Raw genomic sequence first — 468,238 nt, forward strand, 5'->3', positions numbered from 1 at the left:
AATTTGATAACAAGTTTTTTAATAGTTTCTTGATATTCATCAATAACCTCTCCTTCAGCAAGCAGCAAATCAGGCAAATGCTTGTAGACCTCTCTACCCTCAAACCCCAAACAATTCAGAAGTAAAAATTTCTTCCTTTCAGCTCTATACCTGGAAGCGCCAATGGCACCAATATAGGTTTCAAACCCATCAAACCACTGCCTCCACTGAATTTGAGGCGTACCAGGATTTTCTAGAAATGGGGGAGGTTGATTTACAGCTTGCATTTTTGCGATGCCAAATAAAGATGTAGAAGAAAGAAAGAAACTAAAACTCTGTTATACACAGTAAAACAATAATAAATTGCTATAACATGGAGATAAATGTCAATGTCTTACTGCTGATTGTGCCAGTTCTTGCGATGGTAAACTGGAAATGAATGGTGTTATTTAAAACAAGAAAAATGACACACTCGAAGAGAACTCAAAACGCAGTAAACCTTTCCTTCCACTGCAGGCGAAGATACAGAAGAGGTGTCTCTCCGGTAGCGCTTATGTCAGGAGCTTAACGGAATAACACTTCATGAAAAACAAATGAGGAACTTCCTGAAGCGTCATACAGAGCGCACGTCAAAGCATCCAATGTGTACACAAGCATCACACTGAGCGCACGTCGAAGCGTCCAATGTGTACACGCTGACAGCCTCTGTGACGAGCTGACGAATCACCAATCCCTGACGAACGTTCTAATGCGTCATCATTTGACAGGAGAAGTCAAGAGAAGACGATCTCGTAGGGGAAACACTGAATAACTGTCAATGCTTGCGAGGTAAGGTGCTGAACTGTAATAGCAAGATGCAGACACTTTAAAAATGAAAGAAGCGATGAACAGAAGCGTCTCAGCAGAAGCGTCTCAGTAGAACACACACTCGGCAAACAAAAGTGTTTCAGAAAAGCTCTTTGAGCGTCAGAAATCACGGTGGCAGAACTAATGACCCACACTGCGACCTCCTCACCTTAATAAAATATGAGAAGAATACTGCCGCTGGGGAAAGTCAATTCCCTTTGAAAAACCAGCCGCTGGAGAAGGGAGTAGGGTCATAAGGTTCAGGCAGGATGTTGATTGAAGAAAGTCATTTTACATTTCTTCGAACAAAAACTCGAAGCAGTGGCTCGTTTTTTTCTTTGAAGATCACAGGTCCTCGTCGCCAAAATAATGTTGAGGGTTGTGGGTTCAATTAACACGCAGGAAACAGGATTCGTGTAGATTAGAGAATTTATTCTCAGAAGAACGAGCCACCGCACCATACACTGGCACAGGGAACCATCAACTGACATTCAGTAGAATTAGAACACCAAAAGAAGCACCATGACAACATAGTATGTTCCATGAGAGAAACATAAAGCACTAGCAAATACAACAAAATGTTTTCCAAATTAACTTAAAGTGCACAACATACTTCAGTTTTTAAAAAAACATCTTACCTTTCAAAAAGAAGTTTAAGTTGTCAGTGGAAATGCACTTGAAATGTACTTCAGGAAGTAGTAGTCAAAATGGCTGTGTTTCTCTCTCTTTATTGATATATATATGCAAGTACATAACCAATCAAATGTCATGAAAAAATAGAAGATAATGAAAGTAGCATTTTAATTGGTTGTCAATTCTAACACTTCATAAGTGTTTTTGTTATGTAATTTACCTCAGGATATTTAGTCAGGCCTACAGCATAATTTTCTCAATGGAATTCCATCAAATTTGGGTAAATGGTAGGGACTGCTATGTAGTAGGGCCTATTCTATATTTGATGAAAGTGTCTCCAGTGGTTTTTCTGTAAATTACTTTCTCACCTTTTTTTAGCGAGCGCTCACCGGTGCGCGCACCGGTACGCAAACCGGCAGCGTTACGGGAGTCCTCCATTTTGTGTATCGGTAGAATTGAGACACAAGATGGAGAACAAACAATGTTCGGAATGGGTAGAAGGGGGCACGGTAGACACTTTGTGACCCTCTAGGTTTTCTGAGGGGGGCTTAGGACGCTCATATAGGCAAAAAAAGAAAAAAATAAACGCGCGGGAAGCGCCCGGTACGCGCACCGGTAAGCGAACCGGGGAGCGTACTTTGGAGAGAAAAAAGAAAAAAAAGTTAGAAAAAGATAAACGTTTTGAATGATCAGAGGTAGGGTAGCTATGAAAAGAGCTATTAGGTTCTGTGGCTAATTTAGGTACGTACAAGTAGGTTCCAATGCACAGTTTTAAATTCAGGAGGAATATTCTATTCCCCTTATCGGAGAAGTGCACACCATCTCCTCTGTAGATGTCCTGCATGTTGTAACGCAAGTTATTGTTGTATATTAAACCCATTGTAAATTCTCTCATGTAAGCAGAAACAGATTTATTCACATGTTTCCGTGCTTTCTCAAATTGTGGAAAAAATTGGTTGGACCACTTCCATTTCTGTCATTGGCATATATTGGAATACACCAAGGCAGTTTGGGGAAAAACTCATCAGTTGATCAAAAGGTGTCCTTTAAAAGCATTTCCAGACCAACCCCAGTCATAGTCCCAAAATCAATTCCACCACAGTGCACTTTTAAGAGGTTAGGGTTTGGCAGATGCATAAAAAAATTATATTAAAAACATATAAAATATATTTTTCATTTAAAAGAATAATACATTTAACAGCTTTTGATATTTGCTATAAAAAAACATTGAAATTCACTGAAAAAACCATAGGTTATAGACCATATATAGTTAGGAATTAGCATTTACAAAACCTTAAAAATTCACTGAAAAAACCATAGGTTATAGACCATATATAGTTAGGGATTAGCATTTACAAAACCTTATTTTACTCACACAAAACCATTGAAATTCGCATATATAGTTAGTTGCACTAACTATATATCGCGCACCCGCAATCCACTGCTGATCATGTCACATATTACATCATTCATGACATGGTCAGTGACATCACTGATGACATCAGTGATGACATCTCAAATGACATCACTGATGACATCACTGATGACATCATCCAGTGACTATGTTTCTGTAAAGTTAAAATATGTCTTACATATTGAAGAATGAGTGGATGTGTAAGTGTCTGGATGAAGGATTTAGTAGGTGCATGACTGACTGTATGAGTGAGTGATTAAATGTGTCTCACTGAGTGCATGGGTTAGTGACTAAACTGTCTTAGTGTAGATTAGTGGCAAGACAAACCAAATACCATGGGGTATTCAGATTCTGTTTGCTGCTTTCAAATTAAAACAGTGTCCTACCCAACATATCTTTTGTACAAGAAACAAAAAGCCATTAAACCACTGTGAATTTCTGCACTAACAATCACACTGAGGAAAAATGTTGCCTATCCTTTCCTTAAACTACGTAACTGGGATAATCTGGATGTACATACCATAAGTGTTTTAAATGAAGGCTCAAGGAGCAATATCAAAAGTTATCAGCATATTAAAGAAGCCTTGAACTACTTGGAAGTAACAGAAAGCATTTAAACACCTTGAATAGGGGACCCTTTCTTGTTTCTAGATGAATTGCCAGAAAAGTATGAAATATCTCAATAATACATATTTAACAAACTGTAAATGACCAAGTTGGATGGTTTTGTTTTTGTTTCCCTTTCATCGACCAAGGAGGATAGATCAACATATTTATTGAAAGATCAACTGAGACAAATCTAAAGCTTAAACTAGAGAGTATTTGAGGGTAATGAAAGCAAACGGGGAACACATTCTTGCTTTACTATTATTCTACCTTTCTAGCAACAGCCATACCATAGTGCATACAAATATCTGTTCTTCTCAAAGTAGAAAGTATCCTCATCTTCGGGTACCTTTTGTAAAGAGAATATCTAAAATGTTAAGAAACTTTACAAACTGAAAAAACTGTGTGCAACTGAGTTTTTTTTGCATGCACATTTCAACAGACCATGAGTCATTACAGAAACAAAGACCCAGCAAAGCAAATTCTGTGGAACACTAATAATCATAATTGGATTCATATGGATGCCCGAAACAATATGAGAGTAGAACCACCTAATCAGTTGACACAAATGAATCACTCCTGCCAGCCTCATATTTTGTTATTGATATAGCTTTGACCTATATGAAAATGAAGCTCAATTTAACATGTCTTCATACTATGGAGGAGTGTACCTCATACCAGCCATACCAGATGTGCATTAAAAAAATGAATTTGAAAGTCCTTACTTGGATTAATTATAGTAACTGTCCTACATGATAAAGCTTTAGTTGTTTTGGCAAAGGTGTTAAGATTTGTATGCACAACATGAATGTATGCTGAAGGCGAACTTATGCCAAATGTCTAGTTAATTATATGTAGAGAGTTTGGACTTACAAATAGTTGAGTGGTTCATCAAGGTCTAAATATTTTTTTGAAAGTTAATCTAGTGGCTTCAGCAGTAATTGGTTGCATACAATAGGTCTCTGAGGGACAATTAACCCTTTACAAGAGGAGCTGTAGTCGCTATTGTTTTCATAACAAACCCTCCATGTTAATGTTTCCATACGTTCAGACCTACCAGCAATACCATATATTTTAAATGTAACTTAATATTGAAACTAGTCACATTTAATACTATATCAATAGTTGTGTGATAATGTTATATCAAATGACAGGCTGAAGAAAAGGATTTCATCCTTCGTCTGCTCTATTCGGTAAAAAATTGAATAATAAAAAGAGTTCAGAACAATGAAATAACATAATAAAATGCTTTAAAAGATGTTATAACTGTTAAAGTTGTGGACTGTAAAATTCGACAAATGTTAGAATATGTTGTTACTTAATATTTTATCACTGGACATCTGACATGAGCTTAGTCAAACGGACGAATACACAAAAATGTAAACGAATAAGTCTTTATTTTTTTGTAAGTGCACCATATAATATAAAATTGGCCCGTTTGGTCAGAGGAAATAAGTGCAAAACAATATGCAGTTTAATATTCTTTACACTATACATATTTACATATAATACACTATTTACTACATTTTACAACACATTTTCGAAACCATAGTTAACATTCTTAAGTGCTAGATTCCTATAGTCAATTTTCAAGAATTGCACACAATGAAAAAATAAATAAAAACAGAACATTGAAAAAACCAAACGGAAACAAAGATAAGACATTGTAAGTTTCACTTTTTTTTTTTAAAAAAACCTATCAGGTATGATCTTCCAAGCCTGGTTCAATGACATCAAGATGCAGAGATTGTATAGTCATTTGCTCTTTTCAATTTCTCCTATGTACATATGTTACTTTTTTTTATCATTTAAAAATAATTCCGCGCTCGTTTCCGGGAACAAGAGTTTAAATTACACCAGGAATCAGAGAATGGACACGTTTTGCTCTTATTAATGTCTTTTTTTCTCGTCAGCAAACTAAGCTTTCTGTGTGTCCATCTGGAAGAGTCTTCCCAAGTGTCAGTTTGGGCAGAAGTTCAATTGCATTTGGTTTTAAGAAAATGGGGTACAATTCACTAGACTGCTGAGGTACTGTGCACCCACAGTGGCTGGGCCAGAGCTCACGCTTGACCTTGAAGAATTTGAATATTTCAGGTATGTGGCCTTTGTTTCAGAGGTGCTGGCACGCAGAGCTGCATGGGCCATCAGGTGTTCGACGTGCAAGAGTTCGGTGTCGCTGAAGAAAAAGCAAGGTTGACAGGGTGAGTGAGGTTGTGCATACTGTGCGAAGAAAAATAATTGGTTTCGCCAGTGTACAATTTGTGTGAAATTTATACGTAATTTTCAAAATACATTTTGAAGGTCTGCGTCAATATCTCACATACAAAGATCATGTGAGATACTGGCAGGAAACTCATTTGAGCAGCACATAAGTTGGGGCGGACGCACATTTAAGGTTCACACCTCGCGTAAGACATGTTCTGCTTGAACTGGTATCCTGCTGGTGAAAATAACTGGAAAAGTGCCTAAACAGGAGGAGAACAACCCTTACGTAAACCTCAGCAATCGGAAATAGCACAACATTTCTCTGATGTAATACCAACATAAATACATTTTAAGGGGGCTTAGACATAGTCAACCCCTTTCCAAATCTGTTAAGTGCGTTCATTGTGGCTCAGAAAGGACGCCTGAAACCGTAATGCATACATTGAAAACTGACCCGCTTGCCTCCCATAGACGATATTAAAAAGCCATATGTAACTGGAATACAATTACCGTTTCATAACCCTGTGCCACTGCACCTGCTGCACTAATGATAGCTATGTCTCATCTTCATGCGCAATGTTCTCTGGGTTGCCAGTTGACTCATTTGGGTATAATCCATTTTAAGAATGGCGCATTTGGATTTTAGTACGGATTACTATAGGATTTAATTCTTAATAATGCAACTAAATGCATTTATGGTTTTGTAAAGCACCACGAGTGTGGATGCTTCAGTGCACTTTGTATGTATGAGCAACATATTGCACGTTTGTTTCATTGCTGTAGTTCACTTCGCTACAAAAGGAAGGCAGAAATATAGAATTAGAGATGGGAAGTAGTGAAAAACTGGGATGTTTTTCACCACGGATTTGAGTGACCTTAAATAGAAGAGACGAAAGCTTGAGTTGTCATTATGAGGCACAAGGTGAAAAACATACCCGTTATTCATTTTTTACTAGTATATAAGATTCTGATCAATATGGCTCCAAAAACATCTGCTCCTGTTTTCAATACATGCACATCCTCTCGTCTTGCAGGGGCGGCTCCTCCGCTATGGCAGAGGAATGTCGCCCCACTGCTTTTAAGCAGTGCAAAGTACAGAAAACAAAATGATAATAACTAACCCTGGGCGTAGTGGGGCTACGCAAAGCACCACGAAGTAGGGGGGAATCTACGCACGCCATACACTTCGCGTAGCCCCACTACGCGCCGCCTGCCTCCCTCCCGCCCTATTCTAAATGCCCTTAATATAATTTTAAAAACTTTTTTAAAACTAGAAAACTACTTCCCAGCGATGCCGCGTCCCAGGGCTCCCTCTTCCTGGTACGTTGCCGACTTCTTCCTAACAAATCCGCATGAGGGCATTTAGAAGAGGGCAGGAGGGAGGCGGGTGGCAGGCAACTTCGCTCCTCCATGGCGTGTGCGTAGTATTGCCTACTACGACTACTTTGCGAATCGCGAAGTAGGCAACACTACGCACACTCTGTGGACGGAGCGGAGTACAACACCCACCCCTAATAATAACTTAATTATCATTTTATGTTTCCGTGCTGCTTTGCGGGAAGGAGGGTGGGCAGGGCTGCTCTGCTCTCACAGCAGGGCAGGGGAGGAGTGGTTTGCCTACTCCTAAGTGCAGATTACTTTTTAGCCAGCTCTCTCGGGCCGCCAAACACACCCATGCGCACTTTCCCTGTTCTCCATGCAGGCTGCATTACAGCCTTTGTTGAGAACATGCCCATGCCCCCATTCCCTGGCTGAGAGTCGAACCAGGACACTGAGACCGATCACAACGCTGCATTACAGCATTGTGATTGGTCAGGGGGGCCTGGGTGCTTAATCACAATGCTGCTTTGCAGCGTTGGTATTGGTCAGGGGCACTGGCGTAGCTAGGGGGGGGCAGGGGCGGTCCGCCCCAGGCGGCTCTATTTCCGGGGCGGCGCGTGTCACTGATGGTCCATGGCAGCGGCCTTTATAATTTATTTGCAAACACTGACAGTGTCCCCAAATAAATTATAAAGGCCGCTGCCATGGGCCATCAGGGCTGCGCAGTCGGGGGCTGCCGCATATTTGGGTCCCAGAGCCATCAGTGGTAGCGCGCAAAAGCGCTACCAATGATGGCTCTGGGAATCATTTTTGACCAGCCCCCCCTGCCGCTGCAGTGCCTTGCGCCACCACCATGCGCTCTCGAGTCTGGAGAGTGCAGAGCAGCGGCTTGCTGAACTTGTAGTAAAGAACCGGAATAAAGTCTTCAAAAGCGTGTTTGAAACACATTGGAGCCAGTGCATGTTTTGTTCCTGCTGAACACCTCGAGGCCTGCTTCATGATGTCAGGGAGGTCACAGCAGCAGATGGCGGAACGGGTAATAAAGCTACGAGGCACGGTTGACACTGAGTGAGTTCATTTACAATATAATAAACGCTTTGTGGTGGTAATGAACATGTCCCAAATGTCTTGCAGCCGGTTTTATTAAAAAACAGTTGCGTTTGTTGGGGTTACTGGGCCTTTGTTGCGCCACTGGCTGGGCCAGATTTTAATAATATCGGTGAAATTTGCAATGACTGGAATACCAAGTATTCCTGCACTGAGTTCCAGAAAACTCAAATGAGTCATGTGTTGCGAAGTTAAAATTGCGCAAACGTTTTAGGTGTAGTGGAATTTTGTTAAAACAAGTTGCAAATGTTGAATGCATTCCCTTGTTGAAGTGATAAAGAGAGGGAAAAGAAGAGAGGAAGAGTGAAAATGTGAAAGAGAGATCGAGAAATGTAAATAACTTACAACATTAAAAGAACATTCCTTGTCCAGATCTGAAGAAACTGTGCAACTAACAACCTTCTATCAATGTGGGTGATTTAGGGTGACCACCATTTGTTTTCTCAGTCAGTACGTTACAAGTATTCAGGCACATGCTGATATGTGCAGTATGCAGGTTCCGAAGGAAATGAGGGTTAGCCACGATTTCATGCAAAAAGATTAGATTTTTTTTAAATAACCTGTTCTAGGTTAAACTCGGGAGAAACGGTAATGGGAGAGGAACTATTGTCAGAAAAAGACTTGACCTCACGATTCAGAAGGTATGGGGAACATCGCATGAAACAGTGAGTGATTCCAAAAATTATTTAGCAGCTTTCTCGGAAAGGACACAAGGTTATAGTGCGCTTTTTGGTGTACTGGGTTGATTCGCCCACTCAACTTCCAAATACATTCGATGTTTATTGATAAAGCAGACTACAGGCTGGAGAGTAGAGAGGAGACACTGCTCTAACAGCCACGCTCCCTAGTATCCACAAGTGGTGCCTATCTCCAGGGCTTAATTTGAGCCAGTGGTTGCAGGTGGGACCCACTGGCACTCTTTGATACAGGTGGCCTGCGCACATGTCTCAATTTGCTTAATGGCAAGAATTGTATTGTAATTGCATTTATATAGCACTTACTTCCCCTGAAGAGGCGTCAAAGCGCTTTTCGGTGAGTAGCATGCTACTCTGGAACTTAAACACTATTAGTTGATTTGGTGTAATGAAATTGAAAGTAATTTGAGTGTGGACATGTTAGAATATTATTTAGACTGAAAAAGAATAGTGGGGGATATGTGGAGTTGGACAAGAGGAAGTCATTGGGCCTCTTTTTATATTTAAAACCGATGTTTTGTTCGAACTAATATTTTTTGTATTTCAATTGCAAACAGCGTGCCAATCGCAGGCAGTTTAGCCTTCTTCGAGGTCACTTAAAACATTGATTTAATGTCTTCTTCTCTTTAACTGTCTTGATCCATAATGCCTGTCAGAGTAGTATGTATGTGAGGGGGTTGGCAGGGTAGCTGCTGGAAAACGATTACTTGCACTGTTGAAGATTTAGGTTTTGCTCTGAGTTTTCCAGATCCAAGCGTGAGGGGCTCACTCAGTGCATTTTTTTTCCTTTGCATTCTGGAACTTGTAGTGTTGGGCTTATGATGGGATGAACAGGACTGGAAACCCCTGAGTGCAATGAAGACATATGGATGGGATGAGCTACTCAAGCTTGGAAATAGAGAACCTGAGAGGTCTGTGGTTTATCAGAGGAGCCCGTGCCACCAGAAACATCTTGTTCCAGTCCTAAGCTTTCCTTTTAGAAATCATTGCCATTTTGTACTGTAGTCCAGTAGGCTCAATTGAAGTGAATCACAACTGCGACTCACTACATTCAATAAGTTGTTGCATAAAGAGCAGAGACCCGAACATGGTGTCCCAGTGAGAGGATGTAGCGTTAGGGCCAGACTCTAACAACTATGAGTGACACTTCCACGTGAGCAAAATCAAGCAATGAAGAGGAGGGAAACATATAAATATTATGAATTACACCCATTTGAACAACGAGTAACTATAAGAAGATCTTAAAACGGCTCGAAAGCACCAGAAATGGACAGGCACGCACATAGCTAGGGGGTCACAACCCAGGCTGGAAGGTACTGAATGTGGTGATGAGGAATAAGGTTAAAAATACATGATAATGGGATAGAATAATGTAGTATGTATAACGTTATGATGTAAAGCATGCCAAGAATGTCAGAACACAAAAGCAGTGTGCGATTTCTCTGTCACTAGGCCTTGTGTGAAATGAACTTCTATATATCAATAACAAGCTTGAGGTTTTTGGCGCAACAAAGCCAAGCTACATGGTTGACTTCATTGGGGGCTCCGGAGCAAATACGTCCTTTTTTCTGCAGCCTTCTCCCCTCCCCATCCCCCTCCCACTATCGGCCAGGGGCGGAAATCTGAGGGATAGCCCCAGGCGCCAGAAGGTCTAGCTACGCCTCTGGTCAGGAGAGCTTGGCTGTGCTCCCTGTGCCTTGAGTCTGCAGAGGAGAGCAGGAGCAGATGCCGGAATCTAACTAGACAAAGGAGTGATGCAATTTAAATAGTAAACTTCACCCATGGTGCCATGCTGAAGCCCCAGTCAGGCTGCCATTAGGGATTTTATTCTTACAGAGCTGGTGCCGAACGGACAATAATAAACAAGAACATTATGTGCAGTGAACCTAGCCCTCGTACAGAATGTTCAAGGCACTGATAATATGCGTATGAAGAAGTGTAAATGCAAGCAAAGTAATTTCAGAGAATATTATCCCATACAGGCCCTCAAGATATTGTGTCTCAAGAAAGTGTCAATATTCAAGAAAAGATACTTTAAACATGAGCATATACAATGGTGGTGTTCGCTACTGGGCCTAATGTGACCACATAACTCCCACTCCTTGAACATAAGAAGACTAAAAAGCTTAATAAACATTTTGCAATATTGAGTAACTGGTGCATACATAAAATCAGTACAAAACACAGAAATTACCAGCATAGATCATACATATATATTACTTAGTAATAAATACCTATCAATTCATCAATACACAGTAGTACAAACGGGTTTCATTCCTCTTAAATAATTAAAAAGACAACTGTTTACACTCTAGCATCCCTCCATTTTTGAAGAGTGGCCCAAATGTTCAGCCCCATCTCCCTCATCTTTCTACCCCTTCGGGAGTAAAGAGAAGCTTCGATGTTGTGGATTCCTAATAGCCTAGACAGCCACATCTGGAATGAAGGTGCCGAGGAGTCCTTCCAACCTGCAGCCAGTAGAATTTTTAAGACTGCAACACAAATGAATACAAATACCTCATCCTCCTTTTTCAGCCTTAAGTTAGAATCTATTCCAAATATCATCAGGACCGGGGAAAGGCTAATTTTCACACTTAGCAGCCCCTCCCAGAATGTTTCCATCTCTGAACCTATCTTATTCAGTGTGCAACAATCATAAAACCTATGTACCAAATGTGCTGGCCCCTGGGAACACCTTGTACAGTTATCATCGTCCCTTTTCCCCCACTCAAAAAGCTTGGATGGAGTAATGTACAACTTATATAAAGTCTTATAAAGTCTTATAATGTTGGGCTCTGAGGTTCGAGGAGCGGAACAGGTTATTTGCCAGCTGGAGTGCTTTATCGAGATCCACATCTGGATCACCCAGTTTCAGCGCCCATGAAGCCTCCACCTTATCCATATCATCCTGTAATGTGGAGACCAAATCCCCATAAATCCTGCCAATCCTGGTACCCCCATCCAAAACATACTCTAAAGTAGAAATTTCTCCCCCTGGGGTAATTTGGGGCCTGATAGTTGCCAAGGTTTGAAAAATTTGAAGGAACTTAAAGCTTTGATTCGGCGCGATTCAAAATTTCCGCTGAAGATCTACAAAACTCAGCGGGGCAGCTCCATCCCAAAGATCCTCTATTCTTCTGACTCCTTGAAATTCCCAAGATGGCCACCAACTATCATAACTCAAATGAGGAAAAAGATTTGACTTCCAAAGAGGGGTATAATAGTTATACTTCGGAATTACAAGTGATTTCTGAACCGCTTTCCAAACCCTCCAAACACTATCCAATATCTGATATCTTTTTTTATTATTATATCGTTGGTCTGTTTTACGCAATAGAAGGCCCACTGCTTCCTTCCCCAGCAGCAGTTCAAATATAGATGGGGGATACATGTTTCCAAGTAGATTGTTCGAAGCATTCGTGGCACTATCCATAAGTATCGCCATTTGACTGAAAAAGCACGCCGGATATTTGGAGCCCCCAATCCTCCTCTCTCTTGCGGTAAAGACAGGTATGTAAGAGATCTTCTTGTTTTCCCAAACTGCCATATGAATTTTATAAAAACTGATTCAATAGACTTTAACACAGTTTCCCCGACCAGGAGCGGGATCGAGCAAAAAATATATAACATTTTCGGGAGCATAATCATTTTTAGCACGTTGACTCTACCTATTATGGACAGGTGCATGGAATCTATCCTATTTAACTCCGTTGTCATTGAATCAACCAGTGGCTCAAAATTTTCTTTAATTACAGCTTCCATTATAGGGCTGATTCGGACACCCAAATAAATTGCTGAGTCAGTAGATCTCCCATCCCTCTTTATAATATTATTCGAGTAGATTATCTGGGTTTTATTTTCATTAAGGAGATATCCCAAGCAGCAACCAAACTCTGAAGTTATTGCCTTCAAAGGGGGTATAGCAGTATCCGGGTCAGTGGTTGTGATTGCCAAGTCATCAGCATATGCCAACAACTTGGTTTCGAACCCATTGCAAACCACTGGTTTAATGCCCTGAAACACCAATATCTTTCTTTCTAGAGGGTCAATGTATAGGGCAAATAAGATGGGTGAACATGGACACCTTTGGCGGGTCCCCCGAGAGATCTAGATTTTGTCTGACCCGCCTCCCATTAGCTGAATTCTGGTGCATGGATTCACATACATTGCCTTGATGGCCTTTATGATTTTAGGGCCAAAGCCCCTCCGTTCCAATATCCCCCATAAATACTGCCATGTGACGCGGTCAAAAGCTTTTTCAGAGTCCATAAGGATCATGGCGATCCTGTCCCCAGTGACATCTTGCACATCAAACAACGTAATGGCCCACCTTATATGGTCCGTTGTTCCTCGGCCAGGGATAAACCCATGCTGCCACGGAGAGACCAGACCACCTATGACCCCTCTTAGCCTATTAGCCAAAACCTTTGCGTACATTTTAGTTTCAGAATTTATGAGGGATATTGGACGGTATGACCCGGGCTCTTCCTTAGGTTTGCCCTTCTTGTAAAAGACAACTATATTTGTCTCTTTCCAAGAGTTTGGAATTTCCCCTGAAAAAATTATACCGCTAAATAGATCTAACAATACGGGGGCTATCACTGCCTGTAAACACTTATAAATTTTGAAAGGGATGTTATGTGGCCCTGTTGCCTTACCAGTCACTGAATTCTGTAAAGCATTCACCACTTCATCCAATTCCAAATCTTTATCTAATACGGCTTTCTCCTGAGGAGCCAGACCATTTCCAAAATCTTCAAAAGCTAAGCTAGAGAGGTCCGCCCTAGCTTCCTCTTGGTATAGCTTTTGTTAAAAATCCTTGAAAACACTTTTAATGTCTTCAGGCTCAGTATACCCCTGGCTGCCCACCTGGATTTTCCCTATCATGTTTCTGCTGAAGCCCGGTCTGATCCTTAAATCTAACAGCTTACCAGCCTGTTCCCCAGTCTCGTACATTCTCCCCTTATGTATGTGATAATCATCCGCACTTCTCTGGGCAACAGACTTATAGATTTCCGCTTTCAGGGCAAGGTTCTTACTTAAGCTCTCATTAGCTTTTTTCCCTACTGTAATATCTCTTACATGAAGTTCCTCCGCCAGTACTAGCTGTGCCAGCAGTGACTCATGCTCCTCTCGAGCTTTTTTCCTCTGGCTAGCTGAGAAGCTAATTGTCTCCCCTCTCAGCGTTGCCTTAAAAGAGTCCCATAAACAATTACGAGAGGCACTATACCTGTACATATCAAAGTAATGTTGTGCACAGCTCTTTAGATGGTCAACAAATTTAGGGTCAACTAACAGTCTCCTCTCGAACGTCCATCTATAGGGGGGAATAATAGCGTTATCCCATTCATAAACTAAGATCAGCGGACTATCGTCAGAGATCATCTTTGGCATTTTGATAATTCCTATCCTTCCTGCCTCCGATGATAAGGAAATAGTCCAACTTAGTATATTTCTTAGCAGGGCAGGAGAAATAGGTGAAGCCCGGGTTCAATGGTTTCTTATACCCCCACACATCAAGTAGATTATATGAGCTGATTAAAGCAGACAAGGCTCTAAAAACCTTGGGTTTCTGTCCAGCGTATCTTACGCTATTTTTGCTATTTGTGAAATCTGCAGATATATTAAAATCTCCGCATACTATCAGGGGATATGAGCAATTCAATAACTCGACTTCCAACTTATCAAAAATATCAGGTTCGTCCTGGTTGGAACCGTAAATTTTACACAAGGTTATCCTTATTTTCAGTTCCACAATCGCCCACCTACCCAGGGAATCTGCTAAAAAGCGCTTACAGCCACCCAAGTTAGTTTTAGCCAAAATGCCAACCGCCCTGACAGAGGATATCTGCGTGGAGCACACCAATAGCTCAAACCCCTTAACATTTAACAAATGTTTCTTGGACCAGGGCAGATGCGTTTCCTGAATACATATAATATCCAAATAATTTAAACCTGCAAAATGCCCTAATTTCTGCCTTTCGTTCCAATCGTTCAACCCCCCTATATTCACGGAACATATCCTAAGTTTCCTCATTGTGCTTTTGTCCTAACACTCCTGCCCAATCCCTAAACAGGGACCACACAAATACTGACCTTACATACTGCAAATCGTTGACACCATTTCACCAGAAACATTTTAATTTTTCCTTTTTCACCCCCCTCTTGCACCCCACTCACTCCGTAAAATACCCACCACCACCCCACTCCTACTCACCCTTCCCCCCTTGTGACCCGCCTTACCACCACCCAACCCCAGGTCAATTCTGCCTACCCCCCCCCTTCTGGGAGTGCCCAGACCAAGGTCTGTGCATATGATGTGCGCAGTCCTAGAAGGCAATAGGTCCTATAAACACAACCACATCAAAATTAGACCCTCAAACCCTGAAAAAGGGAGACACCGCTTTTTCGATATACACCCCATTTTATTTTTTTTTAATTTTTGGGGAAAAAGAAAAATTAAATGCCTCCCTTCCCCCCATTCTACACCTAACATCCACCCCCCACACTATACATTCATAAAACCAACAGCATATAGAATACTACCCCCCCTTCCCCCCTCCAAACCCCCTTAACACCATTGCCACTCCGAACATCCCTACGAATTAAACATGCTACTTGTCCAGGGAGTCCAGATACTCTTTTGCCTTAATTTCCGAGGAGAAATACAGAGTGGTTCCCTGGTTGATAATTTTTAGCTGTGCAGGATTCACCAGATGTGCTTGAATTTTTTTATCCTGAAACAGTTTCAGCAGCTGCCTTAACCTCCAGCGTCTTTCTACCGTTATGCGGCAGAAATCGGGCCCGCTCGTTCAACTGGCATCCGGCCTCGCTTTATCCGAAATGGACTGTCGCAAAAGAAAATTTCCGAAAAATACTAATATGGCCTGTGGTTTGTCACCCTTCTTCACCGGTGTTCTCTGTTTTAAGGGGATACGATGTGCTCTCTGGATCTCCGAAGCCCAGGTCCACTCGGATAGTTCCGGGAAAGCTGCAGAGAAAAGATTAACTGCATAGCTCCTGGTATCGGCCCCCTCCAAACCTTCATGGACCCCCAGGGCTCTTAAGTTGTTTCTTCCGAGTCTATTTTCCGACTCTTCTAACGTCCATTGAATATCCTTAATCTGGGCATCATGAGCCTCCACCAGGGTTACAGCATTAGCAGCATCGGCTTCTGTGGCCATCATCATTTCTTCCAGCCACTTGAATCTCCGAAGTCCTGATGGGATTGGGAATTAAAATATTGCATGACCTGTCTTCCTTGCCACTATTACCAATACTGCCATTACTGTCTTTGCTACTAGAGCCCACGGGTGGTGCAGTCAAGGGTGCCTTACTCAGTTCCAGCTCATTCACAACGTTTTGCTCCTGGGGTGCCACACACCCCTTATTCCCCCCCATCCACTGCAGCCTGTTCCATACTTTTCAGGTTTGCTCCCTCCTGAGCACTTTGACATATCATCCTAGCACTCCCTGGACTCACCACCTTAGCACCTGGTCCATCTCCAACATTGTTTCCAGTAGTTTCATTGTTTCCTTTGTTTGCCTCCGCTTCGTGCCCGTTACCAGCCAGCTCTTTTCCTCGTTGCATTAGCTCCACCACCGTGGGGCTCGTCAGCCTGTTCTTTGCAGAACCCCCGCGGGGCCCTGCCTTTTCCTCTCCGCAACGGGTCCGGCAGCCGCAGTCTTTGATTCTGCCCGGGAGAGTTTTCACAGAGGGCGGGAGCACCCTCGCAATGGACCTGTTGCTCGGCGGCCGCTGTCAGAGCCTCACTCCTGGCTTTACGAGCGGCAGCTGCCATAGCTGCCTTAGATGGAGCGCCGCCCACCGCATTCTTTTTAGCCATACTGGGATCCTCTCTCTCGATCTGGAACAACAGACGTCGCAGGTAATTCCCAACACACCACCTCACGAGGGAGGAGACCGCTTCAAGGTGCACAGGTCGGAGAAGCTTACGGGGAAGCAGCATACAGACGGTGGGGGGGGTAAGTAGAAACTTAGCGAGACGGCGCCTTCGCTAAAACGGGTCACAAAATACCGGTTGGACCGCTGCCTGCTAGTGTGCTAACGTTCACCTAAGCGGCCGCCATCTTGCCAACCAAAATATATATGATTTTAGGGTTTAATATACGATTAAAAATATATAGATTTAATCATATATTAAACCCTAAAATCATAAAAAAATTGTGTTCTTTAAAAATAAAGGCATAAAGACAACTTGTATTACAAGTCAATAGAAAAAGGTGGAAAAAATGGCAATTGAAAAGCAACTTATCGAGTAAAAACGAGACAATTTATTTAAAAAATTGCACTGCTCAAAACTGCCATATTGTTTTAAATGTTCTGAGGAGTAGACAAAAAAAATCTGCTGTTCCCAGCTACTGTAGACAATGTTTCAGTTGGCACCTCTCTCACCAGTGTCACTGAACAAACATGTTCAAATCCACCCCCCTCAGCAGTCGCTGAAGGTGTGACGGGCAGTAGTGTATACACAGAAGATGAGCAAGGATCCAAAACACCAGGAGATGAAACATCCCAGGAAGGCTCCACAATAAGCATTTTGAAACAGCAATGCACAGGGCATCTGTGCAAGTAAGTTTTGAAGGCACCTATCAACAGGTCTATATCTGTAGATTGGACCGGTTGCATACCCAAGCATATATCCAGGGCACACTCAAAAATGCGGTATACAGGCTGTAAGCATTGTAGTCAAACAGGCCAAAAGGACAAGAACCGGTTATCACTTCTTGAAGCAAGGGTGTGCCAAAAGATTGCATCATTCACTCACGATGCAGTAGCACATGTGGTAGTGCCATCCCCATTTGGTCGTGTGAGGGACCATCCATTGTGAAGCAAATAGAATACAACCAGTGTCCCGACAACCAGGAACAGAACAAGCAGTAAGCCTTGCAAAAATGCTTCCAAGCACAGAGTGTATGAAAGATATAATAACTCCAAAGCCAACTGTTTTAAAAAGTGCGCTACCTCCGCAGTATTTTAGATGTTAAAGTTGTGGTGCACTTGCTCCCCCAAATGATGTGGGAGATTGGTGCAAAGTAACAACTGTATCTCAGAAGATGATGTTGCAACTTGAAGATCAAACCTTTCTTGTGCAGAAGTTAAGGCTACTTCCTTCTGAAACAATAAGGATTTCAGTCTGCTCAAAGCATCAAATTTCACATTCAAAATTTTCATTAAAGGCAAAATTGTTGCGTCCCTAACTGTAGGGGCAGGTGGAAAAACGCCTATGTACAACAGATCATAACTGCAGAAACTGTCAACAGATATGGTATTCCCGGGGGGAGGAGCCAAGATGGTGATCAGAATGGAAGTGTAGGCTCCCGGCTCCGTAAGCCTCCGAGCCCCGGGAGGAAATCCTGCACAAGATCCTGGTATTGCACGGCAGCGGGGTGACGGTGAATGCGCGCAGACATCACTCGCGCGATCCCGACGTCTCTACCAGCCTTATAGACGGAGATATCCGCGACTAAGATTGATGGCCTCAAACGACCCTGAGCCGGGGCCTTGACTGCGAAACATGGCCGGGTGTTGACTCATCGATAGTGGCCAGCTGGACTTGGGCGGAGCCGGTCCACCGGGACGCAGCAACTGCAGCAGGGAATTTACTGAAGGAGCCTTGATTGTCACACGATGCGGCTGGAGTGCATCCTCGAGGTGGGGGCTCAGCGGAAATACTGCTTAATTGTGGAGCGCTGAGGGTGAGCCTGTCGGCTCTGTTTTCGATCCTGCCCGGTTTTCGCGGGCCGCTCCTGAATTTGCTACCAGCGCTGAGTCGGAGAGAAGATAGCCATTGCCGGTGATTGCTCCTCAGGCATGTACTTTGAAAGCCCCCGTGATTCAAACTGTAGTCTGCCTGAGCCAGACTCGTCCCTGCCTTACCTTCAAACTCCCCACAAGGTGGACACTCCTGATAGCTGCTTGAATGAGAAGGAGTACGTTACCCTGCCTATTGAAGTGCTGCGTGAGGGTGAGTGCGAGTCACCGAGTAGTGCTGTGATGTGGGAAATAAAGCCTACGCTGTCTCGCAGTGCCATTCTGGGTGACTTACAGTCTGCTTGGAGGGACAGCTCCCGAGCGCTGGGTGGTAAGCTTGACGATATTGCGCTCACACTGGGGCGATTGCGGTCGGATGGCCCCCAGGTGCGCGAGGACTTGCCCCCAATTGTCTTCGAGGAGGGTACTGTGGTTACACATGGATGTGCAGGGGAACGGGTGATCCCGGGCTGCGTCGGTACCCGTGGAAGGATGACCGCATGCCTCTATTGTACTGCAGGATGCCTTTCTCGGCAATGGATGGTGACCTCGTCCACTGTGGCGCAGCTGATCACACGGACACTGGTTCAGCTACTGTTGCCTCCTATGACTGCTTCTTCTTTCCTCGCCCCTGTGCTTCTGCCATGGAATGCGTGTCATGGGACGGAACTGGGGGTGATGGTCTTCAGTGAAGGAGACTGTCGATGTTCGGCGACGTCCATTTTGTATTTGCAAGTTGCTTTTCTACCTTGCGAGGACATTTTGTTTTCACGTGTCGGCTGAGATGGGATATTCTCGGCGGGCATGCCATGGGGGCTTTACAAGAACGGGCCAGGGCTAAGTGATTCTCTTTAATGTTTGATATCTATGTGGCTGGCGGGGAGGCGGGTTGGCGTGTTCTTATGACATACCTAGTTGCGCAGTACGTGATAATTCACCCCCATTTCTTATTGCATTAAGTGATTGCTTATGTCGACTGTTGCTTTTGGGGTGGAGAATAAATTTGTGGAAGGGGAGACCGGGAGCCTGTTTAGATGGCCCTCCTCCGGTTTTATATAACTTTTTTCTTTTTCTTTTCTCTTTTCTGTATCTAAATTTCGGGTTCTCGTTTTTTGGGCGACAGGCACACTGCTGGGGGGGGGTAGGCCGTAGCTTCTGCATGAGTGCAGGGTTGGGGGTGGGGATTTTTGTTTTGTCCTTTCTTAGTTTCTATGGGCCTTTATTTTTTCTCTCCTCTTTTCTTAGTTCTTTTATCTCTTTTCTTCCTTCTTATGGGTCAGTATGGAGGCTAGGTGTAGCGTTGCTTATCTTATCTGTCGTTGGTGTTACCGCTAACATTAGTTAGGGTGTTCCACGTTTGTGAGGTGGGTAATGACCGGTATGAACTGTGAATATATGCTTCTTTATACTGATAAGCGTATTTTGTGCCGCTCTTCCGATTGTGACTCTTCGCTTTGTTGACATCCTGCTGTGTTCATTGCCCACTATGTGCTTTCGGTGGATTGAATGGCGTCTGATCCTTCTTCTTTTATAATTTAAAAATTAACCTAATTTCATCCTGTACTCTGTGGTCGCTTTTAACTTGCGTGATATTTGGAATATTTGCTGGTTTTCATCTTCAGGGACTGCTGAGCTGTTTTATGGTTGCCGTATGTGCTTAAACTGATTTCGAGGCCGGCCAGATTGGTTGTAGGCCCGTAACTGTATGCTACTATTGCACAATAAAGGTTATCATTCAACATCAAATAACTCTCATTGGAAAGCAATCTGACACTGGCTGAATTGAAGCAGCTGGAGAACCATTCAGATAACATGACAATTTACCTTGAATTAATTACATGCGCCGTGGAGTGTTACCTCCCTGCAAAACAGAGAATGGCCTAAAGTATTCGTCGGAGTCAGTAACACCAAGAAAAACCTCAGTTGCACCATTCCTACAATGATAAGTGAAAAGTAGGATCCATGCCTCATGCACAATCCTCACCCCTAGCACTTCATACCTGCCTACATGATGCCGTTGCAAGCAGTATTTAAAGTGAAAGTTTGAAATTGGCAGAGAAATAAACCTTTGTATCTTACAATCTGCTGATGGTACTTCTACAACAGTAAATGGTAATTTTGATAACTTTTCCATGTGTGAAATAGTGTATCTTGCGTCTTTTCTGGCCACGGTGGGCTGTTCTTTTGTTAAGTCATATGGCAAAAACAAATAGTGGAATTGAAATGCTTCCATGGAACGCGACCAGTGCTTAAAGCCTATAGAGTTCAGCTTAGTAGCATGATGGACTTAAGCTGTGATTGCCCATGTTGCAAAAAGGACATGCCATTCTGTATGATGTCAATAACAGATGACACAATGTTACACAGAGAACATATCCTATTGGATAATGTAGTCCTACCATTGTAAACCACTGCTAGAGCCTTGTCTAAATTTGCTCTGTCAATGTATTCTCTCAGCAGCTTCCGCCTGTGAAACACACCACACTTAATTGTATTTTGAATACAGAAAGCGCTTTTGACATGGCTTTCAATGGCCTAACAAGAAATCCTCTAAAACCATCCGATCAAGCGGCACAGCGGACTCACTCAGCGGGCGAGCCGGCGGCACGCCAACGGCAAGCTCGTCTGCGCACCGACCGCGCACAGCGCCAGCCACTATGCTGATTTTGGGAAAGATCGACCAGCTGCTCCTACTCTTAGGTACTCTAGTACTTTTCTACGAGCAATAGGTGAGCAGGGTGGTGTTTGGGGGGGAAGCCCAACCAGTGGCTACGGCAGGGACTGTAGCTAACCTGATCAGAAGGGCTCTTTGAGATGTGGTCTGCTTAACGTTAGGTCTCTCTGTAAACATTATCTGGAGACACAAATGTTGCTAGAGTCTCATGACTTAGATGCCCTGGTGGTGACGGAGACCTGGACTTACCCCGGCTCTGATTTAGAATTGGGTCAAGCATGTCCTCAGGGCTATAAAGCCCATCATAAGCCACGTCCTAGGGGTAGAGGTGGAGGGGTTAGGATTTTATTCAAGGATGCATGGAACTTCTACCCTGTGGATATCAACATGGTTGAAGGGGTCGAGCTTTTGGGCTTTGCTCTAAAAGACCATGGGCACCAAGTGCTGACCGGTATTATTTGCCATAGGGCCCCGGGGGTGGCCAGCCTCCATCAACAGAAAAATCTGATCGATGTGTTTAGTAATATGGCTCTCACACGCCAGACTCTTCATATTAGGGGATTTTAACTTATGGGCTAACAGGAGTATGGGCCCAGGTTACAATAATCATCTACAATCATGTATGGACCTGTTACGTACTCAATGGGTGGTAGAGCCTACACATACGGGGGGACATACTTTGGACCTGATTTTTGCCAGGGAAAAATCACTGAAAGTGGTGAATGTTTTACCAGTTGGCTGGTCTGATAACGATCTGATAAAATTTGATGTGTTCGATATCAAGCGGAATGATACTGCTACGAAGAAGACAAGATGCTTTCTTATCAGGGACTCAAAAGGTCTGCTGAGGAAAGCTTGTGCGTCCCCAGTATTGCATCTTGAAGGTTCTTTTGACCCTGGGAAACAGGTGGAGGATAACTATGCCACCTTCTGTTCGCACATTAATGACCAGCTTGCCCCTTGAAAGATGATCAAAAGAGGTGGCAAACCCTCAGCGCCCCGATATAATACTGATCTACAAAATCTAAAACTTGGCTGTAGACCGGCAGAACAGAGGTGGAGGAAGGGTTACTCTGACACAGATAAAGCTATCTGGAAAGAGAAACTTCTTAGAAAAGTATTGTCTCTACAAAAGCGGAGTACTTTGCAGACGTAATTCTGAGGGCCCCTAATAGCTCCAAGAGTGTTTTTAAAATACTGAATGATATTGCTAGCCCCGCTTGCACTAAAAACAAGGTTCTCCCCACGCAGGAACTCTGCGATAGCCTGGCTGCCTTTTTTGATAATAAGATCAGCAAAATTATTGAAGGGCTAGAGGGGACAGCACAGTTGCTGAGACTACTGGCCCCCCACAGGATAGACAGGAGAACCTGAGAGTGATGAGGAAGGCTTCGGTTCAGAGGCCTCTTCTAGTTCACTTTGGTATTCCTTCTGTAGAGGCTTTTGACCAAACAGCTCTTGGGGTTTCTTCTGGTTCATAATTAGACCCTCTTCCCCACAGGGTCTGGAAAGCTCGAGGTTCCAAACTGTTTCCTCTACTAGGGCGGTAATGTAATCACTCCCTGTGCAGTGGGATGGTCCCCTCTTGTTGGAAGCAAGAGGTTGTTTCCTCCTTATTGAAAAAAACGTCCCTTGACCCTGCCTGTCTTAAGCACTATAGGCCTATCTCTCTCCTTCCATATACAGTGAAGATCATTGAGTGCCTAGTGAGCAAGGCACTCTCCCAGTTCCCGGAGACAACTGATTTACTGGAGGACATTCAGTTCTGATTCCGCCCGGGACATGGGACGGAGACTGCCTTGTTGACTGTGTTGGAGGATCTTCATTTGCGTGCAGACAGGGGGTCAGAATGCCATCCTGATCCTGTTAGACCAGTCTGCCGCAGTCAACACAGTCAATCACAAGGTACTCCTGAAACGATTGGAAGGAGTGGGGGTAGTTGGCCAGGCACAGAAAGGGCTCCATTCTCTATCTGACAGGTGTTAGGCAGTGGCTTTTCCCCCTTTTCAGTCCAAGTTTACCAAGATCCACCATGGTGTGCCACAGGGCTCTGCAATAAGTCCCATTCTATTTAACGTCTACATGCGTCCCCTGAAGGATTTTATTAAATCCTACGGCATAGGCCTGGTAAACTTCGCGGATGACACCCATTTGGTTCCATCTATGGAGGGAGAACAGTCTTCCAAATTGGAGAATTTCCATGTCTGTATGCAGAATGTGGTTCACTGGTTAAGAAACAACTCTCTGCAATCCAATACAGATAAAACTGAAATCCTCCGTATTGAGGGTGGGAGAGTGCCCTACCCCCTCCCAGCAGACTTCTGGCCTATTCCAGCTGATCCCCCATTGTACCCAACCAAGTCGGTTCGCCATTTGGGAGTTTGTTTTAATGAGATGCTGACCCTGGAAGAGCATGTTAATAAGACTGTGGGGAGTTGCTTCTCCCTTATTAGGAACCTAAGGAAGATCCTCCCCCTGCTCCCCGCACATACTCGCTCCTTGGTAGTAAGGAGCGTGATTTTGAGCAGGTTGGATTATTGTAATTCTCTGCTGCTAGAATCTCCCAAGTATTTAATTGGGAGACTGCAGCAAATTCAGAATATGGCAGCCAAGCTGGCTCTGATGCATCCTCACCAATCTTCCTCCTCTCAGGCCGTCGCAGAGCTGCATTGGCTCCCTATATTGTATAGGATTCACTACAAATCCCTCTGAGTTGTGTTCAAGGCACTGCACGGTCTGGGGCCCATACCATTGCACAGTAAATTTTGCTGGTATGTCCCCACCCGTTGCCTTTGGTCCTCCTCAGCTAATTGGGTGAAAGTACCCCTGGTTAGAAGAGCTAAGCTGGGAGGGCAAGCTTTCAGTGTTGCTGCTGCAAGACTCTGGAATAAGCTGCCCATGGAGCTACGGCAGATGAAAGTTATTTTTCCATTTCGTAAACAAATAAAAACCTGGCTTTTTCCCCAGAGTTTAATGCCTACTTGCTTCTGTCATAGGTGTCTTTTCCGTCTCTTTAGCACCAGGATGCCCAATGGGTTGCAGTACGCTTTATAAGTATACTTTACATACTTTTACATTACATTATTAACATGCTTCTCTAATGCTTTAGAGAAGGCTGGAAGCAGGGATATTGGCCTATAATTGGCTGGATCCATCTGATTACCTTTGGCTTTTATTTTTTTTAAATCAGTGGGAGGATCATAGCTTGTTTCCATAGATTTGGCACAGTCCCAGAAAAGATTCTTTATCTTGCTTGGCCAGGCCGAGACATGACGTCTGCTGCACCGTTTTATTCAGGAACATTTTTTGTTTTGGTATGTGGCTTGTTCTAAATAGAACCTTGTTCCCCTGAACCTGCCCATCTTTAGTTCCCCAGATAGATTAGATTTCAAATCAATATTGTCTCTCCAAAAGTCATACCCTTGTGTTGACAACTGGGAAATGGAAGACACAGAAAAAAGGGAATGGATGTCAGCATGCTGACGAGATCTTCTTAAGGCTCCGATGACGCGCATGGTTGCGAGGGAACCCGTTCCCTTATGACATCCTCGTCGCTGTGGGAGAGCTATGGAGAAAAGTCAGTGGAATGCTGCACAAGAGGTAATTCAAAAGGTGAGGAGCCCACAGGCAGATGTATCCATCAGAAACATTTTTGTGTTAGCAGATTTTTCTTTGCCTGGGAAGGTGTACGTTTATATAGGGAATTGGGTCTACTGGATTGTGACTAGAAAAATATTATTATTTGGAATATTATATTATTTGGAATCTTATATAGCGCACGGTTACCCTCGGGCATCCCAGCGCTCTTTCATGACTCAGAGGAATGGAGCTAAGAGAAGACAGCATTAAGTGGGGAATAGGTGGGTCTTAAGTAGCTTTTGGAACCGAATAGTACCAGTCTCTATCCGTAAATTCAAAGGCAGCGCATTCCATAACTTGGCTGCATTCACCGAAAATCTTCTACCGCCTATCCGGGCTCTTTTTACTCTGGCCACTTGTACCAAAGATTTGTGGTCAGAGCGTAGGGCTCTAGTAGCCTTGTAGGGGAGCACCATATTATCCAAGATGGGAGGACCTTTCCCTCTCAGGATTTTATGAGCCGTACAGAGAGATTTACATTTTATCCTCTCCAGTACTGGAAGCCAATGCAGTGCTCTTAATGCTGGTTTTGCTGACTGTCTCCTTGGAATATTAATCAGCAGCCTTGCAGCTGCATTCTGCACTTGTTGAAGTTTATTGAGCGTTGCTTCCGGAGTGCCCAAGAAAAGCGCATTGCTGTAGTCCAACCTCGAGACAATCAGCCCCTGGATAAGAAGTTTCCCGGAGGTCGGAGGGAGAAGGGGTAAAATCTTACGGGCTGATCGAAGCAGAGCAAAGCAGACTCCGGCAGTTTTTTTGCATGGGTCTTGAAAGACAAGTCTTGTTCAAGCCACACACCCAGACTTTTGATCTCCTTTTTTGGGCTTGGAGAATCGCCAAGGCAACTGGGCCAGCTGCCTGGCGGCAAAGAAGGCCTGCATGTCCTAGCAACATCAGCTCTGTTTTAGAGCCGTTCAATTTTAATGCTGAGTTGCCCATCCAAGTGTACACCTTGGACAAGCAGGAGTGCAACAGGTCCGGATAATCCCCCAATTGGGAAAGGGCCACCACCAACTGGGTATCATCAGCATAGCTGATTATTTTGATACCCAGTGGTGCCACCACATCCTACAATGGTGCCATATAGACATTAAACAATGTGGGGCTCAGGGAGGAGCCCTGAGGCACACCACATTGAAGGGGGATGGGGGCAGATTGTGCACTACCTTCCCAGACTTGGTAGGTTCGTTGGTGCAGAAACGACGTGAGCCACTTCAAGGCCATTCCAGTCAAGCCCACCTCTGACAGTCGTTGGAGCAACACCTGATGGTTTACGGTGTCAAAAGCCGCACTAAGGTCCAGGAGGATCACTGCCACCGATCCTCCTGAATACAAAATGCTCCTGGCTTCTTCCACGACTGCCAGAAGGGCAGTATCAGTGCCTTGGCCCGGCCTGAATCCCATTTGGGAGTTCCGCAACAAGCCATTGGACTCCAGGAACTGTGACAGTCGCCTGTTCACCAGTCTCTCCGCGATCTTACCAAACCCGGGCAACAAGGAAATCGGTCTGAAATTAGCCAGGTCCGATGGATCTAGACCGGGTTTTTTCAGAAGGGCCTTTACAACCGCCTTTTTCCAACTAGGTGGAACCAACCCCTGCGCAAAAGATGCATTGATAAGATCTGTTACTGGAGCCGCAATAGTAGTTGCTATCTGCTTGAGGTATCTCATCGGGACAGGATCCCTCGGTGAACCACTCTTCATGGCCCCTAGAACCTGGAGGACTTCGTCAGAGGTCACTGGACCAAAGACGTCAAGCTTAATCTGAACATCAGCTCGCTGTTCGCCTATATCTAATTCCTGGGCTGGTTGTGGGAAGGAACTTACGATGTTTTCTACTTTCATGTGAAAGTAGTTAGCCAGTTCCGTACATGTCTTTTGAGGACTCTCATGGCTCACTGGCGGTTCCGGAGTTTGCAAAAGGTCTCTAAAGAACTTGAACGACTCTCTAGAGGAGTTAGCCGAGTTGCCAATTCTCTCCTCGTAAAAACTTGGCTTTGGCGTCCCGGAGAACGGCTTTATATACTCTAATTGCCGTAAGATACTAATTCCAGGTTGCCTCTCCCCAATCCTTTCTCCAAATCCTCTCTAGACTTCCAAACTTCTGTGGAAATGTCTTTGAGCTAACCTGTGGTGGAGTGGGGCAGTGTTCTCATTCGATGTAATTAAATACTGCACGTGCTTTATGTAAATAATAGTGAAAACAAAACGTTGCATTATAATTAGAAGTACCATCATACATTTCTTTACTATTAAATACAGTGTAAAGCTCTAAATCAGCAAGCATTTCATGTACTGTGTGAATGTCCCAATCATCAGCGTGTGTGCCAGGAGGGATGACATCATATAGGGAAATACAGAAAACATAGGGAACTTTTTAAAGTCTCGGTCAGTCCAAATATATGATAAGTTCCCTTATACCAAACAATTCCATCAGGAACCGGAACTGCTGAAATGTTCACCAGGGGAAGGCCTCTTCGCACTTTGTGTGATGTAGAATGGGATTTCAAGTCCTCATTTACCAGTTCAACAGCAGAGTGTTCTGGGAGACAATGTCCATTCAGAAGCAAGAAAAAGAGTTCCAAAACCAATCCAAAAAAAGAGGAAAAGTAACAAAATTGTAATTCAAATGTATATTCGAGATCGGATAAAGTACGGCTTTTGGAGCCAAATGAAACGTTCATGTGGAGGTGGGCCTGACGTATCCAAAGAGAAGTCCTCAATGTCTAAAAAATAGCCGGAGGCTGTTTGTACAAATGTCGGAGGCTCATGAAGCTGGGTATAACTGGTAGAGGACTAATTGTGGGATGTTGTAGACACCATCATTATCTGCTTGTAGAGTTGAACTCTGTGGTCATACACGACAATTGGAAGGCATTTGCAGATGTAATTGGAAGTGGAGACACTTCAGGGTTAGCTATCCCCAGTCAGGGAGAAGAAACGTAATTGTTTGTTATAGCCCTAATAAATTTCCTTAAGGAAGTGAGAGGAGGCAGGTAATTACCCAAGCCCTTGATACCTACTAAGTAGAAACAGCCTCAAGATGTGGTTTGATGAGAGCTATAGACACAAAGCTCTTGTGTTTGCCACTGTAAAATGGATGTAAAAATACAGTTCTGGTGCCTTCAACAGTCAGGACAGGCACAGGTGCTCTGTAAGATGGCCTGAACTCCTCCTTGTTGTCTATTTTCTCCCAGACTAGATACCCGATCTTTGGAATCCAACCAGGAGTTGGCTGTGCTTCCTTCTTTTTACCAGTGGCGAAACGTTTATGTTCGACATTGCTCTGAGCGCCTCTGAAGTCATTCAGGTCGTGCAAAATATCAAAACATTCACTGATATCAAAAGGCTTTTCCGCCGCCACTGCACTCGGACCGTCGAGGTCTGGAACTGACATTTTAACCCCAAACAGGAATTCATATGGAGTCAGACCACCCAAATATCTTCTAGGCAGATTGTTTAAGGCTCTCTGTACCCAATACAGGTGGTGAACCCAGCTGCGACCTGACCCTAATACTCTAGCTGTTAAACACTGCTTTAAGTCAGGGTTTTTCCTCTCCACTACCGTGTTTCTCTTTGGATGGCAGGGTGAGGACAATATTTTTCAGAAGTGATAGGCACTTGGCACACCTAATGCTTAATGTTTGTTTTAATGGAATTTGAACTCTTTATTCCATCTATTGCGTGCTAGCAGGTGTCATGGGGCTGCCTATCCCCTATGTCTAGAACACTTTGATCAAGCGGGTGGTAACCGACTGTTACTCCCTGACCTGCTGCACAGCTAATTTATTTAGACTGCTTTTCTGAATTAGTTTACACCTTTTACACACATTTTTCAGTTATTTTAACTTGGTTTTATTCACAAATCTTTCCTTTCAGTGAACATCAGATTAAGTTATTTTTCTTTACATCTAGTTCATATCATATCACATGTTATTCATTTCATGTACATTTTATCTTTGGTGTGATGCTAGTCACACATTAACACATCCCATAATAATAGTTAACGCCGATAGTGGATTCATTGGCCCGATGCATTTCGGGACCCAGTCCCTTCTTCGGGGACCTCCTGTAAATGAAATTAAACTTATAAATATTCTGTTTGCTATTCCATTTCTATTCAAGGCCACTTAAAGTTTCAATTCAATCACCAATTGAACATTTTTCCTTTGTGAATTCGTTCTTAAAAATAGTGCCGTTTTCTTGTTAAGCGTTTTTCTGTTATCTAAACAAAAGATTGAAATTCACATTTATCTACCTCGAGGGACTTGAATTATCAATATTCTGTTAGTATTTTAAAAAAAAACGATTAAGAGCATCATGTGATGTAAAAATGATAGGGAATGCTGAAAAATCTTTTAGACTGGTTCGAAACTAAAGCAATATATCTGCTCTGTATCTCATAAAGTATGTTTACCTTGTCCTTCGACGATGTATTTCTGAACTGTGATTCAGGATGTAATAAACGAATTAACGGGAAACTGTGAAAACAAGAATGGATATCTTGTAATCTACCACGCATGTCTGTCGCTACATATTGTACTGTTACTCATTAAAGCCGTTCCTACCTTGATAAGTGAAATCGCTTTCCTGTCTTTACTTGCAAGAGACAGGTTTATGTTCTCCGGATCAGTTTGTTTGTTTTATTCTGAAAAAGTAACACGATCTTTAATACAATGTTACTTCTTAATTCTAAGAATTGCCACAAACTACCTATTGATCTGAATGCGGGTGTGCTTACCGGCTGCTAGTTCCGAATCTCCTGCGCTCGCTCATTCCATCCGTTAGCGGGATCTCATGTGGGAATCCCGTTCGGTAGGGTTTTTTTACTCTGTGGTTTTGGACGCCATATTTGAATGGTGTTGTCGTTCTCAGGTGACTATCGAAATGCTATTCATGGATAGCGAAAATATTAGGAACTTATTTAAAACGGGAATTAGTAATGAAAATAAAAATATTATTAAAAAATGAGGGGTCACGATCTATTTTAAAACTATATATGCACTGATAGCTATGTATCTCACGGTTTCGCGAGTGCCATATTGGAAGGGAGTGTATACCGGAACGGGATGAAGTGGGTTCAGTCTTACTTATTGCACTAGCTGAATACTCATAAGAGCTATAAAAGAAATAGATCAAAATTTAGGGGTTGATGATTTAGAAATTACGGAAACTACTATATCATAATATTGGTGGGGAAAGAAGTGGATGTTGAGTTTATACACAAAGAGTATTCACTCATGCTAGAAACTAATTATGTGCACTCTGCTGCTATTGCAGAAAAGAAAGCGGGGTGTGATAGATCATCTAAAGGTGAATGAATCCAAGTTAAGTTAATCCTACGTGGTGTGATAACGTAGTGTGATTACTTCCTACCTTGCTGTTAGAGCATACATAACCGTTTTGTAGGTGATACAGATAGATGTACATAATATGGTCACAGTATTCGAATTCCTTATCACATGATTACACATCATTTACATCTGGTACACTTAGGAGAACAAAGTATTACAGTACTCTATTTACATCTTTGAATTGCCAAAATTTTTTCATGATTCTTTTTCTCAGTCATAGGAAGCACCCCATATCCAGTTTGTCATTCAACCCTAACGGTTCCATAGTTTGGAATTTCTTAATCAGCATTACTTCCCTTTGGGACAAACATTTTTGATTATCCCTTCCTGGTTTAATCTCAATTTTTTCAATTACTAGAAACTTTAACTGGGAGATATTATGATGTTTTTCTATCCAGTGAGTTGCTAGGTTGGAGTTTTTGTTCTTGGTTCTTATCATGCTTTTATGCTCTCCTATTCTGATTTTTACCTTTCTTTCTGTTTTGCCTATGTACATAAGTCCGCAAGGACACTTTATTCTGTAAATGACAAAGTTAGAGTTGCAATCTGCAGTTAATTTGAGTGGTATTTGTATTCCTGTTCTGGGGTGAAATACAAATGCTTGTTGCATAACATTGTTACAGTGGGTGCAGTTGTTGCATTTCTTCATTCCTTTATACTCAGTTCTTTCTTTTTTGTTTTTATTTTTCAATTCTTCCTTGAGATTTCTGCTTCTGGTGTATGCAAAAATTGGTTTTTCTTGAAAAATGTTCAGAAAATCCTCATCTTGTTGTAATAATTCCCACCGTTTCAATATAATTTTCTTGATGTTTCTGGATTTGGTGGAAAACTTAGAAACAAAAACGTTATTAGGTTTGATAGATGGTCTCTTAGAGGTACTCACTATTGAGTTTTTTAAACTTTTTCTTCAGCTTTGTTTATGCAGGTAGTGGGGTATCCTCGTTGTTTAAATTTGGTTTTGATTCTGCACATGTCTTCTTCCTGAGCTTCTGAAGAAGAGCATATTCTTTTGCTCCTTAGCATTTGTGAAAAAGGAAGATTTTCAATCAACTGGGGCGTGTGGAAACTTTTAAATAGTAATGTGTTGTTGCGGTCAGTTGGTTTAATGTACGTTTGTGTGTGTATTTGTCTCTCTTTTTTAGTGACTTTCACATCCAAAAATGTTATTTCTTGATCATTCATCGTGTGGGTGAATGTAATTCTTGTTTTTTTTTTATCTAATTCTGAAATGTTACTTGCAAGTTTCTCTCTTGATCCTTTCCAAATTAGAAAAATATCATCTATGAATCGACAATACATTAGTAGTGAAGTGTTCCATTCTGTGTTTGTCAAAATGTGTTGCTCTTCAAATTGCGCCATAAAGATATTAGCGTACGTGGGCGCTCCTCCAAAACCCATACTCGTTCCACTGATCTGTAAAAAGAATTTGTCTTCAAAATGGAAATAGCTGTGTTGCAAACAAAACAGCAGTAATTCAAGTAAAAAAACTTTATTTGCTCCAATGTCCTCTATTTGCAATAATGCCCATTCGATTGCCTCTATTCCTTCTTTCAGTGGTATCGATGTGTAGAGTGAATTAACATCAATTGTACAGAATGTGCATTGTTGGATGTCTTCTGGTGTTACCATTCCAAGTAGGTTGAGAAATTCAGTGGTGTCTTTGATATTAGTTTTCCACTTTGTCACAAATTTTTGTAGAAAAAAGTCTATGTATTTGCCTAGTGGCTCAAATATTGATCCTACTCCCGAGACAATAGGTCTGAACATAGGGTGTTTCAAGTTTTTGTGCACTTTAGGGAGCATACACATATGAGGTCGTCTGAGTTCCGTTTCTGTAAGAAATTGTAACGTTTTTGCTGAAATCCATCCCATTGTAAGGGCGTTTTGGAGTATAATCTCTAGTGTTCTTTTAATTTCATTGGTGGGATCCATTTCCAATGGTAAATACGTGGTTTCATCCATTAGATGTTCCTCAACTTTTCTTCGATAGAATGAAGCGTCCATTATTATGAGTGCACTAAGCATGGTCGAATTTTGCGGATCTCGCGTTCGCGAATTTTGCGGATTTGCGAATTCGCAATCCGCAAAATCCGCGAATTCCCGCGAATTTTTTTTTTTTGTGTTCGCCCGTGTTTCTGCCAGTTCGCGAGGGTTTTTACAATTTCGCAATTTGCGAACTTACCTGTCGGGTCGCAAGTTTCGCGAACTTGTTGTTTCTACGTGTCCAGCCTGTTTGGGACACTCTTCTTCATCACTGCCACTCTCTGTCACCACTGCCACTCTCTGACTACTCATGCCACCCTCTGGCCCACCCATGCCACCCTCTGTTTCATCACCACACCCTCTGGTTGTCCAGTGTACATTATTTTCGGCAAAGCAAAGCACACCTTCCCTGCCTCAAGTGACCTGAATTAATTTGGGGCTGATTAATATGTCACAGAATATTTTTTTAGCTGGCACCTGCTTCCTTAGTGCGCCCTGATTAGTGATCTTTTGCACTTGCTAAGTGCTTTCATTGTTGCAAAATTAGTTACAACACCTGCCCTGCCCCAACTGACAATAATGAATTAGGGGCTGATTAATGGATTTTAACTTCCAGCCTGGCTCCTGCTTGTCTCCCTTAGCTGTAATTCAGGACCTTTGTGGCATATGTGTAACTATTCTGAGGTTCAGAGCAGGGTCACATAATAGTTGCAACTGGCAACTGAACTCTGGAGGGGCCCCTCAGGAAGCACTACAGGAAATGGCTACTAATGATGAGCCTGAACTTTTGAACCTGGCAAGTAGTTTCAGTTTTGCTAAGATCGTATTTCTGCAATTTAGCACTTATTCGCGGGGCGCGAAGTTGTACTGGGAAGCCGCGAACTCACGCAAACAGTGCGAGCAGTGCGAGCAAAATCCGCTGCTCGCGGATTTGCGGATTTTGCGGGAGATTCGCGAATCTCGCGGATTGCGGATTTCCCGAAAATCCGCAAAATCCGCGAGCGAAACGGATTTTCCGCCCATACCTAGAGTGCACCTCCTTTGTCTGCTCTTTGAAATTCTAGTGTATCCATTTCTGCCATTTGTTGTAGGATTTTCCTTTCTTGTTTGGAGAAATTGGTTTTGCTTTTGGTTTGGAAGTTCAATTTTTGCAAATCTTATAACACTAACTTTTCAAACATGTCAATAGTCTTGTGGGATGTAGGTGCTGTAAAAGTACTCTTAAGTTTGAATTCCACATATTCTTTGGATGTTGCTGGTGTTGATTCCGGTAATACGTTACTGAAAAAATGACGTAATCTGATGGTCCTCATGAATTTAAAAAAAGCTATTTCAGTCTCTGGTAAGTTTGAATTATATGTAGGTACAAATGATGTTCCTTTGTTTAACACTTCTAGTTGCTTTTTACTTAGTTGAGTGGAAGAAATGTTTATTACGATGTTTTCCCGCTCCTCAGATAAGGTACTTTTTTCTCTTTTTGTTTTTCCTCTCCTGGTTTTTGAACGTTTGTGCTTGTTTTCTGCATTGATTGATCCGGTGGTTGCGTTATTTCTTGGCCCTGTAACAAAAAAGGATCCGATGTAGTTGTTCCTTTTTGTTTGGGTTGTTCTTGTTCGGTTGAAGTCGTTGGTTCTTACAGAAACGGAACTCAGACGACCTCATATGTATATGCTCCCTAAAGTGCACAAAAACTTGAAAGACCCCCCGTTCAGACCTATTGTCTCGGTAGTAGGATCAATATTTGAGCCACTAGGCAAATACATAGACTTTTTTCTACAAAAATTTGTGACAAAGTGGAAAACTAATATCAAAGACACCACTGAATTTCTCAACCTACTTGGAATGGTAACACCAGAAGACATCCAACAATGCACATTCTGTACAATTGATGTTAATTCACTCTACACATCGATACCACTGAAAGAAGGAATAGAGGCAATCGAATGGGCATTATTGCAAATAGAGGACATTGGGGCAAATAACGTTTTTTTACTTGAATTACTGCTGTTTTGTTTGCAACACAGCTATTTCCGTTTTGAAGACAAATTCTTTTTACAGATCAGTGGAACGAGTATGGGTTTTGGAGGAGCGCCCACGTATGCTAATATCTTTATGGCGCAATTTGAAGAGCAACACATTTTGACAAACACAGAATGGAACACTTCACTACTAATGTATCGTCGATTCATAGATGATATTTTTCTAATTTCGAAAGGATCAAGAGAGAAACTTGCAAGTAACATTTCAGAATTAGATAAAAAAAAACAAGAATTACATTCACCCACACGATGAATGATCAAGAAATAACATTTTTGGATGTGAAAGTCACTAAAAAAGAGAGACAAATACACACAAACGTACATTAAACCAACTGACCGCAACAACACATTACTATTTAAAAGTTTCCACACGCCCCAGTTGATTGAAAATCTTCCTTTTTCACAAATGGTAAGGAGCAAAAGAATATGCTCTTCTTCAGAAGCTCAGGAAGAAGACGTGCAGAATCAAAACCAAATTTAAACAACGAGGATACCCCACTACCTGCATAAACAAAAGCGAAGAAAAAGTAAAAAAAACTCAATCGTGAGAGCTTATTAAGTACCTCTAAGAGACCATCTATCAAACCAAATAACGTTTTTGTTTCTAAGTTTTCCACCAAATCCAGAAACATCCAGAAAATTATATTGAAACGGTGAGAATTTTTACAAGATGAGGATTTTCAGAACATTTTCAAGAAAAAACTATTTTTGCATACACCAGAAGCAGAAATCTCAAGGAAGAATTGAAAAATAAAAACAAAAAAGAAAGAACTGAGTATAAAGGAATGAAGAAATGCAACAACTGCACCCACTGTAACAATGTTATGCAACAAGCATTTGTATTTCACCCCAGAACAGGAAAACAAATACCACTCAAATTAACTGCAGATTGCAACTCTAACTTTGTCATTTACAGTATAAAGTGTCCTTGCATACTTATGTACATAGGCAAAACAGAAAGAAAGGTAAAAATCAGAATAGGAGAGCATAAAAGCATGATAAGAACCAAGAACACAAACTCCAACCTAGCAACTCACTGGATAGAAAATCATAATATCTCCCAGTTAAAGCTTCTAGTAATTGAAAAAATTGAGATTAAACCAGGAAGGGATAATCAAAAAAATATATATATATATTTTGTCCCAAAGGGAAGTAATGCTGATTAAGAAATTCCAAACTATGGAACCGTTAGGGTTGAATGACAAACTGGATATGGGATGCTTCCTATGATTGAGAAAAAGAATCATGAAAATTTTTTGGCAATTCAAAGATGTAAATAGAGTACTGTAATACTTTGTTCTCCTAAGTGTACCATATGTAAATGATGTGTAATCATGTGATAAGGAATTCGAATACTGTGACCATATTATGTACATCTATCTGTATCACCTACAAAACGGTTATGTATGCTCTAACAGCAAGGTAGGAAGTAATCACACTACGTTATCACACCACGTAGGATTAACTTAACTTGGATTCATTCACCTTTAGATGATCTATCACACCCCGCTTACTTTTCTGCAATAGCAGCAGAGTGCACATAATTAGTTTCTAGCATGAGAGTGAATACTCTTTGTGTATAAACTCAACATCCACTTCATTCCCCACCAATATTATGATTTAGTAGTTTCCGTAATTTCTAAATCAACCCCTAAATTTTGATCTATTTCTATTATAGCTCTTATGAGTATTCAGCTAGTGCAATAAGTAAGACTGAACCCACTTCATCCCGTTCCGGTATACACACCCTTCCAATATGGCACTCACGAAACCGTGAGATACATAGCTATCAGTGCATATATAGTTTTAAAATAGATCGTGACCCCTCATTTTTTAATAATATTTTTATTTATTTTTTATTTTCATTACTAATTCCCGTTTTAAATAAGTTCCTAATATTTTCGCTATCCACGAATAGCATTTCGATAGTCACCTGAGAACGACAACACCATTCAAATATGGCGTCCAAAACCACAGAGTAAAAAAACCCTACCGAACGGGATTCCCACATGAGATCCCGCTAACGGATGGAATGAGCGAGCGCAGGAGATTCGGAACTAGCAGCCGGTAAGCACACCCGCATTCAGATCAATAGGTAGTTTGTGGCAATTCTTAGAATTAAGAAGTAACATTGTATTAAAGATCGTGTTACTTTTTCAGAATAAAACAAACAAACTGATCCGGAGAACATAAACCTGTCTCTTGCAAGTAAAGACAGGAAAGAAATTTCACTTATCAAGGTAGGAACGGCTTTAATGAGTAACGGTACAATATGTAGCGACAGACATGCGTGGTAGATTACAAGATATCCATTCTTGTTTTCACAGTTTCCCGTTAATTCGTTTATTACATCCTGAATCACAGTTCAGAAATACATCGTCGAAGGAAAAGGTAAACATACTTTATGAGATACAGAGCAGATATATTGCTTTAGTTTCGAACCAGTCTAAAAGATTTTTCAGCATTCCCTATCATTTTTACATCACATGATGCTCTTAATCGTTTTTTTTGAAAATACTAACAGAATATTGATAATTCAAGTCCCTCGAGGTAGATAAATGTGAATTTCAATCTTTTGTTTAGATAACAGAAAAACGCTTAACAAGAAAACGGCACTATTTTTAAGCACAAATTCACAAAGGAAAAATGTTCAATTGGTGATTGAATTGAAACTAAGTGTCCTTGAATAGAAAAGTAATAGCAAACAGAATATTTATAAGTTTAATTTCATTTACAGGAGGTCCCCGAAGAAGGGACTGGGTCCCGAAATGCATCGGGCCAATGAATCCTCTATCGGCGTTAACTATTATTATGGGATGTGTTAATGTGTGACTAGCATCACACCAAAGATAAAATGTACATGAAATGAATAACATGTGATATGATATGAACTAGATGTAAAGAAAAATAACTTAATCTGATGTTCACTGAAAGAAAAGATTGGTGAATAAAACCAAGTTAAAATAACTGAAAAATTTGTGTAAAAGGTGTAAACTAATTCAGAAAAGCAGTCTAAATAAATTAGCTGTGCAGCAGGTCAGGGAGTAACAGTCGGTTACCACCCGCTTGATCAAAGGGTGAGGACAATGCAAAGTCACACCAAATGTTCCCTTGGTATCTCTAAACCCTAGATGCAAACTGAGGACCCTGGTCCGAATGGAATGCGGCTACTGCATGTGTGCCAATAAAGGCTGCAAGTCTTTTATAACAGTTCAAGCGTCAGCTGATCGCTGTCGGCATACCCATAGGAAGCAAGAGCAGGAATCCACTGCTAACAGGATGTATATTTATGACCCATCTGAGTGGAAGGGTCTTGTATTGGTCAGATAGACACAAGCCAGAGGCTTGTGCGAGACCAAGAGTGGTGTCTGTGGTAGACAAGCTGTGGAGGAAACGTTTATCTGCTTGCAAATGTCACATTTAAGGACAAGATCTGGCCACCAATAGCATTGCTGCAACAATGAAATTGTAGCCGCCACCCCTGCGTGAACAGATTCAAGATCCTTGTGTGTGGCTAGGCTCAGTCCTAACCTGCAATCTGAATTTGGTATTACTCTAGCCCCTACTCATAGAATATGAGCAAATGGAATATTTTACGCAATTAACTGGTTGGAGTATTGTTAGATTTTAGGGTCTCTAGTTGGCACAGGTAGGTACTTGTGACAAAAAGGGACCCTCTCCTCTAGTCAGAATAAGGGGATCACACTCCTAAAATAACCCCTGCTCACCCCCTTGGTAGCTTGGCACGAGTAGTCAAGGCTTATCTCAGAGGCATTGTAAGTTAAGCAGTTGTGACCACATACAGTAACCCAGTGACAACACTACAGATGGACACCACACAGGTTTTATATAAAAAATAAGTATACTTTATATAGAGTTACCACAAGACCATAAATGACAAAAATACACAATACTATTACTTTAAGATGGTAGATTTACGCTTAGTTCAGTTCAGTTCTTAGATGCAACACTCTGCTTCAATGTACCTTAGGTTGCGTTGCGCTTCCAAGACAAGCAATGTCGCAGCGATGGGCAATGCGGCAAAGTTCAGGTGCAAAGAAATAAAGACGTGAAGATCTTCCAGATGCGGCATGCTTCTTGGGGATTCGAGAAGTTCTCGGTTTGATGCGTGGACTGCAGCAGCGACACCCTTACGATGCGACGGCAACAGCTCCAGCAGCGACGCTGTTCCTCCAACGATGCGTGAAGATTCCGCTCGATGCGACAACTACAACGGCGACATTAAAAATGCGACGGCAGCAGCTCCGATGGCGGCGCGCTTCTTGGGGATGCGAGGTGCTCTTGGTCGATCCGGTGCAGTGCGACAGTTCCAGCGGCGGCACCCTCCTTCGGAGTTGCAACGTCAGGCACAGCGACAGCGACACGCTTCCTCTTCGTTGCAGCATGCTTCTCTCCGATGCGGTGCACTGCGACAGTTCCAGCACCCTCCTTCGGAGTTGCGACAGCAGGCCCAGCGATGGCGACACGCTTCTTCTCGTTGAGTCATGCTTCCAGCTCCTTGCGACACGCAGTTCCTAAGAAGGCCCAAAACCTTCACAAGTTGAAAGCAAAGTAAACAAAGTTCATTCTCCTTCCTTTGGCAGTAAGGCAACCACGGCAGGCCAACCCCCCACCTCAGTTTCTTCAGCTTCCTCTCCTCAGTAAAGGTTTCTTCTTGTATTCCAAAAGTGATCTAATTTCATGGGATCAGGGTCCCAATATTTATACCCCAAAAACCTTTGTTCTCTGAGGGGAGAGGGGCCTTTGCCCAGTCCAAACCAGTTCTGAAGGAGGTGGAGCCAGCATTGTGAAAGGCAAGTACAGTCCTGGAGCACTTTGTTTACAAGACTCTTTCTCTTCTTTCAGTGTGCAGGGCAGAGACATCAGCCACTCCCCAGGGGGTGAAGCCAGCATTGTGGAAGGCAGGCACAGCCCTATTCAAGGTTCAGGTGCAACTCCTCCCTCCTATCTAGATGCAGATCTCTCTATTCACCACTGGGCGACTCAGCCTGTCTCTTGGAATCCCCCATCACTCACAAAACCAGACATAGGAATACACAACCTAGCAGAGGCAGGTTTGAATGGTTAGACAAGCAAATACCTAATTTCTAAAAGTGGTATTTGCAAACACAGAATATTAAAATAAACTTCACTAAAATATGTATTTTATTATTCTGAGTTCAGGCATACTACACTCGAATTTCCACCATGTTCTCTGAGCCTGTTAGGGTTATAAACATGTAATAATCTAACAGCCCATTCTGGCCTATGGAGAACAGGTAGCCTTGCAGTAGTGAAAAACGAAAATGGCTGTAATTCACTATTAGGACATGCCACACACATCAGGGCTTGTCCTACCTTATACTTACAATGCACCCTGCCCTTGGGCCTACCATAGGGGTGACTGATATGAAGAAAATGGAAGGTTTAGGGACTGGCAAGTGGGTGCACTTGCCCAGTCAGCTTTACAGTACCAGACCACGCAGGCTCTGCAATGGGTGACCTTAGACATATTTTACAAGGCTGCTTCTGTGGGTGGCACAACCAGTGCTGCAGGTCCACAAGCAGCATTTGGATTTACACACCCTGGGCACACTCAGTGCACTAGACTAGGGTCTGACAAGTAAACCAAATAGCCAAACATGGAACCCCTGATTCATACATCAATTTACACTAGGGAGCACTTGCACTGTGGCACTGGATAGCAGTGGCACAGTGCCCAAAGCATCTAACACCAGCAAAAATACATGAGGCGACAGCAAAAATGGAAGTGAGACTCACACCAATGGTGCCAGGTCTAACACGTGTTCCCTCCAGCTGAAATGTGGGGAGAACTACCCTAACTCCTGGGAGTTCTCTTCACTAAGGCGGAAAAATCTGGACAGAACATCAGTGTTGGCGTGTTCTGTACCAGGGCGGTGTTCCACTGTAAAGTCCATACCCTGTAGGGAAATGGACCACCTCAACAGATTTGGATTCTCACCCCTCATCTGCATCAACCATCTGAGGGGTCTGTGGTCTGTCTGAACCCGGAAGGGAGTCCCAAACAGGTATGGTCTCAGCTTCTTCAGTCCCAGACCACAGCAAATGCCTCCCGCTCAATAGCACTCCACCTCTGTTTCCGTGAAAGTAACCTTCTACTGGTAAAGGCTACAGGTTGATCTAGGCCCTCCTCATTCATCTGTGACAGAACAGCCCCCACACCATGCTCTGAAGTGTCTTTTTGAACTATAAACTCTATTGAGAAGTTGGGTGCCAGGAGTACGGGCGCTGTGCACATGGCAGCTTTCAGGGCCTCAAAAGCTTTCTGACAGGTGCCAGTCCAGATAACCTTTTTGGGCTGCTTCCTGGAAGTCAGCTCTGTCAAAGGTGCAACAATGTTGCCATATCCCTTGACAAACCTCCTGTAATACCCTGTGAGATCTAAGAAGGCTCTCACCTCTGTCTGGGTTTTGGGTGGCTCCCAAGCCAGGATGGTTTCAATATTGGGTTGTAGGGGCGCCTCCTGGCTGCTCCCAACTTGGTGTCCCAAGTACACCACGGAACCCTGCCCGATCTGGCACTTACTCGCCTTGATCGTGAGGCCTGCTTTCTGCAGCACCATCAACACTTCCCAGAGGTGGCGCAGATGTTCCTCCCAACTGACACTGAACACTGCGATGTCCTCCAGGTAGGCAGAACTGAATTCCTCCAGTCCAACCAACACCTGGTTGACCAACCTCTGAAAGGTGGCAGGGGCATTCTTCATCCCAAAGGGCATAACACAGAACTGCAAATTCCCATCTGGTGTGGAGAATGCTGACCTCTCCTTTGCCCCATCAGTCAAGGCGATCTGCCAGTACCCAGAGGTGAAGTCAAACGTGCTGAGGTACCGTGCAGCCCCTAGCCGATCAATGAGCTCATCAGCTCTGGGGATGGGGTGCGCGTCATTCTTCGTGACTGAATTGAGCCGTCTGTAGTCCACACAGAACCGGAGTTTGGGTGTGGCACCCAGCGCTGCAGGCTTCAGGACCAAGACCACTGGGATGGCCCAAGGACTGCTAGATGACTCAATCACCCCGAGCACAAGCATCTTTGAGACCTCCTCTTTGATGCAAGCCCTCACTCTGTCAGTTACCCTGTAAGACTTGTGCTTCTCAGGTAAGCTGTCTCCTGTGTTCACATCATGGACGCACCAATCTGTGACACCAGGAACCAGGGAGAACAGATCAGAAAACTGTCCCAGCACCTGCTCCAATCTGTTTTTACTCTGTATTAAGTGAATGTTATAATTGACATTGGCCGGAACAATGATTGTATTGTTATGTGGTTAGCTAATGGAATGCTATGTACGAATCACATAACACCAACTTCGAACTGTTTAATTGTACCTGGAGATGCATGCTTCAACCTACCAGTGTAATGTGTTTTACATCATAATGCAATTTGAGACACGAGGGACGTTCAGTTTTATTATATTTCATTATTTTGCCTGCATGGCGAGACACCACAGATCCAATGTGGCAGCTTTGCTGTGCCCTTCCTGGTTTAATTAAGTCCGTCTCTCAGCGTAAAGGGTTACACAATACAATGCAAACTGAGATACCATTCCTTCCTCCACCCGTATGACGAGTTATCACAGATCATATGCGGCTCCTTCCTTGATCTAATTAATCTCATTCATGCGTCACTTTCCAGACTCAGGGAGGGCATCCCCTCTGAGCCAGATGACGGATCGGCTCACCCGCTGTTTTTCGTTCAGCGAGAACAGCATCCAGCGGCTGTCCCCTTGAAGTTCAGCACATGCGCGCTGTAATCCCAGCTGCCGGTATTTAACACATACACAGCAAGGGCTCTGATTACTAACCAGATATCAGATGCTCATCCAGTGCGGAGGTATGTATTCAATATGAATAAGTGTGGTTAATATGAAGAAATGTTGTTTATGATTTATTCTAAGGTGATAAAGTTAACTTTGTAATCATTTTTCACTGCGACCACAGTACCGTAATTTATCGAGGTCCAGTGGATTCTCTGGGTCCCCCCCTATTATTTTGTCACTAATTGCAGGTGTAGGCAATTGTGGTTTTGCAGCCTGAGCATCCTTTGTGGAATAACTTATGGTGCCATACAAGACTTCTATAGAGTGCAACTAAATCTGTGTATAGTACTCCAAGCGCTATGTCTGTAATGTTTGCTGTATCTGATATGGTGTATAACGGGCTAAGACTGGTCATGTTGCTCCTTCAGTACCAAGGGGACCTGGTCTGACATTTCCCAATGTATGTGGTAGGACACCTAGGAACCAATTCACATGTTCCTGATAAGTGTGTGGTATTTTGAAATCCTCCTATGCTCTGTATTGGTTAGGTACTGATACTTCAATGTAGTTGGCATTTATTGCTGGGAATGTGACCCATTAATAGAACTCCTCTGTTTTGTATGCTTTGTTGGCCTCTACCACGAAGGTAACATCCCCTCCCATTCTTGGGAGCCCATGATGTAGAATCGGTTGTGCTAGAGCCTGTCTGCAATTAAATGGTAGAACCGAACCACTTGTCTTGGATTAGCCATTAAAGTATTTGGATTATGTGGAATTCTGAGTGGGTACCTTTGTGGGGTGATCGTTTCAAAGGTTCAAGCTTGAACAACCTACAGCCAGAAGAAGGGATTCCCTACTTAGGGGAGGAGGATTTTTCCCTAGCACCATGGATGTCTCCGGTTAGTTGGCGAATAGGGGCTTTGGGCACACAAAAGAAAAACCACTCGGGGGACCTCTGTCCATTTAAATGGAATAGTCTGGCTCTAAGAACTATATCTGACAACCTTGTGGTATCAAACAATGAGAGAAGTGTTAAATGGCCTGCACTGTCAAAAGACAACAAAATCCAGGCCCAACTCTACACTTTGTTTGCGGGGGGAATGGCCCCTATGATTGATGAATGCAGCAATTTTCTTGAGATGAATTTTGTGGCCCTACATTGTAATCTGATGGAGTAATTGAGGCCCTTGTTCGCAGAAAGCAGGCAGAGGGGGTATGGACCAAAAAAGCTCCATAGATAGTACTCAAAATCCTGTCGGATTGCAAGAGAAAGACTTTTAGTTGCATTAAAGAAGGGAAACTGCACTGAGGCAAGTGAAGCGAGGTGGATTTACAAAACAACCCTAAGGGAAGCTAAAAGAGACTGGGAAGCCAGGTAATGGGCACTCTTAACAGAAGCCCTGCAGGAGAGAAACATCATGTTATTTTGGAAGCTGGCTGCTGATAGTCCGTCTGCAATAGCACGTTTCATAGACTCCACAATACAGCTGGAGATTTGGGTAAACCACTTTAAGAAGCTTTACAAGGAATGGCGGAATAGCGGACAGATGCAGACATGAATGTGTACAGTCACAGAGATTGCCTCTTCCCCTGAAGATAAGGCAGCGGGAGAGTCAAAATGAGTGTTACATGGATGTTTTTGGACGCACTGCGATATTGTAGATAATATCAAAGTCTGTGTGGTGCTCCGGGGTATCGCCCTCCGACTGGGAGCGTAACAAATGCACAAGGTCGCACTACTCGAATAATGAGAAGTGTCCCCCGGGCTCCTTCAAAATCCTTATATTAAGGTTTCACCAGTAAACATAATGGAAAAGATGCGAAAATTTGATGTAGAAATGCTTGTTTTTTAATCCATCTTGTTATATTCACAAGAGTGTCTTTGGTGTTAACATAATCCTTCAATTGTACAATGTGCACTCAAACAATCCCAATGCATTTCGGCATATCACAAATGCCTTCTTCTGGGGAATAAGTTTATGGCCGGGAGGCCTGTCATCCCCTCCCAACACAATCCCCAAGGATGGGAAGACGGACGCAGTTCTGAACTTTTGGAAGGCGGGAGGGAGTCACCCTCCCGGCCGTATTTATTAAAATATGAAACAAAATTAAAACATTAAATAAAAGTTTCATATCATGTACAATTTTCATTTATTACATTTCGATGAAGACATGTTCATTGGCTAACCTTAACAAATCTCTAATACAAAGGTTTCCTAGCCGAGTCTAACATCCTGCAAATGCATACATTCTAAATTAAAATTGTACATCCTAGCATTAAGGGCCAACGGCAAGGTCACAACCGGTGTCAGATCCCTACTACCAAAACTCTCGCCCTCACGGTGTGAGTGGCGGCCGCACAGAGGACTGTACCCTCCGTGCCAACTCCGATTTCCCTTGTCTTGTTGGGGGCCCCCATTTCAGCTCGACGCCATCTTAAAGGTCGTCCGAGCACCCATGTGAGGTATCTGTAGGAAGGACAGCGTGGACTCCCCCCCCACCCCACACTCTCTCTCACATCCGCCGTCGCGGATATCCGGGCCCCGGGAAATTCGTAGGAGGGGCATATAGCCGCCTCCTCCCCTGAAAGGGGCCTATGGCCGTCTCCCCTTAGGCGACCCATCCTTAGCCGGTGCCGCCTCCCAGTGGGAGGGGCCAATGGCCGCCTCCCCCCGGGCGCTCCCATCCATAGTGGATGGCGCCCCCCTCTAGGGACCTTGAAATTACTGCTCACCGATCATGACCTTACCGCCACAGGCCGGATAGTTGACCGGCCATCCGGCCCCCCCACAAACTCCTCCTAAAGGTCATGCTTCCTCAAACCCCTTAGCCATGCTATGAAGTCTCCTATGAGTAAGACATTCCCCTCCCGGGACAGGTGAACCCCATCATTGAGATACATGTGATCACCCCGAATACACCCATGCGGAATGCTATGCAACTGCGCAGAGCGAAACAATCTACCAATTTTGTTGTTAACCTTCTTCACCGAATGGTTCAGTGCTGACACTGAAAGGCCCCCCCGCCAAACCCTTCTGGGAATCATGTGGGACCAGGCAATCGTGCACCCCGGGATTCTTTTTGCCAACCAGCTAACGGCAGACAAAACTCGCTCGAGTAATACTCGCCTACCGAGTGTCACCAAGTCATTGCCCCTCAGGTGTACTATGATTACAGATGGCGGTGACCCCTGCCGCCCTAAGAGACCCTCAACAAAAGATTTGAACTGGTCAATACAGAGCCCGCCCCTTCTGTGGAAGGCCACTCTGTACCCGTATTCCCCAGCTGCGTGAGTCACGTCACCTGCTTTGAATACGTCCCCGGCCCGCCTCACGTATGAGTGGCCCACGACCCACACCACTCTCTCCTCAGCAGGTGATCCGTGACCGCTGGTCCCCTGGTGCTGGGTCGACTGCACATTCCGCCCCGCATGATATGCTCGCGAAACTGTAAATCAAACAGAAGACAAGAAGCGTGAGTGCATGTAACTTGACTTCACAACATGTGCAATCGCACATACCTTTTAAAACAATTCGAGGACCATCGTCCTAACTGTTTCACCTCTTCCGCACTCTGACCCCTGGCTGTAGCCTCAGTAGCAGCCCCTATCCTAAAGGAGTGGGTCCCAAAATCGCACGGGTCCATGCCCGCCGCCGCGATTGTCAGTGCTAGCACCCTCTGGAACTGAAACCTCGTCAGCGGGGTGGCATCGATGTGCCTCAGCAAACTCCCCCCCCCCATGTATCCGCCCTCAGTGCCAAGAATTCCTCAATGCACCTTATCGGGCACGTGGGGGACCCTCGCATGCACTGGACAACAACACTGTTTCCCATAGCTCCCTGGTCAGTCTTGGACCTAGCTATCGTGACTACCATCGAATCACCCCTAATTAGGATGTGATCCCTGCACAAGCCTCCCTCCACATCTTTCTTATTCTTTGCGACCAGTTCGCTCACCCGCATAGCCCCATGGAACGCTAATGCGAAAGCTGCCCGGAACAGAACTGCTTCGAATTGGGAGGAGCATGCCGTGACTAGTTTCGCCATGAGTAGGGACAACCTTTCTAAGCCAATCGGGCGCCTCTCGTCTTGCTTACGACTCTCGAGGCGCTGCTAGCCACGAAGGGCTTTTTTCGCCAAAAAGGAACCTGTTGGGTCTTTGATGCCATGCACCTGCGCCATGAATGAGATGGCCGCCCTGTGTCTATTGGCCTTTGCCGCTGATCGGCCTTCCCTGTGCAGTGCTACCAGGAACCCTAGGAAGGAATCCTCCTGACCCCAGCTCTGATTCCCTGTTGGACCCAAAAATGCACAATAGGAACGAAACGCTCCTTCGTATGCCTTCCTCGTCCTGGGGGCTAAGCTTGCTGCCACGAGGTCTTGTAATCCGGGGCACCGATTAGCCAGAGTGCTTTGGGGAATGGTGCCGCCGCTAGGTCCGCTGTAGGTAGATAACCCCTGAACGCCTGCATATGTGAACGAGAGAGTGCATCAGCCGCATGATTCAGTACACCCGGCACATGTTTCGCCGTGCACTGTACATTCAGTCTCATGCAAAGCAGCACAACTTCCTTCAACAATCTCAAGATCCATTTGCAGCGTGCTGCCTGATTGTTAATGCATTCGACAACAGTCATATTATCAGACCAAAATACCACAGAGCGGTCTCTGAACTCGTCCGGCCATGCCATCAGAGCAACAAAAACAGGGAATAGCTCGAGGAACCCTATGTTACCTGTGAGACCGCTGGTGTGCCACCACGTCGGCTAGGTTTGCGCCGACCATCGATTACCAAAGATGGCGCCAAATCCCACGCTCCCCGCCGAGTCAGTCCACAAACCCAGCTCGTCCGAAGACGCTGGCGGCTTGTTCCACACCTACTCGACCGTTGAAGTCCGCCAGAAATGCCAACCAGATGCGCATATCCTGGCGGACCTCTGCAGACAGTCTCGTGCGGTGGTGTCCTTCCTTGAGACCAACCATAGCTTGTGCAATAGAGCGTGAAAAAGGGCGGGCCATTGGTATCACTCTCAAGGCAAAGTTAAGCTGACCCACTGCTTGATGTAACTGGTGCAGGGTCACTTTCTCCTTACTAAGGCACAGTTCCAGGGAAGCCCTAAAATTAGCTACCTTTCCCACTGGCAAACGGAAACATCCCTCCACAGAATCGAGCACAATTCCCAGAAACTCCAGTGAAGTAGATGGTCCAACCGTCTTACCTGGTGCCAATGGCACTCCAAACTCCCTCATGAGGATGCAAAAGTCCTGTAGCGCCTGCGCACATTTCGTGTCGCCGGCTGCTCCCAAGAACAGAAAGTCATCTAGGTAATGCATAACATGCCTATGCCCTGTGGCCTCGGTGAATGCCCACTCTAAAAAACAGCTGAATTTTTCGAAATAAGCACAAGAGATGGAGCAACCCATCGGCATGCATTTATCCATGTAATAACGTCCTTGGAACGCAAAACCTAGCAGACGCTGATCCTGTGGGTGAACCGGGAGCAACCGGAATGCCGACTCGATATCTGATTTCGCCATCAGCGCTCCGGGGCCCAGGTGATTCAACATGGTGACGGCATCATCGAAGGATGCATACCGCACCGAACAGACTCCTGGGTCAATCGCATCGTTCACTGAGAAACCCCTTGGAGCCGACAGATTTTGGATCAGCCTAAATTCCCACGGGTCTTTTTTGGGGACCACCCCTAATAGGGAACAGATGAAATTCGCAACTGGCGGGTGCTGAAATGGGCCAGCGACTCGGCCTAGGGTCACCTCTTTAGCGATTTTTTCTCTCCACCACACCTGGATTATGCTGTGCCGAAAGCTGGTTTCCACAAAAAGGTTCCCCACGAAAATCCCCCGCCGGGATGTGGAAGCCATATAAGAATCCCTTCCTCAACACCCCAGCGGAGACATAATCAGGGTATTTGTTTAGCCAGGGAGTCATAGCCATGAAATCAACGGGGGTAGGCAATTGTACACAACGATCCCCCTCAGTCTTGTATGAACCCTCCTCCACCTCCCGACCCGCTATTTTATGACCTGCATGAACTCTCCGGGTGCGAGGAATTCCCACAACCCGCACACGCATGTTTGAACTTACATGTCCCTTGCGGTCTGGTACAGTTGCCTCTATTGAAGCCCCAACAGACCCCCCGCTTTCCACCATTCCCGCCGGTTCTCGGCTGGTGATCGCCACCGGCGCCTCCTCGAAAGGGCACCGCGGGCTGCTGGCGGGAAAACCCTGACCCATTCCCACCTGGCGAGGACGTCCTCGCCGCGCCAGGCAGGAGCTGCTTCTGCCAAGAAATCGAGTCGAGGCAATCCCATGTCAGAGATGAATCATACTCTTCGCTTTACGGAATTTCATTTCGTAGCCCATCTATTCATTCCCCTCATATGTTTCATAAAAATCCATTATACGTGCCTGATGACAAGACAATTTGGGCAATACCTCGGGCTTACGCTCGCCAATAATCGCAGTAAACATTGCCAAGGCCTTGGCCCAAATTGTTATCGTCTCATCCACCCTGAATCCCGCCATTTTGGCTCGCCAGACACTCGGGTGCCACAAATCTTTCTGTTTCTTAGCATACTCCATCTCGCGATGGTCAGTCAACAACGAAAACATATTAACATACTTGTCTGCCCATATCAATTCTTTCGTGGCCAACGGGATATGTTGAACCACTCTCTCCCGTCTTGAGGGCAATGAGCCCTCCCCCGCCACTGGCAAAGCGAGCTTACCCGGTTCGGTCGTTGTTCCCGCCGTTTTCTCGATGCCAGCTGCCGGTCCTTCCGGGGTCACCTGTGGGGAGACAAGAGGGAGATTCGCCTTTGTGGCATCTCGCGACTGCCGCAACTGCTGGATTAGTAACTTGGCCTCTTCGGCCGTGTCTCCGGGCGCCGTAGCACCCCCTGCCTTTTTGTTGAGCCATGCGGCCAACTGGGTGGCCAATTCGGGAGGCATGTCCTCGTAGTTGGCGGGCGTAATCACAACCGGAATCGGTTGACCCGCGTCTGGGGTTGGTACCGGGCCATCGGCTGGTATGGCAGGGAGAACTGGAGGTACCTCAGGGACTGGAACCTCCCCTGCCCCCGCCCTCCTTTTGACCCGTTTTCCTCTACCCTCGGGGACGACTCCCGGCAGTGCCGGGCCTATTACCTTTTTCGGGTTACCCGGCTTGTTCATTGCGGCCAGTTGTTTCTTGATGCCCGCCATATCCCGACCAAGCGCTGGGACTTGTCCGATGCTTCGTTCCATTCTCGCCATTCTGTTCACCAACATGCGAAGCACCTTGTCTGTCTCAGAACCCTTTCCTGCCTTTTTGCCAGACATCGTTTCGATTATCCGCTCCGAGTCGATCAACACGGTCCTGGATCCTTCGCCTAGAAGTCACTGAAAGAGAAACACAAGAATTACAAGTTCTCAAAATTGCTCCTTGTTCCGTCGAGGGCTCACGTGCAACGAGTGGGTGCAGCTTCCAAGCACAGGAACAAGAGGACGCTTCTTCGGATTCCCGCTCTCTTTATTCTTCTTCGGGAGGGCGTGTACCCTCCGCCGGTATGCCTACTTGCCGTGGCCATCGGTGTAGGTGTCTAGGACAACCCCTCTTGGGCGGGAAAAGGCGCGCCCCGGCTAAGCCGCTTCGGACATACCAGCCGAGACACGCCCCCTGCCCAAAATAGTTTCCCGGGAGGATCGGGGCACCCAACCATACGTTCGGGGGGACCGAGTGGTCGCCCCTTTCCATTCTGTCAATAAAGAAAACCAAAATGTGTATGAGAAGTAATGTGTAGAAACGTGACCGCTAGTAAATCGCAAAAAGAGTGACAGGAAATGGAAAGTGCTCGAAGAAATACCTGTGATAAAAGGGCAGTGAAAAGCAGTGCGAAGTTGAACGTTTAAAACGAGTGCCTTGTTTCAGTGCTCGGGCTCGTGACTGTTTAAAAAACGGCGGTGAAGTAATGGCGGCTAGGAGACGGAGAAAGGCGTGTGAAAGTTGGGTTATCTGGGTGATATTAGATAGCTGGCAAACACAATTCATGCAAGTGTATCATAGGATTAAACTAACGGTCTGCAGTTAGTGGAAGCTTACCGTGGCTGCACGGACGGAGTGATAGAAGATACGGCTGTCCTCTGCCGGGTCTGGGCGTGGCTTAATCCCGGAAGTGTTTTAAATGTTAGAGTGTTGCTACGCTACGGGTTGCTAGGGGTAGGACTAAAAGCTAATGTGATAAAGTACGAGCGGTTCCGAAGAAAGGAGTGACAGGAAAGAATGATCAAAAATGTTACATGGGATGCTAAATAGGTGTGAGAAAAAAATATATAAATGAAAGTGTACGAAGAAATAAACGTGTACGAAAAAAATCTACGTAGTGATTAAAGAAAAGGAAACGAAAGGGTGCAGGCAGATGAATGGGGGGCCAGTAAACAAAAGCTTGGGGATGTGAAACACGAGTATGTTTGTAAAGAGGATCAGCCACAGTAGCGATAAGGATAGAAAAATGAAGCATATATATTCATAGGAAAAATTATATGTGAAACCACATTACTTCTGTAAAAAAAGAATTCTATGTAAAATTAACAGGGCTAACCATTGGTCACATTCAGGAAATGACTATAATCGCCCTAGAAAGGGTCATAGGTAACATGAGTATTCCACTCGATCATTAAGACCGTGTGGTTTTCATACTGGACAATGTAAAAATCCAATAATTCTCTCGTCTCAGCAGTTGATTGTGATTGTCTTTGCCTGGTTCCTTCGTGATAGTTTCCAATGCGCAATAGTGCATTTGGCTGATGCCATGACCTGCTTCAAGGAAATGTTGGGCTACTGCTTATATGACTTGTTTAGTTCTTATATTAGACTTGTGTTCGGTAAGTCGTGTTTTGAGTTTTCGCTCGGTCTGTCCAACGTAAATTTTACCGCGTGGACACTTCAACATATAAATTGCGTTAGATGTATCATAAGTAGCCGTGGCTCTGATCTTTATTTGATGCCCTTTCATGGGATGATTAATAGTTGTGCCTTTTATGACACTGTTGCAGTGGTTGCAATTCCAACATGGAACAGTTCCTTTAAATTCCTGGGGCATGGCTTTGGGATGTTTAATGAGTTCACCCAGATGTTTAACTCGGGTATAGGCAAAGATGGGCTCGGTGTCAAAGATTTTGTTGAGATCAGGTTCAACTCTGAGAATGTCCCAATGTCTTTTGATGATTTGTTTGAACTTTTTGCTGACTGTCGAATATTTGGAAACCATGGTGATGGAATCTGTTTTGGTTGTTGTTGTGATACCCAATAAGTCATTTCTAGATTTGGTTGCGCAACGTTGCTTGGCCTGCTCAAGGATCTGGTGAGAATACCCTCGGGCTTTGAAGCGTGATGTTATGAGGTTTACCTCTTCGTTGAACTTGTTCGAATCGGAAGTTATTCTTTTTGCTTTGATGAGTTGACTGTATGGCAGGTGATTTTTAAGTGGTTGGGGATGGAAGCTCGAATAATGTACAGTATTATTCCTGTCAGTTTTTTTACGAAACAAGCTTGTTTTAAATCCTGTTGTTGTGTTGGTAATCCTGACATCGAGGTAGGTTATAGAGTGAGTTTGTATTTCATGGGTGAATTGTATGCGAGGATCAATGGGATTTAGTTGAATGAGTTCATTTTGCAATATGTTTTCTGGACCTTGCCATAATAAAAAAATGTCGTCAATGAATCTGACGAACATTTTAAGATGATCCGTCCATATGGTCTTACAGAGGATATGATCCTGCTCAAATCTATGCATAAAAATATTCGCATAGGCAAGTGCTGCCGAATTGCCCATTGAGGTTCCAGTTCAGTCCTAAATAAACTGTGTTCTATTGCTTCAATTCCCATTGAATGGGGAATGGACGTGTATAAGGATGTTACGTCTACGGTGCACAGTAGTAGGTTGCTGTGATCTTCTAATTCCACGCTATTGAGTTTATTGAGAAAATCAGTGGGGTCTCTTAAAAAAGTAGGTGTAGAGGTGACTATTGGTTGGAAATACTTATCCAAAAATTTGCCCACGGAATTGTGAATGCTGCCGCATCTGGAGACTATGGGCCTGCACGGAGGCGTGCGAAGATTTTTATGAATTTTGGGAACCAGAAAACATTTTTGACTTTTGGGGTGTTGCGTTGTGAGGTATTTTATGGTTTTGATGGTGATAACCTTATTTTCTTGTGCCATACTTAAAATTGTGTCAAGTCTTCCCTTATATTGTGTAGTTGGATCGTTTGGTAGTTTGAGGAAAGTGTTGGTATCCAAGAGGTGCAGTGATGCCTGACCATCATAGTAAGAAGTGTTGAGAATAACGATTGCACCACCCTTATCTACTTTAACGCAAGTCACTTCATTATTGGTTGAAATGGACTTGAGGGTGTTTTTTTTTTTTTTTTTAAATCTTGATTTAACATTTGCACTCATATACAAACCCGGGCCTACAACCCCCAGGGCTGGCCGCTAAGCAGTTCAGTACAGTATCACAATCAACTTCAGAGCAATTGTCCCTGGGGAGCATAGTAACTCAAATTACCAAGCACAGCGGTTGTGAATGCAGTTCAATGCGAAAACAGGATAGGAGGTTTTCATTTTTCATTATAAAATAGAAAGGATTAGGTATCATACAGTGTCTCGGATCATAAAAAGGGGGGCAAACAGAAAAACGATGTGTCCATACCAAGTTCGCTACCATGGAAATCAACGGCGTTTAGACATGCGACATCAGGATAAACAGCACATTATTAATATCTACACCATCTTTATTGTCCGCCCCACAGCACCAAAGCCCCGGAGAGGTCAAGGCACAGGCGTAGAGATAAGGATGTAAAGAAAGCCGAACCCACTACACTAACCCGGAAAAGGAAAGGAAAGAAAGGCTAGAGAAGAGAAGAAGAAAAAGAGGCCATAGAACAAAGATAAAAAATGAAATACCCACCCCCACCCCCCCCACCCTGCACCCCTGCAAATGACTACAGCCACCCCCCACGCAGCGTGCCTGTCGCCCAGCAACCAGAGCCCGAAATATAGAAGAAAGGGAAAGAAAAGAAAGGAAAAGAAACCTCACTCGAGAGGGGAAATCGGAGGAGGGCATAATACTACGGACTCCCGGTCTCCTTCCCCCAACATAGCCAACCCTGCCCCGGAATCCGTTAGGACAATAAATCAATCCCGTCAACCATAATCCCACAACGAGAAACCCAGACAAGAATCTCAACCCTGGCCCCTTCGATCAAGTGTACTGAGGTCGGTAATTAAGGGAAGTCCTTCACATACAATGTCACATAAGTCGGCAGAACAGGAGCGCATAGATGTAGGTTGCTGGTACCACTGTCGCCCCTCCCCATCTCCGAGGTCGAGCTTCATCCCATCCGCCATCTTGAAAGACCGGTGGAGGAGGGGAATCGACACAGTCCAAGACAGCATACAGTACAAAGTAGATGATTCCGTAATGGGGACGGCATGTAAATGTTCCGAAGGGTGCAAAATCGAAGGTTTCAACGGTTCAATTGGGTGTCCAGGCACATTCCAGTCCGGTAAATCCATCACAATAGGGGCAAACACTGTTTCCACCGCCGGGTCTAAATACACCTCCGAAGCATCCATTGCAAAGTGGGCTGGCTGCCGGGTCACAAGCGTCGAGTCAGGGTCCGGTCTCAAGCCTGTGATTTCATCCATCGCAGAGTCCGGGCTTTGATAGTGCCCTGAAGCGCCTTATGTGCCTCCAGCACCGTCAACAAAGACGGGCCAAGTCGAACCCGCTCAGTTAAACTTATTCTGTCCTCAGGCATGGTGGTCCCCACGGAGGGGCGCCTTCTCGAAAAAAAGGTCGAGTGAACCAGAGACCGGGCCCAACCGCATTCAGCAGCCCGTTGTTGTTCAGCTCGGACCTGGCAGGGCCAGCACTAGAGATCCCGGCTTCCCAGGTGGGTTAGGCCTCAGTACGGTCTTCGACGTATCTTCGCTCCACGACGGCTGAAAAGCTCCGGGATTACACCACTGGAGTGTGGGACAGATCACCCACACGGATCCGGTTCAGGTGTGCAGGATTATCAAAAGGATAGTGAAGCATAGGACGGAGGTCAGCAGAGCCGGGAGACTATGCGGCCATCTTGGTTGGTGTCGTGGCTCCTCCCCCGGACTTGAGGGTGTTAATTTCTTTGATGGTGTAGTTCTTGTTCTTGGATCTTAGTTGGCAATTGAGTTTGGATAAATCATTCTTAGCTAAGGTCTCGAAGGTATCTAGACTTTTGTGTGAAACCAGTGCTAGAAAAGTGCTTCTTGGACGTAGTCCCATTAGTTGATCTGGCTCTGTATCAACAGGAGTTTGTATTACATTCTGAAAGAAATGTCTCAAGCGGAGCTTTCTCATAAATTTAAAAAAGGAGATCTCCAATTCTATTACAGGACCGGAGGCTTCAGATTATGCTTCTCAAACTTTACTGCATCAACACAGCAGCCAATGAAAATATATTATTTTCTCAAGTAAACAATAAAATTACTACATTTCCCATGAACACCATGGTTATAGGCACGCCCCCACAGTCCATAAGAACCCCTTGCGTGCACATCACTTCCTCTTTCTTTGCTGCTCAAGCCAGAGTTAAGTGCACCTCCCCTTGGGTCCCCTCACTCTGTTTGTGCTTGGGTTCTTCCCTGTGGGGCTATTCTTATTGATTGCTGTCCTATTTATGGGCTTTTGCTTGCTGGGGCGACTCGCTCCGTATACTGTCTATACTGTTTGAATTTTGGCTTCATTATCTCTTTATTGCATGCGCGCTAGTGACGAGGTCAGCGAGCGCTGCAGCACTTAGCTCTGTTTTTGTTGTTTGTTTCTTACGAACCACTTTCCTCCGATCGGGTTCTGCCCGCTTGAGCTCGCGCTTCGAGGGCGCTGAATTTCACGGTCTTTGGCCGGCGGGGGGCCCGCCGCGTAATCACGGAGCCCAGTACCGGCAGCCTGTGAGGCGCGCAGAGGCTTCCCTTGTCGGCCCTGACGCAAGCGCCGGGTGGCTCTCGGTCGACGCGCGCGCCCCAAAACGCTGCCAAATTGGGCTTGTTTTTAGTAGGTTTTTGGCAGCGTTTGGGCGGCGCGCCTCGATCCGACTCCTCGGCTTACACGGAACGCATTTTCGCGCGTTCTGCATGCCGGCGGACCCCCTGTGTGAGCGCCTGCCTAATTGATTGGCTGGCTGGATAAACTATTGGCCCAGAGTGTGCACACGCTCCAGGGACTTGAGGGGCCAGGATCTTTGATCCTTCTGACTACAGCGTTGCTGAGGGGGTTTGGGAAACGTTGCCAGTTACTTGTGTGTGCTTGGGCTGACCCCCCCCATTACCCCCATTCACCCAGTGCTGTGTTCTGGACTGCCCTGCAGTGTGTGTGCCTTCACAATGGAAGGTTGGGTGCGCTATCCTGATGAGGAGTACAATGATGGGGAGGAACTTATGGATGGACAGCCGGAGGCTGTACTTGAGGACAAGATTGTCGATGCTTTGGATGCCTCGGTCCAAGCTTCAGTAAATAAGGCAATGGAGACGAAAGTCCCACAGACGGTGCAGCAGGCACTTGCGGAGGCACTACGACCCATTAGAAAACAACTGAAGGGTTTTGCGAAACGACACGGTTATGAAGATAAAAAGAAGAAGCAGGCAGCCACTTCTTCAGCGGCGGACTCAGCTGACATCGATCAATGGCCGCACGCTCAATCATTGGCCTCTTTGCCGCCAAGGGAATCATATAGTTCGCAGTATGTGGGTGGCAAGGCCAAGGCTAAACGTCCTATCCCCGTGGACACTGACACTTCCAACACGGACACGGGGACCGATACTGATACGTCGGAGGAATTCCCTCCTCACCCGAAAAAGGCCAAAGTGGATCCTAAGCCGGCTGAGGACAGGATCAAGACATTCGATTTTGACCCTACGGAGATAGTCCATCCCCGATCTTCGGATTGGATCCCGCCGCCGGCGGTCTGTGAGTACTTGCACGAAAATCTCCGGAAGGGCTTCAGTAGGGAAGTTCGGACCCGCTTGCGGTCGGAATGCCCACGCCCTGAACTTCCAGACGGCGTGGCAGACACTCCAGAAATCGACGCAAGTATGCTTACTTTCTTGCGGAAATTCTCCAAGGACCCCAAAAGGGGATTAGACAGGGCTTGGCGAGGCTGCCAGGACAAGATGCTGGACGTCGTGGGGCCCCTGGCAAAAATCTTGGAGATGGCCCTGAAGGCTAAGGAGGGTCAAGGGACAGTGAACCCGGATATCCTGGCGGGCTGGGCTCAGCGCGCCATTTGTCTTCTTGGCAACGTCAACTGCGCGATCTCCTCGGAGAGACGCAAATCACTATTGCTCCGGATGGACAGCAATTTGACGGAGCTGGCTGATGCGGAGCCGGGACCTCTGGCAGGAGGTTTCCTCTTTGGTGACAGGTTTGTCAAAGACGTCTCAAAGTACGTCGGTACTTTTACCGCACTGGACAAGGCCCAGAGTGGGATAAAGAGAGCCCTTACACAGGGGGTTTTCACCAGGGCCGGACGAGGCGGGGGTCGCTCGTCAGGCCGAGGATACCAACAAGGATCCCAGCGCGGTGACTTTGGCCGCGGACGTGGAGAGTGGGACTCCACCCGTGGCGGCACCTTCTATCCGTCCAAGAGGAAGTTCAACCGCGGACGTTTCCAGTCGGGAAACAATAGAGCCAACTTCAAATCATACCAGAATACCGGTGAGTGCCTCAGATGTTTCCCTTCTTCCATTGGGGGGGCGCACGCAGCATTGCATGGCGCAGTGGCGAACTTTGACGCAGGATGCGTGGGTGCTACAGACGGTGCAGGGCTTTCGCCTAGAGTTCTATTCCAGCCCAGCGCAGGCGTTTCCCCCTCCACCTCTCCATTTTTCCCTACAAGAGCGCAGTTTTATAAGCGAGCAGGTGGAAGATTTACTGATGAAAGGGGCGATATCTCGTTGCAGACAGGGTCCCTGTACTTTCCTCAGCAACGTCTTCCTTGTCCAGAAAAAAGGGGGCGGCAACAGGTTGGTGCTAAACCTAAGAGAGTTCAACCAATACTTGACGTACAACCATTTCAAGATGGAGGGTATTCACCTCCTGGCAGACTTGCTGCAAGAAAAGGATTGGTTCGTACGCCTAGACCTAAAGGATGCATATCTATCTATACCGATTTTTCCACCTCATCGCAGGTTTCTACAATTCATGTGGGAGAACCAGTGTTACGAGTACTCGGCTCTTCCCTTCGGTCTTTCCTCGGCTCCATGGTGCTTTACAAAGGTGATGAAGCCAGTGGTAGCGTACCTCAGGGAACGAGGTGTGAGACTAATTATTTATCTCGACGACATCTTGATCATGGCGCAGGACCAGATCACTCTTTCACGACATCTGAACATGACTACAGCCTTGCTGCAAAATTTAGGGTTTGTGATCAATCTGAAGAAATCTGTGATGTCTCCGACACAGATGGTAGACTTCTTGGGATTCATGATCGATTCCCAGACCTCGCAACTACGTCTACCTCAGGCCAAGTTGCGGGACTTGAAACAGGAAATAAGGAAGTTGCTAGACAGACAAGTGGTGACCCTCAGGACGCTGGCCAGAGTTGTGGGTATACTGGCATCGTCCATCCAGGCCATATTTCCGGGGCCGTTGCATTACAGGGCACTACAACGCCTAAAAATCCAACATCTACAAAGAGGCCTTTCTTATACCGATTCGGTCCCTCTGTCGGAAGAAGTTCGGACAGAACTACAGTGGTGGCTCAGTCACGTAGATGCATGGAACGGCAGGGCGATCTTTGGATCCCAACCGGAGGTAATCATCGAGTCCGACGCCAGCCGGTGGGGCTGGGGCGCGCGCTGTGGAGAGGTTTCTACAGGCGGCAGATGGTCGGCTCAAGAGCTCAAAATGCACATCAACTGTTTGGAACTGCTGGCGGGGTCGTTCGCGATTCGCATGTTATCCCCGAAGCGGACATCTTGCTGCATCCTCCTCCGCCTGGACAATGTGTCGGCGGTGAGGTATATCAACAAGTTGGGCGGCACGAGGTCATCCATGCTTGTTCAGATAGCCAAAGATTTTTGGCACTATTGTCTGCAGAATCAAATATCAGTGATAGCGGAGTATATCCCGGGCCAAGCCAATCAGGTGGCGGACTGGAATTCCAGGCACTTGAGGGATTACAGCGATTGGAAGCTGTGCCCTCGTGTCTTCCATTGGCTACAGGAAATCTGGGGTCCGTTTCAGACGGACCTGTTTGCCTCCAGACTGACTTTTCAGATTCCCCGGTTCTTCAGCTGGAGGCCGGACCCATTGGCAGCGGCGACGGACGCTTTTCTTCAGGACTGGTCTCGGGGGACCAACTATGCCTTTCCCCCGTTCCTATTGATCCCCAGGGTGATGACGCAAGTGATCAGACAGGAGGCGGAAATTGTCATGGTGACGCCGTGGTGGTCGTCACAAGCGTGGTTTCCCAGGCTCCTTCAGTGGAGCTGTGACAGTCCGAGGATGCTCCCGGGCTCGAGTTGGTTATTGCAGGGCCCTCAACAGGAACAACACCCGTTACTGGTAGAGGGCAGGATGTCGCTGATGGCATGGAGGCTTTCCGGCAACAGTGGCACTTGCCAGGCATTTCGGGACAGGCTGCCGAGCTCATCAAGCAGGCATGGGCGCCTTCCACCAGGAAGCGTTATTCCTCGGCCTGGAAAGGCTGGGTGGATTGGTGCATGGGACGACACCTGGATCCCGTGGGGGCAGAGTTGCCCCAAGTTTTGAATTTTCTTACCGAAAAGGCGGGAGTCGGCCTGGCGTACAGGTCGGTGAACAACTTCCGTTCCGCGATTTCTGCGGGCCATAGTCAGATTGATGGCAAACCGGTGGGTATGCATCCACTGGTATGCAAACTCCTAAAGGGAGTCAGGGTAGCCAACCCGCCCAAACCCAAGTATACTGGGTTATGGGATGTGTCATTGGTTCTGGATTTATTCAACAAATGGCCGGTCAATAATCTCCTCTCTAGGAAACAATTGTCGGCAAAGCTAGCTATGTTGCTGTGCTTATCATCTTGCAGGCGGACTTCTGATGTGAGAGCGCTCGACGTTACAGGTAGAGTGTTTTCCCCGGAAGGGGTTTCTTTTCATATTACAGGTCGCACAAAAACTTTATCTAGACATATTTCATACAATGCTTTTCCTGCAAATGAAAAATTGTGTGTGGTTCAATGCTTAAAATGCTACGAGGAATGTACTAAGGCCTTGCGGCCGCAGGGTTGTAATCAGTTATTGATTGGTGTTAAAAAACCCTTTAAACCGGTGGTGGCAGCCACTATAGCGAGATGGCTTCGTGATGTGATGAAAGAAGCTGGTGTAGATACGCAACTTTTTGGTGCTCATTCTGTGAGAGGCGCTATGGCGTCCAAATCATATGGTTTAGGTTCCAGTATTCAAGATATCATGCGTTGTGCAGATTGGTCGTCTGAATCGACATTTAAAACCTTTTATTATAAGCCGGTGGGTGATATTACTTCTGTTGTGTTTACTCAGCGTTAAACCAAGCATAATCTGAAGCCTCCGGTCCTGTAATAGAATCAAAAATTTGCTAGCATTCGCGACAAGAATTTTCAATTCTATTAAGGACACGGAGGCGAGGATTATCCCACCCGGCGTAATGTATTGTATATCAAACGCTTACCCACCCAATTATTTCAGTGATTACGGTGGTGTTATTTCCTTTATTTCAGGAGCTGAGAAAAAGTCGGATTGACTGACGACTGACGTCGAGATGACAACCTGAAGTTCTTCTTCCACGTTGGAGGATTTGTTTGGTTCATGTTATGGACTGTTTTGTTTGGTTCACGTTATGGACTTATCGCCTCAAAGAAAGAGGAAGTGATGTGCACGCAAGGGGTTCTTATGGACTGTGGGGGCGTGACTATAACCATGGTGTTCATGGGAAATGTAGTAATTTTATTGTTTACTTGAGAAAATAATATATTTTCATTGGCTGCTGTGTTGATGCAGTAAAGTTTGAGAAGCATAATCCTCGCCTCCGTGTCCTTAATAGAATTGAAAATTCTTGTCGCGAATGCTAGCAAATTTTTGATTCCAGTTTATTGGTGTTAGACGTCGGGATGAATGAGGTGCCTTTTTGCAAGGTTCTGATTTGTGTTGTGTCAAAGTGATAGCCAGAAATATTGATGACCAAGTTGTCACTCATTTCCCCTTCAGTTTGTACTTCTTGCTGGTCACTGTTCGGGTTTGCGGAGGTTCTTTGGTTTTTTCTTTTTGCCCTCCTGGGTCTTCTTGTTCTTGGTCTACCTCTAAAAAAGACTCAGTAGAAGTAGATGGAGTTTCAGAGCTAGCTGGGATATTTTGAATGTTAGTGGCTGTTTTCTGAGGGGGAAATCGTCCTCTTCTTCCTTGTGGGTTAAATGTGTCATCTTCTGATGATGATGTCTCGGTGTTGACAGTGTATGGTCTATTCTGACGTCGTTTGGCGTAGATCTCTGCCCACGTGTGGACTTCTCCCATCTTATAGTCGATGGTGTCTCTCCTTAGTTTCCTCACTTTGCGTTCGCTCACCTCAGCTGTGTGTCTAGATAATTGTTGATTGATATCAATGATTTTTGTTAATTCCTCAGTTGAATAACTATTTTCTAATTCCGTCTTCACTCGGGATATTTCCCTGGATAATTCCTCCAAGATGCTGGATAATTCCTCTATTATCAATAGTATTAAATCCAAGCTGCATTTATTGAGGATGGTGTACCATCTGTCTTTGAACTTCTGAACATTCTTGCATAGAGAAGGCTTGAGTGGTATCCTTAGACCCCTTGGAATTCTTTGTGCCCTGTGGTACTTGACCAGAGTGTTTGCATGCAGACGTTGATTTATTTCCTTTTTCGAAAGGTATAACAGTTGTCTTACGTTCTGTTCCTTTGTGCGATTAGTGGATAGCTCTGTAGTTTCTTCGTTGACGAGTGCATAAATTCTAGTAGCTTCCTCATTAGTATAAGCAAAGGTTTCTGCTCTAGTGTCTGTAAGGTTGATTATCTCATCCATATTTGCGGGCGTGCTGTCCAAATGGAGTCAGTAACTAGGACGTATTAAATGGATGTTTTTGGACGCACTGCGATATTGTAGATAATATCAAAGTCTATGTGGTGCTCCGGGGTATCGCCCTCCGACTGGGAGCGTAACAAATGCACAAGGTCGCACTACTCGAATAATGAGAAGTGTCCCCCGGGCTCCTTAAAAATCCTTATATTAAGGTTTCACCAGTAAACATAATGGAAAAGATGCGAAAATTTGATGTAGAAATGCTTGTTTTTTAATCCATCTTGTTATATTCACAAGAGTGTCTTTGCTGTTAACAATCCTTCAATTGTACAATGTGCACTCAAACAATCCCAATGCATTTCGGCATATCACAAATGCCTTCTTCTGGGGAATAAGTTTTCTGTCAATAAAGAAAAACAAAATGTGTATGAGAAGTAATGTGTAGAAACGTGATCGCTAGTAAATCGCAAAAAGAGTGACAGGAAATGGAAAGCGCTCGAAGAAATACCTGTGATAAAAGGTCAGTGAAAAGCAGTGCGAAGTTGAACGTTTAAAACGAGTGCCTTGTTTCAGTGCTCGGTCTCGTGACGGTTTAAAAAACGGCGGTGAAGTAATGGCGGCTAGGAGACGGAGAAACGCGTGTGAAAGTTGGGTTATCTGGGTGATAGATAGCTGGCAAACACGATTCATGCAAGTGTATCATAGGATAAAACTAACGGTCTGCAGTTAGTGGAAGCTTACCGTGGCTGCACGGACGGAGTGATAGAAGATACGGCTGTCCTCTGCCGGGTCTGGGCGTAGCTTAATCCCGGAAGTGTTTTAAATGTTAGAGTGTTGCTACGCTACGGGTTGCTAGGGGTAGGACTAAAAGCTAATGCGATAAAGTACGAGCGGTTCCGAAGAAATGAGTGCCAGGAAAGAATGATCAAAAATGTTACATGGGATGCTAAATAGGTGTGAGAAAAAAATATATAAATGAAAGTGTACGAAGAAATAAACGTGTACGAAAAAAATCTACGTATTGATTAAAGAAAAGGAAACGACAGGGTGCAGGCAGATGAATGGGGGGCCAGTAAACAAAAGCTTGGTGATGTGAAACACAAGTATGTTTGTAAAGAGGATCAGGCACAGTAGCGATAAGGATAGAGAAATAGAGTCAAAAAGAGAACATCTAACATTTAGACTCAAGAAAACAGGGCAGGCGTTGAAATTACTGAAAAAAGAAAAGGCAGCAGACTTGGATGGACCTGTTCTTATTGCTCCCTGAGGTTTGTGGGCCATATATTAATACCTTAAGTAATGCTGTCGCGAGGGGGGACAAGGTCCCCTAAACATGGCACAGTGCAGTAATGGTGCCAATTCATAAGGAGGAGAGTGGAGACTCATCAGCTAATTTAAGTCCTACAAGTCTAATGGACATTAGTCAAAATATCTTTAGTAGACCAATTTTGGTCAGGTTACAATCATGGTTATTGGAACATCATATCCTTCTGGATTCCCAAGCAGGGTTTAGGAAGGGGATTAGTATAGTGCTCAAGTTTTTTTCCGTTTTCACATTTTTTGCTAGAAATAGATTACCCTATGGCGGGACCATCTATGTTGCCTTCATTGATCTGAGGGCGTTTTTTTATCTGGTCCCGAGGGCAGAATAGTGGCGTCCTAGAATCTTATGACTTCCCAGATCTTCTACAGATGCTGAGACTGTTACACACCGACACATATGCTAAAAGGGCCATCACAAAGCTGTGCAACAGCACAGCTGTACTATCACGCATATCTGTGTCCCTGCAGGTTGACTTGGGCCATTACTGTGGAGATGTGGCAAAGGCCTTGGAAAAAGTGACCACTGCAGTGGAGCATCTGCAGTCTGGGACTTTTAGTGCCAGCAGTTTGGGAGTGGAGGAGGTGAGTGAGGCTGCTTCAAGCGTCAGCAGCATCTCTGTGCCGGAGGCCAGCGAGAGGAGGCATAGTGCGCGCAGCTCCACAGCCACTGACACATATCGCCGTGATGTGGAGGAGTCACGCGACAGGAGGCTGAGGGTACATGGGAAACACAAATAGCCATGTTCCATTGACTCCCTGGCCATGGTGACGTAACCATGGGCCACCTACACTACCAGAAGATACTCCCGTGATAACAACGGACATGTATCCTCACCTATTTTTTGAATCTGCGTCATGTTGGCATCTAATTTATATGCACCTGACAAGTGCTCATGTGCATTAAACATTTGCAAACAAGATCATGTTGCGATGGCTCATTCTTACCTTTCTCAGAAGTGATGTCGTGTGATGTATGTCCGCCTCCTTTGGCCTTCAGCTGTGTTAGGCACGGGTGCCTGTTGGTGTTGTGGGGGAGGGGTTGCTGTGCACGCAAGTCATCCTTTCCGTCAACCTCTATTGGTATCCCCTTCTTGTGGCAATGTTGTGCAGCATGGCACAGACCGCTATTATCCGGCAGCAGGTCACTGGGTCATACTGCAAGGCACCACCTGTCTTGTGTAATATCCGGAAGCGACTCTTAAGGATGCCAAAGGTTCGCTCGACCACATTCCTGGTGCTGATGTGTGCTGTGTTGTAGCACTGCTCTTGAGGTGTTGCTGGGTTGAGGTAGGTAGTGAGGAGATATTCCCGCAAGGCGTAGGCGCTATCACCTGCAGGGTGGGGAGCAAAGGGTTAGCAGCATGAATACAATTACATATGTGAGGATGGAGTTAGGTGTCCCTCTCCAAATTCACTGTTGATCAGACGCCTGTGAATGCCACTGTGTCGGAATATGTATGCGTCGTGTGTGCTTCCTGGAAATTGGGCTACAATGTCTGTTATGATGTGCTTGGCATTGCACACGACCTGCACGTTGATGGAATGATATGACTTCCGGTCGTGGAAGATGCATTCGTTGGCTGAGGGGAGACAGATGGGACATGCGTGCAGTCAACACTTCATATCACACAACTTTCTGGATGTCATAGTTGCTGATACTCTGTGCTAAAACCCATATCTCTTCCATTTTAATGTCTTTAATCATATTTTTTGACATACTTAAGATACAAGGTGAATGCTTGGGGGTCCTGGGAGATCAGTTGTCACAAAGAATCGCTGTAAGGCTTCAACTCCTCCAAAATCCAGAGGCGATCCCAATAATGCAAGTTTTCTTTTTTTAAGGATGTCACCTGATGAATATGCTTAAGTGCCATGTCACATCTAAGTGGTATAAGCGGATACTGGTGGGCAAGTTTAACAAGGGCCGGTCAAATTCATTTTCAAACACCGTAAGTGCTTGGCAGTTGATGTACCCCCATATATCAGCGCCATATGTTGCTGCTACAAGTGGTGTGGCTTTATACACACTAAGAGCTGGTGAAATAGGTCCCCCGCAGGAAGCCTTGTGCTTCCTTCTAAAAGCTGAGGAAGCCCTTTGATGGAAAATGGTTTTGCCTTTCCCTATTTGGGGGACATCCTTACACCCAAGTAATCGAAATGTGTAACCTGCTTTATGGAAACCCATTTTACCCTAAAATGTTTTATGTGGATTTAACACCTTCAATTTAGATTTAGGGGATCTCACACAGAAGGGTGCAAACCAATCCAGGTCCACTTGCAGACCCCATCGGAGTTGTCAGTATGAGAAGGGTACTGTCTGCAAAAATTAAGATTGGGAGGGGAACACCACCAAATTTGGGTGCATCATGATTACTTTGTTCTGCATAATTTACAGCACCAGTAATACAGAACCTAAACAGAGTGGGTGCCAGCACACATCCCTATATGATGAGACGTTCTATGGAGATCTGAAACACCTCACCCTCACATGGTAGAACTCCTGTTTGGTGCACTTCAACTGCTGTGGGGTTGTGGGGAAGGTGATGTGGTGATGTATCAATGTCAGCATGGCATCTAGGAATTTGTGGAAGAAGCGTGAAAGTGCGCTTTGCGACACGCCTCTGGCTTCTGCTATGACCCCCTGGAAGCTTCCAGACGCCAGCAGGTGCAGGCTGCATCGGACCTGGAGATTGGCTGGGGATGGCGTTGGTCCTACGGGTCTGGTGCTGCAGTAGTGGTTCCAGGTCAGCAATGAGACGCATGATCATAGCCCGGTTCAGTCTGTACTTGTCGTAGATTAGTTACTCTGTCTGGCCCAGCAATGTGATGCGCACCCTGAAAACCCTGTCCTGGATCATCCTCCTGCACTGTGCAAGAGCGTTGATTCTCCTCCTCCTAGCAAGCATGTAGGGGGCAGCCATTTTGGTACACATACAGGGTCTCCAGAGGCATATTTGAAGGGTTTCTGATTGTATGCACCTGTTAATTTTCTTTCTTATTTTCTTTTCTTCCTTCCAACAACTGTACCTCCAGTTTGAGATTCCCCTTATTTTGCTCATGCAAAATAGCGATTTTGGGCATTTTTGGTATTTGCGAGTTTCGATGCACATCGTTGTGATCTTTTAATAGCGATTCGGTATTTCCAGGGGCTGATTTCTTTCTGGGTATTACTGATTGGCTAATTTGCAATTCGGTAATTTACCGTGGGGGTTATTTTGCGATTCTTTATTTTTTTAAGAATTGGGGTTGATGCATTGGGTTTTCAGGTTTTGAGTTCGGTAACAGCCTCTTTTACCGATTCGCTATTTTACTGGGAGCTATTTTGTTTGATGCATCTGCCAGATAGTGATTGTTTATTGTAGAAGATCAAGATTTGGACGGTCTAATTTTTTGTGGTAGAGATGTAGCAAATAATGATGGGAATGAGCCTCCCATACCTCGCGAAACTGATCTTTACTAACTTTAAGGCTGCACAGCAGTACAATATTATTTTTACGCTGGAAACTCTGGGAGCTTACCTGTTCCCAGAGACCTTCATATTCTGATTGCACCATCCAGAGGGAGTCAATGGTGTGGAGTTTTAGGAACGTTCTACTGTTTATTAATTGGAGGTTTCCTTAGCAAAGTTAGCAGATCCTGTCCTGATTTCGCCGAGAGAAGACATCTCTCAACTCTGCACATTCCTCTTGCCAAGAGTGCTGAGCTTAATGCTTCAATGCCTGTTTATTCCCAACAGAACCTTCATTTGGTTCTACTGATGCAGACACCTTCCTCTTCTAGCTTCCCTTTGACATTTTCTAGGCTTTATTTCGATGTCAGAAGTTCTTTTATGGACCCTATCTACTATATAATCTGTGCTTTGTATCTTGTCATACTTTGGCTCTTTCTTTAGAATATACAATTTCAGACTGCGTAATTATATGGATATGTACTGTTTCTGAATACACTTCTGTCATTGAATGATGATAATTTGTAACCCAACTAAAATGTGTTAATAAAATGTTATAGATACCATCCTCTCTGTTATTGTGGAGCCAAATTTGTTTCACTGTGATTGAAATGTACTGCGGGTGCTAGCTCCTTTCATACGCTTTCAGACGACAACCAAAGGTCTATTCGACCCGTGGGGGATACTGTACGGCGATCATATGAGAATCTCCAGATGCAGGAAAAGCCACTGAATTAGTTGGTAGCAAATGAGGATGTTTGCTACTGAGGTGTCAGGAGCTAGAACACTCTAGAAAAGATTTCAAATGTAACCAAATACAGTCCATGCCCCTAAAACCCATGGCCCCATTTGGAGTGTTGGTGGTGTTTTTCAACGGTTCTGAAGGCGGCCGCGTGGTGGAGGAGTGACTATGAACAGGGTTGTGCATCGCAACTTGTCTATGTCCAGCATGCAGTATTGTTTTCAAGATACCGGATGGCAATTTTCTCAGGAGCAGAAGATTGGTCCTCAGCCCACTCTGCCACTGCATGTGACCATAGATCGGAGATTATCAGTCACATACACTAGCAGGAGGGGTGGGAAAGGGAACTGGATAGAGGGAGAGACAGCCTCATCTTATTCTCTAATGGAATATCCTCCCAAAGGAATGTTTCTTGTAGACACCTAAAGTAAGTTACAACACTTTTACTATGCTCATGCAGTTGGTTATGCTAAAATTGCCTAACTCTTCAAACAACTTAATAATATGAATGACTTCAATTATTAGCGTGTAATTGTCTGTCTGAGTCGAAGCTTCTCTTCTTTGTCATTTGGTTAGGACTTGTTTATAGAGAGAGAGAGAGAGAGAGAGAGAGAGAGAGAGAGAGAGAGAGAGAGAGAGAGAGAGAGAGAGAGAGAACTACAGTTATTGGATTAAACTAGGTTTGTATCTTCCTTGTGACTTCTTGTTTTTATTTCCTGTTTTAATTTGTGATGATATAGTCAGAGTTCCTGTATCTGACGTATTCAGAAACTCTCCAAAGATATGATGTTGTAGTCATAAGAATATAGATTTGTTCATTCGTTTTTTTCAGTCTTAATGTATTTAGAATGTTTTCCTCTGAAAATAATTCAAGATGCGGCAGTGAATAGTAATGTCACTTACTTGAGGGAACCTCTGAAATTTCCCACAAAATTGATTGTCAATCACATACTGCTCATAAACCTTCGATGGGCCATACAGCATGGAAAGAACACCAAGAGACACACTAGCTCCGCTTTTTAGCTTGAGTTCCTGGACTGAAGAAACCTGAACGCTACTCTAAATATTCTTGAACTGACAACCGCTGACTGCTCACGTGCCGACGCGAAACAGTGAGCGCATATTGAAACTTAACCAGGAGGTAACTTCTATCTCCGACAGCACGCTGAAAAGAGACTTCCTTCATGACAGGAATTACAGTTAAAGTGCGCAGCACACAGGGTATGCGAGCGCAATGAAAAATCTCACTCAAGCAACCACCGCAACTAGACTGCCCTATGCAGTTCATCTGTATTGCTGTGGTGTAAAGTCCAAAACGAGGCATATAATTAAAGTTGTAGTATTTATTTAGGAGGAACACAGGAGCGAGGTAGGACGCAGCCTACACAAGTCTTCTTTCCAGTCAAACTGGCATCCAGCAAGGAATATGGAACCTTGCTAGAATGCACGAGGGAAAGAAGATTAAAAGAAAACAATTCTAAAAGTAAGAACAACATGACATCTTCCTCCTCAGGAAAAAAAACCCAGAAAAAAAAAGAAAAAACCCCAAAAACAAATTAACATACAAAATCTTTTAACCATTTGGGTTTAGAACATATGCGTTTCTTAGACATATCACTATTAACATTTACCGCAGCGGAATCAATAACATTAGAAGTCACAACACTCCCATAAACAGATGGAGTAAGAACATTTCCAGATTCCGGATCATTACTGTTACAAGGTGCTACAACAGGAGTCACACTTGCAAAAGAGAAATCAGCCTTATTTGATTCTGATGTGATGATGGTATCAGATGTGTTGATTTCAGGTGTAAAAACATCACCTTGTTCCTCATCACCAACATTGATTCCAGAAGAAGATGAAACAACTAAAGCTTTTTTTGTTTTTTTATTATGAGAGGTCGCACTGCGAGAACTAAGTGTAATCCTGATTGGTTGCAAAAAAAAATCTTTGTTTAGACATCTGCATGAGCAAAGTTAAAAATACTATTTTGGATGAACAGTTACAATATAAGCGCATCTTTTACAATACGTTTGGAGCTGGTTCTGTGGATATCAAAGCTGGAATGTGTGTCAAAGTTAAAAAACCTTGGAAAGTCAGCAAGGGTGAATCTCAATATTTTGAACGCTTTATGATCAAGGGTTCAGACTATTGAGATTCACCCTTGCGGACTTTCCAAGGTTTTTTAACTTTGACACACATCCCATCCTCGTCGCCAATTTGTAAAGTCCAAAACGAGGCAGATAATTAAAGTTGTAGTATTTATTTAAGAGGAACATAGGAGCGAGGTAGGACGCAGCCTACACAAGTCTTATTCCCAGTCAAACTGGCATCCAGCAAGGAATATGGAACCTTGGTAGAATGCGTTGAGGGAAAGAAGACTGAAAGAAAACAATTCTAAAAGTAAGGACAGCATGACATGTGGCCATCTTGGAATTCTTTATACTTAAAGTTTGCAATCTTCGCAGCTCAATGCTAATTTGAAGCTTCCAAAGGGGACTGTTTTTTTAGGATACTTGTAGCTATACAGGTATTTCCTATTCCTCAATAATTGTCTAGACTTAAATACACCACAGACTTGAGTGTTCTGGACAGTTATCTTGACATTATGTGTTCTGCGTTGTAATAATGTATATTGCTTAATCATGTAAATGCATGTGATCTTCGTATTGAGCATCTGAAGTTGTTTATCGGATACCTAGCAGTCCAAGATCCGGGGATAGATAAAATGTACAAAGTTGTTCAATTGGTCTATTAAGGTTTGTAGTGTCTGTTCATGAGGTACCATCAGCTGCACAATTGAGATAGGGAATCGTAACTTCTTGTTTTGAGTGTACTAATAGCAGTTGGTGCTGGTTGATCCTGTTGTGCAGAGGAGAAGCTGCACTAGTCAGATTGATTGGCCGCTGGCTGAGATTTTTACTTGTGTGTGATATATTGCATTGGAAAGCATTATTCCCCGTTTAACCCTCTTCATTGAGTGATAACTTTGAATTTCTTTAGTGGAGCAAACAAGTTATTGGTGCTTGCTTTGGAGTCTTTGCAAAAGTTTTGCTACACATAGGTAATTGTAAGAGGGAGAGCCGTGCTAGAGTGCAATGCTGTGAAAGACTTGCATAAAAGGTGCTGCACCAAGATTGGACCTTAATAGTGTCATGCATTCACAGTGGCTGAATGAGAATTACCAGCTGTTCGAATTAGAAAATAATCTTTTTTGATTGACAAAAAACTGAAATAATGAAATGTTTTAAAAGATTGAGAGAGTTGGTGAGGAGGGATGCGAGGGTTCTGGTGTGAGAGGGCAAAAAAGCACCTCCTGAACGAATGCCAGGTCATTACATGACCATCAATGTCGGGTTCCATACATGTATTTAGTTTAAACAATGCAACAAGACCACTGAGAAAGAAAGGCCTTTCAGTTTCCTCAATATGGTATCTTCAATTTGAATAGAATTGAAAATTTGAGACAGATGTTGTATGAAATAAAACTTCCACCTAGACCAGCACAGTATGAGGCTTTGACAGGCAGACAAGACACCTATTCACTACTATTTCTTCTGTCCAGTCTATATCAGACCCATGAAGAGGTAAATTGTCACTATTTGTAGGCAAATTGGGCCAAGGGAATGTCACACTGCTTTTAGGTTGCTGCACGCCGAGACAAATGAGGCAACAGAGGGTGCGGTCTCCAAGTTCCTTCATTGGAGCTAGGCCATTCGTGCGAACACTATTGCCCCATAACAACCTGTTGCACTTTTCCATATCAAAAAGATTCCCCCTGGCAAATTCATGCAAGTCAGATTTATTGTATGACAACTGATGACCAAACAGCAAATCAGAAGTACAAATGGTTCTCTGAGCAAACCTTTCACTAAAAACATTCTTCTATTTCATCTAACATCACTTTAATTTCTATGCCTCCCTTCCATTTTCAACACATGCTCTTTAATCATGACCAATGGTACATACATTAGGTTTACTCTGGGATGCAACCAGATCCCTATTGCTCCTTGATGCCATTCCAAAATGACTTGTGCTTTATCTACCACATATACATTTACCCTTCAGTTAACCTCTATTTAAAGTCCATCTCAGCAAAAAATATCCAACAAAATGTATCCTGTGACCGGGTACAACCTCCAGCCTTGATATCCATGGCCCAACTTCCTATACCCCACACCCGCTAAAATAATTTGGTACACCACCACTTCTATCTTTACTTCACTGATGTAAAGGAAGAGATGTTGCAACCTCTTAAATGCGGACTGACTATGGTGCTTCAATACAAGTAACAATCAAATACTATGCCTCCATCTTAATCACATTTGTATTTCACACAATATATTTGGGAATTAATTGGCCCCTTATACTCACGCAAGCTGCCTTTTTTTGCACTTGTTACTAACTATTATCAGTGTCAGAAGCAGAACTATGAATTAGCCAGAAGATTCAGAATACTGCACCAATAGCAGTTTCCAATTCTCTTCACCACAAATTCCATCATTTCATAAATCTATATTTATTTTTTGTTACTCCCCTTTTTTTGTATGATGCCAATTATTTTGGTACAACGTTCAGACTGTGTAATGCCTTTGGCTTGGTCAGTGGAAGCTTCTAATGTTCCTCCCCCAATGCTCTTGAACTCTTTTAGCTTTAAGTTTTCATAAAAATTTGAATTCGTATGTGGTATATCGAAAGTCACATGCAACAATCAGTGATCTCGAAACTACAAGATCATCATCTGTCATCTCCTTTTACTCCAGACTTCTTGGGTGAAATGAGTACCTTTCAAGAACTCTATTTTCTTCCCTCACTAATCTTACAGCAACTTTGAACACATCCAGACAAATTCGGCAATCTAGATCTGGAAAATACTTGAATTCGCATAGCCCTCCTCCACCTAAATAATAGTTAGGAGAGAATATTTTCTGTATGCTGTGCAATCCACAGCCTATGACAATTCAACATAAGCTAAAAACTTGTCACAGATCTATTCCAATGGTGGTTCTCCTCCAACATGTGTAAATAGTGGTAGGTGAACACCAGTCATAGAGCCTTGAGTAGAACAGTAAAAAATAACAGATTAAAATAATAAAAAAATAGTCATTGCTTGTTAAAAATAAATCAAAATGATTTAAGCAGCCGCAGTTCACCCCCAATTAAATTCTTTAGTGTGGCTCAATGGTTAGAGCGGCAGACCCGGATGCAGAGGTCTGGCCCGGGACCAGGGTTCAATTCCCGCCTCGGCGGGTCTTGGGCTCAATTTCCTCCGACCTGATAATTCTCGCCTCGGTGCCTATTCTAATCATGGGTCCCACTCTGCAACTCTGGGCAATAGCTTGCTTAATCTCCACAACGGCTCCAACAGCACTGGGATGCCTGGCTTCACCTTGGGGGTGCCCAAGAGTGGACATTTCACAGGGAAAAGCCAGGAAGGGTTCCACAGCGGTATGCGTTACAGAGCCAGGACACCCAAGGGTATTAGTGCGCTTCACAAGTACAAATTACAATTACAATTACACTGGAATAACATGAAGTGCATGAAAATAACGATCTTGAAAAATAGATTGGTAAAAGTTCCTTGCTTCAAAAATATGGTTTGTTGAAGAAATTACAAGACACAAACTTCCTAAATATTACCACAAAATGATAATCGCTGTGAAAATTGAGAGAGACCCTAAGCACCTGAAGTACAGTGAGCACTAGTTAAATCTACCTTATTGCAGAAATAATACATCAAGGAAGGAGAATCAGCCTACAGGTATCGATCATTATACTTGAGGTGCATGCAGGTCTCTTGAGATCTCAGTTTCAGATCCCAAATGTTCAAAATGGCCACTCGTGTACACTTATCCTAAACACTACAAACTGTCATCCAACAGTTATATATTCGACACACCACTCGGGCATGTCCCTCGCTTCCACAAATTAAAAGTGCACACTCTTTTTTGCCCTCCTTGTCACATACTCCTCAATGGGGATTCAGGGGGCAGTCGACCACAGGGATCTCTGCCCCTCCTGGGTGACTTGAGGAAGTTGGAGTAGTCCGACGACTGCACAGGGGTTGGGTGGCTTTTGGGCTACTTTTGTACCCCAAGGTGAATATAACTGGCAATTTGTACCTGTAATGTCAGGGGAATGCACACACCCTCACGTAGATATCAGGTGTACTCCTATCTTTAACCGCATCAGGTACAGATCGCATTGTTGCAGGAGACCCACCTAGTAGCCGCAGAGGTTGCCACACTTTGCCGTAGATGGAGGGGGCAAATATTTGCCACGAGCTTCTCAGCGTTTGCACGAGGGACCCTGATCTGGGTGCGACCAGGAGTTCCATTTGCACTGACACACAGCAACATTGACACAGAGGGGCGTTATGTCTTCATACAGGGTAGACTGGACGGGCAACAGATAGTTATAGCCTCCATCTACGCACCTAATGTCGAGCAGGGGAGGTTCCTGACGAGACTGTTGACGGTGATTGCACCTTGGCCCGACGTGCCCCTATTGTTAGGTGGCGATTATAACAGTGTGCTAGATGTCTCCCTCGACCGCTCGTCTCCTCCGGCGACAATCGCCCCAGCCCAAGCAGCCTCCAGGGCCCTCCTTGATTGGGCGACACAGTGGAACCTGCAGGATGCTTGGCGAGTCAGAAACCCCAACGCCCGGGTATACTCCTATTTCTCCGGGGCCCACTCATTACACGTCCGACTAGATAGGTTTATGATGTCCCGTGACTTGATTCCTCACGTAACAGACACCGACTACCTGGGGCGGACGCACTCAGACCACAACCCACACACTCTAGATTATGGATGGAAGCGCCCGCGCCCGCCTGTGCCCACATGGCGCCTGCAGCCGGATCTCTTGCTCGATGCCCCATTCCGGGAGGAGATGTCCGGGAGGATACTACAATACTTCGAGGAAAATGGCGACTCGGCCTCGTCCCCGCAAATTGAGTGGGACACCTTTAAAACGGTGACCCGGGGGAACTGTCTCGGTGTGCAGGCAGGCCTGCGGGGGCAGGTGGAGCGGGATCTGCTGAAAGCGGAGGTGACCTTGCTAGACAAGGAGCGGGAAGCGGCGGAGGGCTATGACTCCCCATTGATCACGGCCAGGGCAGATCACGCCCTTCTGATGGAAAGACTGAAGAACCTTAATTTTGCAGCACACTCTGCACGCACCCACAACACCGGTGACAAGCCAGGCAGACTTCTATCATGGCTGATACGGCAAGAAACTCATTCAGCGTCGGTGCTGTCGATCCGCACGACTCAGGGCACTGAAGTCTTCACACAAAGACAGATACATGAGGCATTCACATCACATTATAGGTCCTTATACAGCTCGAGGCTGAGAACCACCGAGGAGGGATCATAGATTACCTAGCGACTCTGCACCTACCAGCGGCCACTCACGTCCAACAGGCGGAGCTGGGGGCGGAGCTTACTGGTGAGGAGCTACGAGAAGTGATCTTTTCCCTCTCTAACGGCAAGGCGCCGGGCCCGGACGGGCTCCCGGCCGAATTTTACTAGGCCTATTCCTTGTTACTAATACCCGAACTGTTAAAGGTGTACAAGGCGGCATTTGAGGATGCTGAACTTCCGGCATCCCTGAACGAGGCCAATGTGATCTCCCTACTGAAACCAGGCAGGGAAGCGTGCGAGCTAGGATCGTACAGGCCATTGGCGCTCCTTAACACAGATTACAAGATCTTGGCGGCGACACTGGCTCGCAGACTTGCACCCCTAGTTCCCACACTGGTGCACCCTGACCAGAATGGCTTTGTGCCCACCCGCAGTACGTCTTACAACATACGCCGCTTCTTCAGAATCCAACGCTACGCGTCCTCCACCTGACCACACTCGGGTTGCATAATACTTGATCTTGAAAAGGCGTTTGACTCGGTGGAGTGGCCCTTTCTCCTCCAAGTGCTCGAAAAGTATGGGCTGGGTGACGCCTTTATACAGATGGTGGGGCTCCTCTACCAGGCGCCCGAGGTGCGAGTCCGGACTGGGCGGCTATTCTCTGACAGAATAAGGATTGGGAGTGGCACCAGACAGGGATGTCCCCTCTCTCCCCTGATATTCGCACTTGTGATGGAGCCATTGTCGGAACTGCTCCGGACCTCCGGTGCCGCCTGGGGTATCCCGCTAGCGGACGGAACCCACTCGGTGTCTCTGTATACCGATGACTTACTGTTGTATATCAGGGACCTCACCCATATACCTACGACACTCACGGACATCTTTCAGATGTTCGGGGACATGTCAGGTCTCCGCGTTAACTGGTCGAAATCAGGGGTCTATGCGTTCAGTGACACTTTGCCACAATGTGATGTGCAAATGATGGGAGAGAAGCTTCAATGGCACCCGACGGTATTCCGGTACTTGGGGATCCTCATATTTCGGGACCCCGTTGATCTCCTGGAGGGCAACCTAGTGAGAGCCATCTCCTCACGGTCAGCCCAGGTCACGTTCTGGAACTCCCTCCCATTGAATGTGCCGGCCCGAGTGGCACTGACGAAGATGATAATGCTCCCCCGGCTCCTCTACTTTTATGCTAACCTTCTGGTGTATGTGCCGACGCGCATATTCAAGGGTTTGGAAACCCTCACCAGGCGCCTTATCTGGAATAAAGGACGCCCCCGGGTGGCATTGAGGACCCTATATGCGGCCGCGGAGTCTGGAGGCCTGGCGGTTCCCAATCAGGAACTATATTACCTGGCGGCCCAATTGCAATGGGTTGCCTATTGGCTGAGCGGTAAGAATCTGATGGACACGGCCACGGAGGACACCACCTTATCCCCAACTCAGGTGCTGACGCTCTTCCACCCCCTGACGCGGGGCCGGCCACCCAACCAGATCCATTTAGCTGTCGCAAGGCAGTGCTTTATGCAAAGCCTCAGACTCACCAAAAGCACAGTACCATATGCCCCGAACCTGCCACTGCTGGGGACCCCCATGGGGGGATGGCGTGCTGTCTTCAACCGTGCTACGCAGTTGGACTGCGGCGGACTTGGACGGACTAGGTGACCTGTATAGTGATGGGGAGCTACTGTCCTTCGAGACTCTGACAGCCGACACCGGTCTGCCAGCGGGACAGTTTCTGACACACGTGAGGCTTCTCCGAGTGCTGACAGAGACATGGGGGACCTGACTCACGAGCCGACCACACACATGCTCATACAGTACCTACATGTGATGGGCGATGGTTCCCATCTAGTGCACTGGCTGGCTCAGGCGCTGAACTATCATACTCAATTCTCCTCCCAACGACAGAGAGAAATGGACGGCCGACCGGGGTAGGGAATGGACGGATAAACAGTGGGCCGCAGTACTGGCAGGCGCAAGGAACATTCCTCGCAATGCGAGATTTAGGATCATCCAATATTATATAATACACCGCGCGTATCTATCCCCGGACTAACTGAACCGCTACTTTGGCCTCGCCTCTTCGGCATGTCCCAGGTGCGGTCTCCTGAACTCGGACCTGCTACACGCACTCTGGAGTTGCACTCACCTCACCATGTACTGGTCGGCGGTCACTGACACATTAGCGGTGGCCACGGGCGACACCCTCCCCAAGACGTGGGAAGTATGCCTGCTGGGACTCTACAAGAGAACCAAGCAGTCCAAACTACAGGCACGTTTCTGGGACCTGGGGCTCATTACGGCTAAGCGGCTCATCACGAAACGCTGGAAAAATAACGCCCCCCGCGACCTGCAGACTGGCGTCGCTCATTTGCCAACTGGGCTAGCGCAGAGAGTGCGTCTTTGCACAGGGAGGAGAGAGCGGGCCTTCGTATGTACCCAATTGCCCAAGAGTGGGACACCACCCTGACAGCATACCATCGGGCTTGCACCCAGGCTGGCATTACCTGACCGCCTTGTCATGAAATAGAGATAGACCAGTCGTCCTCCGCCCCGGCATGCCACTTCCCCCCCCGTTCCCCCCCCCCAGCCGCTGGGGTAACGCTCAGCAAACTCCATTGGCTATCATTCCCCCCCACCGCCTTCTGGCCGCAGCAACTCTCAATCCACAACCACTCCCGCCCCCCGCACAGTCCACATATGGCGTCACATAGGCCGTTAGGGTCACTGATACACTACTGTACATGCTAGCACTAGTCCGATTGTTGTTGAAGTGTTTTCTCTCCTATTTTCTTTCATTCCCTTCTCATGATTGGCGGTTAGCTTGTTTCTGCTGTGCTCACGATGATGCTAATCTTCCCCGCCCCGTTTGCTCTTCCTACAATGTTTTTTGAATATTGCCACGATCACAAGACTATAGCCCAGTGCATTATATGGCGAAATGGGATGTGATTCCTGTCTTTGACTTCACCCGTGCCCACCAGGGAACGCTGTCTAGGATGAACATTGTTGGCTATCATGACCACCTTGGTCCTTCTGCAGTGTTGAACGCTGCAGGCACTGCAACCCATGATTTCTTCCTGGTACTGATAATTGCGGACTAATGCATATTCTCTGGCTACTGTTTATTTTCACTCATATGTGACCAACATGTCGAAAAGAGTTACTGACTGGGTAATGCTTGAAGTTTATATGACATTGTATGATCTATTGGCTTATTACTTGTGAAATTAAATAAAATATGGGACCGTTGGTCTCAAAAAAATAAATAAACAAATAACTGGCATTTTGTAGGTGCCAGCCACCATTTTGTTGGTAACACAGGGTTGTCACTTTGGAGCAGGTGCATAGGCGGTTGGCAGTGAAGTTGCCATCGTTTAGCAAAGTTTATTCTTGTCAACAACGCCAGTTCAGGCTGAAAGGGAACGGGTAGATCCGTTTGCGCCTGGATGTCACAGAAGTTCAAGATTATGTAGGAACGCTACTTGAGAAGGGGATAATACTTGTAATAAAGGGTTGGGGAGTTTAAAGGTCACAGTTACAGTTAAACAGATTTGGTGTAGATACAATATTACTGTATTAAGTTGTTGTGGGGAGGGAGAACGTAGGGTAGGGGTAGCTTAATATAGGTAAGATAAGTTGTATAGGCACGTTCTACATTTGTGAGGCAAAGGCCCAGGTTGTTTTGTGATCTGCACCTGTTTCAATAAAACCATCTTTTTCACACAATCCAGTTTTCAGTGGTCTGTGCTGCTCCCCACTTCCCCAATGGAATTACACCTCCTATAAATGGGTCATATTTCAATCATATCCAGTGCCACCGCAGTTAATACGTAAAACAGTAACACTGTTTCACGTTTTTACAAGCCACTCTGGTGGTGCAGCAGGCATGGACAGAAGAAAATGTGACAAGTTTCCAGCCTTGGGAGGCAATAAAACTTTAGGAATATGAAAGATTGCCACTGTATGTTTATATCCATTTGGTTGAGCTGCCTTCACCCATCATCTAGTTTTCATATGGTATTCCCAATCTTAATTTGTAACTCTCCCATCTTTTCCCCATCACTGATCTATGTCGTAGTACTCACCTTAAATATGACAAATATACACACACACATTCGTACACACATTCACATATACATACACATTTACAGACAAATATACATAAAACATCAAATCAGTTTTGCTAGTTTTTGCCATTCATGTTTTCCTATTGAGGTTTTTTTCCCCTCAATATTTATCTACAACATAATTTGATCCGAGATATTGGTTTAGAAGAGTACGAAATGTGCTCCACCACTACAAGTGTTTTGTGTTGGTGAGGTTACTATTATAAGAAGTGTTAAGGTCTCTGGCCCGTCTCTCTACCGCCCTTTGTGTGAGCTCTCCACCCGAGGAGAAAGATCACATGCCCATATCACTCACCCGTATGTGTACAGTTTATGGGTTTCATTGCAGGTCTCAAAACACTCCACCTTTGTTTCTTGTAAGACCTTTTGGGCCAGGCTGAGACCAGCTTCGGCCAGCTGTGCTGGTTCAAAGGTCATCGCTTCCGATTCCATGAGCATAAGCTCCATGAAGTACATAGCCAGGTTGTAGACCTACATAAAACAGAAGAAAGAAACTGTAGGAAGAGTTTTACTGACTAACAGCCTTCAAAATCTTCAGTATTCTATTTTGAAATCAAACGCTTGATCCACTAATCACTCCTCCCCCTCCCCCCCCCCCCAGCATCTGCCCAGTAAAGAATCAGGCCTCGCTAATTTATATTGGTGCGCTCAGTAAATATTTTGCCCCCAAGGCATGCACCTTGGTTAACCACCAAAGAGAATGCTTCCTGGCACTGTGGACTCAGAGGAAAGAATGAGGACAAGCCCCGCACACACACTCACTTGGGATAGGAGGGTGGCCAGCTCATAACATGTGATCGCGCACACAGATGAAAGCCAAGGAATGGAAACCGACAACCTACTGCATTGTTGGTGTTGAAATCCTAGTTTGAGACCATTGAGCAGAAACGGTGTCCGTGAAAGCATGGAGTGAAGTGGACACCTTATTCCAGCGGGTTCATGGTTTAAGATAAAATAATGAACCTCTGCTCTCCTGATATGCCTTACATAGCTCAAACATAGCTATTTGGGGCCAACCACGGGACACCCTTAAGCAAAGGCCAAGACCCTAAAGAGGTAAAAGTAAGTTTACCATGAAAACTTTTCCCTGCAGGGAATTACAACGCAGTCGTTACAACGAGCTTGGTGTAACCACGTACACCATTACTCCGCAGGTCGGAACAAAGACTTCCGGCGGGAGCAGAAGGTGTTGGATTTAAAATACAACACCTTCCCTACTGTTGCACATACAGGAGTTGGAATAGTAAATTATACTATTCCAACATCCAGCGCCCCCCTCCGCAAGTCGTCGTTACGACTTGCAAGGTAATGGTATGCCTGGTCCCAATGCGGTCATTGTAACAACCGTGTTGTAATTCCCTGCCGGGGAAAAGCATGCGTTAAAAAGCAGTATATTCCCCTAAAAACAATGGCCTCCATGGACACCCCCACCCACAACTATATGAACATGTAGCCCATTTGTTAATCATGTAAAACCTCCCTCAAGCAGGGTAGTCTACACATTTCGGGCCCACCAGCAGGGAGTGCAACCTCGAGTGTAAATACAGATATTAACAATTTCAACATTCTATGCAGAAGATATTTGACGAGGCAAACAGCACACAAGATGCATCTTTTACATCACACCACCTTCCCCCCTTTAAAAATATTTAAAAAAATAAATGTAACATGTTTATGACTGTACATACGTAAATAAAAACCAATAATGCTACAACATCTAATATTTTACAAAATCATCAAAATTCTTTGGAACTTTCCTGATCCGTGATCCTATCACATTTCCATTACCATTGTAGCTAATGTAAACATAAATGGATCCTGAAGGTGAAGATAACATTGGATCCTTAGCGTCACCGAAATTTCCAGCAACATGCTTTCTCTACACAACAGATTGCAACCAATATGCCCAATCTTGGTCATCCACAGAACACTTCTTCTGTTGCAGTATTATGGCTTGTTCTGGTGTAACCTTCACCAGTTGTCTTTTGTTCCACCACCCTTTCTCTTCCACAAGTGCTTGACCTTTGCTAACTTTACTGATTGGTAGTGCCATGGAAAACCTAGATTCCCCCTTTTTGTTTTACTTTGAGGGTTTTTTTTTATTAAAACTCAATTATCAACTGACAAGTCTTTTTTTATCAGGACCACCCAGAAAAATTGCTCATGTGACCTTTAGATCCACATCTGCAAGAGAAAGTTGATATTTTTTGTCCATGAATTTTGATGTATTCCCTTTAGTATTGACCACACACAATGACTCCTCTTGTTCCAAGTCTGCAGAAGAAGATACAACCCTGACACCAGTAGTGGATTCTGCCTGCATGGCTTTAGTTGAGATTGCTGATCTCACAATACTAAGAGCCAAGTCAATAACTTCAGAGAGTGATGGGTTTCTATAGCTTGCTAGTCTCACCTGAATTTTCCTTGATGCAGTTGAATACAAATGGATCCCGAATTGAATTATCTAGATTAGGGCCAAATTCACGTGTAGTTGCCAATACCCCTACAGCTAAAATATATTCTTCCACATTTTAATCACGCAATTGTTTCGTTCATTAAATTCTATGGCATTCTAGCACAATGCTGGGCTTGTCACAAAATTGTTTTCTCACTCTTGCTATGGCCAATAGATCCACATTCCACTGCCCACCACCAAATTGTGCTTGACGGGAAGGTATAGGTAGCAAATTATCAAATATCTGCTGCGCTGCTTGCCCCAGACTTGCAAAAAACAGCAAATGTGTGTACCTGAATACATCCACTTGGGTCAATGGCTCCCAAATAGTTCTCGAATAGCCTGAACCATTGGGACCATTTAATAGCAGGTTTATCTGGTTTACTTTGGAATAGTGGTGGTTGGGTAATTTGAGGTGGAGTTGCCATAAAGTTGTCTTTAACTGTCATACTCCACCTAATAACACAGTAATTTGCATTTACACAGGTAGTGTTTACATGCTGCATATTACTGTATGTAGAATTCAATGAGACTCCAATTTGGACACCACCAACCAATTAAATAATGCTGCTAGAATTGAAGAAAATGCCACAAGAAACAATAAAATACTGATTACCTCCAGCGGCTGCATCAATGCTGGGCAGACTGTTGCCAAACGCTCTGATCAGTGTAAGTCAAGTGCTCCGATCTTCAATAAAGGAATATGTTGAAATTGAAAATCATAAATCGCAACAATATGGGCACCATGCACGATGTAATGACGTGGTTACACGTAGCTGCCTCACCAAGTAAACATACCAAACATGGCCGCCACGTACGATGTAATTATGTCGCTCCGCGTGGGGACCCGACACTACAGTATTAACGAGGTAGCGGCATGCGTGCTATGTTGCGTGAGTGCACACGCACCATGGCCCAAAACCATAGTGTATCTTACACTGTGAAAGCAGAATGCCGCTCCAAAAACCTCACTGCTAACTCAGACTGACTCTGGCTGTCACGAGTAACTTGGAGTGTCTGTGTCTTCTTCACTCTACAGCAACATTCCGTCCATCATCTTGTGTGTTTTGCCGTTCACCCTATGTGGGAAGGGTATGCCCAGACGTGGGTCCCTTGCTCACTAAGCCACTGGAGTCAAGCTATCCTGGCTGAAGACGGCTGATAGCCAGAAACCGGTCCTGGGATGCTTGATTCCGGTCCAGGAAAGACATGGCTTCGTAGTTCGGGCAAATAATGCCTAATCTCTGCTGATGACATAATCTAGAAACACGTGTCCAGAGATGGCCAGCACTACTCTGCACCCACCTGGTGAAACACTCTGAAGACTTTGCAAGTGTACTCGCTTGTCAGACTGCATCTACCATGATGCTTTGGGGCGGCCCTGCTGGGAGGTGAAGCAGTGTGCTTCCACATCAATTTTCTACTTGAAGGCTCCCACAAGCCGCTGTGGGCTGACGAGCTCGTGGAGAGGCACCTGCGCGCCTGGAGAGATACTACATTCCAAGGATACCGCAGCCTGCTCAGCAACCCCAAATAATGTCCAATCTCTGCGAATGACAGATAATAATCTAGAAACACGTGTCCAGAGATGGCCAGCACTATTCTGCACCCACCTGGTGAAACACTCTGAAGACTTTGCAAGTGTACTCGCTTGTTCGACTGCATGTACCATGATGCTTAGGGGTGACCCTGCTCGGAGGTGAAGCAGTGTGCTCCCACACCAATTTTCAACTTGGTAGTTCGGGCTGGACTGTTCCCATGAGGCACAGGGTCAAGACTGATTTGCATATGGCCATGTCTGAACTGGGTGGCTTGGTGAGCAAAATACCGATGGATTAAACCCAGATCTGTGACTGGGGGTGAATTTTTTGCCATTGTGCAACATTCCGTCCATCATCTTGTGTGTTTAGCAGTAACCCAATAGACGAGGAACCAAAATGCCACCTCTAAATAAATTGCATGGGGATGTCGGTTGGTGATGTACAATAGTTGCCAAATGTGGTAACACAAGCCAACCAATATAGATTAGGAAATAGCTTATTTATTTCCATTCATAAATCAACCACAAACATGCTGCGTCCAGTTTGCTCGAAGGCCCGCGATTCGAATCCCTACCAGTGTCTGCTCCATGCACAAGCGTTAATACAAATAATAACAATCAACATTCTAAGCAGAAGACATTTCACAAGGTAAACAGTGCGTAAGATACATCTCGTACATCACAGTATTTTATGTTTTACAATGCAAACACCAATATGCACACTATTAATTTACGTACTTCATATATCTGTCAAGTTATGCTATCAAGTCAGCTAGGTGCTTTTTTATGAAGAGTGAGATAGAGGAAAGATTAGCACAATTAAAACATAAATCGTAAAAGTCAGTCAAACAACTTTATTCGGTTTACAGCTGTAAAACCATAAAAGTTCACATGTATATATAAAAACAACAATGATAAAATTCATAAAACCATTTGTCCAAATCATTACACGCAGAAAGTTAGTTCATATATAAAATATCCATTAAAATCCCAAAACTAATGAAATCAGTGGTAAAAATAGACCTAGCAATGAATAAATAAAGCCGGTTTATGTCACTGGCTGGGGACTGGGTTGATAAAATGCCCTTCACGATACTGCCCTCTAGTCAAATGATGCCCTGTGTTTTAATGCTAATTTGAGAAAATTAAGAACAAATAAGTCAGAGTCTTCAGTTAGCAGTTGTAAATAAATCAGGGCTGGGCGTGCCTAACTAAAATTCAATCTCCTTGAAACAGGGACTATTAGTTTCCTCCGGGGAAATTGCATAGAAACAGCAAAAGAATAAAAAATTAAGCAAATCCTGCAGAGACTCACTGTCACAGCCGCAGGATGTTAAAGGGTGTCCTCTATGGCAACCCCCGGGGAAAGCTAACAAGAGATGGAAGAAACCCAGGTGAAACCTAGTCAGCAGAAAACGGTTGAATGTGCTGAAAGAACATAAAAGATAGCGCTCTGTAGTTGGTGATGTTTTCAGGATAATAGAGTTTTGCATGCTAGGTTTCTTCAGTGGAGAAGTGTGGCTCAGGGGTTAGAGCCGGCAGACCCGGAAGCTGAGATCGGCCCTGGACCAGGGTTCAATTACCCGCCTCGACGGGGGTTGGGCTCAATAATTCCACGGACTCGATAATTCTCGCTCCGGTGCCTCCTCGACTCACGGGTTCACACTCTGCGACTCTGGGCAATAGCTTGCTTAATCTCCACAACGGCCCCTCGCGGCGGGATGCCTGGCTTTCACCTTGTGGATACCCTGCCGGGGCTATCTCACAGGGGAATACCAGGACGGGTTCCCTAAGCAAGCGCATAGATGCCTGCGATGTGGGCGATTTGCGCTATATAAATACATGTACATTTACATTTACATTCAATTCGTGCTATTCCCGCTCTCATTTCATTAGGCTACTGAAGGAATCCCTGACCCAAACGAGATCCCTTTTGGATGCCATTTCCGTATTACTGTTTAGATCTGGTCTGCCTAGTCTGTCAACACTGGCCTTTATATATCTTAACCAAGATATATGATGTGCGCCATCCAGCAACATACTCTCTTTCAATATCCTCTGGGTCAGCGACAGATCCTCATTATGCCACGTTTTAAACCAGAAGATTAGCGGGCGTAAGGCCAAGGTGTCACTCAAGTAAGGGACCCCCAGTTCTTCGTGCACAACCATGTTTGAGGTCCCAATTGGGTACCCAATAAATGCTTCAAGAACCTGTTCTAGGCCACTTGCAGATCTTCCCTAGCCACTTGCCCTCAAATTGTAAAAGTTAACTATGAGCAAGGAATGTGAAAGGCAGGATACCTTACCTCGGCCACCTTTTGCTCATCTTGCACGATTGGCACAAACGTGCTGTCATTTTCAGAGGCCACAGCATCTGAGATAAGGCTGGGCACAGACTCGATGGGACGGGGACTACTGGGGTTGGTCTTAGACTGCAAGATACTCTTTACTGCCACCTGAGGGGGAAAAAAATTCAATTAAAAAATATTTTATTTCAGCAAAGCCATAAAACTTTTTCATCAATACAGGTAAAAACAACATTCATAACAGTGCTACTAAAGCAAATCATATAAAAAGTCTAAAACCATTTCACATCATAAATGTACACGTTGATATGCTTAAAAAATTACTAAAACTAGCACCAACTTTAAATTTTATAAAAAACGCATGCGTGTGAATCACAGTTATAGCTAATATAAAATATCCTTTAAAAGCTTGGCTTCTTTTTACCCACATCCACCCTAAAAACGTAGCCATTGCGATAACATACAATGCAGAGGGGTCTGTCCTTAGTATCCTCAAAGCAGCACGGTGGCACAAAGTCCCCATATGCCTACACACAGGAGCCAACCACACCAACCACATCTTGGCTTAAGCGGGGCATGCTAAAAAGACATGTGGCACAGTCTCCTCTGGCCAGGGCAATAGAGACAATTGCCTGTATCAAGACCCAACCACCTAACCATAACCGACTTCAAAAGGAGCGTCCCCACTTTAAATTGGTGGGAACATTTCCTATCTAAAGGACCTTGAGAAAGATACAAGAAATATAAACAGATGCTGAGCTAGGAATTTTATGAATCCTCGCTTAGATGCCTAATATGAGAATGAGTCAGATTGAGTCAGAAGTCAAACAGGGCTGCGTAGAACAGATTCATATACAAAAACAAGATGGCAGTTAATAAAGTGCCTTGGCATTAGCCATTACGGTGCCTCTAAAGCAACTTTTGTTTGTGGTCTCACAAGGAGATGCTTATGAAAGGTCAATGAGAAGTGCTGCAAAAGGGAATGAGAAATAGAATACATCTGAGGGTCACCGCAAGGAGAGTTGTACCTATAACTAGAAAGTGTACTGGGGATCATGAAAACATACCTGATAAATAAGGAGAAATGAAAGTAGAGTAATTTTATCCTAGAGAAACAGGGCTAGGCTCAGTGCCCAAAGAAGATGAGGAGTAGCTATAAAGGGTAGCCAAGGACCACAGGTTGGTAGGTAAATACCAAGATCAGCGAAATCAGACAGTTCAATTGAGATGCACAGACAAGGAATGACATCTAGGATAAGGTTACTGAGAGGTATGCAAGTGCACAGAAAATAAATGGGGCAAATAGAAGAGAACCAGCAGAATAAAAAGGAACAGATTTCCAAACATGGAGACTCATGAAGCTTGTGATGGCCCTTCTTTTACAAGCCACAAAGAAAGAAAATATGGGCAGGTGAAGTGCATGGATAGATTAGGAGTTCAGAGAGATCAAGAGCGAGAGAGTTTGCAAGCAGGCTGAGAGTTCCCACCAATGCAGAAAAATGGGCATCAGCATTTACAACATGTTAGTGTCTCCTAGCAAAGATTTTGTGACCAAGCATGGGCTTATTTAAGGTTGTTGAAGTTATTGGAAAAGCTTCAGTTACCTTCGCTGGAATGGACTGGCTGATCTATACAACAGGTAACTTTTGATTTCAGATGTGGAATAACCAATTAAAAGCTTGCTGTGAAGTATGGATGCAATGCTAGCAATACAAACTGGCATCCATGAAGCCAGTAGAAGGTTGCCAGTCATTGGTTACCAGTGCTGCTTCCCTTTTTTGGGCACCAAACTCAAAATAGCAGTGGTGTGGAATTTAATCAAATATCTAGTTGTCCATGGGACAAGTAGCTTCATAAATCGGCTTGTCTTTTAACAAAACCCACTTGTCCCTTTAGTGCATATAGTGCACCGTCAAATAATGGCAGCAGTCTCGTTATAAAAGAGCTTTGGCAATCGCCACTCTGGTTATGTCAGGCTCATAGTATAGACGGATTTGAATACTAGCAAATCCCTTATTTTGCATCCTTTCTGCAAGTCTACATGCTGGGGTTGGAGGTAGCAGTAAGCAATATTTACAGGGTTAGAATGCTCTTTCGAGTCTATGCAAACCGACTAACTTGCATATTTTGAGGGCTTTCATCAGCTCTCTTTAATCCTTTCCAATACTGAGAAGGGTGGAAATGTACTCCTGACAGTAGTAACATTTCTTTGAGGGCTGGTAAAAATGTAGTTCAAGGAAAAGTGAACTTGTAAACACTCAACAGATTTTCGCAGTGGCAAAACTACACATTCATAGCTCATGTGAAAGTGCAATTCACAAATATTTTCTAGAGTATGATTTCCTGGCCTACTTAAGGAAATTCATGTGAATTCATGAAAGATGTAAATCTGCATTAATGCAAGGACATACATCATTGTGCACTTGTGTGGCTTTCTTTAACAATTGAGCTTTAACCAAGAACTTTTGTTTTAATTAAAATGCTATCTCTATCTATCGGCTGACATTACTGTGTGTAACAGCATTCTGCTCTTTTACAAGAAGCATATCTGCACAAAAAGTAGTTTTGTTCAGTTCCAGGAACTACTGTGGCAATGTGGGCTTTTTGAGAAAAAAAACAGTTGGCTGTCTAGGAAGAACGTGCTGGCAAGCACCACGCTTACCTGATAAGCCGAGAGAGTAAGGAGCATAGTGCAGGCCAAGTGCGTAAGCAGAAAATTAAAATACACCCCACTTTGAACCAAAGTTCTTATGCTACCAAGCAAGTGAAGAAAGCCATGCAACCCTCTCTAGAAAAGCTCTCGTCTTTCCCATCCAAGCATCTACCCATTCATCTTTTCATTCGCCCACTGATATCTACCATTTTACCTTTACATTGTCATCCATTCATTCTTTCATCCAACAGCCTTTCACCATTTTTTTTCCATCCAACTGTCTGCCCTCCCATATCTAAACGTACCCAACCATCTCCAAACCTATACATCCATCTATTTCAGCCACCCACCCATCCTTTTTCTCACCCATCCACCACCCTTTCACTCCTTCCATCCACCCTCCTTTTTACTCATCCATCCATTTATCCATCCTTCCGCACACCCATCCATCCTTCCACACATCCATCTTTTCTCTCACGAATCCATCCACCCTATAACCCATCCATCCACTCTTTTCTTCATCACATCCATCGTCCAGCCACCATACCCGTCACTCATCCATCCTTGCACCCATCCTTTCACTCAAGTTTCAAGTTTATTTGTTTTATTTTTTTAAATTACAAAACCCCCCCTAGAAAAATAGAATACGTCTCCACAGGCGGCTGAGATTGTCATACTATATAAAAAAATCGAGCTGTATCGGTGCTTTGTCTTACATAAATTGCAGGAGTATAAAATTCAGTTATTAAAAAATTGTACTTTAAACAGTTTTAAAATCAAATAGCAGAAGTATATAAAAATATGTACCACCAATTAAGGGTATGGGGTGGTATTACGTGTGATTATATTTAGTCATCGTCCGCTTGCAATAGGAATCTATTGACGAGTTTCATAAATTGGACTCCTCGGCAAGCCAGGATGCACGACAAGCCCTCCAACCAGCATATAAATGCTTGTCTGCTAGACCGGATGTTCAGTTCGATGAAAATCACTTTTAGGTGCTGTCTCCTTTGGCTTAGGATGGCTGGACAGGCACATAGCAAATTGATTAGGGTTTCTTTTTTAAATCCACACGGTCGGCAAGCTTCGGAGTTAAAAGCTGGCTTCCATGAGGGGAATAAGTCCTTGGAGACATGCACGCCCATCCTGAATTTTAGAAAACAATTTTTTAAATAAGAGCTGAAATGGGCAGATAAGTAGGCTTGAGACTTTGACGTCCCATACAATTTTATAACTGTCCATCCATGCTGCCTCTTTGTAAGCTCCATTTTGTCCTCCAATAAAGATTTCTTTTTGGCCGCAACATTTACTATTTTGATAAAAGAAACGCTGTCCATCGTATTGTCCCATGCTGGTTGAAGTTCCATCGTAGCCTGAGGAGTACTAAGCAAACTCCCCCAGGAGTTTGGCTTTTCTTGCTCCTTCTGTGACTTGATTTCGTCCCAGCAAAGGCTGTTCAAAGTGCCCGCTTCGGAGGATCCGAGAGTAAGGCAGAATTTAATGAAGTTGCTCTTTCCCCTGTATTTCTGATCCTGAAGACCAAATTCCAGTCTTACCTGGGCAGGCGAGGTGCTTTTCGGCAGATCAAAAACCGATTTATAGATTTTTGACTAACTCATTCTGTAGATGCGAGTCTTTGCCACGCCAAGGGACCAAGCCGTAGGACAAACTGGGTGGAATTTGGGCGGCCATTACTTTTAGCAAATGGGAATAGTTTAGGCAGTCCAATTTTTTTCGAATTAGTCTATAGGCATAGATCAGCAACTGGGCCTTGGTTCTGAGGGCCAGTTTATGTTCTTTGTGAATTGTACTCTGCCCGATAGTTACACCCAAGTATTTATATGAACTTTTTACTTCTACGTGAGCCCCGTTGACCATCCATTTGAACTTTAGTTTTCTACCGTCAACTAAGCGGACAAGTATTGTTTTCTCTTTATTTAGCTCCAGCTGTTCCTTGTCCAAGTAGGATACCAGATTATTTATTGATCTCTGTCACCCCACTGGGGTTTGGCTCAGCAAGAGTATATCATCCTCATATTGAAGGATTGCAACTGGCTCATTAGCCGATTTCGGGGGATAACTGTCTGGTTTTTCAATGTATGGGGGTATGTCAGATAAATACAGGTTGAAGAGGCTGGGGGCCAGGACACAGCCTTGTTTCAAACCGCCTTGTGTATGAATACTTGCGGTGGTACTCAACCCGTTTCCCAGCTTAACTCATGTCCAAGTATCCGTATACAAGGGTATAATAGCGGTGAGCAGTTCATTCGGCAAGCCCCATCTATTGAGTTTTTTCCATAGGTGACTTCGGCTCACTCTATCAAATGCGGATTTAATGTCCACAAAACAGGCAAAGAGGTGGAGTTTCCTTCTTTTCGCCTGTTCCGTCAAGAGAGCTAGAGTTGCGAGATTGGATCAAGTGCCCATGCCTTGCCTAAATCCTGTCTGGAATTTGGGAATTATGTTTTTTTCCTCCATCCAGCCTTGCAGGTGGATTAGTAGACACAAAGCATACAATTTTGCTTCCACGTCAATCAGTGAGATTAGTCTGTAGTTTCCCGGCTTACAGTGATCTCCCTTTTTAAATATGGGGTGGATGATGGTCCCCCTTCAAGAAGCCGGGATGTTGGAGTGCGAATAAATCTCATTGAAGACTGGGGTAAGGATTGAGGACCACAACTCTGGGTTATTCCTGAATATTGCATTTGGTATACCGTTTGGCCCGGCCGCTCCCTGAGCCTTTAGTTTAATTATAAGTCTGCTTAGCTCTTTCGTGTTTGTCAGGGAGCTTTGCTCATTGATGAAAGAGTTCAATTGAGATGTAATATCTTCTGCTGCAACGTGAATGGATTTGGTCGTGGTGTGTCCCCTGAAGGACTTGTTCGGGCCCATCGTGAATTTATTAAACAGGGTTTTTACGTGGGCTGTCCAAATTTCCGCACTGATTCCTGCCTCTTGCTGAAGTATTGGACCGGCTGTTAATGTGTTGATAATCCCCCAAAAATCGCTGCTGTTGGGTTTTTTGCTGGTAGATAATAATTGCTGCCAGATAGATTCTTGATACCCTGATTTTGCTTTTTCCAAGTTCCTTCTGTACGTGCTCCTTAGTGTTTGCAACTTTGTTTTTTCTTGTTTCGGGCCCTTTTCTCCCACTCGGGATAAGCGTCGCATTTCTCTCGCGATCTCTCTTTTGTGCATTTTGAGATCTAGATTTAACCATGGCTCCCTTCTGGTGACTTTTGTTGAACTCCGTAACGTGGAAACCGGGAAAGTTTGGAGCAAGAACTCGGCCAGTCGCTCCCAATGGATTACTTGAGCCTGTTCTTGTACAGGGCTGTTGTATGTTATGCTGTTATGGGACATTGTCATGACAGTATGTTTTCCATTTCTGTTGTCAGCGTCATAACGCATCACCATAGAATGTTAGGAATGTATTTAAGTGACGTCACCTGTTCTGGTTGGCAGATGACAGCTGACTACTTTCACGCTAGTTGTTTGTCCCGCTACTGCGGGCCCTTGTTGTTATAATAAATTCTACTACATTCAACACCATCAGTTATCCTGTTGTGTTATACGTTACAATTGGCGACGAGGGTCTTTCCACAACAAGGGCCAGCGGAGGTAATTAAAGGATCGGCCGATGATTGATGATCGTGTTTCGATCCGTGGAAAATTGCGGGGAATAAACGGATGACAAAGCGACACGGAGTGAGTACTATGCGTAAAAGATGAGCGCAGAATAGAAGAATTTATAGAGTAAAAAGAAGCGGCAGCGCGTAAATTGAAGCTTCAAAGACTCTGATGCCTTAATATACGCAAAGAAGGAAAGTGCAGCGTTTAAAGTGGCATGAGAAAAAAATTGCCGGGCTGCGACGCTGTGTTAAGCTTCTCAAAAGAAGGGAGTGCAGAGTTAATGTAACAAAAGGAATCCTGCCTGGTAGCGACGCAGCGCGAAACCTGACTAGAAAGGAGTTGGCGCGCTTCGGTGACAGCGCTCAGCTGAGGCGTCAGTCAGTTACCTCAGCTGAGTCGCGTGAAGCATGCCGGGAGCGCGCTGATTGGAGAAAGCGGAGCGCGTCATCGAAATAAACAGCGCGCAGCCATCTTTAATTTGGTTCTGTGAGAAGATCGTACGAGTGCAAAGCAGTGAATGCACTTGAAGGAAATCACGCGCGCAAGAGTAAAAACATCGAGGAGTGAAAGTGTGAAAGTAATAACTCAAGTAAGCTTTTAAGTTAAATCGGAAGGAAAGAATTGTAGTAAAATAAATTCTTCTGAGGAAAAAAAAAAAATCGGCAGAAAAAGGAAACAATAAGATAGAACATGGCAGAATGCAATAATATATGTGCTCCTCCTCGTTTCTTGGATGAGCCCGGTAAACCCACCATGAAGTGGAAAAAGTGGGCGAGGGCTTTCGAAAATTATATCGTTTCAATAGATGGAAAAGCTTTCGATGCAGAAAGAAAATGTTCTTTGTTGTTTGGGCTATTAGGTAAAGCAGGACAGGACATCTTTGACAGCTTGCCCGAATATGAAAGTCCACCTGGAACATTTATTCCTATGAATGAGTATCAGGAAGCATTGAAAAGATTGGAGAGGCAATTTGATGAGGAGAACAACATCATGGTTGCCAGGCATAAGTTTGCTCAAAGGAGACAGCAAGAAGGAGAGTCTGTAGAAGACTATGTTGCATGTTCAAGAGTTTTAGCAGTAGAACGCGAGTATGAGGAAATGACAGATGTATACATCAGGGATCAGATTGTGTTTTACTGTTATACTAAGAAGGTGCAGGAAAGACTATTGGCATGCAAAAGACCAACCTTGCAGGAGGTCATAGATATTGCTAGAGGTATTGAGAGATCTCTAACTTCCACTAAAGAACTGTCTTCAACAGGAAATAATACTAATGTGTTTTATTTGCAGGAGAAAAAGAAGGGTGATGGTAAGACATATGAAAGAAATGTGAATGAAAGAAAGGTGGGAGGTAAGCAGTTATGCTGTTTTAGATGTGGATCAAGTGATCACCTAGCAGATTTTAAAAATTGCCCTGCGGCAGGGAAGAAATGTATTAAATGCAAGAGGTATGGTCATTATTCAACCCTATGTAAGACCAAAAGAAATAGTAGTACCACGAGTATAAATACAGTAGGGAATTTTGATGAGGAAATGTGTGCGAATATTGTTTTGTACATAGAAATGGAAGATGGGAAGATAAAAGGTCCTATTAGTGATGTCAAGATTGGGGAGGTTGAACTGAAATTTACTGCTGATTCAGGTGCCCCAATAACGACTATATCTGATACTCTTTTCGAGGAAAAGTGGAAAGATGTGCAATTAAGAGAGTCTGATATGAACCTGAAGGCATTTGGAGAGAAGGACATAAATATGTTGGGGTATTTTGTTGACACGGTGACCTTTAAGGGGAGAGTGATCGAGACAAAGGTCTATGTAGCTGAGAAGGGAAGAATACTAGTAGGATGGAGAGATTTAGCCCAGCTGGGGGTGGTTTTAGTGCCGGGGGCAAAAGACCCAGTGATATTAAGGGAAGAGTGGATGAATAGTATTTGTGCGGAGAGAGAAGACAATGATTTGAATACTGTTTTCCAAAAACATGAAGATGTGTTCAAAAATGTAATTGGATGCATAAAGGGGTTCAGTCATGACATCAAGTTAAAAGGGAGTGCAATTCCATGTAAGCACAAGGTAAGATCAGTGCCCTTATCTGTAAAAAGTGAGTTAAGGGAAGCGCTTGAAAAATTAAAGAAAGAAGGTGTGATTGAAGAAGCAGAGGAATCTGAATGGGTTTCTGCTATAGTGGTATCAAAGAAGAAAAAGACAGGGGACATTAGGTTGTGTGTCGACCTGAGGTCACTCAAAAACATTATAGTAAACTGTCATCCTTTGCCAAAGATTCAGGATATTCTTCAGTCAACGTCAGGGTCAAAATATTTTTCGCTCATAGATTTAAGGGCCGCTTATCATCAGGTGTGCCTGTCTGAAAGGTCCAAACCATTAACAACCTTCATCACGCCATTTGGAGCATTCAGGTATGTGAGACTTCCTTTTGGCTTAGCGTCATCTTCAGGAGTTTTCCAGAAACTCATGGATGTCTTGTTTGGAAAAATGAAAGGGGTGGAAGCCTTTCAAGACGACATTCAAAAACTGAAAGTGAGCACGTGCAATTGATTGGAGCAGTTCTGGGGGTCTTGAAAGACAAAGGCATGACAGTTGCAAGAGACAAATGCAAATTCATGACAAAAGAGGTGGAATATTTAGGGCACGTTCTAACTGCTGAAGGTATTTTACCCAAGGACGATTTAGTTTGTGCAATAAGGGAGGCCCCTGAACCTAGAAATAAGGAAACACTCAAGTCATTCCTTGGCCTCAGTGAATATTATGCGAAGTTTATTCAAAAATATGCAGAAATGGTGGGTCCACTCAGGAAACTACTGAAGAAGAGTGTGAAATATGAGTGGAATGACGAACAAGTTGAGGCATTCAGATCAGTCAAGGAGGAAATAGCCAGAGCGCCAGCACTGAAACCCTACGATCCACAACTTGACAACATAGTGACTGTTGATGCAAGCAATGAAGGAATAGGTGCTGTGTTCTGCCAAAGGAAAGGAAACGAAGAGAACACAATAGCTTTTATTTCGAGGCAGCTGAATGACACAGAGATGCATTACAGCACTATTGAACGGGAGACTTTAGCTTGTGTATGGGCTGTGCACAAACTGAAAGACTATCTGTGGGGTAAGAGTTTCAAACTTGTGACCGACCATAAACGGCTTGTGTATATGATGGACGACAAGGGTCGGGGCAATGGCAACGCAAGTTCCAGGCTGATCAGACTGATGTCAAAGCTTCAGGAATTTAACTTCAAAATAGAACACATAAAAGGAGGTAAGAATAGTAGGGCGGATTGTTTATCCAGATTGCCAGTGAGAGAGAAAAAAGATGAGGAAATGGATGACAACGAATGCATAGTTGCGCATATTGACGCAACAGTAATGTGTGAAGGATCAATAGGTGAAAAAGAATGGGAAGAAAGTACGAAGGAAGATACCGTTTTGGGCAAGGTGAAAGAGTATGTACGAACCAAATGGCCACATGTGAGGAACATACCAAAGGAACTAAAGAATTATCAACAAGTGAGTGATGAATTAACTCTTGAGAATGGATTCTTGAAAAGGGGTGAGGTCTTTGTGCCGCCATTGGGACTCAGAAAGAAAATAATTCAGATGGCTCACAGAGGGCATCCTGGCACCACGGCCACAAGGAACGTTCTAAGAATGCACTATTGGTGGCCGGGTGTGGACAGTGAAGTCAGGAATCTTGTTGACAAATGTGAACAATGCTTGAGATCTGACAAACATTGGAGAATGGAGAAAAATGAATTGCAGATGGTGCAAATCCCTGATGGACCCTGTGCTAAAATAGCAATAGACTTTGCTGGACCCTTCAATATTTTGCCAGATGAGTGCAAACATTTGATAGTTTTGACGGACTACTACAAAGTGTGTTACAAATTCGTGGAAATGGTCACGACGGAAGTGGTAATAAAATTTTTAGAAAAAACTTTTGAGAGAGAAGGGCAACCAAAGGTTATGGTGTCTGATAATGGATCACAACTGGTATCACGAGCAATGGTAGAATTTCTAAGAAAACGTGGAATAAAACAGGAGAAAACTCCCCTTTACAGTCCCAAGAGCAATGGTCAAGTAGAGAGGATAAACAGGTTCTTCAAAGAAGGAATCCAAATGGCTGTGGCAAATGAAATGGATGTCAAAGAATTTATTAAGACAAAGATCAATGCGTACAATAATACGCCGAAGGAAGCTACGGGGTTTATTCCGTTTTTCTTGATGAGAGGAAGAGTATGCAACAATGCCATGACACCGAAAATAGGTGGATGGGAAAAAACAGATGTTGAAACGAAACAAGTGTGTGAAAAGGAACTCAATGTGAGGGAGAACATAATGTGTAAACAAATGCAGAACAAGACATATTCTGACAAGGTGAACAGAGCTAAGGATAAGATCATTGCACCTGGTGATTGGGTGCTAGTGAAAAAGCCTGGTTTGGTGAGCAAGGGAGAGTCTAAGCTCAGCAAACCAATGAGAGTAAGTAAAGCGTCAGGAGGAGCTGTGTTTGTCGAAGGAGAAGGATGGCGTAGTAAAGATGATATAGTAAAACTGAAACCAGGTCAAGAACAAATCATAATGAGAAAAGCAGAAGAGGGAGAAGGAAGGGAGAAGGAAGTCTAGATGATAGTGTCCTAGAATGGGATGATGTGTCTAGTGGCCCCGAGATGTTACATTCCAATGCCGGTCGAGGACCGTCTTTGGGTTCTGATGGAAACTCTGCCAGACATTCTTCCAGTTTTGAGGGCACTGCTTTAGTTCAGGAAGATTCCATGATAGACAATGAAGCAGAGAGGAATGAAAATACTGTAACTGGTATGAGTGACGTTGGTAACCGTCTTAATGGGGGGCAGCCTTCAAGAACGGGCAGAGTTATAAAATTGCCTACCAGATTTAAGGACTATGTTATGGAATAAATTCAGGTTATGTTTTCATGGAGGAAGGGAGATGTTGTATGTTATGCTGTTATGGGACATTGTCATGACAGTATGTTTTCCATTTCTGTTGTCAGCGCTACTGCGGGCCCTTGTTGTTATAATAAATTCTACTACATTCAACACCATCAGTTATCCTGTTGTGTTATACGTTACAAGGGCCTTGGAATTCTTTGAAGGCCTTTACTTTCTCCCCAATGGATTGTGGGGCCACTCCTCACCATTTTACTTTACGCAAATTGAACGTTTCTGGCAGCTGCATGATGGTATCATACTTTTGACCGATTTTTATTTTGTTCTTCAGGTTCAAATTCAACGGAAGGTGGTCACTTTCAACTCGTGGAATAATTCTAAAGTTGTTTATCTGTGGAAACAGATTAGTGCTGGTTATTATAAAGTCTATTGTCGAGGCGACCTTTCCACTCAAGTATGTTGCCGCAGGGGGCGAATCCCCCGGGGCTTTACTGTTCATGATTGTCATGTCGAGTGCTGCTAGTTTGCAAACAAGGTCAGACGCACCCTGTAAAGATTTACTGTTTCTTCCCCTTTTAGTCGCTAGAAGATTGCTATTAAAGTCGCCTGCGATCACCATATGGGAATTCATGTGGCTTTTCTGCAATGTGTTTAATAATTTTATTAGAGTTATGTATTTTCTGTTCGGCATCTTTCTCTCTGGGTGGATGTAAACGTTGATTAGGAGGAGCTGTGTAGTTGGTTCCTTTCACTCATTCATTCATCCATTCATCTAGCCAGACACTCTTACACTCACTCATTTAACCACCCTTTCACCTACACATCCATCCATCCTTTCACTCACTCACCTGCTCTTGCACATTACTCATCAGCCTATATCAGCTGAGTTGTAGACAGAAGAGGCACATTAAGGGCTGCACCCCCACTGTAGCTGCTACAATGGGGGTGTTCTCGGCACCCTTCTCCAACCCTATCCTTCCATCTCCAAATCTATCCATCAAACTCATCCATTCCTCCTTCCATTCATTCTTCCCTCCCTCCATCTATCCTTTCACTCATACATCCACGCTTTAACCCCATCATCCTCCTTTTCACTCAGATATCCATCCACAGTTGCACTCATCTTCCATCCATCCTTTCACTCATCCATCCATTCATCATTTCACCCCATCCATCCTCCTTTCAACTCCTATATCCAGCCTCCCTTTCAGCCATCCCACCAATCTGTCCTTTTGCTCATCCATCCACCCTTTCAACCCCCTCCATCTACCCTTTCACTCATCAGCCTTTTCACTCCACTATCCACCCATCAATCTATCCTTCCATCCGCTTATCCATCCAGCAACCTTTCCACTGAGCCACCCACTTATCCATCCATCCACTCACCTATCCACCTATCCTCCACCCACCCACCTATCCACTTATCCTCCATCCACCCACTTATCGATCCATCCACTCAACTATCCACCTATCCTCCATCCACCTACCTATCCACCTATCCATCCATCTTCTCTTTCTTTCAGCCATCAATCCACCATTTCATTCAGCCATCCATCCTTTCACTCATCCAGCCTCGTTAACCCCATCCATTCATTTACCCTTGCGTTAATCCTTCTATCCTTTCACTCACCCATTCTTACATCAATCATCAATCCTTGCATCTATCCATCCACCCTTTAACTCACTCACCCACCCTTTCACATTATTTAGCCTTTGTCTGTGAACCTGCAGATGAAAGACGCCTATCAAGAACCTTGAAGCTGCAGTAGCGGCTACAACTGTGTGTTTACGGTGCACCCTGGAGAAGGCACAAAGTGAGACGAAGTGCACGTACAGAAATAGGTGTAGGCCTGAGGCCTGCATGAAAACCCCATGGCGAAACTAAGGAGATGCAATGTACGTGTAAGATATGAGATGCCAAGAGAAGGGGGTCAGGGCTGTCAGAGATGGCGGCGGAGGGCGGTTAGCAGGTATAGGCACCGGGTAAAACATAAGGTGTATAGGAAATACAAAGGGGAGGGGGGGCACGAGCTTCATGAGAAGGAAAAACAAGGTGCTTTACTGTAGTTCCTGGAGGGGAGGATGTAGAGGAATCTTGGGGCCGTAAGAGGCCCAAGGGTGAAGCATAGAATTAAAGGCAGGGATCACAAGTCAGAGTGGGGGCCAAGAGGCAGAACAGGCAGTCTCTTAAATGCCAGTGCTACGGGTGTTCTGGAGCTGCAGAAGCTTGATGTTTGTCTCATGCACAAAGTAAATGAAAGGACCAGGAGGGGGCCCACAAGCCACACGTGAGCCTGATACTGCTGTGGATGTACATGCTGGGGTCGGAGGTAGCTGCAACTTTGACCTTCGCTCCATCATGTTCTTCTGCTCTGAGGAAAGTGAAAGTGCAACCCCTAGCTTTTGTATTCGTCCTTTCAGTGCTAATAAACTGCTCCGAGCTACCTATTAACTGGATGTGAACAAAAGAGTTCAACAGCTGTGTATCGGATTACTGTAGGACTTTCTACTTGTCCTTCGGAACAAACAGAAATTAAAACCTCTTGCCCTTGTAGAAAATCTAGATGTCTTGGTCGTCGGGAGATATGAATTCCCACCCCTGAATAGAGTGCAAGGCTAAGAGCAGAATCTCATCAGAGGAGGCACGGGAAGCATATAACAATGAGTCTGTAGGTGCAACATTGTAAATGGAAGCACAAGTGGGGTTGAGGGCACCTGTTAGTTCAGTTTTGTGGCCTCAGCACAGCAGAAGGAAAGTGTACTGGAAGAGGTAGACTTAATGGGACTTTGACTGAAAGGGAAATGCTCGAGTTCAGTAATTTCAAAGAATGCCTAGTCCATTACTGGGACAAATGCAGATTGGTGTGGCAAGAAATGGGTTTCACAGCAGGGTTTGGAATCACACAATGCCCAAGCCAGGAAGGTAGGCTGAGACTCTGTCCACAGACAGCATGAGGGCAATGTGTTCAGAAATCTCATAAGTGAAGCAGATAAAGGAACATTGGCAAGGACATTTTCAATTATGCTTGCTGAAGGATTTGGTAATATTCATACTTGGCATATTACCTGATAAGAAAAGAGGAAACGCAGACCATTTCTCCACCGGCGATAGCCCAGTAAGAAGAGTGGGTGGAACCTATTGACTTGCTAGAGGGCTGAATTATTTAGTCAGAAACACGGTAAATATGGGAAGGCAAAAAGAAGGGAGTATATATAAAACTTTATTGTTTAGTTAATTAAAACCATAACAAAACGAAGGGACTTAAACAGTGTCAGAATTGCAAGCCCAACTAAATGTTGTTCCTCTTTAGTGCCGTCCCAATGTCTTCATTCGAGGACTTATGCAAAATGTTAGCGAACATGCAAATTGAACTGTCAGTGGTGCGTTTAGAAACCTCTGCTTTAGCAAGTTAGGTATCTCAGTTGCAAGGAGAATTTGGCACTAGGGTCCTTTCTGCTCCCACCGCTTGTGCCATGCCACCACCCAGTCTTGCAACTACCCAACCTATGCTTCTGGATACTGTGCCTATGCCCTTCCCTTTAGCCCTGCCCCAGCCCCAGTGATTCACACGGGACCCCCACCCATGTGCAAACATTCCAAACTCAGATCCATTTACATGTCATGGTCTGATTTGCACGCTTACCAAATGTCCAGTCTCAAATAGCCTTACTTATTTCATACTTAGGAGGAGATGCTGCAATGTGGGCAATTCCTGTGGTGAAATTCGGTGACACTTTATTGTATAACTGGAGAGATTGCAAAACAAAATCTTTGATCGCAGGACCATTACGGTCTCTGCAGATCATGGAATTAAAGCAAAGAAATAAGGACTTAGTATTTTTTTTTTTCACAACCAATTTTATTGAGCAAATGAGCATCAAGAATGTGGTATCTCCACACACCAAGATCACCACAACAATATCAATGTAGCAATTACATAGGCAATAAAGGATGGAGTAGACTCGACATAAGCTCAGTATAAAAACTCCCCAGCAACCTGCCCTAACCCACAACTCCGCCCTCCCCGCTCCAGACACACCCCCCCCCCCCAACCATCCCCTACCACACGTGTATAGAAAGCAACAGAAAAGGAAATGTAAAAGGAATAAGCGGGTGTAATGCCACCAGGGCTTTGCCGTTTCAGGCCAAAAGTGTCACTGTGATCAAATGTCCTCTTCCTGCTCCGCCGGGGGGTCCAAGGACAGGCCACGGTAGTCGGCCCAACGCTTCCAGATCTTGTAGTGTTTGCGCGGGCAACCCCTCGCCTCAAATATCGGCCTCTCCAGACCCATAAAATAATCCAGCCCAGCCTTCCATGCAGACAGGGGGGGGGCCCTCACTGACTTCCATGCCCGGGCCAGGTCCCGCTTAGCCACCACCAGCCCTAAGAGCAACAGGTGATGCTTATATATGTTGCCCCCAACCCCTTCCATAATATGCAGTAAGCCCAGCCGGTGGGTACAAGGAAGATCCCAACCCAGGACCTCGGCCAGGCAACTCCACACACCCCTCCAGAACCCAGTCAGTCGGCCACACGACCACACCGTGTGCATCAGGGAGCCAGGCACCACCCCACAACGCAGGCACTCCGGGGATGCAATTAAACCAGCCTTCCACAAACGTTCACACGTATAATAAGCGCGGTGCAAGTATTTTAATTGAATCAGCCGGAGCCGGACAGCAATGGCGGTTCCGCGTGGGGATTCCAGCGCCTCCCTCCAATCGTCCTCATCGAGGGGGCCCACGTCCACCTCCCACGCCTCCCGAAGGGAGTGTAGGGTGGAGGAGCAATGAATAACAAGTGTCTGATAGATCTTAGAGACCTTCCTGTCCCCCAGGTCCCCCATAAACACTTTGGCCTCAACTGGGCTAAACTCCGGCAGGGAGTCGAGGCCGGCGATGCTCGGGGTGAGGGCATGCCGCAGCTGGAGGTAGCGGAAGAACTGGGACTGAGGCATCTGGAACTCTGTGCGGAGCTCCTAGAAGGATTTGAGGGTGGTGCCGGACATGACCTGGCCCAGTTGTGTAACCCCAATGGCCTCCCAGCCGTCAAACCCGGTCAGGGCCGCCAGTTCCGGTAGCAGGCCGTTATGCCAGAGCGGCGTCTCAGCTGTCAATTTGCCCCACCATCCCATGCGGCGTAGGGACTGCCGCCACACCGCAAAAACCACTCTAGTGACCGATGGCAACCCACGACGTAGGCGAGCCGAATAAAGGATGGTGTGGAGCGTGTGATCCCCCATGAGCAATCATTCCAGGGCATAAGCCGGATCACCCCTGTCGCTATACCACCAGTCATTGAGGACAAGCAGTTGGGAAGCCTGGTAGTAGGAGAGGAGGTCCGAGGTGGCCAAGCCACCACAGTACGTGGACAGAAAGCACGTCCTCAAGGCCACCCTGGCCGCACCGCCATCCCACAGGAAGCGGCCCAGCACAGAATTAACCTGACGGAACCACTCCAGGCCAATGGGGTGCGGGAAATTCTGGAGTTGGTATAGGAGCCTCGGAAGCGCCACCATCTTGAAGATGGCCGATCTCCCGAAGATAGTGAGTGGCATTCTGGACCAAGTCTTAACATCGGCCTGGACCCGTTCCCACACCGGCAAGACTCCACGCGCCCATGCCACGGCCCGCGATTCCGAAAGGAAAACGCCTAGATATTTCAGGCCATCAGTCGCCACTCGCAACTCTGCGGCCCAGGGGTCGCCAACCACTCCGCCACCCAGCACCCACAGGGTCGATTTGTTCAGGTTATGATGAAGACCCGAGACCTCGCCAAACGCCCGCATGATCTCCAGAACTCAGGGACCCGATTGCCGTAAATCCGTGAGGAACAGGAGGACGTCATCCGCATACAATGCAATCCTATCCACCAAGCCCTCATTCCAGGTGAAGCCACGCAGCTGGGCATCCATCCGTATCCGCGGCGCCAGGGGTTCCATAGCAAGGGCAAAGAGGTACGGGGACAACGGGCAACCTTGCCGAGTACCGCGACCTATATGGAAGCGCCCAGAGGTAGCAGCGGCCACACGGACCGAGGCCGTAACGTTAGTGTAGAGGAGACGTATGTATGACAAGAAAACCGGCCCTAGGTTGAGGCAGGCCAACAGGGTGAACAGATACGCCCAGCTCACCGAATCAAAGGCTCGGTCCATGTCCGCCAGAAGGAGTGCCGCCTGCTCATCTCTAGCACCCATGGCATCCACCGCTGCCTGCGCCCGTCGAATATTATGCCGGGTGGCCCTGTGAGGCATGAATCCAGCCTGGTCGGGGTGGACCAGGTCAGCTATGTGAGGCAAGAGGCGGTTCGCTAAGGCCTTGACCAGAATCTTGGCCTCGATATTGAGAAGGGAAATCGGTCTGTAAGAGTCGTGTCTATCCGGCGCCCTACCCGGCTTCAAGAAGACCACGATTTCGGCATGACGCCAGTCTGGCGGTAGCTCTCCCTGAGCCCGTGCCGCCTCCAGGGCGTGGCGATAGTGAGGTCCCAGCTGGACGTGAAACTTTTTATAGAATTCGCTTGGGTAGCCACTCGGGCCGGGCGCCTTACCAGTGTTTAACTGACCAAGGGCTTCCCCGAGTTCCTCAGCCGTAAGCGGGGCTTCCAGGGCGGTTCTGGTTTCATCAGGGACGGCCTGCGGTAGCAGGTCATCAAGGTACGCAGATATCTCGTCCGTCTCCAAGTGATCACGAGGAGCGTATTGCGCCTCGTAGTAACAAGCAAAACTAGCCGCTAGCAAATCCGGATCGGTCATGACCGAGCCGTCGTCCGCCGCAAGACCCGGTAACACCAGGGGCTGGAAGGTCGCCTGACAAAGCCTATGGAGCATAGTACAAGACTTGTCGCCCCACTGATACACCCTGCTGCGCGTGGCGAGCCACGCCTGCCGGGCTTCCTCGTAGAGGACGGAGGCGTACGTCTGTTGGGCCTGCAGGAGCTGCCTCACAACACCTTCGTCGCCCCCGAGCTGACCACACTGCTCCAGCTCCTCCACGCGGGCCGCGGCGGTCACAATGGCCTCCCGATGTTTTCGCCGAGCTGCCACATACCTATATCAATGCCCCGGAGCGTGGGCTTCAGCGCCTCCCACACCACCATTGCGTCCACATCCCCCACCAAGTTTTCGCGCCAGAAATGATCAATCGCCTCGCGCAGGTGACGCACGTACTCAGGCCGCTGCAGCTGCCAAGACGACATCCGCCAACGAAATGGCTGTCGCTTGGAGGGGAGGGTCATGGTAGCTAGGACAGGGGAATGATCGGAGAGGCCTCTGGGGAGTATCGCGGCATCTCTGACTCGACTCAGACAGGCACCCGGTACAAACAGATAATCTAGTCTCGAGAAGGACCCATGTACCGCCGACACATAAGTGAATTCACGCACAGCAGGATGAAAGTGTCGCCACACATCAACCCAGCCTAGGCCACTCACAGTCGCACACAGTTTGGTGGGAGCAGCAGCAGGGGGGGGATCCAACACAACAGGCACCCGCCTCAGGCGATCCAGGCCCACATCCATAACCTCGTTCCAATCGCCCCCCACCATGGTCAGTGCCTCCGGAATCTCATCCCACAGCGCAAAGAGCCGCTCAGACAAGGCCCACTGCAGGGGGGGGGGCGTACACACTACCAAAAACTACATGTTCGGTACCCAACAGGCCCTTGATGAAAATATACCGGCCCTGGGGATCAATCCATTGTTTCTCATGTACATAAGCCACCCTGCGGTGTACCAAGATTGCCACCCCCCGCGAGCCCCTCGTGAAGCCCGCGTGATATACTTGTTGAAAGCCAAACCTCTGAAGGCTAAGGGCCTTGGAGCCCAGCATGTGGGTCTCTTGAAGCAGGAGCACATCCACCATCTCTCTCTTCCCCCAACGCAGCACAGCCCCACGCTTGATTTTATCCAGGATACCCCTCACATTCCACGTCACAACACGCAGGGTCTTTTGAGGAGACATAGTCACAGTATCAGCCATTATCAACACAGGATCCAGTACCCGGCCCTCCGTCCCACCCTGGCGCACCCGACAAAGCAACAAAATCAAAAGCCACATACACGTGCGGTCCCACCCTCCCAGCCCGAACACACAGCAACCCCTCCCAGATCCAGACCCCCCCAAACATCAGCAACAAAAGAACTACCCCACTCACCCCGCACCCCCCACCCCAATACCTCAGAGAACATTGAAGTATCTGTTGCGGCATGGAGAGACCCGGGTCCAGAACAGAGAACCCAGGGCCCGCCATACCAATGGATCCCAACATCCCAACCAAGACACACTCACCACCCCCCCCAACAACACTCACAACCGTGAGGGTCTGAGGCCCACAAAAGGTGCCCCCCGAGTCCCACTGCGTCCCCATGAAAAGTAACAGGAGTCCTCATATGAGAACTGACTGGCATACGGAAGTCATAACAGAACAGTCTCACCAGTCAATGCGGGGCAAATCAGTACTCCGCAAATAAGATCCAGTCCCAGCAATGTTCAGCTGCCGGTATCGGAGTGCTCCGAGTCCCTGGCACCACCCGTCTGCGATGCACTGGCGGAGGCCGACCTCTTCTTAGAGCGAGACCTCCGATGGCGGCCCTTCCTGTTCGGGCGATCTGTCCGCTCCGGCGACGATCCCTGGGACCTGCCTGGGTCCAGCCCCGGCTGGGCATGCGGTCTGAGTCGCACTGCTTCGTCGGTCCAGCGGAATACCTCCTCGGGTGAATCAAAGAAATGCGTCCGCGACTGGTACACCACTCGCAGGCGGGCCGGATACAGGAGAGAGTATTGGAGCTTCAGGCCCCTCAGCTTGGCCTTAGCGGCCACAAAGGATTGTCTCTGCTGCTGCACCATCTTCGTGTAGTCAGGAAAGATCATGATGGTATGATTCTCGAAGGTGAGCGAGCCTTTGTTTCTCGCCTCCCGCAGGATAACATCGCGGTCATGATAGTTCAGCAGCCGGGCGATGACTGGCCTAGGGCGCTCACCCTCCGGTGGCCGCTGGGTCAGGGCCCTGTGAGCTCTCTCAATAACAAAGCACGCGGACAGTGTCCCTTCGGGGAGCCAGCTCTCCAGCCACTGGGTCAAGAACCGCTCCATGTCGTCCTTCTCGCACCGCTCCGGAAAGCCTATGAAGCGGAGGTTGTTCCTCCGCGCGCGCCCTTCGGCGTCCTCCACCCGGGCCGCCAGTGTCTTCTGGACACCCTCCACCTCCGCCAACCTCTTCTTCAGGGCGCCAATGTCCGCTTCGGTCACTGTGATGCGGGATTCAGCCCCGGCGATCCTCTCCACCGCGTTGCGGAGGTCTTGGCGTAGCAGCGTAACATCCACTCCTACCGGCCCAATTTTGGCATCAAGCGTGTCCCGAGATTGGGTGATGGCCTGCATTATCCGGTCCGGGGCCACCGCCGCCACCGGCCGCCTCAGAGCCACCACTAGGCCCTGTGAACTTATCGATAGGGCCATGTTTAGGCGGGCCACCTCCTCTATCCCTGGTCATGGCGCACACTGGGCAGGGCGGGGACCACTCCCGACAAGGCTCAGGAACCCTTGGATACTGCCACAAATGCTGGATGGGACGTCGGTATCGGAGTCTCAAAGGAGGAAGGGGGCAGACCGGCACAGGCCCGAGGTCGCGAAAATCGAGGTCCTGGCTTCACCAAGGCGGGACAGGCCTCCTCCACGCTCGTCGCCACGAGCGTCTGTCCAAGGCGCAGGAAGGAGTTGCGTTGCTGTGGTCTGCAGGCAGCTGTAGTTGTAGAGCCGAGCCAAGAGTGGAGCAGCGGATGCCACCACCACCCGCGAGTCCGCCACCGCCACCGGGCGACCCGAAACTCGGGGACCCCGGTCTCCAGCCGGTTACGAGGCCTCACGGTGCTGTCGCCTCTTTCTGGTCACGAAGGGGAAAATTGTTCGCCCAAGGCGCAGGAACGAGTGGCGTTGTCGTGGTCCACAGGCGACCGTAGCAGTAGAGCTGAGCCAAGAGCGGCGCAGAGGATGCCACCTCCACCTGCCAGTCCGCGACTGCCACCAGGCGTCTCGAAACTCGAGGACCCCGGTCTCCGGCTGGTCACCAGGCCGCACGTCGCCGTCGCCTCCCACCGATCACAGGAAGGGGAGAAATGCAGAATCGATACACCGGAGCAGACAGGAGACTTCACCAGATCAGTGCCAGCCACTGGGTATCAACAGCGGGCTCGGGCCAGGATAAATGAACGGATTAAGTCCGGGCCGGCGGGAGCTCTACAAGGCTGCGACCGCCATCTTCGCCCGCCAAGCCACGCCCCTCAAGGACTTAGTATTTTACTTGATTCATTTTAATCATCTTATCTCTGAAACTGACCGGCCAGAGGAAAAGGAGACACCCTGTATTACCAAGGTTCAAGAGACAAATTAAAATACTCAGTGGCCCAGAGTGACCTCCCAGTGCAAGACTTGTGAAGATTTATTAGAACTTACTCTTAGATTAGACCATCAAGGTACTGATCGAAAAGGTGACGGGAGAAGACTTGACTTGTGTATCTCTGTTTGGCCCAAAGAAAACCAAGTAACAGTACCCTGGAATCCAGTAAACCTGTGGATATAGGAGGAATGTGGAAATAGCTTATCCAAGAGGAAAAAGATTTTAATTGAAAAAGCGGCCAGTGTTTATACCATAGAAAGAAGTGGCACTTAATTAGGGAATGTCCCACACATCCAAACACACCAGGAAATACTCCCAAACCAAACTCTCAACAAGAATTTAGGAAACTTAATTTGCTCTGGTGACATGCAGTAGAGTCTCTTGAGCTCGGTCAAAGTACCTCCTGACCAATCTATAGCTAGGACCTTACAGACATTGTGCACTTCACTTGCACAGATAACTGTAGGCAACATTGTTGAGCAAGTATACCTTTTTGTAGGACCTGGGGACACAGCTAACTTTATAGATGCAACCTATTGTTCCAAATTGAAACTTCCTATCCACAAAAAAGAAAAACCAGGAACAGTAAGAGCATTGGAGTAAGTGTGGGCATGCCCTTGACCACTGCTCACAACCCATGAATACATTGGACCAAAAGAAATGTAACTTTTGATTCTGAATGGTTTACTCAAGAATGTCTCTTTGCAGTAATGGAAAAAAAATCCATAAGCAGATCAAAGTCAGTTAATAGCCACAGCAGCAGAGCAAGTCATTAAGTTACCTCATGAATGCAAATCTTTCCTTGAAGCATTCAGTGCTAAGACCTAGACTCAATTTTGCACATATGACTGTTAAATAGACCTTGTCCCCGGAACAAACATACCATGCAATTGAATTCAATTGAATTTACACTCTGACAAACTGGAATACCCACATTTACGAGAATACCTGGATAAATATATAAAAATTGGATTTATTTGGCCATCCAAGACACCTGCTGCATCACCCTTATTCTTTGTCCTCAAAGGTAATGGGGAATTAAGAACAGACACGGATTACAGGGCATTGAACAATATGATCAAAACCAGATATCTCCTACCACTCATCCCAGTCCTGCTGGATTAGGTACGAACAGCTACCATCTATTCCAAACTTGATCTACTTGGTGCAAACCATTTGGTACACATCAGGCCTGGTGAGGAGTAAAAAATGGCCTTTTGCACCAAATATGGGTTATCGGAGTTGTGAGTTATGCCAGGTGGATTATGGTATTGCTCCTGCAGCATTTCAGATTTGTTTCAATGACGTTATGCACAAATATTTAGATAGATTATAGTTTACATAGATATCCAGATTTACTCCAACACCTTGAAAGAGCATGTGGGACATGTCAAAACCATTCTAGCCACATTAAGACAGCATAGTTTGCATTGCAAACTAACAAAGTGCAAAGTTCAGACTATCAAGGTAGAGTTCATGGACTTTATCCTTAACCTTAGGGGGTCACAATGGCTGATCACAAGAGCCAGGCCATCATGGAATGGCCTAAACCCCAGACTATCAAGGACATCAACGGTTTTTCGGTTTTGAAAATTTCTGCAGACAACTCATTGAGCAATTTTCTGCAAAATCCACTCCTTTGAATAGATTACTTCAAAAATGGGTGCGTTTTCGGTGTACACAGGACACAGACTAGGTCTTTCACCAGTAAAAAAAAAAAGCCTTTATTTGCGCTTGTATCCTGAAACATCAGGATACCTCACAGCCCTTTATAAGTCAAGGCAGATGCTTCTGGTGATGCCATAGGAGCAATTATTTTCCAAAGAGACACGAATACTTGTCAGTTATACCCCATGGCTTATGCATCTGAAAAACGGCTTGCAGTGGAACAAAATTATACAGTCGCAGAAAAGGAGTTGCTAGCGATATGCCTGGCATTCAAGGAGTGGTGGCACTCTATTCTGGGATCCAGATCCCAATTACGGTTTTATAGACCATTAGAATTTGCTATTTTCATACTGTGGTTGTGCCCTAACCCCCAGACAAGTAGGTTGAAGCATTTTTTATGGAATTTGATATCAGCATCAAATTCCACCCCGTAAGCTCAAATAACAAACCAGACGCCGTGTCTCTGCAAGATACTGTCACAACTATCCTACAGACCCACTTCTTATAGTCCCACAGCAAGAGGTTATAAGCACAACAATATCCATTAACCTTCTTTGACAGGCTCAAAAAAGCAATGCCAGTGCAAAGGATGGTCAAGGGGTAAACCAGAAACAAAATTATCTTCTCTCTCAGGGTACTAATCTTTATGTTCCCACAAAAAAACATACAACACTAAGTTAGCCATTTGTTTCATGATCAACCATTAGCTTGGCATTCAGGCTGTACCAGAACCTTACAACTAAAAAGCAGAAATCTTGGTGGCCAAGCTGGAAACAAGATACAAGTCAGTATATTCATGGGTGTGAGGTTTGTAATAGAGCCAAATCTGACCAGTCCAAGAAATTAGGTTATTTTCAACCACTGCCCACTCCCTGCCAAGTTTGGGAGAACATTTCTCTTGATTTAATTACAGCTCTACCTAACAATCATGGCAAGGACTCTTTCTTGGTGGTAATGGACAGACTTTCCAAGATGACTCATTTCATTGCCTGTTCAGGCATCCCAACAGATGCAGAAATGGCCAATATTTTGTTCAACCAAGTAATACGCCTTCATGGTTTGCCAAAAACAATCACTTCAGATCAAGGTACACAGTTCACTTCTAGATTCTGAAAGGCATGGTGTCCGGCTCTGCAAATTAAAAGTCATCTTTCCACCAGTTTCCACCCTGAGACCGATGGGCAAACCGAAAGGGTGAACCAAGACTTAAAGCAATATTTATGCTGGTACTTCTCTCTCGCCCCAGGATCTTGGGTGGATTTGTTAGGGGAAGACAAACTAGCGTACTTGACCTGCATCACTCTTCTACACAATGTCCCCCTTCTTTGCAAATTGTTTTCATCCATATTTCCTGCCTGTACTGAAACCACATCTAAATGATCATATGCCTACTCTCTCGTAATGCCGACATCTAATCGCTAAACTGGGATTGGAGTTGTAGCAAAATGTGCTAAAAGCCAAGGCACGCTATAAATGCTTTGCAGACCGGAAGTGGCAACCAGGCCTTTGCAGACCGGAAGTGGCAACCAGGCCCTACTTACTGACAAGGAGACCATGTTCTTCTTTCTACCAGAAACCTTCGGTTCAAACACCATACCAAATTTCACCCCCATTAAATAGGCCCAATTGAAATCAGTACTGTCATTAACCCATTATCTTTCAGACTGTTGCTACTACGTTCTATGAAAATGTACCCAGTATTCCATACGTCCAAACTAAAACCAGCACCTCCCCCGACACACGCGCATCCAATGCCTCTTGTGGAGCAGGAACATGTCTAATATGAAGAGCAAGCAATTAAAGGAGTCAGATGTCAAAAGGGCAAATTATGGGACATCATCTGATGGAAAGGCTATGGTCCAAAGTAAGACACCAGGGTACCTGTTGAGGTCATTCATGCCCCCCTGTCATTGTGTTTTCATACAACGCACACTGCACCTCTCAAGTAACCTCAAGGGATGGGCTGGAGGTGTACTGTCATAGTTTCTCAAGTTCTCTCTCGGGCAGGAGCCAAGGACACCACCTAGTGCCTAAGGTTCACTATAAAGACACTAGTCGCACCAATCCTATGGCATTTGCTAAGAACAGTACCTGGAGCTCAAGATGCTACCCAGAAACACTAATCTCTTTGAAAGTTACCACCATCTGATACCTCTGGGGACAGATGCTGTTCAGAGACACTACTCTCCCACCAGGAGTTGCTGGTATATGATTACTGTGTGGTGATTTCCAAAAACAGAAAGAGGTCTACCCAGTGATACACACTACTTACAACACACCTTGTCAGCCAAAAAATACTTGGAGGAAACACTGGCCATTACTAGATTAGTTGACTTACGGGAAACCCAAACTACCCACTCTCACTTTAAGCATGTAGTAAACAAGGCCTTTGCCTGTAGGGGCCACGCATGGATAATATTGAGCAGCTACAAACTACTTGGGCCACAGGCATATTTTAAATTAGGGTACTCAAGGAAGATCAAAGCGCAATTTTTAAAATATGGGTTAGGAATCCTGACAGTCATACTGCACCTTCGAACGAGGGATACGAACCCAGAGACAGGCTGTGATTGCCTGCTTCGATCCTAAGGACCCACAGCTAAATGGGAAGTTAGTAAAGTTCCTGTCATTAGCATCATCTAAGCAAGGACCAGCGGTACACTGAGCAAGTTCAAAATCTATACAAGGCTTTAGCCTTCTTAACTGTAACCTGTGTATAGATATTGGATTGTCCCCAGTACAATGTGAATAAGGGCCTCTCTTATACCGGAAATCTTCCAGTTTTTAGAAATGTATTTCTACTTTCTTTTAACAAATAAGACTTTTTACCAATGTGCATTTTTGTAATGGTTTCAATGACTATTATTCATCTATTTATACAAAGCTATGATTTTTATTTAACCGATTATGTATAATCTTCCGTTTGCAGCATGTCATGGCAGGTTTCTTGCTTCAAGGTTATAGATTGGCAGAATGAGCACTTTCCCACTATACTGCTATTTACATGCATGGTAGAAGCAAGATCTCTCTATACCAAACATGGTGATATACCGCAAGACCTTCCAGATCCCACAAGACTTTCCAAATCCGAGCCACCATCTTGCATGGACCTTGTCTATAAATGCCTTCCACGTCCTGATGCAAGCGTTTGCAGTTAGTGCGTTTCCTATGCAGCACCCACCCAAGGATCTCCGTGCTTGCTGAAGTTGCGAGTCTCCTGAAGGAGCTTGTGATTTAGGAACGCACCATTGCATAAAAGTGAATTTTGAGAAAGGTCTTTCAACATATCTTTGAAGTATGCAGCACTGGGCGATTTAAAGCTCTGAAATTGTAGATGCCTTCTGGTAAAAGATAAGACACTCTATACTCTCCATCTGTACTAACCTCGCGAAGTTTTCTTAGTCCATTCCTTCTTACACAGGTAAGGCCTATTGTAACTTAGTAAACCTTATTAAAGACTGTAGATATTGTGAACCCTAATACCTTTCTATTTCTCAGTGGTTGGTGCAAATCTCAACACCTTACTAATGTTCGGTGATTATTGTGAATCCAAGTAGAGACCTATTCCGTTAATCAAGGATCGCATCTTGTTCCAGGTCTCAGTACCTTCCCTAGAACCCTTCCTCTCATTTGGCCACTCCGATCATCTGCTGTATTCTACTGCAGAGTCGGTGCTGAAAGAAGGTGGGCATTTGAGGGTACTGAGCCCGAGGAACCTGGGGCCGGTCATAAAGCCAACAAAAATTAATTCAGCAAGAAATGAGAGGAGAGATGGCAAAATGTTTGGAAAAGAAAATCTTAAGGTCTAGCAGTTTCTTAGTATATTGATATTCTGTGTCTAAGGGGTTCGGGGGGAGGTGTCCTACAACTACATCCAAGCAGTGTGAAACTCAAGCGATAGGCTGGGGTGGCACCCTTGTTAATGACCTGTAGTCTGACCAACAAGACCAAAAGAGCTGGAGCCCAACCTGGCAAAAAATCACATAATCGGAAAACTCCTTCTCGGACAGCTTTCTAGGCCAGGGCAACAAGGTGCTGGGACAATGCACACAGACAAGGTCAGGTGGGGCAGGGAGTGCTCACCAGGCTGAGTTTCCACTCAGCCCACCTGCACTGTATGAAATGCTTCTTGATGCAGCCCTCTTCCAGTCTGTGGTGAGGAGTAGAGAATACTCTATACTTTTGCATGCATCTCTGGACTCCTTGGGGTGGCTGGTGGCACCCACACAGGCAGTCAACAGCAGCAGCCGGGAAAGCATGCAGAGCTTCAGCCAAATAAATCAGATTTGTTTCTAATCTTCAGGGAAATGGGTATCACTCAGATCAACACTTCTGGTAACATCATAGTAGGGTTCACAAAGATCTCTGTTGAATGTGGTGCTTTACAAGCAGGTGGGGAGTTCTACTTTATATTTTCAGTCATTCACATCTGGATAGCATCTTATTAACAATAAGAGTAAGTGCAACCTTTCCAGGTTAGAACAAGGTTTTCCTCATTCGGGGATTGAGATACCTGGTATCTTGTTAATAGTGCATTAGCACAACCTCCAGAGAGGTTTTTAAGACAAAGGAAGGAGAGCAGAATAAAAAACTCTAAAAATGCTTTTCTTTGTCTCTCTTGTGAGCAGCTATCCTTCATCTTGTAAAACCTTTTCGGGTAAAACCTAAATATTGCTCACAACGAAGGATGTGCGAAATACGTGTAATTTCCTTTAGTGTTATTATCCAAAATTTCTGCAAAATTACACAAAAACGTGTAATTACGCAAAATGTAAAACCATTGTATAGTGCTATTTCTTAGTGTACCACACATTCTTACATCAATTTTTGATGGAAGGATGCACTCCACGCTAAATAAATGCAAAAAAAAAAAACACCATGAGCAGCAGCTGCTTGTGTTCTGTTAGTGTATTCGCTGTAAAAATTTCCCAGAAAAGGCACAGAATTATGCAAAATGGTGTAATTTTGGGAATTTTTGCACAGCAAGGGCATTTCATGTGTGACGATTTAGTATGCTCTAAAAGTGTAAAATAGTCCCTCATGCATTGAAATGGGAGTACTCAATGGGAGTTGGAATGATACACGAAACAGCCAATAGCAAGAGATGAGAGAGAACTACTCCATATATTTTAAACCACGTTAGCAATAGGTTTTGTTGAGAGCTACTCTGTCATGTTAGACCTAAAAAAGGATCAAATTGTAACTGTGCTGTGCTCCTTACACTGGATCAAAGATAGAAAGGTCAGTTTAAGGTTTCAACTATTTTGCATAAGGCCATTCACCAGAAGATGCCCAACTTTCTTTAGCCCAAATGTTCCCTGTACCTCAGAGATCCTTGAGACTAAATCTGTCTTCTCATCTCCAAGTTTCTAACATTAGAAATGTGCACATTAGGGATACAACCTTTCATTTGGCTGCAGCAGAACTTCGGAATTCCAGTACCTTCCACTTAAGAAAGGAAAATAACCCAAGTAAGTTTCGAAAGGTGCTCAAGACATGGCTTTTTCCTTCGTTTTTCATTTCAGTCAATGTTCTAAGTTATCTTTCCCTTTTTAGTGCTAAGAAACTTCAATGGCTGTTAACTTCACAAATAAAATAACATTTTAAAAACCTCCGTGGCTGTGTCCACGGAATACCTGATCCTGGGGGATCTATGCATTGTGATGTACAATTGATCACCCCAGAGATTTCCAGCTGCCACAAGTACAACAAGGAATTGTCAAGCACAGAGACAGGCAGTAAAAAAAGGTCATGGCTTCCAGTAACTGATTAGCAGGTAGCCTATGAATTATTTTGGTCTGCCTAAAATAAGGGCAGCGGGCCAATCAGCTCCTATCTTGCAAGGTTTCAGTAACAACCTGGAAGGCACAGCTTTGTATTTTTGCCCACAAGTGGTGCCAAGCAGTAGTTCTGAACACACTAACACGGTGCCTCAAAATGAAATCAACATTTACTTTCTGAACTAAAACACAGGCTATTAAACTCCAGAATGTATGTTTTCTCATTTAATCCAGAAAGGAAGCCAACATGGACAATTGCACCCCCTTTCTGGTCTGCATGTGACCGCGAGCCACATGTAAAGCCACTTGATGCCAACCACCAATTAATAACCCCTGGCTGGCCAGAAGTCAGACAAAGCAGAAAGTTTGATTAACAACTAGTAAAGATAATAAAGATCCCCTCTGAAAAACAGACCAATCTGGGAAAAGCAGTCTACGGATTATTGCAAGAGTATCACTCCACGCACCATTCCTCAAGGACACCCACGCTAGGATTCACATGTGTTGCCTAGTAAAACAGAATATTCCTGTCCACACCTCATGGTCTCCCCAGCATCTCAAGACTTTAAGCAAATTGAGGCCACCAGAAGAAAGACTAATGAATGGAGGGGCACCAAAAATCGAGAATATATCAGAAAGGGACCGTGTCCTGATCAGAGATTACCCAACAATAGGTCAAAATGTTTCTCCAGATCACTTACTGATTGTCACAATAGTGTTCAACATGATTACGCTGGCAGTCCAGGATTATTTCATTACCATCAAGAGTAGGTGAGATGTATAGGTTGAAGAAGTATTGTCCTCATCCCAGGGACTGCTTGGGTTGAAGGAAGAGAAATTCATAGCGAAGAGACAGTAGAATGTGAGCCTCTCGTCAATTCTCTGTGGTGAGCCATGCTCCTCAACAAGACCAACCAGAGGTGATGTACCTTCTGGGATGGAAGACTTCCCTGATACACTTAACTATGGAAATAAATCTCAGTATTATCCGAGGACAGCCCATATGGTTTGTTGCAAGCTGTGATACTAGGAGGGCGTGAACATGAACTGTACTGCACATTGCCATTTAGTCAATTCACAAGGCTTTAGTTGTGCCACGGTTTGTAACACTGCGATTGCCAGGGGGCTAAAGACCAAATAGGCAACAAAGGATCAAAATCAATATTCATTATAGCCCGCCGTAGCGGGCTATACCGGCTATTAAAGGCCCACTGAATCGTTAAAGACCCGAGCCAAAGGCAAGGGACTTTAACGAGACAGCGGGACTTTAATTGCCGGTATAGCCTTGCCACGAAGGACTATAAGGCTATTAGAACATTCTGCCACTAGAGGGCAGAATGTTCTAACAAATTAAACAAAGGGTTCTCGAAGCTCGAGGGGATATAAATCCCCTCGAGCTTCAAGAAGCCTTTGTAGAACATTGGAATGTTGCTCTGCGGGCCTTTACTGGCCCGTAGAAGCAGAGAGCAATCCCATTGTCTGCAATGGAGCTCCCAACATTCCAATGTTCTAATAGTCGTTAATAGCCTTGACATATAACTATACCCTCAAAGACACAGTATTCCCAGTCCTGGGAATTTCAGTTACAAATCATTGCATCGTGTGTTGGTCAAATGAGTTCAATGAAAACAAGTCAAGACTGACATCCAAAATGTACTTGGTTGTCACTTAAAAGCCTAGAACACGTAAAAATGATCTGCAAGCACATAGAATTCAGTGGTCACCAAAGTCACAACTCTCATTCGACTTGACATAGGAAGGCGATGCACTTCCTGGTGCTTAGTGTTAATGCCAGAGTACTACCTCGTGATTATTGTATTTATTTTTTATTTTGATAGTTTTATATAGTATGAACACTACCCTTGCGGGTATCAGAGCTCTTCACAGGTGATTGGTTGTATTATATATGATGCTTCCAATATTGATGGTTGGAGTCCTCAATATTGTGATGGGCCAATCCTATTTTTATGCAGAGCAAAATGATGTAATACCGGCCAAGTAACACCTTGCTTAGGTATACTACGTAAATCAGCAGACAGTAACACCATTGAGAAGCTAGAAAAAAACTGGATGGAGAAATTGGAAAGCAGGATTGAAAATATGGGACAAATAAAATGTGGGAGTCAAACAAAGTTAATCACAAGTGAGAATAGTATAGTCATGACAACTGCTTTGCAGCTGCGGCCCATGCAGGTAAGAAAGGTAAAGCAGGGGCCTGGGGTGGGGGAAATTTCGAAAGACTATGACGAGGGAAAATTCATTATTTATTTAATTTTCCCTTTTCATCGTCCGTCGAAATCCCCCCTCACCAGGCCCCACCGCCCACCACTCTTACCTGCACGGGCCGCGGCTGCTGCTTTGGTGTCAACATGATCTGCCATCCTTATGTTTATGTTTGCATGAAGCACCAAGGTCATGCAAACAAGAACAAATCAATATTACTCAACAGAAGACTCAATGACATGTAGAACATGAACATACTTAAGGTTAATATAGGCAGCCTTTCACCTTAGAGAAGTTGTGGCAAAGAGGCCTCTTCATATGTAGTGCCGTCAACTCAAGGGGCCTTGGCTGTGCCCTACGGTATACCCTTTGTTTTTATTCCTCATCTCTCACCTAGAGAAGAGTGACACTATGACACTGTATTTAACAAGGAATCCCACCCTCCCATGCCCACCAATCTTCCAAAACATCCACAAACTGAGGAAGGTTCTTCTCTTTTTACAAGTCTGGTAGTAGGCATTGATTAGAGATCCAACATTTAAGCCGGTCTCCAATCAGAAATCTATATCGCCGCCGTACCACGCATCCGAAGAGCCACCGCCGGAGAAGATCCTTCTCCTACCTGGCGGCCAAGACATGGAACTCCCTCCCCACCCACCTTCGGCTGACCCAGGACCATCTCGCCTTCAGGAGACAACTCAAGACCTGGCTGTTCGAGCAATAGCAGACCCCCCTTCCCCCAAGCGCCTTGAGACCCTCAGGGTGAGTAGTGTGCTATACAAATGCTATGATTGATTGATTGATTGATTAAAGAACAGACAATGGAGCGCACAGAGATTCTGCTAGTTGGCAGAAGTGACCGAGAACAGTCCTTCTGGTAACACTTTCCTTGACCTAGTACCACATGCTGACCTCATGCCCCTCTTTGCCCCCCCTTTTGGAGTTCATGGACTAATCAAACGCTTTACGTGCCATCATAACAGACCTAGTGCAATGTTTCACACATACCTCTGTAGAAAACTTTCCAGTCATGATAAGAAGCCGCAGGAAGTCCAAGGGCTGAGTGTACCGCAGATCAAACTTGAGGTGGGACAAGATTTGCCTCTCCATCTTCAGCAGCGCTGCACTATCATAGGTGTTCTCCATCATGAAGCACAGGACTGTGGGCTGAAAGCACCAGAATCATTGGATGCAGTCTGAGGCTGAGCATTTCGAAGGATCAAGACAGAGAGACACAATCTTTCAATTTTATCTTACGCGTCCCCATCCAAAGGGCCCAAATACTCCTGTGGAGTTACAGGCACGCTTTACGTCTACTGAGCCCTTATTCTCTTGAGATTACCAATCAATATCAATGGAAAGGAAGTATTCAAGGCGGGCAGCTACATCCCTGAATAAAGTAAGCCAACTCCTGGTTACTAAACATTCAAAATGCCACTCTATAACAGGCAAATATTTAAATCATGCAAACTAAAAGAGACACTAAAATCCTAGCACAAACATGACCATTAATAAACTTTGCAGCATATGCAACACCCAGTGGCATAACATAGGCCCCCACAGTGCGGGGGGGGGGCTCCCAAGGTCCAAGGGCCCCCTCAGCACAGTACCCTGATCTGAGTGCTCCTGATTAAGTCCGGAAGGGGCCCCTCCAGGTACCTTGCAGGGGGGCCCCCTCAAGGTTTGTTCCGCCACTGGCAAAACCAATGCAAGGGAAGGTTCACCCAGCTGAACCTACCTTGCGAAAGGGTGCATTTGCATTCCCTTTTAATATCATGAGAATAGGCACTTTAATATTGAAATGAACTCCGTCTCAGTGTGTGCTTAAGTGACTATTTTTTCACAATTTTAAACTCTGCTATATCTATGGATGTACAGAGTGCAGGATGTGCAGCTTAGATCCAAACTCAGAAATTAGAGATAGATCAAGCAGAAACCTTCCTTAATATAACTGTTATATTTTCTCATTTGTATCGATATGTTTTTTTCAATGTTACATATTGCCAATCATGAGTATGAATTTACACGTATGAAATGCGTCTGCACACGATAAGTAACTTTTCCATGTTTACCATGACGTATTTGTGCATAAAATGTCTTCCTGTTTTACACTCTATCAACGTGAAAAAGGCCATTTTGTGGCTGAAATGCGTTGTTGATGAGCAATTAAAATATTCGTAGCATATGGACGGTGAGCCGCCTCATTCCTGTGGGTTTGAACAGTTTTCGTATCATTGTGGTTACCGCTACCATGGCTGGTACCGATATACTGAGCAGGCATGCGGTGTTTGGCAGACTCTTGTTGGAGATATATATATAGAGATCTATATTACCTACTGGCGATCGCCAGTAGGTTGTTATAGTTAGGACCTAGTTTCCATAGGAAATCCGCAACATTCTATTTGGAATAACTTTGGCGCCGGTCGATGAATCTTCGCGAAATTCTCCAAGAAAATGGCCTCCTCCGCTCCTTCCCTGAAAGTTTCGGGGTGATTTGTCAAGTAGGGGCCGAGAAAAAAGGGGGGTCCCAAAACGTGTTTTCCCCATGCAATTTTCCATAGGGACCTTTAAGTGAGGCTACAGCCCGAAGTGCTGAACGGAATAACACCAAATTTGGGAAAAAGGTAGAGTTTGGTTCGCAGATTACAATTTTTGTTAAATGGTGCAAATTCATTAAACAGTTCCTTAGAAAATCAAAAGTAAAATCATAGCTCATTCAGAAACATCTCTCTCTTATCTTTGGTATTGAGCTCCAACTTTCCTTCCCCGTAATTTTATTAGGCCCACTGGCTGCCCCTACTCCTCTTTGTTTAGATCCATTGGAGTTACAGTTGTTGGATCTTCTCCTGACTGTAGCGGTGAAAATTATTCTTATGGAGTGGAAATCCTTTTCATCGGTTTCCTATAATACGTGGTGGGCTTGGGTCTCCTTTTTACGTAGTGCTCATACTTCGGTTGATCAAGCTCACCTCTCTCCATCTATCTCTAGTGGGGTTTGGAAAGCTTTGGATGATTATATGGAATTGTCTTCCAAGGGGTTGGTTCCTCAATTTCCTTTTGATGTGTCTGTCTAATTGTTGTCTGCTATTTGGTCTCTAGGCTGGGTTAGTCATGTGGGAATCCTTCTTCTCTCTTTTTTCTCTTCTCTCTTTCCTGTCTTCTTTTCCTACTCATTCTTTCTTTACTCTTTCTCTTTTTCTCCTCTCTTCCTCTCTCTGTTTCCTCCCCTATCCCCTTCTCCACATTTGATAGTGATACATATGTTTTAAGGCCTTGGTAGAGGTTTTTACTTGAATGAAATCTATAGCTCTCATGGGCTATTGTTCATTATCTATATTTAATATCTTGATTTTCCTATCAATTTTAGCCCTTTTTGCATATCTCTATTGCATCGATTGAATCACTTGTATTGCATTATATATTCATTATTCTTACCATTATTCTCATCAATAAAATTTTCTTGAAATGAAAAAAAAGTAAAATCAGATATATTTGCGAAGTTGTACCGTACGCGTACCATCCGAGGACAGTACGTGTACCATTACGAGCACGAGCTGCATGCTAATTGGCTAAAAACCAAGAAGTGTTGGCAGCTATCGTGTGCCTCGGTAGAACCGAGGCACAAGAAAACAGAAAAAAACCCGCCAAAAACTCAAAAAGGGGGCAGGGTAGAAACACGCTGACCCCATAGGCCTGCTTAGGGGGTCCCACAAGGACCCCCAAGGCCAAAAATTGCATTTTTTTTAGCCTTTGGGGGGCCAAATCCCGGGGGCAATTGACTTTTTCGGGGCTTATTTTAGTAGGGTGGGGGGGGCTCTAAGGCCAACCTAGCCCCAGGGACCGCCAAACCCGGGGCTTCTTTTTTTTAATAATAATGGGGGGCCCAGAGGGGCCCCCGGAGACCGCCACCCCCGGGGCTTCTTTAAAAAAAACACAAAAAAAACCTGTGTGGGTGGCTTAAGCCCCCCCACATGCCCAGGGGACCGGCACCGTCCCGGGGTGCTAATTTTTAAGGGACCACCACACCCTGGGGCTTTTAACTGTTTAACTCCTGGAGCCCTTGATGGCCCTGGGGACCGCCACCCCCCACTGCCAGCTCCTGGAGTGTCCCGGGGTGCCTACCCCCGGGACACTGTAGTTTGCTATGGCAGGGCGGGGCGGGAGCCTCGCGGCTCCCGCCCTACCATAGCAAACTGCTTTGGTTTTTGAAAGAGAGAGCAGGAAACCTGCTCTCTCTTTCAAAAATCAAAGAAGATTGCTTTTCTGCATGGGGAGCAGCATGTTAGCTGCTCCCCAAGCAGAAAAGCAATGCCGGGTACCGCAGGATGCGGGGAGCCGGCAGGGACCATGGGGGGCTTGGGGCCCCCCCCCCCACAGCCTCCAACAAGGTGTATCAAAGGTAATATTAGGGTGAGAGGAGGTCTGCCACTCTTTCACAAGGTTGATGTCATTTGAGATGTCATCAGTGATGTCATGTGTGATGTCACTGACCATGTCATGAGTGATGTAATATGTGACGTCATCAGCAATGCATTGCGGGCGTGCGAGTTATAGTTAGCTAAACTAACTATAACGGGGGAATTTCAATGGTCTTGTATGAGTGAAATGTCCAGCTAACTATAACATGTGTGAAACCTATGGTTTTTTCTGTGAATATATAGATATAGATATATATCTATCTATACACACACACTTTTCTGATCCAGGGAAGGCTTGGCTTGGCAGTTTAGGCTGGACTGTTCCCATGAGGCACAGGGTTAAGACTGATTTGCATATAGCTGGGTCTGAACGGGGGCGGCGAAGTGAGCAAAAGAAAGATGATGGATTCAATCCAGATCTGTGACTGGGGGTGAGTGTCTGAAAAGTTTCAGCGCTCTGTCCATCATCTCATAGAGTAAGCCTGATGCAAAATATCCCAGAATGCCACCATACAACCTGATTCCAGAGTTAATTGCTGGGATCGCGCTTGTGATCGAGTCCATGATTGAGTAAGGAATTTTTAAGGAGATTCTGGCGAGCCCATGCAACTCCCCCCATATTGGATTTACAGAAACCAAATTGCAAGTACCATTTTGTACAGGATCTATGAAAAATCAACAATATTGTAGTTCCTTGTTGTCCCGTGGTACCAAATCCATCTGTGATACGGTGTCAGATTCCTTGTGAAGCCGAATGGTTCACCGTCATCGACCTCTGTCAGGCGTTCTTCTTCTTTGCCAATTTGTATTGGCCTTTAAGCTGGGAGATCATGTCTTAACCTGGTGTCATGTCCCACTAGGGCATGCAGAAAGTCCTTCTATCTTCAATCAAATCTTGAAGAAAAAGCTCAAATCCCTAGTCGTGCCCTGCATCTCAGGCCTGATAGAGTATAGACGGCCCATTGGTTGCATTGAATACTCAGTATGAATACAGCACTGATACCATTGCCTCGTTGAACCATCTGGCTGAGAATGGACATAAAGTGTCCCCAAACAAGCTACAGTACTGTCTGAAGGAAGTTATATATTTAGGGCACAAGATTGCAAAAGATGTCAAAAAAGAGGATATTGGCGATCATGCAGATAAATCCGCCACGTACGCAGAAATAGGTTAGGATGTTTCTGGAAACGTGGGCTACTGTCACGAGTGGATACCAAGCTTCTCCCTAATGGCCAAGCCTTTACAGAGGTTGACTCAAGATGTTTCCGATCTGGTACCTTGGGACAATGACTGCTTGAGAGCATTCCTGGAGCGGAGAGAGAAAGCCTTTGACACACTCCGGCGCTGAGAATGCCAGATTACAACAAAGGGTTTTCGCTCTTTTGCTATCAAAGAGATGGTTGTGCTCTCTCAGTGTTAACCAGACTCACAGAGGTGCCCATAGACCAGTTGCCTACTTTCCCACTACTTCAGATCCAGTAGTATCTGCGTAGCCTGGATGTCTCAAATCAGTTGCAGCAACAGATGCCAGTTAAGAGCGGTGTTAGAGCATTGTGATGGGTCATCCGCTCACTGTGTACGTTCCTCATTCAATAGAGTTGTTGCTTACTAGAACATGCGGGCAGCATCTCACAAACAGTAGGCTTATTTGTTACGAACAAGTAAACTGGCTGCAGAGAACATCACCCTAAAGCACTGTTCCACAATGAACCCTGCTACTTTGTTGCCCATCCCAGAAAGTGGTGGCAGTGAGCCCAACGGAGAACACACCTGTCTTGATATGGCTTTGGCGTGGTGCACGACTTCGGATAATTGCGGTTTCGAAGGAGTTTCATGACCTCGTTGGGATCCCCCATCAGGAATGGGGAGGTGGTGAGAAGATTGTTAGGGGCTCTCCAGTTGCCTCGAGAGGTGGCTGTGGTCAAATGTCCAGCTCTATGTAAGGTGAATTACTTTGTTCCAGTCGGAAACAGATATTCCGATGAGATCGTAAGCCATTGTGCTCTGAACACAGTGCCTAATTTGATCCGGTGGTTTCCGGTGCTCGCACCAGTACTTCATTTTCAGATCCGGCACTCATAGCAGTCTGTCACATGGTGGCACCTTTTGCGTAATTTATAGATCTGCACAACAACAGCTATTTATTAATTCAGTATACTTTAAAATGATTAATTCCTGCTGCCTAAGCCATTCTTATAGCTATGGTGGCCTGGAAAAGTTTAACATTTCACATTTTTAGGAGTATGATGGTTGGTACCATCATTGGCAGTGCTGGTCGGGGAAATGGGTCGTTCAAGCTGCAGTGGACTCCCGATGAGGGCCCTGGCACTTATTTATTTACAAACTAAGCACTGTTTGAACACCTGCACCTTCAATATAGAATATGTAAATGAGCAAGTTGATGAGACCGATCTCAACCTGTTGTTGACAGCTGACGAAACTTGGGATGAGGGGAAAAGGTTGCAAGAGGAGGTTTCTGAGGAAGAGCAAGCTGGATGGGTCTGGTCCGGATGCGCGAAAAGAGAATAGGACATATGGGTTTCTGGGGATGGAAGACCGGTGTTACCAAATAGCTTGCTACATCCAATGACAAGACATACACATGGGCCAATCCACATAGGGAGGAATGCAATGATTAGAGTATTTAGGCTGACCTTTTAATAGAATGAAGTTAGACTTTGTAGCGATGCCTGTCTGTAATGGGCAGAGATACATCTTGGTGGTAGTGTTCATATTCTCTCGATGGGTGGAGGCTTACTCCATTAGGAGATGTGATACACTGACAGTGGCAAAGTTGTTATTGAGGGATCTTATTTCGAGATTTGGATTTCCAACTACTTTGAAATCAAACCGAGGATCTCATTTTAATAATGAGTTAATGAAATTACTGTGTGCAGCTTTACAAGTGGAACAGAGTTTACATTGCCGTTTTCAGCCAGAGGCTTCTGGCATTGTGGAGCAAATTAATGGTACCTTGAAATCCAGGCTAGCCAAGGTCTGTGCTTCAATCTCCCTAAAATGTCCCATAGCCTTGCTGCTTGTATTGATCAGCCTCTGAAGCATTCCAGACAGAAAGACTGGCTTTTCGCCACATGAGATCCTCATGGGGAGCGCTATGAGGGTACCTGCTGTGGCTGCCAACATTTTTGTAAATATATCAGACGATCTAGTGCTTCATTATTGCAACGGACTAGCTGATGTGGTTTGTTCTGTCTCTCACCAGGTCGATGCCGCAGTAGCACCGCCTCACCAGGAGCAGCATCATGACCTTTTCCCTGCAGACTGGGTGCTTATCAAAAAGCACATGAGGAAGAGCGGTCTTGAACCTTGCTGGAGTGATTCATTCCAAGTGATGCTGGTGACAACAAAAGCCTTCTGAAATAGATGCATGCCTCTCATAGATGCAGAGTTCAGTGTCCCCTCAATGAACAGCTCCTCTTCCAGAAGAAACACTGGCAGTGGTCGAGAGACCATGGGAGAGGGTCAGCCAAGCTGTGAGGGAAAAAGCTTCCTCCAAAAGTGCACTAGAGTAAACTGAGGTGGTGCCAGAAAGGTGAAGTGTGGCGAGTGGCTCAAGAACAGCTAGTCCCGAGGTGGTGTGACAGTCAGGTCTGACCTCTGAAAGGGGAACTAGTGCTGTGGGTCAACAGGAAGCAGAAGAAGGCTGGTCACAGGCGCTGCCAATGAGAAGTCTGCAATTGTTCCCTGATCCAGAACTCGCATCTGGAAAGGAGATGTCAGAATCTGAACACAGTGAAAGGGAAGTAGAGGAATCTAGTTCTCGAGGGTCCAAAACACTAAGGGTATCTTGTCAGAGGTACCCTTCTCCTGAGTGGACCTACCTATTTGCCAATGACAACGAGAGCGAACTCTGGAACATAAGGGCTGATCATTGACGTTTTGCTGAGGATTCTGGAGACGGAGTTGCACATTCTCCTCTAATTTGCAGTCCCTCATCCGCCAAGTTTGAGTGCTTTGCGAAACCTAATATTGAACGACACAGTTTTTCCTCATTTGAATCCAGAACAGTCCCCAGAGGAGATTGTTGTATTGAGATCTGATTTGCTGCAATTTCTCATACATGAGTTAGGGTCGGAACTTATAAAAGATGTTGCACTCAGCGATTCCCAGAATGTATTACATTTGGGGGAAAAATGCGTATTTCAAGTTACCCAGTAGATGGTACAAACTTGTTATCTAGGAGTGGTATTTCCAAACATTGATCATGTGAATGATTTGGATCATCCGGGTTTTGGGAGAGAATCAAAGAGATCAGTGTGGCTTGAATCCTGGAGAAATTTTGGGAGACATTTTTGGAGCAATCCTACAGAGTGTTGGAGTGATACTGAATGACATTAAGATTAGAAAATGTTCTACTGTAGTTGATAAACTATCGTCTAACACAGCTGGATCATTGTTACTAGTCAATGCGGAAATGGTTGCTATTAGATCGATGGTTTTTAAGATTCATCTTGCATTAGATGTTCTGCTCACCAAAGAGGGCGGGTCTGCTGGATGCTAAAGGTTCAGCAGTGCTGCACTTACATTCCTGATAAGAGCAGATCTCTCCAAAAATACATTGAAAACCTTACTGACCTTCACCAGGACCTAAATGGTTTGGCAACTGAAGGAGTTTAGGATGCAGTTGGAAATTTGTTTAGTGCTAGTGACGGTGGTTTGCAAATTTGGAAGTGGCATAGTTGGATCTATTTTGAAACCGTTGTTCATAGCTGGGATATGTGTGCTTACCATGTACATTCTGGTGAAGGGGTACCGAGAATATTGAGAGAAGAAAAGAGACTCAGAAATGGGGTGAATTGCAGTCAGAAAATGCAAGAGATTAGCATGACATCAAGAGATTGGAAAATTTCAAAAGGAAACGACATGCAACCACAACAGTTTAGGTCCGCACATCTAAAAGCACATCTGATAAGATGTAGAGATTGTTGATGGCTTGATACGCAATCAGAGAAGTGTAATTTTACACTTCAGGTTTTGCTTCAGTCTCTCTCTTTTAAAGGTTTCTGTAGGAGTGCATTATAATCATGAGAAGCCCGCACTCACGTGTACTCTGTGTGACTTATTTAGGACTAAAAGTGTTTAGGCTCAAGATGTCAAAGTCTTTATCTATTCTACAATATATCATGTGTGTTAGAAATGTAACTGAATACTTCAAACATCATATTGACTCCCAAGTAGAACTTGCCCTTTTAACTTGTTTTGCGAAATAGACTAACATTACCATTGTAATAATAATTTAGTAGAAGTTGGCTATTCATGATGTCAAGAATTATGATATAATGTGCTTTACGAGTCCAAGAGAAACTGTATTTTAACCTGTTTGATGTTAAGTTAGCCTAATGGCAGGCCTGAATATCGCTGAACTCGTTTCTCAACTAAGGTTAAACTTTGCTTTTGTTGTACTGTGAAAGTTGTATGTATTTGTGTTCCCACTGCAGGTGGACAAGACATTGTTCGTTTAGAGAAGGGTCCATTGTATAGTCAATAATTAGGCCCGAAAAGGAATGCAATAATGAAGACGGGGTGAATTCTCATGAGAGATGGATGGCATGAAGGACGTGCGAGAAGCTTACCGTGTGAAGCAGGAGGTGGAGACAGGAGTCGATGAAGGCCTCTGGGATAATGGAAAGTTACTGAAATGTTGTAGGAGGTGCCTGTACTGGATGGTTGCTTTTGTACTAATGAAGTTAGGGACAGTTGACACTTCTCTGGCAGACTCTTCGAGGAACAGACCACTCTTGGTGATTGTGGCATTAGGCTACTTGACCATAATTAGTATTTCCTCCAAGGAGGAATCTGAAGGGTGACACCTTTTATGCTTTCCCTCTAAATCGCGCTTAGTCTAGGTTTCCCCTTTTTATATAGTGTAGGGATGGTTAGGGAACTAGAAAATTTTCCTTTTGAGAAGTTTGCTGCAATCTAACTTTCAATTTTGTCTTTTAATAACCTACATAGCAATAACCAAATTAGTAGTTTTCTTTTTGTTATATAGGGAGAATCAGTTCTGGAGATTTGGCTTCATCCTATTTGCCCTGTATTTTTAGACTATCATGTTAAGAGTGATACATCTGAATCTAATCCAAAATGTACAATAAACGGACTAACTAGAATCCAGTTGTGGAACTAAGTTCCTGAAAAATGTCAGTCTTTGAGTTATTGAGTTGGGAAATTCCTTACCTCTCATGCTGCTTAAAAAGAACCATCCACTAGAAAATGAGGAGACAAATTTCCACGCTACCCACTAGACTATGTTGAAAGGTGAGATAACAGAGTCTAGAACATTGTTAAATAGTCCTACAAGTGTATATATCGTAGATGACAAATGCATAAAAAGATGTTGTCTAATGCTCCGTGGCAAGAAGGAATCTAGGGCCAGATGTGGGTAGGCTTTTACCGGTCGGTAACAGCCGAAATCGGCCGTTACCAACCGGTAAAAGCCTTTTCCCATGTTGGGAGGCTTTTTTACCGATTCGGTAATAACAAATCGGTATTTACCGAATCAAGATTTACCGATTCGGTATTTACCGAATCGGTAAATGAGATTTAGGAAGCTCTTAAAAGATTGCTTCCGGGCTTTAAGAATTCGTTATTTACCAATACCGAATCGGTAAATGAGATTTAGGAAGCTCTTAAAAGATTGCTTCCGGGCTTTAAGAATTCGTTATTTACCACCAACTATTAGTTGGTGGTAAATAAGGAATTCTTAGGGCATGTATGTATGCCACATGTGCACACCAACACAAATCAGGGGTGCAACAGGGTGTCAAAGTGACACCCTGCCACCCTTGACTTTTTCCCAATTTTACCGAATCGGTAATTACGGATTCGGTAATTGACATTCATTCCTATGGGCCTTCATGCCCATAGGAATCAATGACAAATACCGAATCGGTAAATACCGATTCGGTAAATACCGAATCTTACCGATTCGGTATTTTTTACCGATTTTTTTTACCTACGTAGGATTTACCGATTCTAAAATACCGAATCATTAAAATTCAGTATTTTAGAATCTGTAAATCCAATTTACCTACATCTAGCCCTTAGTCTTGGGCGTTTGACTGAATACCAAGTCACTTTCTCCATGAACCACCAAGACACTTCAAAATGTTGAGTAGGTAGGATCATCATGCAGGAGAGATACTACTGCAGTACTGAAAATATTTGCTAAAGAAACACTATGTCCAAGGCAGGAAGACTGTCCCTGTCAGAATTCCTTAGAAGGAAACAGTTAATTATTTTCAGCCCCTTTCTTATATATTCTCAATCCTTACCACAGATTGGTTCATATATACCAGATACACTGAGACTCCTTATGAATTTTCAAATTGAAGAAGGCTCTCCCCACCATAAGTGTTGGGGTCGCATTATAAGTCGATTCCTACTTTTGTTTTGGACGGTCTTCTTTTCGAACAAAATTAATTCAGACAAGAAACCTGTTAAAACTGCTGGCCTATGTCCCCAGAATTAAGAGGGCTTGAAGGGGCAGCCGACTTTTCTCTTACAATGCCGCTAAGCTGTGGAACTCACTCCCACTGCAGTTACGAAAGGAACCCAACCACATGGCCTTCCGTAAGATGCTTAAAACTTGTCTCTTCCCCAAATGATCCCGCTTCCACTTTAAATCAGTTCTGCCCAAAGCTCCGGGATGCCCTGGGGTAACTACTTGCTTTATAAAAACTGCTTTCATTCATTTCATATCACATATTAGACTTCCCAGATTTTAAAAACTTTTTTGTTGCTTAAAGTTTTCAACTTGTACCTGCACGATTCATGAGCACTGGGCTATAACCTTTGTTTTCGAATGTAGATATTACAATCTACACATAGGTACTGAACTGTATTGATCTGATTGTTTAGAACTTTGGAGTTTCCCTATGAAGAGGGTTACATTACTCTATGCTGTTGTTTCTAACTTCAGATGTCTTTTACTATACTAGACACCTCAGACATTGTACGCTTTCATTTATTGTCCTACACCATTCAAATTATTTCCAGTTGACTGGTTTAATTAGGCCCACTCACAGACGCCCTGAAGTCTAATTGGTTTCACTGGAACCATAAGGAAGAGAAACCGAAGAATTGAATTAGTTTAAACGTAGTGTCCCTTTATTTTAAGACTGGGTGTCATTTTACCACTGGTGGCAAAATTTGGACTTTTTGCAGGCTTTAAATGTAGGGCAGCTAGGTCCGGTCAGAAAAAAGGTGTAGTAGCTCCCTCAGCTTTAAGAAGTGCCATGTCGTGCTCCAAGAGAAAACCTGCCCAATGACAACTTTGAGAACCACAATCTGACCTCATGGCAGAGGCCACTCTCCTTGGCAGTGCTCGCGGAACCCACAACCGCCCAGGAACTGTGCAAAATGACAACCCACCAAGCGAAGCCTTGAATTCCATCCGACAACTTTTCATTAGGCATCAGGAGCCAAAGGGCATCAAGTCCCAGCTAGAAGTTTTCAAATAATATCCATCAGATTAATAAATTGCCGCCATCGATTTAGTTTCGCTGGACAAATTAATCCTCCTAAAAATCAAGTCAGAAGGTAAAATCGCTCACCAGCCCAAACTCCAGAACCTACTGCACTAGGAGCACTCACAGGTCTGTCTTGCCTGTTACTTGGGTCCCACTTAAACCTCGAGGGTGCCTTAATATCCCCCCTCCCCCACCCCTCCACAGTCTCTGGTATTAAAACAGGATTTCCACCGCTCCGAATGGGATCATTTTTAAACTTTAATATATCCAGAAACCTTTAATGATTTTCTTTTGGGTATTTTGCCTTTCACAGTGTGCCCTTTCTCATCAAACTTGGCTTGGCTACTAAGTTTTTCATTTCATGAATTGTTTTGTTGTTGACTTGTATGGGCACAAATGTACCAGATACACATCTCTGAATGTTTGCCTTGTTACTCTGGTCACATGCTACCCAAGAAGGACTAGGGCTTCCTTATGGAGCGTGGTTTGACCTTGAGGCTCCTTGCATCGGTTTTAACATTACTTAACCAGAGGGGCCCACAGGCGAGCTCACATTATTTATTCATTTATTTTATTTAGAGAGTTTTGTATAGCGCGAACATGACCCTTGGGTATCAGTATTTACAACAAGGGGTGGTGAGGGACAGAGTCTCTGAATTAAGCAGAAAGCTCTCACCCAGTCAAGAGATCAGGGCTAGATCCAACACCGTTTTTTAGCTCACTTGGGTATCAGAGCGCTTTACAGTTACATGAGGTAGGATTAGATATACATTTTATATGGCAAAACCATTCAACAATATGAGAGGTGTAAAGCTATATAGTGAGCTTTACACAGTGATATGAGGTAGGTTTGGCATACATCTTATACAATATACATAAGTATGTACAATGACTAGGTATAATTAGGCCATTACATGAAATCAGGTTTTACGTATTTCTCTAAAACACCTCTGTATGTCTATCTTAAAAGTTACCATCAATGTTTACCTTACTATATTACTCAAGAGAGGGTACAGAGGGTTGCAGAGAAGTTCTGTTCTTGCAAGAGAGCAAACCTTTCCACTCCAGTGCTATGTTTGTTGCCCTGTGTTACCTAATACCACCATTTCTCCACAAACCTATTCAGACTCCGGTCTATGATGGACACTATTTGGAAGTTCACCACCAGACGTGCTGCAATGCTACTCTGATGGCTGATCTGCACTACACAAGGCCCAGATAATAACAGAGAAATCAGGCATACCTCGGGATATGCATTTTCCTCCATCTTGCAGGCCAGGAAAAGACAAGTGGCTCCCACGAGCTGCAGCTTTGGGATCCGGGTGTTGGAGGTCTTCAAAAACAAGTTCATCAGATAAATCGCCAGGTAGAGCGTCTCTTCTTGCATGGTACAATACTCCTAAAAACATTGTATATGGACAGGGTTTTTTCATTACTCCAGCCATCGAAGCATGTAAACACCAATAATATTTAAAATACACCCGCCTTACTCCATCTGGTTAGCTTTCCTCCAAGACCAACCCATCATGGATTCTCCTTAACAGACCTAAAATTTGAATTTATTTCATTCCACCTAAACCTTTGAAATTGTAGGTGCTTCGCAGCTTCATAGTGCCTTCAACTGTCTATCCCATATATGGCTTCTGAAATCATCTCACACCAACATCTCACAAGCCCGCTCAACCTCTCCATTGGCTGCCACTCCCCAGTCCCAATTCATCCTGTCCTGGAAGGACAGTCACCAATCAAATGTCGGAAACCTGCCAGAAACCTTTCCTGCTGTATTTTTTATTCTCAAGGCCCCGTCCTCTGCCTCAAGGTCTATTGCACGTAGAGCATGAGAAGCAGCTACCAAAGCTGGGTGATGGTTCGCCGTTCAACCTGCCCATTGGCTGATTTCAATAAAAACTAACCGGACACTCCAAGCCCCAGTGACCACTATTTCAGCACATTGCAAGTCGAGTGCCTAGTTACTATTTATGTGAATTAGATGCTGTAATGTACGAATGTATATTGGCATTTTTCCATTAAAATGTATTCTAGCTTGGTCATGATATCTTTTCCCCACTCTGTACTGTTGGGTCATTGCTGGCCAGCCTCAATAAAAGTGAAAAATAGCAAAATAAAAGTGGGAAGCCGGTTATTAAAAATCACGCCGAAACAAAATAGTTAGTAAGAGGGTCCAAGGGTAAGTTTAACGACCCAATACTAGATACATACCCCAATGCACAAAATTCCTAACACAACTGGTATCTAGGGGTCAAAAACCATATGATTCAACTGTGGACACAGACCTCAACATAGTATAGAATAGAGTGGTGAAAACCCAAAGTGCAACGAAATATGACATATAACTACTGAGTCAAGACTCAAGGGCATGGGCAAATGTTCCCATCAGTAGCCGTTCTGTACCGCCCTTTTTAACATCATTTGGGTTCTCCTTGCCCAGGAGACAAGACAACACGACACAGCCTACTGATTTTCCAAAGGCTATATATAATTCTTTGTAAGTGTGTGTTTATCAAGAAGGGTGGTACTTCAAAAAAGTGTAGATATATTTTGTGGCTACTGAATAAGCAGTGCAAAAAGTGAGTGAAAACCAATGTGAATAGAGTTAAAATTGGATCAACTGAGTAGATTACTGATTTTTAATGTTATCTCTCAATTTTCCAAATCTAAAAAAATAAAGAATATAGTGAAAATACAGATTTAACAATGTCTCAATAGTCTATATGTTGTCTTTATAATAAACGTTGCCCTTCAGCTTGAATTTGCCCAGAATGTGTCTCGACTGTGACATAATTCTGTCAATTTGTCTTTGTCTTTTTTTTATGTTTCTCCTGTGGATGTCATGTCTACAACGTGATGCGGTAACAGTATGTGGTGGAGTATGAAACCTGAATATTGCAGGTGATATTGATTTTAATTTTCACTTTATAAGCAGTAGTTACCATCAGGTCCTGAAGAAAGCATTGGAACTATTCCATTCTTATGCTGAAACATGTCGACCAATAGCTTACAGATATTCTGTTAAATCTGTATTTTCACTATATTCTTTTTTTTTTAGATTTGGACAATTGAGAGATAACATTAAAAATCATTAATCTACTCAGTTGATCCAATTTTAACTCTATTCACATTGGTTTTCACTCACTTTTTGCACTGCTTATTTAGTAGCCACAAAATATATCTACACTTTTTTGAAGTACCACCCTTCTTGATAAACACACACTTACAAAGAACTATATATAGCCTTTTTGAAAATCAGTAGGCTGTGTCGTGTTGTCTTGTCTCCTGGGCAAGGAGAACCCAAATGATGTTAAAAAGGGCGGTACAGAACGGCTACTGATGGGAACATTTGCCCATGCCCTTGAGTCTTGACTCAGTAGTTATATGTCAAATTTCGTTGCACTTTGGGTTTTCACCACTCTATTCTGTACTATGTTGAGGTCTGTGTGCACAGTTGAATCATATGGTTTTTGACCCCTAGATACCTGTTGTGTTAGGAATATTAAGAAACACGCCTAACTTTGAAACACAATACCAAAAATGCTGTATGTCTATATCAACTAATAGGTGTCTACCATCTACGTCCAACTGGATGTTGATCCTTGGAGGAAGTTCCCCCAATTACAACTATACAGAACATGACAGGCCCCAAAGAAAGCCAATTCTCCAGGATCCGATCATGGAAAACAAGATAGCAAACAGGGGGGGTGGGCAGAAAGAAGTGCCGAAGAGGCCCCATGGAAGCTGCCCAGGGCTCTGCTCTTGCTTGGTCTGCAGAGAAGGAAACTCATTCGGAAAATTTTCCTGAGGTAGGAAGTACCTGAGGGAAGGAATAGTTTCTGCAGACTGTCTAACGGTAGTCAGGGACACTCGTGCAGTCTACCGGCCAAAGACATCAAGTTTTAGAAACAGAGGCAGAGGTGGGCTCTTGTGAACAGATCTAGGGAGTGTAGCCGGACGGTCTTCTCACTTAAATAGAACAAGCCGGAGTTACTGTCTTTACAGACCGTGGATACAGGAACTCTAGACTCTACCCGACCTGGTTATCTTCAACAGCCTGAACGCCAGTGCTTAATTTGAGCCGGTGGTTTCCGGTGCTCGGTACCAATACTTAATTGTCAGCACCCGCACTTATGTCAGTCTGCCACATCGTGGCGCCTTTTGTCCAATTAAGATATCTGCACAACAACAGCTGTTTATTAATCCAGTATACTTTAAAATTACTAATTCCTGCTGCCTAAACCGCTCTAATATCTTTGGGGGCCTGCAAAAGTCTAACATTTCACACGTGGAGGAGTGTGATGGTTGGTACGGTCACTGGCAGCGCTGGTAGGGGAAATGGGTCGTTCAAGACGCTGCAGACTCCCGAGGAGGGCCCAGGTACTTATTTATTTACAAACTAAGCACTGCTAAACGCTACTTCATTTGAATTCCACTGTAATCAGTTACAATCAGAAGATGACTTAATGCACTTAGGCAGGTTTAGATATTCCTAAAGTTACAGACTTTACATACACTTTAAACTGGCCTCCCCAGAGAGACATTTACCAAGTCGGGTCCAAGCTTAATTTGGGACAGGTATGTGATCAACCTTTTTTCTCCTCTTACGGGTTTTTCCTCCCAACAATGGACTTGTAGCAAATACTAGTTTACTTAAGTTGCTCATTTATAGCTCTCAAATAGACGCCATTTAAAAGGTAAGCACACCAGGAGGCACTCTCAGATCTCCCGGTACACTACATTGCTGTTATGTTTGCGTGTGTTCCTCTACTCAAATCATTTCCAATCAAGTACTCGTTCTCTGTGTTGGTTCTAAAACTTTTAATGCTGAAGGTCGATTTTTGAAAAATGACAATAGGTTTAGCCTTCATCCATGAATGTAAAAAAAAAACTGACAGGTGAGCCAATAGTTAACGCTAATTAAAATAGTTCTACCTTTATGCCATTGAGTCCATCGTACTCCTTAAAACGTCCACCTACATATTGTACATAGGCAGATAAAGTATATACTTAGCTTTAGTGTTGCCAGCTAATTACAATGACAATTATCTCCTACAGGGTGAACTGAAGGTGAACTCTGATATTCTTACTTGTAATCTTTACAATAATTTAGGACTTTCATGATTTCGTGGATTATTTCCACCGTACCAAAAGTATTCTATTTCTAGTATTCTGCTAATGCATGAATATTTTAACACATATTTAACCGGTCTACTACGTCTGTGAAGCACAATAATTCATTCCCACTAATCCTTAATTCTGAAATTTTGTTTCTGTGCATTTTTTTCATTCTGGGTGTTGTACTACTATAAGCCAAGTAAGAAGCCTTGCTTCTTTTTAGGTCTCGCTGAACCAACGTGTATGCGTTGTTCTGCGAGAGTATAGTAAGGGGGCTTTCAAAAATGCTCCCAACGTCGGCAGGCGGATCGGGTACAGTGTATGTGCACCGGGCGCGCGCACCATTTGTCCGCCTACAGCCTTTGGGAGCATTTTCGCGGCTGCTTTGATGTTCTCAGTGAGCCGCGTGGCCACTGAGAACATCAAAGCGGCCGCGAAATGCTCACCATTTGCCACCCCCTCCCTTATCCCACTTCCTGCCTGCCCAGATCTGTCACCTGAAATGTTCATATGTGCATCTTATTTGAAGGTGAACCTCCCATTCTGACATTGTATATTTATTGATTGGAAATTCAATAAAGAAAATTGCATATGTGGAGTCAGTGAAGTTTTTCAAAATCAGTTAAGACCCTTAGGTTTCTCACGACTGATTCCCATGTTGAATTGTCGATGATTTAGGAGGGTCAAAATATGGTGATGTCTACAACCAGGTGCGAAACGCCCATTGAGCTAATTGCGATGTTTGTGATACTTAAAGTCGCCATGAAACTATCTAAAGTCATTTAGAACACCACTTGTCCAATGAGAAGAACAGGGGTCAGGCAAGAAGCCTGTCTCACAATCAGGACAGTAAAGTTATTTATTGGTGTACTGTCACAGGAATATGTGTAGAGACTGAAGAAGACACATAATATTTCAAATATGTGTGTGTATATTAGTCGCTATGTAAATTAGTCGCTGGACTGTTCCCATGAGGCACAAGGTCAGACCGATTTGCATATGGCCATGTCTGAACTGGGGTGGCTGAGTGAGCTAAAGAATGGTGATGGATTAAACCCAGATCAGTTGTCTGGGGGTGAGTGTTTGATTTGCTCAAACGCTCCATCCATTATCCTCTTTTGTACCGCTTTGTTCGCCCTAAGTTGGCAGGGTATGCTCAGACGTGAGTCCCTTGCTCACTTCGCCACTGGATTCAAGATAGCCTGGCTGATGAGGATTATGAATCCCAAACCGGTCCCAGGATGCTGGTTTCCAGTCCAGGGAAGACGTGGCTTGGCAGTTCGGGCTGGACTGTTTCCATGAGGCACAAGGTCAGACTGATTTGCATATGGCCATGTCTGAACTGGGGTGGCTGAGTGAGCTAAAGAATGGTGATGGATTAAACCCAGATCAGTTGACTGGGGGTGAGTGTTTGATATGCTCAAACGCTCCGTCCATCATCCCCTTTTGTACCGCTTTGTTCGCCCTAAGTTGGCAGGGTATGCTCAGACCTGAGTCTCTTGCTCACTTGGCCACTGGATTCAAGATAGCCTGGCTGACTAGGATTATGAATCCGAAACCGGTCCCAGGATCCTTGTTTCCGGTCCAGGGAAGACATGGCTTGGCAGTTCGGGCTGGACTGTTCCCATGAGGCACAAGGTCAGACTGATTTGCATATGGCCATGTCTGAACTGGGGTGGCTGAGTGAGCTAAAGAATGGTGATGGATTAAACCCAGATCAGTTGACTGGGGGTGAGTGTTTGATATGCTCAAACGCTCTGTCCATCATCCCCTTTTGTACCGCTTTGTTCGCCCTAAGTTGGCAGGGTATGTTCAGACGTGAGTCCCTTGCTCACTTGGCCACTGGATTCAAGATAGCCTGGCTGACTAGGATTATGAATCCGAAACCGGTTCCAGGATCCTAGTTTCCGGTCCAGGGAAGACATGGCTTGGCAGTTCGGGCTGGACTTCTCCCATGAGGCAGAAGGTCAGACTGATTTGCATATAGCCATGTCTGAACTGGGGTGGCTGAGTGAGCTAAAGAACGGTGATGGATTAAACCCAGATCAGTTGACTGGGGGTGAGTGTTTGGTTTGCTCAAACGCTCCGTCCGTCATCCCCTTTTGTATCGCTCTGCAGAGTAATCAAGCGTGGGCGGCGTAGCTTCAGTGCGGAGTCAAGGTCCTAGTTAGGATGACACATGGGAAAGATTGCTTCAGGTTAAATGGAGCATGGCCCACTGCGGCAATCCTGCACAGTATTGATGATGACAGGTAAGAGCTCATGGGTGGAGAAATTGCTTTAAAAAACATAACTATTCATCAAAAAAGTACCGGAATTGAGATCAATGAGAGTTAGAAATGAACACTCACTCATAACCGGAAAAAGGAACAGGATCTTGCACGGGGGTGGGGGGCAGGGAACATCAGTGGATGGCCTTAGACAAGCAAACACGTACACAACTACCAAACAATATCGTTTTTCATCATGAGATGGAGAAAGTGGGGCCTACAGGGAGCAGGCCACAGCCTGTCATTATCCGAGTCCGAGAGTGTGGGGCTTTAGTGAGGGGCCGTGGGATTAGAGTAAAATGTCATATAGGTTAATTGAGGGGGTGTAAACGGCTCCTGTCACCTTTCCAGAATACACAAACAAAGGCTTTTGAATCCGCATTCCATGTCCTTCTACAGATGCAAAACTCATGAGGTTTTTTTTTTAAATCAAGGTACAGAGACACTACAAATGAGCTGTAAGCATACTCTGTGCAAGGGTTTCCAGCTCACCTGGTCACAGAGTGATACCAGCTCTTCCATCTGGTGGTGGTGGACAGAGCTCATGTGTGTGACACGGTCTCACCATGAGTGTTGGAAGGCCTGCACTGACAGTGCTTAATTTCAGCCGGAGGTTTCCGTGCTTGGCACAGACACTAATTGTCAACACTGGCACTTTTGACAGTCTGCCTCTGTATGTGCAATTTAGAGATGAGCTAAACAGTTGTTTGTTAATTCAAAATTCATTTAAAATGATTTGTACCCGTTGCCCAAGCCATTATCACAGGTTTGGGGGCCTGGAATAGTCTGAATTGCCGCACTTGTAGGAGTATGATGTCTGTAGTTGTGTTGGTGCTGTCATTGGCAGCTCTGACAGGGGCAATGGGTGCTGCAAGCTGCAATCGCCTCCTGACTAGGGCATTGGCACTTTTATATATATTTTTACACAAATTAAGCACTGCCTGCATGCATGTCCAGGTCCTTTCTGTTTTTTTTTGTAGCCTGCTCAGTAAGATGGCACAGGAAGGTAAACACGTACTACTTACATCTTCCTGCAATCTGCTGCCCCTGTTTCAGGTACTAACATAACCTGCTTCGCTTGTCATCATTCAAAGATCAATAAACGGATTCACTCGTGTTCCAAACTACAACCTTCTGGCAATAGGCGGTATGGTGAGGGCGGCATAATAATGTAAAATCCATTTGATCGGAGTTTGATTTTTTTTGTTCTGTTCCACAGATGGTTAATGCACTCGCCCTCATTTTATTTTTGGGACTGGAAGACAGAGCTAGGTTTGTCATCCTTAGTAGGGCATTGACGTCTTTAGGATCCATGTGGAAGGCAATATTTAATATAAATATGTAAAGTGTTCCGTTTTTTTTTACAGCTGCTTCGCTTGAGTGACAGCGGTGGTTCAATTACACCACAGGGGCCCCACTTTCCCTCATACAAGCGAATGATTCAGCAATGGGGGTCTGAGCCCTTATTAGCTCCTTTTCGCGGAATTATTCCTTATTGACCACCCCCGATCCGACTACAATCAATGGCCCTTTTTAGAGACCCCCTTCTGGTCCGGCATCTAAGAGAGCGACATGCGTTCCTCAGGAGCTATGGGCCCGGACGAGTTACCTATTTCGGTTTTAAAACAAAATAGTGTCCTCTGGAGTAAGATTCTCTTCCCTGTGTTTAAGTTTTGTTTTTTGCACAAAATAATTCTTCCCTCCTGGAAGGGGAGCATACTGGTCCCCCTGTTTAAGAAGGGAGACAGAAATGCTCCTCAAAATTACCGTCAAATTGCCCTTTTGGACGCTATTGGCAAAGATTTTGCTAAATGCCTTTTGCAGTTGATTAATGATTGGGTAGCGGAGAAAAATATATTGCCCCTCGAGCAGACGGTGTTTCGGCAAAGGCATGGCACCATGGACAATTTGACCGCTCTGCAAGTTTTATCAGAGAAATACATCAGGATCCGGGGAGGGAGAATTTATGCTGCATTTATAGACTTCTCCACAGCGTTTGACAAAGTTGATCGTCCTCTGCTGTGGAGAAAACTATCGGACCTTGGCATGCCAGCTGAGCTCTTGGACTTGGTCCTGGAGCTTCATTCCGATACATGGCGTAGAGTCCTTTTTGGAGGGGAAAGATGCCTCTCTCAAGCTATCCCGTCCGCCAATGGTTTGAAACAAGGCTGCCTGTTGGCCCCACTACTATTTTCCTTATACCTATCAGATCTTCCCCAGACCTTATCATCAAGTGATGGTATTGCCCCAGTACTGGGGGGCAAACCAATTGTATGTCTGTTATATGCAGATGATATATTAATTTTGGACTTGACTCCTAGTGGTTTGAATAATCGCCTGCAAGCACTCCATGGATTTGCAGAGACACGCCATTTGAGAATAAATGTGTCTAAGAGCAAAGTTATGCATATTGTAGGAAGGAAAAAGCCAAAATATGGGAGTTTCTCCTGGAATATAGGGGGTCAAGGGTTTGAAGTGCTTCAATCCTATGTTTTCCCGGGGAAAATAATTTCCAGTACGTTAAGTGACAAGGCCCATATAGCAAATAACATTCGGAAGGCAATGGCTCATGGGAAGGGTTTAAACACCCTTTATAGATCTACTGGCCAGAGACATTTTGCTTATTTGTTGGAGGTCTTTAGAGCTAAAGTCCCGGCCTCCCTACTATATGGTATAGAACTACTTGAAGTGGGGAAATGGGGTTTTCTGAACACCACGGAAGGAAAAATTTTACGGAATTTGATCACGGTTAATACCGCTTGTAATGCAGCGGCTCTTAGGCTGGAATTTGGCCTACGTAGTACCTGGGTCCAGGGCCTTGCTGGGGTAGTACGGTGGGTTTCCAGTTTGGCAAAGGGAGAACAGGGTACTTTAAGATATTTGATCCAAAAAGACCTTCATGGAACTCTAAAGGAGTACTCCTTAATTATAAAGAATTTTAGATTAGCAGTTGATCTCTTGAAATTAGATGAATCGACTCTTTTTTCCGTATCTGCATACCAGTTAAAATCCACCTTAACCCCATCGATGCTCATGACAAGCTCAGCTCGTCATGAGGTACACCTCTCGTACACTCATGACGAGCTGAGCTCGTCATGAACAATGGGATTTCCAATTCTACAGCACCGGAGGAGAATAGCATCAGCATCGATGGTGTTAAAACTGGCTTCATTTAAACTAAGCTTTGTAATGGATAGGGAGGCTCTCATTGCAAAGAGAGGTCCCCTACCAGTTATTAATTCCTGTCAAATTAGGATTATTCAACCTTATGTTTCCTGGAATCTGTCCCATGGGGTACGTCCTTTTTTCTTCCTTTTGAGGCAGGACCTACTCCCTTTAAATAATCTATTGTCAAGATGGTATGGCTCATCAGTAATGTGCAATTTTTGTAATAACCCAAATCAGGATGTTAAGCATGTATTATTTGTATGTCCGGCTCTAAAACATCATTGTCTTAAATGGTTGAGACCTATTTGTTTAAGATTAAGTATCTTGTCTGCCCCTGCTTTCTTAGATGCTATTTGTAATCCGCCTAATGAGGTTTTGTTGTAAAATGTTTAACTTTTTTAAAGGTTTTTTTAGATATATATTAGTCTCCTTTTTCTCTCTCTTCTTTTTTTGTTACATTTGTTATAATTGTATAAATTCTAATGTTTGGTGATTTTATTTGGACCTCTGTTATGAGTTCCAAAACATAAATAAATAAAAACTTGAGAGCGACATTTTGATGCAGAATTATAGATCCCCTGGTGTGCAAATTCAGAAACTATGCATTTTCAGATTACAGGCCTGGGGACTCATTTGCGTCACTTATAGAGCGTCTATGCTTCTACTCTTTAGCTGATTGTTCCATCTATCAAAGTTTCAGCAAAAGCATTCTATTATTTCTGTAGGGTGTGCAGAATCTGAATAGAATACATATATTAATATATATTGCATGAATTGCCCAATTTTTGTTAGACTGTTGCATGTTAGTTTGTATCCCAGACTTCTGTTTCTTAAACTATGTATTGCCTTTTATTTAAATTAAAAAATTATAAAAGAAAAAAAAACCCCACAAGATAACAGATGGAGGTGGATTCAAGCAGTGCCCATTAGCGAGGCATTTTCTGGGTAACCCAGTTTTCCATGGGCGAAAACTATGCAAAATCGCCTGGGCAAAATTTTGAGAAATTTCACAAACCACAGAATTAACGAATTTCCTGAATTGCACTCATGAAATGTAATGTTTGTCTGGACCTAGTCCGTGCAAGAGCATGGTCCTAAATACCAAGTACAGTAGCCCGCAGAGCACCGCCATGAGACTAGGAAACCTACATGGACCTGAACCAGCCAGTCGACCAAGATGGCCCTCATGGGAGCTGTAACTCTCCTGGGAACGTCCGAGATCTTGAAGCAGCAAGTGGCTTGTTCCTTCTGGAATAGAGAACACAAATATGTGTAAGGTGAGACATGTAAAAACACAGGGAAATGCATTTATCAGAAAAAAGCACATAAGGCAGATCAGATGTTACTTGTCCCAAAAAAAGGAGGTGGCAAACTACAGGTACCCAGTGACAGCTAAACAGTGATTCTGTCATTTAGGACAAGGACTGGAGAAAGCTCCACACCATGCGAAAGAAATAACCTTTAATAGTGAAGATAAAACATTTTAAAGTAATAAAAAAAATGTACAAAAACACTCATTCGCACTGAACGGAAACACAGTATCTTGTACCGTCTTTCCCTTGGTTGTAGAGCTTAGCATATGTTTTGACTCCTGTTCTTAAATGCTTACAATTCAAGTAATTCCTGAAGTCTGAATTAATAGTGCCCGCTCAAAACGAATATGCGATTCACTGGTTACTCCCCTCAATTTGGCCCTATACGAGCGGAATATTGACATAAAATACGGGCAACATGAGGTAAGGGTAATCGGCCCTAGTCTGCCTCAGATACCGATGTCCACCAGGTGTTCTATGGGGCGCTATGATAACCACACGCGACGGGTGTAGAGAGTGAGCCTTAGAATACACCTTTTTGAGGGGGCACTATTAAAACACGACTGAAGCGCCTAGAGCACCCTTAACCAACTGCTGATAAGGGTCAACCAGAGCCCATATCGCTCAGAGTACAGACAATAGAAGGGTATACATAATGCCACCTCACAGTGTATAGCAGTTAAAGCGTGAAGCTTAACCTTGTATGTGTGTATTATCCAATATTGTAAGTATCTACCCAACAGGGAGCATCGATATCAAGCCATACATAGTGAATAAATAGTGCAGCTTGGTCATAGCTGACCGACTACTCCCCCCTCCCAACACCAACAGGAGACTGTTTGAAAATAGAATTAATGATAGTGATTCATGCAGACCGCCTTTGTGTTTGTTCCCTTTATACTAGCCTTAAACCCCTATGGTTCTTTCCCCTTGATGTAAAACCTACCGGGTACTGTTGACACCTAGACACCTTGAACTTTAGGTGAGTAAACATGTTACCCTTGCTACAGGTTTTCGACAGAAGACTTATAAGTAATTGCTGGTGTTTTTAAACTTTACTTTTGGTTTTAATTTAATTTACAAATGTGGTGTAATGTAGCATTGTGATATAAGTTAATACATACTGGTCACCAAATTATCACTGGTATGTCACTACTTTTATGTCACTGCATCCACTTCAACACTGCGAGTTCACGGTCACTAAAGGCGCTTGTTGTAACTAAACCATGGTAATGATTTCTTTTGTCTCCCTAGGCAAGAGCTGTCCCACACAGGTAGTACAACTATTTATAAACTGACACTTAACTAGGTCATGTCTTACTAGAGATAGATGTAACCACTAGGTCCTGAAGAATCGCAGCCAGTGTGCAAAGGCGAGAAACATGTTGACCTCACGATATGTATTGTAGTCCTGGATCGTGACGTGGAATCCTAATTTCCAGCGATCATAGGCTACCCACTGCTTTTACTTGTGGCAAGGGACCACCAGAATAAATTGATCTCCGGTACCTTGTGCCACATTTTAACCCACGTATTTATACTATCCGTTCCTTTCTGGCCCCTCACCCGCACTTCACCCTTAGGCAGTTGGTAAAAAGATCTCCGCCAAAGAGCCCCTCTTTGAGGTGAGCCCGTTGGGCATTGCACCGCCTGCCCAACGAGGAGCAAACGCCAATGATGAAGCACGACACTCGCAAGGGTGTGTGAGGCCATTAGTACCAACAAATTGGATACCCAGGGTAGCCCTCCACTGAGCACTACCTTTACCCTTCTTGTGACCGTACCTTTACCTTTTCCCACCTTCTATCCCATAGGAACAGCCGAGTCTGTCTTTGCTTGACATTGTCCCTTTGGGCTCTGACTGTGGCTGGACCTTCCATTCGGAGTTGTTCTGGAATGGTAATTTGAGCCCGCGGATCTTGATGTGATCCACCTCCCCTCCTTTTGACATATAATCCTTATAGTGTGCCCATAAGCATTCGTTAACATCCCTCAGTATCACCATGTACCTCTCTTCATCCAAGACACTGCATCTACTCCATAATCAAAACTTCCCCCACCCAAAAAAATGCATTCCCAAAGAAGACCCTTCAAGGATCTGCCCCTTCACTTTAACAAAATTGACATGCAGAAAGATCCGTTGGTCTCCCCTTCAAACCATTAAGTGCCACTCACAGTTTGGATCTTGGATGTTCTTTCTTCAACAAGAGGTTCACCATGGCAAAGACCATTTAGAGGTGCTCCCATGATCATCTCCCCAAAGCTCACCGCAAAATTACCAGCACCCCAACACACAGGCACTTATTCTTCACTCTTACCATCATGTTTAAGAAGATCTCGCAGGCATACTTCTCCACGTGCATATCCATGTTGGCCATCGCCTTCTTCAAATCTTGCTCCAGCAGCGAAGAATGTGCGAAGAGCAGCTTGCTTCTAGAGCCAACAGCAACAGGACAGATGCCCCTCTGACCAACTGAAGCCTCTACAAGATGAAAACAGCATAGCACTTACACTCCGAACTCCAACAAAAAGCCTAAGTTTGATTATTTTCAATTGCAAATTAAAATATTCGAAAAAAGGCATGGGAGAATGGAACAGTCTCAATAATTTCCTGCTTTGAAAAAACCTACGTAAACAAGAATTATCTCACATGTTAAAAACTACACTTGCCAGGTCTTCTTTGTTTTCCTCACAGACATTGTAGTGATATTCCTTCTGGGCCCACTTTGGTTCTCCCTTAATTTTGCGTATTAGACGTTTTAGGCTGTTTCTGCTTGCACATCCACACATAACTCTTTTGTATTTGTGACATTATTTTAGAAATAAGACGTGCATGTTGTTTTGTTATTCAGTAACTCTTCTTGGGATTCCGTCCAAAGTCACCTAGAAGACATAACGCCATGTTGTACTGTTTTCCACTCAGTCAGCAACAGCACCCAACTTTTTAGACATACCACAGAGGTCCAGCCACATCTTTCCAACACAGCAGTTTTATCATATAAATTGTGTCTTGTCCATTTGGGTGTAGAGAGGAGAATTCCAAAAGAGAGACTTGTCCTGGAAAGAACGCACTTGCTAATTCCAGAGATCACGAATAGGCATGATAGATAATTTGCCATGGTTGTATTGTTTATTGTATACAGCCTGCTGGTGATGCTGGTTACTTTGCTTAGTCCTATTTGCCTACTTATTGCAGCACATTTGCTTCATAATAGACTACGATAGTCCCAATAAATGTATTGTAAACTTTTATTGTGTCTTTCCTTAGTTTACTATGGACATGCATGTGTAAGAGATGGACGGTGATGACTGGTTTCCACAGTTCCCTTGGGGACCAGAGGGTCATGTTCTAGGTTGCCAAAATCACATGCTACTCTGGGAAGGTTAGGAGTTCAAGAGAGGAACCGTGAGCAAGCCAGGGTTTGGGCTGACAGATACTGATGTGGAGAAACTCAGTCCAGACATTCCAAAATCACCCCAAGGCACAGTTCTGCTTTATTTGTAGAATCCCTGCAACAATTTGCACAATATGCAGAGTTGATATATTGGTCATATGTTGCCTGGGTGCAGGGATGGATTTGGGGAGGGCCGCTTGAAGACAAGATCACATTATTCATCTTTAACTCTTGGTTCACCTGTGTAGCAGACCTGACCCACACCTTCCTGTGGAAGGGTCGTCCCCCACGCATCACCGACAAGTGTAGCTGGTCAGTCCATGTTGGCAGGCTAGGGACGGCAGATGTCTGGATGTACTGGGTATCTCAACTCCTAGTTATCAACAACTGACCGAACGGGGGCTGGAGCAACCAGGCATACCAGCTCGAATAGGCTCTTCTTGGACTGGACACTGTAACGAGTATGTTATAAGGCCAGCCCGTTCCATCTCACAGAATAGAGATCACGAAGAAGGTATTCCTAACCTGGCAAGCCGCAAGTAGATTCACAGTGCGGGACAAAAAAACAGACACACTAAGCCCCTCCATGGAACGGTTACTGGCTGCGTCATACTGGGAAGCTGGAAGGCTTTGGGAAATGGGATCACCACATTGGGAGACGTATGGGGTGGGTCACATATGAAATCCTTTAAGGACCTACAGCTCCACTAGAAATCATCACACACTCAGTTTAAAAAACACTTACAGCTCCAACATGCATTAGAAAGGTATTAAGTGTAGTTTACTAACCTTCCGTAATTCAGCCTGATGAAGGCAGAGCTGCTCATGGGCGGTTTGGGACATGGTGGACTATCCCAGATTTACCAATCTTTGGTCTGTAATGCCATCAATATGCTCCAGATTCTTAGACATAAGTGGCAACGGTGGGCCAGTACCCTTTAAAACACTAAATACTGTGAGGCGTGCATAGCCCCTGTGAAATCGGCATTTCAATACGCCACAACTGATCCAACTGCACTATCGCCATATGGCTTACCTCTCACCGCAGCGTCTCTGACACACTGGTATACTCCCTGAACTAAGTTTCACTCAATATATGCTCCCAGATGCAGATTTCTTCCACATTGTATGGCAGTGTACCAGTGTTGCAAAATATTAACGGTTAATTGCTAGAACCCTTAAGGAGGTACTGGAAAGTCCAATCGAACTATTGCTTAAGATGGCTCAACTGAATATCCTGGAGGATCTGGGAGGTACCCAAGGAGACCGTACAATTGTGTGCATGGCAGCAATTGTGGTTTAAAGGGACACTGCACGCAAATGGAAATCTCAAAGCCGGCCAACGACATCTGAATGGAGATGAGCAATGGACTGGTGTGCAAAACAGGAAATCTAATCATCTTCAGAGGCTGTCCCAGGAAATGTCAAGCTTTTCACAAGCGGTAGATGGAGGGATTCAATGGAATGGCAAATCTACCTGGAGATACAAGCTCAGTTGTTGAGGGTTTATAAGAGGGTATATGAGGGACAAGGGGATGCAATGTGACTTTTATGTTGATGTATATGCTCGTTGTAAAATCAGTAAAATGTGATTATAAACAATAACAAAAATGTTTGGGATGATAAATGTCTAAACCAATCAATTATTGGGCTTGGTTTCATAGTTGTGGACAATGTACCTTCCACTACCAAATTGGATGGCTAAACGGCCTTTGTAGGAATGACCCATCATTGTCGAGGTATCTCGGTACTGTTCAGATGGGGCCAAATAACATGCGGCACTGTGCCAAAGATTTACAAACTTGAAATCCCAGGTTTTAAGAGGTCTGCACTCACATATGATCCAACATCATAAGTAATTGTGGAAGGTCCAAAGAAACCGTATGGCCCATGTACAGGTTATTTGAATTTTAGCTGGGAGTTCTATTGCATGTGCCATCTGACCAAAGTTCATTTGATCTGGTTCAGCAGAACACACGGCCCATGAAAATGTAAATTAGTTGGAAGAGGGATAGTTGTCAGGTGAAAGGATTCATGCAATGACATACTTTGTGAGGGTGCAGATGGTTAATCCTCTGGTGAAAACAAGACTCACAAAACAAGGAGATGTTTGCACTCTTTTTCCTAAAACATTTGTACTGCAGAGTACAGAATCTTATGGACCTTTCAAACAGAGGTTCTGAAGTGAGACACAAATAATAGCAAGCTGATGTCCTGAAAACTGACTAAAAATATAAATATATAAATAATAATGAACTAACCGTTGTCAGCGCTGCATACGTGAAGGTAGCCAATCCCACTTTTCTCTGGTTTAAAACGCATAGTCTGGTACTTTTTCTGAAAGAGAGAAGAACAGGCAACCAGAATTAGCAGCAATCCCTAAAGACTGACCCCTAATCTTCTGGTCACTGGCAATATATTTAATGTTTTGTAATGTCCGTGGATAGCCTGCTGTGGTTGGTATGGACAATATTATAATTTATATATCTATATAAAATCAAATGATTGCCGTCCACACCCTTCGTTTATCATCCAAGGCCCCAAGTACAAGTGGACCGGGCCTCTCAGTGCAACCCGTAAATAGCATTTTTCCCAGTGAGGCATTTCGCTCACCCAGTAAATAGCATTTCCCCAGTAAGGCATTTAGCTCACTCAGTAAATATCACTACACTCAGTGAAGTGTTCACCGGGTTCGGTAAATACCCCCTATTTGTCTTGGAAATGCGGCATAACATGCAGAATCCGTATTTAACCAGTGGTGGCCAACACAGATAAGAAGTGGTGAGGTGGGTGGTGGGGGGAGCGCATGGTGGTAGGGGGACCGTGCAGGAGGGGGGGCACGGTTAAAATAAATAAAAAATAAAGACTTACGTGGTGTTGTTGGCCTCCTAGCGCTCCTCTGTTCCTGGACCCAGCAATCCCTGGGACAGCTTCATGGACTCCCTCATCCAATCTCATGCTGCTCTCAAGCATGAGAGTAGCATGGGGATTGGCCTGAGCCAGCTGGATTAACACTCGCTCAGACACAGGGAGCCTCTGCCATTTCCCCAAGCAAGCTGTGGAATACAGCTGGGTTGGAAAAACCTAAGTGTGCATGTCAGTTTGGCTGGCCTGAGAAGGCCGACCAAACTGATATATGCTCTTAAAAGTGCACCTACCACTACTCCTCCCCCTCCCATGCTCCGCCCGCCCCTCCTTGCACATGCTGGCTCAGCCAGCAGCTGAAAAATAAAACGATAATAAAATACTGTTATTTTTCAGCGGTTGGCTCTGAGCCAGTGGGGTGACGCTCCTCCGCAATGGCGCAGGAGCCGCTGCTGTAGTTAACTCACGAGATGCTGTTCGGTTTACCGCCCCAACAGACTCTTCCCTGATAAATGTTGGTGGGTTTGGTCTGCTGAAATCGGTCATGAGAAAACAGCAGGGTTGAGATAATTATGCCACAATTTTGATTTCCAATTGCACAAACTGGCAATTTGGTAAGAGAATTAAATTTAAAAATCTAGTTCTCCAACATTGAAGTTTCATTTATCCCGAAATCTAAACTGCACCGAAATACTTTGGCTACGGCCCAAGAGTTGAGTGAAGAGCGCCTCCTAGGTGTGACATTTTCAGCCACCCAAAGGAGAGGGAAGTGAGTGAGGTGAGTAAATTGTCTGTGGACCTCAGAATCACACGGAGGAAACAAGGAACCAGAGCCTGGTTTCAGGGGTGTGTTTAAGCAGGAAAACAATCCGTGCTTAATTTGTGCCGGAGGTTGCCAATGGTGGGTGCCAGCATTTATTTTTGGGGCCTGGGTCTTATTTTTCCTTATCACCATTTGACTCAGAGCAAGGGAGATAAACAGTAAGAAGGAGTACGAGAAATGTTGGAAAGTAGTGAAAAAGGAAAAGGCTAGATGGAAAAAGGGTTTTGTAAAGAGACTGAAAGTGCAGGGTAGTGGAAGCAAGAGGGAATATCAAGACCAAGCAGCCTTTTTAGAACACCTAAAATAAGACCTGGACATATTAAGCCACCACTCCATCTCTTACCACTTCACAGCATTGGGAGCTGCAGTTTTTAATTTTCCCTACTATAAATACAAGTATAAAAAAAACACCCTGTAATGCAAAGAAAAGAATGGACTGGGTGAAACTCTCTGGACAGACATTAAAGAAGGACTTATATGCGTAATTAAAACAAGTGCACCCTCCGCAGCCCTTTCGCTGCTTATACATTTGCAGTTTAGATGGCATAGGTTGGTATATAATGTTTTTCTCTAAAGCATTTCTATTTAACTGCTCAAAGAAACCCAGTGTCAGAATGTCTCTCAGAGTTCCAAGGGGCAAGAATGAGCTACTAGGCTCAAGTGTGGGGGGTTGAGGCCTATTATTTCTGATGTCTTGGGGCCCAACCTGCTATTGGTCCCGAGCAACTGGGCCAGGTCCCCCTTCAGCACTTAACTCAGTGGTAGCGCGTGACGAGCAGTCCAAGGCTTCTCGACGGAGAGATAGATCCAGGGGGGTGAACACCGGCTCGAAAGTCAAAATACACCCAATAGCAGAAACAAAGGATTGTCCAGTCAAATACAGTCTTTTTTGACAAAAGTGCTATTTAAATCCGAACACAAAGTGAAATATGGCATACACAAACAATACACACAGCACCCATAGGTCAGGGTTCTAGTGTTCAATAGGCCAATCCTGGAGTCCCACTTCATTCCTACTAGTGGTAGTGGTTATTCCCCATACACTATAGGTGACATTCAGGTTAGGCCCCCATAAGTATTCAGAGTCTCAACAGTCCCACTCTGATAAATGTCAAAAGTGTTCCAGTGCCCAAAGCACTATGTACAAAACAAACTTCCCTTTGGACTTTCTGGCTTTTTGATCTGTCTTTTTTTTCATTAAAAAAAAATTATATATATATATATTTTTTTTAAGTTTCAGTACATGACAACTCTTCTGCACACTTTCGCAATCCCCCATGTAAAACATTCCCATGTATCTTTTGGCTACACAGCTTTTAGGCCAACAACCCAATTCGGGAAGGCAGCGACTTCCACCATTTCCTATGCAATCCAGACCAGGTGACCATGATTCCTCTTTTCCATTTACAATATTACCCACGTTGGGTTTTACTGTCCCTGAAAGTAGTGCCCTCCAGGATCCATGCTCCACTATACTGCTATGAAAGGGTACGCAGTGTGTCACCCCGTGTATCGACAGCGCTCCCCTGCCACACACCGTCAAGACTCCTACCCTCGTTATTCGTGGGCACTTCCCAGGATTAATGCTTCCTTTTCCCAATGTAGGGTGCCACGGTGCGACGTACATCTTCATAACAGTCTACCACCTTTTTGATCAGTCTGAGCTGCTCCTTTCAGGATGGTGCGTCAAGAGTCTCTGCAGGGAGTGGCAGTGGCTGCTGTTTGTGGGTAGCACTCGCAGCATGGCCGGGGCAGCGCCGTTGAATCCATGGTGTGATGATAACTTCCTCTGATCCTTCCTACAGGCGGGGGTAGGTTGCTCTGGTTCGGATCCTCAGGCGGGGCTAGACCCCCACAGGTCACCACAGTGCCTCTCCTCACGACGATGGCTTGAACTTGGCAACAGTCTTTGTCCTATACGGTGGCCTGCCTGGCATATGAGGTCACTGACCTTACTCCGCACACAAGCTAAGACCTGATCGGTACGGCGGTGATACAGACCATGACTAACTTTATCCAGCCGTTTTGGAATATGGTGTCACCAACTTGAACATGCACATGGAAGAAGACCCGATCGGTGCAGCAGTGGTCATCTCACACCTTGCTACAGGGATCCACTCGCCAGGATCTCCCTCTCTATAACTCGCTCACTCCAGCACCCTCCTTTTCCTCACAGGGCACACAGGTCTTGGCAAGCAGGCAGACACGTGCTCCAGGATGCAGAGGCAGGTGGTCTTATATGTCCTTGGGTGTTGTTCCTTCACCCAGAAGGAAGATTGGCAGGCCTTAGCCTCTAACATTGGCAAAAGTCTTGCAGAGCTTCTACTCCCTTCCACAGCCCACCTGGCTACTGCCCATTTTGGAGACCTCAATCTCCCCTTCTTATAGTCCATTTCTAGACACCAAATGTGATTTAGGGTGATAGTTTGAAGTTTGTGTTGGCAGGGGGTCCTGTATCCTTTTGAAATGCCCTCTCCTTTGCCCTGCCTCCAGAAAGCAGTTTGTAACAGCAGGAACAACTACAAATCTATACACAGGCAATGGGAGTGACCAGAGGTTCAAATCTGGATTTCAGCCACAGCGATACGTGCATCAAAAGATTACCCGGGGGCCCCCTGCCTTACTAATTAGGATTCTCTTATTAGCTCCAGCTCCTTCCTGTTATGTCTCCAGGCCCCTTTCCTGTAATCTCTTTGTGAATCAAAGAGCACCTTTGAAGTGTATAGAGGATCCTGGCTCTTCTTCCTCCAGTGTGAGTTTCACCCAGCTCAATGGAATCCAGCAATCCACAGACATGTCTGGGGGCGAGGGGATTCCTCTACCACCTCATGCTCCTCCAGTCAGCCCCGGCTCTCCCAAAATGGAACCCAGAATCTTCCATGTATTCACAGGCACACATACACCCAGCACATGCTTACAACAAACATGCACTGCACAGCACTATATACTAACCTGGTGTAGGCCAAGGGTGAGTCAAGCACACATAACATACCTGTAGGCCTCATTCTAGAGACATGAGTAAAATGGCCTGTTCACTTCTACTGATCACTACAGGATATGCTGCCACCACCGTGCTCGTAATACTTCACTGCTGGCAAAGGTAGCAGCTTTTAACCAATACGAGGGTAGCTCCATGAGCACACTGCCCGGTCCAATACAATAGCAAATTGTGAGACAAACCTGTGCCATATCGCACACGCATGTTCCAAGTTCGCTCAGGCCAACAAAAAATCAGCACCAGGGATCCAGATACCATTGCAGCTGGGGTACTCAGGTCAGAGGTACAAGTCAGTCACCATGCAAGGGACTTCTCCATCCCAACACCCAGCATAACCACAAGTATGTTTTCTGCTTTGAAGAGGTTGAAGGAGGATAGGCTGACCTAATGTAATTACAAACCAATAAAAAAGGACAATTAGGGCCATGAAATGGAAGAGGAAAGTTTAGTGTCTATCTACACAATTTCTGATTAAAACAAGGATTGGCAAAGCCAATAGGTCTGGCCTTTGTGACCTATTAGCTTTGCCAAAGTTCATTAGCTACGCTACATAGCATCCTTGATGCTTTACAGGCTGGGTAAAGTAAAACAAACGTAAAAAAAATGTTTTACATGGATGCTGGCGTCAATTTGTAGGTGCACACACCACACATGCATGCGCCTACAAAATAAGGTGGATCTGTAACTAAAAATAAAAAGTGCAAAAGCATTTTTTATTTATTTAAAGTGAGCCTGGGGTAAAGGAAACAACAGGGGAGGTTGGAAGCAAAAAAAGGGGGTGGGGGGATACAGAATCAACACAGGGGAGGGCATGGGACACAGAAGCAACAAAAGGAGGGTGGGGGACACGAAAGCAACATGTGGAGGGCAGAAGATGCGGAGGGAACACAGATGAGGGCAGGGGGACACAGAACTATATGGGAGAGGGCAGGGCAGATCCATCATGGATAAGCACGGCAGGAAGTGCAACATAGACGGAGGAGTGGAGAAGTCATGAGGAACAGGCAGTAGAACGAGAGCGGAGAGAAGTACACAAGGGAGTTGGCTCGAGAATACATGTACTCTCTGTGAGCGTTTATGGAAAAAAGCAAAAAAGTAGTCACCTTGACATAGAGCACAGAAACCAGGCAAACGGATATATGGTAAACAGAAAATGCTCCTGGGAGGGACAAATACAAGATTGACAAGGAAGGACATGAATAAGAAGCAGGCAAATGAGAGTGACAAGGAAAGCCAAATAATGGTAAACAGTGTGTGGGGTCCACGTCCCTTTAATTTTCATGGTAAGCTGCAGTATACCTTGCAACAGACCTACGTTGCCGAGAAAGTGTCAACCCAACCACAGCTTTTCTTTTTTTTGTCCTCATCTCACCCTTGGCAAGTACAATTGAACACTGACAACCCTATTCCATCCTGGGTGCCCAGGGCTGAAGTTCTTACTTTGCCTGGAGCCATCCCGGCTGCCCCTTTATTCTGGGGCCTGGTGTAATCGTAGGACATTTTCAGGACTTTAAACCAGCCTCATTTCTATGCCCCAGTCTATTAAGGGTTGCCAGACAATACTATTGGTGTTATATAACATTCTAGATTCCAAATGTGCCATTCTCAATGCAGCCCAGAGCCAGTTTTCATACAGAGGAGGGCTAGCATCTTTCCACAACTTGCAGATTTCTCTACGTGCAATGAGTATAAGAGTGAAGAATAAAGCAACCTGTGCCCCCCTAAATCTGCTAATGAGGTCCGTGTCCAAACCAAACAAAACTCTTACAACATTCAATCTAAGTGTCACCTTAAAAATACTCTCCAATGCCTTCTCCACAGTACCCCAAAAATTACACAGAATAGAACATTCATAAAAGACGTGGATATCATCCGCCTCTGACATACCACATCTGGGGCACAAGGGGGGGTGGGCTAACAAACTTTGCAATTTTTTTGGGCGTATAATAAAGCCTATTTACAACATAGATGTGATTCTTCTTAAGAGAGGCAGACCTAACATATTTATACAGGTATTGGAGAGATGTATCATAGAGGGTGTATGAGATACCATCCAAACTAGACAAGCTCCAAACAAGATGTAATGAGGGGGTCTGTAATTAATCTGCCTCCATCAGTTTCCTATACCACAGTCCCACTTCCCTTTTCCTACAACCCGGGGATTGGAGAGCAAACTCAATGTCCCAGTTACCGCCGATGTTCTCTTTCCCAGCGGAAAACCAGGAACAGAGTTGGATGTATTTAAATCTAGAGAAGGAGTCCCCAATATTTGATCTCAAAACCTCCCAAGGGACTACTCCCTCTGCTGTTACCAAGTCTGACCAAGTTGTTATTCCTGCTCTCTTAATAGAAAGGGACAGACTATCCTGGAGACAAGATGGTGTACCGGGAGAATCCCATATTGGGGCAAAATCTGAATAGTATTTTATACCCCACCTTTCTTTTACTCTACTCCAAAGCAATAGGGCAGATTTAGAACCTTAAGGCGTACCTTTTTGTAGAACCTCGGTGCGCCAAATTTATACAAAAACCCAGGCCCACCTTCCTCTTGGTCCACCATCGTATTGAGGATCTGTCCCCAATTGGAAACATCCAGGGTAGTAAGGAGACTTCGAATATTTTTTAGTTGAAAAGCAAAGGCGTACCATAGGATATCAGGAAGCGCAAGTCCCCCCTTTAATAGCCTTCTTTTCAATTTTTTCCATGATATCCTAGCATTCTTATTTGCCCAAATAAAACTACCAATCTTCCCCTGAATTGTTTCCAAGATTTTATTAGGAAAGGTCAGGGGTATCGTATTGAACAGGTAGGTCAGCTTGGGCAAGATAACCATCTTGACCAGATTTACACGACCACAGCTTTTCTTTTGAGCCCATCACTTGTGCTGCTGTATGCCGGAGTTGCCGATTACCAAGTCACCTAGTTAGTCTTGTTTCCTCCTCATGCTACTTTCTTCCACCACCCTACATTTCCTATAGGTCTATCTTACTCTTCCTGGTTCTTCTCATCCACACTTCTTTCTCCCCTTGTTAACTGCTTCCTACTTTCTCCTCCTTTTCTGCCTTTCTCTTCTGAGCTCCAGATCGGAGTATGATGATGGAAAAAGAAGTCCTAGTTCCCCAAAATGAGTGCCGGTACCCACCACCTGCACCCACCCGCACAGAATACAGCATTGCACCTCACCATTACATGACAAAGTGCTGTGTGAAGGTGGAGAGATCAGAATAAGTGGTCCCTGGATCTCATGTGGGGCATTTGTTGCAAAAAGTGAATTTTACCTTTTTCTCGTCTTGTTCTGCTTCCAGGATTATATTTTTGTCTTTGCATGTTAAGGGCTCTCTCCTTCGATCCGGCTAGAAAAAGAAAGGGGGTGGAAAGAAAAATAATAAAAAGGTACACTGAAAATTCCAGAGTAAGAAAGTCAAACAAATGGAAACTGTTACTGTCAAGCCCTATGTACTTAACAACATGAAGTATAATTAACCACCCTCGTCATCATTCACAGCTTTGCACCCGAGTATATGTTTATGCATGTGCTATTTGTATAATGTGACCCTATCCGAAAAAAAGCAGAGCGCTATATGGAGTCAATGGCAAAGATACAGTCAACGAATGATTAGAGCAGGGGTCTCCAAACCGGTCCTGGAGGGCCGGATCCATGACATATTTTTTGGATATCCCCATTGAGATACATGTAGTTATTTTAAAAATCTGGCATTGATCCGGCCCTCCAGGACCGGTTTGGAGACCCCTGGATTAGAGGAATAGCAGAGAACCAAGAGTGGAAGTGGACACCGACAAACCCAGAACCTGGAGGCAGCTTCGCCAGGGAAAGGCTGGAAACACTTCTGGGACTGATCAAGAGATCTTAATTTGGGCCCCAGTCTGGTATGAAAAGCCTCTCCCTTGACCAGATCTTCAAACATCAATTTTACATAATACTTGGGGGACTAAGTGTTGAGCTTAAAATATAAAATGAAGCAAGCACCAACAAAGCCAACAGGTTTCAGTTTTTCATTATGCCTTTTATTCAGATGTATCAACATTAAATAACCATGATGTGAGAGCAAAGTGTTTTGAATCAAATGTTATTGATCACAGGACCTTTACAATAACATGGTTGAGAAATACATTTGTGAGATTGTACTTGCCTCCTTTGTCCTACCAACATTTGGGGTGATGCGACCTGTCCCCAGTGACTTTCCGTCAATGGAGTATCCCATATTCCAGTTTCCCTCTGTAGCAGTGTTGCATAGTGATGGACTTGCTCTTCTTTTATGGTGGCAGAGGGTAAAGCCTGTAATCTCCTGTAGTGTATTTGGTCAAGTTCCCCCAGGATTGTTAAATTCAGTGGGCAAACCCTGCCCTAGTTGTCCAGCTTCTTGCCTCCTTGCACCAATCCATGTTTTATTTCCATTAAGACATTTTTGGTGGTTCTGTGCATGCACATTTATTTCTTTGAAAGATCTTTTTTTGCAACTGTCAGTTCTTAGACTATTGGTAGCCTTTGATACCTTGCTAAGTAATTTTTTTCTCAGTTTTCCAGTATAACTGTTGGTGAATTCATTAGCATTGGAGTCCCTATCCTAGCACCCTAATCTTTCTTTTATTTCCTTATATATCGGGACTTTCCAATAAAGTGTGCATAAAGTTACCTTTCTGCCCACTTCTGCGTAAACATTTGTCATCTTCCAAAATTTATAGTGCTGTGCTCCTGTTTAGTACATCCTATGTAACATCTTTATTTGTATTATTCTAAATGTAGCTTTTATCTGTACCTCTCTGAGGAATCTGATGGTATCTTCTCATGTCGCATCTTTCATATGCTGCGTATCCTGATTCCTTACATTGGATGTCCAGTTCCTTCTCAGAATTTGCCATTAATGTGTTATATTTTCAGGGAAATTGATTTTCTTGCAATTTGTCCATTCAGTAGTGTTTATTCTGGTGGTGAATCAATCAATCAGGATTTATAAAGTGCAGCAAATCACAATGTAGGGTCTCAAGGCTCTGGATTTGCTAGCTGCTTCACAGTTCTCTGTTCATTTGAACAGCAAGGTTTGGAGTCCTTTCCTGAATTACAGGAGCGATATGGTGTTCCTAAGGTACAGGGAAGGCAATTCCAGGCTTTGGCCACCAGGTGAGTGAAGAAGCGCCCTCCTCTGTTGCCTTGGCAGATCTGGGGGTGTCTGCGAGGAAGAGGGAGGCGGATTGCAGGTGTCTGGGCAGTTGATGTAAACTGGTCCTTTGTTGTGCAGGGCTTAGTATGAGCGGGTCAGCATCTTGAACTGGCATCTTTTCTGGATCGGGAGCCAATGTAGTTTCCTAAGGTGCAGGATGATGTGCGCAATGATGTGGACATGTACATGACCCCCCCTGGCCAACACCATCAGATCACACAGACTCAACACCATCTCTCATGCCGACGACACCCAGCTCATCCTCTCGCTGTCAGAAGACCCCTCCATCACCAGTGCCAACTTCCACAGATGTATGATGAACGTCACCAACTGAATGAGGGACAACTGTCACAAGCTCAACATGCACAAGGCTGAAGTCCTCATCTTTAGGAACAACACTTAAAGATGGACATCTGTGGAGGTCGAGGAGTCGTCTTGACACTGAGTTTTGTATTGTCGGTTCTCTAGTCTCTTCGGGAGGCATGCAGCAATTCCTATATAGAGGGTCCCCTGTAGTCCAGCCTGCTGGTGATGAGGGCTTGAGTGACGGTTCTTCTAGTGTGGATTGGAAGTCACCTGAAAATCGTACAAAGCATTCTTAGGGTGTGGTAACAGGTGGACGAGGCTGTGTTTACCTATTTCTGTCTAGATAACTTGCTGTCCAAGATGGTGCCAAATTTGTGGATGTGGTCTGTCAGGATGGGGGAGGGCAGAGTTCAGCAGGACACCAAGTGACGTATCATGGTGAGGTGTTGTTCCTAAAGATGAGGACTTATGTCATGTCCATGTTGAGCTTGAGACAGATGTCCTTCATTCAGTTGGTGACGTTCATCATACATCTGTGGAAGTTGGAACTGGTGATGGAGGGGTCTTCTGACAGTGAGAGGATGAGCTGGGTGTCATCGGCATGAGAGATGGTGTTGAGTCTGTGCGATCTGATGGTGTTGGCCAGGGGGCTCATGTATGTGTTTAAGAGGGTTGGGCTGATGGATGATCCTTGCGGGACACTGAAGATGATCTTCTTGGGTTCTGAGGTGAATGGTGGGAGAGATTCTCTGGGTTCTTCCGGTGAGGTGATCCATTTGAAGGAGTCTCCTGGATTCCAATTTAGTGAAGTCTGTTTATCAAGATGTTGTGGGAGACCATGTTGAAGGCGGCTGAAAGGTCCAGGAGGATGAGGACTGCTGTTTCACCGCAGTCCAGGAGGGCCCAGATGTCGGTGACTGCGATCAGGGTTGTCTTGGTGCTGTGATTGGCTTGGGATCTAGATTTAAAGGAGTCCAGGAGGTTGTAGTGTTCCAGGTGTTCAGAGAGTTGCTGGTGGATTGCCTTGTCGAGGTCCTTCTATGGAAAGGGGAGCAGGGAGATGGGCTGGTAGTTCTTAAAATCGGATTGGCCAGCGGAAGGTTTCTTCTGTTTATAGTAGCGTTGCCATCCACTTCCATGTCATTGGAACCTTGTCTGTACTGTTGGGGTTTTCATTTAACAACTTTTTGTATTCTGGGAGTCATTGGTTGCTTTTCATTGAATCAATTATTCATACACCCAATTACAACAAAACGATCTGTAACGTGAAAAATCCTAAATGGAAACAAGGTGTCTAGATGACATGGAGCTACTAATCATCCCAAATTTCTATTGCTTGCAATTGAGCAGATCACTCAAGCACTGAAGAGTTGTAGAAAACAATGACATTTATCTATTGCATCACTCATCATGCCCCAATTTTGGATGAGAACATACTTGGCGTGACATCACAGCTAAGCCACACTCGCAAACACTCTCAAAAAGTCCTGGATTTTGAGCCTAAAAACACATTGTGGCTTTGTCATTTCAACACATATCTTTAATAGAAAACTCAAAACTACCAGCCCCAAACTCCCTGGAGTGGTTTACTTAAGATTGGCTTGACCTCTGACATATTGTCCACAGACTGTTCCATGCCACAGGGGGTCAACTCTTCAAGGCTTGGGTTTGTTTTTCAAATAGATTGTTTCCAAGTGCTAACCGGTTTCAACTGAAATGAAAACAAGAGGCCTGGTGATATGGAGTTCTCTGGGTAACACCCGTTTCATATGGCATCATCCTAACGTTTTAAAGTTTGTGGTTATTCTTTTCAGCCATGGCCACAGGTCCCTAACATCAGATTTCGATTTCTGGATGTTCCTTTTACACATCATTGCTTTTAAGTATTTGTCAATATGAATCAATTGTAAAATTGTAAATATAGTTGCCACTAAGCTGCATGTCAGCAAAACTGTAGGTCTACCTTTTTCAAGGCTTAATGGTTGCTAATCATGGATAACAGAAGGGCCAGACTGGTAACTAAAATCAATCTTTTTCTAACTAGCCTCACTCTGCACTCAGAACATTTTAGGATGAGGAGGCCAAACAGTGCTTATTATGGCCTGCTGCTGAGGACTATACTGATTGTTACAGGTCCTGAATCAGGGTCGGCCTACAACAAGGGAGAGAGATGTGCACAATAGGTATAGCATGAGGGAGAAGTGCTATAAGCCGACTAGAACATTAAACCCACTAGGGGTAGAAAGTTCAAAAACAAAAAAGGAGAAACAGAAAGACAAACATTGGAATGTTGGAGTAGAAGGCTTATACCAGCCATTAAAAGCCCTTAGCCACTCCATTGTCTGCAATAGAGCTTCCAACATTCCAATTGTTCTAATATAGCTTTATAGCCCGCCGTAGTGGGCTATACCGGCCATTAAAGGCCCGCGCCAGCATTAAATGCCCGAGTCGAAAGTGATGGCCTTACACAAGGGAGCCGGCCTTTAATGGCCAGTATAGCCCAGCTATGGCATGCTATAAAGTTAATAGAACATTCTGCCCCAAAAGAGCAGAATGTTCTAATTAGAAAAACAAAGGACTCTTGGAGTCCGGGGTTGGTGTTTGAAATCCCCATGGCTATGAACTCCAAAGCCTTTGTTCACAGCTCTTGCTGTGAATGTTCTATAGTCAACAGCTGTGCACAGGGTCATTGCCGTCAGCTGTTGAAAATTCACAGGAAGAGCTGTGAAAGGTGCCTGAAGGGAGCCCCTGGTTCTCCACAGCTTGGATGAACAGCATTTTTATAGTTCAGCCAAGCCAGGGACACCCAGAAGCTGAGCAGCATTCATCCCTCCCTCCTTCTGAAGCCCTAGTGATACTGAATTACAGGAGGAGGGAAGTGTCAAGGCTGCATGTGTCCTCCTGCATGGCCTCTGCCTTTCACTACCCTCTGCCTAATTAATATATATACAAGAGACAGGGGAAGAGAAAAGCAGAGGCTGTGTATTAGGACATTGAAATGTTGAGAACAGCGGGTCTATACCTATTTATATATGCTCCTGCTGCTCCATAGACCTCAATGGCACTCAACATTGCAATGTTTCAGTCCAGCTCACCTTCATAAATATATTGGTGTAAGGACAAAAATCCCTGACTGACTTACAATGGTTGCATTTCTACCATGTTTTGCCCCTTGTGGTCGCTTAAATTATTTCCCTTTTTAGTGAGCATGAGGGACCTACAAAATCAAGGGACACCCACACACCACCCATCTAGAGATACCTAGGAACACCCTTTGTGTTCCCTAACAGAGACAACCGTTAACGGACATCCCCACACCATAGTCCAGAGATATCAGCTCCATTGTATCTCTTTACTGAGATCATAGCTAGTGGAAGCATATGTGCAGTATTGGGGTGCAAGAGTTTTGTCCAAAGGGGAGCCTACTAGCCTCCCTGTTAAAAGGACATGATTGTTTGCGAAAATTATCCAGATTGTGCTTAGAATAATAATCGTGGAACAAGTCTAGACAATTGACTGATCTTGATTACCTAAGAGTAAAATTGTGACAGAGGAACCAAAGATAATCATAAATATGTTTTTGCATATTTAAGATGGGGCAAAACTACTACCTAGAGAGAAATAACATGGCCAGTGTAGCAAATGGGTTCCACCCATTTAGTCTACCAGTTTTTTTCACAAATGACTGCCCATTTTTTGGACTTTTACTGTGAGTAATTCTCACTACCAGAGTGTCCTCATAGTAAATTCACGGTAATTGGACTGAGCATGCTAACCACCAGTGTCCGCCTTTTAAGATATGCTATGATGCTAGGGTAAGCGGCACTGGCTGGTTACAAGTGAAAATGTGTGGGGGATGTGTGTGTGAGACCTGGTATCGGCACAAAGGTAGCATGCCACAGAAGAGAGTCTGCAAGGACTGGTACTGAACTGGGGTAGAACTTATGAGTGTGTATACAGTGTTTAATTTATACATAGCGGACATGGAGAGAGCCTTGACTGGGGCAGCATTGGTCATCCCAAAGATCGCCGGGACAAAAATTCACTTCATGCAATACGCCGACGACCTGGTGCTCTTGGACCACACGAGAATTGGGCTACAAAAGGCGCTAACGGCACTTGCCGCATACAACGACAAAAATAAGCTTGTAGCAAACCCATCCAAGTCCAAAGTCATCATCTTCGGAAAGTACCCCAAAAAAAAAAAAACATTAAAATGGAGGCTCGACCACCTTTTGCTGGAAAGTACTCAGCGGTACACTTACTTGTGCATTTGCTTCCAGGAGTCGGGGCTCTCAAGCGCGCACCTAAAGATCATCCAAGGCAAACTATAACCTACGCCATTTGCAAGCTGCACACCTCCTTATATAGCCCGTCCACAACGGCCATCCAACAAGTACTCAAAGCCAAATTAATGCCGGCCCTCTACTACGCTCTACAGGCATTTCCGGGCAAACTGAATAAAGAACTAGAAAAAATTCACTGCAAGAGACTATTTCATCTTCCGAGGTGCACCAGAAACACCCGTGTCCGCCTGGAGTTTTCACTCAACCAGCAATACTTGGAAGAGATGGCCGCCCTAAGTAAATACTACTTCCTAACAACGACGGCTAAGGAGAACACACTTAAGGCAGCCCTGAATTGTATCTTTAGAGAACCAGGGAACCCCTGGTCGGCCAGTCTCAAGGCGGCGAAGGACCATCTTAATCTCGCCATCGAGTTCTGGAATCCCGAATATGTCAGCTACACCTCTATTAAACACTCCATCAAAAAACAAGTGCATGCGCAGTCACGGGAACTGGACCTGGAGTCGCTGGCAAAAAAAGATCTTCATGAGTCCTTGTGCTTACCGCACATCCTGCACAATCCCAAACACCGTGGGCCGCGCAGCCCTTCATAAGATCCTAGCCTACAGACTACATCCATTGCCTCTCAAAGAACTATACGCCTTCAGCACGGTTGGCTCAGGAGTTCGGGAATGCAGGCTCTGTAGGTACAAACGTGAGTCATTGGCCCATCTTCTATTCTGCTGCCCGGCCCTGCCCATGGCCCGTAGTCTCTATCTCAGGCCAATTCTAAGACAATCAGGATCCCGCACCGCAAAGGAGGCGACCATCTATCTTTACACCTTGACAACTGTAAAGCACATGGCCTCCTTCAGAAAGTTTATTCACCAGACAAGATCCTTGCTGACGGCCCCGGAGGGCCTGCCCTTATAGAGACTTTGCAGACCCATGCCTCAATACGAACCCTATTCATCGTAACCCCAGCCCCCAGGGCGGCACAAACTCCCTTGGTTTTAATTTTTGTAATTTTGTATTCTGTTTTTAATGTAATGGTTTTGAGTAACCAAACAAAGTATTCATTCATTCATTCATTATACAGTGTGTACGTTTGTAGTGCTTACTGGAAAATCTGTAGTGCTTTCTTTTTTTTTTTTAGATCTTTATACAAAAAAGACAGAACAACACATAAAACAACCCCCCCCCCCCCCTCCCCCACCCGGTCGGGCAGGTTAAATGTGGAACAAAAGGAAATCATAAAGCATATATATAATAAGAGAAAAAGGTAAATAAATTAGTTAAATACTAATTCAAAGACAAATAAACATTAGGTTAGATAGGTACAAGTGACAGCTAAATAATTACAGCCAGATTGTTACTATATAAGTCACTGGGATTCAGACCATTCTATTAAAGGTGACCAGAATTTTAGCCCTTTTATCCTACGCTTCCTACCTTTAGTTTTATATATTGCCATTTCCAGGTTAAAGATTGCTAACAGTCTTGAAAACCACTGTTGATATGAGGGGGCCATAGGATCTAGCCAAGCTGATGCTATGCAAATTCTTAATACGGCCCTCAAGATAAAAATTAATTCATGACCGATATTCTGGTTGGTGCGGTTTGTTACGCCCAGGACAACTGTTTGATCAGATAGGGTGACCACTATTTTGAGAATCAGTGAAAGGAAATGTTCGATTTTTGACTTGAGAGGAATTAAAGAGGGACAGGTTGAAAAAACATGTATACAATCCGCATTTTGTAACTTACATCGAAAGCAGCATGTGCCTCTCCCACTACCCCATTTGTAGATTCTGTCTGGAGTATAATACATAAAAAAACATATTTTATAAAATTGTGTTTGTAATTTCGTTGACATAAGTACAGTTTGCGATAGTCCATATACATACTCAAATTCTTCTGTGGAGATTGTGATTTTACTTTGCCATTTCTGAATGATTTTCTGCAAATCATCCGTAAAATGCATCAGTAATAACTGATATAACCCCCCGATCCGGAAGTTTTCCTGAGAGTGGCTGAGAATTTCGGCTATGGGGTTTTTAATTAGGGTGTCCTCTCCCCTTATACGTCGTGACAGAAAATCTCTTTTTTGGAGATATTTGAAGAAGTCTCTCCATTCCAAGTGATATTTGTCTTTCAAAAATTCAAAAGAATATAGCCCCTCTGAGGAAAAAAAACATCCTATTTGAGTGATTCCGGCTGTGATCCAACTATTAATGTAGGAGTCTTTAAATATGTCTGGTAGGGAGGGATTATTTTGTATGGGTGTATACAAAGATTACCGTCCCAAACCTATCATTTTCCTCACAGATTTCTAAACCTTAAATGCTCCTGTGAGTGTTTTTAATCTCACTTTTTTTTATGGTAACTATCGAAGAGATATCTCCAAAGATAGCCAGTGCTTCTATCGCCTAGTATTATTTGATGAATTGAAGGGGCGTCATTATCCACAGTTGTCCCTGTTCCGTCAAGATGAAAAAGCTCATGATTATATAATAAGACTGTTTACCAATAACATACCCTAAGATTTGGAAGGGCTAATCCTCCTCTTTCTTTGGGAAGTGTCAGCAGTTTATAGGCGCGGCGGGGCTGTGTATATGACCAGATAAAGTCCGTGAAAATATGTTCCATTCTTTTAAAAGAAATCTGTAGTGCTTTCAGTGTACTGTACATGAAGTTGAATTCTGCTCTAAAGCATAGTTTTGCTTCACTTAAGCTTACAAAGTCCAACAATATAACAAAGCGGTGTAAAACAAGCACACACAATTTCAATACACAGCTGGTCTATACTTATTCATCCCCCTAGCTCCTTTGCTCAGTCACGTGGTCAGGAAAGGCCAAGTAAGAAACCCCACCATTTAGATGCTCAAGTTTCCTAAGTTGCCTTCTCTTTTACACACAAGGAATACTGACACACATTTGCATGTGTGACGATTCAGGATAACATTCTCTGAATCTGCATTGCTTACATTTCTACTTCGTAGGCGTATTATAACACCTTGAACATTTAGTACAAGGGATAAAATTCACTACACAAATGTCTATTTTTTGTTCAGTTGGCAACAATGCTATCTGAACAGGAGTTGGGACATAGCCATATAGGTGCTTTTTTTATATAATGTAACCACTTCCTTGTTAGGCAGAGGAGAACTCAGCTGACACAGCGAGGTCACTGCGTACCGGAATTTTAGCTCAGCTGATTCTGGTTTACCCAAACAAGGAATTTCCAGGTCCACACAAGACTGACAGCCTGATGATACCTTCAGGCAATGGGGAGTTAGTCCACTTGGCAGATCACCTACCCTAGGCAAGTCTAGGTTAGGGACTGCTACATAGAAGTACACTATACACAGTACTTATATGTCTGCTTATATTCACTGTTTTAGCACAATGGTGGAAATGTTAATCTCTTTCACTATTCTTGTAATGCTAATTATGCTAATCTGTTTCATTCTATTGATTATTGCTGCACACGTATTTTATACAAGAATCACAATGCTTCAATAAACATTGAAACGCCTTGCTGAGTATTTCCTGTGTACTTCTTTGGGTATGCATGAGAATAAAAAAAAGGGTTAGGATCTGTTACCACAATTTCCTTGGGGGATAATGTTCTGATGTTGCACACACATTTGTTACCCTGTAGGGTTAGGGTTGCAGATGGTGCACTGTGGGCTAGCAGGACTACAGGCCAATATATCCTGACGGTGCACGCAGAATCAGTCTTGCACAATCCTAACATTTATGTTGTCCAACAAATGCACAGTTTTACAGGAGAAGGTACAAATCAAACGATATGATGCTGTACAACATGGCACAGCTAACGTTTAAGATTGCGCTCTTATTTAATGGAACGTCCGAGTAGTTTTCTATTTTATACCCAAAGACCCCTATTCACCTATTAACAGGAGTAGCCTTGGTGTAAGGGAAAAATCCTCCTCAGCAGAGTAGGTAATCCCTATGTATTGGCTTGGGCATTTTAAAGGATCTACCCATAGGAGTACTCTCTCTGAAATAATAACATTCATATGGCTGAATCAGCAGCATTAAACATACCGAGAACTGCAGACATGCAGTTACTCAGATGCTGCTACAACATGATCTTATACTTACAGGTGGGGATGTTACCTTTGTAGTTGAGGCACACAAAGCTTTCATGACAGAGGTATTCTATTCATGGGTTACATTACCAGCTGCAAACAGGACATGTTTGTTTCACACTTCCACTGCAACTGAAGTTCAAAATAACTATACAGCTTACAAAGCTTTAGAAATGCCATTACCATACCAATACCATATCAAGAACATCAACATTGGTTTGAAGGTGCCCTACCACACTCTATAGCAGAATTTCGACTAGATACCCTAAAAAATGAGGGAGCAACATGGACAATCTTAGCCAGTTACACACCACATCCAAACTGAGCTAATATGACAGCACCACAATTAAGCAGACATCATACTTGTCTAATCAGTATATATAGAAGTCTGACACAGTTCATCATGCGAACAATGACGGTAAATCCTGCGACGACTGCTCAAGCTGCGCAACAGCAACTGGCTGCACCAGGCATTAGTTCACAGACTATCAATGCTGTTATGGAGAAAGTTCCCACTGGACAGGTGGAAATTCCATTCGGGTTTTCACAAACAAACAAGTCAGCTTGAAGCGGTTTCCCCTTACAGAAATCAAGGCAAACACATTTTTTTTTACAATATGCTTGCCAATAGGGATGGTTCCCCCAGTGTTTTACCGCACCACTTGGGGCACAGTCTTTGCTGCAGCATATACTGGAACTCATTGTACACCCTCATTAGTTGTTTCGCCATAAATGCTTAAACCGTTTCAAATTGAGTACAGAGCAGCCCCTGCCCTGGATTTGGGGATGAAAGTGATGGGCAATTTTGCTGCAGTGTCCGCTATAATGTTAAGGAGTAAACAGCAGTGTTGGCCATAAGCCAGCGACTCACTAACTGAACTCTGAGAGAAGAGGTCCATGAGTTACCTCAAATTATCTAAGAAACCTATGCATCCATAAGCAAAGATGATTTGGGAGCCAGACCTAGTAAACTTGAAATTAAGGGTAATTCTGAGAAGGAAAACTCAAAGCAAGCACCGACCCATCTACAAAAAAGTGTAGAATAAGAAACAAAGGAAAGACTAGGTCACGTGGTGGATCTCCTCAACAGGAGGCGACTGAAAAGCTCTGTAATATGCATAACCATGATAATGTAAAGAGGCCTAGGTATCAGGAACTTGATACGTGTTCTTCTCATTCATTTAAGGATACATCCGGGAAAGAATGAGAGAGATGGATGGTTAGAGTGCAGATCAGAGGAGTATGTGAAACCGAAGGAGTCCCAATGCTCATCTTACTACATAATAAAAAGGAAGACTAACCGTAACAGTCTCAATTCAAAAAGAAGGTAGCAGGACCTAAAGTCAAGCATGCCACGGATATTGAGGACATTGCTTCTGCATGAGGAGTGGGTGCTAACCATGCTGGACAGCAAGGCAGAATAGTTCGCCAATACCTGATGGATTGTATGGCGACAGTAGCATTGAATGACTATACCCAGGTGTAAATACTGGATATGAGGGTCAGTTTTCCACATTGTTTATACGAAATTCAACTCCAGCTTGAGGGGGTCATTCCAAGATACATTAATGTTCTGGATTGGGAGAACCTGTCATTCAGCTAAGATATTCTCTTGGCCGAAAAGGATTGGCCATTAGAATTCGTGATGTATTGTTCAAACAGAGAAACTATAATTTTGCCTGTCTTTTCAGACCTCGTTGCAAAATCATTTAAACATTCATACACCACGGAGTGGGCATTAGTGCTGGCACTTGCAGTATACCGCAACCATGTGGGGTGGGATGATGGTTCGTCATATTTCATACCAATGAGGTCAATTATACAACTTCAAAGACCATACCCTATTACAAATGAGGCCACAAAACAAGTTAGAGAGTTCCTCACACAAGTTGAATACGAATGTGTAATAGAAAGTTGCACCTCTCCTATAAATAATCCCTTGTTTCCAGTTATGAAACCAGACCATTCATATAATTTAGTGTTAGATTACAGACATCTAAACACAGCTAGATATAATGTTCCAGTACAGAACATGCATAACGCAGAACCAATGAACAATATAGTGCATTAAAAATACAAAACAAAACTAGATATCTTGAATGATTTTTCTGCCAAAATATAGCACATGAAAACAAATATGTGACAAGATTCAGCGCTCTGGGTTCTCAAAAACAGTTTTACAATTTGCCCCAATGGTAAAAGAATAGCCCATGGCTGTTCTCAGCACGGGTTACAGAACTTATACGAGAATTTGACTACCAGGCATTGTCCCAGGTCGATGACATTTGATAGATAATGACCTTTCTACACACTTCACAAGAGTAAGCTGCCTAGTTCTGGGATTTGCTCACATGGACTACAAACTCTGCGTAAAAACAATAAAAAAAACGAAAATTGCCCACCTCAATATCAAGGGTAGATTGTTGGATGTTGAATTGCAACCTTGAAAGTCCTACATGCCGCCACTGGGTGATTGCACACTGCAGCTGGCAGCACTTAGAGCTCTGATTCTGGCACTTGAGAATACAGATCCTGGATTCCTCACACTCAAAATGTGAAATTTGTATTATTGTGTCCAGTTGTAAAATGAGTTTCTATACTACTGGAGCAGGAATGAATTCAGAGATTCCAAAGTGTATACCATAAAGCACAAAACTCTTTGGGGACAAGTGGCTAAGCTGAAAGAATGCTTGCCACAGACTCAAGTTTAGGAATACACATTGCAGGAAATGTCATGCCTGATGAAGCCACAAAAACAACAGTGCATACTGCTGCTGTGAATACTTGTTCCAGTGCGAGGATAGACAGAGACATTATAACGGCTGTCAACACTGCGCATGATGACAGTCAATTGCTGAAAGATTTTCCAGCGAAGTACTCCTACCAGTTAAGTATGTAAAACATACCATTTGCTTGTATTCCCGGAGTGGGGGATAGAGTAATTCCAAATTAATTTCACAGGTGAGGCTTAAATCTAACAGCACATGAGGGATTAGCATCTGCACATGCAGGGGTGTTGGCTACAATTTCCCTATTGCAGCAATGCTATAGGTGGCCAGGTCTTTAAAGATAGGCTAGGGACTTTACCCTTAAATGCATCATCTGCAAGCAGATGAAGGGTTCCACCATAGCTTGTACACCACATACACCTCTATTGATCTCGGCCAAGCCTCTCGCTTACATTTATCTAGACCACTGCGGCCCCTTACAATTAGATAGGGCTTACAAATACATATTGGTTGCAGTGGATTCCTGCTCTTTATTCCGAACAATCTCTGGACAACACCATTTACGCTACCCACAATCCAATTCTCAACATGGAACAACTGAACCAGAGAGGGCAAGCACCCCAAGCCCCCAGAACATTCCAAAGGACAGAATTGGAAACAAAACCCGAACAACCTCCGGATAACACCAATCACGCCGACTATAAATCAATACTATTCATCCCAGAGTACAGATCTAAGGGCCGAGAGGACATTCTAAATAGAAGCAACATCCTTCGAGTATTAAGCTCAATTACAAACCTGGGAAGATTAAATACCCAAGATCTGGAGGCCGTAGAATTCATCAGTTATACGCACCTGTCTGAACAGGAAATAACAAAAACTACCTGGGATTTCCAGAGATCTGGCGGAAAAAATCTTGAAGGAGGAAAGGCAACTAGAGGCATGGGGGATTCAAATAAAACCGTATCACAATCCCGGCTATCCCGAATCACTACTCCACAATTTTCAAGAATACATTAACCCAATACAGAAAAAAAGATTGCCCTGGTGCACCCAAAAAATCCATATTAAGAGGAGCCAGAGGAAGCACAGCCGAACGAAAGGACAGAGATCTCCCGTTGCCCAGAAACAAAGGAGAATCGGATCCAAGACAGGACTGGGATTGGGTAGCAAAAACTATCAATATCACACAGACTGGTCCATGACAGTCCGAAGAACGAATCAGGAATGTGCCAAAAATAAAGCCATCGCTAAAACTGTGTTCTTGGAACATAAACGGGCTAGGTGCAAAAAACACAAATAAAGACCTATTGCTATATTTCCAGCAGTACAATCTAATTCTATTACAAGAAACCGGGTTGGCAAAGCCATTCCACCTCCACAGCTATAAAACATACCACCTCCCAGCCAGTAGAATCTCAAAGTTCAGACACCAGAAAGGAGGATTAACTACATACACCTCGATAAAAACAAACACAGTAAAAGAACTGCTGAATAAAAACATATCTGGAATGGACAATGGAATTAATGTAGTTCATCTGGAAATATTAACCCGGGAAAAAATAGACAACAGTTTATCCTGGTAAACACTTACTTGCACCCGAAAGGAAAAAAAACGGCGCAAAGTCCCTGGTGTTAGAACTGACAACATTAATAATGGAAGGAGAAACCCTGAACCTTATTGTATCGGGTGATTTTAATATGTTCTTTTCAAAGAGCCAAGGAAACAACCATCCAACAGAAGATCAACTGCATCTAAGGGGGATCCCTCCATTGAAAGAGTGCCCATGGGGCAAACAAACAAATCTATCCAAAAACCTATTAGAGGACCTAACAAATCTGGGCCTGATTTCGATAAACGAACGATCACCGGGGGATCGACCCCAAGCAGCAACCTTCCACAACTCCAACTCTAGCTCAGCGAAAGATTACACCTTTTTAGCTTATTCACTTTTCACATTAGTAAACGACTTCAAAATCAGCACATCCGACTGCATCGATCATCTTCCGCAAGAACTGACACTGATGGCACAGGGGACAGCTCTAACAATTCCAACTGACGTGCAAAATTTTACGACCTCGTCAAAATGTAAAAGAATCAAATGTAAAACTAGCGATCAGAAAAACTTGCGAAAGACGCCAAGATGTACTGGGAAAGTGCTAAACCATTGTATGATAATAACATAAGCGCCTGGGAAACCTTCCCGAAAACCTTTGGCCTAGCTCCAAGAGCAACCCCTACAAGAAATCCATGCACCAATGAGCCAAAAAAAACTACACGCCTGGCCGACAAGCAACCCAAAAACTCATCCTCTGACACCCCAAACCTGCAAATGAACTCAAATAAAAACCGCAATTAATAGAAAACTTCGCGGGTTGCGGAAAAACGGGAGCGATAACTTACTGACCGAATTGAGGTCATTAAAGATCAATAAGAACAAGATCCTGTGGCGAATAAAATAGGACTCCACAGAAAAAACATGGGCGAAATTGCTTTACGACTCTAGAAATAACAACAGTGCGAGATTCTGGAACACTTGACAAAATAGAGAATCCTAAAGCCCCTGGAGTAAACTCCCACATAACGGAGGAGACCTGGGTAAAACACCTAACCAAGCATTTCAATACAATAATGAAACCGACAAAGCAAATCAAGACCTAGAGGTCTGGGAGGAGAGCACAAAGGGCCCAAAGTCTCCAGCCGAGGAGACCAACTTCCCAGGTTCAATATTACAGATCAAGGGAAGAATTGCAAAAGGCCGGAAAGAGAGAGCCTCAGGGTCAAACTGAATTCCCCCCGCTCTCTACAAGCAAGAAACAAATTACTGGGCAGAGCAACTGCTCCTGCTCTTCTCAAAAATCTGGGTGGCAGAACAAATCCCGACCTCCTGGAAGGGATCAATCATTGCCCCGATTCATAAAAAAGGCAACAGGTTCGAAGCAAAGAACTACAGGCTCATTGCCCTTATAGACATAGATGCCAAATACTTTTCGGGGCACCTACTAAAAGAGCTAACTGCTTGGGCGTGAAAGAAAAATGTAATCCCCATTAATCAGACCGGCTTCCAAAAAATATACAAGGACAATGACAAACATTCTAGCCCTCTCCCTGTTAACAGATTCCACAATTAAACATAAAAAAACGCTATATGTGTGCTTCAGTGACTATTCAGCTGCATTTGACAGCAGAGACAGAGGAAAAACTCTGGGCTAAGCTCTCAAGCTGGGATGCTGACCCCAAATTGTTTAATCTACTGATTTTATTGCACACAGAAACCTGGATTCAAATAAAACCGGGGGCAGGTAATTGTTAATCAAGAGAAATACCAACTACAAAAGGGTTGAAGCAGGGGTGTGTTCTCGCACCGACCCTGTTCAATCTCTTTTTGTCCGACCTCTCCGAAGACCTTGACAACTGCAATCATAACGCCCCAAGGCTAGGGGGCTTCACTTTGTCCAACTTATTGTACGCGGACAATTTATTATTAATAAGCCAAACTCCTGTAGGTCTCCAACACCTCATTAACGCAACAAGCAACTTTTCAGAAAAGAACGGGCTAAGTATAAATTCAGAAAAATCTAAGGTGACGATATTAAATCAAAAATTCAAAAAGCTACGCCCACAGTGGTTTCTGTGCGACCAAAAGATGGAAACAGTCAAAGAATATAAATATTTGGGCATAATCTTCGACACGAAAGGCTCATTTAAACAACAAAAATCTGTAATTAAGAACATAGGGATTTAATTTGCCATTTCACTAAAGAGCATTAAGAACAAAATATCGGGACCAAACCTAATCCCTCTGCTAGACATTCTACAAGCAAGACTATTGCCATCGATAACCTACGGCAGCGAATGTATGAGAGGGAGAGACGAGGCCATCTTAGACAAAGTAGTATCCAAAGCCATGCGAATACTTTTCAGTCTCCCACCGTACACCTCGCCAGCTCAATTAAGGCTGGAGTTCGGCCTACAGAAACAACAAATAGCACGTAAGGGTGCTTACGTAAAATGCAGGCACAATGTAAAGCGTGCTGAGATGGGCACCCTGAACACTTACCTTAGGAAAGAGCTGGAAAGAAACATGGACTGCTCTGCATTGGTCTATCTCCAAGCAGCAATAAACACTCTTGACTAAAAGAACCTCTGGGAAGCGAGTTGTACACACAAATGCTTTAAGCGCCTCGTTAACAAACCTGTGAAGATAAAATCCCTGGAAGAAGATAAAATAGCACTAACTAGGAGGTCTCACGGGTGGTTCGTGATCCAGAGCTACACCAGGCCCATACCACAGGTATACCTAGGCCCTGGCTTCTCAAGGACGGTGAAGGAATCCTTTCTGCAGTTGAGGATGGGGGTAATACCATCAAAAGAACACCTTCCCCGTGGAGACGCTTGGAATCCAACACATAGTGCAGACTCTGCGAAGACCCAAAGGAGGACGTTTTGCACTTGCTATGCAGCTGCAAAGCCCTAGATAGTGAACGAAGGAGACAATTAACGCAGCTTTGGAACCAAAGACGTCTGCGAACCCGCCGACAAGCCCTGTTGGCAAGCTTTAAGGGGGAAGACATTCAACTAGCCTGTAGACTGGTTCGCTTTATGAAAATAGTAAACACCGCACTAAACCCAGCAGCTAGTCCATGAACTGGATAAACTCTGATCTGCTTTTGTACATATTTACATTTTCATATTTATCAACATTGCAATTTTTAAACACTTTTATATTAATGTTATTGTATTGAATTGACCTGTTTTGTTTTTACTTTTCTTTGTGCTTTGCAAAAGTGCTCAACTATGTATTTTTAGACCAATTGCAAAGATTTGTATTAATCGTGCAATAAAGAATTTACTTACTACTCTCGATTCCAATGGATTTGGCCCTAGTGAATGGTTGATGCCTGAAATGTTATCAAAGACTTGCAAGTCTTCATTGGAACATACGCAGTTGGCACATTCAATTCGGACCTGCGGCCGGGATTGGTCTCTTAGGCTTACAAAGACACAATAGGAAAATTGGGTGTGAACATGCGGTACTCCTACCCCCAACAATCCGAGTAAAATTTAGTAGTAGAGAGGAAGAACTAGAACACAAAGCAGTCTTTAACAGCAAGGGAATTAGACTTAGGTCGCAGTTGGGTCCATCACCATATGGGGTCCATGGAACCCTGATCAGCCTGCCTAGAAAATCCCTAGGTGGATGGACTCACTAGGAGATCCTGTTTGGGGTTAAGATGTGAATACCTGACCCCCGACAGTCCCAGCGCAGTGGTGGAAGAAACACCCTTTGACATTACTGAACATTTGGCTGTTTTACAGGAACTCAACAGTTTCCTGGAGGCGCAGAACAATGTCCAAGTAAAACGCACCGCCACTGGAAAAGTGAAGGAACCACTAGCAACCTTTGGTTGGGTCCCAGAGACTGGTGATCAGGTCAAGGAAAAGATTGCGGACAAGTAAGAATTTGGGCCATTTTACAGAGCGCCTATACCTTTCCTGGCTGTTGAAGGTACCAGAACTGTACTTTTCCCGCCTCTTGCTGGTTGCAAAAAGAAAAAAGAGGTGGGTGTCAACAGATCTCAAACGCATCATGTTGCTGGTTCTACACAGTAGGCCACGTGGGACACTGAGTAGTTACCGGTCTTCTCTGACTACTATACAGAAAGTCCTATTGGAAATTTTGATCAGCGAGGAAACTTCTACTTCCCGCTGGGGATAGCAAATAATGAAGTATCTCTTCTACCTGCTAGATCAACAAATGCCACACAAATAACTTGTACACAGATTTCTATTCGGAAACCCGACATGTATGGTGTCTATGTCAATGTTCCACAATTCAACTCAACTCCAAGTTCCACACAGGCTCCAGAGCTGCCAAAAATAGAATGAATAACTTCTAGCTACTTTGTAGACTTTGATGACTTCTCTTCAGATTTATCTGAGCCACCTCGATGAGATAGATTGCGTGCATTTTACCTTTGGCTGAAGAAGACATACTGTGTTCCTCCATGGCCATATCAGTGTATTACTATATCATTCCTTGGTCTTTGGATTGGTTTTGTAACAGTCTTTTTCCTACTTCTAAGTGGACACTATCTCCCAGAAGGCTCTGCTTTGCAATTGGTGAAGTTGGCTATAAAACCTCATTTTATTTATTGCAGAGTCTTCAAACATAAGAATTACAATATCTAAATGAATGCATCTTCTGGTTACATTAATTTACATGTACACGGTAGAATATTTTAAGTTTAATTAGCTGAAATTGGGCCGTGATCACTACTTCCCTGGGGCCCTGCATGGCATCTATCCACTCATTGTCTTCAATATGGCTTATATCATTTTACCACGCTGCTAACAGGGGACCCGGGCATTGGATACTAATTTCCTATTTATTAACTATATTGCCTTTTCCTCAAAGGGTTCCATTAATAACCGGTCTTTCAGGGGTGACGCTTCTGCCAGTTTTTCCCCCTGCTTGTTGTAGTTATGTAAGCATGCCCTAGCTGCATATATCTCAACTACTCCCCCTTCCCCATCTCGTATTCCCTCTGTAGGGTGTCGAACATGACAAATGCCTGACCTCGCCTGACTTCTCCTGGGGACTCCAATCCTATTTGCTCCCAATTACTAGTGCTACACAACCTGCCCACTTTGTTGAGTTTATCACTGTCCCAGAGTGGGGTCATCGCCGTTAATTTGTTGTCCTAGCCTAGATATTTTGTGGCTGCTCGCCATGCTCTGATCTTGTATGGATCGGAAGTCCTTTCTCCACTTTCCTATTGTATAGCAATGGTAGATGGCTTCTGGTGCCCAATGCGGCCCTGCCAACTCTATATGCTGTTTCCCTCGGTCACCAAAGACCCACCCATTAACTATAACCAGCTGGGAGGTCCAATAATTTAATTTGACATTGGGTATCCCAGTCCCCCCTCATATACCTCTCTCTGTAACTTACGCAGGGCAATGCTCTCACTCCGGATCATGGTGCCCTATTTGGCCTCTAATTTCTGAAAGAAAGGTGGTGTGACTTGATATGGTGTGTTCTGTAATACATATAACATGTAAATGTAAATGTAAATGTAAGGTGTTTTGTAGCGCGCTCAATTACTACCGGAGTATCCTGGCGCTGTAGACCGCTGGGGAACCCGTCCTGGCTTTCCCTGTGAGATGGTCCCATGCTGGGTATCTCCAAGGTGAAGCCAGGCATCCCCGGCGTCTGTGGGGGGCCGTTGTAGCGATGAGGCAAGCTTAATGCCCAGAGTTACCGAGTGTGATCACTGCCCAAAGTGGGCACCGAGGCGAGAATTATCAGTCCGCTGACCCTAGTCCTCGACCCTGCCGCGTCGGGAATCGAACCCTGGTCCCGGGCCGTTCTCAGCCTCCGGGTCTGCCGCCTCTAACCAGTGAGCCACACCTCGCTACATGCGGGGCAATGTCACAAATTTGAACAGGGCAGCGCAGCTCATCTAAGTGAGCGGAAGCATCCGCCAATGCAAAGCATCGCTTGCAAATTTCTCTCATTGCATTGTCAAATTTCATTCAAAGAACTCCTGTGGGTTCCTAGATATGTATATACCCAGGTATTTTAACCCCTTTGTCTTTAGAGGGACCGCTACGCCTAGATGTTAATTTTTGGGGGCCACCAGTCAGAGGGAACAAGGATTTCCCCCAATTTATTAGATATGGGGAGTGTTCCCCAAAAATATGAAAGATTTGTAGTATTTGGTCAATAGATTGCCTCGGCTTCCTTACGTATAGCAAAACGCAATCTGCTTATAGTGAATTAAAACCTCATTCTTCATCACACAAATTGCAAAGAGACCTTTCTCTGGGAAAATTTCAGTCATTCCGGTTCCTGATGGAATTGTTTGGGATAGGGTATCACATGACTTATTCGGTCCTATGGAGCTTTTGCAAATGCCACATGTATTGCGCATTTCTTTAAATGATATCACCACTAGTACAGTCTCCAATGATTGGGACATTGATATTATATGAAATGCTAGATGTTCTAGTGTATTCCACTGTTTTTAACACATATGAAATGTAGGACGGTACAACTAATTTTGAAATGGTCTGCTTTCAACATTATGGCCACTACTTTTTGGATGAAGCAAGTACTCCATGTGTTGTAACTAATTAAATACAATGGGAGCCTACTGCCCTACGCCACAAAGGGTTGCTCACAGAGGTTTGTACAGAGGTTTTCATGTTTCTCTGGTCACAATACAGCAGATCTACTGTCTTATTACAAGCTCACATCACCAGCAAAGAAAAGTATACTAACTGATACAAAGCTGATATACCCTTTTCCAGCTGTCCACACAAGAGTTTGACTTTTAGAGGAATGCTGTTGATTTAAAATCAATTTGGTGAAAAAATAATTGGCAAGTACCGCGCAACGAGGCATTAGAGCATGCCAGATACCACAACTGGTTTTCCGGAACAAAACTGCGCAGCAAACATGTTTTGGCCTGGCTAAGATCAAAGATTTCAATATATCAAACATTCCCATGTTTGCATGCTTTGCAAACTGGCAACGATTCACTAAATGACAGCGAGGAAATAGACATCAAGCTTTGCAATGGATCATACAATTCTTCAGGACCCAATCAGGGGGACGGTTAGTGTGGCCTTTAAAAATTAACTGATGTCATGCACGTTTCTTGGGTGACACCAAAGGGTTTAAGATCAGCAGGCCGGACCCACGTTTCGTAAAAGCACCACAATTAGGGTAGTTACAATTTACAATGCTTGGAAAATGGGAAGTTGTGCCTTGATTGGCTTAAACCTCATCACTGTCCCAAGTGAAACAACACTTATCTCATCTTTCTGATGATATGGGACTACAGGACTTTTTATTAGGTCCTCAAAAACCATGACAAAAATACTTATTGTATGCAATATACAACGAAGTGCGGAGGCTGCTGAGAGAGAGCGCAATATTGACAGGGCAAATTCAGAAAAGGTCATAGCAGTAGTAGATGATGGTATCACTATAATGTCCACAATTACATATTCTCTGGGTAACAATGTCATTTGCGTTGGACATTATATAAAATGCCATGTTCTCTTTACAACATGGCCCGTCACAGCTTAGATCAATCATGTTGCTAAGCTGGACTCTTCAGACACTTTGTGCGGGTCACGTACCATGGCGACACCTTAATTCCACTAGCTTGTTTTTGTCTTACAATCTGGCAAAACAACAGACCATCATGGCAAGAAAAGATGCCACATACACTAGGTTACACATAGAGAAGTCACCATTTACTGTTTCAGAAATTCTTTCAGAGGATTGGATAATCCATGGGTTTATTTTTCTGCCAATTTTAATAGGGTCTACAACACCATTAAGTACGCAGATACGAAGCGCTAGGAGACGGATATGTGCACGAGTTATGAATTTTACCTTTTAGATATCGCTGTAGGAATAGCATAACTGGTGTTTTTCTTAGCGGGACTGACTGTGAGAATACTCTAGGGCATTCCTTAGTGTAGGGGGGTTTCACTTCATGGGGCATATAATGCATCAATGGCAAATGTGTCCTACTATTAGAAGAGTTTGCCAGCTGCTGTGATACATCCGGCTTTCAGATGACTCTTGAATGGGAGTTATTTGATGTTGAACGATCAGAGCTGCTGTGGCATGAAACCGGGCATCACCTATCTAGAGGCGGTTTCTGCAGTCATGACTTGCTGCTCACAAGTACAGTTTCCACCTGCACGTACAGTCAGGAAAGCAATGCTTTGGCCTTCGATAAAGCTTTTGAATGTTCACTTGATGCTTTGAGCAGACTGAGAGCCTTATTGTTCCAGAAGGTCTTAACATCTGCAAAGGAGACCGTTGATCTTCAAGTTGCAAGGTCTTCTTCTGAGATACAGTTGCTACTCTGCACTAATTTCCCACTACATTTTTGGGAACTTGTGCACCACATTTTTAACATGTCTAGTACTGCGAGAGTGATATACTTTAAGAAGGTAGGCTTTGGCTTGGTTAGTACCTTGCTGACAGTCTTCAGGTCTTCCATTATTCATACACTCCGTGCTGGAAGTGTTTTTGGAGGCCTTCTGCTGGTCCAGTTCCTGATTATCCGGACTTTTCTTTTACTCTTTCGGCTCCGCAATGGATTTCCCATAAGAGGCCAAATGGAACTAGCAATTCCATAAGTGCTCCTGTGTCATGAGAGCATGAGACAGTGTTTTGGCACACCCTTCCTTCAGGAACTAAAGGAACCCTGGTTCTTGCGCTTTCGGCCTGTGTGGCTGCACTGTGTGCAGGCCCAATTTTGTTTTCTTCTGTGCACTTTCAAGGGTGGCCTGGACATATGCTTAGGAACACAACTGGTTCAATCACCAGACATTGACCTACTGGTAAGTCTGTTTACACACTTGTACATGTTGTCCCTTGTGCTTGCCATTGCTTCTGAATGCATTCTATGAACCTTCCTGGTATGCTTCTGCTCTTGGTGATCTGGAGCTTGGCTCAGCTTCTGCGGATCCCGCACAGGCTCCTCCTCCTTCAGAGTCTGCTAAGGGGGATGGATGGGAACATGTTTCCTCCATGGATCTGATCTGATGGGGGCCTCTGGGAACATCATCAGCAGTTGCTGAGAACTGCAATTTTTTTGTCAACCTCGTGGAACACAAACAATCTGGCAGTTTTGAGAAAAGGAATCATTTTTTATTTCGGCTTTCTTTTAATGCATAATTACTTTGTATGTTGCTTTTATTCAGCTTTTATAATTTTAACAATTTTAATGGCTTTCAATATACTCTGCTATTTAAGAAGTGCGTTTTTTTTAGATTTCAGTAGGGTCCATTTATACTGATTGACTCTTATATTTTAACATCTGTCTAGGGATAGTTTCTCTCACCTTACGTCCGAGAAGTGGGAGTCACGTGGTCAGGATAGGCCTAGTAAAACACTGCCATTTACATGCTCATGTTTACTACATTGCCTTCTCTTTTACACACAATGACTTGACACACATTTGTGTGTGTGACAATTGAGGATAACATTTTCTGAATCGGCATTGCTTACATGCCTACTTCGTAGACATATTATCACAACACCTTGAACATTTAGTATGAGGGATAAAGTTCACTGGGCAAATGTTATTTGTTTGGTTGGCGAAAATGCCATTCAACTAGAATAAAGACTTGTGGTCTAAATAGGAGTTGGACATAGCCACATGGGTGAAGTTAATATATATATGGAACCACTTACCTGTTTAGGCAGAGGAGCACTCAGCTAACACAGCAAGGTCACTGCATGCTGGAATTCCAGCTCAGTTGATTCTGTTTACCAACACAAGGGATGTCCAGTTTCACAGCAAGACAGACAGCTTGATGACACTGAACTGCAGAAAATGTAGTTAGTCCACCTGGCAGGGATTTGGCAGATCACACACCCTAGGGAAGACTAGGTTAGGACTACACTATGCACAGTACTTCTATGTCTGCATATATTCACTGTCTTAGCACAACGAGAGAAGTGTTCATCTTTTTCCCTATTCTTGTAATGCTAATTAGGCCAATTTGTTTCCTTCTATTGATATCACAGCACACATACTTCAATAAATATTGAAACGCCTTGCTGATTATTTCTTGTGTACTTCTTTGGGTATGCATGAGAGTCCAAATGAATCAGCGGAGCACAATGGTGCTCCTTCCTTTCAGGCGCGTTCAAGGCTGTGTGGCCCCTCTCCCTCCCTGGAGGGGATTCCTTTTGTGACCCTAATCAAGCCCTTTTCCCTATTGCTGTACATTTCCAAACCCATTTACAAGTTAATACAGGGCAAGGAACGGGGCGCAGAAGCCCGCGGGCTTCCCTTACCTTGCTGTGCTTCGAGGGCTCCTGCTGCTGAGGCTAGCGTGGCAGGCTCTGACCCGCATGGTGGATGACCCAGGGGACTCACCTCGGACCATGGTGGAGCCCTAATGCCGGCGAGACATCCCAGGACCCTGTCAGTGTGAATGGATCCTGATGCTGGCTTAGGCAGTGAGGTAAGGGCCCTGCCGCACAACCGATTGCTTGGCATTTCTCTTGGGTGTGTGGCGCTTGCTTACTTGCAACCCTGCACCCGGGAGTTGACAGACCTGCCTGAACATTGCTGTGCACACCCTCCCCCCACCGAGTGGACTCGGAGATTGGCAGGGAGGTGCAGGACGCCTCTGCCTGTAGACTCTCCCAACTCTGCACTGCTCTGGCGCCCCCATGAATGCCTCCGCTGCTGAGGCCGGTGCAGCCAGCATGAGAAACGCCAGAGGAGATCCGGAAGAGGCCCGTACAATTGAAAGGGTCCGGCAATCGATGAGGTGCCCTGAACCACCACTGGCACAATTGAATCCTGAGGCCAGCGTGGGCCTAAGTGGTGAGGGGCCCGCTGCACTGCCTTTTTCCTGATGTTTTGCTCAGGTGCAGGGGAGTTTCCCGTTTGAGGTACTGTACCCAGGAGTCTACGTGCCTGCCTGAGCACTGCTGTGCACCCACCCCGCGTGGAGCCCGTTTAAGGAGGTGAAAGGGGCAGGACTACAAGCTTCAGTGCGGTCTACGGCAGCCGCCGCCCACACCATTCATGCCTGCATTATTGCACCCGGAGGCCTGCATTATTGCACTCTGAGGCATGTACTTTGGTTGCTTCTGGCCCCTGCTGCACGGCAGCCCGTTTACGGAGGAGAAAGGGACGGGACTACAAGCCCCAGTGCATCCAGAGGTGCATACTTCAGCTGCTTCCGGTCCCCGCTGTGGGTCAAGAGTGAGCCCTTCTGCTCCCGCCTAGGGCCGACTGAGACTGGACTGGGCCCACTCTCTGAGATCTTTGATATTCCATACCAGAGCTTCCAACCGGACTATAGTGCCAACATTGGCACATACCTCAGCCCTCCCACAACACTTAACTGAATAACAGACACAACACAATTGTTTGGTGGAGAAATTTGCTGCAGGTTTATTTGCATAACAATATGCCAACATGTTGGGTTACCTTACAGGCGATCCAGGGGCAGGCAGCCCCTCGCCGCCTGCCCACCTGATGAGCCATAAAACCCCAGTGGTATGAACTGAGGGGGTTGTCAATTTGGGGGAAGGGAAAGTCCTTCCCACCGGTGGACCTTCAGTCCACCCCTTACTCACGCCCCACCCCGCTACGGAGGGGGCGGAGAGTTGCAGGCAACCCCCGGTTGCTCAGGTCCACAACCGCCTGTAGGACTAACGGGGTGCCGTCGCTCCTCCAGGATCCCACGCGAGGACATCCCTGGGGATAATTGGCTTTAGCACCCTTACTGTGCTCCTGTAGAGGGTACCCTTCTGTACCTTACAGCCTTTGGATCGCCCTGTAACTCCGCCATGGCTCTGGGTGTGGCCCCCGCAGCCCCAGGGCCCCCCACCTTATACTAACAATTCACTTACAACCTGCTGCTACCAATGCTTCGCCTAAGTCTAGCAGAAATAGGTCCATACCCACTTTGGAAAGGTGTATCCCATCGTCCTCAAACCACCCTGTGCATTTCGCATGCAGCAACCCATGCCTGACAAAACCAAAACCTCTTTGCTCCGTGAATTTGCGCATCGCACTGTTCACTCGCCTGCGCAAGGTCTCCATGGCTTACCCTAACCGTGCGCCCCGCCAAAACAGCCTAGGCGTAATTTTGGACCACCATAGCTCACAGGATCCCAGCATGTTACTCAAGTTGCACAAAGTGCCCCTCATTTCCTAGAGCAGGTCTCTACGCCCTAGGGGAACCAGATCATCACCTCCTAGGTGTATTACCAGTACATCGGGTGGCGAGTCCCCCCCCACCCAGTCTCTGAAGAATTTTCCACTTAAAGCTATTCCAACGCATGTCGGGTGTCCCCAGTCAAATTATCCTTGTTGACGTGAACCTGTGTTTCCATTTTCTGCTATCTGCCCACTGAGATACCCTCTGGACTCCAGAATGTCCCATCACCCAGACCGTTTTACCTGGTAAATAAAGATGCAGAAGTTTGACACACTGTTTATTAACATCAACAAAACTCAATTCTTCAAACCACATCATCATCATCACAATTACACCGACTCATATGTCGCACAATATTTAACACTTTAAGCTCCTGGACCATTGTTTATTCCATAACTCTTACAAACGTATATATTTCCTGTAACAATTTGACTCCCAACGCCCCACTTGTTTGATGTGTTCCACTGGCAAGCACTCCTGGAAGGCCGTGGTTGCTGCCCCTATTCTAAACGAGTGGCTGCAAAAAAGCTTGCCATGGACCTTATTGCCTGAGAGTTCTAAACACACATCCATTATGCGCTGTACTTGATATTTGGTCAAGGGTGTACAGTCTGCATGTATAAGGAGGTAACCCTCGCTAGCAGGGTGCAGCGCCAGGTATCTCGCGACTAGGCGCACTGGACAATACTTGGCGATCTCCAGTTTGTTCAACACAGTCACCTTTCCTGCCAGGTACGTTTTTGATCTCCGCAGCCTTAAGGTCAGGACCTTTCCTGTCAGTACTGCATCCTGTCTAGACAAGGCCACATCTGTTGTGTCCTGTTAAGATTTCACTACCAGCTCCCCCATTCAAAATGCTCCGAAGAATGCCAACCCAAAAGTTGCAGAGAAAAGAGCTGCTTCAAAAACTGAGTGAGTGGCCCTGTCCACCCAATCTAGCATCCCCTGCAGAGTTTCAAAGTCTATGGCTGACCTGGTGTCGGGTGCTCGCGGCTCGCTCCTGGCCCAGCCCTTCAGTGCCAACCTTATTAAGAAGGACTTGGTAGGATCTAACTGTCCCCTCAACCTAGCGTGGTAGCTAATTGCAGACACGTGTCCTGCTATCCACGGTTGTGACATCCCCCGGTCTTTGGCCTACATTATGAAGTCCTCAGTCCTGTTCTCCAGGGAAGGCCTCACTTGTTCCCAAGCACCGGTTACTGCGCAGAACTTCTCCAGAAACCGCCCGGTACCGCTTGACCATTCGAGGTGCCAAGGACAGCTCGCCCAGCCCCCTCAAACGCCTCTCAGATTAGTAGGAACCACAGATGTGCTGGAAAAGCAGTATTCACCTCCCTTGCTCTCGGCCAAGTCTCCCGAAACCTGTGCCACTGAAAGCGAGAAAGAGCGCCAGCCGCTGTGTGTTGCACCCCTGTATATGTCGTGCTCTACACTCAACGTTGTTCACCAGGCACACCCTCACCAGATCCCTGAGTAAGCACAAGACTGGTGGGCAGGACGCTCAATGTGAATTGATGGCTTGCACCACCGCCAGATTGTCTAACCAGAACAGAACCCTACGTGCCACCAGCGCCAAGGGCCACAGGTGGAATGCCACTACTATCGGCAAGAGTTTCAGGTCCTCAGTTCTTGTTGGCAACCTGCTGCCTTTTTAGTCTCTCAGTACATAGGTTATCTGCTGGGACCATGGGAAAAACTAAAAGTGGGCGACTACTGTACTGTCTCAACCCCATTAGCCAAGCCTATTTCAATTGATTAGACGCTTGAATGAGCTGTCAGTGCCATCAGCAACGAAATTCCACAAACTGAACTGAGGCTCTCTATAACTCGGATGGCTTTAGCGGGGGACTATCTGACCTATCTGCTCGTTCTCCCCCGGTCTCGCTCTCAGTTTTATCTCATCCCAATGCTTACCCTCCTATTATCCAAGGACCTACAATAAACTGTGTGACCACATCTCCTACAGGCCTCCCTCCATCATTTCCAATGCTTCAAACAATAAGTCCTTGCTCACCATATTACCAAAGTGAGTTAAACACGGTAAGGGCCGCAAACAGCTGGTCAGTCCTCTTATATTTCCTCCTGAGAACCTTACACGTTTCTGAGCCTGTTACTGTTTTAAAATCAAGCCACAGAGCCTCAGTTTCATCTACACTTTCACAGGAAGATAAGCCCTACATTATTAACTCCACCAGCAAACTTCTGGCTCGACACAAAAAGATTTTTTTTAAAAAGCGGTTTTCAAAAATACTGCACTTTCCCCTCTGGTCTCAAGATTGGACACTATTGAGGCCGATTTGATTGCACTTGGTACCAACATCTCAGCTCACTCTAAAGGAACTCTAACACTCTTACCAGAAGTATTATGCAGGTCTTGAATTGGGAATATCAGACTCAACAAACCTATAGGAAAGCATATTGTACCAACACAGGCCTCATTTACCCGTAGCAAACTTTCCAGCTTCCGCAAAACATTTATGTAACAACAGTTTCCTTACTAGACAGAAAGTAGCTCAATTACCTACTTCTACTCTCAATTTAATCAACACCTTGAGAGGTATAGAGGTTAGAGTAACTTCAGCATATTCTCAGACACAGTTACCAGTTATTAATCCTCCCCCAGCTGCATGCCTGTACGTGGTTGTTCTGACCAAGGTATCCTCTTTGAGACCGGACCAGTGCAAAACTCACATGCAACTTTTTAATAATACCTTACACTGGCTGGTATGATACAAAGGCTTACAATTTGGGCATGCTAAGGATATCCTGCATGTAAGGAGATGCGCATGGATTGGGCCTAAAAGCCTAGAATCCTTGGGAAACTGTATTGTGATTAATTTCAGATCTTCAAACCTGGAACACCACCTGTTATTGACTGCAAGACCCAGTAATCGGCTCAGTACATTAATTTCTCTGACCTCCCTCCTTCCTTCCTTAGGCAGTGTCGTGTTCATGTAACAAATTGTAATACCCATGCCAGAAGTCCAACCATCTGCCACAGGCCGTCAATATACATTTAGATAACTTCAGACAGACTAACTTAACTAGCTCACTACCCCCTAATGTTTTGGCTGAACTCCAGGTCCCACAGAAAGCACCTTCTGTTTCATGCCCTGTTTCTACATCTAATAGATTTGAAGCACTGCCTGACTTGGACCGACTTGTCAGCCCTAAAGAAGTCTTAACATCTGCTTCTGCTACTGTTTGCATTACACCTATGTTGGTAACCCTTCAGTAACATTTACCTTAAGGGCAGTGTAAGGTACATTCCATACTTTGCCCATGAAATATAGAACCCTATCTGTTCTCAGTTGGAACGTTGCAGGCCTTAAAGGAAATATTAATAATGAAGACTGGGGGGCTTTCATTTCCAAGTTCTATCTAATCCTCCTGCAGGAGATAAGGCTTACTGCTACACTGCATTTTGAGGGTTATGCTCGTTATGCAAGCTCTGCTATTCCCTATACACTTGGCCTCATGGCTGGCGTATTAGCCACTTGGGTCAGTTTAAGCCTCTAGGTATAGGTATCCAAGATTAAATCGAGTTCATCTTGTTTTTTAGCATTAATAATCTGCAATGGGCTTTTACTTGATTAATTTCTACAATAACGATGGCATCAATGCTAGTTGCATACATTTCAATAATCTGTTTAACTTCATAACCCAACTACAAACTAAGGCTGATACGTGTGCCTTCCAAGTTCATTTTTTACTCTGAGGTGATTTTAATGCAAAGATTAGCAGGGGCCTTAGGACAAAAGATACTTATATGAAGGGGCACTGCATTTTGCAAGACACAAAGAGGTGGAGTTTCTTAAGTATCTTACTGCTCATGGCCTGGTTGACATACTCGAGAATCTAGGAGGAGAGAGCAATATGCAAACGTCATTTAGAGGGGGGTAGGGGAGAGCTTCCTTTCTAGATTATATGTTTGTTAGCCCTGACTTTCTACCTTGGTTTTCCAAAGGAGAGATCCTGCCTACAGACTAGGGTGATCACAATTTCACAATCGCAAATTCTCTCCAAACCTATGGTTAAGTGCTACTGTAGGTTTAAAGACAACATTTTATCGTCTGGGCATTTAAGTGCTTTTCTGAAACTGGAATTTCATCTAGTCAAGCAGTAGCAAGAAATAATTCAAATGCAGTTTCTTTCTCCTCCACCAACTCTTTGGCTCCTGCCGCTGAAGGGCATAGCCCGCAGTAGTAATTTAGCCTCCAGTACGCAGTATTCTGCGAAAGGCCTAAGACTAGTTTGGTGCTTGAAAAACCACAACAACTCATTAGCAGCCTTATGTAAGGAAAATGTTAATATATTTCTCTACTGCTTAGCGGAGAATCAACAGAATTTTTTTTATTTGAAATTACTTTTATTTGATTTAGTTTAAATCATACAAGGGTGGCGCTTCCAACAACATACACAATGTACACGGGCAATTATATCAATGAATTAATTAACATGAATCTCATTAAAATGTATAATAAAACTATTTAAAAAGGATAGAAGTGGGTTGGTGATCTAAAAGAAGACTAGATCGAATCCAGTGATTACCAGGATAAAGTGCTTGATGCTGTAAACTAATAGTCTGCAATAGAAAAAAAGTGTTCATTTGTACATTATCTATGCTGGAGACTACTATCGTTGGTAATTTCCTATTATTTCGCCAGGGTGAAGAATGTGAGGCTGTAAATAAATGGATTTCAAAATCTTAATTGCAATTTATCACCTTGTGTCCTCAGTTGGTTCCAACTGGCTGTCCCTCTTTTATAGTTCCTTTGCTGCGATAGTCAGAAACGTTATTGCCTTACAAGCCATTTGTACTGTCGAGCCTCCTAGGCATTTGATTACAGCGGTTCTGCAAGTCCTTATTTGTTCTTTTTTCAATAGTGGCCATAGAAGGGCTTTCCGTATGTGTAATAATGCCGGACAAATACATAGTAGGTGGAGTACTGACTCTTCTTGGCCACACAGGCAGCAATCCATTGTGGGCCAAACCCGTTTCCATTTTGGAGTAAGATCTGTTGATGAATACTCACCCATTCTCAGTAAAATCAATTTCTGCTTATTTTGATTTGCAAAATGTTCCGTCAGGTATGGTTGAGGTTTTAGCTTTTTATATGTTGGCATTACTATCTAGGTATTGGTTTTTTAAGTCAAGGAGATTTTGTCGATTGCCTGAGATTGTAGCTTGATGGTTTTGTTGACTACTTGTTTAAATTCAGGGTAAGACAATATTGTATTCCAAGCTTCCTCTAGTTTTAGATCTGCGACGGATTGTTTTAGGGAAAAGCAAACTCCGTTAGTCGGTCTGGATTGCTTTTCAACCTCCAGCCAGCAATTATGTGTTGAAGAATCTTCCTCTGTTGCCCTCATTCTCCAATAATATTTGACAAGTACTCCTTGTCTTGTTGGAATCTGATTTTTTAACCTGAATTCCATTCTGATCAAAGCTTGTGGAATATGGCGCGGATTTAAAAATAGATTCCTCAAGGGGCTAGTTTGAGCAGTATTTACAATTGTTGCCTCCTTGGTGTTTAGAAGTTCAGAACCATACGTAATTGATGGCAAAAATGTTGCCGCCACGACTGTTAATAAGTGTGATGTTGAAATGTTGCTTAGTTTTTTTTGGAAAATTTTAAATGCGAATAATAGCTGTTTTGCTTTGACTTTTCCTAGTTCTAGATGTTGCTTGAAACTGAGGCGTTGGTCAAATAGTACCCCCAGATATTTGTAGGTTCCGACCTGATCCAGGGGGTCACTGTTTATCATCCAGGTAAATTTTCGTTGTTTTTTATGTTTGAAAAACACATTGTTTTCTGAAAATGTATGATTAGTTGAACTGAAGCTGTATATAGTGCTAATTGATTTATCAAGTGCTGTAGACCTCTGGGTGTTTGAGATAGCAGCACTATGTCGTCAGCATATTGTAAACTTGTTGTTTGAACATTGCCCAGTTTTGGGGGGGTCCCCTAATGCTAGGCGAATGTTATTGTCTAGGTCGGCTGTGTAGACGTTGAATAAGCCATATACGGTCGAGATTTTATTAGTTAAACTTTGACCATCGCCCATTTTTATTTGAACCCATGTTTTTGAGTATAGGTTAATGATTGCATCTAACAGTTTCGTTGGGGCTCCCCAAGACTTCATTTTAGCCCATAGCAAGGATCTAGGGACCTTATCAAAGGCTGCTTTGAGATCTATAAAGAAGGGATACAAAACTTTTGAATTAACTATTGCCTGGTTGACCAAGAAAGTGACAGCTGATAAGTTTGTTAGGGTGCCCATCCCTGTTCGAAAAGCTGGTTGTGTGTTAGGGATCAGTTTTGTGTGATTGACCCAGTCCTCTAGATCTTTCAGCAGATTCGCTGCTTAGATTTTGGCCTCAACATCAATAAGTGCAATTAATCTGTAGTTGGAAGGATCAGAACGAGCCCCTGATTTATGTGTTGGTTGCAGTATACTTCCTCGCCATGAACTAACAGGATTCAATGGCTCTACATTATAATAAGTTAATATACATCATCAGGGAGTCCATGCTCAAGCCACCCAGTAGATTGAACATGGGCCCAGGACGGTTCGACAGGGCTTGTTCCCTGGCAAATAGAAAGTTGAGGAAAACTCTAAACATGTGCCCTAGGATTAAGAGTGATGTCTCCTTGGCACACACAGAGTACAACATTGCACTTAAAAACAGAAAGAGGAAAATGTATAAACAAAATTGGGAGTTTTTGGAACATGCTTCAAGGAAAGGATAATAAAACCATTTGGGATTTAGTAAAAGGTAATAAGATCCAGACCCCCTGCTGCAAAATAACATCCTGGGCAGGGACTGGGTTACCCACTTTGCTTCTACCTACTACATTGAGGATGCACCAATTATTTTAGCTATCCTCTATAACAGATTGCAGAACTCCCCCCTCACTTACATTAACACTGCAGGAAGTGATGTCAGCCATCCATTATAGCAAAGGTAGGAAAGCCCCAGGTTCAGATGGGGTACCTACGGATCTGTTGAAATCCATGCCTTGACTATGGGGTCCCCTTATTACGAATACATTTAACACTTGTCTATCAACCACTAGTCCTCCCTCATGGACCACTGCTACGATTGTACCTATATTCAATATTGTACCTATATTCAAAAAGTGGGACCGTATGTAGCCCAAGTGCTATCGGCCTATTTCACTCATATATAACACTATCGTAATCATTGAAAGAGACATCTGTGATTGCTTGGTTAAATGGGCTGCTGACAAGGACATGCTCACCCCCTTTCAGTTTGGGTTAAACCCTGAGCTAGGAACCAATGAACAAGGTTTGAAACTGGCTTTGACTATTTCTAAATACACCAAGGCCAGTTGCTCCCCCATTTACCCAGCCTTCATGGTCTTATTCACTGCCTTTGATTCAGTGAACAGAACAGAACTTTCGTTAATGTTACTGGATCAAGGCGTGGACCCACCACCTGGTGAATATCTTGCACTGCCTACACTCTGACCTCTCAGCTCGGGTCAGTGAAAACTCTTACGGGGAGCTTTCTTCTGATTTTCTCTTGAAGAGTGGTGTGAGGCAGGGGTGCATATTGGCACCTTTATTATTTATTTTATATATTAACGATTTAACAGCTTACTTATCAAGTTCCCACCAGGGCATACCCAAAATTGCAGGATCCCCAATTCCTGCCATACTGTGCGCTGATGAGGTGGTACTGTTAGCCCTCACTCCAAATGCATTGAGACACCAGATGGATTGTTTTGCCTCTTTCACGTCCAACTTGAAATTAAGATCGAATTATACGGAATCTCACATGTCCTGTGGTCCAGGCAAACGAAGGCTAAACAAAGTCAGTATTAATGGGTACGTTTTGACGACTGTCGATAACTTTTGTTATCCAAGGCTAACTTTTAATACATCAGGTTCTTGGAAACCACACCTTGCTGTGGCTAGTGCAAAATCAAATAAATCCGCTAGTACAGTTCGTAATATTATTAAATCAGACATCAGGAGTACTGTGTTCCCACCATTGAAGGTATATACTTCACAATGCATCAGTGTAGCCATCTATGGTATAGTAGTTTGGAGTTTTAGCAAATGCTGGTCCTTACAGGCAGAGGAAAACCGCTTCTTGCAACGGTTGACGAGCTCTCCGCCGTCCACCTCTAGTGTTATTATTAGCCTCTCAAAGTTAAATCAAAATTTCATAGAAGATAAGATTCAGCTGGTGCCACTTTTATTATGGATCAGCATTTGGACAAACCCAGCTGCCAAGCTTTGTAGGGACATTATATCGGACTGCCTGACACTGGACAAGGCCTGTTTTATACATTGGTTGAGTTCTATATGGAACACCTTTGGATCCATTGGCATATCCTCCTGTTTTTTTAAGCCCAGTCGTATTCCCAAAAATGCCAAGAGGGAGGTGAAAACATTAAGGACTACTGTGCAAACAATAGGTTGAAAAACGAGCTATACAAACCTTTGGTATTGCATTATTATGATCTTCTATACATAGATGATTCTCCCTTGTATCTATCTTTGGACTTGTCAAAATGGGAGTCACTTCTTTTTCGTTTTAGAGCTGGGTCAATTTACTGGTCCCTATTTTTTTTAACACTTTTTAGACCCAGATGGGATTATAGTCTACACCTGCCCCTGTGATAACCAATCTTCACAGTCAATATTACACTTAATGTTCTTTTGCAATTTGTACAGTATAACACGAAAGCACTTTGATACCTATGTTACGGAGGTTAGGCCTCCGACCTTGCTGACCAGCTCTCATTCACCTACTCCTGAAATTGTTTTTAGTGTCTGTGCCTTCTTGAAAGCGGTTATAGGGGACAGAGACACCATGTTGGATTGACTCTGAATTTTATGCCAAATGAGTCTTGGTTTAAGGAGTATGTTTGAGATGTTTTGGCCCAATTCCAGGGTATGGTAGGAGCGCATAGCAGACCCTACTTGAGGTTTTTGTTCTCTTTCCATTGCTCTTTTTTCACTCTTTTTAAACCTCAGCCACTCCCTAAATGACGGTTATGAAGTTTTGAAATTTGATTACATTTTGTACTCCTTTGCCTTTTTAAATATGATCATTTTGTTTAGTGAGCAATTTTTAATGTTTATGTATTTATATCTTTTTCATCTGTTTTAATGAAAGTATGTTTTAAATATATATGTGTGATTATAGCCATGTGCAATATTTCTGTACTTTCATGGTCTACTTTTAAATAAAGTTGTTGATTGTTTGTTTGAAAAGGTTCTAGATCTGTTACCCCGATTTCCTTGAGGGATTATGTTGTAATGTTCTGAGGTTGCAAACACATTTGTTACCATGTAAGGTTAGGGGTGAGGATCATAAACTGTGAGCTAGCAGCACTACAGGCCAACATATCCTGAGGGTGTGCACGAAATCAGTCTGCCACCATCCTAATATTTATGTTGGCCAAACACACTCAGTTTTACCAGAGAAGGTAAAAGCCATACCAACACTCCCAGCACCCTCCTGAAGGAACAGGTTATATTGCCTGTTAGACCCTTGAAGAATACAACTTCCTGGTGTTGTGAATGCACAAGCCCTCACAGTGAATTCTGAGAGCAGAGATAGGCATGATCCTACTTTGAGGAGCAAAAATGTATGAAATCTGGCAACGTACTGGCATGACCGACGGTGGGGCAACTACACAAATGCCACAACCTGAGCCTTAACCTGGAGCCTCACTATAATACTTAGATCTCCAACAACACACGCCTGTATGAAATCTACTGTGGTGCTCCCTGAAAGTGGGTCTGCGTGCTGCCCATCTCCTCAATGTGAAAACTAAGCTGGATGCCCTGCGGATGATGCTCGTGTATCTGATCTTGCCTCTGGGGAATCTCACGGCCTGCACTTTGGAGCCCAAACTCAAACACACAGGACCAAGAAGCCTTCTTTGCCCCTTACCAGCACCTAGTTCCTGGCCCCTTGGGAACACATGCAGTCTTTCATATGGTTTTGCTACGTGGTCCCCACAACTGCAAGCCTCAAGGACACATCTGACAATTTGCTTAATAGCAGTTCAATTACAGACAGTTCTGAAATGGAATACATGAAATTTGCTAATTCTTCAGTTTGCCACAACATCCAGCAACAATATTTTTCTAACGTACAAATCCAGTGATATGCTACTGCCCCCTATAAACTGTAGAATGCCTTCTTCAGGACCTGAGCAAGGGATGCCTAATCCCTTGCGACTCTAGGATTGGGAGACCAATGTACAGGCTCCTTGAACTTAATTATACCAGCAGTGTCTCCAAACACTGCTAGATCCCTTGCAAGCAGGGCCATCCCAAAACTAGCCAACAAGGTAAAAACTGGAAACCAAAAGGACAACGAAAATGGTGGAGGTGGAACAGGTGCACAGATTATCTTGACTTTTGTCCATACAGTAGCCCATCCAGCTCTGAAAACTCTTGTGTTCTTGCTTTGTGTTCATTACAGTAATAATAGCATTTAGAACACAGAGCTATGATTTTTCTGTTGTAATGGTGCTTCCCTCAGAACCCAGCCAGACTGGCAGCTGCTGCTGGCTGGTGAGAGGAGTGACCCATATTAAAAAGCTGTTCTTGTAACAAAGCATTAAACAACATGTCAAGGTGTGAAGGTGTGAAGGACCTGTGGTGAAGCTTGTCCAGCCAAGTGGATTTGGAGGTCTTACAAAGTGTGGATTTGAACCAATGCGGTGAAGCAACACAGTGGCCTAGATAGTTTGTGGATTAATAGAGCTTATAACCCTTTAAAAAGTGTACTTTGCTTTTTAGTTTTTAGAGTACACAGTGCTGGGAAAATATTAATTTATAAAAGTATGTGCTGATCCAGAATTTTCATGTGCTGCCACACACAACTCCTACAGGCACTGACGTCAAGAGCATGAGTACAAGAAGCTTGCGTGACCCGTGATTTCATCAGGTACTCCCGCGCTGGCTGACACAAATGGCTACAAGCGTGGACGTCAGGACAATGATTGAGAGTGGCCCACGTGGACTGCCATTTCATCAGCCATTGTCCCATGTGACTTACATTTGAGGCCAGCTGTAGTGGAGGAAAGCGAATGCAAAATTAGTACCAAAGAACATCAATCGGGGAGGATACCAAAGTGAATAGATAAATCCTTTACAGTATATGTATGACCTCCACATAAAAGTGGATCTTAATGCCACGATGCTGGAAATTATATTGGAGCAGTGAGCAGGGGAAGACATACTGGAAAGTGCTAGGGAAGTTTTCAGAGAAGAGTTAAAAAGGATATGTCCATAAATTAAAGCTTAAGCAAAGGGCCATACAAGTCCTGCATAAGATCAAGAGGGCTCCGTGGTGAGGGATGAAGTGTAAAATATGTTGGATGAGATGCTGTGCAATGATATGATTGAACCTGTTGAGACATCTGCTTGGATCTCTCCAGTGTGTGGATTTGAGGAGCCTAAACCAGAATATTGTCCAAGATACGTTTCCACTATCAAATATCAACAAACTAATCTTATTGTTGCAAGGCGGAAAGTACTTTTCTGAATTAGACTTGTGGCATGCAGTCCACCAAATACACTTTCATGACTGCTCTAAACCCTCGACTACTTTTATTACTATGGAAGACCCTTCCCATTTCACAAAGATGACATTCGGGTCATCATCTGAGGCAAGTGTTTTCCAAAGAAAGGCAAGTGAAGTATTCAAGGGTTTAAAGAACCTAATCTATTTCCAAGAGGATATATTGGTGTTTGGCGATAGTATATGCCGTCATAATAAAGCCTTGAAGGAAACCGGAGCTATGCTTCCTAAGTCGGACTTAACGTTATGCAGAGGGAAGTGTGGTTTCCTAGACACAGAGGTCGAGTACTGGAAGACATGCTGTCTCTGGAAGGATTGAAACCAAAAAAAGACTTACTTGCATCAATAAGATTAGCACCAGTTCCCCACAACAAGGACCTGTTACAGTAATTTCTGGTCTAATTGAGCATTACTCGAAATTTATAAAAAGCTTTGCTAGCAAAACTGAGTATTTGAAAGTTCTCATGAGAAAGGGAACACATTTTTCTTGGGGTACTGATCAACAAATATGTTTTGAAAACATAAAGGAGGAGATTTGTGGTGCGAGTATTCTTGTACTGATTGACATCAATGCGAATCACCATTGTATTGCTTCCAGACACCATCAGAAAGACCCTGGTCCAGGCGTTGGTCATCAGCCGCCTCGACTATTGTAATGGTCTCTTGCTGTCAGCTAATGAGGAGGATCTGGATAGGTTACAGGTTGTGCAGAACACCGCAGCCAGGCTGGTTCTAAATGCCCCTCCGAGAACACCTTCAAAACCTCTTCTTGCCAGGCTTCATTGGCTTTCCATCCGTCAGAGAGTTGTTTTTAAGATCTGTTGTACGGTCCACAAAGGACTTCATGGTTTGGGCCCCTCCTATCTGGCAGACAAGTTTGTGCCGTATGTTCCTTCTCGTGCTCTACGGTCCAGTGACCAAATGCTTCTCACGATTCCTAGGATCAAGCGGGTAAGAGAAGGGGGTAAGGCTCTGTCTGTGAGGGGACCTAGGATTTGGAACGGTCTCCCTCTCCAGCTTAGGCAGCTTGAAAATCATCTGGCCTTCAGAAAAAAGCTGAAGACGTTCTTGTTCCAGGTCTAACCACACAGTTTAAGAACTAGATTGGAGCTATGGAATTCGATCTCCTGCAGGTTCAGCAGTTAGATAGCGCGGAGATACTCCCTCAGGAGTTTATTCAAGCGCTCTATAAACCCGCAAAATAAATAAATAAATAAATTGTACCCACAGATGCCAGGGACACTGGCATAGGTGCAGAATTATCACAAAAGGTGGGATCTTCTGAGAAAAAGGTTGAATTTACTTCACGTCCTTGACTACTGTTGAGTGTCATTACTCTGGGGAAACATCCTCAACGACGACTCTGGAACAACGAGTTCCGGAGTGACGAAAGCCGAACAACGACTTGCACGAACGACGACTTGCACGGACAACAACTTGCACGGACAACGACTTGCACGGACAACGACTTGCACGGACAACGACTTGCACGGACAACGACTTGCACGGACAACGACTTGCACGGACAACGACTTGCACGAACAACGACTTGCACGAACAACGACTTGCACGAACAACGACTTGCACGAACAACGACTTAGCCTCAATTTCAGGCTAAGACATTCTAGTGTTCGTGCAAGTCGTTGTTCCGAGGAGCTTCAAAACAGGAACAGGTAAGAGGGGTTCATTTCTAGGGGTTTGGTGGATGTATTTGTATTAAGAAAAAAATAATATAATTGAGAATGAGGGGCAATGGACTGATGAGGGGCGCCGACCTAAATATAAGGTGAAAGTAAATAAAAATCTAACTGCTGCTGTAAAACATAATTTGAGGGATTGTTTAAATAAATTCTGTATTATGTTAGTTTTCAAATATTTTTAGAAGAAGTTTCGTCGCAGTACATCTCTCACACAAGGTTCAGCTGCGTAAGCAGAAATTTTGGGATGGTGCTGCTGTTCTCTCCAATGACTTTAAGCAGATTTACGGACCATACTTTTACATTTTCTTTCAAAGGATTTTTAACAAGAAAAATATTTAAGGAAAGGTTCGCTTCCAACATCCTTATCTGCTTCAAGATGATAAACGCATTAAATGAACTCTTAACTGAAGGAAAACGTACACATGGAGTATTACCGATCGCAGGACACAGATTATTTTTCATTTTAGAAGTGTTTGGTGTGGTTCGTAAAAGCGCTAGTTCACCAGTGTTTCACTCCGTAGCAAACGTAGTAGCTCTACGAAAAAATGTACTTACCAAAAATAAAAGTTTAGGGTAGGGACACGAGAGAGTGGAAGTTTGCCTACACAGATTTTGGTGAATAAAGAAATTTCTTGCTTACACCTGGCAAGGCTGCAGCAGCTTGACAACGCGCGCCTCTGGGAACTCTATCGAGGATTCTGTTAGTATGATTGATGTATTATTTTGAGTGCGATGAGTGTAGTGGTTAAAGGTGGAGTTCGTGGTTCAGTAAGTCGTAGATAAATAGATAGTGGTTTGGCATAGGTCGTTGTTCAGCCTTAGCGGTTCAGACACTCGTGATTAAGTAGGTAGTTGTTCAGTCATACAACCAAGACTATTCTTGGTCAGACAGTAACGAAGAGAAGATAAACAATAGAATTTGGTTGCCAGGTATGAACAGTGATGTGGTAGCTTGTGTCCAAAGATGCGTGGAATGTAAAGAATGTGGGAAGAGATGGAGAGTTGGTGTACAAGTAGCATTTACGATCCTGGTCAGGAATGGCATAGTGTGTGTCTTGACTTCAGTAATCCAATGTCAGGAAATGATCACAGCAAAAGGTTTGGCATTGTGTTAGTGGATGTTCCTTCCAGGAAGTTAATAGTGCGGCTTCTTCCTCAGATCACTGTGAAGATCACAATTGTGTTTTCCATGAAATGTTCAAAGAAGAAGGCTTCCCTGTGATTCTAATAACAGACAATGGAATTCAATTGACTTCTTATGAGATAAGAGAGTTTTTGAGTATCTGTGGTATTAAACACTCACACACTGCACTGTATAATCATGGATAGAGAGCCAGCCGCAAGATTAAGGTTGCTATCGAACTGGCCTTTGTCAATAACGTGGTCATTGAGAAGGTGATTTCTGATTTGGTGCGGGCATATCGCATCAAAGTGAATGCTACCACCAAAGTGGTGCCCTTTTCTGCCATGAAAGGGGGGAAACTTACCGCTAAGCTGAACCCATTTTGTATAAGAGAACTAGTTGATGGAAAAGGCGAGAAAGTTAAGAGAGGTCTGGTGTGGTTGAGGGCAAGCTAAAAATGATGATTGGGTCAAAGTGAGGGGTGAGACGTAACAGAAATAGATTGAGCAAGTTCCGTGGTCTATTTCAAATCAAGGAAGTGCATCAAGCGCATGTTGTGTTAACCAACGGAGAGAGGTGGATCTCTGTGGCGTGGCAAAATATTGTACTGCTGGCAAAGTACCAAAGAGGAGAGATGATGGAGAAGCTTGTAGTGGATGTATGTTAGCGCATGATTGTCAGTTATTGGGTGATTCAGGCATGAATGGTAGAATTAGAGTTGTAGGGCCAATGGCGGAAAATTTAGGAAGTAACCACGTTTTCAATAAAAAAAAATATAATGGAAACACCATGTCAACAGGGACCTCTAAGAATCAGCAAGCCTCCAAGCTACTTGCAGGATTTTGGGTTGAATAATTTTATTGACATGATTTGTTTATGCTTTACAGATGTATGGGAATTAGTGCCTTCGATTTATCTGTATCAAAAGTGCTTAGGTGTATTTGAATCATTTTACCATATATTCTTTGTAGGTTATATCTTTTATTAACAGTCTACTACTTTTGTATAATATATATTTTATGCTTGCAACCTTTACTTATATCTTTTTGTATTTCTATCTTTCATTTTATGTTCAGGTGTATGCATGCATTTCTTTTAAGTGTGAAGAAGAAAGAGAGCTGTCTTGTGTTCTTGCTTTGTGTTTATTACAGTAGTAATAGCATTTAGAACATTGAGCTATGATTGTTCTCTCATCATTGTGCTTTCCTCAGAACCCAGCAGGACCGGCAGTTGCCGCTGGCTGGTGAGAAGTCCACCACTTATTGATGAGCTGTACTTGCATTTAAGCATTATACTACATTTAAAGGTGTGAAGCACCTGTAATTACTCACACACCGACCTAGTCAGTGTCATGCTTCATCATAGGGCCCCACCTCGGAGGTCGAATACCTCCTTGGTGTGCTACGACGCCAGAAGACTGCGGAGCAGGTTATGTGTGATTAGGCGTGTAGTGAAAGATAAATTAAAAGTGTCTAATGGGTATCTCAAAAAACTTTATTGGTAGATCCCTATAGCACGATTAAAAAGGACTTATGTGATTGAATTTAAAGCCAAGCGTAATGAATTGGTTTAATTCACACTAAATAGTCAGTCAACATGTTTCAGCCATTAAATGGTTTGAATTTACCTCGGCATTCGTCAGGACTAGTGTAACCCCGGTGGTATGGATTCTCTAATCATCCACCCTACCTGAGGACGTGAAAGTGAAAAAAGAAAACGTGAAAAAGTGCATAAAAAGGGGTGGACAAATGTCACAGCCCAAAAATCCTGGTTTAGGATATATCTGCACCTGCGGGAAAGAAAGGACAGACACAGACAGACATACAAAATAGACATATTGTCAATAAAGAGTATGAATTCAATAATCAGTCATAAGGTGCTCCATAAAGTGGCGATGCAGTGTATGTTACTTTACACTCAAGTTAACACCATCCATATAACCCTGAGGAGGATTATACCAGTAATAGTAGGAAGTGAGGTGCCAAACAGTGCTGTACAGCAGTACTAAAAATGTGTAGAAATACACATGCGGAATGGGGGAGGTTTAAAAATTGGCTAGGTGATGGTTCACACTATGAGAAATCAATGGACCTACGGTCGGTGATCTGCTCATGTGTATAGAGCCATATCATTAGTTATTCTCACTTTAAAATTTGGCGCTAATTGCACCATGGGTCTCGGGAGGGAGGTAGGAACGTCCCTGGCACATCCTGTGAACAGAAAATGAATCAGACAAGGGAGCCGTCAATTAGCTGGTTACTTAGCTCAAATCTAGTAGTAGCGTGTTCCACACGAAAAGGTAGCGCATTCCGCGGGCAGATGTAGCTGACTTACGCCCTCAGCGTTCGCTACCCTCTCAGCACCTAGCTTAAGCACTCGACCGGACCCCGAAGATCCCCAGCCCGGTCGAACGATGTTATTTAAATGGGTGGTTGTTTTCTCGAGCCCGCTTCCTGATGGGCGTGGCCTTAGTGAAAGCGAGGCTTGGAGCGCATACAATGTGTCCTGCGCATGCGCTAACCCTGCAATAACGAGGCTTGGAACAAAAGTCCAATGCGAGATAGGTAAATGGGTGTTGGCATGGAAACCTGTTCGAATGCGAATGGCGGTGTTATTCAGCAAGCTTACTGATGAGCACAGCCTAGATAAAATAAGGGATTGGAGTGCGCCAGAAGCGTCTTGCGCATGTGTTCCCTTGGTAAAATTGAGGCTTGGATATAAGATTCCATCCGAGCTGAGTAAGTAAATGTAGCTAAGGATACCTGTCAAAGTACAGGTCACAATTAACACAAGGGTATCGCGGATGTCGAGATCCGTATATATTGTCAATTACGCACGAAAAATAGGTGCATATGAATGTTTTAAAGAGTGGTGTACAGCAGTAGAGAATAAAGGTGCAATGTACCGATTATGGATAGATGATGGGCAAACACGTAAGTCAGGCACGCCATCTTAATAAGGTTTGTTGAACATGCTGCATATTCAGTGTAGGTATACCACATTGATCCTATCCGTGCTATATTAGTACTGAACCCAAAAAATTGCTGAACATGCTACAAATTGGTATTGGTAGACCACATTATTCTTATCCGTGCTATATAAGTACAGAACCCAATAGATTGAAGAAGCTCCCCAGATATCTGATTCACTCCTAATATTTTCGAGGGGTTATGGATTATATGTCATGTCCAAAGAAGCAGATGTGTCAACCCCAATGTCATTGGTTGTGCATCACAACCTAAGGAGCAGATATGGTAGCTTCCATATGGGGATGAACACATGTGGGTGTATTGCATGCTATGTGTGTTATGTTTCATATCTCAAAAAGCGAGAGTGAAAGTATATAACAAGGGGTGGCTTCGGTCTAGAACAGGTTAGGTTCAGTGTCTTAGGACTGTGTTCCAAGGAATATCATCGTTCAGTCCATCAATATTCGTACCAAGCCGGTAAATCCACCGTTGTTCTTCCTCAAACAGCCTGCTCGTAATATTGTTTGTGCCAGTGATTGTTTCAATGATCGTCCATCTCATGTCATTAGTCGTGTGATTGCTGGAAAGAAAGTGTCTGCTGAGCTTTGTAGTTGTTTTTTTACACCTAATATTGCTACGGTGTTCACAAATCCGCTGTTTAATTTTTCGAGTAGTCATGCCTATGTATCTGAGGGTACATGGGCACGTGATTAGGTATACCACGTTCATTGAGTTACAGTTGGTGTGTGACAGCTGCCTCCATACTTTGCCTTCTTCCAGTTTTAGTGTTCTCGAGGTCTCTGTAAGATGACATACACTACAATCTGTGCATGGGTAATGTCCTGTGACTTGGGGTAAGCCCCAGGCTTCTGTGATTGACGGAGTTTTTGGAGGACTTATGTCTTTAGGGCGAGTATGGACCAGCGCGTCCTTCAGGCTACGACCCTTTTTGAAAGAAAATAGAGGCTTCTCCCAATCTCTTTTGGCAGACTTAATGATCTTCCAGTGTTTATTGATTGTTTTTTTCATGATGTTTGATAAGCTGTTAAAGGTTGTGACACACGTGAGAGGTATTTCGTCTGGGACTATTGGTTTATCTTCCAACAGAGCACTTCTTGGTTGATTTCTTGCCCTTTTGAACCCTTTGCTGAGAATTGAGTCTGGATAGCCACGGTTTTGTAGTTTCTCAGTTAGTTCTGAGGCTTGTTCCTTGAAGTTATCAAGGGTGCTGCAATTGCGTCTCAGTCTGAGGTACTGTCCGTATGGAAGATTCTCCTTCAACGGGCGAGGGTGGAAGCTAGTGAATTCAAGTAAATTGTTTTTCGCTGTAGGTTTACAATGATTTTTTGTAATAAGGCTTGTGCCAGAAACAGAGATCACCACATCCAGAAAGATGACTTCAGTTTTGCTCAAGGTGTGAGTAAATCTTAGATTGGGATCAAGAGTATTTAGCCACACTAGAAATAGTTGGAGGTCTTCATCGGTACCGGTCCACAAAAGTAAAATGTCATCAATGTAGCGCTTCCATAATAGTATGGAAGCAGCAAAATTGGTGGAGGTTGGTAAAATGTGTTTGGACTCAAAGTCTGCCACATAGAGTCCGGCCACACTGGGGGCAAATGTACTGCCCATAGATGTCCCCGAGCATTGAAGGAATAGTTGGTTTTTGAAGGAGAAGAAATTCTCCTTGAGCGCTATAGTTGCACAGTGGATGATGAATGTCTTCGGAGTTTGGTAGTTCCATTCTTGTGCATCAAGTGAGGCCTCCAGGACCCTGATGGTATCGTCCTGTGGGATACTGGTGTAGAGGCTTTCAACATCTAATGTTACCAATGTGATAGAGTTCTCAGCAAAGGTGGCACCAGTTAAGAGTTGTAATAGACTTTTCGTGCCTTTCAAATAAGTAGGCATGGATTGCACAATTGGTTTCAGAAAATAATCACAGAATCTGGAAAGAGGCTCCAACAGTGAGCCGATTCCAGAGACTATGGGGCGACCAGGGGGTGGAAGCTTGTTCTTATGCATCTTGGGCAGTGTGTAAAAATAGGGAATTACGTCACTGCTGCTGTCCAAGAAGTCTGCTTCATTTTTTGAAATATGGCCCCTTTCTTCTGCCCGTCTTACCAGGGTGTTAATCTTTTTAGTAAGATCAGTCGTAGGATCTGTGGTCAGGGGTGTGTAATTCCTGACATCTTGAAGCAAGCCTTCACAAACCTTCTCGTAGTCGGTGGTGTTTTGTAGAACTATACCTCCACCTTTGTCGGCAGGTTTTATGGTAATGCTCTTGTCGTTCTGTAATTGTTGAAGAGCTTGGTACTCTAGTTTGGTGAAATTGACAAATGGTTTAGGGTTTTCACAGGATTCCAAATCTTTGAAAACTGCCTCCTCAAAGGCGGTTATGGCTGCTGGCACTGTGTGCGGAGGGGGCAAAAAGTTGGAATTTAGTCTTAAACCTGTGTCTCCTTTTCGGGTTGCCTCATTCAGATCAGTTTTACCTTCAAAGAAGGCCTTGAGCTTCAATTTGCGAAAGAAACCTGACAATTCGCTATGCAGTCTGAATTTGTCAGGTCTGGATGTAGGGACAAATCCCAGGCCTTTTTCAAGGACCTGTGTTTCAATAGGTGTTAACACCTTGTTAGATAAGTTGGTAATCAGACTCACATCCCGCTTGTTCCGGGTTGTGGGTTGTTGCTCCGTGTGTGATTCGATACAGAGTCTTCTTCTGTCCATGAGACCTGATTGTTCCCCCGCCTTCTTCCTCTTCCCCTCCGGCCGCTCTCTAAAAAATGCGGTCGATATTGGTTTTGAAAGTTCATTGGGGGCATGAAGCCAGGATTCCAACCCATGAAAGGGTATGGAGGTTGTTGGTATGGGAAGGAATGGGGATTCATTCCTATTTGAAGTGGAACCTGCCACTGTTGGTGTTGTGTTTGGTAGCCTGACCTTCCTCTGTTGGTCCTGTTACCACGGTTGCCTCTCTTCTTCCTTGAGTTGGAGGAATCAGTACTTGATCCACTGCTGTTGGAAGAATCATCGTCCGAGTAGTTGGTGTTGCTTGTATTCTTGGTTGGGGCAGTGTAGGATGCTGCGGAGTATGGGTATACTTTTTCAAAGTCAAATTTCTTTTGATCTTTCTGTAGTTTGATCGCCTTGGATTGCATTAGGTTGTCTTTGTATTCATTGAGCTCTTTATTTAGCTCATCTAGCCTCTTTTTGTATGCTGTTATGGTTGCTTTAAATTGTGACTCTGTTTCCCTGATTTCAATCATCAAAGCCTCGGATAATCTGAGTGCCGTTTTAATGATGAGGACGAGCCAGTCACGCGTGCAATGCCACGCGATCATGGCCCAATCCTTCCTAAATGTGGCATCATTTAGAAAGATCCGAGGGGCGTTAGTGACAAGCAAGCCTTTAGGTGCTGTGTTAGAAATCAGGTACTGTTTTAAGATGGTGCCATGTAGAATGGTTCGGATATGTTCCCGTTTCTTTTCAGAAAGGGTTTCCCATTCAGTAGTGTTCGCTATGGCTTGGGATATATGTGGATCCGCAAATAGTGTACCTGATTTCTAACACAGCACCTAAAGGCTTGCTTGTCACTAACGCCCCTCGGATCTTTCTAAATGATGCCACATTTAGGAAGGATTGGGCCATGATCGCGTGGCATTGCACGCGTGACTGGCTCGTCCTCATCATTAAAACGGCACTCAGATTATCCGAGGCTTTGATGATTGAAATCAGGGAAACAGAGTCACAATTTAAAGCAACCATAACAGGATACAAAAAGAGGCTAGATGAGCTAAATAAAGAGCTCAATGAATACAAAGACAACCTAATGCAATCCAAGGCGATCAAACTACAGAAAGATCAAAAGAAATTTGACTTTGAAAAAGTATACCCATACTCCGCAGCATCCTACACTGCCCCAACCAAGAATACAAGCAACACCAACTACTCGGACGATGATTCTTCCAACAGCAGTGGATCAAGTACTGATTCCTCCAACTCAAGGAAGAAGAGAGGCAATCGTGGTAACAGGACCAACAGAGGAAGGTCAGGCTACCAAACACAACACCAACAGTGGCAGGTTCCACTTCAAATGGGAATGAATCCCCATTCCTTCCCATACCAACAACCTCCATACCCTTTCATGGGTTGGAATCCTGGCTTCATGCCCCCAATGAACTTTCAAAACCAATATCAACCGCATTTTTTAGAGAGCGGCCGGAGGGGAAGAGGAAGAAGGCGGGGGAACAATCAGGTCTCATGGACAGAAGAAGACTCTGTATCGAATCACACACGGAGCAACAACCCACAACCCGGAACAAGCGGGATGTGAGTCTGATTACCAACTTATCTAACAAGGTGTTAACACCTATTGAAACACAGGTCCTTGAAAAAGGCCTGGGATTTGTCCCTACATCCAGACCTGACAAATTCAGACTGCATAGCGAATTGTCAGGTTTCTTTCGCAAATTGAAGCTCAAGGCCTTCTTTGAAGGTAAAACTGATCTGAATGAGGCAACCCGAAAAGGAGACACAGGTTTAAGACCAAATTCCAACTTTTTGCCCCCTCCGCACACAGTGCCAGCAGCCATAACCGCCTTTGAGGAGGCAGTTTTCAAAGATTTGGAATCCTGTGAAAACCCTAAACCATTTGTCAATTTCACCAAACTAGAGTACCAAGCTCTTCAACAATTACAGAACGACAAGAGCATTACCATAAAACCTGCCGACAAAGGTGGAGGTATAGTTCTACAAAACACCACCGACTACGAGAAGGTTTGTGAAGGCTTGCTTCAAGATGTCAGGAATTACACACCCCTGACCACAGATCCTACGACTGATCTTACTAAAAAGATTAACACCCTGGTAAGACGGGCAGAAGAAAGGGGCCATATTTCAAAAAATGAAGCAGACTTCTTGGACAGCAGCAGTGACGTAATTCCCTATTTTTACACACTGCCCAAGATGCATAAGAACAAGCTTCCACCCCCTGGTCGCCCCATAGTCTCTGGAATCGGCTCACTGTTGGAGCCTCTTTCCAGATTCTGTGATTATTTTCTGAAACCAATTGTGCAATCCACGCCTACTTATTTGAAAGACACGAAAAGTCTATTACAACTCTTAACTGGTGTCACCTTTGCTGAGAACTCTATCACATTGGTAACATTAGATGTTGAAAGCCTCTACACCAGCATCCCACAGGACGATACCATCAGGGTCCTGGAGGCCTCACTTGATGCACAAGAATGGAACTACCAAACTCCGAAGACATTCATCATCCACTGTGCAACTATAGCGCTCAAGGAGAATTTCTTCTCCTTCAAAAACCAACTATTCCTTCAATGCTCGGGGACATCTATGGGCAGTACATTTGCCCCCAGTGTGGCCGGACTCTATGTGGCAGACTTTGAGTCCAAACACATTTTACCAACCTCCACCAATTTTGCTGCTTCCATACTATTATGGAAGCGCTACATTGATGACATTTTACTTTTGTGGACCGGTACCGATGAAGACCTCCAACTATTTCTAGTGTGGCTAAATACTCTTGATCCCAATCTAAGATTTACTCACACCTTGAGCAAAACTGAAGTCATCTTTCTGGATGTGGTGATCTCTGTTTCTGGCACAAGCCTTATTACAAAAAATCATTGTAAACCTACAGCGGAAAACAATTTACTTGAATTCACTAGCTTCCACCCTCGCCCGTTGAAGGAGAATCTTCCATACGGACAGTACCTCAGACTGAGACGCAATTGCAGCACCCTTGATAACTTCAAGGAACAAGCCTCAGAACTAACTGAGAAACTACAAAACCGTGGCTATCCAGACTCAATTCTCAGCAAAGGGTTCAAAAGGGCAAGAAATCAACCAAGAAGTGCTCTGTTGGAAGATAAACCAATAGTCCCAGACGAAATACCTCTCACGTGTGTCACAACCTTTAACAGCTTATCAAACATCATGAAAAAAACAAATCAACAAACACTGGAAGATCATTAAGTCTGCCAAAAGAGATTGGGAGAAGCCTCTATTTTCTTTCAAAAAGGGTCGTAGCCTGAAGGACGCGCTGGTCCATACTCGCCCTAAAGACATAAGTCCTCCAAAAACTCCGTCAATCACAGAAGCCTGGGGCTTACCCCAAGTCACAGGACATTACCCATGCACAGATTGTAGTGTATGTCATCTTACAGAGACCTCGAGAACACTAAAACTGGAAGAAGGCAAAGTATGGAGGCAGCTGTCACACACCAACTGTAACTCAATGAACGTGGTATACCTAATCACGTGTCCATGTACCCTCAGATACATAGGCATGACTACTCGAAAAATTAAACAGCGGATTTGTGAACACCGTAGCAATATTAGGTGTAAAAAAACAACTACAAAGCTCAGCAGACACTTTCTTTCCAGCAATCACACGACTAATGACATGAGATGGACGATCATTGAAACAATCACTGGCACAAACAATATTACGAGCAGGCTGTTTGAGAAAGAACAACGGTGGATTTACCGGCTTGGTACGAATATTGATGGACTGAACGATGATATTCCTTGGAACACAGTCCTAAGACACTGAACCTAACCTGTTCTAGACCGAAGCCACCCCTTGTTATATACTTTCACTCTCGCTTTTTGAGATATGAAACATAACACACATAGCATGCAATACACCCACATGTGTTCATCCCCATATGGAAGCTACCATATCTGCTCCTTAGGTTGTGATGCACAACCAATGACATTGGGGTTGACACATCTGCTTCTTTGGACATGACATATAATCCATAACCCCTCGAAAATATTAGGAGTGAATCAGATATCTGGGGAGCTTCTTCAATCTATTGGGTTCTGTACTTATATAGCACGGATAAGAATAATGTGGTCTACCAATACCAATTTGTAGCAGGTTCAGCAATTTTTTGGGTTCAGTACTAATATAGCACGGCTAGGATCAATGTGGTATACCTACACTGAATATGCAGCATGTTCAACAAACCTTATTAAGATGGCGTGCCTGACTTACGTGTTTGCCCATCATCTATCCATAATCGGTACATTGCACCTTTATTCTCTACTGCTGTACACCACTCTTTAAAACATTCATATGCACCTATTTTTCGTGCGTAATTGACAATATATACGGATCTCGACATCCGCGATACCCTTGTGTTAATTGTGACCTGTACTTTGACAGGTATCCTTAGCTACATTTACTTACTCAGCTCGGATGGAATCTTATATCCAAGCCTCAATTTTACCAAGGGAACACATGCGCAAGACGCTTCTGGCGCACTCCAGTCCCTTATTTTATCTAGGCTGTGCTCATCAGTAAGCTTGCTGAATAACACCGCCATTCGCATTCGAACAGGTTTCCATGCCAACACCCATTTACCTATCTCGCATTGGACTTTTGTTCCAAGCCTCGTTATTGCAGGGTTAGCGCATGCGCAGGACACATTGTATGCGCTCCAAGCCTCGCTTTCACTAAGGCCACGCCCATCAGGAAGCGGGCTCGAGAAAACAACCACCCATTTAAATAACATCGTTCGACCGGGCTGGGGATCTTCGGGGTCCGGTCGAGTGCTTAAGCTAGGTGCTGAGAGGGTAGCGAACGCTGAGGGCGTAAGTCAGCTACATGTGCCCGCGGAATGCGCTACCTTTTCGTGTGGAACACGCTACTACTAGATTTGAGCTAAGTAACCAGCTAATTGACGGCTCCCTTGTCTGATTCATTTTCTGTTCACAGGATGTGCCAGGGACGTTCCTACCTCCCTCCCGAGACCCATGGTGCAATTAGCGCCAAATTTTAAAGTGAGAATAACTAATGATATGGCTCTTTACACATGAGCAGATCACCGACCGTAGGTCCATTGATTTCTCATAGTGTGAACCATCACCTAGCCAATTTTTAAACCTCCCCCATTCCGCATGTGTATTTCTACACATTTTTAGTACTGCTGTACAGCACTGTTTGGCACCTCACTTCCTACTATTACTGGTATAATCCTCCTCAGGGTTATATGGATGGTGTTAACTTGAGTGTAAAGTAACATACACTGCATCGCCACTTTATGGAGCACCTTATGACTGATTATTGAATTCATACTCTTTATTGACAATATGTCTATTTTGTATGTCTGTCTGTGTCTGTCCTTTCTTTCCCGCAGGTGCAGATATATCCTAAACCAGGATTTTTGGGCTGTGACATTTGTCCACCCCTTTTTATGCACTTTTTCACGTTTTCTTTTTTAACTTTCACGTCCTCAGGTAGGGTGGATGATTAGAGAATCCATACCACCGGGGTTACACTAGTCCTGACGAATGCCGAGGTAAATTCAAACCATTTAATGGCTGAAACATGTTGACTGACTATTTAGTGTGAATTAAACCAATTCATTACGCTTGGCTTTAAATTCAATCACATAAGTCCTTTTTAATCGTGCTATAGGGATCTACCAATAAAGTTTTTTGAGATACCCATTAGACACTTTTAATTTATCTTTCACTACACGCCTAATCACACATAACCTGCTCCGCAGTCTTCTGGCGTCGTAGCACACCAAGGAGGTATTCGACCTCCGAGGTGGGGCCCTATGATGAAGCATGACACTGACTAGGTCGGTGTGTGAGGGCTTTCCTATCCTCCCAAATCGGGCTGGCTGGCATATTCTTTATATGACTCCGTCTCTGTGGCTTCTGAGATACATATAAACCTCTCTTCTGTTGATTTATAGCCTTAAACCGGGGAATAAGAGAGAGTTTCTCAATCTCCCTATCTCTCCAATTGTTTCTACGCACCTGTAATTACAACAAAAACATTCCCTGAGCCTGCAGCCTTCCAGAGGAACAACAGAGCGCCCTTATGACCATTCCGGTTATCTGGTGTGGTGATCAGCCTAGATGTTTCAACAGAACCAACCCATGGTTACTACTCCTAAAACCTCAAGATTCCAAGGTCATGCAGAGTAGCCCCTGCAGTCCTGGTTTTGTGCTTTGCATTCTAAGGCTTGTAGTCCTGATTTTCTTTGGGATAAACAGGACTACAAGTCACACAATGCAAATCAAAAACTTGGACGAAATGAGCTACTGACACATGAGCTCAGGAACCTTGATAGATCTGTATTCCTCGTACATATTACGGTGTCAAATGAAAAAACTAGAGGAAGGCAATTCAGCAGATTAAAAGGAAGAGCAGAGCCAAACCAAGGGTCTGGCTCAGTTCTTTGAGCCTGTGCATGTGCTGAGCCCTGAAAATGCTTACTATTCAAATCATAAAACAAACAATATGTAAAACTTGATATAAAAGTGTATTTCTTTAATGTGGAAGCTTTGATTTAAATACCTCACATAATAGCACATCACTGAGACGTACTTATTAAAAGAGTTGGTTTTTAAAGATGAACCATTAATGAACTAAGAAGAAAGGCATTTGTCATGTAAACCCTGTATCAATCAATCATTGTTTATCAAGCGTGGCTTCTCACCAGTGGGGTATCCAGGCACTGAGGTTGTGCTGGATTCATACAAAAAGCCAGGTCTTAAGTCCCTTTCTGAATTCCGTTAGCTTTGTTGTTGTTCAAAGGTGCAGGGGCAGCTTGTTCCTGCCTTTGGTGCAGAGGTAGGAGAAGGGGTGGCCTCTACTGTGACTTTGGCGGTGAGTGTGTGGGAAGGAGGTGGAGCGCAGGCATCCTGAAGGGCGGTGGAAGTTCAGGCAGTGGTTGATGTATGCTAGTCCTTGGTCATGGAGGGCTTTGTAGGCATGTTTAAATATCTTGAATTGGCATATTTTCTGGACAGGGAGACATTGAAGGTTCCCGATGTGTGTGTGTGTGTGTGTGTGTGTGTGTGTGTGTGTGGGGGGGGGGGGGGGGGTAGGGCACATTGTTCCGCTAGGGGAGGTCCAGGAAGAGTATGGCTGCTGACTTCTGTATTGTCTGGAGTCTTCAGGAGTTGGGTGGTGATTCCAGCATAGAGTGTGTTTCCATAGTCAAAATGGCTAGTGACAAGGGCTTGAGTGGCGGTTTTCCTGGTGCTGATAAGGATCCATCTGAAAATCTTTTGTAGCATGCGGAGGGTGTGGAAGCAGGTGGATGGGACTGTGCTAATCTGGCATTTCATGGTGAGTTTGCTGTCACGGATGATGCAGAGGTTGCGGGCGTGCTCTGTTGGGGAGGATGTGGGTCCGAATTTGGCGAGCCACCAAGTGTCATCCCATGGGGACATGTTTCCTAAAATCAGCACTTCCGTCTTGTACGTGTTGGGCTTCAGGCAATCGGTCTTCATCCAGTCGGCAACATTCATCAACGCATTATTGAAGTTGGTTCTAGTGGTGTGGGGGTCTTCCGTGAGCGAGAGAATTAGCTGCATGTTGTGTGCGTAGGATAGAATGTGGAGGCCATTGGTTACGACGATTTCGCCTAGGGGCATCATAGCTGTTGAACAGGATAGGGGTGAGTGATGAACCTTGAGAGACAGATGATGCTCTTGGGCTCCAAAGTGAAGGGTGGTAGCCGTATTTTCTTGGTGTGTCCCGTGGGGAAGGATGTCATCCATTTGAGGGCATCTCTCTTGATCCAGATGTGGTGGAGCCTCTTGATGAGTGTGGTGGGATATGGTGTCGAATGCTGCCAGGTCTAGAAGGATCAGGGCTGCTGCCACCCCCGCCCCAATTAAGGAGGGATCTAATGTCAGTGGCGGCAATCAATGTGATCTTGGTGCTGTGGAAGCCAGACTGGGAGGCATCAAGCAAGTTGTTTATTTCCAGGTGTTCCATGAGCTGCTGGTCAATGACCTTCTCAAGGATCTTGGCGGGGAAAGGGTGCAGTGAGAGGAGACGGTAGTTTGAGTTAGCTGGCATCAGTTGAGGGTTTCTTGAGGAGGGGTCAGACCTCTGTGGGTTTCCAAACGTCGGTGAAGGTGGCCATGGTGATGCGTGTGTTTATAATAGAGGCGAGTGCCATGCTGATTTCTTTGCTCCCGAGGTTGAAAAGGTGGTGTGGGCAGGGGTCTGTGGGTGACCCGGATGTATGGAGGTCATGATGGCTGTGGTTTTCTGTGTGGTGAGCTGTTCCCATGCAGTGAGCAGGTAGGTGGCATGAGATGATGTGATGAGATTGTAGAGGTCAGTAGGATGGGATTCAAAGTTACTTTAGATGTTGGTTATCTTGTTGTGGAAGTAGTTCACCAGTGTGTCAGAGTTCCTGGGAATGAGGGATCGAGTTCTCAGTGCCAGATGGGCAGAGGAACTCTTTAACAATGCTGAAGAGTTCCTTGCTGTGGTTGGCGCTTGCTTCGATGTGGTCTGCTATTGATGGAGCGAGGTGGAATTGCAACATTTTGCATACCCCTTGCGAAGTCATACTTCAATAACTATAACTTGTACTAATGGAATGCTATGTGTGATTAACCAACATAGAATAAGAAATGCACCTACACGAATACACGTGGGAAACTAATTTTACTTATGTTGCAATCATAATTAACTAATTATGTGATTTTGTCATGTTCCAAACTAATGAGCAGCTTTAAGATAACAGAATGCGGCATAAATGTGCTTTTGTTTCTGTGTTATTGAGACAAAACGCAAGGCTAAAGTGAGTACATCGCGTTTAAGTGTGGCTATTTGCTAGGTAAATATTAACAGGGAAAACCTTAGTAAGGGGGAGGTAAACAGAAGGGTTAAATCACTTAAAATTAATGTTTATTTGTGTTTGTTTCTATGATAGTTCCCATTTTGACTCCCCATTTTGACTCGTGAGGCCTAAAAGAAAATGGAGTCACTCGATTATTGTGGCCACAAAATAAGTACGCATGCGCAAGTCTGAATGCGAGCTGCTTGTGCCTGGAGTGACTACGGTTCAAGGACATGTTAGCCTGGAAGTACAGATGGCTGCCAAAATGATGAGCACAATGGTACAGAACGTGGGAATGCAGGCTAAAGTTACAAGTAGGGAACAGGACTAGGCCAGACTCTGGCTATACAATGGACCCATTAGAATACTGCGGACAGAAGGAAAAAAATTAATTTGCGATGACGAGATGATGCTCATCCACCCAAAAAATTGTCCAATCAGGATTCGAATTCAGGTTGAAAGTTACACTTTTAGATAGATAGAGCTAGTGAAAAAAGGTATAAAAAGTGCTGTTTTTATTGAAGAGTGACTCCTTTCTTCGATTGCTACCAGAGATGCTGCTGGAATTCTGATTTTTCCTGATATGTAAGACTTTACATTATTCTTAATTCTTTTCACAGGGAGATGCCCTTTAGATTGAGAGTTTAGTTAGGGATGTTAGGAGAATAGATGATTATTTGGGAACTATCTGTCTTTTGCTAATACTTGCTATATAAAACAAATGGAAATTGTCTACCTTTGAATTTATGTTAAATAAATGAATCTAGCTGTCCTGAATTTAAACCTTATATCAAATGTCGTTTTTTTTAAATAAAGAAATAAATAAAGTAAATAATCTTGGACATGCTGAATTTGCTCTTAATAAAAATTAGAGAAATGGTGAATTAAGCTCGTCTTGAGTTTTCCTACGCCTAATTTTTTACTAGCAGATCCATTGATCTCAACGGTGGTGTGTCTAAATAAAATGTCGTATTAAATGAAAACCATGGTAAACATATTTTAAACGGCAGGTGTAAATAGTATAAATATTCAATTTTAGTTTTTAGATACTCCACTATGATACAGCAGCTTTTCCTTTGAATTTCACCGATCCATGAAGTAGAGTGTAAGGGTTTTTGGATGATTTGCAGTGTTATGGGCCCCACTGTTTGAGAATATGTTAGAAGTTGCACTTCAGGGAGAGGTGACATGGATTTAGAAATTATTTTCGGAAGAGCGCTGCATCAGTAATTAGCTTGGTAGCAGAGCTTTGGTTGCTATAGAATTAGCTAGGATTGTGTATAAAGTGTCACATAAGAGTTTTGATGGACAGAATCATGACTAACATCTGTTAAGTTCGTATTGCGCTATATGTAGTACTGAAAAGGCTTCAGAGTATTGCGTGAAGCTGGTGCCTCTGTCTGCAGGCAGAGGAAGTTTGACAAGTGAGGTCGTACATCGTCGTATATCACTGTTTAGGGACACTACATGTAAAGGGATAAATGTATAGCGAGGACAGTCTATACAATCTTGGCCTTCAAGTACAGGTAAAATTGGTTATCCTGGTTTAAAACTTATTGCTGGGGGAGTAATAGGGTTTAACCCGAGCTTGTAAGAAGGGTAAAGGCAGAGGCAAGCGCTGCTTTATGGGCGAGTGTAAAATTCTGGGGTAGAGTAGAGGTAAGCGCTGTCTACCGGAAGTACAGAATACTTGTATAAATGAGAAAACTATCACTTTTGTTTAGCGAAACAGACGAATGGAGTTGTTTTAGTGTAAGTTACTAACTGATTTTGTCAAATATCTTGTAAATGAGTCTTCTCGAAAAATCCTATAAAGGAGGGGTCAGTCGGCGCTGCAGAAGCCGGAGCGCTGGTGACGTCAAAAGTGTTGCGCTGGAATTGGTCCTCGTGACCAAGACAGAGTAGGAGCTGATAGGTTCATCACGAAAAGCAGCAGTACTATTGGTTAAGCACTAAGAAGACATATCTCGTTCTAATTGGTGCGTTAGTGTAAACCGCGCTGTGATAGGTTGGTGTTACGGAACAGCAACAGGGAAGTGCGCAATCTTTTGAAAGTTGGGGAATTTATCGAAAAATTGATTACTATTACGGAGAGGAAAGAAAGAAACCTTCATGGTTTAAGAAGTTGAAAAGTGTGTTTGTAAAGGATAAAGAAATTATCACAAGAGAGGGAAAAATACTTCCACCACCAAAAACGCCTGCTTCCTATATGTTTTTGAAATATGGTTACCATACATGTGTTTGGTTAGAGAACTGGGTAAGGTATACCAAAAAGGATGGTGTATTAGCTTTCCCGGAAGGAGGATCACTCGATTTGGCAGTTTTGAGAAATTTGAGAGAAAAGATGATGAATCTTGACCCGAGACATATACAGACTCAATTTGAAGCTCTAGCTGAATGGGAGGATGAGATGCATGAGTTAGAAAGTGAAAGATTGCAAGGATATATCAGACCCAGAGGTAGATGTAAAAATCTATGGGGTGAGACACATGAGAGTAGAATGCGTAGATGGAGAAATGCTAATATGTGTGATGGCATGTATCCAGTCAGATTAGTGTATGATTATGAAGGACGGAAATGTACAGAAAAGAGAAAGAATATAGAAACAGGGAATCAAAGCTATGGTGAAAGTGAAACAGAGGATGCTGTACTAGAGAAAATATTAAATAGAAGACCACCACCGTATTAACCAGGTTCTTTATGGACTACACCTAATGCTCCAACAGTAGATGAGAGGATTAATGAAACCCCAAAACAATTTTCTAATTTTAATGATGTACCTGAAAGAGTAGAAGTGAGATATAATCCAAGTACCTCTAGGACAGAACCAAGATTTACTGGTACCCCCAAGCAAAGTAATGAGCGAGGAAATGTAAATAGTGTAGAAAGGCGAGTTGAAGAACAAGTCAGTACTACTGAATATATAAGATCTACAAATGCATTGACAGAACAGATACAGGAACTTAAGAAAAACATGGAAGCAGTAACAGGTCCAGTAACAATATGACTTGTAATTCCAGTATTTGAGAATCAAAGAATAAAAGAGCCAGGTTTGACAATTCCTTTACAACAGAGTATACAGAAATTAAAAGGAAACATTTATCCTGATTTGTCAGAAATTAGACGACCCAATAATGTAAATTCACCTGAATTGGCTTTCAATCAGAGTTTACCCTATAAATATGCGACCGGAGCAGAATCTGACTCCGCTACAACTGAAAAGAGCATAGAAAAAATAGACTTAACGCAAACATCTGTAGGACCATCAGAGCAGGAATTAAGTGATTGGATCAAAACCTTGAAATTAAAAGAGCATGAACCTAAAGTATTGGACGTAGCAAAATTAAAAGTAGTTATGGAAGAATTAATTATTGGGACAATTGGAACAGATAGATTAAATACGTACCAAGATGATGAACTTATGTTCATGTGTAAAAGTATAACATGGAACGCGAAGTCAGTGCATGATCAGCTGGAAAATTTGGCAAATGAATTCAATATAGAATTTGCAAAGAATAAATTGTTGCAGAAATCCTACAGAGTAGACTTTTCCGAAAAGGACATTGAAAACATGAACCCTGCAGGAAGATTAACCCAAATAAAATAATTAATTGTTTTGTTACGGAAATGGGGAGATGTGAATGAATGGAGAGTGAGATGGGCAAAGAAGAAAGAGGAAGTGACAAATCAACATTAGCGTTTCCAGTTAGGGAAAAAGAGACAGTTGCAAATGAGTTCCCTATGAGAGAAATACCAGGAGGAGGATATGTACATGTTCCATGAAGTAGACAGGATATATTATCATCCACGAATGTTTTCCCTAGATTGAGAGAAAAACCAGTAGAATGGTATCGACAAGTAGATAGATTTGTGAAAGTTTCAAAAGTAATATGGGTTGATCTGGATGGATTATTTAACATAGTTGTGCCAGCAGATTTATGGACTGAGTGTAAAATCACTGTAGATTGGCCGAAAGAGGAATATCCTCGAGACAAGGTAACAGGTGCTCCGTCATCTGATGTGATGAGAAAATATGAACAAGTAATTGCATTTTTGAAGAATAAAATTCACCCAAAAGAGACAGATTGGGTGAAAATAGACAGAACCACACAGGAACCAAAGGAATCTGTACATTCATTTTATGAAAGACTGTTGTTAGTTTTCAAACAATACAGTGGATATGAGGAGTTGAATGAAAAGGACACGAGTCATTTTATTTACAGATTTGTGTATGGATTAAGACCAGAAATTGGAGGCATGATACTACATAATACGATAGGTTGGCAGTCAGGTACTGTAGATGAAGTTTTGAGAAAAGCAAAATATTGCAGTGAAGAGATCGATGCTAAACAAAAGAAGCTGAAGGAAAAAGCTTTGTGGGCGCAAGAAAAGGTAGCAGAACACTAAGTGGCACAAATGGAAAATAAAAATAGTGATGTGAGTCAAGGGAAACTGAAAGGAAATTTCCCAAAAACAAAATTAGTAGGGAATATAGATGAGCTTAAGAAAAAGTTTCCTAATCATAATTTCGGCAGGATAGGGTATTGGAAGAAAGAGTGCAAGTATCCACCAAGAGTTAAACTGGAAAATGCATCATTGAATCCACAGGTGCAGAATGAGGTAATTCAACAGCAACAGCAGATAATTATTCAGCAAAGTCAGGTGCCACAACCGCCACTTCCACACAGTGTAAAACAACAGAGATACAGTGCAGAAACAGGATTCAGCGGAGTTGAGCAGGTAAATAGATCACCTAGAGTGAATGAGAGTCCTCAGTATTGGTTCCAAGAAGAAGGTGGGAGTTAGTCGAATGAAAGTTTGTGACGGTGCCTGAGAGAGGAAGAGGAGCGTGTGCTTGGAGCCACTCTTGGAGGTAGAAATAACTTTTTTAGTGGACACTGGTGCTACCCGTTCCACTGTCAGATCAGTGGAAGTCCAAAATCTTCCTCTCTCGGGAGACTCCATCCAAGATGTAGGTGTTGCCAATAGACAGAATAAAACATCCTTGACACAACCAGTTGAAGTAGAGATTGGAAATTTCAAAGATATGCATCGATTTGAGGTGTGTGATAGTAGTCCTGTAAATTGGTTAGGACGAGATATTTTGTGTAAAATAAACTGTGCCATATACGGTTCACCAGATGGCATAGAATTGCAAACCCCAGATGAAGATAGTCTGTACAAAATGACCATGCTTATGATTGAGGCAGAACAAAACAAATTGTTTCCTGTATTTGATCGAGAAAAGATACCGGATGAAATGAAAAAGGTAGTAACAGAGAAGGTGTGGGATTTCACAGGTGAAGATATTGGACTAATGAAAGATGTAGATCCTGTAAAAGTCTCAATAAAGGAAGGTGCAAGTTACCTGAATATTCCTCAGTATAAAATGACTGCAGAAATAATTGAAGGAATAACTCCAGGGATAAATAAAATGATTGAACAAGGCATACTAAGAGAGATAGAGAGTAGTTCTGTAATTCACCAATAATGGGACTGAAAAAGCCAAACGGAACCTTTAGGCTAGTACAGGATTTGATAAAGGTTAATAAAATAGTTGTGCCATGTTGTCCGATTGTACAGAATCCAGCAGTGATTTTATATCAAATTCCCCATGATGCCAAATGGTACACTGTGATTGATCTGTGTAATGCGTTCTTTACAGTTCCATTGCGCCCAGAAAGCCAGCCAATTTTTCGTTCCGATTTTGAGACCATACTTTGGCATGGTGCCGAAATCCTCAGGGATATACTGAAAGTCCATCTATCTTTAATCAATTGTTAAAGAAATCATTAGAGAGTTTGAACATGCCTGGAGAGTCTGTATTGGTTCAATATATCAACGATCTCCTTGTGGCATCAAAGACAAAAGATGCATGTGTAACGGATACCATTGCATTGTTGAATCATTTGGCTGAAGAGGGACATAAAGTGTCTCCGTCAAAGTTACAATTTTGTCAAAAAGAAGTACAGTACTTAGGACATAAAATTGCCAAAGGAATTAGACAAGTTACTACGGAACAAATCAAAATGATACAGGGAATGCAGCCACCAAAAAACAAAAGACAAGAGAGAATGTTCCTAGGAATGGTGGGTTATTGCAGACAATGGATTAGTGGATTTTCGTTGATTGCGAAGCCACTACAGGAGATTAATAAGAGCAGATATCAGAGACCCTATAATTCTGACTTAGACTGAAATGGAAGCATTTGAACAGCTGAAAACAAGTTCATGTGAAGCACCAGCTTTAGGGGTGCCCGACTATGAAAAGGAATTCGAACTGTATTGTAGTGAACGAGAAGGATGTGCATTGTCAGTACTGATTCAGAGACATGGAAAACTGAGAAAACCTATTGCGTATTTCTCAGCTGTTTTGGATCCTGTTGCAAAAGCATTGCCAGGTTGTCTGAAAGCAGTAGCAGCCACACGCATTAGTCTGGAACAGAGTGAAGAAATAGTGATGGTATTTCCTGTAAGAGTGTATGTACCTCACTCTGTGGAGATTCTCCTCACTAGAACGAAAACACAGTATTTGACCAACAATAGAATGACCAAATATGAAAAGGTAATTCTTGGAGCAGAAAATGTAACAATTTCTAGATGCGTGAATGTGAATCCTTCCACATTGTTGCCTGACACAATGGAAACAGAAGTGAAAAATTAAGTTGATCACAAATGCTTAGATGTTCTTGAATAATGTACCAAACCAAGAGCAGACATCAGATTTAGGCAATGGCTCCTCTCTAATTATGTGATGTTTGTAGATGGTTCGTGTCTGAGAACAGATGAGGGTGTTTTGAGCGCAGCATATGCCGTCTGTACGGTGGCAGATGTACTGGAAGCTTCTTGTTTGAAAGGAATTCGTTCTGCTCAGATAGCAGAGTTGATTTCCCTGATTTGAACACGTGAGTTGGGAAAAGAAATCAAAGTGACCATAGTGACTGACAGTCAGTATGGCTTTGGAGTTGTTCATGACTATGGACAGCTGTGGTCCCAAAGAAGTTATTTGACTTCTGCAGGAACACCCATACGTGATGCTGAATTTGTGCGAAGGTTGCTTGATGCCATCCAACTGCCAGACAAATTGGCTGTGGTAAAATGTGCAGCACACAAAAAGGTGGATGACTATATCACCCGAGGTAACAGGTATGTAGACTCAATTGCAAAATACTGTGCCAAAAATCTTGCCTCTATCAATCAGGAAAGAGAGAAAGAACATGTTCCAAGTCCTTTAATGCTAACAACTGTAGTTGAAACTTTGCAGGAAGTGAGGCAAATGCAGGAAGAAGCTGATGAGGAAGAGAAACATGTCTGGTTAAAAGCAGGATGTAGACAAAGAGAGGAAGATGAAATCTGGGTTTACAAAGATGAAAGACCAGTAATGCCTGATTGCATGATCTCAAATATGGCCCGAATGTACCATGGTCAAGCTCATATTGGGAGAGATGCCATGCTTCGCTTATTCAGACAGACGTGGTATAATCCCAAATTTAGGATGATAGCTGAGAGCTTGTGTCAGAGATGCTAGGGAGACCGATAGTATCTGGCACGGGCTCAATCCTGGAACCCCTGTCAAAATTTGCTGACGCTTCTCTGCGACCATTGGTACAATCAACAAACACCTACCTCAAAGACACAAAAGCTGTCTTACAACTGCTACAGGATACAACATTTGACCCTCAGACCCAACTCCTAATCAGCCTAGACTTAGAAAGTCTTTATACTAGCCTACCTCACGATGAAACGCTCCTGATCATTGAGGAAGTCCTTTTCTCCACACAATGGAAATATCAAACACCACGAGGGCTAGTTCTGGAATGCATCTCATTGGCTCTGCAAAAAAACTCCTTCCAATACAAAACCACGATTTATCAGCAGTGCCATGGGACCAGCATGGGCAGTACTTTTGCTCCAAGTCTGGCCGGACTCTATGTACACCACCTCGAAACCACAAAGATTCTTCACAACCTGAATCCATACAGATCCAATATAAAATGCTGGAGGAGGTACATAGACGACATCCTAGTCATCTGGGAGGGTGACCGACAAACCGCTGAAAATTTCCAAGCATGGTTAAATAACCAGAACGCCTTCCTAAAATTCACGAGCTTGATCTCAGACCACATGTTGGCCTTCTTGGATCTAAATATATACGCAGAAGAAGGACGTTTAAAAACCACCACCCATTTCAAGCCAACATCCAGGAATTGCCTGCTAAGATACGATAGCTTTCACCCCAGGCACCTGCGAGAGAACCTACCTTATGGACAATTTCTACGCCTCAGGCGTAACTGTACAGATATGTCCAATTTCAAATTGCAGGCAAAAGACCTGAAAGAGAAACTGAAACTGCGAGAGTACCCTACCAAAATCATTGACAAAGCGATGAAGAGGGCTAAGAACAATAACAGAGAGGCACTATTGGAAGAGCGACAAAAAGAACAAAATGAAAACAAACGGCCAATTTGTGTGACGACATTCAACACCATGTCAAACGAAGTATCCAAAATCGTTAACAAACACTGGAGGATACTCACATGTGGCAACCTGAACCTAGAAAACCCATTGTTCGCTCACCGTAGGGGATGTAATCTCAGGGACATGCTGGTACATACCAGACCTAAACCAACAACGATTGCCATACAGGCATTCAAGGTCATTTCCCTTGCGGTAACTGCAGCAGCTGCCACCTGATACAGAAGAGCACCAAACTTACTTTCCGCAATGAAACTACATGGGAGCAAAGGAGGTTCTCCAACTGTAACTCCAAAAACGTGGTCTACCTTATAAGATGCCCCTGCAATCTCGAGTATGTAGGAATGACCACGAGGGCCATGAAGACAAGAATGAATGAGCATAAGAGCAATGTGCGATGTAAAAAAAGCACCACGAAAATGGCCACACATTACCTGAAAGCACAGCATTGTGTAAATGATCTAAATTGGACCATCATAGAGCAGCTGCCTTCTGATGACGATCTCTTCCAAAAAGAAAAAAGATGGGTATTCAGACTTGGCACCCATATAATCGGGCTTAATGATGAGGTGCCCTGGGGTCAATTATCCAACTAAGATGCACCATTATGGACATGCGATATACTGATCTAACCAACTAACCACTTTCATCATTCTTAGCCTTGTAAACAATATGGTTGTGGGTCCCCAGTACTACTTTTCCAACATTATCTCCCTCGTAATTTAAAAAAACCATCGAATCAGGTTACGAAACACTACCCTCGCCCCGCAGTGCACAGAGAACAGGCACGCATGCGCAAAAAACATGTGTCCCACAATCGAGCGCAGCAGTATAACACGCATGCGCGATGAAAATCAGTGCAGAATTTTAGCACATGCGCCTGAGAGCAACACACGCGCTCATCGACGCTGGTCCCATGTGAGTCCGTATCGGACATACAAGTATTATGTATGGCTGAGGAGCGGATGCTCCATACATGGGTATGTAATTAACAGAGAGCGGAATACCCTTGTTTAGGCAAACAGACGCTTCCGCCCTATTACAATACAGGGTATAAATAGCACAAAACCCTTTGACCACCTCATAACAGCGGAGCAGCGTGAGGGGTAAGACGGTGACCACTGCGTCCTGATTTTGTGAGTATTAACCAGAACAACCATAAAACGGCCATCTGAACCTCTCCTACGAAGTAAGTGAGAATGAATTCTGCATCATTCCTCACTACAGATTGCAATCATGCAGCACCCCTGACGTTCCTTTATGCTCATGAAGCCAGCAAGCAAGCTTCACAAGTATGATTAACATTGCCAGTAACTCCTAGTACTTTTGTGTTATATGTTGTATGTGTTGTGAGTACCCTTCTTTCAACAGAGATCATTACAAGCAATTGGTGAGGTTCCAGGTGACTGCACCTGCTTGAACTACCCGCTACATGGGTAACCATTAGTTTATTTTTCTTTTTTGTCTTTCTACAGGTCATTGTACTTGTAGCAGACCGATGTAGGCACACTTAGCCTTAAAAATTCACTTTTCTGTAAATACACAGTTAGTTTTATTAAGAATACGTGAGTAAGGTGGGGAAGTTGTGCCCCCGTCCTGAAGAAGGAGCTTGCCTCCAAAACATGTCAACGCACACCAGAGGTCCTGTTCTTTAATATAACAGATTCGACCTCACACTGCACTTCTTTTAACAGTACCAGCCAGAGTTCAGAATAAAAAGTTTTTTTCTTTATACTCATGTGCCAGGTACTTTTTAATTTTTCACCACACCCCACCACTCACTTATAAATACACCCCACACACTTTACACCACACATAGTCATATCTACAGGTGCTCCCGCATAGTCGTTGGTCGCAGCACGCCGCATCACGTTAGAGGGGTGCGAAGACCCCGATGATGAAGCATGACACCAAGGGGCCTTTTGGTGTGTGAGGGGTATTTTACAAAACACTGAGTGCTTCAACATTTGTCGATCACTCATCCCCCCTCCCTTTCTCCGCGTTGGATTCTCGTTGTTTACTTAAGAGATGCTAGTTTGTCAGCAATTTAATCCAAACATAAGAACTATTGTGAATTTGGGAACCATAGGACGGGAGGGAGGCCCATTTACACGAATGCAATTGGATTTCATTGAGCTTCTGCCATGTAACAGACTCAGATATGTTTTGGTGATCATCTGTTTGTTCTCTCAATGGGTAGAAGCTTTCCCCACAAGAAGGAATGATGGGCTAACTGTTGCAAAACTACTTTTAAGGGAAATAATACCTAGGTTTGGTTTCCCAGTGACGATTGAAACTGATCGTGGCCCCCATTTTCAAAATGAACTCATACAAATGGTATGTGAAGCATTGGACATTTGTCAGAGACTGCATTGTGCTTATCGACCTGAGGCTTCATGAGTGGTAGAGCAAGTTAATGGAACAATAAAAAACAGAATTGCAAAGATGTGCTTAGCGACAGGATTAAAGTGGCCTGATGCCTTGCCACTTGTTTGGATGACCCCAAGAAGCATTCCTGACAGGAAAACTGGATGGAGTCCACATAAGATCTTGATGGGAAGGGTGATGAGACAAGCATATGTACCAGTTAGTAAATTGTTAACAATTAATGATGACATCATACTGGATTACTGCAAAAACCTGTCTGACGTGGTAACTTCTGTGTTCCATCAGGTGGGAACTGAATCAAACACCAAAGAGAAAAGTCCAGCACATGATCTAGTCCCTGGAGACTGGGTGAGAATAAAGGTACACCGCAGAAGAAACTGTTTGGTACCTCGTTGGCAGAGACCAAGACAAGTTGTTTTGGTTAGTACTACTGCAGACAAATGTGCTGGAGTAAAGAGATGGGTACATGCAAGCCACACTATTCGTGTGCCTGAACCTGAAAATTTAAAATGAAGAAGGTAAAAGCACAACTGATTCGGATTCTGAAGGTGAGGCAGAGAAAAGTCCAGATACTAAAGATCGACAGGAACGTCGATATCTGAAAGTATCAGATACTAATTCAGCGCCTGAAGGAGAAGAAGAAAGTCCTGAAATACTGAATTCTGAAGATCAATCTGAAGATCGAGAATTGGTAAAGAATGACACCAGTAGGAACACTAGTCAAAGAGAAGATAAAACTGGTGAAGAAGAAAATCCTGAAAGACAGACTGGAAGCTCTGAAAGCAGGAACGAAAATCCTGAGACTGGAAAAGAGGAAACAGCTCATAAAGAAGATGAGATTCCAAGTACCAGCTATTTAGAAGTTTTTAACAGAGTGAAAGAACTGTCAAAAGAGAAAACTGACTCTGAAAAGGAGAAAGACGCTGTGAAAATCATTATCAACGAAGCTGTTGAAGACACTGAAAGTGAGACTGATGAGAGTGCAGATGAAACTCCATTAAGAAAGAGTTCGAGGAAAAGGGCTTGGAGAGTGGAATATAACACCACAGAGCCTAAGACATAGAACATTTTGTAAAGGAGATAATTGGCCTAAAGGAAATGATGGACTGAGATTTAAACTGGTTAACAAAGAAAGACAACAAGAAGAGCAGGTCAATGACATAACCAGTCAAAGGGAGGCATTAGGAAAGAAAATAGAAGTTGTGCAAAGCCAAAAAGAGTAAGAAGACCAAATCAGAAGTACAAATCACCTGAATGGACATACATTGTCCTACCTCCAATTGAAGAAGTGAACAGCAGTCAAGAAAACTTGAATTGCCCAAAGACAAATGGGAAAGTGAGTAAATAACTGAGCCACGAAGAAAAGTGGTCATTGATCAAAAGGGACAAAGTGGAAAGTGAATCTGAAATTCAGAAGGGGAAAAAGAAAAGGGGCATTGTAAGTAGAAAGAAAAACTTGTAAGTGACATTAGGTCGAAGAAAACTTGTTAGAAGAGAAGAGGCTTATGAGTGACACAAGGTCGAAGAAAATCTGTAAGCAAAACTCGCTGTGTAAAAAAAAAAAAAATGTTGTCTAACAATCATAAAACAAAATGTTCTAATGTTCTATTTTTAGAAAATGGTGCAGGGTGTGCCTAATATGTACTGGTTTATTAATATTGATATGGATAAGTTTAGCTATTATTATACCTTTCCAAGATATTTTAGTGAAATTTAACCCCTTGCAAGCGGCCCCGATTCTGCGTCTGTGCGGCAAAATCGCAAGTGGGCGGATTCATGACGGCCCCAGCCGTCATCAGCACACGAGCACCGCGGTGCATGACGGACAGGGGCCATCATCAGCATGCAAGGGGTTAAACATAATGTGGGCTCAAGTGAGAAAGATGTGGAATCAAAACAGAGTAAGCAACATGTATATAGGCTAGAATTACATCAAGATAGTTTTATAAGCGCTTTTACAAAAAATACATTTTCAAGATTGTTAACTGAGAATGTTAGGACAATGGACGCCAGCGGTTGTTATGTATGTGTGAAATTACCTGCATCCGTTTCTGAGGGGGTGACTTATCATCTTCCACTTACAAAGGGAGTCACGTGTAGTGTGATTGCAAGCTTGTTTTATCAAACAGGCAAATTAGAATATCATTATTCCAATTCAGATGAAGTGTTCACGAAATTGAAAATAGATAATGCATTAAATAAGAAAAAGCCTGCTACAGTTATGGGAGAATATTTCTTAGAAGTAGATGAGTTAAGTCACGACTATGCGTTTAAAAATAATTTAACATGTAAAATGAGAGTAGAAGAAAAGGCGTTCTTAGATATGGTTGAAGAAAGACGAATTGCTTATAAACGTAAAGAAGAAGTGAAGCATGAAAAATCAAAATATTGGACATTTAATGATGAAAATATTGATGAAAGAAATGTGAATGTAGCAATAAACATAGACACTCCATTGTTAGGGAAATTTTGTATTAGGAGAGAGACAATAATTATTTTGTGGGAGCAAGTCAGTGTAAAGATACTTATCGAATCCAAGGGAGATGGGGATTTAAAGGGGTAAATGATCCTGTTTTTCCAGGTGTGTATTTTATTTGTGGGAACAAGGCGTATTATAGATTACCTGACCACTGGTATGGGACAAGCTATGTGGGTTTTGTCTTTCCTAAAAATATTCATGTAGATAGAGGTACTAATGGTCGCTGCTCTTGCCTTTCTCCCCCGTAACGAGGTCCACTCTATCATGCCTGCATCTTGGCTTGCTTGCAGACACTTGGGGGTTTACTAACTGATGATAACTCTGCTATGGGGATGCCTCTACTCCTATGTTGATTAACTCTAGGTACTCTGTGATTCATTTTAGTACGGATGTATTCTACACTTTGAAAGGATCTCATTTATGAGCGCGACGGTGCCATTCTAGATCTTACACGGGAAAGGTAGTATATGATCATCCTCCTAAAAGATACTCATACTATATGTAGACGATGCTATATGAAGTAGACGTGATATAATAAGGACCGCCAGAAAATAGGTTATCGGTGTTAGGGACTAACACCTATTTATATTGACGTGGTCCTTCTGTTCGGTCTTACCTTTTATTAGGTTACTTCAAGACCACTTCTCTTTAATATATTGCTCTGGATGGTGAACGACATCCAGTAAGATATCATACGCCCTACCGAATACAACTGGAGGGGCTTGCCCTACTCTATTCTTATGCCCTGAAGAGGTCCTGTATATGGACGAAACGCGTTGGCTGTCCATTGTGTTTGCACCGTTTTCTCAGGAATAATAACAAAGAAAGAGAAAAAAAAGGAAATAAAGAATCATCAAAGAATTGTTGAATATGGACATTTGATTTGTCTTTGCTGGTTGAACCCCTTGGTGGTGCACCTTTGCTTTGCTTTGAAAATTGACTGTGGTCCCATCTGGGATCTAGTACTGTGGCGGTGGGTACTATACAGTGTGCACATCTTCCCCACCAGAAATAGTGGGTAATTATCAATAGAGTAGACAATCCGGGTAAGGTGCTGTCAGATAAGAGGTTCAACTGTCTGTTCTTTTTTCTCTTAGAGGTACTAATGGAATTCATGAGATAGGTAAACCTTTAAGTTGTAGAAAAAGAGAGAGTGTCATAGAAATAATAGGTGATGTTTTTGGAGCACTGATACCAGCAGTGGGAACATCTTTCAATGCAAATCGAATTCGAAGATTGGCAACGATAGTAGATCGTTTGTCAACAGACACAGCAGGTGGATTCCTAATGGTAAACACTGAAATGATTGCTATGAGAACTATGGTAATGCAAAATCGTCTTGCACTTGACATTATATTGGCAAAAGAGGGAGGAGTTTGTGGGATTTTGAAGGTACAGCATTGCTGTACATACATTCCAGATAAAAGTCAAAACATTGAGAAATATATTACAAATATCACGGAATGGCACAAAGAAATTGAACCACTGGAGGTTGATGGTATTCTTGAACGACTTGAGAAAAGTTTTACAGCAGTTAAACATTGGTTTCAAGAAATAGGTAGTTCAATTATAGGTAAAATACTAATTCCAGTAACAGTGATAGTATTAGTCATTTTAATGTTAAGGTTATGTTGCATATACAGAAAAAGAAGGAATGTTAGAAAATCATTAAAGAAAATTATCCAAGAAAGATGAGAATGAGAAAGAGAAAAAAGGTGATATAGAAATGAAAGAGTTTCAAGAAAAGATTTTTAAGGAGACAAGAGAAAAAGATACTAAAAGTATAGACATACTAACCTGAAGAATTTGAAACAGGTTCTGAAATAAAAAATTTGCAAAATTTTGGGAGGTATTTGGTGATAAATCACCAAAGGGGGGAGTTGATGGAGCGAGGTGGAATTGCAAAATTTTGCGTACCCCTTGCGAAGTCATACTTCAATAACTATAACTTGTACTAATGGAATGCTACGTGTGATTAACCAACATAGAATAAGAAATGCACCTACAGGAATAAACACGGGAAACTAATTTTGCTTATGTTGCAATCATAATTAACTAATTATGTGATTTTGTCATGTTCCAAACTAATGAGCAGCTTTAAGAGAACGGAATGCAGCATAAATGTGCTTTTGTTTATGTGTTATTGAGACAAAAAGCGAGGCTAAAGTGAGTATTTTGTGTTTAAGCGTGGCTATTTGCTAGGTAACTATTAACAGGGAAAACCTTTTAAAGGGGGAGGTAAACAGAAGGGTTAAATCACTTAAAATTAATGTTTATTTGTGTTTGTTTCTATAATAGTTCCCATTTTGATTTGTAAGGCCTAAAAGAAAATAGAGTCACTTGATTATTTTGGCCACAAAAGAAGTACGCATGCGCAAGTCTGAATGAGAGCTGCTTGTGCCTGGAGTGACTACGGTTTAAGGACATGTTAGCCTGGAAGTGCAGATGGCTGCCAAAATGATGAGCACAATGGTACAGAACGTGGGAATACAGGCTAAAGTTACAAGTAGGGAACAGGACTAGGCCGGACTCTGGCTAAACAATGGACCCATTAGAAAACTGCGGACGGAAGGAAAAAATTAATTTGTGATGACAAGATGATGCTCATCCACCCCAAAATTGTCCAATCAGGACTCGAATTCAGGTTGAAAGTTACACTTTTAGATAGAGCTAGTGAAAAAAGGTATAAAAAGTGCTGTTTTTACTGAAGAGGGTCTCCTTTCTTCGATTGCTACTAGAGATGCTGCTGGAATACTGATTTTTACTGATATGTAAGACTTTCCATAATTCTTAATTCTTTTCACAGGGAGATGCACTTTAGATTGAGAGTTTAGTTAGGGGTGTTAGGAGAATAGATGATTAGTTGGGAACTATCTGTTTTTTTTTAATACTTGCTATATAAAACAAATGGAAATTGTCTATCTTTGAGTTTTTCCTAAATAAATGAATCTAGCTGTCCTGAATTTAAACCTTATATCAAATGTCGTTTTTTAAATAAATAAATAAAGTAAATAATCTTGGACATGCTGAATTTGCTCTTAATAAAAAATTGAGAAATGGAGAATTAAGCTCGTCTTGAGTTTTCCTACGCCTAATTTTTTACTAGCAGATCCATTGATCTCAATGGTGGTGTGTCTAAATAAAAAGGCCTATTAAATGAAAACCATGGTAAACGTATTTTAAACTGCAGGTGTAAATAGTATAATATTCATTTTTAGTTTTTAGATACTCCACTATGATACAGCAGCTTTTCCTTTGAATTTTACCGATCCATGAAGTAGAGTGTAAGTGTTTTTGGATGATTCACAGTTTTATGGGCCCCACTGTTTGAGAATATGTTAGAAGTTGCACTTCAGGGAGAGGCGACATGGATTTAGAAATTATTTTTGGAATAGCGCTGCATCACTATGACAGGTGTTTTCATATCTTTGAGGCATTGTTGGTAGACACAAGCTGACTTGGAGTATTGTTCTGTGGGGTCTTTACTGGTACACCATCTTCTTTCCTGTTGTTTTCAGTTGTGTTTCAGTGTCCTGAGTTCTGGTGTGTACCAGTTGGCTTGCTTGGTGGTTCTGATTCCTTTGGCTGGCTTAATGGGGGCGACTGTTGGTACAGTTAGTGATTGAAGCAGGGAAGTTCTGGACGGTTTGTTCCAGGTTGGTTGTGGCATCAGGCTGGGTGGTTTTGAGGGTGCCGGCCATTGGGTATCAGTTACTTTATTCTAGCTGCAGTGGGCAGAGCAGGAGGGCTTGGTGGTGGTGTCAAGGGGTCCTGCGATGGTGAAGTGGACGATGGTGTGCTCGGTCCAGGTGTGTTCAGTGACATGACTGTACTTGACTGTCGCTGGCGGAGTCGTTGAGGTGAAAGTTGAGGTCGCCAAGGAAGATGTAGTGTTTGGAGTCGATTGCTAGGGGGTGCTGAATTTGGGGATGGCATCGCAGAAGCTGGGGTGTGGTCTTGGGTTTCCGTAGGTGAGTGTGTCTCCGATGGTAGTTCAGCCATCCGTTTAGAGCTGGAAGTTGAGGAGTTCCATGATTGGTGTGATTTTATCTTTGGTGGTTGTGCAGAGGAGTGCTTCTTTGTGGATGATGGCAACACCTCCTCCTTGTTTGTTGGTGTAGTACTGGTGTATAATCTTGTAGCAATCGAGTAGTGCAGTGGTGCTGTCAGCAGGGAGGACAGGTTAAAGCCAGTTCTCTGTGATGAAGACCATGTCAGGGGTAAAGTTGGTGATGATGTCCTAAATTTCAGTAGAGTGTTTGATGAGGGATCCGGTGTTAAGCAGGATGCAGTTTCAGGGTGTCTGTGGTTGGCGCAGTGGGTGTGGCGAAGGTTTTTGAGCAGAAGGGAGGTCCGGAGTTGCAGGTCAATCAACGGCAGTAGCAAGTGAATGGTCCTGCCGTCAACCAAGTAGATGCCTAGATTAGTATAGAGCAACATCATAGTCTATTAAATTAAACACAGTAGGTTTTTGAATAACTGGTATTCTGAACTCACATGTTAAAGTGCTTCCATACAGGATAATAAAAACAAGCATTGGAAAAGCCAATAGGTCTTGCCTCCGCAAGAGCTTCTGGCTTTGGCAACGTGTTTTAGCTATGTTGTACACCAGTGTGGCTGCTGTTCAGCATGGTTAAATGTCAGTGGCAAGGAATCGGGTGAGAAGGAGTGGGTTTAGGTGAGGGCATAGGTGTGGAGCAGATTTTAGTGGTTTGGAGTGTGATAGATTGGAGTGGCATAGTGGGGGGTAGATTAGAGCTACATGGGGTCAATTGAAGTAGGTAGATTGGAGCAGAGTGTGGGAGATTTTTTGACTAGAGTGGGGTAGATTGGATTGGAATGGACTGGGGTGGGATGGATAGGGTCAGATTGGAGCCGTGCGGGGCAGTGTGGAGCCGAGCGGGGCAGTGTGGAGCCGAGCGGGGCAGTGTGGAGCCGAGCGGGGCAGTGTGGAGCCGAGCGGGGCAGTGTGGAGCCGAGCGGGCCAGTGTGGAGCCGAGCGGGCCAGTGTGGAGCCGAGCGGGCCAGTGTGGAGCCGAGCGGGCCAGTGTGGAGCCGAGCGGGCCAGTGTGGAGCCGAGCGGGCCAGTGTGGAGCCGAGCGGGCCAGTGTGGAGCCGAGCGGGCCAGTGTGGAGCCGAGGGGGCCAGTGTGGAGCCGAGCGGGCCAGTGTGGAGCCGAGCGGGCCAGTGTGGAGCCGAGCGGGCCAGTGTGGAGCCGAGCGGGCCAGTGTGGAGCCGAGCGGGCCAGTGTGGAGCCGAGCGGGCCAGTGTGGAGCCGAGCGGGGCAGTGTGGAGCCGAGCGGGGCAGTGTGGAGCCGAGCGGGGCAGTGTGGAGCCGAGCGGGGCAGTGTGGAGCCGAGCGGGGCAGTGTGGAGCCGAGCGGGGCAGTGTGGAGCCGAGCGGGGCAGTGTGGAGCCGAGCTGGACAGTGTGGAGCCGAGCTGGGCAGTGTGGAGCCGAGCTGGGCAGGGCGGGGTAGTTTGGAGTCGAGCAGGGTAGGGCGGGGTAGTTTGGAGCCGAGCAGGGCAGGGCGGGGTAGTTTGGAGCCAAGCAGGGCAGGGCGGGGTAGTTTGGAGCCAAGCAGGGCGGGGCGGGGTAGTTTGGAGACGAGCCGGGAAGGCCAGGGTAGTAGTTTGCAGCCGAGCCGGGCAGGCCAGGGGAGTAGTTGGCAGCCGAGCTGGGTAGGCCAGGGTAGTAGTTGGCAGCCGGGCAGGCCAGGGTAGAAGTTGGCAGCTGAGCCGGGCAGGCCAGGGTAGTAGTTTGCAGCCGAGCCGGGCACGCCAGGGTAGTAGTTTGCAGCCGAGCCGGGCACGCCAGGGTAGTAGTTTGCAGCCGGGCAGGCCAGGGTAGTAGTTTGCAGCCGAGCCGGGCAGGCCAAGGTAGTAGTTTGCAGCCGAGCCGGGCAGGCCAAGGTAGTAGTTTGCAGCCGAGACGGGCAGGCCAGGGTAGTAGTATGCCGCCAAGCCGGGCAGGCCGGGGTAGTAGTTTGGGGAAGGGCAGGCCGGGGTAGAAGTTTGGAGCAGAGCAGGGTGGGCTGTGGTAGTCGGGAGCAGAGCAGATTAGTAGTTTGGAGCTGGGAAGGCCGGGGTAGTAGTTTGGAGCCGGGCAGGCCGGGGGAGTAGTTGGAGCCGAGCGAGTAGTTTGGAGCCGGGCAAGCCAGGGTAGAAGTTTGAAGCAGGGCAGGCCGGGGTAGTTCGGAACAGAGCAGGGCAGGTCGGGGTAGTTCGGAGCAGAGCAGGGCAGGCTGTGGTAGTTTGAGCAGAGCAGGGTGGGATGTGGTAGTTTGGAGCAGAGCAGGTTAGTAGTTTGGAGCCGGTCAGGCCGGGGTAGTAGTTTGAAGCAGGGCAGGCCGGGGTAGTTCGGAATGGAGCAGGGCAGGTCGGGGTAGTTCGGAGCAGAGCAGGGCAGGCTGTGGTAGTTTGGAGCAGAGCAGGGTAGTAGTTTCAATCAATCAATCAAGCATTTGTATAGCGCGCTACTCACCCAGAGGGTCTCAAGGCGCTTGGGGTAGTGGGGTCCGCTACTGCTCAAACAGCCAGATCTTGAGTTGCTTCCTGAAGGCGAGGTGGCGAGTTTGGAGCCGGGCAGGCCGGGGTAGTAGTTTGGAGCAGGGCAGGGTAGTAGTTTGGAGCAGGGCAGGGCAGGCCGGGGTAGCTGTTTGGAGCAGGGCAGGGCAGGCCGGGGTAGTAGTTTGGAGCCGAGCCGGACAGGCCGGGTTAGTAATTTGGAGCCAGGCAGGCAGGGGTAGTAGTTTGGAGCCGGGCAGGCTGGGGTAGTTTGGAGCAGGCTGGGTAGTTTGGAGCAGAGCAGGGCAGGGAAGTTTGGAGCAGAGCAGGGTAGGCCAGGGTGGTTTGGGAACAGGCAGGGCTGAGCGAGGGAAGTGCGGAGCGGAGCAGGGCAATACAGGGTAGATTGGGGCAGAGGGGGAGAGTGGTAGTTTGGAGCGGAGCGGGGTAGACTGGATCGGAGTGGGGTAGACTGGAGCGCAGTCATTCAAATACCAATCAAATAGTAAACCTGCGCTACAGGTCCAATAGACCAGGTCTTGACACAAGAGAAACACAATCTAAAAAGCATCATTAAAAAGTGGGGTAGACTGTGGTTGGAGTTGGGTAGATTGGGGTGAAGCAGTTTAGATTAGAGGAGAGTAGAGTGGGGTACATTGTGGTAGATTGAAATGGGGCAGATTGTGGTAGAGAGGAGTAGATTTGGTAAATTAGAGTGGGGTGGGTTAGATTGGGGAGGGTGGAGTTGGGTAGATTGGTGGGGGAGATTTGGGGACTGGAGTGGGGTAGATTGAGTGTGCTAGAGTGAGATACATTGAGGTGGAGTGGAATGGATAGGGGCAGATTGAAGTGAAATGAGGCAGGATAGAGTGGAGCGGGGTAGAATGGAGTGCATTGGAGCAGAGCAGGCTAGATTTGGGTACTGGAGTATGGTAGATTTGAGTATGCTAGAGTGGGGTACATTGAAGTGCAGTATATTGGATTGGAATGGACTGGAAAGGGCAGATTGGAGCGGAATGGGATAGCAGAGCAGAGTGAGTTGGAGTGGAACGGGGTGGGTAGAGCGGAGTGGGGAGATTTGGAGACTTGAGTGGGGTGGGGTAGATTGGAATGAACTGGGGTGAAATGGATAGGGGTAGTGTGGAGCAGAGCGGGGGTAGACAGGAGCAGAGCGGGGGTAGACAGGAGCAGAGTGGGGGTAGACTGCTCTGCTTATCAGCTGTCCATAAACTGCATAGCATCCTCTGAGTCAAAGAAGTGCTTTTCCTATGTACACCCACCCTCAGTCGAGCCAAGGGCAGTAATACATAGGATCAGTTGTGTTCCCAGAGTTTTTTTTTTTTTTTATAAATCTTTTTTATTGTTTAAAGCATAAAAAAAAATAAACAGACATATCTGGGGCCATACATACATCCAATAATGACAGGGTGAATTGGTACAAAAACAGGATAGTCATGGAACAGCAAAAATATTTGAGAGGCTCGGTTAACACTTCAGTTGCGAATCCTCAAAACCTTCCCACCCATAAAATCAAAACAACAGGAGAATCATGGCAACCAGGTACTAGAAGTTACAAATCAATGTCAGGATATAATTGGCAATATTATGAGTAAAGTAAAGACTGAGAAAAAATTGAAAAAGAAAAAGAAAACCATATGGACGATAACAGAAAGAAAACAATAAACCCATCCCCCCACCCTGCACCCCTGCAAACGGCTATCGCCTAACCCCCAGTAGCAGTGTGCCTGTCGCCCCAACTAACTAGGTACTAAAAGAAGAAATCTACCGAAGTAGAGAAGAGAAGTGGAGGAGGGCATAGTCGTGCAAGCTCACTGTCCCCCCCCCCCGCCAGAACCGAGGACGCCCAAGTTGAAGTCAAGAAATTAATCGGACAACAAATATGTGTCTTAACAAGGGAGTCTTCAAACACCGCCCCGCCGTATTATAGCATTAGTTTAGCAAATCCCGTGCCCATCGATACTTAAGTCAAACCCAGTCTCTCGATCTCATCCTTGCCCCTTCCGATCAGACACATGAGTCCCCACCTGATAAACCACCTCTTCCACAAGACAGTCCGAGTGCGAAGGAACTATAATAGAACTCAATGCAAAACAAAGTAGTAGGACGAAAGTGCCATCAACATCGTCCGGTCCAAAAACTCCAATCCCCGTTACGAATTCCCAGCGTTGATTTGTTCGCCATCTTAGCGGCTCCGATAAATGGGGAAGCGACGCAGTGTCATTCCGATAACAGTTCTCATCAGGAGTTTCTGGAGTGGGAATATCAATTAGTCCTTCCCTGGTCGGCAACGATCGTAGGTTTAACAATCCATTGGTGGCATTGAACTTGTGTTCGTATTCCAAAACACTGGTCAAAGGCTCCGACACCTCACACAATGGGGGGTCTACTTCCTTAATCTGAGTGGCCATTTTGGGTGTCTCGGTTGTCGCTGTGTCTGGTAGTGGAGTAGGGTCCGGTCCAATTTGTAGCACCTCAACCAGGCGCTCCATCGTCGCTTGAATGCGGTCTTCAACGTACACCTGAAGTGACTCAATGGCCAACACCGTTCGCAGTGACGGGCCACTCGCGGTCTGTTCAGCCACTCTTCTATCGGTGTCGATCATGATCACTTCCCCCCGCGGCTCGATCTCTCAGAGGGGAATGGGCGGATAGGAAACGGTCAACTGCAGAGGGAGACTTATGTTTGTTTCGATGGTATCCTGGGGCTGCCACCGCAGGCAGAGAACCAAACCCAGCGAACACCAGCGGGCCGGTTACCGGGTCACCGGCCAGGGCCCCCGTCCACAACTGCTAGCGTTAGGCTGTCACCCCTCCTCTGACCTTCATCAAGGCAGCCCGCCTTCGTCACATCAATTCGAAAAACCGAAAGAAAAATGTTCTTTGTCCACACCGGTAGACCGGACCCAATCACACCACCACAGCCGATGATGTTGTTGAACTGAAACCCGGATAGGCCAGTACTCGAGACCCCGGCTTCTGGGCAGATCTAGGCCGCAAACTTCCACTCGACATATCTTTGTCAGCCGAGCAAGTAGAGATCTCGGGATAGCGCCATTATTCTCACAGCAGGTTCATACACATTGTGGCGGGGCGCAAAGACAGGATAATTGGCAGGATATTCCGGCGGGAGGCCGAGGTCGGCGGAGCCGGGAGCTTACACGGCCATCTTGGTTGCTAGCGTCCAGAGTTTCTTTTTTACTTCTTTGAAAATCTGCTTTTGGGTTGTGATACTATAGTCTGGGTAAAAGGAAATCTTGTTTCTATTGTACTCGGCTGATCCTGGCTGGTGGGCTGCCATTAATATTCTCAATTAGATTTTTATAATGTTGCATTCTTGCCATTATTATCCGAGGCAGTGATCCCGAAGGAGGCCTCCTGCATGGTGACCCGTCAACACTATTGATTTTTATTCTTTCTGGTCCCTCCAGTTGCATCAAGGCAAGATGGAGTGCAACAGGGTGTCTAGGAATGGTTACATCATGGATGTTTCTATCCCTTCTGGAAGACCCAATTTGCGAACACTGTTATGTCTAGAGCTGTCCTCCAAGTCTGCCAATTTGTCCTCCCACCATTACAATAATCTCTCCTGGTCCAACAGTTGGCTGGAGTGAATTCCCAGAGTGTCAGTGGTATCATCCACCCTGGTGCTCAATTCTTCGATTCAGTCTTGCATCTTATCCAGTCAGTCAAATCACTTTATTCGATCCTTATTTGATAAGATTTATAAAAGCACAAAACAAAGACATTCATCATTATTCAGAATATTAAGATATCCTATTAAAACCCTCTGTTATAAACAGATCAGCTGTTTAAGTTCCAGTGTGGAGTACAGCTCTGTGTCTCTGGGCTGGGAAGTGTCATTTGGTGCTGCACGTTGTGCCATCTTTGAGAATCCCTCCTCAATTGTGTCCACTAAGCATGGGCGAATTTTGCGAATCTGGCGTTCGCAAATTTTGCGAATTTGCGAACTCGCAATCCGCAAAATCCGCTAATTCTCGCGAATTTGCGGATTTTTTGTTGTTGTGTTCGCAAGGATTTCTGCCAGTTCGCGAGGGTTTTGTAACAGTTCGCAATCGCGAACTTACATGTCGGCTCGCAACGGTCACGATTATGTTGTTTCTACGTCTGGTTCATCATCATAGGTTCCCAGCACCCTCTGTTTCACCCCTGCCACCCAGAGCAGGGTCATACAATTGTTGCAACTAGCAACTGAACTCTGGAGGGGCCCTTGTCAGGAAGCACTACAGGGAATGGTTACTAATGATGAGTTTGAACTTTTGAACCTGCTGAATGCTTTTTTTGTGTTCGCAAGGAATTCTGCCAGTTCGCAAGGATTTCTGCCAGTTCGCGAGGGTTTTGTACCAGTTCGAAATTGCGAACTTACATGTCGGCTCGCAACGGTCACGATTATGTTGTTTCTATGTCTGGTTCATCATCACAGGTTCCCAGCACCCTCTGTTTCACCCTTGCCACCCTCTGTTTTACCCATGCCACCCTCTGGTACATCAATGCCTTATGCCACCCTCTGGTTCATCATCACTGTAGATTATGGGGGGGAAAAGCAAGCACACCTGCCTGCTTCAACTGACATGAATTAATTTGGGGTTGATTTATTAATGTGTCACTGTTTTAAAATTCCAGTCTGGCACCTGCATCCTTATCTGTAATTTGCTTTCTGTTGCAGTGCAATTTTTTTTTCCAGGACCTTTGTGGCCTACTTGTAGCTATTCTATGAGCCTGCTGTGAGGGTCAGAGCAGGGTCATACAATTGTTGCAACTAGCAACTGAACTCTGGAGGGGCCCTTGTCAGGAAGCACTACAGGGAACGGTTACTAATGATGAGTTTGAACTTTTGAACCTGCTTTCACTTTTGCAAAACTCGTTTTTCTGCAGAGCAGCATTACAGCAACTTTAATGCCCCACCAAGCTTATATGAGAAAGTTGATTTCTAATCCAAAAGTTATCCAAAGAAAATCAAAAGGCCTCAAATCTAAAAAAGTGCAGGCAAATGTCAACCTGAGGAGTTATTCTGATAAAAATAATCATTTTCAGAAGGTCTATGCTGCTTGCTAGTAGATTTCTTGTGCGGAATTGCAATTTTTGTAATTTCGCGAGTGCGAGATTGTTGCTGCCCGCCGCACCTACATGTTCGCAATTGCGAACTTACACCGCAAAGAAAAAAATCTGCTGCGTGCAAATTTGCGGATTTTGCGGGAAATTCGCGAATCTCGCGGATTGCGAATTTACCGAAAATCCGCAAAATCCGCGAGCGTAACGGATTTTCCGCCCATGCTTAGTGTGCACCTCTAAACCACTCTTAGACTTCCTTGGCATTCAGAGTAGTCTCCAGGAACAATGAGGCCCCAGGTTAGGTTTATGGTGCAGTTGCTTAGCTCTGCCCCTGTGTTAGGAATGATGTCATAGATGGCTTCAATATGTCTTTTATACAGCAGACGGTCACTCTGCGGGCAGCACCAGCAAAGCAGTGGCCCACTCCTCGCCACCCTGGTGACCCATGTCCACCCTCAGCCAGGCTCCTTCAGAATGCAGTCCGCAAGACTGCTCATTGCTATGGAGCCACAGTCGTCAGGAGGCCCATGTGGCACACTCCTTCACTGATGTGGTCCACCCACCCCGGTGCGGCCCAGCCTCCTCCCTTTCACAATAGGCGTTGGTTCGACTCCAGACACCTCCCTGCTCCACCATGTTGTGATGGTGCGAGATAATGAGACAGAGGGGTGACTGTCTAACCGTGTGATTGGAGCAATGGGGGGGATGTGTCCGCTCAGGTGGCATTCTTGTCTCCTTCCCCTTGTACTTTAAAGGCCTGTTTACAGAAAACGAGCACTTGGAAGGATACAGTAATCAAGCATTGCTCCGCCGGATGGACAAACTGAAGCTGGACAGCCTAAGACAAATAAAGCCAGCACATAGCTAGCAAGCAAGCAAATGTGAGTTACAAAGAAAATGGTAAGCAATGGGCAGAATGAATTGTCAGGGAAGCTTGCAGAATGCTTGCAGAATGGTTGCAGTATGCCCACAAGGAGCCATTACCAAGGCTTCTACCTTAAAAAGGAGGAGTTTTGGTGAAATAAAATATTTGCTTCAGATCACACAATTTAAGCAAGGAAGCCACAATTTAGCCAGCTTTTCTGGTTTCATTTTGTACTAATCAGCCACTAAACTGGTAGGTATCGATTTGTCCTTCCTTATGTTAAAGGTTTGCATTCACCTCTTTATGCATTGGCCTGCAGTTTTTATAAAGCGCAAACTCAACCTGAAGGTACTGAAGCACTTTACCTGAGCACCAGTTACAACACACAAGGTCATTTGCCCATAATCACAGGATGTTGAGCGACGCCGAAACATGGTTTCCCAGTTCCAAAGTCTACAGCTTTGGCCTTAACGTCACATTCTAGGTAGAGTGAGGCAGACGGGCAGAAGCCAATTGAAAGCTCGGCTCTCTATTCGCTAGAGGTTCTAGCAGTATCTCGAGCACGAGCCAGGTTTCAAGCTTTCAGTGGCTCACCCACCTCCAGAAAAAAAACAGAACGAGAATAATATTGTCCTGACCACATGAAGCTATGCGGCTAGTCTAATTGCATACTACGACTTATGTCTGCAAAGTTTTCCTGGTGCATGCGTGACTAGTTCAACAAGTCACTTTTTTTCTTAGAATTCTTTGGGGCATATTCTCAAGGAGTTATCACAGCCAAAGTGGCAATAAATTCATCGCACCATTCACAAGCTGGTGCTAACAGCTCATATAACCAGTTTGCCTGCGATAGCAGCAGCAAAAAACATCGCCACAGATGACCCCTGCAACTATGGCTAATGAGATGCAGAGTTGGCATTCCTGTGCAAAAAGCCGCAACAATACCACTCCGCAACATTCTTGACGACCAGCCAGATTGACGATAAGACCACAAAACAGGCCATAAGGCATGTTAGCTGCATGAAATTAACACCTGCTCTGACCTGGTATAAAGTCGGATGACAGCCCACACCACAAAAGTGAGACCAGGCCAGAGCCACGCTTTAAGGGTAACAGATGCCATGGAGTCACTGATCATGCATGCCGGACACCCAAAAGGGTCACAGCACCCACTGCCACCACCCCCAGGACCACCCCCCGGACAATCACTGAGGCAGCGCAGACAAAGACAGAGACCCTCTGTTGGACCCGTCTGCTTCTGAGAGTCCCCTCACCACTATGATTTATTTTGTTCCCCTGTACCTCCAAAAATTTGTCGCTTTTTATTTTTGTCTACCAGGACTTTTTGTGTGATTGTCTCATGGGGCTAGATGTTCCTTGACACTCAGTTACTCACGAGGTTTCTGGCACCTATGTACAAGGCACCTGGCGAAACCTGTGAGCCTGGAAACTGAGGTTGACAACCTGTGTGTGTGTTCAAACTTAAAATGGTGGACACATATTTCTCTCATGTGAGTGACTCCCATTGGAGCCTACATGAACTTTGGCCTTTTGAGGTTTTGGCGCCCTTTTGCTTGGCGCGCATTCCTGACAGGAATTCCTTTAGTTTCTTCAGGAACACAAAATGGCTGCTCCAGAACCCCAGGATGGTGGCTCTGAAGGACCAGAAAGTACCTCAAAAGTGCCATGTCATGGGCCTACCCAGAGAAGGTTCTAGAACCTTCTGGCTCGTGCTAGCACCCCAGGGCACTGGCTATACAAGGACCAGACCCTGGCGGCCATTAGAGAGATGAAGATCATTCCTGATTCCTGATTTGACCTTGACAAGGAAGGAGTTCTAGACTGACACCAGATTGACACCTGCCCTGTTGACCCCTAAGGCAGCTGGTGACAAAGGCAATAGTGCAGCTAAGGTTGCTGGCGTTGGATGTGACTGGCGTTCCAGTCAACAGCGTGGGCGGTGACCTAGCGCCTGTAGCGCCTGCCCAGCGACCGCCTTGAATTCCCCAAAAGACTGTGGCCAAGTTCGAGTGCCTCTCCGCCCCCCCCGGTGGCTGAAGCGGCTGTGGAAGCGAGTCGCTAGGCGAGAGTGACGTCGCCGCGATCGTGAACCCCCCTGAAGTGCCCCCTTCGTGAATAGCGCCTACCGCGAGGAGCTCGGACGTCTCCGGGCCCCATCTGCGAAGAGCGCCTCCTGCGTGGACCGAAGGTGAGGTGGTGCGCCGGGGCGGGGAAGGCCAGCCTGCATTGGGCGGGACTAGCGAGTCAGCCCCTCCTTGTTGACCCGGGAGCTGAAGCTGTGGGCGGGAACCACCCCGAAGAAGGAAGTCGGAGGGAGGTCTGTGGAGCCCCTGCGAGCCCCGTTGCTGGCTAGAGAAGTACTGTGCTTGACTGCATCGTCCGCTACAGCTGATGTGAGGTGGGCCGTGTGTTCCGCTAAAAGACTGCGGTGTGTGAGAGCTAAACAGCGGCATTACTTTGACTGAACTGTGGAGTTTTTGCGACCTCCCCGGCAGCCCGTTCGTCGTCTTAAGACTCTGAACTGGTGCCGCCAGGGTTCTGAGGGTGAACCAGCCCTGTAGGCGAATATTGACCCCCAGCGCCAAGTATAGGTCCTCTCCCGGTGGCAGCCGAGTGTGAATGAGCTGCTAAATGTATTTCCTTGCTTTCTAGATACACGCGTGTGCATCGAGCGGTTACAAAAGAGTCCCAAAAGTAGTTCTGTATCCCGAGAAGCCTGAAAGCCTGTCGGGCTGTCCAACTAACTGTAAGAGTAAACTCTCCTTTCTCCACACTGGAAAAGTGACTGTATTTAAAAGTGATTAATTGGTGGCAGCGATACCAGTCATTGGTGATAACTAAAGTGATATTTAGTCCAGTCATTATTGTGCTAGACATTGCGGATATTTATTGTGATATTTATTCTGGTCATTGATATTATTTATTCTATTTATTCCAGTCAATGCTAAATTAATATTTATTCTACTGTATTCATATCTGTTATTTATCCAGTGTATTTATTCCTTAGAGTCCAACTATTTATTTATTTATGAGAAACCAGTATTCCATTGAACGAATGCTTACCAGAAATGTAACTGTGAAACCCTAAGTGAATTTGCTACAAACCCAGAGAACTTTTATATAAATGAATCGTATTTTTCCATAACAGTGGTGTGGTGTCCTTCTTTTTGTGTGGTGTACAGAGGGTTATTATCGGGTCCAAGCTGGCTTAACACTATAGCCTTCACCTGCCTAGCCACTCGAGTCAAGCTACCTTCCCCCTTTATGCTGGGCTTGCCCGCGCAGGTCCAACATAAAATTGGTGGCACAGCGGTGGGATTGCGAGCCGTGCTTGTTGTGAACCCCATAATAATTCAGTGTGCCCCACAGGTACACACCCGGAGTTTTCTCCCAGCGGCCCTCTAATTTATCGTTTTGTTTTTTCTAAATTCTTGTCTGGTGGTGGGTGGAAGTGACCCTCAGTTGTCCTTACCTTACAACCTACTTCGTGGTAGTGGTCCACACTTTTCGCTGACGAGATGGAATTCAATATGTCAGAGTTGGAGACCTATACTGTGGCGCAACTCAAGGATTTCTGTCAGGAAAGGGGTGTGTTTGTCAGGCGAGGGGCCAAAAGAGAGGAGCTCCGTACTAGTCTGCGAGCCTGGGTGGAGGCACACATGGAGGGAACGGTGGAGGAGGAGGAATTTGACAGAGATACTGTTGTTGAGGTAGTGACTGCAGGTCCCCCGGGGGTGGGTGAAATGTCAATTAGCCCCAAGGAAACTCCACGGGAGGGCAGCAGTGTATCCTCTAGAGGGTTGTCTGAAACTGAATTGGCCGACAGGAGGGAAGAAAGACATCTGAGGTTAGAGTTGGCTAGGTTGGAGCTGGAAGGGAGGAGGATGGAACACGAGTTCAGGCTAAAGGAACTTGACCTCAAGTCCCGTAACAACACTCCGGAGGGTGTCGAGTCTCAGGAATTTGCCAGGGAGCCCAGACCTCATTTACCTAAGGACGTGGTCGCCAGCTACACTGCTGGAGACGACATTGCTAAATGGCTGACAGCCTATGAGGTCTCCTTAAGAGCCCATGGGATCCATGAGAAGCATTGGGGTGGTGGATTGTACCGGTACATGCCTCCGACAGGTAGGGATGCCTTATTGGCCCTCGACCGGGAGGAACAGGTAAATTACCCCGCCATGAAGGTGGCGCTCATCAGGAAGTTTGGGTTGACCCCCGAGAAATACCGGCAAAGGTTCAGGGGCAGCCACAAGCTGAGCTCACAAAATTGGGTTGACTTCCTGGATTATGCCAAGAAAGCCCTGGAAGGGTGGGTCCAAGGTAGTGAGGTGGAGGACTATCACGGGTTGTATGACTTGATACTCAAGGAACATCTACTCGAGAAATGTCTTCCCGAGCTGAGGCAACACCTGGTGGACAGCAAACTTACTTGCCCCCGTAAGCTTGCTGAGGAGGCGGACGTCTGGGTAAGTACCAGAGTGTCCACAAGGGGGACGGGAGGAGAAACTCAGAAGTCCGGACAGGGCGCTCCCCAGAGGAAAGAGGGGGGAGATAACAAGAAGCAGGAGTTCTCCAAAGGCCCCCAAAATAGCTTTAAGGGGAAAAACACCTTCTCCAACTCTAAGGCTAACCCGCAGAAGAACCCTAATCCTGGCCAGAGTCAGCAGCCAAGGGTTGTCCATTGCTTTGAGTGCGGTGGTATTGGACATTATAAGGGAGACGTGAAATGCCCAAAGAGACCACCCCCTCCCACTGGAGGAAAGGCCCCGGGAGTCGCTAGTGCAGCGCTTGGGGAGGAGATGTCCTTGAGTAAGGGAAGGGAGTGGGCGGGAGTCACCTTAGTGTCCCTGGGTAATCGGGAGATGGTTCCAAAGATCCAGGTGCCCGCGAATACTGCCAAGTATGGGCAATGGGTCACCATCAATGGCCATAGAGGGGAGGCTCTGAGAGATACAGGAGCCAGTGTGACTATAGTTAGGAGTCATCTGGTATCCTCAGAGCAGGTGATTCCAGGCGTACTTCATCCGGCCGCGATGGCTGACGGCCGAACGAGCCACTATCCTGTGGCCGAGGTTCCCTTTGAGTGGGGAGGGGTTGCAGGTTCACTTCGAGTTGCCGTAAGCCCCGCCGTGCCAGTCGATTGTTTGCTGGGCAATGATATGGAGCACAATGCTTGGAAGGAGGTGGAATACCGGACTCATTCTGAGATGCTGGGTACACCTGAATGGGCCTGTGTGAGTACCAGGTCGGCGGCTGCTCAGAAGGAGAAGTCGCGTGGGTTGGAGCCTGGAACAATGGCCCACCCAGCTGCCGAAGAGGGAGCATCTCGAGGACAGGAGGAGCCTGCCTCGGTGTCCATGCCCCGTGAGACGGATAGGCCACCGGAGGAGGTGGACCCGGAGTCCGCGGAGGAGGACATGGTTCCGTTGGAGGACCTGCCTATCCCTGCCGAGTGGCGAGTGGAAGGAGGACCGTCCAGGGAGGAACTGAGCAAGGGACAGAGGGATTGTCCCACCCTCGAGGGTCTGAGGCAACAGGCTGAAGCCCAGGCAGCAGGTAACCAGTCTGGGAACTATCGTGTTTACTGGGAGGATGGTCTCCTCTACAGTGAGCCCAGGGCGCCAGTGCACGGATTGTCACGGGCCCTGGTAGTCCCACAGTGTTACCAAGCCTTCTTGCTAGAGTTGGCTCATGAGATTCCATTGGCAGGACACTTGGGTCAGGACAAGACCTTTGCCCGGCTTGTCCCCCACTTTTATTGGCCTCGGATGAGGGTGGCGTCCGACACATATTGTCGGACGTGTGTGTCATGCCAAGCCAGTGGGAAAAAAGGGATGAAGCTAAAGGCTCCCCTGGAACCACTTCCCGTCGTTGGCACCCCCTTTGAAAGGGTGGGCATCGACATTGCTGGGCCCCTTGATCCACCGACATCATCCGGTCACAGGTTTATCCTGGTACTGGTGGATCATGCCACAAGGTATCCAGAGGCTATACCTCTGAGAACCATCACTGCACCGGTGGTGGCGAAGGCCCTGATGGGGATCTTTACCCGAGTGGGTTTCCCCAAAGAAGTTGTGTCTGACAGGGGGACCAACTTCATGTCAGCATACATGCGGGCAATGTGGAAGGAGTGTGGAGTGACCTACCGGTTCACCACTCCTTATCACCCACAGGCCAATGGCCTCGTGGAGAGATTCAACAAGACGTTGAAGGGTATGATCAGAAGTCTACCCGAAAGCCTGCGGAGGAAATGGGACGTCCTCCTACCCTGTTTGCTCTTTTCCTACAGGGAAGTGCCACAGAAGGGAGTGGGTTTCAGCCCCTTCGAGCTTCTGTACGGGCACCCTGTACGTGGACCTCTCAGCCTGGTGCGAGACTCCTGGGAAAAGTCTCCCCGGAAAGTCCCCCAGGATGTGGTGAGCTACATGCTGGCCTTCCGAAGCCAAATGGCTAAGTTGTGGAAGCAGGCTTCTGACAACTTGGAAGCCAGCCAGTCTGTGATGAAAGCGTGGTATGACCACAATGCTCACCCGGTGGAGTTGGAGCCTGGCCAGAAGGTGTGGGTGATGGAGCCTGGAGAGCTGAGTGCCCTCCAGGATCGGTGGACAGGCCCCTTTGAGGTGTTGGAAAAGATGGGCAAGGCCACCTATTTGGTGGACGTGAAAACCCCTCGGCATCCGCATCGGGTGTTACATGCCAACCGCCTCAAACCCCACTACGAGAGGCCCGAAGTCACGTTAATCATGGTGACTGATGGATCGGAGGAAGAGGACACTGAGCCTCTCCCCGACCTGTTTGCGTCTCAAGAGAAGGATGGGTCAGTGGAGGGAGTGAAACTCTCACCATCTTTGACTTCTGAGCAGCAGGAGGAATGTCGCCAGGTCTTGGGGTCATTCGCTCCTCTGTTCTCCCTTGTTCCGGGTAAGACCCACCTGTGTACCCATGATGTGGACACAGGAGACAGCCCACCTGTGAAGTCCAAGTCTTACCGGCTGTCTGACAAGGTGAAGGCCAGCATCCGAAGCGAGGTAGCCAAGATGCTGGAGCTAGGAGTCATCGAACCCTCAAGTAGCCCTTGGTCTAGCCCGGTGGTTTTGGTTCCCAAACCTACGCCACCTGGCACCACGCCCGAATTGCGATTCTGCGTGGACTACCGAGGACTCAATTCGGTCACGAAGACCGATGCTCATCCGATCCCTAGGGCGGATGAATTGATTGACCGGTTGGGAGCTGCCCAATATCTCAGTACCCTTGACCTCACCGCAGGGTATTGGCAGATTCCCATGACTGATGGAGCCAAGGAAAGGTCAGCCTTCTCCACACCTGATGGACACTACCAGTTCTGTATGATGCCCTTTGGGCTCAAGAACGCTCCTGCAACATTCCAGCGACTGGTGAACATGATCCTCACCGGAATGGAGTCCTTCTCAGCTGCTTACTTAGATGACATCGCTGTCTTCAGTAACAGTTGGGAGGATCACTTGCAGCATTTGCAGGCTGTTCTCCAGGCCCTGGAACGGGCTGGCTTAACGATCAAGGCCAGCAAATGTCAGATTGGGCAGGGGTCGGTGGTGTACTTAGGTCACTTGGTGGGCAGGGGAGCGGTGCAACCCCTTCAGGCAAAGATTGAGGCAATCATGGCCTGGAAACCCCCCAAGACCCAGACTGAGGTCCGAGCCTTCCTGGGCCTCACAGGTTACTACAGACGGTTCGTGAAAGGGTATGGCACTATCGTGGCACCCCTTACAGAACTCACGTCCAAGAAGCAACCCAGGAGAGTCATTTGGACGGAGGCTTGCCAGCGAGCCTTCGACACTCTGAAACAAGCATTGTGTAAAGCTCCAGTCCTGAAGGCTCCAGATTTCACGAGAGAGTTCATTGTCCAGACAGATGCATCCGACATTGGCATTGGGGCGGTGTTATCGCAACTCAATGAAGAGGGTCTGGATCAACCCGTGGTCTTTCTGTCACGAAGACTGCTTCCCCGGGAACAGAAATGGAGTACCATTGAGCGGGAAGCCTTTGCGGTGGTCTGGGCACTGAAGAAGCTGCGACCATACTTGTTTGGCTCGCACTTCCTGGTTCAGACAGACCACCGACCCCTTCGTTGGCTCATGCAAATGAAGGGGGAAAACCCCAAACTGTTGAGGTGGTCTATCTCCCTACAGGGAATGGACTTTCGGGTGGAACACCGACCCGGAGTTGACCACGCCAATGCAGACGGTCTCTCCAGGTATTTCCGCCTTAGTGTTGAGAACTCCCAAGGGGTTGGGTAGCTCTCCCCACTTTCAGCTGGGGGGGGACGCGTGTTGGACCCGTCTGCTTCTGAGAGTCCCCTCACCACTATGATTTATTTTGTTCCCCTGTACCTCCAAAAATTTGTCGCTTTTTATTTTTGTCTACCAGGACTTTTTGTGTGATTGTCTCATGGGGCTAGATGTTCCTTGACACTCAGTTACTCACGAGGTTTCTGGCACCTATGTACAAGGCACCTGGCGAAACCTGTGAGCCTGGAAACTGAGGTTGACAACCTGTGTGTGTGTTCAAACTTAAAATGGTGGACACATATTTCTCTCATGTGAGTGACTCCCATTGGAGCCTACATGAACTTTGGCCTTTTGAGGTTTTGGCGCCCTTTTGCTTGGCGCGCATTCCTGACAGGAATTCCTTTAGTTTCTTCAGGAACACAAAATGGCTGCTCCAGAACCCCAGGATGGTGGCTCTGAAGGACCAGAAAGTACCTCAAAAGTGCCATGTCATGGGCCTACCCAGAGAAGGTTCTAGAACCTTCTGGCTCGTGCTAGCACCCCAGGGCACTGGCTATATAAGGACCAGACCCTGGCGGCCATTAGAGAGATGAAGATCATTCCTGATTCCTGATTTGACCTTGACAAGGAAGGAGTTCTAGACTGACACCAGATTGACACCTGCCCTGTTGACCCCTAAGGCAGCTGGTGACAAAGGCAATAGTGCAGCTAAGGTTGCTGGCGTTGGATGTGACTGGCGTTCCAGTCAACAGCGTGGGCGGTGACCTAGCGCCTGTAGCGCCTGCCCAGCGACCGCCTTGAATTCCCCAAAAGACTGTGGCCAAGTTCGAGTGCCTCTCCGCCCCCCCCGGTGGCTGAAGCGGCTGTGGAAGCGAGTCGCTAGGCGAGAGTGACGTCGCCGCGATCGTGAACCCCCCTGAAGTGCCCCCTTCGTGAATAGCGCCTACCGCGAGGAGCTCGGACGTCTCCGGGCCCCATCTGCGAAGAGCGCCTCCTGCGTGGACCGAAGGTGAGGTGGTGCGCCGGGGCGGGGAAGGCCAGCCTGCATTGGGCGGGACTAGCGAGTCAGCCCCTCCTTGTTGACCCGGGAGCTGAAGCTGTGGGCGGGAACCACCCCGAAGAAGGAAGTCGGAGGGAGGTCTGTGGAGCCCCTGCGAGCCCCGTTGCTGGCTAGAGAAGTACTGTGCTTGACTGCATCGTCCGCTACAGCTGATGTGAGGTGGGCCGTGTGTTCCGCTAAAAGACTGCGGTGTGTGAGAGCTAAACAGCGGCATTACTTTGACTGAACTGTGGAGTTTTTGCGACCTCCCCGGCAGCCCGTTCGTCGTCTTAAGACTCTGAACTGGTGCCGCCAGGGTTCTGAGGGTGAACCAGCCCTGTAGGCGAATATTGACCCCCAGCGCCAAGTATAGGTCCTCTCCCGGTGGCAGCCGAGTGTGAATGAGCTGCTAAATGTATTTCCTTGCTTTCTAGATACACGCGTGTGCATCGAGCGGTTACAAAAGAGTCCCAAAAGTAGTTCTGTATCCCGAGAAGCCTGAAAGCCTGTCGGGCTGTCCAACTAACTGTAAGAGTAAACTCTCCTTTCTCCACACTGGAAAAGTGACTGTATTTAAAAGTGATTAATTGGTGGCAGCGATACCAGTCATTGGTGATAACTAAAGTGATATTTAGTCCAGTCATTATTGTGCTAGACATTGCGGATATTTATTGTGATATTTATTCTGGTCATTGATATTATTTATTCTATTTATTCCAGTCAATGCTAAATTAATATTTATTCTACTGTATTCATATCTGTTATTTATCCAGTGTATTTATTCCTTAGAGTCCAACTATTTATTTATTTATGAGAAACCAGTATTCCATTGAACGAATGCTTACCAGAAATGTAACTGTGAAACCCTAAGTGAATTTGCTACAAACCCAGAGAACTTTTATATAAATGAATCGTATTTTTCCATAACAGTGGTGTGGTGTCCTTCTTTTTGTGTGGTGTACAGAGGGTTATTATCGGGTCCAAGCTGGCTTAACACTATAGCCTTCACCTGCCTAGCCACTCGAGTCAAGCTACCTTCCCCCTTTATGCTGGGCTTGCCCGCGCAGGTCCAACACCCTCAGAAAATGCACTAGTCTCACAGACCCAACACCAGAGAATGCAATTGCCCACTACAGGCTCAAAGGGACAACCATCCTCCGCATCCTGACCACCATTGCCTACAGTACCAACACAGCGGACAACCAACATGCCACCTCAGACAAAGCTGCTGACCGTGCTGCACGTGTTGGCCACTGGTACCCTCCAACCAACAACAGCCAGAGTCGGAGGAGTATCACAGACAGCCTAATACAAGTTCCACACAACAGTCGTGGATGACATCAGGATGGTGCCCTACTATCTATTCTTACCCTGCACTACACAGGAACAGCTGGTGACCAAGCAAGGCATCTATGCCACAGCAGGCTTCCCGCACGTGCGGGGAGGCAATTACCTACACACATGTCCTACTTGTGCCCCCTGGCAACACTGCAGACAATAACCTCAACTGAAAGCACACGTATTCCATCAATGTGCAGACAATGGTTGACCACCCGGGAAGCTCCACCTACGTCAACGCCAACCACCCAGGCAGTGTGCATGATTCCTACATCTTCCGACAGTCCATCATCAACCAGCACTACCAGGATGGCACCTACGGAAAAGCACTGCTCGTTAGCAAGTACCAAATGAACACACCTCAACTCCACAATCATGCAACGCACACCATTGGGAATGCACAAGTTACAAACTCACATACAACATACCAAACAACATACCCACCCACCAGACACAACAGCACAACTTACTGTGGGAACCTGGGCCAGCCATGTACATAAGCCATCAACGGCATGGCACCTCAGCCACACAATAGGAGAATGTGGGGAGAGATGGGAACCAGGCATGTGTGAAGGAGGCAACTGTCCCATGAATGAGAATGTATACAATGCCAAGTGCGGCGTGGATATGATGGCCAGACTGCAGTATGCAGACCATAAACATATCCATGTCAACACAAACTGCTTGTTTTTGGAGTTTAGTGGACAGTGGACGCAACCATGTCACCCCAGCCATTGGGGAAGCTCGCTGAAATGTAACTTGTTATGTCCCCCCATAAGAGTGAGCTGAGTGGGCTGGCCCTACGTATGCCAAGCCAGCTTAGGGGTGTGAATAAAAGGCACGTAACTCTGGGCATGGTCCTCTTCCAGAATGCCCAAAGTCTCCGCCAGGGCAGTGCCTCTCACTCCGACCTGATGCCGTGAACGGTGTTGCCTGCGATCGTGTGCGCCTGCGGCACCCCGGGCCGCTGGTCCCCAAACCAGTCTTGCCCATCCCTGCACACAGGCCTCAATGTTCACCTGACACCAACATGTGTCAAAGAGGGCCCACCACATGCCGGTGCAAGCCCCCTTTTCTGAATCGGTGCAAGCTCCAAGCCAGAGGCCCGCGACCGTGGTAACCTGCTATGACCATCACGTAGTACTCTACCGGCTGACACAGCGGACTAGTAGGTCACACATTTGGAACGGAGTCTTGATTACACTATGGCAGAGAACATTATTTAAGGCAAATTTTATGTCCCTATACTCCCTTCGATGTGGTCCCACCAAGTCTGTCCATAGCAGTACAACCACACATGTCTGTGGGCCCACATGGACTACTGCCCTCTGCCTACGCTATGCTCGAGTAGGTCACACAATTGGAACGGAGTATTGATTTTTCAATGGCAGAGTACATATCATTGCACACAAGGAGAGGTGTAAGAGGAAGACGCGTTTCAGTCAGGAGGAAAAAAAGGATCTTTACGGAGGTGATCAAACACTACCGACAACTGCGCTGGTGTCACTCACTCTGTGCATCGTGAGCCAACTACACATGGCTGTTGGCCACTGCTGACCGCTGCCTCCGGCCTACACTGCGGTCGAGTAGGTCACACATTTGGGACTGAGTCTTGAATTAGCAATGGTAGAGTTCATATCATTGCACCGGCATCATCACAGTCTGCATCCCCTCTCAGCCCCAGTGCCACTAAGTATGTTCCCCTATATTCATGGACACTCTCTGGTTGAACTTTGGTGGTATCTGAGTCTATGGACTAGGGGGTAGTCTTCATCCTCATGTAGCTGATACCGAATTGGTGGTGGAAACGAGGCTGTAGCATTCCACTCCTCCATTTGCAGCTTCCGGACGGCTACTGCCCTCTGCATCATGTCCTAGAAGACACCTTCCACTGTCCCCTGCAACCGTCCGCCACATTCCCTTTGGATATCGTTGAGGACCCGCTCAGTACGCGTGGCCCTACCTCAGTGGACCGCAAGTCACCGTTCTGTGGCGGTGTGCCTGTGCCGGCCACTGTGCATCCGGAGCCACTAACTCTGTGCAGCTCAAGTCAGGGACCCTGTCCAATTGAATATTGGATGGCCTCTGAGATGATGACCTTGGGGTCATCAACACCATGTTTCTGTGGCCCTGTGCTGTAAGCTGCCTCTGGCCTCAACTGCGTTTCACCAGGGCTCACACATCAAATCGAGTTCTGACTAGCCCGGACGTCGCATCACCGCAGGAGGCGCATGCCACCATCACCAATACCATCTTCAACCACCATATGCCTGTGTCTAAACAGTTGTACTGGCAGACTGACGGAGTTGCTCACACCTGTCGTGGATGCCATCATCTGTCTGATAACCTGCTCAGCACTTTAGGTGCCACTAACCCATGGATCGTTACTGATTGAGTTTTGTGCTGTGGAGAGGTTACGCAGCAATATCACATCAGGCAGTGTGGGAGACCTGAGACGATGATGAGGAAGATGATGCAGGTGTAATACACCCCACTGCAGCTGCATCAGGTATATCCCGAAGGGACACAATCCTAGACAATTCGTACACATGAGCACGCTCAGCCTTAGTGCCACAACCTCAGTGCACTGCAACTCACTGACACTTCTGGGTGTGTGAATGATAATTGCGTGCCCCTGGGCGTGGTTCTGTACTGGAAATGTGCATATGCATGCGTCTCTGTAGCAGTCTGGGTCTTCTTTGTGGGGTGTAGGTGATCCCTGAAGGGTATTAGACACCCACGTATGTGATCTAGTTCGTCTTCCATGGGTTCCGACCCCACCTGCCACCTCCTTTTGGCATTCTGACACCCGGCATTGGAATGGCATGTGTGACTCGGTGAAATGTTGTGAGCCAGCCGTGCTTGCAGGTGCTTCCTGCTGTGTAGTCTGTGCAGTGCTGGGTTCTCCTCTATGTAGCTAAGCTGTTCTGGTGGTGGGTTGTCTGGGATGTCCATGAGCTGTTGTAGGATGTCGGTGTCGAAGGTGTGGTGGTCCTCTCCAGCATCACTGATGAGTTTTCTGCTCTGCTGGAGGTGTTGTTAGTCCCTCTGTAATGTGAAGGGAAGATGCATGTTGACATTGTGTTGACTTGTATGTTGGCGCATTGTTCTTGTTTACATGCAGACTGGATGACAATTGCGACTGTTTAGGAGGTGCTGAATATTTGATGCTGGACAGTGGACATTTGGACTACATGACTGTTGGACTTGGCCCTTTTGGCAGGTTCTTCCCGAAACATTTTGCATTTGCCTAGCTTGTTTCTGTAACCTTGTGTTGGTGATTTTAGGCGTCTGCGCACTTTTTCACTCCGGTCCAGTGTAAAGTGAAAGCGCTCTCTGTGTATGTGTGGCGAGAGTGGACTGCTCCCCCCATAGGAATGCATGGGGAATATGTGTGACCATGGTAGTTCCTGATGTGTGGGGAGTGCAGGGTCGAGTTTGGTATGTGCAAACTCGTGAGATGAATTGCTGTGCGATGATGTGCGCGGATTTATTGTGTCTAGTGTGGAAGTGCCACTTCTAGAAGTTGGCATGTCTGTGCAGTAAATGTGAATTGACTGTCTGGCTTGTGATTGGCTGGATCTGGCTGGTGTGCCTGGCTCCAGGAGTCAGGATGGGTCTGCCCCGTGGTGAATGGAGAGATCTGCATGTTTATTGGAGGGAGGAGTGCACCTGGGACCTGAATAGGGCTGGGCCTTCCCTCCACAATGCTGGCTCCACCCCCTGTGGTGCGTCTGATGTTCCTAGCCTGGCCAGTGAAAGGGAGAGAGGGGCTGAGCAAAGCAAAGTGCTCAGGACTTCCCCTGAACCAGTTGTAGCTGGTTCTCCCATTGCCTGCACCCTGATAAACAAAGGGATTGGGTGTATAAAAAAGGGGCTGTGACCCCATGAAAGGTGTTCTTGTTTTTGCAACTTGAAACTACCAGGGGCATGCCGCTGCTGGGACCCAGGGGGAAGGCTTGCCTCCCTGGGCCCTGCCCAGCCCCTGGATGCCTTGGATATCTTGTTTGGGGTACCCTTTTGCTTCCCCTGATGCCTCCAGGACTGCTGGGTCCTTTGGCTCTTCAGAATTGCTCTTACCAAGGCCTGTTAGAGCCTAAGTGCCTTGGGAGCGCTGTATTTTAGGGCCTCAGGGAAGGAGGAATGCGTGGGCTTGGTGGCGTGGCGGCACTGCCTGACGAGGCAAGTGATTCCCCGGCGAGGGATTCCCCCGAGATGGCCTGGGTGTCAGTTACGGGTGCCCACCCCGCCTATTTGTATTTCTATAGCAGGTGCCCACCCTGCGTGATGGCAGTGTTATTGGTCTTATTTAAATCACAGTGGGTGCCCACCCCACTGTTTATTGTTAGCCCCGAGGGAGCCTACCCCTCCATTGCTGCCTCAAGGAAAATTGCCGCAGTCCACGGCCTGCCTGAATGTGGTCGGGCCGCCGGACGGAAGTCCTGAGTGAGAGGAGGTCGGGAGCCCACCCCGCCTTCTCGAGCCCCAGAGAGAAGAAAGAAGTCCTCCCGGAGCTCCCGTGATCTGTGGAGAGCCCCGGGGCCGCCAGCAAGAAGTAGCGTGAGTTAGCCCGGAGCCTTGCAGGCTCCATCTGCGAAGTCCCAGTCCCAAGATGGAGGACTGGGTGAAGACGGGCGTGGAGAGAGGGTGGGGCTCACCTGTGTCCTGCGGAGGGGGGCGCGAGGCACATTACCGGTGCCTGCCCCCCTGCCGCATCATAGAAGTGCCGCTGCCCAGAGGAGACACCCCGCCAGAGAGAAGCCCGGTGAGTTAGGAAGGGCTGGGGGGAGCCCCGTGCAGCCAAGTGGTGGTGCCTGTTGATGGCACAAGCTGGAGTGGCCCCGTATGGCAGTGGGCTGCTCCCCGTGTACCCGGCAGTATCTCGCCGAGCCCCGTGTGCCTTCCTGGGGTCAGGATGATTTCTAACGCCAGTGCTCGCCCTCGGGGCATACTTGTTTTAGAGCCGTGTGGCTCCCACGAGGCCCCCATTGATTTTTAGAGTCCCCACGAGGGACTTGGGCCACATTTTTTTTAGAGCCTCGGATGGCTCCAACAATTGGGCTTTTCTTGTCCCGAGTGGGCCATGGGCCGTGTCAGGCCCCCAGTTATTTTCAGAGCCCGGGGGCTCCAACGATGGCCACAGTTATTTAAAAGGCCCCGGTGGGGGTCCCGAGGGCCAGAGGAGTCAGTGTTCGTGCCCCTGAGGGCCCCAGTTACTTTTTAGAGCCAGAGGGCTCCACCTTTGGGGGCATTTGTTTGTTTAAGGAGCCAGTGGGCTCCAGGGGGCAAGTGTTGCCCATTATTTGATCTAGAGCCTAGAGGGCTCCCACGTGTGGCACATTATTTGTCCAGAGCCTAGATGGCTCCAACCTTTTGGGGCACACTTATCTTAAGAGCCTGGAGAGCTCTAATGTGCGCAGTATGTATGTCCAGAGCCTAGATGGCTCCAGCATTTGGTGCAGTCTTCGTTCCTTGGGCCAGTGAGGGCCCATGTTGCAGTTTGGATTTCACAGCTGCCCAGAAAGTAGTGGGCAGCTGCAACGTTTAGGTTTGTGCAGATGGTGAACCCCTGACTGGCGCTGTGTTGGCAGCGCGCCCTGACATTCTGGACACACCCTTTGCCCCCAGCTCCTGATTGGTATCGTACACTGCGATCTTGCATAATTTGTATTCGCATCACTGCCGCCTCGTACACAGCATAGCGCTGTAGTGCGGGTGCCTTTACAAAACATCTAGGACATTTGTAGCGTTTTTGGGGTGATTTGATACGGCGCTTTGAGTCGCGCTTTCGCAGCTGTTGCGCGATCTGTGCCGCTGGGTTGACTGTGCGGTGCCTGCTTTGGAGTGGAGCCATTGTTGATTGTCTGTGCCTGCCTCCAGTTTCGTTTTTGTTTCGCTGTCACCATTTTACTGATTGTTGTGGTGCCTCAGAGCCCGTCCCCCACAGCCCAGCCCGCCCCGCCTCCCAGCTGACCCTCCCTCGCCCCCGCCCACTCCACCATTCATATATGACAGATGCTCCCGCGCGCAGCGGTCGCGCCCCATGCGCGCCGAAGGTGCGCCAAAGGTAAGCCCGTCTACACTCGTCCGCGCCTGGACCGCGCCCAGCGCCAGACCCCCTGGTCCTCGCAAACCGCACTCCTCCAGCATAACATATAACGCCTCCACCCTCCTAGCCCTTAACCCCGGACAAACACCTCTATGCTGCGTAGCTGCCCCGGGACAGACTCATGGACCCTTCGCCTGCCACTCCTGCAAATTTACCAGCATCAAGACCCACACCACACCCTCTAACCCTAAACACAGCTCCGACTCTAACCACCTGAAGTGCATCCTGCTCAACACCCGCTCGGTCCACAGATACGCCACCGAACTCTGGGATTTACTCGACACTGCATCACCGGACGTCGCCTTCCTTACTGAAACATGGATGAACGCATCATCAACACCCGACATCGCTATAGCCATCCCGAACAATTACAAGATTCTCCGAAAAGACCGCACCGTCCAAACAGGAGGAGGCATCGCCATCGCCCATAAGAACACCATCAAAATCACGACCAGCTCCGACGATAACCTTACAACCGCCCGAACACCTCCACTTCCAGGTCCACACCGACCCTAGGACCACACTCAGAGGCACCCTCATCTACAGGCCTCCAGGAACCCGTAAACAATTCAGCGAAGACATCACTGACTTCATCAGTCCACATGCCCTCGCCTCCGAGAACTACATTCTATTAGGAGACCTCAACTTCCACCTGGATAAGAAAAACGACAGCAACACCACCACCCTTCTTGACAACCTGGCCAATCTCGGCCTCAAACAACTTGTTGACACCCCCACCCATGTAGCCGGACATACGCTTGACCCAATATTCACCTCCAGCAAACACATCTCCTTCGATCGCACCACAGCTCTCCACTGGACGGACCACAGCTGTGTTCACTTCAGCTACAAAACCACCTCAACCCAAAACCCCCCACAACCTATCCCCCGAAGAAAATGGAACAAAATCACCACCGACCAACTCCTCACATCGCTCAACCAAAACCCACCCGCCCTCTCATCGGACCCAAACCAAGCTGCCATCAAATTCAAACAATGGATCACTCACAGCGCTGACGAATTAGCACCCTTGAAAAACCTTCACACCAAACAAGACAGCAAAAAGGCCCCCTGGTTCAACGATGACCTTAAGAAATCCAAAAATCAATGCCGCACTCTCGAGAAAACATGGAGAAAAAACCCAACCACCGACAACATGACCACCTTCAAGGCAGCCACCCGCAAACACCACCAATTGATCCGATCCACCAAGAAATCAGCTTTCAAGAATCGACTCGACAACAACGCCCATAACAGCAAGGAACTATTCAACAACGTCAAAGAATTCACCAACCCCACCGAAGCCTCAAACGACATCACTCCCTCCCAAGACCTCTGCGATTCGTTATCCTCCTTCTTCTACAACAAAATTGCCGACATACATAACAGCTTCAAAAACAGTTCCAACAAACAATCCTCTCCACCCCCCTCAGAACCTAAACCGCCCTCTAACAACCTCAGCGCCTGGAACCCAATCACCACTGAAGACACCATCCGCCTCATGAATTCCATCCACTCTGGCTCGCCAACCGACCCATGTCCCCACCACATCTTCAACAAAGCAGACTCCATCATCGCACCCCATCTTTGTGATATCATCAACTGCTCCTTCATCTCTGCCACCTTCCCAGAAAGTTGGAAACATGCCGAAGTCAGCGCCCTCCTGAAGAAACCCACTGCAGACCCCTCTGAACTTAAAAACTACCGCCCCATATCCCTCCTCCCATTCCCGGCCAAAGTCATTGAGAAAGCCGTCAATAGCCAACTCGCCGCCTTCCTCGAATCCAACAACTCTCTCGATCCCTCTCAGTCCGGCTTTCGAGCCAAACACAGCACCGAAACCGCCCTCATCGCAGCAACGGACGACATCAGAACACTACTGGACAACGGAGAAACAGTGGCCCTCATTCTACTCGACCTCTCCGCCGCCTTCGACACTGTTAGTCACAGCACACTCATTCAACGCCTCAGCAACATTGGCATAAAAGGAAAAGCATTGGACTGGATCATCTCGTTCCTAGCTGGGAGAACTCCGAGAGTCCGACTTCCCCCATTAAAATCAGAGGCCACCGAAGTCATCTGTGGTGTACCACAAGGATCATCACTCAGCCCCACCCTCTTCAACATTTACATGAGTCCACTCACTTCCATCGCACGTCAACACAACCTTAACATCATCTCCTACGCTGACGACACCCAACTGATCCTTTCCTTTACCAAAGACCCCAACACCGCCAAAACCAATCTTCACAAAGGCATGAAAGAAGTAGCCGTATGGATGAAAGACAGCCGCCTTAAACTTAACTCAGACAAAACGGAAGTGCTCATACTAGGATCATCCCCCTCTGCCTGGGACGACTCATGGTGGCCCTCGGATCTGGGCTCAGCACCCATACCCACGGATCACGCACGTAACCTTGGCTTCATCCTAGACTCTTCACTCTCGATGACCAATCAAGTCAACGCCGTCTCATCCTCCTGCTTCAACGTACTTCGTATGCTCAAAAAAATCTTCCATTGGATCCCCGCCGAGACAAGAAAGACTGTCACCCACGCACTGGTTACGAGTCGACTAGACTACGGAAACACCCTCTACGCCGGAATTACAGCCAAATTACAGAAAAAACTCCAGCGCATTCAAAACACATCAGCGAGACTCATTTTGGATATACCTCGCCAAGATCACATTACCGGCCACCTGAAAGACCTCCACTGGCTTCCCGTCAACAAGAGAATAACATTCCATCTCCTCACCCACGCACACAAGGCCCTCTACAAACTAGGGCCCGAATGCCTCAACACTCGACTATCCTTCTACACACCCACCCGCCAACTAAGATCATCGAATCAAGCCTCGCCGCAGTTCCATGTATCCAAAGATCTACCATGGGAGGTAGATCCTTCTCCTACTTGGTGGCCAAGACCTGGAACTCACTCCCCACTCACCTCCGCCTTACACAGAACCACATCTCCTTCAGAAAAGAACTTAAAACCTGGCTATTCGATAAATAATCAACCCCCTCCCCAAGCGCCTTGAGACCCTCTGGGTGAGTAGTGCGCTATATAAATTCTTGAACTTGAACACAGGGCATTTGAGCCCCTTCTTGGATGGCCAGGGGGACTGGGAGATGGATAGGGCGCAAGGCCCTAATGTGATGTATGTGCTAGAGTGATGCGGTGCTAGGAAATGTAATACATTTAGTATGTTTTGCGCACCCTGTGTTTTATACCTCTAAACTGTGGTTTATGATTATGAGGTTGTTTTACCTATGTAGGTTTATGTTAGTGCGATTGTACTTCACTCTGTGCTTTACGCCCCTAATGGGAGTTATACTTAGGAGGTAGGGTCTAATGTGTTTAGACTAGTGACAGATGGCATTAATGCCCACATGCATCAAAGTCCGGTTTTGCCATTCCTAATTTGCGATTTTTACCAAATCGCAAATAAGGAATCGCAAAACGGGATGCATGATTGAAAGTGCATAAAATTTGCGATTCGGTAAAAATCGCAATTTTTACCGAATCGCAAATATTATGCGTATTCCAATTTGCGATTTCGCAATTCCCAGTGATTCCTATGGGCCAAAAGGCCCATAGGAACCAATGGGAATTGCGAATTCGCAAATTGGAATTCGCAAAATGTTAATGCATTCCATGGGTGCAGGGGGGGTCCAAAGGACCCCCCCCCTGCACCCCTGAAATGTATTTTCAAATGGATGTTTCACACACACATGTCCTAAGGACATGTGTGTCTGTAACATGAGTGTGTTTAAAATGCTAATTTGAGCATTTTAAACCTTTTTCGCAAATTACCACGAGGTTCACCCTCGTGGTAATTTGCCCCCCCCTAATTGCGAATTCGCAATTTTAAAAACAATCATGCATTGCTTTTAAGGAATCGCAAAATTTGCGATTCCTTAGAAGCAATCGCATTTTTGGAAATCGCTAAAAATAGCGATTTTTCCCAAAATGATTGATGCATGCTAAAAAGGTATTTAGGAATCGCAAACGGCCGATTTTACCAAATCGCACCGTTTGCGATTCCTAAATACCTTGATGCATGTGGGCAAATGTGTTTATACTGGTGAGGTTGGCGCAGAATGTAATTCTGAGGTGACTGTGCATAATGTAGATTATGTTACAGGTTGAGGTGGAGTACAGTGATTACCAGTAGTTACTGGTTGTAGGTTTAGGATCTATGTTACTTGTACCAATTTCTGCTAAGTGTTGATCCGGACAGTGGCCCTGTCCTGTGTAAATAATCCCTGGTGAATATTACCCGTGCCAGTTGGCACAATGTATACTGTGTGATTACTATCTGATGGGTTTTGAGAATACAAAAGTTATTTTTATATAACCTTGTGTGGAGTACCTTTTGTAGTGTGCCTGGGATGTTGTTGCTGTCTGCGTGCGCAAATGCTTTACACATTGCCTCCGAGATAAGCCTGACTGCTCGTGCCAAGCTACCAAGGGGGTGAGCAGGGGTTATCTTGGCGTGTGACTCCCTTGCCCCGACTAGAGTGGTGGTTTTTGCCTGGCTTTGGCGCAAGCCTTAGCCAACCAGAAATCCCAGTTCTAACAATGACGGATGTGAGGTTGTACACGTACATTTCCATCTCATAGTTTCCTGCTATGTTAGATGTGATTGGCCTGTTTCAACGCATGAGCGGACCCAGTTGTGTCCTCTGTTCTGCAGTGTCGGTGTTGCACTTTGTACCACATTGTCGTGGGATGTGCAGTGATTGCTGTGTGTGTGTGTGTGTGCTGCAGTGTGCCATGGGGATCAGGGACATGATCCTGGGTCATTGTAGGAGTGCAGTGTGCTACACATCGTTGTGCATGTGTGCATTGTGCCCATCTCCCTCCGTCCCCTCAGTCCCTTGTCCTTACTTGCCCTGTTGATGTTGCGTCAGGTCCTCTCGAGCTGTGTCCGGACTCCCAACTCCTGTTGCCGTTGCTGCCTTCCTGTTGGCAGTGGGTTTGTCCTTGGTTTGGTTTTCACACCATGCCTCCTCCATTGACCTCCTCGACACTCCAACTGAATTCACGGTAGTCCAATAGTGGGTCAGTTGATGGTAGTGTTCGGTCACCTCCTTGATGCGGATCTGGTTTGCCTGCGGACTGCACTCAGTCTTCCTCTTCTCCTTGGCCTTCCACGACCCGTTGTTCCTTGCTGGTGGTCAGTGGGGCTTGTGGGGTTCGCGTTGGCCTCTGCACACGGTCCAGGTGCATCCATGTTGCTGCGCATTTTGGATTGTTTTTGGTGTGTTCTTTTTCTTGTTTTTATAGTGCATTTTCCCGCCAGACGTGTGGGATTTGCAGGCCTGCCGCTGGTTTTCGCTGCTTTATGTATCTCAATTGGCTTTATCGCAAGTTTTTTTGCATTCTTGTTTCGCATTTTAGCTTTGGTTTTAACGCGGTCATTTGATGCGTTATGGTGAGACTATTGCATGGTACCGTCGTGTTGTGAATACTTAGTTAACATGGCGTCATTTTCCCGCGATAGACTGAGATGTTGTAAGTTGCGTAGGCTAATTTTGCAATAGTTATCACACCTTCTTGAGACTATCCCCCTTAGACTTGTAGTGCAGATTTTACACTGGGTATGTAAGGCTGCAAGTCCTAGAATAATAAGAGAAAAAAAACTTGGGACTGGCTTAAATAGTCACTAATGGACCAGGAAACTTGGGGGCCATGACTATTATCAGTCCTATTAAGCAGGCAACAAAGCCCCCGGACAATGAGCAGTTCTTGTTGGTCTACATAGTTTGTGTAGTTCTCACTGCCACAAAATAATCCAGACACGAGCTCCCTATAAAGCCCAATCCCATAAAATACCGACACACGTTTGATTAAGAATCATTCTTAATTCCAAAATATTTAGTATTCCAGCATGGTTGGCACACTGTAACTTTACGAGAACAACACAAAGGAAACACGAGTGGTTTACCACGAAAAATATAGATATATAATCAGGGCTTTAAATGTGATAAAAAAAACTGGGGAGGGGGTTCTCTCAAAGGGCGTGGCTTTAAAACAATAAAGCTAAAAATCTGCGCCTAGCATAGTGTGCTGCTCGAATGGTATTTTGCTGCTTCTGTCAATGCATCCAGATATAGAATACAAGTAACATGACACCTACAACAAGCCGGGAATATTGCCTTTGCCAATGGTTGTTAGTTGCCTAATATAATTAAGCAACATCTGTGTATAGAACATTGAAAATGCTTCAGGTTTGAAGTGATGAGACTGTGGGAGAATTATAACGAGTCTCTGAAGCTATACACAGGCAGTGAAGGATGGCACTGCTGCAGAGCTAAGTTTGTATTTCACCCTGAGGGTGAGGGAAAAAATAGAGAGCCCGATAGGGATTCGTTTCAGCACCTACTTTTTAGATCTTCCAGTGCTGACCACTGGCAGGACACGGCCCACTTAAAGTCCTGTGTATATTGTCACAACACGGTTATCCCCTCCTCATTCATCTACAAAGGTCTGGGACTAGAAGAGGAAAAGGCTGAAAGGTATATCTTATTATTAGGAAAATAAGAACCATTCCTTCACCTCAGTAATCCCAACTTTAAAAAGTATGATTGGTCTACCTACCACTTGCTTCATATATTAACACCTGCTATTGTAGATTTAGGACATTTTTTTTCCCCAGTCATTGTTCAATTTCAGGTATGTTCATTCATAAGGGTAAATTGAAGTGAATCTGGACTACAGCTCCCACAATGCATTACCTTGTTAACCACAAAGCCGTTGTCTGAAAAGGTAGTTCCTGGTGATATAAAGCATGGGTTGTACCTAAAGAAATGTGCGAATTCTTATGAACTAAAATCTTCCACTGCTCAAGGAAAACACGCATTATATTTAATTCCAAATCCAACTTGTCCCGTTTCCTATTTTTAGTAACTGTTTCAGTAGTGCCGTTTTCATCTGCGTTCGACGTGTAGCAAAAAAGCAAACCCACAACTGCCTAAATGCAAAGAATAAACAACCATGTTTACCAAGTGGACCTTTTGGGGTTATTTTGTCACTTACCCACGGTGTGCCCCTCTTCATAACTGCGCAACTGACGTTAATTGAGAGTTTTAGCCTTCGAAAAGAGCCAATTCGCAAAGAGAAACATCTATCACTCAATATCCGAAGAAAAATCAACTTCCCGTTACCTTTTTCTGCAGGTCTGCCATTGTTTTAAAGTCGGGACACCTGGAGTTTTTTCCTGTCATCAGCTTCAACCGTGCAGAGTTATTGCGCCGAATTCTTGATTAGAAACAGGAGTGACCTCACGACTTCCTCTGCACCAAACCCCCGAGAGATATCTATTTTGGTAAAAATGATTATTCTTACGAGTTTTCGACGTTCAAGGCACTCGCTTGCCTGAGGTAAGATTTTTTTTTCTGGGCGGGGCTAGTAAATGAAATGCTGCCTTCCTCCTTAGGAGGCCATGTGACTATTTAGGCCGGTGCCTTTGCATTTCAAGTTACCTGTTCGCTCCTACCGCTTTGACTTCACCCCTGGCCTTTTGACTCGCACCTTATGCATTCTAGTAACTTTATCCCCATACATACCATCATTACATAATTGTTAAATGTTGCCAGTGCCACCCAGTTGTGGTACTGATACATGGTCTAATGCAATTGCTTTGTTCCATTACTTACTCAATTCTGTTAACATATGTAGTCCACTGTTTATTTTTTTAAATCTTTTCTATTGAACTTTTATTATAAATCTACGAAGTTTACAGTTTTAAAGAACTTGAACGTTAGCTCCTTCATTAAGCTGCCATTGCCCGCGAGGTCATGGGTAAGACCGTAAGCCGGTCTTGTCTTGTTAGGTAACAGCCCGTTGCATTCTGGGGCCATAGGCTCAATTTCCGCAAGTGTGCCTAACCTCTAAGAAGCCACAGCTGCAACACTGAGGGCATCGTAGATGTGAACAGAGATATAAAGAGTTCCATGTGGGAGTAGTTCAGCCTGTCGAGGTTTTTTTTGCATTGCATTCTGGGATTTGGAGTCCTGGGTTTAAACGGTATAACCAGGACTAAAAGTCCCAGAACGGGGGGGGGGGGGGGGAATTCTGGACTGGATGAACAACTCATTCATTGATCTTCGAAATTTGCACTGGCAGCCGGCCAGTATGATGCTTGCAAGGCCAGTATTTTCCCCTCAAATAAGTTGCAGCCGTACACGAGGACACTCACAGTGAGTCGGAGTTTACCAACCAAAAGCACAACTATATGTCCCACAATACTTACAGTCACAGGCTCCAAAATACCAGGGCTGCATTAATAACTAATGTAGATACATTCTCAAACTTGTCTTTGAGTACACAGACAAAACGAGACACTGGAAACCAAAAACCAGCCCTGGCAAAATGCTCAAAAGAGTTGCGCGCTGGAGAATTCACCAACCAGCATAGTTCTCCCGTTTCCAGGGTTCATTGATAAGTAGCTGTTCCAGTCCTGTTTTTTTCGTTGCATTCTGGGACTAGTAGTCATGGATTTATAGTAGTCAAGTCAAGGAAAGCTTTATTCGGCTCCTTTATAAGACAGACATAAAAGCGCATAAAATTTACATTTTATAATATTGACACAAATATAACAATAAAACACAGTTCATTTTGTATAAGATGCTCTAATTACAACTCAGTGATTATACATTTCCTGATTTGGAGCACCTTCTTTAAAAACTTAGCCAATCTCCATGCTATATGCTCGTTTTCCAGTAGCTGGAGTAAAAACATGGCTAGGCGGCACTGCCTAAGCCCCTGTTCTTTTAAAAAAGGAATAATCCAAACTTTCCTTGGCTCAGTTTAAATTGTACAGAACAGTACTAGGTGTATAGTGGATTGCTCTGAAGTGTTATCACAGGGGCACAGTGACAAATCATGCGACCAATCCTTAATTTTCGGGAATGTCACTATCCTATGTACATTTCCCAGCCTGAGCCTAGTTAAAAGGAGTATGTTGAACGTTCCTGGAACATATGATAGATAGGGCTCCATCCCCAATGTTGAGCGTAACAGCAGGTGTTGTTTTACACTATTATTTGAAAATTCCCCTGCCACTCGGACAGATTCCAATAGCTGAAGACTCTCTTGTTTTAAAATCTTTCTGGGGATTACCATCATTGATGTAGGACTTGAAAATATTCTGGATGGCCCAGATAGTTCATGAAGTCATGTACAAACTTGATCAATGGAATCCTTAAAGCCCCCTCTAGCCTCAAACTGTCTTGCATGATCTCCCTTTTCAACTTGGTCTGCTCTTTACACCAAACTCTGTGCCACAGGAGTATTGGCTCTACTTTTATGAGGTCAACTATATAATGAAGACCCAGCTCTTCATGGCAGACAAAAAAAGAGGTGCTCGGGGGTACAGAAAGAATGTACCTTAAAAAGTGTTTTCAACTATTTGTAATGGGTTAGTATTTGCAAAACCCCACACCCCTGGCCCGTAAAGTGCCATTGTAATACATTTTGCTTTGTATATTTGCAGGAGTTCTGAGGGTGGTTTCCTACCTATTTTTTTGGCAAAAATTACTAGAGCTGATGTTGATCTAGAAAAAGACAATTTTTAAACAGATAGGGTATGAACCCATTAATCATGCTGATTGAATAATATTCTCGGGTAGGAAAAATTTCTAGTTGAAAGTAACTTCTTCCCGTCTATGAACATTTCTCGTGTCCTCTGTGTGCCTTGTCTACATCTCATAATGTAGGTCTTAGAGATGTTGGTATTAAGACCTAAATCCTTCATAAAATCACCGAATCTATCCAAGACTCTCTGGAGGCCAGTTTGGGTGGGTGCCATTAATACAGCGTCGTCCACGTAAAGAAGAGCGGGTATAAAGTGGCCACCAACTTGGGGAAAGTCTTTGCCGTAAGCAGTGCTTCTCCTAGACTGTTGATGTAGAGGTTAAAAAGAAAAGGGTCCAGCACGCAGCCTTGCCTGACCCCTCTCCTAATGGGAAAAGCCTGGGTGCATTCACCCCTCAGACCATACTGAACACTAGCATTAGCTCCGCTATACAACCGCCTTAGAAAAGAGATAATTTGGGGATCAACCCCTACGTCTCGAGGACCTCCCACAGCCTTTTATGTCTAACAGAATCAAAGGCCGCAGTGAGGTCCACGAAGGCCAGAAAAAAGGCTTCCTTTTTTTGCTCTGGTGTATTTGCCTATGAGAATAGACAAAAATCAAAACTCTGTTCAATTGTACCAAGCCCTGCACAGAACCCATACTGCAGGTCTGATATGATCTGGGTGTCTGCTGCCCGATCTTGTAACCGCTCCAGAATGACTCGTCCTACCACTTTGACCATAGAGTCCAGGAAGGAGATTGGTCTGTAACACCCTGGGTTCTGGCGAACCCCCTTTTTGAAGATTGGGATTATTGTTGATTGCACCCAGGTCTCGGGAAATGATGACTTGATGCTGGCATTAATAACTTGAGTTAAAATAGGGCCCCATAAAGAAACATTAAACTTAAACATGTCAACTGGGATCCCATTGGGTCCTGGGGCTTTATCACCCAGACTAAGTGCCAGTGCCCTATTCACCTTTTCCAAGTCAACCCTATCACTATTACTTGTATTAATATCAACCGTGTGCCGCTTAGAATGTCCTTGATCACTATGCACCTTGGAGAAATAACTAATCCAAGTTTCCTCTGAAATTGCTATTTCAACAGAATCGGGATATAAAAAGGGGGTCCTCAAAACCTTCCAAAATGCGGTGCTGTCTTTCTGCTGGGCCGCACAATGAAGGGAGTCCCAAGCTTCATTTTGTAAGGTATGCTTCCTCTCTTCCCCTCTGTATTCCGCTCTAGCCAGCCTAATTTTAGTTGGAGATCTAGGCTGTCTATGCAATTCTTTTTTTTAGGTTGGAATAGGCACTAGTGCAGTGCATTTTTTAATGAACCACTCAGAGTTTTTTTGGTTTATTACAATGCTGAGCCTTCAACAAATTCTTAACCTCCCTGGAGATATCATTAATATAATGCACAATGGCAGCAGCAGACGCTGAGTGGCTCAAACAAATGTCTAGTGCAGCCTTACAATTAACTATCACCTTTTTAGTCAGTATATCAACGTCTATATATGCCCACTTTAATGTGTAGCCATTTGTTTTACTTAAAGCTATATTCCCCGACTTTCAAGGTGGCAAATTAGACTTCTTAGTTCCATAAGTAGGTAGCTTGAGGTACAAAGAAAGGCTAAAATGATCACTTAAACTAATGTCTCCTACCCTGAAGGAGAGAACCATATGTGCATGAGAGCGCGTTGTTAAAATAAAATCAACAGTGGTAGCAAATCCTCTCCCATTAAAAGTGTGAGGCATACAAGTCGGATTAGCTAGTAATTAATTAACATATGCAAGATCCAACGTAAAGATAAGCTCATTAAACAGATCCCCCACCCTTGAATGGCAAAAATGGGTACTGCTCTCTACTTCATTGGGCAGGCTGCACATTCTATCATCACTGTGATTACACAAAACACAATTAAAATCCCCACCAACAGTATGATTGTATCTTTGGCGTTCCCCTTAGATATGACTTTCAGGTTTTCCATTATATTCTTTATCACTGATCCAAGGCCATCCTTAGAGACATTATTATAGAGATTTATCAATATGATGCGATGGGTTGCATTTAGCGTTAGTTCAACTAGGTGGTAATAGCGATCCCCATTGTAAAAATCAATTTTTATTAGAGACAATCTATTGGAAATGTAAGTGCTAATGCCACCCTTTGGTCTGCCTCCCAGGCCCTTCACTGCCTGGTGTGGAAAGTTTTTAAACGATTTATATGAAGGGTGAAATTGCCCAAGTTTCCTGCAAACAGAGGATGTCGATATTCTCTATAAATTCGGCCCATACTGGATTCTCTAGCTTGGTACGTAACCCTGATACATTCCAAGGGATGACAGTGCAGGTATTAATAGCCGGCAAGGGTGTAGGGCTAACAGAAGTCATTATAGCAGCTGTGGCGGAATCCATACGAGGTGGCACAAGCCTTCCTGTAGGATGCTCAGATTGTACCAATATGGGAGCCAAACTCGTAAGACAACCTCCCCCTCTAACAAGTTCCTTTGTGCACACCAAGGGTAGAGCTGCCCCTTATATTTCCACTGTATGTGTACCAACATACGAGGGTGGATCTGTAGGACTATCTATTTATCTATCTATCTATCTATCTATCTATCTATCTATCTATCTATCTATCTATCTATCTATCTATCTATCTATCTATCTATCTATCTATCTATCTATCTATCTATCTATCTATCTATCTATCTATCTATCTATCTATCTATCTATCTATCTATCTATCTATCCATCTATCTATAATCTGAACACATGTTGCAAGAACATTACTACACTCCTACCTTCACAGTACAAAAATATAGTAGACACACTTTACTCCCATTCACACTGAATCATAGACAAACTACCCCATAACGAACAATAAAATAGCATCTTTGTTGGCCTCAGCAGAAAATATAACATGTATTTGTACAGCACACTCGCACCTAAGAGATTTCTTGGTACTGAGCAGCACACACTGTTGATTTCTTGAAACCACATTGTAGTATTTTTTTTTTGTGATACAGCTCAGTGGTACTCATTTTATCGACTTGGAAGAGTAAAAAGGCTACACAGACCACACCAGGCTTGAACCTCTGACCATGAGATCAAACACATCTCTCTACGGTGGTTGCATTAGCCTACTAAGTCATCAGAACTGGCCGAAGATAACAAGGTGCTGCTGGCGATTTTAGGGATATGGCCCTTGGATTTGACATTGTGGTCATCCAGGCGACATAGTTGGCCATTGTAGTTGAGCTGACAAGATTTGAGGCATTTCCATCATGTGCCATTCCAGGAGTTAGAGGTTGTCTGTTGTCTGGTTGAATGATTGTTATCAATGTATCATTAGGACTTTCAGATAAGAGAATATTTGATCAAAGTCATGAATTGCCAGCAGTCTATACTGGGTCTTTTCAAAAAAAGAATATAATATTAACTGTAGTTATAAATGTTTTATTCCATTGTCTTTTGGTGCCCCATCAATTATTGTAAAGCTAGATGTATTGATGTTTAAGCTATTTCCATTATCATTTAGTATCAATTATTATTACGCTATTTCCATTATCATTTATTTTCAATTATTATCAATTATTGTTATCAATTATCAATTATTGTTCAGCTAGAGGTATTGATGTTTTAACTATTTCCATTATCACTGGCAATTTCAGTGCTAAGATGGCTGCTAACTGTGTATTGAAAAAGGCCTATTCTGCAGGGTCAAATAATTTTTTGTGCCTTCCTCCTCCCCTTTTACTGACCTCTTTTTTGTTGGTCTTAGGACTCTAGGCACTTTACCATTGCTAACCAGTGTTAAAGCGCATATACTCAGTCCCCTAGACATGGTGACATTGTTTTATCAACATTTGGCATATTTAATCTACTTATAAGTCCCAAGTAAAGTAGACTATATTGGCCCAGGGCTGTAAACTAAATGCTGCCAGTGGACCTGCAGCAGCACTGATTGTGCCCCCACCTAAGTAGCCCTTTAAACATGTCTCTGGTCTGCCACTGCATAGCCTGTATGTGCAGTCTTACTGTTATGTCACATTGGCATTTAAATCCCCTTGCCAAGCCTTAAACTCCACTTTTATTACATATATGTCACCCCTAAGGTAGCCCATAGGCCCAGATCTCTGTACTGGGGTGAATGTATGACATTGTTCTGTATTCTGTCCATCAATTGTTCTTTTTGCATTTTTCACCCCAAGTGGGACGGGTATGCTCAGACGTGAGTCCCATGCTCTCTATGCCACTGGAGTCTAGCTATCCTGGCTGATGAGGGCTGAAAGCCCAAAACTGGTCCTAGGATGCTTGTTTCCAGGCCAGGTCGGGCTGGACTGTTCCCATTGGGTGCAGGGTCAAGTCTGAGTTGCATATGTCTGGGTCCAAACTGGAATGGCATGGTGAGTAAAAAAACGATGGATTTAGTCCCAGATCTCTGTACTGGGGTGAATGTATGACATTGTTCTGCATTCTGTCCACCAATTGTTCTTTTTGCATTTTTCACCCCAAGTGGAACGGGTATGCTCAGATGTGAGTCTCATGCTCTCCATGCCACTGGCGTCAAGCTATCTTGGCTGATGAGGGCTGAAAGCCCGAAACCGGTCTTATGATGCTTGTTTCCAGTCCAGAGAGGACTTGGCCTGGCAGTTCGGGCTGGACTGTTCCCTTTGGGCACTGGGTCAAGACTGATTTGCATATGACTGGTTCCAAACTGGAATGGCATGGTGAGCAAAAAAATGATGGATTTTGGCCCAGATCTCTGTACTAGGGTGAATGTATGACATTGTTCTGCATTCTGCCCATCAATTGTTCTTTTTGTAGGCAGCCCATAGGGCAGGGTGCTGTGTACTTAAAAGGCAGGACATATACTTCTAAGTTTTACATGTCCTGGTAGTGAAAAACACCCAAACTCATTTACACTTGGCCTTCCCCTCTCCTAAGTTAACATCAGGGTTTCCTTGTTACATCTAATAAGTGTAATTCCTATATGGAAGGAGGTAGAACTGTCACGTTTAGTACCTATGGAATGGCAATGATAAATCCTCTTTAATGGTAAAGTCGAATTTATCATTGCAATTTTTTTAAATGCCACTTTTAGAAAGTTTACAAAGAAGTGATGGATGGAATGTTTAAAAAATCTGTCACTGGTAATTACACTGGCTTCATCCCAATCCATCATTATTTTGCACACCATGTCACCTCAGTTTGAATTCAGCAATATGCAAAAGTCTTGACCCTCCTCCAATCGGAACAGTCCAGCCTGAATTGGCAAGCTAGGTCCTCTCTGTATCGGAACACAAGCAACCCAGGACCAGTTATACCCTAGTTATGGGCTCATCATCGTTTGGATCCAGTGACACAGCATGCACAGGACCCATGTCTGGGCATACCCATCCCACTTAGGGCGACACACTACAGTATACAAAAAAGTGATGGATGTAATACTTGAATTAATCTCAGCCACTGGTAATTTTTCGGGCTGCATCCCAATCCATCGTTTATTCGCACACCATGTCATTTCAGTTTGGACACAGCAATATGCAAATCAGTCTTGACCCTGCTCTAGTCAAAACAGTCCAGTCCCAACTGCCAAGCCAGGTCCTCCCGGAACCGGAACACAAACAACCCAGGACCAGTTTTGCCCCAGTTAGAGGGTTATCAGCATTTTGGCATTGTGTCTGCTCTTAGCCCTGTGTGTCTGCTGTCTGTCTCCAAAATCCACCTGATGGGCCATCCACATCATGATGGGCCAGCTTGTACAGGGTGGGAGGGAGGAGCTGTGCACAACCTCACACTTACACCTGAATGAGCTGTGTCCTTTACCCACACACAGGACTGTAGTGAGTCTGGAGCCAGGGCAGGAATGGAGGATCTATGTGCACTTCAAAGTCCCTCTTTGAGGTCTGCCCCACTTCAAAGGCATACTGGGTATAAAAACTCGACTTCTGACCCTACCAACTCAGTACACTTCTGGACCTGTGGATACTCTGCCAGGAAGGACTGCTGTACTACTGAAGGACTGCCACTCTGGAAGAATTGCTTTTCAGCTGTGCTGGCCTGTCTGCTACCCTCCTTGCCTGGGTGAGAAGGACTGGACATACATCACTTAAACCTAGAATGATTCCAAGAGCTTGTCTGCTTGCCTCCTGTTTGAAGTCTCACGGACACAAAAGACATCCAGCCACTCCACAACCAGCACGTTGTCTCTACTATCTGTGAGTCCTGCCTTGCCAAGTGGTGCCAATTCAGTCCTAGACCCTTGAAAGAGGGCCTAAAGTGCTGCATCAGTCAGAATTCACACATCAACGCTGTTGCACTGACCGGAACCTGAGCTTCTACCATGATGCAACACATCTGTGAGGATCCCATATATTGCTTGTCCACTGCACAGTGTAGCACCTTCCTTTCCGACGCATCTTTGAGGACCCAGTACATCACTTGCCAACTGCGCAACGTATCGCCTTCATCTGGAAGCTCGGTGAAGACGCAGCTCCCCTTTGCTGCCTGTATTTCAGATCTTTCGATGACACAACAAGGTACTTTGTGGCAGACCAAGACTGGTCCCTGTATCCGAGTTATGATCCAACACGGTCTGCCTAATCTTTTGGATTTGACCTGGTCAAGCGCGACCAGATAGCCCTTGTTGGCACTTCATGCTTTTAAGCACTATATTTCAAGATATTCTTTAAAAAGTTGTAACTCCGGCTCTACTTATTAGATTTTCGCCATTTTGGTCTTGTTTTCTACAATAAATTAAGCTCTAGTTATCTAACAGGTGCGGTGTATTTTTGTGTTGTTTTCCCTGTTTCGCTGTTTTAAGTGTTGCACAAATACTTTACACATTACCTCTTAAGTTAAGCCTGACTGCTTTGTGCCATGCTACCAGAGAGTGAGCACAGGTTCATTTAGGGTGTGTATCTCACTTGACCTGACATGGATTGTGGTTCCTGCTTGGACATGGTGCATACCTCTGCCACTCAGAAACCCAATTTGTAACACAGCGTAACAAATGACTCTGCAATGTATGATATATATTGAAATGTACCTGAATTTACAATCTTATTTCCTAAGATGAAGACGAACGCTAAAGGGAATTGTAACTGCAGTACTTGGTTAATTTGAAACTATAGAAAGCGAATTGGTAGGATTTTAGGTGAACAAATCTATCCTGTAGCACTTAGAGACATCCTTTTAGTTCTTGGGAGTATTTATCTCATCTACCACTATGATGAAGTATGTTGTTAGTTGATGCAAATTTCTTAGAGCAGAGTACAAGAACCAGTAATTTTGGTTTGACAAAAAAGCTCATGATCGGTATTGGGTCACAAAATATTCGGTACGAGTAATAGAAGATTGTATTGCCTCAGCAACCAAGAAAATAGTACAGGGTGGAAAATGTATTTATATATATGAAACACTCAGTTCAGGTAACTTTATTTGGTCATATAAAAATAGATCACAAAAGTGCAGTGCAGTGCAATAGCATTCAACAGGACATCACCAAATAGTAGGAATGCAACAAAAAATCCACAAATAGAAATGCAATCATCATACAATTCAAATACTGTCACAAATACAGTACATAAAAAGCATCCATTGGAAGGGCTGCCAGCGAGTATCTAAAATGCATGGGCAAATCTGAAGATATAATCAAGATAATTTTTGCTTTGCACAATATAAATGTGCTCTTGACCAGTAGCACATACAGTCTTTATAGCAAACTTCTGTTAACACAGCCCTATCAAGATATCTGGAATTCATGCTTAGAATGTTCAATCAATCAAACAATAACTTTATTCGATACTTTTCAATAACATAAAAGTATACTACAAAATAGATAAAGGGCGTAACATTTTAAAATGTCTCTCCGCATTTACAGTGCGATTATTAACATTCAAGAAAGTAGACAATTGAAACAAAGTGCCATTTACATCTCCCCAGGTGACTTTTTTTTAAAAAGTGGAAATTGTCCAAAGGGGGATACCCCCCACATGCTTTTCCTTATTTTCAACAGATGCCATACGTAAAAAGACATAGAATGTTAAATCGGGCATACTGAGGAGCACCTTCGTATTATTAGGCTACCCAAGCAATCACCTCACCCTGAACACCAGCTTCAAAAAAGTATATACTGTGTACATCATCTCCTCTGAACAAACTGATTGATAAAAGTGCAGTGCATAAGTGCAATGGCGCAAGGAGCGCTTAACTAATAAGGGCTTTAAAACAGTGGACCTGTGTCGTGAATATAAAATACAGTCGAACATAACATGTAAAGTGCTCTGTGCCAAATTCTGATTGCATGAAAAAGGTAGCAGGTCATGTGACCTGTCGTTGCATTGAGGGAAGGTGACTAATCTATGAAAAAGCCTTAGCTGATACCTAAGAATAATGAATTGCTAATAATGTGATTTGTTAAATAACAAAAATGGCTGAATATCCGTAGAGGGGGTAAATTGCATATATGAAGAGAGTGCTGATACCTTGCGTTTGAAACACTCAATCAGAAAAAAGGAGCCACAGCGGACCAAAACATTAGCACCTCTGCTTCAACAGTCCCATATAGTGTTAAGTGTTATGTGCTGTTAAACCTCAAAGACCTGCTGTGGTTGGGTCTCACTGGATATCCAGATAAAACTTGAAGAAAGGCTTGTAGAGGCAGCACCAGATGAGAAGTAAATCACAAAAGCAAAGTGTTCTGAAAATAAATTCTTCCTTTATTAATCTTTTTGTTTTTTTGGGGTGCACAGGACAGCCAACGCGTTTCGCTTCCCACCTTGGGAGCTTCATCAGGGCAAAGTCAAAGAAGATACAATATAAACGGGAATGTACTGATCCACATCAGGCAAGCGGTTTGCGAGTCTGTCTAGAGATTTCAAAAAGGCATGTAATGAACAACAGGGAACGCATAGGAGTATATGCTGAGTATGAGTAGGATGTCAATCAAATATAAGATGAGGTTCCAAGGAGATATCGGTATAATAAAGCGTCAAGGATATGCGGTTTTCAAAGAATTCCGTTACTAAATAGCGTTAAAGTATCTCCTGAGAGCTGAGCAACCCTAATAAGCTGCCAGGTCCGCTCGTTCTTAGCAACAAGTAGTGTCCACCGCAAATCCCCTGTGTCAAACGCCAGCCAGCTTTTGGGGTGGACACTACTTGTTGCTAAGAACGAGCGGACCTGGCAGCTTATTAGGGTTGCTCAGCTCTTAGGAGATACTTTATCGCTATTTAGAAACGGAATTCTTTGAAAACCGCATATCCTTTTTTTTTTTTTTTTTTTAACATCGTTTTTATTGCATCACCAATATAATTGTACAGACAGCAGAATCAAAATGCAATTCGACATAGAGCAAGAAATGACATTGTTCACCGCTCCCCGTACTGGGCGGCCCGCCCTCTCATTAAGGACAATTCGGCCTCCATCCACTAATAGTCCTTGCTGTATCTTACAGTGTCTGACGCTAGTACTGCAAAAAAAAAGATGGGTTGCTTTTGTGATTTTCACCCCTCCCCCACCCCAAAAATTTCGATCCCCAACAGCCCACCAATTCCAACAACCTCCCCCCCGTGGTCTGGTCACGCAGTGCAAAATCATTGTCGAAAAGAACGTCTGGTGTGGCTTAGGAAGTTCATACATTCACTAAGGTGTGTCCCCCGGTAAGGTGACGGGGTTAGCAGTACCCAGCTCCTCCACTTCCTCTTGCTCCTCGTCGGCGGCCTCTCGGAGCGCCTGTACCATCAATTCCCATGCAGTCTCCCTCTCCATAGCCTTCTCATCATTCGTTCTCCATGCCACCTGGTATCTCAAGGTGCTTTCACATGCCGCCCACCGCAAGCATTCACTATACAATCTTTTATATGTGGGCCCCGTCCTCGATTTCCAATTTCTCGTTATCTCCCGCTTAGCCAGAATTAGCCCTAAGTCTATACATTTGCTGGTATTCTTATTTCTAGGCGTGTGCGGAAACCAATGGAGGACCCCCACTGCTTTCGTGTACTGAATGTCTCTATCTGTTGCATTGTTGAGGGCCTTCCCAATCTCCTGCCAATAATCCCCCAAGGCAGGGCAATCCCATAACATGTGACCCAAGTCTGCACCAACTGTGTTGCATCTGGGGCAGGCAGCTTGTTCCACCCCAAAGTATTGTCGTATTTTCCCCGGCGTGAGGTATGCCCTATGAATGACGTAAAAATGGATTAACCGAAACCTGGCGTTTCTCGAACTTTTCCGCGCTCGTCGCAGCAGCTGGCCCCAGGTCGTATCAGGGATCTCCAGTTGGAGGTCCAACTCCCACTTGGCCTTCAGAGCCGCTAGAGGTTGTAGAGCTTCCCGCAACATTCTGGAGTATAAGCAGGTGACGGCCTTAAAGGTGCCGGCTGCCATCAACGTGTATTGACACACCATAGAGATGCCCGGTTCCTGCAAGCCTTCCCCCCAATGAGCCTGCATGGCGCCCGTGACCGCCGCGTGCAACAAATAGTCGCCGCGCGGTAGGTCGAACCGCTCCTGCAGCTCCTGGAACGGCAGCAGCACCCCATCCTCGTATAAGTCGCCCAGCATTTGGATCCCCGCCTCTTCCCATCCCAGCAAGCGCGACCAGTCCCCTCCGTGAGGGAGGGCCGTAACCATCCCCAACGGGATTTCAGGAGCATACATAAGGCGGACCCCCGCTCGTTTGCGTGCCCGATTCCAGCAGAGTCAGAATGTCTGTTCCTCCACCGTCAGGTCCCTAACTAAGAGCTTCTGGTGCAATGTGATGTACGCCAGCACGTGTCGCGGGGTACCCTCTTCTCTTGCTTCCTCAGGGCCTCTATACACTCTCGCGACCTCCTGAGTGAAGACCTGCAACTGCGCCGCCAGATAATACCCTTCAAAATCAGGCACCGCTAAGCCTCCCTCATCCTTGGGGCGCATGAGGGTGTCCAGCGCTATACGCCTCCTCCCTGTGCCCCATAAGAACGCTATGATCAGAGACCTCAGGCGCCGGAAAACAGAGCTTGGGATCCACACCGGGAGCGTCCTGAAATAATACAACAGCCTGGGCAGAGCCACCATCTTAAGCAGGGAGATCCGACCAGCCAGGGATAGCGGTAGTGTGGACCAGAAATCCATACTCCCTCTCAGAGCATTGATACAACGGGTGATGTTGCCCTCCAGCATATCCGCCGGGGTGTGGTAGACATAGACTCCCAGATAATGCAAACAGCGCGGTTCCCACCGGAGTTCCTGCGCCGTGAGTGGGCACGGTTCTCCCAATCTCAGGGGAAATAGGCAGGATTTAGGCCAGTTGACCCTCAGGCCCGACATTCGCCCAAACTGCTCCAGCAGCCGTCTCGCCCCTAAAAGCTCTGAGCCCGCGTTCGCTAAGAACATCAGCAGATCATCCGCGTATAATGAGATGAGATGCGGCCTGTCCCTATCTGACAATCCGGCATAGTGGTGGCTCGACCTGGCCTCCACAGCAAAGGGTTCCATCGCCAGGGCAAACAAGAGAGGGGAGAGGGAGCACCCCTGTCTAGTGCCTCGCCGGACGGGGTACTGCCTCGAGATCAGAGTGCCAACCCGGACTCTAGCTACCGCGTCGGTGTACAGGACCCATGTCCAGTTTATGTATCCATCTCCCAGCCCGAAACGCCGCATCACCTCATATAAGTATCCCCATTCAAGACTGTCGAAGGCCTTCTCTATGTCAATAGAGAGAACAAATGGAGAGATGGCGTCCGGCCAGTCGGCCCCCATCAATCTCGTAAGCCTACGGATATTGTGAGTGGTGTTACGTGTCGGGATAAAGCCGCACTGGTCCTTATGAACAAGGCCAGTCATGTGTACTAGCAGCCTGTTCGCAAGGATTTTACTTAGGATCTTATAATCCGTCGTTAGCATGGACAACGGACGATAGGAGGATAAAGTCGCTCCCTCCCTGCCCGGTTTTAACAGCGGGATCATGAGGGCTTCACACATGGAGCCCGGGAGCCGACCTGTCGATTGTGCCTCGTTGTAGACTGCTTGCAGCTGGGGGGCAAGGTACTCCAGATATTTACTATAGAACTCGATCGGGAGGCCGTCGAGACCCGGGGTCTTATTTCTGGCCATCTGTTTAACTGCACACCCTATCTCCCCGATCGTAATGGGCCGACCCAGCTCCTCTGCCTCCGAGTCTTCCACCCTCGGCAGTTGTAACCCGTCCAGGAAGTCGCCCAGCTCGTCCATCCCCCCTGTCTCTCCACTCTCGTAAAGACCTTCATAGTACGCCCGGAACTTATTCAGTATCCCGGTTTGGGTATGGCAAGGCTCCTCCCCCGTCTCCTGGATCATCATGATCGGCATACCCTGCCTGACTGGGTCGGCAAGCCATGCCAGCATTGACCCCGCCTTATCGCCTTCCGCATGCGACTTCGTCATGTACGCTTTATGATCAAAGCTGCGCAGTCGTTCCAGTTCCACTGCCAGCTCCTCCCTGGCACCACTAAGCCCCTCCTGTAACTCAGGGTGATTCGGGCGACCCCTCTCCAATTCCCTCAACCGCGTTTCCGCCTTATCTAGATCATCCATCAAAGTCTTGCGAGCCCCGGCCGTGTGCCCAATACAGTGCCCTCGTACCACCACCTTAAACGCATCCCACTCCACCGCCCTCGTGGAGGCGGAGCCACAGTTCTCCTCAAAATAACGCTCTATACATTCTCCAAGGGCCTCCCTAAATAACAAGTCATCCAGGGTGTCGGGTTGCAGGCGCCATGTTGGTACGCAGTTAACGTCCACCATCCAGTTCAGGGACAACAACAAAGGATTGTGGTCCGACATCGTCCGAGCCAAATACTCTGCCCCCCCCACTGCGGAAAGCACATGTGATGAACACAGAAACGCGTCCAGCCTAACATGTAGATCATGCAACTGCGAGTGAAAGAAGTAATCCCTAGTGGTGGGGTGCAATGCCCTCCATGCATCTGTAAGAGCCCAACTCTCTTGCCACTCCAGCCTGCGCTTGGCCACCCTATGTGCTGGGGACGCGTGCAGCGGGGGATGGGACCTATCCAAAGCCACATCCGCCACCGAGTTAAAATCCCCCCCTAGGAGCACCGGCCCCGCCAAGTAACCCGCCAGTTTACCCGAGAGTGTGGACAAAAATGCGGGTAAATCCACATTGGGAGCATACACACTACAGAGGGACACCACCCTGCCTCTCAGTCTCCCCTCCACCGCCACATATCTACCCTCAGGGTCCACCAGTGTTTTAGTGACTTGGAAGGGGACCCCCGCACGTATCCAAATCAGCGTCCCTCTTGCAAAAGCTGAGAACGTCGTGTTGAACAGCTGCCCCCTCCACCGCCTCTGCAGCGCTATCCCTTCTTGCCTGTTAAGATGCGTTTCTTGCAAGAACGCTATGTGCACCCCCCTACGCTTGAGGTAAGCCTGAACTTTGTGCCTACATGTCATGGATTGCATACCCTGCACATTCCAGGACACACATTTCAAAGCCCCAGTACTAGCCATTCCCCTTCGCCCATCCAGACCGAACAATAGAAATCATTGACCATGCACGCTCCTCGACCACGGGCTGTCCCCCCCGCCCTCTCCAAACAGAAAAACATACCCCCCATCCAACAACAACAGCCAGAGCAACCCCAACTGCTCCCGATTCCCACCCCCCCAGGACAGGCCCCCCGCAATTGGAAGTACCCCCATCCAAACTAGCACACCCAACCACCCCTCAAAGAAAGGCAATAATATTCGCAGTCTCCACTGCGATGACCATAAGGGCCAGTAGGGCGCGGATCGATGCGAAAGGTTCGTGAAAGCAAATCAGTCCCGCACACTCCGCCCCACAATCCCCACATCATAGCGCCCCGAAACCTCAATCAACAGTGTTCCGCTTCCACGGGCACAACGCCCCAGCGTCTAACCAGCAAGTCCGCTCCTCCTGTCCAGTGTATCACGCCTCAAGGATCTCCTCCGAAGTCTGTGGCGTCACTATAGGGCCTCTGGCTCCACCAAATTCCGAGAGTCCCGTCTCCGACCCCGTGCCTGGGTCCTCCGACTCCGTACCCTTCCCGGACTGGCTCCTGGTGTTGTTGGATAAGTTCACCACAGCCTGCAGGGCCGCCTGCCTCTCCGTCTCCGTCTGCGACACCGAAGGCCTGCCGGTCCTCCGGCGGTTCTTCCGGATCCGTTGAGATTTCCTGATCGGTTGTGCCACTTTAGCCGCCTCCTCCCTGGCCTTGGCGCCATCTGTCCCCGCTTTGTAGGTGTCCCACCAGGCCCAGGCGTCCGCCGAGGACGTAAAGAAGAGTGCCTGTTCATCCACCACCACTCTCAACTTCGCTGGGAAGAGCAGGGAATACTTAATGCCCTCATCACGGAGCTCCCGCTTAAGGGACAGGAAATTGGCCCTGAGCTTCTGAGTCTCAAACGTGTAATCTGGGAACATAGTGACCCTGTTTTTATCCACCTGAAAAGGTCCTGCTTCCCTCGCTCTCTGCAACAACCAGTCTCTGTCCTTGTAGTGGAGCAACTTGAACACCACCGGGCGAGGCGGGAGGCCCGGGGCCGGCGGACGCGCTGGCACCCTATGTGCCCGCTCGAGGGAGAAGAAGGGGGACAATCCCTCCGGCGCCACCTCAGTCCGTAGCCAGTTGTCGAGATAGCCCACCATATCATCTCCTTCGATTTTTTTCCGGCAGGCCTACGAGGCGCACGTTGTTGCGTCTATTTCGGTTTTCCGCGTCCTCAGCCCTACGTTCCAGCACCTTCAACCGGTCCATCACATCCGCCATCTGTGCCTTCACCGCTGCGTGGCTCGGGGCCAATTCTTGAACCGTGATTTCTACGGACTTCACCCTGTCCTTAAGCTTATCATGATCAGCTTTCAGGAGGCCCAAGCCCGTCGCCACTTGAGCTATGTCCTGCTGCAAGGCGTCCTTTGTGGTGGCGATGGCCTCCAGGATTCGGTCTTTCATACGTTGAAGAGCCGACTGGTCCCGATCCGCTCCTTCTGTAGCCTCGGTATCGGTCGCACCATCCCCCTTCCCTTTCGGCTTCCCCATCTGGGCTGGAGAGAGTGATGGCCTCCAAAGTCGCCTCTGCACCCGCTCCCCACTCTACAGGGCGTCGCCCTCAGGAAAATCCCCGTGCAGCAGTAGTAGGAAGGCCCACTGCGTTCCACATCTCGAACACCACTCCAAACTCTGTTGCCAAAGCTGCCTCTTGGGGTTAGGGTCTCCGATGGGCCGTTGAGCCGTCCGGCGCCAGTCGTGCTCAGAGAGCCGGGGCCATCGTCATTGGGTTGTCGCGATGTTGTCGCCTCCACTACCAAAGGCTCGGCTCCCATCCACACCCGGTAGTGCGTGAAAGGTCCGCTCTAGACCCCCGAAGGAGGCTAGAAGTGTCCGCCTACCCCCTCAGCGGGAAATAGCAGCAGCTCATTAAGGGATCCAGATTCGTGTCTCCGTCGTCCCCGTGCTTCAGGCCACAGCCGCCATCTTAGCTCGATGACTTCACGCCTGATACAAACTTTCAAATTCAAATCCCGGGCTGGGAACGGCCTTGGGTCGACCGCTGCAGGCGCCGGACCCTCCGTGACGCCTTCATCTACCGGATTATATCAGTTTCGTTGGGGTCTGATCAGGTATTCAGGATGATTTTCAGGATCTGGCGCGGAGCTCCGGGCTCACGCTGCCTACCTCCTCGGCATCCAAGCCACGCCCCCGAAAACCGCATATCCTTGACGCTTTATTGTACCGATATCTCCTTGGAACCTCATCTTATATTTGATCGACATCTTACTCATTCTCAGCATATACTCTTATGCGTTCCGTGTTGTTCATTACATGCCTTTTTGAAATCTCTAGACATACTCGCAAACCGCTTGCCTGATGTGGATCAGTACATTCCCGTTTATATTGTATCTTCTTTGACTTTGCCCTGACGAAGCTCCCAAGGTGGGGAGCGAAACGCGTTGGCTGTCCTGTGCACCCCAAAAAAACAAAACGATTAATAAAAGAAGAATTTATTTTCAGAACACTTTGCTTTTGTGATTTACTTCTCATCTGGTGCTGCCTCTACAAGCCTTTCTTTGAAACACTCAATGACTAACAATTACTAGAATACAATGAATAGGATGAGTGTCCTTATAAGAGGGCAAGTCTTGTCTATAAATTTTTGTGGTGGAAGACACAGTTACTTTTTGTGAGGATTAACTCAAAACAGATTCTGTATGTATTGACTAGTGATTTTGAACAGAGAATCAAATTTCTTAAAACCTGTAAAGCTGATAGGGTGATGAGGAAGATGCCAGTAGTTTTTACATTTATTGATTATGAGGAGCATTTTAAAATCCGTCTTTATATCAATTGTTGGTATGGGACACTTGCTTGAAAACTGGAGCGGAGTTTCTCTTGATCCTCATGATTATAAATTTATTGGTATGTGAAGTCTAGGTGGAAAAGACTATTGAAGGAGTCAGCTGATGAATGATGTCACAAAAGATCTCAGCCTCCAACTGACATCATCAAACATATAACATTTTACAATGCTTATTTTTGGTTATTGTTAGAGATTTTGTCTCTTCACTAGATGCCTCCTTTAATGTTTTACATCTCCACATTTTGCCACAGGTAAATGACAATGCAATTATCCCTCTCACCTGGACTGAGTTCCAGGCCACAAAATTGATCCCTCGCAATTGCATAGTGATAGTTCATTTCTACAGAGCTACCATTGATATAAAATCATCTTTGTTGTACTGTGTACTTGTTATTTTTAAAATAGCATTTGACACAAATGAGCATGGAACATTATTGAAAGAATCGGCAAGGCATGGAATTCCTGAATTACATATGACATCCCTCTATCATTTCTAACCATGCTCATAGGTCACAGTGCAGGGTAGCTGTCATACAGCAGGATTCTGGAAGAGTTTGACCCATCATGGTTTTAAATAGTGGTACATGCTTGTAACACTGCACCTTAACATCTTCTTTGGTGATAGGGACCCTCCACTCAGATCTTTAAGTAACCATCCCTTTGCCTAGGTCTGAAATTGATTCTGGACCATATCATGCTGACAATATTGTGCTTTTGTCTTTACACCTCTGGTAAGATTGCAAATGCATAAAAAATATATCAGACTTAAAAAATGGTACTGTAAATGGGGTTTGTCACATGCCTATCTTTGTACTTCTGGATAATTTCATGACAAGCCTACTTTTTCTATTTTCTCTTTATTGACTCTCATTTCTTGCTATATTGGGTGTTGGAGGAACATGATTTGATGCGGTTATAATTGCCAACATGGAGCCACAAGTAAAAAAATTCTTAACATGTTATTCCCCTGTCCTCCCCTCAAATAATAATGCGTGGGTCGTTGTTATAGCCACTTTTACATAAACTTGTATCTAAATTAAATAAGGAAGCACTTTGTTAATTCATGTATTTGGTGAAAAGAAATAGTTGCACCTCCTGCTTTTAACCGTGTTTTTATCTTGGTAAATAAGAGTTGATCGTTAAAATATTTTTCATAGTTTTCTTTTAATGTATCATTTTATTTTATGTTCATGGTTTGTTTTTTTAAACCAAATTAACTAATTAAATCCCAGTTTTTATTGAGTTCACTTTCTTGGTGAAATGAATGGGAGCGAAGTTAAATGCTTGTCAGCATCTAGGGTATTGAATGTGTAGTTTTGTAAATTGTCCTAACATTACTGGAGCTGATGTAAGACATGCATCACATGCATTATCCTGTAATGATGTGCTGATCCTGCTCGCTTGTGGAGTATTTTGCCCCTATGAGGACTTCAGACCTTTGGCGATCAAACAACACTCCACAGATCCATGGTAATATACTACTATACTATTACAGTCCTTTAGCCTCGGGCTACATCGGACGCTAAATGCCTGTCCTTGGAGTGGCCCTTGGAGTGGGCCTTTATTGGGCTAAAATGCCTTCAGCCCCTGGTATTGCCTGAGGTGGAAAGGCGCATAATATTTATTCATTTTTGTAAATATATTTTTTGCTAGAAGGGTAAAATGCCTGTAAACATACATGATTCATCTCTATCTGTGTTGAGTATATACCTTTACATTCTTCAAATCATAAATAAAAAACTTTTTTTTAAAGTCATTTAAGTGCATCTTTAAATTCGTAGTTTAGAGTTATTCTTCTTTTAATTGTTAGAAAAATTCTACTAAGTGAACTCTTGTATTTTAGTTAGGCATACTAAAAACTGAGGGATATGCTGAGATTTCCTAATAAAAGTAATCACGGATCTTGCCTCTAAGATGGACACAAAAGCTAAGCCCTTGAGTTTCAGAGGAAATGTATCCAAGTTATCTGAACTGGGTGTGGGAATTCCATTATCCCAGCCCGATGGAGTAGGGAAGAATCATTTATTTGGTCAATAATGCAATACTTCTCCCAGCATGACAGCGCTCACAGGTTTTGAATATGTTTCTTCCAGAAGTTAGTATAAAACAGGCACATTTACATGCTTGACATGTTTTCAAATTTCAGAGCTGCATTTTCCAATTAGAGGGCCCCTCCCAAACCGTGGATACTGCCCAGCCTGGGACGAAGATAGCAGTGGGTATGGTAAATCAAAGAATAGAGCACCCAGTGGTAGAAGTGGGCGGAGACGGAAGTGCACTGCGTGCGCCTACTTCTAAAAATTATTTCAGTCTGTTCCCCGACTTCTTTCTTTCAAAATATCGTCCCAGGACGGCAAACGATAACTTTTTCATTCAGCTTCCAGGGGCTGCTCGCACTTCTCTGTTGAACTCCAGAGGCTGCAGCAGCCCCTCCCTGAGTTCGCACAGACCGAGGGCAGGCCCATTGTCATTCCGATTGAGGCAGATTATCCCCTTTCGAAGGACAATACGCCCGCTCTCTGCCTTTAGCACATCAAGTGCTAGTGAGATCGGAGTTGGTGATTACAGAGGAGCTTTCCCCAGACAGAGTACTGTGGGGAATTTGACACCTTGTGTAATTTGTTAATGTTGTACACAGAGTGAACCGGGCAGGAGCAGTGACTGGACAGAAGAGACGACAGGAAAGTAGAGGTACTAGGGCAGGAGAGGTGACCGGGCAGGAGACGTGACAGGGCACGAGAAGTGTCAGGCAGGAAAAGTGACGGGCAGTAGAAGTGACGGGGCAGGAGAGTTGACGTGCCAGGAGCAGTGACGGGACAGGAGAGGTGACAGGAAAGGAGAGGTGACAGGACAGGAGAAGTGATGGGCATGAGAAGTGAAGAGGCAGGAGCGGTGATTAGTCAGGAGCAGTAACCGGCAGGAGCAGTGAACAGATAGGGGCAGTGAACGGATAAGAGCAGCGAACTGGGCAGGAGAAGTGATAGGACATGAGAAGTGATGGGGCTGGAGCGATGATTGGGCAGGAGTGCTGACCGGACAGGAGCAGTGAACGGGCAGGAGCGGTGACAGGCAGGAAAAGGGACGGGGTAGGAAATGTAACGAGGCAGGAAAAGTGAAGGGCCAGGAACAGTGACGGGTCAGGAGAGGCAACATGAAAGGAGAGGTGACTGGGCAGGAGAGGTAACTGGGCAGGAGAGGTGGCCGGGCAGGAGAAGTGACGGGCAGGAGTAGTGACGGGCAGGAGTAGTGACGGGCAGGAGAAGTGATGGGGCAGGAGAGATTTGTTTGAACAAAGGAGGGACTAGTGAAGGACAATATTTAACGGGGTCCAGTGTACAAGTCCACCAACTAGTAACACAAGAAAGGGTACATGCACTTCTTCTCTTTCACTCTTCCCGGGGCAGGAGAGATAACAGGGCAGGAGAGGTGATGCGGCAGGAGAGGTGACGGGCAGGAGAGGTGACGGGGCAGGAGAGGTGACGGGGCATGAGCTAGAGCGGTAACCGGGCGGGAGCGGTGAAAGGACAGGAGCGGTGAAAGGACAGGAACGGTGAACGGGACAGGAGCAGTGAACGGGGCAGGAGCAATGAATGGGGCAGGAGCAGTGACGGGGCAGGAACAGTGCCGGGGCAGGAGAAGCAACGGTGCAGGAGAGGTGACGTGGAAGGAGAGGCAACAGGGCAGGAGAGGTGACCGGGCACAAGAAGTGACGGGCAGGTGACATGACAGGCAGGTGATGTGATGGGCAGGAGACGTGACGGGGCAGGAGAGGTGACGGGGCAGGAGAAGTGACAAAGCAGTAGAAGTAATGGGGCAGGAGCGGTGATTAGGCATGAGCAGGAGTGGTAACCGGGCAGGAGTGGTGAACGGACAGGAGCAGTGAACGGGGCAGGAGCAGTGACGGGGCAGGAGAAGTGACGGGGCAGGAGAGGCAACAGGGCAGGAGAGGTGATGTGGAAGGAGAGGCAACAGGGCAGGAGAGGTGACCGGGCACAAGAAGTGACGGGCAGGTGACATCATAGGCAGGTGATGTGATGGGCAGGAGAGGTGACGGGGCAGGAGAGGTGACGGGGCAGGAGAAGTGACAAAGCATTAGAAGTAATGGGGCGGGCACAAGAAGTGACGGGCAGGTGACATGACAGGCAGGTGATGTGTTGGGCAGGAGAGGTGACTGGGCAGGAGAGGTGATGGGGCAGGAGAGGTGACGGGGCAGGAGAAGTGACGAAGCAGTAGAAGTAATGGGGCAAGAGCGGTGATTAGGCATGAGCAGGAGTGGTAACCGGGCAGGAGCGGTGAACGGACAGGAGCAGTGAACGGGGCAGGAGCAGTGAACGGGGCAGGAGCAGTGAATGGGGCAGGAGCAGTGAATGGGGCAGGAGCAGTGAATGGGGCAGGAGCAGTAAACTGGGCAGGGGCAGTGAACAGGACAGGAGCAGTGAACAGGGCAGGAGAAGTGACGGGCAGGAGAAGTGACGGGCCAGGAGAAGTGACCGGCCAGAAGAAGGGAGGGGACAGGGGAATTGACGAAGCAGGAGTGTTGATCGAGCATGAGCAGGAGTACTGACTGGACAGGAGCAGTGAAAGGGCAGGAGCAAGCGTTTCCCAGGGCGACTGGAAGGGTAGGGGGCCAGTTTAGTTTGGGGGAGACCGGTTTTGTACAAGTGCAGGAGTTTTAAAAACACTGCAAAGTTCTTTGCATATGCAGCAGGTTTCGGTCAACAATACAAGTGCCAAGATAACGTTGGTGATCAATGTACCTGCTGGAGAGAGATGGGAGCATGTTTTGTCTAGTGGCTGTTTTACTCACCTAAGGTAGCGCAGAGGGGTAATATGCCTGCTGCAAAGAACATGTACCATTCAAATCAAATAGCAATATGTTATGTGCATAGTTCAGTGGGTACTGCTATGTGTTCACTTCCCGAATGAAAGGACACTTGAATACATATGGCCTGGCAGTTCGGGCTGGACTGTTCCCATTGGGTGCAGGATCAAGACTGATTTGCATATGGCTGGCTCCAAACTGGAATGACATGGGCATTTGTCACCCCGAGTGGGACAGGTATGCTCAGACATGAGTCCTGTGCTCTCCATGCCACTGGAATCAAGCTGTCCTGGCTGATTTATTTATTTATTTATTTATTTATGGAATTTTTTTAGTGCGCAACTAATACCCTAAGGTGTCTAGGCGCAACACATACTCAGGATTACAGCACCAATCAGAGCACGTTCTCATTGATTGAAAAGCCAAGTCTTCAGTGATTTGCGGAAATTAATAAGGGTGGGAGCAGTTTTTATGTGCAAAGGAAGTGAGTTCCAAAGCATGGGAGCTGTTACCAAGAATCGTCTATCACCCCAAGTAGCCGTTCTTGTCCGGGGGACGGTCAAAAGATAGCTGAGGGCTGAAAGCCCGAAACCGGTCCTAGGATGCTTGTTTCTAGTCAAGGGAGGACCTGGCCTGGTAGTTCGGGCTGGACTGTTCCCATTGGGTACAGGATCAAGACTGATTTGCATATGGCTGGCTCCAAACTGGAATGACATGGTGAGCAAAGAAACAATGGATTAAGGCCCAGATCTCTGTACTAGGGTGAATGTATAACATTTTTCTGCATTCTGTCCACCAGTTGTTCTTTTTGCTATATTATGATTGAGCAGCTAGCTCGTTGACATGAATATGAAGGAGCCTTTGTGGGTTTCCGTGAGTGTAGATTCTGCTGAAATGTCCCTTTCTCTTCTGAGCCCTGCTTAACACCTGTGTACAGGAGGAGCCCTGTATTCATGTCCTCAATGTTTGAGACAAAAAATAATCTTGGAATTCTGAACAATGAGAGTAAAAGCATTAAGGTAACATATTGTTCCTGCTTATATTTCACACACTTTACATAAACCTGTATTCCCTATGAGTGTTTGCTTTTTCCGGAATTAAACCTCAAATAAACATGTTAATCCATTGTTTTAATTAAATAACGTTATAAGCTGTAACTGGTCAGTGAAATGCTAAACGTACTAAAAATTGGTATGTTTTGCTATATCTAGCCACACCCCTGACTCCGCCCACTGATTCAATCTTCGGTTATTCCCACCCCCTGATTCTCCACCCACAGTTCCCCTACTTTTTTTTCCCACTTCGACCACTGAGAGCACCCCACAACATCCTGAGATTAGCCTCACAGCGCAAGAGCATTTTCCAGACAATACATCACCTGTACTTCCTTCCCCTCATCTTGCCAGTGCAGGTAATTATTATTCGGTAGTGATGGAGTGCTGCATGTGCGGCGCGAGGCTCCCGCCCTGCCATATCAAACCACAGTGTCCCGGGGATGGGCACCCCGGAACACTACAGGAACGGCCCTGGGGGGTGGCGGTCCCCAGGGCCATCAAGGGCTCCAGGAGGGGGGCTGCGTGGCCCCCCTCCTACCTTTATCAAAGCCCCGGGGTGGTGGTTCCCGGGGCTGGGGGTACGTCACAGACATACATATTTAGAGCCCCGGTGAGGTGGCGGTCCCCGGCAGTGTGGGGGGGCTTGAGCCCCCCCACAGAGGGTATTTTTTTTAAACCCCGGGGGTGGCGGTCCCTGGGGCTGCGGGGGGCCGTGAGCCCCCGCCATTCTTTTCTAAAAGCCCCGGGGGTGGCTGTCCCCAGGGCTGGAGGGGTCTGAGAGCCCCCCACCTAATTTCAAGAAGCCCCAGGGGTGCGGTCCCCGTGGCTGAGGGGCTTGAGAGCCCACCACCTCATTTATAGAAGCCCCGGGGGTGGCGGTCCCCGGGGCTGGGGGGGGCCTGAAATACCCCCCACACAATTGAAAGAAGCCCCGGGGATGGCAGTGCCCGGGTCTGGATGGCTCCTCTGGGCCCCCCTTTACGTAAGTATTGCCCCCGGGATTTGGCCCCCCGGGGGCCAATTACCAAAGAAGCGCGGACAACCCACTTCCTTTTTTTTATCTTTTGAACTGGGGTGGTGTGGAGTGCAAAAAACGATGGATTTAGGCCCAGATCTCTGTACTGGGGTGAATATATGACATTGTTCTGCATTCTGTCCATCAACTGTGGTTTTTGCATTTGTCACCCTGAGTGGGATGGGTATGCTCAGACGTGAGTCCCATGCTCTCCACACCACTGGATTCAAGCAAGCCGGGCTGAAGAAGGCTAGAATGCCAGAAACCGGTCCTCTGAAGCTTGTTTCCGGTCCAGGGAAGGCATGGCTTGGCAGTTCCGGCTGGACTGTTCCCATGAGGCACAGGGTCAGACTGATTTGCATATGGCATGTCTGAACTGGGGTGGTGTGGAGTGCAAAAAAACGATGGATTTAGGCCCAGATCTCTGTACTGGGGTGAATGTATGACATTGTTCTGCATTCTGTCCATCAACTGTGGTTTTTCCTTTTTTTTATCAGCAGGATTTGCCGATTTTTTTTTTGATATATGTTTTCTTGGGCCCTTAACAGGCCTAGGGGGTCAGGGTTTTCCAACCCTACCCCCTTTTAGCGTTTTTCGCATTTTTTATTTAGTTTTCTTGTGCCTTGGTTCTACCGAGGCACAAGATAGCTGTCAACACTTCCTGGTTTGGAGTGTTGACAGTCAATTAGCATACAGCTCGTGCTCGGCAGGGTGCACGGATCCTGCGCGGCCATAGATATATATCTATGATTTTACTTTTAATTTTCTCAGGAACTACTGAACGGATTTACACCATTTAACAAAAAGGCACGAGTGTGAACCAAAGGGTACTTCTTTGCCAAATTAGGTGTAATTCCGTTCGGGGGTTCGGGCTGTAGCCGTGATTAACGGTTCCTATAGAAAATTGCATGGGGAAAACACTTTTTGGGCCCTCCCTTTTTTCTCAGCCCCCGCTTCATGAATCACCCCAAGACTTGAAAATTTTGCGAAGATTCGTCAACGGGTGCCAAAGTTATTCCTAATAGAATGTTGCGGATTTCCTATGGATAATAGGTCCTAACTATATCTACCTACTGGTGACCGCCAGCAGGTAATATATATGTATATATATGCTCCAATGCCTACAAACATCGTCCTTGAAAGACACTTCATGGCCGGATGTCCAGCATGAGGGGGGGGATAGGACCACACATCCTCTGATGCTGTGCATGCTGCGCTTTAGGTGGGGGTGGCCTGCTAGTTTAGGGTCAGAGCGAGATGTGGTGTTTCATATGTTTCAATATTGGCTTAAAACAAGGATTGGAAGGGACATTCTACAAAGCCTGGTCACATATTGGCAGGTCTACTCAGCCTTTCTTCCTTCTGAAATAAGCACCTTTGAGTTTGGTATCAAGGAACATCGGTATGCAGCGCCAAGACACCCTCCAGGTGACAGTGCGCACAAACACAGGTCATGATGAGCACAGCCATCTGCAATACTTGTAAGCTTGTCACATGCCCCCCTGGATTGGCCACCTTTCCTTGTTGCGTTTAAGGACAGCAACACATGCAGAGATTTGCATCTGCCAATGCCAGCGCTGAGACGACTGAGCAGGGTTGGATGCACTAAGGCAAAACACGTTTTGTTGTAAATATAAAACTGGGGATTAAACAGAATCAGCGGCGAACACTCCCTTGCCCTACCACACATACTACTGGCATCCATACAATCTCTTAACAAACTTTTGACTATACAGTCTCTTCTTAATTAAAAAGTGTACTTCATTAACAAGCGTTCATCTCTGGAGAGCCAGTTAACACAAGGAACCCTCCGGGTTGTTGGTTGTTATGACTTTGACAACATTATAGTTTAATAATCCAAACACAGGGGAGTTTTATACAGCACATGTATGTCAAGGTGCCCTTATGGCAAATGAACTTACAAGTAAAAATTCTGACAATTGCCTAGGATCACACAATTTGGTCAAGCAAGGAAGCCGTGACCAACCCCAAAATTATGTTTCATATTGCACAAGATGTACCTCCTCGAACAAGCAGCTCCGCAGGAAGTCTATAATAAGGCTCAAGGCCTTCTAATGGGTAGCGATAATTTAAAAACAGTCAAACAAATCAAGGTTCTTACTTTCTGGCAGATACTCAAAGGGCAAACAATAACTGAGACTAGATTGACACATTGCCTGCCTTACTTTATTTTTTTGTTTTTGCAGTTTTATATAGCGCGAACTTGACCCGAATCGGGTATCAGAGCGCTTTACATCGCACCAGTTACGTTACATGAGGACACACATTATTTTTTTTAGGCACAGGGAGATTAAGTGATTTGCCCAGAATCACAGAATGTTCAGAGTCATTGCTGAGACTCGAACCCAGTTCCCCAAATTCGAGGTCGACTGCATTACCATGGTCAGTCCCTGGGCGGTGTTCCACTGTAAAGTCCATCCCCTGTAGGGAAATGGCCCACCTGAGCAGTTTGGGATTTTCACCCTTCATCTGATTTAGCCACAAGAGGGGCTTATGGTCTGTCTGAATTAGGAAGTGAGTGCCAAATAAGTATGGTCTCAACTTCTTCAGGGCCCAAACCACAGCAAAGGCCTCCCTCTCAATAGCTGACCAATGTTTCTCCCTGGGGGTCAGCCTTCTGCTAATAAAAGCAATGGGCTGGTCTTGACCATCTACATTAAGTTGTGAAAGCACAGCTCCCACTCCCAACTCAGAAGCATCTGTTTGAACAATGAACTGTTTGGAGTAGTCAGGACTCTTCAGGATAGGTGCAGAGCACATGGCCTTCTTCAGGTCATCAAATGCCTTTTGACAGCTAACTGTCCACTGAACCTTTTTTGGCATCTTCTTGGATATCAAGTCATTTAATGGCATCACAATGGACCCATAGTTCTTTACAAACTTCCTGTAATACCCAGTTAGGCCCAAGAAGGCTCTGACTTGTGTCTGGGTAGTTGGAGGAGCCCAGTCCTGTATGGTCTGGATCTTGCTCTCCAGTGGTTGAACCTGACCCCCACCTACTAGGTGGCTCAGGTACACAACCTTGCTCTGCCCTATCTGGCACTTGGTAGCCTTGATAGTCAGACCTGCCTTTTGCAGGGCCTCCAGAACCTTCTTCAGGTGGATCAGGTGATCCTGCCAGGTGGAGCTAAAGACAGCAATATCATCTAGATATGCTGCACAAAAGTCATCCAACCCAGCAAGGACTTGATTCACCAACCTTTGGAAGGTGGCAGGTGCATTCTTCAAACCAAAGGGCATCACCACAAACTGATAATGTCCACTAGGGGTAGAGAATGCTGTTTTGGCTTTCGACTCTTCAGCTAACCTGATTTGCCAATAGCCAGCTGTGAAATCAAATGTGCTCAGAAATTTGGCAGAAGCCAATTTATCAATGAGCTCATCTGCCCTTGGAATGGGATGAGCATCTGTCCTAGTGACAGCATTGAGACCTCTGTAGTCCACACAAAACCTCATTTCTCTCTTTCCATCTTTGGTATGGGGTTTTGGCACAAGGACTACTGGGCTGGCCCATGGGCTCTCTGATGGCTCAATTCCAAGTTCAAGAATTTTCTGCACCTCAGCCTTTATACAATCCCTGACATGGTCAGGTTGCCTGTAGATTTTATTCTTCACAGGCAGACTGTCACCAGTGTCCACCTCATGGGTGCACCAGTTAGTTTGACTGGGTGTGAGAGAAAACATATGTCTATGGGCCGGCAACACCTGTCTGCAGTCCATCTGTTGCTGCTCAGTGAGGCTGCCTGCCAAGGTTACTCCATCAACTGAACCATCATCAGGGTTCTGGGACAACAAGTCTGGGAGAGGGTCACTCTCTTCCTCCTGTTCTCCATCTATGGCCATGAGCAGGCTCATGTCCTCCCTGTCAACAAATGCTTTCAATCTGTTCACATGGAGCTCCCTGTGGGGGCTCCAAGGGGTTCCAAAGTCAACCATATAGGTGACTTCTCCCTTTTTCTCCAAGATGGTGTAGGGTCCAGACCATTTGTCCTGGAGAGCTGCTGGGGCCACTGGCTCCAACACCCACACCTTCTGCCCTGGCTGGACTCAACCAGAACAGCCTTTTGGTCATGCCAAGCTTTCAATAATTCTTGACTGGCCTCCAGGTTTTTGGATGCTCTCTCCATGTACTCAGCCATCCTGGAGCGGAGACCAAGTACATAGTCCACAACATCTAGCTTAGGCTTTTTGAGAGGTAACTCCCATCCTTCCTTCACCAGACACAATGGACCCCTCATAGGGTGGCCAAACAAAAGTTCAAAAGGGCTGTAGCCAACCCCCTTCTGTGGGACCTCTCTGTAAGCAAAGAGCAAGCAGGGTAAAAGGATGTCCCATCTTCGCCTAAGCTTTTCTGGTAAACCATTTATCATTCCCTTTAGGGTCTTGTTGAACCTTTCAACAAGCCCATTGCCACTGAGGATGATAGGGTGTGGTAAACTTATAGTTCACTCCACACTCTTTCCACATTGCCTTTAAGTATCCAGACATGACGTTGGTACCTCTGTCTGAAAGAACCTCCTTTGGAAAACCCACTCTTGATAAAACTGCAAGAAGGGCCCTTGCCACAACAGGAGCTGTTGTGGTCCTCAGGGGAATTGCCTCTGGGTACCTGGTGGCATGATCCACTACCACCAGTATAAATCTGTGCCCAGATGCTGTTTGAGGATCCATGGGACCCACAATATCTATTCCAACTATTTCAAAGGGTACCCCGACCACAGGTAGTGGTATCAGGGGGGCCTTTGTTGTGCCACCTGACTTACCACTGGCTTGGCAAGTGACACAGGAGCAACAAAACTCCTTGACATTTTCTGACATATGAGGCCAGTGAAAGTGAGGGACAAGCCTGTCCCAAGTCTTGTTCTGGCCTAAGTGTCCTGCAAGGGGAATATCATGGGCCAAGGTAAGAAGTAAGCCCCTAAATTGCAGAGGTATAACCAACCTCCTGGTAGCACCAGGCTTGGGGTTTCTAGCCTCTGAATAAAGGAGCCCATCATCCCAATACACTCTATGGGTACCTTGAGCATTCCCAGCAGCCTCAGCAGCAGCTTGCTGTCTGAGGGGTTCAAGGGAAGGGCAATCTAATTGGGCCTGCCCTAGGTCTGCCCTTGAGGGTCCCCCTGTCTCCAGAAACTCAACCTGATCAGGTTCAAGTTCTTTAGAGAAAGTCTCCTCTTGGACTGCAGAATCAGCTTCCTGTGAAGTCTGATCCTCAACCTGGGGCAAGTGGGAAGGCACTGCCTTAACCCTCTTGCTCTTCCTCTTGGATTGTGGTTGGTCTATTGTTTCAAGATCCACCACAGGTTCAGGTAGGTACTTCTTGGCCTGAGTCCTGGTTACAGCAAGGACATGTGCTGAAATCCCTAGCATTTCTGCATGAGTCCTGTACTCCACTTCTGACCATACTGAGTTTTCAAGATCATTGCCCAACAGACAGTCTACTGGGAGGTCTGCATTCACAACAACTTTCTTAAGGCCAGTTACCCCTCCCCAGGAGAAGTTAACAACAGCCACACTATGTGTAGTAGTGGCATTGCTTGCATTGGTCACGAGGTAATTCTCACCCAGTACAATTTGTCCAGGGTCCACAAAGTTAGGTGTCACCATAGTGACACTGGCACATGTGTCCCTGTAGGCCTGAGCCAGTTTCTCATTAATTAAAGGCATCTGTCTATACTTGCCCAAGTTACTGGGACTCACAGTAGTGGGCATGGCTATATCCATATCATAGAGAAGAACTGCCTGAGTAGGGATTCTGACTAGGCCAGACTCCATCTCAGTACCCAGGGTCAACCCTACTATACCCTTAGGTTGTGTACCACCACTGCTGACTGTACTAGGGGGTGCAGGTGCTTTCGGAGCTGCAGTGGTAGGAACTGGATTTTTCTTGGTGCATTCACTCCCCCAGTGGGAAATGGACTTACAAGTATTGCACCAAGGTTTCTTTGGGCCATCATTCTTCTTCTTCTTGTTTCCATTCTGGGAACCACCCTCCTTATTAGAATTTTGAGGGCCTGAAAAAGACTTCTGGTCTTTTACTTTTTCTTTCTTATCCCCACCCTTCTGGTCTGCTTTCTTCTGATCACTTCCATGGTTCTGGGGTTTCTGCTTAATCCTTGTTCTGACCCATTTGTCTGCCTTCTTTCCCAATTCTTGGGGAGAGGACAGATCTGAGTCAATAAGGTTTTGATGCAACAGCTGGTTCTGACAGTTATTAAGGATCTGCTCTCTCATTATAAGATGGTATAATCCTGTATAGTATGAGACTTTACTTCCCTGCAGCCAACCCTCCAGAGCCTTAGTGGCACAATCAACAAAATCAGTCCAGTCCTGAGTCTGAGCTTTTTGGGTATCTCTGAACAACAACCTGTATTGCTCAGCGGTTAGGAAAAACCCATCAATAAGAGCACTCTTCAGGACAGAGTAGTTTTTGGCATCCTCAGGTCTAACTGTGAGGAGCCTATCCCTCCCTTTCTCAGAAAAGGAGTACCATAAAATTGCAGCCCACTGTTCTTGAGGAACCTGCTGTACCATGCAGGCTCTCTCTAGAGCAGTCATCCATTTGTGGATGTCATCCCCTTCCTTGTAGGGGGCTACAATCTTTGTCAGGTTTCTATTATCATAGAACCTGTCTTTCTCTCTAGGAATATTGCTGCCACCAGTGGAATCTAATCCACACAACTTTTGTTCTCTTGCTAAAGCAAGTTTAGCTTGAGCCAGGGCTACCTCTTCCCTCTCTGTCTGGAGTTGGACAGCCCTCATTCTGGCCCTATGCTCGTTCCTCTGGGGGGAAGTCATTCCCCTTTGAGATTCCCTTGAGGCACTAGAAATATGAGAATCTCTTGAGGAAGATCTCACCCTTCTATTACCTGAGGGAATTATGTTATAGGCCCTGGGGAGGTGCTCGCCCTTTCCATTCCTATGTAGGTCCAAGTTGTTCTGGTTAAGCCTCCCAACTAGTACCTGGTTCTCCCTCTGATTCGGATCTGACTCTTCCTCTTCTGATTCAGGGTCTATCTCCTCATCTTCTAAGTCTGGGGAGGTGTTCTCAGTCTCTGGGGGATTCACTCCATCTCCTGACCCTAAGGGAACTGTACTAGCTTTCTCAAGGCCATCCTTCTCCAGGATGGGAATGGTAGGGTTGTGACCCTTTTTCAGCCCCCTTGAAGTGCACAAGGCACTCAAGTCTCTGCGGCTGAGGTTGTCATAGCTGGAAGGTGCCTTGGTAAGGTCAACCATCACAGACTGGGAGCCTGAAGCTCCCTCTGTGCCAGCCATGACGGCTAGTGAGGTGTAAGTGGTGCACTTACCTACATTGAGTGTTTTCCTACTGTACCTTGCTAGTGAGTTGTAGGCAGGGTGTGCTAAGCCCTTTGATCTACAACTACTAAGTTCAGTAGAACTTAAATATGCTAAGCTTTGTTTATATGTACCTAAGGTACTTGATGTGATCTTTCAATTTGATAAAAAGATTGCAATGGTAAAACAACAGCAAGCTCAAATCCCACCGCTGCCACCAATGTGAGAAGTTGGCCTGATATATGATGTCTCCCATTCTGGGGGCACCTTGTATCAGTCCAAACAATCCCTTATGGTGTCTGGTTGTAAGTCAACCTTATAGACAAGCTATCCTAAGGGTAGCATGGACTAAGCAGCCTTAAAGGCTCAACTCAAGAGGTCGTGTTAAGCAAGCGGTTTTACCAATCACAATCCTGTAATATCAAATGAAAGGACACCACACAAGTTATATATTATAAAAATATATGTATTTATTACTAGAATAAGCCTCTATACTCTTTATGAGTCTAGAAGCACAAGCGTTTAAACAAAAGCACAGTTAAACATACAAAGTTGCACAATTATGGATGAGGCCCAGGGGCCACGCAAACCATATACTAAAATAGTGGTATAAGAACCACCAATCGAACAGTAGTCAGGCCTAGGGCCTGGGGAATCGCTGGGAGCAGTCGGGACTAGCAATGCTGAAGTCGGGAAAAGCCCGCGGGAATCAGGTGCAGCGCTTAAAGCACACACATGCACCAATGCAAAGTCAATGGTGCGTAAAAGTTACAAAGTTACTGTTAAAGGAACCTTCCGACTGACCTAGAAGGACGAAACTTTAGACATATATACTAGAAGTGTGTACCGGTACAGGAGCACCGGCGTTGCTGAGTTACCTCACCCACAGGAAGCGGGTGCAAAGTAGTGTCGGGTTTCGTCACGCAGGTCGATGGTGCCTGAAGATGAAGATGCTGCAGGCGTCGGGAAGAGAAGTGTCCGGTGTGATCCAAGGGTGGATCAAAGATGTAGATGACCTGAAAGCAGAGGGGACAGAGTCTGGGTCACTCAGCAGTGACCAGGGTGGAACCAGGAAGGAACCAGGCAATGTCGGGCGCAATCAGGTCGATGTCGTGAAGCTTGTCTCCGCTGCCACATGGACTCTGGGGCACAGAGGATGTCCAGGAGTGGATCAGGAGCTGTTCCACAAAGGCTCTCGCTGTCGGTGGTGTCGGCTTCTGGATTGGAGCAAACAAACCTTGGCAAGCGCAACCCACGCAGGATTCAGAGATTGCTTCTTACTCGGACCAGGAGGGTCAGAGCAGTTGCTCCTTTTCAGGGGAGCGAGGGCAAGTCTGGAGCAACCAGACTCACAAGTTAGATTTCAAGGTTCGTCAGTTCTGGGGCCGCTAGGCAACGGGCAAGTGACCGGACTAATGCGTTGAGCCAAAAGATGCAGAAGGGCCCCTCGCAGCACTCGGTGAGTGTAGAGGGGTGAGCTTCAGTGCAAGAGTGGCTCAGGGCTAGGGATTCTCAAACCCCAATGCACAGTTTCAAGGGAGCCTCGGAAGCTGCACGGTCAGCGCCTCGTGGTCTTTCCAAGATGGCCAGCCCCACGCTTCAGGTCGCCTCCACGGGTCTCAGCTCTGCAGGGACTGTGGATCGGGCTGTTAGAAGGCAGGAACGCTGGGTCTTGTTGAACTCTGTTGCTCGAGTTCTGGCGGAACTGCAACAAAGCAAATGTTGAGGTGCTGGATGGTGCCTGTTTGCACAGGGTGGTCACTCCTTGACCACAAGGGAGATTCTTCAGTCTTCTACGTCGAGTAGGATGTCGAAGAGTCCAGAGTTTTGTTTCATAAGTTTCAGTCAGGATAATCTGAGTGTGTTGGCGCTGCTCCCATTCTTATACCAATCTAGGGGGCTGGATTACCTGCTAAGTCCCTCCTATGGGTGGGACCCAGGAAGGGGGTGGTTACACCCCTTTCCCTTTGTCCAGGGTCAAGCTGGGACTGGGGCTGGTGTGCCCCAGAACCGGTTTGACCGGATTATATAAGGGGAAGCCTTGTGCTCCCCAGGCACTGTCTGGTTTCTTTCAAACCTCCCTGCAACAATCCACTATCTCCTGTCTGGGGTGGTGTGACACCTCCCCGCGACAGGAAACCCTTTGTCCAGGCCTCCTCTGCCAAGTTTCAGTCAGCAGCAGGAGGTCAGACTCGTGTCTGTGGCAGAAGCGTCCATTTTATGATGCTGAGGCTCTTTTAAAAATCAACCGCGGGTTTTTAGTAAAGTAACATGTCTTCTCCCTCTAGAGGGGTGGAATGCTATCCCCGTCGACAGGACTGTCGAGGGGATAGTATTCCAAATTGTATGACACCTTACACGACATGTTTTGATAAAGCCAAACCTAAGTTAGCACATAACTGCGATGGATTATAATGCACTTAAGAGTATATGGTTTGGCATTATCCCGGAACAGCTTAGGGAATTGGTCCCGACATTGCAGAGAGGCTCAGCTCATGCTCGAGCACCATCTCACATAAAACCAAGCACTCTGCCTCCAGGATTGTTAAGGCCTGCCATAGGAGTGACTTATAGGCATATATGTGTCCAGATATAGGTTTAGATATAGGTATTCTATATCCAAGCAAGGGGTGATTACACCACCTTGCCCCAGCTGAGTGATCAGCCGGTTGTGTCGATTTAAGTACCAGCCAGAGGTGGCAAAAGATATGCTGCAGCCCCTGGTAGGCCTTGTTGGCACCTATGCCCTGAGCACCTATAGTGCATGGTACAGGGGCTGACAAGGAGTCCATTTCCAATTGGGTTATGTACCTATAGTACATGTTAGTGAATTTAGAGAGAGAACAGCAGGCTGTGGGTCTGATTAGCAGGCCCACAGCCACATTAAGTCAAAACCCAGTGAAGCAAAAAGCAAAAATTTGGGGTGACCATAGGATAGCAGACCCTACTCTCCTACACCGGTTGTGTAAGCTTGTCATTCTAAACGCATGCTGTGGTTCCAAGTTTTGGGGAAACACTAGGTTTGAGCAGGAAGGCCGCAGTCAAAGGGCACAGGATGGGGGATGGCTATGTCAACTGTCAGTGTTATGCTGAGTAAAATGGTTTGTATCCTTAATTACAGTGTTACTTGCCATAGCCTTCAGTGGCGCATAGTCATCGCAGTCCAGATCACACTATCTCCTCTATTTTGCAGTCAGAAGTGGTTAATGTAATGGAATATCTGTGAATGAACTGGGCACATGCAGCAGTCAAGAAAGCAAGAGATTAAGCACTTGTCATGTAATTCTGAGGTGCGACGGAAGCAACAATTTGAACACAGCCCAAAAGGAATCAAGGTATTTGCTGGCAGATGCACATAAGACGCACATGCGCTGAAACCGGATTTGACACATTAATAATTTGTTCGCCACTGTTTTATCATAAAACTGCCAGTGCAAATGTATTGACTACCACCAACAGGGGAAGCCCTATAACCCAAACCTGGGGCGTACACACAATATAAATGCTACAATGGTTCGGATATGCAGTCAAATAAGGAGCAATAGTGATTTCACATGATAATCAAAACACATAAATAATGAAGCAGTTCCCTTCACAAATTATATCAAAAGATAATTATGTCTAAAAGTTGCTCCGTAACTGTATTTGTCCTGATGATGACCATTTAAATGACTATGGTTGAAACGCCGTTGACACCTTCCTTAGCAAAAAATCAGAGAAAGGATTGAATCTTTTGTGTTTTTCTGTTTTTGATTTTGCAAGAAACTGTCCACATTTTTTCCTGTTTTGCCATTATTATTTATGTTTAAACTTGAGTCTGTCCTTGCTAGTGATATATGTTTGTGTAACCTTTGGAGCACTTTTCTATATTGTTGTATATTTATACAAAATTCACTTTTATTGAACCAAAATAATTATCTTTTGATATATTTTGTGAAGGGTACATTTTCATCATTTATGTTTTGATTATCATGTGATATCACTATTGCTCCTTATTTGATTGCTTATCTGAACCATTGTAGTATTTATATTGTGCAAATGTATTGGTCATTTCAACAGAGTATGTGCTCTCTTTAACAAGTGTGTGTTACAGGTTGCGCATGTTAAGCTAAATTCTGCCCGCATTACCGCCATTGCAGCACGGTGGGTTGCATAAGCGGGTCGTCCTAAAAGTGTGCAGTGGTTGCAAAGGGTTGTATGACGTTTCAACGCATGCTTTTACCACACATGCCTTTACAACGCAGGTATTACAACGCAAGTCGTTATAACGACTTGCTTTGGGGGGCGCTGGATAGTGGAATAGTTTAATTTTCTATTCCAACTCCAGTCCCCGTGGATAGTAGGGAAGGTGTTGGATAGAAAATTAAACTATTCCCTATCCATCAGCGCCCTCCAGCGAAAGTCGTTGTAACGACTGTCGTTGTAATTCCTGCGTTGTAATGGTAGTGCGTGGTAAAAGTTTAGTTGTAAACGATGTTCCCCGTTCCAAGGTACAGGGAAACACTGGGTTGAGCACAAAGGCTACAAGTTATTAGAAATCATTCGGCTTTCCCTTAATTTATGAAAGGGCAGATAACCTGTACATATTGTTCTCCTCATCTGAAAAACATTTCTATCCACTTGTCTGCAATCTGGTATACATTAGTAGAAGTTTGGCATGGGGCTACTTGCACTAGGGTGGGGACATCAGCATGGTGACACAGCATTTAAATATCGCAGTAAGGGGCTTGCATGCAACCTGGACATGAAATGAAGCGGAATACTAGGGGTGCAGCCCCCTCCCCCCTATGGTATCGCATTAGATGGTAGGGCAGTGGGATCCGCAATGCTAGAGGTGTTATTTTAATTTTAATTTTTTTTATTTATCTAGAATTTATATTGCGCAACAGCTACCCAAAAAGGGTTTCCCGGCGCATACCATAAAGCCATAACACAAGAGGTGCTGGAAAGTTATTTATCGAACAGCCAAGTTTTCAGTTGTCTGCGAAAACTGGAGTAACTTATTTCTTTCCTAAGTGGAATGGGAAGGGAATTCCATTATGTAGGCCCTAGGTATGTGAAGGATTTTCCTCCCATGCGGCTAGCTTGTAATTTGGAACCGCAAAGCGTCCTTGGGAGGCTGACCTAAGATCTCTCGATGGAACATAGGGTGTGACCAGGGAGCAAAGGTATTTCGGGGCTGTCCCAGCTTTGATTTTATGCATGTAAGTAAGTGCCTTAAACTTTACTCGATTTTCTATGGTTAGCCAATACAGTTTCCGTCAGAACACGGAGATGGATTCTTTTTTAGGCACGTTACATAAGAGTCTAACTGCTTCATTTTGGGCCATCTGTAGTCTTTGAGCTACTGGCTTGTTAGAACCCACGTAAAGGATGTTTCCGTAGTCTAGCCATGAGGTAATTAAGGCATTGACTATCGTTTTGTTGGTTGTTTCTGATAGCAATAATCAAAAATAGAATGGACACTAGTTTCTACAAAACCATTGGTTTTTATTCGAAAACCCTCATAGACATCCTGGTTTCATCGTTGCGGTATATCTTTTTCCGCCCCATCAGGAGTCATGGCGTATTCATCGGGTAGTCGATTAACGTGCTGGATGCCTGCCTCACCCGAGGCTACCTCTGGTACAAGTAGAAGTGTCCAGAGATAGAAAAAATGTAATGAAAAAATAGAATACAAATAGTGTCTAACCTGAAAAGTTATTTATTGTTAATGGGTAGGCACTATCGTTAAAAAGGAGTTGCGATATAGTGGTAGTCGTGTTACTGGACTACCATATGTCTTAGAAGATGTGTCAACATGTTTCAGCTCTCTAAGCCCAGCCGGGTCTATGGAGCTTTCGTCAGGACAAAAACACACAGAAAGTACAAAAAGATAATAAAAGGTGTTACTCACACAATTTGTGTGGTATTTAATGATGAGTATGATTAATACATACTGAAATTCCCATGCTGTGGAAACAAAACCAACATGATGTATTGTATGAGTTGGTACATAAATGAGGTGAGTAAGCAAACATGCAAAATTACATGTGAGGCACTGGTATAGACTCCGTGTATTGAGTACGCGCCATAATTGTGGCATTAACACAGTCTCTAGAGAGGAAAGGAAAGGAAACACACAAGTTCTGGGTGGGGAAGTGAAATAATAGCGGTTCAGAGTTGCTTAAGGATTGTTGTTTGAACCCGGGTGACCTATTTAAGTGAAAAGTACACAGATGTTTAAAGTGCACAGTAGACGAAAAGATGTGGTATCTTAATGGAACCCCTTCGTTTTAAAGGAAATCGAGTGGTGACCTATATACACACCGCAGTAACAATTGCATTGTAGTTACATGTATTGCGTACAGTCCATACTTAAACAAGGGTCCGAGAGTCGCGTGTGGTCTTTACTGTTTAGGTATAAATGGGCCCACTTTATTAGTAATACAGTTGTTTATCTTACCCGTTAGTTGAAAAGTGGTACAGCTACCATTCTTACCCACGAGGTACAGCGTAGCGTCCCCTGTGCTGACTCTTCCCCTGGCTATGGGCGTGACTCCTCCTCCCCGTCTTTTGAATAGGGCCTCGACATCAAAGAGGGACCACTTTCTAAATGTTGATACTAGCAAGATGGATGCCTCCAGGATAAACTCGGGTTTTAATTTGTGATTAAAGTGAATTAAACATTATCTCACTCATGGCCCAGAGTACAAGGGTAATTATACTTTTGATAACACCAGCCCATATGAAGCCAAAATACGGAATTTGATTACCAAGGGCGGTGCAATTCATCTCAGTGTGTGTATAGGAATACAGGTCATCATTTAAGTTGGACTGTTTTCAGGAGTATTGGTAGGATTCAGATACATAGATAGATGTGTTTCTGTATTAAACCTGCCCATGTAACAACAGAATTAGAAGTTTAATCGCCAGGGGTGATACAGTTCATCATTATGTGTGTATTGTTATACAAGGTCTATACTGATGTTAGGTTATTAGAGGGTGGTTATGGTATGACCGGTGCCAGTATTTTTATTGGTTAGAGGCACTCATGGTTAGTTTTGCAGTCGGTTCAGTAGAACTGATGCCATGGGATGTTATCATTCATCCCCAGTGTGTCTGTACTGAGGCGGTCCACCCATCTTTGTTCTTTTTCGAATAAGACCTGCTCTGCATTGTGGTTTTTGATTTGTAGCATCTCAAGGACCGTCCATTTGAGGTCGTCACATGTATGTCCTGCCTCCACAAAATGTGTGCACAATTTTGTGGTGTTTTTCTTGAGTCTGATATTGCTCCTGTGTTCTCCTATACGGAGTTTGATTTTGCGACAGGTCATGCCTACGTATTGACGTTGGCATGGGCAGGTAATCAAGTAAATTACATGGGTCGAGTTGCAGTTTGTATGTTGTTTTTGGGTCCACAACAAGTTGTCAGTTAATTGCAGGGTCTTAGTAGTATTAGTGAATTTGCAAACTCCACAAGTGCCACATGGGTAATGGCCAGTAACCGGGGTCATGTTAATGTCTCTGATAGTTGGCTTCACTGGTTTACTTTTTGGCCTGGTATGTACGAGGACATATTTGATGTTTTTCGTTCTCCTATTAGCAAATCTGGGTTTAGGCCAGTTGAATTTGCCTGAGGTCAGTATCTGCCAATTTTTTCATATACGTTTTTGAACATCATAGGTCGCAGGGCAGAAGGTGGTAACACATGTGACTAGATCTTTAATGGGTTCTCTGTTATTGTTTTGTAGGAGACATTCTCAGGGCTGATGTTTTGCCCGTTTTCTGCACTTAGAGATTACTGCTGGAGTATAATCTCTTTTTTGTAGCTTTCGACTCCGCTCCTGTGCTTGTTTTTTATAGTCACCCTCTTTACTGCAGTTGCGTTTGTGCCTTAAAAACTGACTGTAAGGAAGATTGTCCCGCAGGGGGCGAGGATGGTAGCTCTGATAAGAAAGCAAACTGTTTTTAGCTGTGGGTTTGGTGAAGGTTTTGGTCTCCAATCTCCCATTCTCAGCGAAAACGGTTAGATCCAAGAAGTCAATTTGTTGGTTACTTGAGGTGAAGGTGAATTTCAACCACCGATCTCTTCCGTTTAGCCATTCCATGAAGGTATTGAGATCTAGTTGGATATCCCAAATAAGTAAAATATCATCAATGTAACGTTTCCAGTATATTATACTGGAAACGTATGGGTTGATGCTATTGAGGACGAATTCTTGTTCAAACCGACTCACATAGAGTCCAGCTACCGAAAGCGCAAAAGCGCAGCCCATGGAGGTACCCTGGCATTGCAAGAAGAGTTGGCCGTTGTATTCAAAGTAATTTTCTTGGAGGGCTAATCAGCAACATTCCAGGATAAAATGTCGGGGCGTCTTGTGTGTCCAATCTTGCATAAAGAGGAGGTCTTCCAACATCTTTAGGGTATCTTCTTGGGGCAAGCTAGTATATAGGGACTCAACATCAAGTCCCACTAGCAGCATCGTGTTCAGATTAAATTCTCGATCTGCAATCTGAATCAAGAGATCTCTAGTGTCTTTTAGGTAGGTTGGGGTGCTTTGCACTAATGGTTTCAAATATTCATCCGCAAACTTGGATAAAGGTTCTAACAAAGATCCAATACCCGAGACTATCGGGCGTCCCGGAGGAGGGGACTTGTTTTTATGTGTTTTTGGCAATGAATAGAAAAAAGGTACCTTAGGTCCTTTAGGTGTTAGAAAATCAGCCTCCTTTTTGGAGATCCAACCATTGGTCTCTGCCTCATGCACCATGATTGCGATAGTGTTGGTTAGCCTCTCGGTAGGGTCAGTGTCCAGTTTCTTGTAGAAGGTCTCATCTGATAACAGGGATAGACATTGATGATTGTATCCTTCTTTTGTCAGGATCACCACCCCACCGCCCTTGTCTGTTGGTTTCATTACTATATTCTCGTTATCCCTCAGTTCAGTTAGAGCTAGTTTTTCTTTGTTGCTCATATTTTGGTAGATCTTCTTGTTGTTGTCTATTTTATCAATCCCTTTCATAACTGCCTGTTCAAATGCTTGAATTTCAATGGGCACTGCAGTGGCAGGTGGACAGAACTTTGATTTCCTTCTAAGGGTGGTGTCACCCTCCGTAGTTTGGTTAGTGGACTCATAGAAAAATGCTTTGAGTTTGAGGGTTCTACAGAATTCCGAGACTTCGCATTTGAGTTTGAAACGGTCTACATGTGGTGTCGGCACAAAGCCGAGCCCTTTATTAAGGACAATCGACTGGTCTCTGGACAGAACGGTTGTGGTTAGGTTCACTATTAGTGAGTCTTCTTGCTCGTTCCCGGTTGGGCTGAGGCCATACTCCGTGTCTGTACGTTGGGCTGTTGATCTTGCCACCTGAGGTTTTTCTTTCCGCCCGAGACTGGTTTTGGCCTCTTCCTAAAAAAGGCTGGGCTTGGTGTAGGTTGACAGTATTCGTCATCTGGTGGTTATCCATTGATTGTTGTTGATTTATATTTGGATGGTAAGGATTCATCCATCCCGCATAAGGAGGCATAAAAAGTTGGTAATAAGGCATTGGATTTCCATGGAAAAACGCTGGTCGTTGCCACCTGTTTCCTCGTCGTGGGCGTTAAAATCTGAAGTTATTTCGACCCCTTCTTGATGTAGACTCCTCGGAACTACCCTCCGAACCATCAGACGAATTCCACCCCGTGGAATCCCCATCTGAACCATTGGTGGTTACTGTGAAATCATCCGTCGAGTATGGGTGCATTCTCTCCTGGCTGAATTTTTTCAGGTCTTTTGTGAGTTTCTGAAGTTTATTTTGCATTAGGTATTCCTGCATTTCATCCATCTCTTTTTTATTTCATCTAGGCGTTTTTTTTTATATACCTGGGGGTTGATGTTTTTCTTGAGTTCATTCTCACATTCTTGTATCTCCACCAATAGTGCATCCGATAGTCTTTTTGCTGTTTTCACTACGAGAACTAGATAGTCTAAGGTGCATTTCCATGAGATGGACGACCAATCACGCCGGAATACAAGATCGTGTAAAAAAATTCTGGGTGCATTAGTAACCCAAAGGCCTCTGGGAGCTGATTTTGATCTCAGATATTCGGTCATATTTATGCCATGTATGGCAGTTCGGATCTGTTCTCTTTTTTTGTTGGTCAAAGTGTCCCAGTCATCTGTTTGTGCGGTTGCCTGTATTAGGTCTGGGTTCTGTAGCAGCGGTTGTGCCGCTAAAATTTCATCTATGTCATTTCCTGAAAAACTCAGACCACTGTTGTTCTCCATTGTTCCTCTCTCTGTGTTCCAAAAATATGCAAGAGAACACCCTGTTAAGCAAAACGTGATTTTTGCAAGGGTGTGTATAATTCCCGCAGCTGTGCGCTGCTTAAAGGCTCATATCAAAATGGAGGGAAGAGGATTAGAAGTCCATTCAGGTCCCCTGGACAGATATTCAATAATCAAAAATAGAATGGACACTAGTTTCTACAAAACCATTGGTTTTTATTCGAAAACCCTCATAGACATCCTAGTTTCATCGTTGCGGTATATCTTTTTTCCGCCCCATCAGGAGTCATGGCGTATTCATCGGGTAGTCGATTAACGTGCTGGATGCCTGCCTCACCCGAGGCTACCTCTGGTACAAGTAGAAGTGTCCAGAGATAGAAAAAATGTAATGAAAAAATAGAATAAAAATAGTGTCTAACCTGAAAAGTTATTTATTGTTAATGGGTAGGCACTATCGTTAAAAAGGAGTTGCGATATACTGTGGTAGTCGTGTTACTGGACTACCATATGTCTTAGAAGATGTGTCAATATGTTTCAGCTCTCTAAGCCCAGCCGGGTCTATGGAGCTTTCGTCAGGACAAAAAGACACAGAAAGTACAAAAAGATAATAAAAGGTGTTACTGGTGTTTCTGATAGCATTCAGCAGATTTTTTTCAGCCATTTGATGATAGAGAAGCAGGTGGCCGCAACTTTTACCGATTGTGCCTGCATGCTCAAGGTGTCGTCCACGATTACGCCTAGATTACGTACGTGGGGTACAGGGTGGGTAAAGCTCCTATTTTATCTGGCCAATGTTGTGTGCGCCAGAGGTTTTTTTGTTTATCTAATATGAGCACCTCTGTTTTCTCTCCGTTTAATTTGAGAAAGTTGGATTGCATCCAAGCTGCAATGTTGGTGAGTCCTGTCTTGAGTGTAGAGGTGTCATTTGGGTTTTGTGCCGATAGTGAGAACATGATTTGGGAATCATCTGCGTATGAGAAGATTACCAGACCAGATTTCTATGCTAGCTCTGCCAGGGGTTTCACTTATAGGTTAAAGAGTAACGGACTCAGGATGGAGCCCTGAGGAACTCCATGTGCAAAGGAATGTGTTTTGGAACACGCTTCTTTTTTGGAAAAGACCTGAAAGGTTCTATTTGAAAGAAAAGCTTGAATCCAATATAAAGCTCCTTCACCAATACCGATGTCACTCAGTGTGTTCAGGAGTACCAAGTGTGAGATGGTATCAAAAGCGGCGCTCAGATAAAGCAGAATGAGCGCCACTGTTTCTCCTTTGTCTAAGTTCTGGCGGATGGTTTCTGTGACCCCCTAATAGGGTGGTTTCTGTTGAGAAACCCGCCCTGAAACCTGACTGTGAGGGGTGAAGTAGGTGATGCGAGCTACATATTGTGTAAGATGAATGTGTATGTTTTTCCAGAATTTTGGACAGAATCGGCAACAGAGATATGGGTCGATTGTTTTTAATGTCATTGGGATCTGCGTTGGGTTTCTTTAGCAGTGGGTGAATCATGGCATGTTTTCAAGTAGGAGGAATTTCAGCTTCTTTGATTGATGTGTTAAGAAGATGCGATAACACAGATAGCACGGAATGATCTAATTGCTTCAGAATGTTGGCTGGCAATGGGTCCAGAGGTGAACCCGATTTAATAGAATTCAGGAGTGTGTTTGTATTTTCAATTGTTAAGGCGGGCCATTCTGTTAAGATGTAGTCCTTGCCTGTTTCATTGTATTCAGATGCATTTGGGGGATGGTATACCAAAGGTGAAGGTGTATTAGTGTTCTCATTGCTGCTGTTTTCTACCTGTTCCTGTGAGATTATCTCTTGGTAGATACCCTCGACTTTTTTTATGAAAAAGGCTGCTAAGTCCTTGCATTGGTGGTTTGGCTACCGTCTCTGAGCCAGCGAGTTCCTTTACTGTGTTAAAGAGTGTTTTAGCATTGTTAATGGCATTGCAGAGTGTCAAATTAACAAAAGTTGCTCGAGCTTGTTTACATTCTTGGTGGTATTTGCTCAGAGCCTTCTTATAGGTCTGTTTGGAGGGTAAATCGTAATTTCTCCTCCACCTTCTTTCGAGGATCTTGCAGTTAGTTTTAGAGATTTTTAAGGAATCATTATACCAAGGCGCTGGAGGACGATGAATGGTTCTTCTGTATTCGGTGGTAGGCAGGCAGGTGTCAATGGCTTCAGAGAGCCATTTATGGACTGACTCAGCAAGGGGACCAGTTTTTTGTTCTAAAGTAGGTTTGTGTTTCTCCAGACATTCGTTAGGTTTGCGGATATTAAATTTTTTCCAATTTCTTTGTATTTCTCCCACTCCTTTGCTATTAATGGAGTTGAGATTATCATGAGGGGAGCTCACCTTGAAATTAATCTGGTAGTGATCGGACCAGCTAGTGGGAAGTGCCGGGGAGCAAGTAATGGTACAAAGGTTAGAAAAGATTGGATCGAGAAAATGTCCTGCTATGTGGGTAGGACCGGAGTTTATGAGCTTTAGATTTAGTGAGGACATGTCCGATATGAATCTAGTACTATTGGTGCAGGTATGGTCTTCCAGATGTAAGTTCACATCTCCTAAAACTGTGAAATTAGCTTTGTTGGTGGCCAAGAGGGAAACCTCTTCCATGAAAGCGGGGATCCAGTTAGCATGGTGATCAGGAGGGCGATATAAGAGTACTCCTGAGAAAGTAAAATTAGGGGAAAGAGAGAGTTTAAATAGGGCATCTTCATATGTGGTGATGTTTAGTGGCTCTAGAGAACAGCAGTAGTTTTTCTTAAAAATTATCGCAATACCACCTCCAATCCTTTTCGTTCTATCTAGCCTGGTTATCGCGTAGTTGGAAGGTAGGGCTACTGCTATATCATGTTACTTTTGCCCACATATGGGCAGAAGGGTATATTGGCAGGAAACTGTAAATAAAGTGGGTTTAAATAGGTTTTCCTTTTGGCCATTACTATAGAAGATCTGCACTCTGCAAACTCCTTTCATGGTACAGTCGGATAAGGAAAAGAAAGTGTGTAGATACCTCAAGTTTAATACGGTTAAACCAAGCAGGGGACTGACTTGGTGATTCACAAAAGGCAAGTACGCAGTAGTACTGAATATGACACAATATTACTTCAATAGAGTGGTATCAATAAATCGGCTGAGGTGCAAACTTAGTGGCCTGTTAATGGGAGTCTGCTCTCAGCAAACCAAGTGTGTACCACAGGGCGCTTCACTTAAAGTTAGAGACTGCCCTCCTGAGGTTCCGTGATTCTGAACCCGTTCAATAAAGGTCGTTGTATCTAGACGATTTTGGTATCAGCAGACGGCAACTGACGAGTGCGGTATGTACGAGTGTTTTCGTCATAATCAATCAATGGGAACACTACGTATTCAGGGATTTCGTTCGAACCTTCGGGTTCCATTTTGTGTACGGCAGCCATTTTGTGTTTGCCCTCACATAGTCTGATGACTATGGCCGAACGAGTCTTTGGGACACGTACACCTTTAGCTGACTTTTGTGTGACCTGAATGAACTGACTCCCTTGCCCGAAGCTGATCTTGTTGAGCCAGTTCCTTGTTAGGCAGCTGGTCAGATAGAGATCAAAGAGCAGGACATTGCTGAGTTTATGGTACATGCACACACCCTTCTATTTTGCTTCTCATCTGTTTCTGTTCCTTCCTTTATGGCTTAATTTCTGATATGGGTTGAGGTCCTTTTATTGGTAACTGGACATAATATCGACTACATAATATCGAATGGACAAAATATCGACGGAAAAATATCGACATTACCAAAATATCGACTATAGGAATATCGTAGAAAAAAATATCGACTGCAAAAATGACCCAAAAATATCGAATACAAAAATATCGACTCAAAAATATCGACTAGACAAAATATCGAAATATAGTGAAAGTAAAAAATATCGAAAAAATGTTAGAAAATATTAATTTTATAAAATAATATATATATATTATATAAATAAATAGTACCTAATGTTTAGGAGCGGGTTGTGGGTTTATAGGGGAATAGGGTGGGAAGTAATTTAATAATAATTAATTAGTTAATATATGTTTGGTAATTGTTTTAATTAGATTTTAATTGGTAATTAATTAATATTAATTAGTTAATTGTTTAATTGATTAATTAGAATATAATTTAATTGATTAATTGATTAATTGATTATTAATAATCAATATTTTTAAAAATTAATTTGTATATGATTTTAATTGATACATTGGTTATTAATTAATAATAATTAGTGATTTATTGTATTAAGAATTAGTATATTATTTACATTTATTAATTGCTAACACATTAATTATAATTAGTTAATGATGTCATTAATATATTGCATATCATTTAAATAAATTAATTGGTAATTAATTTATAATAATGACTTAATTACATTAATTGTATACATTTAAATGTAATGTGTTAATTAATGTTGATGTTAATTAATTAATTGGAATTAAACAATATTAATTAATCTAAATTATTATTATAGCTAATGTGATAATATATTTTATAATAGTTTTTTAAAAAATATTAGTTTTTTTTATATATTTATGTTTAATGTTTTGTTCATTATTATTTAGAGTGTTCTGGCTTTGTTTCATAGTTTTTGTTATAGGTTAATTTTTTAGGGTTCTGGGTCATTTTTATAGTCGTGAGTAAAGGTGTATTTAGTGGAGATTTGGAAAATTTGTACGTTTGTGGGTAAATGGGTATTTTTTAGGTTGAGGGTCAGTTTTCAGTTCTTGTGTAAAGGGCTATTTGTAGAGTTCAGGGTCAGTTTTCAGTTTGTGGGTAAAGGGGTATTTGTAGGGGTCAGGGTCAGTTTTCAGTTTGTGGGTAAAGGAGTTTTTGGGAGGTTCAGGGTTAGTTTTCAGGTTGTGGGTGTAGGGGTATTTGTAGGGTTCAGGGTCAGTTTTCAGTTTGTGGGTAAAGGGGTATTTGTAGGGTTCAGGGTCAGTTTTCAGTTTGTGGGAAAAGGAGTATTTGTAGGGTTCAGGGTCAGTTTTCAGTTTGTGGGTGAAGGGCTATTTGTAGGGTTCAGGGTCAGTTTTCAGTTTGTGGGTAAAGGGGTATTTGTAGGGTTCAGGGTCAGTTTTCAGTTTGTGGGTAAAGGGGTATTTGTAGAGTTCAGGGTCAGTTTTCAGTTTGTGGGTGTTGGGGTATTTGTAGGGTTCAGGGTCAGTTTTCAGTTTGTTGGGAAAGGAGTATTTGTAGGGTTCAGGGTCAGTTTTCAGGTTGTGGGTGTAGGGGTATTTGTAGGGTTCAGGGTCAGTTTTCAGTTTGTGGGTAAAGGGGTATTTGTAGGGTTCAGGGTCAGTTTTCTGTTGTTGGGAAAGGAGTATTTGTAGGGTTCAGGGTCAGTTTTCAGTTTGTGGGTGTAGGGGTATTTGTAGGGTTAAGGGTCAGTTTTCAGTTTGTGGGTAAAGGGGTATTTGTAGGGTTCAGGGTCAGTTTTTAGTTTGTTGGGAAAGGAGTATTTGTAAGGTTCAGGGTCAGTTTTCAGTTTGTTGGGAAAGGAGTATTTGTAGGGTTCAGGGTCAGTTTTCAGTTTGTGGGTAAAGGGGTATTTGTAGGGTTCAGGGTCAGTTTTCAGTTTGTGGGTAAAGGAGTATTTGTAGGGTTCTGGGTCAGTTTTCAGTTTGTGGGTAAAGGGGTATTTGTAGGGTTCAGGGTCAGTTTTCAGTTTGTGGGTGTAGGGGTATTTGTAGGGTTAAGGGTCAGTTTTCAGTTTGTGGGTAAAGGGGTATTTGTAGGGTTCAGGGTCAGTTTTTAGTTTGTTGGGAAAGGAGTATTTGTAAGGTTCAGGGTCAGTTTTCAGTTTGTTGGGAAAGGAGTATTTGTAGGGTTCAGGGTCAGTTTTCAGTTTGTGGGTAAAGGGGTATTTGTAGGGTTCAGGGTCAGTTTTCAGTTTGTGGGTAAAGGAGTATTTGTAGGGTTCTGGGTCAGTTTTTAGTTTGTGGGTAAAGGGGTATTTGTAGGGTTCAGGGTCAGTTTTCAGTTTGTGGGTAAAGGGGTATTTGTAGGGTTCAGGGTCAGTTTTCAGTTTGTGGGTAAAGGGGTATTTGTAGGGTTCAGGGTCAGTCTTCAGTTTGTGGGTAAGGGGTATTTGTAGGGTTCAGGGTCAGTTTTCAGTTTGTTGATAAAGGGGTATTTGTAGGGTTCTGGGTCAGTTTTGGCCTTTAGGGTGAAGGGGTCTTTTTAGTGTTTTGGGACAGTTTTGGGTATTTTAGAGTGCTGATGTATAGTTTTACTTAACAGTGATACATTAAATTTATTCCAGGAAAATAGCTATTATTATAACTTTACATTAGTACCCTTTATTTAGATAAAAACAATTTATGTATTAGCATGTTTCCAGACAGTAGCTATAGTGGAGTTGGAATTCTAATTATTAATTGGTTGGTGTCCAGCACCATCAGTAATATTATCAACACTCGAGTGGGATTATTAAAAATACATTGGTTAGTCTCCACCACATTTTATAGTATTACCTTGAGTGTAGTAGGAATAGTAAAATAATTTTTGCTACTGTCCTGCAGCTTCTATCATTTTAGATTGACTGGAGTAGTAACAATACATATAAAATTGGTCAGTCTGCAGCACATTTGTATACATTTGTTCATTACTGTATTTTAATAATAGAAAATAATGCAACATAGATGTTTTCAAATTAGTTTATTAAACATTTTTTCATTTTTTTATTGTGTACTACAATAAAATCAAAAACATATATAACATCAAATTTTTTTTAACTTTTTTTATTCACACAATAACATCTTTACATTTATATACATGTGGTCAATGTAAAAAATTATTTGGATTACTAGATTCTTTCAGTAAATTTTACATATTCCCATCAGTCATTTACAATTTAAAGTATTTATATAGAAATACATTAAACAATGATTTGTTATATATTTCTTACATTAATATTTAATAATGTTAATATTAAATATTAATATAATAAAATATATAATACATATTTCTTTTTAACAAGTAACATGAGTATTATTACATTTCTTAGGATAAATTGAAATACAAAAATTAATTTTCTTGGTGTATAATTCACACAATGTTGTTTTTACATAAAACATATAAATCGCTTTGGTTGTAAAGTTTATAATTGTATAGGGAAACAATATGTTTAATTATAATATCTGGTATTTATCAAATTGTAGTAAAGCAACTATATAATTTTGTTATAATTAGAAATAATTATATAATCTTTTTTTACTAATTAATAAAAATAATAATTATTTTATTAATTATTATTATTATTAATTAATAAACATAAACATTCATTTATTATTAACAAAAATATATACATTCACAGATAAAATAGAGACTTTTTTCAGGCCATTCTTTATATACTAAATGGTTCTACTTGTTATATTAATAACAATAAATAAGTTATATTATTTATCATTATTAATTATTCCCATAAACATTTATAATGTTTTATTAAAATTATACACAAAATTATTCATATAAATATACAGAATAACTAAATATTTACATCTTTTATTCAAAGTTTTACATAATTATTTAATATTATTAATATATAATACATATTATATATTAATTTATATTAAATATATATTTTTTTTAAATAAAGGAAAATTGTCATGAGTATAGTGTATTAATTTGTTACATTATACATGTGTTTGTATTATATATTTCATATTTCACATTGTTTATTCTATTATCCCTTTACACAAATGGGTTAAGGGGACTACTTTTTTACCGCGTAAGGTTATTGCGCTCCATTCAGGACTGGAGAAGCTCGCAGTTGGGAGTTGCTTCGCGTGGAGAGAGGTAAGGTTATTTTTAACTACAAATTATAAGTAAGTGGTCATGTTTGAGGGTGTAATCAAACTCTGTAGTGTTTTTTGGTGTATGTATTATTAGTTTAAGTAGCGTTTGGGTGAAAAGTCTCCGTTATAGATGTGTCGTGCTTTTTTTCCTTCAAGTCTAATTTTAAGTGTTCGGAAATGTCTTCTTACATGGTTAATGTTAATTGTTAGTATATTTACAAATGTGAAGGGGGTATTTGTGGGTGGCTTTCGTTATGTATGTTATTTTACAGGTTTCGGTTCCTCGCATGAAAACTACATGGAAGGAAGCGTGTTTTTTAACGGAGAAACAAATGTTTAAGTTATTATGCTTATATTTTGACTTTTATCTCCTATTTTTCGGGTTTGCCAGGACCGGTTTTTTAACTTTTTAAACCTTTTTCGGGTTTTTTGGAGGGTTTCGAATCGGATTGATACATTGATATGCGTGACCGTTTTTTTAAAATAGTGTGTATATAACTTTAAATCCTAACGTGTACACACTACTGTTTTCGGGATTTCCTGGAGCGTTTTTTTACGTTTTACAATTTATTTTCGGGTTTTTGAGGGTTATCCCATATTGGAATAGTAAGATATTGGATTGGATTGTATGGATTGATTTTTCCTTGATTGCGTCTCTCAAGTCCAAAAATTGTAAGTATTTATTTTACAATTTTGATTGGGTGGGAAATGTCGATTTCTAATGTTATGTGTATGTTATAAAAAATTATAAACATTGCATATTTGTTACTAATTTTTTTACATAACTTTTAAAAGTTTGTCAAACAAATATGTTTTATTTATAATTCATTATATATGTTTATGACATGTGAATTTTATTAGTATTGTAAGAAGACATTCGTATATTTACTTGACATTTTTATAGAAGACTTTTTGCTATTATTGCCAGGTATTCTAAACCTCTAGTTGTAGGGTATAATGTGACTTGACTTTGAAGTAGTCAGAACATTTGTTGGGTTTGTTTAGTGAGTTTGGGCCCTATTTGTGACACTGATTGTTCCATTCTTAGTTCCTGATAGCTTTGTTCTTTTTTCAAAGCTTCAAGAAGGTTGTGGAAAGTGGGTTTGCCTCTGTTTGTAGTTGCTTGGAAAGCATTATGCCACCCTTCAAAACTATTGTTGGTTTTCGCCTCTTGGTTTAAAGTACTGAGATAGACATTCCACCAAGGGATTTGGAATTTGGGCTGGCGTCGATGTCCTGATCTGTGCAACCTTCCCACCCAAGTGTCTTCAAAATAGTCTAGCAATGGTGTTAGCTTATCCTCATTCCTCTTATAATATGCGCTGTCAATTAATAAATTGTAATGTTCAGCAACATCTGTAACAGGGACGTAGGCCAGGGCTATTAACTTTTTAACTTGATAGGCAAAGGTGCTATCTGTAGAGTATAGTACACTTAAAGTAGATTTTTGGAGATGCCTCCATATACTCTGATTAAAATGATAATAGCAACCCTGGATTGCTGTGTGTGGAAATGTTCTCAAAATGCTATTTATCATAGCTAATTCGAAATCAATAATTATTTTTTCGGGAAAATAATTATTGATTTCCGTTTTGAGAACATTTAAAATTTCGGTGTAGGTTGTTTGCTGTTTGTTGGGTAGCAAACAGTAAATGAAAGGTATGTTAGAATGATGGTATAAACCGTGGATGGAATACAGTTGGTAAAAAGGTTTTGGGCAGGGTTTAAATGTTCCATCCATCATCCATTGGGGACACTGTTGGATTTTTCGTAAATTACTTGCAGTTGCAAACATAATTATTCGGTTTGTACTGCTTTCATTATCAAAAAGAATACATTTATCTTTATTGTGTGTGATGGCCATTTCGGGTGAAATAATCATTTCTTCAAAACAAGGTGGGTTGGGTTGGGTTGTGCTAGTGAGTCGTTTGGTGCGTGCAATAGTGCGTTTCAGGGAGTCAATAGAGGGTAGTTGCCCTGAAGCATGGGCAGGGATTTTTACCAGTTCTTCTTTAAGTATTTGGGTGGTGGGTTTGTCACTTTGTGTGCTAGCACTTTTAATACTTTCTAAGGCATCTCTAATTTCAATTTCGGTGACATTTGGGGGATGATTATGTTCTCTAGTAAATAGCACATTAGTTTCCTCGGTAGTGGCCCTCCCATAACATTTGTTGGAGTAGTATTTTGTACACTTCCAAAAAACCTTTCTACCACTTTGTCTCTCCTGATTATACACATAACCCATGTAGCATAATAGCAATTTATTTTTCTGAGACATGACAAATTCTGCACCTTCAGTCATTTTGATTTACTTGTTCTAGGAAAGAGTAGAAAGAAACAAAATCAGTACACATTTTTTTACTTATGTGGTGCTAACATCATTAGTGATGCATTTATACTTACAGTTAATCAAAGTAGTAGTCACAGAAGCAGAAATGTCTTTTGAATGATGGTCTTGTATGTATGTCTTTATTTGCTGTTGGTATGAAAATATAGAAAAACAATGTTAATGTTTATATATTACAAACGTATTTCCTACTCAAAAGCAGTTGTCATTTTTGTCTACTAGTGCATTTGATGTAAGCATTACATATACTTACTTGTTTAAATAGTAGAATAGTAGTAATTGGTGGAGTTCATCAATTTAGTACAGGTATGATCTGTAGAGTAGATAGAAGAAATAAAAGCAAAATATTATAATTTTAATACTGAACCGTTTGGAAATGTAACAGATTTAAACGTATACTAACTTCTACATATGTCGTTTTATTTGTTGTAGGTAGAATAGCTGTATGATGTATTCAGAATGTCTGTAGAGGAAATATAAAATGGATAAGATTTTGTTAAGAACATAGACTGTGTTATTTTCGGCAGTTTTAGAGAAATGATAAATATACTTACATTTTTTACAAGGCTATTCTTCTATATTGGTATATTTTGTGTAGGATGTTTTCATATGATATGTAGAATAGATGTATGATGTTTTCTGAATATCTGTAGAGGCAATTCAAAATAAATAACATGGTGTTAAGAATATAGTTAGCGTTTTTTGTGCCCACATTTTAGCAACTAACAATTATACTTACATTTTTCTGAAGGGTATTCTTGTGTTTTGCTATAGTTGATCTTGGATCTTTCAAATGATCTATAGGGAAGATGTAAAAAGCAAGATATGTTGTTTAAAAATGTGCATTAATGAAATTTGCCGTTTTATAACAAACACATCTATACTTACATGTGTAATTAGGGTAGTTTTATCGTTTTTGCTGTAGAAATAGCACAATTTCTGTATATCTGTAAATATAATGTTAATGAAAAATAAATACTTTTGTAAATTAGAGTTTAAAAAAAGCAGTTGCTGTGTAACAGAGAATTATTATATACTTACTATCTGATTTTGCACATGAAGAAATATGACCATGTAATAGGAATTGTGTAGGAGTAGTTTCTATCAGAAAAGTAGGAAGACATGAAAATAAAATAAGTGTAAGACTTAAGAGATGTAAGGAAAATAGTGCACTTCTAATTTAGTTTTCTACAAAAATGCTGTGTTACTTACTTGATTAATTAGCTAGTAAGCTGGATCTTTAAAAATGTTTATTCTGCAACAAAATCTTCAAAGTGTTGGCATCTACTTTCCAGAGAGGTAGCAGCAACAAATGGTAGAATGCATGTAGCCCTTTTATAGTATATGTGTTATGTGTGCTTTGATTTGATTGGTTGTAGGATGTAAGGAAGCATAGTATAGGCTAGTTTGAATTTTTTTTAAGTTAATTGGAGTGTTTGTTGATGTGAGAATGGTGGTATGTGGTTGTTCCCGCATTAAAGCAGGTTCGTGTTTAAATGAAATATATTTATATGTCAAAATAAGTAATGAAAATGTTAGTTAAATGCAAAGAATAATAGAAAATGATAAAATGCATGTAATAGAATGTATAGTAAATGTGGTTTAATAGTAATGTTATGTAAGAAACAGGTATTATATGTGAAACGTTTTTTTTAGTGAGAAATGACTTTTATTGATGATAAAGATGGTATTTTATAAAGAAAAGTTTGCAAACATGAACTCGATATTTTTTTTTTTACGATATTGTGGTAGTCTATATTTTTGTAGTCGATATTTTTGTAGTGTTAGGGCTAATTTCATGTCCAACGATATAATTGTAGTCGATATTTTTTTAAGCGATATTTATGTATTCGATATAGTTAGTAGTCGATATTTTTTACTCGATATTTTTGTAATTTGTGTAATAGGTATAGTAACTCGATATTTTTGTCGTCGATAATTTGTCAACGATATTTTGGTAAGTCGATAATGTGTCCGTCGATAATATTTCAGTGATCCCCTTTTATTATGGGTCCGTCCGGCCTGTCTAAGCAAGAATGTTGGATTTTGCCTAGTCATTTCTGGTGGGCTGGACAACGGAAAGTGGGTTTGTCGTCATGCGATATGTTTGAAATATCATCATCTGATTGGTTCGTTTGTATGTAACTGATGCTAGCCAGGAATGTGATTTTTAGCATAAAAGACGATTTTTCGCTCTATGAAATTGTGCAATCTCTAGCGAACCACCCGTGTTGTGCTTCGTAGACCTCTGTTCCTGGTTGCAGCCAATAAATTTGGTCTTTGACGTCACCGAGAAGTGTCCAGTGTCTCTGTTTGCCAAGGCAGGGGAACTCGAAGGCATCGGGCGTTTTCCCGGTTCTCCAATTGGCGCCCATCATGGGGCGACTTCAGCGATACCGGTCCAAGCCTGAAGATCGCGAGGAGCTTCGTGTGAAAATTCTGGAGGAAGGCCTGCCACTTCATCGACCCCTGTATGTCGTCGTGGTCCGAAAGTCTTTGCTGCGAGGTTCCCCGCTTTCTGACGGCAACGAAGGACTGCTGCCCTGACTGTCGCCCTGTCTTGGAGCCATTAGATGATTTGTAGTATGAGACAATAGACGGGTCTTCTGGCGACGCCATCGACATTTCAGTTAAGTATGAGTGGAGCGTCTCCCAGTCCTTAGTTTTGTTTTGGGTATCCCTTTGGGATCTTTGATTTGGTACCTGCAGGTCCCAAAGCCGAAGGACTCGTGTATTTGCGAGACTATCGTTTTTGATATTCCCTTGAAGTTTGAAGCTAGACTAGAGAGCGAAGATGCCTGGTCTTAGCCGACTTGAAAAGATATTTTGTTGTGGTTGTAATAGGGATTCCTGATTGGAGGACTCGTGTCCGGTTCCTCCGATTGGAACTCCGACCTATGAGCTCTATTTAAAACATGGTGTGGGCCCTATCACGTATAATGAAGTATGGGTTAGGTATACCAGGAAAGACGGTGTCCTACAGTGGCCCCGATATGGTAGCTTTGAAACAGAGATTTTAGACAATCTAGAAGTTAAACTGTTCAAGAAGAAAGTCCGGCCGGCGATGTTTGACTCTTTCCGCTTATGGCGAAAGGAAGCCAAACAGAAAGAAATTAAGTTAGCGAAGCGAAATAAGAGAGAACGAGGTATGTCAATGGTGCAAGCTGCTATACAGTTTAGGGATAACGAAGAAGAAGAAGAACAAGAAAGCGAACAGTTGCTTAGGCAACGTAAACTGGCGATAGATAAGTGCTATCCAGCTTTACCACCTCAACAGCAAGATCAAGATGAAAAGAAAGACCTTGAGAAAGATCCTTTGATGGCACATTTGTTGAGTTTGCCACCCCCTTATGTACAGAGTGCTACGGCACCTCCGCCATCTTTAGTTGCGCAACCTCCGGTTGCTTTGCCGCCTGTGGTTCCTCAACAGCCAGCTCCTTTTCCGTTGGCTCTTGTTCCTTTGGCGCAGCCTCCGCAAGAGTCCCCGCCTTTTCTACCTCCTTCGTCTACTACTCCTACGCCTGTACTGCCTGCTCCTTCTGCTACTGTTCCGACTTTGGTTTCCTCTCATTCTGCTTTGTCTCCTGTTCTTTTGTCAACTTCTCCTTCTGTTCGACAGAGAATGACTGATACTGTTGCTGGTTTCTTTTCTCCTCTTCTTGGGTCGATGGGTCTGTCTCCTGTTGCAGAGCGTAAGCAATTGCATAGCCAATTGCCTGGTCCCGATGAGCGGACAGTGTTGGATCACTTAGAGCGTAAATGGGTTACTTACCCTTTGCACTATAGTTTCGAGTGTGTCATGGATGTTTTCCGTCAATGGGAAGCACCGACACAGAGATATGTTTTTGGGACAATGTGTGCTTTCTTTCATGAGGAATGGGAAGATGGTGAGTTAGGACGAGCTCCGCCTGAGTTTTTCCGTATACAGTCTGAGTTTGCAAAGGGAACTATAGTGGGTATTGATGTTGAGAAAGCAGTTGCGACATTGTTGTCGTTTAGAAGTTAGTCTCCTTCTAGGTCGTTGTTTGAGCCTGATTCTTCAGTTAGGAGAAAGGCGCGACAATATCTGATGAGAGAGGTTCCCCCAGTTTGGAGACCGGGTGATGCAGCTGCTAATCCACCTGTTCCGCCTCACTTTCAGCGTGTTTGGGTACATGTTCCATGGAAGCGTGCTGAAGTTTTAGCTCTTAAGCGGACTTTGCCTGATCCACGTAAAAATCCTGCAGGGTACTATAAGGAATGATCTCAAACTGCAGATTCATGCACTATGAATTTGGCTGATATAGACATGTTGTTTGGAAATGTAGTTCCACAGCCTTTATGGGGATTGATTCGTCATACGGATCATGCGCACGAGTTAGGTGATACATGGAATAATATTAGAGCCGCAGATGCTAGACAAGTAGGTGGTGCTAAACCAGAGGATTTAGTTGCGGACCTCCCTGGTAGGATTGTTGATTACATGAAGACATTAATGCCTGCCGTGATTGTTAATTGGGACAAGTTGTCTGCGTGTAAGCAGAAGAAAGATGAAAGCGTGTCCGACTTTTTCACTAGGTTCGAAGAGACGTTTATCGACCATAGTGGTCAGGATATGAGTACGGAAGGTGGTCAACGGTTGTTCGTTGACAAGTTTGTGCATAATTTGCTTCCAGATTTGTGCAATAAGTTGAAGGATTCTGAGAGTGCTTGGGCTGTTTCTTCGTCAGCGCAGATTTTGGCTACTGCGCAGTACTACGAAAATAGAGATAAGGACGAGAAAGATAGAGCCGACAAGAAGACTAAAGAGCTTAAGACTAAGGTTCTTTTGCAGCAAGCGTATCCGCCTTGTAATAATCAGCGTGATTATCAGCAATATCAGAGAAACTCGCAAAGGTTCGAGTCTTCTCAACAGCGTTTTCCCGTAGGCCCTAATCAGTGTGCGTATTGCAAAGAAGAAGGTCATTTCAAGAATAGTTGTCCGGTTCTGTTACAGCGCACGAATGGTGCTTCTGGTGTGAGAGGTCGAGGTATTCAGCAAGCTCCTAGAGGTAGAGGACGTGGTGTGTTTCCTCAGAATGCGCATTCCTTGCCTCCACAGAATTCTATGAATAGCTTTTATCAGCAGAATGGTGCGTCTGGTAGGACGGCTCAGTACTATGCAGACGATTACTACGTCGAAGGTGAGAATATGGACGGTAATGATTGCTAGGACAGCCATAGACAAAGAGAGGGAGTTGTTTCAGCTCCAGTAGATCGGAATGGGCCTTATGTTGAAGTGATTGCATCAGGTGTGTCAGAGCCTTTTCTGTTGGATACTGGTGCTGCAAAGAGTTATATTATGCACTCTAAACTCCCTGGCGCACCTTTGTCTGGCTTAACGAATGTTTCAGTAGGTTTTTCTGGCGCCCCGGTTACGAATCCGATTTCTAGTCCATTGTCTATTTCTGTTGGACCTTGTGAATTCGAAGCACCCCTTATTCTGACGACAGGTTGTGGTGAGAACTTGTTGGGATTAGACTTGTTGAAGAGATTGTATGCAACGCTATATTGTTCTCCTTCGGGAGTACAGCTTACATTGGGTAAGAGAGTGATCTCTCCGATGTATTTGTCTAAAGATCGACTTCCAGCATGGAGAGAAAGCAAGGGTAAATTGGATTCGAATGGTTGTTGGATTGAGCTGTCAGAGCATCAGCGATGGTTGTTACCCGATGCGTATGTACTTCCAGTGGTTACGATGGCTCATGGAATGGCTCATATCAGTGTGAAAGGGATTTGCAAGTTGTTAGCTCCAGTATGGGAGAATGTTGGTATTCCTAAGTGTGCAGAGAATCTGGTTAAGAATTGTATGGTGTGTTTGATGTACAATCCTGGTAAGGGAACTCCAACTCCAGCTGGTCATTTTGCTCCTCCAACTTATCCGTTCGAGGCTTTGCAGCTAGATTTCATCCACATGGAGAGGTGCAACAACCTGAAATATGTTTTAGTGGGTGTTTGCTCTTTTTCGAGATGGGTGGAAGCCTACCCTTTGAAAGATAACACTGCTTTGTCCACAGCTAATGCCCTTATTAAGGAATTTTCCCCTAGGTATGGTTTGCTGAGAATGATCTGGAGTGACAATGGGAGTGAATTTGTGGGTCAAGTGATGAAGAGAGTGTTTGATGGGTTAGGAGTAAGGCAAAAATTCTACGCTGCAAATCATCCCCAATCAGCTGGTTTAGTTGAGTGCTATAATGGCACCCTTAAGCTAAAACTAGCCTAGATTCAGGCGAGCTCTGGTTTACAATGGCCAGATGCCTTGCCATTAGCCCTTTTGTCCACAAGAATGACTGTGCATTCACGAATGGGACTTAGTCCTTATGAGGTAGTGTTTGGTCGCCCGGCGAATGTTTGGGGAGTGCTGAGGCCGACAAAATTTAGCGAGACAGAGCATCCTGTATTGCTTGACTACCTGTATGAATTGACGGCTAAATTGCGTGTTTTGCATCAACAGGTTCATGATTCACTGCCACAAGCTTCTGAAGATCCAGGGCACGCCATCGAACCTGGCACCTGTGTCAAGGGTCCCCATCGAGAGAGGAGGAGGTTCGTCCACAGGAGCAAAGATGAATGTCCCACACACTTCCAGACAACAACTACCAAAGCGAGAAAGTATAACTTCGCTATAAGGCAGCTGCCAACAAAAAGTGTGGGGGGAATTTTCCCAGGGAGTATACCACTCTCCCCCAGCAGGGTGACGTAGCTGCAGTCTTGATGGCAGGAGACTGGAAAATAAATATACAACAATACTAACCTCACCAGTACTTTACAGGGCTGATATACAAGTGTTCAACATACAATTCCACTTACCTCACAGGTGAGTGACAGGGCTTTAAGCTAGAAGTCCAGGCAAGAACCAGGAGATACAGCAGAGAACCTGGTGGACAACTAGCAAGGAAATCTCCGAAGGAGAATGCACCAATTCCTGTCCTACTCATAAACTTAAGACAGAGCAGGACTGGGGGCCACAAGTGCAGCTGAATAACACTAGTGTCACTTATAGAGCTAAAGACAAAGTGACACAGAAACTCACTTCCAACACATAAACTAAAGACAGCGTGGAGCGAGTAACATATAACACAGACAATCCCCTCTTCCAGCTCATAAGCTAAAGACAGAGCGGCGGAAGGGAACAAACAACATAAAACACGGACAATAGACACACCCCGTCTGACTAGAAACCGAAGAGCAGAACGGAGTGGGCGTACCTACAACAAGACGCGTTAGACCAGACACACTCTACTCCTAAACTTAAGACGGAGTAGAGCGCAAACACAGACATACACAAAAACCCCTTCGATCACACAAATGACCGCGGAGTCTAAACACAGTGATGAATTGCCAATTTGGAACTGACACCAAGGAGGGGAGAAAGGCAGACGTGGAATTCAGGCGGAAGGGGACGCTAGGCACCGGGGAAGGGCGTGCCGAGACAAGAAACGGTTACGGAGCAGGGCGGGAGGAAAAACAGCAGACAGGACACAGAACTGGAATAGAAATACCGTGACCCAAAGGCAGAAATCTCAGGAGCTGGAAAAGAGTACAAACGGAAGCAAAAGGAATCAGCAGGATCTCAGAACACAACGGGAACCTTACGGAGCAGGACGCTGAGTAGAGGGGGCGTGGTCACTAACCAAACAGTAAGCCAAGCAATGATTCGCGGGTGAGCTTCCCTTTTCAGCTACCTAGGGAGCGTCTCAAAATACCATGACTAGTCAGTAAGAGGTTTTAGGGAAAGGGACAAAAGTCTCACAAGGACACAAGAAAGTTTGTATAACGGAGCATTCTACACAGCCCTGTGGAATCTATATTGAACACTTATGGATGAGGTCAAATCCGACCACCCCTAACAACCTGGGTCCTTGTGAAAACCTTCCAGCGGACCAAGAACGAGCAGCCCCGCTGGATCGGCCCCTACTTAGTTCTTTTGGCTACCCGTTCCGCATTACGAGTGCACGGTAAAAAGAACTGGATCCACGGCGTACATTGTAAGAGGGCCCCTGTGCCTCTGCTGTACGACCGGTGGGTCCAGAACGGACTTCCTGATTCTGAGACTGAGACCGTGCCTCGTTTTCTGCCGTTTAGCGATGCCCGTTTGATTGGAACGAACACTGAACGAGAAAGTGACGATCTTCTTCAAGAAGCTGTGCCTCCGTCGAATCGTTTGGACACTTCTGAACCTGAGCTCTTGTTCCGTGAACAGACATTGCCTGGCAAAGAGCGTTATAATTTGTGACCGAGAGTCGTTGGACTAATAAAATAAATTCTTTCTTTTCTGACTTTTAAGGTTTAGCTCTCCTCCGAGGAACTGTTTTGATTTTTGTTTTTCGAACCACCATCCGGGTTCAGCTGTAGGGTCGCGGTGTCAAGTCTTTGGAGTGCAAGCCGAAGACGTTAGGTCGACGGTTCTGGTTGGTATGAGGGCGTTTCCCTGGACAGACAGACGCATTCCTTAGCACGGAACACCCTACCGCCGCGAGCAGCAAGATTAGAGGATCGAGTTTTTCGAGATGGAGAGACCTGTTGAAAGAATGAACTTTAAGAGAAAAATCTGTAAAATAATGAGCAGAAAACGTTTTATAATATTGTGTTTGTTCATGCTGTTTAGTTTAATGATGTTCTTAATTGGATATATGACATTCTCTTTTCAAGTGACGTTCATGCCCACTACACAACCTATGCCTCCTCTTACTGTTTCTTCACATTCTTTTCACCCTCTGCCCGAGCATGAAACTGTTAGGAGAAAGGAATTTGCTAACAATTCCTTTGTTCAGCTTCTGCACCAACACCAGCTAGTAGTGAACACAATTAATTGTTGGGTGTGTGGCCTTATGCCCCACACTACGGATAAAGGTATTCCTTACCTGGTTCTGCCTTTTAGTTACAATGGTTCCGTATGGGCATACAGAACGATGTTCATCTATGCTCATGAGTCTATCCCCAACATTCCATGAAAGATAGTCCGAAGACAAGTGCTCTAGTCAAGGGTATAGTCAACATGATTAGAGGAATTAGTTCCTATGAGACACAAGCATACATTGGTTGGAACGTTACTGGATATGGAGTTAGTCTGAGTGTTAACCAGCGAGCGAAAAGATCCCCTCCGATTTGGATAGTGCCCCATCAGGGTCATTATTGTCTGCAAGGTAATGGCAAGAATCCGAGAGCTCAGTTAGGAAAGAGTGTCTGCACTGAGACGTATGTTTTTGCGTCCCAGACTTCCCCATCGTTTCTAGCAGCTAAGGGTACCTATTTCATCTGTGACGATAGAGCGTACACATGGTTGCCCCCTGATTTCTCGGGCACATGTTTTGTTGAGTTCCTGTTGCCTCCCACTTATACAGCTCCAGCAGATTACCACAAGATGGAAGTTGTTAGAGGTGTCTTCAGTAAGGAAGATACCGCAGGACAAGAATTAGGAGATTTTCTGAAGGGTTTTCTGCCGTTCTAGGGACCTATGGCTAATAGCAGGAACATTCAACAGTTGACAAGAGTGGTTGAGTCCACTATAGTCGAAACTGCCGGTGCCCTTAGTAACTTGACTGCTGAGCTCCAGTCGGATCGCCTTATGACTCTTCAGAACAGAGTTGCGTTACATGTCATACTTGCAGATAGAGGAGGGGTATGCAAATTGATTCAATCGAGCTGCTGCGTTTTCATTCCAGACAACGCTCCGACAGTTTTCCAAGCCATCTCCAGGCTACATAAGATCTCCGAATCTGTACATATAGACGAAGGAGATTGGTCGTTAATGGGATGGTTAGGGGGATTGTTATCCACGTGGGGATGGAAGATTCTGATGGTCATTGGGATGATCTTAGCTATCCTTTTCCTGTTCTGTCTTTGTGTGCAGTGTGCTCCTGCTATATGTGGCCTTTGTGCTACTTCGTGTGCAAGGAGACCTGTCCTGAGAGAGTTGCTAAGTAATAGGATGATGCTACAGCAACATCTTGATGATCTGATGAATATAGACCTGGATTCAGACTGACATGGGTTTGGGTTTGTTGCCTATGTAAGGGCAAAAGGAGGGTCTGAGGTTCCGTGATTCTGAACCCGTTCAATAAAGGTCGTCGTATCTAGACGATTTTGGTATCAGCGGACCGCAAATGACGAGTGCAGTATGTACCAGTGTTTTTGTCATAATCGATCAATGGGAACACTAAGTATTCAGGGATTTCGTTCGAAACCTTCGGGTTCCATTTTGTGTACGGCAGCCATTTTGTGGTTGCCCTCACATAGGCCGATGACTACGGCCGAACGAGTCTTTGGGACACGTACACCTTTAGCTGATTTTTGTGTGAGCTGAACAAACTGACTCCCTTGCCAGAAGCTGACCTTGAGTAGATACCCTCAACTTTATTTATGAAGAAGGCTGCTAAGTCCTTGCATTTAGTTTGAGATAACATTGGTGGTTTGGCTACCGTCTCTGAGCCAGCGAGTTCCTTTACTGTGTTAAAGAGTGTTTTAGCATTGTTAATGGCATTGCAGAGTGTCAAATTAACAAAAGTTGCTCGAGCTTGTTTGCATTCTTGGTGGTATTTGCTCAGAGCCTTCCTATAGGTCTGTTTGGAGGGTAAATCGTAATTTCTACTCCACCTTCTTTCGAGGATCTTGCAGTTAGTTTTAGAGATTTTTAAGGAATCATTATACCAAGGCGCTGGAGGACGATGAATGGTTCTTCTGAATTCGGTGGTAGGCAGTCAGGTGTCAATGGCTTTAGAGAGCCATTTATGGACTGACTCAGCAAGGGGACCAGTTTTTTGTTCTAAAGTAGGTTTGTGTTTCTCCAGACATTCGTTAAGTTTGCCGATGTTAAATTTTTTCCAATTTCTTTGTATTTCTCCCACTCCTTTGCTATTAATGGAGTTGAGATTATCATGAGGGGAGCTCACCTTGAAATTAATCTGGTAGTGATCGGACCAGCTAGTGGGAAGTACCGGGGAGCAAGTGATGGTACTAAGGTTAGAAAAGATTGGATTGAGAAAATGTCCTGCTATGTGGGTAGGACCGGAGTTTATGAGCTTTAGATTTAGTGAGGACATGTCCGATATGAATCTAGTACTATTGGTGCAGGTATGGTCTTCCAGATGTAAGTTCACATCTCCTAAAACTGTGAAATTAGCTTTGTTGGTGGCCAAGAGGGAAACCTCTTCCATGAAAGCGGGGATCCAGTTAACATGGTGATCAGGAGGGCGATATAATAGTACTCCTGAGAAAGTAAAATTAGGGAAAAGGTAGAGTTTAAATAGGGCAGCTTCACATGTGGTGATGTTTAGTGGCTATAGAGACCAGCAGTAGTTTTTCTTAAAAATGATCGCAATACCACCTCCAATCCTTTTCGTTCTATCTAGCCTGGTTATCGCGTAGTTGGAAGGTAGGGCTACTTCTATATTGTGTTACATTTGCCCACATATGGGCAGAAGGGTATATTGGCAGGAAACTGTAAATAGGGTTGGTTTAAATAGGTTTTCCTTTTGGCCATTACTATAGAAGATCTGCACTCTGCAAACTCCTTTCATGGTACAGTCGGAGAAGGAAAAGAAAGTGTGTAAATACCTCAAGTTTAATACGGTTAAACCAAGAAGGGGACTGACTTGGTGATTCACAAAAGGCAAGTAAGCAGTAGTACTGAATATGACACAATATTACTTCAATAGAGTGGTATCAATAAATCGGCTGAGGTGCAAACTTAGTGGCCTGTTAACGGGAGTCTGCTCTCTGTACCACAGGGCGCTTCACTTAAAGTTAGAGACTGCCCTCCTGAGGTTCCGTGATTCTGAACCCGTTCAATAAAGGTCGTCGTATGTAGACGATTTTGGTATCAGCGGACCGCAACTGACGAGTGCGGTATGTACGAGTGTTTTCGTCATAATCGATCAATGGGAACACTACGTATTCAGGGATTTCGTTCGAACCTTCGGGTTCCATTTTGTGTACGGCAGCCATTTTGTGGTTGCCCTCACATAGGCCGATGACTACGGCAGAACGAGTCTTTGGGACACGTACACCTTTAGCTGACTTTTTTGTGACCTGAACGAACTGACTCCCTTGCCCAAAGCTGACCTTGTTGAGCCAGTTCCTTTTTAGGCAGCTGGTCAGATAGAGATCAAAGAGCAGGACATTGCTGAGTTTATGGTACATGCACACACCCTTCTATCTTGCTTCTCATCTGTTTCTGTTCCTTCCTTTATGGCTTAATTTCTGATATGGGTTGAGGTCCTTATATTATGGGTCCGTCCTGCCTGTCTGAGCAAGAATGTTGGATTTTGCCTAGTCATTTCTGGTGGGCTGGACATCGAAAAGTGGATTTGTCGTCATGCGATATGTTTGAAATATCATCATCTGATTGGTTCATTTGTATGTAACTGATGCTAGCCAGGAATGTGATTTTTAGCATAAAATACGATGTTTCGCTCTATGAAATTGTGCAGTCTCTAGCGAACCACCCGTGTTGTGCTTCGTAGACCTCTGTTCCTGGTTGCAGCCAATAAATTTGGTCTTTGACGTCACTGAGAAGTGTCCCGTGTCTCTGTTTGCCAAGGCAGGGGAACTCGAAGACATCGGGCGTTTTCCCTGGCGCCGCTGGGTTCTTAAACCCGGTTCTTCAATCCCTATGACTGGTACAGCCAGGTGGTGTAGGAGTGTTTGCCCTGTAAAAGGGGCAGGGTTGTCAAGGTGTGGGGAACACTTATTTGGAGAGCTCTGTCTGACAAAGGGTATTATAGCATTTCACATTTCCTCATGTGCATCCTGGCAATAGCTGTATCAGAATTTGGGTGTTGGGCACTCTGCACCATGGTGGGTGCATGAGTACGGCAACACAACATTCATCAAAAGCTTTGAAGGTAGCAGAAGATTTGGCGTGCCCCTAGGTACTACACACAGGTTTATCTTTAGCAAACATCTGGCTATGGGCTACATACGCTAGGGTGGGGACTCCAGCATGGTGACACAGCAGCTGCAGTTCACCCTCAGGCTGACAGTTGCACGCAAGAAGGACATGATGTAGCAGAATAATTGAGCACACTTGGGGGACCCCAGGCCTCCCCCTGTTTTTAGATCCACCTTTGTCTTGTTTTTGGAGGGAAAGGATCAGCGGGCATCCTCGAACAGACATGACACAGCTTAAATTTGATTCATGGCTACTTGTTCACTTGCTGGTGTGACACATGGTAATCAGTCTGATCCCTGAAATATGGGACCATTAAATTAATGGGGGTAAACAAGTGCTTAGTCAACCCGAAAATGCGCAAATTTGAACACAGTGCGCAATGGATTGTATCACACAGAACTGTGATTACAAAGAGAGCTGTTGCTTTACATCCCCTAGGGGTACTATTTCTTGCCGGTGCTGTACTCTAAAACAATTTGAGGTCAGCTTGTAAAGGTAAGGGTATTGTGTTGGCCACAAACAATGACTTATTCAAACAAATATACTCATGGCCTTGTAGGCGGACACCTCTGTGCTTACCAATGAATCCTGAAGTCGGGGCCTGGGCAGTGAGGGGTAATCACAGGGCCAAGACAACCGCTAATCAGAAGGCCGATTAGCACAGAGGGCACCAGAGGGACATATTGTGAAACTGGTTAAAGAGGTGAACAGTAGTTCCCAACTTCCGGGAACCATCGAACGTTCCTACAGAAGTGTAAATTAAGCCAAGTACAAGCCCACCAAGCAGGAGGGCTTGGCTCAACCCGAATTCAAAATCAATTAAAATTAAAATTAAAATTAAAATTAAAATAAGAAGGGCTTGGTATATTAGGCGTGGCCTTGTTGGCGCAAACACAACAGGGTACACCGATAGGGACGAGATACATCTGCCAGTGATTGATAGGGAATTGGTCCAGCTGGAAGGACTGGTATCTGCAGGTTGCAGGAGATTACCCTCTTCAGGAGCACCATAAGAGTGCAACCCCAAGAGTCTTTATGGTTGGACCCTGGAGGAAAGTGATGGTGCCCCGCTAGTCCTTTGTGCTTTTGTAACCCTGAGCAACCAGGGGCTTGCCTGGACATGCTCCGCCCTTAAAAAGGTGTGAGTAAAGGGGTGGACTAGTGATCCATGGTATTTAAGTGGGATGATCCCCACAAAATGGTAGCACCGATTGGGTTGGCCACTGTGAAGTTGAGTCATCAGGCATACAGGGCAGCTTAGGTTATTCACCGCTGCTTGCCCTTGGATCACCCGAAAGTTAACCCACCACGTTGGCATATTTCTGGTGTGAAATAAAACCTGCAGCAAAATGTTCCCCAACAAACAAGTCTTGTGTGTTTATTTATTGATGTGCATGCTATGTTCTTCATGTTGGGTGAGTTGGTATATTGGCACTAAGCACCTTACTATCTCTTTATCTCACCCTCACAGGATGTTATCATTCCAGCTTCTTTCCTTTGTTACTTTTTTTTATACTTCTCTTCCTTCTTTCTCCCTTTTCTGCTTTTTTCCCCCTGCTCTGGAACAATGTCTGCAAATATAATGCAAGTCCAAGCTCCCAACATGAGAATCAGTACCCTCGACCTGCAGCCACCGACAGAAAGGAATCCCTGCTGGCCATTTTCTTTGCGAAAGAAGGGATGGTTGTAGCAAGGCATTCCTCGGCAGGGTGCTGACATGCGCAGATCTTGCCTGCCTGTCTTTCGCGGCCCCAACTCCATTATAAACCTTTACATCCATATTTCATTCGTCAGATTCGAAAGTCATCGGTCAGCATAACCTGAAATATCTTTAGAGTATGAGCGAGAACCTGTGTGCGAAGCACAACAGAATGCGGAATCAGATCAAATGATTTAATAAACATATTACACACGCATATGTATTGATTGCGATTAAGGCCTATGTGGTTTTGCAGAGGTGGAGAACGCGTTCATATGCGTATATGCGTCATTGTGTGTGTTTGAGAGAAAGGCATACCAAAATATTGTGGAATTCAGTAAATAAAGATACTAATTAATATATTTGAATTAATATATTGGTTATGAAACTAGACATTTACTGGGGGTAGTGGAGATGGGAGCACGCGGAGATAGTCGATAAAAAACCATGTATGGATAAACTACAAAACACAGAATGATTATATAAAAGTGTTTAACATGCTTCATTGGCCAAGTGTGAAAATATTTCTTGGCACAGAGGTGTCAGGCAAAGAAAAATGCAACATATGCTTTTGCTAATTACTGTTATGAGCACTTTATTCGACGTTTTCGCCTTTTCAAAGCCCTGAATGCATCCATTTTGTTCACTGAAATTAGCTTGAGGGCATTCTCGGGCGCCAGAGGTGACCTGGGTTTGGTAAACGGAAGTGCGTTCCCCAGGAGATCACAGAGGGTGACAGCAGGCCCCGGGGGCCGGGCTGACAGTTCGGTCTGCCATCTCTGCTCCAAGAGGCAGCCAAGTGTGGCGAGCAGGAGTGCGCCTGTCAGCAGTGTTCTTGGAAAGCAGCAGCAGCCGGAGAGGGAGGGGGTAGGGTTCTTTGGCAAGCAACACCCCTACTCCCACCCCTGTGAAACGTTCTCAAAGGAATATTCTGACATTGTGATACTGAGCTTTAACTATGAGACCAAAACACACAATTCCTCATGACAAAGGTTTGACCCAGGGGCTTAATTTGTAAAAAAAAAATAAATAAATAAAGACAAAGACAAGAAAAACAATAAGTGCAGGTGCCTAAAAATTATATTTTTTCTGAGACAGCCACTGCTTACCTCCCCCACTGGAGATATTTTCCCCACAGTCATTGTCCGCTGCCTACATAAACAATGCCCGACGCGAGATTGCAGTAAAGGGAAAAAAATGATGGACGGATTGCTTGAATTAATTTTAGCCCCTGATAATTACTCTGTCCACACCCCAGCCCTTCATTTCTTGCCCACCATGCCATCTCAGACAGGAACCAGTCAGATGCAAATCAGTCTTTTCCTACTTCAAAAGAAGCTGTCCAGCCTGCTTACTTTTGAACGGGAACACAAACAACCCCAGATTAGTTTTGGTCTATTTTTGCCTCATTCTACAGCATTCATTTTAGGACCTCCTCATTGCTCATCCCTACTTCTCATCTATCAGCCCTACTTCTCAAACATCACCATCTACTTCTCATCCCTATTTCTTATCCATCATTCTTACTTCTCATCCCTACTTCTCTTCCATAACCCATACTTCTCATCCACCATCCTTACTTCTCATCCATCATTTCTACTTCTTATCCCTTCTTGTCATCCTTACTTCTCATCTATAATCCATCCATCTCATCCATCATACCTACTCCTTTATCCCTGCTACACATCCCTACTTCTCATCCATCATCCCCACTATTCATTCCTGCTTCTCATCCATCATCCCTGCTGCACATTTATCACCCCTATTTCTAATCCCTACTTCTCATCCATCATCCCTGCTTCTCATTCCTCTTCACTCATACATACCAATACACGTTCAATGTTGTGAAACACCCCTTCACACTGATGGGTTGGCAACAACCAATTAGAGTTATTAGAGAGGGCTGGATTCTATTTGTCCGGCCACTGATAAACAAATAGTCTTCTCATTTCGCAAGCTTGTTGAGGCCAGACAAGATGAAATGCAACTGATGTTTGCTTCCAGTGAATCCAAGGCTGCACAGCATTTACTTTTATTAAAAAGAACTGTTTTTCTGTATACACAGGCCTCTGTGGAAAGCTCTGATGGTTTGGAGTAGACAAGGGGCATCCCGAGTTGCGTAAAGACAAAGCCTGGGCTTGGTCTGGCTGCGTTGAGGACTAGAGCAGGCTGAGAAAGTACATGTTTACAGGACCGAAGTCCATGGGAGGCTACAAAAGAGTCCTTGTCTCGCTAAATCTGTACCCATCAGCACAAATTAACTTGACATGAGACACTTCATATTCTAGTGTAATTGTATATAAACAGGAATGTCTTTGAGGAGTATTTGTGCAATAACGTGTAGTCCATAAGGCAAGTGCCATTTTCCTGCCCCTTTCCCCACCCACTAAGCTTCAGAACACCTTCCTTTTCCTGTCCAGCATCTTATGAGATCGTTGTATTTGCAACAGCAAAGTTTTATCGAAGGTGAGATTATAGGGCGATGCTTAATTTGTGCTAGTGTTTGCAAGTAGTCAGCATTGGCACTTATTTGTTTAAGGCCTGGACTTATTTTTCATTCTCAGATTTTGACAGAGAGAGAGAAAAGAAGCAAAGGGAGCAAGAATGAAGCCAAAAAGAGGCAAACAGTGACAAATGGAGAAATCAGGTATGTATGAGAACCTGTTAGAGTGAGATAAAGACACAAGAAATGTTGCATGGTGGAAGCAAGTGTCATGATGCAGAATCAAGACTAGACAGCATTGACATTCAGCAGCATCAGCAGTGGGCTCCTCATATAAAACTTTGGGCCCTCGCGCTCACGTTTTTACAAATTGAGCACTGCAGATTTTCCCATAGTCATTGGCACTGGGTGCTTGGTATGCATAGAGGAAGCTACACTAACTGTTGGTCAGCTTGTGTATACACTTTAAGACCATAATCCTAACCCATAAAGTCTTGTTTGGTAATGCTCCAAGCATTACCAAACATGGCTTGGTAGTTCGGGCTGGACTGTTCCCATGAGGCACAGGGTCAAGGCTGATTTGCATATAGCCATTGTCTGACCTAGGGTGGTGTGGAGTGCAAAAAAACGATGGATTTAGGCCCAGATCTTTGTACTGGGGTGAATGTAAGACATTGTTCTGCATTCTGTCCATCAACTGTGTTTTTTGCAATTTTCACCCCGAGTGGGCTGGGTATGCTCAGACGTGAGTCCCAGGCTCTCCACATCACTGGAGTCAAGCTATCCAGGTTGAAGAAGGCTGATAGCCAGAAAGCGGTCCTTGGATGCTTGATTCCGGTCTAGGAAAAACATGGCTTGGTAGTTCGGGCTGGACTGTTCCCAGGGTCAAGGCTGATTTGCATGTAGCCCTTGTCTGACCTAGGGTGGTGTTGAGTGCAAAAAAACGATGGATTTAGGCCCAGATCTTTGTACTGGGGTGAATGCAAGACATTGTTCTGCATTCTGTCCATCAACTGTGTTTTTTGCAATTTTCACCCAGAGTGGGCTGGGTCGTGAGTCCCAGGCTCTCCACATCACTGGAGTCAAGCTATCCAGGCTGAAGAAGGCTGATAGCCAGAAACCGGTCCTTGGATGCTTGATTCCGGTCTAGAAAAGACATGGCTTGGTAGTTCGGGCTGGACTGTTCCCATGAGGCACAGGGTCAAGGCTGATTTGCATATAGCCATTGTCTGACCTAGGTTGGTGTGGAGTGCAACAAAACGATGGATTTAGGCCCAGATCTTAGTACTGGGGTGAATGTAAGACATTGTTCTGCATTCTGTCCATCAACTGTGTTTTTTCCAATGTACATTAAGCAGCACATTCCCCTAATGCTCCTGGTAAACTCTGTGATCAGAGGGGCTAATTCTGTTTGTACCTCCTAAAGATGTACACAATAATAAGTCAGTAGATACTTCTCTGCTGCTGCTAGTGCTTGATGGAATACCCCTACTGCCTGATAGCTGTGGCACACTGAGCTTCAGGAAAACATTTATATAAAAATAATAAATGCACACTGAAAAAAACTGAGGTTACAGGGATGTTATAGTTAAGCTCAGTTTTCACTTATATACAGCCATAGAAATTCTGCAGTTATAGTTACCTGAGCTAACTATAACTTATGCTTCCGCAATGCACTGCTTATAACCCCATATATCACAATACTCATGACATGATAAGAGACATCACTGATGTAATCTCAAATGACATCACTGATGACATCATTCAGTGATTGTAACTGTTTTCTAAGAATTTATGAGTGTTAAACATTATACTTAGCTACTACACAAGTTTAATTACTATACTAGGTGTACTACTAATGAGTGATACTATTTTTTACATATAATATATGGGTGGCTGTGTGTATCTGTGTATGAGTGGGAGTCAGAGTGGCTATATGGGTGCGTGAGGGGAAACATCCTTTACAACGTGGTGTTTACACAGCGGGGCCTTTACAACGCAGCCATCACAACACAAGTCATTATTACGACTTGATCTGGATGGTGCTCTTGCTTAAGGAATAGTTTAATTTTCTATTCCAACACCTTCCCTACTGTTACGTGGGCTGGAATTGGAACAGAAAATTAAAATAATCCACAATCCAGCGCCCTCCAATGCAAGTCGTTGTAACGACTTGCGTTGTGAAAACCGCGTTGTAAAGTACAGCGATCAAAATGATCGCGTTGTTCTAACATACATCCATGTGTGAGTGTCTGTATGGGTGTATAAGTGGGGGTTTGTGAGTAGCTGTGTAGGTGAGTGGGTGGCTGTATTGTAAGTGAGTGGGTATGCCAGTGGCTGTATGATTGGGTGTGTGAGTGACTGTATGGGTGAGTGAGTGGGTGTCTGAATTGCTGTATGAGTGAGTGACTGGGTGTGTAAGGGTGCTGTATAGGGGAGGGAGTGACTGTCTGAGTGGGAGTTTGGTTAAGTGAGTTGGAGTGTGAGTGGCTATATTGAAGAGTATGTGTCTGTCTGAATGGCTGTATGGGTGAGCGAGTGGATGTAGGTACTTCTATGGATTGGTTGTATCAATGAGTAAGTGGCTGTGTTGAGAGGCTGTGTGGATGAGTGAATGGTTGTATGAGAGGTTGTATAGATGAACACATGGGTGTGTAGTAGCTGTATGGTTGAGTTTGTGCCTCTGTGAGTGGCTGTATTGGTGAGTGAATAGTTGTATGAGTAGCTATATGGGTGAGTGAGTGGTTGTGTGAGTGGCTGTATGTGTGAGTGAGTGGGTGTGTGTGTGGCTCTATGGATGTGTAAGTGGATGTATGAGTACTTGTATAGGTCAGTGAATAAGTATGTGACTGGTTGTGTGGGTGTCTGTGAGGTTGTATGGGGTATAAGTGGGTGTTTGAGTAGTTCTGTGAAAGATTTCATTTGAGATGTCATGAGTGATATCATTAGTAATGTCACTGACCATGTCCTGAGCGATGTAACATGTGAAGCCAATTTAAATTGTGCATTTCGGTGGCGTAAGTTATAGTTAGCTCAGGTAACTATAACTGCTGAATTTCTATGGTTTTGTACAAGTGAAATCTAAGCCTAACTATAACGTTCCTGTAACCTTTGGTCTGTTCAGTGAATTTCTATGGTTTTTCTAATTATATTTCCAAACAATAATGTTCCTGTAACCTTTAGTTTTTACGTGAATTTCTAAGGTTTTTAAAATTCTATTTCCTAACCATAACGTCCCTGTAACCTTGGGTTTTTTAAGTACATTTCCATGGTTTTTAGCTAGTAGTCGCATTTGCAGAGTGGTGTCAGAAAGGGGGCAGGTCCTCTGACCAGCTATCAGCAATCCCACCTGTGTGGGACTTACTGAAGGTAACAGGAGAGGTTCTTGGCCACCAAGGACCCTCAGAATCCAAGGGGACTTCATCCCCCAACTTTAGTGCATCAGGAGGTGCATTTACAGAGTGATGGAGAAAAGGGGTGGGGCCTCCAAACGGTTTACAGCATCCTGCTGTATGGGAGTTACTGGTGGTAACAGGAGGTGTTCTTGGCTACCAAGGACCCTCAGAATCCAAGAGAACTTCATCCCCCAACTTTAATGCACCAGGAGGCACGTCTGCAGAGTGGTGGTGAAAGGGGGCAAGGACTCTGAGGATCTCTCAGCAATCCCACTGTGTGGGACTTACTGGAGGTAACAGGAGGGGTCGTTGGCCCCAAGGGCCCTCACAAGCACAGGGAACTTCATTCTCCAACAAACTCTGTGCCAGGAGGCCCCTTTGAAGAGCTGTTGAGAAAGGGGAGGGTTTGGCAACTTCTCCCAGGGGCTGGCCCTTGATAAAAAAATAATAATAATAATTAGTGGAGAGGGGTCGTCAGGCCTCCCTACCTGCGCCCATTTCGGCCTAGAGGACCCCATCCCCTGGGGCCCAGCCTTTAAAAACTATTTTGCTTAATAGAGGGGGACCTTGCAGCCCCCCCTCCCTGGCCCAATTTCGGCCCCGGAGTCCCTATCACCTAGGGTCTGGCCTGGTCAGTTTTGTATTTTATACTGGAGAGGGGGGCATGCTACTCTCCTCCCCAGACTGATTTTGGCCCCGGGGACTCTATCCCCGAGGCCTGGCCATATCTCCTGGGGGCCCCTGAAGGCTCCTGCATCCCCTGCCGGCACCTCATATCCTGAGGGAGCCAGCATTGCTTTCAGACACAGGGAACTGCTAAACATGCAGCTCCGTGTATCTGAAAGCAATTCATCTGTTTCCCTGCTTGCTTGGAAGCGGGCAGAGAAACAGACGAATGCTCCACTTCCAGCAAGCAAGAGCATTTCTCTTCTCTTGCTTGCTGGAAGCGGAGGGTTTTCTGTGACTTGGCCGGAGCAGTAAAGCTCCCACCAAGCCACAGTAAACAGCTATGACCCGGGGGTGGGCACTCAGGACATAGCAGGAGCCGACCCTGGGGAGTGGTGGTAGTCCCCGGGCCATCTATGGTTCTAGGAGTGGGGCTGTGTGTCCCCCTCCTCTCATTTATTAGGGCCTGCTCGGGGACCGAGAATGGCCCAGGAGGGGGGCCGCACGGTCCCTTCCCACTTTTAAATGATCCCTGGGTATCAGAATGGTCCGCATGGCCCCACATTACATTTGATTTAGCCTTGGGGATGTGGTGGTCCTTGGGGCAGAAGTGGTCCACCAGTGCCCTAATTCCTTTTATTAACCATAGTTTCTGCGAGTCGCTGTGTGAATGTACAGATGTGTGAGTGGGTGTGGGAGAAACTGTGTGCATATGTGGTTGTCTGAGTAGCTGTGTAGATGACTTAGTGGCTGTGTTATTGGCTGTATTGGTGAGTGAGTGATTGTGTCAGTAGCTGTATGGGTGAGTGAGTGGGTGTCTGAAAGGCTGTGTGAGTGAGTAACTAGGTATGTAAGTGGCTGTATGGTTGAGTGAGTGGCAGGTTGAGTGAGTTTTTGGTTAAATTAATTAGTGTGTGAGTACCTTTATGGAAGACAGAGTGTCTGTGGGATTGGTGCTATGAGTGAGTGAGTGGCTGTGTGAGTGGTTGTATGGATGTGTGAATGGGCATGTAAGTGGTTGTGTGGGTGTGAGTGAGTGTGTGAGTGGTTGTATGGGTAAGTGAGTGGCTCTGTTGAGAGGCTTTATGGGCGAGTGAGTGGGGGTATGAGTGGCTGTGTAGTTGAATAACTGGGTGTCAGTAGCTGTATGGGTGAGTGTGTGGATGTGTGAGTGGTTGTATGGGTAAGTGACTGGTCATATGATCATGTTCTATAAGTGAGTGACTGGGTGTGTCAGTGGCTCTATGGATAAGTGAGTGGTTGTGTAAGTACTTGTATGGGTCTTTGAATGGGTATGTGAGTCGTGTTGGTGTGTGAGTGGGTATATGAGAGGTTGTCTAGGGGTATGTGAGTGGTTCTGTGGATGATGTCATTAGGGATGTCATGTAATTTGAGATGTCATAAGCAGTGCATTGCGGGTGCATATGTTATAGTTAGCTCAGGTAACTTTAACTGCTGAATTTCACTGGTTTTGTACCAGTAAAATATGAGCCTAACTATAATGTCCCTGTAACCTTTGGTTTCTTTCAGGGAATTTCTACATTTAAAAATTCTTTAGTTCCTAACTATGACATCACTGTACATTTGTTTTTTTAAGTGAATTTAAGGTTTTTAAAAACTTTTTATTTCCTAACTGTAACCACTAACCTTTGACACTGAGTGTGTGAATGAGTACATTAGTATCTCAGTGGATGTATGACTGTCTTGAGTAGGCTTGTAAGTGGGGGTGAGAGTATGAGTTGGGCTGTAAGAGAGTATATATGAGTGGGTCTGTGAGCCAGTGCATGAGTCTGAGTAGATCTGTGAGTGAGTCAGATAGACTATGAGTTAATGCATGAATGTCTGACTGTGTCTGTTAGTGGGTGTATGTGTCTAAGTTGATCTGTGAGTGGGTGCATGAGTAGCTGAGTGAGTTCTGCTCGTTTTCTGCCTTTAAATCTGTTCACTTCTGATCTTTATTCTGCCTCTTAGTGTTCACTGCTGACCTTCATTTTTCCTGAAATGAAATTACCTTTATTTTTCCCCTTTCTGCTCATTTCTGACCCGTATTATGCCTCTTTCTGCTTGTTTCTGGCATTTATCTTGCCACTATCTGCTCGTTTCTGAACTTTATTTTGCCTCTTTCTGCTTGTTTCTGAGCTCTATTTTGCCTCTTTATGCTTGTTTCTGACCTTTATTTTTGCCTCTTTTTGACCTTTATTTTGTCCCTGTCTGCTCATTTCTGATCACTATCCTTCTCTTTCTTTTGGTTTCTGACCTTTCTTTTGCCTCTTTCTGCTTGTTTCTAATCTCTATTTTGCCTCTTGCTGCTCGTTTCTGTCCTTTTTTTTGCCTCTTTCTGCTAATTTCTGATCTCTATTCTGCCTCTTTCTGCTCATTTCTGACCTCTATTCTTCCTCTTTCTGCTTGTTTCTCACTTTTATCATGCCTCTCTCTGCTCATTATTCTGCCTATTTCTGCTTGTTTCTCACCTTTATTTTGCAATTTTCTGGTAGTCTCTATTCTTTATTCTGCCTCTTTCTGCTCGTATCACACCTTAGCGCCGGGACACCTCCGTTGGAGGTAGCTGCACGCTTTATAAGCTTGATTAATAATAAAAATAATTCTGCCTCTGTGTGCTCATTTCTGACCTTTACTCTGCCTCTTTCTGGTTGTTCCTGACCTTTTATTTTGCCTCTTTCTCCTCTTTTCCCTCGGGACCACTGGTGGAGCCTCAAGGCCCCAAAGTTACAACCAGCACTCCGGCTCCTGTGGGAGCCAGTACTGCTCTCAAAGACAGACAGCTGCTAAATATGCAGCTCCCTGTCTGTAAGAGCAATCCTTTAATTTGTTTCCCTGCCCATTTGCTAGCGGACAGGGAAACAGATGAAAACTCCACTCTCCGCAAGAGGGAGCGGTTTCACAGCTCTAGCTTACTAAGAGCAGAGTTTGCGTTTGCTCTGACTTGACAGGAGCTGTCAAAGGTCCCACCAAGTCAAAGCAAACAGATATGTCCTGGAGGGAAGAAAAGTTTTGGGGTGATTCTTCAAGGGGGATCCCAAAAGGCATTTTCCCCATGCAATTTCCCATAGGGACTTTGAACACGACTACAGCCCAAAGCGCTGAATGGAATTACACTAAATTTGGTAGAAACGCTAACTCTTGGTCTAGAAAGAGCCCTTTTTGTGGTTTGTTGTAAATCCGTTCAGTAGTTTTGAAAATTTTTAAGAAAAAAGATTTATAGATATTTAGGGACATGAATCTATTGCGGCTCCACCACGGTCGATTCACTGATCCACATGCCATCAGTAATGCCGTGATTGGCTGACTCCAACCTGACCAGAATGTTGCAGCCACCATTTTATCAATTGTGGCATGGTCCTGAGGCCTAAAAATTTAAGTGTAAACTGATTGATGGGGTCAGGATATTGGTATCCTGACCCCATGGGTGTGATAGAGGGGTCCCTGAGGAACTCCTGATGGAAGAAATTGCTCCAAAATGTTTTTTTCCATGGATCCATCGCAGCGCTCAGCACAGCCCAAGTCTGAATCAGCACCATTTAAAAATACTCCAAACTCACAGATGTAAACAACTACTCACACATCCACTCACACACCCTCTCACATCCCCAGTCACTCACACCCCTACTCACACACCCATACAGCCACTCACACTCCCACTCACATACCCATACAACTACTTTCACACCCACTTACAGACCCACACAGCTACTCACACACCCACTCAAACACTCATACAGCCACTCACATACCCACTCACCAGTGGCGGCTCCTCGATGGAGTGCTGCGGTGAGGTGGGGCGGGGAGGGGCAGGGGGGTGTAGTAAACTCCAGCATAAGGTAGAACCAAATTAAGTACACAAATAAATAAAGCACATTACATTGCTTGCGCTGCAATCCAATCAGTGATGCAGCGCACTCAATGTCATTAATTTTAGGCCATATGCCGGAGTTTACTATCCCCCCATCCTGCCCCTCCCTGCCCATCCGCAGCACTCCCTCAAGGAGCTGCCACTCACACACCCACATAGCCAGTCACCAACCCACTCACAGCCACTCATACACCCAAACACTCACACACACACTCACAGACCCACATAGATACTCACTCACACATGCACACAACTACTCACACACCTACTCATACCCATAGAACCACTCACACACCCACACAGTCATTCACAGACCCATGCAGTCAGTCACACACCCACTCACACACCCATAGAACCACTCACACATCCATACAACCACTCACAAACCCACACAGCTACTCACACACCAACTCACAAACCTATAGAACAATTCACACCCATTAAACCACTCACACCCCCACTCACACACTTACTCACACACCCAATCATATACCCATACAAACAGTCACATATCTAGTGACCCCCTCACCTACTCACACACCCATACAGCCACTCACACACCCACTCATAGATCCACACAGCTACCCACACACCCACTCACTAATACATACACTCACAGACCCATAGAGCCACACACATGCCCACTGTATCAAATGTGTCGTCGTTTTAAACGAGTGCTTTTGGTTGGGAATGGAGCCTTGGATCCGTCGCTCATTCTAAATGTGCTGCTTTGTATTGAATGTGTGCTTTTGGTTTGTGGATCTGCGATGGATTATGTGCTTCATATGGAACTGACTCTACCATACATTATGGATTCTATCAAAATGGCACCACTCATACACCCACTCAACAGGCAGCTACAGCAGGATCAGGTGGATAAAGTACGTGGAGTCAGAACTAACTGCAATCAGTCTAAGTTGCCTTTTTAAAGATCCATCAACCTGTAACTCCATCACAAAGCGGAAAGTAATTGAGATATTCACTCAGATAGCCCAATATTTAAGAAGAGAAAAAAACTTCCACACTCAGTCAGCTTGTCTGTACGAATTAACTCCAGTGCTGGAGGAGGGAAGCTACTTTTATTTGGCTGATGTTACATTGCCACATCACAAATATATTTTATGGAGATTTCACCTACATTTGATGCCACTGGTAGGATATCCAGGGAAGAAATATAAACATTCTGATCTTTCCCTGTGTCCGGGTGACTAGTTATACCCAAAAAATGATCTTCAAATTTCATTCTTTTGTGGTTTTTACTGCCAGGAAAGACATAATTTTATTGTACAGATTTGTAAGCGTTACAATTTTAAATTCTGTCGCGTATCATTGTTTTTTTTCAAATCCTTGCAGAATTCTTTTGTGTGTTTCTCGCTAGCATTGTTTTTATGGGCATGTATGAAAAAGAGGAAGCAGGTTGGCTCATAAGACGATTTAGGACTGGTGCACAAACTCTTATTGTATTTGTATATGTATATAGATTAAATGGATTTTAACCAAATTGGATGTTAGCACACTTTTAAGTATCAGGACTTATGCTATCTTTACCTATATCTTTTCATAAAACTGTGACTGTAAATACCTTTATGATCTTATGTGTAAGATCGAATAAAGGATCCGTGGATCTGAGTAAGACATTTTCAAAAAATATTTTAAAAGAAAATGAACCAGTTTGGGAAGTTGGCCTGGCATATGCTGTCCACTATTCTAGTGGGCACCTTGTACCAGTCCAAACAACCCTTATTGATAGTAGGTTTTAAGAAAACCTATATAGAAAGCTATCATAGTGGTATCTGTGGAGAGCAGCCTTCAGGCTAAGTCTTGAAGGAATGTAAAGCATCTTGTTTTACCAGTCTATAATCTCATGAATTACCAAATAAAAGGAGAACCACACCAGGTATATATATAAAATATATGTATTTATTCTAAACACATCCCTATAGTCTCTTTATGAGGCTAGAGGCAAAAGTACATTCAGTAAACTTATTTAGCACACAGTAAATTAGCACAATAGACGTTGAGCCATAGGGGCGGAGCAAACCATATATTAAGAAAGAGGTATAAGAACTACGACTGACATAGATACAAGGCCTAGAACCTTCAGAACCGCTGGGGCCACCAGGAACCACCCAAGGTAGTGTCACAGGGGACCCACGGGGACGCGTGCAGTGTCTAAACACAGTCGCGAATCACCATTACCTTCTATGGGGAAAGTTGCGGTTGGAACTTTAAAGATTAAGGACACTTAGAAGAGGACTTGGAGCAAACCCCTTTAGAACTAGGAGATTCTAGAGTCAATACCTACGGGAGCACCGGAGTACTCGCATTACCTCCCTCAGGGAATTTGGCTGCATAGGTGTCTTTTTGTGTCAGGTTTCGTCGTCGATTTTAATGGCGATCTGCTGCAAAGTTCAGCTGGAAACCACGTGGAAAGTGTCCGGGTGGATCCAAGGGTGGATCAGAGATCTGAAGAACCTGAAAGCATAGGTCTTCAGAGTCTGGGTCACTTGCCAGTGACCAGGAAGGCGATGAGCAGATGTCCACCGATGTCAGGTGATTTCAGGTGAAGAAGGTGAAGCTTGACTCTTTAGCCACGAGGACCAGGAGGCTTTAACGACAACCAGGAGCTGGATTCAAGCTGTCCCACAAAGGATGTCGAGTGCTGCGGTGTCGGTATCCAGATTAGACCCAACAAGCCAAGGCAACAGCAACCCATGCAGAAAGCCAAGATTTGCTTCGGTGCAGACCAGCAAGGTCTGAGAGACTCACCACTTGGTGGGGAGTCAGGGCACGTCTGGAGCAACCATGAAATCCCAGGAAACAGAAGAGTTACCTTCGTGGGGACCCATCAGTCGACAGACCAGGGATCGTGAAGGAGCCTCAAGCAGAAATGCTAGAAGTGGGCCCACGGAACACTCGTGGAGTGTAGGTCCACAATCTTTAGTGCAGATGGTGCTCGAGGCTTGGACTACAAGTAGCCGAACGCACAACTTAAGGAAAAAAAGGGAAGTTGATGCACTTGTAAATGTGCACGGTGTCCAGGAGTTCTGGTTCCGCATCACCCATAAGGGCTGCGGGTCACAGCTTTGCTGGGATCTCGTGCCGGCCTCTGAGAAGTCTGGAAGTCCATGTTCTGAGTCGCAAATACTTCGGGGTCCGGCGGGAGCCTCCGAAATGCAGACTGGCAACATGCTTCTTTGGTGCCTGTTTGAACAAGGAAGTTACTCCTTGAACCCAAGGGAGATTCTTCTGTCTTCTAGTCATGTAGAATGTCGAAGTTCAAGGATACATGTTGTAGAGTTTCGTCCAGGTCTAATCTGAAGTCCTAGGACTGAGGTCCCATACTTATTCTAAGAAAGGGGGTTGGACATACTCTGGGGGGCCAACTATGGGAGGTTCAGGGAAGAGGGGTGGTTACACCCATTCCTTTTGTCCAGTTTTGTGCCAAAGCAGGGGCTGAGTGCCCCTGCAACTGGTTTAAACTGGGATATGCACAGGGACACCAAGTGTGCCTCCAGCACTGTCTGAAAAGCATTCTCCGAATGCACCCACCCAGCCCCAATACACTAAAGCCTGTCTGGGAGGTGGTTACACCTCACTGTGACGGGAAACCTATTGTCCAAGCCTCCCCTGCCAGAGCTTTGTCCAGCAGCAGGAGGTCAGACCCGTGTCTGTGGCATCCATTTTGTGATGCCAGGGCTCTTTTAAACTATTACCGGTTAGACCAGTGTGTACATGTCTCTCCCTCTAGAAGGGTGGAATTCTACCCTGCCGCCAGGACTGGCGGGGGGGGGGGGGTAGGATTTTAAAGTGTTTGACACCAAACAACATGTTTCCATGCAGCCATTCCAAAGTTAGAATTTACCGCAAGGTTATAATGCACTTAAGAGTATATGGTCTGGCTGCATCACGAACAGCCTCAGAGAATAGATTCTGAAATCTGCAGAGGGGTCCTGCTTATGCATGGGCACCCTCTCACAGAAAACCAAGCACTCTGCCTTCAGGATTGATAAGGCCTACCATAGGAGTGACTGATAGGTTTATATGTGTCAGTGATTAAAGGTAGATATAGGTACCCTATATCTAAATAAGGGGTGCTTGCACCACCTTATTCAGGCTGCAGTAGCAGACCTGTGGTACCATTTTGGAAGGCTTCCCATGGGTGGCATAGTACATGCTTCAGCCCCTGGTAGGCCTCTGGGGTACCTATGCCCTTAGTACCTAAGGTACCATATACTAGGGACCTCTCCGCGGCCTTCGACACTGTCTGCCACCGTACACTAGTGCAGCGACTCAGCAACGTTGGAATCCAGGAGAAGGCACTGGAGTGGATCATCTCCTTCCTCGCCGGAAGGACACAGAGAGTCCGCCTCCCCCCGTTCAGATCTGAAGCCACCAAAGTCATCTGCGGCGTTCCTCAAGGCTCCTCGCTCAGTCCAACCCTCTTCAACGTGTACATGAGCCCCCTCGCAGACATCGAACGCCAGCACAACCTCAACATCATCTCCTACGCCGACGACACCCAGCTGATTCTCTCCCTCACCAACGACCCCGCCACCGCCAGAGCCAACCTCCACGAAGGGATGAAAGAGGTAGCCGAATGGATGAAGAACAGCCGCCTGAAACTGAACTCGGACAAGACGGGAGTCCTCATCCTGGGATCCTCACCCTCCACCTGGGACGACTCCTGGTGGCCCCCTGCCCTAGGCAGCGCACCCAAACCAACAGACCACGCACGCAACCTGGGCTTCATCCTGGACTCCACCCTCTCCATGACCAGACAAGTCAACGCCGTCTCCTCGTCATGCTTCAACATCCTGCGCATGCTACGAAAGATCTTCCGGTGGATCCCCACCGAGACCAGGAAGACGGTCACCCAGGCCCTCGTCACCAGCTGCCTGGACTACGGCAACTCCCTCTACGCCGGAACCACCGCCAAACTCCAGAAAAGACTTCAGAGGATCCAGAACGCCTCAGCACGACTCATCCTGGACATCCCCCGTCGCAGCCACATCTCCGGACACCTGAGAGACCTGCACTGGCTCCCGGTCACCAAGAGAATCACCTTCCGTCTCCTCACCCACGCACACAAAGCCCTACACAACCAAGGCCCAGGATACCTCAACAGCCGCCTCAACTTCTACGCTCCCAAACGCCAGCTTCGATCGACCGGCCACGCCCTCGCCACCGTCCTCCGCATCCGAAGAGCCACCACAGGGGGACGGTCCTTCTCCTACCTCGCCGCCAAGACATGGAACTCCCTCCCGACTCACCTCCGCCTGACCCAGGACCACCTCGCCTTCAGGAAGCAACTCAAGACCTGGCTGTTCGAGCAGTAGCGGCCCCCTCTCCCCTAGCGCCTTGAGACCCTCTGGGTGAGTAGTGCGCTATATAAATGCTTTGATTGATTGATTGATAGGGACTCACAAGGGTACCCGAGTAACCAATCTGGAGTGTACCTAAAGTACATGCAATCAATTTAAAGAGGAAGCAGCTAGGCTGGGGTCCTGAATAGCAGGGCCCCAGCCAGACTTAAGTCGAAATCCAGTGAAACACCAGCAAAAAGTGGGGGTAACCATAGTAAGCAGATCCTACTTTCCTACAACCAGTGTTTGGGAAAAGGGGCGGCTCTGAAAAGAGTCTTTGTGTTTATGGTGTGTAGTTGATAACTACACATAGAAAAATATGCAATCGTTGAAGTTCCTGAGGAACACCCTGTTGCCTCCATCTGTGAAATTAACTCCGTCTTTTTTATATATTTTGTCTATATCCAAATGTACTTTGTTGAGGTATATAGAGTCCATGTTGTAGCCTCGGAAGAATGCAGAAACAGTTTTATTGACCCGTTCTCTGGATTTCTCCATCTGTGGACAGAATTCAAGTGCCCACAACCACTTCTGTCTTTGGCAAATGTTGAAGAATGCCAAGGCAGTTTGAGAGAAAAGTGTCATTAATTTGCCAAAGGTATCATTCATTAGGATTTCCAGTACTACCTTCCTAATTGTGCCTAGGTCATTGCCACTACAGTGCACAATCAACAGCCCTGGATATTGGCAATCTGCAATGCTTTCAACCAAAGGTAGCAATTGGTGACACTTTAACCCTATCTGATAATGGAGCCGGATTCTTATCTAGATTTTTATCTTTACTTTACCAATCTTTAGAATCCTTGGTCAACTGAATTGTTGTTGTCTGCTAAGAAGTGTAAAGGGATGTGCCACATACAGCAACCCACAACCAGTGTCAGTTACTCACGCACTCACACATTCGCTCCCCCTATCTCGGTCCAGGTAGTCAATGGTACCTCACGACTCCCTTCACAATGGTCGACAATTACTCTGGGTGTCTGCTACACAACAAAATCAGTTAAGCTACTCGTCGAGCCTAAGATTTTCCCAGGCTGTGCGCACTCACAGCCTGACCTCGCAATAACACAACAGTCACTTCAACTCCGCAAGACATCGCAACATTAAACAACACCGCAATCTAACAACAAGTAACCCTGTTCATACTCACTCTCCCACGAACTGCTGCTTTCACCGCACCGTCACTCTCCGTCGGTTTCCATGAAACGCCGTCTTCCACTGGCAGTCTGCTGGACAACCATCACCTGAATTCTATGAGGCTCGGGAAACTTTTATTCTAATATAGATCTCCCCTTACTCTAGAGACAACCATCCTCTGCTACCAATTGATGGAGACGGATTCTTATCTAGATTTTTATCTCTATCTTACCAATCTTTAGAATCCTCGGTCAACTGAATCATTGTTGTCTGCTAAGAAGTGTAAAGGGAAGAACACCAAATTCATTATAACCTTATAAATGACCAATTCAATCCAATTTAAAAGGACCAGTGACTACGAAATAAAGTTTGAGGATTTATTACAAAGCTAAAAATAATTGAACATACAAGCACCTCAGCAAGAGGTTAAGAAAATAAACAGGCACTAATACAAACATAATCCTATGCAAGAGGCGGAGCTACGCAGCGAAGCAAGATGGTCGCATGAGCTCTCGGCTCCGCTGACCTCAGTCCGTCGATCATATATCCTGTCTCGCATCCTGATTTCCAGCCGGACCCCCGCACAGATGAACGACTGCTGTGTCCATTGGTGTGGTCCCGAGACTCTCGGCGCTCAGATCTGCTGAGTTACGTCGTGTTGAAGTTTCCGGCCTCCAACTGCCCTACGAGCCGGGGTCTCGAGTACAGGTCATGTCGGGTCGCAACTGCACAACATTGCCGTGAGACCTGGACAGAGACCGGCCCCCTGCCGCGGAAAAGAAACTCCTGCTTGGAGTGTGTGGAGAACGGTTGATCTGGTACGCGCAAAGGAGAATTGCTCTCTACGCCTGACCGCCCTTCGGGGGGGGGGTCTTTGCTCCGGAGACTGAGCCGCCGCAGGAGTGGGGCCACTGATCGGCGGCCGTGTTCTGTTACCCGAGGGTCTACTGTCCGTCGCCGGCCACCCCCACTCCAGTCTGCCTGCCCGGGGACATCGGGTACTCACCGATGTTGAGAACAGAGCAATGGGCGGAAGCTCGGGGACAGTGTGAGCCGTCTTTGCGGGCTGTGATGGCCGCCATTGGGGACCTTCTCTCCATTGTGAAGGCCAGGCTTCATGAACTGGTCGCCGACGACACTGGTACCGAGCGCTCGTGCCTGGCGCCTGTTCCTTCTGAGCACTGGCATATACTGGACTACCACACGGAAGATCGGGACCCCGGCTGTGAAACTGATTTGCCACCATTGTCCTTGTCCCGGAGCGCTACTGACTTCACTACTGTGGATGGAAAATCGCTTCTACCGCCGTGTGCCCTGGTTGTTGGAATCACGGCGTGGTTCCCCCCTACCCGGGGTTTGATGGTGACCGATGGATGCATGGGCCCTCTACTGTCCCTGTAGACTGTGCGGGACTGTGGACTATTGAGCCCCGGGACGTTGAATCGGTGAAGGGCACTATGGTAGCTTCGGAGGGCTACGACGCGAAGTGGAGTCCGAGTAGACGTGCACCTCTGATCATTGACTTGCTAGACCTTTTTGATTCTTCAAGGGCAACGGTGACACTATCGGACGGAGTTTGCTCAATGATTCGGAGGGGACAAGGATGATATGGTTGGTCGGAGACAGAATCTGGGGCATTGGGAGTGGAAAGGGACACTAACTCATTGCTTTGCGGGAGGTCGGGCGATGTTTAACGTCTTCCCTTCATTGGTTTGTCTGACTTGATTCCACTGATTGTTGACTGTTCTTAGGGCTGTACGTGTCGGACGGAGGGAAAATGGGACTATTGGGGGCGTGTAATATGGCAGTCTCCTCCTCAACCCTTTTTCTTTTTCTTCTTCTTTTTCTTTCTTTTATAACTCTACACTCTTACTATATTTCGGGTTTTGGTTACTGGGCGACAAGCACGCTGCTAGGGGGGGTAGGCCGTAGCCATCTGCAGGGGTGCAGGGTGGGGGGTTGGGGGGAGGGTTTTTGTTCTTTTTCCGTTCTTTGTTTCTATGGCCTTTTTTCTTCTTGCTTTTCTGGCTTTCCTTTTACTTTCTCTTTTTCTGGGTTAGGGATCAGTATATTGGGTTAATCTTTGAGATCTCGAGGATATGTCGTAACTTGTGCCTCAACACTTACTGTGACGTTGACAGCAAGCGGGTGCTTGCCTGGTGCACATAGTGACTGTATGCATGCTTATCTCGATTCCTTCGCTTAATTGATATCGTTTAACTATGTCGGATTCGTTCGTTTGGCCCGCTCATTCGATGATTATGTTCTAAAGTTTGGCACCTGATTCCTCCCCCCTTCTTTATATTTCCTTATTTCACATGGATATTTCATTCGTCTTATTTGAACCTCTCCTGATTTTAAAATATAAATTAAACCTCATGTATCCGGTAATATGATCCGCTGTGTACACTTTTGTATCAATAAAGGTTTTCCAAAAAAAAAAAAAAAAAATACTACGCAAGAGTCTTAGACGACTCAAGATTAGAATCAAAGTGATCTCTAAAAGCATCAGGCAAACTATTACAGACCCTACTTGAAGAGTAGAATGCATTGACCTAAAGGAAAAAGGAAGAAAAGAAAAGATTAATCTGTCCCTAAACTAACACTAAAGTGGCATCCCTACTTAGCGTCATCCCCAGGCAAGAGAAAAGGTGTCAGCAGTGAAGAATTCCTCAGAAGTACACTCACTTTGCATAGGTAAGTAGCCAAAGCTACAGAGCTCCTTCTAAGATGCTCCTTCTAGCTTCCCCTCTAGTCCTCTTCTACTCCACCCTCAGGGGTTCTGTCCCTAATACAAAATCCCCAAAACAATAGACACGCCCTTAGCACATCCCCTCAGGCAAGCCTTACTTCTGTAATTTTTCATCGAAACTCTGACTTCATCCAAGAACCGTTGGGTCGACCTTGAGTTCCAGACACCATCTTCGCTCAAAACATCGTATCTGCATTCCAGTATCCTCCCTTAGTGTCTGCCCCAACCGTCCTAACTCCTGAAACAAAAGGGTTATTCTGCCTACCAAGACATGTGTCCTTGCACCTGCAACTGGAAACTTGTAAACATTGCAACCTTGCACGCATACAGATTCTACTGTTCTTTAATTTAATTTTAAAAAAGGAGCCTTTCCAAGAAAATACATTTCAGTTCTACTAGTTCGGCTAACGTAAGAAATTACAAACAGGCCTCTTCTTATACTTATATGCAAGCAGGCCTTTACACATTTAAACACTCACAATATAAATATTACATTTAGAGATGACCAATGCATTACCCTCTATTACACAATTAAACAAATCTACATGTGCAAGCTTTAATATGGTGCACGTTCATCCTAATGCATCACTTTATATGTGAACCAATACATTTTGCATTACCTAAGGCACATTCTCGATAAAACACGACATTAATCCTTAAACTGACATGAGTACATTTCTAAACATTTCTAATATATGCAATCTTAATACTGCATTTCTAATAGTCACACGTTAATGCAGTTCTCTAAATATGCGGGTGCTGACTACCCATGATTATTATGCACCCTTACAATTTTCAGAATAACATGGTGCTCTATCACTGGCCAACCCAAGTAATGTCTACATTGGGTAAACCTAGGTCTCTGTCCATGCCACTCTTTCTAGCAGTCTGTCTGGCCCAAAACACAAAACTATGGCCCACAATCCAGACTCTGAAAATTTTGGAGACAAGCAGGAGTAGCACATAGGAAAAGGCCACCGCACAATTAGGGAGATTTCAAGATCAAAGGCAGTTATAAAGGAGGACAGTACCTAAAATATAAAAGAACATATTTATATTTAATTGGATGGTGGAGTTGTGCAAGCAACTAAATTAAGTAGTGACTTTTACAGAAAAGTAACTACCTCTTAAGGGCTTGGATGCCCCCCTTGTTCATTTTCTCACATTTTTTTCCACAGGGGCACGAGAGCCCAAGTTTGGAAATACGACAGCAGGAATGTATCTAAGGATATTGAGAGTTTGCATGGGTGTGTGTTAGCCCCGCTCCTGTTCATACTATACATCAATGATCTCCACCCAGCTTTGGCTCTCATAACCAGTGATGTTCCATCACTGGTTATGAGAGCAACAAATGTGACAAAATCTCATATTATGGCATGTGGGCCACATTGCATTACATCGTCTACAATGCAAGTAGGAAATAACTCCCTAACTAGTGTTAAGAGTTTTCCATATTTAGGAGTTATGTTTTCGGCATCTGGAGCTTTGTCACCCAATATCACACATCGTAGAATGTTTTTCTCAAAGGCAATTGGCTCACTATTTTCCCTTCCTCAACCTGGTGGCAGGGGGCAGTTTAAAGCTATGCTGCAAATCTATAAATACCAATGTGTCTCAATTGCCACCTATGGTTCTGCATTTTTTTTGGGGGGGGGCACAAACTGCGAAACCATACAATCTGAGGAAAATAGGTTCTGCACACGACTTCTGGGTGTACCACTTTCTTCCTCCATTTTATCTGCCATAAAAAATTCATAACCGATTTTTATTAGAGTAAGGCCATTTTTACTTACAAGAGATATAATAAATGACTGCATCTCCTGCAATAATGGCCTCTAAATTCTGTGGTTGGCATAAATTAAATCGGAATTTGGAAAAATTGGTATGAAGTGAGCTTTTACAAAAAGAGATTTATGCCCTAATTTTAATAAAAAGGGAAGTAGCTTAGCTTTTTATGACCTAGCACTTTAAAGCCGATTTAGAAGTGTAGTAGGGAAACCGCTGATAACCGCGCATTTGTCCCAGAGTACCTCCCTGTCATCACCCATCTATTTAGAGCAGCCTTGTGGGAGATGGGAGCGCTCTCTGTTATTTAGGTTTCGAGCTGACACAGTTAAATATTTACTGTGTTTTCCTTTTGGGTACTAACCGAATCTTGCTGCTATTCCTTGCCCGTGCAATAATAAGTCAGGCCAACCCATGATACATTTTTTACTGTTTTGTAAATGGTATGAATTGTATACAAGGTTATTTTTGATTCCACTATTTAAAAGGAGATATTGCAATATTAGGCAGAGTGGAGCAATGTTTTCATCAATTTTTCAACTGTCTGACAGTGAAACATGTTTACATGTAGGCTCATTTTTAAGACATGCTGTGAGGGTGATTGTAGTGCTTTATTATTATAACAAACTTCCACTATTTTGTATTTTTAATTCTAGCTTTTTAATATATAGTGGTATGTATTTTTTTATATATAATAATTTGATAATGTATTTATGTCCATGACTAGATGTAATGTAAAGATAAAAATAATACAATTTATACAAAAAAGTTTATAAGGTCCAAAGAAATTACACTATAAATAAAATAAAGAATTGAATTCAACTTGTTGCAATTCCTGATGAGTTTGTAGACTAATGGTGGGTGTATTGGCATTTCAGAACCTGTTTAGGTTACATGGAAATCAATACAGATCCGAACAGAGGTATATTGCATTAGTAGGTTGACTGTTCCATATGCGAGTGCTTTTATGGAAGGGAAAAGCTAGCGAATAAAGTGACAAACAAACAAACAAACTACCTCTGTGATTGGCGTTGGAAAAATTTTAAAAAGTTATGTGGTTGGGATATGCTTGTAATTTCAGTCAACCACACCTGCTACAGTTAATGTGAAGCTAGTATGATCCTCAGAGAAAGTCTTGTGAACTTGTGACCTAGTGCTATCAGAGACTGTTCCAAACATGGTTATTATGGCAACAGAGCCAAAAGAGTGTGGGGGGGGGAAGGGAACAAAAGAGACTGCACTGTAAAACTTAAAAGCACAATGGTGTAGTAACATTTCTTATTAAGGAATGTTTGGCTTATAATTGAGGATTTCTTAGAAAACAAATGTATAAATACAAAACATTAATAGCAAATTGTTAAATGTTTGTAAGGAACTCCGTGTGGATGCGCTGAAAAATCATATGGGGGGACCACCCTGAGTGCCATGACGGATCTGCATGTCCGCCCAAAAATCTCTACCACATTTCGTTTCTTTACAAAAAACACTGAAAGGATAAAAAACATTCACATTTAGAAGTGGTATAACAAAATAATAGGTGAAAGGAAGCCTGTGATTTCTAAGTACAGCAGTATCAGTGAAAGTAGAGTAGGAAGGATATCCATTATTGGTACTTTTGTACTGAGAGTGAAATAGCATTGCTATATTTCTGATTTGAGATTTGCACTAAAAAGAGATATTGACTGATATTAATAAATGAGTTGGAGAACAGCAAATAGATTTTACTGGTATGTGAATTAGGGTGTACTGCAAAAATCTGAAAATGTGTACTTTACAGTAAAAGGGAAAATAGATGGTAGGTTTGTTGAGGAAATTAAGTAAAAACATAATGATCAGAAAAGGAGAAAGAGGAATTGGAATACTGAAAATATAGTTAAATATAAAGCGTCTTTGAATGAATGTGTTTAAAATTAGAAATCGAGGCTTGGTAATTGCATGCAATTTTGGATCACTGAAACAATATCGACGGACCGAATATCGATTACAAAAATTATCGACGTAATTATATCGAATACAAAAATATCGACTCCCAATACTTAAACATAAAAATACACAAATATTGACTAAACAAAATCGCAAATAAAAAATATCAAAAACAACATTATCGACCCTAAAAAATATCACAAACAAAATATATCGACTTTCAACACACATAAAGACAAAATCAAAAATATCGAAAACAAAAATATAGACCACTAAAATATCGCTAAAACCAATTATCGACTTCACTATACATAATAAATGAACGAATATATCTGCTAAAAAACACAGTAAATCGTAACATAAATCAGCATACTTATATAAAATATAACATACGACAAACAAACAATAAATAAACAACCACATTTATAAAATTTTTACAATACAATAGGTTCACATAACATAATCATAAAAAACATTATACAGCTCACATTACAAAATAATATTAAATAAAAAGAATGAAAAATAAATACATAACAAGAAACAACCATTACTGAGCATCTACAAAACGAATCACATAACTATAAGAAAAATTCAAAATATCTCTAACAACCAATAAAAAACACCAAACAATTACATTGACCAATCAAATCAACGATCACATAATTCAAACACTATATAAAGAAAGAAAACACACAATTAGATACCACTTGGTGCTACAAAACGTGAAGAAGGGGAAACTCTGCCAAATTTTCACCAGAACAGAATGCTGCTACCATCAAACAAAGGATAAAGAAAACTAAAGTAAGTACCTAACATTAACTACTAGGCTTAGCACTACAAGCTACAAATAATAAATTAAACAATAAACTAATCATTTTCTTTCAATGTTACCATTTTTTTCAGATATACCACATTTAAAGAAAAAAAGGCCAACATTTACAAACCTATCAACTCTAAAAACAAAGTAAGTATACAAACTAAAATAACAGAGACAACTTATAAAACGAAACTTAGAAAGAAAACTTCCAAATGAAAAGGAATACAATAATTGTAAACAAAACATATACAATAAATGATTTTACTTTTACCAACAGAGCCATCAACAAAAGAAACAGAGAAGAAAACCATCAAAAAACAAAGTACAGCTCTCCAAACAACTGAGAAACTGGTAAATATACTGTGAAACTGTGATAAATGTAATGATAAACGTAAAACAAATCTAAATTTCTCTATTTAACATTTATTTACTGTAGAAAGAAACCAGAACAATGACAGAAGAGGTAAAATGTGTAACTTCACAGAAAGGCAAAATGCTTCTTTGTTATATAGGCTATACATATACCCAAGAAAAACAACATCAATTGAAAGTGTTTTGGAAATGCAGCAAATACTACAGTAATAAATGTTATGGTCGTGCTATAACTCATGAAACAACTGTAACTAACACAACTGAACATAACCACCCTCCCAACGTAACAGAAATAGAAATTAGACAAATGCTTGACTCACTAAAAGAAGCAAGCACTAACACAGACCGCCCATCTACAACTATTCTTAAAGACCATCTAAGAACTCTCCCCCAACATGCAGCTAGCCAACTCCCTTCTATAGATTCTCTAAAAAGGACAATAGCTAGGCAAAAAGAACAACTACAGCTACACCACCTGCCCCAAAAATATTTGAGCAAGTCCAAATTCCCCCTGAACTAACAATAAGCCATAATAACGAACCTTTCATCATATTTGACAATGCATCCAAAGAAAAAAGATTTATAATGTTTGCTACAGCAGACAATATGGTGAAATTACACCAATGTGAAACATGGATGATGGACGGCACATTCTCAGTGTGCCCAAAACCATTCTACCAATTATACACCATCTATGGACACTATCAAAACTACAATATCCCCTTCATATATGCCCTACTACCCAACAAACAACAAACAGCCTATACTGAGGTACTAAATAAAATAAAAGACCTAACAAATAATTACTTCCCCCAAAAAACCTATCATTGACTTTGAGAAAGCAATGATGAATACAATTCTAAAGACCTACATCCACACAGCAATCCAAGGTTGCTACTACCACTTTTGCAAATGTATATGGAAACATATACAAAAATCTGCCCTAAGCACCCAATACTGCACTGACAGTACTTTTGCCTACCAGGTAAAAAAATTAATTGCACTGGCCTACGTTCCAGTTACAGACGTAGTGGAACATTACAACCTACTAATAGACAGCCCCTATTATACAAAAAAAATGAAACAAAACTAAGCCCTCTCTTAGAATATTTCAAAGATACATGGGTAGGGAGACTACACAGATCAGGACACAGAAGGCAATCTAAATTCCAAATCCCCTGGTGGAACGTCTACCTAAGTACACTAAATAAACAAGGTAAAAGCATCAACGCTGTCGAAGGATGGCACAATGCTTTCCAAGCAGGTACAGGCAGAGGTTCCCTAACCCTACATAAACTCCTTCAAGCATTACAAAAGGAGCAAAGCTACCAAGAACTCCGAATGGAGCAATCTATAACACAAATAGGCCCTAAATTAACTAAAGAAACGAAAAAAATGTACAACACTTTACAAAGCCAAGTAACCCTATACCCAACTACCAGAGACCTACCATATCTATCTACCATAGCTAAAACAATTCTTTAAACATAACTCACATACATACACTATTCAAATAGTAAACATAAAATCTACATATTAAACACGTTAGAAACTGTAAAAAAAATATTCGGATATATTTAATATATTTATTTAAATATATCTAAATATTTTTCTTGCAATTTCTAACATATACCATAAAATTACATTAAAAATTAAATGACAATCCCACCTAAAAAATAATTGAAAAATACTTACTCACTTTGTTGCTGAACAGAAACCTTTGTAACAAAATAAATCATTCCTTAGAATTAATCCACCCAAACAATCCAAACGAGATCATCCAAAAATAACATGAAATCCCAAAAACTTCTTTTGCAACACAATCCACTCGAAAACCCTTAAAAACGCGAAAATGGTTCACAAAAACAGAAAAAACGCTCCATGGAAATGTAATGTAAATGAAATAAGCAAAGCACATCCATAACGATTCTTCTCCATAATAGAGCCAACGATAACCCATTAAAAACCCGAAAATAGTGTAAAAATTGATACTTGTATAGCGCACTACTCACCCGCAAGGGTCTCAAGGCGCTTTCCGAATACTGCTGTGGAACCCATCCTGGCTTTCCCTGTGAGGCGTCCACTCCTGGGCACCTCCAAGGTGGAGGCCAGGCATCCTTAGCGTTGTGGGGGCTGTTGTGGAGATTAAGCAAGCTATTGCCCAGAGTTGCAGAGTGGGACTCCGTGATTGGAATAGGCACCAAGGCGAGAATTATCAGGTCCGTGGAATTTTTGAGCCCAAGACCCGCCGAGGCGGGGAATTGAACCCTGGTCCGGGCCAGACCTCTGCATCAGGGTCTGCCGCTCTAACCATTGAGCCACACTGCTCCTAAAGTATAAAAAACGCTCCAGGAAAATCCGAAAATGTTAGAAAGTGTGTCTCTAATATATTAAAAAATAATAGAGACCCTTCTTAAAAAAAATGCTGTCTTCTCCCAAAAACGACATCCACATGAAGTAATTGTAAAATAGAAAAAAAACATACCCACCCGCACACAATGTACCTCAACATACAATATAAAACATTTTTAAACATAATACAAAACATTAAGTTACGTTTCTAATCCTATTCCTACCTCTTCAACAAACTAACCCAAAACTAGTAAACCGGAACCAAAACGATAACCGTAACTACCGCCTAAAACACACACATCCTACAACTACCAAACAATAAATAACCTACACACACTCCACAAACACTCAAACTAAACATATAACTTAAATAAAGTACTTTTTTTTTTTTTTTTTTAAATTTTTGAAAACCTTTATTCAAGAGCACAACACACAGCTATTTAGCCCAACATCCCGGAGGCAGGGCAGCCAAATATGAAGGAGGTCAATAGTGTGCAACATCAGAACATAATCATCAAAGGTTAATTTTTATAAGAAAGAGAAAACAACTGGCGCCCGTGGGCGCGAAAGTGGCAGTAAGCAAAAAGTGTGTGACGCTGGGTGTCTGGGGACGGGTAGGGAGTAAGGCAGTAATACCATCAAAAAAAGGAAAGACGCAGGATGGGATAGAGGGAGAAGGGGGAGGGCATCAGGAGAAAGAAACAATTCAAAGCTCAGTTGGTGTCACAGGTCAGGGCAATGCAGCCTCCTGGTCAATCGGGTCAGGCGGTTGGCACACATCCCCCCTGTATTCATTCCACGCCCCCCAGACTTTCATCCAATTCCGTGGCCTCCCCCTGGCCACATAGACTGTCTTTTCCCTAAACATACACCAGTCCATGTTGGCCTTCCACTGCACCAGCAGGGGGCCGTGGTAGCGCCCCACCGCTGGGCTATGTCCCTCTTCGCCACCATGTTCCCCAAAGTAACCCACCTAGTCTGCGCGACATTATGATCGGACGGTTCCCAGACGTTCAGGAGGCACCGGCGGGCCTCCGCATGGGAAGCCACGCCCGTTACCTCCGCCATCACGCGGTGGATCCTCCTCCAATAGGAGGCGATCACCGGGCAATCCCAAAGGATATGGAGGAAGGTGGCAGGGGCCCCACACCCTCTGCGGCAAAGACCATCCGGGGAGAAGCCCATGCACATCAATCGGGGCCCAGTCACGTATACCCGGTGGAGGATCTTAAACTGTACGAGGCGAAGACGGGAAGAAATGGCAACCTCCTTAGGAGAGGAAACCGCACTTTGCCAGTCCTCGTCGTCCAGCTCAAGGCCATCCGCCACCCACTGGTCTCTCAAGCCAAGAAGGAGGTCTGTACGTACATTTATCAACTTCTTGTATACAAGGGAGATCGCACTGTCCGGCACATGCCCATCTAGGATCCTATCTTCCAGCGGAGAACTTTCAGGAATGACGCCATCCGGCGGGGAGGCCGAGAGTAGCGCATGTCTCAACTGTGCGTAGCGGAAGAACTCCGTCGCGCCCAGCTGGTACTCAGTCTGTAACTGGGGGAAGGTCTTAATCAAACCCCTAGAAATCATGTCCTCAACCCTGCTAATGCCAATGAGGTCCCACTTGTCAAAACCTTTGGTGTGCCACAGCCTACCCAGGATGTCGGAGTCAAAGAGGGGAGTGAACTTCGTGAGCCTGCCCTGCCATCCCTGCGCCCTGGTGACCGTTTTCCAAATGCGAACCGCTGTGCGGGTGGGGCCAGTCAGTTTGCGGTCAAAGGACCTGGAGTATAAGGCACGATAATAATTCCCGCCGCCCATCAGCCATCTGTCCATGGCGTATCCAGGGTTCTCCACTGGGCCGTAAAAACCATGGTTCAGGGCAGCGAGCTGCGACGACCAATAGTACCGGCGCACATCCGGGAGGGCTATGCCCCCATCATACCAAGGAAGCGTAAGTTTGTGGAGGGCCACACGGGGACGGCCTTCCCAAAGGAGGTTACGAAGAAGGCCTTCGATGTCGCGGAAGTATCGGGCCGGGACAGGGTCCTGCGCATTCTGTAGTGCATAGAGGAATCTGGGAAGCGCCATCATCTTAAAAAGGGCAGCACGGCCCAGGAGAGAGAGTGGCAGGTGGCGCCAGCTTTCGACGTCACGTCGCAGCCGCTGAAGAGGAGGGAGCAGATTATTGTCATACCGGAGCTTGGCGTTACTGGATATGTATATGCCCAGATATTTAAAGCCGCGCGACGCAATCTGGATGCCGCAGCCCCCGGGGAGGCGCGGGGTATCCCCTTTGAGGACATAGAGGGACGATTTGGCCCAGTTAATAACCAGGCCAGAGTATCGCCCAAACAGTCTGATGACATCACAAGCCACAATAAGGGATCTACCCGGTGAAGACATGTATAACAGGATGTCATCAGCGTATAGAGAGACCCTGTCCTCAAAGCCGGGGGCCCATTCAATACCTCTCAGGTCGGGATGTGAACGCAGCTGTGCCGCAAGGGGTTCAAGAGCCAGAGCAAACAACAGGGGGGACAAGGGACAACCCTGCCTTGTGCCACGGCGCAAAGGGAAGGGCGCTGACAGGCGACCATTGACCGTGACATTGGCCATCGGGTCCGCATAGAGGAGCTTCACCCAACTGATGAAGACCGGTCCGAATCCGAATTTAGCCAGAACCGCCCATAAGTAAGGCCATTCTAGCGAATCAAAGGCCATGGTGGCGTCCAGGGACGCCAACACCGCTGGATCCTTGAGAGTGTGGGCCCGGGCCATAACCCCATGGAGGCGGCGCAAGTTCAGGGCGGTGTTACGGTGGGGAATGAATCCAGATTGATCGGGGTGCACGAGGTCGCTAATAACTCCAATCAACCGATTAGCCAGGAGTTTGGCAAGGACCTTGGGTTCCACATTAAGGAGGGAAATAGGACGGTACGAGCGACATACGTCCCGTGGTTTGCCTTCCTTATGGATGACCACGATGGTAGCCAGTCGTTGGTCCAGGGGAAGTGAGCCTCTTTCAAAGGATTCAAGGAACATCTTGCGGAGATGCGGGGAAACCGCATCCGATCGGATTTTATACAGCTCCACTGGAATTCCATTGGGCCCAGAGGCCTTGCCTGAATTAAGGGAGCGGATAGCAAGGTCAATCTCGTCCGCGGTAATGTCCCTATCCAGGTCTTCCCTTTCGTCATCGGAGAGACTGGGGAGGTCGATATCAGCAAGGAAGGTCGTCGTTTCCGCCTCCGAGAACTCCGAGGCAGACTCATAGACTCCGCGGAAGTAGTCCGCGAAAGAGTCCACAATGGCGCTGGGGTCCGTAAGGATCATACCGTCCCCACCACGGAGCTCCGGCACCACTCGGCTGGCCATCTCCCTCTTATCGAGCCATGCCAACAGTTTCCCGGCTTTATCACCCACATCGTAGATGCGGCCTTGCTGTGCCTTGGCGAGGACAAGAGCGGCATCAGTGGCCAAAGCTTGGTACTCCGCTTGTTTCAACGAGAGATTGTGGAGGGCCAAAGGGTCAGGGTCGGAGCGCAGCTGGGTCTCGAGGTGTAGCACCTCCTGTTCGATAGCCAGCATAGCCGAGTCTCTCTCACGGCGGGTGGCCGCAATGAGTGCCTGGGCCTCTCCACGGAGCACCGTCTTAAAAGCCTCCCACAGTGTGACGGCCGACTCCACCGAGCCCACATTTTCGGTGAAGTAAAGGTCTATAGATTTGGCCAAAAGGGTGCGGGTCTTAAAATCGCGAAAATACCAAGGATTGACCGCCGCCGGGCGTTCCGCCAGAGTCACGCCAAAGTCAAAGGAGACCCATAGCGGGGAATGATCAGAAATGCCACGGGCAAGGAAGCGGGCCTCCGACACAGCTAGTGCGTCCGAGGCCAGCGTAAGGACATAGTCAATCCGCGAGAGACTCCCGTGCGCACCCGACAAGAAAGAGAATTGGCGAAGCGTGGGGTGCAAAAGCCGCCACGTATCCACCAGCCCGGTAGAATCTAGAAAGGACGGCAGCCACATCTGCGGTCCACGTAGGTCGCGAGGCGGCTGGCGATCAAGGAGACCAGAGCAAACCGAATTAAAGTCGCCCCCCACTATCAAACGACCAACCGGCATAGACAAAATGGCACCACCAAGGTCCCGAAAAGTACTGGACTGCAGCCCTGGGGGGACGTACACAGACAACAACGTGAGGGAACGCCCTTCCCATCTCCCGGATACAGCGGCGTACCTCCCCCTATCATCTATCAAGGTGGTCCCTATCTCTAAGGGAAGGGATGCGCGCATGAGAATCCCCGCCCCCCTGGAGCCGGAAGAGAACCCCGAATGAGCCACCATTTTATAACCTTTGCGATTCAGGGCTTTACAGGCATTGCCCACCAAGTGCGTCTCTTGCAGAAGTACAACATCCGGCATATGCCGTTTAACCAGTTGAATAACCACCCCTCTCTTAATACGATCACCCAACCCGTTAACGTTCCAACTAAGAATCTTCAACACCCTACCCCTCATCCCTCCGCCGCCCGCCCCACCCATCACCCAAAGACACCCGCATCAATAAAAGTCCAGGATCACCATTGTCCGTGTGCCACAAAAAAGAAGAAAAGAGAAACACACAACAAACCAAAACTGTACCCAACCAACCCCCCACCCTGCACCCCTGCGTTAGACTAAAAAGCCCTCCCAACCTGCAGTGTGCCTGTCGCCCCATTAACTATTCTACCAAAGACCCAGAGGAGGAAGGAATCTCCGTGGAATCGTCCCGCCACCCACCATATGAATAAAGGAGAGAATAATCACACCAAAACAGTAGTCCGGCGGTCATGCGAGGCAAGGGTGCCCCGGCTCCCAGTTCATTCCTGCCGTTCCGCTCCGCCCGAGGCTCCTCCAACATCTTCCTCTCGCTCTTCCCGTTCTGGTGTTACAGTGTCCAGCCACTCGCTCACATTGTCCGGGTAGTCAAAAAAGTATGCGCGGCCCTTGTATTCCACACGGAGCTTCGCAGGGAATTGCATCGAGTATTTGAAACCCATGTCCCTGAGGCGTCTCTTAACTCCTGCGTAGCTCAGCCTCTGGCGTTGCACCTGTCTGGTGAAATCAGGGTAAAAATGCACCTCCACGTTTTGGTAGTGCAGTGGTCCGTGTGATCTGGACGCCTGGAGGATCGCATCTCGATCCCTGAAGTTAAGAAGGCGCGCCACAATAGGTCGTGGCGTCGCCCCCGTTTTAGGTGGACCACCCGGCACACGGTGGGCACGTTCCACCGAAAAGAAGTTGCTCAGTCCAGAGGGCGCCAAATGCGTCTTGACCAGTTCCTCCACAAAGAGGTCCGCCGCTCCATCCTCGGCCCCTTCCGGAACCCCCACTATGCGGACGTTCTGCCGCCTGGCTCGCCCCTCAAAATCCTCCAGCCGTTTCGAGAACTGATCGGCTGCCGATCGTAGGTTCCGGACCTCCGTTTGCAGTTCAGAGACATCCGAGGTCAGACTAGTGGTCTTAATGTCCAACGCTCTCACCCGGTCGTTCGTCTTGCCCAAGTCGGTCCTGATCAGAGCAATATCAATGGCCATGGAATCCACCTTGTGAGACAGGATCTCGTGTTGGTGTTGTGCGTCAGCACGGAGACTGGTGATGGCACCCATAATGTCCACCAGAGTAAGATCCGAGCCGTCCGGCTGGGCAGCAGCTGGGGTCCCCTTGGAGACCGCACCCGACGTAGGTGGTGATTTGAGGTTAACATACCGCTCCATGCGGTTGTTCTGCGTCTGTGGTTTGCCACGACTACCTTTATTAGATGCCCTCTCCGAATCGCCTCTGCCCGCCACGTTGGGTCCCCGAGAACAAAGGACCGGAGGTCTCAGGTCAGGGTCCACAGCCAGGAGTCAATCAGGTCAGAAAGAACCCCACGCAGGTCGACCAGGGCAAGGCCAGATCACAGCGTCTGCATCCAGGGGATGGCAGGCAAGGCCCCTTCCGTGCGATCGAGCGAAGTGGCGAAGTGACGAAGTCCGGATGGACAATGGCACCGTTACGGAGCGGAGTTCAGCTCGACGTAACTTCACTCAGGAGCCACCGATTTGGAATCCGATTGCAGCCCCCGCCTCAGCAGGCCGCCAGCCATACAATGCCACCAACGTGGACCAGGATTCTAAGCAGGATAATTGCGGTGGATCGGACGGTCCACGGAGCTCCGAGCTTACGCGGCCATCTTGGTCGCCCGCTAAGCTCCTCCCCCTTAAATAAAGTACTTAAAATTAAACCTACCCTTCCACACGCGAAGCAGCCTCCAACCGCGAGCTCTTCCAAGTCGAAATGACCCAAAATAGATCCAAACAAACAAATAGTTCCATTTATATTAACATTAAATAACATTCTAAAATTACTTTACACATATTAAAATATACATTATGCAACTATTGTATTTTTCTTAAATGAAACAAAAATGTTACATTGTTATAAAAATTATTCCAATGTACTATATGTTATTTTCAATGACTGTACATTAAATAAACAAACATTTACCTTATTAAAAATTACTTACCTAACTGTATGAATATACAATACTGTTATTAAAAGTACTATTATTTACTGTTTGTATAAACCCATATTTTACCTAAAAACATTAGCAATGTATCTGTAAAAATTATTATTATTAATATTTTATATATTAATAATAATAACTTATTTCAAAAATCAAAAATGTAAATATTATATTAATGTAAACTAAACCTACCTTTTTGTGTTAATGTTTATAAATAAGATTCAGAAAAGGGGGTGGTGATGAACAGAGTGTCTGAATTAAGCAGACCACTCTTACCCAGTCCAAAGATCAGGGCTTGATCCATCACCGTTTTTTAGCTCACTGCACCATCCCAGCTCAGAACTTGGCTATATGCAAATTAGTCTGACCCTGGCCCAGTGCATCATGGGAACAGGGCAGACCAAACTACCAAGCCAATTCTTATACTGGGAAGGAAACAAGCTACCGGGGACCGGTTTCTGGCATTTCAGCCGTCTTCGGCCCGGCTTGCTTGAATCCTGATGGTGCAATGAGCAAGGGACTCACATCTGAGTATACCCTTCCACGCTTATGGTGGACAAAAATGATTCAGAAAGGGGGGTGGTGATGAACAGAGTGTCTGAATTAAGCAGACCACTCTTACCCAGTCCAAAGATCAGGGCTTGATCCATCACCGTTTTTTAGCTCACTGCACCATCCCAGCTCAGAACTTGGCTATATGCAAATTAGTCTGACCCTGGCCCAGTGCATCATGGGAACAGGGCAGACCAAACTACCAGGCCAATTCTTATACTGGGAAGGAAACAAGCTACCGGGGACCGGTTTCTGGCATTTCAGCCGTCTTCGGCCCGAATACTGCTGTGGAACCCATCCTGGCTTTCCCTGTGAGGCGTCCACTCCTGGGCACCTCCAAGGTGGAGGCCAGGCATCCTTAGCGTTGTGGGGGCTGTTGTGGAGATTAGGCAAGCTATTGCCCAGAGTTGCAGAGTGGGACTCCGTGATTGGAATAGGCACCAAGGCGAGAATTATCAGGTCCGTGGAATTTTTGAGCCCAAGACCCGCCGAGGCGGGGAATTGAACCCTGGTCCGGGCCAGACCTCTGCATCAGGGTCTGCCGCTCTAACCATTGAGCCACACTGCTCCTAAAGTATAAAAAACGCTCCAGGAAAATCCGAAAATGTTAGAAAGTGTGTCTCTAATATATTAAAAAATAATAGAGACCCTTCTTAAAAAAAATGCTGTCTTCTCCCAAAAACGACATCCACATGAAGTAATTGTAAAATAGAAAAAAAACATACCCACCCGCACACAATGTACCTCAACATACAATATAAAACATTTTTAAACATAATACAAAACATTAAGTTACGTTTCTAATCCTATTCCTACCTCTTCAACAAACTAACCCAAAACTAGTAAACCGGAACCAAAACGATAACCGTAACTACCGCCTAAAACACACACATCCTACAACTACCAAACAATAAATAACCTACACACACTCCACAAACACTCAAACTAAACATATAACTTAAATAAAGTACTTAAAATTAAACCTACCCTTCCACACGCGAAGCAGCCTCCAACCGCGAGCTCTTCCAAGTCGAAATGACCCAAAATAGATCCAAACAAACAAATAGTTCCATTTATATTAACATTAAATAACATTCTAAAATTACTTTACACATATTAAAATATACATTATGCAACTATTGTATTTTTCTTAAATGAAACAAAAATGTTACATTGTTATAAAAATTATTCCAATGTACTATATGTTATTTTCAATGACTGTACATTAAATAAACAAACATTTACCTTATTAAAAATTACTTACCTAACTGTATGAATATACAATACTGTTATTAAAAGTACTATTATTTACTGTTTGTATAAACCCATATTTTACCTAAAAACATTAGCAATGTATCTGTAAAAATTATTATTATTAATATTTTATATATTAATAATAATAACTTATTTCAAAAATCAAAAATGTAAATATTATATTAATGTAAACTAAACCTACCTTTTTGTGTTAATGTTTATAAATAAGATTCAGAAAAGGGGGTGGTGATGAACAGAGTGTCTGAATTAAGCAGACCACTCTTACCCAGTCCAAAGATCAGGGCTTGATCCATCACCGTTTTTTAGCTCACTGCACCATCCCAGCTCAGAACTTGGCTATATGCAAATTAGTCTGACCCTGGCCCAGTGCATCATGGGAACAGGGCAGACCAAACTACCAAGCCAATTCTTATACTGGGAAGGAAACAAGCTACCGGGGACCGGTTTCTGGCATTTCAGCCGTCTTCGGCCCGGCTTGCTTGAATCCTGATGGTGCAATGAGCAAGGGACTCACATCTGAGTATACCCTTCCACGCTTATGGTGGACAAAAATGATTCAGAAAGGGGGGTGGTGATGAACAGAGTGTCTGAATTAAGCAGACCACTCTTACCCAGTCCAAAGATCAGGGCTTGATCCATCACCGTTTTTTAGCTCACTGCACCATCCCAGCTCAGAACTTGGCTATATGCAAATTAGTCTGACCCTGGCCCAGTGCATCATGGGAACAGGGCAGACCAAACTACCAGGCCAATTCTTATACTGGGAAGGAAACAAGCTACCGGGGACCGGTTTCTGGCATTTCAGCCGTCTTCGGCCCGGCTTGCTTGAATCCTGATGGTGCAATGAGCAAGGGACTCACATCTGAGTATACCCTTCCACGCTTATGGTGGACAAATATGATTCAGAAAAGGGGGTGGTGATGAACAGAGTGTCTAAATTAAGCATACCACTCTTACCCAGTCCAAAGATCAGGGCTAGATCCATCACCGTTTTTTAGCTCACTGCACCATCCCAGCTCAGAACTAGGCTATATGCAAATTAGTCTGACCCTGGCCCAGTGCATCATGGGAACAGGGCATATAGCCAGGTTCTGAGCTGGGATGGTGCAGTGAGATAAATAACGGTGATGGATCAAGCCCTGATCTTTGGACTGGGTAAGAGTGGTCTGCTTAATTCAGACACTCTGTTCATCACCACCCCCTTTTCTGAAATGTTTATAAATATGCAAAAATATTATAAAAATAATTGTTGTATATGACTTGTCTATTAATCTTTATTTTTACATTAAAAACTGTGAAATAAACAAAAAAATGTACAATCAATACATATTATTTTACTTAAAAATAATTGTACTAAATTATGTTTGCAATAATAATTTTTGGAAACAAATGTACAACTGTGATGAAAAAGTCAATATTTTTAATATGTTTCATTCAAAAGAAAATATACAGATAACATTTAAAAATGTCAATACAATTATTGTCTGATTTCTTATTTTATTACCTACTTTTTGAAAATAATAAAATATTTAAAACATGCTGTGACTTTGATTAATTAATTTTTAATTACTAACAATTACGATAATTAATTAATATTATTATATTAATGTCACTATACAACAAGAGTTAAACATTCTCAATATCATTACATATACTCTCACAAAATACTAAACATTCATATATTTATATTTACTATTCCCACTCCATCAACTATATATTCTACCAAAATTATGAACATTAACTCAAATAATTTATCATTCTCACTCCACAAAGTATAAAATCAGAGAAGGTGCTAAACCCTTAACCCAAATAAATTACTATTCCCACTCCACCAAGTATAAACTCAAGGAAGGTGCTGGACACAAAACCCATATAATTTACTATTCCAACTCCACCAACTATAAACTCAGGGAAGGTGCTGGACAGTCAAACAATATAATTTACTATTCCCACTCCACCAAGTACTAACTCAGGGAAGGTGCTGGACACCAAACCCATATAATGTACTATTCCCACTCCACCAAGTACAAATTCAGGGAAGGTGATGGACACTAAACCCATATAATTTACTATTCCCACTCCACCAATTACAAATTCAGGGAAGGTGCTGGACACAAAACCCATTTAATTTACTATTCCTACTCCACCAAGTACAAACTCAGGGATGGTGCTGGACACTAAACCGATATAATTTACTATTCCAACTCCACCAAGTACAAACTCAGGGAAGGTGCTGGACACTAAACCCATATAATTTACTATTACCACTCCACCAAGTAGAAAGTCAGGGAACGTGCTGGACACAAATCCCATATAATTTACTATTCCAACTACACCAAGTACAAACTCAGGGAAGGTGCTGGACACTAAACCCATATAATTTACTATTCCCACTCCACCAAGTAGAAAGTCAGGGAAGGTGCTGGACACAACTCCCATATAATTTACCATTCCAACTCCACCAAGTATAAACTCATGGAAGGTGCTGGACACTCAAACAATATAATTTACTATTCCCACTCCACCAAGTACTAACTTAGGGAAGGTGCTGGACACAAAACCCATATAATTTACTATTCCCACTCCACCAAGTAGAAACTCTGGGAAGGTGCTGCACACTAAACCCATATAATTTACTATTCCCACTCCACCAAGTACAATTTCAGGGAAGGTGCTGGACACAAAACCAATATAATTTACTATTCCTACTCCACCAAGTACAAACTCCGGGAAGGTGCTGGACACTAAACCCATATAATTTACTATTCCCACTCCACCAAGTAAAAAGTCAGGGTAGGTGCTGGACACAAAACCCATATACTTTACTGTTCCCACTCCACCAAGTACAAATCCAGGGAAGGTGCTGGACACAAAACCCATATAATTTACTATTCCTACTCCACCAAGTATAAACTCAGGGAAGGTGCTGGACACTAAACCCATATAATTTACTATTCCAACTCCACCAAGTACAAATTCAGGGAAGGTGCTGGACACAAAACCCATATAATTTACTATTCCTACTCCACCAAGTACAAACTCAGGGAAGGTGCTGGACACTAAACCCATAGAATTTACTATTCCAACTCCACCAAGTACAAACTCAGGGAAGGTGCTGGGCACTAAACCCATATAATTTACTATTCCTACTCCACAAAGTACAAACTCGGGGAAGATGCTGGACACTAATTCCATATAATTTACTATTCCCACTCCACCAAGTAGAAAGTCAGGGAAGGTGCTGGACACAAATCCCATATAATTTACTATTCCAACTCCACCAAGTATAAACTCATGGAAGGTGCTGGACACTCAAACAATATAATTTACTATTCCCACTCCACCAAGTACTAACTTAGGGAAGGTGCTGGACACAAAACCCATATAATTTACTATTCCCACTCCACCAAGTAAAAAGTCAGGGAAGGTGCTGGACACAAAACCCATATACTTTACTATTCCCACTCCACCAAGTACAAATCCAGGGAAGGTGCTGGACACAAAACCCATATAATTTACCATTCCTACTCCACCAAGTACAAACTCAGGGAAGGTGCTTGACATTAAACCCATATAATTTACTATTCCAACTCCACCAAGTACAAATTCAGGGAAGGTGCTGGACACTAAACCCATATAATTTACTATTCCTACTCCACCAAGTACAAACTCAGAGAAGGTGCTGGACACTAAACCCATTACTATTCCAACTCCACCAAGTACAAATTCAGAGAAGGTGCTGGACACAAAACCCATATAATTTACTATTCCTACTCCACCAAGTACAAACTCATGGAAGGTGCTGGACACTAAACCCATATAATGTACTATTCCAACTCCACCAAGTACAAACTCAGGGAAGGCGCTGGACACTAAACCCATATAATTTACTATTCCTACTCCACAAAGTACAAACTCAGGGAAGGTGCTGGACACTAAACCCATATAATTTACTATTCCCACTCCACCAAGTACAAAGACCCTTGCGGATATCAGAGCGCTTCACAAACAGTGAAGGATAGTTATGCAACAAAATAGCAACAGGTACATTGCGTATACAAAGCATAATGTAGACAGAAATCAAAACAATAACGGGTAAATCAAGTATAAATAACATATTATGCAGAGTACACAAAGAGGTGAAGAATAGGGAGGCAACTGTGGGGCATAGGTTGTCTGTTTGTACACATATGATAGAAGAAATATCGGTAGAGGTACTAGTGAACTCTTAGTTTCCTTAGATAGTGTTCATGTTAATTTTTCCATGAGAATCGCTTTTACTTTTAGAAAAATGCCGTAGATGTCCTAGGAGCCATCCCTGAGAAGGATCGTTTATACGTTTTCATCTTGTTGAATCTGTGTGGCTTCAATAATAGGTTTTCCGCACTTCTTGTGGATCTATTACCACCAGAGATAGTCAGTTTATGTGTGAGGTAGCCGGGTGCATTATGGTGTATGGCTTTGTGAGTCATGCAGGCAATTTTCAAGTGAATTCTGGCTTCGAATGGTAGCCAATTCAAGGTTTTTAAGTCAGGGGAGATGTGGGACCTTCTTTTCGAGCCTGTGATGAGTCTGGCTGCAGCATTGATGCAGGCTCTTAGTGGAGCTGTGGTCGCTTTGGGGAGGCCACAGAGAGAGACACTTCCATAGTCAACTCTGGGGATGACTAGAGCTTGAACTGCCGACTTGAAATCGTTGAATGGTAAGAAGGGTTTCAGCTTTCTCAGTGTATTAATCTGGAAATTTGCCCCCTTTATAGTTGCTAATATGTTTATGCATGCTGAGGTTGCAGTCAAAGGTTATACCCAATGACTTTGCTGAGTCGATGATGGTTGGTTGAATGTTGAATGCTGTAGGGTCTTGTTCGCACTCTATAAAACTTTCAAAAAAAAAAAAAGGATGTACCCACTACTCATATAGCCAGTGTAGGTAGCTGGGTCTCTATATAGTGTACTAAAATCAAGTACACTGTGCAGTAAGTCCACTGGATCCCCAATAGGTGTGCAGAGATAAAAGCAGATGATTCTAATGTTCTTTTTGTGGTAGTGTGGGTGAGCAGTTAGGCTTATCAGAGGGTAGTGCTAAGTATTTGTTGTCAAACACTGAGGCAATAAATGAGACACGCTCAACTATAAATCCAAGACCAATTAGAAAAAATAAAATGGTATCATTATATATATATTCACTGAAAAAACCATAGGTTATAGACCATATATAGTTAGGGATTAGCATTTACTAAACCTTATTTTACTCACACAAAACCATTGAAATTCGCATATATAGTTAGTTGCACTAACTATATATCGTGCACCCGCAATCCACTGCTGATGATGTCACATCTTACATCATTCATGACATGGTCAGTGACATCACTGATGACATCTCAAATGACATCACTGATGACATCACTGATGACATCTCAAATGACATCACTGATGACACCTCAAATGACATCACTGATGACATCACTAATAACATCTCATTTGACATTACTGATCACATCACTGATGACATCTCAAATGACATCACTGATGACATCTCATTTGACATTACTCATCACATCACTGATGATATCATTCATGTGATAATACGATGAACCTCTTCAGATTCTAATATAACCTTAGATACAATCAGTGTAAACAGACACTCACAGACTGTCACTCATCCATGGAGTTACTCACACACCTAGTCACTCATGCAGAAAATCAATCACACCTCCATTTCCTCAACTATACAGTTATACACACCTTACTTATTCAAACATATACTAACACATATTTACTCTATTATACAATCCCTGATACAAGTTTACAATGATCCATACAGCCACTCACACATTCACTGGCTCATATGCACAGTAATTTATATATAACAACTCTCACATGTACTGTGTTTTACATATGTACTTACTTTGACATGTAGCACTGAGATATACATTCACTCACCACTACACCCATGCACACAGTCAACAACCCATACAGTTGTTTCCACATGCAGTTTTGAACCCATACATCTAGTGAATCAACTGTTGACACATCTATGCACAGAGTCACACACCTCCCAGCCACCCCCACACACACACACTCTCTCATACAAATACTTGGGCAACCAATCAATAACCCATATAGTTACTCATATAGCTACTGATCAACACATGCAGCAGTTTACAGAACAACAGATATAATGATGCACAAATTAAGACAGTTTAGTCACTAACCCATGCACTCAGTGAGACTCATTTAATCACTCTCTCATACAGTCAGTCATGCACCTACTAAATCCTTCATCCAGACACTTATACATCCACTCATTCTTCAATATGTAAGACATATTTTAATTTTACAGAAACATACAGTCACTGGATGTTGTCATCAGTGATGTCATCAGTGATGTCATTTGAGATGTCATCAGTGATGTCATCAGTGATGTCACTGACCATGTCATGAATGATGTAATATGTGACATCATCAGCAGTGGATTGCGGGTGCGCGATATATAGTTAGTGGTTTTGTGTGAGTAAAATAAGGTTTAGTAAATGCTAATCCCTAACTATATTTGGTCTATAACCTATGGTTTTTTCAGTGAATTTTCAAGGTTTTGTAAATGTTAATTCTTAACTATATATGATCTATAATCTATGGTTTTTTCAGTGAATTTCAATGGTTTTTTAATAGCAAATATCAAAAGCTGTAAAATGTATTCTTATTCTAATTCAAAAATATATTTTTTATATTTTTGTATTATATTTTTTTAATTTAAATATTTATTTAATTATTTTTTTTGTTTCGCTGCCGGTCCGCGAACATGGCAGCTTCCCGTTAGCTTCAAGTTGTTCCGAGACCCGGTCCGCCAACCGGTAAACGGTCCGTTAGCGCAAGTACCGCGTTAGAAAGCAACATCGTGACGCGTCGCGTAAGCGCGACGTATCGCGTTACTGCGTAATGCGTCTTATGACGCGCCGCGTTAGCGCACCCGGAAGCGCTCCGGAACGCGAACCGAGGCGCGAAGCGCAGCGCCCCGGAAGCGATCCGGGGCGCGGCGCGGAGCGCGTAACGTAAGCATAACAGGTCATGTGACTTGTTTATAAAACTTTTAATTGGTTCATTTTACTTTTAGTTTCCTAATAATGGAAGGCTTGGTCATATGACTTAAAATTAACACTTTTCATTGGTTTAGAACATTTTTTTTTCCCAAATGATGAAAGTCCCACCTTTTTTCCTCACTCTGACTTTCATTTTTATGAGAGAAAGACCTACATTGACGACCTTACAAATGGCTTCAATGATTGCTGCAGCTGGTGGACCCCCACCACCACCACTACCTCCAAGGAAGAGAGGACCATCTCCTCAGGTCATCCTCCAACAAGAGGAGGAAGAAGAGGAAGAAGAGGAAGAGGAGCAAGGGACAAGGAGGTTTTTAAAAGAACAGCCAAGGAGGTCCCATATAAAAGAAAATTTTATTTGGCAATTTTTTTCATTTCCCCCACATCAAAAAAAGGTAAATGCCCGGTACGTTACCTGCCTAATCTGCCACAATGAACTGTCCAGAGGAACAGAAAAAAAATACAGTTATGGTAATTATACCATGCATCGCCATATGGAGAGGTGGCATCCGATAAACTACAGTGCTGCCCAAATACGTGATCTGGTGGATAACCCCCGACCTGTAGCCAGTACATCCACCAATGAAGAGGCAGTGACGGGATCAGAGGCAAGGGAGACGGTCCCAAATCTACAGATGAACTTTGGCCAAATGAAATTAACCTGTTTAACTTGCGGCAAATTAATTTCCTGTGGAGAGAGGAGTGTAACTCTAATCAATAGAGCTTTTGAACATCATCAATGTACAAAACGTCCCGGAATATAAATTTTCTTTTTTTTTTGTTGCTCCTGTTGAGCCCTTTCTAATGAATCATTTTTGTTTCCCCCCCCCAAAAAAAAACCAAAAAAATATAAAACAAAAAAAATAATAAAAAAAAGTTCTTTTCAGAACTACCTCCCCTTTATAAAAAATTGCTAGAATGTTTAGCACTCTAGCAACCTCTATTTTTTTTGATTCGCTTCCCGGTTCGCGCGCCGGTACACGAACCGGAAGCGAACTAACATTTTTTTTTTTTTTTTAAAAAGAAGAGTAAGTAAACAGAGAGTAATGTTAAAAGAAAGACAAATAGAGGGAGTAACACACCGTTACTGTTGAAAGAGGGACTGAGAAAAGGAGTGGAAAGAGTAGTATAAGTAAGTAATAGAAAAAGAAATGAGGGAAGTAGCAAAGGCAGGAAACTGAAAGTTAAAGAAATGAAGCAGTGGAACTAATAAAAGTTAAATTTGATAGAGATGTAACGTAAAGAGTACTAAACACTTACCTTATAATTGTCGTTAACTTAGTCAATTGTAATTTTTATACTTTTAATCTGTGTAAGAAAGAACAACATTTTTTAAATTAATAGAAGGTAGTAAAAAAAGAGTGAGCATGAGACAAGATGAATACATAATATAAATACAATTCAAAGTACAAAATTAATTATACATATTTAATGGTTTATTTTTGCTGTTCTCAGAATATATCAAATTTCACTGAAAACAGTGAGTTGAAGGTATTCATCATATAACAGCGGGGAAAAAAAACACAATCAAAATGTAATCAATCAGAAATAAGAACTCCTCAAAAGTAACTTACTTTCTATGACGTCAAAGGATGTCCTATGAACAGCTTATACTCTGTTGTGCTTTTACTATTTTCTGCCCGCCACTTTCTGAAAGATACACTCCATCGTTTTATGAAAAATGAGACATACAAAGCAATTTAAAACAGCACACTAAATTACAGCAACACCTAGAATCATTATAGTCCAGTTACCTACCCTAAATTCTCACTTCAGAAAACAAGTCAAAAGGCAACATTGCTCCATACTCAATTGGTAATGTTTGCTGAAAGAATAGCCTTTGTATATTTCAAATAAGCTGTGTAATATCCTGATGTTGTCAAAGGACCATCTTAATATATAATAGCTGCAGTTACAAATGTTCTTCCTGAAATCGATGACTGTGTAGCCAAAACATTTTTAATTAGACTTGACAACTTATTTTCATACAGTTTATGTAGTTGAAATTGTAAAATGACATTTCACCCATAAGTTTCCGTAAATAATATGGACAGCATTGCAGACTTACATTTCCTCTACTCCTTGTTTTGATCTGCTGCTTGAATTAGCTTATAAACACAAACAGTTTTCGCTCTGTACTACACTTATCCACAAGGCCATATAGAGTAGGAGCCATTAGAACCTCTTGAATTCCTCAGAACAAATCTCAAGATTCCTTTCCTAAAATTTTGGTTGTAAGAACACCAGGTAAGAATTTTGAAGGTGGAAAGGCAATCTTTTTTTGAAAGTTAAAACAGAATCCTTGCAGAATGACCAGCCGTTTCCAGATTTTAAATAAGCTGTGTAATGTCCTGAAGTAGTTGAAGGACCGTCATGATATATAATTGCTGTAGTTACAAAAGTCCTTCCTGATATTGACAACTGCAAAGCCACAAAATTATTAATTAAAGTTGTCAATTTAGTTCCATCAGGCCTACATCGTTGGAACATTAAAATGACATACTGGCCATAACTTCGTATAATTAACGTGGACAGCATTGCAGACTTACATTGGCTACACTCCATGTTTTGATCGGCTGCTTTTACTAGCTTATTGAAGGATACTGATTTACTGTCAGGCAAAGTTAAATATATAAATCTTTCTGAATCTACACTAGTAGTACTTGATAGCCTACAGTTCTCGCAATCATTCTGCCATTGATAAGAAAGGCCAAACAGATAATCTACATCTACACCTTCATCTTGCAATACATCAAGCATATACATTAAAAACTCCCGACAATCCTGCTGAATATTTTGAGAGAATTGTGTTTGACCTGAACATTCGTCTAACAGATAACGAATTTCAGACGCACTTTCTACTCTTGTTCTATCAGCGCTACATTTCTCTAACACAGAATTCAACAAACAGCATAAACTTTGTTCCGAATTGATCACAATCTGTTCTTTTAAAGTCTCTAGTGAAAAGACAACATTAACCACTACATTAGCATAGCAGTTGACACCAGAACTATTTTCAAATTGAAAACCAACAACATCTTCAACAGAATTCATTTTCTTTCTGCTTACAATTTTCGGTTCATCGACTTTTGGTCTTTTTGCTACAACCTCCATACTATTATTGATATTTCTTCGTTTCCGGCCTACCACACGTTTCTCAAACAAAGGATATTGAGGCAAATGTGGCGCATACTCTCTTCTTAACCTATTGTATTCCTTAACACAATCTAGATCCGCACAAATGTTTGTGACATCACAGTCAATCAAGTACAATCTCGATAAAGTTCTGACTCGTGACAATGCTACATAAGCCATACCCTCTTTGAACACAGAACTGCCAATATTCACTAAAGCAGTGTCTACACTTAAACCTTGCGATTTATGAATTGTCACCGCATATGCCAAGCAAACAGGAAACTGCTTATGGCGAACATATAAGTCTTTTACAAGCAAAAACCTAGCTGTGCAACGACCAATTAGCTGTACTTCCTCAATACCATCAAATTTAATTTTTAAAAATTCAATTCCATCTCTACTTCTGTATTTCTCAAAATCAACAACATTACCCATTGATCCATTTACCATACCTCTTTCAACATGTAAATTCCTTCTCAAAATGATACGGCAATTTAAACACACATTCAGAGTCTTTTCAAAACCCGCAGTTTTAGATATAGTCTTCTCTAATGAATCCAATTTAGATTTCAAATTCTCAGACAAAATAATTGTTGCTCCCATATGCTCTATTCTGTCAATAGCTTCCAGTTTCACAATCTCTTGGTTTTCTAAATTCAACATTTTGTTGTTGAAGATGGAACATTCTGCAAGAGTTGGCATCAAACATATTCCAGATTTCTTCTCAGTAATTTTCTGAAAAATTTCCTCTGGCAGAACGTCTTCTTCTGGATACAAATTTGACAGTAATCGTGCATGTAAAGCTTCTTTCCCACGCTCAGTCACTTTCCCGATTCGAACATCTTGTAGAATATTCTTGTAATCTTCGTCCTTCGCCTGACGCATATTTTCACGCAGCTCAGCATAATTGAAGTTTAACCATATGTTAACATTGCCAATGCTCCCTCGGCACTTCCTGGTATCTTCATGCGTAAGCAGTTTAAACACTGGTTGTCCTTTCACTGGTGTCAGCTGCAGAAGATCACTGAAAACAATGATGTGTTTGCCACCGCATAACACATCATACTCTGTTTTAAGAACTTCCTTCTTTCTCAAATGCACAAAGGCAAGCATGACATTGGAAACCATGCTTACTTCGTCAATGATAAGAAGTTTCATCTTCTTCAGGACTCTAGATACTGCACAACAAGCATCCCCAGATAACTTGTGGTATTGTAATTTGTTATCATGCTCCACTGGCAGCATCAGTAGCCGATGCAAAGTAATACCTTTAATGTTATGTGCTGCCAGTCCAGTTGGAGCGGTGACAACACAAGACAGCGATGACTCAGTCCTTTTCTGCAGATAACATGAAATTGCTTTAATGAGGAAACTTTTTCCAGTTCCTGCTTCTCCACTCACGTACAGTCGGACAGGCTTCAACGACGTACATGAGCACTCTTTCTTCTCATGACTTAATCCATGATCAATTTGGTTGGTAACTTCGTCATATATTTTCCTCTGCTCAACGTTGAGTTGTCTTTCCAAAACTTCTAAGTTAACCACATCCTTCTGAGCATGTGCCATGGCTCTTTCCACTTCAATCATAGCAGTGGCAGATTCATTTTCGATAACTGGTTCTCCTAGTGGATCCTGACTCAATGAAACAGAACTCTGACTGTCCTGAGAACTGTCTCTAGCAATCTCAGCTGCAATTGTTGCTTCCTGCTCGATTTCTGCATTCAACATTTCTAGATATTTTGGAAAAACAGGACATTCTATGGACTCCTTGGCTGCATTAAAAGAGTCTTCGTAACAAAGGAAATCTCCAAGCAGTTCCTCTTCTGCACGCCAAGGCTTGAAAAGTTGCAAAAGAGCTAAATAGAAAAACTCTTTTTTTTCTGGAGATTCGCAATTCAATTTTCGATGATTTACCAAATGACATTTTCTTTGCTTGACCAGACATCCCTCACTTCCAATTACAGCATACACTCCTTTATCAATATCTTCTTTGATGTTCCTCTTGAAAATGTAATTTTGTAGAACCTCATACAGACAAACATTCTCCAGGTGACTGCTTCTATTTGGATAATATGTATCCAACATGTTGGTCGTCAAAATATCTGTACTGCTTGGCTCCTTCTCCGCCAAATACTCTATTTCCCGTACAGGTTTCAGAACTCGATTACGCGTTGCAGCAAGACCAAGACTCGCCCAAATGATACTCCTAGATTTGGCATAGAGACTTGCTGAAGATAACCGGTCAGAACATTCGTAAGCTCCGATTTCTCGATGCGACAACATCTTCAGATTGAAACTGTACAACTTCTTACTGAGGCTCTTTTCATGGGATATATCCTCCCACATATCCTTCAGTTCTGTCTTTTCTTTTTTGGTGATGTAAGACGTCACATACCGAGCCACAGCCATACAGTTGTCAGCCACAAACTGTATATCCATGTTAGCATTCCACATGGACAAAATCACTGGGTTGTAGTCGTTGATGTACTTGGACTCTTCGTTTCTTTTCGAATTGTATGTGTTTTTGGGTGATTTCCTCGTCACATTATGTCGCAGCGAAGACATCAAATTGTTCACTCTTCCTTTAGATATCACCGATCGTGGAAATGCAAAACGACATTTGGTGTAGTACTTGTCCTTGTTTCTGAATTTACGACGACAGTACTTTCCACAACGATGGCTTTGAAACCGTAAAACTTGTTCTCTTAGACTTTTATCTTCCTTTGTCTTTGGAACAGCACATGTAGAATACTGTTCTATGAAACTCATCACTAAGTCATCCGGATCTGTTCCAAATTTGGGTGCATCTTTGATCCATAGCAGCATATGTATATGAGGAGCACCTCTTGCTTGATACTCCTTTCTCCAGAAGAAATCCAACCACTCTCCAAGAGGTGGATTTTTCTTGTTCGTGATGAAACACATCATAGCTTCAAATCTATGATTGAAGTATCTGCATACATTCACTGGATCCAAAGAGCACAGTTCTCCGGGTGTCTTGAATTCGATATTTTCAATGTTTCCATTTGCCTCTCGTAGAAATTCAAGTAAGTCTTCCCAGCCATACTCAGCACAGCTGAGAGTGAGGAACCATGTGGGAGTTCCTAAGTTGCTCAGCATACATTTTAAGTCACCATGACGGCGGTATCAATACTCATTAGTACCACGCTGACAAGCCATGAGATTAATCAGGTGAGAATCCAAAATACTGTCTTGCACATTGACTTTATCCATAAAGTCCCTTGCCGAGATATTTCGCAGTTGTACACCACTTTTCAAGATGTGGTTCAATGCATAAGACAATCCAGAGAGATCACTTTCAAACAGTAGATGAAACAAATAGGGAATGCATTGACGAAACCTAGGATCTTCTGCATACAATCGTAAAGTCCAGTATTCTGAAGCAGGAATTTGAACAGGTCGCTCATCATATCTTCCTCCTTGACCTGTGGGAAATAACTGTGGGAAACATCGAGCTTCCAAACTTTCCTCCCAAACACTAATGGGACTCCCTTTGGCTTGTTTCATTTGAAACAACTCAATAGCATTACCCATGACTTCTTTAGAATGCAAAGGATGAACACTATAATGTTCATATATTTCTTCATTTTTAGAGGCATCTACTTTCTCTATTTGTCAAGCACACAAATCGCTGTCCTCTTCTTCACTTACTTCCTCTTCTGCAACACATACATTCTTGTAGTACTCATTGTTTTTTACCAAATACAATGTTGCCTTTTTGACTTTCCTAACATCCACTAAATCTTGCCAGATTTTCTTACTCTTTGTCGGAACCCCATTAATTATGATAACCAGAGGTTCCTCTTCCACTTTCTCTACTCCAATTGTATTAATGTTTTTCTTCAAATCTAAAGGCAAATAAACAACTCTTCCCTTTAATCCTCTCTGTAAATCTGATGGAGGCAATTTCCCTGTCTTTGGCTCCATTCGTACAATAGCCTGGAAGGGATGGACACTTTGAATCAAAATAGATTCATAAGTATTTAAATCCTTCAATTCAGAAGGAATGTCAACCAATTCCAGATTATTATGAACCGCTCTAGCAGGCATCTGGTTTTGGTTTAATTTGTTAAAACAATAAGTACACATACGTTGGTCCGCTCCCAAATCAAAAAAATTGTCTACCATCAAGTATGTGGCAAAATCCTTCCATTCACTATTGTTTTCCATATCACTTTTTGCATATAAATCCACTAACTTAGTCTGATTCTTATAATAAGTCCGTCGACAACACACACAAGTGAAATTAGGCCTCTCACTTGATTTCACCATAAACGTGGACATTTCAAAGTGAAACTTATCTGTACTGAAAATCTGTACACTCTCTTCCACATTACCTTCTTCTAGTTGGGTCAATTTCAACATTGCTCTCTTTACCAGCAAAGTAACAGAACTCAATTTCTTGACAAATATTCTTCACATCTACTTCAGAACCATGCAAAGAGCACTGCTTAATTGTTTAAGCATAATTGCTGGACTCTTAGCATAATACAACATTCTAACTAATTTCCTCACTTTATTATGATGCACTGCTAGCATCCTGAAATGATGAAAAACACTCTGGCATACTCTCCTGGAAAGACAAGCCAGTGAATGACCATGCAAACCTATCACTTGTCTCACTCTGCAAGGATCTAATTCTTGCAACAACTTTATTTTTTGTTTTAAACTTTTCTTATTAAATGTCCGTACAAAATCACAAAGCAAATTGATGGATCCTGTCGCACACTGCAAATAGAATTACACTTCCAGGTGTACACTGGCCCCTTAGGACGTCTCCCTAAAACCTCATCACTTAACACCTCTTCTGCATCTGCAGACACAAGTTTTTCTTTTTCAACTGGACAACCATCTTTTACCTCATATGCTCGACCACTGGTGTCAACTTCATGCACCAAATCATTGTCCTGAAAGTAACTCTCCTCATTAAAAAATGCCTCACAACTTGAACTATGCATCCCTTCTCCTGAGAAAACTTCACAAAAATTACTTCGATTAACTACTCTCTTCCATCTACTATTTGATTTGAAAACATATATTACCTTGTTTAGTTTCCTAATTCCATTAATTACCAAAATAAATAACTTTCGCTTAATTTCGAAAGCTTGATCAATAATTTTCTCTACATTTTTCTTTTTCTTATAAAATGCCATTTTCTGTTGGCCTTTCTTAAATTGTTTTAGCAAATTGACAATTATCCTGTTGCGGAACATTCGCCTACGAATGTCCCTGAATGTATTTTCCCTTCTACTGCCATGCACAGAGTTATCTCCTGCTCTAGCAGAAACTTTTTTGACGGGCCTTTTCTTTCCATTTAAATTGGCTCTCTTTTTCAGGACTAAAACGTGTTCTATAGTTATACTTTTGTTTCTACAAATGTTTCTAAGGAATGATTTCGTTCTCTTACCGGAGCTTTCTTCGTGCGTTGACGAGATTTTATTGTAGAGGACTGCTGCAAGCATTTAGTAATCTGCTGTCTTTGACGTTTCGTAGCCTTTCGGATTCTATCCTTAGACGGCATTGTCTAATTTCTAAATAATCTGCAGTTGAATCTGTGGTCAAATATCATAAAAAATGTTATTAACCACTATTACCAAACAGTAAATCAATAACAGTAAGGATTTGATTCAGCAATGCCATAAAGATGATTCAGTGAAATCTTCTTAATTTTACTGTGTTAGTTTTACAGGGCTTTCATGCAAATGACTGCCCACCCTGCAACAAAAAGCCCACTTGAAACTTGACACACGTTAAATTGTGTACTTACCTGCAATAATCCATATGCCAGTGTTTAGGTCCCTCCACCCTGCCCCTCCCCCTCCCCGCCTCCCTGCCCCACCGTAACTCCCTCCACGACCCGCGGCTGCTATCTTGCAACATGGTGCATCTTGTAAATCACTGTTGCATTATAAAAGTGATGCAACAGCAGCACAAAAGAGGCGCACAGCCATCATAAATCTGCCCCTAACACTTTAAATGATTGATTCAGGATGACGATAAGGTGTGGACTATCTAGAAGTTTGTTTGAGGTGAGGCCTACTCAGGGTTGCAGATGAAATTTAGGCTTGTTGAAGAGTACAGAGGTGATAATACATGTACAAGCCTACCAATGAAGTGAATCATGTCCACTGCACTCTTGAACAAAGGTCAGACCTCCTCTATCTCCCTGAACACGACTAAACCTCATCTGCACAATATGATTCGTAATGTTAGGAAACACAAGTGATATAATTGAAAAACTTGCAAATATTTTTGCACATTTAACAATCACATCACCTGTATTTCTTCAGCTTAGTTATCTCATTGTGCAGATGTAGTCTACGTCCTATGTAGAAGCACACCCTATCAATACTTAACTTACCCAAGCACACATGGGAGCGTATTTACAAGGACCTTGCTCCAGGGGAAATGTCTTAAATTAAAATGGGAAAAATTACATCAAAGGGACTCAAAGGCCTTGTAAATATGCCCCAAACAACCTATGAAACACTAGCAGTACATATCAAGAAACCTAATTGATTTCAAAAAACGTTTTTAAACCTTTTATGTAAAACAATTATATACCTCCATTCATGGGGAACTGACTTAAAATGCCCTAATACACATGAAAACGTTTTTTTAAGGCCCTTGCACCTTTTTTTCCATCACTTTTAACATGGCTATGTAACTCAAACAATCAAAATCAAAATTTGCCAAGCACACATGGGGGCGTATTTACAAGAACCTTGCACCACGGGGAAAGTGACTACAAATGACCAAACACACATGGGGACGTATTTACAAGGCCCTTGAACCAGGGGGAAGTGACTTGAAATGGCCAAGCACACATGGGGACGTATTTTCAAGGACCTTGCACCAGGGGGAAGTGACTTGAAATGGCCAAGCACACATGGGGGCGTATTTACAAGGACCTTACACCAGGGGGAAGTGACTTGAAATGGACAAGCACACATGAGAGCGTATTTACAAGGCCCTGGCCTTGTACCAGAGGGAAATGACTTGAAATGGCCAAGCACACATAACGGCGTATTTACAAAGAACTTGCACCAGAGAAAAGTGACTTAAAATTGCAAAGTACACATGAGTACATAGTTAGAAGACCCTATCCCATCAAGTGTGCACCGACCCTGCTTAAGTTTAGAAAACATCTAAAGACATGGTTGTTCCCTGCTTAATCCACCCCTCCTCTGGAGTGATCTGCAAGTACAGCGCCGAGACACCCTAGGGTATTTGCGCGCTCTAAAAATCGCCAAAATAAATAAATAAATAAATCCCCAGGGGGAAGTGACTTAAAATGACCAAGCACACATAGGGGTGTATTTACAAGGCCCTTGCACCACTTATGCATCACTTTTAACAAGTACACTGTGGAGCACCATGGGGCAAAAACAACACAGATGCATCATGCATCTGTTCCGCAAAAGCGACGCATTGCAGGAGTCACATCGCAAGTAAATACATTCTCATAAATTTTTAAAGCATTCTTTTTCCTTAAAAACGATTTTCTAATCATAATTTGAAAACACAGCACAGCTCCTATGTACAACCACACCTTGTCAGTACTAATACTTTACATTATCTGCAATTACAATTTGTAAAAGAATGCAAAATCTTCTTTGAAAACATAATGCAAACACTTGACTCAAAACATCATTTTAAATGCACAGCTGGCTTTCTTATTTTCTCAAAAAAACATACTAGTCTCTATCTAAAATAAAGAAACGATATCTCACCTTAACAAATGCTTTTTGAATTTCAAAACAGTCTCAGAAAGACACCAATTTTTCTTTAGCAGAACAAAAGGTATGCACTCCGGAGGCTGCAACCAAGAAAGGCACATAAATGCTGATATTCATCACACATATCTCTCATGTCAGCCAATCAAAACTCTTCCCTCACTTTTTTCAAATCAACACCCTTCCCCCCTCTGCCCTTTCTGCCCTTTTTCCATAGCAACTACCTCCTGCCAGACCTCTCATGTTTACAAGTTCACACAACAATGTTTCAAATGAACTCTGAACTCTCAGTACACCTGCTAATCCACTGCAATCTTTCATAAAATCATTTTTTATTAACCATTCAAATTACATCTTTCAAAGAACACATCCTTGCACAATAACTTTCTGTTTTCAGCAATGAAAATCCACCAATCACTGCTAATGAATCATTAGCACTCAAACTCCACAGTTTTTTTTCTTTACAAACTCCACTATTTCAACTGCCGTTTCATTCCCACACTTCATCTGACTGCAGCAGAACCTCCTCTCGCCATGTTTTCTGTCTGGATTCTAGGACATAGCTACATCCACTGGGCTCACAGGTATACTGATAACAGAAATTTACACAACCTCAATTTACAAAATGTGGAAATCAAATGGATTGGGCAAAGAGGATTGAGATGTCACACATTGATACCATTGGTGAAAACATTTTTGCATTTGCCAAACCCTGACCTCATAATAGTGCACTGTGGAGGAAATGATTTGGGCACTTTGACTGGGGTAGGTCTGGAAATGCTCTTACAGGACACCTTTGAGCAATTGATGGCACTTTTTCCTCAAACTGCCTTGGTATATTCCAATATATGCCAAAGACAAAAATGGAGGTGGTCCAATCATTTTTGTCCACAAATTGAAAAATCGAGGAAGCATGTAAATAAGTCTGTTTCAGCTTACATGAGAGACCATGGAATGGGCTGCATCTACAACAATAACTTGCGTTACTACATGCAAGATATCTACAGAGGAGATGGCGTGCACTTCTCAGATGAGGGGAACAGAGTTTTCATACAAAATTTAAGACTGTGTATTGGTACCTACTTATAAGTACCTAGAACTTACACAGAACCCAAAAGCTCTTTTCAGAGCTACCTTAACTTTAATTACTCTTTAAAAATTTTAAATGTACCTTTTTTCACTAATTTTCACTTATGTTCGCTTCCCGGTTCGCTACCCGGTTCGCGTACCGGCAGCTAACCGCGCAAAAAATTAAAAAAAAGAATTCTTTTTTGTCGGACATATGGGACTCCTCAGCCACCCTCAGAAAACCTAGGGGGTCAGGATACGTCTACCGTGCCCCCTTCTACCCATTCTGAACATTATTTACCCTCCATCTTGTATCTCAATTCTACCGAAACACAAAATGGAGGACTCCCGTAACGCTGCAGGTTCGCGTACCGGGGCACGCACTGAGAAGCGCTTGCTTAAAAAAGGTGGGAAAGTAATTTACAGAAAAACCACTGGAGACACTTTCACCAAATATACATTAGCTCAAGCTACATACCAATCCCTACCATTTTCACAAATTTGGTTGGAATTCCATTTAGCCATTTAGCATGTAGACCTCTCTAAATTCCCTGAGATAAATTACTTCACAAAACACATCTGAAGTGTTGGAATTGACAACCAATTAAAATGTTACTTTCATTTTCTACTTTTTTAACCTAACATTTGATTGATTATTACCTGAATATATATAAAGAAAGAGAGAAAAACACAGCCATTTTGACTACTACTTCCTGAAGTACATTGCAAGAACATTTTCACTGACCACTTAAACTTGTTTTTAAAAGGTAAGATGTTATTTTAAAAATTTGACCGGAGAACTATGTTATACAATTTAAATTAATTTGGAAAACATTTTCAGATAGTTATATACTATCCCTCTGTAAGAGTTAAACATTGACAAAGGCTTGTTTATTATAATTATGGATTGATTTACGTTTCTGTGTTATAATTATGAATTTACTTAGGCTTTTTCGCAAGCACTTTTTAATAGTACTACTTCACGCCTGAAACCATACAGAGCCCATAGATAACTTCTCTGTTATAAACTCACAAGTACCTGTCTGAACTTAAACCCAACATTGCGCTATCTCTACTGATATATATATATTTTATGCAAATTTCAGCACAAAAATGGAAGGAGAACAGAACGTTTCCTTTGAAATTGCCCTAGAGATAAAAAATGAGGAAATAATTGAAAGCATTGACTTGGAATTCATGGACGAATCACGAGACCAAGAACTTCTACAATGTGTAGAATCTGTGGATTTATTACTTCATTATGAGGACGATAAAATGTGGGAAGTTATGTTCACTCAACAAGAGGACATTTCGGACAGTCAAATGTTAGACAGTCTATTAAATTTTGAAAAAGAATCAGAAGAATAAATTTATATTTAATAATCAAAAATTGTTCGAGTCTTTAATCATTTTTATATGTAATTCATAAACTAGTACCAAATTAATTATAATGTAAAGTCAGACTTATAGTATACTGTGCAACTTTTTTATGTTACTACATTGGTACCTACATTTTGCTACTTAAATAAAAAAAAAACAAAAAAAAACAACAAAACGAACAATCAATAAACATACAATATTTAAAAAGTCTATCATTCTTGTTTCCTTATAGTACGCTCCCCGGACCGCTTTCCGGTGCGCGTACCGGGCGCACCCCACGCAAAAAAAAGATTATTTTTTTTTCCCCGCGGGGCCCTTTTAAAGCCTCCACATCAAACCTAGGGGGTCAGGGAGGATCTACTATGCCCCCTTATGGTCATTTCCCCCTTCGTTTTGGCCTCCTCTTGTCTCTCGATCCTACCGAGAGACAAGATGGTGGCCGCTTCGGACTGTTTACAATGTTGACAGACACCGGAGAGCCAATCAGCTTCGCTTCGCAAAGTTCCGTTACGCGATAAGTACGCGAACCGGAGCGCTACCCGGGACGCTGTCACAGATATATCTGTTTTTTAAAACGTTAATTTCTCAAAATCCACTGGAGCACATATATTGAGACCTAGCAAAGGCACATCGGGCTAACAGTCCCTACAATTTTGCCAAGTTTCGTGCAAATCCATTCAGCCGTTCGAGCTAAAAGTGAGGCCAACCGCCCTATGGAAAAATGAATGGGAAAAACGCGTTTTGGGACACCCCTTTTTTCTCGGCCCCCCCTTGACGAAACCCCCCCAAATTTTCAGGGGCTGCTCAGAAACAAAATGTGCCATTTTCCTGAAAATTCCAGCCGATTCCGTCCACAAACGCCAAAGTTATTAGACATAGAATTTTCAAAAGTCCCATTGAGAAAAAATCCTAACTATATATACCTACTGGCGACCGCCAGTAGGTAATATATATATAAATATATATATATATATATATATATATATATATATATATATATATATATATATATATATATATATATATATATCACAGATTCCTTCCAAAGAAAAGACAGAGGCCGCTGCGGGGATAAACGGAAATTCTTTAATCTGCAACCAACACAGGGGGCGAATGCATTTCAGCATCTAGGCTTCGTCAGCGCCATGTGAATATGGGGGAAAGGGAAAGTGTCCACGCTTGTAATTGTCCCGCTGCTTGTGGATAGGCTACGGCAGTTCCTCCCTCTTTAGGCTCCGCCTCAGGTAGATAGCACAGTCGGTGCCAAGACTACGGGACCCAGAGTGCACCAATTTCACTCGGGATCCTAAGGCGATGATGACAAAAGGACCAGCCAGAATACAGGACAGCATGCAACCTTGACCCTCAATTCCACAGTTGCAGATTCAGTCTTTTCCTTCCGTCCCCTACCGCATCAACCTACTCCGCCCAGGATTTTTTTCCCGCGGGGACATGTGGGAATCCAAGTAGCCCAATGTGAGGGACAATGGCCTCAGCACTGCTTCTCTCCATCCCGGACATCGTGGTGGGCCAAACCTGGTCAATAACTTGACTGGAACAAATGAGACACGCTCAACTATAAATCCAAGACCAATTAGAAAAAATAAAATGTGATGTCACTGACCATGTCATGAATGATGTAATATGTGACATCATCAGCATTGGATTGCGGATGCGCGAAATATATAGTCAGTGCAACTAACTATATGTCGAATTTCATTGGTTTTATATCAATAAAATGTCCAGCTAACTATATAGGAGGAATTTCAATGGTTTTTTATATGTTAATTCCTAACTATATAAGGGCTAAAACCTATGGTTTTTTCAGTGAATTTCCAAGGTTTTTTGAAGGCTAATGCCTAACTATATATAGTCTATAACCTATGGTTTTTTCAGTGAATTTCATTGGTTTTTTAAAAGCTAATATATATATCTATACTTAAAGTCACTTCTCCTGCACCCGTCACTTCTCCTGCCCCCGTCACTTCTCCTGTCTCTTCAATTCTCCTGTCCCGTCACTTCTCCTGTCCCCATCAATTCTCCTGTCCCCGTCACTTCTCCTGTCCCCTTCACTTCTCCTTCTCCTGTTCCCTTCACTTCTCCTTCACCTGTCCCGTCACTTCTCCTTCTCCTGTCCCTCACTTCTCCTTCTCCTGTCCCGTCACTTCTCCTTCTCCTTGTCCCTTCACTTCTCCTGTCCCTTCACTTCTCCTGTCCCCGTCACTTCTCCTGCCCCTGTCACTACTCCTGTCCCATCACTTCTCCTGTCCCGTCACTTTTTCTGTCACTTCTCCTGTCCCGTCACTTCTCCATCTCCTGTCCCGTCACTTCTCCTTCTCCTGTCCAGTCACTTCTCCTTCTCCTGTCCCTTCACTTCTCCTGTCCCTTCACTTCTCCTGTCCCTTCACTTCTCCTGTCCCTTCACTTCTCCTGTCCCCATCACTTCTCCTGCCCCGTCACTTCTCCTGTCCCGTCACTTCTCCATCTCCTGTCCCGTCACTTCTCCTTCTCCTTCTCCTGTCCCTTCACTTTTACTGTCCCAGCACTTCTCCTGTCCCTTCACTTCTCCTGTCCCTTCACTTCTGCCCCGTTCACTGCTCCTGCCCCCGTCACTTCTCCTTCTCCTGTCCCCGTCACTTCTCCTTCTCCTGTCCCTTCACTTCATTTCTCCTTCTCCTGTCCCTTCACTTCACTTCTCCTTCTCCTGTCCCGTCACTTCTCCTGTCCCCGTCACTTCTTCGAGTGGAGGATGGGCACATTTACTTATTTTGCTTGGTGTGCATCAGAGGTTTTCTGCAAAATGGGGGGCATTCTAATTTTTTGACTACTCCCTTGGTTGGATGGAGCAGTGAAGGCCGCTCTTTTAGGGAGTGCAAATGACACTCTCATCACGTGCTGCTTGCCATTATAAGTGTAGTTCAAAGTTCGGGGCATTTTGATTTTCTGGCTTCTCCCCTGAGCAGAGCCTCACACCTTAAAGGCCACAGGATCGCAGAGGAGGGCTTAAGATCACGTTGTCCTCCAGTTAAAGGAGTCTGGCAGTTTAAAGGAAAACCCCGTTCTGTTTATCAAGACCTGTATTTCGAACAATCCCCAACAATAGGCATCCCACGATGTTCCCTTGTTCAATTACGTCTGCTGGGTGTTGAGACTAATGAAATATTTGCCGGATTTCCCCTTTAATACATCACGTACCGAGCAGCAAAACACACTTTTAAAAACACAGCTTAGAGCACTAAGCAAAATATATATTCCATAAAACGCATTAGAAGAAGCAAGCACCTTCGGGCACGCCTTTGACAGCCACAAGTGTTTTTACAAGTATACTGTCTAAAAAAATAGCTTGATTGGATGTAATGCTTTTTCTCGCTTCCTCAGCGTCATGGACGTCAGGGTTGTGTTTTCCAAACAGCAGATTACACTGCCCACAGCGCACCTCTCACGCCCCAGCTGGATTGTTTTAAAGTTTTGATTACACATTTGCGGACCCATCTTGTATATTTGTTGCACAACGAGCCATGGCCTGCACCCAGATACCAGAGACACCTCATGCAGATCTCACTGGCATATGCTAAAGGCAGGCAGAGGGCGGCGCATTGTCATTCCAAAGGGGATAATCAGCCTCAATCGGAATGACAATGGGCCGCCCTCGGTCTGCGCGAGCTCAGGGAGGGGCTGCTGCAGCCTCTGGAGTTCAACAGAGAATGCAAGCAGCCCCTGGAAGCTGAAAAAAAATGCACGCTTTTAGTAGGACTATTCTCTCCGTCCCGCCCGCCCACTTCTACCGCTACCCGCACCCCGCACCCTGCACCCAATCCCCGCACCAACCTACCTACGCTGCTGCTCGGCCAAAGCGTCTCCTCTTCTCCCGGGGCTCCTTCCGCACACGGGAGCCCCGTACCAGCCCACACTTCTCCTCAGGCCTGCATCACCCGGTCTCCCCCTCGGCACGGGAGACCGGTCCGGACATCGAAGGCTTCCCCCAGGCAGGGGGAAGCGGAAACCACGTCCTCCCGGCCCCGCCCACAACCAGGCGGCGGCCATCTTCAGAACGCTCGGGCCGCGGCGGTGATCTCGGGGGGCAAAACGAGGAGTGGGCACCCTCGAAATCGAAAAAATAAACACAAAAATGAAAGAGAGAAGCCCCCCAAGTCCCCCCCCCCCCAAATTTTTTTTGGGGGAAAAATCGCGGGGGTGCGCGCACCCGTGCGCGCTTATAGATATATAATTGATTTCTCTTCTAATTTTCTCAGGAACCACTGGAGGGATTTACACTATTTTATCAAAAGCGTGATCTGCGTACCAGACACTACTATTTTGACAAGTTTGGTGTAATTCCCTTCAGCGGTTCAAGCTGTAGCCGAGTCTAAAGGTCCTATGGAAATTAACATGGGGAAAACACGTTTTGGGACCCCCCTTTTTTCTCAGCCCCCACTTGACGAATCCCCCCCAAACTTTCAGGGAAGGAGCCGAGCGGAGCGAGCCATCTTCTTTGAGAAATTTGCGAAGTATCATCAACCAGCGCCAAAGTTATTCCCAATAGAATGTTGGGGATTTCCTATGGAAACTAGGTCCTAACTATATATACCTACTGGCTACCGCCAGTAGGTAATATGTAATCTATATATATATATAAAATATATATATATATTAAAAAAAATATATGCATATATATATTAAAAAAATATATATATAAATATATATATATATATATATATATATATATATATATATATATATATATATATATATATATATATATATATATAAATATATATATACGCCACCAACAGTTTCATTCCAAAAACAAATGACGATGAGGAGACCCAAGGTTCCAGGTGCTAATCAAAGTGCTATTATTGTGCCCAGCAAATCTGCTATATATATATATATATATATATATATATATATATATATACATATACATATATATATATATATATATATATATATATATATATATATATATATATATATATATATATATATATATATATATATATATATATATATATATATTACCTACTGGCTATCGCCAGTAGGTATATATAGTTAGAATTTTTTCCCTATGGGACTTTTGAAAATTCTATGTCTAATAACTTTGGCGTTTGTGGACGGAATCGGCTGAAATTTTCAGGAAAATGGCACATTTTGTTTCTGAGCAGCCCCTGAACATTTGGTGGGGTTTCGTCAAGGGGGGGCTGAGAAAAAAGGGGGGTCCCAAAACGCGTTTTTTGCATTGAGTTTTCCATAGGGCGGTTGGACTCACTTTTAGCTCGAACGGCTGAATGGATTTGCACGAAACTTGGCAAAATTGTAGGGACTGTTAGCCCGATGTGCCTTTGCTAGGTCTCAATATATGTGCTCCAGTAGTTTTTGAGAAATTAACGTTCAAACCAAGATATATATCTGTAACAGCGCTCTGGGCAGCGATCCGGTCCGCTTACTTTTCGCTTATCGGAACTTTGCGCGCAGAAAGCTGATTGGCTCTCCGGTGTCTGTCAACATTCTAAACAGTCCGGAGCGGACGCCATCTTGTCTCTCGGTAGGATCGAGAGAGAAGAAGAGGTGGAAAACGAAGGGGGAATTTAATGAAAGGGGGCAAGGTATCCCCCTCTTGACCCCCTAGGAATGTTGTTGGGGTTATTAAAGGGTCCCGTGGGGAAAATAAAAAAAAAATGATTTTTCACGGTAGAAGCGCGGCCGCGAACTGGTAGCGAAACGGGAATTCGCCATTTTGTGCTTCGTAAATTAAATTACTAGTTATAAGTGGGTGCGGGAGACGTATCCTAATCCCCTATGTTTCCTGAGGGTGGCTGAGGAGGCTGATATATGTTGATACATCTCTTCCAGCGGCTGTGCGTGAGCTTTTTTTTTTTTTTTGCTGCGTGACAGTCCGGAGCGGCCGCCATCTTGTCTCTCGGTAGGATCGAGAGAGAAGAAAAGGTGAAAAACTAAGGGGGAATTTAATGAAAGGGGGCAAGGTATCCCCCTCTTGACCCCCTAGGAATGTTGTTGGGGTTAATAAAGGGTCCCGTGGGGAAAAAAAAAATAAAATGATTTTTCACGGTAGAAGCGCTTCACGGGGACGCGAACTGGGCCGCAAACTGGTAGCGAAACGGGAATTCGCCATTTTGTGCTTCGTTAATTAAAGTACTAGGTATAAGGGGGTGCGGGAGACATATCCTAATCCCCTATGTTTCCTGAGGGTGGCTGAGGAGGCTGATATATGTTGATACATCTCTTCCAGCGGCTGCGCCATCTTGCCTTTTTTCGAATGCCACAATTTTGTCGTGCACGGCAGCCATTTTAGATGCCAGGCTGGTTCCAGGCTATCACCTAACCCTGCGGATGTAGTTTATGGCCCCAGCTGTAGAGAATTCAGACATGCCAATCCTCCTGATTCAGGCGTGTGAGTACTGATTTCAGTGCTAGTCTCCCGCCTCCCGATTTCTGCAAGCAAAAACCCGGGGGCATATTACGAACAACTAGCGATAATTTTTCTCTAACTTGTTTAGAGACAAAAATTATCGCCGCACATCGGCGATTTTTATCGCAGATAAACCTTGCTATTATCGCAGAAAAGTCAGCGATATTCATGTATTATCGACCTAATGCTCTTAGCCATGTTATCCACCTCCCATTGGATAACATGGCTAAGAACTGCTCAGGGCAGGTGTTAGATTTTGGAGATATTCGCGCTTAGCGCGAATATCTCCAAAAGTTGGTAATAGAAGGTAGCGATGTTAGGGACTGTTTCCAGTCGCTAACATCTTGGCACGCCACTTTGCATGTCATTAGTGATAAGTATCACTGACATGCAAAGCGGGGCCCAAGATGGTCGCTATCTCCTTTTAGCTGTCACTAACTGGTGTTAGCGACAGCTTGATAATAGGGAAATAATTTTATCTCCGCTTTCATGGTTTTTAAAGCCAAAAAAGCGGAGATAAACCCCCTTGATAATATGCCCCACGATTCCTTGGGGGTTTCAGCTGACAGGGCTTGGTATTGTGTTACATGGTAATTTTTCCAGGAAACGTCAGAGGGTCGATGCAGGGGTTCTAGAAGAGGTGATAAACCATTTAAGCCTCATGAACAAGCGCATGGTCTTTTAAAGATTTGTGAAGTACTCGGGGCGGCGGTGTGTGTGTGCCCTCTTTCAGGAGCGGGCGGGGGGGCACTGCCAGCAACTTGCCAGGTCAGGTAGTGTTCAACACGTGCATCACCCTTTCTCTGCCTGCTATTGCGCTCCATGCTTCGGAAAGGTAAGAAAAAGAACGTGCATTTGAGTTTGAAATGTCCGATCCTGCAGCAGCACACTTCCAAAGCCCACACATGACAATAACCCGAGTCAAGGCCCCATTCACCCGTTTTAAAAAAAATAGATAACACTCCAACAAAGTAAGGTTATAAAACTTTATTAACTACTAACTTTAACAAACGGAACAAAAACTAAAAACATTTAAACATTTCTCAACACAAAAAGCAACAATGGTTAGAAGCTGTCTTTTGTGCGAATAGTCCCAAGGCAGCACAACGTGCAGAGTTCTGGACGGCACCCAGGTGATGTCGCCTGGGTGCCGCACTGGTTTAGGGATCCTACAATGCTGCTCCGAAAATTGGCGTGGGGCGTCCCGGGTGGGGCGGGGGGAGGCCTCGTCAGTAGCGGTCTGTTGTGCGAATAGTCCCAAGGCAGCACAACGTGCAAAGTTCTGGACGGCACCCAGGTGATGTCGCCTGGGTGCCGCACTGGTTTAGGGATCCTACAATGCAGCACAGAAAAACAGCGTGGGGCGTCCCGGGTGGTGCGGGGGGAGGCCTCGTCAGTAGCGGTCTGTGTCCAGTGTCACATGGCTGACACAACATGTACGACAGGCACCCAGGTGATGTCCAGTAAACTGCCGCACTGGTTTTGGTATCCTACAATGCTGCTCCGAAAATTGGCGTGCGGCGGCCCGGGGGGGGGGGGGCGTGGGGGAGCCGGCGTGAACGGGCCTCCCCAGGTGGCGGCCATCTAGCTGAGTTGCGCTCGCTCTTGCGGCCACAGCGTCTCGCTCACCATGTTGTTGAGTTGCTCCCACTCTTGCAGTGCAGCGATAGGCGGCTGCCACATGGCTCTTAAAATGGCGGACAGCTCCTCGGTTTTAGGCCTGGTCCACTGAAATGGTCCTGGGACACTTTGGAACTCGGACGCTTGCCTGCTAGGGCTTGGGTTCCATTCTCGAAAAGCGTCCCCTCAGCCGTGAAGATTGTATAAAAGTCTTGGGGGCCCCGACTCCCGCAGGCTTCCGGTGGGGAGCGGCTGCCATGATTGCTCGCGGAATGACCACGACGGAGCCACGAGATGGTGGTGCTCTCATGCTGACGCCAGCTTCAGTCTGAATGATCCAGAAACAAGGTGGGGCTTTCATCGTTTGGGAAAAAAAAATGTTCTAAACCAATGAAAAGTGTTATTTTTAAGTCATATGACCAAGCCTTCCATCTTTAGGAAACCAAAAGTAAAATGAACCAATGAAAAGTTTTATAAACAAGTCACATGACCTGTTATGCGACATAGGGCTACAAAAAGCGTAGAAAATCCGTTGGCACGTGAGGCGGCGTCAGTAGCGGACCGATGTGCGAATAGGCCGAAGGCAGCACAACGCGCCGAGATCTGGATGGCACCGAGGTGGTGTCCAGCAAATTGCCGCACTGGTGTGGCCATCCTACAATGCTGCGCCGAAAGACGGCGTGTCCAGCTGAGTTGCGGTCACTGTTGCGGTACAGTGACTCGAACGCGCCGAGATCCGGATGGCACCGAGGTGGTGTCCAGCAAATTGCCGCACTGGTGTGGCCATCCTACAATGCTGCGCCGAAAGACGGCGTGTCCAGCTGAGTTGCGGTCACTCTTGCGGTACAGTGACTCGAACGCGCCGAGATCCGGATGGCGCCGAGGTGGTGTCCAGCAAATTGCCGTACTGGTGTGGCCATCCTACAATGCTGCGCCGAAAGACGGCGTGTTCAGCTGAGTTCCGGTCACTCTTCCGGCACAGTGACTCGAACGCGCTGAGATCCGGATGGCACCGAGGTGGTGTCCAGCAAGTGGCTGCACTGGTGTGGCCATCCTACAATGCTGCGCCGAAAGTCGGCGTGGGGTGCCCCGTTGGCTTATGAGGTGATGTCAGTAGTGGACTGATGTGTGAATAGGTCGGAACCAGCACAAGGCGCCAAGATCCGAATGGCAAGTCCTGGATGTTGAGTGCCTCAGTTGAGATTTCTGAGCAGTGCTTGTAGGACTGTCTGAAGCTTATTTGCACCTGTTGCAGCTTCACTAGGTCCGGCGGAACTTTTTGCCTTTTCCTTTCTGCTTCTTTTCCTACAATGCGTTTCATCTGAAGACACGACCAGGTCCCTGAATGTGTGCAGGGGGACGCTATTGATTGAATGAACGCGCCGAGATCTGGATGGCACCGAGGTGGTGTCCAGCAAATTGCCGCACTGGTGTGGCCATCCTACAATGCTGCGCCGAAAGTCGGCGTGGGGTGCCCCGTTGGTTTATGAGGTGATGTCAGTAGTGGACCGATGTGTGAATAGGTCGGAACCAGCACAAGGCGCCCTGCACTGTTGAGCCTTTTTCAATGTCTGTTTTTTGTTGTTTCCCCTCCATCAAAAACAAAACAAAAATACAAGGCGCCAAGATCCGAATGGCAAGTCCTGGATGTTGAGTGCCTCAGTTGAGAGTTCTGAGCAGTGCTTGTAAGACTGTCTGAAGCTTATTTGCACCTGCTGCAGCTTCACTAGGTCCGGCGGAACTTTTTTCCTTTTCCTTTCTGCTTCTTTTCCTACAATGCGTTTCATCTGAAGACACGACCAGGTCCCTGAATGTGTGCAGGGGGACGCTATTGATTGAATGAAAATGGCGGCTTGACACAAAGCTGACTCAAGCGTTACTGTTGGTGCTATACAGACAAAAATTGGTTTTCAGTTTGTACATTCTTCAGGTTTTTTTTTTCCATCCAAGTCTGATTGAGAGTTTGTAGAAAAATGGCTTCAGATTTTCCACATACTACTCTTCAACATTCTTCCTAAATGTAACAATGTGAAACTCACTAGGAGAACGGCTGTTTCTGTTTCCTTTCAAAATGCTGCCACCAATATTTTCTGAATGGAAGACACCATCTTGTAGCATAAAGGGCCGAAAGGGGTTCTGGTCTGGCCGATGGTTGGTGGAGACATTTTGACTATATCTTGGACCTGCCCGGCCTCGCCCAAAATGGCGCCGGTATAAATGGGACTCGTAACTCTTTGCCCGCAAATGTATATCTAGAAAATGTTATTGTAAGTGGCCCTGTCGTATTTTAATTACAAAATGTACGTCCACCGATTCCGCAACTGTTAGACACCTTTGTTCTTGTCACCTAATGGCCCGCTCGTTACGTTCTTCTACAGTGTAAATGTCTCCTCATCATATACGATTTCAGTTTGCTCCGTGGCCGGCCCAAGTGGTTATAGGCCCGTATTTGTATACTGACATTTTCACAATAAAGGTTTTTAAAGCAAAACACGGTAGTAGTATTTTCATTTGTAAAGTTTTTACTTTTAGTGACTGTTTTCGAATCAGTAAAAGGCAAGTGAAATAAAGCAGTCCAATTACATGACGGATAAAAGGTATAATATGTAGGAACGCAGTAAAGATAAATGGTGAAGGGCAGTTGTGTTTTTCATGTCTGCAACATAAAGTGATCGATAAGAATCTGATAATCAGGCGTATCGGCGACTAAGACAGCAGGCCGAATCTCTTTTACTCAACGGCTCCGTCATGGAAGGAAGAAACGCCCTCTTTCTCGAAAAAGGAATATATTTTACTTGCAAGACAGTTGTAAATTTTCCGGGAAAGTACATTAGCCTGGAATATTATAACATATGTTTGAAAAAAAAATATTGTTCGAAAATAATAAAAAGCGTAATTTTTAGGTCATATGACCAAGCTTTTCATCATTAAATTAACAAAAGTAAAATGAACCAATGAAAAGTTTTATTAACAAGTCACATGACCTGTTATGCTTACGTTACGCGCTGCGCGCCGCGCCTCGGATCACTTCCGGGTGCGCTAACGCGGCGTGTCATAAAACGCATTACGCGACAACGTAGGTCAAGAATATAGTCTAAATGTCTCCACCAACCAGCGTTCAGAACACAACCCCTTTCAGCAGTCCAAAAAGTTCTGTTAAATGACAACAGAGGGGACAGGCAACAAGAACCATCAGTCAAAGAGGGGAGGGCAAGTTCTTCTCTTCCGGGTCATGTTGGGGCGCTACCGGAACTGATCGAATTGGTAGTCTACAGTGTTTCTGGATGTTTCAGACTAAAGCTGGCGTCAGCATGAGACCACTACCATCTCGTAGCTCCGTCGTGGCCATTCCACGAGCAATCATGGCAGCCGCTCCCCACCAGAAGCCTGCGGGAGTCGAAGGCCCCCAAGACTTTTGTAGAATCTTCACGGCTGAGGGGACGCTTTTCGAGAATGGGACCCAAGCCCTAGCAGACAAGCGTCCGAGTTCCAAGGTGTCCCAGGGCCATTTTAGTGGACCAGGCCCAAAACCGAAGAGCCGGCCGCCATTTTGAGAGTCCTGTGGCAGCCGCCTATCGCTGCACCGCAAGAGCGGGCGCATCTCAACTACATGGTGAGCGAGACGCTGTAGTCGCAAGAGCGGGCGGAAAACAGCTGAATGGCGGAAGAGGCACAGTGTAGCAAAAGCGGGCGGAATAGCAACTAAAACGATAAAGGGGCGCCCCACTACAGCTTGTCTTCAGGTCAAACGGATTGTGGGACAAGGTCCAGAATTGAAGAGTCATCAAAAGGCAAAAAGTTCCGCCGGACCCCGGGAGCCGGCCGCCTATGTCGGGGGCGATCTCAGGCTACACCAGTGCTATAAGACTTGGGGAGGGTGTCGGAGCCAAGCGTCTTCTCCGAGTCCATGGCCATCACACCGCCCCTCAGGGGCCTCCGTCAAGCTGTTTAGGAAGGTAACATATCACTTTGTTTTCTAATGCAGTCAGGTCCACAAACGACACTCACTTACTTTGAGAATAGTGAAGCTGCAGTAGGTGGAAATAAGCTTCAGACAGTGTTACAAGCACTGCTCAGAACTCTTAACTATGGCACCCAACATCCAGAACTTATGCTATTTGAGAATGGTAGTGACATCGAAGCATCTCAGGGACCAAAACCATTAACGTACTTTCACGTATGAAAATCTTACTTGGGGAGGGGGCAGGAGCGAAGCGCCCCCTCCCAGTCAGCGCCACCACACCGTATGTTGAAAATCTGAAGCCATCGTTCTACAAAGTCAACCAAACTTGGATTGAAAAATCTAGAAAAATGTACAAACTGAAAACCAGTTTTGGTCTGCATAGCATCAGTAACAACGTTTGAGTCAGCTTTGTGTCAAGCCGCCATTTTGATTCAACAAAGCACAGGCATTGAAAAAGGCTGAAATTCAGAACTCTAAACTATGGCACCCAACATCCAGGAGCTTGCTATCCGGATCTTGGAGCCTTGTGCTGTTTTCGATCTATTCACACATCGGTCCACTACTGACATCATCTTATAGACCAACGTTATGTAAATAGTTTTTTAATAAAATGTTTTACCCTGTTTCTTTGCTGGTGTGTTGTCTATATTTTTAATATTTGCATAGGGTTTGTCGTTATTTTGTGTGGGATGGGTGATGGAGCCGAGCTGTCTTGCAGCCCTCATGGTGTGGAGCTCAGTTCATCTCACTATTTTCGTATTTCTCAAGAAGGGTTGTTCCTAATATTTCTATTTTAGCGAGGTCAAAAAGAGATCCAATTAGTGGCCTACTGATTTTGTTCGATTACTTTTATTTTTTTACACGATTTTTCACTATCTGCAAAGACTAAACAGAGTATTGCGACTTTGTGCTTGTTTGTAAATAGAGAATGATCCAAAGAGAACCAATTCTAAAACAGTAAATGCTTGGACAACAATCAATCAAATGGAGAGACAAGGAGGCACGACGGATTACAACGGGGGTAAAGGCCTGCGTTAACTACCCTTCAGTATCTGCAAAGAGAGAGTACTACTAAGGCAAAAGAGGGGAGGGGGGGGGGGCAGCGTTCAAAGCACATCAGCGTGCATAAATACGAAAATGTTTTTATCTATCACGTACTTGACATTTTAAAGCTTTTCATATTTGCTATTAAAAAACCAATGAAATTCACAGAAAAAACCATAGGTTAAAGTGGATATATAGTTAGGAATTTGCATTTACAAAACCTTGAAAATTCAATGAAAAAACCATAGGTTATAGGCCATATATAGTTAGGAATTAGCATTTACAAAACCTTATTTTACTCGCATAAAACCATTGAAATTCCATATATAGTTAGCTAACTATAAGCGCTAACTATATATCGCGCACCCGCAATCCACTGCTGATGATGTCACATATTACATCATTCATGACATGGTCAGTGACATCACTGATGACATCACTGGTGACATCTCAAATGACATCACTGATGACAACTCAAATGATATCAATGATGACATCTCAAATGACATCACTGATGACATCACTGATGACAACTCAAATGACATCACTGATGACATCTCATTTGTCATCACTGATCACATCACTCATGTGATAATACAATGAACCTCTTCAGACTCTAATATAACCTTACATACACTCAGTATAAACAGACACTCACAGACTGTCACTCATCCATGGAGTTACTCACACACCTAGTCAGTCATGCAAAGAATCAATCACACCTCCATTTCCTCAACTATACAGTTATACACATCTTACTTATTCAAACATATAATAACACATATTTACTCTCTTATATAATCCCTGATACAAGCTCACAGTGATCGATACAGCCACTCACACATTCACTGGCTCTTATGTTCAGTTATTTATATATCTCAACTCTCACATGTATTGTGTTTTACATACGTACTTACTTGCACATGTAGCAATGAGAAATCCATTCACTCACCAACACACCCATGCACAGTCAACCGCCCATATAGCTGTTTCCACATGCACTCTTGAACTCATACTCCTAGTGAATCAACTGCTTACACATCTATGCACAGAGTCACGCACCTCCCAGCCACCCACACACACACTCAGCCTCCCATTCAAATACTTGGGCAACCAATCAATAACCCATATGGCCACTCTTATAGCTACTGATCAACACATGCAGCAGCTTACACAACAACAAACATACTGATGCACGAATTAAGACAGTTTAGTCACTAACCCATGTACTCAGTGAGACACATTTAATCACTCACTCATACAGTCAGTCATGCACCTACTAAATTCTTCATCCAGACACTTATACATCCACTCATTCTTCAATATGTGAAACATATTTAAACTTTACAGACACATACAATCACTGGATGTTGTGATCAGTGATGTCATCAGTGATGTCACTGACCATGTCATGAATGATGTAATATGTGACATCACCAGCAGTGGATTGCGGGTGCGCGATATATAGTTAGCGCTTATAGTTAGCTAACTATATATGGAATTTCAATGGTTTTATGCGAGTAAAATAAGGTTTTGTAAATGCTAATTCCTAACTATATATGGCCTATAACCTATGGTTTTTTCATTGAATATATATATATATATATATATATATATATATATATATATATATATATATATATATATATATATATATATATATATATATATATATATACATATATATATATTCAGCTCCAAAGGTGTCCCTCAGTTTAAGCAGCACTCAAGGCATCACTGTGCTGAAAGCTTCTTTATTGGTATGGAGAGAAACGTCAGTTGGTTAATAAACAGCTGAATTCTCGGTAGCCTGACGCGTTTCAAAGTTTCCTTCTTCCTCAGAGGCTGGCGATTTCAGGTGAGTGCAGGGCGGGCTTTGCTCCCGTGATTTATGCATATGGCACGCCCATGATTTGGGACGCTCGTATGAGGCAGTGCATAGCATGCTGGGAGTTAGAGTCCGCATTTCAGTCCCCAAATGGCTGTACTCACAATGTCTGTGCAAAGCCCACAATGGGCCCCATCCGATGCATCCCTCCTAGATCCTTCGTGATGCTCCACAAACGAAACTCGTGTGTGTCAAGTTCCGTGGCCCCCGCCGAAGGGGTGGTGCAAGCTTAGGCGGTAGGACAACCGCCTTGTATATTCAGCTCCAAAGGTGTTCCTCAGTTTAAGCAGCACTCAAGGCATCACTGTGCTGAAAGCTTCTTTATTGGTATGGAGAGAAACGTCAGTTGGTTAATAAACACCTGAATTCTCGGTAGCCTGACGCGTTTCAAAGTTTCCTTCTTCCTCAGAGGCTGGCGATTTCAGGTGAGTGCAGGGCGGGCTTTGCTCCCGTGATTTATGCATATGGCACGCCCATGATTTGGGACGCTCGTATGAGGCAGTGCATAGCATGCTGGGAGTTAGAGTCCGCATTTCAGTCCCCAAATGGCTGTACTCACAATGTCTGTGCAAAGCCCACAATGGGCCCCAGCCGATGCATCCCTCCTAGATCCTTCGTGATGCTCCACAAACGAAACTCGTGTGTGTCAAGTTCCGTGGCCCCCGCCGAAGGGGTGGTGCAAGCTTAGGCGGTAGGACAACCGCCTTGTATATTCAGCTCCAAAGGTGTCCCTCAGTTTAAGCAGCACTCAAGGCATCACTGTGCTGAAAGCTTCTTTATTGCTATGGAGAGAAACGTCAGTTGGTTAATAAACAGCTGAATTCTCGGTAGCCTGGCGCGTTTCAAAGTTTCCTTCTTCCTCAGAGGCTGGCGATTTCAGGTGAGTGCAGGGCGGGCTTTGCTCCCGTGATTTATGCATATGGCACGCCCATGATTTGGGACGCTCGTATGAGGCAGTGCATAGCATGCTGGGAGTTAGAGTCCGCATTTCAGTCCCCAAATGGCTGTACTCACAATGTCTGTGCAAAGCCCACAATGGGCCCCAGCCGATGCATCCCTCCTAGATCCTTTGTGATGCTCCACAAACGAAACTCGTGTGTGTCAAGTTCCGTGGCCCCCGCCGAAGGGGTGGTGCAAGCTTAGGCGGTAGGACAACCGCCTTGTATATTCAGCTCCAAAGGTGTCCCTCAGTTTAAGCAGCACTCAAGGCATCACTGTGCTGAAAGCTTCTTTATTGGTATGGAGAGAAACGTCAGTTGGTTAATAAACAGCTGAATTCTCAGTAGCCTGACGCGTTCCAAAGTTTCCTTCTTCCTCAGAGGCTGGCGATTTCAGGTGAGTGCAGGGCGGGCTTTGCTCCCATGATTTATGCATATGGCACGCCCATGATTTGGGACGCTCGTATGAGGCAGTGCATAGCATGCTGGGAGTTAGAGTCCGCATTTCAGTCCCCAAATGGCTGTACTCACAATGTCTGTGCAAAGCCCACAATGGGCCCCAGCCGATGCATCCCTCCTAGATCCTTCGTGATGCTCCACAAACGAAACTCGTGTGTGTCAAGTTCCGTGGCCCCCGCCGAAGGGGTGGTGCAAGCTTAGGCGGTAGGACAACCGCCTTGTATATTCAGCTCCAAAGGTGTCCCTCAGTTTAAGCAGCACTCAAGGCATCACTGTGCTGAAAGCTTCTTTATTGGTATGGAGAGAAACGTCAGTTGGTTAATAAACAGCTGAATTCTCGGTAGCCTGACGCGTTTCAAAGTTTCCTTCTTCCTCAGAGGCTGGCGATTTCAGGTGAGTGCAGGGTGGGCTTTGCTCCCGTGATTTATGCATATGGCACGCCCATGATTTGGGACGCTCGTATGAGGCAGGGCATAGCATGCTGGGAGTTAGAGTCCGCATTTCAGTCCCCAAATGGCTGTACTCACAATGTCTGTGCAAAGCCCACAATGGGCCCCAGCCGTCTCGGCACTTGCCGAGACAGTTCTAGACATCGCTGTGTCAACGCGCATGCGCGGTACGCGTGAGCAGGCGTACTTGGATTCACGCATGCGCGCTAGATGGCAGCGTCTCGCTACTTGCTGAGACAGATCTAATAAGCACTATGTCAACGCGCATGCTCGGTACGCGTGAGCAGTCGGACTTGGATTCGCGCATGCGCTCTAGTTGACTACAGTGCTATGCACATGCGCGAGGATGTAGTGAGTTGTGTATCGCGCATTTGCAGCACGTACACATTGACATACAGCTGAGCCTCATTATAGAAGGTATAGCACTATAAATAGACGCCAGACCGTCCGTTCGGTGCCTCCCCTTTGGCTCGTGATTCAGCCTCAAGGTACCGACGGACAGGTAAGCAGGGACTGGGTTATTCAAACTGGATAGGCTAAGTAGTTCATTGTTTGATTCCTCCACTCTGTTAAAAGATAAGAACAGGAGGATTCCCTTTTACTAAGCTCTGAACAACATTAATTAACACCCTTACTCTGTTGTTGAGATGGTCTTTAGTAAGCAAACAGGAAGGGGATATTTCCCCACTGGTTCTAAACAGTAGTAATTGAACATCAATACTTAGTAGTTGAGCTGGGAAACAGGAGTTGCTTTAGTACAATTGATAAGCATCCCCTTGAATACACTGGAGGGGCAGATGCCATAGTCGTTAGATGTGGCCACCTTAGACACTGGTGGGGTACATGTGACAAACAATTGAGAAAGTATGTGGGTTTTAATAATATACTGAGGTAGTATCCTCTAGACATGCATCTTTTACAGATATTGTCTTTGTATGTTCAGAGCGATGCCTTATCCGTCCGAGCGGTTGCCGGGTGAGGTGAGGTCCACTTCCCACACACAGTTGGGTAAGTGTTAAATTTGTGTACATCATTTTAACCACTGGGTGACGTATTACAATGCACCATGTATGTGACTATTACTAATGAGTGATGGTCCAGTCCGAGGTTTGAGAGTTTTCACTGGTTTTGCACGGTATATCATTCACTACAGAATGGTTATTTTATGAACAATGTCTAAATGCAATGTCTACATTGTTCTTTTTCTTCTTCTTATGCTTTCACAGGAAAGACCTATCGCATCACCATAACTACAATGAGAAGATGTGGTAGGATGGTCTCGTTTTGTTCACTTTGTTGCATATTTTCTTTAGTTTATCACATAGCATAGTGCCTTGCAGTAGCAGATATTAATTCGTCCCTGACGAATGCCAGTGACTTTTCACATCTAAGGCAGAAACATGTTGGCCCTCTTATATCTTACTTAGTTTTCTACCAAGCAAGTCAAACAGTGATTTTTTCACACTGTTTTCTCACTATTTTTAATCTGATGTCCAGGCAAATGCTAATAAAGGTCCTTGTTTGCTTTGATAGCCATTTTAACACACACCACTTTAGTTTATATTTTTGCACTGCACATATCAGCCTCACCCTCTGGTCTAACAACTGTGGTGACCATACCATGGTTTAGTAATGCGTCGCTAAATTGCATCTGGGCGACTGCACACTTACCTTGGTACTGGAGTCCTACATGATGAGGCTCCGCCATCTGGTGGGCTGATAGGACTTAATCAGCTACAGTTGATAGTCTTTTGTTGGATTCACTCCTGTGCAATTACACCAGTGTCAATGGTCATACCTCAGTACCAATTGACTTACAGGCTTTGTTGTTATTTAGATAGTCTTACAGGGGGTATTAGCCTGTTTTGTCGTTAAACACTTCCCTCGGACCCTCTCTTACGAATTGTTTAGATAGGACTGAGTGTCCATACAAAAGATTTATGGCTAAGTGCCAAATAGCTTAGTTGTGTCGTTTTATGCATCACTCACAGCTTTTCCAGTGCACAGAAAAATCTTTGTGTATTATATGTCTATGGCATGTAATTCATTTATATAATTCATACATTCTTAAGTCATTAGAGTATTGTGCCCTATATATTAAGTTATTCAATTCATTTAAGTGTTCAGTTCATTTTTTCAGAGAAAGGAGTCATAAATGTACATAAAGTTCCTCATCGGCGTTGAGACCCCACAGTTTCTGGTTTTTAATCTTATTATCAGTTTTGATTCGAGGCGTCTTAATTTGGTGATTCGGTCACCTCCTCTTTCATTCTCACCCACTATGGCAATGCCAGAATATTTCATGTCCTTCCAAGTTTTTCCTGGGTGGGTCTTCAAATGTTTGGCTGTTGCATAGCTCAAGTCGTTGTTTTGAATGGCTCTGGTGTGTTCGAGTATTCTCTTTTTGAGTGGGCAGACTGTTGAGCCAATGTACTTTTTTCCACAGAAACATTGTATATGATAAACCACGAATTGTGATTCACAAGTTATTTTGTCCTTTATTTCTAAGGTCCTACCTTTCGGATCTTTTAAGGTCTTTAAGTTTTGTCCAATTTTACATGCTTTAACAGGCTATGTGGTGTCATCAGCTAGTTAAAGTAAACACAAATGATGGACATGTGTTTTGTAACCGTGATCAGGGACAGTTTCTGTCCGAAACGCGTAGGTGGGGAACCTACAGAAAATAAACTAAAAAGAGCAACAATCGAAGCAGTGTACGGCATCTTCTTCATTGAAGGATTGTTTGCTGATAACATATATATATATATATATATATATATATATATATATATATATATATATATATATATATATATATAAAAATAAATAAATCAACAGTAGTTTCCAAAGCTCCGTGTTTCAACGACCCAGGAAAACCACACAAATCCAACGTAATTGAAGGCACAAAGTTTATTCAAAGCTTGAGTCCAACAAAATCTATATATATATTCGAATCCTGCACGGCCGCCACGTATTCACTCACGCGATGCCAGCAAAACAGGACACGGACCCAGATTTCATGCTTTAAGTTTTATTCACCCAAGTGTCTGAGACGCGTTTCGCAGCGCGGACGCCGCTTGTTCACTCAACAGTTTGTTTAAACTCGGGAAGCATTTTTAAAGAGACAGTGCATTAATTCAGTGGATCACGTGAGTTCCTTTCACTATGGAAATAGACAAAATACTCTGCGCTTCTCATTTCTGCGCTGTTTAACAACTGTACAATCACTTTGTTAAATACATAATTATCCATGATATAATATCCATGTAATTATATATATATACTCATACTGAGACTTCGGTTGATGCATAAATATCCGTAAAATACATTATTGTACATTTGAAACCCTTTTAGTCCTCAATGACATTGTGTTATTTTTGGAAAATACTTGTAAAATACGTAAGCCTGATTTCAGTTGTATTTGTTATTTTATAGAAGTTTGTCATCTTTCATAGCGAATGTTTCTATACTGTGCTTCAATGTGCTAGTGATGTTAAAATCATGTCAATTGGTCTATTGTTCGTACCATTTTTACCTCTCAGACCTAATGAGTCTAAGCTCGCTAATGTCATGTGTGTACCCATGTTTGTAAGCAGATACATTCACTTGTCATTACTGTTTCATCACTTTTGTAATATCGTACTCTGTCTGAATCAATTTTCCATGTCAACATCATATCATATGCAATCTACATCTATTTGGAACTATTTAGGATTTCCAAAATATACTTGATTCAGGGGTTTCAACACTCAAATTGATTCTGATAAATAAATAACTATAACTGTACATCGTGATAAACTGATATTTTCAACTCATAATCACACCATCGGAAAATTTCATATGCAAGTTGATTAATATTTAAAAAAAATTAAAACATCCTAAGATATTTACAAATATTTAAAAAATAGCATCAGTACAAAAGTTATAAAAAATCTTGATTAATGGGGTTTTGTTTGCCCCCAGTTATGCCAACCTTCTGGTAGGCTGGTGGGAGGAGCAGGTGCTCAGGAACGACTTCCTAGAACAGTGGACAAGCAAGGTGAACATCTGGCTTCGTTTTATTGACAATATTTTCTTTGTTTGGGAGGGAAGTGAAAAGGATCTACTGAAGTTTGTAAATGTACTTAATTTGATCTGTTTAAACTTAAAGTTCACAATGAAACACAGTCAGAGCACCATTGACTTTCTAGACATAAAACTAGGGATCGTTGAAAATCGAATTGAGATTGAAATCTTCAGGAAGGAAACAGCTGAGAACTCGGTACTCCATTCAACAAGCTGTCACCCCCCCAGCTTTAGATGGGCAATTCCCTTTGGCGAATTCTTACGCGCCAAAAGGAACTGTAGTTCCCAAGAAACCTTTGAGAGGCATAAGAATGCAATGCGTGAGAGGTTTACTGTGAGGGGCTATCATCCTAATATGCTCAAGAAGGGTGAGGTGAGAGTTTCTCAAATTGACCGGAAAGATGCTTTATTCAGACCACCAAAGAGTATGCAAAATACATCCAATGCCCCCATAAGACTTATAACAACATAAAATAGTCAATCCCCCGAGTTCAGCAAGATTGTGAGGAAAAGATGGGATATCCTTTTACAGGACAAAACCCTGAAAGAGAGATTAGGTCAACACCCATCAATAACCGATAGGAAGGGCAAATCCATCAAAGACTTAATAGTACAGAGCCATATGGAAAAGAAAAAGTCATGGCTGGAGGCAAAGGAAGGATTCCACAGATGTGGAAAATGCAAGGCTTGCAGACACTGTACTAATGTGAGGGAGGTCGTACTCAGCAGTGTGAACAAAAAATGGAAGATCAACAAGAAAATCCTTTGTACCACATTCTTTGTAGTCTATGTAGTAACATACCCCTGTGGCAAATGGTACATTGGGTCAACAACTTTTCCAGTCAAGAAGAGAATCCTGGAACATTGGTGTGCAATTACTAACAAGGATTTTTCCTACAGCACAGCCAAGCACTTCCATAACCATCATGATGGGGACTGGACCAAGGCAAAATTCTTTGGCCTTGACTCAATTCCCAAACATGTGAGAGGAGGAGACAGAGTGACAGCACTACATAGAGCAGAGTCCAAGTTCATCCTTCAGGCAGGCAGTATCGCTCCTATGAACATTGATGAGGAAATGTATGTACATTTATAAAATAGCTTTTTCTGACCAAGATCTTCCTCTGCCCACTTCTGGATACTCAGATTCCATGACAATCTGGTTTTAAACTTTATAATTTATGTTTATGTACTATCAATTGGGTGTTTTTTGGTATATTGGTGGCAAATTGATGATTTGGAGTACCTATACTAAGATTGAAGATTGAGATATTGAGATGAGATTGTACTATATGTATATATTCAGCCATTATGGTTATTTATGAAACTAATCATAACTCTTTTACTTTTACCTCTTCTAGAAACCGGGCTGTTGTTGGAGTGATAATTTGCATCACGGATAGAAGATGTGGTTACGAGCACAACAACTCCACAAAATGTATACATTAGCAATAAGAGCACAGGCTATATATTGACACTTATATAGATATTTTATTTTGGAACTTTTAGTAATGAGTAAAAGGGGCGCATTTCCGTAGAAATGCGATTTTCTTATACACTGGATTCCTTATAGTTTATTGACTATTAGTCTCTACAATCTCTAAGTTCGTTTTGATTACTCAGATAATTGGTGGATTTAGGAGAATACATATATAAAGGGATATGGGACGAATTGTTAATTAGTTTGGATAAAAGATTGATTCACAATGGTACTACACCAGAATGAACCAGCTTTCCTTCATTCTTCATATCCCTTTCCTTTCTCAAAGATTTCTCTCCTGACCCTTCTCTTCACCTTTGCTGCTTATAACTTATGTTTTCTCTATTCTCTAATAGTACTCTGTCCTCCAGATTGCGTATCTTGAGTTCTCAGAACTAAATATGAAATCGGGTATTATACCCATTGTTCTTTGTAAATAGAATGCAAATTCATCATATACCTTTCTGCTAAAATACACCACACACCTTGGAAATGTGCTTTACAATTAAAATGAAATGTTTTTTTTTATTTTTACCAAAACGGCACATTTGGGAACCCTGTGTGGAACTGAACACAGAGTCTTTCTTCCTTTGTTATTCTTTTGTTACCTATTTAAATTGCGAAATGTCCGTGGTGGTCATGTGACCAAGAGCCCGTGAGCTCGAAACGCGTCTGTTTTTGTGCCCAATAAAGAAATGAGTGGCTATATATATATATATATATATATATATATATATATATATATATATATATATATATATATATATATATATATCCAACAAACGAGTTTCCCCAATTGGAAGAGCCACAAATCATGAAGGTTTCATCTCGGTTTATTACGTGCAAGTGACAGCATAGAGGATGAAAAACTGTCCATTAATCATTCAGCCTGACGCGTTTCACGCTCCTTTGAGCATTTCTTCAGAGGCTTCAGAGTTCAACACTGCACTAAGCATCCGCACTACTGATAACTCAGACCACCTGCCTCAGTGGGCGTTGGCTCACCTCGAGCCTGCTGGTCTTTGTAGTGCCAGTAGTCTTACTCATGTGAGCTGCTTCGTTGCGGTGCCTGAATCAAAATAAAATAAATCCACAGTGGGTTGACAAGTGTTCCATTTACTCTATGCTGCAAATACCTTCCTGCAACAAACACCCTCCATGTCCTTAGCGCTGCAGCGTAGATGACTGAAGCCGGTCCACACACACTCTCGTGGCAGGGCTCTTCCTCGGCCAGGAAATGGCCGTACAAATCCAACAAACGAGTTTCCCCAATTGGAAGAGCCACAAATCATGAAGGTTTCATCTCGGTTTATTATGTGCAAGTGACAGCATAGAGGATGAAAAACTGTCCATTAATCATTCAGCCTGACGCGTTTCACACTCCTTTGAGCATTTCTTCAGAGGCTTCAGAGTTCAACACTGCACTAAGCATCCGCACTACTGATAACTCAGACCACCTGCCTCAGTGGGTGTTGGCTCACCTTGAGCCTGCTGGTCTTTGTAGTGCCATTAGTCTTACTCATGTGAGCTGCTTCGTTGCGGTGCCTGAATCAAAATAAAATAAATCCACAGTGGGTTGACAAGTGTTCCATTTACTCTATGCTGCAAATACCTTCTTGCAACAAACACCCTCCATGTCCTTAGCGCTGCAGCGTAGATGGCTGAAGCCGGTCCACACACACTCTCGTGGCAGGGCTCTTCCTCGGCCAGGAAATGGCCGTACAAATCCAACAATTCATATATATATATATATATATATATATATATATATATATATATATATATATATATATATATATATATATATATGTATATATATATATATATATGTATATATATATATATATATATATATATGTCCAATAAAGATAACAATATCTTGTACGCTCTCAGGAACCACAAAAACAACCCAGTAGTCTTAAATCTTCGGTTTATTCACACAATAAATAAACCGAAGATTTAAGACTACTGGATTGTTTTTGTGGTTCCTGAGAGCGTACAAGATATTGTTATCTTTGTTGGACATTGTTATTACCGGGTGCTTCACCGGAAAGTACGCCACTTTACTATGGGTCACAGCTTTGCAGTAGAAGCAGCTTTGTTTTGGATATATATATATATATATATATATATATATATATATATATATATATATATATATATATATATATATATATATATATATATACATATATATATCAGACCCTCCAGGATTTCGCGATTTCGCGATTTGCAAAACAATTGCGAAATCGGCACTTTTGTAAAAAGGCCGCGCTTTTTACCAAAGTGGCTGCGAAATCTGGGCTATGGTCGGAGTCTCAGGGTAGAAATACAAACTTGAGATAAAACAGCAAAAGGTTCCCGCCAATATATGTGCTTAGAAATGTTGTACAACAACGTAAAAGGCACATACGTCCTTATAGAGGTCATGGCTCCAGGAACCCGGGGTGGTTGTTTGCTCTAGAGCCTGTAACTTGCTGGTGTCTGCTGATGCTGAACCTGCCGATCGGCCTCTTTGAGCTATGGAGAGAAGCGTGGCCCGCCCCTATACCAGCCCTGCGCCCCCGCCCAAAAAAGATAAAAACTGCATACTACTGGTGTGAATAAAGTTTTAGAGGAGCAAGAGTTAGAAGGGGCTTACAGGGCTTACCTGTTGATTTAGCAAGATATCACCCTGTCCATTTTTTTCTTCCTTTTTCGATCTGTACCGAGGCTGCACTTTATAGGGGAAATTGTCCAAAAAAGACAACATTTTAAAGCAATGTGTTTTCTTTTGTCTTTTTGGACCCATTTCACAGGGGAACCAATTAAGTTAAATGAAAAAGAGGGCAGGCGCCCTTACCTGAACTCAGTTTTCAGAAGGTGAGGAAGAGTGAGCTAGACACAGAACGAAGGGAGGGAGAGAGGGAAGAGAGAGGGATTTTTTTTTCTTTTTAAAAGAAAAAATTGGGGCGCACAGGGGTCAAATTTTGTTTTGCTTTTAAAAAGAAACAAGCATTATTTGCTGCTAAAATGCCGCAAAATTTTACTTTTTGTGCCGCTAAATTCATGTTTTTGTGCCGCTAAATTCACTAATTTATGCCGCTATATCCTGGGGGGTCTGTATATATATATATATATATATATATATTATATATATATATATATATCCCAACAAAAACTCCAGTACGCGAGAAATAAAACTCACTGGTGCCGTGGCCTCAATTTCAATGGTGTTTATTTACAGCAACGGGTGTCCCAACGCGTTTCGCAGTTAACCTCACTGCTTGTTCACGGGTAAGTTGCACAAGTGAAATACACGTATTTAAAGGTGCAGAGTTCAATTACACTTCGTAATAATAAACATAGTAAACATACTATTTCATTTGAATTTGACACATTTACAAATTCTATGTTTGTCTTTCTATGATTCCAAAGAACTCCAATTAATTAAATTCAACAAAATTGAAATTATTATAAAGACCAATGTGTGTTTCACCCAAGTGGGTGTTAACAAACGGGCTGGTCGGCATGGAATTAGTAAAGTTATTCAAAAAGGAAATCACCACCATGTTTTCAACATTCAGCCCCAGTGGGCAAGTATTCTTATTCAGTCCGATATATTTAGCCCAATCATTGGTAATACAGCTCTAGTGAGCTACTATCCAATTGTTCTTTTAGACCATAATCTTCAATTTCTTCATTTTTGCAACAAAATCAAATATACGTTGTGGTATAACACTATTGAACTCCTTCTAATAAATCATAAACAAAACTTGTTAAAAACTTTTAAAGATCTACAGTTAAGAAAGGGTACGACTGTGGGCTGTTGCTATTATCTCAGGTGTATCGACATCTCTTCATCAAAGTTTAGACCGAACGGGATCAATCAAAGACACTTATAGAGCGCACTACTTACCCGTAGGGTCTTAAGGCGCTGGGGGGAGGGGGGTGCCGTTACTGGGATCAGTGTATTATATTTTATAATCACTTTTGATTCAAGTTTCCTCAATTCCAATGTGCGATTCCCTCCTCTTTCTCTCGGTGGGATTGAATCTAGCACACAGAATTTTAGAAGATTTTGGTTCTGGTTGTGTTTGTCATTGAAATGTCGGGCAACAGGGTACTGTTTATCGTATTTGGCAATTTCCCGCAAGTGCTCTAAAATACGCAACTTCACCCTTTTAATAGTGCTCCCAATGAAGAACAAATTGCAGGGGCACTTTAGTGCATATACTGCATATTCCGTATCGCAGGTAAAGTGTCTCATGATTTTGAACGCAGGTTTATCTTTACACAGTTTGACCATTTTACAGTTCTGGCTAGATCCACATGCTTTGCACTTAGTGCAGGTAAAAAATCCTTGTATAGGATTCAATTTTCTAGTTTCTTTAATACTGCTTGTCATCAATATATCGTTTAATGATTTATTCCTTCTAAATGTTATCGAAAGGATAAAACCCAAGATTGTCATTACAATCCTCATCTATTTTCAGCACCTCCCAAAACTTATTTAGACTTCTACGTACCTCCCAAGCCTGGTTGTGGTATGTAGTTATGAATCTTAGCTCGTTCTTTATTGTTTGTTCGGTTTCTTTCTCTTTAAACAGTTCTTCCCTTTCTACTTTGCTGACCTTGTCAACTGCTGATTTAATAGTTGCTGAACTATAGCCACGATCTTTAAATCTTTTTATCATGACTTGTTCCTCTTTAACATAATCCTCACCTGCACTGCAGTTACGCTTAGCACGTAACAATTCCCCAAAAGGGATACTGTTTATTAAGTTTTTTGGATGACAACTTTGGGCTAACAATAGGCTGTTTCCGGCCATTTTCTTTCTATGTAATTTGCTACAAATAACATTATTCACAATTTGTAATTCAAGATCTAGGAATTCAATTCTCTCCTTGCTAGTCTCACTCGTAAATTGTAGATTAAAGTCATTCTGGTTCAGTGTCAGGACAAATTCATCTGCTTGTTGTTGATCTCCATCCCAAATGCAGAATATGACGTCAATGTACCGTGCCCAGAGGACGGCATGGTCATGGTACTGATTGGTGTTCTGGACCACCTGCTCCTCCCACCAGCCGAGGTACAAGCCTGCAAAGCTGCTGGGGGCAAAGCAGGTTCCCATTGCCATCCCCTGGGTCTGTTTGTATAAAACTTTATTGAAAATGAAGAAGTTATTTTTCAAACATAACGTTATCATCTCCAATAATATTTCTTTATGTAGCAGAAATGATAAAGACCTTCCTCTGAGAAAATGTCTGCATGCATCCACGTGGAGGTGGCTTTTCCTCTCCTTGTAAATATGGAGGAGTCCTCAGCGCCATCACTATGTTACAAAAAGTGATGTACTGGTGGCGCAGGGGGCTTGTAAATCTGCCCCATAAGTGCTTAGGTATTGGCAGAGTGATACAATAAGAACATAGTGCTGGATGGCTGATTGACGAACTGAATGAGACTGACAGGAGGTATCCTAGGCTGCATGAGTACTACTTCAGTATTTAGTGGAGTGTACCAATAGTATGTATCTGCTTAGAGGTTTGTAGGGATTATGCCCAAATATTTTTTTTTTTTTGTCCTCATACGCCACTTCCCACCCCTTCTTTTCTTGTAGCGCCCTTAGGTGGTTTTCAACTCAACTATGAGAGGTTGTTTCCTACTGCTTATACTGCAGGCTTGTAGGCTTGAGGTAGATGGGAAGTACCGCAGCCTTGCCTAGTGTAGCAAAGCATATAGACTACATTGACCTCCAAGAGCTTCAAAAGTGACTTAATCATCGGACCATTTTTCTTCTCACATCGTTGATATCATAGAATTTAGAGCTCCCATTCCCCTCACCCAAAGTGATTTAGAAATAAAGTCCAAAACTGGTGCTTACTTTTATATTGGCCGGCCATATCCAACTTGGCTATGCCTCTCATAGCTTTGATCCACATTAAGTCTGTCGGAGGCTCTGGCGATACCCATAATTTGCATATTTCTCTTCGAGCAATCAAAATGGCATAAAAAAACAACTTAGAATTATCATCAAGGCCCTTACCTTGTGTGTCCAACCTGCCCGAGATGATCTGTTCAGGGCTTACCTTGATATTTAGCTCCATCATTTTTGATAACTTTATACTTACAGCTACCCAAAAATCTTGAATCTCCGGACATATCACAAACATGTGAATATCGTCTTCATTTGGGCTTTTGCATTTAGGGCATAGCACCGTGCTCCCATCCTTAAATTTAGAGAGCCTCTTTGGGGTCCAATATGCCCTGTGGAGAGTGAACAAGTGATTCCTCCTTAAATTTGCAGGTTTTACCACTTTGTAAAGAATCAACATATCTACTTGCCATTGTTCTTCTGTAGCGATCCTCGGCAAGCACTCTCCCCACAGGACCTCCGGTAGTTGAAAAGGGCCATCCTCCATTTCGACTATTGCCCAGTACCATGTTGCCACTTCTTTCTTTATCCGCGTGTTTGAAACCAGCTTCTCTTCAAACTCGTTGTGCCGTCCAATTAACTTTTCTTTTCCTACCGCCCAGCTTTGTATCTGAAGATACTTAAATTTTGCAAAGTTACGACTCCAAAGTTCCTCGCAGACCGCCCACGGTAACAAAACTCCTTCGCAGAACAGCTCGCCCCAAACCTGTGGGCCTTCTGTTTTTAATGCCTTTGCTAATGCATCCTCCGTCCAACTTGGAGCCCCCGGAGACTCCCAGATTGGGGCAGCCGAACTAAAGTATGGGATTTTTGTCACTCGCCTAATACGGTACCACACCGTAGCTAAATCTCTTAAGACCTTCAGTCTTACTTTTTTAAAGTACTTTGGATCTGCGAATTTATACAAAAAACCCTGCGAATGGCACTTTTCTGCTTTCAACATGGCAGCAAAGAGGTCCCCTATCGCTAGATTATTGGGGTTTCCGAGGAGCATCCTACAATTTTTAAGCAAAAAAGCCCAAGAATAAATTTGAAAATCTGGAGCCGCTAGACCTCCCTTAGCATATTTTCTCTGAATATTTTTTCCAAGATAGCCTTGACCCCTTGGAACCCCAGATAAATGAACCGATTTCACTCTGTAACTTAACTAATCCCTCTTTCTCAAACATAAGAGGAATAGAATCAAACAAAAAGGTCAACTTAGGAAGCACCATCATCTTAACTAAATTTACCCGGCCAATCATAGTTAGTTGTATCAAACTCCAATTTCTCAAAATTGCGGAGATGTCTTTCCTTGTTTGGCCAGATTTACTGTTGCTAATTGTTTTATGTCTTGAGTGACTTGTATCCCCAGGTATCTAATCTGTTTTTTTGAGATTCCAGGCTCCACAGCCATATTCCAAGCCATAATTTCAGTTTTATCAGAGTTTAGTCGATATCCTGAAACTTCTACAAACTTCTTTGTAATGTTTTCTATTTCGACCAGTGATTTTGTCAGGTTCGATGTTAAAATTACAATATCGTCCGCATATAAACCTATCTTTCTTGACCAGCCCTGAAACGTGAAAGCGGGGATATTCTCTGTCTCTCTTATTTTGCAGGCCAATGGTTCGATATAAAGGTCAAATAAGAGCGGGGAAAGAGGGCATCCCTGCCTGGTTCCTCGCATGATCCTGATAGATTGTGTAAGAACTCCATTAACCAATACCTTGGAATTCGGCGTGTGATATAGTCGTGACACAATTTGCAGAAAGTTTTCCCCTAGCTGAAGATGTTCTATTAGAATTTTCAAAAACTCCCAATTTACACGATGAAAAGTTTTAGCAGCATCTAAAGCCACCACCGCCAGAGGGAGCTTCTGCTCGACAGCAACATCTATACTACCTATCAGGGAAAATGTTAGTTCATTTAAGTGTCTACCTTTTACAAACCCTTTTTGGTCTTCGTGAATAAAGTACGGAATCACTTTACCCAACCTATCAGCCAAGATCTTAGCAAACAGCTTATAATCATAGTTTAAGAGTGAGATAGGTCTATATGAGTCCATATATTTCGGAGACTTCCCAGGTTTGGGTATCACAATTATGTTTGCCTGGTCCCATGATGCAGGAATCTCAATTCTTTCAGAAAACACCTCATTGAACACCTTAGTTAGTAATGGTGCCAACCCCTGCATTAGACTCTTATATACTTCTACAGGAAGACCATCGGGGCCAGGAGCTTTGCCTCTTTTTGCCTGCCTAATACCTTCCTCTACCTCTTCCTGCCTGATCTCTCTATTCAAAACTCTTCTGTGTTCTTCCGTAGAGGGCTTTAGAACTCTGACCCACTCCTCTATCCTCTGCCTATCCGGATGCAAGTCCTCACTATACACTCCCTCGAAATGATTATAAAATGCTGCCACTATCTCATTTGTGTTTGAGGCTACTTTTTCTTCTACACCAACCTTGATCTCTTTTATCATATTTCTGACCCGGTCTTTCCTAACCTTCCAAGCTAACAGTTTGCCTGTGTTTTCCCCGTATTCGAAGTGATCCTGTCTGAAAGCCTCCCATCTCTCCTTCACCCTTTTATTAATCACGGCAGTGAGTTGTTCATTTAACCCTTCCAACTCTTGAAGAATCTCCTCCTTAGGAGCTACCCCCGAATTTACAATAATGGTTTCATACTTTCGAATTTCCTGTTCCAATCTCAGTACTTCCTGGTAGTATATTCTCCTTCTGTTAGCCCCCAAGGTTCCCAATCGCCCCCGGAGAAAAGCCTTAGTAGCCTCCCATACAATGTCCAGTCTGGTTGATCCTATATTTTGTTCAATAAAGACCTCAAGCTCCTGTTGAAGAGACTGTATTGCTTCCTGATCATACAGAACTGTGCGATCTAATCTCCAAACTGAATCCATATCACATCTCCCAACTTCCAGTTCTAGGAAGACCGCTGAGTGATCGGACAGATGAACCCCTACATGTACAACCTCTTTCACTTTATCCGTTATTCTTGCATCTAATAGAAAAAAATCTATTCTGGATCTATGACTGTATTTTTTATTGTAATATGTGTATCCAAGCCCAGTCCCGGCCAACTTCCTCCAAATGTCGCATAATCCAAACTGCTCTATTAAATTTTTTACACTGGACGCCATTTTGCAATTTCCCAATGCGCCACTATTCGCAGATCTGTCAAGCTTGGCATCTAGTACTGTGTTAAAGTCCCCTGCAAGAACAACATAACCTGACAGCCCTGTCATCTCTTTTGTTAGTTCTACCAACGAGGTGACATCGTCCTGATTAGGCCATAATATCCAATAATATTATATAATGATCCCGCTATCTTTAAAGTCACAATCAACCACCGGCCTTTCTCGTCCGCAGTGCTACTCTCTACCTGGCAGTCTAGCCCGTTTCTAATTATCACAAGTATTCCTCTAGTAACCCTTGTTTGTGGTGAACTATAAAAGTGCCTTATCCACCGAAGTCGACCCATAAATTGTTTGCACTCTTCCTCTGTTAAATGAGTCTCTTGAAGGATCATTACGTTTGCTGTAGTATCTCTTAAGTACTTCAAAATCCTGTTCCTTCTCGCTTTTACCCTTAGACCATTAACATTCCATAACATCCATCTCACCATCTGTGTTTTTCCCCTCATACTCTTACCCTCCACCATCATATATTACTTTCGAACTTTTTAACCTCAAGGTGGTCAATAACACATGAGAACATTTTTGTTTTTCACCCCCCCTCTGCCTATCCCTCCCCATCCACACCTGTGTCCTGACTGTCCCCTCCTTCCCTTCGCACCCCCCCCCTCCCCGGGAGAACCCTACCAGATTCATAAGGCCCAAAGCCTAGGCCCTGTGAGTGCCGGTCACCAGCGGGCGTGCTACCCAAACTTCTATAAATAACCCATTTTTAGTTTTTTTTGTTTTTATATTTTATACTGATTGTGCAGATTGCGCAACCCGTGATTTCATCCTACATCAATTAACTATGCACCACCACCCTGACAGTACTCCAGGAAGCTATCCACGTCTTCCACAAATCTAAAAGAATACATTTTATTATTCCACATAACTTTTAAGAAAGCTGGGAATTTAAATGCACTGTCGCCCCCAATTTCCTTAGAGGCTCAATTTGCTTCCCCAGCTCCCACTGCCTGTTTGCGGTAACTACAGACAGATCTGATCTGATCTCAATTTTCGCTTCCCCCACCGTTAGGGAGCCCTTCTTCAATGCCAAGGCAAGGATCTTTTCTTTTAGGCTGTAAGTGAGAAAATTAATCAAGATCCTTCTAGGTTTTGACCGATTTGGATTCAATCTGAAGGGATCACGATGGACCCTCTGTATATCAGCAGCAATCTCCTCTTCTGATTCTTCTATCTGCAGTTCAGATTTTAATAAATGAACCACAAAACCTTTTAAATCTTCTCCCTCCTTTCCCTCTGGAAGCTTCAACACTTTCAGATTATTCCTTCGCTGCATGTTTTCCAATTTCTCTAACCGGTCCTCGTATGCTCTCTCTCTAAATTTAACCTCTTCTAACTCCTTACAGTTATCTTCCACAGCCGCCTGCATCTCCTGCTCAAGTTTTCCTGTGCGTGTGTTTAACTAGTCAAACTTAGCCTCCAATAACCCCACTGCCTCCCTGATGCCATCCTGCTTGACTTTAGATTCCTCAAACCCCCTGTGAAAATCTAAATCTAATTTTCTTAGAAGGGCTATCACCATACTGTCCGAATTCATCACTCCATCTCCTAAAGTGGCTCCCTCCTCTTCAATCCCTTCCGTCTTACCCCCGTTCTCACCAGCTCCCCCTCCGAGAAGTTTTTCTGGCTCTATCGGACTTTTAAATGGGCCACCTTCTATTGGAGTTGCCGACAAGCTGCCATCATTAGCCTCCATCTCTCCCACTTCTGCCTCTGGAGCCTCCTCCACCTCCAGAATTTTATATCGGTTCGGGCTCAAATGTTCCACCCAATCTGCCCAGCTGTTATTCAGCTGAGTTGTTAACTCTCCTTGCTTACAACCTCTGGTGAGAACCAATGTCTTGGGAACAGGTTTAAAAAAATAATTTAAAGACGGGTTAGTAGAGATTTTCTTCCCGAGAATTCCTGACCTGCTTGTTTGCTTTGTTGTTTTTTTAAAATTTAGATTCGACTTGCATAAAGTTTTACTCTTCTGCTGTGAGTTATGAGGACTCCACCCCTCCCCTACAGGCTTCCCTGTACTCCTCAGCGCGTAGCCTGAATTGAATTTTTGTGGGCTTTTTCCTTTCTCCTTCGGGTGGGTAGCCACCTCCTTGCAGTTATTTAACTCCTTCACAGCCTTTCCCCCAGCTACCACCTCTCGCCCTGCTGGGTCATGTAAGAGAGTTTTAGAGCCGGGATGATCCCTGCTTTTAAGGGGTGAGAAAGCAGTTGCCTGAAAAAGACTCCCCTCCTGTGCTGTCCCTCTCCCCACGGCCCCACCTGCAGAAAACTGAAACCTCACCACCGCCCGCCTACCTTTACCTCTTTCCAAAGCGGCACGACTCCAACGCTCAAAACCTCCCGGCGAAGACACCTCTGCTAAAGTTCCTGGTGCTTCCTTCTCAGCTGCCTTCACTGCCACTAGTGCAGTGCAGCTTGCGACGCCCCCGTCTGCGTTCTCCATAAGCTGCCGCCGCCTCTGCTTCCCGTTTGCCGGCAGAACCTGTCGGGCTCTCAATCGAGCGGTAGAACTCCGCTATACCGCTGCGCCGCCTTAGATTGATTTACCCTCGGACGCCCTTGCTCTCACGGGTTAGCGAACTTCAAAAATCGCCGCTATCCATCTCTTTTCGCCGTCGTTTTTCTTCTTTTTGCTCGCTCCTGCACGCCGCCTCTGACCGGCACTCCCGACCAGTCCCTCTAGCTGGCCGCCATGTTCCCCATTATGCACAGAATATTGTATGTGTACTTGTGTTGGGCCTAGGTCATTCTACAAGAACATCACTAGTAACTAGAATGATGACAGTGCTGTAAACAGAGTGCTCAGTTAATTTATAAGTGCTTAGGTATTGTCTCAATGCCTGAGTCATTCTGCAAGTGCATAGACAGTGTCTGGGTTAATAGAGTGCTAGTAGTTGACAGCAGGATAGGTTTATAAGCACTTATGTTTCAGCAGAGTGATTAGATAAGGACATGCTTCTGTCAGGATGATTGTAGGAGTGGAAACAGACTCACAGTGTGATTCCAGACAAACATAGCTATTACCTGGACTTTTGCAGGACTGACTCAGTAGTCTGCAAGGGGTTAAGGGACCGCATACATTGTGCACATTTGAATTACTACTGCTTGTCTCAATGCCTGAGTCATTCTTAAAGTGCATAGACAGTGACTCGGTTCCTAGAGTGCTAGTAGTTGACAACAGTATAAGTTTATAAGTGCTTATGTTTCAGCAGAGTGATTAGGTAAGGACATGCTTCTGTCAGGATGATTGTAGGAGTGGACACAGACTCACAGTGGGATTCCAGACAAGCATGACTATTACCTGGACTTTTGCAGGACTGACTCAGTAGTCTGTAAGGGTTTCAGGGACCACATACATTGTGCACATTTGACTGTAACACGGCTTGTCTCAATGTCTGAGTCATTCTGCAAGTGCATAGACAGTGACTATGTTCCTAGAGTACTAGTAGTTGACAGCAGGGTATGTGTATACGTGCTTATGTTTCAGCAGAGTGATTAGATAAGGACATGCTTCTATCAGGATGATTGTAATTACCTGGACTTTTGCAGGACTGACTCAGTAGTCTGCAAGGGGTTAGGGGATTGCTCACCTTGTGCACATTTGACTGTACAACTGCTTGTCTCAATGCCTGAGTCATTCTGCAAGTGCATAGACAGTGGCTGGGTTCCTGGAGTGCTAGTAGTTGACAGCAGGATACCTTTATAAGCATTTATGTTTCAGCAGAGTGATTAGATAAGGACATGCTTCTGTCAGGATGATTGTAGGAGTGGACAGAGCTGCTTTAGAGCCATAGAACAGGTCAGCAGAGCTGCTTTAGAGCCAGAGAACGAGGTCAGCAGAGCCGTTGTAGAGCTTAGAGACCCAGGTCAGCAGAGCTGCTGTAGGGCCAGAGAGCCAGGTCAGCAGAGCTGCTTTAGAGCCACAGAACCAAGTCAGCAGAGCTGCTGTCAAGCTGTCAAGCCAGAGAAACCAGGTCAGCAGAGCTGCTTTAGGGCCAGAGAACCAGGTCAGCAGAGCCGTTGTAGAGCCAGAGAACCAGGTCAGCAGAGCTGCTCTAGAGCAAGAGACCCAGGTCAGCAGAGCTGCTTTAGAATCAGAGAACCAGGTCAGCAGAGCTGCTGTAGAACCAGAGAAGCCAGGTCAGCAGAGCTGCTTTAGAGGGAGGGAACGAGGTCAGAAGATATGCTTTAGAGCCAGAGAACCAGGTCAGCATAGCCCTTTAGAGGGAGAGAACCAGGTCAGCATAGCTGCTTTAGAGCCAGAGAACCAGGTCAGCAGAGCTGCTCTAGAGCCAGAGAACCAGGTCAGCAGAGCTGCTTTAGAGCCATATAACCAGGTCAGCAGAGCTGCTTTAGAGCCAGAGAACTAGGTCAGCAGAGCTGCTCTAGAGGCAGAGAACCAGGTCAGCAGAGCTGCTTTAGAGGGGGAGAACCAGGTCAGCAGAGCTGCTGTGGAGCCAGAGAACAAGTTAGCATAGCTGCTCTAGAGCCAGAGAAACCAGGTCAGCATAGCTGCTTTAGAGGGAGAGAACCAGGTCAGCAGAGCTGCTTTAAAGCCAGAGAACCAGGTCAGCAGAGCTGGTTTAGAGCCAGAGAACCAGGTCAACAGAGCTGCTTTAGAGCCATAGAACTAGGTCAGCAGAGCTGCTCTAGAGGCAGAGAACCAGGCCAGCAGAGCTGCTCTAGAGCCAGAGAACCAGGTCAGCAGAGCTGCTTTAGAGCCAGAGAACCAGGTCAGCAGTACCGCCCTAGAGCCTAAGAACAAGACCAGCAGAGCTGCTCTAAAGCCAGAGAACCAGGTCAGCAGAGCTGCTGTAGAGCCAGAGAAACCAGGTCAGTAGAGCTGCTTTAGAGCGAGAGAACCAGGTCAGCAGAGCTGCTTTAGAGGGAGAGAACCAGGTCAGCAGAGCTGCTTTAGAGCCAAGGGACCAGGTCAGCAGAGCTGCTCTAGAGCCAGAGAACCAGATCAGCCGAACTGCTATAGAGCCATAGAACCAGGTCAGCAGAGCTGCTTTAGAACCAGGGAACCAGGTCATTAGAGCTGTTGTAGAGCCAGAGAACCAGGTCAGCAGAACTGCTCTAGAGCTAGAGAACCATGTCAGCAGAGCTGCTTTAAAACAATAGAACCAGGTCAGCAGAGCTGCTTTAGAGGGGGTGAACCAGGTCAGCAGAGCTACTGTAGAGCCAGAGAACCAGGTCAGCAGAGCTGCTCTAGAGCCAGAGAAACCAGGTCAGCAGACCTGCTTTAGAGGGCGAGAACCAGGTCAGCAGAGCTGCTTTAGAGCCAGAGATCCAGGTCAGCAGAGCTGCTTTAGAGCCATATAACCAGGTCAGCAGAGCCGGGGCAGTCCCTCGGCTACCTGTGAGGGAGCGTTCCCTCTTTAAAACCGGATGTATGGTCTTTCAGGCGCGCCAAGGGACTGCCCCGGCCTTCATCTCCTCCTTACTTAAAGAGTACATCCCTGTCCGCGAGCTTCGTTCATCCACACAATCACTCCTTCAGGTTCCCCGGTACAGACGCAAGAAATGGGGTGGAGCCAACTTTTCTTTTTTGGCACCCTCCTTTTGGAATTCCCTTCCCGATCACTTGCGCCTGGCCACACATTACTCCTCCTTTCGTAAAGATCTTAAGACCCTCCTTTTTACCCAGGCCTTTCTTAATGTAAATTGATCTTTTTTACTCTCTATTAGTCCGGGATTTTTACTGCTAATTGAGCCTCCAAAGCGCCAAGAAACCGCATGGTGTACGCTGCGCTATATAAATATTTTAAATTCAAATTCAAATTCATGCTCTAGAGGCAGAGAACCAGGTCAGCAGAGCTGATTTAGAGGGAGGGAATCAGGTCAGCAGAACTGCTTTAGAGCCAGAGAAACAGGCCAGCAGAGCTGCTCTAGAGCCAGAGAACCAGGTCAGCAGAGCTGCTGCTTTAGAACCATAGAATCAGGTCAGCAGAGCTGCTTTAGAGCCAGAGAACCAGGTCAGCAGAGCCGCTCTAGAGCCTAAGAACCAGGTCAGCAGAGCTGCTCTAGAGCCAGAGAACCAGGTCAGCAGAGCTGCTGTAGAGCCAGAGAAACCAGGTCAGTAGAGCTGATTTAGAGCGAGAACCAGGTCAGCAGAGCTGCTTTAGAGGGAGGGAACCAGGTCAGCAGAGCTGCTTTAGAGCCAAGGGACACGGTCAGCAGAGCTGTTCTAGAGCCAGAGAACCAGGTCAGCCGAACTGCTTTAGAGCCATAGAACCGGGTCAGCAGAGCTGCTTTAGAACCAGGTCAGCAGAGCTGTTGTAGAGCCAGAGAACCAGATCAGCAGAGCTGCTCTAGAGCCAGAGAACCAAGTCAGCAGAACTGCTTTAAAGCCATAAAACCAGGTCAGCAGAGCTGTTTTAGAGCAAGAGAGCAAAGTCCGCAGAGCTGCTCTAGAGCCTAAGAACCAAGTCAGCAGAGCTGCTCTAGAGCCAGAGAACCATGCCCGCAGAGCTGCTGTAGAGCCAGAGAAACCAGGTCAGTAGAGCTGCATTAGAGGGAGCGAACCAGGTCAGCAGAGCTGCTCTAGAGGGAGAGATCCGGGTCAGCAGAGCTGCTCTAGAGTCAGAGAACCAGGTCAGCAGAGCCGCTCTAGAGCCTAAGAACCAGGTCAGCAGAGCTGCTCTAGAGCCAGAGAACCAGGTCAGCAGAGCTGCTGTAGAGCCAGAGAAACCAGGCCAGTAGAGCTGCTTTAGAGTGAAAGAACCAGGTCAGCAGAGCTGCTTTAGAGGGAGAGAACCAGGTCAGCAGAGCTGCTTTAGAGCCAAGGGACATGGTCAGCAGAGCTGCTCTAGAGCCAGAGAACCAGGTCAGCCGAACTGCTTTAGAGCCATAGAACTGGGTCAGCAGAGCTGCTTTAGAACCAGGTCAGCAGAGCTGTTGTAGAGCCAGAGAACCGAGTCAGCAGAGCTGCTTTAGAGCCAGAGAACCAGGTCAGCAGAGCTGTTCTAGCTGACACTAGTTCAAGTTCAAGTTCAAGAATTTATATAGCGCACTACTCACCCAGAGGGTCTCAAGGCGCTTGGGGAGGGGGTTCATTATTTATCGAATAGCCAGGTTTTGAGTTCTTTTCTGAAGGAGATGTGGTTCTGTGTAAGGCGGAGGTGAGTGGGGAGTGAGTTCCAGGTCTTGGCCGCCAAGTAGGAGAAGGATCTATCTCCCATGGTGTATCTTTGGATACGTGGAACTGCGGCTAGGGCTTGATTGGAGGATCTCAGTTGGTGGGTGGGTGTGTAGAAGGATAGTCGAGAGTTGAGGCATTCGGGACCTAGTTTGTAGAGGGCCTTGTGTGCGTGGGTGAGGAGGCGGAACGTTATTCTCTTGTTGACGGGAAGCCAGTGGAGGTCTTTCAGGTGGCCGGTAATGTGATCTTGGCGAGGGATGTCTAAAATGAGTCTCGCTGATGCGTTTTGGATGCGTTGGAGTTTTTTTTGTAATTTGGCTGTGATTCCGGCGTAGAGGGTGTTTCCGTAATCTAGTCGACTCGTGACCAGTGCGTGGGTGACAGTTTTTCTTGTCTCGGAGGAGATCCAGCGGAAGATTTTTTTGAGCATGCAAAGTACGTTGAAGCAGGAGGATGAGACGGCGTTGACTTGTCTGGTCATCGAGAGTGCGGAGTCTAGGATGAAGCCAAGGTTACGTGCGTGGTCTGTGGGTATGGGTGCTGAGCCCAGAGCTGAAGGCCACCATGAGTCGTCCCAGGCAGAGGGGGATGATCCTAGGATGAGCACTTCCGTTTTGTCTGAGTTAAGTTTTAGGCGGCTGTTTTTCATCCATACGGCTACTTCTTTCATGCCTTCGTGAAGATTAGTTTTGGCGGTGTTAGGGTCTTTGGTGAGGGAAAGGATCAGCTGGGTGCCGTCAGCGTAGGAGATGATGTTAAGGTTGTGTTGACGCGCGATGGATGCGAGTGGACTCATGTAAACGTTGAAGAGGGTGGGACTGAGTGATGATCCTTGTGGTACACCGCAGATGACTTCGGTGGCCTCTGATTTGAATGGGGGAAGTCGGACTCTCTGAGTTCTCCCAGCTAGGAACGAGTTGATCCACTCCAAGGCTTTTCTTTGTATGCCGATGTTGTTGAGGGTGCTGTGACAGACAGTGTCGAAGGCGGCGGAGAGGTCGAGTAGAATGAGGGCCACTGTTTCTCCGTTGACCAGTAGTGTTCGGATGTCGTCTGTAGCTGCGATGAGGGCGGTCTCGGTGCTGTGTTTGGCTCAAAAGCCTGACTGTGAGGGATCGAGGGAATTGTTGGATTCAAGGAAGGCAGCGAGCTGGCTATTGACCGCTTTCTCAATGACTTTGGCAGGGAATGGGAGGAGGGATATGGGGCGATAGTTTTTAAGTTCAGAGGGGTCTGCTGTGGGTTTCTTCAGGAGGGCGCTGACTTCGGCGTGTTTCCAGCTTTCTGGGAAGGTATCAGAGTTGAGGGAGCAGTTGATGACATCACGGAGATGGGGTGCGATGATAGAGTCTGCTTTGTTGAAGATGTGGTGGGGACAGGGGTCGGTTGGCGAGCCAGAATGGATGGAGTTCATTAGGCGGATGGTGTCTTCAGTGGTGATTGGGTTCCAGGTGCTGAGGTTGTTAGAGGGCGGTTTAGGTTCAGAGGGGGGTGGAGAGTATTGTTCGTTGGAACTGTTTTTGAAGCTGTTATGTATGTCGGCAAATTTGTTGTAGAAGAAGGAGGATAACGAATCGCAGAGGTCTTGGGAGGGAGTGATGTCGTTTGAGGCTGCGGTGGGGTTGGTGAATTCTTTGACGATGTTGAATAGTTCCTTGCTGTTGTGGGCGTTGTTGTCGAGTCGATTTTCGAATGCTGATTTCTTGGTGGATCGAATCAGTTGGTGGTGTTTGCGGGTGGCTGCCTTGAAGGTGGTCATGTTGTCGGTGGTTGGGTTTTTTCTCCATGTTTTCTCGAGAGTACGGCATAGCTTCTTGGATTTCTTAAGGTCATCGTTGAACCAGGGGGCCTTTTTGCTGTCCTGTTTGATGTGAGGGTTTTTCAAGGGTGCTAATTCGACAGCACTGTGAGTGATCCATTGTTTGAGTTTGGTGGCAGCTTGGTTTGGGTCCGATGAGAGGGCGGGTGGGTTTTGGTTGAGCGATGTAAGGAGTTGGTCGGTGGTGATTTTGTTCCAGTTTCTTCGAGGAATAAGTTGTGGGGGGTTGTGGGTCGAGGTGGTTTTGTAGCTGAAGTGAACACAATTGTGGTCCGTCCAATGGAGAGTTGTGGTGCGATCGAAGGAGATGTGTTTGCTGGAGGTGAAGATTGGGTTGAGCGTATGTCCGGCTAAATGGGTGGGGGTGTCAACAAGTTGTTTGAGACCGAGATTGGTGAGGTTGTCAAGAAGGGTGGAGGTGTTGCTGTCGTTTTTCTTTTCCAGGTGAAAGTTGAGGTCTCCCAGTAGGATGTAGTTCTCGGAGGCGAGGGCATGTGGACTGATGAAGTCAATGATGTCTTCGCTAAATCGTTTACGGGTTCCTGGAGGCCTGTAAATGAGGGTGCCTCTGAGTGTGGTCCTAGGGTCGGGGTGGATCGGGAAGTGGAGGTGTTCGGCGGATGTAAGGTTGTCGTCGAAGCTGGTCGTGATTTTGATGGTGTTCTTATGAACGATGGCGATGCCACCTCCTGTTTGATTGTTGCGGTCTGACACTGACACTGACTGACACTGATTGACTGACACTGACTGACTGGCACTGTTTGACTGACACTGACTGACTCACTGACACTGATTGACTGACACTGACTGATACTGATTGACTGACACTGACTGACTGACACTGACTGACTGACACTGACACTGACTGAGACTGACTGACTGACACTGACTGACTGACACTGACTGGCACTGACTGACTACTCTCTACTACTCTACTACTCACTCTCTACTACTCACTCTCTACTACTCTACTACTCTCTACTACTCATTCTCTACTACTCACTCTCTACTTCTCCACTCCTCTGTATTACTCACTATCTACTACTACTCACTATCTACTACTACTCACTACTACTATGTCTCTACTACTCTCTACTATTCACTCTCTACTACTCACTCTCTACTACTCTCTCTCTACTACTCACTCTCTACTACTCACTCGCTACTACTCTCTACTACTCACTCTCTACTATTCTCTACTACTCACTCTCTACTACTCACTCTCTACTACTCTCTACTACTCACTCTACTACTCTCTACCACTCACTCTTTACTACTCTACTACTCACTCTCTACTACTCTCTCTACTACTCACTCTCTAATACTCATTCTCTAATACTCTCTACTACTCACTCTACTACTCTCTACTACTCTCTACCACTCACTCTTTACTACTCTGCTACTCACTCTCTACTATTCACTACTATTCACTCTCTACTACTCACTCTCTACTTCTCACTCTCTACTACTCTCTACTACTCACTGTCCACTACTCACTCTACTACTCTCTCTCTACTACTCTCTACCATGTACTCTCTACTACTCACTCTCTTCTACTCTACTACTCTCTTCTACTCACTCTCTACTACTCACTCTCTACTACTCTCTACTACTCACTCTACTACTCTCTACCACTCACTCTTTACTACTATACTACTCACTCTCTACTACTCTACTATTCTCTACTACTCTACTACTCTCTACTACTCACTCTCTACTACACACTCTCGACTACTTTCTCTCTACTACTCGCTCTCTACTACTCTACTACTCACTCTACTACTCCCTTTCTACTACTCTCTACTACTCACTTTACTACTCACTCTCTACTACTCACTCTCTACTACACCACTACTCTTTACTACTCACTCTCTTCTACTCTACTACTCTCTACTACTCACTCTCTACTACCTACTACTACTTACTCTCTACTACTCTCTACTACTCACTCTCTACTACTCTCTCTACTACCCACTCTCTACTACTCTCTACTACTCACTCTACTACTCACTTTCTACTACTCTCTACTATCTCTACTACTCACTCTACTACTCACTCTCTACTATTCTCTCTCTGCTACTCACTCTCTACTACTCACTCTCTACTACTATCTACTACTCACTCTCTACTTCTCACTCTACTACTCTCTACTACTCACTCTCTACTACTCACTCTACTACTCTCTACTAATCACTCTCTGCTACTCTCTCTACTACTCTCTACTACGCTCTATTACTCTCTACTACTCACTCTCTACTCTCTATTACTCACTCTCTACCTCTCTACCTCTCTCTCTAGTACTCTCTACCTCTACCTCTACCTCTACACCTCTAGCCTCCGTACCTCTCTCTACACGCACACATATGCACATATATATATGCATTTATATATATATGTGTGTATATATATATATATATCAAGCTCCAAGGGGATGTCCAACAACAGGCAGCACACGAACACAGAGTAGCTTTTCCCCATAAGCTTTAATCAGGTACAAACAATTGCGCTGGTCCGTGAAGTTAAGCAGCAAACTGCAACCCTGACGCGTTTCGAGACCTTTCTCTTTTTCAAAGGGAGACTGCAGTTACAGGCACACTCACGGCCATACCTTCTTTTTATCCCTCCTATCGTGGGTCCATATAGGTCCGCTCTGTATGAGCATTTAACACGTAGTACTCTGGGAGGTGTAGTCCGCTTCCATGCCTTTGACGATGGTGCCTCGCACAAACTGTTATTGAAGGGCTCAGCACGAGCACCGGGCAGCGCGTTGTTTTAAATCCTCCTCCGTGCCCCACATTGAGAGCCCCACCGACTTGGGAGCTCCGTGGCCCTCTTCTGTTGGTTGTCAAGGTGGTGCCAGCCCTGCGGCAGGACGGCCGCAAATACATCAAGCTCCAAGGGGATGTCCAACAACAGGCAGCACACGAACACAGAGTAGCTTTTCCCCATAAGCTTTAATCAGGTACAAACAATTGCGCTGGTCCGTGAAGTTAAGCAGCAAACTGCAACCCTGACGCGTTTCGAGACCTTTCTCTTTTTCAAAGGGAGACTGCAGTTACAGGCACACTCACAGCCACACCTTCTTTTTATCCCTCCTAACGTGGGTCCATATAGGTCCGCTCTGTATGAGCATTTAACACGTAGTACTCTGGGAGGTGTAGTCCGCTTCCATGCCTTTGATGATGGTGCCTCGCACAAACTGTTATTGAAGGGCTCAGCACGAGCACCGGGCAGCGCGTTGTTTTAAATCCTCCTCCGTGCCCCACATTGAGAGCCCCACCAACTTGGGAGCTCCGTGGCCCTCTTCTGTTGGTTGTCGAGGTGGTGCCAGCCCTGCGGCAGGACGGCCGCAAATACATCAAGCTCCAAGGGGATGTCCAACAACAGGCAGCACACGAACACAGAGTAGCTTTTCCCCATAAGCTTTAATCAGGTACAAACAATCGCGCTGGTCCGTGAAGTTAAGCAGCAAACTGCAACCCTGACGCGTTTCGAGACCTTTCTCTTTTTCAAAGGGAGACTGCAGTTACAGGCACACTCACGGCCACACCTTCTTTTTATCCCTCCTATCGTGGGTCCATATAGGTCCGCTCTGTATGAGCATTTAACACGTAGTACTCTGGGAGGTGTAGTCCGCTTCCATGCCTTTGATGATGGTGCCTCGCACAAACTGTTATTGAAGGGCTCAGCACGAGCACCGGGCAGCGCGTTGTTTTAAATCCTCCTCCGTGCCCCACATTGAGAGCCCCACCGACTTGGGAGCTCCGTGGCCCTCTTCTGTTGGTTGTCGAGGTGGTGCCAGCCCTGCGGCAGGACGGCCGCAAATACATCAAGCTCCAAGGGGATGTCCAACAACAGGCAGCACACGAACACAGAGTAGCTTTTCCCCATAAGCTTTAATCAGGTACAAACAATCGCGCTGGTCCGTGAAGTTAAGCAGCAAACTGCAACCCTGACGCGTTTCGAGACCTTTCTCTTTTTCAAAGGGAGACTGCAGTTACAGGCACACTCACGGCCACACCTTCTTTTCATCCCTCCTATCGGTGGTCCATATAGGTCCGCTCTGTATGAGCATTTAACACGTAGTACTCTGGGAGGTGTAGTCCGCTTCCATGCCTTTGATGATGGTGCCTCGCACAAACTGTTATTGAAGGGCTCAGCACGAGCACCGGGCAGCGCGTTGTTTTAAATCCTCCTCCGTGCCCCACATTGAGAGCCCCACCAACTTGGGAGCTCCGTGGCCCTCTTCTGTTGGTTGTCGAGGTGGTGCCAGCCCTGCGGCAGGACAGCCGCAAATACATCAAGCTCCAAGGGGATGTCCAACAACAGGCAGCACACGAACACAGAGTAGCTTTTCCCCATAAGCTTTAATCAGGTACAAACAATCGCGCTGGTCCGTGAAGTTAAGCAGCAAACTGCAACCCTGACGCGTTTCGAGACCTTTCTCTTTTTCAAAGGGAGACTGCAGTTACAGGCACACTCACGGCCACACCTTCTTTTTATCCCTCCTATCGTGGGTCCATATAGGTCCGCTCTGTATGAGCATTTAACACGTAGTACTCTGGGAGGTGTAGTCCGCTTCCATGCCTTTGATGATGGTGCCTCGCACAAACTGTTATTGAAGGGCTCAGCACGAGCACCGGGCAGCGCGTTGTTTTAAATCCTCCTCCTTGCCCCACATTGAGAGCCCCACCGACTTGGGAGCTCCGTGGCCCTCTTCTGTTGGTTGTCGAGGTGGTGCCAGCCCTGCGGCAGGACGGCCGCAAATACATCAAGCTCCAAGGGGATGTCCAACAACAGGCAGCACACGAACACAGAGTAGCTTTTCCCCATAAGCTTGTATATATATATATATATATATACATATATAAACACGTCTAACGGTGGTGGTGAAATAAAACTAAGACCTGTTTAACCACGAAACTCATGGGTGTCCGTTTCTGGTATCTCGGCGAGTCCGGCTGGAGCGCAGGAGAGTGATTGGGAGAGAACGAGTCCACATATACAAACATATATATAATCTGCATATCTATATAAATACAAATATAAATGCATGCATACATATGCATATACATATGCATGTTATGTACATTAAAGTTTGAAAAACCCTAATAAAAGCAAAGCTAAAAAGCCACCTCATTACAAACCGAATTGCTTTAACTTAACCCCTTAAGTGCGGGGAACGTTCAGCGGTCGTCGCGTGCACTACCTCGCTAGTGCTGCGCACGTTCGCTGAACGTTCCATTCCCGTTAGCGCAATCGAACGTCCGCACTGGGGCGGAATTTTCGGCGCGCTTAACGGGTTAAACGAGGGCGAGATACCCATTGCATTTTTAATGATTGTTTACTTTGGTTCCATCAAGAGGGCATTCAGATGTATCACACTTTGCCACACATTCTGAATGTTTGCACTTTAGTTGCTCATTAGATCACTGTAGTAAAGCTACTGCTCACCAAGGACCGGTATTCAAAGTGCATGTTTCAGTCTGCATGTTAGAATTTTTTATTGAAATAGAAGAGGATTTGAGAAGTCAAAATGTGCCCTAATTTTTCTTTCTGCAGCACTAATCATAATTTCTATGGCAAAATGAAGCCCCTCATTTTGTCCCTTTGCAAATTAAAAGTTTTAAGTGTTACCACTTTATTCCAATCAAGATGGCTTCAGGTGTTCCATACTTTTGTCATAAGTAAGACTGTTAGCGGGGGGCGTGGCCAGACCAGCCAAGTCTCTCTGTGAGGTTCTGGCTGCCGGCCGGCGATCGCAGCCCTTACTGCCCCTTACCTGTGCCCTCCCATGTCCTGAAAGTGAGCAACTGAGTCCGCAGGCTGCTGGGTCCACTCCTGGGTGACCGGCGCCTTGCCACATGGCGTGGCGCAGCCAGACGCGCTTCGCTAGAATCCTCTACGAGCTGCCACCTCAAAATGGCGGGCCAGTGGCGGAGAGCCGCGCACCTCTGACGACTTTGGGGGCCTGTCCTTGCCGGCTTTGAAGAAGCCTCCGTGCCTCCGGTGGGGTGAGACTGCCCGCGCCCAACAACCAAGCTGCCAACGGAGCCCCTGCGATGCGGTGACGAGGCGCTGCACCAGCGCGGAGGGATCCCCCCTCCGAGCCGGCCTGACCGCCAGGTGAGGGTGCCCCGATCTGCGGCCCACGTACACGCGAGGCCTACGCCCGGGCCTCGGCTCGGGCCACACGGGAGATTGAGCTGCAGCACTGAATACCGCCGGTAGAGCGGAGAAGTCCTAGAGGTGCAACGCACGCTGGACGGGTGCTCGGCCCCGCGGAAGACATGCGCCCTCCATTCCCCAGGTGAGACGGCGATGAAGGCCTGAGCTCGACGGCCCTGGGACAATCGGTGGGCCGCAAAGCACGAGATCAGGCTGGGGGAAGACTGGTAGTTACCGTTGTGACCCCCGCATAGCACGGGGCACTGGAGGTGGGAAACGCTGTCAGCGACGACCGGAGAGACATGTTTGCGATGAAGCTGCAGCGCACGTAGGCGCCTAGACCATTGGCCCCACCCCCAGAGAGGGAGCGCCTGCGGGGGTACAGAGTTGTCACCCGGCATTGGGGCCCGGTTGCCAAGAGGCCCGAGCTTAACAGAGAGACCCTGCCGGGGGGAGATTGAAGACGCCGGCGAAGGAGTGGCGCACGAGGTGAGAGCACCCACGGAGACACCCAGAGCGCAAACATAGAGGGCTGTGACATGCGATAACGCCCACATCCCCCCCGCGCACGGCTGCCGTGATCCCGGTTGCTACTGACGCTTGACGTGGACAGTGGTCAGGAGGGGTGTCTGGCCGCGTCCGGCCAGGTCCCAACCGAGACACTCGCGCCAGCCCAGGTGTGGCTACAGGTCCGTTCCCCTCGCAGGATGAAACTGACAAGCTGCTGCCGCTGCTCTTCCTAAGGAGGAGACGGTAGTAGACTACAGGAGACCACCAGCGCCGGCGAGGCGCGACGCAAGATCGTTCCCCCAGCATGGGCCGCCCGCAGAAGACGCCCTCCCAGGCCCCAGCCGTCAGAAAGCCATGGGACGACCCCACCAGAGAGGACACTATGTCCAGGAAATGGAACAAAAGTTTGACACCCTGTCCACAGACCTCAATCTCCTACGGGATGACCATAGGAAACTCGCTGACAAGGTGCATCAGAGCGCAGCGACGATACAAACCATGGAGCCACAAATCCAGCAACATCACCAGACCCTTAAAGACCTCCAAGCCCGGATCCAGACGCTAGAGCATAAGGCAGATGATTTGGAAGGGCGCTCCCGTAGGAGCAATATCCGCATCATGAACTTCCCGGAGGGAGTAGACCCAGTCAAGTGCATTACAGACTAGATTACAACATTCACGCCCACTTCTCCATAGAACGGGTGTATCAAGTGCCAGCGAGAAGATCAACACCGGGCCTCCTTCCAAGACCCTTCTTGCTGAAACTGCTGGACTTTCGGGATCGGGATACCATTCTCCTTGCGGCCAGGGTGCAGGGCCGCCTGCAGGTGGAAGACAAACAGGTGATGCTGTTCCCCAATTCTTCCCAGGCAGTACAGAGACACAGAGCCACTTTACAGGCAGTTAAGCGCACCTTGCGCCAACAGAATGTCCAATATGCCCTTCTGTTTCCGGCCCGTCTTATGATTATCTACGATGGAAACACACACTTTTTTTCTGACCCGAAAGCAGCAGTTGCATGGATTAAACAACATCTCCCCGTCGATCCAATACCTCACCCACTCGTTACAGCCCAGCGTTGCATAGCGGGAGATGCCGGCCTCGCAAAACCACCCTGACACAACTGGAGGTGAGGTCCAGCCCATCCGGAACAGGCTCCCCGGACTTAACCCAAATCATTGCTGAGCGCAAGAAGGCACTAACGTGCAGTAGCCGCCTTGGACCCCGGGATTAGAGGATCCGATGCAGAGGAGGGCCCCCACCTCTTCAGCTCAGAGGACGAGTGCAGAGACGCACCTGCGTCCCGGGAGGGCTCTGTGTCGCCCCCCCATAGTGACTCTCCAGACAGCTGACACCTTGCTGCGATGCAGTGCCGGATAACACGGGACAAACAACGAGGGAGATGAGCTCCAGCACCAGAACACGAACTGCCACGAAACTACTCGGCCTGCTACGGGCCTTGGCATGGTGCCTGCAGGCTCACGCTACGGAGTTCACGATGACCTGTGACACCTTTCCCCAGCAGCTGTATTGTCCAGATGTTCCCCAAAACGAGGGCACGGTGTTGCTGTACTCAGGTGCCGCGAAGCCGGGCCGGCGGCGCCTGGAGGAATATCCCTCCACAAACCCACGATTCTGAACTAGAGTTACCATGCAAACCAGTTTGGACACGTTGCTTCGCGTAACGGGTTCCTCTTGTTGGGAAAGTTTCCTGCAGTTACAGTTTTTTGTTCCCTTTACTCCCTTCCTTCTCTATTTATCGCTGAGCGAGCGGGGGACGGTTGGTGGGCGCGTTGTGGGCCCCCTTCTTGGAGGCGAGGGGTGGGTCGGGATGGGGGTGACGATGGGGTGGACACATCTGGGGGTAGTGGGTTGGGCCACACGGACTCCACATGACACATAAACTATCCAACTCAGATTACAAGTTCCTTACGCTGAATGTCAGGAGCATGCACACGGCCAGCAAACGGTATTCGATCTACGCCTATGTCAAACGCCAACAAGCTCAGGTGGCCCTCCTACAGGAGACACACTTGTCAGCACAGGAAGCGGACCGATTACATAAAAAATGGCGAGGCACGCTCTGCGCCACTAGGTACTCCGCATTCGCCAGAGGTATGCTCATAAGGATAAGACCGGGGGTACCCTTCAAGGAATACACCAGGATCATTGACCGTGAGGGGCGCTACGCCATTCTTGTAGGCCAACTTGAGGACCAGCCACTACTCATGGGTTGCGTGTGCGCCCCAAACACTGACCAAGAACAATACTGGGACACCCTCACTGGTATTTTGGCCCGTCACACTGGAATACCATGGCTCCTGGGGGGGATTACAATTGTGCTCTAGACCTACAACTAGATAGGTCACATCCCCGCCACTCCACTCGCCAGACCACAAAAAAAAGCACGTTTCCGCCGGTGGATTGACCACTGGTCTCTCGTGGACGCATGGAGAGCGTTAAACCCAATCGAGCGGCTGTACTCCTTCCATTTCGTCCCACATGACTGCGAGTGAGGCTAGACAGGTTCCTGTGCACTGCAGACCTGATACCTAAGTTTAGACATGCAGATTATATGGGGCACGTCCTATCAGATCACGACGCGCACACCGCCACCCTGCGCTGGCGTCCACCTCACCCCCCGGTCCCAACATGGAAACTGCCCCAGGAGTGCCTTACTGATCAGGCCTTTTGCCACGCCCACAGCGGCGCACTCATCAGTGAACACTTCCAACACAATGCAGGCACGGGCTCTTCAAGGGCCGTTGATTGAGATGCACACAAAGCCAGCGCCAGGGGACATTGCATTCAGCAGGTGGTGGGGGTGCGACACACACTAGAGCGAGCGCTGGACGAGGCAGAGAGAGCACTGGCGGATCTCTCCCAGAGCATGGATCAGGGAAGAGCTACCCAAGCGCAACTCTCGGCGGCGAAACTCACACACGCAGAGGCCATGAGGGACCTACGCAAATACAACTTCCACGCCTATGCGACTCGCATGCACAGAGAGGGTAACAGAATGTGCGCACTCTTAGCTTGGCTGCTTAAACAGGATATAATGGCCCACCCCATCACCGTACTCATGGACCTACATGGTCACCTTCACCACTCCCAACCAGACATTTTTAACATATTCCACGACTATTACGCCATGATATACTGAGCCCCAACACTGACGTCCCCACACGATTTGCCTCAGTTCCTAAGCCCATCACACATGCCGATAATATCTGAGGCAGACAGGAAAGATTTAGACGGGAAAATCACACCCTCCGACATCAAACACGCCATAAATTCATTAGCTAAGAAAAAGGCCCCCGGTATGGACAGCTTTCCCCTGGAATACCTCAAAACCTTAGCAGCTGAAATAACACCACACCTGGCGTCCACGTATGATGAAGCCTTATCCACGGGTGTACTGCTGGCCTCGCTAATCGCTGATTGTGACGTTCCCAAAGCCGCATAGGGACCCCACACTACCAGCCTCATATAGACCGATCACATTACTCAATGCGAACTGTAAGCTCCTAGGGAAAATTCTAGCCAACCGCTATAGCCAAATCCTTCCGACACTGGTACATCCCGATCAGTGTGGATTCGTGCCCCGACGCAACAACTCCCATAACCTACGCCGGCTGTTTCATATACAACACGAAGTCTCCGAACGATTCCCGCATGCGGCCTGCCTGATCTTTGATCTGGAAAAGCCGTTTGACACTCTGACTTGGCCTCACCTATTCGCAGTCCTACGGGAAATCCAGATAGGCCCCACGCTGCTGGCTTACACCCAACTCCTGTACAGGGATCTTGCCTCCAGAATAATAGTCGGGAAACTGATATCTGCCTCGTTTCCGGTGGAGAGAGGGACTAGACAGGGTGCCCTCTCTCCCTCTTTTGTTCGCCCTGGTGGTGGAACCCCTAGCCATTAGGCTGCGTCGGGAAGGGGAAGTGTGGGGCATCCCAATAGCGGACACGACCCACTGTGTCTCTCTATATGCAGACGACCTGCTAGTTTATGTCCGCGATGTGACGGGGGATCTCACTTCGCTCTGGCACGCCCTGCAAGAGTTCGGTGACATGTCGGGCCTCCAAGTGAATTGGGGCAAGTCCATGATCTACCCACTCAGCCCTGACCTGGCACCCCACGATTTGCAGGTTGGCACACACACCCTGAGTTGGAGTGCAGAGGCGCCCAGATACCTGGGGGTGAGATTGTACCACTCCCCGGAGGACCTTTATGAGGGAAATCACAGGAAAGCACTGTGGTTGGTTTCTGGAAAACGCTCCTCCTCGCGCCCATAGGGCGAGTAGCCGTCGCTAAAATGATAATGGTACCCAGACTCCCGTACCATTTCACGAACCTGCCAGTCATTCTGCGTCGATCCTTCTTCCGCGAACTGGACACGCTCCTTACAACACTGATCTGGGGGGACGGACGACACAGAGTCGCTCTACGCACCCTGCAGTTATGTTATGTTATGTTAATTTCGATTTATATAGCGCCAAATCACCGACAGGTCTCTTAGCGCTTGCTTTGGGAACCCGTCCTGGCTTTCCCTGCGAGATAACCCCTACTGGGCATCCCAAAGGTGAAGACCAGGCATCCCATCGCGGTGGGCCATAGTGGAGATTAAGCAAGCTATTGCCCAGAGTTGCAGAGTGTGAACCCATGATTCGAGTAGGCACCTAGGCGAGAATTATCGAGTCCGTGGACATTTTTGAGCTCAAGACCCTGCTGCGTCGGGAATTGAACCCTGGTCCCGGGTCTGACCTCTGCATCAGGGTCTGCCTTCTCTAACCAGTGAGCCACACTTCTCCACATTACCCACAGTAAGCGGTGGCCTGGGCACCCCGTCGTTCGAATCATATTTCCTGGCCGTGCAACTCCAGTGGCTGTCTCACTGGACGGCCGAGAGACATATGGGAGCGACAATCACTGATAGTGGAGGGGTACCTCTGCCTGCCATCCGATGACTACTAATGCCGGTCACCAGTCCGTACTCACCCGTTGCAGGTCGCTATAGCCCGCAAATGCATGTTACGCATACATAGGCTGTCCAAAGGATGACCGTTATACTCCCCACTACTCCCTTTGGTGGGCTTCCCCCGGAAGGAGGGCTACTACACAGAGAGGGACTTGCGGATGTGGGCTGACAGTGGGGTGTCCGAGGTGGAGGCCTTGTTCCTCGAGGGACAACTGAAGTCCATTGAGCAGATGGTCGAGTGGTACGACTTTCCACAGGGACAATTCCTAACGCACAGGCAAATAATAGACAGTAGCCGAGCCTGCTGGGACCTATGTGAGGGAGAACCCCCCCACGCATCCCGTACTACACACGATATTACGGATGAGGACAGGTAGACACCTAGTCACGTGGCACTAAAAGGCCATCCGGGAACTCATCGAAGGTCCCCTGGACAGATTGCGCCATCCTGGGAGGACGACATAGGGCGGGTCCTTCATGACTCGGAGTGGACACGAACACTAGAATATCCCAAAAAAGTCTCTTGCAACGCCCGTTTTAAAAATATACAGTTCAACATCCTGCATCGGGCCTATCTTACACCAGACAAGTTGAGTAAATTTTACCCAGATACAGAATTCTGATGCCCCCATTGCCACACACTGAATGCGGACTTTAAACACATGTTTTGGGACTGTCATTCCCTGCAATTATATTGGAGTAGGGTGCCCCACACACTGCAAGCGCTAGTACAATTACAACATATTGCCACCTGGGCGTTTATAAGAAGGAGAAATCTGAAAAGCTGCAATGGCGATTTGCATCCTTAGCTATTCTTCTGGCCAAACGCTCCGTTGCCATGCATTGGAGAGCGCCCACGGGTCCACCAGAGGTGGCCTGGATAGGGGCAGTGAACAAGTGGGGGCAGCGAAAGAAGAGATCTTGAGAGACGAGGAGGTAAAAGGAACACGCAAACACCCAATCTCTATGGAATGCGCGCACCTGATGATACAATTTAAACACGAGACCACAGCACAGCATACTCCGCGACCGACGCAGTCCCAGCCCTCGCAGCCCACTTAGAGGCCCCGGCCCGCAGGCTCCTCCGCTGCTACATTTATCACTACCTGTCGTGATGGGAGGGTCCTCCTTGGCCCCCTCCCCTGCCCACCTTCTTCCCCGGTCTTGCTCCCCCCTCCGCCCTGCTCGCCCCTTGGTGACGTGTGGCACCGGCTCCTGCTGGTTGTCATCTAACTGATGCGTCATCGGTATGCGCTTCGGCGCTCCCCGCCCCCGGCGCACATGGATTTTTCCCCCTCCCCCTTCCTTACACCACTTTGCCCCAGGAGGTGTCCCCTCCTGCGATCCCCAGTTCAGTTTCAGTTGGTAGTTTGAAGTCCGACATCTCCACAGACATGTTACTGTTTGCACTCTTCAAATGGGTCGTACGCCAACAGAAGGGGGATAGATTCATCCGTCCCCACCACCTCATCACCCAATTGCTCAGGTACACTCGGTCATGACACCCTGCGGCGGAACAATCCATTAACACACCCAGGACCCATGCTATGCAATCGCTGTGCTCAAGGGACTGGACTTGATCCGTTGTCATTGAATCACGTTTGTTATTGATATGTACTGCTAGCACATATGTGGTTTGCCTTGTGATTTGTCTTATGAATGCAAAACCCTAATAAAAAGATTTAAACAAGTAAGACTGTTAGTGCTCTAGTTGTTCTTTAGAACATTCTAATGACATTCTGCCATTGGGCTATACTTGGGCTACATCTGGGTGATATATGTGCTACATTTGGGCTCTTTTGTCTCTGGAGGCCATCTTGGGAGGCTTATTTGTTATGAAGTTTCCTAATTTTCTCATTTCCTCCAGTCTCCTCAGTAGGAAATACTTTCACTGTTTTAATTTGGTTCCATCAAGAAGGCATTCAGACGTTTCACACATTTGCCATAAATTCAGAATGTTAGCACTCTAATTACTCATTAGATCACTGTGGTAAAGCTACTGCTCACCAAGTAGGTGTGCTGCTGGTATTGAAAGTACATGTTTCAGTCTGCATGTCAGAATTTTTGTTTTAAGTGTTACCAGCATATTCCAACCAAGATTCAGGCGTGCTATACTCTTGTCATAAGTAAGGCTGTTAGCGCTCTAGTTGTTCATTAGAACACTCTGGGGAGCTGCAGTAGAACGCAAAGGAATCAACTAACAGTCTCTGCCCTTGTTGGATGTACATGTTTTACTGAGAATGTCAGACTTCATTCTCACATGACTGAGAAAGATAATGTGAATTTACAGAAAATATGCTCTCAGTTTAGCTTATAGATCACCTTGCAAACCTCTGTGGGAAAAGCATAAGAACATTGTTTTCTCTCAAACATGATTAATGATATCCCAGCAGAAGGCTTTTTCACATGGTAAAATCACCTTAGAACACACCACAATTCCTAAAATGAGTGTGGTACCATCAACAAATGATGTATAATGTAACTAAAGTCTTAAAACCTTCTATTAACTGCAATGCTTTTCAATGAGGTACTATCATGTATTTTGGTCCCAAGATGGCTGCCAACACTTCTTGGATGAAGTGCTGACAGCCAATCAGATCTCACAATGAGATGTGTTGTTAGGCTCCGCCCAGATATATATGTATTTTTTTCCTTTAATATCTAAAAAACTACTGAACTGATAACCATTTAACCAAAAGGCACGAGTGTGAACCAAGGACTACCTCTATGCCAAATTTGGTGTAATTCCGTTCAGCAATTCCTATGGCAAATTGCATGGGGAAAACATGTTTTGGGACCCCCTTTTTTCTCGTCCCCCACTTCCCGAATCACCCCGAGACTTTCAGGATAGAAGCAGACCGGAGCTGGCCATTAGTGTTGATAATTTCGCGAGATTCAACAACCCAGCGCCAAAGTTATTCCAAATAGAATGTTGCGGATTTCCTATGGAAAAGAGGTCCTAACTATAACTTCCTACTGGCGACCGCCAGTAGATAATATTTATATATATATATTCAGAAACCAAGAACTTTGTTCAACAGTTAATAAATGCTTTGTATGTTGATATTTAACAAAATGCAGTTCCAGACACAAATGCTTACAGGACTTAAGCAACAGCAGTCACTACCGTCAGGCAGAGACCTTCACGGTCAAGGGGCAGAAAAGCATAGGGTTAGATAGCGGAATGCCGCCAACACATTTACCATCACAGTCGATGGAAACAACACTCCACCATGGAGTTTTGGGGGACAACAGTTGCCCAGAGTTCAGAAAAAGTTCCTCTCCATGGGAGGCCGTGTTTTGGAAGTCCCGGGCTAGGGAACAGCAGTCAGTTCTGGGTTACCTGGGGGGTGGTGTTGGAGGTCTTGGGATGCAGAATTTGCTCTTCACTGGCGTCGTTCATCTACAGGTGCGGTGAGGGCAGTCTGTTATGGTTGAAGCGGTCTTGTCCAAGTTGCTGTGTTCATGCAGTTGACAGCACCAGAAATTGGGTACAGGCTCACAGTAGAAGGGCTGTTTCCAGCATCGGTCGCAGGAACTTTGAGGATCCCTCTCGCTGGTGGATACGTTGAAGGGCTTGATTACCGGACTGGTGACCAACAAGCCTTGGCTGCTGCAACTTTTGGTTGACAAGGTTGACAAGGTGATTGACATCGACACTGTCCGTGCCGGTCTTCACCTCATGCAAAAACAACAGTTGATGGACAGAATGCAGAACAATGTCATACATTCACCCCAGTACAGAGATCTGGGACTAAATACATCGTTTTTTTGCACTCCACACCACCCCAGTTCAGACATGGTCATATGCAAATCAGCCTTGATCCTGTGCCTCATGGGAACAGTCCAGCCCGAACTGCCAAGCCATGTCTTTCCTGGACCGGAATCAAGCATCCTAGGACCGGTTTCTGGCTATCAGCCGTCATCAGCCAGGATAGGTTGACTCCAGTGGTATGGAGAGCGTGGGACTCACGTCTGAGCATACCAATCCCACTCGCGGTGACAAATGCAAAAACAACAGTTAATGGACAGAATGCAGAACAATGTTATACATTCACCCCAGAACAGAGATCTGGGCCTAAATCCATCGTTTTGTTGCACTCCACACCACCCCAGTTCAGACATGGCGATATGCAAATCTGCCTTGATCCTGTGCCTCATGGGAACAGTCCAGACCGACCTGCCAAGCCATGTCTTTCCTGGACCGGAATCAAGCATCCTAGGACCGGTTTCTGGCTATCACCCGTAATCAGCCAGGATAGCTTGACTCCAGTGGTGTCGAGAGCATGGGACTCACGTCTGAGCATACCCATCCCACTCGGGGTGACAAATGCAAAAACAACAGTTGATGGACAGAATGCAGAACAATGTCATATTTTCACCCCAGTACAGAGATCTGGGCCTAAATCCATCGTTTTCTTTCACTCCACACCACCCCAGTTCAGACATGGCCATATTCAAATCAGCCTTGACCCTGTGCCTCATGGGAACAGTCCAACCTGACCTGCCAAGCCATGTCTTTCCTGGACCGGAATCAAGCATCCTAGGACTGGTTTCTGGCTATCAGCCGTAATCAGCCAGGATAGCTTGACTCCAGTGGTGTGGAGAGCATGAGACTCATGTCTGAGCATACCCATCCCACTCTGGGTGACAAATGCAAAAACAACAGTTGATGGACAGAATGCAGAACAATGTCATACATTCACCCCCTCTCGCTGGTGGATAAGTTGAAGGGCTTGATTACCGGACTGGTGACCAACAAACCTTGGCTGCTGCAACTTTTGGTTGACAAGGTTGACAAGGTGATTGACAACGACACTGTCCGTGCCGGTCTTCACCTCATGCAAAAACAACAGTTGATGGACAGAATGCAGAACAATGTCATACATTCACCCCAGTACAGAGATCTGGGACTAAATCCATAATTTTTTTGCACTCCACACCACCCCAGTTCAGACATGGTCATATGCAAATCAGCCTTGACCCTGTGCCTCATGGGAACAGTCCAGCCCGAACTGCCAAGCCATGTCTTTCCTGGACCGGAATCAAGCATCCTGGGACCGGTTTCTGGCTATCAGCCATCATCAGCCGGGATAGCTTGACTCCAGCGGTGTGGAGAGCATGGGACTCACATCTGAGCATACCCATCCCACTCGCGGTGACAAATGCAAAAACAACAGTTGATGGACAGAATGCAGAACAATGTCATACATTCACCCCAGTACAGAGATCTGGGCCTAAATCCATCGTTTCTTTTCACTCCACACCACCCCAGTTCAGACATGGCCATATTCAAATCAGCCTTGACCCTGTGCCTCATGGGAACAGTCCAGCCTGACCTGCCAAGCCATGTCTTTCCTGGACCTGAATCAAGCATCCTAGGACCGGTTTCTGGCTATCAGCCGTAATCAGCCAGGATAGCTTGACTCCAGTGGTGTGGAGAGCATGGGACTCACGTCTGAGCATACCCATCCCACTCAGGGTGACAAATGCAAAAACACCAGTTGATGGACAGAATGCAGAACAATGTCATATATTCACCCCAGTACAGAGATCTGGGCCTAAATCCATCGTTTTTCTGCACTCCACACCACCCCAGTTCAAACATGGCCAATTGCAAATCAGCCTTGACCCTGTGCCTCATGGGAAAAGTCCAGCCCGAACTGCCAAGCCATGTCTTTCCTGGACCGGAATCAAGCATCCTAGAACCGGTTTCTGGCTATCAGCCGTCATCAGCCAGGATAGCTTGACTTCAGTGGTGTGGAGAGCATGGGACTCACGTCTGAGCATACCCATCCCACTCGGGGTGACAAATGCAAAAACAACAGTTGATAGACAGAATGCAGAACAATGTCATACATTCACCCCAGTACAGAGATCTGGGCCTAAATCCATAGTTTTTTGCACTCCACACCACCCCAGTTCAGACATGGCCATATGCAAATCCGCCTTCACCTCATAGCAGTCTTTACCAGCAGTGTGCCGACGACATGTATCACTAGTACAAGGGAGAATCCAGGCAATTGGCGAAGGCTTCCAGGGCTCTGGGGTTCTTGGAGGCTTCACAGGTTTCAGGTAGGGATAGCAGACCACAGTTGTCGAGCCCTTTCGCAGTTGAAAGGGTCTGGAGCTGGCTTCTTCTGCAGCAGGGCTCAGTTCCTCATTCCGCAGCACGTCTCCTTCCTTTGTCTTCTTTAGGTCCGTGGTATGTGAAGTCAAGGTCTCACGGAGCCACTTACATTTTAAATTTAGAGGGCATTGAGGGGTAGCCATGTAGTAGCCAATGGGCTGCTTACCTGTAGGGGGACTGCATGCTCTATATGTTTACCCCACATGGTGGAAAGTAAAAAATGGGGTCTACCATACCTACCCCACCTTAGGGGTGGTGCAGGCTGAAGGTGGGCACACCTTCTAGTCCCACCAGTTTTCCTGTCTTTCCTTCCGCCAAAAGTGGAGGAGGAAAGGAGGGTTTTGGCCTCCCCTACTAGCTGGAGGTTCTTGGGTTGGAGTTTAAAGGCAGCATGGCCTTTGAAGCTTCCCGCCCAGGAAAGCCATCCTGTCCTGGAGGAGGTAACACCTCTGCCCAGAGCATCCTTTGTTTCTGTCCTTTTGAGAGTGCTGGTTCTCACCCCATCCTCGTCAGCAGCAGACTGGATTACGGCAACGCACTCTACGCAGGAATTCCAGCAAAACACCTACGGCGACTACAACGCATGCAAAACGCCTCCGTCCGACTGATCGCCAATGTCCCCCGCCGCAGCCACATCACCCCCCACCTGGGAGACCTACACTGGCTCCCCGTTGACAAGAGGATCACCTTCAAGCTCCTCACCCACGCACACAAAGCACTCCACATCGCCGGACCAGCCTACCTGAACAGCAGACTCAGCTTCCACACCCCCACCCGCCAGCTCCGCTCAGCCAGCCATGCCCTCACCGCTGTCTCCCGCATCCAACGAATGACCTCCGGTGGCAGATCCTTCTCCTACCTCACCGCCAAGACCTGGAACACCCTCCCTACCCACATACGGCAGACCCAAGACCTACTCGCCTTCAGAAGACTCCTCAAGACCTGGCTCTCCGAGCAGTAGCAGCACCCCCCCTCCCCTCAGCGCCTTGGGACCCTCACGGGTAAGTAGCGCGCTTTACATGTACTCTGATTGATTGAATGATTGACTGAATGAGATGAGAAACATGTCTGGTGGTGGCAGACTGATGAGAACCAGTCATGAACCACACCAGGACTTGGTAGGTTTTCAGGGGACCCTCTAAAACCTGTGTGAATTAGTAAATCTATCACTGGCATCACTGAGGATTTATTAGGACAAGATGTTTGGTACCAAAAACCTTTGATATCCCTGTAGCCATCATGCAGCTAGGGAACTCATGTCGACAAGTATCCAACCCATGTACTCTTTATGGCTTTCCAGTTCACTTACAACATCACAGAATAAACTGAACATTGCAGGGGCCTATCTGCTGATGTTGATAGGCCCACACATAGGATATAGTGCACACTGCCTTAGGGCTGAAGGCCTGCAGTAAGGGTGGCTTACCTATACCTTTTGCAGTGCCTAGGAAGCATGGTACACAGTACTGTGTTCCATGTCTATTCTTCAGATTTTCTTGCACCAAGACACGCAGCCTGCAGTTTCAGAATGCATTGCCTTGATGAGGGGGCCCTGGGGTGGCACAATGAGTGCTTTAGCCCCAGAGGACTCTCTTACGTACCAATGCCTTTGGTACCAGGGGTGCCATTTACTTGGGACTTATGGGGTAACTGAAGTTGTGCCAATCATGATACAGTTTTGGGAAAAGGGATCTTCCAATGGAAACCTGGTTAGCAGGGACCCAGTGCACTTACTGTTTGAAAACACATCAGGCAACAAATGGGGGCTAACCATGCAAAAAGAAGCACTATCTTACAGCCAGAGAGTGACTGAGACACTGAGTCACACAGCCATAAAACTTTTCACATAACCATTTACTCACTTATGCATAAACTTACATAGTCATTCACACATCCATACTGACTGAGACACTGAGTCACACAACCATAAAACTTTTCACACACCCATTTACTCATATATACATTACTTACATAGTCATTCACACATCCGTACAAGCACTGTCACACCCACTCACACACCTATACAGCCATTTATGTACTCAACAGTCTGTTCCACTCCTCTACACACAGTTATATACCCATTCTATCCCATAGAGCCACTCATACACCTATTTACAAAACCATACAGACACTCACACAGCTAGTTAGACAGTGACAGGCACTAGCACGTACATTCAGACACACAGCACTTAAGAATCTACCCCTAATAGAACCACTTGTACACATAAGGCCTTATTTAGATCTTGGCAGATGGGTTGCTCTGTTACAATAGTGATGGATATCCTGTCTGCCGAAATATAAGTCCCATTATATCCCATGAGATTCAAATTACAGCGGACGGGATATCTGTCACCATATTTACTTACCCAAACGCCCACTAACACAGTCAGTTAGCAATCCATATAGCCACTGACCCATTTAGACACCTATACAGTCACTAACACACCCAGTCACACAGCCACACAGCTACTTACACATCCAGTGACACACCCAAAGGCACGATTACACTCACTCACATATCTACTCAGCCACCCACACAGCCAGTGACCCACCTGCACAGCCAATCATATACCCATTTATACAGTGATACTCAGACATGTAAACCGCCTCCTACAAAGTGACACAGTGAGGCAGCCACTTGTACACCCAGTTGCACTCCTAGAATAGCATGTATGTACCCACTACTCCTTTAGCTAGACAGTGACTGAGACATTTAGAAACACATCAATAAAAGCATTCATATCTGAATTTACTTACTTGTACATCAAGTTATATAGTCATTCACGGCTCCTACGACCAATATCACACCCAGTTGCACATCCTATGGAGCCATTTATATACCCAGCACTCACATAGTTAGGCAAACAGACACTTGCACACACATTTACCCAGTTATACATTCAGTCACTTACACATATAAACACTAATATAACTATTTAGGAAACCAAATAGTCACACACACAGTTGCACAGTGACAGAGGCAATTGCACATCCACTCACAACCCCACATACCAGTTATGTATGCACCACTAACAGAGTCAGTAGTACACACAGTTACTGTAATTCTCACCATCGGTTTTCCATAGGGGCAAGATGCAAGCTCTGTAGCAAGGTCCCAACTTCCCTCACTCACCGTAGAAGCCCAACAATGTCAAAACCTGGAATGTTGAAATGGATGGAGAGGGGAAAACAAGGAGGAAAAAGACACAAGTATAGGATTTTCAGGGAGAAAAGGGATCTTTGGAATCTCAGAGGATCCCTGCATGAAAGACAAAAGGTATTTGTGAAACTAAATAAAGCTAATCTTTAGATGCAATCCCAGTCTCACCTATGCATAGCACTGTATTAACGCTCAGCACAAAACTACCTGTGAATTTCCCCTCTTCCGCTAATTCATAAGTATTAGAAGCAGGATGGAACACATTTTCTTTTTATGTAAAAAGTATGAGCTTTAGGTATTTCATTAACCAAAAAGCAAGACCAATATTAAGTGAAGATGTACTATGTACTAATATCTCAAGTGAGACATCATAACATCAGAAAAAAGCCCCAAACAGAAAGGAAAAAAAACATATTTCCCTACTGGATAGATTGTACAAGAAAAAAGGAAAACACCAATAAAAGGCAGGGCTGAAATATATTCATAATTAGTTCCTTGACTTCAGAAAATGATTAATTATATTTTTGTTATCTCTTATGACTTGCAGTAGTGCAGAACAGGAACCGGAATCTCCAAGTACTGTGGAGACACATTCGAAATGTATAGCAGCAATGGTATATGTAGCGCAGCATGTAGCTTGATTAATAGTAATAATAATAATCCCCATTTTTTAGAATATGTGGATCCTTTAAATTATCTCTGTTTCTTTCTTTTTTACAGGTGTGTCATCTACGAACAAGGCCAGCCGCGATGAAGATGACTCTCGAGGAGCAAGGAAAACCACCGTAGTGCAGCCCTACACTAATCACCAACATTGATCGCAGAAGTGACCCGGAAGCAAACAGGTGAGGAAGACACGCATGTGTGCACTAGAACGCAAAGCGCTCTTTCTTTTCCGCCTGCCGTCTTTATTCCTGACTTGCTCTGGCCCAATTGCATACGCGGTAGGGCAAGGAGCAAGCCTGACCGTTAACACACTGAAATACTGACTAACGCAGCCAGTTACCAATCCATAGTGGCACTAACATACCCATTTACATACCCATTCAGTTAGTAACACAACCACTGAGATACCCAAACAGCTACTAACACATCCAGTGACAGACATATTGAGGCACTGATACCTTTACTTAGATACCCACTGAGCCAGTGACACACCTAGACACCTACAGGTAGAGGTTTAGAGAGCCTGTTACAAACAAAGATTAATATTTATGTAGCTACTGATTTGCTTATAGTATGTAATAACATAAAGTTACATGTATTCTATATTTGTATTCTATATTTGCTTTCCAGTTATTTTCTTGTTTTTAAAGAGGAGAATTCATTATGCCAAAAAGATAGAATGGAGAAAAAAACAGTACTTTCTGCTTGAAACTGAGAGTAAAAAAGAGCATAAATTGGAAAAAGTACTAAAAAAGAAAAGAGCTTCTGGTAAAAGGACTAAGGAGTTTCTGAAAACAGTATGTGCAAAAATGCAAAATGTGGAAACTATTTCAATGAAAAGCAAGATTTACAATCAACTGACAATGGAGAAGGAGGAAGTCATGTTGGAAGCAGAAAATGTTACAAAAAACACCTCGTTTGACAAGGAGACAGAAACAATTACAATAAATAAAAATGAGAATGTTTGGAATTGGAATAAGACAGAATTTGATATGAAACCTGAAAGAGAGTAAGAGAAAAAGGGCAGCATTGAAGCAAAAAACAACATTTTGATAGTGCGGTTGATAAAGCTTTTTAACTGTAGCGCAAACTATTTATCTTGATACTAAACACAATGAGAATACCGGCTAAAACAATGTTTTCTATGAAGAAAAAAAACTAAAAAAGGCTTATTAATAAAACAAATTTTCTAATTACATTTCAATTGAGAATGGGTGCATATGTTGAGTACTGAGGCTTTCTTTAATGAAAAAACCTACTTACATGATAACTCATTAGCGCATGCAGTTGAAACAACTGGCTAATGCTATGAGGTAAAAGATGGTACTTTCATTGCACAAGAGGAGATGGTTCCTAGAAATGTAGAGGGTTAGATAGTTGATGAGGTACAAGGAAGGGATTGACATGTCCCTGTGTATAAATGGGCCTTTGTATTTGTAGTGTTCGCCAGGAATCAATTGATATTTTAAGAACTTGTCCGAGAAATTTCCATGTAAAAGTGTGAAGCAGAAAATTACAATTTTGCAAGGATTAGATCTATGCAAAGTAATGAAATACACTAATTTACAAGGACACTCATTGGCATGTCTATTCAGGAAAGTGTTTTGGAATATTGGCTGTTCATCATTCAAAAATGTGACATTTTGTTGGAAGACTTTACTTTGTAATAGGTCCTGCATTGTGTTTAGGAGAAATGAACAAAGCACTTTTTGTATGGTACAGTATCATAGATTTAAAGTGTTAGTGAAGATATTCAGTTACATTTCTTTGTACCTGAAGTGGAGTCTGGGGGAAATCAGGAGTTGGTAGGTTCAGGTGCAGTGAAACAGGACACAGATGTTAGTACTGATAACTTTACTCGAGAAATAGCAACGTTTAATGCTGTTTCTACAGAGAAACCAAATTATGTTTGTATTTGTTATCGACACACTCATTACCAAGGCGAAATTTTAATTTCTGATGTGTTGTTGAAAACTGAATAAGGAAACCAAAAAAGTTGCTAGAATTTGCAATGTATTTATTTGTGGAAGAACGTTTTGATTTCTCAACATGCCAGATCATCTGCAAGTATTCCTATGATAAATTAGAGGCCAAAAAATGCCTGCCAGAGCAATACATAATAAGTTAGAGTTGGTTCAAATTTCAGAGGAACTTCGACATCTAAATGTTTATGAAACAATACTGATACAGTTTATACACACTTTCCAAGCAATAGTTCACAAGGAACCAAACACTGGGAACGTGTCACCCGCTGAGCTACAGACAGAGCTTACAAGTAGAGTTGTGTACATACCTTTAGATTTTAAACGTAATATTGAAACTGTGGGTATAAAGAGAGATTTAGAACAACCACTTGTTATTCTAGTCAATGGTGTGCCCACAAAAAATCAAACAATCAGTAGGATGAACTGGTGGATGTGAATACGATGATAAAAGCTTAATTCTTCCTGAAACAAAATAATGTGTACTACAAAGATGTAGAAGTTGTTGCAAATGGAATTGTATGGAGGAAGAAATGTTGCCTTCAAGTGGATAGTTTGAAAAAGTGGGTAGAAATAGATCTGAAGAAATACATGAGCACTACAGTATCCATCCACTGCATTCAAAAAAGAGATTATGGGGATGCCATTGAACTGCATCAGATGAAACAAGCTAAAGGCGCTCCACTGAGTATATGGGAGAAAAGATTAGAGGCCTGATGTTTGCCACAACTATCTCCTACCGGAAATCTTTTGTTTTTGGAACCAAAGTTCTAAGGAGGATTACATTTGCAAAAGTGGATGAGTCTTGTTATGGTAGATGCATTATCAGAATCTATGGCATTATGCAGCCAACAAAGGGTGATGGCTTTATAAGGTTTTGGCTATGCAGGTGAGCCTTATATATCTACTAATATTTTTAATAAAAAGTACCTCATTTTCAGCATATGTTTCTTTGGATAAGGAAAAAAGGTGTAGGTCAAACGATTGTTTAAAAAATTATAGTGAGTGCAATGTGTATTGTTGCTTAATCGCACTGACATGCTGAGTAATATATAATCTATATGATTGTTTTACCCCACTCTTCAAGGATGATTCTTAATATAGTACATCCTTTATGGTGTTTAAGTATAAAAGATGAGAACAGTAAAGAAAAGGGAAATGAAAAGCTAATTTTCATTACAACATAGCATTACAGCAGGATAAATGTGTAGTAATTTGTTACCATTATGAAATTATGGTTTTTGACATTTCTAAGTTTAATTTATAATTTTAGAAATGGTAATACTAATTCATATTTGTTTTTTTATACAGAGTGTTGAGTTATAGTTAGTATTGTCTGCTTAGCAAGCTGAAAAGAGTGTGTAACGAGGTCCGCTACTTAATTTGAAGGTCTAACCTTTGTTTCTTTCATTTCTTATTTATCATCTTTACACAGGTTGTGCAATATAAGTTGAACGAAGGTCTATATGAACTGTGGACCCTTGCTGTAATAATCATGTTTATCAATTTATCAATTTAATGGTATGCATGGTTTTTAAAGTAATGATATTTAAATCATATGCATTTAAAATTGTAAATATATGATGTTTCTGCACTCTGTAAGATGGCGCTCACTGGTGTTATGCTGGTGAGCAGTCCTACCTCCATTTCCCCTATCTTGGCACGTGCTGGGTCCCTTTAAAGTAAGCTTCCGTGTCTCACTGCGGTGAATGCATTGATAAAGGGGTTTCCCGAAACGCGTCTGTGCGAAGCATTAAAATAAGTTGAATCTTTTCAAGTCAAGTCAAGTCAAAATATATGTTTATTGTGACCATAGTCTTTAAACACTGCAATGAGAATAGCACAGAATGGAGCATGACTTATTGTTTTTAAAACTTGAATCTTTTGGAAAAACCACCCCGCGAGTGCTGTTTCCTTCCTTCCCGGCGTGAAAATATTGTGTACGGTGCACCACCGTCAACGCGGCACCCGCCATCAAGTGCACTGTTGTTTTGGTGCGAAAAGGAGCGTGGAGACAAAAATACAACAGTGGCACCGCCCGAACTTTGGAAGAGGAATCGCCCTGTCCAGCAGAAGCTGCATTGAAACTCGATTCCCCGGGAAGCGACAGAAAAGTGTATGGTCGCTACGAGAGCCGGGTAAGCAGCGCATGCTTAACGTTTTAAATTGACGAGCGGGACGGTATACAGAATATTCAGGGCGAGGCGAAGGGGTGGTTTTCCAAGTGAGGATTCACACGGATACCGGGCCCAGTATCCAAAAAGAAACATTAGAAAGATGTCTAGCGATGCAGCACGTGAGGAAGCAGCCTTGGGGATGTTTAAAAAGAAAAGGAGTGAGGTTGCAGCAAATGGCAATGCAGGCAACAGAAAGACTTCTGACGCTTTAGCAGCTAAATATCAAAAACTTGGGAGACTACACGAAAGAGAGATCCGGAAGTGGTGGGAGGCGACCTCTCTCCAAAACTACATCGAAGTGGAGAGGGTCCCTCGTGGGTTGCGGGTGTAAACCATTCCCGCATATCGGAACCCAGACCCGCAACTTCTGGAGGAATGGAAGATTCATACTGCATCCTTTTGTAAAGGGAGCTTACAGCTACTGGTTAGGTTCGCTTGGAGCGATAGAGCCAAAGTGCTTGACGAAATTAAAATCTTGGAAGAGGAGTTGGAGAATAATCCTGATAAAAAGGAACATGAAGACATCAAAGGGGAAATGAAAAAAAGACTACAGAAATATGAGTTGAAAATTTGGCAGAGAAAGGAATAAAAATTTGACAGAGAAGAAAGAGACTACTCCATGGGTCGTATTCTCACTTTCGCCAGAATATTTTATGGGCCCCGTAAAGAAATGATACGTAAGAAACAAAATCCACCAAAGCCATTGGAAAGAGTTGAGACATCGGAATCGGATATAACAGCATCAGAGCATTCAGGGGATGAAGTGGCTGGACCATCAAGGCCCCCCAGGGAAACCCTTTTTCACGAGGAATTCGATCTGATAAGAGCAGCATGGCTACGGGGAGGCAAAACCAAACCCCCTGAACAAAACGCAGGAGAACAAGGAAGGGAGGTAGGAAGAGGAAGGGGCAGAGGCGGAGGTCAAAATCAATCGACCACAACAAAGAAGAAGAGAGGGGGAAGGCGGTAAATACAGCAAATAACCTAACAATAGTGAATCTGACTAACAAGGAATTAACATCTGACGAAGAATCTGCATTAAAACTAGGATTTTCGTTTTGTCCACCCACCAACCTAGAATATACCCAAACGAGAATAGATCTCTTCAAGTTTGTCAGAAAATTAAAACTACACAAATACTACAAGTTAAAACCTACAGTAAAAGAAACTAGACTCCTACAAGACACAATAAGGGATACAGACATCATACAATTGGATGATCTGACAACATTGGAAGCCCTAGAGGAGATTAGAACTGAAACTTGTATGGAGAGACAAGATCTCGAGATCTGGACACAGAGAAGTAGGAATCTGGGAATAGGACAGGAGGCACCAAAAACCAACTTTAAACCCATTTCCCAATTCCTCCCACTGACACCACAAGACACCATCGATACCTTCAGTGACGCTATGCTAAAAGATCTTAGTGAATTCCGATGCAAAGACGCACGCAAATGGACCAGGAGCCCACTCACTAAAGGGCAATCCCTAGCCTTAAAGAAATTACAGGAAGAACTGAATATAATCTTTAAACCCTCTGACAAGGGCGGCAACGTTGTGCCGCTGACTAGGGAACAATATGTGGGAGAAGCAATGGAACAACTAAACAACAACAACCATTATGAACGTACGACCCACAGAAAATATCAAGGAAGCATCGAGGAATATGACAAATTGATCCTTAAATGGCACAATAAAAAGATGTTGGATACTGACAAATATCTATTTTTAAGATCGAATCATCCTGTCATACCAACGTTCTATCAGTTGCCCAAGATCCACAAGGATGCAAAGATGCCACCGGGGCGACCTATAGTATCTTCTATGGGCAGCCTCACTGAAAACTTGTCAATCTTTATCGACCATTTTCTATTCCAAGCTGTAGTAACTCTAAGCTCCTCTATTAAGGACACTAAGGACTTCATCATGAAACTGGAGAAATTGAAATGGGACAATTCTTACACCTTAATTGTTATGGACATTACGAGTCTCTATACCTGTATTGAACACACTCAAGGTTTGAGGGCAGTTGAGTACTTTATGAAGAAAAGACCACTGAAATTTGCAGGTCACAATACCATGCTCCTTGAGATGACAGAGTTCTGTCTACTAAATAACATCTTTCTCTTTGAGGGCAATATGTACAGACAGGTCTCCGGGGCTGCGATGGGCACCTGCTTCGCCCCCAGCTACGCGAATTTATTCGTGGGCTGGTGGGAGGAGCAGGTGGCCTGGTCCGACGGTAACCAATCTTGGTCCAATCACATAGTCACCTGGCATAGATACATAGATGACCTTTTTTTGGTCTGGGAAGGGTCAACTGAAAGTGCCAAGGACTACATTGACCATCTGAATGACAACAATTTAAATCTCCGCTTTACTGGCGAGGTTAACTCAGTGGCAGTGAGTTATCTCGACCTGAGAGTAGAGATTAAGGAGAATGAGATCACTACATCACTGCATAGAAAACCCACAGCTGGTAACAGCATATTACATGCTGACAGCGGACACCCAGTTGCTCTAAAGAAAAGTATTCCTTATGGGGAGCTTCTGCGCCTTAAGCGCAATTGCTCCCGAGATGAGGATTTCTTAAAATGTGCTGATGAGAGTATTGAGAGATTTAAATCTAGAGGATATGAAAGTGCCCTCTTAATGAAAACTCTCAATAAAGTGTCCAAAATTCCACGCCATCAACTGTTGACTGACGCTAGGGCTGAAACGAAGCAAAACAAGGAGGAAGGCAAATTCCGCCGAATTACATCATTTTCTGAAAATGCCAGTTTCCTGAAAACCACTCTTAGAAAAAACTGGCATATTCTGACAACAGATCCGATTATTGGACAAGATATCCCCCAAAGTCCTCTAGTTACCTTTAAGAAGGCCAGATCCATTAAAGACTTATTGGTGCATAGTCATCTGGACATCCCCAAAAAGAAAGATAACACCTTGAAAGACATGAGAGGATTCTTCCCATGTGGGAAGTGTAAAGCCTGTGTATTTAGTAAGAGGGTGTTAGGATATGATGTGCCAGGATTGCAAGAGCACAAGAAAATATCTAAATTCATTACCTGTCAAACATCATATGTTGTTTATTGTTTGGTCTGTCGATGCAATCTCAGATATATTGTGAGCACGGTGAACAGTGTTAAATTAAGAATTCTGGAGCATATGCGGGCCATATCAAATAAGGATATGAAATCACCAGTGGCTAGGCACTATGCCATCAAACACAAAAGTGACAGAGATGCCTTGCAATACTTAGGTATTGACCATGTCCCTGACCATGAGAGAGGGGGTGACAGGATGACCAAACTTAGACGTCTGGAATCGAGATATATAATAGATCTCCAGACCAAGACCCCCAAAGGCCTTAACAGTGGGGAGGAACTTGCTGTACACCTGGGGAAGTGAGCCTTGTCCCTTTTCTACAATACTGTATAACACCAGTACATCCCTTAACTGCTGCTAACTATTCTGTGATTAGGGGAACAACCGGTTGACGGCTTAATTAGGAGGTACACTTGGCGGTTCCTGCTGGAGCTGCCCATGCCGATCCACGGCAAGATTTATCATCTTTACACAGGTTGTGCAATATTAGCTGAACGAAGGTCTATATGAACTGTGGACCCTTGCTGTAATAATCATGTTTATCAATTTATCAATTTAATGTTATGCATGGTTTTTAAAGTAATGATATTTTAATCCATATGCATTTAAAATTGTAAATATATGATGTTTCTGCACTCTGTAAGATGGCGCTCACTGGTGTTATGCTGGTGAGCAGTCCTACCTCCATTTCCCCTATCTTGTCACATGCTGGGTCCCTTTAAAGTAAGCTTCCGTGTCTCACTGCGGTGAACACATTGATAAAGGGGCTTCCCAAAACGCGTCTGTGCGAAGAATTAAAATAAATTGAATCTGTTGGAAAACCACCCCGCAAGTGCCGTTTCCTTCCTTCCCGGCCGGGAGAGGGGGGTTGTGGAGCAAAAAAAAAACAAAAATATATATATATATATATATATATATATATATATATATACATACATATCCAAACCCAACAAGTTTGCCTGTTGTAGGGAAACCCACACACGGAGGTAAGATTTCAGCCATTTATTTCAAAAAGTGTGCAGCGCAGAATCCAGAACACACTGTAACACTCCATAATTATTGTTCAGCCCGACGTGTTTCGTACTAAATAAGCACTTACTCATGTATATATATTAGCTACTGGCAGTCGCCAGTAGGTAGTTATAGTTAGGACCTTGTTTCTATTCAAAAAGCATTTTTTAATTTGCCAGTATCTTTGGCACCGTATGACGAATCTACGTGAAATTTTCAAATCTAATGGCCCACTTGATTCAGCTGATGTCTTGAAAGTTTTGGGGTGATTCGTCAAGTGAGGGTTGAGAAAAAAATTGAGGGGGTCCCAAAACGCCTTTTCTCAATGTTAATTTCCATAGGAAACTGTTGCGCAGCTGCAGCCCGAACTGCTGAACGGAATTACACTAAATTTGGCAGAAAGGTAGCACTTGGTCCAGAGTGCACTCTTTTGTTAAATGGTGTAAATCTGTTGAGTAGTTGCTGAGAAATGTAAAGATTTCACAGATATACAACTGTGGCCGTGGTGGATCAGCAAACCCTCCTGATCTCGTGCCTGAGATCTGATTGGCTGTCAACAGTTACAACCAGGAAGTGTTGTCAGCCATCTTGTGACTTACCGAGGTTTTAATCATTAAATACGGGGGCCAAACAGACCCCCCCGCAGGTCCGGGGAACGCCACCACCCCCTGGGCTGTCTTTAAAAATGTAGTACAGGGGGGGCTCAAGCCCCTCACACTGCCCCGGGGACCATCACCTCCCCGGAGCACACTTTAATTAAATTAAGGGGTGAGTTGCAGACCCCCAGCCCTGGGGACCACCACCCCCCTGGGGCACCATACAAGATGGGTGGGGCCCCCCTCCAGGCACCCTCCATGGCCCTGGGAACCACCACCCCACAGGGCAATGCCCCAGGGGATGGGGTCCCTTGCCCGGAAATGGCCCTAGAGGGGGGTTTATTCAGTCCCCTCCCTTTTTTAAAAAGGTCCAGGCCCCGGGAGATGGAGTCCCTGGGAGCAAAATTGGCCTGGGAAGGGGGCCGCATGGCCATCCTCCTTTAAAAGATAAAATAATAAATGGCCACGCCCTGGGGAATGGGTCCCTGGGGCTGAAAATGGCCTAGGGGAAGGTGACAGCTTGGCCCCTTCCCTTTAGTTATAAAAAAATAAATAGAAAGGCCCAGCCCTGGGCATATATTTGCCTCAAAAGGGGGGCCACGCGCCCCCTCCATTTTTTTAAAAGGAAAAATAAAATAGGTCAGGGCCCAGAAGATGGGGTTCCTGGGCCCCGAAATGGCCATAGGAAGGGGGACAACACAGCCCTCCTTCCTGAAATTAAAAAAGGAAGTGGGCAATGCGCTGGAGGCCCTGCCCCCTTTCTCCTTTTCTCTGCAAACGTGCCTCCTGTCTCGCTTTTGGTTGGGGATGAAGTCCCCTTTGTTCCTGAGTGTCCTTAATAGCCAACAAGCCCATCTGTTAACTCCAGTAAGCCACACACAGTGGGATTGCTGAGAGGTGGTAGGACGCCATGCCCCTTTTTACACCACTCTGCAAACGCGCCTCTTGGCGTTGGCGCACTGCTGGAGGGGGCGAAGAGGTCCACTGAGGGCTTCAGGACTAAAATGGACTTCATCCCCCAAGCAGCAGTGAGCCAGGAGGAGGGTTTTCAGAGTGGTGGAGAAAGGAGGCATGGCCTCCGACTACTTCTCAGCAATCCCACTGTCTGGGGCTTACTGGCAGTAACAGGTATGATAGTTGTCCCCTAAGGATCCCCAGCAGCTTCTTTCTGCACCTTTCTTCATCTTTTTGCGCCTTTCTTCCTCTTTCTGTACTTCTCATGCTTCTTTCTGCACTTCTCTTGCTTCTTTATGTGTCTTTCTTCCTCTTTCTGCACATTTCTTCCTCCTTCTGTACCTTTCTTCCCCATTCTGAAGTTCTCTTGCTCCTTTCTGCACCTTTCTTTCTCTTTCTATACTTCCCTTGCTTCTTTATGCACATTTCTTCCTCTTTCTGAACCTCTCTTGCTTCTTTCTGCAGCTCTCTTCCTTCTTTCAGCATCTCTCTTCCTTCTTTCAAAACCTCTTCTCCTTTCTGCACCTCTCTTCCTTCTTTCTGTACCTCTCTTGCCTCTTTCATCACTTCTCATCACTTCTCTTGCTTCTTTCTGCACCTCACTGCCTCACTTGCTTCTTTTGCAACTCACTTGCTTCTTTCTGCACCTCTCTTGCCTCTTTCTGTATTTCTCTTCTTTCTGCACCTTTCTTCCTCTTTCTGTACTTGTCATTGTTTTCATTTGCAGATTACGATCAGAAGAAAGTTATCACGCTGTTACTAGCAGGACTGATATATTTTGTTGCATGAGTATGCAGCTCGTTCTCATGGTGAGTGTTGGTTTATCTCATTCACGTGGAGCATAATGGATATTAGGTTGGTTCTTAAGTCAGTGCCAACTATACTAAGAATAGGCTACTTGATATTTCAGGCTCACGTTTGAGGAAACATTACCGCAGTTGAGGATTAACAGCACATCCAGCAAGGAGGCTTTTACAGCCACGTTTATTTTCGTAAGTTGTTTCAACAGTTGATTTTGTTTTTTTTATATTGATTAGAGATTAAAAGCCCGTGAAACTAAGCGTTGTTACCAGTCTCTGTTTTTATCTTTTGCAAACACAGAACCCTGTGCCATAGATTTTCAACAAGGCTTTTCTTTAAACCAGCCTCTACACAACTGAATCTTGAAGTGAGTGTAACTGCACAAGGAAGGTGTGGTGGTTAATTTAGTGATCTGATATCCACGGCTGAGGTATCTGCACTATTCACGCAAACATTTGATATTGAATACTTATCAATTTTACACTTGGACACTCTTGGTGGAGGTTTCTTCTGAAGGCACCAATTTCTGTTTCGTTTTTCGAATTTAATTTCCGGCTTGACCTAGAGATAAGCACATAAGGCATTTATTTAGACAACTATATCATGTCCTCAGGATGTAATAAGAGCAGGTATCTTGTTAACATTATGTGTGCAGTAAGAACATGCATATATGAATTCTGGCTCTCATGTACAGTGTTGACAATTTGTTTTATTTCTATTCATTCCTACAGTTCCCCTGAAGAAGGGATCTTCCCAAATTGCATTGGGATTTTTTCAAATGATTTATTCTTTGGTTGTGTTATCAACACAATGCATCCATGATTGACTGATAGTAATGTGCATTTAATTTTTAATTTTGTGCAACAGCAGTATCACATTGATTTTGTTATAGTACAAGCAAATGTCTTGTCATCAATGGTTTCATGTATCTGCTGAAAATGAAAATGAACATATAAATTGAATCAACATTTACTTCAAAAGTGTAATCTTGATTGTTTAATAGTGACTCAAACAAGTAACAGTTTCTTGTATTCATATTGACATACTTTTTATCCAGCTGTGCGTTTGGTATACTAGTGGTTTTTCCACCAGAAGTTGTTCTCTCAATTAGGCTGGCTGCCTTTCAACCAAACAGCATGCACACTTATTTAAGCAGTTTGATATATGGTGTACTCAGTATTAAGGAGGGTGTGCGCAGGTAATCTCCCTGTTTACCTTTTAGGTTTGACACGTCCTGGTAGTGACAAACAGCCTGTTTTATTTTTCACTACTGTGAGGCATAACCCTCTCATAGGAGAGCATTGGGACATATTTGATATATTCAGAATGGTAATGAAAAATCCTCCTTACTGGTGAAGTTGGATTTAACATTACTGTTTAAGAAATGTAATTTTAAGAAAGTAGACATTTCTCTGTACTTACTGCTCTTTGTGCCTTACAGCCTGTCTCCAATTCAAGTCTGGTTTTGGTGACAGCTACACATTGTGCATTCCCTCTAGACATCCACAAACACTGGAAGGTGAGGTTCATCTGCATACTGAGCACTCATCTGCATTCTGATGGGTCTTCATGGGCAGGAAGGGAGAGAGGTGGCTCACACTTACAGCTGAATAGGCTGTGTCCTGTCCTGACATAAAGTATTGATTAATCCTCCCAGAGTTAGCCTGGCAGACACAACAGTGCTGAAAGGGATCCTTTTGCAGTTCAGAGAGGTATTTTCAAGTCACACCCTACATCAAAGGCACTTTGCGGTATAAGTATTGGGTCTCTGATCCCCCAAAATCAGACACTTCTGTTTCTTGAACTGAACCTCTGTAATAAGGACCGCTGAGCTGCTTAAAGGACTCAACTAAACTGCATTCTGGAAGGACTGCTTTTTTGCTTGTTGCTCTACTGCCTGCTACTCCCTGGCTCTGCTGGAAGGAGAGCTTGACTTTGCCTTCCCTCCAAGTGATAGCCAAGTGCTTGCTGGCTCACCTCCTGTTCTTCTGAATCTCAGGGACACAAACGGATTCCTGCAATTCTGCTGGTGCTGATGGACTCTGCCTTCTGTGAGTCCTTCCCTTGCCTGAGATGTCCCCTTCAAGATCAGGGCCTTAGAAGTGGCTTCAGAAGCTGCTTTCATCACCTACAGCTCCTGGCCCCTGAAATCAAACATCTGGGCTCCTCATGACTGCAAGTGGTCCCATACACACTGGGATTACGCCGCTTGCTTGAAGGATCAGAGTGAGCCACCGCAGCATCATATCCTTGCACAGCAAGCATCACCGCCCGCGAGGCCCTGTTTGCCGTCCACGACGCCCGCCTGACTTTTCGCACCCACAGGATCATCGCTAGCAATGCTCTACTTGCTCCTGGCGACCATCTTCTCCATGAACAGGGCCCCTCGCTCAGCTTGAGAAGGTAAAACTTCAGGGGGACCCATATGGAACTGTAATCTGACGCACTCCATTGCGGTTGGCCTGAACTTTGGACTTACCCCGGTCTAGTGCGACCTAAAGTAACCTAACGAGTGTCTTCTCAGCACTGTCTTGGTTTATTATTTGAAAATTCATAACTACAGTTCTACTTAATAGATTTTCTTCATCTTGGTATTGTTTTATTTATAAAAATATGATCTATATGCTAAATCCTGTTTGGAGTCTTATTATGGTGTATTCATTGTGCTACTGTGTGTGTGTTGTATGTTTGTTGGCCCTGTGGCTAATGGGAAACTCTCTGTCCCCATCTTGTTTTTTTGCTCTGCCTCTGAGCCTTTTTGATACACTTCTCATAAAGCTTACCTTCCTTCTGTCCTTCTCCTTGACTCTAGAATACACTTTTTTTTTTTACAATCTGCAACCTTCTTCTAGTCTCCTGCATGAAGGAAAGGCAAAAGGTGAGCTCAACAACACTTCTGCTTACCTAACGGACCAGTCCAGACATGCACCCAAGAGTGGACATTCCAGAGGAGAATGCAGATGCACCACCTAATTTTGAAATACAGTATCATTTTCTTTTAACAATTATATTTGGAGAACTGGGTGGGTGGGTTCACTCCCCAACTTAGAAGACACAACATTTAGATATCTGATAACTTGGGCCTTGGGGGCAGAAGGACTGTTTGCAATGTATTTATCTGAACTCTGTCATACTCATTTCTTTGTTTCCTTCCACAACAGATTGATGACAAATGATGTGCTTCTCCTTGCCCAGATGAATGTTGTCCTTGTGTAGTGTTTGTCTTTGTCAAACCTTTTCTCCAATCCTCCTTCCCAACCATTCATTAAACCTCTAACCATCTTCTCCAGGGCTCTGTGATGAATTAAAGTGTGGCTTAATATACACCATCAATGGATCACACACTTGGTGGGGCAGATGTGGTGAAAATAACACTAACTTATGGCAAGATCTTCTAAGCAATAGCCCACACTGGCCCCATTTACCCACTGCGCATACAAACGTAGCCATATTTTAGATTTAGGATGAAGAACCTCAGTCGTCAGCATCATCATTCAGGCCTTGTATTGCGTAACCATAAATGCCTAACCTAAGCTTGTCCACTCCAGACTATGAGTTCATTTTTTATAACTCAAGGATTTTGTAAATACTACTAGCTCCCCATTATCCAAAACTTACTAGCATTTTTATTTTTTTGTATTTTAGCACTATTAGGAATTCTCGCTGCATCATCATGTAATACTCAGGTTTTAATTATTTGTAAAGCTTTGATAAAATATGCCCACTAAGTTTCCATTGTGGTGATCCGGTTCCCAGTGGAGTTCATCCTCTTCAAGATGCGACACAGCAATTGCCTGGTGGTTTTGTCAGTGTGGGAGGGGTGTCAGTAGTTGATGGAAGCTTGCAGTGGCACCGGTGATGGGATGGCCGGTAGTTTGGAGGCTGAGGGCGACCGGCTGCACTGGGGCCCGTCTGTGTGGCATTTTGTAAAGATGACAATCTCTTGGTAAATTGAACATGTTTATTTGAAATACAGCATCCTCAGCTGAGACAACGCTCTCCAACTCCCAACTGCTTAATCTGTTGGTAACGTTCCTATCTAGGTCATCAGTGACCTTACCTCATTCTAAGCTACTAGGACACAGATCATTCCATATCTTCCTTCTTATATATTTAACAGAACAAATAAAAACATAACAGTAAACATTCCTAAAATTAATAATTTTACATTACACTTCAGACTGACGAAATTGAGAGCAGCATATAACATCACTAAAGTTTACATATGTCGGTCATACTTCTTACAGCACCATCCTCCAAAATTACAACACTACGTTTGACTTCTCTAACTCTGCATGGAGCTGAATATTTACTTTCTCCTTTGTAAACAAAACCTTTTGTTCCACTGCTACTAAATCACCTTGTGACACCACACAATGTCTCACTCCTTTTCTTTGATTGTAATACATAACATTTCTATTTTGAGAACTCAAATCATTTCTTTTGATTTCATCAACCTCCATTCTCATCACACGACCCGCACTACCGCTCAACCACACAGGACACTCTTTCACATCAAGTTGTCTACCTTTCAGGGAAACAAAAAGAGAGACTCTTGTCACAGAATGAGGAGTCGTCCTGTGCACCCACATCATCCTTCTCAACTCTTTCATCCACAGAAGATGGTTAGCAAGTGAAAGTTGAATGTTGTCCTTCACCAACCGATTGAGTCACTCAACCAACCCATTTGCTTGTGGTCGGAAAAGAGCCACCCTCTCGTGTACAATCCCCAAGCCAGATAAATAACTCACGAATTCTCTTGACACAAACTGCGCCCCATTATCCGACACAATTCTTTTGGGAATTCCTTCCTCCATAAATACTTCTTCAAAATAACTCAATAATAGTTGAAGAGTTCACTTCACTAACAGCTTTGAGCACAAACCATTTAGTATGATAATTCACCAAAATTAGGATGAATCTGCTCCTTAACCCGAACTTGGATATGGATCCCAAGATAGCAATAGCCAATGTTTCCCACGGTTTGTCAGGAAAATCCATGAGTTCCAGAGGTGGTTCTCTCGTCACTTTAGTTTTATCACTATTAGCACATGCTGCACAATTTTTTATCTTTTCCTCGACATCCCAATCCATTCCAGGCCACCAAAATGACTGTCTCACCTTCCTTTTCACAATTCCCCTTCCCAAATGTCCCTCGTGAACAATGTCAAGAATCCTCGACTGAATACCTTTAGGAAGAACTTATTGACTTCTTCTCATAAGCTTGTCACCAACCACGCTTAACCCTTCCTTGACTTTAAAATATTCAAGCATATCACCACTCAAACTGTCAGTCTCTTGCCAATCACTCACAACTCTCCGCTCCATTTCTCTCATAGCAATATCCTCTTGCTTCGCAGCCACCCATTCTTCTTCCACTATTGCTAATTCTCCGCTCAAAGATACATTGTCTCTAGGTACTACCTGAGCAATGACATCTTCAGATTCCACTTCCACTGGCATCCTTGAAAAATAATCCACCAAAACATGTTTGCTACCCTTCACATATTCAATCTCATAATTATAGTCCATCACTGACAAGAGCCACTTAGTAATATGTGGAGTAAGGTTTCCTTCCAGTCCTCTTCCTCCTTTGGAAATCTGTCAGTGGCTTGTGATCTGTTCTAAGTCTAAAGGGAATGCCCCACACATAAAACTTAAAATGATGTGTTGCCCAACAACAATCCAGGGCCCCCCTTTCAATCATGGAATATGTGGTTCAGCTCCCTGCCATCTCCTGGATGCAATAGCAATTATGCTTTCATCACCATTCTTGATTTGAGTCAACATAGCCCCAATACCAACCTTACTAGCATCTGTTGTTGCATACATTTTGGCAGAAACATGGAAATATCCTAACATAGAAGATCTTCATCTGTGAAAACGCAACCCCACACTCCTCACTCCATTCAAACTCAACCCCTTTCTTTAATATTTTCCTCAGAAGTTCCACAATTTCTGTACATTTTTTTTAGAAACTTGGCACAATATTCTGCCAAACCTAAAAATGATTTTAATTCTTTCTCTTTCTGCGGCCTCAAAACTTTTTCAATTGCGGACACAATGCTTCTTTTAAGACTGATACCTTTAGCGTTAATAGTATGTCCCAAGTAGGTTAACTCACTCATTCTGATTGGCATTGCTCTTTTTTTCAGTTAGACTATGCTTCTGCAATCCTAACATTACTTCCTCAAATAATTTATCATGTTCACAATAATTCTTCCCCACAATGAGTATGTTATCCTGAAAGCATAACACATGGTTTAGATCACCAAATATGTTTTTCATAATTCTCTGAAATACTGCAGAGGCTGTGGCAAGCCCAAACAGCATTCTCTTGTATTGAAACGCACCCAAAGGAAAGACAAACAATGTTAAATGTCTAGATTGTGCATGTAAATCAATTTGATAATATGCTGATGTCATATCCAAAAAACTGAACACAGCACCACCACCCTCCATCGTTAACATTTCAGAAATGTTATGGAGTAGTTGTCTGTCCACCCAAATTATTTTATTTAAGTCACGCAAGTCTATACATAACCTGATCTTTCCATCTTCTTTGGGTGCCACCACAATGGGTGCCAACCGTTCGGAAGCTTCGATGGGCTCGATTATCTGCTTTTGCAATTATTTATCAAGTAATTCTTTTAAGAGCATTCTCATAGTATTAGGTACATTTCTGACTTTATGTACAATTGGTTTAACACCATTTTTTATTATGATCTTGTGTGAAAACCCTTTTAAAATTCCTAACTTGTCAGAAAAGACTATTGGATACTTCTTCACATGATCACTACAAGTTCCATCATACACTTCTTTCACCTCATCAAAATCAGCCAACATAACTGTTTCAAAAGTATTTGGATTTGTGACAATTCCCAAATCATGCTGATGGCACCGCCTAATAAATATGAACCATAATCGATCACATACATTCTACCATGCACCTTACAACCTTTAAAGGTTATCGTCATCCATATCATCCGTAAAAATCTCAATTCTCCTTCCAGCAGACCCCACAGCTTTTATATCTGGTTTATTCAATTGATACTCATTCATATTTTCCCATTTATTTTCAAATGTACGCTTAGAGATTAAGGTGAACAAACTACTGGAGTCTACTAAAACTCTCACTGACACTGCATCCAAAAGCACATGACAATGAGGTTTTTCCTGCTTATCTGTATTTTCCAATTTCACAACACATCCATCCAACTTCTTTCCATTACTCACAACCTGAACCTCACCATCCACCACCAAAATAATTTCAACTGCGGAAATTAACTGTTCAACACTATCACATTGATTATCAAACTCATTATTAACTTTTTGAACTCTTTTTGCACCACTGAACTCTACTCTCATCCTGCACATTTTTGCTAGATGACCTCTTTTTCCACATTTCCTGTAAATGGTACTTCTGGCAGCACATCTTGCACTAGATGCTATGTGCCCAGGAGCACCACATCTAAAGTACTTTAACTCTCTCCAATCTCCATTTACTTCTTTTGTTTCCTCATTACTTTTACCTTTAACTTCAACAGTCTTCTTTAAATCATTATCCGTTGCAATATTTTTTTCCTTAGATTGTACCCCCCCCACTACATTAACATTAGACTCTTTTTTACACTTCCCGTATTATCCATTTCCTTCAACCATATTATCGTGTGCTCCATCCCTTTGGCAATTTTTATTGTTTCTTCGAGATTAGGATCCTTGAGTAATAACTTTTCCTTAATCCTTTTATCATTAGTACATCTAACAATCTGATCTCTAATCAAGGAATCCGTTAACTGTTCAAAACGACACGACAATGCCAGACCTCTCAATGTAGCAATATAGGACGCTATGCCCTAATCTTGTAACTGTATTCTGGAGAAACATTTATGCCTCTCTAACACCAGATTAGTTTTGGGGATGAACTGAATGTTTAACATCTGCATCGACATTTCGTAAACCTTATTTGGTTGTTCATCACCCATACCCAAAGATACTTTGGGTAGTTCCTCAGAAATTCTTCTCCCTTCAATCCCTAAATGGTGTAGTAAAATTGCTTACCTTCTCAGAGGTCCATAGCAATCTCCACCACTGGCTAATATATATGTAAGAAATAGTTTTTTCCACTGCTTCCATGGCACTGGTGGATCTCCAGGTGAGGATAAAAAAGGTGGAGGTGAAGCCATGGATTGTTCAGCCATACCTGTAATAAAACAACCGCAATAAACTAAAACAAACATTTTAAATAATAATTTAAGATAACAAATCAACACAACAAATTCCCATAAAAAAACTAAAATAATAAATAGAGTATTTACAAGAGAATTCTAATGAAGCTATCATTTATCCCTTAAAAGATGCTTGTTTTCTCAATGTTAAAGCGAAAAGGTTAGGCCCTTTCCTCTAATGCTTGAGTTCACCATTTAGCAAGATTCTTTCCTCTAATACCAATTGGAGAAAGGTAACATCCTTTCCTCTAATGCCTCAGTTCGACACTCAGAGAGGAAACACAAGGAATCAAGCCAGAGGTAATGACAAAGAAGCGCTCCTCCCTAGAGGAGAGAGCAGTGAGGATCAGTGTCTCCAGGGAAGTGCTCTTCTTTCAAAGAAGCGCTCCTCCCTAGAGGAGAGAGCAGTGAGGATCAGTATCCCCAGGGAAAAGCGCTTCTTTCAAAGGAGGAATGAGGATCAGTGTCTCCAGGGAAGAGTGCTTCTTTGGTAGTGGGGCTGTTCTCTCACAGTTTTATAACAGCAGAGAACATACTGTAGCCTTCACCTCTCACTCTTTGAAATCCTCCCAATCACTCTATAGTAAGTACTATATATAGAGAGAGAGGCGTTGGCCTGCTCATGGGCCACAGAGAAGTTCAAAACATTTCTATGGGGCATGAGATTTGATATAGCCACTGATCATAAACCCCTAACTACATGGTCAGGCTATTTTCTCCTTTGCAGGAGTACAATTGTATAATTGATTACATACCTGGGGGCAGAAACTCATGTGCTGATTTCCTGACCAGAATGTCAATTCATGATGATGACCTAACTGAAGATTGTGAGGAAGTTAATTCTGTGGAAGCTACTTTGTATGGCATACTGAGTTCTTCAGGTGTGGTCTCTCATGAAGAATGGCTGTTTGTTTTGAAAAATTGACAATATTTTAACTACCTTGTGGACTTTTAAAGAAAAGCCTGGCCCAGGGAAAGATAATTTCTAGTTACACTGAGATGTATTGCCCAAGTAGAAAGTGAGCTATCTATTGTAAATGGGATTCTTTTATGCAATGATATCTGAGTTCCTCCATCTAATGTCAATATCAAACTTATTGACGCTGCCCATTAAGAACATTTAGGGGTGGGAGCCACATGTAAGAATTTAAAACAGTTCTTTTGGTGGCCTTCATTAGGTTCACAGGCTGCAAATTGGGCATCAGCGTGCAGCACCTGTTTACTTTCGCACAAACACTGGAGTACTCACCAGACACCCTTACACACTGTTCCCCTTCCTGATGAGGTTTAATCCAAGGTTGCCTTAGACTTTGCTGATAGTAAAGAAAGTAGTAAAGAAAACAAGGGGACCCCAGTACGTGAACCTAGAGTAGAGTAATGTTTTGGAAAACAATGGTTCTTATGTGGCCGAAGAGGTCCAAAGGAAAAAAACAGTGTCAAATTGGGGGACCATGCGCTAAAGTCAAGATTGATAATGAATATCCCAGGGAGCGATAATTAATATGAACAGGGACATGTGAGTCAAAATAACATTTGTTATTTATTTTATGAAAATATGCAAGAAAAAAATCAGGTGCTCACATAGGAAAGTGACGACAAGTGTGATGTGATAAGTGGGGGTGACTTTAAAATATATACATCGCATTGACAACACATAGGAGAACTCTGCATGAATAAATTATACAAAGTTAACAGAGTTCCTGTTGTAGGGGGTCGACTGCGTTTCGATCTCAGCTGTTTGAGATCATCTTCGGGACATATCAATAGTGAGCGAGCTGAATTCAAAACCGGGCGATGCCGGGGAATAGGTAGCGATAAATGAAGTAGATCGCCTCAAAGGACATGAAAACCTGATCTTCTAAACGGAAAGCGTGGAATTATTCCAACTGCAACTGGCGTCTGCCAGTGATTGTGCTGATGGGTGCTGTGGCACGTAAATGATAAAGTTATTAAGGACTGCGTGCAGGGGAGCTGATTATTCCGGCTTCCTCCGATCCAAACTGGATTAGCAAACGAAGTGGGATTCTTCCGTATCCGATTTGTTGCTGTTCTGGACTGTGTTATTCAGCCTGACATCGAAGAGCAGAGCTGTGTGTTCACCTTCTCTGGAGGGCCTCTCACATTTAGCGGCTAAATCACAACTTGTACTGAGAGTAAGCCATGTTTATTTAGACCATAGTCTTTAAAACCATGCACAAACGTGGATCCTCATAATATTAACGTAGTTAAAACACATTTCATTTTAACACAATTTACAAAAGCATAAATCCATAAAATTCTGAGTGTTGGGAGAACATTCTAAGAAGTTTTAAAAACAGCATCCCTCTTTTAATTTCTCCTTTACAAAGCCCTGTGTCACTTTCAAAAACTTCCCCAAAGCAATTGTAAAATCAAGAGATGACATATCCATAAAAAAACAAGCAGCTAGAGCACGTGAATTCACCTTAGTTTTTTAAAAATATTGGACATAAAAATACTTTCCGTATTGGTAAAATCAATGTGCAATCAAGCAATATGTGCAAAATATAATTTCTTACTCCTAGGCCACATTTGTACTGGTAATAGGCTCTTGCAGACCTGTGGTAGATGTGACAGTGACCATTTTCTTCACTGCTTGGGTGCCTAGCGTGGGAACTGTCAGTCAACTTGTTGGCATTCAGTAGGCCTGGACAGGCTGTACTAGGCAGCGGGCATTTTTCAAGGGTGCTGGCAGGGTGGGGGCCTGTTTCTCTGTTGGTGGAGCCCAGTTTTGTGCCGGGGGTGAGATCGGATGTATTTGCTGCCAGCAGCTGGTCTGCAATTTACAATCAATGCAAAACAGATGGTTTTAAATCATGTTGTTCAGACCACGCTCGCTTAAAAACCATTTGTTTTGCATTTAGTTTGTTCCTGTGTCCCGCAGGGTCCTCTAAAGGAGTGCTGGTCTGCTGGGCTTTAGGTCGAAGTTGGAGAGGGGTGCTGTTTGTCTCATGGAGGCCAGTATGCATATGATAGATTCTTCCAAATTCAAAGCAGTGCATTTATTCATTCTGTCTCTGTTGCAATGCATTTCAGATTAGTATATTAAATAATATCACTCCATTGAGTGAAAATTATTACAAGTGATTCTGTGAAATGACGTACTCCGCCTAATTAAAGGAACCACCCTGTACGACCGCCCTGTACAGAGCAGAAAACAGCTCTATGTACCTGTTCTGCAGCTCCAACAATCACTAATTAACAATATGCATTCTATAATGCTTCTTGTAATATTAATGCCTGCTTGGGTTTGGAGATATATTGTGGCAGCATTCACCAGACGTCCCCTTTAAAGAGACACAAGTACTCAGTACCTTCCATTTTAAAGCACTGCTTTGGTGCCTTTTATTGTTGTTTTCGCTCCCAGGGCCGAGTTTTAAGCCCTCCCTTGCGTGAAACTTTGTGACAGCGTGACACGGTGGCAGCCGTCTGCAGGTGCCTGTCCCTTTAACTGGACCCAGCTGGGATGGAGACTGTGATGTAGTGGGGTGGGAACAGGCCCACAATGCAACGGGAGGAGCTGCGCCTCTGTGTGCTGCTGATGCTGAGCCCAGGGAGCTGGCCCCCGGTGCTGGAGGCAGGGCAGGGAGCTGTGCGTTGAGGAGCCCGCGGCTGGCCCCCTGTGCCGGATCTGAGAGCAGGGCCCTCCCTGCTGCTGATTCCGAGCGAGAGGCCTAGCTTCTAAGACTGATCTGAGACCGAGGCTGCGGCAGATCTCAACGGGGAGCTGTCCGCGCCGTGAGCCTTTGTGCTGGACGTGCGAGCAGTCTGCGACCTGCTTGCTGTCTCCGAATAAGGGCTGGGGGCTGCCGGGACAGACTTTGCCTGCTGCTGGGTCCGAACTAGGAGCTGCCTGTGATGCTCAATC

General features: G+C 44.6%; 1 protein-coding gene across 2 annotated transcripts; it reads right to left on the bottom strand.

Moving 5' to 3' along the window:
- Window positions 1-4,857: 4,857 nt before the first annotated feature.
- Window positions 4,858-259,934, bottom strand: CCNP (cyclin P). 2 transcript variants are annotated; one of them, XM_086936710.1, is made up of 10 exons: window positions 259,733-259,934; window positions 153,906-153,980; window positions 146,203-146,278; window positions 142,865-143,028; window positions 140,383-140,481; window positions 129,912-130,067; window positions 116,766-116,924; window positions 84,487-84,636; window positions 78,481-78,656; window positions 4,858-5,654 (listed from the first exon to the last, which is right to left on the bottom strand). In XM_086936710.1, exons 1-10 carry the CDS (start codon window positions 259,790-259,792, stop codon window positions 5,471-5,473), a joined length of 1,299 nt encoding a protein of 432 aa, XP_086792836.1. In that variant the 5' UTR covers window positions 259,793-259,934; the 3' UTR covers window positions 4,858-5,470. The 2 variants fall into 2 exon arrangements, with proteins under 2 accessions (XP_086792836.1, XP_086792837.1); XM_086936711.1 differs by lacking the exon at window positions 259,733-259,934 and adding an exon at window positions 259,605-259,727.
- Window positions 259,935-468,238: the final 208,304 nt, after the last annotated feature.

Source organism: Lissotriton vulgaris, chromosome 9, assembly GCF_964263255.1.
Source record: "Lissotriton vulgaris chromosome 9, aLisVul1.2, whole genome shotgun sequence".
Taxonomy (NCBI): Eukaryota; Metazoa; Chordata; class Amphibia; order Caudata; family Salamandridae; genus Lissotriton; species Lissotriton vulgaris.

What these genes read in the sequence shown, in the direction of transcription:
- CCNP (XM_086936710.1), bottom strand. Translation starts at nt 259,792, where the DNA reads ATGACAGGAAAAAACTCCAGGTGTCCCGACTTTAAAACAATGGCAGAC. An exon ending in ACTGGCTGGTTCAGGTCCAT is followed by an intron (nt 130,068 to 140,382) that starts GTAGGTTTCCTA and finishes CAATGTTTTTAG; the next exon opens with GAGTATTGTACCATGCAAGA. An exon ending in ATGAGCAAAAGGTGGCCGAG is followed by an intron (nt 78,657 to 84,486) that starts GTAAGGTATCCT and finishes TGTTTTATGTAG; the next exon opens with GTCTACAACCTGGCTATGTA.